General features: G+C 38.1%; 3 protein-coding genes across 16 annotated transcripts; 2 read left to right on the forward strand and 1 right to left on the reverse strand.

Moving 5' to 3' along the window:
- Positions 1-21,379: 21,379 nt before the first annotated feature.
- BCLAF1 (BCL2 associated transcription factor 1) lies at positions 21,380-51,395 on the forward strand. 5 transcript variants are annotated; one of them, XM_007190914.2, is made up of 13 exons: positions 21,380-21,530; positions 27,796-27,899; positions 29,661-29,774; positions 30,619-31,527; positions 32,807-33,472; positions 33,612-33,781; positions 36,145-36,250; positions 37,349-37,433; positions 39,967-40,142; positions 41,246-41,426; positions 42,510-42,656; positions 48,370-48,582; positions 48,752-51,395. In XM_007190914.2, exons 3-13 carry the CDS (start codon positions 29,671-29,673, stop codon positions 48,755-48,757), a joined length of 2,763 nt encoding a protein of 920 aa, XP_007190976.1. In that variant the 5' UTR covers positions 21,380-21,530; positions 27,796-27,899; positions 29,661-29,670; the 3' UTR covers positions 48,758-51,395. The 5 variants fall into 5 exon arrangements, 4 of the variants coding, with proteins under 4 accessions (XP_007190976.1, XP_007190977.1, XP_007190978.1 ...); XM_007190915.2 differs by having other exon boundaries at positions 30,625-31,527; XM_007190916.2 differs by lacking the exon at positions 42,510-42,656.
- A 9,569-nt stretch (positions 51,396-60,964) lies between these two features.
- MTFR2 (mitochondrial fission regulator 2) lies at positions 60,965-151,748 on the forward strand. Of its 8 annotated transcripts, none has more exons than XM_057527791.1 (9): positions 60,965-61,317; positions 61,936-62,048; positions 65,937-66,041; positions 66,526-66,638; positions 67,941-68,176; positions 69,963-70,323; positions 75,272-75,446; positions 139,739-139,906; positions 151,177-151,748. In XM_057527791.1, exons 2-9 carry the CDS (start codon positions 61,986-61,988, stop codon positions 151,324-151,326), a joined length of 1,371 nt encoding a protein of 456 aa, XP_057383774.1. In that variant the 5' UTR covers positions 60,965-61,317; positions 61,936-61,985; the 3' UTR covers positions 151,327-151,748. The 8 variants fall into 8 exon arrangements, with proteins under 8 accessions (XP_057383774.1, XP_057383775.1, XP_057383777.1 ...); XM_057527792.1 differs by lacking the exon at positions 151,177-151,748 and adding an exon at positions 140,760-142,123; XM_057527794.1 differs by lacking the exon at positions 139,739-139,906.
- Positions 114,146-459,463, reverse strand: PDE7B (phosphodiesterase 7B). 3 transcript variants are annotated; one of them, XM_057527800.1, is made up of 13 exons: positions 459,164-459,463; positions 333,300-333,360; positions 195,321-195,404; positions 155,130-155,281; positions 152,712-152,775; positions 150,665-150,760; positions 148,515-148,615; positions 146,963-147,094; positions 131,853-131,944; positions 126,610-126,754; positions 124,543-124,639; positions 119,598-119,678; positions 114,146-114,384 (listed from the first exon to the last, which is right to left on the reverse strand). In XM_057527800.1, the coding sequence occupies exons 1-13, from the start codon at positions 459,182-459,184 to the stop codon at positions 114,146-114,148; spliced, it is 1,365 nt and encodes a 454-aa protein (XP_057383783.1). In that variant the 5' UTR covers positions 459,185-459,463. The 3 variants fall into 3 exon arrangements, with proteins under 3 accessions (XP_057383783.1, XP_007190975.2, XP_057383784.1); XM_007190913.2 differs by lacking the exon at positions 459,164-459,463 and having other exon boundaries at positions 333,300-333,381; XM_057527801.1 differs by lacking the exons at positions 333,300-333,360; positions 459,164-459,463 and adding an exon at positions 260,978-261,401.
- Positions 459,464-576,716: the final 117,253 nt, after the last annotated feature.

A 576,716-nucleotide genomic window follows, 5' to 3' on the forward strand; every position in this document is an offset into this window, starting at 1 on the left:
TCATCTGCAAACAGTGACAGTTTTACTTCTTCTTTTCCAATTTGGATTCCTTTTATTTCTTTTTCTTCTCTGATTGCTGTGGCTAGGTTTTCCAAAACTATGTTGAATAAGAGTGGCGAGAGTGGACATCCTTGTCTTGTTCCTGATCTTAGTGGAAATGCTTTCAGTTTTTCACCACTGAGTATGATGCTTGCTGTGGGTTTGTCATATATGGCCTCTATTGTGTTGAGGTAGGTTCCCCCATGCCCATTTTCTGGAGAGTTTTTATCATAAACGGGTGTTGAATTTTGTCAAAAGCTTTTTCTGCATCTATTGAGATGATCATATGGTTTTTATTCCTTTATTTGTTAATGTGGTGTATCACATTGATTGATTTACGTATACTGAAGAATCCTTGCATCCCCGGGATAAATCCCACTTGATCATGGGGTATGATCCTTTTAATGTGCTGCTGGATTCTGTTTGCTAGTGTTTTGTTGAGGATTTCTGCATCTATGTTCATCAGTGATATTGGTCCATAATTTTTTTTTGTGATATCTTTTTCTGGTTTTGGTATCAGGGTGATGGTGGCCTCATAGAATGAATTTGGGAGTGTTTTTCCCTCTGCAATTTTTTGAAGAGTTTGAGAAGGATGGGTGTTAGCTCTTCTCTAAATGTTTGATAGAATTCACCTGTGAAGCCATCTGGTCCTGGACTTTTGTTGGAAGATTTTTAATTATGGTTTCAATTTCATTACTTGTGATAGGTCTGTTTATATTTTCTAATTCTTCCTGGTTCAGTCTTGGAAAATTTTACCTTTCCAAGAATTTGTCCATTTCTTCGTGGGTGTCCATTTTATTGGCATATAGTTGTTTGTAGCAGTCTCTTATAATCCTCTGTATTTCTACAGTGTCAGTTGTGATTTCTCCTTTTTCATTTCTAATTTTATTGATTTGCATCCTCTCCCTTTTTTTCCTTGATGAGTCTGGCTAAGGGTTTAGAAGAAGATATAACAATTATAAATGTTTATTCACCCAACATAGGAGCACCTCAATACATAAGACAAATGCTAACAACCGTGAAAGGAGAAATTGACAGTAACACAATAATAGTAGGGGACTTTAACACCCCACTTACACCAATAGACAAATTATCCAAACAGAAAATGAATAAGGAAACACAAGCTTTAAATAACACAATAGACCAGATAGATCTAATTGCTATTTATAGAACATTCCACCTAAAAGTGGCAGAATACACTTTCTTCTCAAGTGCACATGGAACATTCTCCAGGATAGATCATATCTTGGGTCACAAATCAAGCCTTGGAAAATTTAAGAAAATTGAAATTGTATCAGGCATCTTTTCTGACCACAATGCTATGAGATTGGAAATCAATTACTGGAAAAAAAACTGTAAAAAACACAAATACATGGAGGCTAAACAGTGTGCTACTAAATAACCAAGAGATCACTGAAGAAATCAAAGAAGAAATAAAAAAATACATAGAAACAAATGACAACGAAAACATGACAACCCAAAGCCTAGGGGATGCAGCAAAAGCAGTTCTAAGAGGGAAGTTTATAACAATTCAATCTCAAATAAACAATCTAACCCTACACTTAAAATAACTAGAGAAAGAAGAACAAAGAAAACCCAATATCAGTAGAAGGAAAGAAATCATAAAGATCAGAGCAGAAATAAATGAAATAGAAACAAAGAAAACAATAGCAAAGATCAATAAAACTAAAAGCTGGGGCTTCCCTGGTGGCTCAGTGGTTAAGAATCCGCCGGCCAATGCAGGGAACATGGGTTCGAGCCCTGGTCTGGGAAGATCCCACATGCCACGGAGCAACTAAGCCTGTGTGCCACAACTACTGAAGCCCGCGTGCCTAGAGCCTGTGCTCTGCAACAAGAGAAGCCACCTCAGTGAGAAGCCCATGCACCGCAACAAAGACCCAACACAGCCAAAAATAAATAAATAAAATAAATTAAAAAAAACCAAAAACTAAAAGCTGGTTCTTTGAGAAGGTAAACAAAACTGATAAACCCTTAGCCAGACTCATCACATATTCTTAATAGAAGAAACACAAAGTTTATAATATAGTATTTTGAAGAATGTCAAGTTTTTAGAACTTCTAGAATTTTCTAGCTGGGAAGAATTCAAGTCCTAAAAAAATGAAAGGTAATAAAACATACTTCATACTGACTGAAAAAGTTTGGTCTCAAAGAAAAAGAAAGCAGACTATGTAAATGTGTGTGTGGACACACGTGTATGAAATCATGCTTATGGGTACCTCAGGTAGGCTGATCCACAAGACTTGATTTCCAAGGTGGGGATGGGGAGGACTTACAGATCTATATTATGGCTAGTTGGTGCCACAGGCCACTGCTTTTTCAAATATTTTGATTGTCAGTGGCTGGGGATGAGGAAAGTGGGTGAGCCAGCTGGAGATGGGCACCAAGATGAGCACCTAGTATGAGTAGTAAGAAACCATCAATTGAAGGAAAGATGCCAAAAAGGCAGCACCATTGTTGGAAGGAGGCAAAGGAGTAGAAAAAAATCTTTTTGGAAAGTAAACAAATGCAGTTTCAAAGAGAAGCTAAGGTAGTAGCAAAGGCAAGGAGAAGTAGATATTGTATTTTGGTAAAAATGCAGGGATCAACTTGTGGGTATAGCAGTATATGTATGTTGGGCTACACCCCGAAGGCCTGAAAGCCCTGTAGTTGCCCAGCTCAAGACCGAAGGAAGAACCCAAAGACAGGGACAGAGACATCGATGGCTTAATAGATGGGAGATCTTACATACCTTAAGCAGGTCTTGGAGCAACACCCCGCCGTGTGTGGCAGACGGTGGGCAAGACATGGGAGCAATCTTCGCTATCTGAGGGGGAGAAGGAGGCTACAATTTATAGGGGGAATTGAAATCAGGTTGGCTTATCAGCTACCAGGGAAACCTGGCAGCTGGGGCATGTCCCTCATCGCTCCTGGGGTTAATGACCACCACAAGGGTAGGTATTTCCCTTTAATAAACTAGCAGGTGGAGCCATTCCGGCCTACAGGGCAAACACATTCATGTGAATAGAACATAGGTGAAGGAGGAATTGGGTTGAGCAGGGCCTCAAAGAGCATGAGAACAGCCATCTTGTGTGGCCTGATCCTACACTCCACCCCTACATATCCTGCACAACCTTTACAGTCTTGGGGGTCCTTATGTCACACACAGCTGTTCTAGACCGCAAACAGTGTGGTTTTTTTTTGCGCTGCTTGGGGACTCGGGTAGGCCTTTTGTAATATCTTCCACCTGTTTTGTTTTGTTTTGTTTTGTTTTTATTTGTTTTTATTTTTGGCTGTGTTGGATCGTCGTTGCTGTGTGCCAGCTTTCTCTAGTTGTGGTGAGCAGGGGTTACTCCTCGTTGCAGTGCGTGGGCTTCTCACTGCGGTGGCTTCTCTTGTTGTGGAGCACGGGCTCTAGGCACGCAGGCTTCAGTAGTTGTGGCACGTGGGCTCAGCAGTCGTGGCGCACGGGCTTAGTTGCTCCACGGCATGTGGGATCTTCCCAGGCCAGGGCTCGAACCCGTGTCCCTTGCATTGGCAGGCAGATTCTTAACCACTGCACCACCAGGGAAGCCCTCTTCCACCTGTTTTAACGCAGTGTAGACAGCACAGGGAACAACAGCTATCACGGTATGTCACTGCTCTGCCCCTTCCACAGCTAAAGCCAGAAGCCCAAGGTACTCTTATTATTTTGCCATTGCTACAGGCCCCAACCCAGCCCTCCTGGGTAACTGAGCAAGTCCAATTCACAAGCCTGCTCTTGAGTTAATGTCCCTAAAGTCTGGGTCTGTAATTGTTTAGGGGTGATGGGTCGGGGGAATGCTTGTCTTTTGTAGCTAATCCAGGTCCTTAAGTTTTGTCTGTATTCAGCCATCTCTGTGCAATCAGATGAACCATGAGCGTGGGGCTGCTACTTTTAAACTGGAAAGACCTAGGTTAACAGGATATCATCAATATGATGGAAGAGAAAGACATCTCTCCTAGTAGACAGCTGCCACAGGGCACCACTTGCTAGGGGATGGCCACCTTGGGACCACTGCCGCAACTTTCTGTTCCCCGTCCTTGTTTCCTGGCATCTTGGCGTTCCCAGGAGTCTCCTCGGCCTCTTGGCTGGCTCTCCAATTGTTGGGTTGCATCCCCCAGGCCCAAGCCTTGTAGTTGCCCAACCTCAAGACCGAAGAAAGAGCCCAGAAACAGCGACACAGACATCAATGGCTTAATAAATGGGGAATCTTACCCACACGAAACAAGGTCCAAGACCAAACTTTTTCAGTCAGTGTGAAGTATGTTTTATTACCTTGCATTGTTTTAGGACTTGAATTCTTCCTAGCTGGAAAATTCCAGAAGCTCTAAAAACTTGATGTTCTTCAAAATACTGTATTATAGCCTTTGTGTTTCTTCTATTAAGAACATGTGATGAGTCTGGCTAAGGGTTTATCCATTTTGTTTATCTTCTCAAAGAACCAGCTTTTAGTTTTATTGATCTTTGCTATTGTTTTCTTCATTTCTATTTCTTTACTTGATGTGAGGTTACTTGTGTTTGATGAGATAATTCATTTCCTATCATTATTTGTCATAAATGTATAATACTTCACTTCTTCACGCAAGGAACAGTTGATCAATAAATATTTGTTGAATGAATATTCAACATTATAAAACTGAGTGTAATTCTTGTGTAATCCTTTCGGCTAAGTAGAGAGAATAGACATGGTGCTAAAATCTCCAAAGTGTTAAGGGGAGGGTCACAAAGTGAGAGACGTTCAGAAGGAAGAGCATAGTAGGGAGAGGGGCTGTTTCTCTGAGGAACTTCCTGCAGGGTCTCTGCCTATGACTGTTGGTTACATAGGTTACTGTCTGCATCAGAATGTGCAGCTGAGGGTCAAAGGGGACTGAGATCCAGCCTGCACTCTGTTCTTCCGCTCATCGAGGCATGTATCTGAGCATGGGGCTGCCACGGTCCTAAGAAAGAGTAGGTTTGCCTAATCTCAAAGATATTGATGAGCTATTGGCAGCCCAGCTTCCCTGTGCCCAGATTTTTCTCCAGGAGTCATTTATTAGTCATCGGTCAGCTTGTAAATGTTGGAGGGTACATAAGATTACTAATTTTTTCACATGAACACTTCGTGTGTGGAACCCCATGGTGGACCGCCAAGAATTCTTTCTTGCCATGCCCCCATCAGCAGAGGATTGGACTCTTTTCTGTGAACATTGATGGACAGCTTTACATTGTGGATTCAGGGATCCTGGGAAGGCCCGATAAATTATCCCCAGAGGAATCTTACCCTATTTAACAACTGGAGCTTGACATTCCAATTTAATTTGATCTTTTTAGCTCAAGGCATGTTGAAATGAAACAAGTAATTATGAATTATTTTGCTGTCAGCACGTCGCTTTTAGCACCCTGTGGTTATGTATGTCACAGTACTGAGCAAAGAACATTATGGATTTATCAATACTTGGCTGAGCCATTTCCCTCATCCTAGGGTCTCTGGGTCTTGTCTCAGTTTTGGTAATCTCATTTTCCCCAGTAATTCCTATAGTCTCTGTTACACAGTAGGCCTTCAGCAAATGTTTATTGAATGAATGAAACACCAATGATTCTATCCCATTCCTTGTTCAGTTACTGCAGAAAAATTAAGATTCTGTGTTCATAACCTCACACATTTATTCTTAAGGTACACTAAAGAAGAATTTGATTTCTGACTTTCTGATCTAGATGCTGGACCCAAATTAGTTCTCCACATCTTCAGATTTATAGATGTCTTATCACTTGGAATAAAAATCACTTTACAGAAAATGGTTTATGTCATTATCATCTGCTTCTTTCATTTGACTCTGTGTTTATTTTTCAAATGAGTTTTAAGATTCTATTCTAGTAGATATTATTTTCATTCCTTATCTTAATATTTTGGGCATTTGCTCTGGCACTATCCATTAAAATATATCCTCCCCTTGGGACTTCCCTGGCAGTCCAGTGGTTAAGACTCCACGCTCCCAATGCAGGGGGCACAGGTTCGACCCCTGGTCAGGGAACTAAGATCCCACATGCCGCATGGTGTGGTCAAAATATAAATATAAATATAAATATATGTGTATATATATATCCTCCCCTTATATGGAGCAATGGCTAGCAAATGGCTGTTCAGCAAGGACTACATATCTCAGCCCCCGCTGTATCAAGTGGTGGTCACGTGACTAGTTCACACCAATAAAATGTGATCAGAAATGATGTCTTCTAGGTCAATATAAAAGAGTATACTCCTCCATACTCTTTTTTCCTTTTGACAGTTGGCACCGGGCAACAAGGAGGCTTGTAACCTTTATTGTACCATGGATTCCTTTGGCACACTTTAGAAGCCTCTGGATCCCTTCACAGAATGTTTTTTAAATGTATACAATACTAGAATTATAAAGGAAACAAATTATAGTGAATACAATTACCAGAATATTTAGAAAATCAGTGATATGATAATCTGTGTATACTCGTTATCTATTGCTATATAACAAATTACCCTAAAACTTAGCAGCTTAAAACATTTTTTTCATGGTTTCTGTGGGTCAGGAGCAGCTTCTGGTCCAGAGTCTTTCAAAAGGCTACATTCAGGGTGACAACTAGGAACACAATCATCTGGAAGCCTGACTGGGGAAAGATCCACTGTCAAGCTTGCTCAAGCGGCTGCTGGCCGGCTTCAGTCCTTTGTCACACTGACCTCTCCATAGAGTTGCCTCATGTCATGGCAGCATGACCTCCCCCAGAGCAAGTGCTCTGAGAGAGGGCACAGAATCCATTGAATTGTTATAGCCTAATCTCAGAAATGACATCGAATCACTTTTGCCAAACTCTATTCATTGGAAGAGGATTACACAAAGGCATGAGTGCCGGGAAGCTGGGGGCCATCCTAAAGCTGCCTACCACAATGAGTTTTTTGTTTTTGTCTTTGTTTTGTATTAAAATACAAGATCTAGAGGCAGGTCTAATAACCACTGCAACTTTGAAAGAGCGCTGAGTATAAATGATTCTTTGAAAGCTTGGCAACCACAGTGATGATAAAAAAAAATAAATCTGTGATTTCTGTTTGCTACAAAGGGGCAAGTACTACAAATACTTCTGTAGTTTTTGCCTACATTAATAATTAAAGGAAATGATAAATCTTGGGTCAAAGTTAACAGGATGTAATTTTTCCCGTTCAAGTATACCGGCAGCCCTGAATTCTACCCATGAATCCTTTGGTGGGCTCTGGAATCCTATCCATGGGCCCTATGGGGCTGGGGAGTCACAGATAGCTTAGGGCTCTGAATCACTGCTTGAGGAAACATTTACCAACCTAACAATTGTCTTGAACTGTTGAGAGAAAAAAGCCTCTAGTGCACATGAGCAGTTGTATATTTTAGAGTCTATTTCTTACTACAGCCTACCCTAGACTCCCTAGTACATTTGCCAATTAATTACAATATTACTACTACTTTCTCTATTTTGTCCTTCAACATACACTTTTGAGTAAAATTTCAACTTACCTTTGTGTTAAATTCCACACATGTGTCTCTACTGTAGAGCATTCATCTTATTCCACTAACATCTAGTTCACTAACTTAATATGTACCAAAGACATGTGGAGACTAAATTATATTTTTCCAGTGACTTTTACTCTATTATTTTCCTCCAGTTTTCAGTTTTATACACCAGATGGTTGCCAGCTGGATCCTTATGAATAAATTGTAAATGACCAATAATGATAAATATTTTTATGGCTCTTGCTCCTAAATGATATTTAAGCATGTTGATGAACTTGTTTTCAAACAATGAGCATCTCATCAAAGAGGCAACAGATCATCCCATACACCATTGACAGAAATATCCCCCTGGAATAAGTAATGGAGACTGAATGTGTCTAGGCAAAGCCACTGGATGGGTTTGTGTTGGCAGAAATTAACCTAGTTACAGTACAATGTTAATTTTTTTTTTTGGTATTTTTTTTGTTTTGTCATGGACATAAAAAAAAAATAATGGCACAACACTAGAAAAACAAAGTCAGGTCCATAATTTTACAATCCTTTCTAAAACTGAATTAAAAAACGAGGCAGTGGTGTTAGCTTTTAACCTAACTAGCCAGATCCTAGTATCACAAAATGAATTTTGAAAATAATTGTTTTGCAAAAGATCAAGCCATTTTTAGGCATATATATCATGGTTGGTTGGAATTCAGTATAAAGATTCCTTTTAAATGGAAGCAAACAATATAACATTTATAGTTTTCTCACTGAACTGTAGTACTCCCCTTCATTGTTCGAGAAGATTCATTAAGCTGGGACTTCCCTGGTGGTCCAGCAGTTAAGAATCCACCTTCCAATGCAGGGGACATGCGTTCGATCCCTGGTTGGAGAACTAAGATCCCACATGCTGCAGGGCAACTAAGCCCGCACACCACAACTACTGAGCCTGTGTGTCACAACTAGAGAGTCTGCACGCCACAACTAAGACCTGATGCAGCCAAAAATGAAATAAATAAATATTTTTAAAAAAAAGATACTAGAAATAAATGGGGGAAAAAGTTCATTAAAAAAAAAAAGATTCATTAAGCAAAAAAAGCACTATAGGGCATAGAGAAAAAGAAACAAACTCAACGTTTCTCTCTGGAAGCAAATATCCCCCTAGCAGTAATTTTGAGTTAGGTTTATCAAAACGGTGATTTACTAACAAATATTTTATTTTTCTCTATTAAAGTATAGTTTTGGCCCTGATTTATAAGAACCGCATACAAAAAAATCTTTTCTTAGTTCTTAGTTCCTCATTATCTTACACAATTCAAGTAAAAGTAAATCATTTAAAATAAAAAAATTTTTTGTATTATAAAAGTAATGCTTATTGTAGAAATGTTAGAATATACAGAAAAGCAAAGGAAGAAAATTGTTTAAAAATTACCTATAATGTGGGCATCCAAATAGAATTACAGTATCATTTTGAGCTTTATTCTTCTTGCCTATTTCTGTACAAATATACATATAACTTCTTAAATCAGAGGTTTTTTTTACGGATTTTTATTGTAATCTTCACTTGGATTAACTAATAGATAAAAGAGACAATCTTGTCTTTGTACAGTTTTCCAAAATGCTTTGTTATTATTGTCTTTTATTTCTTTGTGATTTTCACTGGGATCAAGGCTATATTATTATTATTATTATTTTTTTAAATTTATTTATTTATTTATTTATTGGCTGTGTTGGGTCTTCGTTTCTGTGCGAGGGCTTTCTCTAGTTGCAGCAAGCAGGGGCCACTCTTCATCGCGGTGCGCGGGCCTTTCACTATCGCGGCCTCTCTTGTTGCGGAGCACAGGCTCCAGACGCGCAGGCTCAGTAGTTGTGGCTCACGGGCCTAGTTGCCCTGTGGCATGTGGGATCTTCCCAGACCAGGGCTCGAACCCGTGTCCCCTGCACTGGCAGGCAGACTCTCAACCACTGCGCCACCAGGGAAGCAAGGCTATATTATTTTTGCTCTGAAGTTTAGTGATTGTTTTCCTGAGAAGTTATAGCAAAATAAGATCAGTTTTCTTAATTTTTTAGCTTTTAAATTTCTTGTTGTTTACTTCTTACCATTTCCCAGGTGTGGAACAAGTTGATAACTTTCTGGTTACTCCGTTTTAAGGTGGACTTATTCACTTTTGTGTTTGTTTCCACAAATGTACTTTTTTAAGATGTAATTTTACAGTTGAGCAACCATAAAACCTTTGCCTTTTTAAAGCTAAGTTCATACTATTGCTCCAGTTTATTACATCAGGATGTTGAAGAGGAAAAGGGTAAAACAAACATGACGAAAACCCCTAACAACTTACAAATACTAACCTCGCCTTCAGAGATAAGCCATTTTCAAACAAAATGATAAGTGAGCAAATGAACTTCAGCTACAAGGGAAAAAACCAGGCCTTTTGGGCTCAACGGATATTTCTCTTAAACTACTCAAATATAGACACAATTGTTTCTGCAGTTTTCCAAAAGGTTAGAGCTGCTTAGTAATTTGAAAGACATCCATTCAGACTGCTTCCAAGCATAACTGCTCACAAAATACTACCCAACAGTGTTTTCTGACCTTATCTCAAACACATCTGGAAGGATGGAGATTACAATCTCCCATTCCAGTATGGCAAATGCTCAACCAAAAAGTTGTAGAAAGAACATAGGCTTTGAGTCAAACTGAAAAATGTTGGTTTCCTCATCAATAAAATGGAGCTTGAGAATATATTTCTTTGAGGATTGTTTGTGAATATTGAATAAAATTACTAACATGGAATGTGGCACAAAGTAGTTATTTAATAGATATCATTCCCTTTTACCTCCATTTTCACTAATCCATCCCCAATCCTTAATGCTAAGGATAACTCTATTTGCTGTTCAAATTGACACCTTTTCACTTTTCTAGAGAAGCAAAGGAAAGCTAACCACTTAGCTATATTTCTTCAAATATTTTAAAGTAACTTCCCCAATTGTTTCTTTGGCTTAAGAGACTTTTTTTTCCCCAGTCATTTTAATAAGATCAGTTTTCTTAATTTTGTAGCTTTTTAATTTCTTGCTGTTTACTTCTTACCATTTCCAAAGTGTGGAATGAGTTGATAACTTTCTGGTTACTCTGTTTTAAGATGGACTTAGTCACTTTTGCCATTTGTTTCCACAGTTCAGGCACTTTCTCCTTGGCTCACTTCTTTCTCTCGTCTTCTTCTTTAAATAGCGTTTAGTAAATTATGAACTAATTGGAAGGTTCTTTATACTTTAACTTACGTGGAAAACTCGTTCTAAGTCAAAGAAATATATAAATTGAGGTAAACTCATGATAAATTTGTTATGAGAATGCTCTATCTGTAATCGCTGTAGTTATGGATACTAACAATTAAACTGACTTTATGATATAATCAAAAACCATATTTCATTATTTTAAGATGTACTTTTTTGCACATTTTAACAACTCTAAAACTGAGACGCATACTATAAGTAAGCAACACTATTCATGTGCAGGATTTTTTTCTTTCTTACTGGTACGAAAATAATAGTGCATCTTAACAACTGGCTTTTTAGATTTGGTGAAGTATACTACAAACAATTATTTTATAGAACAAAGTGTAACATTTTGGTTCTTGTGGTAAATAAATATTTATTGAACATGAGACTCATAATATTAGAAATAAGATAAAGTAGTTAAGGGAAGTCCTTGTCTTTTCCATTAAAAAAAAAGAAAAAATGTTGTGTTACATTGAAAAAAAGAAAAAATTTTGTGTTACAGAATGATTATATATGTACATTCTCATTATATAACTAGTTCATTATAAAATTCTAATGCAGTTTTCTTTATGAATGGCTACAGGATGGAGAGTTAAACTGTTGGGTCTCTGATAATGCTTGTAGAACATCTAAGGTAATATTCAAGGTAAAATTATTATGAGCCTGTATAAGATCATATAACTTACACTGGAAAGACAAGCCATCTACAAAGATGGCCAGAATTTTGCTTATGTGACCTGGTTTTATCTCAAGACTCCCAGTAACTTTAAAGCCTAGATGAAGATTTATTCCCCTTCCTTACATTTGCTCTTTAAATCCTCAGTTTCATGGGGCAAGAGTCAGACATTTTCATAAACAAAGCATAACCTAAGGTTTGGCGGAATAGAGGATTCAGGTATGGGACTGATAATTTATTTTCTGTCTTGATGAAAAATGTGTTGAGTAACAGACTAAAATATGGCATCCTGATTCATCTAGCTGATTTCATCTACTTTTCAAAATTCTATCATTTTTTGGCATTGACACAATTGCTTATCTCTGGAAAGTTGGAGGGCATATGTCTTCCATGCAGGTAATTCATATATTTATAACTGAGCCATCCTCTCAGAGAGATTATTTAATTCTGCTTTCTTTCCCACACCTGTCATTCCATTGTGTATACCCTTAGTGCCTCATTTTTTTAATGCTTTAAACATTTAATTTCCAGTTAATGTGCACACTAAATTCACCCTTGAGCTGTCTAGGCTTGAATGAGGATATCATTACCATATAGTCCCCTTGGACCAGTGAATTGACAATTCTGCTCATTTTGTTACCTCTCGTGTCTTTTCTTACAGCATTTATAAATACACTGACCTGAAACCCCCCCCATAGATTTCCATTTCACATCTATCCTTTTGTACACCCTCATGCAGCACATCATTGTGGCCCAGATCTGGGAACTACTTAGCCTTCCCTAACGTCAGTAGTGTTGTGGTATATGAGATGAGTGGTCCAGGTAAGAGCTAGAGCTGGATATTCCCAACACTGTCATTGCTGAGAAAGCACAGTACAGCAGGGAGAATGGTAATATTATTACTTACCTTGCACCTTAATTGCATAAATGAAAAAAGAAATTTGAAATGACAGAAAACACTAATACTTAAAATTAAATTACTTAAGGTAGAATTATATCGTGCATCATTCATCTATCAAGACAATTTAATCATTACTTGGACACTGTGAAATTTCTAAATTTCTTTATTTTGGGGTAATAAGAGAAGTGTTCAGATAAATAAATATATATGTATATGTACACATGCTAGAATATATTGATATATCCTGCTACCTAGAATAAGACATATGGGAACTATTAACCAAATTGCATATAAGAGGAACAACACGAGGTCAGGTTGATCTAATATTACCTCTATTATAAGTGTTTATGTGGTTAAATACTGCTGTGGAAAGAAGGTGGTCTTTAGAGACAGATGGACATTTGATAAAATCTTAGTTTTCATGTGACTTTTGGCAAGATACTCTACTTCTCCAAGCTTCAATTTCCTTATTGTTAAAACTGGGACTATATACAGTCAGTTCTGCTGTAATGAAACATACGTGTTCATAAGAATTCATGTGCTAGGGCCCAGAAATAAACCCACACACGTATAGTCAGTTAATCTACGACAAAGGAGGCAAGAATATACAATGGAGAAAAGACAGTGTCTTTAGCAAGTGGTGTTGGGAAAGCTGGACAGCCGCATGTAAATCAATGAAGTTAGAATACTCCCTCACACCATGCACAAAAGTAAACTCAAAATGGCTTAAAGACTTAAATATAAGACATGACACCATAAAACTCCTAGAAGAGAACATAGGCAAAACATGCTCTGACATAAATCGTAGCATTGTTTTCTTAGGTCAGTCTCCCAAGGCAAAAGAAGTAAAAGCAAAAATAAATAAATGGGACCTAATCAAACTTATATAATTTTGCACAACGAAGGAAACCATAAACAAAATGAAAAGACAACCTACCGACTGACTGGGAGAAAATATTCACAAATGATGCAGCTGACAAAGGATTAATTTCCAAAACACACAAACAGCTCAGACAACTCAATATCAAAAAACCTAATAACCCAATCAAAAAATGGGTAGAAGACCAAAACAGACATTTCTCCAAAGACAGATGGCCAACAGGCACATGAAAATATGCTCAACATTGCTAATTACCAGAGAAACGCAAATCAATCACACCGGTCAGAATGGCCTTCATCAGAAAGTCTACAAACAAATGCTGGAGAGGGTGTGGAGAAAAGGGAACCCTTCTGCACTGTTGGTGGGAATGTAAATTGATACAGCCACTATGGAGAACAGTATAGAGGTTCCTTAAAAAACTAAAAATAGAGTTACTATATGATCCAGAAATCCCACTCCTGTGCATATATCCGGAAAAGATGAAAACTCTAACAAGAAGAGATACACACACCCCAATGTTCATAGCAGCACTATTTACAATAGCCAAGACAGAGAAGCAACCTAAGTGTCCATCAACAGATAAATGGATACAGATGTGGTGTGAATATATATATATATGCACATATACAATAGAATATTACTCAGCCATAAAAAAGAATGAAATATTGCCATTTGCTGTAACATAGATGGACCTAGAGTTTATCATACTAAGTGAAGTAAGTCAGACAGAAAGACAAATATCATACGATATCAGTTACATGTGGAATCTAAAATATGACACAAATGAACTTATTACAAAACAGAAACAGACTCACAGCATAGAAAACAATCTTACGGTTACCAAAGGGGAAGAGGGGGAGGGATAAATTAGGAGTTTGGGATTAACAGATACATACTACTATTTATAAAATAGATAAACAACAAAGACCTGATGTGTAGCACAGGGAACTATATTCAATATCCTGCAACAACCTATAATGGAAAAGAATCTGAAAAAGAACGCATATATATATGTATAACTGAATTACTTTGCTGTACATCTGAAACTAACACAACATTGTAAATCAATTATACTACAATAAAATAATTTAAAAAAATAAATGTGCTAGGCAAAATCACAATAAAAACCACCAGGCTTTTGGGAAAAATAGGTTTGGGGTATAATACTCAAAAACTTCATCAGTTACACATGAAAAAAAAAAAGGAACCTAATAAATATGGTAGCAGACTTTTACACATGTTAAGTGGTTAAGAAATACATAAATACTAAAATAAAATAATATTTTATCTTAAAAATACCTGAAGTTTACTTGTAGAAATGGGAATCAGGAGGGTTGTGAGTTGTTGTCAAGTGGCAGAAGGAGAGTAATCTGAAATCAGAAGGAAAGTTGTAACATGAACGGAGGATGAGTGTGAGTTGAAGTAGCTGGTAGGTGTTGGAGGTGTTTGTATGTTTCAGTATTCCAACCCAGTTCAGTTCAGTGGGGTGTAGTTACTGCATTCATGTAGTAATTCCTGCAGACAAGATTGCACATAAGCATATTCTGTCCTTGTCTTTTTGACCTCACACACTTGAAGCACTTGCTTCCCTTGGTCTGGTAGTCAGTCTCCTAGATGGTCCCCAATGATCTCCACCTCTTGGCATTTACACCTTTGTGTAGTCTACATTCACACTGTACCAGGGATTGGTCTGGGTGACCAATAAAATACAGTAGAGTGATGGTGTGCCACTTCTGAGATTAGCTTATAAAACACTGCAGCTTCTGTCTTGAGCTCCCCTTTCTTCCATCATTAACTGTGGGGGAAGCCAGATATAGTATGGGGACACTCAGGGATGCTATAGAGAGGTCCATGTGATGAGGAACTGAGGTCTCCTGCCTACATCCACCTGAGTGATCATGGAGTAAATCTCCAGACTTCAAACGACTGCAGTCTCAGCTGACAGCTTGACTGCAACTTCATTAGAGACCCTAAACCAGACCCATCCAGATAACCCCTCCCAGATTCCTGACCCACAGCCACTGTGAAATAGTGTCTGTTGTTTAAAGCTGTTAAATTTTGTTATGCAGAGAACTAATACACTTGATTTCATTTATTTCGTACCTCCCTGGCTGTTCTTTCTCAATCTCCTTACTGGTTCCTCCTCCTCTTTTAACAAATCTATAACGGTTGAAATCCTTTGGGGTTCAGTCCTGGGTCATCTCTTGTCTCTCTATATCTGTCATACTATGATTTTAAGTATCATCTTTGTGCTTTATCTCTAAGCTGGAATTCTCCTTTGAACTACAGACCCACATATTCGACTTCATATCTTGCCTTTCTACTTGGATGTTTCACAGACATCTCACACCTAACATATTAAAAATGGAATTCCTAATTTCCTTTCTTTCTCCCAACCTGTTCATTCTTTCCTTCCCTATCATTCTCTCCAATCTTCCCAATTATTATAACGGTATCAAAATCCAGTTAATTAAGGCCAAAACCTAGATAGCAACACTAATTCCTCTTTCTCTAAACTCCTAATCCAATAAAGCAGAAAGATCTGTCCATCCATTTCCAAAATAGATTTACAATTATTTACATTTTCTTTTTCTCACAATGATCATTGTTACTTCACCTAAACTACTAGAACAGCCTCCTAACTGGTCTCCCTGCCCACTGTCAATCCATTTCTCAGAGATAGCAGCTTGAATGATCTTTTTCAAATAAATCATGTCATACCTCTGATTACAATCTTTCGATAACTTTCTACTGCAGTTGGAATGAAATCCAAACCACTTATGTAGTTTATAGGCTTTGCATGACCTGCCCTTATCTATTTACCCTCATCCTGAACCACCTTCCTCCTGATTCATTATGCTCACTACCATTTTTTCCATTCCAGAAACATAAGGAGATCTTTTCTGCTCCAGGTATTTTGCACAGGTCAGTTTCTCTAACTGGAATATTCTTCCTCCTATTTTTCCTACTCCTTATCTTTTAGTTCTTCCCTTAAATCTTGTCTCCTCACGAGGACTTTCCCGATGAAGTATCCTCTCTAAAGTAAGTCTCCCTCTCATATTCTCTGCCACTTCCTTACCAGTATCAGACCTTGTATTATGTCTGTTTCCGTGTGTTCTGTCTGTTCCACTTATTAGAGTGACAGCTTCCTGGAGAGCAGTGTCAATGTTAGTCTTTATCACCACTCTGTCCCAAGCACCTGGCTCAGTGTCTGTACACTGCACATACTTCATTTTCATGTGTTAAATGAATGGATGAATGAATGAATGAATGAATAAGTATGTGGTGAAATCCCACCAATTCTTTAAAAGCTAGGCCTTCCCTCTTTCACCACTGGCACTTCTCCCATGAAGTTCCTTTTGTTTCCTTTGTTTAGAGAGTTATGCCCTATTTCTTCTAGATTTTGAGTTCCAACAGAGAAGTAGCAACAATGTCTTATTCCTATGATATCTGGACTATTATAGGTACTCAGTAAATCAGTGGTTCTCAGATTTCAATGTGTGTGCCTGCCCTCACAGATTCTGCCTTAGTAAGTGTGAACTGAAATTCAGTAAGTGTGTGTAGTGGTCTATTTTTAAAATAAGCAACCCAGGTTATTCTTGTATCACACTTTGAGAAAAAAACGGTACTGCCTGTCAATATCTGTGGTGACTCCTTCTCTACACCAGGCTTAATTTTTAGTTCTCATAAGCAATGAGGGTGAAATTTCAACACCCCAAGAAGTCTGGAGAGCAAAGGGTTTTTGTCCCCCTCCCCCAATGTAATATTTCACCATTTTTGGATATCACCATATTTTTTGAGCCCTCTGTCTATGTAGTTTTAGCCCTCTGCTTGTGAGGTCAATTGATTTTTTTTAAATTGTGTGTGTAGAACTGAGAATTTAGACCTTTTAGGGGACAGACACAGAAATATTTGTCTGCAGTTGTGTAGACAACTGCTTTAAAAGAAAGAGATGCTCTGCTCCTCTTATAACCTCTCTCAAGGGAGAAATGATTTTTGGTGACGAATCTAATCATAATTCCATTCCCACATTTTAAGTAGACTTTCCTCTCTGCTCTTTAGTAGTTACATTAAATAGCCAGCTGGCATAATTTTGGGGCAAAGATTTCTTATGAAAACTTTGAAAGTATTACATATTCCATTTGTTGCAATAATCTTTGTGAGAAAGATGCACATTAATCTTGGTGGGACTTAGGAACAATGGTTAACAGTTGCACTTTGATATTTTAATTTTTTTTCAGAATGGAGAAATGAATATTAAGGAACAATACTGTAATACATAATTCTTTTTTTTTATTTTTATTTTTTATTTTTGGCTGCATTGGGTCTTCATTGCTGCATGCGAGCTTTCTCTAGTTGTGGCGAGCGGGGGCTACTCTTCATTGCGGTGCGCGGTCTTCTCATTGCGGTGGCTTCTCTTGTTGTGGAGCACTGGCTCTAGGTGCGTGGGCTTCAGTAGTTGTGGCTCGCAGGCTCAGTAGTTGTGGCTCACGGGCCCAGTTGCTCCACGGCATGTGGGATCTTCCCAGACCAGGGCTTGAACCTGTGTCCCCGGCATTGGCAGGTGGATTCTCAACCACTGCGCCTCCAGGGAAGCCCTTTTTTTTTTTTTTTAACTAGTTATTAGCTTAGTAAATTTTCACAATCACTTTTAAGTTAATTTATTTTTTATTTATTTATTTTTGGTTGTGTTAGGTCTTCGTTTCTGTGCGAGGGCTTTCTCCAGTTGCGGCGAGCGGGGGCCACTCTTCATTGCGGTGCGCGGGCCTCTCACTATCGCGGCCTCTCTTGTTGTGGAGCACAGGCTCCAGACGCGCAGGCTCAGTAGTTGTGGCTCACGGGCCTAGTTGCTCCGGGGCATGTGGGATCTTCCCAGACCAGGGCTCGAACCGGTGTGCCCTGCATTAGCAGGCAGATTCTCAACCACTGCACCAACAGGGAAGCCCAATAATTCTTGAATAAATAATTTTTGTAATTTTAAATCTTGGGGGAAAACAACAAACTTTCACATTCTTAGTAGGCAAAAGAGGATAGAAAGAGTGGGGGATGGAAAACCCAGTCAACTTGTGTTCACCAGTAGGAAGTGAAATAGATTAGGCAAGGGGAAACATTTATTTCAATAGTACAAATAGGGAAAACTGCCAGACCATTTGGGAAAATGTCTTCATAAACAGAAACTGTCTCTACTCAGAGTATGCAATTGAGGATTCTTGTTTGTGAGCAACAGAAACCAACTCTGGTTAACTTACTCAGAAAAGAAATTTACTGAAAGACATCAGCTAGCTCAAAGTACAATGCACATTTTACCACAACTAAAGAAAAAAAAAAAAAGGAATCAATGCAAAGCCTCGGGAAGGAGAGGAACAGAGGAGGCAGCAGAAACGCTAGCCAACCCCCTCCCCCCAGCCCGCCCCCCGTCTTAATGGAACCTCTGTTGGCCCCGTTTCCTCTTTTGTCTGTTTCTCACTACTACTGTTGGGTTAGCAACGTCACTATTCTCAGGGAGTGAGGAGACAGGGACTCCAAATCCCCCCTCAACTTTAATTTCCCCAAATAAGAAAACAGTTCCGATATTGTTCAGCCCAAAAACACAAACGAAATAAAACAAGCAAAACTAGTAGAATGAGGGAGTTTGCCTTAGTGGCCTAGCCTTCCAACCCCATTTTCATTCCTATCTTCTTTGTCCTTTTCAGACATCAAGTCTTTTCCCGTTCTCCCTTTCAATTATCTTAAACAAAACAAACCAAAACCAAAACCCTAAGGAAAGAGTTTTATAAATATATTTGAGGTAAATTGTCAATAACTTGTAAGTTAAAATTAGTTTACTAATTTATTAGATGTAAAATATTTCAGTATTCCTTTTGTGTGTATTTATCTTATTTTTGTTAAGTGACCTTTTATTTACTAATTACTTTTAATTCATTTGTTTATTTTGTCTGTGTCGGGTTTTAGTTGCGGCATGCAGGATCTTTCGTTGCAGTGTGGGCTGTCTGTTGTGGTGCGTGGGCTTCTCTATAGTTGCGGAATGGAGGTTTTCTCTCTAGTTGTAGCACGAGGGCTCCAGAGCTCACGGGTTCTGCAGTTTGAAGCACTCGAGCTCGGTAGTTGTGGCGCGGGGGCTTAGTTGCCCGGAGGCATGTGGGATCTTAGTTCCCCTACAGGGATAGAACCTGCATCTGCTGCATTGGAAGGCGGATTCTTTAACACTGGACCACCAGGGAAGGCCTGCATTTATCTTATTAAAAAGGTTAGTCATTTGTTTACAATTTATATTTCTTCTTGGAACAATTTTCTATTTTTATTCAATGTCTTTTTGTTAAACGGGCTCTTGATTTTCCCTGTATGTTTCTCTCCACATTATTTGTATTTTCAACAGGAAACAAGAGAATGGAGCAAAGAATGCAACTGTAATGGTGGAATTTCAGGTTTTGAAAGTAAAATAAGACAATACAGTGAAGTACATAAAACATGATCTAAATTCAAGATCCTCTAATTTTGGTGGTTGGTAAAAGCAAGTATCACAAATCAAATGGACTTAATTCAAGGGAAGCCTGGACTGCTTTTTATTAAAGGATTTGTTCCAATGTGTCTTGTCTCCTTTGTTATTACCTCAGGTTATTTGAAAGCACAGTTATACTACCTCAGATTGAAAGGTGACTTCATTTTCAATGCATTTGCAATAGAATTGCAGAGAAAGGCTTAAGATAATATCCTAGCTTGCAAAGCACTCCTATCAGATTTTTGTGTATTTTGAAAAAATGGATAAGGGCTTTTAGCCCTAAGGGGTCCCCCCGCCCCCTCCTTTACTTGCAGAATAGTAGAGTTTTGTATTGAGCCATCAATGGTTAGGTTTTCTTTTTTTTTTTTTTTTTTCTTTTAATATAGTTTATCCATTCAACATATATTTACTGAGCACCTACTAAATGCTTGGGACTTATCAGTGCACCACATAGGCCAAAGATTACTGTTTCCACATTCTGGTGGTGGTGATGGGGTGAGGGGCAGGCTGTACAACAAGAGAAAACTGAGAATACATCCCATGAAAATCACGTATTTTTTCCAGCTGAGCTGGTATATTGGATTATGAGGAGAGAACGCCCTAAATAGTGTTAAATTCACAACTAGGGCCCAATACTGGACTGCATTTAACTGACAGAAGACTGGTTGTTAATTACAACTTTGAAATCCTTTAAAGGCAGTTTACATGCCTGAAGAACAAAGTTATAACGATTTTAGGCCCTAAGGAAGTAAGTGCAGCAAAGTATTAATAGAAAACGTGCTACATGGCTCCTGCTGAAATTCTATCCAAATCAAACGTGGCTTGCCTATTTATAACCTGATTTATATTTTTGGCAGATTAGGCTGTGTTTCTCGGCCAGCACAACTGATCGTTAAGCTTCCTGCTCTGCTTTATTTTCATGCTCATGGCAGCGTCCCTAGGTTCCGAAGTGGTAATGCTTTAACCACGTCCGAGAAAAAGCAGCATCCTCTGACGCTAAACCGCCAAGAAGCCTAAGCCGCTTCGGAGCACTGCGGCGTGAACTCCGCTACGGGTGGTAGAGTTGGTGTGACGCCACTCAAAAAAGGGACTTAGATCGTGGCCATTTTTCTACTTTCTAAGTGCGTCTGGCATATTTTCTATCAAAGCAAAAGCAGCACTTCCTGGTCTCCAGTTGGCGTCGGAGAAGAAACGCGGCGCTTCCTGGCGTAGAGACGCAGTGTGCGAACAGAGCAGCCCCTTGCGTCCGCGTCTTTTCCTCAGTGTGAGATTATCTTTTTGTTTCTGGCCTGGTCTGAGTTGGCCCCACAGAAAGCATGGACCAGACGAGCAAAAAGTGGAGGCGACAGAAAAGGCCGGAGGGTTCCCTCAACGCAAGGCAGAGAGGCCAGCGTACCCAACCGTGTGGACCGCCGACCTCAGGGCCGAGCGGAAAGACCCCGCCCGCTGTCTACCGCCACCCTGGCGAAGGCGGCTGCTAAAGGCCGGAAGGCGGGGCCGCCAGATCATCGCGCGAGACTAGCCACGCGACTTCCCAGAAAGCCTCAGGAAACATCTTTTTAGCGGCCAGGGAGCCGGTTTAGGGCGGAGGGGTGGGCGGGGCCTGCCCCTATATTTAGCGGCACCGGAGGCCACGCCCCAAGTCGGAAGTGACGGAGAGGAGCTCGCGCGTCGAAGATACCTCTATGGTTTTCCTCCCGTGCTTGAGTCGGGAAATGGCCGCGGTGTAGTTACAAGGGAGATAAGTCCCGGGAACCGTGCTTCGGCGTGTCAGGTAGGCCTTGCGTTGCATTCAAATCACTCAAAGGGCAGTGTATGTCGAGGAGGAGTGAATATTGTTGAATCTTTTGTTGGTAGTGGCGGGTTGGCGGCGACAGGAGAACCCCGGAGACGTTGCGCCATTATTTATGCGTTTCCCGGTCAGCTTCCCTCAGGTTTTCGAGGCACTACGGCCCGAAAAGGTGGGGGTGGGGTGAGCAGCGAGAACGGTGTGCGCGCGCGCGGCTCCGAGCCTGGCTCGAAACCCACAGACCGCGCGGCCTTCTCATGCGCTTGCGCAGATCTCTCTCTTCAACCCTTCCCCCATTTCCTCAGCCCGGACTTCTGCGCGCGCCCGACTTAACGCTCGCCTCGCGCACACGCGTTTCCTCCTCCCTCCCTCCGCCGCCTACGGCCCCTGAGGCGGCCCGAGGTACAACTTGTGTTCGGTTCTCCTTCGCTGGAATCGCCACCTTTCTTCCCGGCCTTTGGGGCTTTGATAGGATCACTGACGTACAGCATAGTGCCTTGGGTAGGTTAGCTAACCCCTTTCCGCGTCGTTTGAACTCCTTTTCCCCGGCTTCACGCTCCCAGTCGGTTTACGCCTTATTTTGGTTACCTTACTTTGTTTTAGGATCCTGTTCCGTTCTTCAGACCCCGGCATCCGCCTCCGGCCTTCGGGGTTGCGGGAAAATCGTCTTCGGGGCTCATCTAATCGGGTCCCCCTGGTAACTCTGCTTTGAAGCGAAAGTGCACTCTTGACTGTAGGAGTTGGTGCCTAAACACGGTTTCCTAGTTTGGGCAGCGGGCCTTAGTCGATGGAACGGCCCCGCCACCCCCGGGCCTAAAGGGCAGTTGTGTAGTACCCGCGAAGCCACGTCCTTTCTGCGAGAGTTTCAGCCCCTTGTACCTCGTTAGAAATGTTGCAGCCGTGATTGGTACAGTTGGTAGTATACATGGAGGGGAGTGGTGAGTTGAGGTTAAGGACTTTGCCCTCATTTTAAGTCCGTAGTTGGCTTTATTTACTTTTAAGGTTTATGTCGTCAGAATTAAGCAGCAGTACTGGCAGCTACTTTTCGACGTAAAAATTTTTTTTTAATAAAGCATTTTAGAATTGGAAAAAACAGAGACTAAAGTTGGAGGCAGATATGACCAAAAATGATGTACAGAGATCAGCTGCTTCAGACTTGTATTTCTTTGCAGCAGCGCCTTTAAAATTTTTTTGGTATTAAAAAGCAAAACAGAATTTCTTATCTCTCAATGTGAATTTTCCTTCCGATTGGACTGTAGTTGAAAAGAAGGGTTGGGCTGCAGGTCAGACAATAAAGAACCTTTACATAGGAAAAACCACTACCAGTTTATTTGCATTATTATGTGATCCTAGCCAATTTAGGGTAAGTAATCGAATCGAAGGATCTCACTTCAGGTGAACAACCTAAATAAAGCCTGTTTACTGATGGCAGTTAGCTTTTTTTAAAAAATACCACACTTTCACTGATACATTGTGGTAAACATTGAAATCCCCCTTGATTCAGATAATTAAAATGGTGGCGAAGGAAATTTTTTAGGTAGAGCTGATTCTTGACTTGGAAGAACAATAGTATTTTAGGACTTGGAAATAGACCTGTAAAAACTTGTCACTTGGTAGGCTCAGGTCTAGTTGAGTTTATTGAATGACTTATGTGGGCAGCTACCTGTACTAGATTAACTATGTGAGTCACGACTTACAGAAACGAAGAAAGTCTTTTCAGTTCTACATAGAGCTTTGGATTGGGAGTTTCCAGAAGCTACATTCAAAATCATTAGTTGACCACTAGTTGAATTCTACTGTGTAATTTACAGTGATTTATTAAATAACAAGAAGTAGGTAAGGGAATCAGGAAGTCCAAGTTATCTCTGGGTAGTAAGTGTAAATGTTTAGGTTATAGTTGTAGGTTAGGAATTTGTTCATTTTTCAACTCCAGTTTCTTAAACAATGGTCATCAGTATTACGTTGGAGTCTTAAGTATTTAATGTTTTATTTGTCCCCAGGGCTGGAAAAAAACAATCTACAAACATTAATGTAGTAATAATACAGGCCTACATTTGTGTGTTATTTTGGAATTTTCAAACACTTTAATTTTACTTGATCCAGTATTTCTCCTTATACTAGGTGGAGGCCAAAAAAGGTAGAAAACTTTTTAGGGCTACATGAACCAGGGATTGGCACACCCTGGTCTAGAATGAAGGTATTCTTTCTTTTTCTCAGTTCTATGCGTTTTTGTTTTTGTTTTTTTTAAAGCAGGCTGACAAGGAGCTGGACAAAGAACTAAAAATTTGCAGCTAAACCTATCATTTTTTTAAAGCTTTTACTTGTGGAAATTTTCAAGCACAAAGTCGAGAGAATAGTGAACTGTTATCATCCAGGTTTAATAATTACCAGCATTTACCAATTTTAATATTATTTGTTTTTCTGTTTTTAAAAAATTTTTATTTTATATTGGCATATAGGTGATTAACTGTTGTGTTTCACGTGTACAGCAAAGTGATTCAGTTATACATATACATAGATCTATTCAAATTCATTTTTTCTGGAGTGTTTTAAAGCAAAATTCCTTTTTTATAATGCTGGTTAATGCCATATCAAAAATATCAAACTTAAATATAGTAATCATTTGAAGCAAAATTAATAAACTGCAGTTAAGACTGTCACAGACCAGGTTTACCAATAATGATAGTTAACATTTGAGTGCATACCATGTGCCAAACTATAAGTTGCTTACATTTATTAGTTCAAATTGTTAATTTTAAACCTATGAATAAGTATCGTAATTAACCTTATTTTATAAATGTGGAAACTGAAGCTGGAAGAGATTAAGGTAATTTGTCCAGTGTTGGACAGCTAGTTATTGGTCAAGTCAGAATTTTGAACCTAGTCAGTTGGAGTAAGAGTCATGGGATATTAATTTTAGGATTATTAAAGATGTGAGTAGCAATCATTTGTTTACAAAAATCTGGAGCTCAAATTCCCTGAGTATGCTAAAATTAAGATGGCTCAGGTATGCTTGATAGGGTAACCTAAAGAATCTCTTCTGGAGGAGCTTCAACTTGCGTATTTTGTTGAGCCCAGTTGTCTGTGTGCTTTCCATCACTTGTGTTCTAGCTGATCATTATGTATTATTCCATAAACGATAAACTCTGTTAAGATATTTAAGAACTTTTATTTATTTTTGGACCTGCTCCATGGCTTGAGGGATCTCAGTTCCCTGACCAGGGATTGAACTGGGCCACATCAGTGAAAGCCCAGAATCCTAACCACTAGGCCACCAGGGAACTCTCTTTAAGAACTTTATTTAAAAAAATAAAGCCTGACTCATTCTCTTGTGTTAACTGGTTGGTGAATCATTTGGATAAAGGTGCATGAAGCACTTTATTCTCTGTTTTTACAGTGTGTTAGTAAGTGATCTTGTTTAGAATAGAGGGAAGATTGATTTGGCATTTTGAGTTATATATGTAGGTTATGGCCACGTCAGGCACCTGTCAGGGTATCGGAGAGAGCACAGGAGATCTTGGTCAAATTCTGGATTAACTTTTTACAGTCTGTGACCATGGGCAGCCTAAAAGGGCAAGCAAATATCCTGTTTTTGTCCCCAAATTTGCACTTCTTCCAGATACTTGAGCCCAAAACTTAGAATTTAGGGGCACCGTTGATTTTTCTTTTTCTTTTTTTCTTTTTTTCCAATTCCCTGTGCTTCATACCACTAACAATCTGTGAGCAAATACTGTTGACTCTATGTACTTCCAAACCAGATTCTGGATTTGCCTCTCTTTTCTTTTCTTTATTGCTACCACTTTATCCAGGCAACCATTTATATTGAACTTCAACCTTCTAGTTTGTCTTCGTGTTGTTCTCTCCAAGTTGTTCATGCTCTACCCAGCAGCCATCTTAAATAATATGGTGTGACTTCCCTGATCAGACTTTCCAGGGTCTTCCCATTACAGTTAGAATAAAATCTAGACTGTTTACTCTGGCCTACTTATTGGATGCTATTTGATTTGGTCTTTTCCTGTCTCTCCTGTTTTATCTTATACCCTCTCCTTGATCACAGCGCCTGAACCTTCTTACTGGTCTTTTTGTCCTGAATTTGCTACGTTTGTGTCCTTTGCCTAGAATGCTTTTCTTTTCTTGGGTCTTTGCAATGTTCCTTGTCTAAGCTTAGCTTAACTGTTACCTCTTTAAATACGGTTCAAGGACCCACCGTAGTAGTCCTGCTCTTTGCCTCTTGACACATCACTTTTTTGTTTTCTCTCTTCCCCTAGCTTGAACATAAGCTCCAAGAGAGTAGGGAACTTAATGTCTCACTTAAAGTGCTATATTTCCTACACTAGAATAGTTGTGCCTGGCTTGTGATAGGCACCTTTGTTGTAAATTCATATGAATTTTGAAAGCTTAAATTCATCTGAAAGATGGAGTTAAATATGTAGTTTATAAGAGTATGAGGATTAAATCAGGTGATTTAAAGTCACCTAGCACAATTCTGGGCACATGGTTGGTAGTTAGTTTAATTTGCTGTAATTTGTTGATTTCTGTTCCTCTTTAGTTTTTGGGAGGGCAGGGACCTTTTACAGTTATGTCTCCCATAATATTTAGCACAGTGCTTTTGTACATAGATTTCATTAAAAAAAAATAGAGGAGCAGATTACAGTCTTTGTACTGTCTTAAGTATTAATATATTATTAAATATCAATATAATCTACATTATATATTAAGTATATTGTGTGACATTTTATATATGATCATTGAGTTCTTGGTATGAATATTTCAGAATATATTCATAGATTGTGAACAAGAATGTATATCTGATCTACTAGTCTAACAGCCTACAGCCCCTTCTTCCTCACTGCTATTTCTAGTGTATATTTTCTTGGAACTTCAGAAAATCATCACTTGGAGTAAAGAGAGATTTGGCAGTTGGTTCTTCTCTGGATATATAGAAATTAAAATTAGCCTTTTAGAATTGTTTGGGGGAAGTGTTAGCTAAAATGAGCCTTGTATCACTTCCAGCAGTGAATCAGTAGTATTGGACTTCTAGGTCAGCATAAAGTTTCGTAACAACGCACCAATTTAGATGATGAGAGTTTTCCTCTGCCCACTTGGGGGATTTGATATTTTTAAAACTAAACATGCAAGGACTTTAGAAATCTTTTTGTTTCTGTATCCATGACCTTTTGTTTTTGCTAATTTTTATTTTGGTGTATTTCCCTTAATTGCTAAGTTATTCCTCCTTCCTATCTGAAAGCTCAGATCTCTTAATCCCCTCAGCTGTAGGGTCATGGGTATTTAGCGGACATTTTCTTGATTTACCAGTTTAATTTTAATTTCTTCTACTTTGTATTTTCATTTTTATTCATTTTTCATTGGATTGATAACTTGGTAATATTCACATTTTCATATTGTTTTTTCTTCATTCAGGTTGGTTTATGAATTCCTTGAGTATAGACATGTACAATGTTACATTGTTCAGTTTCTGCTCCCCTAGTGTTTTTTGACTGTTCTTTGCACATAATTGATAATCATTGAATGTTATTCATTAGGCTAAGTTTTTCAGTAAATACTGAAACTGCTTAATAGTCTGTGCAGAATTTAAATTTATTTGCATAGTAATGGTAAATTAGGAAGAGCATTGGCTTCCAATAGATATTTGTTTCATCTACTGGCTGTTCTTTTATTGGAACATCTGTACATGTATCAAAATGCTTTTAGGCACAAAATTAGAATTACTGTGATGGCTGTTACATGAATTTAAAAAACCAGCTTCAAATGAAACCAAACTGTATGAAAGGAAGTGACCAGGAGAGAATAAGATAAATAGCAGAGCACTAAAATAAACTCATATTGTAGTTAAGTTATAAACTATAGCATTATGAATACTAACTGTAGATACATGACATGTTTTGATATACCAAGATGGCCACTTATGCCAGCCACTTTGGAATTTTCTGATAGGATGACAGCATAGCTTCTGTTTTCTAAAGCCCAAATTGCTAAAATTAGAATTCAGGTGTTTGAATTAAAGGTGCTTCAGTTTCATAATGCACTGCTGCGTTCTGATTGAAACAAAAAAAGTTAAGTTCTTTTAAGCTTTTGTGGTTAAAAATTTATTTCCTGAATCAGTTTCCCATTCCATGAAATATTTAGTGCCTTTATTAAGAGTTTATTGCAGTGTTTAGTGTGATGCTTTGTAAACAGTGAATTTTTAATTTACTATAATTCAAATTCATATTTTTTTTATCTTTGCTAGGAGTTTGAATTTAGAATTTAATTTCTCAGAACATTCTCTCCAGGAAGAATTTTACAGTATTTCAAAGACTTCACTTGACTGCTTGATCCTGCATAAAACCCAGGGTAAATAATATCCTTTTTTCTAGTTTTCAGTTTTGGCTTATTTAAGAAAGTGTGACTTCTGAACTCATGATTTAGACTGATTAAAAGTGATGTGGTCTGAAGCTCTTGGGGGTTTTCTGGTGGCTTGTATGAAGTAAGCCAGATTTTAAAAGTTGGTTTTAAGGAAAAGATTGTCTATCTCTTCTGCTTCTAGGTTGTGTGCCTGCTTCTACTTCTATAAACACATCTGCTTAAAGACTCAGAACACACTAAGTTATTTAAAAGTAAAACAAGACAAAATAACTTTGCTTATTTAACTACCTCCTTTATGCATGCAAGAGGAGTTCTGTAACTTAGCTTTTTTCCCCTTATGTGCGTGTTAAGGTAATTAAAAAGTTGATTGCTTATTATGTGCTAAACATTGTGTTAAGTATATTACATGTATCAACTTGTTTAATCCTCACTACAACTCTGAGGAGAGTACTGTCTTTATGTATTTCTTAACTTACTTGGAATTAAGAGTGAGAGAAGACAAAGCTGGTATTTGTCTCTTTGAAGATAGATATGTTTTGTTTTGAAATAAATATTTGACACCCCTTGAATTTGTCATTTATGTGGTTTTTTGGTGAGGAAGTATGCCGACATCATTGTCTCCTCTGTAATTCAGCTCATCTTAGTACTTTCAAATACTATTTCATAATACTGAGCAAAGTCTAGGTAGGTCAAATAAGTGCATTAAAACATTTTGATGGTAGGAGAAATGGCTTAAATATATGGCAATTGCAGGCTATTAAGAAAGTTTAGTGAGTTGATTTTTATGGAAAAAAATTACTTAATTTGTGTAAGTTAGTAGAAATTTGGAAATAGTGTAGCAGGAATAAAGTTGGGAGGCATATGTATATGTTTAATTCTGTGAAGAGTAGATCTTATAAATCATTTAGTCCTGTTACTGATTTTTGTGAGGTCTGATTATTGTATTAGATACTAGGCAGTGTTTAGAAAAGTTAGAATACGGGTGCCCAAGTTCTCTTTTTCTTGTAGTTCCAAATTATCTCTTTCTTGCAGCAGTCTCTTCAGTTTATTCATCTTTTATCCTTTTTCATCTTCTCACCAGAAGGCTACAGGGTGAACTAGGCATTGTCACATAAGTCCATTTTTATTCTGCAGTCATGACTATTGAAAGCAGAGCCATGGCTCCAGCTGTTCAGACTTAGTGACCTTTATTCTACTAGGAGACTATCCATCACCATTCCAAGCAGTATTGTATACATGGAGTGGTCAATTTAGTCCCATTTCAAGGCCATAAAGCACTTATGGTGGCAGTCGGGTAGGTTTATTCTATTTTTTTTTAGTATTATGCCACTTTTATTTTCTCTTTTTCAGGTTCGTTATCTGTAATACTCTGATGTTATTTATCTTTTTTACAGGAGAGGTAGGCATTTGTATTGGGCATGGAATAACATCTAACATGCTGCTGTAGTCTGATATCATTGCTCTTTCTGGCTTCTGCAGCTGCTGCCTTTTTGGATTGAGGCACATAGGTGGGGCAGTCCATAGAAATCTTCTGTTGTGTCTTCCCTATACAGTACCTGTCATGCAGGTGAAAATACAGTTTTAGTTAGGGATAATTGACTGTCTTAGTACTCATGAATAATGATGAGTAATATCCTTTGAGAAACCTATGTCTTGTAAATTCAGTTTGTATGTGAAAATAAGTTAAATAATTGAAACTTCTTCACTTGTATTGTGATTTTAAACTTTTTCGCTCTCTCATTTGTCTAGGAGAAAAGAAATGGGTCGCTCCAATTCTAGATCACATTCTTCAAGATCAAAGTCTAGATCACAGTCTAGTTCACGATCAAGATCAAGATCACACTCAAGAAAGAAGAGATACAGGTGAATTACTGTGCTTTTAATTCCTTAAATAACGGTAATAATCATATCAGCTAATACTTCGGAAGTGCTTACACAGTGCTACATTCATTAACATGTTTTATTCTCAAAGAAGCCTGTGAATGGATCTATTGTTATCCTTGTTTTAAAGTTAGTTCAGTGGGGGTCTTGGAATGTATTTCCCACAGATAAGTGGGAACTGCTGTAATGTTAAGAGATGAATTGGATAATGTAAGAATTATTTGGCAGTAAGCAGTCTTTGTGAACTGTTTCATAGTTTCTCATTTCTGACTCTGAGGTCTCAATAGGTTTATTCTTTTGTTTAAAAATGATGAACTCTGGTTGTCTTTCTTTAAGTAGCATAGAAAATAGAGACCACAAGTTGAAAATAAAAGTGACCATAATTTCATTACGAATTAATACTTGTTTATGATTTTCCTGTACTGTTTTTCTAGGCCTAACTTTTTATTATGCATGCATTTAGCCAATGGTATTTCACTGGTGAATATCTTCCATGGCATTACATTTTCTTTTAACACTATCACTTTATGCAGTGCCTGCATAAAGGTACTGTAATTTGTTAGTGTGTCCTATTGTTGGTTGTCAATTTTTTCCCCTGTTTTCTGTGCCTTCATTCCTAAGTCCTTTATTTTCTCAATATTTATCTTAGAATTGAGATTTTCTTCATTGAAAACAGTGAATTTTTACTTTTTTATAAATGAGGGCTTTTTTAAAAAAAATACATTTTTGGCTTTGACACTTTACATGTTATGTTCAACCAGAAGTATTTGGGATTGTAGGATGTAATAGTTTATTTTTCTTGCATTGATATTTATTTTATTTTTAGTTCTAGGTCTCGTTCCAGGACATATTCAAGATCTCGTAGTAGGGATCGCATGTATTCTAGAGATTATCGCCGAGATTACAGAAATAATAGAGGGATGAGACGACCTTATGGGTACAGAGGAAGGGGTAGAGGGTATTATCAAGGAGGAGGAGGTAGATACCATCGAGGTGGATATAGACCTGTTTGGAATAGAAGACACTCTAGGAGTCCTAGACGAGGTCGTTCACGTTCCAGGAGTCCAAAAAGAAGATCCGTTTCTTCTCAAAGATCCCGAAGCAGATCTCGCCGGTCATATAGATCATCTAGGTCTCCAAGATCATCCTCTTCTCGTTCTTCGTCCCCATATAGCAAGTCTCCTGTCTCTAAAAGACGAGGGTCTCAGGAAAAACAAACCAAAAAAGCTGAAGGGGAGCCCCAAGAAGAGAGTCCTTTGAAAAACAAATCACAGGAGGAACCAAAAGATACATTTGAACATGACCCATCTGAATCTATTGATGAGTTTAATAAATCAGCCACATCTGGTGATATTTGGCCTGGCCTTTCAGCATATGATAATAGTCCCAGATCACCCCATAGTCCTTCACCAATTGCTACACCACCTAGTCAGAGTTCATCTTGCTCTGATGCCCCCATGCTCAGTACAGTACACTCTGCAAAAAACACCCCCTCTCAGCATTCACATTCCATTCAGCATAGTCCTGAAAGGTCTGGGTCTGGTTCTGTTGGAAATGGATCTAGTAGATACAGTCCTTCTCAGAATAGTCCAATTCATCACATCCCTTCACGAAGAAGCCCTGCAAAGACAATCACACCACAGAATGCTCCAAGAGATGAGGCTAGGGGACGATCCTCATTTTATCCTGATGGTGGAGATCAGGAAACTGCAAAGACAGGAAAATTCTTAAAAAGGTAAGAACTGAGAGAATTTAGATTATAATATTAATACTTCTGTTCTTTGAATTCTTTTTGGATTTTAAGACTAAAGATTGCATTGTGATGTGTATTTAGCTATTTTTACTCATGATTTCTTTCTTTATAAGATAATTCCAAGTTGTTTTTACTTACATCTTGTTAACTTTGGAAGTGAAGTGTTCTAATAAATGTTTATGAAGCTAATTCATATTCCTCCTTTTCATTTTATCCATTTTTAGTCCAGAATTCAGAATATAAATGAGAAATTGAGTAGCATAAAGCATAACTAACGGTTAACATGTTGTAAAAACAGTAAAAACAATATAACTAACGGTTAACATGTTGTAAGAACAGATTAATTTTATAAGTGTTAGCTTATTTTGTTCTCTTTACCATTATAATGTGACCTACATAAATAATGCAGTTATATTACATGTTCTTGTGTGGTATTATAAACAGTCCAGCTGCCAGTTTTTAACGAATCTGCCTGACTGTAGAAAAGATGATAAATGGTATTTCTTACTCAAGTAAACATTTCAAAGAGATACTTGGTTTGAATTCTAATTTCAAGCATTGCTAAAGGTTACTAAAAAGCTTAATGAAAATGGGTTGCTATGGTAGTGTGATTGACTTACAAATGAGGGAATACTGCAAGCATGCTATTTATGGTTTGGTGCTATACAATCTAAAATTAATTTTCTTATTGAACTGATACATAGTTTCTACTTAATATTGCCAGAAGTCATCATTTTCTGCTACAAAGTATATATGAACTATTTTGTGATCTATATAGACTATTAAATATTTAATATTAATTACCTTGAAGTCCACTTTTTTGAACTCTTATTTATATTAGATAAGTGAAATAGTCTGAGATTTTGAGTATAATCATAAGTAGAATTTTAATAGATAAGTATATTGTTTATTAGTGGTTCTTAGCCTCAGAAATTAAGCTGTGTTGTATGTTCTAGAATCTGTGGAAATTTGGATTTGTTAGTGCAGAATTGTGGACTATAAATAGAATAGGTTTTTGAGAATGGCTTTACTTTTTTTAAACTTTAGGAAGTCTAATATGTAAATTTATTTAAAAACTCAGTACGTAAGCTGTATGGATGCGTTTAATGCTTTTTAAAAGTGGAATCTGAAAAAGCACTTTTCAGTAGGATTTTTTCCTCTTATTACTGGTCCTGTGATATTGGGAAGCTCAATTAAGTATGCAAGTGATCTGCAATGAATGCAATCCAGAGTTACCATCCTCTTCTTTGCTTATTCACAGGTTCACAGATGAAGAGTCTAGAGTATTCCTGCTTGATAGGGGTAATACCAGGGATAAAGAGGCTCCAAAGGAGAAAGGATCAGAGAAAGGGAGGGCAGAGGGAGAATGGGAAGATCAGGAAGCTCTAGATTACTTCAGTGATAAAGAGTCTGGAAAACAAAAGTTTAATGATTCAGAAGGGGATGACACAGAGGAGACAGAGGATTATAGACAGTTCAGGAAGTCAGTTCTTGCAGATCAGGGTAAAAATTTTGCTACTACATCTCACCGGAATACTGAGGAGGAAGGACCCAAGTACAAGTCCAAAGTTTCATTGAAAGGCAATAGAGAAAGTGATGGATTTAGAGAAGAAAAAAATTATAAACTTAAAGAGACTGGATATGTAGTGGAAAGGCCTAGCACTACAAAAGATAAGCACAAGGAAGACGACAAAAGTTCTGAGAGAATAACAGTAAAGAAAGAAACTCAGTCACCTGAGCAGGTAAAGTCTGAAAAGCTCAAAGACCTCTTTGATTACAGTCCCCCTCTACACAAGAATCTGGATGCACGAGAAAAGTCTACCTTCAGAGAGGAGAGCCCACTTAGGATCAAAATGATAGCCAGTGATTCTCATCGTCCCGAAGTCAAACTCAAAATGGCACCTGTTCCTCTTGATGATTCTAACAGGTAATCCACATTGATACCTAGTAATCTGTGGGTGGTTAGTTAATAATCCAGTTAATTATTTTCTGAATGTACTTCCCATTTTCATATTCAAACCAATGGTATATTTTGTTTGTATGTGTCTGTTACCGATATGCTCCAGACCTGCTTCCTTGACTAAAGACAGGCTACTTGCTAGTACACTTGTCCATTCTGTCAAGAAGGAACAAGAATTCCGATCCATCTTTGACCACATTAAGTTGCCACAGGCCAGCAAAAGCACTTCAGAGTCATTTATTCAACACATTGTGTCCTTGGTTCATCATGTTAAAGGTATGTTTAGTATGTTTCTTATCGGGAATTAAATTTCTCTTGCAAGTAAAAAAATGAACAGCTATGTGTAATGATTAATGCACCCCAGGGCTAGCAAATATATGTAGACTATTAAATTTTTGGAAAAATAGCACTACATGAAAGAGATAACCAGTTTGGTTAACGTTAAGACCTGTTTAATAAAGTGATTTTTAATATTTAATAAAGTGATTAAAATGCTAAATAGAATTAAAACATACCCTAAAAATCTGTATCATGATAAAACATGACGTAGATTTATACAATGCTAAAAGTCTTTTGAAATGTACCGTAATACTATATTTGAAGTGCAGGGTGCTTACAGATTATCTTTGATTGCATGCATGTGACTTGTATTAATGTACTCTTGGCATGGATTTATAACAAAGTGGGGCAGTATCGTTACTATTATTTATTAAGAATTTCTTTTTAACTTTTAAAGAAACTTGAAACCAGTGGGGAAAAACAGTATTAATTTCCTGTGTTAATTTTGTATTAGTTAACTTGTTATAATATTTGGCTTTTTTATACGATAAATAAACCAGAAAAAACGTTATTAGGATTTTTAAAGGGGAAAAAAGTTCAAGAAATTTACAAGTAGGTTGGATAAGTAGTGATTCTGTGAATAGTGACTGATTAGGATAATAATTATGACATTTCTTTAGGTCCTAGGGTTGATAAGCGTGTTCATTTCAACTGAGTAGTGATGTTCTATTTTCACTAGTATGTAGTTTTAGTTTCAAAGTTACTAATAATTTTCAAAGGTTTTAGCATGTGACTTTTTGGGCAAATAGATCTTGTTTTTATTATTTTGGTTTTGTGTTTGAAAGGCAGTTTACTTTGAAATAGTTTCTTACCCAGGAATCTCCATGGCTGTTGCTCTGAAAAGCCGTTTTTTGAAAAGTTTGTCTTTGGATGTGAGAACAACTCATAATAGCTGAAACTTGCCTTTAGCAAATTCTTTATGCATTTGATATTTCAAAACAGTGACTAGTTAATGAATTTCTTTTTGACTGTAATTATTTAAACATAGTAACAAAAGAGTTTTGTTATTTGGCTATAACTAGGTTTGTGAACCAGTTTATGACCATATTACTGTGGTGCATAGAATATGAAACGTTAACATTTTTTCTTTTTTCACCTTTTTTTGACCTGTCTCCACATTTTACAATTTATTGGTGAATTTTGAGATCAGGTTTTGATAAAATTTTTCCTTTTTCGTTTTCTTTTTTTTTTTTTTTTTTTAAAAAGAACTGTAGTTATGTTTCATTATTCGTATTGTGCAACCGATCTGAACAGCTCTTACTTAATATAGAGCTGAAAATGCCCAGTGATGTTTTCTTTTTCATTGTAACTAGGTCCTGGAATATGTTTTGAAATGGCAAATCCATGTTTCAAAGTAAAATAGCTGTTGAAAGATACAGGCAAAGTTGAATCTTCTGTCTTCCTGGCAAAAATGGCATAAAAACTGAGTTGCTAGCTCAAATTCCTGGGTTTCATGGAATTATGATTGAGGCACTACCCTTGTAGTGGCCGTTTCAAGTTTTAATGATTGGTTATGAGACATGTGCTGGATATTGGGCGGTAAGTTGACACAGATGTATGTTGACCTGTTAAGCAGATAGCTTGCTTCATAATGTAACATTTCATGACTTTATACGTCTTTCTATATTACATCTACAGCATATTTTGAAATGGTTTAAAAACTAATCAGTATTGCTATTACTAATTTTAAAGTTGTTAAAAGAAAGACAAGACAATAATATCAAATGTGCTGTCAGGTTTGCCAAGATGCCAGAGTTTTGGAGTAATTGATTTAAAAAATATTTTTCCAATTGAAATGGCAGTATTCAGTTTTTTCTTAAATCCAGTTTTTCTTGTCAACATAGTTCTTGCTGAAATACTTTGATTAGCTTACTAAAACTAGCTGTGTAGTTACTGTAGCATTTTTTTGTTTTCTGCAAATGATTACTTGAAGTTAACTTCATTGGTTCATATTGGCAAGGCTTAAGGACATTCACATATTATTGTTCCTTTTTGTTCTGTTTGAGGAAGTGTAGTGCATTATTGAAATGGAATTAGAGACTCAATTTAATATATTTATTGTTCTTGGACTATATGCAATATTGACGGACCTGTGAGGAACTTTGCATCAGTTACCTGTTGAGGTACAAGAAGTTACAAGGGACAGGGTAGGAGTTCTTTGTAACACTTGGTTCTCTTCTGCTAGGTTTCTTGAGTATTTTTATTTTCTTTTCACCTGCTACATGCCCTTCTGTCACAAATGAAAATCCCTCTTAAAAGTAAAGATAACTAACTGGGCAGTGTTTCTCCTAAATCAACAGAGCAATACTTCAAATCAGCTGCAGTGACCCTAAACGAGAGGTTCACTTCGTATCAGAAAGCCACTGAAGAACATAGTGCCCGGCAAAAGAGCCCTGAGATACACAGGTAATGTATACTGGGCATGTAAAAATGTTTTGATAGGAAGACACTGTGTAAACAAGTTTATGTTGGAACTATAGACAAGATATATGGAACTACATGGATGTCATGACACAAATGAACTTTGATTTATAGCTTGAATAAATATACTTCCAGTCTTGAAAAGTTTGTAATTTACTGTTTCTTCTTAATTTTCAGTTTTATTTCATTTAAACTGGTTGTTAGAACTTAAAATACTAATTCTTGTCACTTGCCAGTATGGAATTAAATAGTTACCACATTTGTATGTTGAGAGGGGGTTGGATGCCTAGAGTAAGTAACGCTTGAATTCGATTTACTTCCAGTAAGTTTGTAAAATAAAAATGCTTGGTGAAAGGTAGAATTGTTTTTCATGAAAAGATCGTGAACGTTGAAGTCAGACGGTTATGTTCCAGTCCTTGCTCTCTCACTTAATTGCGTTGTGATAAAAAAGTTATTTAATCTCTTAACATTAGTTTTTCCCATCTACAAACAAGAATAACAGTGCCTGTTTTGCAGGGTGGTGGTGACAATTAGTATTGATTATAAAGTATCTAATTCGGTGCTTAATACAAAGTGTATGTATGGTTTTGGTGGTCACTGCTGAAGAGGCACTGAGAAGATGAAACTGACACTAGCTTAAAAAGGCAAGGAGAGGCACAGAATAAAACTAAAGATCTACTGAATCTGTAAAAATACTGGAGATACTTAACCAATAATCCTATTTGTGTATTTATTGATACACAATGTATTATAATTGTATGATGATTAACACTTAAAATGATAATATCCAATTTAATCAAAACATGTTTTCCCTTTTTTGGTGGTTAAAGTAAGCTTGATATCTTAAAAGGTCAGGCTTCATTTATATATAAAAATTTGGTTGAAGCATTTTAATTCATTTTTAATAAATATAGTTTTTATTTCTTAATTATTAGGAATTAGATTAATAATCTTGCTTTGCTAAATTAGACAACTGGGAGAGAAACAACTGTCTAGTATTTTCTTTACAAAAAGGGACAATTTTAGGAATTTGTGGAACCATAAAGTTAATGTGACTACAAATAGACTTTATTTTACATTAAGGAGAATTGACATCTCTCCAAGTGCCCTGAGGAAGCACACCCGTTTAGCAGGGGAAGAGAGAGTTTTTAAAGAAGAAAATCAAAAGGTATGTTTTGAATGGACCTTTTTTTTTTTTTTTCTCATGTTAACTTCAGCTTAGTTAATGATATTGTACTAACAAGCATAGTCTGTTTAGGCAAAATGTCCATGGATATCATCTCTCTGTAACTTGTAAATACATTATATATTTATGGTAGTGTGTATAGTGTATTTTCCTAGAAGAAATTAAGCTGACACTGTACTATATAAGTTAAACCAAGAATAATTTTTTTAAATGCTACTGAAAGGAAGAAACTAGTTCTAAGAAAAGGGCAAAGAATCAATGAGTAGACAAAGGAAAATTATAAAAGTAAAGATACAAATTATATTAGGGTTTCTGTTAGAGGTGAAATGGATGAGCCAGAATAAGTATTCCGTGATTTATGTGTGCCTAAATTAATATCTCTAGGTTCTTCACAGAGAGAACAAGAAGTAATCTCCATGCTACTGGGCATTTTTGATCTGGACTAAGAAATAAGCATTCTAAGAACTGGTTTACAAATGAATATTTGGAACAAAAACTGTGTCATTGTTTTTGTGGATTGGGGGGAAGAATGCTTTTAAACTTGAGAAAGGAGTCTGTGAATGACTGGAATGACTGGCGTTGGGGTGGGGGGACTCTGAGTATGGAATTCAGTCGTTAAGGGACTCTGATTAATTTGATAGTTTGAAATTGACATTTTCTAGGTAGCTTATATGACAGTCCATAAAAGTCTAGTTGAAATGTGGAGCAAGGTTAAAAGGGAGCAACTGTCTGTTGTAGTGAAAAAGCTAGGGAGCTTGGAAGCGTATTGCTTGGTTCCAATTCTGGCAATCACCAAGTACTGTCTATGTGATATTAGGAAAGTAATTAGCTTCTTGGACATTGGTTTCCTAATAGGAAGAGTGAGAATACATCTGTTTTGCAGAGTTGAATAATTGGGCTGTTTTGGCATTTTTATTACTAGAAGCTGTTATTAATGGTTGTAGTATATAACCATTTTAATTAGGCATGCTATTCATTAGATAAGAAATTTAGAGCTTAGGAAGAAAGTGGTTTCTTTGCATGGGGCACATTAATCTTGGAAAACCAGATTCTGAGAAGTGAATGCTAATTTTGGCTTTTACTTGCAATACCTTGGGTTCAATTTTGTTTTGCCCACAATTTAGTCTATTCTTGTACTCTGACAGAGTATCTTCCTTCTCTCTTCGTTACTCAGACCGATTTTGATCGAGAGGAGGGAAAATAGTGATAACTAACGGAAGGACAAGAGGATATGATATTGCTTTTTATCCTTTATCTTCCTATCTGAGTGAACAATTAACATATATGTAGTACTATGTAGTTTATATATATATATATGTATATATGTGTATATATATGTGTATATATATAGTTTGGCCTTTACAAAATACTTTCACTTATATTGTTACTTGTGGACTTGGTAATAATGTATTACTAGGTGAATAGGAAGGTTTTTGCTCTTGATTAGATTTTTCTTGTTACAGTGGGAGCAAATAGGTGAGTAGTTGGTATCATTTGGAGATATATTTATAGTTTTATGAATGTTTATGAACATTATAGCTAGACTTCCCAGAGTAAGTACTTCTTATTGTTGAATACTAGCAAGGATGTCCACATTGCTTAGCATCTTACTGATGTATAATTTTTCTTCATTCCTAGATGCCTCTTTTCCATCTTCCTAAATTATATAGTATTTGAAAAAGCAATGGAACAAGAAGGAGGTGAATTGTGACCCAGTTAAACTAATGTCCGTTGCAATACCTGAATTGAGAAAGGGCAGTATATGGCCCAGATACTGAGTACAGGATTGGGAATAATATCTTTCTGGCTTTGTTTCTACCCTTGTTCAACCTCAGTTGGTTTCATTAATCATATTACACTTGCATGTTACGGAAATTGCAGAATACTTAACTTTTGAAGTGGTTTTTATTGGGTTGGTCAACTTACATGGGAAGAGCTTGATGACAACGAGGTTTAAATAATGAGAACCATTACTTTAGGATCCCTTAACTTTATAGGCAGATGGCTACACCCACAACTGAGTATAACCTCTATCATTGTTAAACTATATAAAAAACCATTTTGAAGGATGAGGGATGATAATGAGGATGTGCTGAGTGGAAAAATAATTGTATCATTTTACTGTATGAAAGTTTATTATGGATTGCTTTGAACAAAAAGCATTGACATACTATGACATTTTCAAGATGATTACCTTTTAATAATTTCCCCAGTCTCATTATACTTGTGTACATAGATGTTTAGTGAAAACATCAAGTACATTTTTAAACAAAACTAAGTATGGAAGTAGTATGTTATTTATTCTTTTCTGATACTAAAATGCCAGCTTAGAAACTGGCATAAAATTTGGTTGTGTGTATGTGTGTGTGTGTATATATATATATATATATATATATATATATATATATATATGTATGTATATACACACAGACACATACATACATACACGACATATATATGTATTTTTTTCCCTATCGTTTCCCTGAAATCTGTATTTTACATCTGTCTTTTATAGGGAGATAAAAAATTAAGGTGTGATTCTGCTGATCTTCGGCATGACATTGACCGTCGGAGAAAAGAAAGAAGTAAAGAACGGGGGGATTCCAAGGGCTCCAGGGAATCCAGTGGATCAAGAAAGCAGGAAAAAACTCCAAAAGATTACAAGGAATACAAATCTTACAAAGATGACAGGTAATTGTTAAAACTGTCTGAGTTAGGTTTTAGCTTCTAATTAGCCTTTAATAATTGTCAGCTTAATTGCTTTCAATTTTGACTGTGTAATCGAATGTTTAAATTTAAACAATTAAAATTATTTGTTTTACAGCAAAAATATATTTGTCTTTTACACGGCTTATGGTGGATGAGGACAAAAACTTTGGAATAGCAAGCTAACACTGAAAAAAAAAATGACAAATTAATGTGTCCTATTATCCAGGCTACATCAGGAGGTTGGACTTCAATGCAGTGCATTTCTAGAAACAGTTTGTGTAAGAACTTTGGTTCGTTATGCTTGATTCCGCACTTTTTCAACTCATAACACCCAGAGTACAAGAATTTTAAACTGATGTCTAGTGGTTTAACATGGGAGAGATGGGGGGGAGGAAGGACTAGTTGTTTTGAAATGGCAATTTTCAAAGTAATGTTTCCATGGATACTGTTAGAAGTGGTAAGAGTTATCGCAGGTATGACCTTTTCGGGTGTTGCATTAGAATCATGTAAAATTGATCATCATAGAGTCAAATAAATAATAGGAGTACTAAGAAATATTATAGATGATTGTTTTCCTTGCTATTCATTAGGTAAATGGTGGATTTTACTTGTGTTTTTAAATTTATGACTGGTATTTGTAATATCATATGCTTTTTTTTATTTCAATAACGGAGTTATGGCCTAAACGATATCAACTGTTCTCACGCAGGGTGTACAAACTGCATTCATTTTGAAACATGGCCTTAAGACCATTCTTACTTTTTCCTACTCTTCTCTTCCTTTCCTTAAAATAAAAATAAGTTAAAAATATTGAAGAACTGAACCTTATTCTTGAAGTTTCCAGACTGCTAGTTTCTAACTGGCATGTCATACCATGTTTTTCAGTAGTGATGTAAAACAAATATGGAAGGAGAATGGAAACAGACTATGTCAAAGTTTAACACCCAATCATTTTAGTTGCATAATAATTTTAATAGGGGATAGTTTTTTTGTCTTGAAAAATATCCCTCTTATTATAAGATTCAACAGGGTCTTTTTATCTTTTTTAAAAATAGCACACATTTTTTGTTTCCTTTATTTTGCAGTAAACATAAAAGTAGAGAGCAAGATCATTCTCGATCTTCATCCTCTTCAGCATCACCTTCTTCTCCCAGTTCTCGAGAAGAAAAGGAGAGTAAGAAGGAAAGAGAAGAAGAATTTAAAACTCACCATGAACTGAAAGAATACTCAGGCTTTGGAGGAGTTAGCCGACCACGAGGAACCTTTGTAAGTAATAAAATTATCTTTGATCATTTGGTAGAACTTTATTTAAGAGTACTATACATAAGGAAAGTAAAATATGTGTTTTAGACATTGTCTGTTGTGTGAGTCATTACTCCTATAGGCTTGAAAAATAAAATGGTATTTGATATATCATCATTAAGAAATGCCATTTAGGGGGAGTGAGGAAGGGCTGGAGCTGGGATGATGCTTTCTTTGTATATAAAGTAAAAAAATGTTTTTGCCTGATTTTAAAAAAATAAAATGCCATTTTGAGATTTAGAAGCATCTATATAAACTAGATAACTTTTCTTAACATTGGAATCAGTAACTACATAGTGCTTAGAGACCCAAGAGTCAAGCAAAGTTAATGATTGAGATCCATTTCTTTAATCAATTAGTTCTTGAAAAAAATGTCTTGAAACAAACAAAAAAATCCATATGTTCATCTCTGTATTGACAGCTATTTTCATTTTTGCCTATTTTCTTCAAGTTCTTGTTTATCCGTGTATCAATCATAGAAATTACATCTTATTTTTTTATTCTACATAGCATATGCATTATTCCCATGTTTCCATAAATTTGTTACAATTGTTAATTTAATGACTTCATAGTAGTGCATCTTCTTGACTCTTTAATTTCTAGATTCAGATTCCTACCTTGAGCAAGTATCCAGTTGGTTATTAGTGGGGTTCACTAATTAGATCATTTGGGAAAGAGAAGAGCTTTGCCTATATGGTGATAGGTGTAGTTGAACACTTGGGATGTTAGTGTTAGGAATTAGACAATTCTTTTGACTAGTAGAAGGGAAACAAACCAACTTGATTATTTAAAAATTTTAGTTCAGGCCTTGAAAGTGCAGTATTCTGACTGCACTGTCAACTAATTAGGTTGACTGCATTTCTTCTTAAGCTACTCAGCTTTCAGTAGGCAGAATTTTTTGCCTCCTTACTGGCCTCAGTGGCCATGAAGTTGAGATTTAGGAAAGAAATTAGGGAATGTTTTTTGTTACTGCAGTAAAATTAGAGTTTGCATGTAACTTAATACCTCTTGATTTCATTACTAAACAACTTTGTTAATGTTAATCAGTTTCGAATTAGAGGCAGAGGAAGAGCCAGAGGAGTTTTTGCTGGGACAAATACTGGTCCAAACAACTCAAATACTACTTTTCAAAAGAGACCGAAGGAAGAGGAATGGGATCCAGAATATACCCCAAAGAGCAAGAAGTACTTCTTGGTGGGTGTTAGAAATCTCTATTTATTTGGTTTGCATTAATTTTCAAAGCATACTGGGTGAATACATTTGAGTACAGGTATCCACTACTATGAGAAGATTTCACCATCATATAGGAAACTTTTAAAATAAATCATTACCCAGATTTTGAAGTTTTGAAAATGTGGGTCCCTTTAGTCCTGTTTATACTTTATTGATATCAGCTATGGGCTGATCAGGGTAAAGTAAAAATATACCTGATTTGATAGCCACATTCAGAGAAGAACAGTAACTTGTTTTGTATCTGTCTATAAGACGGTAAAAGTTGTAGAAGCTTCTCATTAAGATTTACTTTTCATCATCGCAGCTATTTGTTTAATTGAAAGACGAGAAGAATTCTTTCACAGTACATGTAATTAAGGTTCTCAGGAGGCTGATAACTTTTATTGCAGTAAAAGGAAGATGAAAAATTACATTATGGAGAAGTTGCTAGATACACATTAATTTAGTGCTTCCTTGTGATGCTCTTCTCTCTGAAGTAGTTTTATAAGGGATGAAGCCAGAGGAGGTGGATCCTGAAAGATTCTCTAGGTAATGATGGAAATTTTCTGCACTTTGGCATGGGAGAAGAGGGTTTTTTTCCTGTATTATAGAAACTTGAGAAAATACCAAAAACTATTACCAGAATACTCATCTTTGTCATAGCTTCTCAGGGAAGTCATGCTTTAGAGACTATTTCTGAAGACTAATTGTTTTGTCGAAGCAAGGAGGAGAACAGTACTGGATTTTATAGAAATATGTCTTTCATTTGGCTTTTTATGAATATATTTGAATAAACCTGAATGACCATGCCATCAGCTAAATTAGAGCTACAGAGTTGTATTCTGAAGTAGATCTATATTTTGTTTGAAGAATGAGCATTGTAGCTGTTTCAAAAATTAATTTCCATTTGCCTCTTTTGGGGGTACTTTAATGACCAAGAGTCTGAAAAAGTTAAGCATAATGTTTGCACAACATATGTTCCTGTGAGGAGAAATTTATGCTTGAGTTGACAGTCTGGAAAGTGAAAGGCATTTTATTCAGTTACAGAAAAGTTTAAAAGACCTATCTCCTTTTCGATTTAAGAATTTATGAATAGACTGCTGTTTATGCTGTGGTTGGAAAGATAAATATGATTTCAGTTCTTGGCTTAAGAGACCTAGTAATGGAGAACATTCTAAATACATATGGTGGATTTCCTCCCAAGGAGGAAATGGTGGATTATTGCAAAGGAGATACTGATTAGGAGACACTTCGTAGACGATTTTGGATTGAATCTTGAGCTTAAAAGATGAGCAGGTGTACTGTAAGAAAGCAGGAGTGAAATATCCTTAAATAGAGAACTCCAGTACTCAGATGGCTAGGTGATTGGTGTAAGTTTGGGAAAGTTAAGAAAAAGTAGGAGCCAAATTTTGGAAGGCCATAATACTTTAATAAATTTGGATGTTAAGCAGAGTTTGGAAAAGCATGGTTGTGACAAACAGATCCGGGAAATAATTGTTTGAACTAAGTGGCTATAGGTTTGAGAAGAGTTTAAGGAACATTTATGAAGGCTTATTCAGGGAGCCACTAGTTGGGTGTTGGTAGTGAGAAGATGGAATCTCTCAAAGATAGGGAATAAAGGGGAAAGCAGCTAATTTGAGGTGAAGATTAAGTTCTGTTATTGAAGTGCCGGGCAGAAACTAAGTGGAAATGTGCAGTAGGCAGTTGCTAATGCAGATCTAGAGAGAAAAAGTCTAGGAGCCATCATATAGTCACAAAGCCACAGTAAGATCACCCAGTGAGAAGAGATTAAAAGGCCAGCCTTGCGAAGGTGGGGTGAGGAGTGAGTGATTGTAAAAATGCCAGACAAATAGAGCAAATGTGAAAGGACAAAAAGTTAAGAGGGAAATGAGAGGTGAACAAGTAGATAGTAATTGTTTGGCACCCTTAAACATTTTACGAATATTTAATTTAGGCCAGACCTTCATTTTTCTATGGTGTTCTTTCTGTCTCCAGTATCATAGTTTTTGTCTTAAATTGAGACATAATTATTTTTTATTGGCATATAGCTAGGCGTTAGTTGTACTAATTAAGAAGTGTTATTTAACATTTTGTATGTTGCTATTCTGGGTTATATTTTAAAATCTCCATTTCTATATAAATATAGACATACACGTGCATTTGTCACAGACTAATGTCACTAGAAGTAAACTTAACACATCACATTTCTTCTTATAAATCAGTTTCCAAAATTAATTATTTTTGTTCTTAATTAATGAGCTATTGGAATGACAACTCTGGTTTTTACCTGGGAATTTAAATTTAAAATATTTTGCGTAGTCTGAATAGGTCTGACTTTTCAGACAACTAGTGTTGAGAATAGAAATATTTAAAAAATTTTGAGACTAAATGAAATTGAAAATTATAGATTCCCCTAGGTTTTGACAAACATGGAAATTTTGTCCACAGTAATGAAACATTTAATACTTAGTAATAATAATGGATAGCATTTATTGAGCATATACTATGCTAGGCACCATTCTAAGTGTTTTACGTATATGAATTTATTTTCATGCTTATGAAGTCCTTTTGAGGTAAGACCATTATTCCACTTGTATAGATGAAAAACGCAGAGAGAGGTACAGAGATTGAGCAGCTTGACCAAAGGTACATGGCCAGTAGGAGTGGGGTCAGGATTTGAACCCATGCCTTGGGCTCCAGAAGGTTCTTAAAGCTCGTATCATTTTTCCTCTAGTACTGAGTAGTAGTAAGATTTGTTGCATTCTTAGTAGTAAGATTTGTTGCATTCTTAATCTGAAATTTTCCTTCTCAGAAGTTTGATTTATGCAAAGATAAGGTAATGTTTTCAATAATAAATATTCCAGGAAAGATAATAGTCTTCAGAACCTGAAATTCTCTGGAGAGGTGAGAGTATGTGAAGAGTTGGAGCAAGTGGGAAAGTACTAAAATGGGCAAGTTCTCCATGTTGAGCTGATGTCATCTGAGGAAGAGAAAATCCCTTGTGGGAAAGGACGTTTGGGTTGGCCCTTTAATAAATTCACTCTTTGAAACTTGATCATTCTATAGAGAAAAGATCAGAGGATTCAGAAGGTCTTGGTTCTGATATGGCTTCCTTTGTTAACATATTGTTGGCTGTGTATTATAAATATCTAACATCCTCTTTGACATCTATGAAGTAATTAATTTTAATTAGTCTGTAATAAGACTAAAATCTTGGATGTAAGAATTTGAGGATTAAGAGTTAGTATCCTTAGGGACTTCCCTGGTGGTCCAGTGGTTAGGACTCCGTGGTTTTACTGCAGGGGGCATGGGTTCAATCCCTAGTGAGGGAACTAAGATCTTGCATGCCTCTTGGCGCGGGGGGGGGGGGGGAGTGGGGCTTCCCTGGTGGCGTAGTGGTTGAGAATCTGCCTGCCAATGCAGGGGACACGGGTTCGAGCCCTGGTCTGGGAGGATCCCACGTGCTGCGGAGCAGCTGGGCCCGTGAGCCACAATTACTGAGCCTGCGCGTCTGGAGCCTGTGCTCCGCAACAAGAGAGGCCGCGATAGTGAGAGGCCCGCGCACCGCGATTTAGAGTGGTCCCCGCTTGCCACAACTAGAGAAAGCCCTCGCACAGAAATGAAAGACCCAACACAACCATAAATAAATAAATAAAAACAAATACTTAAAAATAAAATAAAATAAAATTAAAAAGTTAGTATGCTTAACATCAAAATGTCACTTAGGTAGCTGCCAGGATACCCTCTGAAAAATACAGTGTGATCTTGGAGCTTTTGTTTTCTTTAATTTCAGATGATTGTATGTTTAAAAGTAATTGCTAGTTTAACTAGTGTCTAGCTTTGCCACTGCTTTTTCTGTTTCAGCTCTTAGCTACCTCATATGGTAACTATTTACTGTCACCAAGATACCTAGAAAACGTATTCTGTGGATGATGGGCATAAGGGGCAGTGGAAAAGATTGACTCTGTGGCCTTGGGCAAGTTACTCACTTTCTCTGTGCCTCAATTTCTTTATATCTAAAATGGGGTTAGTAACAGTATTTTACAGGGTTGTGAGAATTAGATGAGTAATAAGCACCATATAAACATTATCACCACCATTGATTGCTTGCTTGTCAGGCACTGGGCTGGGCACTTTTTTACAGATCGTCTGTGTTCCTTCAAGGCTATCTCTGGTTTTTTTAAATGAGGAAGTAAAGTCACACAGTTTCTGTAAAGGTTTAAACCCATGCCTCTGGCTTCAATGGCTGTTTGCTTCTTCCTACAAATCCATGGAATACTGTGTAAATACCACAAACAAGAAAGCATAAAGGCTATATAGAGTTAGTTGTGTTAATACCAAAAGGGAGCCTGAAATTATGTAATTGTGTGTGCATATTATTTTGAGTGGCAGACTATTTTAAAAGTTTATTTTGGGTTTACAATTGAACTTTCTGACATACTGAAATTTACACTTTTGATGGTTCCTAAGTTCATTCTTTGAGGCATGCACACCTCTGCCTAGTCATCTTTTATTGATTTGATAAAGCTAGATTATTAGAAATGGGTAAGGGCTCTTTCATATAGTCTGTTAATTACATGTGTGAACTTTTCAAGTCATGCAGGAGGGTGATCTGTATTACATGAATATGCACAAAGGCACATTGCATGTTTTGAAAATGTGTTCATATTATGTATTTTAAAAGTTCTAGTGACTTTTGGACAGTTGATCAATATCAATACTCCATAAGTTGTACTTATGTACGTAGATTGTACTTGTGTACAGTGTATGCAACATTGTTTGCATTACACCTGTTGTCTCATAAAGGGGTGTCATTCCCATTTTTGTAGGTATGAACTTAAAAGTAAGTTTGAGGTGGGCAGCAGTTAAATTACATTACAGGAGAACTTTGGCTTTTTGTTTTGTACTTTGGGATGTAATACTCTTCTGCTATCGACAAAGTCAAGTACTTTTCAATTTTGCAGATGTTTTGATTAAAGGAACAATTTGAAACTTGGGGAACATCTGTTTTTGGATGCCGTTAATGAAAAATTAAGGTTGGGCTGTAATAACTGCAGTATTTTAGGTTAGTGAAGAAGAAAGAAGTTGAGATATTACTCTAGGGACCACGCCATCATGATTTGGCTTGTGAAGTTTCCTTGCCAAGAAGACTAATGTGTAATATACATTGATTTAGATTTAAATCTCAGTAGGATTTTAAAAATCTGTTGCTATATGTAAACTATAATTCTTATCACCTGTTTTATTTAGTAAATGTTACTGATAATGTAATGATATTTTTATGCTTTGTCACATATTTATGACTGAGGTAATTTTTTTGGGAAAAATACCGGTTATTTTATCATTTATACACAGTATATTAATAAGTGGACTTAGACTGAAATAAAAACGGAAAGCAAAAAAGTAAAAGTTTTGAAAATTGGTAGTAATTTAGCACTTGAGATTCTCCAAAAAAATTGGGCAGCTTTCAAATGCTTGGGTTACTAAGCAGTAGGATGTAACTATTTGCTTTCATGATGGAGTATGTTTTTGTTGAGAAGTTCAGTTTTATTGGTTTTGTTTTGTGTTTTAGAACAGCACCAATCTCATTTACCCAATCTTCAGACAATTTATACCATGACTTATGATTGGGGATATAATCATCTTCCTTACAAGGAAGACGTTTCATTGATGATTGTTTTTAACCTTTCTGTAGCATGATGACAGAGATGATGGTGTGGATTATTGGGCCAAAAGAGGAAGAGGTCGTGGTACTTTTCAACGTGGCAGAGGGCGCTTTAACTTCAAAAAATCAGGTAGCAGTCCAAAATGGACTCATGACAAATATCAAGGGGACGGGATTGTTGAAGATGAAGAAGAGACCATGGAAAATAATGAAGAAAAGAAGGACAGACGCAAAGAAGAAAAGGTAGAAATTTCCAACTTGTTAGTGATTCTTACATTTTCTTATGTATGGGTTTGGTGGGCCAGTTAGTTAATTATTTAATTTTTAGGAACAATGATTATTTTGGATCATTTTCGTTCTTCATATCTTTGCTAATCTTTCTCTCTCTTTTTTTTTTTTTTTTTTTTTTTAGGAATAGTAAATCTGAAGTGAGATTGCAACAGAGAACGGAACTTGCACCCACCATTTTTTTTACATGATTTTTGTTTTCGAATAAGAATGTAAGCATTTTACTTAAATTTTACTGTTTGCAAGTAGTCTAGAGAAAGTTTGTTTTAAGTCTTCAAATATCCTGAAAAATAGTAGACTGTATGTTGAAAATTGTACTGAAATAAAGTAGAAAATTGTTACGTACCATATTTGTAACTATCAACTTTTAAAAAAAATACTTTTACTGTTTTTGTTACATGCATTGTAATTCTGCTTTGTCTATAAGATATGGTCAAGTACAGCTCTGTGAAAGTTCTGATTCTCTTCCCTCCCTGTTTGTTAATGTTTATTCTGAAGTAAACGTTAGCTCTACATACAAATCCCTGAATAGCAGTTGTTTATAGAAACCACACTAACTATTTTAACTGTATACATCTGTTTAACATTCTCCTTAATTCAAACACACTACATTGTAGGGTGACTAATTTTTGAAGTGTACCATGGAAAAAGTTGTTATTTTGGTAAACTAAGCTAGTTTAACACCTCAGCAAATGTTTAAGAAGGAAAAAGAAACTTTGCCAATAGTGAAAAAAGTACAAGCTGTTAAAAGTTAGATTGAAAAGTATGAGAATATTTTTCTTTTTTTTTTTTAACTGAAAGCAAGCAGTGGCCTATATACAAATCATTCTTAGGAGCCTTTACTATTTGAGTTCAAAATTCAATATTCTCTTTCTATTCTTTGAAAGTTTGAGTCACGGTCGTAGATATCAGCTGTTGTTTGAGAGAGGAAACTGGTTTGCAATAGTACAAATAAAAACCCCCTTCCTACCGAACATCTTAGACTTTAAAAAAAACAGAACAAAACCTGTAATCCTGGCATTGGTATGGAAGAGGATTGTTCTGCAGAGTAACTTGATACATTAAAAAGACGTGTACCTGATGTCGTACCTTACATATTTATTTGAGCTTTTGGACAGCCAAATCATTAGTTTGTAGTCTAACCATAAGGAATAATAGGCGAACAGAATATACTGCTCATTAGTAGTATTTTAAGTAACTTGTTTTTCATATGTCACCAATAAAGAGATCTGACAGGAAGTTTGTCACAGCATTGATCTAACTTGTTTTTTATTTTTTTCCGTATTTCAGTTGCAGTTTGTAAAATGGGTTTTCTTTTTCTTCCCAAGGGTTCTATTCTTCAGGAAGATAATCTTTCAAATGTGAATTGCCTTTATGTTTATGATGATATCTCTTAGAAGGAATGAAAATCCAAAATAGTAAATTTCAGTGTTAAGTCTGTCTGCTCTTAGAGCATATACAAAAGTAGTCAAATTTCACTTGTTAATTCAGCAACTGAATTAGTTTTTATGTTTGCATTAAAAGGAGATAATGCTTATTCTGTTAGTGTAAACTTTTGAACATCTTAAGTGTATGGCTCTTTCATCCTCACTGATGGTTTACAGGTGCTCTTCTAGCACCTTAACTGCAGTCAGAGGCATTAGCTAAGAGGTGTATGAGGGAAAAACATGAAAACAAAACTCAGTATATGTGATGTTCATGGCCCTAAGATCCTTAAGTATTGCATGGTTATTTTTATTTTGTCTTTCTGAATTGTTTGAGCAGAGGAAATACTGTCAAAGCAAGTATGTGTTGCATTAATCAGGGCATAACTAATACTCTCCTAGTCAGAATAATACTTAATTACATACTAAAGCAACATGGATTTGATCTCGGACACAGGAGAATTTTCACGACAATTTTGTTTTATACAAATAAATTTAGCTTTTATTTTAACAGTTATTATTTGGTTAGATACTGAATCTCTATGTATGTCTATAAATGTGCAGTTTTGCTTTTCCATATAAGACAACAGGAAAGGGGAACCTACTGAGAAATTATTTAATAGGGAGTAGGAATAAAGCTACCCAAGTCCTTCCAGCAGGTTATATTTTAAGTGCAAATGCATTGCTTTAACCCAAATATGTTAATGATTTTGTTACTTTTATTAAATAAAATTGAGGAAAGAGTATCCTATTAGAATATAGTAGGAAGGGTGATTGTGAAAACACTGCAATAGAATGCCATTGTGGATGTTATCTTTGTTTAGAGCCAAGCATATAAGAAGTAGCCTGTGTGAATTTTTTTAACTGCAATTTAACACCCTACTTCATGACATGTTATAAAAGCTGAATGGTTCCTCTTGGTAAGGATATTTGTTTACAAGTGCTAGAAAATAGTAACTCCTTGATAACCTGCATTTAACAGACTTCCTTTTGCTTAGAGAAGGAAAATAAAAATGAACCAAAGGATATTTCCAGAAAGGATTAAGAAAGCTGTTTTAAGAAGGCCATGACTCAGTCCTTAGGTGTGTACACCTTTCAACGTCGTAGGAATTTTAATTAAAAAAGCAAAATTTGTTTTTCCAATTTCAGCCTACTTTAAGGAATTACTGTTTTCCCCTTTGTCACAGTTAAAATCAAGTGTTGGGAATTCAGTTACAATTTGAGTAAAAATATATCCAGCAAGAATGAATGTAGATGGCTAAATGATTCTTACTTAGTGTGATGTATAATGCAACAGGGACCCTTGTAAATTGTCATATGCCAATAAAGTGTCATAAGTGGTAATAGCTGTTGTTTGTTTACCTGATTTTGAGACTATTTCTGTGTGTGTTCTATACAACTGATGTCAATGGCTTATGTCTCATTTTAGAATACCAGCTTATCTGTTAGTAAAATTACTGGTATGATGTGGCTTTGTGAGGGTTGATAAATACTTTATAAAACTGCTCAAATCCCCATTTATTTTTTCTTTTTTCTCCTGGGAAAATGGAAAATTTTACAGTGGGTAATTCTAAGCCATTGTTAACGAATACAGGAATTTCAGACTTCTAGTCTAGCCCTCCCGTTACAGGAACTTGTCAGCCATAATATTATGATGGAGAAATCAGCATTACTTCTCTTTCTTTCTAGAAATAGTAGTCAGTTAATAACTAAAAAGAGTGGGGTTTTTTTTGTTTTTTTGGTTTTTTAACTTAGTCTTTGTTCACTTTGAGTTAGATCTGGTGTGATTCTTACCATGCCCCTCTTCTGAGTTATTTGAAATATAAAGTGAACCATTCCGTGACTTTAAACAAGCATTTTCACAGAAATTTGTGTGCTAAGACAGATACATTTTGACTAATACAAATGACAAGTTATTCCTTTAAAACTTTGTTAAAGAAGTAAGAACTTTGTACATGTATGCTGAACTATACTGGGTAATTTTAACACTGTACCAGTTACCTACATAAAAGTGTGCTATTTTATTTATTAGGGACATTTATTTTTAAAGAGAGTTAGTTGCTTTGTTCTTTTTCTCTTTGGCTTTTTTTTTTTTTTTTTCTTTCCTTTTTCTTTTTGGGCACGGCATGTGGCATCTTAGTGCCCTGACCAGGGATCCAATCCTTGCCCCCTGCAGTGGAAGCACAGCGCCCTAACCCCTGGACCGCCAGGGAATTCCTCTCTTTGGCTTTCAACTGGAATCCCTTTGGGAAATACTTTGTTCCGTATGGAACAGTATTTCTTTCACTTTCAGAAAGAGAAGTACAGAGACCTAAGTTTATGAAGTTGCTAAATAGGGAAGGGACATGGAGAAATAAACTTCACCTTCATGGGATGGTATTTGACTAGACTCAGTCTGAGTAGTAGATTGTGATACATCCTTTAATAAAATTTTAGAATATTATCTCTTACATACATTTAGGGTTCTCAAATAGTTGAAGCCATTATTGTTAAATCTGAATGTCAAGGGTCTAATTGTTCGGTTTATTGAGGTAGATGTTAAAAATTTGGAGTCTATGTTAATGAAGTTTTAAGTGAAAAAGTTATTAGTTTCTTGGAATTGAGGAATATATTGAAATTAGTTATTGTATTCCATTGTCTGACTTGAGAGCTTTAGTAGAGGTGTAAATTTATGAGCTGGACTCATGTTTTAGAAGCATTCAGTAATGATTAGTGTGTCAATTATGCAAGTGAAGCCAAAGTTGTACACTAAGTGTGCTAGCTCTCTTTATATTGTTGTATTACCTCCTTGTACGTTCGCTTTTAAAAATGGATCCCACTGGTTAAAAAAGAACAGGCATTAGGATGCCACTTACCACCACTAGTAGAAAAATTCCAAACAGTGTGTCTTAATTATAATGATCTGTACATAAGAAAGATTTTTTCCCAAGGATGTTTTAGGTGTTTCACAACAGTGAGCTGATTTATAGTGCTCTTAAAGTGCAGACGATAATCTTGATTCTTGCAAGTAGAAAAGGGTTGGGCAAGTGGTTTTAATGGTATTCTCCTAAGAATTGGAATCAGATTTTTCTTAGTAATCTCTTAGGGTTGCCCAACTTCCTGATTCAGTAGTAATGAGCCCTCCTTTTAATAAAAGTATCTAGATGATATATATTTAAAATAGATAACCAACAAAGTCCTACTGTATTAGTACAGGGAACTCTGCTCAATATTCTGTAATAACTTAAATGGGAGAAGAAGTTGAAAAAGAATAGATATATGTGTATGTATAACTGAGTTGCTTGGCTGTACACCTGCAACTAAACATTGTAAATCAACTGTAGTCCAATATAAAATAAAAACAAAACAACCCCCCCCAGAAAAATAATACCCCAAAAAATAAATTAGGAAGAGCAAAATAAAAGTAGATGATAGTAAGTACACCGTACAGTTAGGTGACGAAAGGATGTACGTTCACAGCATGAACTCTGTATTTGGCAATGATAACTTCTTAGTATTGTCATAGTAATTGCAAATTCCGTGGCTTGTAAAGCACCACTTAAAATTAATACCACTCTCACCCAATCTAGTCCTTGGTTATGGGAGGTCGTAATTTTTTCTGTCTTGTACTGGAAAGGGAAAACTAGAAGTCTTTTGTTTTTTGGCCACGCCACGCAGCTTGTGGGATCTCAGTTCCCTGACCAGGGATTGAAACCGGGCCCCGGCAGTGAAAGCGCCAAATCCTATCCACTGGACCGCCAGGGAATTCCCTAGAAACTTTAAGCTTCCAGGGTACCTCTAAGCCTGCCATGAGGGTAATGTTAAATACACTTGGAATTTTTTTTGAAAGATTGAGTATCACCAAATGTAGACATAAAAAGATACTTACAATACAGAATTTAACTGGTTAATGTCAGTATACAGTTTTTTTTTATGCCTTCATTTGGTGATACTCAACTTTCAAAATCAACGTATTGGCTGTTTTTCACCCCTGTGATAACTGTGGTTAAAGATGCTCATCATTTGCCCCAGTTGCTGCAGTATGGTCTTCTGATTTGGAGACCTTGACCTTTAAATTTCATCTTTTAATTGCCATCGGTGGGATGTTTTTCAACTGAAAATTGTCTTTTTTAAGCTAAAAATTCTTCAATGACTTCTTGTTGCCTAAAGCTTAGGATGAACTATAGGAATTTCCTGTAAGCAGCTTTTTTTTTTTCTTTTGCCTTATCCCACTCCTTGTTCACTTACCTATCTTAAAATCTTACACCCTACCAAAAAACCTAAAAATTCCTCTTTTGGGCTGGCAACTTATTCTGTTTATGTGTCATGCTTTGCTAGAATAAATGTTCAGCACTTAGCATTGTGTATTGTGGAAGACATACATACAGTAGGTATGTAATAAATGCTCCTTGAGTGTATAAAAGAAAGCATGTTAACTGCGTGTGCATATATAGAAATTTGATTGGTATAAGTCAGTTAACGGCTCCTGCTAAAACAAGTCAATCTAAGCCGCCTTAAAAATGAGCTGAACAGGAGAGAGTTCAGATTGCTATGAATAGAAGAGTTGGAACCTTAATCTTTTTATACACGGCTCAAGTTACCTCTTGTGTGTTGTTTTGGAGTACTGTGATTTTAAGGGAAAACATTTAGTATATTTAAAGGAAAGAGAGCCAGAAGCTTGAGGTCTGAAATATTGTCATATGAATAATTGGAAAGGGTATGTTTACTATAGAAAAGTGATGACTGGGATGAGTCCTTGATAGCAGTCTTCAAGTACTTAAAGGGCTTTCCCTTAGAAGAGGAAATAGAGTAAAATTCGGATCAAATAGGACCAGGAAGAGCATTTGATACCACTTTGCCCAGCCTCATCATTTTAACATGTTCCATATTTAGAGGGCAGAACCAGAGCCAGTAGATTAAAATCATAGATATATAGACTTTTGTTGACTCAGTGAGTTAATTTTGATAACTAGATATTTAAAAAAAGAGTAGGCATTGACATAAATCACAGCAATATCTTTTTGGATCCATCTCCTATAGTAATGGAAATAAAAATAAACAAGTGGGACCTAATTAAACTTAAAAGCTTTTGCACAGCAAGGAAACCACAAACAAAACAAAACCCCTACAGAATGGGAGAAAATATTTGCAGACAATGCGACCAACAAGAGATTTGATTGGTATAAGCCAATTAACAGTAATCTCCAAAATATACAAGCAGCTCATACAGCTCAATATCAAAAAAACAACCCAATGAAAAAATGGGCAGAAGACCTAAATGTTGATGGCCAAACGGTACATAAAAGATGCTCAACATGGCTGATTATTAGAGAAATGCAAATCAAAACTACGAGTTATCACTTCATGTGGGTCAGAATGGTTGTCATCAAGAAGTCTAGTAATAATAAATGCTGGAGAGGGTGTGGAGAAAAAGTAACCCATTTACACTGTTGGTGGGAATGTAGATGTAAATTGGTGCAGCCACTGTGGAGAACAATATGGAGGCTCCTTGAAAAACTAAAAATAGAGCTACCATGTGATCCTGCACTCCCACTCCTGGGCATATATATGGAGAAAACCGTTCTGAAAGATACATGCACCCCAGTGTTCATAGCATCGCTGTTTACAATAGCCAGGTCATGGAAGCAACCTAAATGTCCATCGACAGAGGTTATGGATAAAGAAGATGTGATACATATGCACAATGGAATATTTCAGCCATAAAAAAGAAGGAAATAATGCCATTTGCAGCAACATGGACCTATGAATCATCATACGATATTGCTTATATGTAGAATCTTAAAAAAAAAAAATACAGGGCTTCCCTGGTGGCGCAGTGGTTGAGAGTCTGCCTGCCAATGCAGGGGACATGGGTTCGAGCCCTGGTCTGGGAAGATCCCACATGCCGCGGAGCGACTGGGCCTGTGAGCCACAATTGCTGAGCCTGCGCGTCTGGGGCCTGTGCTCCGCGGTAGGAGAGGCCGCGATGGTGAGAGGCCTGCACCGCGATGAAGAGTGGCCCCCCACTTGCCGCAACTGGAGAAAGCCCTCGCACAGAAACGAAGACCCAACACAGCCATAAATAAATAAATAAAAATTAAAAAAAAACAAATGAACTTAAATACACAAATAGACCCACAGAGAAAACAACTTTATGGTTACCAAAGGGGAAAGAGTGGGGGAGGGATAAATTAGGAGCTTGGGATTAGCAGATACACATTACTATATACAAAATAGATAACCAACAAGGACCTACTGTACAGCACAGGGAAGTATGCTCAGTATTTTGTAATAACCTATAAGGGAAAAGAATCATTTTTCTGTATACCTGAAACGAATACAACATTGTAAGTCAACTATACTTCAATCAAAAGTAAAATTAAAGGAGTAGGCAGCTTGTGAATATCATAGTTTTCTGCTTATAGAAGTATGGAGAATATGGATATCTCCCTAGCAGGAATACTGGGCTACCTGAAGCTGAACTTTTTTCTAGCTATCTGAATTACTTAAGAACTACATTTTACTCTCAGGTGCTTGCTTTATTAAACTGTATGTTATCAACTGAAATTACCTGTGATAATTTAAAAAAATGCTGTATTATTGCTACAGTTTTCAATGTGATAGGAATGAACTTCAATATTTAAGACATGCTGTATTCTTTTTTGAAATATGCTAAATTTTTTTATGACTGTCTTACAGTAGCAAATTATTTGCTACTGTAAGACAATCGAAATAAGTTATTTGGAATTTTTATGAAGTAGAGTTGTTTTTTCCTGTTACTCAGACCATGAGAGTTTTGAAAATTATGAGTTGATTATTGCTAAAAAATGAAAAGGACTAAATGGAAGCATTAGAAGTAAAGATGTTTAACTGGACTGTCTGGATGATCCAGAAGCAGAGTAAAACCAGAAGGACATCCTTTAACTATGTTTTCTGTGTTCTAGGTTTTAATCAACTCTTTTTAAGTGTTTGAGAAAGTCAAAGCGTATCTCTTTGTGGACATACGATTGTATCAGAAAACAGTATAGAATCTATTAAGTCATATGAATTTTCTAAAAATAATGCAACCAGAAAAATCAAGCTGCGGTTCACCTTTATGCTTTTAGAGAGGTCTAAATATTTTTGTTCAAAAATAGTATGAGTAGCCAGTAAACACATAAGACCTTCGGATTCAAACACTGCAATAACCTAGGCTTTTATATAAGTTATTTAAAGGTTCAAATAAAATAATTCCTGGGGCTTCCCTGGTGGCGCAGTGGTTGAGAATCTGCCTGCCAATGCAGGGGACACGGGTTCGAGCCCTGGTCTGGGAAGATCCCACATGCCGCAGAGCAACTGGGCCCGTGAGCCACAACTACTGAGCCTGCGCGTCTGGAGCCTGTGCTCCGCAACAAGAGAGGCCGCGACAGTGAGAGGCCCGCGCACCGCGATGAAGAGTGGTCCCCACTCGCCGCAACTGGAGAAAGCCCTCGCACAGAAACGAAGACTCAACACAGTCATAAATAAATAAATAAATAAAAAGAACGTGAATTTCTTTAAAAAAAAAATAATATTTCCTGCATTTAGACTTATTTAACTTAGATTTTGTAATTTTAATATATCACAAGTAAATAGCAATTTATAGATATATAGTAGGTATAGATACATAGGTAGTAGGTCTCAACTGTGTTTTACGTTACTTAGTCATTTTTATTGTCAGTACAAAAAGCAGAGGAGATTTTCAGGATGGTTTAATTTGAAACATGATTTTAATATCAAGGAAAATCTTGGTCCTAATTAGTGTCAACTAATACTTAAAAGTTTTGAATAAACAATTGTAAAGTTTTAATGAACCTTTAAGAGGTATGTAATCTTTTAAATAGTGCTGGTTGGTTTAAGTGTACTGCATTACTACCGCCCCTGAGAGGTTTCAAGCATAGGTAGCAGAACAGAAGGAAAAAGGCCCTAAGTTTTTTTCTTTTTTTTTTTTGAAATGTAAAACTAAGTGAACTTTCTGGGCATGTGCATCCTAATCTGGATATCACCTTTTCATGAGATCCTATGGTTAAGGTTGGAGAGGCTATTGCCTACTTGTTAGAATGTTACATTGTATCCTGCCCCATTACTTAAGATAATTATAGTAATTCGAGTACTCCTAATCACCTAAAACTTAGCCTTGTGTCAGAAGGCTAATGGGGTTTCAACTGGGCAGTTGGCAAGATTGAGTACACATCTTTCTAGCCTCTGTTCAAGCCAGCCCTCAGCCTCCATTTATTCACTGGGAAAGTATGCCTAGCATTGGCTGTAAAGTTGAATAAATTATTGGTCTCGGGGATCCAGTACATAGTGTGATGATTAACTATAATGTATTATTAACGGTTTTGGGAAAATGGAAAAAATACATCTAGATAACAAAACCAGTTATCTTTGGACAGCATTTACAATTAAACTAAGTGACAAGTTTTTCCCACGAACCCACAAATATCGGGATGGGGACAAATCACCAACCTGCCTGGTACTGATTTCTATGTGAGTAGAAGTTAAGAATTGGGGTGGCATCTGACAGGCTTGAAAAGGAGAATCTCAAGTGAGCCTACTAAAACGGGATTTTTCCTCTCCAATAGTGAGCACAAGGTACCCACAGTAAGGATTAGAGAGACTGGAATACTTTACCTCAGTGAACTCTCAAAATGGACCTGTCAAGGCAAGACTCCTTTTAAGGACGGGACCCCACACTGAGGAGAAAGTACTGAAAGTGGAATCCTAATTCGCAGGGTAGACACGGTGGATTGAGAAGGCCTAGATTCAACTGCGGGAGGGGAACACAGCCAGGAAAATCTTAGAAAGCATGCCATCAAATATTTGAACACTACTCGAAAATGACAGAAAAGGTAGAAAAGATTTACTGAAATTCTGCATCATTCTAAAAGTTCACGAAAGTAATTTCACTTAAAAGTAATAGAAAAATATTAATGTCAAATCTCGTAAAAGGTTGTCAAGATGTGGTATGTATGAATGCTTTAGTAAACAAAATGGAGGAAGGATCACTGAAGAATTAATTTTAGAGGGAAATTGTCAGCAAAGCATTCATGGAGATGTAGCATTTGACCTGGGCCTACCGTGCTGTTACCGAAATCAAAGTTGAATATTGAGCTCTATTAATAATGCAGCCTGAAGGAGGCTTTAGTACTACTGGTTTCCCTTCTCATGCTCTCAAGGGATATTCTCCTTTTGGACCTATTGTGTGCTGTTTGATATCAGATTGGAAAGGGAGGAGGCTATAAGATCATTATTTATGAAGGCAAAAGGGAAGGATAAGGAACTTGAGAAAATGCTATGTAGGGTCGCTGATCCATTTGCATTCTTTTACATTTGTCCAGCACCCCTCTCCTGCTCCTTTAATCCTTATCTAGCCTAGACTACTGGACCTGTCACTATAATCACTGTTGTTCTGCCAGTTTCTTCGTTTCAAATCATTCTTGGTGTCTGTTTTCTCTCATCCCATATCCAATTATTTTATTCAACAAATATTCAAATAATTTATCCAATTATTTTATTGAACGCCCATCAAATATACCAGGCAGTCTTCTAAAGCGCTGGAGATACAGCATGGGTCAAAACAAATTTCCTATTCTGGAGTTTTGTTTGGCAGTAGGTGGAGCATAAATATACATGGTATAAGTGCTATAAGGAAAAATAAATCATGGAGAGAGAGTGGAGAGAGATGCTCTTTATATATATTGCTCAGAGAAATCATCTCTGAGGTTTCTACTAGAATGTAAGCTCCAGGAGGGCAAGGACCTCAGCTGCCTTGCTCATTACATTCCCTGCGCTTTAGAATGATGCCTGGCACATAGTACATTCAATGTTAGTTTAATGAATAAATGTTGTGGACACAGAGAAATTAGTTGAAAAATTCTCCCATTTTTTGATTGTGTTGGTCAGCAGCAGACATTTGATCCTAAATTATCATATGTCACTCCAATGCATTTCTCACTGAAATACTAGAAGCAGTAGCTTTTATTTTTAATAAATTAATTTTATTTATTCTTGGCTGCATTGGGTTTTCGTTGCTGCACGCGGCTTTTTCTCTAGTTGCGGTGCGTGGGCTTATTGCTGTGGCTTCCCTTGTTGCGGAGAATGGGTTCTAGGTGCATAGGCTTCAGTAGTTGTGGCACGTGGGCTCAGTAGTTGTGGCACACAGGCTTAGTTGCTCTGCGGCATGTGGGACCGAACCCGTGTCTCCTGTGTTGGCAGGCGGATTCTTAACCACTGCGCCACCACGGAAGCCCAGTAGCTGTTGTTTCTTATGAAGCCAGTAACCTCAGATCAGAATTGAAAATTGGGATATCACCTGCCAGGACTTGGTGGTCACTTTACCATCGTAGGCTAGGCCAGATCAGCATTGGCAACCTGGATAACCTGGAGCGTTTCATGAAGGAACATTCTAAGTACTGCAATGCTGCAGATTCCTCGATGACAGCGTTTAGCATCTGCTAGTCGCATAAGCATATAATAGATGTTTACTGAATAGACGAATGAGTTATTAAACAAATCGCGACATCCACGGCAAGCGGACTTGGGAGAGCGGCCCCACTTCGGGTCTGTATGTAGAGGATGACACACTTTCCCTGCGAAGATCTGTGTGGGGCACGAACTCCGGATCGTGGGCCTGATCCAAGGGCCATAATGGCTCCATACTCTGGGCTGTAGACAACGGTATTATGAGAGCACCCGGGAAACCTAAAGACGAGTCTTGAGCATGCGTCATCGTCCCTGCGCGGCCTGCCCCGCCCACCTGCTGCCTCTAGGCTTCTATTGGCTGCCTCGCTAAAGGTCCGCCCTCTTGAAGGAGGAAGACACTCAGTAGCCAGTCTAAATAACCGTAAATAACCTGACGTCATTCCGTAACCAGTCACAAGCAACGATCTTCAGCCTTGTCCAATGAGGTCGGGCACGGGTCATGGCCCGCGGAGTTTAAGTTTAGTCGGGGGACGCGGAAGTGGCGAGCCAATCGTGGAGGCAAGGGACAGGTTCGGTGGCGCACGGGAGGAGAGCTGCGCTTCCAGCCGAGTTACCCCGGCTGAGTGAGGGGCTACAGGGCCAAGCCCTGGGCCAGTGGAGGCGTCGTCACCGCCCGTGGCAGGCAAGCCGAGGCGCGCGGGCGGACACGTGTGGACGTCTGAGCGCTCCTGGACGAGGAAGAGTGCACGCCGGGCCTGGTCCTCTGCGGATTCCGCGGCAAGGTTCCTTAAAGACTGCAGCTTGAAGTTCCTGTGGTTGCTGGGAGGCTGGGCTTCGGAGGAAGGTAAGCCAGGCGACCATGCTGGGTTAGGAGAGACGCCGAGGGAGCTTGGGACCAAAGCGAGTGATGTGACCGGGCGCTAGTCTCGGCCTGTTGTTTAGTAGTTACGTCGCCTATCTGGGGTTCATATTCTTTAAAATAAGCGAGGAGAGATGGGTGGTACTCCGCTACGTTAGTGAGGAAGAGCTACCGTTCCTTTTGTCAAAGCCTTGAGTGGGCCCCCTGCCTGCTTTCAAGGATGGGTTGAACTCATCCCTCCTAAGAGTCTCAGCCCAAAGCTTTCGGAGAGAGGGCGCATCGCTGTTGCAACTAACTTGAAGGCTTCCCTGCTAAGTTTCCAATTTCGCTGATTGATATTTATTAACCAGGTCCCTTCAGAGGCTCAAAAAAATCCTATGAATTTTTAATGCAACTTAACTGATAAATTGAAGTTTCTTTTACCAACCCTTCCCCATTCCCCCATTCCTCTTTTTCTCTCCTCTCATTAAAATAATGCTGGCCAGAGAGATTAGTTGATGGTGTAATGTGTAACGAAAGGGGTTTTCCAGTTATTTAATACAATTTTGTGCGGCAGTTATTTATTTATCAAGAGTAATGTTTTCTAATTTTTTTTCCCTTAAGGTATCAAGAAACAATGTTTCCTTAAGTTTGCTTCTGTATTTGCCTCATCAATGTCATTCATATTGAGTATCTTAAGAGAGATGCTGGAATATTTTGGTGTTCCTGTAAACCAGGTAAATGTCTTTTAATGGATTTGAATGAACCTGTTGTATTTGTTTGAGGTCTTATTTTGGAAATGATTTATATGTCAACATTCAAGGCAAAATTGTTACTTCTCTATAGGTGTAACAAAGGCGAGTTTCCTTTAGTATAGCTTTGATAGTTTGAGTTAAAAAAGGGATAAGATTATCAGGAACCTGTTTACTTGATAGGGCAAATGCCAACAAAAGATACAACCGAAGCAAAAGATAGACATGACCTTCATAGATAAAATATTTAAAAAATATCTAGTGGCTTTATTTAAGGTAATTTAAGTTTGATACTTGGATATAGAATGGCAAGTTATAGCTCAGCAAATTCAGAATAAATAGTAAGGAGAGAGGTTGGCTTAGGTGCGAGAAGTATAAGCAAATCAAATTTTGTCTATTTATTGAGTAGCTACGACATCTAAGACAATATGCATGTTTCTGTAGGTGATGCAGAGTAGCAGTACATGGTTCTTGTATTCATGATGCTTAAAATATAATATGAGATATAAGAAACATACAGATAACTATAATACAGGACTGAATATAAGAGAGACACAAAAATATTAGGGGGGCTTACAGAAAATGGTCAAATTGTTGCTGTTTGGTGTGGTGAATTAGAATAGACAAGGATAATTAGAAGGTTTTAAACAAAAGTTGAAAAATGATGTAGGCATTAATATAAATGGACAATTCTGTACGAGAAACTACTTTGAGTAGGGAGATAAGTCATATATGCTGTTGGAATATATAAATACAAAGGTCCTGCAGATAATTGGATATATGGTTCTGGAATGTAGGAAAGAAGAGATTCAGATTTGGAGTTATCTACATTCTTTTGATATTTGACTTTGATGACGTAATGGAGGATGTCACTGGATGTTATTGAAGCATTTTGAATTTCAGAATTGAAGAGATTAAAGATAACAAAGACTGAGTGATTGTTGAAGATTTACTTATCAGTAGGTTATTGATGCCTTTAGGGATTTCTGTAGATGGAGAGGGGCAGCTGAACTGTAGTAGTTTGAAGAATGATTGAGGAAGGGAAGTGGCATCAGCAACCTTCTTTTGAAAAGTTTGTGAAAAGAATTTGACAGAGGCCATCAATCTGAAGGAAAACTGCTTAACCCAAAAGAGCATGTGTTCTTGTTAATGGATAGTGGGAAATTAAGTTGGATAGATAGAATAGGGCCAAGTGGCAGAGGACCTTTGAGGGTGATTGGAGAATGAATACGCAATTCATGGAGTATGTTATGGCAACTGAGCTGGCAGAATTGATGGAAGATTGTGAGGCTGGCTGATGGAATCAGTATTTAATGATTAGAGCCAGGTGCTTGGATATGATCAGATAAATTCAGAACCCTTGCCATTTAAAAGCAGAGGAATGGCATGACTTTGTGCAGAAGATTCTATGTGCTGATGACTTTCAAATCATTCTCTCTAGCCCCAGTTTTTCTCAACTAGTCCTATGGCTTTGATTTTTACCTGTCATGTATTCTGTATGCTGATGATTCCCAAATCCATCTTTCTAATGCAGGTTATCTCCTAAGTTTTAGAACTGTGTATCCATCTGCTTACTGGGTGTTTCCATGAGGATGCTACCTCTATATCTGTGGCTTATAATAAACTTCGTTTTCCTTATGGGATCTTAGGAAAAATGAAAAGTCCAATTTTTAATGCTTTTTAAAGAGAGAAAATGCCTCCTTTGTGTCGAAAGCACTTCCAAAAGAACAAACGTTATGTCATATTTTGGGGGAGGTTCCTGTGGGAATAGTTTACACCAATATGGGAAACTCCAAGCTAAAGGACAAAGTTATTATTTGAGTTATAGAAGCACATTTCATTTCTATTATCTTCTCAAGAACTGACTACTAGAAAATGTATTCCACTGTACGTAAAGCATTCTTTTTTTTTCTCTTTTTTAAAATTGAAATATAGCTGATTTACACTATTGTGTAGTTTTAGCTGTACAGCAAAGTGATCAGTTATATAATATTTCAGATTATTGTCCATTATAGGTTATTACAAGATATTGATATAGTTCCCTGTGCTATGCAGTAAATTCTTGTTGCTTTTCTATCTTACACACAGTAGTTTGTATCTGTTAGTCCCATAATCCTAATATAACTCCCCTTCCCTTTCCCCTTTGGCAGCCATAAGTTTGTTTTCTATGTCTGTGAGTCTCTTTCTCTGTTTTGTATATAGATTCATTTGTAGTATTTTTTAGAGTCCCCATATAAGTGATAATATTTGTCTTTCTCTGTCTGACTTATTTCACTTAGTATGATATTCTCTAGGTCCATCCATGTTGCTGCAAATGGCAATATTTTATTCTTTTTTATGGCTGAGTAATATTCCATTGTGTGTATGTATGTGTGTATATATGTATGTATATCTATATCTGTATCTATATCTGCCACATCTTCAACCAGTCATCTGTTGATGGGCACTTGGGTTGTTTCCATGTCTTGGCTATTGTAAATAGTGCTGCTATGGACATTGGGGTGCATGTACCTTTTTGAATTAGAGTTTTCCCCAGGAGTGGGATATTGCTGGATCATATGGTAGCTCTACTTTTATTTTTTTAAGGAACCTCCATACTGTTCTCCATAGTGGCTGCACCAATTTACATTCCCACCATCAGTGTAGGAGGGTTCCCTTTTCCCCACACCCTCTCCAGTATTTATTTGTAGACTTTTTGATGATAGTCATTCTGACCCACATGAGGTGATACCTTGTTTTTTTGATGTGCATTTCCCTAATAGTTAGGGCTGTTGAGCATCTTTTCTTGTACCTGTTGGCCATCTGTGTGTCTTTGCAGAAATGTCTATTTAGGTCTTCTGCCCATTTTTTGATTGGGTTGTTTGTTATTTTGATACTGAGTTGTATGAGCTGTTTGTATATTTTGGAGATTATCCATTTGTCGGTTGCATCGTTTGCAAATACTTTCTCCCATTCTGTAGGTTTTTTCATTTTATTGATGGTTTCCTTTGCTGTGCAAAAGCATTTAAGTTTAATTAGGTCCCATTTGTTTATTTTTGCTTTTATTTCTTTTGCCTTAGGAGACTGATTTAAGGAAATATTGCTACAATTTATGTCTGAGAATGTTTTGCCTATGTTCTCTGCTAGTTTTATGGTGTCATGTCTTACATTTAGGTCTTCAAACCATTTTGAGTTTATTTTTGCGTGTGGTGTGAGGGAGTGTTCTAACTTCATTGATTTTCATGTAACTGTGCAGCTTTCCCAACACCACTTGCTTTTCTCCGTCGTATATTCTTGCCTCCTGTGTCATAGATTAATTGACTGCACATGGGTGGGTTTGTTTCTGGGCTTTCTGTTGTGTTCCATTGATCTATATGTCTGTTTTTGTGCCAGTACGACAGTAAGTAAAGCATCCTTAAACTGTTTAGGGCCTGCTTCATTTATTCCCCTTTTTATTTCTCCTTTAAAGGAAATTACTTGAATATACTCTGTATTACTTCACTGCTTGAGAAATTGAAATTGTCCATTTTTCATTGGGCCCAAAGATGGGATTTTTAGCTGGGAGGAGGGGAGACAATTTTTCTGAATAAAGTTCTCCAAGATATTTTGCCATTATCAGAAATAAAACAGAATGAATTTGTGGTGCTTTCTCAAAAGATCTTTCTTCCTGGAATCTGTATATGTTAACTCCCATCCCCCTGCTTCCCACTTTTTTAAAGACAGATATGAATAAAGTTTAAATCTTTGAAGAAAATACTTTAGAAGTATGCCATTCTATATTTTCTTTTTAAAAATAAATGTTATTGCATATTTTACATTTTTCCCATAAATAATATCAATATAAACATGCTCAATAGAGTACTACTTTTTAAACAATGCTTTATGTTTAAATAGGTTTTGCAGATTTGGGAAAATAAAGACTATGGATCAGCTAGGAGTATTGTTCGTATTATTGGGAAAATTCTTCCTTTAGAACCTTGTCCCAGGCCTAATTTTGAGGTAAGTCAGTCAACATGCATTGTTTAAGCACCATGTGTAAAATTATCCTAGGTACTCCTAGGGACATAGGGTAGAACAAAAGAAGAAATGTTTCCTGCAAGCCAAAAACCTTTAGTTTATCCTGGAAACAAGTCATTTCACGTGTGTCTTTGTCTTTATTTTTTTACGTAATTATATACAAAGATTGGCAGATGCAAAGCAACCCTTGAGTAGCTTATTTTATTTTTTTTTGAGTAACTTATTTTATTCTTCTAGTTTGTGTTTTATGTTGGATGACATTCACCAGGGGAGAGAATATTGCCACATGTGTAGACTTTAGAATAATTATTTTCCTCAGTTTTTTTTCTCTCTAATAGGTGTATGTTTTTCTATTGCATATCCTTTTTCCTTTTCACTCTTGTGGATTTTTAACTTACATAAATAGTTTCCACGGGCATGTGTCTTTCCCCGACTCCCTGACTTTCTTTTTCCTTTTTTCCTTTAGCTGATCCCACTCTTGAACTCTGTGGACCCAGCTAACTGTGGATCTGTAGTTCCATCTTTTGCTGACGTTTTGTATGTGATGAATGATGAAGAAGCCAGTTATCCCAGATTTCGGTAATTTTTCTACTTATCTTGGAAAGTGGGGTGTGGGCTATAATCTGAATTCTTCCACATGTTGAAGTATGTTCAGACTGATCGAGCCTTTTTATTTTGTCTACCTCTGTACTGCGCTGTGTCCTGCTAATGTCTTCCTAATAGGGATGACTGGTGTTTTCTCATTTTTAGCCAGTTTTTTCTTTTTCTTTTTTAGTCTATTTTATTTTTATTTATTATTTTTGGCTGTGTTGGGTCTTTGTTGCTGTGCGTGGGCTTTCTCTAATTGCGATGAGCTGGGGCTACTCTTCGTTGCGGTACTCTTCTCATTGTGGTGGCTTCTCTTGTTGCGGAGCACAGGCTCTAGAGTGTGTGGGCTTCAGTAGATGCGGCGTGTGGACTCAGTAGTTGTGGCTCGTGGGCTCTAGAGCGCAGACTTGGTAGTTGTGGCGCACGGGCTTAGTTGCTCTGCGGCATGTGGGATCTTCCCGGACCAGTGCTCAAACCCATGTCCCCTGCATTGGCAGGTGGATTCTTAACCACTGCACCGCCAGGGAAGCCCCTAGCTAGTCTTTCTTAATGCACATTTAAACCTCACCCCAGGCCTAGGAAGGAATGATATTAAAAGGATATAAAAATCACCATGTTCATTTTTAGGAGAAAGCTCTTTCCTATACTAAATACTATATTTATTTATTTTATATATTTAGCCAAAACTTATATAGTGTTTACTGTTTACCAGGCAATGATGTTAAATATATTTCAACATTTGGATGTTTTACCGTTTGGTAGTACTAACTTAGTTGTTAGTGTATTCAGATACAGGCTGAAGTACAAAAGGGTCAGTTATTCAAAAAAACTGGCTAAATTTATTCTATATCAAATTAGTTTATAAATTTTCAAAAAATTAGAATACGGTAAACTTACCCCAACATAACAGGGAATCCTGTAGGACCTTATATTCCGAATATGTAGAATTTCTAAATAAATTAACTTTATTTCTAAATAAATCAATTTGTACTGTGTTTGAGGTTAATAGATAGGATTATTATTTTTGGTTTACAGTCTGAAAGCAAGATGTGTTCCTTCATTCACTGACTGCTTATTGGTCACCTATTAAAGGCAGCATTTGTTCTGGGTACTGAGAATATAAAGTTACATAAGATGTTGTTTGTCCTCAGTGAGTCTAGAGACCATTATAGGGTAAAGAGAGCTATTTTGATTTTGTTTTGGTATCTTTATTCTTTAACTGAAAGAATTTATTTCTAGAAAATTTTTCTTCCTCCTTCTCTCTCTCTTTCCATTTTTTCCTTCCACCTACAGAAATAGTATATGGAAAAATGAAGAAGAGGAGAAAATTGCTTCTTTCCATCCTTTGCAACTAGTTGAAGATCCACTGACACCTGCTCTAAGGCATAACAAACCAACAAAAAATGATTGGCCTGAAAGTGAAGCTGCAATTAAAAAAATAGCTGCCCTTGAAGATGAGCTAGCTTTTCTTCGCTCTCAGATTGCTGCAATTGTGGGAAGGCAAGAACTGAGAAACAGTACAAATTCTGGTAAGTAACGTTGGATTTTTATTTCAGTTGGATGATACTCATTTAGTATTTAAGTCAGTGTGGTTCTGAGTAAGAAAAGAATGTTTGCTGCTAATGTATCTTATGAATGACATTAAATATGAAATGATGTTGGGTGTATATATGTATTACCTCTGATATTTATTGAGAATAAATTAAGATGCATTTGTAGTGACAGGGATGGCTTTGGTTTAAAGAAGAGGTAGCTATGCTGCCGAAGATTGTAGTTTTGTATTTAAAAGCCTGTTTTCTAAGTACAGTTGTCCCTTGGCATCTGTGGGATGTTGGTTCTAGGAGCCCTGTGGACACCAAAATCTTAGGATGCTTAAGTCCCTTATATAAAATGGCATATTTACATATAACCTATTCATATCCTCTGTCCTTCCATATACTTTAAATCATCTCTAGATTACTTATAATACCTAATAAAATGCAAACAGTTATAAATACAATGGAAATGCTATGTAAATGGTTGTCAGTGCATGGAGGATCAAGTTTTGCTTTTTGGAACTTTTCTGGAAATTTTTTTTTTTTTTCATATTTTTTCTTTTTTAAAAAAATAAATTTATTTATTTATTTATTTTTGGCTGTGTTGGGTCTTCTTCTCTGTGCAAGGGCTTTCTCCAGTTGCGGTGAGTGGGGGCCACTCTTCATCGCGGTGCGCGGGCCTCTCACTGTCGCGGCCTCTCCCGTTGCGGAGCACAGGCTCCAGATGCGCAGGCTCAGCAGTTGTGGCTCACGGGCCTAGCCGCTCCACGGCATGTGGGATCTTCCCGGACTGGGGCACGAACCCATGTCCCCTGCATTGCCAGGCGGATTCCCAACCACTGCGCCACCAGGGAAGCCCTTTTTTCATATTTTTTATCTGCGGTTGGTTGAATCTGCAGATGCAGAGCCTGAGGATACGGAGGGCTGACTGTAAGCTTTTCTAACTCTGTAGAAAAGTGTTGGAAATTTAAGCGGAGGGATGCATTAATTTGAGACAAGAGTATAGGTTTGAGGCTTCATATATATATATTTGTAGTTTGAAGTTATTGCTGCTATACTTCCACCAAATCTAGGTGAATACTGTTTTCCAGATGATTCTTTTAAAAATTTTTAGACATGTGACTTGCTTTAAATAATATACATACACACACAATATCTGTATGTATATAAAAGCATCCATATAAACACATATATAATTTGTGTATAACATAATATTTATATAGTATTGTATATTTATAATTTATATTAAATATTATATATACTACTATGTAATAAATGAGATATGATATATACACTTTTTTTAAGGCTATCATATTACACATGATTTTAGGAGCAAATCTGTTGTGAAAAAGTTAAGTATTTGGTACCCGTCTTAGGCTCCTGCCTAGAAAATATATGCTTGGGTGTTTCTACAATGTCATCATAGAGTGAACATATCAGTTTGCATGTTTCTAGCCACAAGTTGTTGATCATGTTTTAGCTTTTGTAAATAGAGGATGAAATTCAGATTGTATGTGAAAAAAGCACTTGTAATTTTCTCTTTAAAATGCATTCTCCTCCTTCCCCTACACAGAGAATCCTAATTGGATTAAAAATGAATTTACTGTTTGCTTGACTCTTTCAGAAATTACTAAGCAGATGGGATTGCTTCACCTTCTTGGCCACAGTCTCATTATTTTAGTAGCATTACAGAATTGTTTCTGTTTTGATTCTAATTAGTGTTACGTGTTATATTGGAGAAAATTTTGCATGATTTTTCAACAGACCACATTTTCTTTAGGCTCCTTGGACTTGAAGAACGACAGGCCTAGTGGTTTGGGACAAATGCCATCATCAGGGACTACTCAACTGAGTGTTGAACCAGATTCGTTTTCAAGTTCAGTGTTTCCCTCTCCTCCTCCTCCTCCACCACCGCCTCCTCAGGTTTCTTCTCTACAGCCTCCATGTTCTCCTCTTGTGCAAATAGCATCTAATAATATTTGTGCATCAGATAATTCAGCAACTGAAGTGAAAAAACAGCACCCAGATACTAGGAAAACCAATGTTAGTCATCATTCAAAAAACCAGAAAAATAAAGATGTTCCAAACATGTTGGATGTTCTGAAGGATGTGAATAAGGTTAAGCTACGTGCCATTGAAAGGTATGTTGTCATAATTTGAGAAATGAACCCAAATTTTATCAGTGGTGTTTAAAGAAATTATTATATTTATCAAAGTAAACATATATGTCTTCTCTTTGATTCCTCTTTACCCCAAATACACCTCGAGAGAGAATCATTTTCAGTTTTTTGTGACTCTTTGTTCTAGTGTCCTATCTCCATATTTTTGAAACAACGTACTACTTTTGCTATTTCTTGATATTTTAGTTATATTTACTTGCAATTGTTAAAAATCTGGAATACGTCCTCTTAGACATTCTACCCCCTAACACACATGCACACACACTTCTTATTACATCTTCCCGATATGGTTAAGTTACAGTCTTTCCTTAAATCCGTGTTCAGAATTTATATCCTTACTATAACAGTAAACATTCACAGGTAAGCCATTTCATATACATTTTGTTTGTTGGCTAATTTTATTTTTTATTGCAGTTAATAATTGCCTCCTTGAATCCCCCCACCCCGGAAATCCCCTCCCGGAGCCCTCTGTCCTGTTCTAATCTCACTTGTTGCTCTAAACCTGCTGCATTGTCATCCTAAGGATTTCCTTCGTCATCATGGACATTCTCTTTGTCCTGTGTCGCGTCACCCATTTCCTGGGTGTCATATCTTCCTGCAGCTTCCTGAGGAGTGCATTTAAGACCTTGTATATCTGAATTTTTTTTTTTTATTCTCACACTTAATTGCTAGTTTGGCTGCGTATATAATTGACAGAAAATCATTTTTCCTCAGAACTTTGAAGACATTATTCCATCGGTTTCTAGCTCTCAGTGTTCCTGTTGAGAGGTTAACGTCGTTTTGATTCCTGATACTATGTATGAAACCTGTTTCTTTATTCTTGAAGCTTTTAAGATCTTCTCTTTGGTCCTGATGTTCTTAAATTTCATGGTGATGTGCCCTGGAGAGTTCTTTTTACGTCCCTCATGCCGAGCATTTACTTCTCTTTACGTCCCTCATGCCGAGCATTTACTTCTCTTTACGTCCCTCATGCCGAGCATTTACTTCTCTTTACGTCCCTCATGCCGAGCATTTACTTCTCTTTACGTCCCTCATGCCGAGCATTTACTTCTCTTTACGTCCCTCATGCCGAGCATTTACTTCTCTTTACGTCCCTCATGCCGAGCATTTACTTCTCTTTACGTCCCTCATGCCGAGCATTTACTTCTTTTTACGTCCCTCATGCCGAGCATTTACTTCTTTTTACGTCCCTCATGCTGAGCATTTACTTCTTTTTACGTTCCTTATGCTGAGTTCACTTATTGATTGAACTCAATCAGTTTAGAGTTTTGTGTCCTTTATTTTTGGAAATTTCTTATAACATTTTTCTGATAATTTTCTCCTATTCTTTCCTTCTGTTCTTTTCTTGGAAAGCCTATTAGAAGTTTGAATGCCAGAATTATTTGTCTTATCTTCATATCTTTCCTTTACTGTTTTCTTCTCTTTGCTTTTTTTTTATTGTACTTTTGGAGAAAATTCTTTCTAACTCTTCTATTGTTTTTCCTGTCATCACTTATTTTTGGGGGGTTTGGGGGGGGTGTGGGGGACTGTGCAGTTTGTGGGATTCTAGTTCCCTGACCAGGGATTGAACCAAGCCCTCGGCAGTGAAAGTGTGGAGTTCTAACCACTGGACTGCCAGGGAATTTCCCCCGTCATCATATTTTTAATTTGCGAGACCCATTTCTTTTTCTTTGAGTGCTCCTTTTTTATGTCTTCTTGCTTTTGTGTGTCTTATGCTACTGAAAATATTAACTACAGTTTTATTCTAAGTTTTCTTTTGCTCTTGAATTATGTTCATTTTTCCTGAGTTCCTTTTCCTCTTATTGATTTTGGTCTCCATTTATAGTTTTGGAGCCTTATTTAAGTATCTGGTGATTCGCAGCTATGCATTTATATTTAAAAGTGAGGCACGGAAAAGCTGATTGAAGCTTCTTTGTGTGAGGTGGGATTGCCAGCTGGTGGGCTTCACAGTGATTGAGGAGAGGACCTTGCCATTTTGTTAGCCAGATCCCATATTTCAGTAGCTGTGTGTCTTTTCCTTGGGACTAGAGAGTTTTTCTAGAAAGTTCTTCAGTCTCCTTCTTGGTCAGGAGAGTTGGGGATTACACAGGTGGTGCAAGCTAGGTAGTTTGAGAGTTGAGTGGGGAAAGGGCAAGGGAGGAGCGTATCATTCCATATGTGGACTTTTCCTCAATCCCTCTGTTTTCAGGAAGGCAGCTTACCTCCCACTCTCTTCACTGTCATCAGCTTTCCAGCTTTCAACATTTTGTTGCAATTCTTATCTACTCTCTCCTCTCGTAATCTCTTTGTCTTTGTGGGTGTACATCTTTTTCATTTCTTTGCTGTCATTTTAGTAGGCTTTCACAGAGATCTGCCATGTTCACCTGGAAATTCCTCAGTGAAGTTTTTGCTGAGAAAATAAATGTATTTTCTATGTAATAGTGTTAGGACAGATAAGTCATTTCATTATTAATGAGGTTATGATTGATCCTTGTATGAGGCAGCTAGTACAGAGAAAAATCTTATGGTTGTAGGTACACGTTTAGTCCCAACTAGATCTCTTACTGGTATCGTCGGGCCCAGTCAGTGTAAAATGGTGACTCTGTGGCTGTTACCATCACTGGAGAAATGACTGAAACGTCAGTAGACTCCACCGTCCACCCCTCTATTCTCTCATTTTTCTAACAACTGATCTTGTTGCATACATTACTGCTAAATCCCACGAGACTTCCCACATCTTTACATTTGCAAATTTACTACCCATGTTCTCTGCCTTCCATCTTGTTATTGCAAATGAAGCATCCTTGATCATGTCCATGCTCTCCCCTCGGTCGCTGGTTCCCCTTCTCTCTAAGCATTTCACTTAAAATTCTCTCTTCTGTCTCTGCGTCATCAAATTTTCCATCTTTATTCTTCTCTTCACATTTGAGCACTTCCCATCTTCAGAACATGTATACCCTCAGCTATTATAGTTTCTCTGTTCCCTTTCTGGTATAAATTCTTGATGTTGTTTATAGTTTGTTTCCATTTCTCACTGCCTTCTAGTCAATCTAATATGGTGTCTGTTCCCATCACTCCACTGAAAACTGTTTTTGTCAAGGTCTCCAGTGACTCCATGTTGCTAAATTCAATGTCAATTCTCATTGCTCTTCTTACTTGACCTCTCAGCAGCGTTTGATACAGTCCTCAGTTCCCTCCTCCTTGGAACACTTTCTTCACTTGGCCTTGAGGAAATCATGCTTGGTTTTCCTCTTACCTCACTGTCCACCTCTTATTTCTTTGCTTATTCTTTCTTCTGGGCCTGGTCTCTAAATGTTGACATGTTCAATGCTCAGCCCTCAGCCCCCTTCTCCTCTCCACGCACATTGTTTCCTTGGGTGATCTCATCTAGTCCTAGGCTTTAGATACCAGCTAAATGCTAATGATGCGCACATTTATTTTTCTAGCCCTGACCTCTCCTCTGAGCCCCATGCCTACTTGACATCTTCATTTGCCTGTCTCACAGGTACCTCACGCTTCACATGTCCAAAACAGAACTCTTCCTTCCTACCTGTTCCGTCCTCTACCTTGAAAACTTGTTCTTTCCCCAAGTCTTTTGCTTCTCAGCAAATGGCAACAATATCACCCTCAGTCCAAACATCTGGAAATCATCCTGTTTTTTCATTTCCTTTCTATCCCACATCCTTTCCATCAGCATACAGCTCACATTTATGTACCCTCAGTGGTCCTCACTGCCACCTTTCAGTGTAAGCCGCCATCTTTTTTTTTTTTTTTTTTTTGATGTGGACCTTTTTTTTAAGTGTTTATTGAATTTGTTACAATATTGCTTCTGTTTTATATTTTGGTGTTTTGGCCAGGAGGCATGTGGGATTTTAGCTCCCCAACCAGGGATTGAACCCACACCCCCTGCATTGGAAGGGGAAGTCTTAACCACTGGACCACCAGGGAAGTCCTGCCGGTGTCTTATATAGCTTGGACTTTTGCAGTCGCCTCCAACCTGGTCTCTCTTTTCATTCTTGCCTCCTTATCTGTTCTTCATATAGTAACCAGAGTGACCTTTAAAAATTGAAGTCAGATCATGCCGTTCCCCTGCTTAAAACCCTTTTGTGGTTTTCCATTGCGCTTAGAATGAAATCTTGACACCTTGCTGTGGCCTGGAAGTCTCTCTGGGATTCAGCCCTTATCTCTCTGACCTCACGTCCTACTTCCCATCTTACTTAACTGCACTCCAGCTGTACCTGTTTTTCTTTTTTCTTTTCTCACAGTTGCCAACCTCCTTGCTGATGCATCCACTGGATGATTACACTAAAACTGACTGCTTGTCATTTCCTTAAAGAGAATGTCACCTCCTTTAAGAGGCTTTTCCTCATCATCTCATCGAAAGTGCTTTCATCCTAGCCACTATCACATTTCCCTCTTTTATTTTATCCACAGCACTGGATAATTGCTGTCCAAAATGTTCTTGCTTACTTGTTTTGGTGTAACACTCTCCTGCCACCAGAGTGTTCTATGGGAGTAGGATACTGCTCTACCCCTGAAGCATAACATAGAGCCTGGTAAAATAGGGGGCATTAAGATTGAATGAATGAATGAACAGTTAGCCTGAAGTTTTTCTTTTCTTGAACTCCATAGTCCTTTTAAAAGTTCTTAAATATTTCTTTAAATTTTTCTACCCACTGGAAAATTAGAAAATAAAAAATAAAGATGATATTTGATAAATCCCAGGTTATAACGGATTGTGGTAGAGCCTCACATGGGTTCTCAGCTTTCTGATTCCTAATCCATTGTGCCCCCCAGATTTGTTTTTATTACAAGGCAAAACATTCCAATCTCTTGAAGATTGTAATATATTATGCTTATATTTCTGCTGTGTTTGTCAATAAGGAACTTGAATTACACAAAGTTTTAATTTATTCCATTTTTTTTAAAGGTCCCCTGGAGGCAGACCCATTCATAAAAGGAAAAGACAAGACTCACCTTGGGATCCAGTGTCTTTAATATCCCATGCACTTAAGCAGAAATTTGCATTCCAAGAAGAAGATTCCTTTGAGAAAGAAAATAATTCTTGGGAGTCTTCTCCATTTTCTAGTCCAGAAACTTCAAGGGTGAGATTATAAGGTTAAATCTTCAGTTTTTCTAATGCGTATTGTTCATGATGTATCTTTGCCTTCAAGTTCCTTGAAGTAATTAATTATGCAGAACGGGCTTAAAATTGTTGATGCTGTGTGCTGCTAATGTTTCTGTTGTTTGTGTTGACTTTCACGTTCATTTTTAGCTTTTAGCATACTATGAAGTTTTTCTGAGGTAAAACACTTGATTTGAAAAATACTTGTGCATAAGTTTATAATGGTTTATCCTGGGCGCGTGCTAACTTGACACTGCTGTCTGCAGTATGAACTGGGTGTCTGAAACTTTGAGAGGACCAGAGAAAAATGGTGTGATGGATTCAACCTAACCATATTTAAATGTGAATACTCCCAATATTTTTTCCGGTCAAATATGAAGTTTGGATTATTTAGATAAATAAGACATTAACTGTGCTTTTAACAAAGCAGATGAGGTCATAATTACGTCAATGACCATGCTCATTGGATACTTAAAAAAACTCATATTTCAACCCTTGACCCTTAAGATTGCTTCTTTCTTTTTTTAAAATTAATTAATTAATTAATTTTGGCTGTGTTGGGTCTTCGTTTCTGTGCGAGGGCTCTCTCTAGTTGCGGCGAGCGGGGGCCACTCTTCATCGCGGTGCGCGGGCCTCTCACTATCGCGGCCTCTCTTGTTGCGGAGCACAGGCTCCAGATGCGCAGGCTCAGTAGTTGTGGCTCACGGGCCTAGTTGTTCCGTGGCATGTGGGATCTTCCCAGACCAGGGCTCAAACCCGTGTCTCCTGCATTGGCAGGCAGATTCTCAACCACTGCGCCACCAGGGAAACCCAAGATTGCTTCTTTCTTGAAGCGTCTTTTCTTTCGTTTAGATATAATCCAAATTTGGGGGGTGGTTTTCCATCTCATAAACTAGTTGAGGTAGTAAATAAGAATAAGCCTTGGGAATGAGAGGACAGTGAAAGATGGACAGCGTATAAAGTCCAGTGGGTGGCATTAGAGTGGCGGACATCAGTCAGACAGCAAAGGAGATGGAAAAACTGAAAAGCAGATGGCAACTCAAAGAGCACAACAGAGCAGGGGAAAATCGTTCTACTCAGTTTCAGCATGTGTGTGATTTCTAAGTTACCGTTGTGCCTGTACAATAGCTGATGCTTATCATGTTGACTCAGAAGATTATATTCTTAACTCTAAGAAGGCAAAAAAGTATATCGTTTACTTTAGAACTGTTACATTTAAAATTACAAATGTGTCTAAGTGTTCAACATTTGCATAGAAATTTGTAACTGGCAAAGTACTTTTTTTTTTACTCATCTCATTTGACCTTTGCAGCAATATTTTTTTTCTATCGAAGTATAGCTGATTTACAGTATTGTATTAGTTTCAGGTGTACACCATAGTGATTCAGTATTTTTGCAGTTTATACTCTATTATAGGTTATTACAAGATAGTGGCTATAATTCCCTGTGCTATACAGTATATCCTTGTTGCTTATCTATTTTATATATAATAGTTTGTTAATCCCATACCCCTAATTTGTCCCTCCCCACTTCCCTCTCTCCTTTGGTAACCACAAGTTTGTTTTCTATATCTGTGAGTCTGTTTCTGTCTTGCATATACATTCTTTTTGTTTTGTTTTGTTTTTAGATTCCACATATAAGTGACATCATACAGTATTCGTCTTTCTCTCTCTGGCTTATTTCGCTAGGCATAATATGCTATAGGTCCATCCATGTTGCTGCAAATGGCAATATCTCATTCTTTTTTATGGCTGAGTAATATTCCATTGTACTTGTGTGTGTGGGTGTGTGTGTGTGTGTTTGTTTGTGTTTGTGTGTGTGTACCACATCTTGTTAATCCAATGATCCGTTGATGGTCCTTGGGTTGCCAATATTTCCTCTTTTACACATGAGGAAAATGAGCCTGAAAGTGGTTAAGTGATCTGCCTGTAATCTGACATCTAAGTGGCAGAGCAGTGAATAGAACTTGGTTTATTAAAATTCTAGGATATTTGAAAACCTTCAGTTATCTGAGAAATTCACTTAGGTGGAACGCACAGTTTCCCAGTGATAGTGGATCAAGGAGGTATTACTGGTTTGTCTTACACTGTTCACTATTCTTTTTGCATTTTCTTTCCAGCCAACTACAAGCATCTTAGAGAAAGAACCATCTCTTTCTGTAAATTTTATAGCACCTTGCTTAGGGCTGGGCACATAGAGACTCAAACTGTAGTCTGTGGAGAGCTCAGTCTGTTTAGCTGTGACTGTCTTGCTCACTTTCATGTCCTCAGCCCTGACTGAGCACAGTGCCTGACATGTAACCCGCTCTTAAACGACTACTTACTGTTGAATGAATTAAGCCTCAAAGGGTTATTTGGTGTTTGTGTTGCCATTCTTTTTTTACATCAGAATAGTTTCTGTGTTAAATATTTGCTTCATTTCAGTTTGGACATCATATTTCACAGTCAGAAGGACGTTGAACTAAAGGAAGAACTGACAAACACAGCAGGTGTAGCCCAAGCCACGAGCTACAGGGCTTGTGTCTGCACCTGCAAGGCAGGATTGCAGAAGTATGCCAGCATACTTATCCCTACATGTGAAAGGATCTCATCTCCTGTTAGTGAAGTTAAATGTAGTCTATACACTGGGGTATATTAGTGCAAAGGTCTGAAGGAGAAGATCTAGCAGTTAACTGGCTACTGATGGTAGTTAGGTAAATGGATCTTTTTTTTTTTCCATGTATGTTAATGTTATTAAAAGCTGAATGTATACTTTGAGTGATTCTCCTAAGAGCTAAATAGTAAATGATTTAATGTTTCTCATTAGAGAACAGTAAGGTCTCATTATAAGGTAACAGATGCCATTTAATGGATTAAGAAAATGTAAACTAAGTCTGTATTGTACTACTCAACAGATGATAGTACGTTTGGATTTTTAAAAACAATTTCTTAAAGCAGTTATGACTTTCTAACTTAAGAGCCTTTGAATCTTTTAAAAATTGGTAGTGATCTGGTTCACTTGGCCTCCAGCAACTTGGAGATTTTCAAAGAATATAAAATTATAATTTGTTCATTAAGATAGTCATACTTTGAATCATAGATTGAACCTCCTAAAAAATCTTTCTGAGGTGATAAAAGAATTATTCTTAGAAGCTGATTTTGACCGTTAAATGCTAGATTGTAGAAGTATTTAAAGAATCTTGATAAGTTTTGCCTACACTTGCTATGTAAATATGTACACCTACCACTTTATTTCCTCTGTTCCTTTGTAAATAAGTATGCTTTTTTGAACCTGTTTGTGTTTCATAGCAGTTCAAAATCACGTTCTCTCCTTACTACATTTAGAATGTCTGATCTTTTTTGGGGAAGAGGGTTCTGTAGTTAGTTTCTTGGGCAATGCAATGAAACACACAGAAGTTTGGAATAGGTATTTTGTCCTTCTGCCAATACTAATGTGGTGTGGGAATTTAGATGTTTCCCTAGAAATGGAGCTTAGGTTCCATTTGGAGGAACTCAGCACCCACCCATTTTACAGGCTCTCCCCTTTCGGAAGAGCCCAGCTTGCCCACAGGTTTCATGTTACTGTGGTAGAGAGTTGGCTGCCTGGTAACCCCTATTTCCGACCCCTTTCTCCTGGCACCTTCCCGTTAGGGGTGGCTCTGCAGCAACCATCTTAAAGCCACGAGGAATGGGCTTGAATCACAGAGATGTGAACCCTGACATCACTGAGCTGCTGAACTAACACCAGCAAGAGCCATCTCCACACTTCTTGTTACATGAGAAAGAGAAATAAAAAAATGTGCTTTGTGGGTTTTCTGTTACTTGCAGCCAGAAGCATTCATGATGATACAGCAAATACAGCAGTGTGACTTCCATACCGGCCTGTTAACTCCTTCTGTGTGGTTTTCTGATACTTCTTATCCTGTTCGGTAGTTTGTTCTTGCCGTTGTTCCTGCCCCTCCTAGACATTGCTCCCACCCTGCCTTTTCTTCTCTCTTGTCCTTGTAATTAGAGTCCTCTTCCTCTGAAATAACCGCTTTTTATCCCCCGGGGTAGTCTTGCATTTTCAGTTTTATAGTTTCCTTATTTAGAAATGTTTAAGGAACAACCCCTCCCCAACAGCCAGCAGAAACCTCTGGAAGATACCATTTTCTGCTGAGTGAAGTCCATTTCTTAAGAAACCTCAAGTTAGTTTTTTGGGGGGGCTTTTCTGTTCTACTTCAGAATGAATTTCCTGCTTGCCCAAAGCACATGTCAGCACCACGATGCATCAAGATTGAGTTGACCTTAGATTCACCTCTATTTAGAAGTCTGACTTCTGATGTCCTGGGGGACACGAGACCATGCCCTGAAATTCCCCTTTGGGAGGCCTTCTGAATAGCCTACACTTGGGCTGCTGGTGACTTAATGTTGACTGTAGAGTTCGTGAGGGTTTAGGCTTTCATCATGAATCTGTCTGTAAATTATCTAATACCTAAGTGTTATTTATAACATTTTATTCTATTTTAAACTTGTCTGAACATATAGTGAGTGCTGAAACTTTCTGTTCTTGCAAGGTATATAAACGCCAACTTCTTTTCCTGATTCTAAAGCATTAATCCTCCCACTTGCCCTAGAAGAGTCCCTCCTCTCTCCTCCCTTTTCCTCGGATGCCTTAAACTAAGTTGCATTCTCCTTCTTGATTGGCTGCTAGTTAATCCCTAGAAAAGAATCAGGGCATTTGACAAAACATTCTAACACTATTTTATATTGGAAAAAATACTGGTTTTGTAATATAGACCGCAGGAAGTTAAAGCTGTTCAAAATATTGACTGGTTGAGACGTGCAGATGATAGCAGTGATTGTCAAGGCAGGGAGGGGAGATGGGACTTCCTAGGAGGATGCAGCAGCATCTGGAGGGCACCCCTAAATTGAAAATAGTGGCATGGAACTGTTGTGGGGATGGAGTATCAAAAGACTTTGCTTTTACAATGAGAATGCATTTGTGCTTTAATTATGAAATTTACATAAAAATTGGATTGGGAGAGAATTACTTGGAGGATGATTTAGATGGGAGCAATGGGGAAAGAAGACTTTTAAATGTGTTTTGCTGGATATTAAGCACAGACTCTCCTTAGACTAGAGAGGTTACATATGCAGTTGCCTTTGTTATAAATTGAAAATCAATAAAACAAAACGAAAAACGGGTCAGTGGGAATGAGGTGTGAAATTTTTATATCAAAAAAGGGCTATTGCAGGTTGGATCCTCTGGGAGGCAGACTGTGAGATGGCGATTAATGTGAGGAGGTCTATCTGGGTGTGTTCTCAGGATCACACCCCTGCAAGGGAAGGAAGCAGGATTGGGTGAGGGAGAAGTTGGGCTGTAATGCAGCCTCGGCAAGGGCCTCAGCACACCCTGGAGGGCGCTCTGAAGCTGGGATAGCCCTCATAGTAGTCTCCCATTGCTCTGAGGGTGCTGGGTCTTTATGTCTTCACATTGACCAAACATTGAGGAGTGGGGCATGACCTTGAGCAAGGCATCCTTCAGCCAAGGGCATTTCCACAAGAAGTTTATCATAGTGGTGCATCACAGTCCATTAGAAGATTAGTCATCCACAGAAGACATGGGTTCCAAAAATGTTGTAGGGCCCAGCCTGCCTTCCACTGCCATTAGCCTTCAGTAGTATTGACTGTCCAGAATTACCAGAACCCATTCCCCTGTCATCCTTCTACCAGGCTAGTTCTTTTTTTTTTTTTTTTTTTACAGTTTTTTTTTTTTTTTTTTTTATAGCTACTTTACTTATTTATTTCTTTATTTTTGGCTGTGTTGGGTCTTCGGTTCGTGCGAGGGCTTTCTCTAGTTACGGCAAGTGGGGGCCACTCTTCATCGCGGTGCAGGGACCGCTCTTCATCGCGGTGCGCGGGCCTTTCACTATCGCGGCCCCTCCCGTTGCGGGGCACAGGCTCCAGACGCGCAGGCTCAGTAGTTGTGGCTCACGGGCCCAGCTGGTCCGTGGCATGTGGGATCTTCCCAGACCAGGGCTCGAACCCGCGTCCCCTGCATTAGCAGGCAGATTCTCAACCACTGCGCCACCAGGGAAGCCCCCAGGCTAGTTCTTATACTTATTTTCTTGAAAATGTTTGCAGTTTAAAAATTGGGGACGAGAGGGGTGAGAATGCCTTTCTGTCTCCAAATATCCCCCCTTCAAACCCCCCCACCCCAGGGTTTCTGTGTGGGTAACCTATGGTTGGTCTTTCACAGCTTTGTCCTTTTCTCTTCATGGAAATTACTAATGTTTCCAAGGACTCAGAAGCATTAAACAGCTATCTCATTGTGTGGCATTGGGAACCAATGGAAGAAGTGCTGGAAATGTGCCGGGAGGACTGAGTTATTACTTCTTTGGACCCCAAGCTCCTCAACTGTAAAATGAAGAGACCAAGCAGGGTGCGCCCTGGGGTCCAATGTGTGATATTAACATTCTATGACTTACTTGCTCGGGTAAAAAGAGACATAATCATAGCTCAGTTGAAATGGAGAATCATCTCCTGCTTCAATCTGCTGCTGGATAGGAACTAATCAGAGAGAGAGCAGAAGATGGAGAAGGAGGGCGTCCAGGGCTTTCCCGATCACAAATCTCACCTCCGCTCCGACTCTCTTTATACTTTTCTTGCAAAAATAATAAAAGAAATGAGGTGGTGGGGTTTCCAATAACAAAAATTGTAACCTTCAACCATCTGGGGAAGGCAAAAATCCCATCCACCGCAACTCTCAGTTCGAAAGTAAAGTTGTACCGCACGCAATCAGGATGTTACTTAAGAGTGCTCTTAAAAGAACACGTTGTGTGTGGCTGACAGGGTTTTGGTGCTTCAGCAGGGTGTCAGGCCTGTGCCTCTGAGGTGGGAGAGCCGAGTTCCTGACATTGGTCCACCAGAGACCTCCCAGCTCCACGTAATATCAAATGGCCACATAATATCAAACGGTGAAAGCTCTCCCAGAGATCTCCATCTCAATGCTAAGACCCAGCTCCGCTCAGTGACCAGCAAGCTACAGTGCTGGACACCCTATGCCAAACAACTAGCAAGACAGGAACACAACCCCACCCATTAGCAGAGAGGCTGCCTAAAATCATAATAAGGTCACAGACACTCCAAAACACACCACCGGATGCAGTCCTGCCCACCAGAAAGACAAGATCCAGCCTCATCCACCAGAACACAGGCACAAGTCCCCTCCACCAGCAAGACTACACAACCCACTGAACCAACCTTAGCCACTGGGGGCAGACACCAAAAACAACGGGAACTACGAACCTGCAGCCTGTGAAAAGGAGACCCCGAACACAGTAAGTTAAGCAAAATGAGAAGACAGAGAAGCACACAGCAGATGAAGGAGCAAGGTAAAAACCCACCAGACCAAACAAATGAAGAGGAAATAGGCAGTCTACCTGAAAAAGAATTCAGAGTAATTATAGTAAAGATATCCAAAATCTTGGAAACAGAATGGAGAAAATACAAGGAACGTTTAACAAGGACCTTGAAGAACTAAAGAGCAAATAAACAATGATGAACAACACAATAAATGAAATTAAAAATTCTCTAGAAGGAATCAATAGCAGAATAACTGAGGCAGAAAAACAGATAAGTGACCTGCAAGATAAAATAGTGGAAATAACTACCGCAGAGCAGAATAAAGAAAAAAGAATGAAAAGAATTGAGGACAGTGTCAGAGACCTCTGGGACAACATTAAATGCACCAATATTCGAATTATAGGGGTCCCAGAAGAAGAGGAGAAGAAAGGGACTGAGAAAATATTTGAAGAGATTAGAGTTGAAAACCTACCTAATATGGGAAAGGAAATAGTCAAGTCCAAGAAGTGCAGAGAGTCCCATACAGGATAAATCCAAGGAGAAACATGCCAAGACACATATTAATCAAACTATCAAAAATTATATACAAAGAAAAAATATTAAAAGCAACAAGGGAAAAACAACAAATAACACACAAAGGAATCCCCATAAGGTTAACAGCTGATCTTTCAGCAGAAACTGTGCAAGCCAGAAAGGAGTGGCAGGACATATTTAAAGTGATGAAAGGGAAAAATCTACAAACAAGATGACTCTACCCAGCAAGGATCTCATTCAGATTTGACAGGAAATTAAAACCTTTACAGACAAGCAAGAGCTAAGAGAATTCAGCACCACCAAACCAGCTTTACAACAAATGCTAAAGGAACTTCTCTAGGCAGGAAACACAAAGAGAAGGAAAAGACCTACAATAACAAACCCAAAACAATTAAGGAAATGGTAATAGGAACATACATATTGATAACTACCAGAAATGTAATGGATTAAATGCTCCAGCCAAAAGACATAGACTGGCTGAATGGATACAAAAACAAGACCCGTATATATGCTGTCTACAAGAGACCCACTTCAGACCTGGGGACATATACAGACTGAAAGTGAGGGGATGGGAAAAGATATTCCATGGAAATGGAAATCAAAAGAAAGCTGGAGTAGCAATTCTCATATCAGACAAAATAGACTTTAAAAACTATTACAAGAGACAAAGAAGGACACTACATAATGATCAAGGGATGAATCCAGGAAGAAGATATAATAATTGTAAATATTTATGCACCCAACATAGGAGCATCTCAATACATAAGGCAAATGCTAACAGCCATAAAAGGGGAAATTGACAGTAACACAATCATCGTAGGGGACTTTAACACCCCACTTTCACCAATGGACAGATCATCCAAAATGAAAATAAATAAGCAAACACAAGCTTTAAATGATACATTAAACAAGATGGACTTAATTGATATTTATAGGACATTCCATCCAAAAACAACAGAATACACTTTCTTCTCAAGTGCTCATGGAACATTCTCCAGGATAGATCATATCTTGGGTCAAAATCAAGCCTTGGTAAATTTAAGAAAATTGAAATCATATCAAGTATGTTTTCCGACCACAATGCTATGAACTAGATATCAATTACAGGAAAAAAATCTATAAAAAATACAAACACATGAAGGCTAAACAATACACTACTAAATAACCAAGAGATCACTGAAGAAATCAAAGAGGAAATCAAGAACTACCTAGAAACAAATGGCAATGAAAACACGATGACCCAAAACCTATGGTATTCAGCAAAAGCAGTTCTAAGAGGGAAGTTTATAGCAATACAATCCTACCTCAAGAAACAAGAAACATCTCAAATAAACAACCTAACCTTACACTTAAAGCAATTAGAGAAAGAAGAACAAAAAACCCCCAAAGTTAGCAGAAGGAAAGAAATCATAAAGATCAGATCAGAAATAAATGAAAAAGAAATGAAGAAAACAATAGCAAAGATCAGTAAAACTAAAAGCTGGTTCTTTGAGAAGATAAACAAAATTGATAAACCATTAGCCAGATTCATCAAGAAAAAAAGGGAGAAGACTCAAATCAATAGAATTAGAAATGAAGAAAGGAGAAGTAACAACTGACACTGCAGAAATACAAAGGATCATGAGAGATTACTACAAGCAACTCTATGCCAATAAAATGGACAACCTGGAAGAAATGGACAAATTCTTAGAAAAGGACAACCTTCTGAGACTGAACCAGGAAGAAATAGAAAATATAAACAGACCAATCATAAGCACTGAAATTGAGACTGTGATTAAAAATTTTCCAACAAAAAATAGCCCAGGACCTGATGGCTTCACAGGCGAATTCTATCAAACATTTAGAGAAGAGCTAACACCTATCCTTCTCAAACTCTTCCAAAATATAGCAGAGGGAGGAACACTCCCAAACTCATTCTATGAGGCCACCATCACCCTGATACCAAAACCAAAGATGTCACAAAGAAAGAAAACTACCGACCAATATCACTGATGAACATAGATGCAAAAATCCTCAACAAAATACTAGCAAACAGAATCCAACAGAACATTAAAAGGATCATACACCATGATCAAGTGGAGTTTGTCCCAGGAATGCAAGGATTCTTCAATATATGCAAATCAATCAATGTGATAAACCATATTAACAAACTGAAGAATAAAAACGATATGATCAACTCAATAGATGCAGAAAAAGCTTTTGACAAAATTCAACACCCATTTATGATAAAAACTCTCCAGAAGTTAGGCACAGAGGGAACTTACCTCAACATAATAAAGGCCATATATGACAAACCCACAGCCAACATCGTTCTAAGTGGTGAAAAACTGAAACCATTTCCTCTAAGATCAGGAACAAGACAACGTTGCCCATTCTCACCACTATTATTCAACATAGTTTTGGAAGTTTTAGCCACAGCAATCAGAGAAGAAGAAGAAATAAAAGGAATCCAAATCGGAAAAGAAGAAGTAAAGTTGTCACTGTTTGCAGATGACATGATGCTATGCACAGAGAATCAGAAAGATGCTACTAGAAAACTACTAGAGCTAATCAACGAATTTGGTAAAGTAGCAGAATACAAAATTAATGCACAGAAATCTCTTGCATTCCTATACACTAATGATGAGAAATCTGAAAGACAAATTAAGGAAACCCTCCCATTTACCACTGCAACAAAAAAATAAAATACCTAGGAATAAACCTACCTAAGGAGACAAAAGACCTGTATGCAGAAAACTATAAGACACTGATGAAAGAAATTAAAGATGATGCAAACAGATGGAGAGATATGCCATGTTCTTGGACTGGAAGAATCAACATTGTGAAAATGACCATACTACCCAAAGCAATCTACAGATTCAATGCAATCCCTCAAACTACCAATGGCATTTTTCACAGAACTAGAACAAAAAGCTTCACAATTTGTATGGAAACACAAAAGACCCTGGATTGCCAAAGCAATCTTGAGGAAGAAAAGCGAGCTGGCAGAATCAGGCTCTCAGACTTCAGACTATACTACAAAGCTACAGTAATCAAGACAGTTTGGTACTGGCACAAAAACAGCAATATAGATCAATGGAACAGGATAGAAAGCCCAGAGATAAACCAACACACATATGGTCACCTTATTTTTGATAAAGGAGGCAGGAATATACAATGGGGAAAAGACAGCCTCTTCAATAAGTGGTGCTGGGAAAACTGGACAGCTACATGTAAAAGAATGAAATTAGAACACTCCCTAACACCATACACAAAAATAAACTCAAAATGGATTAAAGACCTAAATGTAAGACCAGGCACTATCAAACTCTTAGAGGAAAACATAGGCAGAACACTCTATGACATAAATCACAGCAAGATTCTTTTTGACCCACCTCCTAGAGAAATGGAAATAAAAACAAAAATAAACAGATGGGACCTAATGAAACTTAAAAGCTTTTGCACAGCAAAGGAAAACATAAACAGGAAGAAAAGACAACCCTCAGAATGGGAGAAAATATTTGCAGATGAAGCAACTGACAAAGGATTAATCTCCAAAATATATAAACAGCTCATGCAGCTCAATATCAAAAAAACAAACAACCCAATCCAAAAATGGGCAGAAGACCTAAATAGACATTTCTCCAAAGAAAATATACAGATTGCCAACAAACACATGAAAGGATGCTCAACATCACTAATCATTAGAGAAATGCAAATCAAAACTACAATGAGGTATCACCTCACACCAGTCAGAGTGGCCATCATCAAAACATCTACAAACAATAAATGCTGGAGAGGGTGTGGAGAAAAGGGAACCCTCTTGCAGTGTTGGTGGGAATGTAAATTGATACAGCCACTATGGAGAACAGTATGGAGCTTCCTTAAAGAACTAAAAATAGAACTACCATATGACCCAGCAATTCCACTACTGGCCATATACCCTGAGAAAACCATAATTCAAAAAGAGTCACGTACCACAATGTTCACTGCAGTTCTATTTACAATAGCCAGGACATGGAAGCAACCTAAGTGTCTATCGACAGATGATTGGATAAAGAAGATGTGGCACATATATACAATGGAATATTACTCAGCCATAAAAAGAAACGAAATTGAGTTATTTGTAGTGAGGTGGATGGACCTAGAGTCTGTCATACAGAGTGAAGTAAGTCAGAAAAAGAAAAAAAAAATACCATATGCTAACACATATATGTGGAATCTAAAAAAAAAAAAAAAAAAAGAAAAGGTTCTAATGAACCTAGGGGCAGGACAGGAATAAAGATGCAGACTTAGAGAATGGACTTGAGGACACGGGGCGGGGGGAGGGTAAGCTGGGATGAAGTGAGAGAGTGGCATAGACATAAATACACTACCAAATGTAGATAAAATAGATAGCTAGTGGGAAGCGCCTGCATAGCACAGGGAGATCAGCTTGGTGCTTTGTGACCAACTAGAAGGGTGGGAAAGGGAGGGTGGGAGGGAGATGCACGAGGGAGGGGATATGGGGATATACGTATACATATACCTGATTCACTTTGTTATACAGCAGAAACTAACACAACATTGTAAAGCAATTATACTCCAATAAAGATATTAAAAAAAAAAGAAAAAGAAATGGTTGCCATTTCAGTTTCTGTACTCTGTGCCAAATATTCTTACCAAGGAGATGTGGTCTTGGGCTGGACACTGCGGGGAAATTGTCTGTGCGTCCCTGAAAACTTCTGTTACTTGGGAGTGGGCTGTAATTTACCATTCAGGTGATAGCAGATAGCTGTCATTCTGAATGGCACTGATGTGTCAGCTCCTGTTCTCTTAGTGCTTAACATATATTGACTCATTTAATCCTCATAACAAGACAAGGTACTATTGTTATTCTCATTTCACGGATGAGGACTTAGACATGGGGAGCTGAAGGAACTCCCCCAGATTTCCACAGCTGTAAGTGGCCGAGGTGGGTTTTGAACACAGGCAGATGGGTTTTCAAACACACACACACACGCATATATTTTCAAACACATATTTTTAACCCCTGGGAAACACTGCCCATCTTGTAAATTTGTTTACTTGGGTGTTTACAGTTTGCCTTTTTCTTGAAAGTATTTAAGGCAGGATAAAACCTGGCACAGTAAACTGAAAGAGGGGAAAAAACTATATACTGCAGTTTTCTATATTTGCCACAAGAGGGAAGTATAGCATTAGAGAGCACCTAGGCTGAAGTTAAAGCTACTAACTAGTTATAACATTTGAATGTCAAATTTTTAGAAGTTATAGACAAAATGGGGTTGGATTTAGTATAACGTGCAAAAGCAGCTTATTTTAAAGCATAATAATGAATTACAAATGACCATGGCCTTTATCAATCTGAGATTACACATGTTATCAAGCTAATTCAACTTTTTAAAAAATCGAAGTATAGTTCATCTAAAAAATTTCAGGTGGGCAGCAAGGTGGTTCCGTTGTACATAACAGAATCAGATTCTTTTTCAGATTCTTTTCCATTGTATGTCATTACAAGATATTGAATATAGTTCTCTGTGTTATACAGCAGGTTCATATTGTTTATATGCAGTAGTGTGTATCTGTTAATCCCAAATACCCAATTTATCCCTCCCCCCTCTCCTTTCTCCTTTGGTAACCACAAGTTTGTTTTCTATTTCTGTTTTGTAAATAAGTTCATTTTTATCATTTTTTAAAGATTCCACATATAAGTGATAACATATATGCCTTTGACTTACTTCACTTAGCATGATGATCTCTAGGTCCATCCATGTTGCTGCAAATGGCATTATTTCATTCTTTTTTATGGCTGAGTAATATTCCAGTGTATATATTTACCACATCTTCTTTATCCATTCATCTGTTGATGGACATTTAGGTTACTTCCATGTCTTGGCTATTGTAAATAGTGCTGCGATGAACATTGGGGTGCATGTAAATTTTTGTAATTCAGCTCTTTTCCCAACAAAAAATAAATATTCTATAATTCAAAGATAAAAGCAGGAGATAGTATTGCTTAATTGCTAAACTTAAAGATTGCAGTGAGATTCTCCTAAGTTCTTCAGTATGAGTACAGCTGTTATTTCACTACTAGAGAAAAGCACAAGGCTTATTATGAATAACAGGATTATAGTTTTTGCTTTTATTCCAGTAATAATTGGTACATTAAAGTGGAATTTTTTTATTTTTAGAATTTCTTTTTTCTTTTTAATTAATTAATTAATTAATTAATTATTTTTGGCTGAGTTGGGTCTTCGTTTCTGTGCGAGGGCTTTCTCTAGTTGTGGTGAGCGGGGGCCACTCTTCATCGCGGTGCGCGGGCCTCTCACTATCGCGGCCTCTCTTGCTGCGGAGCACAGGCTCCAGATGCGCAGGCTCAGTAGTTGTGGCTCACGGGCCCAGTTGCTCTGCGGCATGTGGGATCTTCCCAGACCAGGGCTCGAACCTGTGTCCCCTGCATTGGCAGGCAGATTCTCAACCACTGCGCCACCAGGGAAGCCCCAAGAGATATTTTTATCCTCATTTTACAGACAAGAATGGAGCTCAGAGAACTGCTACCAACTGGAAGAGCTGGGCTTGAACCCAGGTTTGTCTGACCTCAGAGCCTGTGCATGTAACTATTAGACTCTGTGTCTTTTGTTGACAAATGTGATAGAAAATGACTTGACATAAACGTATTTAGTTAAAACTGCATCTGTTATTTAGTAACAGACTTTATCCAAAAGTATAAAAAATAATGCAAGTTAATTGCTCAAATTCTCTTGAAGATTTCAGAGCTGGGGTTTAAACCAGGGCTGCTGAGGCCAGGGCTGTTGCCCTCAGTCTTTGTGGCACGTGTTTGGAGGGAAAGAGCTTGCTCAGGCCAGGCTTTCTTGGCCGGTAGGTCAGGCTGGAACCACTGACTGCCTGAACCACCCATGGGATGGTGTGGCCTTCGGCCCTCACAGGACCACCAGCCTTGGGCCCCTGGTTAACACCCCTGACCACGCGTAGACCCTGGTGAGCAGCTCTGCCCCGCCTAGATTCCCTCCCACTTTCTGCTAGGTCTGTGTCCCAGGATGTATAACAGAAGAGCCTGCCCAAGAATTGCCTCAGAGTCTTTGGAAAACTACTTCAGCAAGAGTATCTTTTTCTCCTCTGAGGATGAATTTGATTTCTGGAAATAGACAAGTGCCAAATCTGATGAATGAGTGGATGATCATGCTGGATGATGTCATGACTGGTCACAAGTGACCTACGACTTGCAAGTAATTCAAGTGATTTTCTTGCAAGGACTGTTGTAATCTGGCTCTGAAGGCATTTCCTAAAGGCTGGTTCCAGAAATATTTTTGAGCAATGGCTACATTGGGCACATTATCCGGGATGACTTTTGGAAGCAAAATACTCATTTAAAATATTTTAAATATAGAATTTCTAATAGAAGTGTCAGTGCATCAGTCATAGGACTTTAAAATCATCCATGTGTTTTGTGATTGGTATTGCTTGGATAGGTGTTTGGTCCAAGATTTAAAATGTTAGTTTTAACAGATGATAGAGTAAAATTTTGGATGAAGATAAAATATTCTTGTCTACTTGGGTCAAAAGCAAGTTAGTTTTGATAAAAGCTACTGAAGTATTATGTCATAAATACATCTGTTTTCCTATATTTTTTAAGATATATGTGGAACTTTCATACCTATCTGTTATTTTCTACTCGAACTGAATACTCTGACCAAATTTAGTCGTTAAGAAAGTAGATGGAAGGTAAAACATCACAGATGTTGATTTCTTTTCCTTTAATGAAATCTGCCTGTGGTCAGGAATCCCTAAACTCATAAATTGTTGACACTGGTGATAATCAATTGAACGTGAAAAAGACATTATTTTCTTGAATTCTACCAGTCTTTGTGCATTTCACCTACTACGTGCTGTGTTAAGTATTAGTTTCATAGTTTTTATTTTTGAATTTGTTTTGGCTTGTAGCTTGTGGGATTTTCGTTCCCCGACCAGGGATTGAACCCAGGCCCCCTGCAGTGTGAAGCACGGAGTCCTAATCACTGGACCACCAGGGAATTCCCAGTTTCATAGTTTTTAGTGCAAACTTTATTTTGTAAGAATTCCAGCTTTAGCCTTTTTCCACGTAATTTCAGAAGTAGAGTTTTAGGAAAGCATATTAAAATGGGCTCCTGTGCCTTCTGTTACAGTGGTTCGTCTCCTTTTCCTCTGTCCCGATGTGACGGGGGCAGTTGTGATGAATTGAAGACCACAGACTGGACACTGGGAGACTGGGGAGCTAGTCATTGCAGTGACTCAAATGTATCAAATAATATTAGCTAAGTCTTAAATACTATATGATATCATTTATATGTGGAATCTAAAATATGACACAAATGAACTTATCTACGAAACAGAAACAGACTCACAGATATAGGGAACAGACTTGTGGTTGCCAAGGGGGAGCTTGTTAGGGACATCAGCCTCAAGACTATCTAGTTATATATGCTATTGAACAGATATAACCGGGAAATCCTCTTGTTTCCCCTGGACTGAACCTTATTTTCTCTATGAGCATTGGTTATCCATCTGAGATGCCTTCCTGGGGTTAGATGTTTTCAAAAACGTAGAGAAAAATATCAGTTGTTTCTGCATCTAAGGTGCTCTTTCCCTCTCCTGCTCCCCAACCTTTCCTTCTACCCCCGAAGCTCAGACTTTCTTCCAAACACGAGGGCAGAAAGAACCAAAACCCCTGAGGATCTGAGAAAGATGGAGGGTTCATTACGAAGCCTTCCTATGAATCTCTTCTGTGGTACCTCCAACTGCCTTCTGCAGCTGGAACAGAGTTGCTTCTTTATACAGACAGCTAAACACTGGTTTTTTTTAAAAGTATAGAGGTAATAAAATCATATTATCCCAAATCAGGAAGTAAAGCAAATTTGAGGAATCCCTTGCTAATATGACTACTTAACAATTTACCATAATTTATTTCGGCCCTCTTTCCTTTTTTGTACATTGTGGGAAAACCTAGGCTTGGCTGCTTCTTGTCTTTCTATGCCGTCTTTGTGAAAAGAATCCATTCAATTTAGTCATTGGGAGTAAAGTAGAAATTACTGACATTTTCCCTGGGAATTTGGAGAAGCGCTATAGGTTCAGCTTCTGCCCCAAAGGGCTTATTGAACCACTTCCCAGCCAAGGTAGGTCCCCCATCCCGCCTTCAGAAGAAATGCTCATGCCAGCTGCTAAGAGAAGACAATTTTTGTTCATGTTATTGCAATTGCAATCACACTGCACATACAGTATTTTGCTCTTTCATTAACATTATCATCTAAACATTTTCCCCTTTCTCTACCCGGCTTCTACCTCCCTAACTTTTAGTGATTGTACAATATTCCACTGAAGACGTATCCTCTTATGTACTTATCCATTCCCCTAACTGTTAGACACTTAGATTGTTTTTTCTTTTCTGTTGTTTCCAATTGATCAATAATGAATATTTAATTTTCATTGGGTTACTTATTTAAACATTTTAAATTTTAAATTTTAGTTTTTTTAAGGTATGCTTGGTTCACACATATATGTAAAAATGTAAACACGACCAAAAGATTTACAAGTCAAAACACATTCCCCAGCCCCCAGCTCTCCAGGTCCCCTCTTCAGAGGCAACTGTGGTCATCAGGTCCTTCCAGAAGCAGTCTAGGCACACTCTATTCGTGGATGTATGTGCGCCTCTTTCTATTTTACTGCTATGAGGCTATAGGGCTGCTGCATATAATGTGTGGTTTGTGCAAGGACCCTGCCCTGAGGCTGCTTACACTTAGAAAATAGGGCATGGTTTACTTCCACCAGACGCTGTCCATTCTCTAAGCCACGCGTCTGCAGGGGGCAGAGGGGCAGAGCAGAGGAGTCAGCTTTATAGACTAGAGCCCTGGGTGGCTAATCCCGTATTTAACTAGTTAGCTCCTGATGGAAATTTGGGTTATTTCCTGTACAAACTACAACCTTGTACCAAAAAATGTCTACATGCATATTTGTGGATTAAATTCTTAGAAGTGCAATTGCTGACAAAAAAGGCATATGTAATGGTACCCCAGTTCACGCTGAGGAAGTTCATGACCAGAGCTGGCTGGTGATGTAGAGACTTGCCTGCTTCGGAGACTTCAAGCAAGGGGACTCTTCAGGGAGAGTCTGAAGGGCCGTCCAACCCTGTCAGGCTCTGGAGCCAGGTGGCCTGGTCTCAGTGCCCCAGACAGTGATTTAACCCTTTGGTCCTCAGTTTTCTCACACTAGGAGAAACCAGAGGACTCACTTCACAGGGCTCTTGTGAGTTAATTCATACAAAGCTCTTAGAACAATACGTTGAAAAGTGCTTAATAAATGTTAACTCTTATCATTATCATGATCGTCATCCTATTCCTGGAATTCTGGGCAGGCTCTCTGAGAACCTCAGTGAGGCCTGAGACGCTTTCACATTTTAGGTCCTTCTGATTTGAGTAGCATCTCAGGTCACTGGATTTCAGTTAAGGTCGACATTTGTGATGAATTCTCCCTCTGACTCCCTGTATAACTTGCCACTGGGTTAGCTGTCAAAATTTGAGACTCTCTTGGGCTTATGCTGTGTCCTCTCTCCAGGGTGGAGTTCTTCTCTGCCTCTTAGTAAGACCCCAGCAGTGTGCATAGTTCCAGCAGTGTGTGTGTGTGTGTGTGCGCGTGCGTGAGTGCGCATGTGAGGTTGGGGCATGGGGTGATTGCAGTTGTCTGCCTCGTTCTCTGGACTGTCCCTAGCCAAGATCCAGTTGCAGGGACCTTGCCAGTGTACTGCCACAGGCAAACAAGCGGTGGAGAAGGAGGAGCAGGTGACCCCACTAACTGACTAATTGGCCTGGCTCTTGACCTCATTTTTCCATGTTCTGAAAGGGTTTCTGCAGTAGTACCGACTCCCAAAGTTAGCTGAATGCTGCATGTGTATAAGACAGCTTGTGCTCCATCAGAGGTTGAAAAATTGCTTTTCCTAAAGGCGATGACAATTTTCAGTGTTGCAAAGGGAACAAAGGCAATATTTGCAAATTATATTTGCTGATGTATACTGATGTATACTGATGTACGTGTAAATATAATTCAAATAGCAGAAACAAGGCATGGGAGTATGGTCAGTCCTCTTCTCCACATGGAGATGGTGGGTGTGTGAGTTGCCTTCTCATTATGGTGTGGTTGGCAGTACCCACTCGGGACCTGGGGCTTCTGTTGGTAGTTTTTGTTTATGTCATTTTTGCAAAACCAATGCGGGTGTTTGAAGCACTCAGGTTTCCTAGAGGCTATGTACTTGTTACAGATTGCCTGTGAGTGTTCCATGAAGTCAGAGAAGGTTCACAGAGCTGCCTTTGGCCAAAGGGGCCTGTTTCAATAGCTCTAAATTGCTCTCACCGTCTGAGCTCATGTCTGGCCCTGAAGACAGATTGTGCCCTTTCTGTAGAGCCTTCATTTTTTACTCCTTCCTTTTTTCTTCTTCTTTTAAGGAATGGGGCTCTGTCTCCTTTGTTTCTGCCTGTCTATGAGATGTGTATGGGACTGAAGCTGTGTCATTACATTTCCCACCCAATTAATTACACAAGTATTTCTGGGTGGGCGCAAAGTTAATATGGTCTCATTTCTTTCTATGTCCCCAAAATATTTCCCAGTGATCTCAGTTGGGTCATTTCTGTGGCTTGCTTCTGGTTTCACTAGTCTTTTTGTGAATGTGTTTATTTATTTTCATTGTGATACGTACCTAAAATGCAATTTTAGAAACGTGTTCTTGTTTTAAGAGCAAACCAGATGTCAGAGCCCTTTGGTTTTGTTGGTTTGCTGTTCGATTCTCTGGTAGATGTCAGAATGACTGTTAATCCTGCGCAGGATTTTACAGGAGAAAATTTAAAGGAGTCGTCATTTTCTTGGAAGTTGTCAACATATTACAAAATCAGGGTTCCACATTGAGCGAGGCCTTTGGTCACTCCAGCCCTGTGTCCACTTTGCTATTGACAATAAAGGGTCACTTATAATAATAATAATGATGATGATTCTATTTATAAGCTCTCTACTGTTTACCAAGTACTCTCATGGACGCAATCTTATTTGTCCTCCAAACTATGCTATGAAGTATGAGGTAGAACCATAATAATTATCTGTGACCCTTTTTGACCCCCTCCAAAAAAAAAAAAGGCAATTTCAAAAGGCTCTACTAAACAGAAAAGGTGGCCATGCAAGCTAAGTGACAGAACCCAGTCCGAACCCCAGGCCTTGTTTCTGATGCCAGAGCTTCTGCTCTATTGAGGGCTACTAATCACTGGGTTTGCCTGAGACTTAGGGGGTTCCCAGGATGTGGGCCTTTCCATTTTAAAATGGAGACAGACCTGGACAAAGCAGAGGTATTGGTCACCCTGCCACTCTCTGTCACCCCAACAGACACCTGTGACCGAGGTTGCTGCTCTTCTTCCAGGGCTCTCCATTCATCACACTGCCCCTACCTTCTCATATGGGGGTCCCTGCCAGGCCTGCCTCCCATCCCCCCACCAGCTCTTATTTTCTATTTTTCTAGGGCAGGGCTTAAATCAGAGAGGGCCCCCGTTATAGGAGAAAGGGAACTGAACTCAAAACCAGACGTCTAGTCCCAGCTCCACATTTTACTCTCTGTGGGACCTTGGGCAAGTAACTTACTAATGTCAAGTCCCAGTTTACTTGGTCACAAAATGGGGATAATAAGTCCTACTCTATCTACATGACAGGGCCCTTTTGAGATCCTGCTGAAATAATGTATGTGAAAGCAAACATGAAGAAATACAAACTTGCTTGTTTTGCACTTTGGAATAAAATTTCTGCGTGATTAAACTTAGGGCACCTGACTAAGCTTTCTAGTCTCGTCTCTCTCTGTGGATTTGCCTTTTTACCTCTCAGGCCTTTCCCATTTGCCAGATACCCTGGGAACTAGTCTTGCCCCAGTGACTAGTTGTCTGTTAGTTCCAGAAGTGACCGTGAAGCAGTCATTTGTTCTATTTGGAAAGCTCAGCTCTACATTTGTCTTGGTAGATTATCAAAGTCCCCCTTTACTACTACCTGGAAACTTCTGTGGTTTCTATAGTCTTATTATTATTACTAACTGGGTCTAATTTTCTTGATTATATGATAATGCATTATCTCTTTTACAAAATGTGTTCCGTAAATACAGATTTCCTTCACAGAGAATTTAGATTTCCTCTGCTCTGCTGTCCCATCCTCTGGCCCGCTGCTCTCTATTTTGAATTCTCAGATTTGTAGCTTGGCGATACCTCATCCCATGGCCACCTTCCTTCCACCAACTGCTGAGAGCTCCCAGCTAATGAGGGCTCCTAGAAGATGAAGCATTTCAAATTCCCCCTGTCAGTTCTTACGTTACTAAGGAAACAAAAATATCTTGATTTCTCTCTCTCTGCTTTATATTTCTTGCTTTATCTTGGGGGCTAATCACTTAGTCAACACCATTTCCCCCACATCCTGAGCACTCCAGCAGGACCTTTGTCCTTTGACCATGGCTACACATTCAAGCTGGGCCTGTTGTGGCTTTTTGGCTGGCCCTACAGTTGTACAATGATTGCTTTGTTGTTTTACTATTTACTGAACAAATTCTTGTAAAAATCCTTCTCACAACCCATTTATAAATTCATAGATACTTTTAACTAAGTTCACGCACATATCTTTTCTCATCAGTGGGAACCTTGCTTTCATTCTTAAAACTCCAGAGTCTTTTTTGACTTCTGAAATGTGGAAGAATATGGAAGCATCAAATTAAAGGAATAAAGCTCATGAAGCCACTTACAGCCAGCCAGTCTGGTTTCCAGGTATTAAATCATTTGCTCATTCATTCATTTTTTCATTTTGACAAACTTTTATTGAGCACTGTTGTTTTAGGTGTTGGGTTTCTAACAGCAAATAGTACACAGATTATATTCTCAAATGGCTCAAAGTCCAGTCAGTGAAACATACACATAACCAATGGTGAGAATACTGAGTAGTAAGTGCTATGGTAAAGGGTGCTATAGTTGTCCAATGGAGGGCCGCCAAATCAAACAGAATTGTTTGAATTGGTCCAGAAAGGGTGAGTTGGAGAATGAGCATTCCCATTGGAGAAAACTGCAGGTGGGAGGGCTCATAGATGGGAAATAACACGTGAGCTTCAGAAATCAGTAAGCGTTGACTGGACTCAAGACTGGGGGGAGCTGGGGAGGCAAGAGGGAGGGTGGGTGGGATAGTGATTGAGAGAGGGCTGTAGAGATTGGCAAGAATTCAGAGTATGAGGACCTTAGTGTTCCAAAGAGTCGAATTTTTCCATGAAAAGCCACAGGGGGGACCATTAAATGATTGCAGAAAGGTTAATTAGCTTAGCATTCTAGAAAGACTATTGGATTGGCAGAATGACTGTGATATATTTCAGATGGGGAATTATGAAGCCTGAACAAAAGCTGTATGTGCGAAATGGAGAGGGGCGAGGGATGAATATCTAAAAGGTAGAATCAATAGGGTGAGAGAGAAGGAGGAATTATAAAAGACTTCCAGATTTGTTTTGGTTTGGCTGACTAGGTGGATGGACACCTTGGTCGTTCACCAAGATAGAAAATAAGAAGCTTCTTTTGTAGAGAAGATGTGTTCTGTTTTGATACATTAGGCTATATTGGCAGTTTGGGTTTGGAGAAGATGTAGATTGGTAACCATCATCCAAATATATCAATAGTTTTTAAAGTCTTGAGTTGAATGAGGTCACCAACGAGACTTTATAGGGTGCAAGGGTCAGAGGGCCAAGATGGTACCCTTGGGACACTGACATTTTAGTAGTGAGTGGAAGACAGAGAGACTTCAAAGGAGACTTAAGACTAGGGTGACCAACTGCCCCACTTTGCTCTGGAGTAAGGGGTTTTTCGGGATGAGGCACTTTCAGTGCTAAAACTGGGACAGTCCCAGACGAACTGGGATGGTCACCCCACAGAGGAATGGCTAGAAAATGTAGGGAGAACAATCTGGAGAATATGATGTGAGCAAGAGTGTTCAAAGAAAGAAACAGTGGGCCCCAAATGACAATGCAGGGAGCATGTCAGGTAAGCATAGAAACGCCCTCTGAATTTGGAAAGATGAGAACTTTCAGGGGCACTTTTAAAAAAAATTTATTGAAGTATAATTGATTTACAATGTTGTGTTTAATTTCTGCTGTATAGCAAAGTGACTCAGTTATGATATATATATTCTTTTTCATATTCTCTTCCATTATGGTTTATCACAGGACATTGAATATAGCTCTCTGTGCTATACAGTAGGACTTGGAAAAAATTTTCTTCATTTTTAAAGCTGAATAATATTCCATCGTATGTTTATATGACACTTCATTTATCCATTCATCCTCCAGTGGAAACGAGGGTTGCTTTGATCTGTTGGTTATTGTGAATATTGCTGCTACAATCATGGGTTTACAAATATTATTTCAAGTCCCTGTTTTGAGTCCTTTTGATATACACTCAGAAATGGACTTGCTGAATTATATGGTAATTCTATATTTAATTCTTGAGGAACTGCCACAGTATTTTCCAGAGTGGCTCCACCATGTTATGTTCCCACCAGCGATGCATCAGCTTCCAATTTCTTCACATCCTCATCAACACTGGTCATTTTTTTTTCATATTAGTTATCTGAATGCGTGGCAAGTGGTATCTTGCTGTGGTTTTTATTTGCATTTCTGTAATGATGAGTGATGTTGATCACTTTTTTCATGTTCTTGCTTGCCATTTGTACATGTTTAGAGAAAGTTCTATTAAAGTTCTTTGCCCACTTAAAAATAAGGTTGGTTTCCTTTTTGGTTGAGATGTAGGTATTGTTATTTTATTTTTAAAATTTTTATTGGACATGGGTACTTTTGAGATAGAAGTCAGACTACAGTAATTTTTAAGAGTTCATGAGGAGTGCAGACAGAGCTATAGGATCTTTTGCAGAGCTTTTTAAATAACAAGATTCTAGTCTTTTTGCAATCTTGATTATTCTGTGCCAACTATTGTAGAATGTACACAAGAAGAGAAAATGATCTTAGGTTCCTAGGTGAGGGAAAGGTAAGTTTTCTACTGTTTCTATGCCTAAATTATATCTGGTTATGTTTTGATAAGCTCTTATGATTCCCTAAGTGAACATATTTTATTTGCGCCAAGACTGTGGACGACCTGGCCCTTGAATCCCATTGAATCTGGTTTAGGAAGTTGTTCTTTCTCATTCTCCTTTCCATAAATTGTGCAAGCCTCTGATGGTTATTTTTCCTTTACATGTTTCCTACATGACTGGAAAACGAATACTGCAGTATTGAGATATCAGAGTTCTTAAGATGAAAAAAAAAAGGACTTTAAACATCTTAGGATACGCCTGAAACTAACACAACATTTAAATCGACTATACTTCAATTAAAATAAAATCTGAAATATGACCACCACAAAAAATTTTAGGAAATGGAGGAAAAATCAGAGAAGAGCATGAGGTGAGAACTGGAGAAGAGATGAAGGAATTCTGCTTGGAGCTTTGTGAAGAGTACCTCTGCCACTGGAAGCATGGAGTCCTCATTAAGACAGAGAGGGCTCCATTCTCCTTGGCAGTTGCTGTCTGTGTCTTGTTTGGGACTCTTCCAAACGTTGTGCTTTTGCTCCCATCTCACCAAGACGTTGGAAGTTTGCCTCATTTATTCCTAGTCACTTTCATGGCTCTGTTCTAAGCAGCTTAGTGATTATGCTTTACCAGCATGGGCAAACGATGAGGAAGGGAACATGATCGGGTAGGAGATACTTGAAACAGGATCTGGAGTTACAATTCTGCTCCCAGGTGTTGGTTTACAGGTTGCTCTGCCCACTCCTTGGTTGGCCGCTCCTGGATATTTCCCTTTTTTTTTTTTTTTTTTTTTTGCACTTTCTCCTTTTGATAGCCTTAAGTCTTCTATGACTATTTTGTCTGAGGTTGCATTTAGCTGAACAGTCATTCTTGGAGGACCTATTATCTGCTAGACATTTTGATATATTCTGGGTTTGAAGAGATGAATCAGACAGTTTCAGGGAAGACAGGTATCTGGAAGCATCGACCCCAAAGTTGAGACAGTAATCTTGCAACATCTACCATGGAAGCAAAAACTGAAATATATACTGAAAATATTGCATACAGTAACCCTCCCTCCTTAAGCTCTGAGCAAGGTGAGAAGGTCAGGAGAGCATGTTTTCATGTTTCCTGTTCATATGACCATTTAACAATGAAAAAACTTATTAAGCTGCTGGTATGTGATCCACACTCCCTTGATCCTCGTAACAACCCCATGTGCGGTACTATTATTACCCCATTGATGTAACAGGAACACAGAGGGATTAAGAAACCCTTCAAGGGATAAACAGCTAGTAAGTGGCTGAGCCAGAATTCCAGTTCAGGCAATCTGCCTGTAACCCCTCCTCTATGCTGCCTCTCCACTGATCACCACTAGAAATCACTGGAGTGGTACACAACTGCTCATTAATCATTAATCATGGGGGGGATGGGGGGAAGGGAAGAGTTACATCTCAAATGTTGCATTCTTTGGGTGAGTGAGAAACGGTAGTAACCGTCTAAAGCCGTCCTGTATTTTTCTACCAACCCTTTTTTGGACTAATCCAACGTCCTAGTATAACTTCAATACATTGTATTTCAGTGTAATGATTACCGACTTGGGTCTTGATTTGGAAATTACACTCTAGTTGAAATTGGTGCTTGTTGTTGGTAGTAGAATTACCATATAACCTTTTCATTTCTAGAGAATATTGGATTATAGACCCTGTGATTCTAGGAGGAAGAGGGCCTCTGCTTATAATGTTAGTAGAAGATGGGGTTGCATCTGAAAATCTTGACTGAACTCTCTGGGATTCTAAATAAAAATTCCAGGAAGGCTCGAAGGCTTCTGGGCAGCAAGATCACTTCCAGGGAAAAAGAGATATTTTATTTTCTAGCAAGTTCTCAAATTTCAAGAATGGCCTCTTTCTTAAATTAAATGTTAATAAGAAATCACTGTACACGGGGTTGCTGTCTAAGCAATCTCTTTCTCTTCATGTTCTCCATTGCTTTTTGAGAGCCAACTCTGATTAGACGTAAGAGGGCTTGAGTGGAGCCATTTTTTCCCGGCTATTTTCTGGGGTCCTTTTTTTTTTTAATTAATTTGCTGTTGATTGATTGATTGATTTATGGCTGTGTTGGGTCTTCGTTTCTATGCGAGGGCTTTCTCTAGTTGCAGCAAGCGGGGGCCACTCTTCATCGCGGTGCGCGGGCCTCTCACTATCGCGGCCTCTCTTGTTGCGGAGCACAGGCTCCAGATGCGCAGGCTCAGTAGTTGTGGCTCACGGGCCTAGTTGCTCCGCGGCATGTGGGATCTTCCCAGACCAGGGCTCGAACCCGTGTCCCCTGCATTGGCAGGCAGATTCTCAACCACTGCGCCACCAGGGAAGCCCTCTGGGGCTCTTTTTCTCCCTGAACTGAGTGTGGCCGGGCACAGGACCCTGAACTTAGATTAAAATATGGATGTTGCTTGATTTTATACTTTACAAAGGGATTACATGCATTTCCAACGTAGGTATTTATCAAAAATCATTTACTTATTAGTATCACCTCTTTTAGTCTTTGCTGCTACATGATGTTCTCCATCATTAAAGAGTGGCTCACTTGATTGGTCAGGGGTAAATTTCTTTCCATTTTTCAGACTTATTATACCTTTCCATTTCACCGAGAAAACTGGCAGGTTTGATGACCCTTCCTATTACAGCAAGCTGCCTGGGCTCACAGTTGACCTCTGGGGACACAGTACAAAGGAGACTTGAAAAGTGTTAGCTACATACCCTATCTCTGCCTCCAGACTACACACAGAATCTATAACAGTAGTATTGCTGGGCTTGGAGTCCCCAGAGAAGAAGCAGAGCTGGTTGTATGCCAAGATCTCCAGGTCATTGCTGTTTCTTAAAGAGCCTGCTCCCACCACCCCTTCCTAGCCCAGGTTCTCTGGGTTTGGAGCCCCTAACCACTCTCTGGGTAACTGCATGTAAATTGCTGATGCCCAGAACCTCCCTGGGACCATCACAGTCAATCCAGACCATAAGTCACCTCGTCCAAGAGCTCCGGGTTCCCCTTTCCCCATAGGCTTGGAAGTGGATCTAGGAGGACTCCGTAAATCCCTGAGGGTCTCCTTCCAGCCACAGAGGGAATGTCCGGACCAGTTCTCTGGGCAGTTGAATGTCCGGCTTAACCCACCCTCCCCCACCTGGTTTACCACCTAAGAACAATGCTTCCTCCATTCATTATCTTCTTCCACTGCCTCATACCCCATGTTATTCTGATCTAACCTTCTTTTACCAGAGTCCTCCTTCCTGACCCTTATATTACGTTCTCTGAAGCTCCCAGAAGAGGATAAACACACAATTATGCACTCTATCTCTGCACCTGACATTCCTTTATCCTTTATGCTTCAATAGAAAACTGCCCCACCCCCAAGACTCTGCTTTCAAGATGCCTCTCAAATGTAGGCCATTTGTTGCCAACTGTCCTTCATGTCAGTGTTGGGACATAGGATCAGTTACATCTTGCATCTTACTGCCACTTCTCTACCATTAGTTCTCTACCCTCATTAAGGGATCAAAAATTCTAAAACTCTTCTTCCTGGGGTTCTTGCCATGTAGCAGTACCACCCCCTTGTCTCTGCCATCACTGACATTCCATATTCTCTATTTCAGTTACTGGAGAGGTCCCAGGCTTCTCACCCCAAGTCCTGCCATCATCCTGTGTGTCACGATTTTATTACCAAGTCGCTAACTCATCTGCCACCAGGTCCTTTTTGTTTCTTATCTACATTAACTTTCTCCTCCATGTCCTGAAGCTACCCACTCCTGTGGCCAACGCTCCTGGATCTGTCCTTACATCAAATTGCTTTGCTTCCAAAAGAATAAATGAATAAATAGATTGGAGTATCTGGAACATTAATGATGATGAGAGTGAAGAGGCTGAAATGTGGAATAAGACTCACATTGTCATCTCCAGATGGCAGATGCTAGAGGGATTTTCAAGACTTTTTTTTTTTTTCTAAGACAGATCTGAGTTAGTAAGGGAAGAATATAGGAGAAAGAAACAAAGATGTGCTTTCGATCCTCCTTCCTGTTAAGACTTCTCCAGACTTTCCCCCCAAATATGCAAAAACAACCATATCTCACACCTGAAGCAATCTGTCCCAGTAGCCTCACTCAGGGGAAATGTGGAAGACGTGTAGGTTCTGTGTGTGTGTGTGTGTGTGTGTGTGTGTGTGTATGTGTGTGTGTGTGTGTGTGTGTGTGTGTGTGTGTGTGGTGGGGATGAGGCCATGGGAGGCAAAGCACAGGGTGGATGGGTGAGGAGTGTCGAGGCTGAGCAGCAGCCCCCTTCCCCACAACGTTCATGTCCACCTAGAACCTCAGAATGTGACCTTCCTTGGAAATAAGGTCTTGTAGACGTAATTGGTTAAGATGAGGTCAGACTAGGTTAGGGTGGATCCTGATCCCATGACTGGTTTCCCAAGGAACACCTGGAAACCACCAGAAGCTAGCAGAGGCAAGAAAGGATTCTTTTCTGGAGCCTTTAGAGGGAGCAGCCTCCGACAACACCTTAGTTTCAGGCTTCGGCCTCCAGATCTGTGAGAGAATAAATTTCTGTTGTATTAAGCCACCTGGCTTGTGGTAATTTGCTACAGCAGCCCTAGGACACTGATACAGCAGGGGAGTAGTAATTTTGTTTCTGCTTGGTTATTCCTTAAATGCTTATTTTCCTTCACATGTTAAAGAAAAATCAATACAAGCTCACTCCCTTTGCCATTTCTCCTCCTTGCCTCATGTCTCCATCGACAGCCTCATTTGAGTTAGAAGAATTGAATAACCTCTTGCAGCAAACGGAACATAGCTCCAGCAGTGCTTTTAGTTGATAAAAGCTACTAAGTGGCAATAGTATACAAAATAGTGTGCAAAGCACTCCGAGTACATTAGTTCTAATTCTCACTTCAAAGCTGCAAAATAGGCTCTATTATTATTGTTTCTGAAACGAAATTAAGCCTCAAAGATCACTTTTTACAAGTGATTTGTTTTATATGGACAAAGTTGAATGATATACTTGACATGTGGTCAGGGCCTTTGCCAACCACGTGTAAAAAATTTGTGTCCCTAAAACAGCTCTAAATATGACAAGGAAGAAACAAGGACTATGTCCAGTCATTGCTTGCTCCATGCTTTGTTTTCTGGCCCCAATAAAACTTTATTAACATATTCAAGTCAGGTGTCCTCCCCTTCCCCCTTAATCCCAAGGCAATTTTCCATGACACTCGCACAGACCCAAACTCTCCGCAGACTGAGGCCTGCACACAGCCCTTGCTCTGTGGGCTGTTTGCCCCATTGGAGGCTCTTCTCATCTCATCTTGCTCAGAGGCTGGTACTGGGGCCTCCGGGATTCACTGTGTGATGGTGATGGTTCAGAGACTGAACCATCACCATCAGGGCAATGGCCTTTGCCTGCCTGCCTTTTTTTTTTTTTTTTGAAGTATGGTGATTGATTGATTGATTGATTGATTGATTGATTTTTGGCTGTGTTGGGTCTTCATTTCTGTGCGAGGGCTTTCTCTAGTTGCGGCGAGCGGGGGCCACTCTTCATCGTGGTGCGTGGGTCTCTCATTGTTGTGGCCTCTCTTGTTGCGGAGCACAAGCTCCAGACGCGCAGGCTCAGTAGTTGTGGCTCACGGGCCTAGATGCTCCGTGGCATGTGGGATCTTCCCAGACCAGGGCTCGAACCCGTGTCCCCTGCATTAGCAGGCAGATTCTCAACCACTGCGCCATCAGGGAAGCCCCCTGCCTGCCTCTTATGTAGTTGGTTGGTAGAGTTAAATGTTCCCTCAATCATGCTAAGAACTGGAAACCTGCTGTTAAAGTGAAAGTTGATCAGCGTGAAAAAAAAATCTCAGCCTTCCCATTAGAGTTTAAGATCAAGAAAGCTTAAGTTGCAAAAAGGTATGTTTTGGTAAACTTTTAGTGGGATGATTGATACATTTTTAGTAACTAAAGTCAGTAGAAGCATCTAAGAACTATTTCACATCATGTTATATAACCTGAGAATTGGAAGATCTATCAAAACTTTTTGTTCTTCCCCAAGTCAGTCAGGTTAACACTTGAAAATTCGTCTGTAATTCTAGAATATATTTCTCACTTATGCTAGTATGTGATACTGTTGGTATTTTGTTTTCATTTATGTTATTTTTCTTCAAGTGTGGATGAAAGTCCATTGAAATGTCAACTCTGACTCTCTGGTTAGAAAGGTCCAAACAAAAATATAACAGCGGGAAGTGGAAAGGGATAAATAACCCCAAGAACTGACCCTTCATTTTGATCCCTTAGGCATACTTTGCTGACAACTTAAAAAATGCACATGTAGTTGCTTCCTGGGAAAAAAAAGAGCAGGAGTCAGTTATTTGTTATGTGTGATTGCAAGTGCTTGAAACAAAGATAAAATAGGAGATTCATCTGCTGCTCTCATGTTCCTTTGTAAAGATGAGGGTTGGAATTTATCTCTGTCTTTTCTTGGATTGTGTATTACAACAGGGGACTTTTATTAGCTCTGCAAAGGAAGCAATTTAGTGGTCCTTCTGTAGGTTTTTTTCTATTTGGATAGAAAAAAACTAGAAATCTTTGGGCATCAAGTTTTTTCAGGGGAATTATCTTTGCCCTCACCACTCAGAAGAGTAGGCTCATAAACTGGGAGGAGAAAACCTGTTGTCTTCCTAAATCATGTTCCTAGAAACAAAGCAAGTCTACCGGATAGAAATCAGCAGAATCAAAAAACATCTGCATTCAAATTATTGGGACATTTATTGCTCCAATAGGAACTTGTTGGTTTGGATTTAAATGTTAACATATTGTTCTGATATGATTTTCAATTTATCAGTCAAAAATATGTTTTTCATTTAAGAAACATTTGTTTTGTACTTTCTGTACTACACTGTGGAGAATATATTAAAAAGGATAGTTATTCCTGTTATCAAGGAACTTGTAGATCAGGGGGCGAGGGAGATGTTGGGTTTTGCTAATACTTAATTGAGTGCTTTCTGTGTGCCAGGCACTGTCCCAAGTGCTTTATATGCATGAAATCTTTCAATCTTCAGAAACTCTATGAAATAGGTATTTTTTTATCATCATCATTTTACTGATAAAGAACCTGAGGCACAGAAAGTTTGGAAACTTGCCCAAGGTCAGACACCTAGTAAGTGGTAAATTCAAGCCACAAACTCAAGCAAGTTAACCACAATGTTATATTAAGTCTCAAGCTGGGCAGAAAATACACACACATATCAATAATAAATAACTAATAATCACTGACAAAGCTAAAGCAAATGATAAACGGGAGATCATTGTGGGTTGTGGTCAAGGAATCCTTCGTGATATGAAACCAAAATTAGATCCAAACAATATCATTTATATTGTCTTCTTGGAGCTGTGCATTAGCGTATGGGAGGTTCAGGGAAGCATGCAGGAGAGGAGCCTCGGCGTTTCATCCATTGTTTCTCAAATATCTTTGGCTATGAAGCCATTTTTTTTCAAGGAATACTTACTTAACATCTTTTAGCATATGCATTATCAAGCATAGTTTGGGAGAAGAGAATCTATTTCAGGATCATCTATTTACAGAGACTCCCCTGGATTCTCCACCTCTGCTGTCAGTGGCCAGAATCTAGTATTACAAGAGGAGGGCCACTGGAAATTTCTATGGATAGAATTTATAGGATATAAATTGAATTCATGAAAAACTTGACAGGGTATCAAGTTTTGTTTGTTAACTAAATAACCAGGTTGTATTATCATTACCTCTAGGAAAGGCTTGACAGACTGGTTCTCTCTGGTTGGGCTGAGGAGTACTTACTTTACAGTCAGAAAAGACAGTTCCTTATTTGTCCCTGGTCTTATTAGTGTATCTTTAGTACCCTAGGGACACTGTCTTCCTCTATAATCATTTTTTACAATATTTTGTCCATATTATAAGGATTGTTTTATGGTCAAACTGGTCACCTGTAAATATAATCACGCTCAATGTCTATTAATGGGTCTTGTGTTTTCTTTTGCACAAAAAAGTACAACCTAGAGAAAGTAAAAGTCATATCCCAACTCCCACTTTGTAGATTTTTGTTCTTTAAAGGATGTAAGAATTTATATTTGCTGAGTACCCTCTTTCTGCTAGAAACCATGCTATATGTTTATCTATGTCCTCTAATTTTGACCTCACACTGCCCTGGGAGGTAGGTGTTCCTCTAGATTTATACCTATGGAAATGGAGGCACAGAGAAGTTAAACTGACTGCCTGAGGTTAAACAGCATGTGATAATGAGGGATTTGAATTCTGGTCTGTCTGACTCCAAAGCCTTCACTTTTGAAACTCTACCGTACCACTTCCTTAAAAGGAAAAAATTATTGGAGATTAAATCAGCACTTGCAATACTAGAATTTAAAGTATTTCAGGCAATTGAAATCAAAAATACACGGTTGCTTAGATGACTAAGCAAGGCAGTCATGCATCTGCAAACCATATCAGCTAAAACTTAAAATTTACCTAATAATCTCTCTGGTTTACTTAAAAAAAATCATGGACTGTTTCACAGCTAAAAGCTCATTTAGTCATTATTCAAATGTTTGTCTATTACATTCCCACGGAGGCAGGACGGAGTCTTCTCCCTCCTCCGACACATCATTAGGAAATGCCTCTGCTTTCCGTCCTGCTCTAGGGCAGGCAGTAAGCTTTAGCTGAGAACACATTTGGAGATGTGTGAATGAGTGAACCAAGTGTATCCTGGAAGCACCAGCCCGTGCCTGCTCCTGCAGAGCCTGTGAAAGCCCAGCAAACTTTTTGGGGACTGACGCAGAGGACCAGAGCTATCACCAGCTGGATTTGGGGCTCTGGTGGCATAGACGCAAGGGAGATAAATGACTCTTATTTCGTTCTTCTTAGGAGCTGTTTCCTTCACAGAAATTTCTGACAAGACTGGTAACGAAAGATACACTATCTTCTATTCTAGAATATAGAGGACTAAACAGAAAAGTAGGCTGTAGCTGAGGCAAGAGTTTTCATTGGGTAATCTTTTTACCCAATCTTGCCAATAAATGAGTACATAAACTAATCAATCTGTTTTAAAAAAATATATAAAAATGAGTTTGTCTTCCCAGTGTAAGATCACTAGCATCTCTTTACTACATTATTCTCCATATATTCTCCACATTCTTACCACGTGTGAATGGCTATTTGTAAAGCGTCTTATAATTTAAGAGGAGGGAACTTGCGTCTCTGAAAAACCTACCACGTACCAGACAGAGTGCTAGGTGCTTTTTGTTTGCAATCTCTTTTAATTGCCGTAACAAAACCAGAAACAACACCCAAACCATAACAAAACCATTATTGTCTAGAAATAATTTGGTAGAGGTTCAGTAACTTGCCTGAAGTCACAGAATATGTTAGTGACAGAACCAAGATTGGGACCACTTTTGTCTCTACATCTTATCTGCACTATATTACGTTGTTCTCCAGGAGGTAAGCCCTCACAGATGTCCTCATGAAATCTCTAAGAAGAGTTCACTGGTAATGCCAATCTCTGACACAAGTCTGAACGCTCTGGAGGGATTGGGTCTTTTTATATCCCAAGTATCTAGCGCAACCTCTGGCACACAGTAGATCCTCAATCAATATTTGTTGATTTACATTATTCCAATTTCCAACGCGGAAAAGGCATTTGTGGCTTGCTGACCTCGCAAGGTTACTGACTTTGGTTGTGATAGTCCTAATTTTTCCAATCCTGTTTTCATTGGGGTAAGGTTACACAGTTATGGAATCACTCTGACTGCCCAGATGGCATTTGCTTTTACTTATCCCTGTATAGTTCATGTGTGTGTTACAATCCTAGGTCAATGCCTTTTACACAATAGATTCTTTTTTCCCTTGAATTTCCTACTTTATGGCAGTGACCAATATTGCAATCATGACGAAGTTTAAATCAAGCAATGTTGCAGTAAGCTGAAACGAATATAGACCCTTGACTTGAAAGACCATGGTCTCATAAGATTCTACAGGAGTTAACAATTGTCAAACGTAAATTTCTTTTTAGTGAATTCTGTTTTCCAAATTTTTGACTGTGTGACATAGCAAAACAGCTTGTACAAATACACTTACTGGCTTACGTTTCTACGTGTAAATAAAAAGATCTTTTGTGAGAGACTGAAAGCAACAAATATTGTTTGTTGAAATTTACAGTTTTACACAAATGAACATACATTACCAAAGAGAAGAACGAATGCCAGTGTTTTTCTGTATTATGGAATTCACACACACACACACACACATACACACAAAACAGATTAAAGGACACTACAAAATATTTTGCTTATTGCCACCACGTAGACTTTCACACTTAAGATATTTTCTTCTGTCATTTTTAATATTAATATTTAAGATTGTATAATAAAAATTTGCCAATTGAACTATTCTTTAAAAATATACTTTAAATATAAATACGAGTAAATAGCTCTATTTTGCTTCTTGGGTATGAAACAGCATATACTATATTTATTGCAATAAAAGATTTTTCTTTAAAAAAAATTCATTGATTTAAATTCAATTGCTTACATAGGCTTGGCCTATTTGACGATGTGTCTGCTCGGTTCCTGGGTACATTTGAAAGTCATGTCTGACCTTTACTTGGGAAACCACTGGGGTCCCACTTTTGATTTTGATTGGATGATATGGAGTGTGGACAAATGAAAAAAGTGACTTTGCATTCAGACATGGGGAAGCATTAGGGAATCAGTGAGATTCTGAATACAAATCTTAACAAAATGAATATGAGGACACTATGTAAAGATACAAGACTGTTTCTGGGAACCATGGGTGGTGGTTTTTTTTCTCCTCTATTTCCAGATAGATTTAAACACTCAGTTGTCCTGACTGAACTGTTCTATTGTTCTTGCTGGCTTCCAATCCTGAAATGCAAGACCGTAGTTTTCACAAGTAAGTCCACTATGTTTCCCCAACCTAAAACATTGTACCTCATTCTCATTCATCTATGAATTTGACAAATGTGGGTCAGAAGAATATCAGGACTCAGGGGAAATGCAGAGCTGAATGGTGGCCCTTTTCCCCTATCTTGGTACTAACTGGCAAATGATGGCTTCATGGACATGGCTGTTTCTGCAGCCCCTGGTGGAATGAGTCCCGTGGACCACGGCTGCATCTGTGCTCTTGACCTTGACCTTGAATCTGATTGGTTGGCTGGTAACATGTTACCTGGTGAGAATCAGAATATTTTCATATTGCAATATTTTTAAGAAATTATCTTTATTTTTAATTGTTTATCTAGACATGCCAATGGATATTGCGGCCACATTTTGAGCAAAAACTCACAAGGTGTGTTTTTTTTTTTTTTTCCAAACCTCACGTGTGTACACCAAACAACACAATTGTAAGGGTTTGCTTAAAAGAACAAAGCATAAGAAATACAGTGAGCTACAAGCTCATAACCAATGTTCAAATCAGTGAGCAGATCTGATTCAACATCAGAAAAGGTTACAAAACAAGTCTGTGGCTTGTAGGAAGCACTACCTGGTGACAGCTTTGCAGGACACGCTCCACGTCCCATTGCGGGAAGCCTTAGGCAGGTAGAAACAGAGCAGGATTTTCACTCAGCCTAGCAGGGAGTTATGGGGAGGTCAGCGTTCCAGGAACAAGGTTCTGACTGTTCACAGGTGCTGTAAAAAGAAAAAGGCTTTGCCTATCAGGCCTGGCAGTGATATCTATTCTCTCTCTCTTAATTTGATTTTAACTTTAGCTTTCACTTACTAAAAATAGCTTTTTGATTCCTTTCTTCTCAAGCACTGAAGGAATTAAACTCGGGAAGTCAGCTCGTGATGGTCCAGGGACTAAGAGAAAAAGAATGTGAAGATAAAGTCCACGGATGATCCAACAGCTGTGTCTTAACAAGTAATTGGACACTGACACCTTCTATTGAAATATTGCTAGAGAGCCACCAGTAGGCAGGAAAAAAAAAAGAGTTTTCATATTCTTTTTCTTTTTTTTTTTTTTGTCGAAAAATGAGAAACTCAAGAAATCTCCAGATGGTTGCAAGAAGGAGACAAATGTATCTAGTTTATGCATCATATCTCATTTTACTTCAAATTTTTATTGTACTAGTAGCTGCTTCATAGGCTTAACTGTTAGATATTTGGTAGTTTTCTCTGTGAACTCTTCTTCAAGACCTAATACACTTTTGTCCTGTAAATTTGGAACTACTAAAACCGCATCCAGTCTTATTTATTTAAATTATTATATAAATATAGTTTAAACAAAGTCCATTTCCTAAACTCAAAGTAGAGGCTCCATTAGCTAAAATAGCATCTTCTTTCTTATCTCTACTGTATCTTCCCCAGTAATTGCTTTCCTTGATTTGATCTCATGTACATTAAAAACAGAGACTACTCAAAAGCCCAAACCAAACCAAAATAAGAGAGGTTTGGAAGCAGAAATACATTCAATACTTTCTCTTTTGGGGCTTCACCAAGCTGAGAGCTTCAGAGTATTAAAGCAATAAAAAATCATGTGTCAGTTCATAGTTATTACAGGAAAAAACCCAAAGTTAGTGTTAAGTTTTCACAACTTCCTCTCTTACCCATATCAATAATTTCAACTTATCATCCACCCATTTCATGAAGTTTTCACACTTTCTTTAGTACCATCTGACAATCTCTTCTGCTTTAGTGAAAGTACAACCAACTTTCCAAATTTCCTCTAAACCTTTATTCTGCAAGCCTCGGTCTTTCTGCAGGAACTTAATACAATCCAGTCAAGTTTCTAACATTTCACTTGTACGTTAGGAGGAAAGAAAAAAAAGAGTTGCACTTAGGAAATGAGAGTTAGTTAGCTGACGTTCTATCAGCTTGCGAAACACCTTGATAGTGGCAGAAACAATCATAGTATCATTCTCCCACTACCACATTGTTTAAGGTAAAAAGAAAGGGGGCATTGCCAATTTTCATCTAACATTAGTTATGCTAGAACTTCTAAAGAAAAGGTTCAATGCACAGAGTTTAGCTGACTAGAGAAGAATGCTGTAACAAATTGATTTTCCGGCCAAGTATATGCAGAAAAAATGGCAACAAAAACCTGCCCAGGAAGGTAAGTTCTATCAGACAACTGAAATATTTTCTTTCCTTAAATTATGTTAACGTCTGCTAAACAGTTGCGTAGTTGTTCACATGAAATGAAGGAAAAAGGAAAATCCAGTTACTATCGACACCAAAGAAATGCACGCCAACCATAAACCAAAGAAATGCACGCCAACCATAAACCAAAGATGCTTTGGTACTGTAGCCAGAACAGACGACAGTGTGCTAGGGGAGCAGGGAAGTCCCTGATGGATAGATGACAGGGTCACGGAAGGTTTGTGAGACCTGCTATGTGTCCCGCGAGGCTGACACACTGCCATGTCCATGACAAGAGTCGTATAAACACAAGCTTATCAGCTGGCTTGTTAAAACAGAGTGCAACATTGCTGTGTTGAAAGTGACTTCAGGCTTGCTGAAGGGTCTTGTTCATCTGAGGAAACAATGCTTGGTGCCACAGATCAAACACTATGGTCTCAAGTAGAACGCGTGTGAAGTTTCCAAAATATTTCCTCAAAGACTTTATTCAGTTTTGCTTTGTGACCTTAGCTGGAAAGCATAAAGATGGACATGGGAAGGCAGTTCAGAAGGACATCACTGGGGATTTAAGTTGGGCAGCTTTCAGAAGATGAAAGATGTTTAAAGTTAAGGCCTTTATCTGCAAACAATAGTATATTAATAAACTCTATACCATATTTACAAATGCATTCTCTTGTATTAAAACTAACAGTATTCTGTTCACAGTGCCATCGTTTATACAGGTAGCAGTCCCATAATACTCATGTATTTTGGCATGGGAATCAGTAGCGCTTGATATTTACAGAGAATGTACAGGTGTGGATATAAACATGTCACTGAATCTGAGTTATCGATAAAAGACAGATTGGCAAATGGTGCAAAGGAATGAACTGTACAGCACCTTCCCCTTGGATCGGATAGGAAACGTGGTTTCTTAATTGAGAAGATGCCAAATCTCTGACCCAAAGTGGCATAAAGTCCGTAAGAAAACAGTGAACCCTCTGTTCGAGTTTGGGTACATTGAGTAATGTTTGCCCGTAGTTTTAGATCCATTGTCTAGTGCATAAAATAGAAAAGTTAAAAAGATTTATTATTATTTTTATAATAATAATTATTATTAAAATAGAAGGTACTTTCTCTCACGCTCTCATTTGTGCTCTTGCACTTGAAACCAATATCCTTGGAGTTCCAAATATGCTGGTGTTTTTGTCATGCAGATCAGCAGTCCAACGGCCAATGCTAAAAATGCTCTGGACTTAGGAAGTGCCGCCTGTCTCAGTGTGACCCAGGACCCGAGGGGCCCACGGCAGGAGCACCTCTTTCTTACTCCCCAGTCTTCACCTCGAGGGCCAAGCCGGCCCCTGGAATCAGCTCCCTCATGGCGGAATGGAGTTGCTTATTTCGGCAGCTAATGCTGAGGTGACGGATGGCTTCTGTACACTTGGAAAAAGGAGGGAGGCAGGTGAGTGGGAGGAGGGTGGCGTTCCAAAGAGCCCCAGGACGACACCCAGAGAGGGGCTGGGTTTACCGGCAAGAGCCCCTCAGAGCATCTGCCCTCCCAGAGGCCTCTGCGCGAGGAGGCTGGCATTCTCAGTGTGCAGAGCAGGGGGCAGGCCTGGCTGGCACTACGGGGCGTTGCCTTCGGTCACGGTCTGCTCCTCAGCCTGGGCCGTCCCTGGGCCGGCGTGGTCTGGGCCGCCGCTGCCACCGCCACTGCTGCTGCTTCTGTGCTGGTTGGGCAACAGCCTCTTCCACTGGGCTTTGTTGTGCGCCAGGTGGCTTAGCATGCTCTCAGACAGGGCGCTGTGTCCTGTGAAACGGGCCCATTCACGGAAGAGGGGCTCCACGATGTAGGTCATGAAACCTGGAACAGGCAAGGCCAAGCTCATCACCAGCAGGGCAGTAAGACCTACTTCTTCCTCCCTAACAAACATGACTGGGCCCACGATGGACTGGGCCCGTGGGTAAGAAGGCCACCAAGATGTGGTCCCTGCCCTCAGTGTCGAAGCATAGGATATGTCACCTTGGGCTTGGCATCTAACCTCTCAGTGCCTCAGTTTCTGCAGTTGTAGAAAGGTGTTAAGAAGGGTACCAAACCCATAGGGTTGTTATGACAATGAAATGACTTAACACATGTGAAGATGCTTAGAAAGCTCCTGGCACATAATAAACACTCAGTAAATATTGGCTATTATTATTTGAAGAAGGGGGAAGACATATAAAGAAAAAAGTAAAAAAAAGTTTGTGCTAGAACTAAAGAGGGTGGGTGGGGGAGGGGAGGAGAGAGCAAATGATACCAGGAAGGGGCACCTCGTTGATTTAGACCATCTGAAGAATTCATACATCTACCCCGTAGGATATTTTTTCAGGATTATCGTTTCACAGTTTTGTCTTACTTTCAATTATGTTAAACAACTAGGTGTAGGTAATAAAAGTTCATTCGTCTTCAATACAGATTTTTACCTGCATAAAAGTTCTGCTTGAATGACTAGATAAGATGGATTGATATGAGACTTCTTTGTTTGCATGTCTGTTCTCTTAATTATTTTAGACTTTTTGCTTTCTAACCATGTTTCACTGTTAATGTGCTTTCCATATTAAACATGATTTATTAAAGCAAAGATAACTTCCAGTCTAGGCTGGACTAACTGGACTCATCACAAATTTGGATATATTTAGGTTTTATTGTATTTCCCTGAAATGTAGGTATGGGGAGAAAAGGCAAGTGTTTTTCAGCTAACGAAATCTTCCAACAACTAACCCTGTATGTTTACAGGCATGTGAATTATAAGGCTTGATTCGATTATCCTTTTATTGGATGAACAGCAGATACTTGGCCTTTGAGGATGTTATAGAGATGAAAAAAGTGCAGCAAAGCAAAATGTTATTGTACATGCCTGCACCATCTCATCAGATGTGAAATATGATTTAAATAGTATAAGATTATTTTAGATTACCTGAACCTGAGGAGGAAGGTTAAGCCAGTGACTTACTGTCTACATCTTGATAAGGTTATACAGGGAGTCAGCAAGCAAGGATTTCATTTTGGAATGTTCTTGCTTGCTATTCTGGAATTTTCTTCACCTCCTTCACAATCTCCATATCTAATTTTGATATCTTTCATCTCAAGACAGATTAGATATTAGGTATCTAAAAAGATAGTGTGCAATATTATACTATTCTAAAGTTTAAGTTGTGAATATTTATGAGGTTTACCTTAAGGATAAAAAAAGTTACAAATCCCGCATTTAAAAATCCAGTACTTAAAAATCAACTCATTTTCTTCCTGAAATTACTCTGGAATTACACCTCTGTATTTCTACTCGTCAGATATAAAGACCTCTTATAGGAGATAGAAGAGTGATTTTAAAGTCTGAAGAAACTCCATGAGGCAGTTTTTCACATGAAGAAAGGCTTCTGCACGATCAGATTTGGGAGCCTGCCCCATAGGTTCCTTGTGTATTTGTGCAAACCTCCCGCTTCTATTCAAGCGATGTAGAGCCTGACTTTGCTGGGATATTGTCTTCCTGGAGTGGTGGGAGTGGGGCAGGGGAGAAATGATGGCTTCGGAGTACACAGGGATTGAAGGAAAGCCTCTTTCTCCTCATCTTTCTATAGGCTGCACCAATTAGAGATTCATTTGATTTAATGCCTTCTTTTTAAAATGTAGAGTTTGATGGGGAGAGGGGAGGAATATGGGTGGGGGGGTGGATATTAAATCCCTGTCTCACTTGGGTAAATATGAATTACTTAAACAGAAAATCAGGTCTAAGCCTGAGATGGCACTCAGGAAATCCTCACTGTGGATTGGGAAAGGAAAAAGAGAGGGGACATTTTCAGTCCCAGGGGAATCAGAACAGAGGAACTAGCTGCATTATTTAGCATCCACTGGAAAAATCTTTGTCTGGGAGCCTGGAGCCCACAGTTCCCATTAGATTCTGTTGATCTATTTGGGTTTTTCCAGTTTAGCCTGATCTACCTCTGCACACCACACCTCCCAGCCTTGAATCTACAGAGCTGGGAGATGTGGAACAGAGACCGAAAGATTTATCTACTAAGGGTTGTTTTATTATCAATCACCTCTTTCTCTTTATTGGTGTGCTGGTGTAGCATCCATGGGATTTTCCTTTTCACTCAATCCCCATCCCATTTTAAAAACAGGTATCTATGGTAACCACATTTTCCTGAGCTGAAAATCAGGACATATGATCTGACAAAATAAGTATGTTCTCATGACAACAAGAGAATAGAATCTCTGAAATCAAGTCTGTCTTGAAAATCTAGGTTGTGTGCTTAATAGTGTGAATGCTTTTCTCTAGGGGCTCAAAATGTCTTTAACAGGTGCCTGGCAAATTTCTTTCTGGCCAGAATTTAACAAGCTGGGTCCCAGGATTAGGATTTTGGTTGGGGGTCTATTCCTTTTGAATCACATCTGCAGAATTTCCAACTTGTTAGGGCATTGGATCCAAAGAGGCTGAGGCTGCATTTCTGTTGATGTTGATGCCCTTCCCCCTCCCCTGCAGTTCTGTAGCTTCATCTGCTCTGGTTTCTTGCAGGGTTTTATTTTTTATAACAACACCCCTCTCCCTTTTTAAGGTGGAGGAATCGGTTTAATCGTAAAAAGAACGTAACAATATTGAGGGCAATTCGGAAAAAAAAAAGATCACCAATAATCTCAGAGTTCCAACACATCAATTTTAACGTTTGTATATTCCCTTCAAATTTTTTAAACTAGATAGATTTTGTTCCTATTTCCTTAGGTTGACTTTGTGACTCTTTTGTGGGACTGTGGATTCAATTTGACACTCAGTAATTGGAAGCATATCATTCTAACTGGCTCTGGTTTTCTCAATTTTCAACTGATGTTTTCAGGTGCCCCTTTCGCTCCCAATCTCCAGGCATTAAGCCTTGAGCTTGCAGAGGTTTAAGCTGAATGTGTTAAGCTGTCTGAGGTCTGTGGGAACTGGTGAAAAACATGAACTGGTACATGTCAGGGCCATAGTTTATAAGTAAAAGAGTTAAAGTTCTGAGTTTTTTTTTTTTTTTTTTAAGTTTATTATCTCTGCTCTAACAAATCTTGAAATTAACATGCAGCCTTTAACTGCTGTATTTCACTTATGTGGCAACATGTTTTTATTTTTAACATTTTATTTATTTATTTTTTATACAGCAGGTTCTTATTAGTTATCTATTTCATTTATTTATTTTTTTATATTACCCAAAGCAATCTACAGATTCAATGGAATCCCTGTCAAACTATCAATGGCATTTTTCACAGAACTAGAACAAAAAATTTTACAATTGTATGGAAACACAAAAGACCCCGAATAGCCAAAGCAATCTTGAGAAAGAAAAACAGAGCTGGAGGAATCAGGCTCCCGGACTTCAGACTATACTACAAAGATACAGTAATCAAGACAGTATGGTACTGGCACAAAAACAGAAATATAGATCAATGGAACAGGATATAAAGCCCAGAGATAAACCCACACACATATGGTCACCTTATCTTTGATAAAGGAGGCAAGAATATACAATGGAGAAAAGACAGCCTCTTCAATAAGTGGTGCTGGGAAAACTGGATAGCTACATGTAAAAGAATGAAATTAGAACACTCCCCAACACTGTATACAAAAATAAACTCAAAATGGATTAAAGACCTAAATGTAAGGCTAGACACTATAAAACTTTTAGAGGAAAACATAGGAAGAACACTCCATGACATAAATCACAGCAAGATCCTTTTTGACCCACCTCCTAGAGAAATGGATATAAAAACAAAAATAAACAAATGGGACCTAATGAAACTTAAAAGCTTTTGCACAGCAAAAGAAACTACAAACAAGATGAAAAGACAACCCTCAGAATGGGAGAAAATATTTGTAAATGAAGCAACTGACAAAGGATTAATCTCCAAAATATACAAGCAGCTCATGCAGCTCAATATCAAAAAAACAAACAACCCAATCCAAAAATGGGCAGAAGACCTAAATAGATATTTCTCCAAAGAAGATATACAGATTGCCAACAAACACATGAAAGGATGCTCAACATCACTAATCATTAGAGAAATGCAAATCAAAACTACAATGAGATGTCATCTCACACTGGTCAGAATGGCCATCATCAAAAAATCTACAAACAATAAATGCTGGAGAGGCTGTGGAGAAAAGGGAACCCTCTTGCACTGTTGGTGGGAATGTAAATTGATACAGCCACTATGGAGAACAGTATGGAGGTTCCTTAAAATACTAAAAATAGAACTACCATATGACCCAGCAATCCCACTACTGGCCATATACCCTGAGAAAACCGTAATTCAAAAAGAGTCATGTACCACAATGTTCATTGCAGCTCTATTTACAATAGCCAGGACATGGAAGCAACCTAAGTGTCCATCAACTGAGTTTGGTTTTAATTGGAGGGAACTGCAAGGAAAAGAAAGACTTGCTTTAAAAGTAGATGGAATTGGTAGAGTGTTTCAAGGAGTGATAGAAACAAACAATTATTTTAGACGCATTAATATCACCGTTTAACAGTTTATTGCAATTGACACTTGAGAGTGTGGTCCTAAGAGAATGAGACTTAAAATCCATTTTGAAGTGAAGACTAGAGAAGCATGGGATCCCATGTCACATGGCCGGTGGGGCCTGGGCCCTGGGACCAAGCCCCTAGTATTGAGCATTGAGGATGAAGGGTAATGACCAAATTGGAAGGATCCTGAGCTGCAGACTTCCCACCCTTCATGTCCTAAAGAGAGTGTGAGCTAATCCGATCTTCAGCAGCCAATAGGTGATTCTTGTTACTTTACTCTACTCATTTGGTTTTGATTCAATTCTGAACTACAAAGTTAATACAGGTTAGTTATTAAGGGTCTATAACAAAGCCTTTACCCTATTTTTCATCTCAGTTGGTAATTAGTCATGACTAGAGTGTTCATTTGGACTCAGCCATTCAAAGGGCCATTGATTAAACCTCTAGTTTGGATCTTGAGAAAGCTGTGTGTAGATCTTCTTAGTGACTCTTAGCAGAGGTGCTGAAACTATTCATTTAAAATTAAAATTGAATTCGACTCACCAATTTGTATACTAGGGATTGAATCTTTCTGTTGATTGCAAAGAGGACTGATTTCCAGTTCAAATTTCTGTTCAAGGTCACCTAAGAAGAAAAAAGAAGAAACACATTGGTAATCGAGAACCTATAAGAATGAGTGTTGATAGTTTTAATGATCTAGTTGGAAGAAGTTATCTGGGAATTACTGTTCCCTGCCTTTATCACTAGGAACCCTTTAGCAACAACTGGCTCTGCTCTGCTCTGGTAGCTTCTGCGAAAATTTAAAATATCAGAGTATCGACGATCATTTACAATAGGCTCATTGTAAATAGGTATGCTCTGGGATTAGGATAAACTTTTGAACAAAAATCTATAAAAACGAAAACGAATGGCCAATTTCCTAATATGAGATGGAAGTTCTGGTTTTAAGTTGCAGATTAAGAAAACAGGTTTTATGCTTTTCCCCTCCTTTCACTCTGCCTGACCCTCATCTGGTTTCACCTGAACAACCGGGAATAATTAGTAGGCAGGAAATCGGGAAGAGGAAGTAGAAATATCTCATTTGAAGAGCATCTCTGTCGCTACAAAATTAATCCAAAATAAGGGTCTGGTATCTTTCATTCTGACTCCTTAGAGTTTTACTTAGTGTAAATGAAGGTTAAAGAAAGTATAAAGCTCAGGATGATCTTTCTTTTTAATGTCTGCATCAGCTAGATCAAAAGAGAAATACATCATGCAAAGCTTTATCAAAGTATTTTATCAATTCTTCCTGAAGGTGAAAAATTGTGCATAATTATTTCATTGGGAAAAACAATCTGGTTAATCAGTACAGAAGCTGGGTCTCAGAAACATTAGCTGAGTTCACAGTTGTGAGTGCACTCCTCTCAACTAGAGGAGAGAAACACATAACATTTATATCATGCTTACTGTGTGTCAGGCACGTTCTAAGCATTTCACCTATTTAATTAATTTAATCCTCATAACAGCCTCACTATAACCCCCATTTTACAGATGCAGAAATTGAGATGAAGCATAGGGAAGTATGTTGACCTAAGGTCCTTCTGCCAGTGAAGAGGGGAACCTGGATTCCAACCCAGAAAGTCTGGCTTCAGAGGGTCTGCACTTAACCATTGAGCTAGGATCTTTTGAGATGCCACTTTTCTGTCATTTTCTCTAAGACTGTAGCCATGGCTCCCATGGTCTCTCGGGCCCTCGTGATTCTCAAAACTGATGCGAGGAACTCCCTTTGGCTTAACTGAGGAGTTCAGGGAAGCCAGATGATAACAGCCTTCTGAGGGCAGGGCATGGCACCATTTAATATTAAAATGAATTCTCCTAAAGTTGGATTTACTCCTCACCTCCATAGTTCTGTGAATAGTGATTTTTCAGTTAAGTCTGACACTTTGGAGGAGTTGTCTTTGATTTTTCCTTCCCTCTACCCTCTGTATTGAGGAAGCAAATCCTGTTTATTCCTCTGTTGAAACATCTATTTTCCCTACTTTCACTCTGCCTGACTCTAGTCTGGTTTCTTTCTTTCTTTTTTTTTTTAATTGAAGAATAGTTGATTTACAATATTATATTCGTTTTAGGTGTACAACATAGTGGTTCAATATTTTTATAGATTATACTTCATTTAAAGTTATTATAAAATATTGGCTATATTCCCTGTGCTGTACATTACATCCTTGTACCTTTTTAAAAAAATTTAATATTTATCTTTATTTTGTTGGTTTTTTTTGGCCGCACGGCATGTGGGATCTTAGTTCCCTGACCAGGGATCAAACCTGCGCCCCCTGCAGTGGAAGCACGGAGTCTTAACCACTGGACCACTAGGGAAGTGCCACATCCTTGTACCTTATTTATTTTATACCTAGAAGTTTGTACCTCTTAATACCCTATCTCTATCTTGTCCCTCCCCCTTCCCTCTCCCCACTGGTAGCCTCTAGTTTGTTCTCTGTATCTGTGAGTCTGTTTCTGTTTTGTTATATTCATTCATTTGTTTTATTTTTTAGATTCTACAGATAAATGAAAACATACAGTATTTGTCTCTCTTTGTCTGATTTGTTTCACTAAGAATAACACCCTCCAGGTCTATCCATGTTGTTGCAAATGGCAAAATTTCATTCTTTTTTATGGCTGAGTAGTATTCCATTGTATACATACACCACATTTTCTTTGTCTGGTTTCTTAATAACTCATTCCGATTTTTTGCTTCGTAGCTAGTTTCTTTAGTATTTCTTCTGCTTCAATTATACATGTTGCCCTAACTGTACTTTCTAAGATGACTCCCATTGCCATGTTCTCTACTTTTAGCCTGGTGCACAGGGGCCTCAACAGATCCTCATATTCTTACCTTCTATGGGACCAAGCTGGTCTATGAGGCAGGGGGATGGTCCGCAGTGCTTCTGTCCATTTCTAACTCCTCTCTATCTAGACCACTGGGACTGTCTGCAATGATGGAAATGTTCTCTGCACTGCCCACTATAGTAGCCCCTTGAAATCAGATCAAGAAAACTGAGGAACTAAATTTTCCATTTTATTTAATCTAATTAATTTAAATTTAACTAGCTACATGTGCCTCGCGTTTATCCTATTGGAAAGTGCAGTCACTACACATCCTTGAATACCCAGCTCAGATTCTGCCATCCTCAGCACTAGGTCTTCTCCTGTGACCTCTACCATAAGAGGTCTTCCAATTGGATCATTTAGTCATTCACTTATTTCAACATATATTTACAAAGCACTGCATATTTCAGACACTTTGTTAATCAATGTAGAGAATACAAAGAGGAAAATTGGAGTTTCTCTCCTCCAGGAACTTTACTGGTTAGTATTTTGAGCTTATGAAACATTAACTATAATTCTTTGCCTCCTTCATGACACCCCCAGTGGGTCTTTGCACATAGGAAAATCACAGCTTTGCTGAGGATTAGACAAGGCTGGAAGCAGATGTTCAATGAAAACTTCTGGGAATCTTGGTTCATTGAGAAATACCAATCTGCAGTTACAATAGGACAGAAATTCTACATTTTTAAGGCACTGAGGGGAAGAGGGTGAATGATGTTTGAATCCTAATGTCTGTTCTGAGAATTTAACACTGTCTTCCTAATTCATGGGATCTCATCTTCCTTTCCCCTTCTGTCCCTGACCTTGATTTTAGGGTTTTTCCTTTGCTCAACATCACAAATCATTAAAGATACTTTGGCTGGGGCTGTTAGCAGTCTATGGAAGCCCAAATCCTAAACTTAAAGCCAGAAGAAGATTAATCAGAATGATACAAATGGTGCTTTATAGAATTTCTAAAAAAATAATTCAGTATGGAGGACAAGAAGTTTGGATAACCAGAGAGTCTGGTCTCCTCTTAAATAAGCTGAACTTCTGCTAGACCATAAGGCTATTAAATAAAAAGGACCCGACATGCCCTCTGTATTCTCCTTTCTCTGCTAGGAAACATGCTAGAGCAAAGTGTTTGAAAGCTCACCTTTAGTGATCAGAGTTACAAATATTCTAGGTTGTTCTATCTTATAATGCTGCGCATGCATATTATTATGAGGACAAGTTTTTGCCAAGACATCTTACAGATTACCTTTATTGGTAGATCCCATTGACTTCACTTAGTTAACAACTTCAACTCACCAGCTCTGTGGGCCTTACCATCTGCCCAAGGGACATGGTCCCGGCCCCAAGTTGCTCATAATCCAAATAGGGTCCAAGATAAGCAAATGAAAGGGTTAAACTCCAATCAATGCCAACAAGAATGCATGACTGAGTCAAAACCAAGAGGGACAGAATAGAATCATTGCTTGATCAAGGATGAAGATCCTAGCCCTTTTCTTGCTATGCTATTTCAATATTTTCTGTATCTTATAGTAAAGAAAGTATTTATCTTATCTAACCCGAAACCTCCTTGCTCTAAGTTCATCATATTGCCTTTTGTTTTTCTCTCAGTGGAGATTTTATATCATGGGCAACTAGAACTGTCCTTTTGTTTTCTAACCAGTCACACTCATTTGAAGTGAAAGTACATAGAGAGGGAGCTCCATGAGTGCTTTTACTCAAAGGAAAGAGATGGGGAGCAGAGCCTTCTGGTCCCACATGAACCCTATCCGTTCTGCTTTGTCTTCTGTCTTTGGGACCATCTCAGTGTCACACATCTTTCTACGGAGGCTTCTCCAAAAGGCTCACTGTTGCTACTTGACCTCCCCACAGAACTGGTATGTGGGACACTTCACGCTTTATTTGTTCTCAGCCTCTCAGACCTGATCCTGTCACTAACATCAGGGCACTGTTGTGCCTGAAAAAACATCCTGAGCACTGAAACCGGGCCTGAAGAAACAAGCTGTGTTTAAAGGCCAAGATCCCACCCAACATCAAGATCCTGCTGTTAATTCATTGCTTTACTTCTGAATGAGGTTAATCTCTTAAAATTTATACCCTAACTTGGGGCCACTTGTCTTTTCACTGTATATATTTGAGAGGATGAACACTGGCCAGCTGTGCTCTACTTCATTATTCACTTTATTTAAGAAAGTGAGGGAAAGGAATACAAAAAAAGTCTAAGTCCTTCTGTCAGAGTGGAAAACATTGATCCCAAATGGCATTTAGCCTTTAGGCTATGCTCAGCTCATAAAAATGAAGGTCAGAGTAAAAATCAAACAGTCCTGCACATTCTTATATCCACAGAGAAAAACCGTTAACAAATTATATATACATATCCCCCTTTTGCTCATTTTTACTGTACCTCATTATTACCTGTTTCCATGGTAAATCAGTGTTATTTATTAATATTTTCAAATTATTTCCAGAAAAGGGCTGGATGGTTCGCAAGAGGGTTAAAGAGAAAGGCTGGGATAATAAGAGTTGATGAAAGAACAAATGTCATGATAGATGATCCATTTCCTGTTTTATTAGGATAAATGCCTGAAAGGAGAAGGGGCAATGAAAAATCAGCTGTCGGATCACTACTAACCTTGCCTGTAGAATTCTTCACAGACCCTTTCACTCCATTGCTTGCTCATTTCCCAGATTCTACAAGGATTGCAAATGTCAGCACACTTCAAGGCAATCTGAGAAATGACAGGGCAGGGAGAGATGGTCAGAGGATGATCTTTGAGCAGCAAATGCACCCCAAGCCCAAGGGGCCATCAGACCTGCTGGTCGGCCTCATGGTACCAGGCCTGTATTTATAGAGGCTTCCCTGACGTGCCTCTTCAGGAAACAGCACTTATTCATCACCGCACAAAACCTTCATTCAGAACTCCCACTTTATAGCAGTGAGAAGGAGAGAAGAGCCATCGTCCAAGGACACAGAGCTGCCTGGAGGAGACGTGGGGCAGGCAGGCCAAGGAAAGCCGTGGCCTGGCTCCTTCTGCTGTCCCACTCCTTGTGGTGTGGGCAGGGAGGCCGCAGGGGCCCCAGCCAACCTCAAGGGAGATCACTGGGACCTCACTCTCACAGTGGCCACACTGACTGACTCCATACATTAAATTATTTGTGTTTGCATTTATATGCCTGTGTCTGTGAGTGTGAACAAGCTCAGACTGCCAGCCAGGGAGCTAAGTCATCAAGCCTAGGAGTGTTTGGTTTGCAGAGATAAATCTGGGCCTTCTTGGCTTTGCTCACACTGTTCTGCATCTGGGATACCAGCTTTCGTCAGAGATGCTGACCCTGGGAGGGTTTCCTTGGATTTCCAGAGAAGTAAGTTCTCCCCCTTAACTACCAACTGCCAAGAGCCCACTGCCCAGCTGGGCTTCTGGTGGCATGCCCGTCCATCAGCAAGGTCTGTTGGTTTTGACCGAGTTCTTTGGGATCATAGAACTGCTAGCAGTGCTGGGGTCTGGGAGAGCCTGAATCATATTAAGTCGCGAACCTGGTTGGTTCTTTATTTCCTGGTGAATGGGGACACCAGTACATGTTGGAGTAGGTCAGGGGCAGAAGTCCCCTCCAGGTTCCGCCCTTGAGGGATTCGTGTATGTTAGCAAGCTTTCCTTTTGAAATGCAAGTGTCCAGGCCAAATCTTTCAGCTACTCACAACTAGGCTTGAGTCTCTAAAATCAGGCGTCTGTGGCACTCAGGGATGAGAAGACTAGTTTGGGAAGAAAGAAGGAGGGAGATACAGTTTTACAGCTGTGAGGAGGGTATTTCCTTAAAAAGGATGGAGCAGTTGGACAGCTTCCAAAGGCAGCCTGAAGGCATGGAAGGGAAAAAACGGTATGGTTCAGTCTCCCACGTGCAGGTCCATGTCCGTGGTTAAAGCTGGCCTATCTAGATGCGTCCAGGATTCACCCATTCAGTCTTTTGTGCCAAAAGGAAAGAAGGAAAATGAGAGAAAATGGAAGATCAAGCAAAAGGCTCTGGTTTGGATACCAGGTTAGACTTCTGCTTCCAAGGTCCACTTCTCATCTTGGTCTTTCTTACTTCATAAATGGCTTTTTGCCATGGAAGGAAGCAGAAAGGGTTGGGCTAGATATGATTCAGTTCATTCAATTAAACTTAAAATCATTTATTTATTGGTGCCTAAAAATGGTAAGACTAGGTAATCACGTCTGAGCCTCAGATGAAAATATGAGTTAAGGTAGTAAAAGGAAGTAAAGCAGGGTTTAATTAAATAGGCTTTAGGTAAAGGAAGGATACTCATTTTTCAATTTTTGTTAGTACTATAGTTAACATAATATACTTTTGTATTAAAGAAACAGTTTTCTACATTGCACAGGTATGATAGTGATCAACTTTATATCAAGCCACAAAATGTGGTAGATTCTTATTGCATGCAACTACACAGCAGGGCTACGTTGTGGTGAAGCAGTTACCAAACAAGGAAAAATGAGATATTATCAACTTACTGACGTGAAACCCAGATTTTACTTGCTTGGAAACCACTTAAAAATTTCATGTGTCTCAAAGTTTTTAATAAAGTAGATCACCGCTCTAGCTTATACCATGGGAGATATTTCTTCTCAGATGCATTAAAATGATGGATGGTATCCTTAAGTGTTTTACCCAGTGAGGATAATGACTTCTTTTTGTTGTTGTTTACCTGAAGCATAAAGTGCCTGTCGTGTACATCCTCCAGTCTTAAGTCTTTATTGTGGAGGTGAGCTTTCAATCTGGTCAAAAATTCATTCTGTCTGTTGATGTCTGTTGCCAAGATCAAGGAGCCCAGCTGCTGTTCAATATCCTGTCTGCATCCACAAGAATGAAAGAGAAAACACACACACAAAGCAAATCCCTTTGAGGAGGGTGATTGATTGATTCTGTCATCATCAGGTGGCTTGTACTCTCATTTCTGCCTCTGATTCTGTTTATTACACAGAATCCCAGTCCTGGCAGCCCGAGAGTGATTCTTTCACCCACCATCATTTCTGTCCTTGGATGGGATGTATGCCAAGGACTGGACAGAGAGATTGAAACCGTGGGTGAAGAGAGTTGTGGCAGTTTATACATTCCCATGGTTCCTATGGGTGGGAAGATCGAAAGCCAACGAGAAATGTATGCTTTAAGGAGGACACAGAAAGACTCACAGAATCACAGGCATTTGAATTGTGCTTTTTATAGAGTTCAAACCAACTCAAACTTTAAGATTTGCATGGGGAGAGAAATGGGCATGATAATAGTAACAGTAATGAAGACAATAATAGCGACTGATTCTATGGAATGGAAAGGCCCATCAAGGGAACAAAACTGATAGGTTGGAAAGAGATACTGGAACTTAAAAAAGAATCACAGTTGATTAAGGCACCATTAAAAAGCAGTGGTCAAGCAATATATTGGTCAACAAATGGTATATGGAAAATGGGATATTTTGGAAAAACAAATCAGAGCTTTTCCTCACATATGGAAAGTAATCAACGGGAGGAATATCCGTACCTATTTTTAAAATTCACCTTTAAAGGTGAAGTATACTTAAGTAGAGAGCATAGAGTACACATATACAACTTAATGAATAAATATCAAATAAACATCTTACAATCACCATCCAGGTCAAGATCGTTGCCTGCCAGTACCCCAGAGGTCCTCATTGTGTCTCATCCAACCCCACCTCCCCTCAACCCCTGAAGTAACCACTCTCTTGACCTTTGTTTTAATAATTTCCTTGCTACTTATAACAATTTTACCACCTGTGTATGCATGTTTAAATAATATGGTTTAACTTTAACTGCTTTTGCACTTTAAGTTGTGTGATAAGTATCAGTTTGTGACTTGCTTCTTTAGCCTAACATATTTTTGAAAGTCACCTAAGTTGATGTGTGAGCTGTCGTTCATCCATTTTCTTGATTATATTGTATCCCATTGTAGGACTATACTTCAATGTATTTATCTGTTCTACTTTTGATGGTCACTTGAGTAGTTTCTAGCTTTTGACTACTATGGAAAAAATGACACAATAAACACCCTTATGTACCTCCAGTTGCACATGTGCAAAGTTTCTCTAGGGACTATATCCAGGAATAAAATTATTGGATGACAGAGACGTTCATCTTCAATTTCTTAGATATTGCTGATTATTTCCAAAACAGTTGTATAAATTTACACTCCAAACAGTAATAGATGAGGTTCTCATTGCTTTATAGTCTTACACTTTACATTTCTTTTGCCCATTTGCCAATGTCACGCAACTCATTATAATTTTAATATGAATTTCCTTGATAACTAATGAGATTGGACATATTTTCATGTGTTTATTGGTCATTTCTATTTTTTTGGTGAAGTTTCTATTCTAGTCGTTACCTACTATTCTATAGGGTGGTTTCTGTTTTGCTTATTGCTTCTTAGAGTTTTTAATATATTTTCAATAATGGTCTTTTGTCACTTATGTGTTGCAAATATCTTCTCTCACTCTGTGGCTGGTCTTTCTGTTTTCTTTATGATGTCTTTTGATGAAAGGAAGTCTTAATTTTTAATATAGCTTAACCTATAAATATTTTTATTTAGGTTAATATTTTTCTCCTATTTAAGAAATCCTTCCTACCTCTGATGAAAATATTCCCCTACATTATATTCTAAAAGCTTTATAGTTTCATCATTAACATTTTTGTTTTTAAGCCACATACACATCTTTAATCTACTTCTGGACATTAGAAATAATCTCAGAAAATAGGCAATTCACAAAAGAAATTTAAAATGTTCCCCAAATATGAAAAGATATTAAATATTCTTAGTATAACAAAAAATATTAAAACAGCTATGTGACACTATTTCCCACACTTTTATTGGCAAGGATTAAAAGTAACTGCTAAATAATATGATGAATTAATTAATGATTGTGATACTTAATGCTGTTGACGATATGGGGAAATCTTCCTTCTTATTCTCTGTTAGAGTGTAAATTGGTGCAGTGTTCCTGAAGGGTAATTTAGGAATTAGTGTTAAAAGCAATAAATATAAATAATTTGACCAACAGTTCATCTACAAATTTACTATGAACATGTTAGTAAAGGTACAGTTAGTAAAGATATATGTTATAAGAATGTTTATCCTATTGTTTAAAATAATGAAACATTCTAGGGAGAAAAATATCACAAGAATTCATAAATAGGAGATTGGTTAAATGAACCATGTTACAAGCATACTATGCAATTATTTCATATGATGATGTATAAGCTATATTTATTGACATGGAAAAATACCATGTTTTATTGTTATGTTAAAAAACAGGATACAAAGTATGTAAGACATGATCTCTATGGTCATAGAGAAGAATTTGGAAAGACATCTAGGGGAATTATGAATGATTTTCACTTAAAAAATAATTTTCAATATTGTATGAATTCTTTAAAAATATGAATATTTATTAAATTTATAACCAGGAAACATAACTATTTTAGTTAGGTGAAATGTTTCATGAACCAGGTTAAAAGGCAAACTAAAAGCTTCAAATAATATTTACAACATATAACAAATGGTTACTTCAGTTAAAATACAAAAACTTCTTACAAATGAATAATAATACTCATAAGAAAATAAAAGATCAAACACAAAATTTTGTTCTCTAAAGAAATAACAGTGGCCAGTAAATACATGAAAAATTTTTAGTCTCATTTGTTATCAATGAATCTCTCTCTCTCTCTCTCCTTCTCTTTCTTTCTTTCTCTCTCTCTCTGTCTGTCAAATCTGCAAATATTTTAAAAAGGTAATGGAGATAAAACTCAATTTTGGTGATGGTACATTGGTAGATTTTCTCATAATCTACCAATGGGAATACAGGTAGATACAGCTTTTTGGAAAAGCAATTTGATAGTATACAACAAGAACCTTAAAAATTCACACCTTTCTTTCTGATCCATAACTCCTAACCACAAACAGTTTCTGAGAAAATAGAATATCGTAGTTTGGGATAAAAATATATGTTTAAGGATGCTTGTTAAGCATTATTTATAATGACATACATTTGGAAATCATCTAAATTCCCAACAATAGGCAATAGTCAATACAATTTGATGCAATGAAATGCAATACTTTATTTTAGTAGCAGGTTTAATGATATGGAAAAAGACCTTTACAGTAAGTGAAAAATAGCAGGACATACACTGTATGAGATAACTTCCCCATTTCTTTAAAATATAGTTGTACTGAAAAAAAGACTAAAAGGAAACAAACCAGCCAGGTTAACATTTACTATTCCTGAACTGCTGGATTACCAGTAATCTCATTTTTCTTCTTCATATTAGGTTGAATCATATGAAACTGCCATTATTCTACTGTTCTGGGCTCTCAAAAACAGCAACTTCATATGGTGCAAACTAATACTTTTCTGATTTTTTCCTTAGTGTGTACGGTTAACCTGTCTTTCAGAATCAGAAAAATGATTTGAAGGCATTTACATGAGGATAGGATACTCACTATGAGTAGGATGACTGTAAATTTCATTATAAAGTCCTTTCACGTATATTATTGCATAACAGTTTTTCTTCTAGCAAAAGCAATTTATAACACTATGTTCCACAAAAACATATAAAAATATAGTATTTTTTTTGGAATCCATAGGGATGAGTAGAAGTATCTTAGGAAATGAATATTAATTGAGCAACGAGCAGGATTAAGGAGGGCGTTACAGGGACAAGTCTGGTCCCAGGTTCTTCCTCCCGTTTTCCTGTCGTTTTATTCCTTCCTGTCTCCTTCTCCTTCCCTTCTTCTTCTCTCTTTCTTTGGCTTCCTATTCACCTCTTCCTTTCTCCTCCTTCTTACTTGATTTTTTGCTCTAGTTTTTAGTTCTTTTTGCACTTAATTCTTTCTATCTTTGCAATGTATTGTTTTAGTAAAAGGCACGAGTTTTTATTCCATGTGTGAGGATTGGTTTTATTTGGTTTCGGGGGTAAAATGTTATCAGAATTGAAGTTCCTTCCACAAATTCCACTTTCCTCTGGGTGCTAGGAAACAGCATGAGATGGAATCAGCGTGCCAGGGGTAAACCCGCGAGCGCAGAGCATCCTGCCTGCTTTACCGAGAGACACCACGTGGTCCTTGACCTTAAGTTGTGTGCCCTTCAGAAAGACGGTACAGGGATCTATTTACTTTTTCCCTCCTAGCTACCCTGGGTTCTGTGCATTTGAATTAAACAGATAGGAATTAGCGGTGACCTTGGAAGACAGTGCAGCAGCTAAATTAAGGCCAATGTGGTACAGCAGCTAAACTGAGGCCAGGTGGAAATGAGGCCATGGTCTTGGATTTAGTAGGACTCGACCTAAATACCCGGGCTGAAGAACAGTGGACCAGGAAACTAGTATTTCCTTTTCTGTTTAAAATGCAAGAGACATAGGTAAATTCCTGGTGAAAAAAATTGCTGGGGCCAATTCAGTTACTTAACAAAAGACATTTTAGAAAAGAATTCCTGACTTCTCCTTTTGCTAAGACTGGCAATAACAAAACATGCTTTATTGAACTAGGCTTCAATCTAGCTTGGGAACTCCTGTGTTCCTTCTTGATAAATATTTATTATTTGGATCTACACAGGAGGACAATTTTGCTAACATAAAAGACAGGAATTTGGCAAAGCACAGCGTTGATGCCGAAGAGTGTGAAAGCTGAGAGCTGTTTATTATCTCTTTTCCTGACGTTAGGTCCTACGCTCTCCAGGCCCTTTCAGAGTTCACAGAGGGATTCTGGTTTCTGGGTTGCTGTAACTGACACCGCATCTCCTCTGATAGGCAACCAAGGCAGCACGGGCCGGAAGCACAGTGGGCTGGCTCCCTGCCATTAACTCTGGCGGTCTCAAGCCCAAGAGAAAGCGTATTATCTCTATAAAGTGTGGACATTGGTATGTTTCACCTCTACGCCACTTACGTCATTTCCTTTGGCAAGTGAGCCAGAAGTCTTGATTCTCGAAGCATGCCGATCGTAGATCGCCAGTGGTGATTCTCCAGCACAGACATATTCTAGAAAGAAAGAAAATTAAAACTATAAGTGGGGGAGAAGCCAGATACCGATCTCTCTCGCTGAACACAGCTCTGTGGAGGCCAGTATTTTCCCTCTGGCCAGCTGGTACCTGATGACATAGAGGCAGAGCAGAAATACAAAATAAAACAACCGCAGGCCTATTCTCAAGGCTATAATAATAGTGTGTGTGTGGGTCAAGGCCCCGCTGACCTTCCACCAGAGGGCTGAATGCGGGTCTATTTCTAGCAGCTGCAGTCCTGTCTCTGTCTGGTTTTGAAAGTGCATTCAGGTAACAGTGTAGAAGAAAGAAAGTGAGGCAGTAAAAGTAGGTAGTAATGGATACCACAGGGCTATGTGCATAATATAATCCAAAATCATACTACTTAACAGAACAGAGGCAGGCCTCACAACCTCTGATGTGATTATGTGTCCCAGTCAATGCAGTCTTGTTTTGGTGGCTTTGTGGTGATTTATTATTGTGGACACTAAAGTCTGAGAACCACTGTCAATAATCTTCGTGATCAGTATATCAGCACTTAGCCCATTAGGTCTGGGTTTGAATCTACAGTTGCTTCCTTGTTCAACTATCTTGATATTTCTTCCTTTGTGGAAACCTCTACTACATCCAGTCTCTCCTTTGACCTTAAGTATGCTGCCTGTCTGAACATTAGCTAACCATTTAAATAATGAGTATTTCTTACAAGCTATTGCGTTTTGTTCTATATTAGCAAACATTATGGCCTTACCACTGACTTCATTTACGGAGAATAGAACTCTTCTAGTCACCAAGAAATCTTTTCCCTTTATTTTCTTATTTATTCATTCTCCATTTTGTTTCAAGAGGTGTTATAAACTTACAAAAAATACAGGAAGATAGCATTTATTAAAAGTGAGGCTAAATTGTCAAGGCATGGAAGCAACCTAAGTTTCCATCAACAGATGAATGGACAAAGAAGATGTGGTGTATATACATACATATATATATGTGGTGTATACACACACACACACACACACACACACACACACACACACACACTGGAATACTACTCAGCCACAGAAAATAATGAAATTGTGCCATTTGCAGCAACATGGATGGACTTGGAGGGCATTATACGAAGTGAAATAAGTCAGACAGAGAAAGACAAGGACAGAGATATCACTTATATGTGGAATCTAAAAAAAAAAAAATACAACAAACTGGTGAATAAAACGAAAAAGAAGCAGACTCACAGATGTAGAGAGTAAACTAGTGGTTACCAATGGGGAGAGGGAAGGGGGGAGGGGAAATGTAAGGGAAAGGGATTAAGAGGTACAAACTATTATGTCTAAAATAAGCTACAAGATATATTGTACAGCATAGGGAATATAGCCAATATTTTGTAATTGGCTATACTGGAGTATAACCTTTAAAAACTGTGAATCACTATAGTGTACACCTGTAACATACAATATTGTATATCAACTATACTGCAGTTGAAAAAAGTAGGGGGCAATTGTGTGATTCTGCTTATATGAGGTACCTAGAGTAGTCAGATTCAGATTCATGGAGACAGAAACAATGGCAGTTGCCAGGGGAGCTGAGGGAATAGGGAGTTATTGGGTTGGCCAAAAAGTTCGTTCGGGTTTTTCCGCACCATCTTATGGACAAACCCGAATGAATATTTTGGCCAACACAACATTGTTTTGTGGGTACAGAGTTTCAGCTTTGCAAGATGAATTCTAGAGCTTGATTGTGGTGATGATTGCACAACAGTGCAAATGTACTTAGTACCACTGAATTGTACACTGAAAAAGGGTTAAGATGGTAAATTTTATATTATGTGTATTTTGCCACAATTAAAAAAAAGTGAGGGGAAAGAAGCAAGGAAAATAATATGGAGACTGATGGAGCCAGGACGGAGACTGAAAACTACTCCATCATTATGCAACCCCACTCTTCTTGCCACTATATCTGTGCCATCCGTGTAATGCTCAACTTTTTCAGCAAATGGGAAAAGAGAATCTCCCAGGAGTGACACAATCTAGGGTCTATTAGGAAAAAACAAGTTCAAGAAAACTGCAACTATTCTTGGTTCTAAAACCAGGTCATGATTTCTCCCCAGGACTTTGTAGAATGAGTTTCACGAGGTGGAGTCTTATTCCGACTCTCTGTACAGGCTGCTCTATTGCCATTCATTTCTCTTTGCCAAGGAGTCATTATTCCTTATGCACCGCTTGACCAGGTTTGAACCTGTGATGAGATTTTGTTACTTTTATCAACCAGTCTATTATCTCCTTTTGGGCATGAGCTACACACAGCAAAAGACAATGTTTATGAGAAATAACATACTAGACTAATTTGTTTTGATTGTAAAGATTTATGAGAGCAGAGAGTGATAGGTTAGTGTGATGTAACAGATGTTCTATCCCTGCTGTGACATTTAATTCAGTCACTCATGAGCATTCACTTGCAAGACTAATTCAAGTAGATGTGACATGAGTGCCCTCACGTGAGTTTTTCAAGGGCCCGGAAAACTGTAACAAGACCTAATGATAAATGACGCCATATCCCTGTTGAGTGGAACAAAAGCGTCTGGAGAATTGCCTTAAGCATTGTCATTTATGCCAGCCTGACTTAACATCTTCATTAATAATCTTCCTGAAGACAGAATAAACGGATACTTGGGAAATTTGCTGGTGAAACCATATTTGGAGATGAGCACCAGGAAAATGGGAGGAAATGGCGGGGGCCTGGAAGCTGGCACAGAATAAAAGAAAATAGCATACATATTACAAACACAACCTTTCACAGAGCTGTCATTATAAATAAAAGTATGTTTTGGCCACAGTTGTGTTGGAGGTAGGGGTACTCCACTGGATGCAGAAGAAGAGCAGTTTAGGGAGGGGGGATTAACATTTCTGAAGCACCCACTGTGTGCCAGGCCCTTTACATGATCTCATTGAATTCTCACATAACTGTCTACTGTTTTAATCATTAACTCACAGCAAATGAAACCCCAGGTTTCTCTGAGAGGCCACATAGCTAGTCAGTAACTGAGAAAGGCCTTCAACACAGGTCTGCCAGGCATCAAGACCTAAGCTTTGCACACCTCCACTTGCTGTCTCCTAAGAATTACCTCTGTTCACCCACATCCAAGCATTCAGAAGCCTGACGTTTATAAACTGATGAATGCCTACAGTTATACTTAATTTTCCCCCAAATCATCTATAGTTGCTGCTTTAAAAGTCAATGGTTGATTGTTTTAATTAGATGTTAGTTTCTAAATCCACACTGGAATCTTTGCACATACCTCCAAATTTGGTGTCACTTCAAAAAATCTTGTAGTTTGAGTGTGTTATGAGTTGAGGAGATTTAGATTGTCTTGGGGGAGGATTCATCCTTCAGCCACTCTCGGCCCTCACATCTGAGTCTCTGAGTTCTGTTGGTTCTTCCATCATGACGTCTCTTATACCCATCCCTTCCTTTCACTGAAGTGACCCTATTTTAGTGCTTTATTATCCTTAATTATCCTTCCTTCTATTCATCCTCCCTACAACTTCCAGAATGTGACTTGTTTATTTGACAAAATTTTTTACCATCTCCCTAATCATTGGTTGAAATATAAACTAATATTTTTTGAACACCTCCTAATAGGCCAGGTGCCATGGCAGGCACTGGAGGTCTAAAGGTGAATAAGACAAAACTGCGGCCCTCAAGGAGCTCACCTAACTTCAGTAGGATCGTGCCATCTGCCTTCTCCCATGCCCTGCTCCAAACTCTACCTTGGTGTCCTATCAGATATATTAGGCTTAACTCCTTAGCTCGGCATTCAGTGCTCCCTAAAAATTGTCCCAACTATATCATTCCGTTCCTATATGTTTGAGATAATTGAATACCTTTACCTTTCCTTTCCTACAAAGGTCTTATAGTCCAAATAAATGACACCATATTAATAAAACTATAACTTATTATTGACATTATTAATACATGAAAATGGCCTTTCCTTTTGCCACTTTCATGCCTTTCAAGGTAGTTTATGTTCCTCAAACTCCTCTATGTTTCCTTATCAAACTAAAACCTGTCTTCCAAAGTCCAATTCAAACACTCCATCCACAAAGCCACCTGGAACGAGTCCAGTTAGAGGCGCACTTGCTCTCCTCTGAGTCCTACAGCTCTTTTTCTCGGCATTCCTCAAGTCCTGAGGCCAGTTGCTGTCAGTCCCGTTGATGTGTGTGACAGTTGTGTATGTACTTCCTGTTCTTCTTACTAGATTATAAACTGTATGTGAGCAGGAACCCTGCCTCGTTCCTTTTGTATCCACTCAACCGTGTGCCTTGCACAGAGAAAGTGCTTTCTATTAATTTGTTAAGTATATAACTGAACAAATTACTTGATTTCATTCGGCAAACATACTGAACACTTACTATGTTCCAGGCACTGTAATATGTGCTTGGAATATATCAGTGAACAAAAGAGACAGAGAACTAGAGGTAGCAGGGATAGAGAGAGATAGATAATAAACAATAAGCACAAGAAATACTTTGGAAAAAAAAGTATAGCATCCAGAAGATAGCAAATGCATGGAAAGAAGGAAAAGTAGAGCAGAATAATGGGAATTTGAGAGTCTTTGGAGGGGTGGGATGGGGAAGGTAAAGTAGTCAGGGTAAGAGGTGAGATTAGAGCAAAGAATTGAAGGTACGAGGGAGCTCACCATGCTGATGAGGGAAGACTGTTCCAGAGAAAACAGCTGAAGTAAAGGCCCCCAAGGGGGAGCAAACAGCTGTGAGGTCCATGTGCAGCGAGGGAAGAGAACGTACAGGTACAAGGAGTTAGAGATGTAATTCGATACCAGATCATGTGTGGTCTTCCGGCCATTGTAAGGATTCTGATTTTTACTCTGAGAGAAATAAGGATCCACTGCAGAAGTTTGGGAGGAATGAAATTATATGACTTAACCGTAAATAAGATCACTTTGGTTGCTATGTTGAAAATAGACTTTGGTAGGCGATAAGGGTAGAAATAGGTGTAGAAGGTTGGGGGAGAGGGCAGTTATCCAGGCAAAAGCTGATAAAGGCTTGGACGAGGAAAGTGGAGATGGCGTGAAAGGCATGAAAGTGAGATGGTTGATTTCTGGATCTGCTAGGATGGCTCAGTGTTTAGAGGAGTCTCATCGTTGTCCAGAATAAAGATAACATTTCCCAACCTCCTTTACAGCTAAGTGGAATCATCAGGCTAAATTCTGACCTATTAAATGTAAGCAGAAATGTTGTGTGGGATTTTAAGGAAAGTTGTTTAAAGGGAACTGTTTCATCTGGGACAGGCTTCTTTTGCTTTATCCCTTCCTTCCTTCTCACTGTCTGGAATGCAGCAGGAATGGCTAGAGCTCCAGCAGCTAGCTGGGCAATGAGGACAAGTGTCATACCCCAGTGATAGCAGACTGAAGAACTGAAAGGATCTTGGGTCACTCATTCTTAATTTTGTGAAGCCACCACGCCTGCCCTGGACTGCCAATATCCAAACTTCTTTTATAAAGGATAGAAACAAACTTCTACCCTTGTTTAAGTCACTAACACACCACATTATTTAAAGTTGCTTTATTATCTTCCATATCATCCCAAAAGAGTTGATAAAAAGACCTTTTCAATGTCTTAATCTAGAATAATGCTTGGTTTTTGCATAAGAATCATAATAAAGAATTTTATAACTCTAAAAAAGAGTGAGGTGAAATCATCTTAGTAAAGTCTGAAACGCACGCGTGGGCTCACGCGCATCTGCGCGAGGGCACGCACACACAAACACACACTTCTTATTTCTGAGATCAGACACTGCCATCTGCTAGGAAAGACTTTCCTGGTTCTCCAAACAGAACTGACAGCTCCCTCTTCTAGCTCCCCATTCCCAACCCAAGCTTCTATCCTACTGTCCAAAACACCTTATAACAACTTTGTTCACTGGCCTTGCTCCTACATATAAGTAATTTTCACACGTTTTTGTTCATTTACTCTTAAAATAGTCTTGAAAAATTATGGTCTCCCTATACTTTAAAAAATTGATATCTAAAATCACAAATTTCTATGGTAACAAAAGATGTAATGTCTTGCATTTTTGTGAATATTGGTGTTTTAATATAAAATCATTATATAACTCTTGTATGCATTAAATGTATCTAAGGGAATCAAAATACCAATGGCATTTAATACCTATTAATCACATGTTTAAGAAAACACATGAATAATTTATTCTTTAAGTCAAAAATTTTAAATTGAATTTTTTCCCTCTAGAACTTATATTTCCATTCTATTTCCCCATAGAATTTTATTTTAATGTAATATATTTTCATGTGTGAAATTCTTTCATCATCACCCTATCATATCTCTCTGAAACAAAAATAAGTATTGATATATAAATTGAATCTTTAATTTAACAAATTTACTTAACATCAGGCTCTAAGTAGTAAATATTTTTCCAGCTTGGGTTTACAATGCAATTGCTATTGGTAACTAATTGATGAAAATACATGTATACTGCAAATTTGGAAAACATTATGCTTAAGAATAAAAATGTTTTGGGACTTCCCTGGCGGCGCAGTGGTTAAGAATCTGCCTGCCAATGCAGGAGACACGGGTTCAAGCCCTGGTCTGGGAAGATCCCACATGCCGCAGAGCAACTAAGCCTGTGTGCCACAACTACTGAGCCTGAGCTCTAGAGCCCGCGAGCCACAACTACTGAAGCCCGCGTGCCTAGAACCCGTGCTCCACAACAAGAGAAGCCACCGTAATGCACACCGCAACGAATAGTAGCCAGAAATAAATAAATAAATAAATAAAAAGAATAAAAATGTTCTGACAATGCATTTATTCATGAGATGGCTGGGAGCCTTATATTACCTCAGTTACAGGAGATTTCCTTGAATATTTTTAGTTGTTCCTTTGGTATTTTTTCACACTGGGGCAATAGACAATATTAGTGAAATTGGAGCAAGATGCAATATGCAGAATGTATAAGAGACATGTCTTTCTTTTGTACAATGGGAACAGGGTAAATGTGAAAGAGGAGTGGAAAGTAGAACTGGCTTGACTGTCCTGCAAGCACATTCCAGGTAGGTCAGTTTAAGGAGCTGAAAATGAATTCTGTTAGCACTATTCATGCCTGCGTACTCCTGGGAAAGTCTTCGTGTATCCCCGTGGGCACACATGCCTGGTTTAAAGCTGCTGCCATACATGACTGCCATTGAGAACGAGGAGCATATCGTATTCATCTTTGTGCACCAGTATGTGGCACAGTGCCATTTAAATAACTAAATATTTGTTGAATGGATACTAAGTAAGTAACCTCCAAAACCCCAAAGTTCCCTAACTGCAAAAGTTTAAGTAACTGTATAAGTAACAGAGTCCTGTTAATTTTTTCGTCAATAGCTGATAAAAGCCAGACTTGGAATCTTCTGCTGTGAAATCCTTAGACTCAGGTAAAAGTCGAAGAGATTTTTAAATTATTATAGCAATGGGCTCTCTCACTATTCGCTCACAGATGACCAGGATCAGGTAAACGACTCCAGAAATAACATATATCAGATAGCATTTGTCAATTGCAAGATAAACAAAAAAGAAGATCATTATAAAGAATTTTCCACGATGCTTCTCAGTCTTCATGGTGTACTCTTGATGTAGGGAAGTAATAATGCAATAATCAGCACAAGTACCTACTAAGTGGACAGTACGGGGATATGCTTTCTGGTCTGTTTGCTGCTGTCTCTCAGTTTTCCCCTCTGGGTCCCCGTGTGTGCTCACTGTGGCCAATATTTCTCATTTTTCAGTGTTACTCAGGTTCTGTCTTTCTTGCTGCATGGGTCCAAACTGTGCTCCATCCATCTCTCCATCCATCTATCCATCCACTTGCGCATCCAGCAAACGTCCCACAACCCAACGAATATTCACTAAACATGAGGACTGTGCCAGATGCTGAGGATACGGCAGCGGACGAGGTAGGTGCCTAGAAGCTTGCAGGCTATGGGGGATGTGGACGTCTAATCAGGAAATGGCAGTTTAGAGAGATAAACACCGTGATAGGGGAAGTAAGAGAGGGCTGTGAAATCATATAGCAGGGGCATGGAAGATGGATTTTTAAAGAAAAAGAAGGCTTTCAGGAGGAAGATCTGTCCAAATTGGGATCAAAAGGATGAGTAAGTTAGAGAGGAGTCCGAGAACGCAGGCAATACAGAAACTATAGCACTGCCATGTTTACATTTCATTAAAACAGGCAGAAGGAAGAAGAGCATGTGTGTGAAGACCTGGAGCAAGAGGGACACTTTATATCTTCCCTCCCTGTTTTATTTATTTTTTAATCATTAGAAATGATCACTCTCAAACATACTATATATTTTACTTATTTTCTGATCCCCCTAGTAGAAAGCAGGGATTTCTATTTGTTTTGTTTATCTTCTGTACTGCCAGCACTTGGCACATATGTCGGCTCTGGGATTCTGAAAGTGGTTCAGACTGGATGATGCATAGAGCCTGGGAGAGTAACGGTGGGAAGTGGAACTGGAAAGTGTAGTGAGGGTCAGATCATAAGGAGGCTTGTGAACTGGGTTAAGATATTTGGACTTAACCCTGAGGGCAATGGGATTTTAAGCAGGCATCTAAGTGTCACAGTTGAGTTTCAGGAAACTCATTCTGGCTGCACAGTGGCGGAAGGGTTGGAGACAGGCAAGGCTGAGTGTAGATGACAGGATGGAAGATGTTGGTGCCCTGCTCTAGGGGAGGATCTGGCATGAGCAGGCTGGGAGGCACTGGTATTTCATAGGGAATGGCCAAATTATCTTTGTCTTTCTTAAGAGGGAGGTGGCTCTGCTCCTACAGACTCACTGGCTTTCACAGCAGCTCAGAGACCAATATCAGCCAAAGGCAGATTGAAAAAAAGAAGATGCTCATCAGAATCGCTCATGGAGATCTGAACATAGGATGAGATGATATTGCTTTAATATCCATTTAAATCCCAGTACTGTTTTGGAATCCCACAGCAGGTACAACATCTCTCTACTTTCAGAAGCAGCAGCTCAGCAATTTCACATCATTCCAGTGAGAATGTGTTCTAGTGTCACAAACTCTTCATACCTGTAGTTTTATTAATAAGAATAATCTTCACTGTAAAGTTGCGAGAGTAAGCACCCACCTTTGCGGCCACAAAACCTACCAGAATTTATTTTGAACAAAATAAAACTCTTCGAACCCCTACTGCAAAACCTTTATTTCCCCTTTTATCTGAATAATCAAGTATTATCCACCCTAAGAACAAAACAATCTCTTTGTTCTAGAATAACAACACATCTGGCATTTAATAAACCACCAACACAGGTTTTCAAATTAAACCGAGAGTCTCTTTGTCAAAGAGAATCTGGCAGAGCAGATTTGCTATCATACAAAGCAGCTTTAAACTGTTGTTGTTTTTTTCTCCTATTTATTGGACACTTTCTTTGATTAAAATACTTACAATGATGTTGATACACTGAGTCTGGTGTACAACAAGACTCAGAGTTAATTATACCTTTTAAACCAGCGGAGGCAGGAAGAAAAACAACAACAGGAACATAGTCTGTGTTTTCATTTTTAATTGCTCACGAAACCGGGAAGCAAGACTCCAGAAGATAATGAAGTCACTGAGTTCTTCCCTAACAAGCCCAGTGGTCTCCTTGGCAACGCTGCAAGGGCCCCAGCCCAGGAGGTCTCAGAGGAACAGAAGCTCCTTGAGTCCTAAACAAGACCTTGGCCCTTGAAGAAACTATAGCACTGCCATGTTTACTGCCTGTTGGAAGATGTCTTTCTCTTGTTTGATCTGCATCTGCCGAAGACACGGCTCTCACGAGGAGCCCGAACACTGACTGCTGTCCACGGGGCAGGCCTGTGTTCAGATCAGGGCCGTGGATGTACCACGTGCCAGCCACCTCACTAGGAACAGCGGAAACTTCATGAAACACAAAATCAAATTTGAACCTCCTTTGGACAATTTTCACTCCACTTGCCAAAAACACCTTTCATGCCGCAGAAATCATGAGGTTACATATAATCTTTGCAATTGCTTGTTTGAGTAGAGGTCACAGGACCATGTGGAAGAAACATATCTCCTGGCTCTAACTTCATATTTATGGTGCAGAGTCACTAAGAATAAAAAGTGGTTAAAAATGCTGGCCTCTTCTAAGTGCTTGTGATACGTGACCAAGAAAAATGATTATAAACTTCTGCAAGACAAATAGAGAATGTAATAAATACATTGTTTCATGGAACAACTAATTATTAATTATTTTATTCATTAGGTTGTTCTGTCACTAGTTAATATGTAGTTGGACTCTATCAAAAGGAATTAACTTTTTTATATGGTTTATTACAAGATATTGAATATAGCTCCCTGTGCTATACAGTAGGTCCTTGTTGTTTATCCGTTTTATATATAGTAGTTTGTATCTGCTAATCCCAAACTCCTAATTTATCCGTTCCCCCCGGTTCCCTTTTGATAACCATAAGTTTGTTTTCTATGTCTGTGAGTCTGTTTCTGTTTTGTAAATAAGTTCATTTGTATCATATTCTAGATTTTAAATTGAACTGAGAGCAATTCCTTTTGCAATGGTAATAAGCAATATCATGTCTGATTTAACACTTACTTTGCAAAACTGCTGAACCCCCATGTTGGAGGATTGGAGGGTGGAGGGACAGAAAATAAATTCTCAGCTGTATCTCTCACATGCTGTTAGGTACCCTCTTAGCCCACCACGGACACCTGGACTGCTTCCAGTCCGATGAGAGTGGTGCCAGGTGGAAATGCCTTTATGGTCTTCATGGTGAACTTGGGTTGGCAGTTCAGCTAGTGAGTCTGGCCCAGACAGAGGACAATGGGAGAGAGCCCTTTAACTTGGCCTTCACTCCAGCTGCCCTGGCTCGCTCTTTATCTCAGGGCAGAAGCACAGGCCGGGTCTTATGCAATGATCTTCTTATTTATTAGAACTAAAAGAGCACAGCCAACAAAAGGAGGGAGAGGAAGCCCTCTTCCATTTTATCTCATTTATAGTAAGTCTGGATTGTACAAAGTCACGCACAGGGTGTCCTCAAAGCCCCATAGTTCCTGGCACATCTTGGCTATTCTCGCTGACCAAGTGCGTGTGCGGTTTTTGTATATATATACATATGTATATATATGTACACACACACACATATATTACACAACATATGTATATGTATTGTGTAATATATATGTATATCTATGGTGTGTATATATATTTTTTCACTCATTATCACAGTTCTTAATATTTTCTGGATCTATAACTCATTTTAAAATATAAGTCATGGATCCTCTCCCTAGAAAAATGTGTGTAGGTACGTCGTCTGAAAATCTGCATATAGTTTCCTGAAAGCTTATTTATGTCTCAACCAACAGGCCCTTGGTAGGCTAAAAGGCTGTATTTCCAAAGATTTTAAAGTATCATGTGTTGTTAATGATCTTGCTGAGTTGATATTTTATGTAACACGATTTTTTTTTCTTGAAATTGAAAACCTAAAGAGTTGTTATGCCAGTTCTTCACTGACAGACAACTGAATGCGAAATCAAGATTTTCTGACCCAGATCACATTCTGTACAGCTCATCTACAGTGTCTACAAAAGAGAGAATATACACTTCATCATAACATGCCCAAGTCATTGAACAGAGAGCAGGGGCCATTCATGACAGGACTATACTCAGCTCAAGGCCACAGAAACAGTCCATTTGCAGTTACTCTGGAGTTGTGGGTTTTCATCCCCAAAGTACACCAGTTTATGCTGCCTTTGGTGTCACACTCTCTGCCCTGCTACTCAAAACGTTACTCACACTTCAAGGCCCAGTTTATATTACTCTCCCTCCATGAGGTTTATTTTTGTTTTTTGTTTTAATTTTTAATTTTTTTATTTCCAGAAACCATCTGCAGAATCAATTTCTCTTTTGCCTCTGTCTTCCCATCACATTTTGTTTGTAGCTAACTACCGTAGAGCACTTAGCAAAGGCTCTCCCACCTTAAGCTATTGATACATGTCTATAACCCTCCTGTCTCCCTCCCTGCGATAGGAGAACCTGGAGGAGAGCTCTTACTTTCCTGCACATCACAGGTGATCAATATGAATTTTAGAGGCAGTATGTGCAGTGCTTAGGCACATTTGGCTCTGGAGATAAAAGTCTTGAGTTCTAATTCCACCTCTGCCATTAATTAGCTGTTTATTTTCAGGAAAACCCACTTGGATTTCCTAATAACAATTTTCCTCTTTCTGGAAAATAGGTATGATGATAGTACCCACCTAACTGGGCTATTGTGAAGATTAAATAATATAATAGATAAAATCACTTAGCCTAGTGTTTGAATCATAGTAAGTGTTGAATAAAGGTTAGTTATACAATTCATTGAACTGAATTTTAAAGGGAATTTTCTTTATCTTTTTGGAACTCCTTCATATACTTAATAAGAACGGTATATAGCCAAATGTAAAAGCTATCATATATATTTTTTTGGACAAAATTAAAATCTCATATTATTTTTAGGTCCTCTTAACAATATTTACTTTTAACATGTAAAGTCCCAAGTTGGCTGATAAAAGTTTCATCTTTTATACTAGCCAGCTCTAGGATATTGGAAGTATCTTTGTGACATTAAGTGATACTGGTTTGCCCTCAACACTGTTCCTAAAACTTAGAGACATGGATCTCTAGCCTCCAAGAGAGCCTAAGACCATTTGAGCACGGGACTGATGAAGATAGTCTCTTGAATGTGGTTTTTGAGTCCTATATGCCAACTTCTGTCTAGTCATTATCAAGAGGATCCTTCTCTTTCCTATTGAGCATCAGGCCAGACAATTCAGATGGATAAATTCACTGCTAGAAAAAAACAATAGCTCACTTTATTGTTGTAACATCTTTGGATACAAAGAACAGCATGGGTAAATTCTGTCTTCAGAGGCTTTAAAAAAAAGTTGTTTCTAGGTATGTATACAGAGATATACATGCATATCTTTGGCTAACTCCTCTAAACTTTTTCAAACTAGGATTAAGTTTTCTTGGATTTTGCACATTTTGAGCATCTGAGTTTGAACCGATGTCCAAGGGCAGGGATTATATTTTATTTTTCTATCTTTGTACTCCTAGATCCTAGTATATCATCTGATGCATGCAATAAATAGTTGCTAGTTCAAAATATACAAGACTGTAGGTTGTGTTGAAAAGGCTGAAGAATTTGGTTGTATAGGAATGTTTATTTATTTTTTTATTTATTTTTATTTATAGGAATGTTTATTTTTAACAAAGAGATTAAATATTATTAAAAATTATCTGCACTTCAAAAGTTTAAGTAAGGAATCCATTTATTTGAGAACATTTTTAGTATATGAACAAGTAGACTGCAGTATCTTTCTTTTGAGAATCAATTTTTGTTAATTAGCAGTGAGTAGTTAATGAAATTCGACATTCTTGTTTTTTACATCTTTAATATCTGGCATATTTCTTTCTGACTTTCTGTCTAAATGTGCATTCGTTACGTGTTTTATATACACTACATGTCAAAGCACAGCTTTATGATCCTTATTTTCATGTACAAATCAGTCAGTAGCAGGACATACTCTCTTAAACTCCATTGATGTGATCTATTTGATGATGAGAAACTAGAATTAGGTAAGCATTTACATTATATGGAAGTAGATCAAGTAGCCAGTCTTGTTGCTTGATTTTCTTTATTTAATTAAAGACATCTGAAAAGTCAGAATTAAAATATGATAGGAATAGAAAATCTATTTGGGAGCTCTCAGTTCAGTCATTCATTTTTTTTCCCCTGGTCAAATTTTTAATGTTTTCCCCAAGCAATAAATTTAGCTTCTGAGACTGTTTAGAAAGTTTAGTTTTAGTTTTCATTTTCTTTGTTTAGTTTTCAGCTCATCATCAAAAGTTTTTCTAAATTATGTCACCCTGTTCCCTCTTTATGGTCATTTCTATCCCAGCTCCAGGTGCTGGCTGACAGACCAAGAGATCCCAGTGCTGAATTATGTACCAGGGGATCCATAAACCTTGGAATGCCAATTCCTACCTAGACCAAAAGCTAATCAACTGGATGGAAAAAAGCTCTGTTTCATGTTTCAGTTGTACTTTATCCTCAAGCTGCACTGTTTTGTATAACGCAACTGTTTTACGGGAATCCTTTAGAAATCCTTCCCGCACTGAATTTTTTCAAAAGATCTACTAAAATTGAGATCAATGACTCCCTTGAATGCAATGATTTTGTTAATGACAACCAAAGGTCTCCCCCAAACCATGTTGAAAATTCTGGGAATAATTCATTTATGATATAGGGTTATAATATCTGAAGTAATATCACAGATAAGACTTCTTTGGGCCAATCTACTCGTGCTGTTGAACAATTTTATAACAACAAAGTATGCCTATTGTCTTCGATAACATACCTCTGACTCAGAGGCCAAAGAAGTTCAGAAATGGCCCTGGAGAATATAGCCAATATTTTATAATAACTATAAATGAAGTATAATTTGTAAAATCTTTGAATCACTATATTGTATACCTGAAACTAGTGTAATATTATAAGTCAACTATACTTCAATAAAAAAATAAAAACATGATTAAAAAAAGAAATGGCCCTAGAGACATAAATCTGAATTAGGATTGCACCTGGGAGTATCATTTATAGAAGTTCTACAAGGACTGGCTTCAACTGGCCATTATGTATTAGATGGTTCCTATGGAGACAGATAGTCTCAGACCATGAGACGGTAGACTCAGGAATCCTGTTTGACTTGGGAGAATTTCAAACCTGCTTCAGAGCAAATTGAATTCCTTGGATATCCTTGTAAACCAATTTAATCTTCCCTGGGGGACACTCTGAACCTATTTCAAACCCATGCTCTTTGGCTGTGGTCATCATTGAGGCTGACCCTGAATGAAGGCTATCTCCAAGGGTGAGATTCAGGCTACAGCACTGGGCCTAAAGCAGTTAACCATATTGTATCATGTTGGCTCTCTTACCTGATATAGGTTGGCGAGGTGGTGGTTTGTTTTGATCAAAAACGGCTGGTTTACCCCTGGGTGGTCAACATCGTGGGCTGCGGCAGCCAGCAGTCCAAGCATGATGTCCAGAGGTGTGAGGGAGCTGGCGAGCTGTTAAAGAATTGAATGGGGAGACTGACTGGTGTATTTCCAAAAATAGGTTAGCATTTGTTTTGGCTAAATCACACTGAATGAATCATCATAGTATCGTTCAGGCCTTTCATCCAGACCTTAACCTTCTGAAGCTGTCAATAAGGTAATAGAACCATGGACTCGCAGGAATAAAGAAAGGGCTGTGAGGAAAGTAATTAAGCAACTCAAATTGTGTAGCCCATCCAGGTGGCCTCCTCTTCCTGCTGCTACTGTCCTGTTTTGTTGTTGTAGTAGTATTACCTGTTGGCAACACTGCTCTATAGTGGGCGGGGAGAAGGCAGAGTCTAAAATCAGCCTTGCTCCTAGGAAAGCTGTAAGTGAAGGAAAAAGCTGAAGCCAAAGCGACGGAAAAAATCACTTGTGTATTTCAGCCATCCAATATATCACTGCCACTTCTTCAAATATGAAATCCACAGTGGGCTGAATTGCAAAATTTGCATATTTCTTCAATGTGTAATAAATAAAGTGGGGGAATGTGTGAGAATCTGTCATTTTGTTTTGGTTAGCTAGAAAACAAGCAGGAAAATGGGAATCTAGTGCTAGCTTTAAATACACAACTGTGCAATCTATACAATTTTCAAATTACTTAGGGATTAAATAACAAAACCTTTAATGTCTTTGGGATATTTTATAAGGATGAGGCATACCCAGTTTTGTCTTGGGAATGCCTATCTGGCATCTGTATATTTAGTGGTTGATGTTAAAACTTATTGAACTAAACAGAGTCTTGGACTGAGATATCATTTTCCAAAAACCCTAAAAAAACTCATCCTGTATGTTTTAACAGCTAGGTTTTATATGGCTAAGAAATGCCTAGGCTTTGAGTAACGAGCATTATTATCATGTTTTAAATTTTGGATTAATATATTGCATCTGGGCATATTTTTAAAGAGGTTTTTGATGTTCACAATTTCTCTTGGGCCTGAATCAGGATGCCTAGTTGCCTCATTAGGAAATGGAGCTGAGTCTTGAGGAGTTTTAATTCTATTTGTTGATCAAAAACCATGAGGTGGGAGACTTCCTAGAAAAGTTCAGTTCTGGTACTGTTTGTGGCAAAGGTTCAAGGCAAAAACAGCTAACTTTTGTGATGGTTGAAGATATCTAGGATGTAGATTGCCATAGAGAGGGCTGTTTTCGTCCTAATGCAGCCTTGAAAATATATAAATTATGAAACAGAACCTCTGAAAATTTACATCCTCTTTCATGACTATTATACAGTTTTCAGAGCTGATACTGAAACCTTAATATAAGCAATTTGTATTCATGCTATAAATTGGCCCATAACCCAGTTGCTCTGATATGTCAGGTGATTTGGGACCCGGCAGGTAGTTTACGTGGCATTTCCAGATGGCCGAGGAGGCAGCGGGTCTTGCCTTACCTTTGGCTCCTTTAGGTAGCAGTGCATGGCCTGGGTGACGTCGGCCGCATGAACAGCATTGTGATATGGGTTTTGGCTGTGGTAATCTTCTTGAACCATGACTAGGAGGTAAACAGATAACTCAATCAGCTAAAAACAAAACACAAAGAACATACTAGCTCAGACTTATTGAGGGTCCCTTTTGCTTAAAAATAACAGTGTCTCCAAAATGTGCAGCCTGGGGATGCTTTAGAAATGAACACGATTTGCCAGCTTGGCAGTTCTACTGGGTTGATTTCAGTGGAGAGGAGGGGGAGGGAAGAAAGGCTAAAAGGATTTGTGAGGCCCTTGGGATTCCTCACCACCTTCATAAATCACCCCTTTCTGGCATTCATGAAGGCCCTCATTCATTGGAAAAATAAATATGTAGGAAAAGGGCAACTTTATTTCACTCTATAGTTTAATTATTTAAGTTTGCTGCCATTTAAGAATCACGTGCCATGAAAGAGGCTTCCTTCTAAAGAAACCTACTCTCATCCAAAGATCGCTTTGTCACTTGAATAACAAATACTGACCAAAGCAAATCTGGGGATTCTTCAGGCAGAAATTCATAGATCCAACTGAGGAATCCTTGGATTTATTTCTATCTTATTCAGATTAAATGATCATCTTTCTTGCCCTTCCAATCTAGGGACCGGAGTGCTCTTGGAACCAAATAGAGACACAAGGAAGGCAATTTGAGTTTGCTATTTACAGAAGCTACTTGCCTGCTTCAGCTAATAACTAAGGCAATGTCTAGGATGCAATATATTTCAGTGTGTATAGAATGTCCTGGCTTTCAAGTGTGGTTATGTTCTCTCAGACCAGCTATGACTTTGGCTCTGGATTCCAGTGTTATTTCTGTCATTGAATCTTTGCCTTTTTCACATGTACTCTGGGTGCATACACATGTCCAAAGTATCTGTGCTCTCCCTCTTTAGACAAATCAAAATTATTTGGCTCTATTCACGGCCATTACTTTGCTCAATCAATCTGAACACAATTAGCTTGAGGTTATTTGTGTTTCTGGAATGAGCCATGCTCTGGCTTGCTTCCAGTATTTCTGTTGTGCCACATGTACCTTTTAATCAGCAGGTTTATTTGACTATTATATGAACCCTGGCTCTATTACTTATCTGTATTGGGCAAGTTACTTAACAGAAAGTTTCCTCCATTTCCTTCTCTATAAAATAGGGATAACAACAGCCCTGATCTCAAAGAGGTGCCGTAAGGATTAACTGTGTTAATATATGCAAGTTCTTAGAAGACTTTCCAGCACATGTAAACACTGTATAAGCCTGGTGGTTGCTGCTACTGTTGTTATCACCATCACCATTATTCTACCCTTGATGCATCAAGTCAGCTTCCAAATTCAAAGCACTGCCATATGCCAAGTCAAAGAAGCCAGGAACACACTAAGAGGCAGAGGAAAGTTATTTGGTGACTAAAAATGTGCCCTGGATAATTCACTGGAAGATAAATAAGAATATGCATGAAGTCAAATGAGATCTGGGGCTGCTTTTTGAAGAGGAGAGATGGTGGAGTTGAGTGGAAAGATGGTAGGCTTTCAAATCAGACAGACCTGGGCTTGGACTGCAGCTCTGCCAGTTATATGTTGTTGACCTTGAGCAAGTTACAAAACCTCTTTGTACTTCTCCTTACTTATGGGCCAAATGGTGATAATGGCCAACTTGCAGGGTTGTTGAAGCTGTTAGAAATAACATACCAAAAGCACCCTGCCCACAGTGGGTGCTACATACGTGGTAGTTCTTATCATTAAAAAAAAGCCTGTTGACTATTTCAACAACTCATATCCAGAGTGGCATTGTTTGAGGAATATTTTCTGGGATTTTGTTAATATGTGAGCAGATCAGTAACTTCTGTGACAGTTATTTGCTCTTGACGGTTGTCTTTACATAGCCTTTATCTCTTTTAAACATAACTAATCAGGTAAGCATTTTTTCCAGTGACTTAAATAAGTAAACTTATTTTAAAATAAAGATGAGATAATTTAACACTAATATGAGGTCTTCATCTACCAGGCTATGGCTCTTGCCACTTTATGTTAAAGAATATTGTAGACGGCCATTATTCAGGGGCAACGGGGTAGAAGTAAGGAAAAAAGGACTTACCTAAAAACCTGTGTAAGGTCACCATATCTAGCTTGAAATGGTGAATGAGTCCATGGGTGTTGAAGAGGTGGCACAGCAGTGTTACCAGGCTGTTTCCTGTAGGGGACAGTCACCTGTTTTAATTCATTTTCATCACCATCAAAATATCAAGACTAACAATAGGATCCAAAGTTTCTGTAATGAAAGTTCTCTGATAGGATCATTTCTTTTCCCCTTTAGATTTAAAATTATTCAAGTATAAAGGTATTATTACTATGATCTGGTCCCATATTTTCTCTTATTGTACAAGTAAAATTAACTCAGACCTTCTCCCTATACCAAAGGCAATGAAAACATCAAGAGTTAAAAGGAGTTTGCCTACTGCAGTATCAGGGACACATACACGTGTGTGTGTGTGTGTGTGTGTGTGTGTGTGTGTGTGTGTGTTTGTATGGTTATTTTTTTAAAGACATAGTTTAATGGTCACTTGAAATGTGTCTTAAGTTGCTTCCAATTGACTCTTACATTTACAGGGGTATCTAAGCCACCACAGTGCCTATTCTTCTTTTGGAAAATCACCCAAGATGAAATTTGACTGTGAGATATTTTACGACTCAAGCCAGCAGAGGTGCAAAATTGAAGCTACAATAACTTGTAAGCATTCAAGAAATATTGTTCATTAGAGAATAAGGATTTTCAATATTAAAAGCATTATAAAGTTTATGAAAGACTTTGAAATGTACCAAGAAGATGACTGGCTGTCTTAATTGGAAAACTAGGTGTTGCCTAAGCACACTCTTCCAGGGTACCTGATTCTATGTGTTTCTGTAGCTTTCATCATCTTTGAGCTATTTCACAACAATCAAAGTTGTAGATAACTGATATTATTGCAGATGATTCTTGGCTGTATACATGCAAATGAAATTAGTGAGGTGGAAATACAATTGATTTCCCCCTCCCAGTTTCTCACCTATTTACAAATTCATTTTGGCATTTCTTACTTCTTTTATATGTATGGCTCTTTGAATATTCCTTTGAACTAGCTGTATCATTTTACTGTATCTCTAATTAATTGAGTTAAATAAAATCATTGATGTGATCACTTCATATTTTTATGAGAGTCGTGATTATACTCTCTTTTTAACAAATACCATTGAACAAATTCTTTTGTTCATGGTTAATTTCATATACTGGTCCCCATCTCTCAATTGATTTGAGCAAAGTGAAATGCAAGATTATGAGATAACAGCCCTATATGGTCTAGTTAGCTTTCCACAGTGTAAAGCTCAGTTTCATGGTCTTAGGCCGTATCTCTCTCCACTGTGTGTTGTTTGTCAAGAAACAGAATGGTGAGAAAACCATCTGTAATGACTTAAAACACAAACCTGTAGATGATAAGACATGTGACGGTCAGCATTAAACGTGACGTCTTTCATTGGCTCCCTATTATCAGCATTTGTTTAATGGGCAGATGAAAATATTATAGGATTTTATTGTTTTCTTAAGGGAAACCTCTATAGGCACAAAAATTTAAAAACTGGAAACAATAAGAATGTCTACTTTTCCCTTCAGCTGCAGCCTAAGTGTTTACACTCTATCCTCAGGAGTTGTTTTCTTCTCATGATGCCAAACATATATGAACAATACCTGCAATGGGGCAGACTCGCTCACTTAATAAAAGTGCAAAACCATTGGCCCAGTAAGAGTCAGGACTGATCAGATGTGTTTTTATGTTTCTAGTTTTCATTGACTAACAACAAACTCCTTCCTTTTGCATGTGGCCAAAGTATTCTGCAAGGAAGGAATCTCATCTGTGGTTTCTAAATTGCTTTGGAAACAGCAAGACCAGAAGGAAACTGTCTTAAGATTTGAAGTCCAAATTCAGCCCTTCTTCTTCATTTGAACTAATTTTCCCTTGCCCTGGTCCTTCTTGAGTGGCTGTAGATTTATGAATGTGGGAAAAGAAAGAAAAAAGAATAACAGTGTTTAAAAATATATTTTGTTTTTCACGAAATTAATCCCACTTTAATGGTGTGTATTTTAGTGAGAATTCTTTTGGGTGACTTACCATTTGTCAAGCGATCAAACAAGAAAATGTCAAAATCCCACATTCCCACTTTGGAGAGCATATGCTGAAAAGACAAACAAAAGCCAGCACTCACATGAATCATATCGGAGACTCAAATATTTACTTTGAGACATCGTGAATTAAACAATTAAACAGTTGAAAATAGCATACTACTATCTATGTACAACTGGTTTGTAGTAAAACAAATCTTACTCTGCAGCCTAATAACAACAGTGTTAAAGGGACAGGCTCCAGAATCAGACTGCCACATCCTACGTTGGCTGCATCGCTTACTGGCTGTGATACCTTGGGCAAGTTCCTTAACTCTCTGTACCTCAGTTTCCTAATTTGAAAAATGTAGCTGATAATACTAATGCTTCACAGGGTTGTTGTGAAGATTAAATAAGGTAAAACATGTAAAGTGCTTAGAGCAGTGCGAGTACATAGTAAGCACACGATAGATACCTTTTAAAATTGTAGTTCCCTTAAGTCTCTACATCACAAATTACTATGCACTTAGGGGGAGGAGGTTTACAGTAAACTTAAAAAAAAAGAAACCTAGATGACTGATGAGCACACTACTCTGCTCAGTGTGGACGAAATGCAAAATTAACCACTGTAACAGACAGGAGACTAAATATTGGGTACTTTAAAGACCTACTGTCCAATGTAGACTTCCTGTGCTATTTTTCTTTCTTTTTTTTAATATGACTGGCTCTTATAGTAATCTTTTTTTATTATTTATTTATTTATTTTTGGCCGTGTTGGGTCTTCGTTTCTGTGCGAGGGCTTTCTCTAGTTGCGGCAAGCGGGGGCCACTCTTCATCGCGGTGTGCGGGCCTCTCACTATCGCGGCCTCTCTTGTTGCGGAGCACAGGCTCCAGACGCGCAGGCTCAGTAGTTGTGGCTCGTGGGCTCTAGAGCGCAGGCTCAGTAGTTGTGCTGCACGGGCTTTGTTGCTCTGCGGCATGTGGGATCTTCCCAGACCAGGGCTCGAACCCGTGTCCCCTGCATTGGCAGGCAGACTCTCAACCACTGTGCCACCAGGGAAGCCCCCCCTACTTGGAATTAGATGATGTTAACTCTCAGACACAAAGTTGCAGTTGCTGATTCTATCCTCACTGTAGCTTCTGTGACTGCTTTCCTCTCCCCTCACAGGCCCTGCTTCCGGTAAGGACCAGCTCACTCTCCTCTACCTGCCCTTGAATGGCCTCTCTGTGTCTTTCGATGAAATCCAAAGGCCTCATCATGGCACACAAAGGCCTTCACAACAGCATCAGAAAAATGAAGGGATAGTAGGTTTTTGGTGAAGTCTAGTTTGAGTGAGTTTTTATACAAAAGTCACACAATTCTAAAGGCGGAGCCAAACTTTGATCTCTGATATCCTGACCTCTGGTCTGTGGTTCTTTCTACATCTCACTGTTGTCTTTCTTGAGAGGTCCCCACAGAGAATGCTCTGTCATGGATGATCCAGCACGGGGAGCTTAGCCTTGCTCTCCTCCTCTCACCAAATGAAACAACCAACCAACCAACCAACCAACCAACCATTCACTCAATCTCAGACCTTGGGCTGTTAGAAGGAGTGATATTTGCTTTCTTTTTGTAGACCTAATGTTGGGAATTAGTTCTTCTAACATTACTTGCTGCTTATTTCTTAATAGTATATACCATTAGAATATATTTCTTAATTGCATATAGACAGCATAATATTACTTATCATAGGAACTATAAGATTTTACCTTTGACTTCTGTTTAAACTGAGGTGGTTTATTCCTGAAATTTAAATTCCTTTGGGACTTTGGGCTAGAGATAACCTTTGAACTTTTTTTAGATTGTCACACATTAGATTTCTACCCTCTGTTGGATCAATGCATTGCAAAAATAGTTGTCAAATTAGTAAACGTTTTTTGAATAAATTAAAAATTATAAAAAAGACAGTGCACTGTATTGATAGCCTAAAGTGGAATTAAGAGTTGGTAATTACTGGGTTAATTTCAGGGTAGCTATTATGGTGAGATAATTCAATGGGTTAAAAAATTTATTCCTTCACTGGTAATCGGCCAGTCCAAAACTTCATTTTATTTAGTGTTGTGCAAATGTGTTTTGCACATTTATAAAAATGAAAATAGCTAGCATGTGCTAGGCATGAGTATATTAAGCATGCAAACATGCTTTACCTTGTTTAATCCTTGTACCACCCCTATGAGGTGAGCGTTTCTACTACTTCACTTTATATTTAAGGAAAAAGTCCAGATGTGTTGAATAACTGTCCAGAGGCACGGAGCTCTTCAGTGACAGAAGTAAAGACTCAACCCAGGTGCTATTGGGGGGTGGGGGTGGGAGGGATGGGGAGTAGCGGGGAGCACATGCTCTCAGCCACTGGCCTGATGTGAGGCGACAGAGGGGTAACCAGCTCACCCTTGCTTGTCCAAGGTAGTCTTCATCCAGCAGGTGGAGCGGGGCTTGTGGTATAATTCCACGAAGCAGCCTCGATGCATGGAAGTATCTTTGAAAGCTTAACAGTCTTTTCACCTTTTTCTTGGTGCCAATTTCCCCTGAGTATGTTGTATCTGTGGAAAGTAATCAAATTCAGAAGTTATATATTTAAAAAGCCCTATTTTTCTCCACTATGTAAAAATACAATATACTATATAAAGGAGAGAAATCTAAGAGATGCTCTCAGTGCTTTCTTTCTTTCTTTTTTTTTTTTTAAAGTCTTTTTTATTTATTTATTTATTTATTTATTTATTTATTTATTTATTTATTTATTTATGGCTGTGTTGGGTCTTCGTTTCTGTGCGAGGGCTTTCTCTAGTTGTGGCAAGTGGGGGCCACTCTTCATCGCGGTGCACGGGCCTCTCACTATCGTGGCCTCTCTTGTTGCGGAGCACAGGCTCCAGACGCGCAGGCTCAGCAATTGTGGCTCACGGGCCCAGTTGCTCCGCGGCATGTGGGATCTTCCCAGAGCAGGGCTCGAACCCGTGTCCCCTGCATTGGCAGGCAGATTCTCAACCACTGCGCCACCAGGGAAGCCCAGTGCTTTCGTAATACAGACCATTTAACTCTGATTTGAAATTTTTCTAGAAAAAATGATATTTCTTATATGTTACATTCATTAAAATGAGATATTTCTGACTAATTTTGGAAGACATGAAATACATGAATTAAAAACTTCATTTTCTTATTAACGATGCTGGTAAACTTAGTGAGTGAATTCACATACTTCTGCATGCATTTAAGGAACAGTTATGCTTTTTTTTCTGCTATACTGGAGCTGAAGTTCCAAAATTTAGAACAGGTTCTCATCCTATCCTCTCTCTAGTCTGATGAAATCCTTCACCTGAATTAGAAGAGTTGAGAATACACCAGCTTAGACATGAGGAGATGTTTCCTAATGTCCCAGGAACATCAGCGGTAAAAGAATTAAAAATCTCAGCACAAGAGTGACCTAGATTGCCATGACATGAAGCAGAGTGGGTGTTTATTTCCTGATGGAGTATATTCTCTTCTACTGGTGGCCATAAAAATCTGATCCTGTCAGTACAGATATTTTAATACTCCTGTCACATGTGCCTTTTAAAACTTGACTGTTGATTGTCCAGAAATACCCCAAGTACATTATTTGAATGTCTGTCAAGGTATGTCTTATCTCAGCTGAAATTCTATGAATCACTCAGCCACATAAGTGACGTCTGCTGCCAATTTTAGATCTGGAGTCAAATGAACAGTCCTAGTAGGAAAACGTACAGTTCATATACAAAGAAATTTTGGCTTCCCTCGTGCCTCCTCCCATGTCCCCTTTTCCTTTATAGAACTCAAAATCACAGTGGATATTAGAAGCCCAAGAATCAATGGGCAAGGGTCTCCTTAGCAATGTGGCACTCCCCAAGGGCAGGGAATGACCAAACTCAGTTCGTTACTTGGATTAATTATGCATGCAAGGACTTAATTCAGGACAGACAACACCTACTACTTTCTGAAAATGCCACCTGATTAAAATTCTTTTTATTTTAAAATGGTTCTAGATTTCATGTGTGGGGAGATGTAAACAAAAACATAAGGAGATAAGAGGCGTAAACTGAAGTTGGGTGCTTAAGCTCACATCAATATTAAAAATGGCATATTATAGACTCAATTCTACTGATGGATTCTCACTCATTTCTATTTGTTTATCAAGTTAAGGTACAGGATAAAGTGGTTCATTCATTTAAAAAAATGATTGAGGGGGGACATCCCTGGTGGTGCAGTGGTTAAGAATCTGCCTGCCAATGCAGGGGACACGGGTTTGATCCCTGGTCCAGGAAGATCCCACAGGCCGCGGAGCAACTAAGCCCGTGTGCCACAACTACTGAACCTGTGTTCTAGAGCCCCTGAGCCACAGCTACTGAAGCCCACATGCCTAGAGCCCGTGCTCCGCAACAAGAGAAGCCACCGCAATGAGAAGCCCGTGCACAACGAAGAGTAGCCCCCGCTCGCTGCAACTAGAGAAAGCCCGTGCACGGCAACGAGGACCCAATGCAGCCAAAAAAAAAAAAAAAAAAGTTTTGAGGGAATTCCCTGGTGGTCCAGTGGTTAGGACTCGGCACTCTCACTGCTGGGGCCCGGGTTCAAACCCTGGTCGGAGAACTAAGATCCTGCAAGCTGCTTGGCATGGCCAAAAAAAAAAAAAAAATGTTTTGAGTGCTACTAAGGAACAGGCACTGTTCTAGATGCTTGGTGAGATCCCTCAGTTCTAGATCCTCCAGTGAGCAAAACAAAGATCCCTGTCCTCAAGAAGCTTGCATTCTAACATAGAGAGATAGACAATAAACAATAAACAAAAAAAAGAAGTAATGTATAAAAATGTATTAGAAGCTGGTATGTGCAAAGGGTGAAGGAAGAAACGCAGGGAATGAGGGATCCAGGGTTCTGTGTTAGGGTAGTCAGGGTTGGCCTCATTAGAGGCTACGATTTGATCAAAATGGAAGGAGATGAAGGAGCTGGCCAAGCAGATATCTGGGGAAATGCCTTCCTTACAGAGGGACCAGCTCGAATAACCCTAGAGTGGGAACGTGCTTGGTTTGCTGGCATGTGGGGTGAGCAGCAGTTCAGTGTGGATGGGGAGGAGAGAAAAAGGAAGGAGTGAGAGATGTGGTCATAGAGCAAAGTGGGTGTGTGTGTGAGAATTATGCCCTGAAAGCTATTGTGATGGCTTGGGCTCTACTGTCAGTGAAATGTGAAACCACCACAAAGTTTTGAGAGGAAGAGTAATATGGAAACACTTAACATTTAAAAAGGGTCACTGTGGTTTCTGTGTTGAGAAGAGACTGTAGCAGCAAGCTTTGATGCAGTGAGATCCATTATGAAGCTACTGGAATAATCCAGGCAAGAAATGACGGCTGGTTAGATCATGGGGGGAACAGTGGAGAGTAGAAGTGGAGGGATTCTGAATATACTTTGAGTGCCTTCAAGTTTTTGGCCTAAATAACTGGGGGAATGGAGCTGCCATCACCTGAGATGGGGAAGGCTACGGGTGGAGCAGGTGTGGGGTGGATTTCAGTTTTGTACATGTTGCATTTGGATGTCAATTGGAGATTCAGTTGAAGATGTCAAGTAGAAATAAGTGGATATAAAAATCCAGGGCTTGGGGGAGAAGACTGGGTTTGAGATACAAATTTGGGAGTTGTCAGATGAGATTAACCTAGGGAGTGAGTGTAACTATAGATGAGAAAAGCATCAGAATCTGAGTTCTGGAGTACTTCAACTTAAAAGGGTGTGGAGAAGAGTAGAGAGACCCGAAGGAGATTGAGAAGAAGTTATCCTGCAGGGATGGATGAAAACCAAGAGTATCATTTCCTGGAGGCCTAGTGAAGACAATATTGCAAGGAGGCAATATTTGATCCTCAGTTTCAAATGCTGCTAATAGATCAAGTACAATGAAGACTGAGAATTGACCATGGGTGTATACATCTGTCAAAATTCATTGAACTATGCCCTTAAAAGAGCACATTTTATTGTATGCTTAGAAGCAACAACACCCAGTAGCTACAGGCACATCTAGCACTCAAATTTTGTTATTTAAATACAATTTATCACTAAAGTGAACCAGATAACCTTGGTGAAATGGCCAAGTCTAGGACTGGGGCAGGCAGAATCAAGATGAACTGTAACTTGTAATGCCAGAAAATAAGGGAGAGCTCTAAAAATGATGGGCTCATAGAAAAATGACAGAGGAGACAATGTGAAGGGGGCCCCTCTGAACAAATATGGGAAAATTTGAAACTCAACATGAATAATAGAAGAGTGGATTCCATTGACTGAAAGAAGACTCCAGCAGTCCATACTGTTAGTGAGTAAGCAAGCGAGTAAATAAATAAGGAGAAGGGAAAGCTCTTCCTTGCAGTGAGTGCTAACCAATAAGGTAGAAGAAATAATAAGAGTTAATTACCATTTTGCAGCCTTTATAGTAATAACTGATTCAGGCCAAGATCATTAATGGACAATAAAATTGTTAAGTGAAAGCTTAAAAAGCAACTGGATAATTACATAGCATCAAAGTATCTCTTCACAGATAACTTATTAATCAGCAAAGAAAAAATGGATGGCTTTTTAGTGGACAAATGTAGAGGGGGCACCATCTTCACTAACTATTCAAAGTTAACATCACCGGTCATAGGAAAAGCTGACATCTTACTCTTCCTGATGTAATTCACTGAGGACACAACATCACCTATTCAGTGTTCCTGCCCCAAATGCACATCCCATCCCCCAAAAGAGAAAACATTAGAAAAACCCAAGCTGAAGCATACTCTATAAGTAAACAATTGGCCTGTACTCTTAAAAAAAGTCAATGTCATAAAAGACAAAGAGAATCTCAGGTATTGTTTCATAATAATGGATACCAGATATAGTGCGCTAAATGCAATGCACGGCTCCAAACTGGATCCTGGATCAGAAAAAAATTTCCATAAATGACATTATTAGGACAATTTGTAAAATTTGGATATGGACTTGTGTATGAGATAATAATATCCTATCTATAAATGTCCTGAATTTGATAGCTGAACTGTGGTTACACGAAAGAATCCCTTGTTCTTAGAAAATACATGCTGAAATATTTAGGGATAAAGGGGCATGATGTGTACAACAAACTCTCAAGTGGTTACGAAGAAAGTAGCAGGAAGGCAAATTGGGCAAAATACAATAATTGGTGCATCTGGGTAAAGGGTATATAAATGTTCTTTGCTCCGTTCTTGAAAATTTTCTATAAATCTGAAGTTATTTTGTAATAAAGAGTCTAAGAAGAGAGGGAATGGGAAGGGAGAAATCTGAGGCAATGACATTGAGTATATTCAGCTCTCAAGGAGTTTTGCTACGTAGGGGAGCAAAGAAACTTGGCGATATTTCTATATAGAACTATATAGAATGAAATCAAGTGTGTCAGTAAATAAATGAAATTAATTATTCCTGTGTTATGTAAACGTTAAAGGAAATATCCATACAATGATCTATTCCTTTTTTTTTCATAGTCTATGAAAATCGCCCAATTTTAAAATACTAAAAGAGAATCTCCTATGTGGCGGAGAGCATGCTGTGTTTACATAATAGAATGAAAAGCAAGCAACTTAAGACTGGATTATGGAAGTATGCCACGAACATAGCAAATTGAAATTATGGATTATTTCTTTGTCAACTCCCATTCAGCTTTGCAGGTGGTATAATATTTTAAGCAGAGTCATAGTTAAGATAATGACACTTGTCATATACAGTAAGTATAGGTGATAGGAAATAATGGTTTCTAGCCACTAAAATGATCATTTTGACTAAAATATTGCTAATCTAATGATGCTGTGAGCTGGAGATACCAAGTTGAGAGCCATTTTTTTTCCTTAATCAAAGAGGAAAACAGCAAGATTCTCTCCTTCCCTACTTATTATTTTCACCTTGTTGTCAAATAGATGATAGTCTACCAACATGATAATGTAGATCTCTTTCAATCTTTATTTCAATTTTTGATATTTTTTTGTCCTAATTTTTATTTTAAAAATATTATGTTAAAAAATGAAATATTTTAATTACTGAATTATTTGGTACCTTCTAAAATTTTGAGCCTGAGGTAAGTGCCTCACTTGTCCCAACCTAGTTTTGGCCCTGTCTTGCATCTTTTCAGCAGAAGCTCAGATAATGTAAAATATATTTAATATTGAAATAAATCTATGTATAGATAGATTTATTTATAAAAACTTCTCATACTTAATTTTTTATGGTAGTGTGTAGGTTAAAAAAATGTAGCAGATAATGTCATTCACCGTGAGAGTTTCAGTTTTGGAACCAATTAGCTGTAATGATGTGTATTGTTATTTGTGCAATTTCAAACTTATTGTCTGAGATGAGCAGGTAGATATCTGCCAAGCTACAGTATTCATTGGTGGCCAATATTTTCTAAAATACTGAGGCAAGTCATGACTATGCCATTTAGTACTGCTATCTGGGTTATTCTTTAATACACAAGAAAATAATTCAGAAGTGATGCTGGGTGACCATTTATAAAAACAATAGGGCTTAATTTTCTTATGTGAGGACGTTCATAAAGCTAAATGAAAAAAAAAATCCTCAAGGTAGCTCTCTAAAGAAGAGCATTCCATAATGAAAAAAAAATAAATTTATTTTAAAACAATACTAATAACTTATTTATCAACTGTCATTTAGGGAGCACTGTGTGCTGTGAGATAACGGAAAAGTAGGATATAAACTGAAGGTATAGCTGGGAGGAAAAATCCATATAAAGAACAAACTGTGATTAAATCACCATGCTGTATAATAATCCTAGGTATTACTTTTCGAAGTGCCGAAATGTGTTATACAATTATTGAATAAGACCTGACACATTTGTTTCCAAAAGGACTTTCAGTGAGTAACTAGCATATTTTTGCTTTGATTATTAGGGGTAAGTGATAGGCATTTCTGGACAGAAATTTAAATGATTAGCTAAGCTAAATTTTGCAGATAGCTCAGTTAAAATCAGCTTGCAAAAATTTAAAGAATCTTAACAATGTGCGTAATAATAAAATACTGGGTTTATTTAATACTTCTATATAATTAAAAAATTATTATTTAAAGGCATTCACAGCTATCTTAATGGTGTTTTTTGTTTGGATTTTGTTGTTTTATAGGCTATGGGTCTCCATAGTCTCATTTGGAACAGTTATAAAATGGTGCTCCAGAATGTTTCATTGCCTAATCTATGTGCACAATGACCCTGATTGTGAAATTCATTTTCTGTTTACTTGTTCTTTTACAAATTTCACAAATTGTGCATGTTAACACATTTCTGCTCTATTTAGAAACTAATTTTAGGGTTATGAAGTTTATATTGGCACTGCTGATATGGTAAGTTTTAAATTTCACAAATTGGGGTCGGCTCAAATGCAAAAAATGTTAATAAACATTATTTTCATTTTGAGTATCTTCTCTATGGCATATTCTCTTTACGGGGGGCTGATAAATTTTGGTACTCGGAGAAATCTTAAACCTAGAATAAGTATCTGGGATAAAAAAAGCTATAAGCACACCTATCTGCTGAGGCTGTTTCTGTCGACTGTATACATAGTTCTCCAGCAATGTCTATATCTACTGTTCCCAGAATTTGAATAGTTAGTATTCAAAGCTACTGGTGCAGAAGTAGCTCAGGTGATAGTGAGAACAAAAAACGCTTTTAGGTTTAAATGAGCAGAATTTGCTTCAAGCAAACATGGAGACCCAACTCCACAAACCTAATATCAATACTTTCAGAGCATTAATTCTACTGAATACTTAATGTTATTAATAAATGCCCTAATCTGATAATTATTGTACTAATAATTATAATACTTATATATTATGTATTATATAATTATATATAATTATTATATCATAATAATTATAATGAAATTCCTTGCTGGGTTAGTGGCTATGCATATGCTTTTTATATTCTTATAGGATTTTAAATATGTCTTGTACTATAGAGGTATTGGTATAAATAACTTATTACTCCTCTAGGTCAGAAACCATCTTATCAAACTTCGTAACCCTTTGTATCTAGTGCATAATCTTGCTCATAATGGAAGCTCCATACAAAATTTGTTGCTTTAATCTGAATCAGTTCTCTCAATTAGTTTACAGAAACATCATTATCGAATGCCATTTTAAAATAATAAGCCAATTTGTAAAGTGGGATTCTAAAACTTACACTTGTACGTTAGCTTTTTTTTTCTTTTGATAAATTTATTTATTTATTTTTGGCTGCATTGGGTCTTGGTTGTTGGGTCTTAGTTGCTGTGAAAGGATTTTCTCTAGTTGCCGCGAGCGGGGGCGGTGCGCGGGCTTCTAATTGCGGTGGCTTCTCTTGTTGCAGAGCTTGGGCTCTGGGTGCGCAGGCTTCAGTAGTTGTGGCTCGCGGGCTCTAGAGTGCAGGCTCAATAGTTGTGGCGCACGGGTTTAGTTGCTCCGCGGCATGTGGGATCTTCCTGGACCAGGGCTCAAACCCGTTTCCCCTGCCTTGGCAGGCAGATGCTCAACCACTGTGCCACCAGGGAAGTCCCTGTACCTTAGCTTTTGAAATCATTTTCTCAACCCCCAAATGGAGTTCTAGGGACCAGGTCCTCCTGCTACTGCCATTTCCTGTGAGTGACCTCCACTATAACATTGTGCCGCGTGTGACTGCAAATTTACTCTTATTTACACATCTGACTTTCTTATTAGGCTGTAAGCTCTCAGAGGCCAGATTCCTGCTAGTTTTCTTTGAATTTCCACAATATCCTGCAAGATATAGGTGTTAAATACATGATGATGGAATTAAATAACTTTCCTGTGTCTGTGCTCCAGTTTTAAGTTCAAGAATGATGAGTCTTGGAGAAATCAGGTTGAGATTCTAGTTTTAAATATGTAGTTTTAAAAAAAGATGAAAAAAGTTAGTTAGTGTGATTTTAGGGGCCCTGAAGCACAAATAGCAGATTTACAGTATAGCTCTTTCTCTTTTATTGCCAATTCTACTAGTTTAGGATTCAGGATTCCTGCAAAGTTGGAAGGTTAGTGGAGTTATCCAGGATGGCAATTTTCTTGAAAACATTCATGAGGGTTTTAAGATTGAAACAACCATATGCTAAGATGCAGTTTCCCTGTAGATATAATTTTTTTTTTTTTTTTATTTTTTTAGCTATGTTGAGTCTTCGTTTCGTGCGAGGGCTTTTTCTAGTTGCGGCAAGTGGGGGCCACTCTTCATTGTGGTGCGGGGGCCACTCTTCATCGCAGTGCGCGGGCCTCTCACTATCGCGGCCCCTCCCGTTGCGGGGCACAGGCTCCAGATGCGCAGGCTCAGCAGTTGTGGCTCACGGGCCCAGTGTTCCACGGCATGTGGGATCTTCCCAGACCAGGGCTCGAACCCGTGTCCCCTGCATTAGCAGGCAGATTCTCAACCACTGCGCCACCAGGGAAGCCCTAGATATAATTTTTAAGTAGACTACTTTAAAAAAATGAAAAAGACCTAGTAAAGAGGTTATGTGTAGAAAACAATATCAGTGGATTTCAAAAATGTATAATGTGGACTTCTAGTTTTTTTGACGAGGTGCTGAATGAGACTAGTGCTCATTTCAACATGTATTAAAGACTTTAGTTTCATGTGCTTCAGTCAAATCCCAGCTTTCACAGATTAGTATCTCTAGACATTAAAGTCTCCATTTCTTCCTAAAAGAACCAGATGCTTTAAAATATCGAAATGATATTATGATTTTGATACATGATATATATAGAAAGCCCTAAAGACTCCATCAGAAAACTCTTAGAATAATTGAATTCAGTAAAGATGCCAGATAAAAAATCAATACACAGAGATCTGTTGCCATGCTGTATGCTAATAACAAACTATCAGAATGAGAAATTAAGAAAACAATCCCATATACAATTGCATTAAAAAGAATAAAATGCCAAGCAATAGATTTAACCAGGGAGGTGAAAAATCTGTATACTAAAAATTGCAAGACATTAATTAAAAAATTTGGAGACAAATAAATGGAAGGATAGTCTGTGCTCATCAACTGGAAGAATTAATAGTGTTACAATTTACATACTATCTAAAGCATCCTACAGATTCAATGCAATCCCTATCAAAATTCCAATGACATCCTTCACAGAAATAGAACAATCTGAAAACCACAAAAGATCCTGGATAGCAAAAACAACCTTGAGAAAGAAGAACAAAGCTGGAGGCATCCTACTTGCTGATTTCAAACTATTTTACAAAGCTATAGTAATTACACAGTATGGTATTGGCATAAAAACAGACAAATAGATCAATGGAACATAATAGAGAACCTAGAAATAAACCCTTAACATATATGGTCAATTAATTTATGACAAAGGAGCCAAAGTTATACAATGGGGAAAAGATTCTCTTTAATAAATGGTGTTGCCATTTGTGACAATATGGATGGACCTCGGGGGCATTATGCTAAGTGGAACAAATCAGTCAGAGAAAGACAAAGCCGTATAATCTCCCTTATATGTGGAATTCAAAAAAAAATCAAGCTCATAAATATAAGGAACAGATTGGTGGTTGCCAGAGGTGGTGGGTGGGGGTGAGAGAAATGGGTGAAGGGGGTATTAAATGTTAAAAAGAAAAGAAAATACTATGTCTATCCCGATCTTTCAAAAATCATCAGTGCTATAAATGACCATATTTGTTTATTTTTCCTGTACATATTGCCAGCAGTCAGAAAATGGTGCATAGAAACTAATAACAACCAAAGATATTATTTGTCCTCTAACATCAAGTGTGGAGACTGTTCTCACGTGGGTCAACATATATTTAAGACAAAGTCAGTACAAGTGACCTTTGAGATCCTGGAGTAATTGGATTGAGATAAAATGTAAATTAAATTCCTTAGCATCTGGGGCATTTTCTAAGGTCTTTAATAGAAAAGTAAGAAAAACAGTTGTGATATCAAAAAACAAACAAAAATACACACAATGTAACATTAACAATAATAAACACACACACACACAAAAGGAAAGAAACAAAAGGAAAACAAACCCAAACCAAAAGAAAACTCATCATTACCTTAAAATTTAACTTGAAGTTGGAAAATCAATTTGGGTTAAAAGGAGCTAAGTTATTTTAAGTTCTCTAAACTCAGGTCTTGAACAGAGATGTATTACAGCCACACGTCATTAGCTCTTCTACGTATGACAAATACGACTTCTTGATGGCTGTCACTAGAAGAAGAGCTTTGCTTCAACACTGCCACGGAGTGGGAAGAGGTGGAGGAAGAGGAGTCTTCTTTAAGGCAAAAGGAGAATTGTTCCTCTAGCTCTACTTTTTAACATGTTTATTTATTTTATTTTTTAAAATTTTTATTGGGGTATAATTGGTTTACAATAGTGTGTTAGTTTCTGCTTTATAACAAAGTGAATCAGCTATACATATACATACATCCCCATGTTTGTTTTTTATTTATTTATTTTTAACATCTTTATTGGAGTATAATTGCTTTACAATGGTGTGTTAGTTTCTGCTTTATAACAAAGTGAATCAGTTATACATATACATATGTTCCCATAGCTCTTCCCTCTTGCATCTCCCTCCCTCCCACCCTCCCTATCTCACCCCTCTAGGTGGTCACAAAACACCGAGCTGATCTCCCTGTGCTATGCAGCTGATTCCCACTAGCTATCTATTTTACATTTGGTAGTGTATATATGTCCATGCCACTCTCTCACTTTGTCACAGCTTACCCTTCCCCCTCCCCATATCCTCAAGTCCATTCTCTAGTAGGTCTGTGTCTTTATTCCCGTCTTGCCCCTAGGTTCTTCATGACCTTTTTTTTTTTCTTAGATTCCATATATATGTGTTAGCATACCGTATTTGTTTTTCTCTTTCTGACTTACTTCACTCTGTATGACAGACTCTAGGTCCATCCACCTCACTACAAATAACTCAATTTCGTTTCTTTTTATGGCTGAGTAATATTCCATTGTATATATGTGCCACATCTTCTTTATCCATTCATCTGTTGATGGACACTTAGGTTGCTTCCATGTCCTGGCTATTGTAAATAGAGCTTCAATGAACATTGTGGTACATGACTCTTTTTGAATTATGGTTTTCTCAGGGTATATGCCCAGTAGTGGGATTACTGGGTCGTATTGTAGTTCTATTTTTAGTTTTATAAGGAACCTCCATACTCTTCTCCATAGTGGCTGTATCAATTTACATGCCCACCAACAGTGCAAGAGGGTTCTCTTTTCTCCACACCCTCTCCAGCATTTATTGTTTGTAGATTTTTTGATGATGGCCATCTGACCGGTGTGAGATGATATCTCATTGTAGTTTTGATTTGCATTTCTCTAATGATTAATGATGTTGAGCATTCTTTCATGTGTTTGTTGGCAATCTGTATATCTTCTTTGGAGAAATGTCTATTTAGGTCTTCTGCCCATTTTTGGATTGGGTTTTTTTGATATTGAGCTGCATGAGCTGCTTGTAAATTTTGGAGATTAATCCTTTGTCAGTTGCTTCATTTGCAACTATTTTCTCCCATTCTGAGGGTTGTCTTTTCGTCCTGTTTATGGTTTCCTTTGCTGTGCAAAAGCTTTTAAGTTTCATTAGGTCCCATTTGTTTATTTTTGTTTTTATTTCCATTTCTCTAGGAGGTGGGTCAAAAAGGATCTTGCTGTGGTTTATGTCATAGAGTGTTCTGCCTATGTTTTCCTCTAAGAGTTTGATAGTGTCTGGCCTTACATTTAGGTCTTTAATCCATTTTGAGTTTATTTTTGTGTATGGTGTTAGGGAGTGTTCTAATTTCATTCTTTTACATGTAGCTGTCCAGTTTTCCCAGCACCACCTATTGAAGAGGCTGTCTTTTCTTCACTGTATATTCTTGCCTCCTTTATCAAAGATAAGGTGACCATATGTGCATGGGTTTATCTCTGGGCTTTTTATCCTGTTCCATTGATCTATATTTCCCATGTTTATTTTTTTAAATTGCCATTTCTCAAACCAAGCTATGGTGACAGATTGAGAACAGTGGCTATTTTTGGAAGGTAAATGCCTGAAAGGAGACACTAGGGGAGTCTTGGGTGCTGGCGCTGTAGCTTATCTGTCTGCTCGTTGAACTGGTGTGATCAGCTTGTGGAAATTTATTCAGGCTGCAGTCTCATGGTATGTGCACTTTTCTGTGTGTGTATTATATTTTCACTTAAAAAACTTATTTAATGAACAAAAGCGAAGGGTCAACTGTAGATGTCCAGCCAGGACCAAACCACCCAGCTGGCCCAAAGACTCATGAGCAATAATAAATTGTTGTTTTAAGATAAAAAAAAAAAATTGCCATTTCTCTTTTATGTTCTTGACAGTGAAGAGAAAACCAATATGGCTGATATGAGTCATAAAATAGAATAAACTCCTTCCCCAGTTCACTGTACCCACACCTGCTGCTTCATTTCTAGAAAACGTGCTCAGAAAGTGTTCAAGAGGGTCAAAATCCTTCTCCTCCTCAACCATCCAATGCACTGGGTTTTGGCAAAATGTGCTGGTTTTAGTCTATTGTTTTGCCTACCAAAAATTCCATTCCAACCCATGGATTATGAATCTCTAACTTCTGGGGTTCAGGGATAGTTGGAAAACTATTATTTCCTTTTTGTAAGGAGGGAAAAAGTCTTTAAAAATAAGCTCTTAAGATTTCTCTGGGCAATAGAGAGGTTTTTCAAAATCCCAGTTTGAATGAAATTTAAATGAATTAGTAAGCAGATCAAATTTCCTCAGTTTTAAAGGAGAAATATGTGCCAGGCACAATGTGGTTTTATTGAACCCTCCGCTTCGCAGAGTTTGAAATGTTTAGCAAATCCCAAGTTTTGAGGGCAATGGTTTGTGGTGAGCAAATTGAGGTGACCAAACTTTCAGTTGATTCTAAGTCTCCAGAGGTTAAAAACTGCTGCATTAACTCCCTAGTTCTCAGCATATATTTAAAATAAGTGTGGTCTTTTATCTGGTGATATGTGTTTGGATTGTTTTATTTCACTACAGAAATTCCAGATGTGTGTTGTAATGTACGTCTGCTCCTCGCCTTTCACTCTGTCTGCCGGTTCTACACTCCCTGCCCCAGGAGAGTAGACTAACCCTCTGATTGTCTCCAGTTGTCCCCTCCAATCTCTCTCACCTACCACTGACAGATTTATTCCCCAAGCTCAACTCCTACCATGTCAGCACCCCCCACCCCACTCCAAATTCTTCACTGGCTCCCCAATGTCTACTTAGTTATATTTATAATATTTATTCTGGTATTCATGGTCCTCCACAATGTGATGCCAACTTAGTTTTCCATTTTTGTCTCCCACCAGTCCCCTTGCAGATAGATAGGTCTCTGTTTTTGCTGTTTTTTCCCCTGCCAGGTCCCTCAAGCTTCTGTATGATTCCCATACTCCTTCTCAGTTGAATACTATCTCCATCTGTTGAAATGCCGTCAACCTTTCAATAGCCCACCTCAAGTAACTCCTTCTCACTTCCCAGTCAGATGCATTCAGATCCTCTTTGAGTCCCCCTAATGCTTTGCAGTTGGTATTGGAGTAACCTGCGTTCTTAGCTCTCCTGCTATGTAGCAGTTGCTGCACACACTACTGTAAGCCCTGTCAGGCTAGGATCATGTCTTGTACAGTACGGTGGCTGGCTTAAAAGGTGTTCATTGAATGAGGGAGTGAAGGAATAGGTGATTATTTATTATTATTTTTTAACCATTTTTAAAAATTGAAGTATAGTTGATTTACAATGTTGTGTTAGTTTCAGGTGTACAGCAAAGTGATTCAGTTATACACATATATATATATCTATTCTTTTTTCAGAATCTTTTCCATTATAGATTATTACAAGATATTGACTATAGCTCCCTGTGCTATACAGTAGGTACTTGTTGTTTACCTATTTTATATATAGTAGTGTGTATATGTTAATCCCAAACTCCTAATTTATCTCTCCCTGTCCCCTTCCACCCCATCCCCATTGGTAACCATAAATTTTCTTTCTATATCTCTGAGTCTATTTCTGTTTTGTAAACAAGTTCATTTGTATAATTTTTTAAGATTCCACATATAAGTGATATCATATGGTATTTGTCTTTCTCTTTCTGACTTACTTCACTTAACATGACAATCTCTAGGTCTATCCATGTTGCTGCAAATGGCATTGTTTCATTCTTTTTTATGGCTGAGTAATATTCCATTGTGCGTATATATCTCACATGTTCTTTATGGAATAAGGTGATTATTGGTTGAGATATAAACTTTCTATTTTTCCTTTCTCCTGTGGCACATTATCTTTCTCATGATAGATACCACCACAGAGTTGTTGAATTGTCCAGAGCAGGGAAGATTCATTCATCTTACACAACAAATAGCAGGGTGATCTCCTGTGCAGAAGAACTTGAACTTCTATTTCTTTTCTGAATTTGTTGGGTTTTCTGAAATGATTTTAAGTATATCTTTAGAATGGTGGTAGATTAGTACTAAGTGTATCCATCAGTAGAGGCCTGGATAGGAACATGGATCTCCAAAAGCTTTCAGAAGAGGATCATTTACATTTTATTCTTTGGAAAGGAAGTTCATCGTAAGTGAATTCCTTTCTCTTTATGGGTTATGATAGCTGCTTGAATTATAGTTCACTTGAGTGAATCCTCTGATTTAATGGATTGAATCAAGTGGGTATTATATGAAGGTGGAATATACCTCTTTAAATGCAAATATCCACTCTAGTTTAGTAGATCTTGAGATTTTTACTTGTACCTTGAGATGTGTCTCTTATGGCACATGGCTGTCCATGGGTTACAGTGGCATCTTAGTTGTAATCACATCTGCAGCTCTTGGTGTAGGACACTGTTAAGGAAACGCTCCCACTAAGACTCACACCATTAACAGGCCATGGAAAGCTATAGATTTTCACATTGAGTTAGATCAGAGAGAAGAAGGAATTGTTTTAGATGGTTATTCCAGTGTCCACTTGCATGGGTACCTGAACTGTCCCCAAAGGTATAACTGATATACTTAATCTAGAACAAGCACCCCTGGCCTCCTATTCCATTTATTCTATCCATAGCAAAAACAGGGCCTGGGGCAAGGGGGTGATGGGACTAAGAAATATTGAGCACCTACTAGTTAGTTTACATTTGTCATCCTACTTAATTTTCAGAAAAGTGGGTATTGTGAAGTTGGTATTACTAGGTACATTCTACAGATGAAGCAATGGATTTGAAAAAGTTTACTAATTTATCCAAAGTTGCACAACTGATAAGTAGCAAAGCAGGCACTGGAACCCGGTCTATCTGATCTTTCAAGATGCTCTGTTCATTATATTCTGCTCTTTATAGGAAAGGACAAAGAACAGGGGACATGCGGCAGTCCAGCATGGGACCCTATTTTCCCTGAGGCACAGTGATGCATCAATACTCAAGGAATCTCAGATTTCCTTCCTTTTTAAAAAACATAGTAAAACAAAAGCAAAAGACAGACATTTCAGTGTAATTCATAAATACAAGTGTTCTAAAAACAATAAAGATTTAAAGGTTGAAGATTAAAATCGGTATCATTGAACAGGAATGTCAGAGTGAGAAATACTGTAGGGCTAACATTGAAAGACAACCTGTAAAATAACTAGAAAACAGCCAGAGAAATAACTTCATAGCAAAACTTGGAAGTGATTCTATGTATGTAACTTTCCTGTTTCTCTCACTAAACGTACAAATGGAATATTGGGAGGTGAATAATAAATCACTTGTGGGTTTTAAAACTGAAAACACATGTATTACTGACACTGACTTAAATGTGATTTGATTATTATGTTATTACACAAAGAAATTCACAGACATTGGTTAGTACCTCAAGCTTCGGAAAAGACAAACATTTTTGTTGTGTACATAGAACAGAGCAGCAGTTTCTGGGGAAGGGAAAGAGTGGGAGGTACTTGGGCAAACAGGCTGCTCAAAATAAAACTGTGACAGGATGCACACAGGCCTCGTGTTTAACCATTTCTGAGCCGGGCCTTAAAGTCTCCTAAGATTTTTACCTGAAGGGTGTCTGCTGATTCAGACGTGGTCTGAGAGTGTAATCTTACACTTGTTTCACATGGCCCGTGGGCTTTCTCTCCTTTTCTCCTGCCTTCTTCCCTCTAGAAGACACATCTATCTTTTATGTGTTTTCTAAATATTTCTAATTACCTCTATAACGTTAAATAATATTCTAACCAGGAATGGTTATTTAATAAATATCTAATATTCTTTGGTAGATGTCAATGAATGAAAATGAAGTCCTTTAGGCATGAATTGGCTGTTTTTTTCTGAGTCTCTCTTGGTGCTTAGATCTAAGCAGTGTGGTAAACACTGGGAAAGCTCCACCCACAAATATTCATTGAGCACCTACTCTGTGCAAGCTACTGTGCACTGAATACACAGAATTTTCAAGACAGTGTTTCTGCCCTCAACTACTCAGAGGAAGGTGGTGGGATGGCCTCTTATCATCTTCATTACTTTTGTTTCTACTTCAGCTGTGGTGGGTAAGGGATACTTCAATATAAAAATGCCTAGAAATTATCACATAAAGTGGAAAATATGAGCAAGAGAAAGATTATTTGTCTAGTGGGCTCTACTCTCAAGAATATGATGATTCACTTTGCCCCTTGCCCTGGATGGAGTCAGAAGCCTATCTTTCCACAAGGGATAGAGGCAAGATGGTGCCTGGGATGTACGTAGGGGACGTGGCAGGGTGGAGAGGGTGAGAGGACAGAGCAGGAGAAAAGGAATGAAGAAGGGAGGTCAAAAGAGGAGGGACATACAAGCATCCGTTGGAGGTGGTCTCTGTACTAACGAAAGCCAATCTGAGAAGACATGTAAGGAATTTATTGTAGCGCCCTCTGAGTCCCACATGGGTTTGGGATTTCCTGCCAATGGGGTCATGTTCTACCTGGTAATGGACTGGGTCTTGCATGTTCTTCCAGATGAGGTGAAGCCTAACTGCAGGGGTAGAGCAGTCAGTAAGAAATATGTTCTTATTCTTAGGACTATAGAGTCCATAGAGCTCTATAAACAAGCTTATAGCAGCCTGTATTAAAAAAATTAAAAAAGTGGATATACGTACAACCTGCTAAAGCTGTAGAAAAACCCGCTCAAGTAGGAGTTGTGGAGATGCAAATGGCGAGGAGTGAAAGTGGAGTGACAAAGAAATGCACGAAGAAGTATATGAAGTGTCTGTGCTGAGGTTTCTCTTGCCTTCCTCATCCTCACTCATTAGCACTGGATTGCTCAGAGTGAAGAGTTTAATTGATGCGCCTGAAGGAAGAGGCAGAGAGGGAGGGAAGGCAGAGACATGACAGCTGTAGAATCAGTTCAGCTGAAGGACTTGTGGAGAGACCCAGAGAAGGACTGTCCGTGATTGTCTCAAAAGCTCATCTTTCCTTTTCCTTCCCTCCCCTTCCTTTCCCTTTCCTTCTCCAAACATTGAATAAGGGTTTACTTTGGTCCAGACACTGGGTGGCGCTGGGGGTGAGAGAAGATGACGACACGGCCTCTTCCCTCAGAGAGTTCCCTGTCAAGAGGGGAGCCCACTCCTGTTCCTCCACGGCAGTAATAGTCGAAAACCGTAATCCTGGCTTGGGAGGGTGATACCTGCACTCTCCTGGGACCTCCAATTGCCCTTCTAGCAGGCAGCTAGTGTTGCTGGATAACTAAGCAGTGCCCTCAGGTGTCTGGGTCTCCAGGAGCGGCTGCGACGCCATGATGGTGCTTGTGCCAGTGTTGTCCCCTCTTCACGTAGGTGAGCCGTGTTAGCACGATCCTACCGCTCTACTTGCAGTCTCAGCCAGTGGGGCTATCTAGCTAGGCAGAGCCAACAGACTGTGATAAATGAGTGTCATTCCAAGGAAAGAGCCTTTGGTCTATAGTGAGGTTATCAGGCTCAAGCCTTGGTTTTCCCACTCATCAGTCTTCTGGGTAAAAGAATTGAAATTCGGGGGACACGGGTTCGAGCCCTGCTCTGGGAGGATCCCACATGCCGCGGAGCAACTGGGCCCGTGAGCCACAATTGCTGAGCCTGCGCGTCTGGAGCCTGTGCTCCGCAACAAGAGAGGCCGCGATAGTGAGAGGCCCGCGCACCGCGGTGAAGAGTGGCCCCCGCTTGCCACAGCTAGAGAAAGCCCTCGCACAGAAACGAAGACCCAACACAGCCATAAATAAACAAACAAATAAATAAATAATTAAAAAAAAAAGAATTGAAATTAATCCACACAGTGCCTGCTCAATAAAGATGAGTGGACTGGGTAAGGACAGCCCTAGTCAGAATGCAGCTATCATCTGGAAAAAGTCACTTAACCAATCAATGAATACCTTAGCTTGACTTAGTTCACAATTAGATAGGCAACATCAAACAGATAGACTCTGATGGAAGGGGCAGAAGGAAGAGTCTAAAGCTTGGGATTCTATCTCAGAACGGCAGCCTCTGCTTTGGGGAGAGCTGGAAGTTGGGGTGGGGAGGCTGAGAGAGGAGATAGAGGATGTTGGAAAGTCTTCTCCATCCTTCCCAGTGGTTGCTGGTGTTCGGCACTGGGTTCCCATAGCAACCCCGCCTCTACGTTCAGCAAAGCAGTTATTCATTCAAGGCAGAACTGTCATATTTACTTGTTTTCTCACCCACTAAAATGTTAGTTCCTTGAGGGCAGTAGCTATGCCTTAATGACCTTTTAATCCCCAGCATTTAGCACAATGGAATGAGTTAAAGAAGGTGTGAAAGTCAAAAAAAAACTTCATCGATTTGGTAATTTTGCCCAGAGTTCCCAGTTCTCCAACAACAACAAAAAACCCCTGAATTAATAATAGCTATCCTTATTCCAAGTTTATAAGCAGAGGAACAGAGTACCGAAAGGTTAAAGAACTCAGTTAAAAACAAAACAAAACAAAACAACAAAAACGTAGAACAAGTAGAAGAAGAGGCATCAAGAGTTCCCACCTTTCAGTAACTGATATTGTTTCTTTGTCTCCCACAATAGAATTAATAATGAAAAAGAATCAGGTTCTGCTTCAGCTGAGGTGTTTTAAACTTTCCATTTTCTGCAAATAAAGCTCTGTTAGTTGTTTTCAATGATCAGCTTTCTGATAAGAATTAAGGGGATGGATGTCAAATCGTCACTTTGGTAGCTTGTGTTTGATTCAAGTGTATGTGCTAAGCCAGCTTTCCCAATGTATGGAAATCAGTCCCTTTCTCAAAAAGCCAGGGTCTCGCTCTTGGTAAAAAACAAAATCTGCCCAGCTTCTTCAGTGTCCTAGAGAACATCCCTCTCTGTATGACAAGTCACAGCCTGCCCTCTTGATGACCTGGTTGGGTTGACAGATTTCACACTGTTTAAGAATGAAGAGTAAGGAGTGTGCTCTCTGGAGACTCTCCAGAACGATTCTTCAAAGTGTCAGAAAGATCACAACAGGGCGTAAAGTTCAGAAGTTCAGTTAAGTTTAAGGTCCCTCACCCTGGAAAGTTTTCATTAATTTTTTTTTTCTCTTTCTTGTACATCCCAATGAATGCTGCAGTTGCAAATTTCTCAGCATGACTTGGTCAAAACCCACTCAAAATTATGCCAAGAATCTGCTTTTAAAGCTATGCTGTCAAAATTTGCAGCCCTAGGAGACTTAGATAATTCAGAAAGTATCCGATTTTCAGTAACCAGATTTCTAGCTATATTGAATTTCAGATTCTTTCAGGAGCCCCAACTCTGAAATATTTTTCGTAAAAGCAACCAAACTCTCTGAAACTTATGTTAAAAATACTTATTCTTTACCAACTGTAAGCCAACAAACTTTACAGTTAACAAGCTGTAAACAATAAAACTCCTGTAATAATAATAAAATAGAATATTTTTATAGTTGCTTTAGAAGCCATAGAGCTAATGTTTCATATTTAAGATACTTTAGAACCAAATGCTATCACTGATAAATAGAAAGCTCAAAGTGGATTAATGACTACCCATTAGTCAGCAGTGAAGAGCTTAAACAAGGAAACCCAGGAGTGCTACTGGATTTATGAGATCAGCGCGGGAGGCACTTGGGAAATGCTGGGGGCATTTTTGGTCACCACAACGACAGAAAGAGCCTGAACGGAATTCAGTGGAAGGGAGCCAGGAACACTGGATGTGCTGAAGGGTGTGGGATAGTTCCACACATCAAAGAGTTGTCCTGTATCTTGTTCCAACTTTTCAACGGCCACTCAGGTATTCATGTAGGTGAAAAGTCTGTTTATAATTATCTGAACCTGGAACCTAATCCTGTTTCCTTGTTTTACATATAAGCACAAAGTATTCTTTTGCAAAGTTTAATATTCCTTTTTCAGGAATGCAACCACTATGCAAATTAAGGGAGGAATGTAATTTTGGCAGGGAGGGGTGGTGGGCAGGACTTTATCAGAAGTTGTTCTCCGTCTTGGGAAATCACCAGTGGCAAAACTGCTTATGATATTGGATTGCGTTACCTACGTAACACCCTTGCACCAGTCTGCAGTAGTAGCTGTCATTCACAGCGATTCTGCATGGAGATGCAGTATTTGACTACATCATTGTGCCTTCTAAGGTGGTTATCCCCAAGCATTTACATATTGAAAACATTATTTAAGTCACAAGTTGCTTGTATTGTATTTTTGCTTTCTAATACAGCCAGGACCTTAGGTTGATTTTTTTTCGAACTTATGTGAACAAGTAGGTTACAGATTTCCTTTCTAGATAGTATAGGAGGACATTATAAATTATGTGCTGTAAAATGGAGGCACTGAGTCTGAGAAGGTTAAAAGCCATTCTACCATATAAAAACTTAGCTGGTGAAGGTGGTAAAGCAACAGACTTCAGTCTTGTAAGAAGGTCCTCATAAGGATGCAGGATGTGTCTTGCTCCAAGCAAGAACTAAGGTCAGAGTCCCCCCCAGTTTCATTCATCCACCAACCATTATTATGGTCTTTACCATATCTACTTACACCACTGTGTACCTAGTACCTTTCTTTAAATCAAGTGAGTTCATTTTTACTTAAGTGTATCTTGTATTAATTTGGTATCAATAAAAAATAGATTTGATGTGCTAGTTGCATTTTCCCTAGTACATTAAAATAAATATGTAACTATTAAAGGAAAAGATCTTCCTGTAACAAGAAGATCTTCTTGTATATCCTTTGGTATGTACATCGCACTTTGGGAAATGGTGCTATAAATGAGACATACTAACGAAGGCTATAGGCTTGAAAATACAGCTTAAGGGCACAGGATGATTCAGTCATATGTTTTAATTTTCTTTATTCCTTAGAAAGAACATATGTTCCTTTTGCTAAAATATATCCTATATATTGCATTTCAAGTATTAATGCTTTGTCACAAATATGAATACTTTAGAATGGAATATATGTAATATGGTAGCTGTACCACATAATGTTGCTAGTCTTCATGAAAATACTCTTTACTGAACTCTTATTTGAAAAACTTCTTGTAACAAGGCAAACCTTCAGCCACTGTTGTCAGCATATTATGTACAAATTAACTTTAGTAAAAACAGAATATGCCATCCATAGTAACAAGTCTTTTTGAATAAACACCTTAAATAATATATTTATTCATTCAACAAATATTTGTCAAGCCCCTACCACGTGCAAAGCATTGTTCTGGGCACTAGGATACAGCAGTGAACAAGATAAAGTTTCTTTCCTTGCGTAGCTTATATTTTATTGACATAAGATGGGAATAAAAGCAAAATTGATTTTCATTAGTTCCGAGAAGGAAGACTAAGTTTGGCATCAGGGGATGTGCACACATGATACTGTTATTTGGCATTTAATTTTATACAGCAAAGTGATTTTAATGTTCTTTTGTTTAATGTTTAATGTTCTTTTAACAATATACTATTTTGTTGAACTCATACAGTTCTGTACCAAAAAAACAAACAACCCAATCAAAAAATGGGCAAAAGACCTAAGTAGACATTTCTCCAAAGAAGACATACAGATGGCCAATAGGCACATGAAAAAATGCTCAACCTCGCTAATTATCAGAGAAATGCAAATCCAAACTACAGTGAGGTACCACTTTTTGATGATGGTCAGAATGGCCATCATCAAAAAGTCTACAAACAATAAATGCTGGAGAGGGTGTGGAGAAAAAGGAACCCTCTTGCACTGTTGGTGGGAATGTAAATTGGTGCAGCCACTATGAAGAACAGTATGGAGGTTCCTTAAAAAACTAAAAATAGAGTTACCATATGATCCTGTAATCCCACTCCTGGTCATATATCCAGAGAAAACTATAATTTGAAAAAATACATGCACCCCAATGTTCATTGCAGCACTAATTACAACAGCCAAGACATAAAAGCAACCTAAATGTCCATCAACAGATGAATGGATAAAGAAGATGTGGTGTATATATATATACAATGGAATATTACTCAGCCATAAAAAAGAATGAAATAATGCCATTTGCAGAAACATGGATGGATCTAGAGATTACCATATTAAGTGAAGTAAACCCGAAAGAGAAAGACGAATGTCATATGATACTGCTTATATGTGGAATCTAAAAAAAAGATACAAATGAACTTATTTACAAAACAAAAATAGACCCACAGACATAGAAAACAAACTTATGGTTACCAAAGGGGAAAGTGGGGGAGGGATAAATTAGGAGTTTGGAATTAACATACACACACTACTATATAGAAAAGAGGTAACCAACAAGGATCTACTGTATAGCACAGGGAACTATACTTGATAATTTGTAATAACCTATAAGGAAAAAGAATCTGAAAAAGAATATATATATATATATATATATATCTGAATTACTGCACTGTATACCTGAAATTAACGTGACATTGTAAATCAACTATACTTCAATTAAAAAAATATATATATTATTTTGTTGATGCTTTGCACATATGTCTCATCCTGATTTAAAATTCCACTCCACAATGTAAGAAGTGGAATTTAAGAATTCCTTAATACTTCAGCTCAAGTTTTCATCTTTCATATGCAATTTAAATTGTCCTTAAATCACCTTGAGTCACACTTTCTTATTATTCATGCCATTAATATCATTGGTAAATGGTTATCAGAGCCTCTTAATTATCATTTAAAGGAGTATAATGTGCCTTCTCTTAATCTTCTCTATTTAAAACACTTAAAAAATAATACCAATGGGTGATTTAAGGTGGTAAGAGCTGTTAAATAGGTAGTTCAAAAATACTCTAAGAGAACATTCCTGTCATAAGACTATAGTGACATGTCTTACTAATTTCCATATAGTGGGTGTTTTTTACTTACCCAACTATTAATGTTAGATGAAATTCATCCATTGTATTACTCTGTTAGTCATTTCCAAACAGCTGAAATAAAAACCCACTGCTTTAGATTATTTTCAAAGTCTCAGGTGGTACCACTGGCCTGTGCAAGTTCAGCAAATGGGAAGTTTATACATAAGAAAGCTAAAGTCTTCACAGAGATTGTTTTGAAGTTCCAGGTAATAATTGCTATTAAAAATAATTGACTCTGGGGCTTCCCTGGTGGCGCAGTGGTTGAGAATCTGCCTGCCAATGCAGGGGACACGGGTTCGAGCACTGGTCTGGGAAGATCCCACATGCCGTGGAGCAACTAGGCCCGTGAGCCACAGCTACTGAGCCTGTGCGTCTGGAGCCTGTGCTCCGCTACAAGAGAGGCCACGATAGTGAGAGGCCCGCATACGGCGATGAAGAGTGGCCTCCGCTCGCCGCAACTAGAGAAAGCCCTCGCACAGAAACGAAGACCCAACACAGCCAAAAATAAATAAATAAATTAAAAAAAAAAAACAAACAAAAAAAACCCCAAAAAACTGAAAAAAAAAAAAATAATTGACTCTGAAGAATTCTACGATTGTGAGAAGTCATGAGTCACTGAAGAAAAACTAAAAGTTACGTCCCAAATAGCTTTTGTTTTAGGAATTTTTGGTTCTATTATAATTCTTTCAAAACAGGTTATCTGTGTTTGGCAATTCCCAATTAAGAGAATATTCAACTGACTAGAACATGCTTGTCTTTCAATATATTAATCAACACTTATCTCTTAAGACATTTCCCTCTGAGGTATTATCATTTATTTGTCTTTGAAAATAATTTTTTACATGAAGATTAAGATGCTTTGGCAGTGGTATCAAGAATAGTGTTTACATTTTGGAGACCTAATATTTCTCCTTAAATAATTGTTGCTATAATCAAGAGGGACAAATGCGGTAGAGAAAATACTCTAAGAGAAGAGGTCCTTTAAAAGAAGGAAGTTTGTTGTTTGTTTCCTTTCCACTGTCTGAGCTAAGCCCTTAGAACACTGCCTGACACAGAGCAGGTGCTCAATACATATCTATTTAGTGAATAAATCAATGAAAAAGAGGATCCCAGCAGTCTTAGTATGTCTGGAGACCTGCCTAAGGAGGATGCCATCATCATCAGGGAGGGTGGTGGGGAGCCTTCCAGCAGAGGGTTATGGGGGATGATCCCTAGAATCTACTGTGTGGCTTTGCAACCTGACTATGTCCCATACAGCTATGTGGACTTCTGCATCTTCTTGGTGCCTCCACTGCCTCTTGTGTCAACTGAAGATAATAATAATTAGCAGAACCTACCACATTGTTAAGAGGGATAAATAAGGCTATACATAAAAAGTGCTTAGCACATAGAACCCTCTCAATAAATATCAGCTAATTTGAGTTATAATGATACATTTTTTATTGATATCGGATTGAGATCCTGGACTTTCTATGTAACAATTTAAATAGAATTGGACATCAAGAGCAGTATATGCTGTTTTTATAAAGCATGTCATTAAAGAAGTCTTGCTCTTAGGTATAGGAGATTGGACTAAAGGTGTTGAAGTGGTAGAGAATGCACTTTCATTGTACAGCCAGGAATCACTGGCCATTTCTTTGTAACTTAGTTTCAATATTAAAAAGAAGCAACCACTTGCTGTGCAAGGAACAAGGGAGGAGAAAACGTATTTTTCTTTACACACAAGCCTTCAGTGAGTCTCCATTTTATTTTTTACAGAGTAAACGACAAACTGATATTCAAGACAGCCCCTGGTATAGTTCTAAACAATCGCCATGGTTTAGTAAAAGTTCAGCCTAATTTTACATCAATTCTGATTACATTCCCTTCAACTGTGCAGCTCTCTCCCTTCAAAACGACACATTCACTCTAGGATTTGAAGGCACTCAGCTTTTGAAAGAACCCAGCTTTTCCCCAACTCTGGTCTTTATTTTGAATGCACTTTTAAAAATTTCCACTTATAAAAATCCAACTGTTGTCCAAGTACCAATGCCAACCCCTCCATGAGGTCCTTCACTAGAATGACCAATGCTCTCTCCACGGGAGCCTCCTTGGCACCTGTCAGTTTATCCGGTGTTAATTTAGCTGGTGTTTGTCTGAGTTGTGTACCAGCCTTTCCCCAAATGTTTTGTTTATCTTTTATCTCCTGTAGCTCATATCCTGGCACTCAGTATATTCTCAATAAATATAAATTGTTTAGTTTACCTTTTCTTCTTAAAAAAAAAGAGAGAGATTTACTCCAGGTCTTCCAAGGAGAAGGTTTTTTGGTGGATTTTTAGTTTCCTGGTCTTTACCAAGAATTGTCTCCAAAATAGAAAACAAAGCAAATCTGCTAAGGCACAAAAGGAAAGAATGAGAAAAGAAGAAGAGAGGAGATGGGGGACTTTCCTTTTTCACATGGCAAGGATTGTCAAAAAATGGTAGGTGGGAGAGGGAAGGGGGGTACTAGGGCTTGCAATCTATGCTAAGGTTAAGTTTGTTCTACTTGATTCTTGGTGACTCTTGGGAGAGAAGGTGCTAGAAATCTTCACATTGCCACAGGATCCATAGCCACCGGGGGAAGAAGAGCAAGGAGGAAACGTCTCCCAACCCCCGCCTAGACATAAACTAGCTGCTGCCACAGCTGCCTTCATGTGATGAATTGGCTCCTGTGGGTGGTCATGGGGTGGGTGTGCAGGGCAGAGACACTGGAGACAGAAGTAAAACTTATTTTCATCGCTGGACATTCCTTACAGATTATATTACCCACAGAGCACAAGTAAGCCCAAGAAAGAAGAGAGGAGTCTTTGACAGGAGGTTATCACTTTCTTTGTTTTCAGTTTTGCACTGTGGGAGATGTGGGAGAGCGGGGCCCGGGGCAGGAATGGTGACAAGCTTATCTATATTGTGACAAGCTTATCTATAACGGTCCACACTGTGAGAAAACGGGAAAGCAATGACACAGACTTAGCTGTCCCAGGTGGGGCCAGGCCACCATGTTGTTGCTGGAATTTTCCTTTTAGTGGCACCACAGCTGTGGTCCAACAGATGCTGAGTGCTGGTGGCCAGGTGGAGCACAGAACTCTCTCTCTGGGCCACAAATGCATGGCCGTCAAGCTCAGAGGGTCCTCCAGTGCCCTGTCTCCACCACCCTCCACCTTGCTTCCTACTTCATGGAGAGATTGAAAGTCATTAGGTGGGACATTCCTTACCATTTTGCTACAAAACCAACAAAACCTCCTACTCTGCAGCCATTCTTGTCTTCGTTCTATCCATTCTATTAGATGAGCTGCCTCCTTTTCTAAGGCCAGTCCCCCTACTACGTTTTCAGGACGTTTTGCTCTGTTGGGGCCCCAACAGAGGGGGGCAGGTCGCCCCAAAATATGTCTCAATGGCGTATTGATTATTTTGAATTAAAATTACTTAAGAAACAGCCAATGTAAGAGGGATGCTCTGATTTTCCTCTCTGTCCCCCTGAAAGCAGGAAATCAACCTCTCACGTGAAAGGTGCACTTCTTGTATCTGGAGGTAGAAGGACACCCTGATCATGGACAATTGGGAATTTGGGCTGAGACGCTTGCATAAACAAACCTTATTTCTTCTTTAATTTACAAGCCCAAACTCCGTTTAGATTCTTCACTAACTGGGCACCTCAAACCTAAGTTTCTTCATCCTGTCAATTCCTCACAAATTTATTTTGTGTAAAAAAGTATAAAAGTAGCCTGCTTTGGCCACTTCTTAGGTTCCATTTCTATGAGTCCTTCATGCACATGAATTAAAATTTGTTTCTTTTTCTCCTTTTCATCTGTCTTGTGTCCATGTTATTATTTGTCTCTCCACAAGAACTCAAGAGGGGTAGAGGGGGAAACTTCCCCCTCCCTAACAACTCCCAGTTATGACTTTTCTCTCTCATATATTCCATTGTTCTTTCTCAACTACACCTTTCTCACCATAATTTCAGCATGCTTAAATGTCTTGCAAAAACAAAACCAAAATACTTCCAATCCCATGTTTCCAGCTACCATTTTCTCTCTACCACTTTATTTAGAAACATACTTGGGAAAGAGATGTGTCTGGCATTGCAGGGGGAAGCTCAATAAATATTTGTTGAAAGAACGAGTAAGTGAAAGAATGAAAAACTGAAAAGGGTTAATGAATCACTGCCTTCAATATAAGTCAAATGTGTTATGTATCGTATACTCTTCCCACAAAGCACTTCTACATATGGTCATAGAGAAATAGGAATATGAATAACCGTAATAATAAAAGCGCACATTTATTGAGGATCTGTACTGGGATGGCTACTGTGCTAGCACTTTACACACATTTACTCATTACTTTTCACAATAAGCCTGTGAGGTCTGTACTCTTCAATCCTCTTCTAGCCCAGGAAGTTGGAACACAGAGAGGTCTGGGCAGCCGCTGCTGCCAGAATCCAAACCCAGGCAGCTGGCTCCCACCAGCTTCAGGGAGAATCCTTGTTTTATCTTTTCTCTCATCACAAGTGGTAAAAGTTATTTTATATCTTTAAGTTAACGTTTAAATAAGGAAGGCCGTGTGACTCTGTGGAAAAACAATGTCAAAAGGCCTGAATCCTGGATCTTTACTCTTTCATTACCTTGCAGTGAGTCACTTGGCCTCTCTGTTTTTTTGTTTGTTGGTTGGTTTTTTGCTTGTAAAACTGAAAAACAGGGCTGAAAGATCTCTTGAGTGCCTTCATTTAAAAGCTTGTCAAATGTAAAGTGCTGTTTAAATGTGAATTAGAAGTTTGGTTTCATGTTCTTTGGAATAAACTTCATCTTCAAAGGACAAGCCATCATTGTGAAGTACCATGCATGGCTTCGATAACTACCCAACCTCACAACGTCCAATCAGTTTTCCAAGATAGCCCAGTAAATAATGTTTTCTGGACCATGGCTGCAACTTCATTTTCTGTGTGCTGATATTACTTTATTTAGGAAAAAAGGTAAAGATTCTATTTCTGGTCAACATTGAGTTTTTTTCTTTTCAATACAATTTCATTTTTTTTCTGAATATAAGAGGAATACATGCTTATGATATAACAAATAGAAAAACAGAAAGAGGGAAATAATAATCATCTAGAAATAATCCCTGTTAAAATTCTGGTATATTTTTAAAAACATAACTGAGATCTTCTTTTAAGTTACACGATTTCTATCCTGCTTCTTTTTACTTCATGTATTATAAACATTTTGAGAAACCGTCTTTCAACGATGCAGTTTGCATGACAGGAAATAACCAACTCCCCCTGGAGAAAAATTAAAGCAACCAGTGGCAACCTCAAATCTGACTTAAATTTGTCACAATAGTGATTCCATTTCCTTCTTCTTGGGGACAGTTGACAACTGTCCTCAGCTGTCACCACCACACCCTTCTCTTTCTTATCCTTCTCTTTCTTATCAAAGAACACAAGGTCAGGTGATGAAATGAGCAATTTGTCACTTGGCACCGTCTGCCAGAGCAGTAGGAATATTGAAAAACAGAGTTGAAAAGTTGCAAAATCTAGTATTTAGGTGTATAATTACAAATTTCTTGTTAAGTTATAGAAACATTTGTTCAATGATATTGAAGCATTTCATACCAAAAAGGGAATTGTCTAAATGTACTATAAAAAGAAAATAATGATTATAATGTAAGAAAAATACTTAATATGAGTAATTGGCACTTAAAAGGCATGTATGGCATACATATATTGCCTTTGAATATTAAAATTCATATATAAAGAAGAATTATAGTCCAGTACGGTTAAGAACTTGTGTTCTGGCATTGTATTTTTGAGGTTTGAATTCTGACTAACAAGTTATTTCCTGGGAGAGTTATTTCTCCTCTTTGGGCTTCAGTTTCCTCATTTTATTTTTTTATTTTTATTTTTATTTTTTTTTAAACGCATTGTTTACTTTGTTTATTTATTTATTTATTTTTGGCTGTGTTGGGTCTTCGTCTCTGTGCGAGGGCTTTCTCTAGTTGTGGCAAGCGGGGGCCACTCTTCATCGCGATGCGCGGGCCTCTCACTATCGCGGCCTCTCTTGTTGCGGAGCACAGGCTCCAGACGCGCAGGCTCAGTAATTGTGGCTCACGGGCCTAGCTGCTCCGTGGCATGTGGGATCTTCCCAGACCAGGGCTCGAACCCGTGTGCCCTGCATTGGCAGGCAGACTCTCAACCACTGCGCCACCAGGGAAGCCCTCCTCATTTTAAATAGCAGTGCCTACTTCATAGGGATCTTGTGCAGATTAAATGAGTCAATCTGTGCAAAGTATGTAATACAATGTCTGGAACCTAAAGGCTCCACACATCTTAGCTATTATTATTATCATTTGATATGATATGTGTGTGACATAACTGACCTATGTCAGTGGTTTCCAAATACTCATAGAAGGTCCAGGTTTGCTGCATCGGATCACCTCAGGATGTTTTGAGAATATACTATCTGTAGATTCAGGTTCAAAGAGTTTGCAGTTACAGTGTGATGGATACTTTCTTGGAGATATGGTGGGAGCACAGAAGCGGGAATAATTAAGTTAGCTGGGAGGGTTGAGGGAGTCTTCACAAAGGTCATAATGCTGGGCCAGGGCTCAAGCGGTGAGACAGACAACTCTCCCTATCCGCAGGTTTCGTATCCATGAGTTCCGCATCCGTGGATGAGGACGGATTGTAAGGGATTTGATCATTCGCCAATTTTGGTATCCACGTGGCCCAGGGCTCCTGAAACCAAGCCCCTGTGGATATGGAGGGACGAATGTAGATGTCTCCTAGGAGGAGGTGGCCAGGTAGGCATATACTCAGCAGAGGCAGTAGGTACATCCAAAGTTAAACTACATCTATTGAGGACCTATTAGGAGCCAGACGGGCTGCTGGACACATTGATCTCATTTACCTCTCACCTTGACCCAATGAGTCTGGTGTTACAATGTCCCTCCATATGTGTGGACATTAAGTAGTTTGAGCATCTTTCCCGCGCTCACAAAAGATGTAAGATTCAAACTCAGGTCTGACTTGCAAGTTCATCGTCTTTTTGCCAGTCTCCTTTGCTGACTGTGGTTCAGTGTGCACGGGGATCTAGGTGGGCAGCCACGGTGGACCCGGCAGAGAAGCAGCCTGCGGGGGTGTGAAGGCCTCTTATTTCTAGTGCTCGCAGCAGCCCTCCTGTGCTTCTCGGCCTTGGGGAGACTGCAGCCTTGGGGAGCCTTGCTTGAGAGGGCTCCACCGCCAGCCACCTGCATCCTGGACCTGGGGTTAAGCACCTCCCCGGTTAAGGCTGTTGTGGTGACCGTTGTTAGGTGCAGTGACATTGGCCACCTTCCCTTGGGATTTTCCTCTGTAATTGCTGCCACTTTCCTCGGGCATGTGTTCTACTGCCCTCCCTCCTAAGGTTACTTATCAGTAATAAACCACCCAGGTGCCCCAAGGCAATCTGGTTTGCTAGTTAGAAAGAAAACAAGATCTTGATCTTGTGTGTTAACCCTGAGAGCTCAGTTTGGAAACACACAAAAGATTTTAAGGATGGAAACACTGTATTTTTCCATATATAGTTCAATGGGGACCATGGTGAGTCTTTTAGATCTTCTGAAACTTTGAGAGTAGGGTGGCAATGAGAGGACATAACCCCTCATTTTGTTTATTTAATGAAGTCACAAGAGATCGGCTGTGACTGCTTCTGGGTAGGTTGAATTTAATTTTATTTAACAAACAAGTCATTCTAGCTCAGTGACTCAGAGGGAAACTTCAGTCAAAAAAACTTGACTTATTCTTGCTTCCCTCTATATTTTACTGTCTCCAGAAATCCAAAGACACCACTATGCCAGAAATACTCCAGGTGGGTTAGGGTTTTATTCAAGGAAATGCTGCAGTAGAAAATTGCCATTTCTCTGTGCTGTGTTCAGGTGAGTTAGCAAACCCTCTGGGCTCTGATATAAGCAGCCACGTTTGTACCGAATAGAATCCGTGAGGGGAGGGTTGGGGAGAGATGTCTGAACTGTGATGTCTAAATTATTTCTCACAGAGGAAAAGAAATTGCTGGTGAAACTTCCTTCCTTGTGGGCTTTCTCGTCAACTGTCTTGTGCTTTGCTAAATCAAGCTTATTATAAACTAATACTCTAGAAGCATTTGAACAAAGTAGTCGTTGATTTTGTGATACCTATTCTGGCCATATGGCTCATGGACGGATGTGATTCCCAAATGGAGCTTACAAAACAGGCCTCTCTGCCCCGCACTGCAATCCCTTATTTCCAGCTTTCTCCTGGACATTTCCACTTGACTCTCCTGCAAACAACTTGTCCTGACTGAGCTCACCATACTTTCCCCATCACCCTCCACTTTCCTCACCGTTGACCTCACCTCCAGGTTTTCAGATGACCAGACCAACCCCTGGAATGTCCAGTCTTCAGTATCAGCACATTTTATCTCCTTTTCTCCACATCATGTCTGGATTTATACCTTTATTTCTACTGCCATCATAGTCTGCCACCTGACTATATTTCTTTTGATTCATTGGGTCTGTTCCCCCTAACATATGGATGTGAGTTAATTTTCTGAAACACTACTTTATCCACATTTTTCTTAAAATTCTCTAGCGATCCTGTTTGCTTTATGAATCAAGTTCAAATCCTTTATCTTGGCATTCCAAGCCTTTTCATTTTCTCTCTAGTAAACGTATTTTACTACTTTTTGGACCTTCTTCCTACTCAGTGCTTAATATCTCCCATATGTCAGCTCAGTCTCACTTCTAGGCAATTCCTGAACCAGCCAACACTCTACCTTATCTTTTAGATTTCAGCATGAGACCATAAAGTCCTCTTCTACTGCTCAGGGCAATTCAGTAATCTCTGCCTTCTCTTGTCTCTGATTTACTGTCCATGTCATTTACTTAAGAACTCGTTCATTTATGCTCTTGTATGGTCCTTGGTATAACGTGTATTTGTCTCATCCATCTAATAAGGTTGTTAGGTCTTTGAGGGTAGAGGAGTATCTCAAAGTTTCCTTTTAAGCACTCGGAATCTTCAGCCCAGGGATGTAGTAGGTGCCATCCCGCCACCCCCCAGTCCGTGTTGACTGGAAAGGAATTATTCGGATATTTGTGTTTGGTGGATCTGGCAGACTCCAGTCCATTGTTGTCGGAGACAGGAGCTAGTCATCATGTAAAACGCTGTCTCAGCCCGGTGGTTATTGGCGTGGCCCAGGGCACCTTGGCCTCACAGCCTGCTGGGCATAGAGCGAATGTTTGTTGAATGAGTGGATAACAGCCCAGAGGAAATACTGGGCTCACGGATTCAATTGTCTGTTTTTCATCACTCAGATAAAAAATAAATTTGTTAAATGATATCAGCCAGGTTAATAGAAGGCAAGGGCTATTTTCAGTTCTGGCTTTAGAGGGTGAAAACTCTTTCCTTTTGAATACGGTTTTCCTCAGACAGTCAGGGTTACTGCATGATCTCTCTTGACTTCTCTGTTTGGCTCCTCCTTGAATATTGCATCCTCCAACAACACCTACATCTAGTTGAGTAGAAGGGCTGACAACTCTTTCCTGGTTCCTTAGGTCCTGAAGCCCTAAACATTGGCCTCAGTGCGCAGCCCTCCTTCACATCATCGTTGCTTCAGAACTGCTCATGTTTTAGTTCCTCCAGAAAGCCTTCTCTCATTTCCCAAGATAGAGTTAATTCTTCCTTTCTTTAACTTCCCCCAAGTTTATCACTCTCTCCTCTGAATCTTGTTTACACATATATGTTTCTCGTATTATGTGTACTCTTATTCTAGACACATGTATTATTAGATGTATCAGTCATATCAAAATGTATTTGCTTATGTCTCTGTAAATTCCTTGAAGGCAGTGGTTATGTCTCACGTATATTCGTATCTTTGGGGCCTGGCATACTGCTTATCCTAGGAAGCACTCCACTGATGGCCAGTGATAAACAGTGACAGGGAACGAGGGAAACAGTGCGGACACCATCAACTCTGTCTTCTGCAGTGCAGTGGCATTTCGGTGGCTAACCATCCTACTGGTCTGGCACTTCCGCATCTGAAGTGCTGGGGAGCCTGCAGCCAGAAACCCTGAGTGCCCATCACGGAGTACGTTCCAGGTGAGTCAGAAGGCATCACAACCACAACCACAACCAATGCCTTCCCTTTCTCCCAGAGGAAGGCAAATATTGAACTTTGAAATTGTGGGGCGTTAACCTTGGAGAAGTCTGAGCTGGTCCCAGCCAGCGCCTCCCTTCTTTGCTTGGGGAGCACAGGGCTGGGGGCCGGGGTTTGGGGCTGGTGGGATATCATCTTCTGAGCATGACTTCTTTCAAATCACAGTAACATTTTTTAAAGGATGTTTTTATTTTTTGTTTTTAATATATATATATATTTTTGGCCGCGCTGTGCAGCATGTGGGATCTTAGTTCCCCGACCCGGGAGCGAACCCATGCCCCCTGCAATGGAAGCGCAGAGTCTTAACCACTGGACCTCCAGGGAAGTGTCTATTTTCTGTTTTTAAATTTTTCTTTTTTAAAACAATTTGAGATATAACGACATAGAACATTGTGTAAGTCTAAGGTGTACAAACGTGTTGATTTGATACCTTTATGTATTACAATATGATTACCACTGTAGCGATAGTTAACACCTCTATTCCTTCACCTAGTTAACATTTCTTTTTTGTGGTGAGAACAGTTAAGAGCTCTTGGCAACTTTGAAGTATATAATACAGTACTGTTGACTAAAATCACTATGCTCTGCATTAGATCTTCAGAACTTATTTATCTATTAGTTGCAAGTTTGCACCCTAAACAATATCTCAGCAGTCACATTTTAGTTTAGGTTCTTTACATTTTGTGTGGTTCTCATAGGTAACATTAAAAGTTATCATTCAAGGCGGGGGAGGGGAGGGATAAATTAGGAGGTTGGGATTAACATATACACACGACTATACATAAAATAGATAACCAACCAGAACCTTCTGTGTAGCACAGGGAACTATACTCAAAATTTTGTAATAACCTATAAGGGAAGAGAATCTGAAGATAATATATATATTTATATTTATATCTATATCTGAATCGCTGTGCTGTACACCCGAAACTAACATGACGTTGTAAATCAACTATACTTCAATTTAAAAAAAGTTATCTTTCAGAAGATTACTGAAAGGCTGTCACCATCTGCTAGGAATTCTCTCTTAGAAAACGGAGTTTATAATCAAATTGCCGCCCCTCCCTCTTTAAGATGGGGATATCACTTAGCACCAGATGGTTTGTAACATGCAGGGTGGCTTTTGGTTGACTGTCATTTTGTGAATGTATTTTATATTTCTGCAGGGTGTAATGTGTTTAGATGGAAGCTTTTAAAAAAGCATTAAAAAAAACACATTTGAGTCTCTGGGTCAATTCTTCATAAAAAGGTCAATATATATATGTTTGCAAATATTCTCTTTTGGAAATAATGATCAAAGGAAAATATTTTGGTAGCGCTACTAAAATTACCTCATGCCTGTGCAGCTAAAATGGCCCTGCCTGGAGAGGCAGATCTGGAGGAATAGAACTTTAAACATCAAGATTAGCAAATTAACTGACAGGAAAAGCCAAATAGCCAATTAACCTACTACTGCACAGCCTCGGGGCTGGTCTGGAGCTCCAGGCTCTCTGTGGCAGCTGATATTTTGTGCCCTAAAAACCTCCAGCTGATGCTCCTTCCTTCTTTCAAGCTCCACAGTCACTGGGCATGTTTGCTTTGTATGTCACTTCCTTTGCTGAGCCAGTGTGGAAATCACATCATGTTGCTCTGAAGTGGTTGCCACGGGAACACCTCCACCTAGTCATTATCTACTCAGGCTCCTGATTATATTAAGCCAGGAGACAGAGATGTAGCAGGGGTCACTAGAGCCACCTGCTCTGCAGAAACTGTAATTGCTTCTGCGACGTTCACCTCTGGCCACCCGTCTCTCCGAACACTCCTCTACATTTTCCCCTCTCTTGTATCCCCCCAAACAAAGTCAGTAAATGACGTCAGTACATAGGAAATCAGCATGGGGATAATACGAGCCATTACATTCCCATCCCTCCTGCCCTCCTCCAGTTCTCTGTTTTAGAACCTCACGTGGATTAAAAATAATTGTCACCCTTTTTTCTCATTCTGTTCTGCCCCTCCATGCTTAGAGGTAAAGATGACTCTCTTCTTTAGAAGTCTATAATTCCTGTGTCCCACACAATGGTGCTGAAGCCACAGTTTCCTGCTACTTATCCAGAGAAGCTTCTAGAAATTCATATAGATGCCTCTTTTCTAAATTGTATGAAATATAAATAGGACATGAAACTGGCTATTAACAAGTAATTTTATCTCACATGTTTCTATTGATCTGGATGAATTTCTTATGAGGAGGATTTTCTGATCTTTATCCTCAGATTGCATGTGACATAGGAAGGGTGTTGTCTCAGAGTACTTTTTGGGGGAAAAACCATACAATCCATTGGCCTTGTAATTTATTGTCCAAATCAGGATGTTTTGGGAGTTGAAAGGTGGCATTATTAATAGGTATGCCTAGACAACAGGTGCAAATTAGGACTATCTCCAGCAAACCAGGTATATATTGTCACCTTACATGTAGATGACAGGTTCATGGGCATGGTAGTACTATGCCCTCACAGAATATGGGGAAAGGAGCACCTCTTGCAAAAACAATTTGTGCATTTAGAAATTAAACTTGTGGAGTTTAAAATCTGGATCAGCAAGAGTTTCCCTTCTTGTTTATACTTCTACTGCATGTAAATTTTGTTAATGTGAGTCCATTCTTAAAGTAACGTGATGGCACTGGGAATTGAAAAGAAAAAAAATATGACATTAACAAAGGAAAACAGACTGGACTGAATGTGCCTATAATGATGTCATAAACTGTTTTACCCTGATTAAAAATCTAACTTAAAGGTTGGTAACTTTTTTCTGTAAAGGGCCATATACTAAGTATTTGGGGCTTTGTGGGCCGTATGGTCTTTGTTGCAGCTACTCTGCCGTTGTAGGGTGAAAGTAGCTGTAGACAATATATAAATGGATAGGCATGGCTGTATTCCAACAAAATCTTGTTGACAAAAACAGGCAGGGTAGGGACACAGATTAGGTGCATTAGCTGTTGTTTGCCCATCCTTGTTCTAGTTCTCTGTTTGAATATCTAGAGACTGTGTTCTGATAGAAGGAAAGTTATTTTAGATATGAATTCTGATGTCTCCTGTCCTGTTGTGACAGGTTGGGGGCTGTGGCTAGTGGGGCCCATGGAGAAGTACAATGGGTCTTACTACTTAGTGTACATTTTTGCTTCTGCATGTTTCAGCCATTCGAGGCGTAGCTGAGATGGGTGGTAGAGGGTAAGCCACTTTGACACTTTGGACAGGGAATGGCAACCATGTAGGTTTCACAGAGCCTTTTAGGAGGAATGTTGCAGGGATGCAGACACAGGGAAGAGAGGCTATGGTGATTCAGTTTTTCGTACAAACGTTTTTTTTTTAAAAGTCCTAGATGAGATTCTACCTTGGGAGAGTGTGCAGAACTGCAAGCACCTGAGGAAAGTGGGTCTGTGCCTATTCTTGGAAAAAACTGACTCAAAATTAAGGTAAATTACATTTAAAAATCACTTTAGTTTGGTACTTATCATGTAGAATTGGAATCAGCTGGTAAAACTAAAAGCTTTAGGAGGACGTCTCAAAATATTCTCAGGGGTTTATTTCAAATTTTTTATAAAGTTATATTTAAAATGTTTCCCTTTAGGCAGAAAGCACACACTAACAACTCAGGCAAACCACAAGACGGACATGAAGGAGATCAAAGACAATTAAGTAGACTGTACATGATAAGGCCGTAGGAGACGTGACACATATATCTTATGTGACTATATAACACAGATATGCACACATCTGCTGCTCCTTGGTGACAAGCTGCTTTAACTGTAGACTAAGGAAACTGTGGAGAGTGACCACGGTAATGTCATTGGTTCTAGACAATGGAATGGGTAGTATCACAAATAAGGAAAAATCTCAGAGGGCTTCAGTTCTATCTGATTTGTTTGGTTAAATGAAGAGGATGATTGACATTTATAATTATTTAATATAATCTTTTCAAGGGGACCCTTTAATTGGTCAGTTAACAGAAGTTACTAAGATGTCAATAACCATAACGAGAATATCCTTTCGGATCCTGTAGTCTATCTTGCGATGTGGTTTTTTGTATAGAGGAAAAAAAATTGAGACCACTTAGAAAACAAAGTAGAGTGAAGGCAAATTATTATTGCCTTAGCATATGTTACTGATAAAGAAATACGAGTGAAAGAGTTATCCAGAGTGGAGTGCTGAGCAGAGGAGAAAGGGAATTGCAGGATGAATGGCCAACACTGTCACTCGGCGGGTGGGAGGTCATGAGCAACAGGCGAGGTGAAACGGGGATGGAGGGCAGAGAGTTGGGGGAAGGAGGCTAGGGTTGAGTCCAGGTACCAGGAAGTTCCTGGAGGATCTACGGCAGAGGGATGACAGGATGGCACCTGCTTACAGATGGTCTAATATTATGTTGTGAGTAATATAACAGCAAAGTATTACCTGCGTTGAGTTTCTCTTTAAATTTTTATAATTTCCAGTTTTTTTCAGCTTAAAAAGTGAAACAAAGTACTTTAAAAAAATCCAAGTGTTACAGAAACCTAAGATGTAGACAGTTAAATATTCCATAATCCCACCTGCAAGGATAACTATCATTAGTAGTTGATGTTGCTCATTAACACTAGGATAAACAAAAAAAGTTTATCATTTGGAACCTTGGAATTATAAGGAGAAATGTCTCCTATTTTCCTAATTTGTTCATGGCGTATATTAGGACCCATGGTATCACATCTCATTTACTATTGAAAAGAGGCTTTTTGGTTATTTTCTGCCTCTGACCCTCAGTATGTGATGCCGTTGAGAGTCCTGGTCTATAGGAGACAGTGAATTGGACCCTTGCTTATCCCCGCACTGCTTGGTGGGACCACATGCCTGGGACCTGGAAATCCATACAGGCTAGGGGCTGTCAAAGGGATAACTTCCATGGGTAGCTGGAACAACGCATTCAGGGTTATAAGGCGGGGTAAGAGACACCATCAGAGCTCCCCATAGGCTGTAACCAATATTGTATTAGTCTAGGAACTCGACTGTATCCTCTAAAATGCATTTTTTTGGGTCTGGGTGGGGGAAGCTGTCTCTAGTATGAAAAGAGTTACTCCGAATCCCTGTGTCTCTGAAAGAGCTGAAAAAACAGATATTGCACACTGATATGGGAGGTGGACAAGCCAGGAGAAATACACACGTCCATCTTTCACTGGCCTTTGGCGGATCTAAGGATCAGAAATAGCAAGTTCCAATTTCTCCTAGTAATTTTCAGGGGTCAAGGTAAATCAAATTACCTCTTGAGTTGAACTTGTTTATGCCAAAGGAAAGTAATATTTTGTGGGTGCAACCCAGCACTTTGAAATTTATGGATGGGAAGTGCTATGAGAACCACATGCCAAAAACCTTGGAGCAAGTTGTGAAATTTATCCATTTTCTTCATTCCCCACCCCCAAGTCCCAAGTGAAGGATGATTGTGATAGTTAGAAGACATGAAATCTGGAGGGGTGACTGGTACTGGTTTGGGTTTCCAAAGGAACCTGAAATTAAGAGAATTATGAACCAGAGGTTGAGCAAATCTCCAAAGGAGGAATAGTATATGAAGGGGAAAGTTAGAAATAAATGAACTTCTGAAGTAGTCATAATGGAGGAAGCAGCAGCAAGTGCAGACTGAAAGGACTTCGCCATGGTGAAGCATTTTACCAGGGATGCATGAACGGACCTCAGAGACTTAGATTAGATAAAGAAGGGAAAATCAGATAATGGATAGGTACTAAGGGCAGCTGTACAATAGGTTATCCTGTGGGGTTTTAAAAATAAAATAGAATCTCCTCTAGTCTAGTCCTGGCTGAAGGTGGAGAGAGTGTCCTGGATAATGAAAGGAATAGCTTCCTCGTGTCGGGCTTCACTGTTTTCAAGATTTACATTTTTAAAGCTGGCATGATTTCACTGGACCCTCATTGAAGCTCTGTGAGGTAGGGCAGGGCCCGAATGACTGCACTACTAAGGAAATCTAAAGACCAAGGGTTAATTTGCAACTGGGCAGGGAGAGATGGAGGAAGGAAGGCGGACCTCCAAGGGTTTTGAAGTTCAGAGGGAAGTGAGAATTTTTTTTTCAAGGAAACATTTGTTCCTTTCCAGGTACACTTGATTACTCACTGTTAAGGAGGCGGAAGTCGATGAATGGGTAGGAGCCGCGGCGTTCAGCAGGAACCCCCGTCTGACCCCTCAGTCGTACATCTCCTAGAAAACAAAATCCAAGCAAATGTTTGAAAACGTTGCCAAGTGTATTCACTTTTCCTCTGTAAATCCTCTTACCCACTTATGTCACTGGAACCTACACCAAATATCAGGAGAAAAATGATTCCATTCACCTTGTTTAAGAGAGCGCTATGTGGGAAGGGATGTTTAATGAATGCTGAGAGTAATGAATTTGGCAATATTCTAACAAATGAAGCAGCACTCCTTTATATTTGCCTGGAAGATAGGTCTGTGAACATTTTGGTAATTTACAAAGTTTCCATAGTCTTTTTTTATTCTTCCTAGTGCCATAAAGATGAAGCATCTTAATCTGGAGGACAAAACGGTGTGCTGGGATTATAGCTTTTATTCTAATTAGAAGTTATAATTGCCCACAGTGCTATTTTTCTTGGTTCCAGCACAGTTTGTTTGTTTTTTTTTCTGGCTGGCATCCGCCTTACTTGTTTCTCAGGTTGTATCATTCATTGACCTGCTTGAGAAGCTGCTCAGATCAGGGCCAGTCTAGCTCCGGGTACTTTAGACACTCAGTCTCCCTTGCACTTATGAGTCCGTAGAATTTCTAGTCCTTATTCATTTGTAGGTTTCCTTTAATGTCTGTGTTCACTTTCCCTGATTAAGGAAAGTAGTGAAGTTGAGTGGAAAGGTTTCACGTGGACTTCAGAACAAGGTAGACCTTGGATAAACCTGGCTCAGACACTTGCTACCTGTGTGATCTTAGAAAATTTATTTCTCTGAGCCTCAGTTGCTTCACTTCAAGGTGTCATTGGTTGGAGAATCTAAAATAACACTTGCTGCCTGGAAATAAATGCCGGTTTTACTTCCTTCTACAATTCTGCAAGGCAGGGATCATGCATATTATGTGTTTTCCATTTCTCTGTAGTGCTTTGTGTGTTGTCTGGTACTTAGCAAACTCTAAGTGAATGTCTTCTATTAACAAGAATAGATATAATGACCAAATTCACCAATTAGTACATATAATATGGAATCAGAGGAGAGGTAAAAATACAAGAGACCTAATGTATTTCCGGAAGACTTGAATTGGGGAAGGTTTCAGTTCCAAGAGTAATGCCTCCACTTCCATAAACCACTCTTTCCCAGACAAGAGGTGGCACTAGGGCCTCAGCCTACGAGAGCAGGAACAATCTTCTCTCATTAACTCCTGGAGTTAACCAGAGCCTGGATGAGATCTCCATCAGCTACAACCCATGCAACTGACAGTGTTTAAAATATCCCTCACAGATGCGCCTTGTGTACACATGGGCTTGTAAACTGTAAGCTGTGAGCCCTTGGGCTATTCTTTGCTTTGAATTTTATATTGATGCTTTATTTAATGTTTTGTATAATCTGATATTGCAGTGCCATATTGATATTAAAGTACATTACAATTTATGGAACACAGTAAAGTGGGAGGAGGAGAGAAGAGATGGAAAAGTACATTTAAAAATATGAATATAAAAAAATATGAATATAATCTGACATTAAAGAAGAGAATGCTAGTATCTGGTAAATTCGTGGGGCTGGATGGTCAATAGTTATAGGAAAGCCACCAGAAAAAGCTGAAGAGTTTTCCTCTCCTCGAGTTGTCTTCAACACCTTATGTTTATAACTCTCTGAAGAGTTTACAAAGCACTTTCACAAACATCACGGTATATTTATTTTCTTGTTTTTCTCATTGGATCTTCACAATAGCCTTGTGAGGAGAGTCACTATTATTATCCTTACTTTATAGGTGAGAAAACAGAGGCTCAGAAAAAGAGGGTGAATGATTGCTATTCACCCTTCTGGCCTCAGCTCAGGACTCAGACCTCAGTAGATTGACTTTATTTACGTTTAAACTTTTATTATGTTTTAGTGAAGTATTGTTGATTTACAATATTATATTAGTTTCAGGTGTATAGCATAGTGATTCAGTGTTTTTACAGATTATATTTTTTAAAATGTTATTACACAATAATGACAGCAATTCCTAGTGCTATACAGTATATCCTTGTTGCTTATCTATTTTATACATAGTAGTTTGCATCTCTTAATCTGATAACCCTATCTTGCCCCTCCCCTCTTCTTTCTCCCCTCTGGTAACCACTGATTTGTTTTCTGTATCTGTCTCTTTCTGTTTTGCTATATACATTCATTTGTATTAATTTTTAGATTCCACATATAAGTAATATCATACAGTTTTTGTCTTTTTTCTCTCTGACTAAGTTCACTAAGCATAGTATTCTCTAGGTCCATCCATGTTGCTGCAGTGGCAGAATTTCATTCTTTTTTATGACTGAGTAATATTCCATTGTGTATATATATGCCATATCTTCTTTATCCATTTGTCTATTGACTTTAATTGACTGCCTGAGTTTATGGTGCTTTAAGCTTATAATTAGCAGGGCCAGTCCTTAAATCTAGGTTGTTAAACTTCATAGGCAAAGATCTCTCCTCTCAATACCGTTGATTTTTTTGTCTATGAAGTGTGCGCACCTGGTTTTTAAAGTTAAAAAAAAAGTCATAGACCTCCACATGATAGAAGCTGTGCTTTTAGTATTTATCAAGAAAATACAGCATGTTAAAAATGATACAACAAATTCAGCACTGCCTTTAAATGAACTTATATTTTATGAGTGACAGTAAGATAGACATACACTTGAAAACCTAGGCAGACTGGGATTCCCTGGTGGCGTAGTGGTTAAGACTCCGCACTCCCAATGCAGGGGGCCCGGGTTTGATCCCTGGTCAGGGAAATGGATCCCACATGCATGCCACAACTAAGAGTTTGCATGCCACAACTAGGGAGCCAGCAAGCCACAACTAAAGAGCCAGCCTGCCGCAACTAAGACCCGGCTTAACCATGTAAATAAATAAATAATAATAAAAGAAAACCTATGCAGAGATGAGACTGTCTTCATTTGGTCTAAAGCTGGCTCGGCTTGTGGATTTGTTCACCTGTTGTGTCATCCCTTTGGGCTTCTCCTATGGGTTTCAAGCTCACTAATTGGAACTCACTTCCTCACCAGTATTTGCTTCTCAGTGTTACCAAAGAGTTCATCCTGACTTTGTAGTTCTGATGATACTATTTTCCCAGAAAATTTCTGTGTAATATCAATGTGGGTTTTAAAGCCTCTTCCAGAGTTTATTCCATTTGTCCATCTGAGGGTCTAAGGCAGAGGTGGCCCATCATCATGACTTTAGATTTAGACTTCAGATTTAGAGAAACTGTGAGGAGACAGCACCAGGTGGCGGAACGGGTAAAAGGCGGGGTGGTGATACGCTGAGAGTCAGGAAACACTTGTTACTGAGAGGATCAGTATTTTGCCACCTTGGTGACCTTGGGCAAGTCAATAACTACTTCGAGGTCCAGTTTTCTAATATTTAATGCATTATATAGCATTTTCCCCCCTGCCTCCCCACAGGATTTTTGTGAGGAAATTATCAGGTGCCTGAAAAATAACATGATGATTAACATTAATGAATACTTATGCTGTGCTGAGCATTTTACATGCATTATCTCATATCATCTACCCAACAACCCAATGAAGGATGTATTATTATTATTATTATTATTATTATTATTATTATTATTATTATTATTATACCATTCACAGATGAGGAAACTGAAGCTAATGGAAATTTGATATTTTGTCTGTGCTCAGAGCTAGTGAGTGGGGAGCTTGTGCTCAAACTCAGAACTGGCTCCAAACCCCATGTTCTTAACCAACCATTCTCCTATAGCATCAGGATAAAAAAACTGTATAAACAGTTAAGCATTAACTTTTTATTGCATAATGTATGCTCTGATTGCTAGTTGCCCATAAACCAAATATATATTCATCATGATTCCAGGAAACTAAATACCAGGGGAATCTACCCCCTGGATGAATTTGAGATTCAATCAGATAGATGCTGTTTATTCAAATAGCAGTTCAGTGGAAATGGGCTGCATGAATAAGACAACCAAATCCTGCTCTGGATCAACAAGGCATCTATTATTTTCAAGTAAGAAATGGAAAGTGATTATTAAAAATATTATTCAGCAAAACTCAAACGACCTGGCAACTAATTTACCGAAGCTCTTAATTAAGATAATTTTTTTATAATGCCAGCCCACTTTTGAGAAAAAGAGACAAGTAACAATGAAGGATGTTGATAGAAAAGATACCTAAACAAACAAAACAAATCAACAGCAACAACAAAAACAAACTACAAAACCCGAAAGTTTCCGTTGCAGTGTTTATTCTTTCTGTAACTATTATTATAGTCTTGGAAGCAGATACTCATAAACCTAACGATGACCTTTAGGTGTGGCAGCTAATTGCTTTGAAGAAGGATGAAATCATGTTAAAAATACTAATGAGGCAGGAGGCAGGACAACTGTAAGTGGGCTAACAATGCATTTTAGAAATTCTTCAACATGAAAAGTTAAATACAAACAAACCAAAGATTCCGTATCTTCAGTGTTCTATTGAATCAAAGCTAGGATGGGGTAAAACAAATGTTTTCAGTATATATTTCTCATATAGAAAGTTCTTGCTCCTTCTCCCTGCTTTCATGAGCCCCTTCTGATATTAAATTGCTTCTGCACGCTCGTGGGAAGAGAGAAATAATTCAGTAGCCATGCTCCCTGGAGGAGCAGAGGCCACTGGTCCGAAGAACAGAACGAGTGGCGTCCTACTGCACTGCTTTTACTGGCCCACGGTCTCAAGCAATCATCTGTTTACCTAAGGCCTTATATCCAAGCTAAACAATTACTTTGACTATTCATTAGACCCTTGTTTAACTGAAGCAAATTTTTTTCTGGCAAACGGAAGGTGCAGTGGAAGCAGGGAGGAAGTGTTGACAGCTCAGAATCGTGTCCTCGCTCTGTTCTTATTGTGTGCCAAAAGGAAACAAACAGCGGGGGAATTCTTATTTTGAAAGGGCTGCTTCTCTTTTGCCCCTTCAGGCCGAAAACATAACATGTCGTCCTCGGGTATTTAAAGCTGCCAACACAGGCAGAGAGCTGAGACAGTCACTCACCCTCCCAGGGGACGAGGTTCCAGGATGGACCTCTTGCCCACTTGGCCTCTCAGGCCGTCTCTGCTTAATAAAAGCTTGGGAGGGAGCAGACGTTATGTGGCCTCTTATGTAACTGGCAAAGAGGGTGGAGACGCTGACAGCGATGACAACTTACAGTGGCTGAAACACGGGCCACATGACGAGAACCAGACTTTGGCCCCAGTCATGGTGTCAAGGTCACTTCAGGGTGGGGAAAAGAAGCAGGAAAGGAACAGAGCAGTAGCTACTGTGCTCTGATCGCCTCTGAGACGAAGGAAGAAGATAATGAGAACAGCTGCAGGGACCACGGGATAGACATTCATAGGGCACCACAAGGAACGAGGAAGATGGTCGTAGAGTCAGAAAGATGCTATTAGGCCGCGCATTTTGGCAGGAGAGAAGACGCTCCCGTGAAAGGTATTCCTTTGAGCTTCCTTAGGCATTTCTAATTCATGTCATTGCCACAAACTTGCAAAATGAAGGCAGGGAGAACCCAGATCCCCAAATCTCACACTGGAACTTTCAACAGGCTGCACTGCCTCAGAGCTGGCGGCTGTGAATATTTCAGATGACTACTCTCAATTAGCAAAGTGAATTATTTCTCCTAAAACGTTTATCCAGCCAAATAAAAAGGAGAAAGTTTGTGCAATTTAATCACTCCACAGATTTATGGGATAGGACGGGCAGCCAGTTTAGATGAGTCAGGCGGAGAGGACTATTCTGAGGGCTGTGAGCTCACATGAGATCCAAGATGGCTGATTAGACCCAAGTTTCCCCCCCCAGAGGTTCAATCTTCTGCTTTACTTTCTTGAGCGGGGCTGGGCCTGTCTCGTTACTAAGAACCTCTCCAGTGATCTGTTGCACTAATTGTGTCTTTCTGGGCTGTCGCTGAGAGAGCTTTGTGTGTTGGAAAGAGAGGCACCAGGAGTTATTTGTCCGGAAACCATGCTTTTGGCAAAAGGAACAATATAAAGTTTTCCTTGCATGTGAAAAAAGTTCTTTTTTTCTTCTCTTTGAAAAAACCTTGAACTTTATGTCAAAATCAGAGAAAGGGTGCTTCTCTGGTGGCGCAGTGGTTGAGAATCTGCCTGCTAATGCAGGGGACACGGGTTCGAGCCCTGGTCTGGGAGGATCCCACATGCCGCGGAGCAACTGGGCCCGTGAGCCACAACTACTGAGCCTGCACGTCTGGAGCCTGTGCTCCACAACAAGAGAGGCCGCGATAGTGAGAGGCCCGCGCACCGCGATGAAGAGTGGCCCCCGCTCGCCACAACTAGAGAAAGCCCTCGCACAGAAACGAAGACCCAACACAGCCAAAAAAAAAAAAAAATTCAGAGAAAGGGAAATTTCACCGAGTTAGTTAATATTCTATTGCCTATACTGTATTACCTTGCAACTTTAGAATTATTAAATACTTTGTGATAAATGCACATTTTGGGACTTAAATGCTGCAAAAGTGAATATATAAATAGCAGTGCTTTTATTTTCTAAAGTGGGTATGGTATGTTTTAACTCAGACTAGACATTCTTTAGCTTGATGGTTTTACAGGGGGAAATGAGAAAAAAAGTTACAATCACTAGGAACACAGAAGACTAATAAAAAAAGATATTGAATGAGAAGCAGCAGGAATGCCTAAAGAGAATTCCAAGAAGCTGTAAAAGAACTTAAAAGGACACCAAGCACATGTCTTCTTGCAAAGATTGAGAATAAGGGGAATAATCTGAGGAGTCATTTTAGGGAATACGTGATCTGGATCTGCCTTAAGTAATGAAAACACCAGCATAAGCTTGCACATTATTCACTTATTTCTGGGATAATGCTTTTTACCTCCAGAATCTCACCGAAGCACAGTTTGCTATTTTTAAATAAATGTATATAACACACACACACAATGCCTGGCATATCATAGGCACTCAAAAAAAAAAAACTACAAAAAAACAGTAGCTATTATTATTATTTTGTTGCTGTTCTGAGATTCCTGTGCCCTCCCCCACCATTGTAGGTATTATTTAGGAGAATTTCAAAGTCAGGAACTGTTTTAAGGACTGTACATGTATGAGCTGGTTGAGTCCTCATAACCATCCGCCTGAGGTAGGTATGCATAACATCCATGTTGTGCTGAGGAACACAGAGTTTGTAAGTCACTGAACTGGGATCAGAAGCCAGGTGGCCTCGGGAGCCACTGCTCCCTAAACCACTGCTGTGCAGAGCCAATGTCTCCATTCTTTACAAGAGTGACCAGTCAGATCACCCATGATGTTTTTCATGGCTTTCTTGACCTTCCCAGGCTGTGTTTTTCCTCTCTCTGCTGAGCAGGTCAGGGTTAATGAAAGTCAGTACCAAAGCTATGTCCTGAGGAAATCTTGAGGCTTCAGGTCAGTACTATAAGGCCAGGACCACAGGGGTGCCACAGATCATGACACTAGAAGCCACGAGTCTCAGATGATGCAGGTTAGACTACAGGGAGTCTAGACTCCACTGGAGAGCTAGGTATCTTGTAGGGAAGTAGAACTTTTGGGTAAGTGTGTCAGCAAAGGGGCCAATTCTAGAGCAGGCTCTGAGGAGACCCTAGACTAATTCAGTTCATTTTGATAAACTGTCATGCAAAACATTATACAAAGTGTTGGAAAGTAGGTGGGGAAAGGGAAACACAAATGAAGAGAAGATGTCATCTTGGCACTAAGAGCATTAATAATCTAGAAGAGATTCATAGAAATGAGTAAATAGGGTATAAAGCCAGAAGGAATCTAACTTTTAGTGATACTGGGATATTTGGGTTTGATTCCTGTCTCAGAAGTGCTGTGAGGTTTTATGATTTTATATGGATAAATAACTTGGACATTTCTGGGTCTAAAATAACTTCCTAGTAACCTACAAAAATGTTTCAGTTAGTAGAACTGAAAGAGAATCATTTAATGTTCAATTAAAAAATTTAATATAATTTTACATTTAAAAGGACTTCACATTTTAGAACAATGATTGAAGGTGTGATTTAGACTCTCATACCAGGTCTTCAGTCAGCAAATTTCTGTGGGTACAGGCAAATAATTTAAATTAGAACACTCTTTCTGAAACCACTTGTCACTAGGAAGAGACGTCTTTTGGATTTAATGAGTATGTTAGCTTTCTGGAAAAAAAATATACATAGAGCAGAAGAGGTGGGGGAGGAGGAAGAGAGAGAGAAGGCTACAAAGGAAATGGACACAGGGAGGGACTGAATCCTGGGGTTGAGGGAAAGGGAGGCATCAGAGATAATTTGTAGATTTTTGTCTTGTGTAACTGGATGGTTGGTTGTACCAATCACAGAAAAAGGAAATTCTCAGAGAGGAGTCATTTCATGTCCTTCATTTGATAAATGATATTTAATATAAATGATATTTATGAGACATGGTATTTTTGGCAGGCAATACAATGGTGAAGAACCTTGGGAACAGTCTTTGCCTCATGGAGTTTACATTCTCTTGGAGGGGACAGCATAGAAGAGTTATATGCATAAATGTAAAGTTGCAACTTTGGGTACTGGAACAAAAGAGAGGTCTGTTGATGTTAAGAAAGTTATAATGAACTTCACTTTGCTAGGGAGGTTGTTGTGAGCCTTCCCGAGAAGGTGACGTTTGATCTGAGATCTTGGGAATGAACAGGAGTTAATTTAAGGTGAACATATGTCCTGATTTGCCCTGGAAAGTCTTGATTTAGGCCTATTGTCTCTCCTGGTGTAATTAGTAATAGTGCCCCTTTCACACTTGGAAGTATTCTGATTGGATCATACATTACATGATTACCCCGAGTGCAGCAATCCAGGCAGACAGGCGTGCATGTCCAAAGGTTTTATTGCAGGAGGATGGTGTGTCTGAGCTCCTGTAACAAGACCTAGCGTGTATCATGGGAAAGAACAAAGCGGATGTGGTGGGGCATGATGCACAATGAGGCTGGAGAGGTGTCAGGGCTTTGCAGGACAGGCTGAGGAGTTTGACCTTATTCCAAAAGAACTAGGAAGCCATGCGATGATGTTAAGGGGGAGATGACATAATTGGATTCACATGTTGAAAAAAACAACTTTGGGTGCACAACAGAGAAGGATTGAAAGGGGCAAGAAGGACTAGTTAGGGGCTCATTGTATTGATAGCAGTCCAGGCGAGAAAAAGTGGTGGCTTGGAGTATGGTAGTGGTCCTGGCAGAGAAGTGAATAGATTTTAGACATATTTAGTAGGTAGAATTGACATGTGGAATTGCCTGGGAGGTCTGAGGGAGAGGGAAATATCAAGGATCATTCCTAGATTTCTGGCTTTTCGTAACTGGATGATTGATTATGCTAACCACAGAGAAAGGGACTTTTAAAAGGACCAGATATGGGAGAAGTTCATGTGATCAACTTTGGCTACACTGAGTTTAAGTGTTACTGTTATTTCAAAGCAAAAATGTCAAGTAGGCGGTTGGACATATGGGTCTGGACCCATAGGGAATGTCTGGGATGAATATATAAATTTATAAATCAAATAAAACTACAGGCATGTATAAATTTGCCTAGGAAATGAAGTGATAAGTGAATAGGGCCTGGCATCCAGGGTTAAGCAACTCTAACATTTAATATCTTGCTGGAGGAGGAGTCTATAAAGGAGAAGAGGCAGCCATAAAGGTAGGAAGAAATCCAGAAGCTCATTTTGTCATGGAAGAGAGTAATTCAAGAGAAAGGGAATGGCTTTCAGATAGCTCTTGCTGAAAGTGTAAGTGAAATGAGGATTGAAAAAAGTCTATTGGGTTTAGCTGAGTGACAGTAGTGTGAAGTAGAAGCAGAGTCCTTTGGGCATCACATGGAGTTGGGAAATTGGGAAGGTTTTATTAAGGAGCCAATATTTAGATGATCTTAAAAGATAAGTAAAATTTTGAAATTTTACAGTGTTGGCTTGCAGTTGATCCAGCTATGATGATTGAAACGAAGGGAAGAGATTTTTAGGAAAAAATCATGCTGATCTTAAGAACACCGGTAATCCTTAAGATTGATATTAATAACAAAATATAATTTGAAAATTGCACAGAGGATAAAACAGCCCTGGTCACGAAAATGCCTGCAAATTTTTGCAAAATATAGTGATACCCTGTCTAATCACTTCCTATACCTAAATATACTTCAAGAAAAAAAAAATAGTCTCCTGGAAATCAGTGCCAAGGAGAGTATTTGTTGGGAAGAAAAGGATGGGCACATTAACGAGAACAAATATAATTAATAAGATAAAATACCAAGTCCTAATATTGTTGAATAATTTCTTGTTTTCTTGAACTTTGAATAATTTGAGAGAAGCGTTTCAATGTATTGTTTGTTTTCATGTGCTTCTGAACTTCCTGATTCTGGCCGGGAACAAGGACAGACCTGCCAAAATACTGCAAGAAAAGATGTTGCTGATCACGGGCAGGAAATACTCAAAGTCCCACGAGATAGCCTGTTCTTAGGAGACTTCCACACGAAGTCTGCTGACCTCAGAAGGATCATCAGGCCACGACACTCACTGCTGGAGCCTGCTCAGGGTTAAGAGGTGTTTGGGAGTTCTGCATTCCAGGCATCCGTGCCAACATGGCACTGGAGATTCTTTTAAACTCCAAGTGTTGTTCATTTTTTGTTTTTCAAAAGGGAAACAGATGGCAAAAACTGGACTCAGTTGGGAAATGGTTGAATCCATTATGTTACATCCATGTTATAGGATGTTATTTTGCTATTAAAACCTGTCACTTATATTTCTACAGTAATCGCTAACATTTATTGAGCATATAGTATGTGCTAGGTAATGTTTGAAGTACTTTTCATGAATTAACTTATTTCATCCTCTCAATAGCCCCCTTAAATAAGTACTGTTGTCTATGTCATACCTGGGAGACAGAGGTGTTAAATTACTTTTCCAAGATGACATAGTCAGTGAGTGTGAAGGCAGATTTGCAACCAGGATGACTGGCTCCACAGCCTGTGTTTTCAACTAATATGGTACAATATGTCTGTTCAAATATGTCTTGATCTGAAGTGAGAGCCATGGTATATTGTTAAGGGAGGGTGGGTATTATGTAGTATTGAAAAACTATCACAAAGAAGAAACCAATAATATGAGAAGCTATCTACTACCTCTATGAACTTGGTAACTATTAACCATTCTGGGTTTCATTCAATCTTCTGTTTTGTTAAATAGGGATAATAATATCTGCCCTGTATACCTCATAGAAGGTAGGAATCAAATCACGTGGATAAAAGTGCTTTGTCAATCGTTTTGTAATAAAGTTTATTATTAAGAATATTCTTATTGGGCTTCCCTGGTGGCGCAGTGGTTGAGAATCTGCCTGCCAATCAATGCAGGGGACACGGGTTCGAGCCCTGGTCTGGGAAGATCCCACATGCCGCGGAGCAACTGGGCCCGTGAGCCACAACTACTGAGCCTACGCGTCTGGAGCCCGTGCTCCGCAACAAGAGAGGCCGCGATAATGAGAGGCCCGCGCACCGCGATGAAGAGTGGCCCCCACTTGCCGCAACTAGAGAAAGCCCTCGCACAGAAACGAAGACCCGACACAGCCATAAATAAATAAAAATAAATAAATAAAAATTAAAAAAAAAAAAGAATATTCTTATTGATATTGCTATATAAAAGTTAAACATACATAATATACTACACATTATATAAATTCTATATTGAATTACATTTTATGTATTGTATAAATAATATTATTGATATTGCTATATAAATCTAGGTCATTGTTAAAATAGATTCAAACAGTAACATTACTGTTTGATATATAATTAAGTGTGAATTAAGGGTGCTGTAGTCAAATGTGCTTGTGAAATGTAGAGGTTTAATAAAATTAAACTTTTAAAAGTTGCAATATTATGGGCTAAATTGTGCCCTCCATTCATATATTGAACCTGTAACCCCCTTAGTACCTCAGAATGTGACTATATTTTGAGATTGGGCCTTTAAAGAGGTGATTAAGTTAAAATGAGGCCATTATGATGGGTCCTAATCCAATCTGACCTGTGTTTTTATAAAAAGAGGACATTAGACACACAAGGAGACACCAGTTTTGTGTGAGCACAGAGAAAAGGCCATGTGGGGACATAGCGAGAAGGTGGCCATCCGAAAGCCAAGGACAGAGGCTTCAGAAGAAACCAGACATGTTGATACCTTGATCTTGAACTAACCACTAGAACTGGGAGTAAACAAGTTTCTGATATTTAAGACACTCAGTCCATGGTATTTTGTTAGGTAGAGAGGCTGCTTCTACTGGCAAAGAAGACTCGTTGGAATTTGGGGGTTCAATGTCCCCAGCTTCATCAGGGCCTTCTCGGATGTCTCCATTCCAATTTTCAGGGTCCCATTCCTTCCCACTCAAGGCCCTCACTTTAATAGTAGACACCCTCCAATGTTGGGAATTCAATTTGTTTTGTAATTCAGCCATTAGCCGGATGAGATTCTGGGCTTGGCTTTCAGGAATCTCAGCTTTGCAGCTACAGGAAATGAGTCTCTTTCAAGGCAGACATAGAATCTTTCAGGGTCATTTATACAGCACTTGAGCTGGAAACTTGAATCCCTGAAGTCATTCTTTTCTTTTCCCACTTTGTCCAGCAACGTTAGGAGTAACCAGCCAATCTCACTATTCTTGTTAGTCTGACAAAAAATTTGAAGGGATTATATACATGGGTACCCAGAAACTTGCCTCTTATACATGTTAGGTTAGGAGACTCCATTGTTGATATTTCACGTATCTCTATTGCCACATCACACTATGAACTCATCAGTGGTCCCTTTACTAATGGGAACAGAGTAATTAGCATCCTTAAATCTAATCATATGAGACAGCCAATCCCAGACAGCCCAGACCAATTTAGAAAACCCATCCTTAAGATTCTGTTCCTCTTGAACCACTCTCGTTACCAAAATCTGTATTAGTCAGGGTTTTGTTTCTCTGAAGAACCCTGACTAATACGTGTGAGCTTTTTTGGATCCTTCCAATTATTGAGCTTCACTGTGAATATCCAAGAAGGTGAGATCATACAGAATTTCCCAAACACCTCTGTCCACAAAACATGTTTTTCAAGTATCTTCTAAGATGACTATTTTGAGGAAAATAATTGGGTATATACTGTTCTACATGGAGCCCGTGTGTGTGTGTGTGTGTGTGTGTGTGTGTGTGTGTGTGTGTGTGTGTGTGTAATACTTAGGTCAAAATCTCAGCACTGGAAGGAGCTTAGAGGTCCCCTAGTGCCCTTCTCTGGTACCATCACTCTTTGCATTCTTGTCCTGTATGACTAAGTCTACACATCTGGTTCTAATTGCTTTTTTGGGGTACAGACCAACTGGATATTTATTCATTTATTCCTCAAATATGTTTTGAGTGCCTACTGTGTGCCAGGCCCTGTTCTAGACTCTGAGAATATGGCAGTGAACAGAACAGACAGAACATGCCTGCTCAGGTTCCAGTGGAGGCAAGACAGATAATAGACAAAATTAACAAATAAATTGCTGATAGGACCTGATGTAAGTGCTCTGGGGTGAATACAGCAGGGAAGGGGTGAGGGAGTTCTGGGTGGGCTGGGCGGGAGGTGGGACTGAGGTTTAAATAGAGGAGGGTATGGGAGGGCTGCTCGGAGGTGCCTTGAAGCAAAGACCTGAATGAAATGTGAGGGGAGCCATGGGGTCATGTGGGAGGAGCATTTCAGGCTCAGGGAAGAGCAAGCACAAGCCTGATATGTTCTAGAAATAGCAAGGAGGCCAGCATGCTGGAGCAGAGAGTGTGGGGAGGAGATAAGGGCAGAGAGATGACAAGTGGGGAGGGGTGGGCAAGGAGGGGAGTCGGAAATATCAATAGTTTAGAGACTCAGAGAGAAACGGAGACACAAGAAGGTTTTGAATAGAGAGTGACATGATCTCACTAATGTTTTTAAAGGATGGCTCTGGCAGCTCTGTTGCTGATCTCGGGTGGCCTCGGCCTGCAGCGGCTTGAAGCAGGATGTTGGTTCCCGGCCAGAGGCCAGACATTGAAGTCAGGCCGTAGCAGTGAGAGCGCTGAATCTTAGCCACTAGACTACGATGGCCAGTGGCCAGTGACAAGGCCCTGGCCCATCACCTTTGTAGAAATAAATTTCCACAAAGAGACGGAAACAAGTGAAACCACTAAAGTGTTTATTAGGAGGAAAAAAAGGGTATGTGTGGACAGACACACAGGCGGACTCAGAGAAGGAGTCGCTTGTGGTAGTTTGAATCACTTATATGGGGCATTTCTTCTGGTTTCCTTTGGCCAGTCATCTTTCTTTGCCTGGTTCTGAGTCCGTATTTGGTTTATCTCAGGGTCCTCCCATATGGGTGTGCGCATCTCTTAGCCAAGATGGATTTTAGCGAAGAGGGCTTCGGGTAGGTTGACATCACTCCCTTTCTGACCTCCAAGGAGGCTTTCTGCGCGTGTATAGCCGGGAAGGTCTCCTCGACCTCGAGAATGAGAAATATGTGGTCTCTATCTTTTATCTGGGCAGGGCTCTTCTCTCGCTCCTGCTATTTTGGAATATCTGTCCACAGGGGACAAACTCCAGCAGCTCAGCCAGGGGCCCATCTATCTCCTGCCTCATTGGGAATAGACTGTTGGGGAGTTTATACATTTAGTAGATTCCCAAACAAATGCGGCATCTTTTCCTATAACCCAGGTGCTGTCTTGTGTCCTAGTTATGACAAGTCCAGTCAGCCACCAAGGCCCGTTACTGTGTGCTGCTCCCCACCCCCCAGAGGTGGTCTTATCACTTAGCAGGGTAGGCACTCTACTAAAGCCTGTGTATGCAGGGTCCTCTCTAGGAAAGGGGGCTAAGGCCCAATAAACATTCTTCTGGCATCATGGAGAAGGCAGAAAATTGGTCAAGTCACATGGTCATGTGGCTACTTCATTCATACAAGTTCCCATCAAATTTATAAGTATGTAGGATACAAATACATCTATTTTAGGGAGGGGTGTATTTTAGAATATTTTATTATCTGTAAAATTAATTAAACTGGTCCTAGCAGAATACATACTTGGAAGAAAGACCTTGCAGCATATTGACTTGGAATAAGAACTATTTAAGAAGCAGATAAAATATAAAACTCAAGAAAACATTGGCTCCTATAGAAACAGTCCCTGAAACCTGCCCTTCTGTGCCTGGACTTTACTTACGATAGGGTTGATTGGAACATACATCAATTTGCCCACTCAGGACTCTGCTCCCTTGCTTGTTTACACAGCCATCATAATTACCCTTGGTGACTAAGCTGAAGTGGAGGTACTTTATAAACAGAGATCATTTGATTTTTTTTAACCAAATAATATTCAGACCACTTTTGCCTTTTTTCTAGTTTTCTGACACTTTCCCACTCTCCATAATTCCACAAGGATTATTGACAGGAGTTTAGCAAATATATCTGCGAATAGTTGGGATTATAATTCACTAGACCCAGAAACTTGAATTTTTGCAAAATGGCCCTTGTTTTTGTCTATTGTTTGTTTTTTTACTTTCTTGGGCTTCCAGTCCAACCCTCTACACTGACACTGTTTAAAACAAAGCTATACCTTTTCTACTTTGAATTCATTCTTTTGGACAAAAAGAAAGAAAAAAAAAAAGGGTGCTGAACTTTTATTGCTCTTTCTCAGTCTGCTGCTGCTCTGAACATTTTGCTGCTTTCCTGAGCCACAGGCTGGTTCTTTTCCATCCTTGTTCTTTAAAGAGCATTTTAAGAAATCCTTTAAAAAATCCTTTCTCATTGGTTTGCATCACGCATTTGTGTTTGCCTTTGGTTACATGAATCTTCCTCTGTCTTTTGTGCATGTTATTAATAGTTTAAAAAATATTTGAACTCATCAGAGAACTTTTTATATACCTTCATTGACTTCTTCAGGTAAACCTCTCTATTCTTGCTTACTGAGATACCTTGTGATCTCGATATAATGTGATTTCTATGTTTCTTACCTGCAAACCCAGAAGTCCGAGAATACATCTTAGCTATCACTGGGAAAATTATGCCTGAATTAAATGAATAAATACACATTCTAATAAGTTTGTATTTTAGATTTTTCTGTCCTTATCAAGTCTTACAGCCTTTTAGAATCTATTTTGATGGCAATATACATTTCCCTTTATGAAATTAAAGTCTAACAATGTCCCGAATTCCTTTCACTACATCATTTTCTTCTTGTGATAATTAAACCCAGAGAAACAGTTCTTCATGTCCGAACCCAATTATGTGATTTTAATCTGTTTGAATTTGAGAACTGGAACTGAAAAACGGATCCAAATATATGAAATCATTCTTTTGGAGATGAAAAATAAATAGACAGTAATATTTGTTTTCAATCAATGTTCATTGACTACCAATTATAAATCTATTGTACTCATGTATTATTATATTAGGAATTACTTTGTGAGCAATATAATATAATGTTCCCCTCAAGTGATACTGGGGGACAAGTCTTTTAGTATTAATTGCTTAGTTTTTCATATCTGATATGCTGCTGCTTATGGCTTTACTCTTAGTATAATTGTAACTGATGGATGGATTTTGGTGCAGTATATAATTTCTTCTGCACTGAGTAAAACCTGGTGCTCTGTATTGTTTCTCACTTTAGACACTCAAGATTCTACCATCTGTATTTCTCCAGGACTTCCCTGCTTTTTCACTTTATATCATACATAGAAAATAACACTTGATTCCCACTGAGTTAAATGTGTCTGGTTGCTCAAGTTGAGAGCCTTTAGAACTGGGATCTTGGCTGCCCCAGGCTTGCCTGGCTACCCCAGGGACCAAGGGTGATCAACATCTCAGTACACTGGAAACCCATTCACAGCACATTGGTGGGGGAACACTGATCTGTACAATTAAGATGAAGCTACCTGGATACAGCCCTCAGAATAGCTTATCATATGCTTGATTTATTAGAATATATACTTTTTGAGGTCAACAGACTTCACAGAATCATAGGATCAGTCTTCAGAGAACGTTACTATTCATCAGCAGGGCTTGGGCAGGGTGGGGTGAAGGTCATGGAAAATTGGAGTAGAAGGAGTGGACTGTCATTTAAAGCAAATGTTTTATTTCTCTGAACTGACATGGCAGTGACCTGGAAAAAGATAAGCTCTTGCCTACCTTTAACTTTCTAGTCATTTGATTCAGCAGGATACTTAAAATTTTTTTTCCCATTATACTTTCAAACTGGTCAGAATTTTCCCTCTGCATCCCAGGATGGGAACGAAAAAGAAATTAGACTAACATTCTACTCTGTTTCACAACCATCTAAGATCAGTTGTTTTCAATCACATCTTCTGACTTAGTTGGTCTGGGGTGAGTCTGGGTATAGGTATTTTTACAAAGTTTCCCCAGTGACTCCAATGGGAAGACATGGGTAGGAACTACTGATGAGTATCCCATTTTGTAACTGAGCACATATGTGAAAGGACACATCCCAAAGCACAATCATCCAGCAAAATAGAGATGAGACATGAGGCAAAAGCAAATAGTACAGGAAGCAAATATTTATACTAAGCATCATCTTTGGGCATTTCTGAGTTGTGTCTCGTGGGATTTGGGCACCTTAGTTGGGGAAATGGATTATCACTGCTCTGGTGAGCTAGGAGAGGTTTTGTGGAACAAATCAACTTAAAGAACATTTTGAAAGAAAAAGGTAGTGAAAATTTGGGGTATGAATTCACAGACCAGGACAAAGAAGGGCCAGAGCAGCAAATGAAGAAATAGATGGAGGAGTGGTTTGCTTAGTGAAAGAGAATTTGCAGGGGGTGGGTAGTAGAGAAATGGGAGATAAAGACTCTTGGCCTTCCAACGAGGAGCTCAGTCACTGAGCAAAAACTAGGGTGCTCCACAGGTGGCCTGGTTCAGATTTAGAAGGGTAACTGGCACATTTTTTCTTGGATTGGGCAATCAGAGCTGAGGAAGGACTTTGTCAACAATAATCTGTAGTCACACTCAAAGAAAAACTACAACAAAAATAATACAGAGTACTACCATGGAAAGTGTTTACTGACAAGATTAAGAGTGCAATAAGGTACAGGTATATTTCATATTGTATAGTATAAGGAAGTTACAATTCAAGTTCTGAAGAAAAATACAGGTAACGATCCAAAGCCTGACTTTATTATACAGCATCTGTGAAGCCATCTCATATCGCTATAATCCCTCCAATGAGAAGCACAAATTCTCCAAATTCCTAAACAAAGAACTTTAGCAACGACTTATCACCAGCTTTACTGAGGATTTACTTTTGGATCTTTTCTAGAATTTTCAGCGTTGCTTCTTTCTCTAAACCTTAATGCTCCACACATGTTCGGGCTTTCTCATAGCTAAGTGAATGGCCCCATGCTACCCTGTCAATGGAAGGATATTATTCCCGAGGGTACAAAGTGAACAGTCATTTCTGGGTTTTCAAGGTTAACGCTGATAGAGCACTGTTGGGGTTAGTTTAAAAATCTCATTTGGTGTCTTGCAGTTATCTCAGAGGGCCTACACAATCACTAGCAATCACTGTGTGTATCATTAAGACAGACAGTTCAGAAAGACGGACAGTTCCAGGGGGATTATATGCCTGTGACTGGGCAGAATATTCATAACTCCAAATAGCTAAAAGTGCCTTCTGAGCACTAGAAATAGAAAATAAGGAAGAGAGAAAAAGACACACACAAAGAAGAAAATGTTTAGAATGTTAAGTCCCCGAGGGTGAGAGTTCTGCCTAAATGTGACAAATATATGTCATAAATTAAAAATATTCAATAAATATTTTGTTATTTTATTTTATTCAAATGCATTTTTTTCCCACTTGGGAATATGCCCTATATAAAGATGCATAAAATGTTCACTTTGGCAAACTCATTTCCATTCATTTCTTGTTTTTCGGCATTCGGAAAATCTACAACGGTGTCAATATAACATTCTGATTATGTTTTTCAACTTCCCCATTCATTTACTTGGCTTTATACAAAAATAATATTCAAAAGATGGCCCCAAAGAAAATATGCTGGGTACCAGGGTCATCAAGTGAACAACTGCATCTTTCTCTGAGAAGGGAGCTGGGGAAATGGACCAAATTGCAGGAGGTAGAAGCACATGTTTGTAGTCTTCTCTTTTCTCCATTTTTAATAGCATGGAACCATTTATTTATTGACTGCTTGAAATAAATTCAAATAGAAGAACTTTGTAAATGCTGCAGTCTCTGGTAAGACCTATCTGGTGCCAATCTTTTTTGTTATTTATGAGAGGGCCTCAGAGAGCCTGAATGTCTACTCTTTTCATCCAAGAGTTTGCGTTGTTGTCAGCTAAAGCGCTTTTGTCTGGAAAAGATGCTGCACGATAATTCACAGGCTCACAATTCTCCTAGGACTGAATTGGGACCCCATCAAGCCTTACACTTAAGTGGGTTCTCTGAAGAGTATTTCACTGTTTCTAAGTGAGCAAGAATATTTCACAGCTTCCTCTGTTTTGTTCCCTGTGGGTAGGTGGGAAAAGAGGGCAGCCTGTGGGGTCAGGGTCCTGACAGGGAAGACTCCATCCCTGGAGTTCTTATGGCTCCTTTCATTTACTTGGCTTTTCTTTCTCCAATTTTTAAATTACCTTAGATTTTTAAATAATGGCTTTGTTAAGATATAATTTACATACCACACAATTCACCCATTTAAAGTGTACAATTCAATAGTTTTTAGTACATTCACAGATATGTGCAACCATCATGACAGTCAACTTTAGAACATTTTCATCACCTCAAAAAGAAACCCCGTACCCTTCAGTTATTACCCCGTAGTCCTCCATCCCCACCCTCCTTGGCCTCGAGCAGCCACTCATCTACTTCTGTCTCCACAGATTTCCCTGTTCTGGACATTTCATATAAATGGAATCATATAATATGTGGTCTTTTGTTCACTTGGCTTTTAATCCCATTTTGTCTTATGACATTTGTAGTCATGTTGTCTTGCATTATTGTGCTTTGAAAACTTTTAGTGTGTCCCTGCCTTTTTGCCTCATGTAGCTTATGGTCTCCCTGAGTCAGGGACACCTGGCAGAGACAGCATACCTTCAATCAGTGTTTGTGAATTTTTGAACCAGCTTCTCTTGTTTCCTCTCCTAATACAAAGAGAAGTTATCTGCAATCTCTCTCTAAAGAAGGTCATCCTGCTTCACTCCCGCATTATGAAGCAGTCTCTCCTCCCTCCAGCACGATGAGACTTCATAACACCTATAGTACACGTATAGTATGTGTGACAACATGCTAAAAACCCAGGTCTTCATCTCCTGTCCTAAGCTTTCACTACACCTATCTCTGTCTGCTCCTATCTCTATTCTGTCCGATTTTCAGGAATGTTCCTTAGCAGCCTACTTGCTTGGTTTGAAGCTATCCTGGTAAAAGAAATCAGAATAACATTGAACTTCAAGTTGTGTTGATACTGGTATGCTGGCAATAGGATGGATTACTCCACAGGAATGCTACTGATGGTCCACTCTTCCTTATGTGATTTAGAGAAAAGACTTTCTCCCACTGGGACTGACTTGTTGAAACTACGGAAAGTATAATCGTTTTACTTATTTATTTATTTGATTTTCTGAGATAGTTCTAAGAGCAAAAGATTTACCAATTTCAGTTGTAGAACATAACTCCACTTGCTGCACATCTACACTGCATTACAATCTAAACAGGCCTATGAGAACAAATTGCCCTCAAACTAGGAATATGCATATGTATATATTTCTCAAAGGGACATGTGTATGTACGAGCATTCTTTTTTACCGCCCTTTTGGAGAAGACTATGCTATTTAATTAGGAAGCTTTGCATGCCTTAGACATATTGAAAAGGAGGGACATGAAGTTATTACTTTCTAATTGTTTGTCTAAGTTTATGCTTTCGGATCTCAAAGAACTGCTTACGTACAGCCAAAGTGAAAGTTAACAAGGCCTCATTTTTACAGAATTGACTTAAATTCCAAGTCTGAATAAAATTTGGGGAAAATATCTCTTGCTCTTCCTACTTTGTGGTAAACAAACTTAAAGGAAAATGTACTTTGTCCTCTCTGCTTGGAGGTAAAAAAGAAGTTTCTTAGGGAAATTTCGAAGTACTGCTTTTTGTTAGCCAAAATTTCTGGTTCCCAGCTAGCGAGCTTGAGAAAATGGATTGACCCATATGGGCTGGTTCATTAGTCACCCTTTGAAGTTCACTTGTATTTGTTTATATCTGCACCCTTCATCAACCAAAGATGCCAGCCAGGCTATAATCAATATTTAAACAGTAAAATTATTTGTTATAACAATGTAAAATGAAAGAGAAAGATGTTTCCCTCTTCAGTATCGTCTCTTTCTCATTCCAACCTATGAAGGGAGAATGGGTGATTAAAGAAAGGAAAGGACATAAGTAACTGCTATAATTTTGACACATAGAAACGATAGGGCCCCTTTCTAGTTGTCATGGGAAGGTGCTCTTTCCCCCAGAACTTGGCCCAGGCTTCCTGCAGCTTGATGGTGATTGGCACATTCCCGTGCCAATGGGAATAACAGCTGGCTTCTCAATATTCTCCTAAAGCAGCTGCCCCATCCACCTTGGCGCTGGTTGCACACAGCTTTAGCTGCTGACGTTCTCAAGCTGTTGCTAAGTGTCTCTAATAACACTACTTTCCATTTTACGCTTTTTCTTCTGAGTAAAATACATGCATCTTCAACCCTTAGTCAAAGGGTGTGCAATGAAAAATAATCCTAGGGTGAAAGGCACGCTCAGAGTCAGGTCAGTGTCAAGCTTTCTGTAAATTATTGTGGTCGGGAAAAGAGAAATTGGATTTCTATATTTACTAATATTGTGATACGTGCCTTTTGGAAAAGTTTCAATTTGAGGCCAAAGTGGAATAAAAGAAGAGTGAAGGAGAAAAGCAGAAGTGTATGGGAATATTTAAAAGTCATTAAGAAATGAACTAGAATACTGAAAGTATAAGTTGCATCTAGACAGGGAAAGGAATACTAGCATAGGAGGAGATGCAAGACAGGTCCAGACTATTCAGAGTGGTGCAGAGTACTAGAATATTCTCCAAGTGCAGGAGTTATAACTCCAGTTACCCAGATATACAATCCAAACAGAGAAAATACAATAATTGGAAAAGGTCTCTTCTGACACAAACACATCTTGATGGGGCCTATTAGGAAGTGCTGCAAAAGAACTGTCTGTTGGACAATTATTAAAAATACCTATGTAAGAAAGAAAGCAATCACAGCCTAGCAGGGGATTATAAAACTTGGCCGATAAAGCAACACCATAAAGGTATTTCGGGCAAACATTTTGTGGATGATACTCCAAAAAACTTACAAAGCTCAGAGTTTAATAATCACCTGCAGGTGACATGAATTCTAAAATACTGCTGAGTCCACAGTGTGGTCTCTGCAGCTCAGTCAGACTCTGTCATCTCTGCCCAGTGAGGTAGAGTACAGTGAAACCAGGGATTATAGGGCAAAGACACGCAGTAAAAACAACACCTAACATTCACTTCCCAGTATTACACAGGGAGCTGTTCTGGGAAAAGGGTGAGCGCTTCATAAATTCATTTTACTTTTCAATATTGACTTTTCTTTTTACCACTTTGCCTCAATTCTTTGCCTTTAGCCCTGCATCCCCTGGATAACCAGCATCCTCCTGATGAAAGTCAGGATTTCCAAATCTGCCTGGGGATGTTAACTGAGTCCAGCAGCCAAAAGTCAGCCAGGCAGGGAGCTGTTTCTCTGAACACCCAGCCTCCCCGTGCATTACAAAAACAAGACCAACCGGGCTACCAGCTTAGAAGTTTTTGTCTTTGCTTTTCACAAATCCCCATAAATTTCAAAACAGACTAGTACCAGGACAGCACTTTTGGCATAAGAATGCAAAGTCAAGACACAAAAAAGAATTTCTTGACTTATGCTCTATGTGTAGTTTCTATGAAAAGAAAAATTCTTTTTTTTTTTTTTTCTCCTGCTTCTGAGAAGTGAATGATGCGGCAGGAAGGAGTAGTAGAATTTTTCGTTTCCTGTTTCAGAGTTGGGAAGCGAAGTCAGACTGTGACATAAAAGGCTCACCAACAAAAATGTCCTGTATCTTTAGTGCATCAGTTACCACTTTAAGACCCTATGAAACGTGTCTCGATACAATAGTGCACTTCTGAAAAGATTTATCGTCAGGCTTAACTGGGGTGGGAAAAATGCTGGAACTATCATCTCCAGGATGAGCCCTGCCCATTCCACCTGGCTTTCCTGCAAGTGCCAGAACTAAGCCATAGTGACCAGCCATCAGCCGGCCTGGAGCTGGGATCCAGAAGGTAAAGGAGGGTGGAGAGAAAGGGAGGTGGTGATGGGTGCTTTGGAGAGAAAAAGAGGGCATGGAGAACTTGTGGAGGGTTTTCTCCACTCTTTGAAATGAAATGAAATTAGTGTCTCCTTGCCCCCAAATTATCTGGAACCAGTATTATTCCTAGGCTTTGATTTACTAAAGCACAACAAAAAATTCTCCCTAAAGGGAGAACATAAATACTTGTACATTTTAGATGCCCTGGCCTACAAAAAGATTCCCTAATCCAGTTGAAATACAATAGATTTCACAGTTATGAGGCAGTGTCTGGCAGTTGCTTTTTACACCTAATACTTATACAACACTTTATACTTACAAAATGTTTCGCAACCACCTTTATTAGCTAAGCCATAATTAACCATTCTGACAGAGACTACTGTTGTTTATCTTAAATCTCAGAAACATGAAATTGCCCCCAACTATAAGGTAATTAATCATTGAGGCAATACTGTTGATCTTTCAGGCTGTGAAATTTCTCTTCCTTGTTCTTTCCTTCCCTTCTTGGAGATCTTATCTCTAGAGTTCAAGCTGAAAGTACATTTCTGGTACAGTTCTCTTGATATTTCATATGTAAGTGGATTTCAATCCATATTAAGTAATTTCCCATGGTATCAATTGATTTGAGATAGCATAGATTTGGCCAGTAAAAGCTTCTGTGTCAGGAAAACCACTAAACTTCATTGAAGTTCATCTAACTTTTAATGAACTGGGATATTTGGGTTTGACCCTCTTTCTCAGAATGTTGTGAGGCTTCATGACTTTATATGAATAAATAACTTGAAAATTTATGGATCGAAGTGACTTCCTAGAGACTCTATAAAATGTCCCAGTTAGTACTATTGAAAGAGGAATATTTTAATGTTTAATTTTTAAGTCAAACAAAATTGTACATAGAAAAGTCCTTCACATTAAGAACTATGATTGAAGGTGTGATTCAGATTCTCACGCCAGGTTTCCAGTAAGCAAGTTTTTATGAGCACAGGCAAACAATTTAAATTCACAAACTCTATTTTCAGAAACCGTTTGATATTTGGGAGATATGTCTCCTGCATCTGATGAGTTTATGGCTGTCTGAAAACAGAAACCAGATAGAGCAGGGGAGCTGAGGAAGGGAGAGAAAGAGAGAGGAAGAGGGCAAGAAGGAAGAAAGGAGGAGGAGGAGAAGGACACGAGGAGGCTCCAAAGAAAATGGTTAGTGAAGGAGAGCCAATCATAATCCAGCTGTTCCAAGCCAACCAAAGCATCTGGTTTCTTTAATTTAGTACACTTCATACTAAAAGGCCAGCTTGTTTACACTGTATATTTTGAGTTATTTAAACACTCTCTTCCAAACCATGGGTTTGCAACTTCAGGGGAGGCTTTTCAAATGTGGCTGGAAAGTATCCCCACATCAATATCATGGCATGAATGATATGGAAAAAAAGAGAAAAGTTATAGACATTTTAATAGTCATTAGCACGCCATTTCAGACTATTTTATTACGATTTTCTGAGGACTGAAAATGTCCCCAAGTCAGCCTCTATACCATGCAAATGAAGCCCTGTTCTCTATACAGGTGGGCACATATGTAAGTGGTTATGTGCATGCCCTCAGATGTATGGGGTATCTCTCCATAGGCCACCCTATCCTGTGTTCCAGAAATACTATTTCCATTTTAACCAAAACACGAACCGAAAATACACAAAGGTATCAAATCCAAGAAGAACTTATTTGGAACTTTCTGGAAGGACTGTTTAGGGTTCAGTCCTCAATCCTCTGACTGTTTCTTCACAGACCCTCTCTCAGTGAACTCCTCATTGACAGGGCTTCAGTTTTTCACTTCTAAGTAGGGGTGTCCCAGCAGGATCCTCCAAGCCACTGTTCTTACCCAAACTCTAGTCCTAGATTTCCAACGATTTCAAAACACTTCCACTTCATTGCCCCACTATCACCAGGATGTCCAAGACAGAACTCAGCATTGTACCTACACCAATCCTTCCTCGATCTTTATATTTATGTAACTGATGCCGTCCTTCTCCTGGTCAAAAGAGCTGGAAACCTGAGAGTTCATTTCAACTACCTTGTCTCATCCCATGTAGCCCCCTGTCAAAGAAGCCAAGCCTTTTACCATTTTCTTTATAATATTCTTTAAATTTGTCCCTTCTTTCAACTCCCATTGCTCTCTCTTCACTTGATACCCAAATTACTCAATAATTTCCTGCTTGATTTTCCTGTATGTGAGACTGAAATATATATACCTGAAAGGCAAAGACCAGAAAAACTTCAGAATATCATGAGTAAACAGAAGGAGCTTAACTCTGCCTAGAAGCGATCTACAATTCAAAACCACTCACAATAAAACAAATTCATAGTGAGGCATTTGGCAAGCCATTACATTCACAATGATACCGTGAGACAGGTTCTTACCCATTTATCTTTTTTGTGGTCCAGGCCAACTGCATGACTGGACCTGAGCTGATCACTGCAGCCCTTCCAGTGTCTGGTAATATTTGGCAAACCTTGCCACTTTCTCCAGGTTTACTGATCTTTGACTTTTAAACTCAGGTAGGATAGAAGTTCAGACAGAGGAACGTTTGCTCCCATTTCTCAAGTCTCTCCAGCTGGGAGTGTTTGATCTCATCAAGAGCCGTAACTGCAGCAACTTACAGACAGACCAATAGTAACAGCAATGCCCAAGGGGGAATACAGCTGATAAACAGGAGGCGAGAGCTGGATGGTGAGGGGATGGCCATAAACACTTAAGGCCTCAGTGTGACAACTTTGTGGCCCATGTAATTCCCATTGACGTCAATTCCATGTTATGGATAGTTTAGGACCACAGGAAGAAAACCTTACATTGCTTCACGGATCAGAGTTACTCTCACTCAAAGCTCAGAGTGTGGTCCTTAGACCAGCAATATTGGTAGCAACTATGAAATTGCTAGGAATGCACATTCATGGGCCCTACACAGACTGACCTCCTGAATCATAATCTCTGGGATTAAGGCCCAGGAAATTAGTTTAACAAGCTCTCCACCTGATTCTTATTCATGCTATAGTTTGAGAACCACTGTGCCAATGTATGATGATAATAACTAGATATTAGCAAACAATCAAATAACTATGCAAATAAAAATGAGATAAAGAACGATTTGAATAAAGGGTCTATTTTCTCTTGTACTTACAATTCTTAGCACAGAATAAATTTCAGTAAATATTGTTGACTAAATGACTGAAAGGGTCTTATATAGGTTGATGCCAAAATTAAAAATATTGCACATAGCAAATGATGTCTTAGATTTCTTTGTTTTGAGAGTCACTGAAGTCTAGAAAACAGAACACTCATCTGAGAGGCAAGGCTTTCAAGGATAATGAGAATCAGTTGTGATGTGCATAGAACATCCAAAATGTGCTCTTCTTCTGTTTCTTCCCTTAAGAATGTTTCATATATTTCACATTTCAGATGCCAGCGTAGATGTTCTGATAATAGCTACCCCTCCCTCAGAACAACTCTTAAAAGCCTAGTTTATTTTATAATCACTCAGTTATCCTTGAAACCATTCTAGTTCTCTTCCATTTGTCCAACTGGTTATCAGATCCTGAAAATTTTACCTCCTAACATTGAAATCATATCACTGGGCACTTTCTAGACCATCAATACTCCCTGAATTTAAGCATTAATTTCTCGTTTGAGGCACTGTAGTCACCATCAGTATGGTGTCTCTCTCTCTCTCTCTTCTCATGTTTGTCCTCTTTTAGTCCAACCCCTACAAACACACCACATAAATCTCTCTGAAATTATGAGTCTCTCTTGTCATTGCCATGTTTAAAAGCCTTCAATGGCTTTATATCACTTTCAGAATGAAATACAGGGTCTCTCATCATCTGACCCTGTCTGACCTCCAGCCTTATTGGTTTATTGTACCAACCTCACCACGTTATCTCCCCTTCTGCAAACATTGTGCCATTCTCCTTTTTCACTGTGCTGGAATAGTCCTTCCCACCTTCACTGTTTGGCTAATTCTTAGCTATCCTTTAAGACTCAGTTCAAGCACCCCCTCCTGGAGGAAGCTTTCTTAGACCCCCTCCCCCTCCCCCATTTCCCAGTGGGTGCCTCTCCTCTGTGCAGTATTCCCTCTCAGCATTCATCACATCTTACTTCTCTTTTTCCTTAGAGCTTCTTAAGGATAGGAGCCATTTCTTATTAATGTTTGTAAAAATGACACTTGGTTCTCTCCCTGGTGCATAGCAACTCTCAATAAATGTTTATTAAGCAGAGGAATGAACAAATTAATGAGTAAAGACAAGAGCCCCTCCAAAGACTGCTCCTTAGGATACAGAGATGAGAAAGACCTCCATGTCACATGGGTATCACTGAACACAAATGGCTCATAAGCAGAGATAAGACAGTTCATATCAAATAAGAAATGACTCCAAGTCTTCCTACAGACCTCAAACTGGGCCGTTTTGGGAACCTATAGAAATTGAAAATCGCTTTTCATGCTACTATTTTCTTCTCATATTTCCATACTCCTATTAGGACTGGGGGAAGACGTGTTGAAATGAAATCCCAAAGGCCATTTGGAGGAAGTTAAAATTTAAGTGGAAGGAGGAAGGATAAGAAACCTTCTGTGAGAATGTTTGTCCTCACTGCCAAACTTTTAGTCCCCAGAGATTTAAGAAGGGAGCTTGTGTGAGACTGGAGAGCATGTAACTTTAGGTGCTTATTCAAACTGAACATAAATTTTGAAAATTTGAAAGTTTATCTTCTCAAATTATTGGAACAAGCCTGTGTATTATGTTCCCTAGAGACACAGGGGCCAAGAAGGGGGAGGGGTTATTTGCTCAGCCTGAGAACATGATACTGAACACATGTTTTTTTCCCCTTCTATTCTTTTCCTCATCGTTATAGCATAAGATCTGGAGGAACTTCAGGTGGATGGTTGGTTTGGATCCAGTTCCCAGACCCTGCTGCTCATTAACTGTCCTTGTTTTCTTTATATTCTGAAATTTGGAGTGATTTTCCCACGCTGAAGTAGGATGGGAACCAATCTACCAGAGAGCACCTCCCCTCAAACTCTCATACTCATTCTGAGTGAACAAGAGCCATGATATCTCAATCAATGGAGCAGAGTGTTATGAAGAGCGTTATTCTGGTCACGAGAACATCTGGAAGTCAGGATCTTTGAGAAATCACTGGAAATGGTGGGAAAGGCTTCCGCTTTGCCTTCTTTATCCAAATGGCTGGTTGCTGAGTTGTGACTTCTGGCTTCTACAGTGGGATTTAACCCTGCATTATATTGGCAAGAGTCAAAAGTCAGAGCTCTTGGAAAATTCAGGTGTTTCAATAAAACCTCAGCCCTTAAGTGGTCTGTGTCTGAAAAACATCTGGTTCCAACACAGTACTGTCCAATAGAAAGTTCTGCAATGATGAAACTATTCAGTCTTGTCCAATAGTGTAGCCATATGTGGCTATTGAGCCCTCGAAGTGTGCTTAACGTAACTCAGAAACTGAATTCTAAACTTTATTGAATTTTCATTAATTTAAATTTAAGTAGTCACACATGGCTAGTGACTACTGTATTGGACAACACAGTTTCAAGATATGGGATTAATGTGTAAAACAGATACACTGAGCATGCAAAAGGATGGTTTTTAAAAAGGAGAACACATCTTCTTTATCCATTCATCTGTCGATGGACAAGATATGGTACATATATACAATGGAATATTACTCAGCCATTAAAAAGAATGAAATAATGCCATTTGCAGCAACATGGATGGACCTGGAGATTATCATATTAAGTGAAATAAACAGACAGAGAAAGACAAATATCATATGATATTGTTGGTATGCGGAAACTAAAAAAATGCTACAAATGAACTTATTTACAGAACAGAAAGAGACTCACAGACTTGGAGAATGAACTTACGGTTACCAGCGGGGAAGGGTGTGGGGGAGGGATAGATCGGGAGTTTGGGACTGAGATGTACACACTGTTATATTTAAAATAGATAACCAACAAGGACCTACCATAAAAAACGTAAAAAAATAAAATGTGCAGGAGACTGAGGGAAGTACCCTCACCCCAGAAAAAAAATTTTTAAAAATAAAAAGGAGAAAAAAGCCAGGGTACTACCACGCCTGATGGAAGCTTATCTACCCATTAAGAGTATAGAAGTCTCCCAGTTAGACAACAGTATGAAAGGCACGGCCCCATTTGTATAAAATTGCATGTGTGTTCATATAGAGATGTCTGGAAAGGTATTAACAAAACAGGTTTTCCTGGGTGATAGCATTTGGGCTATTTTTTACTTCGTACTTTTCTGTTTTTTAAAAAATATCTGCAATAAACATGTATAATTAAAAAAAAATTTTTAAGGCTGTTTTATAAGAATGTATAGTGTACATCTTTCAACATTATTTAGTCTAAAATGTATATGTACTTTTTAAACATAAATTCAGCTACCTCTTATGATATGATTTAAACTGACCAAAAGAAGGCTATTTAGGAGTTCGGGTAGGTTTTCGCACACAAAGTTGTGTGTCCCTCTTGCTCATCAAAAAACCAAAGAGATTCTTTTTCCTTTTGTCTCCTTCAGATACTAGCTTTTTTTTTTCAGGGTGTTTAAAGTTTTTCACCATCATTGGAATTCTGGGATACCCTTGCAGTATCGTCACTCATCTGGAGCTGGGATGCTCAGATACCCAAGTCTACTTTAACATTGAGGTTTTTCAGGGAATCAGTTAGGTGTAGACTAGATAGGATCTTTCCGGGGTGGGTGCAGGAGGTGTTAATGTCTGATCATAAGAGTTGTCAGGTGGGCACTCTTGTCTATTTTCCTTAAGTCAAAGGTGTTGTGAAGGATGAGTGGTCTTAGCTAAATGTTGGAAAGGCGTTCTAAGAATACAATCTTCATCAGACACCTATCCAAAAATGAGTATAGCCTGTATTCAGCCCTCAATGGCATAGGGAGTTTTTTCCAGATGAGTTAGTCCTTTGAAGTCCTGCTAAGCCGTATATATCCTCTTTGTACCTAACTTACAGCTCTGCTCAGTATTCCAGCCTCATGTGATCTTTCTTTCTTCGATTTATCACCTGGCTTCCTGGAGCACTCAGCTCACATGGAGCTCAGCACCAGGCTCACAGTCAACTAAACTGAACATTCCATCCAGTAGCTAACCTCAATTCACCCTGGGATGAGATTAGAATCAGGCAGCCTGGCCAGGTTTGAATTAGCAATGGATGACTCCATAGGATTTCAAATAATCATGGAAACCATTGTGCATGTGTGTGAGCCAGACTGGACCTTCAATGTTCATGTTCATGATCAAGGATAAACAACAAAAGAAAATATGCCTTATATTAAAAACATAAAAATCCAGGATTGATGGAACCTCTTTACAGGCATAATTGCAGGAACATTATACAATGCAATACTAATTTTAAAGATTTACATTTATAAAATTCTGCTTTTTGGAATCTTTAATATTTATTAAAAATACTTTTTCATTTAAAAACATGTTGAAATACGTACTTCATATGGGCTAATTAACCTAATATTTTAAATTTAATTTAAACTTTTATATAAGTAATATGGCACATAGTTTAAAAAATCAAGTAATACTAAGAAGCTTACGACAATCAAAAAGCCATCCTCTTTCTCACCATCCCATCCCAGTCTCCAATCATACACCCTGCTGGTAGTTACTTTTAAGAGTTTCAATTTTTTTTAATGATATTTACCTCCATATTTCTAAATAATATTTTTATATTTCTATATCTTGATTTTCAGTTTTAGACAATTAGGAATTAGCACTCTTATACATCCTTCTCCCCCACGCTTTCTGTTCTTTAATCATTCCAATTTGAGTTAAATCATATGCATTATTATAGTCTTAATATTTCACAGCTGAGCCACACTGGGTACTATGTTGACATTTTCTTTACTGTATACTATATTTTTAGTTTGCTTAGTTTTCTGTGTATCCTAAATAATGATAAAACACATTAATATTGTCCAGCACAACAGGTATGATATTTTTCTTATCTTGTGCATTCTGTTTTAGACCTCCTTCCTATAGCTATTTGTCACTGTCCTCCTGGTCATTCTCTCCTTCTCTCCTGTGTTGGATTTTCTAATTTTTGCTTGCGCTCTCTTTCTCTCTCTCACACACACACTCATTTGTCTCTATCTCCATCATCTATCTCTATGTTTGTTTATATCCTGATTTGGTGGAACACATTCTCTTCAAGCTCCCTGACAAAGAGTACATGAGAAGAAAAAAGTTGACATCTTGCATATCTACATGTGGTTTGCTGCATCTTTATTCATTGTCAGGGATTCAGAGGGACTTAGCCATTTTTTTCCAGGGACTCCCAAATATGAATAACTTTAGATCTTTTTCCTGGCTGGACCACTTTCCACAGTGAACTGATTTCGGTGCTGCCAGTTAGTAGACATATTTTGACTTCATTCCTGTGACTTTAGAACGGTGACTCACTCTTTCCCCAGGTGTCCCCATGTTCCATTGTCCAGAACTTTGCTGGCTCAACCTCCCCAGAGAGTAAACCCCAGTATTATGCCAGGGTAGAAGGGGAGGATTTGCTTGTGTGTGTATGCGGGGTGTGTGTGGGGGGAAGAGATCTGGGGATCTAACTGCAACCCATATAGACTTTGCACCAATTCTTTTATTTTTAGCACTCTCATATCTCCTTTGCCCCTTGTTGGTGGCTTCAATTCCTGAGGGTTTTAAGGTTTGAGACACAAATCTGCTTAGTTGGCCCAGGTTTCCCCCTTCTGCACTTAGTGGTACTAAGAAGTAAACATAAGTCAGGCATCACCCTCCCATCCATTTCCCATCCTCCAAATGTATCTCTTGCTTATTGGTGTCTCCTTCTACACTCTTATGTCTTTGGGGGTTTATTCATTTCTTTTTACTGTTGCCCCATCATGGGCTTTTTGGGATAAACAGGTGTGTTCAATCTACCACACTTATTTTCCCTATTAAAAAGTAAAGACAAAACATGTTGTCACTGCATAGATGCAGAAATTGAGACACAGAACATAAGATACATAATCAACATCCTAAATAAAGGAGTGATGTAGTTAGGGCCAAGGTTTGCTTTCTCTGCCTCTGAGCAGTTCTGCCTCTTCTTGAGGCATTGTCTGTCCTTGAGGGTTTGTTATGTAACCTAGGTAACTCTTCTCAATGGTGAGTACCATTCCCAGGGACCACTCTAATAAGAGGGGTTCCTAGAAGAGGGAAAGGATGAAAGGGAAGGGGCAGTTAGGAAGAAAAGGCCATCAATCCATACGTATTGTGGGCATTCTGAATTGTAATCTGCAATCACACTTCACCCAGTATTAGGTCTTTAAATGGTAAAATGGTGCCCCTGCAAATTAGAACACACAAAACCCCATACAGCTGGTGGAGAGACGGCACAGCTCTCATCCTTGTTATAATGTGGGACAGTGAGAAGCATCGTGGTCATGAGTGTGTCACAGCTTTGTGCCAGCTCTAAAATATCTCATTTATTATGTACAAAAAGGAGAAGTCATCAACAGCTGTAAGCAATACAGTTCAACACACTTTCCGTTTTGCGAGAATCTCAAGGGGGTGGGTCTTTCACTTTACCCAGTGCTTTGTAATCCTGGCACATTAGTAATAATTTACATGATACTGCAGCTGTCAGAGAACACCAAGATAATTTTCTGATTCCTCCAGTGCTTTAAAGTTTTGAACAATTCAAGTTTAAGAGTCTAAAATATGCTTTTGCTGTGGCTAAAGAGAAGCACTCAGGAGAGGAGAATCAGAGACATTAGACTGAGGGAGACCATGGCTTGAAAACATTTTATTCATTAACAAAAATGTCGATCGAAGTCTTTGATTTGTGAAGTTGTTTCAGAACTTTTCCCTCGTTACAGTTAACAACTGAATGATCTCATGTAGAGGAAAGAAACCTAGTTTTCCCAAATTTCTTTTTGTCATTGGAATGGGGTGGGAATGGATTCTCTACCAAGGAATTAGGTCTATTGGGTAGCATGTGGGGAGTAAAAGTTTTCATTTGATTCACATATGGAATTTCTGGTGAAATTTCATTTTTTTCTGTTTGCATTTTACTTTCATAACAAGTTTTTAGAAAACAGGTTGAGATTCTTAGCTAGAAAGATTTAAATGATCATCACCCATGGCCACTTATACTCTGATACACTTTGGTGATGTATTTCTAGATTTATACTATATGTGGCTATAAAGATGCTGATATGGGCTGAATTGTGCCCCCCCGTTCAATTTCATATATTAAAATCCTAATTCCCAGTACCACAGAATGTGACTGTATTTGGAGATACGGTCTTTAAAACGGTAATTAAGTTAAAGTAAGAACCTTAGGGTGGATCCTAATCCAATATGACTGGTGTCCTTATAAGAAGAGAAAATTTAGACACAGACAGGCACAGAGGGATGACCATGTGGAGAGAATGACCATCTACCAGCCAAGGAGAGAGGCCTCAGAAGAAACCGACCCTGCAGATACTTTGGACTTCTAGCCTCCAGAACTGTGAGAAAATAAATTCCTATGGTTTAAGCTACCTGGTCTGTGGTACTTTGTTATGGCAGCCCTAGCAAGCTAATACAGATGCCCTTATTTGGGGACTCAGGAAAGAAAATTTTCACCTTTATTTAACCCAATCACATTCTTTACACAAAAGGGGGGATGTCTTTAATATTTGTTGTCCCAAGACCTACCACAGTGCCTGGTATAGAGAGGCACTCAGCAACACGCTTTGCGTTATGTACACTCTCCTCAACATCATTCAGATGGAGATCCTCGGTTGTGGCCCTAGTTGTGTGATATTGTGGGACAGGAACAGGGCAACAGTGACCTGGATTGTGAAATGGAAGGCAGATTTAAGGGCAGCTGCCCCTATTGACACTGCCACCTCAGATATTCCGTTAGCACACTTTAACCAGGAGAGTAGACCAAAGTGACGTAAGAACCAACATTGTTCTCAGAGCAGACCAGCCACAAGCAACACTACTCCCTGGGACTTCTCCAAAAAGAGGAGGGTGAGCTGAGTGGCTCTTAGCTGTTCCTATCAGAATGTACAGGTGAGCCAATAAAAACCACATGACCAGCTTTATCAAGAGCTGTTGACAAGCCCAAAGATCCAAAATGGACACCTGACCCATGTCTGTTGTCAAGACATTATCCACCATGGCAACCGGGCCAGTTTCCACTGCACATGCTGCCCTACAGCTCAACTGAAAAGGATCAAGAAAGTCAGGATTCCAAATATCAATAGGATCACCCTGTCAAAACCTCTCCTGTGACCTTTCTCAGAAGAGGAAATGTCATGACAAAATGAAAGCTAGCTGGACTATACATGTTCAGAAAAGTCTTCAGTGGTCTAGCTTCTGTCTGAAATACTCTGTCCTACCAGTCGGTCACAGTCTTTCCAAAGGGTAACGTGGCACTGTGAAACTTATGCTAAAACCGATGAGTTTTTGGAAGACATTTTTTTTCTTTCTTAAGATCAGTGGAAAAATAAAGCAACAAAATTCAAGCATCAGCTAATGCTTTGAGCTATCTAGTCAGGTCCCCTCCTCCCCTGCTATTTCCTATCTGTGAACCTTGTTCAATCCCTTCATAGCACTGATGACAATTTCGATCTGTCCGTCTCTCTCCCTGTCTCTCGCCCACCCTCCCCCTTCCTTACTTATTTTCTGTTTTCCTCATTAGATTGTGGATTCCACGAGGGCGGGAACTACATTTGTTGTGTTCGCCAATGTATATTCAGAACCAATTATAGTGCTTGCTGCATAATCGTTCAAAAAATATTTGTTGAGTGACTGGAAATTAATGAAAAATATCAATGGAAACTAAGGAAAGAAGCTGATATCTATTTAGTTCTTACTGTGCTGTGCACCTTATAAGGCACTGTCATAAGCTCATCTCATTTAATCTTAAAATATGAAAATGATGTACTCTGAACACCATTTTTCTGATGAGAAAACAGGCCCAGAGAAGTATCATTTCTTGGTGTTTCTGTAATTAAGGTGGAATGAACTAGCTCTCTTTTCCTCTCTAGTACTTTGAAAATAAAATTCCTAATACTTTGGAATTCAGCTTTATTTTATATGCATATGTGTGGCTTCCCCCTCCCCGCCCCATCTTACTTTTCCTTTTGTCCAAGCTTTCTGATGTTTTAGTGATTCTAAACTTAGAGAAATGCTGAGGTGAAGGTGAAGGTTGGCTGCAGAGACCATGGCAGCTCAGCTACAAAGCAGCCTCTGTCATTTTGTTTTCACTGGTTATTTTCAATATATTTATTGGTTGGTAAACTGAACCATGTTGACTTCCTCAGCCAAGTTTTTTTTTTAAATATTTATTTATTTGGTTGTGTTGGGTCTTAGTTGTGGCATGTGGGATCTAGTTCCCTGACCAGGGATCGAACCCAGGCCCGCTGCATTGGGAGTGCAGAGTCTTAGCCACTGGACCGTCAGGGAAGTCCCTCAGCCAAGGTTTTTACAGTGCAAATGGCACATTAACTATGCAGGTACGGTGCAAGGAGTTAGTACTCTTAGGTGAGTGCCTGAATCTGAAATACAGATGGGTAAGCCATGAATGGGTCGAAGGTTCAAGGCAATCTTTTCCAAACCTCTCTGGTTTGGAAATCTAACTAGAAACCTCCTGGGGTCAAGGCTTCTGATGAGATTCCTGGAGCTTCTTGGTCCAGGCGTGGGTTTGGAATACTTGGGAAACAGTCGACCACAGGGATCTCAGGGCTCCTCATTCTGGCTCGGTTGGGAAGTGCTGAGCTGCATGAAAAGTAGGACACTTGAGGGGGTGGTGGAGACTTTTTCAAACCTCAACAGGAATTTCAATTGTTCATTTTGGGTAGGAGTTTGGGTTTGGTTCCTACTAAGCCCAAATAACTTGTTTTCTACTGACTTCAGATTTTTTGATTTGAGTCGTAAGTGTTCAAGTAATATTATGGTATTTTAGTTTGCCGATAATAAAAAAGTCAATATGCTGCAAATTAAAAAAAAAGTCAGAGTGCCATTCTAAATGATCAGAGAGTTTTTTTCTTCTTTTGTGTTCTAAAGTATACAAAAATATGGCATAAATGAATGTCTAAAATGCTTTTCCAGCTGGACCAATTACTGACCTTTTTAAATAAAGGAGATTAGAGTACACTTAATATTTTTTTCCTTTGAACAATATTGTCATTCATGAGATCTGATTATGCCAGTATTAATATTTGAGAACCACACATTAATATAATCATATAAAATGTGAAAAATGTAGGTCTGAAAGCAAACTGTGTGGGTATTCATAGAGCTTAATAAATATTCTACTTGGACACCACTGTGAAATTATACATAATTTGCTTTAACCTACAGAATCTCATCCAAAGGAATTCAAATGTGATGGATTTTTTTTCTCCTGTTCAATTGGAATTTGAAGACTCAATCCACTTCTAATTAAACTTTTCTTGGTGTCACATCAGTATGTTATGTTACCACCTGTTTTTGAGTATAAGTAGCTGTTTCTTAAAATTGGTTTTAAATCTTGCTTCTGCTTTTTTAGGCTTTGATTCTTTAAAATACAGTGCACTATATTTTAAATTGTCTGTAGTGTAATATGTATGTTCAGGAAGAGTTGACCAGTGGTGGTAGTGGGGAATTTCTAATTTTTGATATTTATCAATTTAATATTCTTTAAATTTTGGTAACTTTTGTGCTCAGTTTAGCTTAGATTTGCTGTTTGAATAACACTTTTCCTTTAATGGTGAATCAGATTGGAGATAGATAGAGAAAGGATATATCACTTCTTTAACTTTAAACCTTATATTTACAATTCTGAACTTATTTTTTTAACATTCATTTTTGTGATATTTTTACCAAGGCAATTCATCTCTGAGTTATTTCCCGATAGAGATACTGTGATTTTAACACAGTAATAAAAACAGAGAAATAAACTAAATTTTAAGATTATTTTTCATATTTCATAATTGTATATTATAGAACAAAGTTTTCAAAAATGTTGGAAGCAATTCATTCATAAGATCCAGTTTAATTTAATTGGCTAGATATCAATTTAAAACATTTAAGATAGTATATTACTAACTGCACTCTTGAATGCCCTCAAAACTCTGCACATTTATATAATCAAATGCTTTTTAAAATACCAGTCATGCATTTTTGGGGACAGCTTTAAACTGGTTTATTTCAAGGATTTAAGTTGAAGGGAAAAATCATGACTTTCTGTTTGAGGACACGTTCACTGCCGATTATTTTCAAATTCCTCTTTGAATGTGATCTAACAGGACCTCACAGGTCCATATTTACACACACGCGTGCAGTCACACGCAGTCTTTCAAATGGTTTAAAGATTGATTCACAGTGCGCAGAGAGCATTTTCTCTCTTATGATTTGTCCCTGCTTGCTTACTGCTTCTAGCTCCTCTGCCTTTAAAGTTTCATAGAGAGCACATTTTCAAGTTATTTCAAGATTGTTTTTCCTTTGCTATGAGGATTAATGCGATGTGGGGCAGCTAACCATTGAACTGTTTTTAGGATGAAAACATAAATCACGAACTTTCCTTTCAGATTGAACTTCTATTTCTTCTTCTCCTGAAGAAAATCAAGAACCAGAAATTCAGTTCCTTCTACATTAATTAGAAGATCATTGTTTTCTGCTTTTCCTCTTCCTGACCTTCTCTTTTCATTGACTCTGAAAGGGAAGTGTGTGCAGCACTCATTTCAAAGGAATGATTGCAATTTGGCGGTAAATTATGCAAACTCCAATTAGTGATCCACAAGATGTTGAAAAAACAGGGTCCGACGTGTGGGAAATACTGGGCGGCTCACTTCCAGCAACTTGAAAAACACCTTCCTTGCTTAGATGTGAAGCCACATCTATATCAACATGAAATGCTGGTCAAAGTCACATCTATGATAGTTGAAATGGAAAACAAAACCAAACCAACAACAACAAAAAAAAAAGGTAGTAAAACACTTTCATTCTAATGTTTGGTGCTTTCATTCTAATGTTTGGTGCATAGAAGTCCTTACACATTGCCATTCAGGTCTTAATTAGAATGTCCTATATAGTTTTCGGTTTTAAAATTTATTTTTTAAATTAAAACATTTTTTATTGAAGTATAGTTGATTTACAATATCATGTTAGTTTCAGATGCACAGCACAGCGATTCAGTTATACTGAATATATATATATTCTTTCTCAGATTCTTTTCCCATATAAGTTATTACAAAATATTGAGTATAGTTCCCTGTGCTATACAGTCGGTCCTTGTTGGCTATCTACTTTAAATCACAGTAGTGTGTATATGTTAATCCTAAGCTCCTAATTCATCTTCTGTTTTATAATTTAAATACTGTTCACTTCTCATTCACTCATTTTGATTAAAAATATTTATGTTAAAAAAAATATTTATGCTCAGTTTTTGGTGTACAGCTCTTCATAGAGTGTGGAGTCCAGTGAGATGGGGGTGAAAGTGGACGGTAGAAAACAACAAATGCAGATGGTTAGAGTTGAGAAACAGAAATTTCATGCTGTCTCACTTAGAATTGGGATTATTTAGTCTGGAGAAAAGTGGGTAAACTGTTACTATAAAGATGTCTTGGGCTGAAACATTTTATATGCATACCTTATCTTTTTATCTGAAACGTTTCTGAGAATGAGGGAGAAAAACATTATTTCTAATGTGTGAAGGAATTTTCCTACAGAGGTAAGAACTGGGTGTCCAGAGGAATACTCTGGGAGTCATTGACAAAGATGCAGCCAGAACTCCTATTTCTCTGTCTTTAGGTGTGTGCTCTATCTCCCCATCTCTTCTGCTTTGGTTTCTATGTGATGTTGTACAACTTTGTTTTTTCTTTTTAAAGAATATTTACCATGGTACTGTATGTAACAGAATATACTGCATACCTGACAATTTTTTTTAAAACTCCCTTTTATTTTAGATGTCTTTTTCCATAATTGGTTTGCATCTGCATAGTGAGGGCTGATTAACTATTTTTTCTGTTGCCTAGGCCACGCCTGTTCCATTAATTTGTCCAAGGCATCAGATTCTCTAAGGGCTTTGCATTTCTCATAATTTAAGGATGCTCTAATAAGAAAACGATGGCTTTGTATATGAGCATCAACAAGGTTTCATTTCTGTTCAGGGTTTAGTTCAGCATCGTCCCACATTCTCTGACCATACAGCTGCCTTCTAGAAGTACCAAACCAAACCCAAATGGCAAACAAGACATCCAGGGTGCACCTGTGTTCTCAGGACTCACTGAGTCATCCTGGGGTGGGAGGGCAGATTTCCCTGCCTCAAGGACAAAAACCTGGGCACAGCACTCAGTGCTGCTGTGTAAGGAGGGTGCGGATGACTGCACTGCCTCCCTGGTACTTCCTTCTGCACTGCGGCTACGTCAGACTGACTGAAAGTAAGAAAAGAGCCACATGTGGACATGCCTGGATAACACTTAAAAAAAAAAGAAAGAAAGAAAAACTTTTATGGAAACCATTGGAATGTAAGAAGCTTAGAGGAAGCCCTGTGGCAGTGGTGTGTGAAATTGATGACCTGATCGTAAACCACCGGTTAGAACTCTGAAAATCACAGGGGGAAATACTATTTTTGTATTGTTACTAAGAACTGATAAAAATAAAGAGCATAGCTCAGTGCTTAACTGTTCAATGACAGCTGTTACTCTAGAAAATGGATTTTCTGACATTTATGAAAATCCTACTCAAACAGTTTTTTAATCTAGAACAAAATATTTAGATGAACACATCACAGAACCACCTTTCCACCTGATCAGATATACTGAATTGTGTAATTTAATAACATTATTGCATATACAGTCATGCACCCTGGATTCCTTGTCTGCTTCTTGGGTTGGGTTGGGTGTACCCAACCCAAAGGAAGGCAACACCTATGGCCTCAGGGTATTTGGAAGTGGTGGGAAGATTCTGAACAGAGTCCTTCAATGCTTCCTAAACTGGAGGTAAGGGGACAATGCTCCCGGCACCTGGGATCAAATTAGATGCTTGTTGAAGATCATTAGACTATCATTAATTACAGTAGAAGCAGTGGACTTACAAAATAGTCAAATCAAGTCCAAGGTCTCTTTGTAAATTAGGCTGACACTCATAAACATTCGCATGACTTCTCATATGAGAGAAAAAGGATGTCAATTCCAGTTTTTTCTCATGTCATTTTACTCCTGGGACTTCGCCTCAAAGGTAGTTTTGTGAAGCAAATGTTTAATTTGATAAGGTTATTTGTAGGAGAAATGGTTATCAACATAATTACGTGACATCTTCAAGGTAAACTGAGCAAACCCTGCAAGCCCAGGCTTCAGCAGCATTCCCAGGGAGCTGCTGCTAAATTCTCCCGTCCCCAGCTGAGTCTAAGTAGGTGTCTCCTCCACGGACTTTTAGGCACATGTGAAATTGTGCTCTGTGGTACTTGGGCTATGGGTTGTCTATAAGGGCTAAGTGTAAATGTCACACACACACATACACATGCCACCCTCATAAACCTACAAACCTCTGGACTCTGTTACTTGCATTGTTTATTCATTATTCACAACCAATATTTACTGAGACTCTACTCTGTGCCAGGTACAAAGCAGTGACAAATACTGCTTTTGCCCTTAAGGGGCTTACGGTGTTTTGGGGAAAAGGTAGAAATTAAACATATAATTACCAGCGTCATAAAGGAGAATGGAGGGTGCAACAGGAACATGTCTTAGGGACCGAACCTATCAGGGGCATCAGGGAAGATCTTCTGGAAGCAGTGACAATTAAACTAAAGACAAGGAAAGCAATGCTTTATGGGCTGTGAGACGGACTCCCTTTTAGAAGGAGGGGAAGTAAATGGAGCTGATTGTCTCACCTCATTGTCAAGTTCTTGGTCAAGGTTCCAGACATGAAGGTGGAGACAACTATATGAGACAGCTGAGAAGGGGTCAGACCAGGCCAGGGAACCAAATAGGACTCAATCTGAGACCCTCAGAGCTTCAAGAGAAGAATGGTCTCCACTCAGGCCCCACGTTTGAGGGAAGAAGTGGCCTGTTGTCGATTCCTCCTCTTGAGCCCCTTGTCCCCAGCCTCGTATCCAATGAACTTGCCACCAACAGAGAAGCAGGTGGGTAGCTTTTGCATTTATGAGAATTTTTTTTTTTTTTTTTGCCTACTGTTGGGTGATTTTTGGCTCCTCATGCACAGACAGAAAATCATTATAGGTAATTTGGTTTTTCTTCTTTTAAAGCATTTGTTTGACCTGTTTGTGCTTTTCCTTTATAGCTGCAATGTTAATACAGCTGCACTTTCAGAAAAATTTTAGCTGCTAATAGTCTTCTGTTGTACACTAAAACAAATCCCCAGGTAAAAAGATGTACAGTTAAGAAGTTGTGAATATTTTGATAGTTTTATCACATGTTAATAGAATCCCAAACCAGATGCTATTCCACACGTTGTATTAAAAAAAAGATTGTGTTCTTCGTTCAACATTATTAGTTAATTAAATAAACTGTAATGGGTATCTGCCTTGCCTGGGGCAAATGGGTGTTGGAGGGAAATTTATTACGTAGCCAGGGAAATATAAAATATACAGTAATAACTATAGCACAAGCTAGAAAGTGAAAAAGACAATGTGATGGGTCACAGGTGTGGAGGTGTTTATTACTGAGATAGTAGGGAAGGCAACATGAAGGTGGTGATTGGGCTGATCATTGAACAATAAGGGCATGTGGAAATTAGAGGTTTGGGGATGAGGCATGAATGTCCACGGGAGATAACTTTGAGTAAATGTTCAGAGGGAGGAAGTAACAGTGAGTATGTGAAATAAAAGTATTCTGTTTTGCTGGTGCATAGGGAAGGTGAGGCAGAAGAGTGGAGTAAGGAGTGGGGCCAGCTCATGGCTTGTCTCAGATGTCAGGTGAATGGGAAGCCGCTGGAAGACTTTGCGGCAGAGTGGTAAAAGCAGAGCTCTGCCTTGGATGGGGTAACCTGTGTTTAGGATGGATTCGTCTTTAGGACACACTGAAAAGCAGGGAACTCAGATAGAGGACTAGGGCAGCAATCTATGTATGAAATAAAGAGGTCCTGACTTCCCTGGGTGGTGGGAGACATGGGCTGGAGGGCGTGGGTGGGAAAGATATTAATGGTTGTATAGAGTTCCTTTGATTTTGTAAGATATTTCTGGTTTACTTTTTAATCTCAAAATATCCAGTTGTGGTTTTCAAGTGCTATCTGTGAGCTTTATCAGCTACTGAGCCAGATTCTCTATGTGCCTAAGTTAATCAGATGCTGTTAACTCAGGCAAACTCTGCTTACTCTTCCAGGCCACTGGCTACAATTTTGTAATTCCTTGCATTATTTTTTCCCTGTATTTACTTGAAATTCATTTTCACATATATTGTCCCTTATAGAGCCTTGTTTATGTAGGCAGGGTAATTAATATTAGTCTCATTTTACTGAAAACCTGCCCAAGGTTATAACAAATATGCGATTAAAGGTTCTTTTGCACTGTTTCATATTGTCTCTCAATCTGCCTCAATTTTGAGGGTTCAAGCTCATCTTGAGACTCTGGAATGGCCACAGGAAATCTACGTGGTTGGTTCCTGCTCCCCTCGCTTCTCCTCTCCATACCTTTTGCCCCACAAGAATTCAAGATGGCCTAGAATCAACTGATAGATTCTAGTGCATTCCTAGGACTATCTCAGCCTTCAGTTCAATCTGGGGCCTTGGAAATGACTGCAGATCCACTCTAGAGAGGGGTTTGGACTTTGAGGTTGGGCTAGAGGCTAGCTGGGCATTGGAGGTGGAGAGGATGGGGTGGTGGGAGGGAAGGGGTCCTTTCAGGACCCCAGAGCTGCTGTTCTCAGGCCTAAAATGGTCTTCTTCTATTTTGTTTACTTGGCAGCTCTCTGATCCTCTGAAAATCCTCCACGGAAAGAGGCTGTGTGCCATCCTGGCTAAGTGTGGGCTCTAGAGACCCCAAATGTGAGTTCAAATTCTGCCTCACTAGCTGTGTGGCTTTAAGACAACTATCCTAACCTCTTGGTGCCTTCATTTCCCTATCCACAAAATAGGATAATAGGATTTACCTCATGAGGGTGGTGAAAGGATGTAAAACGTTAGAACACAGTTTAGTTCATCACCATACTGCACCCTCTAAGGCCATTAAGCCTTCACTCCTCTGTTTTCTCACAGACCCTCGCCTTCTATCACAACAAGCATCACATAGTATTTTATTATTTCCATTTCTGCCTTTTCACTAGACCATGAGCTCCTTAAGGGCTGGTTCAGTAATGCTAATAACCCATGTTTGAGGTCTGGCAATGTACCAGGAACTGCGCTAACTTACACACTAGAAGACTGAGGACTAAGAGGTTAGATGGTTTGCCAAGAATCACATATGTAGTAAGCAACAGACCAGCATTCAAAGCTGGGTATGTTGAGCTGCATTCTCAATCGCTGGCCTGCAGTGTCCTAGCCTTAGTCATTTTTGTACCCCCTGGGGCCTGGTGCAATGCCCAACATGGATTAGATGCTCATTTAATGCTTAATGCTTGATGAACGAGTTTGATGGCTTTTACCCTGTGGGTGGTCGAGTTTGAATACATCTCACGTGACCTCTGCGGGGTATTGCTAAGAAGCTGAAAACATTGAGAGGTACTGTTGTCCTGGTTTTCACAACCTCTCTGACTTTCAGATTTGGCAGGTAACCCCCTTTTTCCTTAGATGGGAGAGGGAGAGCGGAAGAAGAGTCATTAAAGGTTAAGTTCATTGCCTAAGAATTCCTGATTTTAGACTAGTTCTCAGGCCTCTCTAACCTAAAACAACTATCCTCGAATTGGTGCAGAATTTCTTATGCTCTTGATGAGACTCCCCCGTAAACAATGCTATTAACACTAACATTGATTCATTCGGAAGTAAAGCTGTTTGTTATGCTACTAGCTAAGAACCGAATTTATTTAAGAGTAAAATAAAACAGAGGGTGGCAGCCATCTGTCTCATTCATTTGCATTCATGAATTCAAGAAATCATTTCTGAGCATCTATTACATGGCAACCACCATGCCCAGCATCGTGTTCTAGGAAAGAGTATGACAATCCTCCCGCTGGGGTTCACCCTGAAAGAGCAACCAAAACAACTCAAAGGACTTTACTTTTCTTATAGAAGTAGAATGTATCAAAGGATGTGTATAAAGTGAAAAGAACCCTAGATTTGGAATCAGATGCAGAGGATTACAGTCCCGGCTCTGTTGTAGAGTGATAAAACCTGGAGTTTACTGAGCACCTACTCAGTGGCAGGTATTATTCAAAGCCTTTTCACTTATTATTATTATTATTAAATGTAAAAAGCAGCTTTATTGAGATTCATTGACACATAAAAACTGTATACATTTAACATATACAACTTGACGTTTTGTTATACGTATACATTGTGAGATGATCACCCTAATCAAGCTAATTATCATATCCATTACCTCCATGTGGTTATCGTCATGCGTATGTGTGTGCATTGAGAAGATTTAACTTAAGATCTATCCTCTTAGCAAATTCCAAGTATACAATACAGTATACTGTTGGCCCCATGTTGTGCACTAGATCTCCAGAATTTCTTCACCTTGTGTAACTGAAATGTTGTACCCCTTGACCAACATCACCCCATTTTCCTCTCCCCACAGGTGCTGGCAACCACCATCCTAACTCTCTACTTCTACGAATTTGACTATTTTAGATTCCACATATAAGTAAGATCATGCAGTATTTCTCTTTTTGTGTTTTGCTTATTTTGCTTAGCATAATGTCCTCCAAGTTCATCCATGTTGTTGCAAATGGCAGGCTTTCCTTGTTTTTTTAAGACTGTATAATTTCATATATATGTGTATGTATATATGTTAAAAATAAATATATATGTATCACATTTTAAAAAATCCATTCATCCATCGAAGGACATTATATGTTGTCTCCATATCCAAAGACTTCTTTCTCATTTATCCTTTCATTGGCTATGTGCTTCGGTTTCCCGTTCATGAAGTGGAGTAATAATTCTGTATCTACCTCACTGGTTGTTATGAGGATTAAAGGAGTTGCTACAAATGTGAAAGCTCCTTGCACACACTAAACCTCTATCTCAAGGAATCCATTATAATAAGCTTGTTTTTTTTTAACCACAATTTATATTTTCTTACAATTTATTCTTTTTCTCTAATTTATTGCCTTTCTTATTCTGTTAATAAAGTGATTTTAGGTTCTTGTTTGTAAGCTTCTTTGTAAAAAAATTTTATTGAAGTACAGTTGATTTACAATGTTGTGTTTAATTTCTGCTGTACAGCAAAGTGACTCAGTTATACATATATATATTCTTTTTCATATTCTTTTCCATTATGGTTTATCACAGCAAATTGTACATAGTTCCCTGTGCTATACAGTAGGACCTTGTTGTTTATCCATTCTATTTATAATAGTTAGCTTCTGCTAATCCCAAACTCCCAATCCTTCCCTCCCCCACCTCCCCTCCCCCTTGGCAACCACAAGTCTGTTCTCTATGTCTGTGAGTCTGTTTTTCTTTTGTAGATATGTTCATTTGTATCATATTTTAGATTCTACATATAAGTGATGTCATATGGTATTTGTCTTTCTCTCTCTGACTCACTTCGCTTGGTATGATAATCTCTAGGTCCATCCATGTTGCTGCAAATAGCATTATTTTGTTCTTTTCTTATGGCTGAGTAATATTCCATTATATATGTATACACCACACCTTCTTTATCCATTCATCTGTCATGTTAGCTTCTTACATAAAGGCAATATCTATCCTAATTTGGCTGTTTATTTATAAATATGACTTTTAATATATTAAGTTTTCTTAAGATGGGCAGTGAAGAAGAGAGGGCAGAGGAGACAGGTGGAGAAGAAAACACAGAGAGAGGAAAAAAATGACATAAATCAAATGGAAGCAAAAAGAATCACCCCTTCCTCCATCAAAATTAGGGACAGGGGCTTCCCTGGTGGCGCAGCGGTTGAGAATCTGCCTGCCAACGCAGGGGACACGGGTTCGAGCCCTGGTCTGGGAAGATCCCACATGCCGCGGAGCAACTAGGCCCGTGAGCCACAATTACTGAGCCTGCGCGTCTGGAGCTTGTGCTCCGCAACAAGAGAGGCCACGACAGTGAGAGGCCCGCGCACCGCGATGAAGAGTGGCCCCCGCTTGCCGCAACTAGAGAAAGCCCTCGCACAGAAACGAAGACCCAACACAGCCAAAAATAAATATAAATAAATAAAAAAAAATTAAAAAAAAAAAAAAAAATTAGGGACAGGATGAAGGTCTGGGATTATGACCCAGACTTAGAAATAACCCTTATTCAGGAAAAAAGTTCTGCAAAATGGTAATTAGCTAAGGAAGAAGGAGGGAGTAATTAGATATTCATTTTTATCACTTAAATTTAAAATAATGATTCAATTTTATTCTGATGCATTCTAATTTTTCAAAATAATATTCTACATCAGAATACAAGGGTTTGAATTGCTACTTAATGTTTCATGCTCAATTTCTTGATTCCAAACTGCACTGTAAATTCTCAGGAGGAGGGGGTTGTAATCTGTACTTCTTTGTGTCCCTCTCCAAGTTTGGCAGAGGTCTAAGTTTCGGTAGATGGGGAATGATCAATTTATAGCAAATACTTTCAGTAAAGTGATGTTCAATGTTCCTAATAGCATCAGCACTGTTTTCTTAATTGAAAAATAAGATTTTAGCCTTTTATCTATGGAAGCAGTTCATTTATTTCAACTGTGAGGAGGTGAGAGCTAAAATCTTGAATGTGAAATAGTTATGAAAACTGAAAGGCATGATTTGGGGAGATTAATCAAGTGGACTTTAGGATAGTATTCAAACAGCCACTATGTTCTTCGAGTTTGCATAATTAAAACGGAGAAATTTATGCCTAGTGCCTTGGTTTTTCTTGATCAAATGCGGCAAAACACCCCCTCACCCCTACCCCAGCCCTTGCCAAAGTTGTCATTCTGAGCTTAAATCAAACGTGGGCTCGGTTTCAAGTGACTGTGCCCTCCTGGCACGATTCGACCAAAGTTCCGATCTCCACGGTTCACACTTTGGCTGGCTGTGGTGCAGAGAGAGGAACGTTTACATCTGCATAGCAAGTAGGAAGGTGCCTTTTGGTTCCACATCCAGGGATTTGATTAATTCTGCATAATTGCATTGAGGAACTACAGAGCAATCAGAGCCAGGGATGGAGTCTGCATACATTCTTCTACCTTCTCTCTGCCTCCACAATGAGTCACTTCTAATTCCTACCCTGTAAAGTTACTATTAGACCACCTCTGGTCCAAAGCACAGGTCAACTTGACATGTCAACACTGCTCAGGCTGAACAAGTGCTCAGGGTGGCTCATTCATAATTCATGCATCTGAAAAGTAGATTATGTGTATTTAGGTTGCTGACTTCCCAATCCTATTTCTGATACTTTCATAGCAGAACCTAAATGCCTTACTTACATTCTATTAAACTATTTTTTATGTAAATCACTTTTTTCTTTCAAATCAGTGTCCTCAATGGAGTTCATTTTGGTTTAGTAGACATTTAAAGTAAATAAACATGGTATAGTATGTTTTCCTCTGCATTCCGTTAAACACCACCTATGAAAATTCCTCTTCCCTCTGCCCCTCCCTTTCATCTTTCCCAAATCCGCGTTTTACAGCATGAGAGAATACCAACCAAGACTTGAGCTGATAAGAGGTGAGGTATATAAGCTTCCTGAAGCTAATATTGCTCAAAATGTTGGAATATCATATACTAGGGCTACGAATCAGTTGTTCATTCTGAACAACTGGGATAATTTTTACTAGTCTTATTCCTCTAAAAGCAATTAACCAGATATTCTTTTTCTTAATTCCCTTTGATTGTTATTTCTACCCTGCTGCTGAGTTCCCGGGAAAGAGATCTTGGAGGTGGGGTGGAGGCACAGTCTTTGTTCAACAAACATGCTGGTAGTTCTGAATATTTTCAGGTGTCTTTGGACGTTTCAAGGAGAGCAGATGTTATATGATTTCAGGGTGTCCTTTGTCTCCAGTTGAAGATCATCCAAGCTCTGAAATCTCATGAGGAAATCTAATGGTTTTTCTTCGACATAACTAGAAGACATCAACTCCTGCCAGTTTCATTAGGAAATGAGCTATTATGTTGATCTCCTTACAAAACCCCTGGTCTCTGAGAAGTTTCTCTCCCTGTGGTAATTTGGATAGGTCTGCTGCTTGTCAAAAGTGATCAGTCTTGATTCCTAAAAAGCTGTGGCTGGAATTCTAATGGCAACATGTTATGAACTGGCTTTTTGCATTAATAAGTCTTAAGTAGATATTGTCCCAACAAAATGGTAATCTAGAGACTAGATTCAAGTAAAAAACCCTTTGTGATTAAAAAGGTTTTTGATGTTAAGTGGCCATTCATGCCATAAATAATTGACTACTCAAAAATAAGAACACAAGCCTCTCACATTTTACCTTATTTTAGCTAAGGATTTAGTTGACAAATGAATACTGGCAAATTCAGTGTGCTTTTAGAAATTACTTTTGCATGTACTTTGACCCAACCAAAACTTAAATTCCATTTCTTCACCCCAAATCAATCACAATATTTTGGCAATTGCATGATTAGAAGTATTAGTTTTCATTGTATATGCTGATGTATAATGGATGAAAGTTTGATTAAGAATGATAAGTAAAGGGTACTTTCAAGATTGTATCACTGGAATTGCAAGTATAATTAAGCCAAAATTCTGTTCTATGACTTTTCTTCCCACTTTACTTATGACTCAGAGTAATGCACCTTAGATGAGGGAATGTTAATTAAGTGCTCCCTGCTTTTTCAATGATAAACTAAAAAGCTACCTTAATACTTCTGGGTAATTATTAGAAATAAGAATAGTGTGGGATAATACTCACTAACACTTACAGAGTACTTACTATGTACTAGGAGTATGCTAGTTTCTTTACGGAGATCATCTGACTTAATCCTGCACCTTAACACAGTTTCGATTGTTATTTCCATTTTACAGATGAGAAAACTGAGGTCCAAAGAGTTTAGTAAAGATACAAAGCAGTCTGACTCCAGAGCCCATCTTTTAACCATGATAATGAAGTAAAGAGAAGTATCCCCAATGATAGGGCTAAAGGGGAGTGTAGGGTAGTAGGCAGTTATTAATTTTTCATAAGATTAAAAGAAAAGAACATAAACCAGAAGCACAAACCCTATAAAAATGGAGTCTATTCCCCAAGGAGTTGAGAATTGAAGCTTCTCTGAGAAGTGCAGCTCTTTATAGTCTTTAAATTTCAGCTTCGCGGGGGCAATAGCAAATATCAACAATGACTATAGAAAGAACTCAGCACCCTCACAGGTGGGTCCAGAATTATCCTGATTCAAAGTAATCTTACAGTAGTGAGTATACTGCACACATGGTCTGCATGCATGTTGGTTGGTCCTTAGTCTGAGCTTGGTTTTCAATTAAAGTGCAAGGTTATTCAACTTGGTTAGTTTGGCAAAGACTGATAATACAAATGTATAGCAACTGTTGATAATAAAGGGCTCACCTTGACCTTGGCGAGCTGTGAGGAAGAGCAGCTCAGCTCTAAGAAGTTAGAAGATATAGCATGTAACAAGGCTTTCTAGTGCCTCCAGACTCCACCTCCTCTATTCTCTGTGCCACCTTTGGCATTATCTAGCTCAGGCCTCTTGAATTCCTTTCTAAACCCCATTGTTCTTTTCAGAAAGCAGGTGTTACCCTGCCCAGTTATGCTTCCTCTCATCTTTTAGTCTTCTATTCTTTTCCTTACTTATTTTGCAAGATCATCGTCTGGTATATTATACTTGGACAAAGCAAAAGCCTGTTTCCTTTCTGACATTAATCCGCCCCAACACACACTGGTAACCCTCCTCGGTAAGTTTATTTGGAAGTGGTCTCAGAAAAGATGTCTGGACTGCACCTCTCAATACACTTAATACCCAGCTGATCATCACTTTTGCACTGAGTAGGAATAAATCCACTTGTTTTCAATACTTACTGTGCTTCCTTGAATATAGTATTTATCTTTTAATCTAGACACATACATTCTTTCCAGTTGTCTGAATCCTTGGGAAGTATTAAAAGGATTTTCACTGAGCAGAATGTTAAGCGAAGTGTGGGAAGTGGGTTCAAATAAAATGAAATATGCATTCAGATATTATTTATTCTGAACTTTTAATACAGCATGTATGTTTTGAGTGTCTACATGGGTTCATACACTGTAGAAACACTGATGAAATAAAGGGCTTAGTTGTGGTACTCAAAGTAAGGCGTATCAGGTAAAAAACCTGGTAAAGACTCAAGACTCACTTATGAGTTATTTAGGACCCCTTATTGATGTGTATTTAATTAGAGCCAAATGTCCGGCACAACCAAAGACAAATATAAAAACACTTCTACCATCTAAGAGGAGGAATTTGCTTCTTAATTTTTCTCTTTCCATTTTAATGATTATAATTGCAGGTATGACCACTAGGAGACTGGTAGAACTGTTTGACATTCCAGGGGCTATAACCTAACTTTATACACTCACAAGAGCTGAAACCTTCGCTGAAGCTACATGCTTTCATTCTCAATCCTCACAGTTTTACACATGTTCTTGACCCTTTTTTATGTCTGACCCCTTATTATGTCAGACCACCCCAAAGCCACAATGAGGCCACCTCACTTTTGGCTCCCAATGAATGGTCTCTATGGAACCATCTTTCACTGAGAAAGTCTCTAAAACTCCCTCGTGGTGAGGCACCTCTTCACAGCTGCATATCAAACTCCTTGGGAGGACATCCTCCATTATCATACAGAGAGCTCTCGTCAAAACTTGCTCCACATACCCAAAGCCCGGAAAAACTTTTTTATTTCCCAGCTACAATGAATGCTGTAACCGTCCTGTTTCCCCTTTTACCTTGCCTGCTAGTAAGTTCAGATCTCAGTTTTGCTCAATTACTTTGCATATTTGTTCTCCTTCCCTCCTACTTTACTGTATGGTTTTTGTTTTTTATCAGGACAGGATGGTTTTATGTCTTTGGGTACTTATGTTTTATTACAACCTTCTTAGAAGCTTACAAATCTTTTTAGAAATAGATGTTATATAAATAAGTTCTTATTCTCAACCTTTTTTATTTTAAATTTACATGTAATGCAATACTGATTTAAATCTTAATTTAATCTCTTACCTCATCCTCTGAGCAGCCCATACATGTACCTCTGCTTATGATCTAATGGTTGAGTTCCACAGTTTTGGTTCTGAACTTATGAAAACTTTTCATAGGGGAATTTATTCCCCATGTCATTTATATCTAACCAACCCATAAATATTCTATTGTTGTGGAATGGAGGTGGTGGTGCCCAAAGAAAGGTGATAGTAATGATGACTGGAGTTACTGAATACTTCGGCATATTTTGGGTACGGTAATGTATCTTTTAGCATATTATCAGAGTCATTTCATAGCCAAGGCTTAGTTGTCAAGATTGGAAAGGTTAAACTTTGGGAAGCAAACTCATTTTGAGACAAACCAGAGTTAGTTTCCTACATCTTATTAACAGTCAGCTTCATCCAAGATTTACAATGCACTAAGCAAGCTGAATTGACTATAGGACCAATTTAGAGGCTCTGTGTAATATCTTTGAATACCTTAATGTTGACATTAATCCATAATTCACAATTTCAGGATATGCTTCTTGGGGGGAAAGAGAAGAGGGCAGGGGCAAAACAACAATGTGAGAGTTCAAAAGGGTTGAAGATGCACTTGGGGTATTTGGATTGGCACTCTAGAGCTCACGGATGCTTGTGATTGCTTATCTGACTTATCTAAACTGCTGACGTCAAAAGAATTAGGCTAGAAATCTTATGATTACAGCTTTTCTTGTGATCTTTTCTGGTATTTCCTGTTTCCTGTCAGGCCAAATATACTTCGAGAGAGGGTTATTTTATGGTATCTCACCATTTCTGTCTCAGGGAGAGCCAGAGGTACAGGGAGCACGAAGTAAAAATAATGAAGAACAACATCAGAAAGCTCTATCTGCCACCACTCCCCCCGAGTCACTGACATTTCTTCTTAAACATCAAAAAAAGTTTCTGTAATGGTTCAGAGTAGGGTCTTATTTTTAATGGAACAAGGTCTATTATTCATTAAAAAGAAGCCACTTCAATTGTGTTTCTAACTATTACCTTATTTGGGTGATAAGGAGCAGGCAGGCTGTGCATTGGTAAAATGCAGGCAGCCAAGAAGGCTGCTGAGCGGAGGGAGACAGTTTCAGAGGAAAAAGGAGGGAAAAGAGCCTCGAAAGCCTACATTTTTCCTCTGGAAACACAAACATCTTATAGAAACAGGAAAGAAAAAAAAGGGCGGTTGGGGATGAGCTTCATCAAATCTTGCCTAAACGCTGCTAAATCTTCAACTTGCTTTCCGAGCTCGGCACCAGGTTTGCAAAGAGAGCCTGAGGGATTGAGAGGTTAATCCTCAATGGTTTATGGGCAAATGCACTGCAGACCCAAGCTTCCAACAGCCACACGTACTGGCTCTGTCTGGCCCACCCCCCTGCAACTCTATCTCCAAGCGACAGGGGGAAAGAAGAACCATGGAACAGGATCACAGAAGCATCTCATTTATGACGGTTTTAGCAACCAGCAGCTACCATCTCTATTTATCTCATATGTAACTTCCTTTAACCTCACGATCCTGTTTAAATTCTCACCTCTAGTATTCTTTCCTGGTGAACAACTCCCCTTTCAGTGCATTGCAGGCCCTCTAGATGGGGAAATTCACAAAGAGAGGGCTTGGGACATGCCCCCCACCGCAATTCACAGTCGAAGTATGAAAACAAGAAAAAGATGTGTACACATACACACGTAAGTATGCATTTACAGGTACATATATAACGAACTCTTGTTTGTGTAAGATGAACACCACACACTACAGAACGCAATCACAGAAATGTTGGCGCTCGGCAGTGAAAAGGACAGAAAATTAGAATTAGAGAGATTATCATGTAGAGAGGCATTTTTGGAGTTGGGAGACTTAAAGTTTGGACCACGGCAGAAAGCATGACTGAGTCAACAGCACGGCTGTACATCAAGGAACCTCGAATTGTCTCCAAGTATGTTGTGTAACCTCCAAGTACATTTAAGTTTCTTACTAAGAAAATGCAGTGGTTTAACTAGAAGATCTTAAAGGCACTTTCTATTATACAATGCAAAGAATTCTCTACTTTCCACTTAACATTTTACAATGGTTCTACAAAAATTAACATTTCTTGTTCAGGGGCAACCTGGTCCGATTAATGTCATGTCTTTCTATTTTTCTGTATTCTTTATGCCAAACATCAGACCAAGTTAACTTGACTAATCTCCATTTCTCCATCATTTCTTGTGATTTTCTGCTTCTGTACCTACATTCATGTTAATTCACCAAGAAAGTCACCTTGTTACATCTTGTTGAGATCTTAACCATGTTAAAGACATAGTTGTAATGACCAGTCCACACAAAGCCTTTGTAGGTCACTCTAGAGATGGATGAGTTAACATCCAGTCCTCACGGACTATCTGTCACACTTGGTTTATATTTGAGGAAGTAGTTTTATCTAACTCAATACATTATAAGCTACATAAGAATTGTGTTTTTCTTATACGTTTTCTCGTCCATCCTGTGGCATTTAGCCTTGAAAGAATAGTTTGCTTAAGAAAACATGGCAACCTGAATTCAGGGAGAAACATGACTTGGCAAATTAGGAGGGATAGGCTGTTCTGAGATTGTGAGGATAAATTGTGTCAGGTTTTGAATTTGGGGAAAAGATGAGCATGACTTTGAATGGGAGGTCTGGATGGAAGAACATTAAGGATGTAAATCCTTCAGGAAAGGCTGGTATCAGGTGGTACAGGGTGTTGGCTAGATGATTTGTGTATTATTTCCTGTAAAATGCTATAGCACTTGGGAAAGTTGGTTTGTAAGTTAAAGAAAAAATATTAATCGTCACAAAATTCTCAATATCTACCTAATACGGTCAATGAACACCAAACTGATGGTTAAAAATCCATTGGTATCCTTACCCCAAGTCCAGCTCTCCACCAGCCATTGTTGCTAGAGCGACCTTTCGAAACTAAAATTTATCACTTCCCACTTACATTATTTGAAGCCTTCTCATTGCCTGGAGGAAATACTCCTTAGAAAGGCAGATGAAGCCCTTGGTAACTGTCCCTCAGTTTGACTTTCTAGTCTCATCCCTAGCCGTCTTCCTGATATATTTCATATCTCACGACTTGGCATTGCCCAGAATTTCTTGCATTTGGTCCTACTATTTCTTTTTCCTGAAATGTCCTCCATTTCTTCTTCATTTGGAGAAATATAACTTACTTTGAATTTACCTCAAAATAACCTCCTCTCTGAAAACTTCTTTACCATCCATAATACAGACAGCATTAATCGCTCCCTTGTGTGTTGGCACAGACTTTGTGTAGCTACCTCCAGTATAACATATGTCACCTACCTAGCTTGCCCTATCTATCTATCCATGACTGTCTGTCTGTCCATCCATTCATTCATCCATTTACCTCAACTTTCTTGGTTCATGAATTTGTATTTTTTTAAGGAACCAAGACAGTGTCTGGCACATGATAATCACTAAAAATCTTAGTTGAATAAGCAGTCTTGATCTTTCTTCAGTGTTCCCAGAGAGTATTATTTCTACTGTGTCTTAAAACATATGCCATTCTGCCTCGGTATCAGTAAGTTGTTTATAGATCTGTGTTTTCTAACAGGTCGTAATCTCTCTTCCTTCTGCTTTCCTCCCAGGTACATTAACAATGCTACACACCGAGTAGACACACAAAAGATAATTATTCAATTGAATAATTGAATAAACCTAGAAATTTAAATTATTTACTTCCTTTTCTAAGTATCTTGAATAAACAACCAGTAAATACAGGTCTCAATTTCTTCTATTTCTAAATGGGGAATAAATTCCCATTCAACTGATACTTATTGTACAGTAGAATAAGCTAAATAGTTGTATGTAACAACAAAACATCATTTTCTATTCTGTGACCTCCTAGAATGTTCCTAATTATTTTTGGAGTGCTGGAGACATTTTCAAAAATATTTTCAAAGCAAAATTTGTTTTAGTCCAATTTTGTCTATTCACATTCTAGGTGCATTTATCACCAAATCAAAGAATAGGGCATTTAGGATGAAAGAGGTCAGAAATCATTTGCTTTAGAGTTTATAAAGTCCAGTGAATTCACAATTCTTGATTTTATATACCAATTTAATTGACAAGGAAATATTTTCTTTTGTTGTACTGTAGAATTAGGGATTGATCCAAGAAAAACAGTGCAGAACTCAACTAATATTCAAGAGAGATAACGAGGGCCAAAAAGATAGGTGTACCTAAACCTCAGGTGAGTTACAGAGAGGATAGGGAAGGAGACAGCAGTTTCTATGTACCAGCTACCACGAAGGAAGCAATAATGGTTCCTATGACGACACTAGAAAAAAAAAGATCCCTGTTCATATGTAAGGCTACTGTTCCTTCTACCAGTACACGCCTCCCACCCCATCTTCTCCCTAGGGGCCAAGGTGCAGAGAAAGGAGAAGAACTCTCAGAAATTTCCAATTAGCACATTTAAGCAATGATAATGTACCAGACCTGACCAGAGTACAATGCACTGTATGATTATGACGATAATCCTAATTTGCATTGGATAGAAAACCTCAGCTTTCAATGTGGAACCTGATCATACAGGTGTGACTTGTACACATCCTGCTTTGTGCATTATGATCATTCAGCTGAACTTTTCAGTGTCAGAGTCCTGAGATGGTTACTGAAATGCACAAGCATATTTTTGGAAAACGAGAAAGAGGGAGTAGAAAGGGGAGAATGATTGGGTTCGGCACATGCATGGGAATGTAACTAAAATAAATAATATTGAGCATGCGGTACTCAAGTACAGGGCTCAGCACATGGTAGCACAACCAGTGTATAATGGAGATCATGTTTCTGGAAATATATCCATGTGATTTTTCTTTTGCCCTCTCTAGTGTGTATCTTCCCCATCCGCCCCACCAGAGGCAACCATTAGGGATGATTAGGAATGTTATAGCAAGAAGGAAAAGAGAAAGAGGGAGTCAATATTCATAATTTCATCTTCAGAGTAAGGGTTTTCGTTTTTGGTTTGTTTGTTTTCATTTGTGTGTGTGTGTGTGTGTGTGTGTGTGTGTGTGTGTGTGAGTTTGTAGCAGAACAATGATCTTAATAACTGGTCTTTGTGGAAAGATAAAGAGACTCTCTATAGTCATTTATCAGGTCTCATTAACATTGAGAGGTAGGCTGTGGATATGGTTTCTTGTCCCTTCCACACTGAGGCTTCTTTCTGGAAAAGAGGATATGGCACAGAGTAAGGCCATCTACTCCTGACACCCTGAAGAATTGTGGGGAAGAGAATCAAAGGCAGAGCCCAGTGGTCAGATGGACATGCTTCCCTGTCTGACTGGCACTTTATGTTGCGTGTGGTCGAAACATTCAGATGAGTGTGCGGGAGCCCAAGACACATTCACCAGATAGTACCTTGGAGAGGAGCAAGGGGAAGGAAAGTATTTATCCAAAAGAAGTCATTTAATCCAGAAGAGACTGACCACCACCTCGTTAACGAGCAAGTTCAAATTTTCTTACTCCTCATTAGGGTGGGTTCAAGGAAGATTTGATTAGTTGAAGAAAAGAAACAGGCTACATGTATTGTACATCTGAGTGTGGAAATTTGAGATCCCTGTGACAGATGTTTTTAACAGTGACTGTTTCCTCTTCATTTCTGTATGTGTTTTTGATTACTCTTCTTACACTTGGATCCAATTTCTTCACAGTGTCCTCACCTCACTTCCTTCTTGGTGCTCTATGCTTGGCTCTGCCTGTCCCCTTCTCTTTTCTTTCTCAATCATTTTCTTCAGCAAATTCTATTTACATTTTTTGAATAAATTTTTTGTCACAGATCCTCTAAATGAGCATGTCTTTGGGTTTTCCTAAGTGCTCATCAAATCTGTAGATTCCTGAGATAGTTGTGTGCCATCCAAAAAAGAGATGGAGAAGGAAGCAAGAAAGAGAATCTTGTGCTTTGGCTTTAATTCCAGAGGTCGAGGAACATCTGAAGATTTAATGGGAAAAGTTCTAACGATTACATTATATGTCGTATTACCCTTGGTTATTTAATTTTCTTTTTAAATACCTTGACTAAAGTTTTACATTCATTCCCATTATATCTCTCACCGTGATTTTACTTTACAATTTTCTGGATTCTTCACCTTTCACTTTCTACTACCAGGTACATGCGACCGCATCCTACTCAATCTCTCTTGAAATTTGTCCTTTTCTTTCTAGGGATTTTGTTTTTCTGGAGTAGCCCTGGCCCCTTGGACTCCTTTTAAGGCCATACACAGCTAAACCCTGCTTTGCCTTTGTCAAGTATGCCTTCCAATTGCATACAAGGTTGACTTTTAGGTTTTATCTTGTTACTAATGATACAGACTGTAGTGTTCCCTTAGCACTGTGTGAGAGCCCAAGAATAACAAAATGTTCAGGACAGGGGCTTGCTTTATAATCTATAAAATATCATGCCATGTGGATATTTTAGGTGAGGAGAAGTACTCTGAAGGAAGGGTCTCTGATAATTTTGTATTTTGAGGAAATCTGAGACAAGTGCACAGATACAAATCCAAACTCTTGGGGTGATCTCTTAACATTTTAGAGATCGAAGTCAATTCTAAATAGAAATCCATGGAAAGGCAGAGAGAGATAAATAGAAAAACAAAGAATAAGATCTACATTGTGTGTACATCTAGGCTAGGGCATTGTATTAAATCACAAGTACTTTGAACTTTGCTCCCTATCATATTTTTGATATGGTGATATGCATTACTATGTATTATGAAGTATACTGATAATTAAAGAGAGAAAATATCAGATAATAGGAGAGGGCACACACTTTGAGTTGCTTTTGGTCTTTTAACAATAAAGCTTCTAATGTTTTCCTTTTAGAAATTAGATGCAAAAGTCAATGCTTTGCTGCCCAGTGAAACCAGCCTTGTTAAAAAAAAAAAGAAAAAAGAAAAGAGAAGCTGTTTCCAGGCAAAGAGCAGAGAACATGGGAATAACATCCTCTATTCAGCTCCATCCCCTCAAAAGCTCATTTGTAGAACCGGGTAAACACACACCTTCCGCATTCTATTTTTGAAATTACATTGAGGAATATACAGACTGTTATCTGTAAAAGAAGCACCTTTTGAAACTTTAGTTGATGTAAAATGTTCCAAGATTTATGAACAGAGTAATTATTTTAAAAGTATATAAAAGCAGGCATAATTTACACACATTACTCTAAAATTTGATAATTATCAGTAAATGACAACTCTTCTATATGAAGAGAGAACTGTCTCATATTAGTTTTGCACATACTTTATACCTTTTAAATGGTTCTGACATTCACTCTTGTGTATTCTTTTCTTTTACTTTAAAAGCCATAATGACTAATACTGATCTTCTGCCAGAATATAAGTTTAAAAATGAGCCCATTAAAAGGAAGAAATAGAATTCATATTTCTTAAGTAATCTGTGCCTAGAAAAAATGTTCATTCTTGCATTTAATGGCAACTCATAAGCTATTTTATTCCTTCTGATAATTTTCTTTTTTTCACTTATCAAAGTGTATTGAGTGGCTGACATGTGAGAGATGATGGGGAGAACACAAAGAAAATACAACGTTCTCCAGATTCTCAAAAAGCTGAAAGTCTAGGAGGGGAGGAAGAAAATGTACATTAATTATAATAAAATAAATTGGTTTGCCTGTGAAATAAATACAAAGAAAGTTCTGTAAGACTTCAGAAGAGAAAGGCACACCCTTCCTCAGTAATCTCAGAAAGGCTTTGTGTGGGGAATGGCGTGTGAGTGAGGTCTTAAAAGATGGCAGAAGTTGGGGACATGGAGGGAAGTAATTTTAGGCATTGACAACAATGAGCAGAGAGCACGTAGGAAGCTGTGGGATGCTTGTCCTATCCGGGTGGCATGTAAGTGACAAGTCAGATGGGAAAAGTGAGCTAGTTTCAGAGTGTGCAGTGCTTTGAATGCAGGATAGTAGAATTTGGATTTTCTCTACAGACAATGGAAAAATCATTGAAGGATTCTGAAGAGGGGGGAGATCTATTCTGATTTTTCTTTTGATGTTATTGATCTAAATGATGGAGGAGAAAGAAGAGGGGTAGAGAGAGTACTGGAGTTGGAGGCTATTGGAAGATAACAGACCAAACAACATGAGGTTTGGCTAAGGGCCATGTAACTGAATAGAAAGAAAGCAATGAATGTGAGTAAGTTGTTGAGGAAATAGCAGCAATATCAGTAATTATGATAGTGAGCACTTGCTGAGAATGTGGTAGGATGTAGGCTGTTTTTTTGGCACTTTTTTTCATTATCTCACTTAATCCTCACCTTTTGCAAAGGTGCTGCTGTTATTCCCCTGTTTTTTAAAAGAAGGGGAAACTGAGGCACAGAGAGGTGAAGTACTTTGCACAGTTCACACAGTCCGTAAGAGAGAGGCAGGACTTAAAATTTTAAAAATCTCAACTCTGCAACGCCACTCTTAACCTATTCTATGGAATTGGAGACAACTGGAATTGGAGAGCTGGTGAGAACGGTTTTTGTTTGTTTTTTTTTTTTTTTTTTTAAATTTTTTTGTTTTCTGTGAGAGTGATTCTTTTTACTTTTTTTTTTTAAATTTAATTAATTAATTTATTTTTGGCTGTGTTGGGTCTTCGTTTCTGTGCGAGGGCTTTCTCTAGTTGTGGCAAGCGGGGGCCACTCTTCATCGCGGTGCGCGGGCCTCTCACTGTCGTGGCCTCTCCCATTGCGGGGCACAGGCTCCAGACGCGCAGGCTCAGTAGTTGTGGCTCACGGGCCTAGTAGCTCCGCGGCATGTGGGATCTTCCCAGACCAGGGCTCGAACCCGTGTCCCCTGCATTGGCAGGCAGATTCTCAACCACTGCGCCACCAGGGAAGCCCTGTTTTTGTTTTTTTTAAATGAACAAGTGAAGGTTTATGTAATCCACATGAACTGGGAAGTATGAGGGAGCGGTTTTGAACTTGGGTTTCTGCAGGAGTGATGCCATTCATGAAAACTAGGAAGTCTGGTGAAGAACAGGTTTAGTTCAAGGACCGATGACGTGTCCCAGTTTTCACTCAAATTTGCATTCACATTTAAAGAATGGATTGACTTGTCAATGGTTATTATCCAGTATAGCTACAGGATGAGTGGGGGCTAATGTCTACAAGAACATAGAAAAATGCTTTGAATTAATGTCAAGTTATCTACTGTTAAGACTAATTGATTCTTTGACCAAAGCAATTTGTCCTGCTTTGAATGAAATCATTAATATTGAGGAGTATAGGGAGGGTGGGAGGGAGGGAGATGCAAAAGGGAAGAGATATGGGAACATATGTATATGTACAACTGATTCACTTTGTTATAAAGCAGACACTAACACACCATTGTAAAGCAATTATACTCCTATAAAGATGTTTAAAAAAAAATATTGAGGAGTATTTGAAAGTGCGCTTGAATTTTTTACTAGTGTTTTTGAATTTTACTGGCCAATTTTTATAGCCAGTACTTTGAGTTGAAACTAACAAATGCTTGTTTTCACACTGAAGTTCTAGATAGAATTCTGATTCATAAATTCATAATTGTTCTCTTCTTATTAAGTTTGATTGCTCCCTGAATCTTTGGTGCCTACCACAGTCCGTGGTATACACTACACGTCTAATAAATGCTCCTTGATTTATAATAATAAAAGTGTTCAGTCTTCAACGTATTTAATTTATATCATGCTTGATACTTGAGATATTTAAAAATAGCCTCTTTGTCAATTTGAATTGTATAGTTCTGGAATCAGTGAATTGTTTCAGAGATTTTCCCTTCTGAAGCTGTTTGATTTTTAGGGCTCAGTATAAAGCAAATTTCTGATTATTTTTATTCTTCTTGAAGACAGGACAAGTTACAATGGCTATGGGGAAAATGAATGCTTTTTTTTTTTTGAGGGAGGTGTGTGTTTTATATATTTCTGTAACCAAAGGCTATTGAAATGGAAACAAGCTTAATAAATAAGTAAACTATAATGTAAAATTTAGACCAGAGATACCAGAATGAATGGTAAATTCCACAGCTGCAGAGTTTGCAGGTATTTGGTTGAATTCTGAAGTCAAATTATTTATTCAACTAAGACCAAGTCCTGCTCGGGGATGTCTAGTCTTAGGTTGCTGACTAGAATCACAATTAGAATAATATTTGCGCTCAGGGCATTTAAGAAACCGTTTATTTATTCCCCATCCTTCTTCCCTCCCCTCACTCCCCACTTCTGGGCACGCTCTGACCACCATGCTTTGAAGCTTATTTTCTATTGGTAATAGATGGATAATCTCCCCCTGGGAATCTTCTCAGCACTGGAAACTTGGACCTGAAACTAAAGCCCACAGAATGAGTTTAAAAATGTAAAGGAGGCACAATTCTTTGACTTATTTTGCATGGTAATATTATTTTTCTGCTTTGACCAAGGTTTATATTGCATCCAGAGCCTCCATGTTTGTCCAGCTACATATAATCAGTAAAACAATGTCTTGGTTTAAATTGAAATTACCCAGCTTGTGCCCTGATCATGTCAGTTTTGTGGATTAGACTCGGATGATTGAGATGGTCTGGTTCTGACACAATGTCAAGGTCTGGACAAGTTGTTTAGTCTCTAGTTCATTATTCGCCTTGTCTGTTTTAACTAGACAATTAGACCATCCTTTGTTTGCTTCATAGAGGGAAAATGATGTGAGTATTAATACAATTAAATACTTGGGAAAGAGGTAATGAACTGAGCTGACACTCCAACTTTGGGCATGCTGATACGTTCCAGAGTCCCTCTCCAGGGCAAACAGTGCCTCTGCCCATGTCCAACTCCTGGGGGCATGCCTAGAAGCATGCACCCGGAGGGATGACTTTGAAGAACCTCTCTTCCTCCTATCATTCCCCATTCCCTCCTCCAACCTATTGCTTTAAAAGTCGCGTTAGTCTCCGGCAAAGATGTTCCCACGTATGACTTCCTCCTCCCTAGCTCTCCCTTGCTCTCTTCAGGGGACTCTGTTCCTCTCTGTCTTCCATCACTCACAGTTCAGTATATTTCGCCTTAAACATCTCTCATGAACACATATGTATGCATTTATTTTTCCATAAATCCTTTTGCTCTCTCCCTTTATTCCCTAAGCAAAATCTCAGAACACTTTTCTATTTCCCTTATGAGAAACAAAGTTCCAGTCTTGACTAAAGAGTATGAGTACAAATAATGATGCCCTTCACTAAGGAGAAAAAAAGCTGGAACTTTTAAAGTTAAATTCAACTTATTAAGAACGGTGACATCTGTCTCTAAAGCTCTCTAGACTGTTGGTTCTCTTCAGAAGTTCTGCAATTTCATGGTTTTTAGAAATGTAAACTCATTTATCTGTTATCACAAGCAGTTGAAATATACATAGAATGTTATAGTATTTAATTTTCCTGTTTTTAGTTACTAGCATGGCAAAAAATTGTGTGCGGTAAGTGTAATATGTTAAGTTCCTACAGGCAAAGAGAGTAAAGCAGAGGGAATAAATGACTGTGGGAGAAGATTTGGGGATGGGGATGGAGATCAGAAAAGTCATTACAAAGAAAGGGATGCCTGAGCTGGACTTTGTATTTGAATAAAAATTTTCAATGGCCTAAGCCAAAAAAAGACATTCCAAGCATAAGGCAAGGCTCAGAGGTAGGGGCACCACTTGATGCATGTTGAGGAACAGTAAACTGTTCCACGTCGTCAAAGCATAAATTGTTTGAGGATTCTGAGGCAAGGGTCAGATTCGAGAAAGAGAGGGAGGGAGGGCAGGAGGGAGGGAGGGAAAGAGAGAGAGACCACCATGTGTCTTGGTGGTTTTTGAGGAACTTTCTACTTAAACCCCTGTACTCAAAATGAAGACAGTTTAAACCATCTCCTTCTAAAAATGGAAAGATGCCAGGCTTTTGGAAATATTCTGCCCTCACCATCACGCTGTTATGGTGAGAATGGCACAGAACACTTGATGTGAGGAGGAAATGCAGCCTCAGCAACAAGATGAGAGAAACAATAAGACAATTTGGAAAGTGAAGCAACTTGCCTTTGGGGCTTCAACATATGGCCCCATGCTGCATATATGTACGATAATGGCTTTATGTCCATGTCAGAAAGTGTGAGCCCCTCATCCCCTTGAGGCTGGGGAGGCAGGGAAGGAAGAAGAGGAGGTAAACAGATAGTTTTGGGGGAGGTGTTGAAATAGAGCTTGCCTCCTGGCAGGCAGGACGAAGGGACCAACAAAGCAGGGCAGCCTTCCTGGGAAGGAGCATGGCTGCGGAGATATATTCCACAAAGGGTGAGGCAGGGGTCCAGGGGCATCTTAAGACTCAGTTAGCTCAACTTCATAACATCCAGAAAAATGTAGCTTTTAAGTGACAAAAAGTTATAGGGGTTTTGTTTTCTCTCCGTAGTATTGCTTTTTCAGGAATTAGACACCTGCTAGTATATAATATAAAGAATAATACATGCATATCTCTACAGACATGCTAACATCTGTTAAATTAAGTAGTTTTACCAAAAGTGTAATTTGAAATATGCATTTTAATCATTTAATATACTGAAACAAACCAAGAGCGGTAAAAGTTGAAGTGTCATAGTTAAGTTTTCTGCCCAGGTGGGTTTTTCCATTTTTCTTGTACTCACATGAAATATGGGATGGCTTTAGCATTACCTCATTTTTTCTGACCAGGACCCATTTCCCTGGGCATCCATCTCCCAAATGCCACATAAACGACAGTCTCATTGGTTTCCTTCTCTTTCCTAAGTATTCATTGTTTACTAGAGACCAAAACTGTTGTTTTTTTAATTCCTTTCCAATCTTTTTTTTCTTGCCCAGAGCATTATTTTTTAATAATGTTCATTTTAGATTATTAGGCAACTTAAAAAAGGTTTCTGCATAAATGATTAAAAACAAAATTAGCTGAGTTTTGATTTCCTAGCCTTTTTCCACGAGAAAAAAAGAGAGGTACTTTTTGGTATTGCTTTTCCATCTAGGCCCCCATCTCTCACCAACAATGGCATGTCAGGATTCCATGCACAGGGCTAGCCAAAACTTCAAATGCATAAACACATGTTCACATTTGTTCTTCTAAAGGAAACCATCACTTTCCAAATATCTACCAACATATTCCCCTAAGGAAGAGTGCATCCTGTATTCTTAGTGTACGGAGTTATCGGAGTCCCTTGGGATCCTCCACAGGGATCCTAGGTATGTTTGTGGTGTGGTACCCCCTGTTAAAAACACAGCAAAGTTCTCCTCAACTGTCCCAAACACAGCACATTCTTATAACATAACAGAGCTCCTATGAATCATCATTTCCACATTTGTGAGTTGATTTTTCCTGATATCAATGGAGAAATTTGTATTATTGTCATTTGTCAAAAGGGAAAACTGAAGCAAGGAAGTTTATCAACTTTCTCATGACATAAAAAGCAACCAGGCCAAACTCAGTCCTGGGAACATTTATACATGTTGTAGTTCCACAGTTTAAAGTGAGAAAATATATTTTACTTTCTATAAAGCATTACAAAAAAGCAACCCAAGACGAATATTCTCTCAGAGGTAACTGTCTTGTGAATAAGAAATTGCAGAGGCAGGACAGACACCCAATTTAAAGAGCACGCAATCTCATCCCCTCCCTATGGAGACTGGAACTTAGGAAATGTCACTTGTTTAAGCCACAGGGCAAACAAGTGACAAGCTAAGCCCAGATCCCAGGTTTCTTGATTGCCCGTCTGTTCATGCTCCTCCTACCGCACCGCTCTTAATTTTAAGATGCATTTCTATAATAGAGCAAACATTCATTAACCACAGCCCTCGGGCCCTGTGCTGCACAGTTTGTCTTCCTTCCTCTTCCCATTTTTAGGTCTTGGGCTCTCCAAGGAAGGGACTGAAAGTCGTGAGACTTGGCCCCGGTACCTTTCACACCTCCCAGCTGATTTACCTGGAAAGCTGTGGAGAGCATCTTCATTCTCCAGAATGCCTCTCTGTTTGGTCGCCTGCAGCTCACTTTTGGATTTCCAAACCAGCTTTACCATCCTGATCATCTCTGGCAAGTCCCAGGGCAGCGGCCCCTGCTGGCACACCGGCCGGCTGCCCAGGGAGGAGGGCAGCACACCTTCTGGGGCCGTCCACCTTCTGCCCAGCTCTGCCGAGTGGAAATAGCGCTCGAGCACAGGCATTCTGCCCTGGTCTCCAGAAGACGAGGTCGCGCTGCTGCGGCGGCTGCTACCAGAGGGGAAATTCTTCCCAGGCAGGGGAAGGCGAACCCCCGGGAAATCCTCTCCAGCTTCGGAAAGGCAAGCCTCCTCCAGCCTGGCAAAGCCCTGCCCCTCCAGCCCCTCCACAAACACTGACGATGACAGCGACTCACTTCCCAAGGTTTCTCACTGGTGAGAACGGTTCCTGTCCTCCTGCCTTGGAGAGAGAAAGCATTTTTTTCCCCCTTCTCTCTCAGGCACTGACATTGCAGCACTTAATTAATCCCAGGCTACAGCTGGAACGACAGCAGGGGGGAGAAAGGCCATTGAGGCTTTAGCCTTCGCTTTTTCTCTCTTCTGATTTATTTGTTCTCAAGTCTCTTTTGGTGCTTGTCAAAGTTTGTCAAGTGGCTTGTTTAGCCCTTAAGGACTTCAGGCAAAGATGAGGGGCGGCGCCCCTTTGCCAGCCTCCCAGGGGGTCCTCCAGAGGCCAGTTACTTGAAGGTGTCAGGTAAGGAGTCACCCCTGCGGTGCAGGAAACCTAGCCGCTTCCCCGGCTCCAGCCCTGCAAGCATCAAGGAGAAGACAGGCGAAGCTGAGCATCGCAGCTGCTTCTCTCCGGAAGGTCTGGCTGGGGGCCACCTTGCCCTCTCACCACAGTGTGCGCTGGACTGGGGCTCTTCAGAAGGTGCTTGGGTTGGTCCTGGGCACCACGGTTCACACACTCCCCTCCTCCACACCCCTCCCCCTTCGCTGTCACTTGCTTTTCAGCAAACTTAACTGGGTTTTGGCCTATTAGTCAAATCCCTTTGTAACCTCAGCTGCCCTTCAGCTGGAAGGGAAATAACATTGAATCACATTCCAAAGCTAACTGTGAAAGAAGTGAATTGGGGAAGCATCAAGATCCTCATGCAAACGTGCGGGTGCGGTTGCAAAGTCTGGACAAATAGCTGGGGATGGTTAAAAACTCATTTCAAAGGAAGAGTCATTTCCTTTAATAATAATTTTAAAGGAGATTTGTTGGGGGCATAAGTGACAGTGAAAAGAAAGTGTTGAAGGTTCACTTTCCAGAGGCAGAGCGCTGTGGACATAGTATTTGGGCCACAAACTGCTCCCCCCACCTGACAGTGGTTCAGTTGAGGATGATCACGGGCCATGTGTCTTGGATCCTGAGGCTCAGAGCTGGAGGCACTTACCCTACTAGTCAGAACCCGTGCAACAGAAGGGGATGGCCCCTGGAGCTAGTGTGAAAAGCCCTGGACACAAACAAAAGTGGGATGGTATTATATTTGGTACTTTTGCCAGCAAATTGGGTTTGTAGGAACAATTTGAACTTGTGCATTCACGTGAATAGCTCCTATTTTCTTGGGGAGGCCATTGTAACAATCCCATCTTTCTCTCCTTTTCATGTCTCCGTATTGCAAAGTGCATTATTTTGCTTGGCATTTTATATTGCTGATGTACAGTCTGTTGCTTCTGCTCTACATTCCTTTTGGGGCTGTTTTATCACACAATCATCTGATGTTTCTTTAGGGGAGAGCAGAGGGGACTTGGAGGAGAGGAGAAAGACCATTGTAGTGTGTGTATTATTTTCATCGCCCTTACCTCATACTTTAAAAGTTGAAACTAGCAAAGGCTACTGTAATTTTGTTGCTGTTGTTATTATTATTCCTCTAAACCCATGGTTAAGGAGTTTAGTTTTCCACACTGAATTAAGTGGCTTTTCTTTGTTCTGGATGGAAAAGTACACTGGCAAACCTACTGTCTTTCCTAATAGGCGAAGAAGGGTCAACATCCTTTAAGGATAAAAAACAACAATAAAAGACATTTAAGACACTGCTTCTTGTGAGTTTCATGATTAAAATATTGATCAGACAGCTCTTCCTATTAACAACCAGATATTCATACAACCCAATTAGGGAATAATCAATGATCCACTTATGAGAAAGATATGCCTTTTTAAACTTCTCTCTTTGATAAGGGATGAAGGGATTTAAGCCTCAGTCTGACAGTTTCACAACTTTTGACAGCCCTCCCAGTTCTTATCTTACCCTTCCATCAGACTGGGGGCATTCAGGCTCTCTAGAATTGAGACAATTTTATTTAATAAGCACATGTAGGCTGTTGTACTCTATTAGCATATTTCCTGAATAATGTCTTATACTCACTCCTCAGTCACAAACTTCCTTGACATAACAACCGAAGAGTTTCCTAAGTGTTTGACTATTTTTATTTTTGTTCAGTTATTTTGCAATAGTACTTTGCATCAGGATATCCTGACCCTCAGAACAAAGGGGTTAAGAACAAAGAAAACAAATATATGGTATAATATGTCACATACGCTAATGTATTAAGAATATAACTCTTCATTGCACATTTCTTCAAGAATGACTTTTTAAAAAAATCCAAGGATATGAGTTTCCACTGTATTTTCTATATTGTTTTACATATTTCCTCGTAAAAATATCTTAGAGAAGTTGCAAAATGTTGAATCATTGAACATGAATACTTCCTAGTGGAAATGAATTAGGGCCAAGGAAATACCATCTTAAAATTTCATTCTCAAAGAGGAATCTCCTTCATTTGGATATTTGAAAATTAAAAATGTTGCACAATTAAAACCAAAAATTCTCCCCAACATGGGATTATCTTCACTCCAGGGTAGAAGTGCAGAAATACCACAAGGAAGGTCATTCTCATGGTATTTCTGGCTCACATAGAAACAGGAAGTACAGGAAATCTTGCGAGAAAGCTTGGCTCAGGAGAATTTTGGCTCAACTGCAGGTTCAAGAGAGTGGGATAAACTGATGAGATGCTAGCACTTGTTGGACTAATATTACTATCCCTCACAAACTCTCTAAAAGGTGGCTTTGTTCCATTCTGTAGGCTGGCATCTCTTTTGTCTTAAAGATAGTTACTTTAGAAGAGCATGTCTGTAAACCTATGATTTTTCCCTTACTCAGTGAACATCATTCACCTATTATTATACTAGGGATGGGGAGAAGGGGCTGATGGGGAAGTTCTGTGCCCAGAGGACTCCTGGAGCCTTTAAGAGGTCTATGTGACTCTGTGACTTATAAGATTCTTATAAGCCTTAATATTTGTAACTAATGTGCTACAAATAGGAAATTTAAAAGGGACTTTCAAAATAATCGCATTTTTTTTCAGGCATTGTGAGTCAACCTAACATACCAGTAAGAGGGAAATAGCGTAGTTCTCTTCTTGTGTGAAGGAAATGTAATGAGAACTAACAAAGTCAAAACCACTTGTTCCAATGGATACCTAATTCTATCAAAAATACTTTGCTCTGTGTTTGCAGCTATAAAGGAAAGAATTGATAACCACAATGCTAAAGTAAATGACCAAGAAAAAAGATTTGAAGACATAATGTTTTAGAACCTGGATTATCTTGAAGAATTTCTAGTGTTCTGGGGGCTATGTAAAAATCTTGTGGACTTATGGCTAGGCAGATAAGCCCTTATTATATATGATTTTAAAAAGAAAATATTAACAATATTAAATATTTCTAATCATTTTAGAGAATGTACATTTTTTAAAAATGGAAACTTAGAAATACACATTCATTTCAATTTTAGATTATTTTGAGTCTAGCAACAGATTTTCACAAAACCTCATTTTAATTAATGAAAGTATTCTCACTCACATATTTTGCAAGTATTTTAAACACTTATTAAACCCCATCCTGCTTCTATATTTAAAGAAAAATTTCAAACTATTGTGGGAGTTTATTCATTTTGTCCTGGCCTTTTCTCTCCATCAGTTCAAATATGGATGTGCAAACACACACACACACACACACACACACACACACGACCACCTGGGGTTTCACAAATGCAATTCAAATGAAATTCAAAATGAGCAAGGGAGGAAAAACCGGTCTTTCAACTTTGTTTAATGTAGTCTAAGCAGAAGAAGCTCAAACAATTTACAGTGTCCTCCAGGAGAAATAGAAATGTAATAACTGTGGCCTTAACTAATCTCAAGGAATCATGCCAGCAAGCAGGGAAAAGGACTTGGTCTACAGACCGACCATAGAAGGCAGCACATATTTCCCTTGTCACGTGGAAAGGGAGGAGAGTGGTGAGGCAAATGAGGAAAGGCGAGGTGGGGGTAAGTAGAAGGGGGCTGAGCTGACAGATTCATAGTTTGATTTCACAACAGGTTTCTAAACTACAACCAATTATTCCTTTATTCACTCTGCAAATATGTATTAACAGCTAGAGCAACAGCAGAGGAGAGAACCTCTTGTACCAGCCATTGGGTCCTTTCTCAGGCACTGGGACCTGTCTGGCCTTCCTCACCTCGATTCTGATTTTCACTGTGGGTTAGGTCTTCTATTACTTTTCTTTGGACATTTAAAGAGAGAAATCAGGGTTTGAGCTGGCATCAGATCTCTATCCTGGCTCTCAGATATCTAATGCTAAGCTTACTGTCTCTGACAGTTAACCCACAACAAATGAGTCCAATAACACAGGGGTTGAGAACAAAATGGCTGGAAGACTTGATTTTCTCCATCTGGCTCCTCCTCCCTGCTGTTCTTTCCATGACTAAACACCTGATGCTTTGCTGTGTGATGATGGCATCCTCTGGCTGAAACCTTCCTGGGATTTCAGAAATATTTCTGATTGTCAAAGATTTTAAGTGGTGGTAGAGTACATTTTTCATAATTTCATGTTTGAGGGCATGTCACCTTCTTAAAAAATAGCTACAATGATGCAATCTCCAAGAAGTCCTTCAAGACTACTTATCTTAGGGTTATAAAAACTGTATTTCAGTCTCAGTTCACCATTGACCTTTGCCTCAAACTTAGAGATTTATTTATAAATGGGTATGATAGTAATAACCACCTCATCCATCACATGGGGATCTTCTAAGAGTAAAATAAGATTAAAATGTGAGTGATTTGTAAGCAATAGCGTGCTGTAAAATTTTTGAGTGATTGTTTTTAAGCTAAGAAATCATATTGACATTTATCTAAACTCAAAATTTGGCTCTACTTTCCTGGGATCTATAAGAAAACTGACAAGTCAAACACCCCATCCTTGAGTTAGGTCCCGCTTTGGAAATTCGTGTTCCCCATGAGAATGCAGGAGTAGAGGAAATCAGAGACAGGGGTATTGGAGAGAGTATTGGAGAGTGGCCCCATGGGAGAGATAGTGAGGGATTTAATGGTACAAAGGTGAGGAAAGGTGGGCAAAGTGATTGACGCGTGAACGAGAGTAGATAGATAAAGGACAAAGTATGTGTTAAAAGAAGGGTCTCAGTAGGATAAATATTCACTGTAACTGCATTTTGGAGGTGTGATAACGGTCATGAATCATGTCTAGGGTGTAAGCCTGCAACCCTGCTTTATCATGGGTTATTTAGTGTTCTGTATCGATTCCCTTGATTGGGAATTTCAATTTCAGACCACAGTGACTAATGGCTAGGTTTGATGTTCATGAGCTATACAGCTTTGTGTCGTGTGCTGTGGTGGTGAACATGTGTCTTAGGCCTCCCCCGGCCTCGTTTCTCTAAACAAGTTATGTGGGCCTCCAATTTTTTGCTTGGGGTCTATATTCCTCAAACATTTTAATAATTTTGACAGCTCCTAGCTCATCTCTGTTTAATTGACAAGTGTTTTTCAAGGTAGTATAGTATGTAAAACCAAATACAATGTTTCAAAAGTGCCTTAAAAACAGTCTGACATATGCTTTACTTTAAAAAAAAATTTTTTTTATTGGAGTACAGTTGCTTTACAATATTGTGTTAGTTTCTGCTGTACAGCAAAGTGAATCAGCTACATGTATACATATATCCCCTCTTTTTTGGAGTTCCTTCCCATTTAGGTCACCACAGAGCACTGAGTAGAGTTCCCAGAGCTATACAGTAGGTTCTCATTAGTTATGTATTTTGTACATAGTATCAGTAGTGTATATATGTCAATCCCAGTCTCCCAATTCATCCCCCCACTTCCCCCTTTTTTCTCTATGTCTGTGTCTCTATTTCTGCTTTGTAAATACGATTGTCTATACCAATTTTTTTGCAAGTGAGATACATGGGTTCTGGAAGCTCTCAAGAATTAGCCCAGGCTGGGCTTCCCTGGTGGCGCAGTGGTTGAGAGTTTGCCTGCCAATGCAGGGGACACGGGTTTGAGCCCTGGTCTGGGAGGATCCCACATGCCATGGAGCGACTGGGCCCGTGAGCCACAATTGCTGAGCCTGCACGTCTGGAGCCTGTACTCCGCAACAAGAGAGGCCGCGATAGTGAGAGGCCCGCGCACCGCAATGAAGAGTGGCCCCCACTTGCCGCAACTAGAGAAAGCCCTCGCACAGAAACGAAGACCCAACACAGCAAGCAAGCAAGCAAGCAAGCAAGCAAGCAAGCAAGCAAGAAAGAAAGATATTCGCCCAGGCTGAGAAGACCTCAAGGAGGCAGGAGGGGAGATTGTCCAGACATCTTCAAAGACCTGCTGGGAAATGCCTGAGTGAGGTTTTTTCCCTCTTAATGCAATCAAAATAAACTAATAAGATAGAAAAATATTATTAGTATAAACAACATAAAAGGAAAGTGAGAAAATGGTAAGGAATAAAACCTTCTAACAGTACCAATTTTCCCCCCTTGGCATTCATTTATGCTTATGTTTACGGAGTTCAAAGTCAATGTGGAAGAAGGAAGTTTCAACTATACGTGTATGAAGTATAATCCTACTGCCTCTTCAAATTATTATTTATTTTTCCCTCTTTCTTTCACTTATTACCTCCTGGTGATTATGAATTACATAAAACATCTATGCCAAAAGGTGTCTTTCAGATGCTGTTTTGAGCAATGCTTTTCAGATGTTAGTGTGCAAACAAATCACCCAGAGATCCTATTAAAATGCAGATTCTGTTTGGGCAGGTCTGGGTGGGGACCTGAGACCCTGCATTTCCATGAAGTTCTCTGGGGATGACAAGGCTGCTAGTCTGCGGTCCACACTCTGAGTAGCAAGGCTAGAGGATTACTATGTGGCAGGTATTTTCTGCCTCTTCCATGTTAATTATTTATGAAAGAAAATGCAGCAAAAGTGCATATCTTTACAGGAACATGTGTTAAGACTTTTTTTTTTAACATCTTTATTGGAGTATAATTGCTTTACAATGGTGTGTTAGTTTCTGCTTTATAACAAAGTTAATCAGCTATACATATACATATATCCCCATATCTCCTCCCTCTTGCGTCTCCCTCCCACCTTCCTTATCCCACCCCTCTAGGTGGTCACAGATGTGTTAAGACTTTTGAAAACAATCAATAGTGGCTCAGGATAAGTACTCTCAACTGGAAATAAGCAACCAGAACTGCAATATAAGAGCAAAGGCTATGTCCAGGGACATCCATGATATTGAACCACTGCTTGGCTTTTGAATTTTGTTTCATTAATTTCTTTCCCTTAGAAATTAACTTTAAAGATAAGGTTGAATATCCAGTATTGGCCACTGTGATGAAGAATATATATACAATGGAGTCAACTTCAAAACCAAATGGCTATTTTTGAAAGTCTTTCCTCACCAAATGTCAAACAAAATTTACTTAGGCCAATTTTGCCAACCCTCTGTCTTTCCAGCATTTTGCTGGGCTACTATTGCTATTTTCAGAATGATTGAAATACAGGCAAGGCTCTGAGTCTTTGATCTTCATCATCAGGGATATTCTCACCAAGACCTACTCCTTCATTTGATTTATTAAAGTCTATGTAAAGCGGTCTTTGGATGAAGCCTGGTAATCTTTCCCACTGTAATATTCCATGCATGAAAGAATGGTGACCAGATGATTCCACAAAGCAAAGATGGAAGAAAAGAAAGTAGGCATCCATGGCTCTATAACCAGCGAGTGGCCCATGGTGCTGCTGACTCAGAGAGACGTACCGTAATTTCACAGCCTCAGCGAAATACAAAACAAAACACAAAAGATAAATAAACTCTGCAATGAGCTGCACTCTTTACCACGTATCACCTGGAGTTCATGCAGCTCCAGGCATAGTATTCGTGGGAAAGTGATGCCAGAAGCAAAAGGCATGTGAAATCAACTGGAAGACAAGAGTAAATCAAGAGCACAAGGCTAGAACACTACCAGATTTATATGATTAAAAATTTGTACAGTTAACTGAATAAGAACGCTTAGAATAAATGGAAGCATCTGCTGGTAATTGGAAACACAGTTTGCTGTATTTTTTTCCCGTTGTTTTCCCTGGTTCTTTCTAAGGCTAAGTGCTTTGCTACAGTGATGAACACCTATTTTCCTGTTATCTACAGGAGTAACTAAAAAAAAAGAAAGGGAAAGCTGGAAGATAATGGATTAAAAACGAATATATATCATGGTTATTTTTAAGGTAATTTTAGAACCTGTTTTCCTCTGTGATGGCAGGAGAATCAAGGGTGAAAAGTAAAGGTGAAGCTTTTTAATGTATAATGTATAGACAATATATGACACACTCTCTGTGTAGTATGGTACGGGGGATCCAACTGAACCCACCCCCCCCTTTTTTTTTTTAACCCCCCCCCCTTTTTTGATATGTAGTGTTGCTAGAAGAATAACAGCAGTATCATCAACGAAAGAAAGCCTAGTACACTGGAGTAATCGACAACATTGATGCACATATGAGATCTTAACTGTCTAAAGATTTTCTAAGAGTTTCATTGTGGTAACTTTCTTTTCCATCCCACATTTAAATTCTAAGATTTGCTCCTTCTATTCCGTAAAATATCTAAAATGATTGTAAATCTTTCTAAGATGTCGTTACCACGGGTCTCACTCTATTTTCTTATCTGGACCTCTGGGCCCTCCTACTCTCTGTCTTCCATGACCTTCTCCCTGAATCCATTCTGCAGTCTGATCATGAGACTTCTTGCATTCTTTGTCCTCTTATACATCTTTGTTTTTGACATTCATGTTCTGTTGCCTGTTTAGTGCAAGGTAAAAATACCTACCTTTGACTTGCATGTGTTCACATACCTTGCGGCTCTTAGGTTTGTGTGTCTGGATTAGAGTATACGGGGTCAACTCCAGAACCACTTATAACTAGGTTTTTAATAAATACCTTTTTAATGTTGTTATTACTTCTTTGCTTTCAAAGTTTGAGGAGTAAATTGATTGAGCTAATTCTAAAATGTGTTTTTCAAGTCTCTCATAAATGATTAAAAAATGTTCAGTGAAGTCTTATTTATCTTTAAAAGTTTTGGTATTGTGAATTAGACATACCTTATAATCATGTCATTTTCTAATGTGTAACAAGTAAAAAGTGATGGCAGATATTAGTACTAATTCGACACAAAGAGAATTATTACTTAAAGAAATAGTACAAATCCCTTTGCTGGGCATTCAATGTTTTCAGAAATAAGTTGCCACTGACCTAGTCCTGTAAACTCACTCAAATTTACATTTAACACTCAAAATTCCTATGGAAATCACATTGTTGCCCATACATGCTAGATGCACTGTGACATTTTGTGTGGTAGGCAGAATAATGGCCTCCCAAAGATGTCCACATCCTAATCCCTAGAACCTGTGAATATGTTAGTTTACATGGCAAAGAGGAATTAAGGTAGCAGATGGAATTAAGGTTGCTAATCAGCTGATGTTAAAATAGGGAGACTCTTCTGGATTATCTGTATGGGCCCAGTGTAATCACAAGGGTTTTAAAATGTGGATGAGGGGGCAGGAGAGTCAGTGTCAGAGTGATGGGATGTGAGAAAGACTCAACTAGCCAGTGCTGGCTTTGAAGACAGAAAGGAACCCCCAAGCCAAGGAATGAGGGCAGCCTTTCAAAGAAAAAAAGGGCAAAAGCTGGATTCTCTTTAGAGCCATCAGAAAGGAATGCAGAGCTGCAGACACTCTGATTTTGGCCTAATGGACCCCTTTTAGACTCCTAATCTCCAAAACTGTAAGATAAAACATTTGTGCTTGTTTTAAGCCACTGTGTTTGCGGTAATTTGCTACAGCAGCAATAGAAAACTAATATGTTATTGCTCACATTATTCTTCTCTTTATTGGGAAAGAGTTTTCCATTCATCTAATCTGAAAAAAGTCCCACTTTCTTCATGAAGTCTTTGTGCCCCACTTCAAATTGCCTCTTTTATTTAAATAAAGCAGCACCTCATCCATTTTATTTATCTGTAAGGTAACTTGTATCACTATTTGCCTTTGATGCTCTGGCTTGTCTTTCAATTTAGACTGCACTGTTTCATACTTTGTAACATAAAATCCGGGTGATGTATCCTTCATTCATTCATTCATTCTGCATTTACGGAGTGGTTAATAATTTACTGAGTGTCCCATGCTAAGTGCTTTATATACCAAACCATAGTCCCTGTCTTTAAAATTATTTACAAATTTAGTGGAGAAACAAACATATATATAACTAACCCCATAAAGCACAGTGAATTGTAGTGTTAACATATAATTGTGGACAGAACAGGTCTCAATTAGTGTTTGTTATTAATAAGGATGAAAACCAACTTTTTTCATTAAATTTTTTCTCATTATCTTGACAATTAAGACAATGTCTAGAACTCCATTTAAAACAAACAAAAAATCATGAACTATATTATATAGAGTTTGTATATCTCCAGGATAACATGGATAGTTGATTATCTTTCTGTTATTTTTTACGTGCTGATAGGATTTCTTTAAAGTTTAGCTGTAATGACTTTTAAAACTTCAAGAATCTTCTCACCACTTTTCTCAGGTGAGGTGACACCGTGTTCCTAGTGAATTGGCAGCTTAGGAAAAGTTCTTGTTCCTAGGTAGCCAAGAAAGACAAGTCATGTAATGCCAGGGTTTTAAGGGACTTTAGAGATAAATTAACCATTTCAGTTAGATCATGCCTTAGCTCAGGCTGACGACAGACTGGGTGGCTTACACAACAGAAATTTATTTCTCACAGTTCTGGAGTCTGAAAGTCTGAAATCAGGGTGTCAGCATGGTCGGGGGCAGGTGAGGCTCCTTATCCCAAGGCTGCCTTCTTGCTGTATCCTCATGTGGTGGAGAAAGATCATCTCTCTCGGGTCTCTTCTTATAATCTCATTTATGAGGGCTCCACGCTCATGACCCAGTTACTCACCGCATTTGTTTTAGGGTTTCAAGATAGGATTTTTGGGAGGACACAAACATTCAATCCATAGAAGATCACTTTCTAATTTTACCAATAATGACAGCGTAAGCCCTGGATTCTCACAGACCTGAGCTTAAGCATTTCCTTTGAGTGCTTATGTACCCAATACGGTACTAAGCATTTTATATGAAATGCCTTATTTTATCCTTACAAGAACCAGGATGAGGTAGGTATAATCGTGATCCCCTGCGAAAGTAATTTGCTCAAGATTCAAATGCTATCAAGCTTTAGAAGAGTGACTTGAGCCAGGGCAGGCTGATTCTAGAGCATGCTCTCTTGACACCATGCTACACTATCTGTGTGGTTGGGTGTTGTATAAAGCAGTAGGAACTCTGTTGGATTCATAGACTGCAACCATATCTGGCTGTATCATAAACGTTTACGTGAGGCAAGTCAGAAGGAAAGAAAGAAAAATTATGACACCCCAGCACCTATTTCTATAACTGTTCTGCATGGCAGGATTATGTCTTGTGTTCCTCAAGCCATATTCACTGTGGTTATGACTGTAGCCACCAGGTTGGACTTTAGATTTCTGCCACAACCTTCATCCAGGAAGTGCTGAAGAAGGTCTTCCTCTCTCAGGATGATTGGAGAGAAAGAACGTGGTGCACATAGACATTTTTAAAAAAATTAGATGAACGTCTGGTCTCCCTTCAGTAATGGGATGGTTTCCTCAGACCAGACTCTACACTCCTAAAATTACCTTATCCCTTATGAAAAGTGACTTGATTTACCCATACCATCACTTGTGATTGCCATTGCCTAGCACTGGAACTATTCGGGGTAGTGATGGAAGATTATCAGAGTAGTTTCTATGTGATTTAAACATAATTGCAGCAGCAACTCTGCTGTCTCTGACCTAAACCTTGGATCTGAAGAACCAGAGAACAATGATGTGAAATTGGTGAATGGAGACGACTAGATTTACTCAAGACATTGGAGGGATATTTTCCTTTTGGAGCCATTTAGCAAGGCTGCTTACAATATCACAGTGCCAGCTGCATCTGTGCTTTCTAAACAGCTTGGCTAGAAATGGGGAAAAAAAGAGCCTTAAAGTGTTTCCGAGTGTTAAGGAAATGACTTGGGTCACTTTTTGTATGTACGATACATGTGGGGAAATCCAAATCTGGTCCCCAGCTGACTTCTGTCCTGGGGTAATAGATCAGAGATGAAGTTGAGGACAGCTACGTTCCCAGTGGGCCAGGCATCTTCTGTTTTCTGCCTCAGCTCCTTTCTTTGGCTTTACTTTCACATGGTAAATTTAGTTACCTAGTCATTTATATTCACAGTCCTTCTACTAGGGAAATATAAACCTATAAATTTCACAACATCTTTATATAGGACATTCTTTATAAGTCGTTGCAAAGTGACAGAACTCTTCAGAAATGTCCCTAAGGAAAGGAAAGTTCAAACCCTGGGGCAAATCATTCTGATGTTCAGAATGCTCAGCTTCTTTTGGTATTCCCCTAGTCCTGTCCCCAATAATAATTTATTAATAAATTAATTCACTTATTTGAAATAACAGTAAATACTCTAAATCTTTGCCTGACCAAACCCAATTAAGTCTAACTATTCCGTTTGTCCTTCTACACATTTGTCCCTCTATCAATTATAACTGATGCCTTGTTTTATTTAACATTTGTCTCTGTGTTCATCTTGCATGTAAATTCTGTATTTCATTTTTGTGATATTACATCGAGTACAGGTACTCGTTTCTTTGATAGCCTCCTTAGAGCACCTCTCAAGTGGTCAAGATTACAATGAATGCTGAAATAGCACTATTGTTTCTGTGGTAAAAATAAGAAGAAAATTCTGTGGGGCACAGCCACTGCATTTTTGGGAAACCTCAGAAGGGATACTTGGTGTTGCAAAATCAAGTACTCTTTTTGACCTAAACCATATACTGGTTTTCCTGAAATTATTGAAGGGTCAGAACTTTTCCCCACTAACATGGTTGGTAAAGTCACGTTTTCCCTCCAAAAGCACAAATGTGCAAATAAAAGATTGGTTATAGAAATCTACTTGAGATTTCTTACAGGACCTACCCAGTTGTTTCTTATCTCTAACCTATTGGTCAAATGTGCCTCTTACATCGATTTTCTTCAAGTTGGCATGTCTTAGGAACTTTTCCTTTACAATCTTTGGAAATAGAGTTTTCAGAAACAAAACAAAAACCAAAATAGCCTTTATCTTTCAGTAGAACCAGGGTGTTGGAAAAATTAGACTGAGCTCTTGGGACAATTGAGAGGATTAAATGAGAGCATTCATGGAAATTATGTAGAGCAAGGCCAGGCGCAAAGTAGGCATTCAGTAAAAGCCAGCTATGATCATCTCCTCCAAATTACCTGCTCTCTTCTGCATGGAGCTGGCACCAATAGCCCCTTTAGCTCTGGGTGTTATTGGTAGAACCAGAAAGTGATAGACAGAGGGTAAAAGATAGAAAAGGTAAAAGTGGAGGGGGGGCATAAATTAGGGGTTTGGAATTAGCAGATACACACTACTATATATAAAATACATAAACAACAAGGACCAACAGTATAGCACAGGGAGCTATATTAAATATCTTGTAGTAACCTATAATGGAAAGGAATCTGAAAAAGAATATATCTATATGTATAAATGAATCACTTTGCTGTACATCTGAAATTAACACACCACTGTAAATAAACTATACCTCAATAAAAGTTTTTTAAAAAGGAGGTAAAACTAAGGGAATAAAAAGGTGTGTGTGTTTGGTATGGAATGCTCAAGGAGATGGGGGAAAAGAAGACAAATATAAAAAAAGAAACTACAGAGAAAAGAAAAAAAAGTATGGCTTTTCACTACCAATGATCATAACGGTTACTCCAGGACCCTGGAGAACATTGGTTGCTGGGCCCTTCTGTTCAATAGTGGTCTGTTCCCATCTCTTTTCCTCATGTTCTAACTTCTTTTTTTTTTTTTTTAAATTAATTATTTATTTATTTATGGCTGTGTTGGGTCTTTGTTTCTGTGCGAGGGCTTTCTCTAGTTGCGGCAAGCGGGGGCCACTCTTCATCGCGGTGCGCGGGCCTCTCACTATCGCGGCCTCTCCTGTTGCGGAGCACAGGCTCCAGACGCGCAGGCTCAGTAGCTGTGGCTCACGGGCCCAGTTGCTCCGCGGCATGTGGGATCTTCCCAGACCAGGGCTCGAACCCGCGTCCCCTGCACTAGCAGGCAGACTCTCAACCACTGCACCACCAGGGAAGCCCCATGTTCTAACTTCTAACATGAGTTTCTGATCATCTGGAAGGTTCTCCAGATCCAGTTCTATAAAACATGGGTTAAAATTATTTTTTTCTAGTGTGGTCTAAATAGACAGCCATAGACATTGAGTACTGAACTAGTTTCTCTTTAACTCTCTAGAAACCCATTACAATGTAATTATTCCTAGAGAAGAATTTTTTTTTTAAGTCATTATTTCCCACTTTCCATCAAAGGATGTAGTTACTGAAGTATCAAATCTTTCTTGGTAAGGCACGGTCATCTGTAAACCAGTCCCTTAGGACTTTGCAAGACACATGCTCCTGGCTGGTAATTAAAGCACTCTGGGAAACTCCTTTACCTCTTCAGGCCTTAAGAACATCATTTAGGGCATTAAAGTACCAATTTTCTAAACAATATCCCTGTGGTCTGAAAAAGGTAAAGCAACTTCAAAAAGACTTCTTCTTCTTTTTTTTTTTTTTTTTTGCCATAGGATGGTTCCTATAATGAGAGAACTCAGAGGTTTCTTATGAGAGTGTGAATTAACTTTCGCTCTGGAAGAGATTGTAGAAACTGACTGCGTTAAAACAAACTAAGAGAATGGCTTTCTTCTTCACCACCAGGGGACCAGGATGGTGAAGGAAAGGTGCTCTGTTCAAGGAGCTTTGGGGAGCTGTAATTATAGAACCACTCTGAACTGTCCTTTCCTCAGCCCCTCCACTGAAGACTGGAGAAGGGTCGTTGGTGAGATTAGTGTGGTGTGCGACCAGGGAACAACTCAGGAGATTTGGGGGCCTCAGTCCTACATCAAAGATTCAGATGGAATAGTTCTAAGCATCAACTTTTCTTTAGGGTTCTGTTCCACCCACTTTAGGGGCTGAAGAATATCTTTGAGCTTGTCAGACCTGGCAATATCCTGTTCTGGGATCTTCTGCACTGAGAGATGAGCCTGGACCAAGAGTGACATTACTACCATACCATCGATCAGAGCAGACTGTAGTAGATACCTGTTCAGTGAATGAATGACCACGTACCCCCAAGGGGCCTCATGGGCAACTAAAAACAGCTCCATAATTTGGGGAAAAAGCAGGAGTGTCACAGTGGCCTGATGGTAACTCAGACAGTGTAGGACTGTATTAGCAAATAGTTGGAAAGAAAGAAGGTTTCAGGGTTTCCTGGCAGTGGGGTAAAATGGATGAGTGAGCTGATTTTTTTTTTTCTGAGACCACCCTGTTTCTCTCTGTCCCTTTCTTTCTCTTTCTGGTTTCCACCTGTAACCTCTGAGACTTAACAGAAATAGTGTTTTGTAGTTTCTCCCACCCTCTCCGCCAGCACTCTCTAGTGAGACGAGTAAATCTGATCTCAGGAGGAGCTCAATCACTACCCACCCAAGGCCTCAGGCCAACTCTGGGAAAAGGTCAGGATTTCGTGCGCGGCACACACAGGCTCTGCACTCGGCCCCCACCAAGCTGCTGGCGCCGAGCAGGGAGGTCAGCCCTTCTGATACCTGAAGAGCGGTGGCTTCCACCTCCTGCACTGCGGGTATCACTGCACATGGTCAGGGCAATGGGACAAAAGGGATCACTCTGGCTCTTCAGGCGCCAAGATGAGGAAAATCAACGTCAGGGCCCGAAGGATGCAACTGCTGGGGACAAAAGGTTACTACACATTAACAATCAGTCTTCACAGAAACATTGAGTAGGTGCTCGAGGATGGAAAAGAGATGAGATCTTTTGACCCTAGATGACAAATCGTTTTCAGGTAGACTCTGAGGCACAGGACTTCATTCCTCTTGCACTTGTCAACAGCCAAGGCAGGAAGATAAACTGAACAGCGCTGAGCAACAACTGTGTATGAAGCACCTTATGAGCCAGCACTAGTCTAGGCAGGAAGCAAAGCTTTCAACGAGTCAGACTTCACATTCCAGTGAGGAGAGCCAGAAAGTAAGCACATAAGCACGCACACAAATACATTAACAAGACTATACTCGGTCGTTATAAGAGCCATCATAAATGAAATTAATTAATTATTTAATTAATCAATAGACGCTAAGGGGGTATTTTCACTGTATGGTCAGTAGAGGCCTCCTGAACTAAGTGATGTTCAGGCTGAAAATTAATGACAAGGAAAAGCCATCCAGGCAGAGATCTGGGGAAGAAGGTTTTAGGCAGAAGGAACAACCGAGGGAAAGACCCTAAAGTAAGAACTAGCTGGCTGTGACCGAGAGACGAAGAAGAGTGGGTGACAGGGATTCAGTGAGTGAGGGAGAAGGTGGTGTGAGAGAGGCTCTGAGCAGACAGTGTTGGGCTGTGTAGATGAGAGATGATCTCGGATGTCATTTCAAGTGGGATGATGAACCGTTAGAAGTTTTCCAGAAGAGTGGCATGATCAAATGTAGTTTGTATAAGCTCATGCTGGTAGCTCTGCTGGGAAGGGATTTTATAGGATCAAGAGTAGAAGCAGAAATTAGCTAGCAGGCTAATAAAATTCAGGAAAGAAAGAACAATGGCTTGTCTAGGGTGAGGCTGAAGGAAAAATGCTTTTAGGAAATATTTTGGAGGTAGGTCTATAGAATATACCCATGGATTGGCATGTGAGGGAAAGAGGGCAGCTGAGTTCTAGTATCCTAGTTATTTGTTGGAATGGGAAGAATTATATTTAGATGTGGTGCTAATCAAGCATTTAGCTGGATATTGGGAGATTGGGATGCCTTTTGGATACCCTAGTCAATGTCAAGTAGATAGTCCCAGTATAGAGTATAGGGGAAAAGTCAGTCCTTACATATTAATTTGGGAATTATTGGCATATGAAGGGATTTAAAGAAAAGAAAACAAAACATTTTGTCCAGTTCAGTCCAACTGCTTCCATCCCAAGTCAACACTTCTGGAACTAAGTACAGTAAGTGCTGAAGATAAAGAGATCAGAAAGCCCATAACCCCAGAGGGAGGGGCAGAACAAAGTGTGTATGATTGTTATAATGCAATGGTAAAATGGAGGAAGGAATAGATACAAAGTAAGCTATACTATGGGACAAATAATTATTCCTGGAATGGCCAGGGACAGCAGAGGTAAGAGGTGCTCTGAAAGACAGTCATTTGATAGGAACAATTTTCTTGTGAGTCCCTTGCTTTTAAAATAAGAGCTTATTTAGAGACCATAGAAAGTAGATGGGATTGGTTGCAGAAGTTTTATGGACAAAGGAAAATTCCATTTTTAATGGCTGTTTGATTTTGGAGAAGGCAGTAATCACTCTAGGACTTATTCTCCTCTGTGAAAAGAGAAGATTGAGTTGAAAGCAGTTTCTTGCCTCAGAGAGATGGTAAGATAGGGAATCATGGTCTGTAAGTTATTTTTCTGATATATTTAGAAGCTATCTTATATTATCATACATATTTCAATATAGTAAATGGCTTAATATATAGATATGTATACATTTATAAGCCTATTATACATATGTCTAGTAGAAATAAAACATTTAGCCTTGATATATTAATAAAATAAATTGCCTTATGCAGATTGCCAAAAATGTCAAATTTTTAGTTTTAACTTTAGTTATATCAGCTCAGTGAAATAAAATTGTTAACACCTTGTTGAACATAAGGTCTAAGTGATTGTAGTTAATAAAGAAGGAAAAGGAAAAACAAAATAATTATTGCCAAATTAAAACAGTTTCATAGACAAAATATTTCAAACCATGGAGTACATTGGGGGAAAATGAGAAAAGACATATTTGGAGGTGCCCATTTTGAGCCTCTTGTGGCTGGGTGATAAAAGTGTCAATGTCAGCCCTGACAGCTATACTAGATGCTAAGCTATACTAGATGCTTGACTTCTTTGTCACTTATTTTCACTCTTTGTGAAATTTAAAAATTTGTTTTCTGGGAATTAATTTCTTAATCATATAAAACAATGCAATTCTCTCAAGGCACCCTGTAATTTACCAGAAGAACGTTGGTTACAGAGTCCTGGAATGTCCTTTACTTTATTCATCTTACAGGGTTGAACCATTTATTCCCAGAGAGTCATTTACTAACCTCAGAAGCCGGTCAATTTTAAGAACAATACTTGGCATTTCTGTAGTATTTATTTCCAGGATTGTATTTAAAAAAAAAAATCCACTTAGTAGTACGCATATTGACTCCATGAAGTGGATACAAGCGGAGACTACATTTTTATAAAAACAGAGAGTAAGCTGGATGGGTGGCCATGAGACAATACTGGGCCTCTGGGGGGAAGGGGGGGAACCAGGCATACATCACCGAAGGTGAGAGGTGCTTGGCCACAAAGATCAGTTAATACATAGGCTAAATCCATATTTAGGGGATTAATGAAGCAGGGTTACCAAAATTTCCTTATAATAAAGATTTGTTTTTTGATATATATATTTTTAAAGTATGGAAATAAATATCTTAAGAAACATCAGAACTTTGCTGGACTTCTTTAAGGTGATGAAGATTTCTTTATTGTTTTGTTTTGAATTACTTAGATGAGGGGGCGCCGTGTTCTCTTCGTTGCCTAAAGGGTTCAAAGGTTTTCATTTGACTTTAAATATCATGATGGTCCAGATACATGCTAAGTGTTGGCCTCCTTTTTCTTGACTGGGTTGGGATCAGGATTGTTCATGATGCTGAGGGGTTGATCACATTTAGTCAGGTTGGCCATATGCTCAGGTGCTAAGTCCACTGTATGATTTTTTCCATGTCTGTCTAAGACCACCTAGGATAAGGACCAAAAGTCTTCAGGGGAAGAATGTAGTCCCAGAGTGATCACCTATTGATCTAATCAGCCTGGAACTACCAGAAAATTGGGATATAAAATAGGAGTCTGAGACTAAATAGGGAACGTGTTAGAGTAATGCTCTAAACAAAGAGACAGGTGAAAGGAAAATCAGTCCATCTCTCAGGTGAAGTTTTGTCTGGTCCTCATTTATGAGTTTCCCAAGGACTCTGGTTGGGAGGGGGGAGGTGTGTCTTGCTGATTTATGCTGGATTCAGTAATCTGCATTCTGGGGCTGAATATATTATGTCTGCCAATCATACTGAGATTGGGATTCTTCTGGGGATCAAATGATTTGTTCCCAAACGCATGAAAAGCTACGGATAAAAGTCAGAAGACAACTATGCTTTAAAAAATCCTGTTACTATTTAATAATTTAATAATTAACAAAATTTTAATTAACTGAAATTTTCCCTTGTTACCTTATACACAGACATCATAGTCTCTAACTTCTCAGGGCTGTCAGCTAATGCTGTCAAAGTATGTTGAAAGAACCTGTTCAGTCAAAAATGCTCAAGGTAAGAATTCTTAGGAGTTTCCTTGTTTCCAGACAATGTGCTCATTTTCTTCCTGACCATACTTTATGATAAAAGTTGCCAATTCCTTCTTAAATGGTGCAAGAACCCATTTCCCATGCTAGTCAGTGAATGTTTGAATACTGCCTGATGTAAGAATTGCCTTTGGTACAACTTTGATCAACCAATTCAAAAAATTATATACAGTGGAATAAAGTCCAGCAAGCCAGAAATTAGTTTATGTGGTCAAATTTTCAGGATTAATAATGAAAAAATTAATTTTGTCAAAATCCTTTAGTTAGCTAATACTACCAGCAGAGGAAGTGTATTTACGTGATTTTTTTTCCTGCTGATACTTCTTATTTAAGTCCCTGACCTAAAAAGAATAATATATGGATGGAATTTGTTTTTTATATGAACTGTGTAACACATTTCTCTTCTAACAATTTAACCGTTTAAATGACTTTATTATGACAGTTACTTCAAGGACTCCTATGCTAAATGGATCCAGGCTACTATGGTTTTTAAAAATTTGGGGTCAGCATTTGGCAGGATTTTGGAAGTCATTTTTCTTGTTTTCAAGGCAATTGGCTGTAGAAACCTGTCCCTACCTTCAATTCTATTGCTTCAAATCTTTTAGAGGTGAAGGAGATCTAGAGATATAAACTTCTCATTATAAAATAAATATGTCATAGGGATGTAATGTACATTATGGTTACTATAGTCAATAATATTGTATTGCAAATTTAAATGTTGATCTCATTATAAGAAAAACAATCTTTAACATTTTATGGTGACAAATGTTAACTAAACATTGTGGTGATAATTTTCACTGTATACAAATACTGAATCATTATGTTGTACACCTGAGTGGAATGTCATATATCAATTATACCTCAATTAAAAAAAAAATCTTCTAGAGGCTGTGAGAGCATATAACCAAGCTGGTTAAGTATACTTGAAGCGCATTATGCTTGTGAATAAGTAGGCTTAGAGAAAGCTACTGGGACTTTCTCTTAGAATGCACAGGTGAGAATGCCAGCTACCTTGTCTTTTATTTTATTTTGGTTTACTTCTGATTTCCCTGTTCTGTTCCAGATGATTGAATTCACCCAAGGCCTGCCTGCCCAATACTTCATATACTTCAGTAGGTGTGGCATGTGCAGGGCAAGGCCAGGAGCTCTGGAAAGGACCTCAGTTGAAATTCTGGCTCTGTTATAATCCTGCTGTGTGACATTGGGCAAGTTACTTTACCTCCCAAGCCTTAGTTTTATCGACTGGAAAATGAGAATGAAAATAAACACTCTTCTGAGTTATTGTGAGGATAAAACGAGGTGTGTGGTATGATAATAGCTAACATTTATAGAGCATTTATTATGTGCCAGGTATGCAGTTAGCACTCATAAATGGTAGCTCCTTTAGACATAACTGGCTTTGTGCCCTTACCAGTTGGACTTTACACAATTAATCCACTGAAATCCTCACACACTTTTTTCAAATGCCATAGAAAATAACAAGAAGATAGTAAGGAATGCATCAGAAAGAATCTACTGTGTACAGTCACCAGGTTAGAAATTTTACTTATATTGTATCATCTAATTATCTCTGCAGTCCTTTGAAATGGGGTCTATTATCTCCATCGTACAGATGAGAAAAATAAAGGCCCAGAGAGGTTGTTTTATATTTTCTTTTACATGATAACAGAGAAAGCAGCCATATAAACAGAACACATACAGTAAAATTGAGAACTTAATTCTGTAAGAGTAAATTACAACACTGACATTAATAATCTAGTTAATTTCTTCTTGTTTATAAGCAAATCATCAATTACATTTTCTATTATGGAGTTAAAATAATAAAATGTAAAGCATCTGTCCACATATTAAAAATAGAGAGATCAAATTCATTTTATTCTGCTTAACATAGATGTTCTCATAGATCCTTACATGAGTAAAAGGCTAAATTACTTTGTTTCAATCATAATACATACTGAGGCTTGCTTTTGCTGCCAAAACTGTTCTCTGGTTTAGACAATTTCCCCTAGGTCACTTAGAAGTATTCCCAGAAAAGATGAAAATGCCAAAAACCTGGTCAAAAATTTTTTCAAGTATTGCACCAAGTATGGAAAGAATCCGGGAATCAAGAATGTATATTTATCTGGTCACAAGGAGAATAGGGGTTATCTGAATGCCACCGACTCAGTGTTTGTCACTGTCATAGTTGACAATTTCCCCCTCATTCTCTTGCTAATTTCATGTACCATGTGGTCAATCATCCTACCTTTCTCTTATTTTCAATTTTATTACTTATTCTCAGGAGAAAAGGCACTTGAGAAAAATTTCTTTTGGGGGCTCCACCTTTTCAAAGGAAGATGCAAATTCGATGTAGTAAATTTGTAATTCTATTTCCATCTTTAAAAAGAAATAGCATTCAGGCAGTGGTCTGCTCTGTCACCTTGAGTCAGAAAACAGCTCCATCTGGTTTATTTAGTTTTTGATAGCTCACACTTCAAAGAAAGGCAAGGGTTATATCCTCTGACAACTGTGCAAGCCTGTGCAAGCAAAAAAAAAAGACAAAAAAAAAACTTCCCCGACCCCTGCAGTGATCAGTATGTATATCCTGAAGCACCAGAGATCTGATGACGTCTGTTGTGGTTTGCTGACTCCCAACAGGCTTGATTCTGCAGGCTTGGCTCAGGAAAAAGAATCCCACTAGCTTCAAGTGAAATTGTGCCCAAGTAAAGATTACTAATAAAAATATCGTGGAATTGGGCCCTGGTGCTACTTTTGGTCTTAAAATTCTGTGTGTGTAGCTGTATGTTTGCACATGGGCACACCTATGTGTATTTTAACTTCATCATACATATTCAATGTAATCTTTTAGCATTCCCTGTAGCCCTAACACACCATTTAAGCTTTCAGGCAAGAGTCTGGCAGCAACTCTTCATATGCAACTGGCTTAACTTTCCATCGATACCCATGTGTACTCCCCAAGGTCAGATTTGGTTCTTAATTCATGGAAAAGTAACAGAGGGCCGGTATGATTTATGCATTATCATTTCAAAGAGACGAGGCTTTTGAATAGAAATATAAATCACCAACTTTTAATTTCACCTATAATTTATATTTTACTTACTTTCACAATAACCCCAGTATATTTCTAGCCTTGCCTTGGTTATGCAATTGCTGTCTGCTTTGGATACCCCATCTGCAATACAGTGATAATAATACTTGCCACCTACGTCACTTCACAGTGGTGTCTTAAAACTAATGAATAGAGGCTGGCATGAGCCCGAGGCTCTTTGAAATATAACAGCTTTATAGCTTACGAATTACTTTCAACTGGGCTGAAAGTTACACACTAGATATAGTTCTACAAAGAACTGCAAAATAAGAATGTATTTGTAAATTATGTAACTAAAATTGGTTTAAAAATAAATGGAATATATATTACATGTATATGTGTACACAAAAAGAAGGAATACATCCAAATTGCTAAAAAACTTATTATGAAATATTTCTATAGAAAACCTGAGAAAATAATATAATGAGTATTCTATGCAAATTAATACTGACAATGGTTATCAGCATTGGTGGTGTTGTGGGTAATTTTATTTTCTTCTATATAGGTTTCCTCTATATTCCAAGTTTCCTAAAATGAATATGTAGTTTGTCCAAAATCAAGACAATAATCTCAAATATTTTTATAAAGTTTAACTGGACAAGATAGAAAGCAAATGTCAGAGCTTTTAAGAAAAAATCCTGGGCTTCCCTGGTGGTGCAGGGGACACGGGTTTGAGCCGTGGTCCGGGAAGATCCCACATGCCGCGGAGCAACTAAGCCCATACGCCACAACTACTGAGCCTGCACTCTAGAGCCCCTGAGCCACAGCTACTGAGCCAGCATGCCACAACTACTGAAGCCCACACGCCTAGAGCCCGTGGTCCGCAACAAGAGAAGCCACCGCAATGAGAAGCCTGTGTACCGTAACAAAGAGTAGCCCCTGCTCGCTGCAACTAGAGAAAGCCCGCGTGCAGCAACAAACACCCAATGCAGCCATAAATAAATAAATAATAAATTAATTAATTAAATTTATTTAAAAAAATTTTCCTTTGAATTTTTTGGGATTCGACATTAATGACATAAATGTCAGTCCTATAGGACTTGAGTTTGAACCCAGTTTATAATAGGAAGCTCAGAGAAAACCTATCAGTTAAGGAAAATATTCAAAGTCTTTGTCCAGATCCATATCTAGTTTTTCTTTTTATTCACAAGTTTGTATGGGGTGTCAGCAGTTAAAATTAGTCTTATCTATTTAACTAGCACACTACTGAGTGTTCATAAATTTAATGTATTCAAAAAGTGCAAAAGGGAGACTCTAATAGGTGGGTTATTTCTGCTCCCCACATGCCTGTCACACTGGATTTCTCTGGATTCTAACTAATATGCTGCCAGCTCTCTCATCTCCAGGCCTTCTCACACCCTGCTCCACCTTTCTGGAACATTACCCACACTCCTTCACCAGGCTCATCCCTACACATATTTTAGGTATTAGTTTGGTCCTCACCTCTTCCACAAATTGTATCCTGATCCTTAGACCAAGTTTGATGGCCTCCCATATGCTCCCCAACATGGATGGCCGTCCATGTTCACCCCTAAGAGCACACTTATCTTACCTATAACCTCTGATCTGAAAACCACCTGAAGGCAGAGACCTCTGTACCTGGCACACAGTAAGTCTGACTCACTAGGTAAGAACTGCTGTGACTTCTCCAGTGCAACAACTCTTTCTCTCTACTGGATTTGGGAAGAAAGAGAAAGACTTTAGTCTTGGTCATTGCCATCATGCCTGCGTTTTTCTCCCATAAAAGAAGAGAGTCAATGAAACTTTTAAGATTTATTACAAGGAAATTTTAATTTAACTGTTGCATAATTTATTTAGTTAAATTTGTTATTCATAAAAAACACCTTGGCTTTGTCTTAGAGAAATGACTACATACACAGAGGAATTTTAAAATAAAAAAGATGAAAAAGATTTTTTTCCCCCTCTGACTATTGTAAGTCTCAAAGGCAGGCATTTTGTTAGTTCTACACATGTTACATCAAAGATAACATGATTTGTGCTTCTTCTTTGAAAAATATCCTACATCTGTAAGTCATTAGCTTTTGTCTGGCTCTTTTGTTCTACTGGATGAAATCCTTGAATGCTCTGTGTCTCCCTTTTTCTAACTGTAGAATGGGGCTAATTTTACTCTCCATAGTGAAGATAATGTTAGAAAAAAGTTCATGCTGGAATACAGATGTTAGCTGGCTACTAATTAAAATGGAGAAAATTACTTTCATATTAGAGTTTTTTTTGGTCAGAGTATTCTCTTTAACCAAAGGAATTATAGCCTTCTTTTTGTTATACGTTTAACTAGCTCTTTCTGCATATAGACTTTCACACTTCCCTTCTTCAGCTCCCAGCTAAAATGATGGAGCTGCTGAAAAACCACAGTATGGTTGAAAGGTTGCTCCGTAACCCCCCCGAGAAAAGGGAAAAGACATTAAACACATATTCCTCACTCCTTAACTTTTCCATATCACAACTCTGAAACCATTTGTGAACAGACGTATTCATAAAATGAGTAAGTTAGGTCAAAGTAAGCAGTTACTTAAGCCGGTCTGGTTTCATCTCTCTAGGTTAAGTCTGCATGTCTGTCCCTGAAGGAGTCTTGATTTTTCCCATTCTCCAGACGTTGCTCATAATGTGTAGGGGCCACAGTTCACAGTGCATGGGGCCAAAACCAGACCAGAAGAGTGCAAAGAGAGTCGTAGGAAAAAGTGAGCCCCGAAGGCCTCATTTTGTTCACAGTGGCTCCTCCTGAGCAAAGAGAAGGTGAGAAGGTGACTGTGGGCAGTGGGCTGGGAAGGGAGTGGGCCCCCAGTGGAAGGTACTGAGTTGAGGGAGAGGCTGGTAAATCAGGGAAGTGAAGGGGTTGCTTGAGTGCTTTTCTTAGTTTATTTTTCTTTTCTTCAATTGTCACAAATATGTTATTGGCTTGGAATTGGATTTGCCATCTCATGAGACAGGCATACACAGAACAAGGACGCTGAAGTCTTATCCAAGGGAGACACATAAACCATATTCTAAACCATTCTCATTTCCTAAAAACTTCAATTCCCCCAATCCAATAAAAGGTACACTCTTAAACTTCTTCCTCTTCTTCTTCTTTTCCTTTTTTTAAAACAAGAATCTAACAACAGATGCCTACACAGCTTATGAATCCAAGCCCAACAGCCCTGGATAACATCAGAGATGAAGACCTAACTGAGGCTATTTCACCAAGTTAGCCACTATCCATATGGCTTGTCCCATGTTAGTTCAGGCACTTAGAAATATACACACACCCTAAATGCTTCCCAACTCTGATCCGTCCACAGTAAGCCTCTGGTTAGCCAAGACAGACAAGTTTGGGTAAAAAAGGAGAATATTATTCAAAAGGCCAAGATCCACATTTGGACACAGGGATACTGCAGTCAGTCAAAAGAGTGATTCCAAGGTCAGGCTGCACAGCAACTGTTAATAATAAAGGATCTATTATGAAATGATAATTATATTTTCCATTACTTTTTCTATATGATTCAGATCCTGTAATGTTTCAAATAAATAGTGATAACTGATCCTTTCGTGACCTAAAGTTAGTCTTACTCTGAGAGGAAAGATGCTCCATGTTTAAGATTCACTAGAGAAGGGAGATGACTAAATACTGGGAGTCACTGAGTATAGCCAACTCTGTAACAGAGTGGCTTGGGAATTCAGGGCAAATTCTATACATATTTCTGCTATAAAGAAGAAAAAGGAAAGTAAAAACTATATATATATATATATATATATATATATATATATATATATATATATATATATATATATTTTTTTTTTTTTACTGTTAGAAGTGAAAAATCACTATTAGGATGAATTTCTTTCCCCATCAACCATGTGCAAAAGTAAAGCAAACAAGCCCCAGTTTGTGATTAGGCCTGAGATGTGAGTGAAATGTAAATTCAACTGGAAAGTGGTCCATTCAGCACATGACATGGACTAGAATTCTGGGTGAATGAACTTCCCTTGCAGGAAATCTGGGAGCACACGTGCAACCTCACCAGGCCTTCAGGGGCTGGCCTCTCAGACTTGTTTCTCTGGCCTGACCTTGTTCTAGCCCTAGAACTTGGACTGTGATGGTTTTCCCTTAACCTTCTGACCCTGACCTCCTATGCTCCCAGTTATGGAATCCATTTCTCATTGCTGTGTTTCTGACCTTACTTTCCATTTACAGCTTCTTGCTCTCTTTGATTCAGCTTACAAACCAGAAGCTGACTTCAAATCTTATTAACTTTGTCAAATTATTGGCTAAGCCTAAAATATTTCTTTTAGGAGATAAGAAAAAAGCTAGAATGTGAATTGAAAGAAGGGCAGGGTCTAGGAATGGAATTAGGTCCAATGCCTACCCTTGCCCCTATGGGTTAGAAGTTTCTAAATCCTGGTATAGACTGTTGGACGTGTTGACCTCAAAAGGCAAACAAAGATTTGTTTATGAACTCTGTGATTTTTTGTTTTTATGTCACCTGGTGGTTTGTGAAAGTTTCCAGAAATATCTCTCAGGATATACACTACCTATTCCTTTCCCAAACTAGACTGAACCCCAGGCAACTTAGTTGCCAAAATCCTTTGATTTTTCTAGTTCCGAAGAGTCATTACTTCCCTCTTCACCTAGGAGTCTGCGGCAAAGAAAAGGTCATTCTGTTTCCTCTTCCTTAGCATATAGGAAAATTATATTTCCCAACCTCCCTTGTAGTAGATTTGGGGCCCATATTTCTGAGTTCCTTCTATTTCTTTCTTTCTTTTTCTCCCCTTCCTTCCCTTCTTCCTTCCTTTCACCCTCCCTTCCTCCCTCCCTCCCTTCCTTACTTCCTTCTTTCCTTCTTTCCATTGTTTGAATCAGCGACAGAAAAGGAATGAGAATTGTAATGTTCTAGTATCACTTTTTGGAGTTTTAAAGCTATGGCTGTCAATTTTAAGGAAAGGTTGAAAAATAATGCAAAATATATATCACATTATATAAATAAATGGAAACATTTCATTTATTAAGATAACTAATTTGCATTAGTTTTTTACTTAGTCTACAGGAACCAGGCTCACCACAGTCTTCACAGTTTCCTTCATCATGGTCAGAATTCCAACCGGTGGCAGAAGGAATGATGGCCAAACCGTCTTCACTATACAGGCTGACCTGCAAAAACTATGAAAGGCCCTCTTCCTCTACCTCCAAGAAATACTGTTATATAATCATATGGGATTTTTTTATTAAAATGATTTCAAAATACATTATATCAGCTAATTCTAGCATAGTCTTATGAGATAAAATTACCATAGCGTATGAATAGAGCATTGATTAGAGATTTTCCTAACATCATACAATTTACAATGGTAGGATAACTTGGAAAATAAGTTTTCTGACTTCATTTCTAGTGGTTGCGTGCCTGTGTGTGTGTATTTGTCCGTTTTGTAAAATGTGAGAAATGCTTCGTGTAATAAGTGGGAAATAAAAAGGACAATATTAAGACGGGAAGAATCATGTATAATCCCCCGCCCACCAACTATTGTTAACATTTCCTGTTTTCTTTCTAGTCTTATCCTGATACATGCATAATATATATTTTATATTATGCATATATAATAGTTGGCATGATATCATGCATACCATTTTGTGTTCTTTTTCACTTAACATTGTAAGAAAACAGTTCTCTTTGTCATTAAAACTTTTCACAAACGTAGTGTTTAATGGCTGCATGATGTTTCAACATATGCTTCTATGATAATTAAATTCATCTCTTTCCTATTCCTAGGCATGTAGATTGTCATTAAAATTTTGGTTCTTATAAATAACACTGCTGAAACATCTCTGTACAAAAACCTGTTATGTATTTTAGATTATTTTCCTAGGATAAATTCTTAGTAGTGTAATTACAGAAAAAGAACAAATGCGTATGTTATCTTTCCCAAATGAACTACTTCCTCTGCTTCTTGAAATTATTACACAGTCAGTAAACAACAGCAAGAGTAACAGTCTAGCTCAGAAATACAGGCACAGGCTTGAAGCGAACAATGACTCCCAGCTTCCTTCTGGACCGGGAAGGTGGGCCTGAGTGATGTGCCTGAGTGTTTCTTATCAGCCTTAGTATTTGGCCACAGTATTATATTTCTAAAGAACTGTAATTGGAATTTATTGTGACTAACCCTCACAGCACCCCTGTGCTCTAAGTGGGGACTGTTATTTCTTAGGGAGGGAGAACACCAAACAATATATTCCCTGTAGTCTGCTCTGGGCCCTTCAGATTTACTCATACAAGTGCTGTGCACACTGGAAAAGAATTAGGGTAACTAGCTGGATTTTTCTTCTCTGTATTGGATCAAAACAACCAGGTCAAGATAAAAGACTACACTTGGGGTCAAATGGGTATATTTCTGCTGTTTAGCATTCCACAATGGGACAGAGAATGAGTTAAAGAGAGGATAGGACACGTCTCTTCTCTGCAACAAAGCTAGATTGTTTAAACGGGTTAAGTCAACAGTGAACAAAGTCACAAAACACTCCTCCTTGTCCTATATTGATAAAAATCTGCACTTTTGTCTCTGTCATTTTCCTGTCCTTTGTAATGGTAGAATACTAATATATTACTTTCTCTATTAGCTTTTGGGAGTCTATATAAATATATAATTTAAAGGAAATCTAAATATATCATATAAAGTAGTTGGTGGCTGGATCATTTGGTGAATCAATGGGTTTCTGAGTGAGGTTAATTTTTTGCTCAAAAATATTTATGACCTAAATAAGAGCGAGTATCGTTGCTTGATTTATTTGAATAAGTAAATCTAGAACTCTAGAAAAATCAGTTTGAAAGACAGGTTTGTTTATAAATGAGCCAATAATCGTGTCAAAATGTAAAGTCATGATTTTGAAATTAGAAAATTCTACGCTATTATTCTCAACATATTTATTTATGTTTGCATATTTGACACTAAGGAATCTATGTCTTCTGGGAAAGGTTCTTGCATCTAAACATATATCAGCAACAAGTAGAGATGCTTTTCTCAGTTAAGGGTGAACTTTAAATGAGATTTAATTAACTTGGCGGAACAATTTGTTAAATCGATCTCTTTCTGTGTGTGTGTGTGTCCCTTTATTTAAAGAAAGCTGAGAAATTAAGTGTTAATTAACAATTAAATTAAAAAATAATTCCTATATAACAGGCTTTTAAAGAAAACAAACTTTTAAGTTTATTTTAATTCCTTTTCCACTAATTTTTATTTTCATGTATACCCAATTATTCTGCTGACAAATATGTTAACTAGAATATTTATTTATAACTCATTAAAATTATGTTATAGTAAAAAGCCTTTATATGTAATAGATAATGGCCAAGGCTTTGAACTGGTGTCACTGGGCTGGTAAGATTATCTGTTTCAGGCCAGTCAGCCACTCAGGACAGAAGGTACCTTGTTCTGTACATGGCAGAGATAGTAGGTATGTTAGTCAGCTTTAAGAAGTTCGCCATGGCTATCTTTTTCTAACAGCAGGGAATACGTTTCTGTTCTCCTCAGAAAAGACCAAATTTCCATTTGTACACATGGCTTTCCTTGCCCACTGTCACCCCTGAACTAGATCACAAGAAGCATTCTTACTGGCTATGGTTCCAACAAAAAATAGTATTTGTATCTCTTTCAGAAGAGATATTTTTTAAAAATATATTTTTAAAAAAGATATTTTAAAAAAATAGCTCTTTTAGAATCTTTAATGTTTTCAAGATCCTGGGATTCAGGCACATTTCTAGGGACACACACTGCTTCCTTTTCTTGGACCTGTTAGAGCAAGCTTCAGGTCTGGGGCTGGATTCTGATGGACAAGTAGGAACTGAGTAGGTCTAAGCATATGTGTGGCTGGGGGGTTAACGTTTGAGAGGTGGAGTCGGGGGCCAGAGGACCCTGAGGCCTGAAGGAGCCGCGTGGTAAAGGCCAGGGCAGAGGGGGCTGTGAAGGGGCTTGGTCTCATTGACTATAAACTGCAGAGTTGGGGGGCGGGGGGAACACACGACAAATCACAATGAATGGGTCTAATTCTGAATAATCTTTGATTCTGGGGTGAGGAAGCTCGACTTGATTTGATGGTAATGGGCAGCCAATACTTACTACCGATGAAAGTGCTGTTTTATAAAAGTTTGCTAGAATGAGGAAAGAGTGAAACTGAGCCCTAGGGCTCTTGACCAGCTTTGTTTTCTGTCCTTCCAACTGCTGACAATACTCACTGTTTCTATTCCACATATCTTTTTCAGTAATAGCATAGATTTAAATGAGAACTTTAATATCTGCTGTCTTATATAATATGTCTATTACATTGTGTAGCATTCTCTGCTCATTCAATATCTGTTTTGTAGTTATTATGAGGAGGTCCTATGTTATTTTTTACTCTCAGCAATGTCAAAGCCATGATGGATCCTCAAGAAGCACATGTTGAATAAAATTAAAAACACGAGCCTCTTTCCCCTTCTAATGTAATAAAGGCAAGTTCTTGACTTTAGAAAGTCTACTCCAGTTGCTTCTTTTTGGTGTATTGTGGGTTCGTCTTCTATAAATCGTGGAGACATTTCAGTTGATTTTGAATGAGTCAATGGTTTTCTGATTATGAATCCATTTATATAAGTGCTTAGCTGCAAAAGGTTAATTAGTAATTAGATATCTCCTTACTCCAGGTAGGGTGTGGTCAAATATACCTTTGGTGAAATAGAAACTTCAGATGCAATTTGTATATTCAACGCTATTAAGGGGTACCATCTAATTTTTTCCTCTAGTACTGTAACTTTGTATGATACATTCATCTCCTCATTTTTATATGAAATGAATTATTTCTTACTACTCATCCACTTTAGTAAACTTATTTGTTCTTAGGTGTTTCCTTAATGGGACTCTCTCACGCATATGTACACGTAATCAGGTCCAATATAGGGAGAGGAAAGAGCTATTAATAAAATTTCTAGGGGTTTCCTTGTGCAGGGGATTAATAAAGGAAGGGGTAGTTTAAGGACAGACCCTAGGTCCCTCTTAGATTTCTAGAAGTTGTTTTTCAGGCTGCTGTTTATTACTTTGCTTACTCAAGTTAATTATAGCTCTCCTCCTATGTCTATCTGGATAGACCCAAGTTTTTATAAGGGCTGGTCCATGCACATTTGACTGGTAAAGGAAAGAAAGCATCCTTTTTATTACCACCAGTGCTTGTCTTGTGAGAGATAGGAAACTCAAAGCTAAACTTGAAATCTGTACCTCCACATTGGTCACTTTGTTAATCTGCCCGAATTTTGAGGTTCAATCTGCCTTAATGCTCACCATTAATTCAGCCCATCAGTTAACCATAAGCCCTTTAATAATAGCCCACAGGAATTCCCTGGTAGACACAACTTTCTGGCTTGTTTGGAAATTATACAAGGCCTCCACATAGAAATGGTTGGGACTGTCAACAGACATGCTCTTTTTACCTAGTTTGAGGAGGAAAAAAGGCAGCTTCTGTGCCAGTTTATAACAGTCTCGCTTCCATTTCAGCTGTATCAGTGGATCTCAATCCTGGCTGTACATTCGTCACCTGGGGAGCTTTAAAAAATATCAATGTTTGTGCCCCATCTTAGATGCACAGGGGGCGAGGCTAGATCATCTGAATTAAAAAAAAAACTTCCCAGGTGATTCTAAGGGTTAGTCAGGATTGAAAAATCACTGAGTTTAGGACCAAAAAGATATACTCCTCTGAAAGAGGACATAGGTGATACTTTCAAGGTTACTGTGGCGGGCTGAGATGTTGACGAAGACTAGACTTTCCATGTCTACTTTTAGAGTCAGATACAGGATAGCCTCCATCTCCCTCCAACCAAGAGTCAACCTATCAGAGAGCTCTCTCCTTTCCTTTTATGCCACCTACTGAAATGTGACCTGGCCCAAAATTGTGGAGGTTGACCAGACTTGGGGGAGTGGGGCTGGGAGGAGCTCAGCTCACAGTGACAATGGATGAGGTAACTGAGCATGGGTGACACAAGCATCTGGGCCAATAACTGGTTTCATAACTCATTGTGTGATGTTGGGCAAACCACTGAATCTTCCTGCACTCTTTTTCTCCAGTCAAATAAATAAGAGGCAATAACCCCATGCCTACTTCACAGGGCTGTTGGGAGCATCACATGAAATTGCGTCCCTGAAAGCACTTTATAAACTCTGAAGTTTCATATTTCATTGACGGTAATATTCCCACTTGTGTAACAGAGTTATTTTGAAGTGTCTTGTGTGTTCTTTCTATGGACCAAACACTGGAAAATAATATTTTAATATCTGTAGTTGAAACATGAACAGATATGTAGCTCATATTTTGCATCATATTTTCCTACATTTGTTATCATTTATCCCGATGGTAAAGCATTCATGAAATCTAGCTACAGGGAACAATTAAGTAAAAAAGAAAAGCCAATCTGTTTATTCTGATATTTCAAAGCTAGAACAGAGAAAACCTAAAATATTATATTATCACAAATGCTACTGAATATTTATTGCCCACGACTATGTCTTAGGCATTGTACAATGCAGGCTTAATTTGAAGTTAAAGAGATTATAAACTAAAAATAAACTGAAGCACAAATAAATGATACATATTTGAAATCTAAAATGAACTGGAGTTGTCACCTAAAACAGACTACTTATGAAGTGGAATTTTTTTTAAGAGACTGCTTCGGTGAAAATTTCTAGACTAACATAAGTGGGAAGGAATGCAAAGGCAGCCACCTTCAATCTTTGCTTTGCTTTATCACAGTAATGATGAAGATGGATAAACTATGGATTACAGTGACAATTTTGATTGACATATTCTTCGGCAAGGAAGTTCTTTTGTGGATTCAACAACAATAGAAATAAAAACAAACTAAAAATCCTCAAGAATCACATGAAACAAAACAGTTTGATTTTGTAGCTACAGGGGGGAAAAGAATCTATTTTCATGAAGGTCTTCAAATGAATACACTTGCTGAAGGTAATTCAAGGCATGGCTGTAAAGTCTTGAAAGTTCACAGCCTCTTTTTTCTTATAGCTCCCTGATCACTCCCATCATTGGAACCCCTCTCTTTCTGCCTTCAGCTAGTATTCTCTTGTTTGTCATCGCACTTAGAAAATGATTTGTTATGCATGACTAAAAAGCATCCGCAGAAAATACTACCTTAACTATGAGCTGTTTTAATCTATTATTATAATACCTATAAAGCCCTCACCATGGGTTTCCAAGAGAACACAAAGCTCATCGTTCTCAAAAGCGAGTGTGCATCAGAATCACAAGGAGTGATGTCGAAACAGATTACCCCGACCCAATTCCAGAGTTTCAGATTTAATGGGTCCCATGTTGGGCCAAAGAATTTGCATTTTTAACAAAATCTCCAGTGATGCTGAAGGAAAACACTTTAAGAACCATTACTTTAGACTGACCTTCTGTGACTTTGTCTTGTCTCCCATTTTATGGATGAGCTACCTGGGGTCCAGGATGCTAAATGACACCCAATACTTTGATAAAAACCTAGGGTTCCTATTCCCAGGCCAATGTTTTTTCTTACTGAGTTTTCTACCTTCATATAATGAGAATGTGTGCTCTATTCTCTCACTTCAAGGCATTCAAATGCATATTTTTTGGTTTCAATTTCTTTTTCATACTGTAACCATAGTCTGCAACAATGCACTCCCTATATAATCTGTATTATCCATGCTTTTGCTTTTTATAACCTTTGTTTCTGACCCACAAGCATTTCAATGAAGCAAATTTTCTTCTGTTAATGGAATCTGTTAGTAAACTTCCCCCCAAATCTAAAACCTTACTAACTGAACTTTTTAGAAGAGGCATAACCAATATTCAAATCTAATTTGAATTTCACATCTTATTAAACATCTGCTGCTCATGCAATAACGCAACAGCAAACAGGAGGAAGAAAACAGAAAGAAACAAAAGGCCCTGGATGATGCACTAAGTGGGTAGTTCTTGAAAAACCAACATGGACCACTGTAATTGAAGCAACTTTCTAGTGTGAATTTGATTGATATGTTTTTAAATATCTCATCAGTTGAATCACTAGCTCTCTGAAAATAATTTTTCATTAATTCGATAAATTTTTATTGAGGAGCTCCTGGGTAGCGGGCACCACAAAACACAAGAAAGAATACAGTGATGGATAAAACAGATACTGTCCTGTCTTCATTATTTCAAATTCTAGTAAGTTTAGTCAGTCATTGGAACCATACACATTTTATCAAGGTCTAATCGATATCCATTAGGTTGGCTGGATTATCAGTTGGTTTAAACAGAACCAAATTTTTCAGAAGAGAGAATAAATTAATTTGTATCTTTGTTAGAAGAAAGTGAACTCATATATTTCCAATATAAAAAAAGAGAGACCGAGTGCTTTATTCTAGAACTTCGATTATTTAAAAGTAGGCAAGATTACATAAGGGATACATTTCCTTAGTACTGGCAGATAACTGATAAGACAGACCAATCTTAGTTTATATTGAGATTAATTTTTCTTACAACAGGCTTAGTTACTATTTTTGGGTCATGAACCTCCATCTGTCTGTCCTTTCCATAGAAAATACACAGTTCATGAAATAAACAAAACGTATGCCCTTAAAACAAAATAAACAAAACAACAACAATAAAACTCTTATCTCATGATTCACTTGAGATGAGATTTTTCCTAATTATCATCCAATTCTTTGGTTTATAATTCTTTTCACCCACTTGGTCTGAAAATTATATTTCCTTTGAATGTTTTATCCTAAGCGCATCCCTAAAAGGAAGAACACATTTTGGATCCCCTCTCCTACCCTTCATTTAACACAAAATAATATTGTGTATTTGGCCCTTATATTCTTTCTCCTACTCATATTTGGATAATTTAAAGACTATCATTAGAGGCTGAGCTCTTAAAACATAGCATCTTAGGGTCAGAATGGACTGTGGAGAGATCTGGTCCCAAGTTCTGCCTGATTCAAACTCTGCTGCTAGAATGTCTCTGAAAGAACATTGTCAGTCTGAATGAGTTCAGCGCTGAAGACCTTACTATATAATTTGGGGGCAGTTCTCTTTATTAGAAAGTTCTGTCTTATACTTTTCCAAAATCTACCTCCTTCTAATTTCCACTTATTCCACTCTGAAACTATAAAGAAGTCAAGTCCTTCTTCAATATGCAAGTCTTCAAATATTTTCAAAAAATACTTGTGGGCTGTGTCCTCTCAGATTTTCCTTCTTAGCTTCAAAGAGCTCTGGTTCCTTCAACATCAATACCGCTTATGATATGATTTCTAGTACTTTGGCTGGTTAATCTCTTTTCTCTAGATACAGTTCTCCTTTTCATTAATCCACATGATCTAGAGTGCTCAGATCGGGCATAATATTACAGGGACTAGTACCTCTTTAAGACTCTGTGTAATTCGCAAATGTGATAAGCATGCGTTATGGACTGATTGATCGGGTCCCCTGACCCCCAAATTCATGTGTTGAAGTCCTAACCCCCAGTGCGATGGGATGTGGAGATGGGGGGTTTGGGAGGTAACTGGATTAGATGAGGTCATGAAGATAAGGCCCTCATAATGGGATTACCGCCCTTATAAGAAGAGACCCCACAGAGCTTGCTCTTTCCCCCTCTCTGCCACAGCAAGAGGGGGTCCTTCTGCAGACAGGCTCTCACCAGGACCCGACCGTGCTGGCACCACAATCCCAGACCTCCAGCCTCCAGAACTGTAGGAAAACAAATTTCTGTGGTTTAAGCCACCCCGTCCATGTTATGGCAGCCCAGACAGACTAAGACAGTTAAAGAGAGGGAAAGGGGGCTTCCCTGGTGGCGCAGTGGTTGAGAATCTGCCTGCCAATGCAGGGGACACGGGTTCGAGCCCTGGTCTGGGAAGATCCCACATGCCGCGGAGCAACTGGGCCCGTGAGCCACAATTACTGAGCCTGCGCATCTGGAGCCCGTGCTCCACAACAAGAGAGGCCGCGATAGTGAGAGGCCCGCGCACCGCGATGAAGAGCGGCCCCCGCTTGCCACAACTAGAGAAAGCTCTCACACAGAAACGAAGACCCAACACAGCCAAAACTAAATAAATAAATAAATTTAAAAAAAAAACAAAACCCAGACGAATAAGGGGTTATCTAGATAAACAAATTCAGAAAAAAAAGAGAGGGAAAATAAAATTTTGACTGCTTGGTGAAATTACTGTGATTTATTCAATAGATTATTTGAATTTTAAAAATACACAAATACCTTGAAGATCTTGTTTATGATTTATAATTTTCACTTTGAAGTTCTATGACTGTTCTGAAAATAGACAGCTTTGATATATAGTGTTTCCTTCCCTTTTATCACTTACATAATAAATGTGTGTGTGTGTGCATATATGTGTGTGTGTGTATATACATACACACACACACATATGCACACACACATATGTCTTTATTGTTTGTTTCCTGCTTGGCAAATGTTCACCTTCTCATGTATTTATTAGTGAATCAGAGCAGAAAGATGAGCCACCCTTTGTGGAGAAATGTACCTTGTTCAGTTAAAGTGTCTTATTCTTTCTCCTTTGGAAGAAAGAAGTGGGAGTAGTTTCTGCAACCAGGTTACTAGTTCTCATCACTGTGATCATGAACACAGTCTACCTTTGGAGCAGATAAACATCTCCAGTAACAAGTGGGATCTGTCATATGCAAGTTAACTCAACTACCACTGTCTGCGGGGCATCCAAGGAAGGAAGGCTCAGGTCTGGTTGCCTCTACACACTGCAGTCACAGACACAATGCACGTGTACGTAGTGTTGGAGTCTAATATTAACTGTACAGGGAAATCCCCAATAATCTAATCCGGGAGCCACACCATTCATCTCACACGTCGGAGGCCTGGGACTCACACTCAGTACAGACTCCAGAGGGATTGTGCCCCCAATTCCTGTGAATTGGCATCACCTTATCCTTGCCGTTAACTCAGAGGCACTCCTTGCAATTCTGACCAACTTTCACCTGAGCTGAGACTATGATCCTGAGTCATTTAAAAATGGCTAAACTCTGTTCATGATTGTTCCTCTAAATGTGTCAGCCATTATAGATCTGTTACAAGGTTAAGGATCACTTTTGTTACTGCGGGGAAAGTTTCAGTTACTCGTAAAGATAACCTATTCTGGACAAAGATATTACTTCAAAGATATTAGGTCTACACACACCCTCCTTTAATAAGGTAGAGCAGCAGTTTACAGGATTATCATAGCTCCCTCCTAGAAGTTTCCAGAGTAAACTTATTTGGAGGTAAATGTACCAACAACAATCTTGTTTCCTCTTCTCACTCCTTCTGCTCCACATGTAACAAGACTGTCCCTAAGATGCGGCAGATCATAGAATGGGGATATTTTATTCTCTTCTCCCCCAAACTGTGGCCAACCTCATCAGATTCTTGGTCTGGGATAGACTGGAACTTTGGGAGGAAAAAATAGGCTATCCTAATGATTAGAACCTTGACGAATAATATAAAACATTTTATTGGAACATCAGCATTCAGAATTTGTTTCCTTCATAACACCCCTTTCTGAAAGAAGCTTCTTCAAGAAACTGACATGAATACAGGTTCACCACATAAAGGAGATTTGGGAAAAATAAGCAGGTACAGAACTGTGACTGTATTGTTCTCGTTTCTCCTGTGTTCTTCAGACCTGGCGGATGGAGCTGTCCAGGACATACTTAGCATCAGATATGAATAGAGTACCTGTGTCACCTTGCTTGGAGCCATCAAGTGAGGATGCCGACACTGAAAACATAACCGTATTTTAACTTCCTACACACTAGCCTGGTCCTGTTCTGTAAGCAAAGCTTGATCAAGTTTCTTTAGTATCCAGTTTGCAAAATGTTTGCTTAACTTGGTTGCTATTACACTTTTCTAAATGTTTTCCCTTAAATAAACTATATTAATAAATTGATCCAAAGTCCACCATTTTGCAGTGTTCAGGAAGAACATTTTGGTTTGTTTGGACATTTTCACACAATGCATTCAGAGGAGAGGGCGAAAAGGAAAATGTCATCACCTCAGTTACTGAAATTACTCTCATTTTAGAGATATTTTGGTAAACAAGTCAAGGCAGCTCACACAGCCATCAGCCAGTCTTCCCCGCATGTATTCAAAACAAGCTAGGTTTGTGTTCTCTGCAGATTCAGTAATTCGAAAGCTTCAGCGACTACGAGGAAGCAGACACTGAACAGAGCTTTGATTCCAGGGTCTCTGGTGAGCAGCATGGGTACCTTCTATATAACATGCAAGGCTGAAATCTCTGCTAGAGAAGTAACTGCACTGTAATTGGATCCCAGGAGTTTTATTAGCAGTGGGAGGGGAGGGGAGTTGAGAGCATCAGCTGGGTGCCTGAGCAACAAGTCTTGCAAACACCCTGCTCTACGGGATCCGGAGATGGAAAAGCTGTTCTCCAGGGCTCAGTGGCCCCTGTGTGCTGCTGCCCTGATCAGGACTATCAACAAGGGTGCTTCTCTGACCCATAAACTTGCCAGTGCACTGAGGAAGTTTTCAGTTGCTCTGAATATGAAATGCTTAGAATTAAGCCAGGCTTGACTTGAGCTAGCTAAAAGATCCACTGGTTCTATTTTTCCTACATTCCAAATCCATCCAGGGGACAGAAATATTTTTGGGCACTCCAAACTATGTTTATCTGTCTTATCTTTTGTGTGGATGCAAGAAATGTGGTTAGATGAACTAAAATTGTCCAGAGCAACTTTACTTTTTACTTTGATGCAGCAACTTTGCCAAAGTGGAGTCTATGTCCAACGAAATCGTTCCCTTTCGAGATGTGAAAGAGAATCTTTGGACTAAACTTTCTGCTCCTTCCCAGCCTCCTCTTCCCCATCCATCTTCATTTCTCCACCAGTCTAGAAAAATGGTAGAATACTTTGGATCCCCCAGAGTAGTGACATTTTTGGGACTGTCTGAAGACTTCTAGTTTTCTCTCCTATCCAACTGCAGGAAGCTGCAGCCTGGGGGGTCTTTGGGGCCCCCGACAGCTTGGTTCAGCTCAGCCAGGAGGGCAGACGGCACCACAGGACAGTTGTGGCTGAAGAGGGGAAACCAAACTATTTGGAGGGTTTTGTTCATTTCCCAGTGGGGTTTCCCCTCTGAATTTGTGGCAAATACAGTAACACGACACTCTCTTTCCTTTCAAGAACAGTCACACAGAGAGGAATGCAAATGATCAAAGTGTAAAGTCTGGTGCTTAAGTAGGGTTAGCCTGGTAGCAAAAGGGCAGGTGAAATGGGTTGTGGTGTCCAGTTTGCTTACGGAAGACTTTAATTTCATTCCATGGCTTCTAAGGGGATGACAGTGGTTCTAGAAATTTCTTCAAAGCTCCTCCCATCCTCCCTTCCATGTAACCTTTGAATGTTTATTTGTTTCTGTTCTGTTTTCCTTAGGATTGGTGAAGATTGGGTGGAGCTAGGCAGGTGGGATCAGAGCTGTGTAGTGCTCTGAGCTCTCCCCAAGTGCCCACTCTGTTCTTCACCCACGTGATCTCAGCGTACCCTCACAGTGACTGTTTCCATAATTGCAGGTGACGAACCCAGCATGTTACAAGCAAGGAACTTTGTTATCAGAATTCAAGCTCATGTTTGATTCCAGAGCCCAGGTTTGTAACAACTGCAGTAAGGAATCATCTTTGCTCTTCTCATTTTTCTTACATTAAACCCCAGTCTAAATCTTACTTTCTATATGAAAATTCAATACTTTTTTTTTGGCCTGGAATAGCCCTGGATTGGGTCTGTACAAAAGCCACCACATACCATGTGAGACACCACTGGTCATTCATCCCATGGGCCCCTTTAATTGGCAAATTAATATAAGCATTTGTCAACCAATTTCTGTAATTAGGGGAATTAACTGTTCAAACTGAAAATGTCTATATCTCTTAGATTAGATGAACATATTTTGAAAGAGAATAGAAATATGGTCTGGGAGGTTCTAAGTTAGCAGTAGCCAGGAGCTATCATTTCTGAATGTGTGCTAGCATCTGAATGACATGAAGCTTTTTTAAAAAATTGGGAGATTACAATCTACTTCCAGGTCTTCTGATGAATAACCTTGATGTCTTAGGCAGGGACTCCAATATGCGTCACTCCTTACCTCAAGCAGACTGTTTTATCAACAACGCTGGCTGATGAAAAATCTTCCTGCAATTGTTTTATTCTTATTCAAAGCATGCCACTTTCCCCCATTCCAGCTGGTCTAATAGGTGGATAAAAGAATCGCTAAAAACACACTGCAGGAGCATCTGCTTCTGAAGAAAAACACACCAAGCTTATATGCTTTGTTCCTGTTCCTTCAGAATCTGTAGTATATTGAGGAAGTCTATTTTGCAAGAGGTTACTAACGATGGGAGTAAATGCTCTTGGCTTGGCGTGCAAGCACACACGTATGGGAAATGAAGAAACTTGAGTAAACACTGAGTCTTGATGGCAGCGACTGATATCTTCCAAGATTTTCAGGCCCCTGGGTGCAAGAGGCAACAAATGCCTGAAGCGTTTTGCAATGGATTCCAGGTGTTTATACTGAAGATCAATACATTTTTATCTTTAGGAATCATGAAATCTTAGAGTCTGCAGAGAATTTGGGAAGGCTTAGAGAAATGCCTATAGGATAGTTGGGAAGTATTTTCATTAAAATGCTCAGATATGAGACAGGAAAAAGAAAGCAGTTCTTATTTAGAAAAGTTTAATGCCATGACCAAAGTATTTAAATTGGCTTAAACATTTTTTTAACAGGCTTTAAGACAAATTCAGTAGTTAGTTAAGACACATCTTAAACCCTGCATTGACTAAGAATTCAGGTGCACAGCCTTGCCCCTCCTTACTCTTCTGCTGGCTGAGTGTATATATAATGTGGGTAGTTCTCCTCATGAAAATGCTCAGCTGCTATTATGCACATCAAAATGTAGTTTTGAATGTAGGAGACAGATTCTGCATAAATTACCTGGATAATTTCAGCTGGGACATAGCCAGGTCTCTTTGGCTACCATCCGTGGTTCTGATGCTGGTTCAGAACCCCATAGGTATTGCTGAGCCAGCCAGAATCCATGGCTTCTGTAGACCCCAACTGAAGTTTGTGCACTTTTACCTGTAATATTTTGAGACAATGGGTAGCACTGTGCCTATCTTGTCTTAAGATTTTTCTTTATCTACTTGCCACGGTGACTGAAATGGCTCCATTAGATATTCATTCCTTTGGGGACATAGCATATTCCCTTAAAGAAAAAAGCAAATATCCAAATATTTCTTAAATATTTTGATTTAATCAATGCTTGCTGATTAAATTACCATTAATGATGTGGATTGGTTCATCAAATCTCTTTCCTCCATGAAAACTAGGTGAGACCCAACACTTAGGGATTAGGAGTTTTGATGAGGTGAGTTGTTAGAGGATGGTGAGAAACTAATATTTAGAGAACATAAGGGTCTTCTCAGAGAGGACAGGCACCCCTGAATAAACTCCACTCCATGACAAGGGGGGATGAGCACCCAGGGGCCAGAAGAAGGCCATGAAGTTATGTGCTACACTTTGCAGGGAAAAAAAATGGAGTCACTGTATTGGGAATCGCTCCAGCCCATCTTCCATAACTGCTATATGGGAATCACAGACCAGCAGCAGCAGTATTACCTGGGGGCTTGTTAAAAATGCAGAATCTCTGGCCTTATTCCAGACTTAATCAGAATTTACATTTAAACAAGATGACCATGTGATTTGTATGCACGTTGAAGTTTGAGAAGCACGGATCTCTAAGACTGGATTCCTCTGAGTTATGGTGTCATACGTGAACCACCCCCTTGTGGGTCCTGATTGGGCAAGAGATGTACACTGGATCCAAGCTGGGCCAATCAAATTCTCACTCTGTATTTATATATTAAGACAAAAGCAAATGAGAGATAGGGAGAGAGGGAGAAGCTAACATGTGGACCTCAGAGTCAGAGAAAGCTGGTCTGCAGAAAGAGGAAAAAAAAGGAAGCAGAGGTTCAGAGAAGCAGACACAGGCTCTCTAATTCCTATTTCCAGTTCCTTCCAAGTCTGGCCAAAAGATTTACTAACCGTGAGTTCCGCAAAGCCCCCCTGGGCCCTTATAATAACCCCTACTTACTTTGTGCTTAAGCCAGCTTGGCATTATGTTTGATACTTGGGGCCAAGAGTCCTAATAAATAAAGCTGGCATGAGTCTGAGTTGGGTCTAGAAAGGGGAGGCAGGTAGGGGCCAAAATATAACTACAGGTTTGTCTGATTTAGCCCAGGTAGGCACAAGCGATAATATACTCATTATGTGTGAATGCTCCACAGACCTTCTGAACTAATGAATTGAGGTATTGTCCTCAATCTTTTGAAGTGCATTTTTATGCTAATCTCAAGCAATCCTACTTCAAATTGGGAGTGCTTGAGAGATGGTCATCTGAGTTGGCCCAGTGTTTTTTATACTACCCACCACTTTCCTCTCCGTTTCTCTCCTTTCTTACCTCATCCTATTCACTGCTCCTGTTCTTGGCCTCACCAGCTCTTAGTGATAATAAATTGGTCTCTGTCCCCAGTATGGCCCAATGAGACCTCTGTCAATCACGTTAGAAGACCCATCTCACCTTTGACTAGGGTCTGGAAGCTACTCTGTTGCTGCTTTCTCTTTGGTGAGCATAACCTTTAGGGCCTGGGTGAGTGAGAGGTGGCATCCTTTAATGCCAAGAGAAGCAAGCCTGTTTGACTAGTTTTCTGCTTGGGTCTTTGGATATTTGAATCTATTCAAGTTTTCTTGGTGGAGCTATGTGTAACCAAATCTGAATCCCAGCAGAGGGCAAAAGGATTCTGGCCCCTCATCAAATTCCTTTAAGCCTATTTCTTTGGAGCTGGGTCATGTGTCCACCCATCTTCACATGACCAGGGCTGGATCCCCAGACCTATGATCCCATAGTCATCACTGATACTATGAACCTCCCAGAAGTCCCTCTCCCATACTCCAGACTGTTCATCTGCTCCAACGGGTTGGCTATTGCCATTGGATTAACCAGAAGCAGGATGACCCTGTCTCTTTGGACCACATGATGTAGACTGTTGGCTTCTTGCAGGGGCCTGTCCTTGTGCCCTAGCTGGTCTCAGCTCCTTTTCTCCCCCATGTTAACCATAATACTGAGAGTTGTGACAAGCTGACCTTAAGCTCTATTAGAATACACAGATTTCAGAGGATAGATTTCTCTTCCTCTGTATCTGAACATGCTCATAGAGGTCTAATGCTAGGTAAAGTCACAAATGCCCATTATGTAGTGCTTATATGTAAAGACTTCTAGATAATGAATGGGTAGAGAGTACATGATTTCAGGACCTAATATAGCCTGGGTGAACCAGCAAGAAGCCCAAACCAAGGGAATGTTAATGCTGATATCGCCAAAGTCGTCACTGTATTCCTTGGATATCACAGACTATTTGAGAATCATGAGGAATTTGACTGTCAAAGCTAAAAAAAAAAACAAAAACAAAAAAACAAATTAGGGAAAATAGCCCAAGAACTGAACTCCAGGTAAAGAAATCACACAGGACCTCTGAAACATTTCCTGACATTTGCTGCTGTTTAAAAGATGACTGAAGAAACCTTCCCATTTCACTGTTTAAGCTGTCTAGATGCCTTTTCAGAGATCCAGAGAAAGGTATAACAAATGAAGTCTAGACATCTAAAATGATCCAGGGAAAAGTATAACAAATAAATTCCAGAGACCAAAAAAAAAAAAAAAAAAAAGAATCCTGCATCTTCCTGGAGCTCTGTTGCACCTGCTTCCTCTCTGCCCTGCTAACAGGTGTCTCATTACTGTAGAGTCTCCCCTGTGAGAGGTGTAGAACAGAGCTCCCAGAAGCAGTCATCAGAGAAACAGTGAAATTGGCCCCTAAGGACCATTATGAGAGCTGAGAGCCTATGGTGATGACCAGAGGACCCTCAAAGCTCCCCCTTTTCCCTCTTCTCCCCCAAGTGGTCCAGGAAAGCAAAAGTTGAACTGTGGAGAACACTAGCTAAGGAATAAAGAGTAAAAGTTCAGAAAGAATTAATTTTAAGTTCAATCCTTCTTGATAAAAATCGTTCTAAGGGATTACATAGTTCCCTGCCTTCTATGAGTATGCCAAACTCATTTTAAAATACTCACGGTCCCTGGCTGACAATGGTTTGGCTAACGATTTTTCGACTTTACAGTAGTGTAAAAGCATTACGCATTTAGTAGAAACCATACTTCACATATTGAAGTTTGATCTTGTCTTGGGCTAGCAATATGCTTGAAGATCCTCTCTTACGATGCTGGGCAGTGGCAGCGAGTGGCAGCGAGTGGCAGCGAGTGGCAGCTCCCAGTCAGCCACGCGATCAGGAGGGGAAACAACTGATACACTTACAACCATTCTGTACCCAGACAGCCATTCTGTTTTCACTTTCAGTACAGTGTTCAATAAATTACATGAGATATTTAACACTTTATTATAAAACAGGCTTTGTGTTAAATAATTTTTGCCCAACTGTAGGCTAACGTTAAGTGTTCTGAGCACGTTTCCGGTAGGCTGAGCCAAAGCTATAATGTTCAGTAGATTAGGTGCATTAAATGCACTTTGATTTAGAATATGTCCTACTTAGGATGGGTTTATTGGGACATAACCTCATTGTAAGTTGAGAAAGATCTGTAATTTGATTATCTGTGATTTAATAAATGGGTTGTTTTCAGGGCCCCCTATAAATAGATTTCTCCGATGTCTGCCGTGGTTTGGATACTAGAACACTACCATTTCTGACTTCTCTGAGCCTCGCTTTTCAGTAAAAAATCTTCATATAGGTTTTCCCAACGTTACCAAATCCTGCTTTCTGTTGCCATAAACTCCTTTGCCTGGTTGGAGACATCCTCTGTAGGTTACTGTAATATCTCAGCACTGTGAGTGAGTCTAGTTCAGGTCCGTTTCTTTACCATCCCAGTCCTGGCCATGGTGCCGTATCTGTTATGGGAATTATATCGGTTCTCTTGATTTAACTGTTTTCTCTACTCTCACGGCTCCCAAATTTGTAATTTGAGACTTGTATTTCATTTAAAATCTACCCTAAATTTCTTAAACTTAATTTGGAAGGCTTGCTTTTCCCTTGAGCCCGATACATTGAAAATAGAGATCTTGTCTTCATTCTTCTGACTTTCTTGTCTCTGTCAGAGGCCCCACAGTGATCTGTTAAGGGCATGTGAACATTGTAAGGCTCTCCCTCCTTGAAGAAATTCAAACCTGCAATAATTCTTGTCTGTGATGGTGTTAAATTACGTATGGCTCTATCCAAAGGCAGGAGGGAAGGGGCTGGATTTGGGGCTTTAAAGGACCTACTTTTCACTTTCTCCAAAGCTCATACCCTTCCCAGTGGAAGGGAGGTGCTTCTTGTGATGTCCCTCTGGGTGTGAGAGAGCAGAGAGGAAAAGCCCTTGAGGGGAGTGGGGTAGAAACATTTTGGAACATCTCTCTTCCCCCCTGAGAATCCCTAAAGCAGAAGTTGCAAAATGGTGGCCTAGTGAACTTGGCTGCATTGTATTTAAAAGAAAGGAAAATGACATAACCTGCCAGCATTTACAAAGCAGGGTATTTACACAGATATCTGAATTTCCAGATTTTCTTGGAAAAATCATAGACTTGGCTACGTGAAGTTGGCATTCCCTCCTGGTATCGTGTGGCAGGAGCTGAGCAGCAGCTGCGTGCTGCAGGTGGGACACTTACTCTCCAGGTGGCCTCAGCGCCACCACTGTGTCTTGTATTGAAGCCAGTCAGTTTCACTCTTATACATCACGCCCCTGGCCTGGAGGCACGTGAGTGTGTGATCTCCAGGAGCATCCCTGGAGAGGGACGTTTGGAGGTTTGCAACTCCACTCACAGAATCAGCAGCACCATATTTGGAAACAATAAGAACTTGACACATGCTTATTGAATTGATGTGAGTTTGAATCTTTGGACCAGAAAAGGTTACACGAGGAGGACTCTAGACTTGAATGATAACAGTGATTATATAGCTGTAGTTAAAGAACTACAAATCTTGATTTTGTTCAAGTACAAGAAATGTCTGTCACATATTCCTGACATATTGAGAATACATTTTCTGGGATTTAAGTGCCTTGTTACTTTATCAAGCATCCTGCTAAGAAGTGACACACGTTTCCCAATCACCCAGCCTATAAAAGAGAGCCAGACCGGTGCATATACAATGCTGACTATTTCCCAGTTTGTTCAATCTGAGCCACTGGGGAGAAATAGTCTACTTTCGTTTCTTTCACCTTAACCAGCAACATCTTTGAATATAAATCACTAAAATTTTCAGCGGTAATTGCCTGGTATCTCAGGGTCAGTGTCTTAGGGGACAAAGTGAACATCCATAGAATGAAAATAAGAAAATCTAGTGTTTGGAAGATAAAGAGGATGAGATAAAATATATATATATATATACATTTCGTTCAATTTGAATGAGAGAAAATTGATAGCATTTAAAATATTCCAGGTTTATTTTGAGGATTGATGAAATAATGCATGGAAAGCACATTGCATAGTCTGGCAACTAAAAGAGTCCAGTAATTGTTAGCTATTGTTAGTTAGTTTACAGATTAGCCTTGCTCTAAGTATCTGAAAAGAACCTATCTTGAACACTGTACTGTTAAGATGTTAGGGGTGATTTAGTCTTGGTCATTGATTAGTGTCACTCTACAGTTTGGAATTTCCAAGTCTCAGCACGGGGGCTGAGGACCCCTTGGACATGGAGACTGAATCGTCTTCCTGCTCCTACAAGTGGGGCTCAAAGCGCCAGGCAGCAGAAGTAGCTGGTGGTGCCTCAGTTTGGTAATTGTTCTCCATGAGGTGACTAAACTGTCACAATTCTAATGGTCATCTTCTAACAAAACATAATTTATTACAGAAAATGAAAGACAATATTAAAGGGATTAAAATAAGCCCCAAGACCTTGGGCGGAGTGGACAATTGTTTTAATTGCAATTTCTGTGCCTTCCTGTCCCCATACCTTCCCCCTTCCCACCTTAACTGTGCCAAGAACATCATAGCTGTCATCTATCTGCCTTGGGTTTCCTTTCTATTTAGTCCATCACCAAAGCTCAGGAAAACCTCATGGCTTATTTCAATGAGCTGCATAATTTGATGCAACAGTGGTAGCTAAAATGGTTCACTTTCAACCAACAGAGTACTGATTTATAGAACTGACACTGAACTTATTATTTTTTAAATAAGAGTTCCTACAAAAAATAATACTTCCCATCCAAACAGCTCTGAGAAACATAATGTGATTTTTTGCTATTGTTTTTTTTTTTTGAGGCGGAGTGATTTAGCAAATAAACACACTAACTTCAAAGATTTCCATCTTGCTTTCATATAACCTAAATGAGATTAGATGACTAGTGATTTATGCTACCACAATCTTCCATTGCTCCCCACTTTAAATAAAAATATGGTTATAATTAAAATCACATGAACTTGATTTTTTAGCTTCTAAAAAATAAGATGGATGACTCGATGATCGCCAAGAGAGGCTCTGGAGTATCCTCATAACATCAAGGCACGCGGCCCTTGAGTTGCATGTCTGGGGTGTGTGTATTGTTCATTCACTATGGCATTAGAGCACAGTCTCTATTAGAGCAGAAACAATAACCACAGCCGCGGCAACAACCAAACAATCACCACAACTCACACTTACATAAGGCTTTGTACTTTGTGAACTACTTTCACTTGTATTTTAATTTGCTTTGGACCTCCTCAGCAGCCTGGTGGGGTGCGTGCCATGGGTACTCTTGTTTCCATTTCTGATGAGAAAATTAAGGCTCAGAGAGTCAAAGGGACTTGCTCAACATCGTGCAAAAAATAAGTGGCAGAGTTAGAACGTACTATGTCTTTTGAATTCTGATCCAAGGATCTTTTTACTCTAACCCTGCGACTCAATCATGTCACTACTTTCTGGGGTTTAAAATAAAATGTTCCTGTCATACAGAGTGATGTGAGTCAGAAAGAGGAAAACAAATACCGTATGCTAACACATATATATGGAACCTAAAAAACAAAAAAAATGGTCATGAAGAACCTAGGGGCAAGACGGGAATAAAGACACAGACCTACTAGAGAATGGACTTGAGGATATGGGGAGGGGGAAGGGTAAGCTGGGACGAAGTGAGACAGTAGCATGGACATATATACACTACCAAACGTAAAATAGATAGCTAGTGGGAAGCAGCCGCATAGCGCAGGGAGATCAGCTCGGTGCTTTGTGACCACCTAGAGGGGTTGGATAGGGAGGGTGGGAGGGTGGGAGATGCAAGAGGGAAGAGATATGGGGACATATGTATATGTATAGCTGATTCACTTTGTTATAAAGCAGAAACTAACACACCATTGTTAAGCAATTACACTCCAATAAAGATGTTAAAAAAATAAATAAATAAAATAAAATTTACCTTTGGACACCACCCATTCCCATATCAGGGCTTTCACACATGTTTACGTGCTGTTCTCTCTTCCTGGAATGCTCCTTCCCCAATCATTAAAATCGACTCCTGCTCAGATAGGGTCTACCTCAAACAGCGCCTCCTTTACTGTTTTAGTTTGCTGCTATGACAACATAACACAAACTGGGTGGCTTAAATAACAGACATTTACTGTCTTACAGTTCTGGAGGCTAAAAGTCCAAAATCAAAGTGTTGGTAGGGTTGATTCCTTTGTGGGCTACAGGGAAGGGTCTGTTTTAGGCCTCTCTCCTTGATTTGTGGATGGCCATCATCATATTCATATGGCATTATCCCTACAGACACATATCTGTGTGTCCAAATTTCTTTTTTGTATAAGGACACCAATGATACTGGATTAGGGCCTACCCTAATAATCTCATTTTACCTTCATTAGCCCTTTAAAAACCCTGTTTCCAAATACAGTCACATTCTGAGGTACTGGGGGTTAGGACTTCAACATATGAATTTTGTGGGGGACACAATTCAGTCCTGAACACCTGCCTCCTCGATGCATGTCTCTCTCGACCCTTCAACCTCCTGCTCCCCATCTCAGTCAATGGCATCACCATTTATCCGGTTGCTTCGGCCAACTCTTCATGATTCTCTCTTTTCTTCTGTTTCCTACATCCCATTCATCAGTTAAGTTTTATCAGCTCAACCTTCAAAATATTGCCTGATTCCAAATTCTCACTACCCCACTACAGCTTTCCTAGCCCAAACTACTAATCTGCTTGAACTAACGTCATCATTTGTTTCCAGCAGTCACGTAGAATCTATTTTCTGCACAGAAGCAAGTGTGACCTCTTTAAAACACAGGTTATGTCATGCCACTCCCTGTTCAAAACACTGCATTTAGAACAAAATCTGAACTTTTTATCATGGATGAAAGACCTGCCACTTAAAATGTGTTCCTGAGATCAGCACTATCTGTATCACTTGGGAGCTTGTCAGATACCTGGAATCTTGGGCCCCGTTGAAGACTTACAGACACAAAATCAGCATTTTAGCAATATTCCCAGGCGATAGGTGTGCATTTTAAAGTTTGAGAAGCACTGGCCTAGAGAAGCCTGCAGGATCTCCCATGTGTGTCTTCCAACTCAACTCCTTCCCACCACTCTTACTCTTGTTCTTCCCATTCCAGACTCTGGCCTCGCTGTTCCCACCCCTTCCTGGCTCCCTATCTCTGCCTGGAATGCATTCTGAGAGACGACCCTATCTCCATCTCTCCTATCTCTAAGGATACCTCCTCCATGTCACTCTGTATCCCCCTTATCCTGCTTTGTTTTTCCTGCATAGTCTCTATTACTAGCTGAAATTGAGTAAGTATGTGTTTACCTAATTTTTATTTATTTCCATCAATCAAATGTAAACTTCACGAGATCAGAGATCTGGCTTACTTTACTCATGGCTATTTTCTCCTAGGCAGAGGAGAATGGTTGGCACGTCGTAGATACTCAATAAACATTTGCTGAAACAATAAATATCTGGACTTTCGGTACAAGATAGGTCGTTGTTTTGGTGCTGATTCAATTAATTATTTTCTTTAGTAAATACTCAGGCTACTGTTGACTATAGCATGGCATTTTACTAATTTACCACTCTTCATAATTATCCCACTTGGGTTATTTTTCTTCTCTTCTCATCCCATCTCCCCTCCTTCCTCATTGGAAGAGCCATGGGGTTATTTTCCATTATACAGTACCTTAAGAATGGCTGGGAATGATATAACAGGCAGCTTCTACTAAACTTTCCAAAACAACATGAAATAATATAGGCTTCATAATGATTTCATTGTACGGTAGTTACTGGCTAGAACTTCTGAACTTGAAGTTTTTGAAATCTAAGAAACCTTTAAAACCCCGATCTTACTATAAGATCTTGGCAGTAAACTCAGCACAGATGGTAGCAACATTTCAAGCTTTGCTTACAAACTAGTGACCTTATCTTTTGATCTGTGAGACCCCTTTGCTCTTTAATGAGCTAAGGAAGATTCTGAAATACAATTAAGTACCAGTGAGCTCTAATTAGTTCTTCCTTACAGAGAAGATTCTTTCTAAAGCTATCCCTAGAAAAATACATATTTTAATACATGTATATGATGTGTAGGAAGAGGCCATTTTAAATTGAGATTCTTGAGTCGTTTGTTTCAATATGAATTTAAATCTGCTTCAGTGTGGTCAAAAGCAGGCCTTTCTTCAAAAGCCACAGTATTCTTGCCAAGTCTTCTGAACAGAATATTTCTTCAGAAGTCACTGACTTTCTCTTTTCTCAACTACCTTGGCTTGGGGATTTGCAGTCTCAGTGGGCCTTCAGGTCCAGCCCAAGTGGCCTTGGCTCCCTTTTGTTCTCACTTATGTCTTTTCTCACATGATCTCTTGTTGTTGCCTCTTTATCCCAGTGTTCACTCTGCCAAGAGCTTTCCTACAGCATCAATGTGTATTTTTGGAAACAGAGATAAGCCAAACCATTCAATTTAATACAAATTAAGCATCAGTGATTTTTAAAAAGGACAAATATGGACATAGACCCTAAAAAGTTAATCATGAAATTTATTCCACGGATATTTGCTGGCCAAGTCTTCTAGTGGTAGTGCCCCATAGCAGAAATGTTGTGACTTCTGATCCCAGATCACAGGTTTCAAGACTGTCTCCTTCAGATCATTGTCTCAGCTTTTTGAAAGTTGAAATATTGGTGATGGCAAGTCTGTTCAATTAGTTATCTTTCACTGAAGGTAAACTACAGCGAAAGCTAGTTCACTCAACTACCTTACCTGGGTCTAGACAATTATTTTTTCCCATGTGCTTTACTCATACCACTTTATCTTCAAACTCATAAGCAACGTAGTTAAAGTAGGAGTTGGTTAGGGGGTTGTTCGGAACATCTGAAGGACAAGGCATTTGAGAGAGAGAGACATTGTGACATAGTTCTTAGGGGAAGAGGCAGGACATGAAATCAGGTCTCTGGACTCTCAATTTAACACAACCATTAGAGTTTTCTGGGCCCATCAGTGCTTCACCAGGATTAGCATGAAACAACTCAGAGGGGATGATCAGGTCCTGGGCTGATGTGTGTCCATGAATATCCACACATTTTTAAGAAAAATGCCACTGCAGAGAAGGGACCAATCACACCCCATTCTCTGCTACTACAGCCTTTAGCTTTAGAGCTGAAGGGGCGGATGGTATAATGCTAGAAAATAAGAAGGTTGGGGAAGGGGTACATCACTATTTCTTCCCATCTCTGCTACGAAGCATTAGTTCTAGGATTACAGTAGATGCTCAGTTATTGTTGGCTAAACTGAACGGACAACCGTATATTGTGTTTTGGGACTCTTTCTCTGAGTTACGTTATATTGTTTTGTCTTAAGAAATTCTCACACATCTTTCTTTTGAGGTAAAATTAAAGTGAATGGGAGCGGAAGAATGATGGCATTCTCATTTTCTAACTAAATAAGTCAAAGAAAACACTGGCATCTGTCCATGGCTCTCAGACAAAGTGGGCTTCAGAGATGCCAAGTCCATAACGACGTACTTCATCCTTCTTCTCAGGGCCCACATTGCAACTCCAGGGGGCGCCATTCACATTCCAGTCTAGGTCAAGGGCACGGTGGGGCTTGTGGGTGCGCCGCCTTCCAAGAACCCGGTGTCTCCACTCTTTGCCATAAGACTCTCGGGCCTTGCTCAACTCTGTTAGTATTTGCAGACACTTATTTTATTTTATTTTTTTTTAGCTTTTATTTAAAAAAATTTTTTTTTAACATCTTGACTGGAGTATAATTGCTTTACAATGGTGGGTTAGTTTCTGCTGTACAACAAAGTGAATCAGCTATACGTATACATATATCCCCATATCCCCTCCCTCTTGTGTATCCCACCCCTCTAGGTGGTCACAAAGCACCGAGCTGATCTCCCTGTGCTATGCGGCTGCTTCCCGCTAGCTATCTATTTTGCATTTAGTAGTGTATATATGTCCATGCCACTCTCTCACTTCGTCACAGCTTACCCTTCCCCCTCCCCATGTCCTCAAGTCCATTCTCTATATCTGCATCTTTATTCCTGTCCTGCCCCTAGGTTCTTCAGAACCTTTTTTTTTTTTTTAGATTCCATACATATGTGTTAGCAAACGGTATTTGTTTTTCTCTCTCTGACTGACTTCACTCTCTATGACAGACTCTAGGTCCATCCACCTCACTACAAATAACTCAATTTTGTTTCTTTTTATGGCGAGTAATATTCCATCGTATATATGTGCCACATCTTCTTTATCCATTCATCTGTCGATGGACACTTAGGTTGCTTCCTTGTCCTGGCTATGGTAAACAGTGCTGCAATGAACATTGTGGTACATGACTCTTTTTGAATTATGAAAACACTTACTTTTAAAGATAATAGAAAAAGGAGAGTTTTCCCTTTCCTCTGGTTTTTAATGAAACTGGTTTCCTGAGTAGAACGTTAACTATGATTCCAAGGTACTATTTAGGAAAGTAAAGAGTCTAAGAGGGAAATGAAACAGAGATAGGTCCTTCCATTTAAAAAAAAAAAAAAAAAAAGCCATTCTAAAGACAAGTTAAATAAAGAAAGAACTCCCTTAAGGAGGGAAAATTTTCTAGAGATGAGATTGCCAATCACCTTTCTTTTCTAAATCCTAACCACTTTCAAGTGATACTTCCTCTAGTTGAACTTTCTAAGTTAGATGAACATTAACCATTTCACTTATTTGGAGCATGTATAAAACATATGGTGTTAAATCTGTTCACCGTTATTTTCCTAAATACATCCTTTCAAGTACCCATTTCCGGACCATGGGAATATACTTCTCCAAAACCATAATGCAAGCACTCTTTCCTTACTTTGTTATTTTTTAAAATGAACATAATATATCCAGTATTTTAAAACGGAAGTCAGCTCATGTGACACCAGTGCTCAAAAATTTCTGATGGTTCCTCCTCTCTGGCTGAATAAATCCAGAGGCCTCAAAATGACTCACAAGGACCTGGCTCCCAGGACCTCTCAGCTCCTCTTCCTCATCCCTGGGCCTCTGCGCACTCCTCTCCCTCTGCTCCTTGGGTTGTCCAGGCTGCCTGCTGCTTCAGGACATTCTTCTGCAGAGCCTGGCTATGCTCACCTCGGGGAAAGCTTTGGCAGTTCTAGTTAAAATCTGCACCACTGCTTCCACCCTTACCATCTTTACCCTACCCTTCATAAGCACCCTGCCTTATTTCTTCCTTAGTAGAATTTCTTCCATTGTCATCTTTAAAATTAAATATAAGATTTATATTATTTACAGCCCATCCCTCACCCTCATGTGCCCCTAGAATCTAAGTTCTGTTAGGTAAGGGGTTTTGTCTGTTTTACTCACTGCTGTTTTTCTAGTGCACAGCAGAGTGTACACACTTGCTAGGTACTCAATACCTATTTTTGTTGGACAAATCAGCATTATCAGATCATATAGTTATACAATATTATGTTTTATAAACTCTGGATTAACCAGGTTTATATTATAAGCAAAATGTCACACAATTTTTTCTTCCCAAATCATTAACTTATAAATGTAGATTAGAAATCTTAGTAGAGTGCTACTGTTTAACTCTGCTCTTTGTCATGACAATGGTTATGGGTGCGATTTAGAAGCTGTGTATTTTTAGGGAAGTCACTGAATTTCCTTCCAGTGGATGGTTTACTTTAAAAATGAACCCAGAAAAACCTTTTTATTTGAAAAACAGATGGATTGCTAAAGGGGTCACAACACATTTTAAGTTTCCTGTGAGAAGACAGTAAATGATAGAGCCTGAACAAAGGCTTGCCTGTCTCTTAGTTCTCAGAAAAGCTTGACACCAAGGTCCTGTCCCTGGACAGTCTCTGAGAGCCTCTGCGGAGCTCGCCAAAGCACCACTACACACTGCTTTCAGCCTCCCCCCATGTATTTTTGCCCCTCTTTAATGTTTTTAAAGTTACCAGCAGCCCCCCTCCCCACCCCCTCGCCCGGGATATACATAACTTCCACCATAATCAATATCCCCCATAGAGGGGTACATTTGTTACAATCAATGAACAAACGCTGACACACCATCATCACCCAAAGTTCCAAGTTTACATGAGATTCACTCTTAGTGTGGTACATTCTGACTTTGGACAAATTTATAATGACATGTATCCTCCATTATACAGAGTAGCTTCACTGCCCTAAGGTCCTTCTTTTATGTTTATGTTTTTCTATTATAAGAGTAATACACACTTCACATACATACACACACACACACACACACACACACTCTTCCAAAAAAATAAAAATAAATAAAAGTAATACATGCTGATGGTAGGAAAGCTGTGAAATGCAGAAAAATATGATGAATCAAGTAAAGTTAACTTTTTTCCTACCACTAAAAATAATACACACACGTATGCAACCATTCACATTTGGAAAACCACAGTATATATGTAGTTCTTTAAATAGCTTTACATCAGCAGAATCTTCCTTTATTTGACACAGACTTTAGGACACTCAGAGCCATTAAACATTTCTCCTTGTCTTTTCTCCAAATACTGCAAGTAAACTAACTGGTGGTGCAAAATAACTACCTACATACCTTTATTCCCATAGACAAAAACCTTACGGTTTTTGGGTCCCAGCTGAGAAGAAAGGAACAAAATAGAGATCTTGAACTTGGAAATGGGCAATTGTCTTTGTTCGTTTTTAGCCGAATGAAAGCTGCACTCTCTTGAAATAACTGAAACACTTCTTGGTACCACCTCGAGGGGGTCTCTGGGGTGAAGGCAGACTACGTGTGTGCGTGTGTTCCTGCATGCATGTGTATCTGTGTGTGTGTTACATCTTATACTTCTGAGAACCTAAGGAAGTTCCACAATGTTTTGTTCTGCATTGTTCTATAGCATCTGTGCAATGAGCTCTCTCCCATCCCTGATGCAATGGGCTCTTTAGTGTGTTTGTTCTGGAAGGCTTCCATTTGCCACAGAACCACAAACCTCAGTTACTCGACTTTCATATTGTTTTGCGACTTCTGTGCTATTTCATGGGCTGTGTTTCAAGGGATGGCACTTTATTTTTTATTATTATTTAAAAAATTTTTTATTGGAGTACACTTGATTTACAATGTTGTGTTAGTTTTAGGTGTACAGCAAAGTGATTCAGTTATACATATACCTATATCCACTCTTTTTAAGATTCTTTTCCCATATACGCCATTACAGAGTATTGAGTAGAGTTCCCTGTGCTATACAGTAGGTTGGATGGCACTTTAATCTGTGACACAAGGCACAAGAATGCTGGGATGACATGCATTCTGCAAAGGGAACGGCTGATCCCAGAAAGTCCATTTGTTTGGGAGAAGGTGACTCTGTGAGAGAGAATTCAATAAAAGCCCAACTCATCTCCAAGATGTAGCAAACAGAGTAGCGGTTACCCCAAGGCACAGTTCATGTTACAAACACCTCTTCATCTATGTCTAGTTCACCACCAGAATAAGTTTGGCACTTGTCAGGTGTAGGTTTTAGTAAAGCAAACAACAATAAAAAACAATCTTTGTATCCTTAGAAATCAGAAAAACTGCCTAAAATCTCTCTTATTACAAAATGAATGCTTAATTTTTGTCGAACACTTGAAAAATATAGACAGAAAAAAAGAAGGAAATAAAAATCATCCGTTATCCCAACATCCAGGTAGCCAAAAACACTTCTTGAGTATTGGGAAATTATAATTCTCTCATTCAACTCAATTCTGATATTGACCAATGGTGACCTTCCTATCTCCACCTGGACATACCCAATACTGAGAGAAACTCATAAAAAGAGCAAAATGAAAATGATTTGTTGCTTTATTCCTGAAGCAAGTGTAAATAAAACCCACGAAAACAACATATGAGGGTTAAACTTAGAATCACTATGGCCATGTGATTTCATAGGGAGGGACTAGCCTCTTGATTTTTCAGAATTACATGCCTTAATTATAATTTTCTAGTATAACTTCTATTTTATAACTTTAGATCTGTAAAAATGATAGTTGTGTATTTTTTAGTAAAAGAAAAAAAATAGAAATTATTTATCTCAACAAAAAAGAGTTTTTATTTATGAACTGGGGTTTTGCTGTGAGTGGGGAAGGACTTATTAGGATCATTTGTGAGATATTTAATTCCAAGTGGTCAACAAAGAATAACTGTTCGTTTGGTTTAAGTAACAAACTCCATCATCTCATTAATGTTCATTGATAATCAAAAAATTAAATATACCTGTTTTATTACTACTATTATCAACGTGATGATTTGTTTACATAAATGATAATCATGATCTTCATTAAAGGCTATTACATGAAATGTTTGTATTGAGTTGAACGATGATTTATGCATTCTAACTTTTACTCAATGATAATTATCGAGTGTTAAATTGTTTATGGGACTTTCATACACAGCTGGTGGGAGGATAAATGGGTACAGCCACTTTGGAAAACTATTTGGCAGAATCAGTCTAAGTTGAATATGGACATGCCCTATGACCCAACAGTTGCAATTCTAGGTAAGTACTCAAGAGACAATGTGTAATTTTGTGCACAAAAAGACTTGTACAAGAATGTTCACAGCAATATTACTTGTAACAGTCCAAAACTAGGGAGAGCCAAATGTTCATTACCACTAGCATTAATAAATAGTCACATGCACATACACATACATACACATACAGTGGAACAGTCTACAGCTGTGGTCAGAAATCTTTTTCTGTAATATGTTAGACTTTGGAAATCATATGGTCTCTAACACAGCTACTCAACTCTACCAATGCAGTGTGAAAACAGCCTTAGACAATATATAAATGAATGGCAATGGTTATATTCTAATAAAACTTTATTTACAGAAACAAGCGACAGGCCAATTTTAGCCCATAGGTCATTATTTGCTGATCTCTATTCTGTAACAAAAGAAAACAGAGAAAGAATGAATTATAACTATGTGCAACAGCATGGATGAATCTCATAGACAATCTTGAGTTAAAGAAGGTAGACAGAAAAATATATATACTTTTTGATTCCGTTTATAAAAATTTCAAAGTTAGGGGATAGTGATAGAAGCCAGTGAATTAGTATGGATCTTTGGGAGGTGATGTCTGGGAGGAGGTATGTGTGAAGCTGTCTACACTGATCTGTGTGGTTTTACATGCATGTGTTAACTTTGTAAGAATTAATGAGGTGTACACCTAAAAATTGGATATTTATCATAATTTAAGCTATATTGCAATAAAATGTAAGAAAAAAATTTCTATCTAAATATATCAGTAGCTAAAAAAACTAATAGCAGGGGAGTTAGAAGTGCCAATAAATATGCAAACTACAATTTCAATTGTTGAGGGATATCAGGCTATTGATAAATATAAGCTTGGACACGTGTACACATATTAGTTCATATATACCAATGTTAAATACATTAATTGAAAACTTGCTCTTTTAAAGATGCTAACATTTGAAACATATCTTCCAAGACATTCTCCCTAAAAGAAAGTAAAGAAAATTGACACTCATGGTCAAACTTTCTTTTTTTAAAAAAATCAGACACTTCTCCATTTCCAACAGTACAATTGCTACAGGGAAAAAATTCTTTATTTATTGTAATGGCCTAAAATTTACACAACTCTGTGTGGTTACAAGTCTGAGCCCTGACCCTGAACTTCTGGAGTCCAGGCAGGCGGATTAGGTTGAGAGAAATGACTGGCTCCTTCTCCTACTTGACTCTCAAAGCTGCTTTCAGTCTTAAACGCCTATGAAAGCAACATCTGAAAAAACTAAGCTCCTTCAAATATTGAGAGATTTGCTTTAGCCTCTGTGATGACCAAGTTCCAAATGTCTTTGCTAAATTACCCACAACGTGATCACAGTCATTCATATACTGCTTCCCAGAATCATCTTGGCATTTCATTATCGACCATGTGGTACGCATGATCCATGAAAGAAGACTCCTTGATACAAAAAGTGAAACAGCAGACAGAGGACAATACCTTTTCCCACTGACTACTTGGTAGAATCAATTATTAACAAACTTGTTCTATAAAGAAAGTAGTAATTCAGGAATAAGATGTACTTTTCCTGAGAAATGTGGAAAATGTATTTTTGAATTCAATATCTACTTCCAAAAGGTCCAACTACATTTTTCCAAGTATTTGATTTTCTAAAAGAAGACAAAATATTGAAATGCATTCTCTTGACATTGCAATATAATTTTATGGTTTTAAAATTTTTTTCCAGCTCTACTGAGGTACAGTTTAAAGAATGTATATATTTAGGTTGCACAATGTAATGTTAAAGATTTATGACCTGATGGTTTAACATATACATATATAGTGAGATGATTACTACAGTGAAGTTAATTAGCATATCCATCACTTCACATAGTTACCATTTTTCTTTTGTGGTAAGAATACAAGATTTACTGTCTTAGGAAATTTCAAGTACACAGTAGTCTTATTAACTATACTCACTACGCCGTACATTAGAACACTGTAACTTATTCATCTCATAACTGGAAGTTTGTACTGATGGAAGAAATTTTTACATATTGAGGTATGGGGAAGTCATTCTGGCTTATACATCATTTAACTTGAACTTTTGGCTAACCAAAACAGCCTGTTTGTGGCCTATTAAACATGCATTGTGCATCTGTTTGAACCATTAAAGAAAAGAATGCATTTAAAAATCAAAATGGAGTAACTGTGGTTCAGGCACCCAAAATGGAAGTAGGTGGCCATGGTGGATGTGGTTTCAGACACGTTCCTGTATTACTGTGAACTTGAATATTTTGAACTGTATCAGACTCTAGGACATCACCAGCTGTTCTCAAAACAATATCTGCTAGCAGATGCCAGCTGCAACCTCATAGTCTCAAGGTCTACCCTTGTAACTATGCAATCATTTCCGACCCCAATCCTTGCTTAATAAGCACTCTTACTTCTTGCCGGCTCCAATCCTACTTCTTGACAAATGACTTATATAATTTTGTGGGTTTTACCTTTATAATCTTCCCTGCATTTTGTAGTCTAGCAGAACACAATTCAAGTACTTCTTGAATCTGTGCAATATGATTTTAGAAAGAAGCTTGGTATGGGAAATATTTTTATAAACTTACTATACATATTACAGAAACTCTCAGATTTGTAGTTTATGATGATCACTGAACAATGAAGATACTCATGTTCCCCAATCTTATGGAATTCTATATCCTATTAACATTTCTGGCATTATTTTCTTATACTTATGAATGTGAGGGTTTCTTTCAGAATGAAGTTTTCTGCTGTGCCAAATAGAATTAGAACCCTCAGAGTCCAGAATTTAGTTAAAGATAAAATGACAATATACAAGATTTCATAATGTTAACTACCTCATTAGGTTACACGTCATAAAACATTTTAAATGTTGACTCTACACCAAATGTAGTAAACTCATATTGGTTGACTACCCAAACGTAGGCAAAAGCAAATTCTTTGCATTTGCTTATTGTTATATATAACATACCTTTACATTTGCCTTTAAGATTTTTGCAGTAAAAAATCAGTAATTAATTTTGATAGTGTCCAAGCTAGCTTCACAAAAGTTGAAAACTTGCATTTATCTGTCAGTGTAAAAGCTTTGGGCTTATGGAAACTGAGCTTTCTTTACCACCAGTTAGCTGTCTCATTGGAACTGATATCCTGGCAAGTTAATAAAATATCTTTTGACATTTAGATAGGACAAAATCTTATAGCTCAAAGACAGCAATTGATATAATGGGAGCAAATATTTATTTCATCTAAAATTATCTTCTGGTGTATCTTTTACAATATACATCACATTGTCTCATTCTTTGAAAATTTCTATATTTGTGAATGTTTATAATCTATACACATTAGAAAATATTATATACTTATAGCTGGCAAGGCAGGTGGTTTGAGATTGACAAGTTGGGACCTCTTAAGCCATGCTGAATAGCTAGCTATCATGAATAATTTGTCTGTTAAAAAGATTTAAATATTACAATGAAATACAATTATAATCTGTATTCCTTCCAGTAAAAAGCCCAACATTGTTTTTGGGTCAAAACAGAGATAACATTGTCTCTGGAACATTATAAAAAATGCAGTTTGATGTATACAAGGATTCCTAGGGGGACTCATCCTGAGAGCAAAAAGCCTTTGAATGAAATTTGTGAGAGGGGAAAGTGAACTGGAGAAGGAGTAGCTGAGGAGGAAGAGGGAGTTTGGATGTGATTGGCCAGGGGCAGGCCAAGGGTGGGCCAAGCTCAGGAGGCATTGGTACTGTCAGAGCTCAAATGGCTTAGCACCTCTGGTCTCCTTGACAACTGGGAAGTACAGGTGGAGGCATCCCCTCTATGCAAGACAAGTCAGAAAAGAGCGTTCTTGACGCACCACGAGGTCAGAGGAGGACTTAAGAGTAGAAAACATAACCTTACACTTTTCTTCTATCTTCATTCTGAATTTTTTTGGTGCTTCTTTGGAGTTTTAGGCCAATTCTGGGTGCTAGGGATACAAAGATATTTAAATAAAATGAACACCTGCTCCCTTGAAATATGCAGGCTAGATGGAGAAATGGAGAAATAATTCAATATTTGCAGTATGAGAGAGAGGGGCTTGTGAATTAGGGTCAAGGAAGGCAGTCCCCTGACCACTGCAGGAGGAGCAGGCATCCAAAGGAGAAAAGGGTACGGTGTTCATGAACAGGGGGCAGTTACTTTTCTCAAATGCCTGTTGGAACACAGAGCTTGTGTTTTACATTCTATTTTTAGTGAGTGGACATTAGTTCATAAATTCTAACCTTAGAACTGCTTCAAATAATACCCATTTACCCCTCTCTAGTTGGTTCTTTCTCATTTCCTTCATTAATTTCAGACCTTCACCTACCACTTTCTGCTTGCCTCTGCTACTCTCCTTACTCTCATCAGAATATCATGCTTTCTTCTTAGAAAGAAGGGAAACAGTGAGATGGATTAGTCTCAGTTTCTGCCCTCAGATATGTGTCACCCTGAGAGATGTGTCTTTATCCTTACGCTTCCTTGTCCACCATCACCACCTTTTCCCAGTCACAGTGTGAGGGGGGTTTAAGGCTCACAATTACTCTCTTTCTCTTCAGAAATATCCAACCACTTCCTCTACTCGCTCTTTCCTCCCTGCAGCAAAATATCCTCAAACCTTTCCCATCCTGAGAACTCCTTCCAGGCACTGTCATATTACCAACCTTCCTTTCTAAGACAAATTTCTGGAGAGAGTAGCACCCCTCCTTGGTTCTCTTTATTTAGCTCCAGGCTGCCCTCCTGACCCTTCGCCCTTCCACTAGTTATGCTCTTGCTGATATTATATTACCTTCAGGTTGCTCAGTCCAAGAACACCTTTTAGGCTTGATCTCATTTGACCTCTATGGTATTTCACGTTTTTAGCATGACCTTCCTTTGAAAGTCTTTCCTCTTGACCAAGATGATAGCATTCTGTCTTGTTTTCCTTCTGTTTCTCTTAATCTTAATCTCCTATCTACTTAATCTTCTACCTATTTAGGCTTCTTTAGACTCCTCTTGAACCTGCCCAACTCTTTAGTGATGCTTCCAAGTGTTCTGAGGTGCATCTCCATCTCACTCCTCGCCTGCCCCACGGTGTCATCATCGTTGATATGTAGTCACCACTGCCGACCAGCAGATCACTCTCCTGAGCTCCAGACTCCCTTCTGCACCTGAGAAGTCCTTGGGCATCTCAGTGTATTATGCCCAAATTTAACTCATCATCTCCCCCAATTGAAAATCTGATTCTCGAATACTCTCCACTGGGAGTAGGTGGGGGAAAACACATCTCTATCTGTTCTCTATCTACTTAGCTATATTTCCTACATTCACTCCATTGTAAAGTCCTATAATCCTCTCTCAAAGTCCGCTGACTCTCACACCTTCTGTCCTCCCTGACATTGGCTTAGTTCAGGCACAGACTCATCATTTCTTTCCCAATTATTGCTGCAGTTCCTTAAGCTGGTTTCTTTCTTCAGTCTTGTCCTCCTCCAGTGCATTCTCTATTCTGACCAGGTGATCCCTCTAAAAACTGTATTTCACATTGTAGCTCCCCTGCTTAAACAACCCTAAATGGTCTTTACCCTGTTATAAGACCCCTTATAATCTGCCCCACCTTCCCCTCCACACTGATTATCTTATCATTTCTTTCCTCTTATTCTGTTCTCCAGGTATAATGACTTCCAGTTTCTCTGACTGGTCACATTAAGCATCCTGTACCTGCTGCTCCTGTTACCTAGAATTGCCAACGCCTTTCACAGCAGGCTGCCCCTTTCCAGCCTCACAGGGCTGTGAGCTGCTTCTCTTTGACACTCAGCTCCTTATCACCAGTTGCACAGACTTGTCCTGACACCCTTCTCCCTCCCAAAACACCCTGGCCCATCCTTATTATGGTTTCTCATGCTATGTTGTCATTGCCTGTGTTGTTGTCCATGCCCCACTGGATTGGGAGCTTCTTGAGGGTAGGAACCAGAACTTCAATGCCTTTGCATCCCTACACTGGCACACAGTATGTACCTATAAATGTTGGTTGATTGAATAATTTTTTTGAAGTGTAGCTTTGTGCGAAGGATGATAGGTCTCATTTTCTCTTCCTTCAGACCGAAAATGAAGCTAATACAAGACCGGCACATTTATATTTTTGGGGTTTGATAACTTCAGTTCTGATAGTTTGACCTTTGCTTGTGTTGTTGTTCTGCAGCTAGCTCTTATCTGAGTTCTGGTTTTCAGCTGCAAACAAAAGTGTGGTTTTGGTTGCTGTGGAAATGCTGCCACATTCCACGGAAAACAACTGTGAAACTAGCAAACTTATTTTCCTTATGCAAGACAATATTGATTTCCAAATAAAAATTTTTGAAAGGCAGCAAGAGAATGTAAAAGCCTTTTAAATGATAAACCTCAGGGTGAAATAATACTTTGTATATTCTTGTAAATATAGAGAAGACGAAATAATAATCCTTCTGTTTTCTTAACCCAGTGCTCCAGCTGCAGAATAAAGGGTGGTGACAGGGATTCTACCTAGCTCACTATTACATCAACTTTCAGAGTGACACTAGTAGAGGGGTAGGCACAGAGTAGTGCTCAAGAAATAATTGATAATCACCTGTATTCTTAGGATATGTTCTAATTGTCTATTTGTAGAGAACTATGTATTTCTCATCCTGTAACCCAGAGCAGTATGCTTGGGAAACTCGCACTTAGTTCAATTAGGAGCTGACCCATTCCTTGGCTGAGTTAGCAGAGGGTTTTAAATGCTATACCCATCAGTCTTCGGCACATCTGGGCCATGCTTTACAGACAATTGTGCTGTTTTGACAAATGCATCAGCATGTATCTCTTCAGCAAATATTAAGCTCTAGTGAGGGGCTAGGTGGCTGGACCCTCTTCCAGATGCTGGACTCTTAGCAGTAAATAAATTAATTCCTTGTTTTCATGATATTTACATTTACATTCTGTATATATGGGTGTGTGGTGCAGTGAGACTGGGAGAGAGCGATGAATAAACAAACGAATATAAAATACATCATTTGGTGATGAGTGCATTGAAAAGTAAAACAAAGCCGGGCCCTGGGTGAGAGATGAGGATAATGCCATCTCTGCCCTCCCTTGGGAATGTCCAGGTTTCAATTTGTTCTCTTTTAGAGTTAGAAGATATCATCCTTGGACACGCATATAGGAGTGAAATGATGTACTCACATGATAAGAATGAAGTGCTTCGTAAGTGTAAGACAAAATTAATTGGTGGGAATGTAAATTGATACAGCCACTATGGAGAACAGAATGGAGGTTCCTTAAAAAACTAAAAATAGAACTACCATGTGACCTAGCAATCCCATTCCTGGGCATATATCTGGAGAAAACCATAATTCCAAAAGATACATGCACCCCAATGTTCATTGCAGCACTATTTACAATAGCCAGGACATGGAAGCAAACTAAGTGTCCATCAACAGAGGAATGGATAAGAAGATGCGGTACATATGTACAATGGAATATTACTCAGCCATAAGAAGGAACGGAATTGTGCCATTTGCAGAGAAGTGGATGGACCTAGAGACTGTCATACAGAGTGAAGTAGTCAGAAAGAGAAAAACAAATATCGTATATTAACGCATATATCTGGAATCTAGAAAAATGATACAGATGAACCTATCTGCAAAGCAGAAATAAAGACACGGACATAGGGAGCAAACGTATGGACACCAAGGGGGGAAAGGGGGCGGTGGGATGAATTGGGAGACTGGGATTGACATATATACACTACTATGTATAAAATAGATAACTAATAAGAACCTGCTGTACAGCACAGGGAACTCTACTCAATGCTCTGTGGTGATCTAAATGGGAAGGAAATCCAAAAAGGAGGGGATATATATATACGTATAGCTGATTCACTTTGCTGTACAGCAGAAACTAACACAACATTGTAAGGCAACTATACTCCAATAAAAATTTTAAAAAATTAATTCAAATTCCCAAGGCATTTTAATCTCAGTAAATCAAAGTTAAGCAACTTGAAAGCTTTTGTCTTTGAACATAGACCTTCACTTTTATAAAGTTAAGTGCACATAAAATAGTCCTTACAATAATCTTTCTTTAATAACCTATGATGATAATATGCTTATTTCTAGATTGCAAACATGTACTTGAAAATATCTATTCACTTGAAGCAAACTGAAACAGTTTAATATTGAAAGTATATCAAAGCTGTCAGTGTGCATAAAAAATACTACTAATATTAAATTAAATACAAGAACAGAACATTTTAGTTATTAGTATCAATAATATTTATATTTCTAGGACTTCTAACAGTTTACTGAATGCTTTAATATTTGTTGTGTTATTTGATCCTCAACAAACCTAATAAGGTAGATAATAATATTATTATTATTACTTATTCCATTTTAGGGAGGAATAGACTGAGATCTATAACTCTTAAGTGACTTTCCTATGACCACACAGTTTTTAGCTGGTCCAGATCTTTAAATGCCCTGTTCTTTCCACTATGCCACCAAAGTAGTGACCTACTTTGATAACATATTATTTTGCCTTAAAACAGACTGTGTATTAATTTCTAAGAAAAAATGTATAGACCTCAAAATTGTCCACATACAAAAATCACAGGCAGATGCCAGTGATAAGAGTAAAATTTTAAAATAAAAAAATCTCCCAATTTTATTAGATGAAAAAGTTCCAAAAAGTGAAAAAATATCAATTTTTTTCCAGTATAAAAGATGACAATATCGTACTTCTTAAATAAAATACTATGATATCTGATATCAAAGAGAAAAGATAAAAGTAATATTCATTAAAATAATCAAGCCTAGAATTCAGGCCATCAGTTTCCAATATACATTGGGTTAAAATTATTTAATTTCACAAGTATTTGGTGAACAGCTGTACTCAATACTGCCCCACAGAAACTAGTTTATAGAATATTCTATAATACCCTCTGTCTAAATTAAAAAATGCTCTCTAACTGACTAAATAAAAGAGACCAGAACGCTCTTTCGTTTGGTACTTCTGTCCTTTTTATAGCCAGTGGTAACAGTCAAACTGTCTACAATAAGGCCTCAAATTCCTTTCCAATTTATCCTTTTATACTCCTTGTGGCCTGAAACACTTACTTCCTTCTCCACTCCTCAGTTTTCCTGTATTTGGGCTTTTAAAAATGGTCATATATCTACCTAGAATGCTGCCCCTTTCTTGGTCTTTGCATATCAATCCACGTGTCTTCCTATCCCAATTGTACGCACTCTTTTCATCTTCTGAAGTTCCAACACACTTTATTTCTTTTCTATCATTTGTCACTCTCAAGCTAGCATTGCAGATTTTGGGGTTTGGGGCTTGAATCTCTGCCTGGAATGTAAACTCTCTGAGTGCAGGGCCTGTGCTCCACTGGTCTTTGCATTCCCAGTGCCTAGCATAGTACCTTGCATATAGTAGATGCTCAATGAATATCCTTTGAATGAATATTAGATGATGCCTTTGAGGTATGACAAAATTTTGAAGAACATATTTAATATTTTTTAAAATTGCTCTCACATTTGCATAGTTTTGTCTTTTTAATTGCTTTTCTAAACACTGTTAATGTCATCAATAAATAATTTACTATTTGTTTATTATTGTTTATCATCAATTTGCTTATTTTCAGTTGTTTATTATTTATTTATTAATTTATTGATGCATAAACCATATCTAGGGCGTCATAGCAGGCAATGTCTCCTCACAGAACATCACATTCTGTATTACCAGGACAACCCCTGGGCTGGAAGGGACAGACATTTTTATTACCACTTTGCAGAAAAACTATAAATTGAAGTCTGAAAGATGAAGCAACTTCTGAAAGTACACAGTTAATTTTTCAGAGGTTGGACTACAAAGCAAGTCTCTCTGTGCTCATGTTAAATGTTAATAAAATATTGATCTTATGGTATTCTATTTCTTTGAAAACTGACGATCTCTTGAAATGATTTACAAAAAATTTCAACCAGAAACCTGACAATATGAACACCCCTTTCTAAGCCATGGCAGATAAGAAAGTACGACCTTACATTCTAATGATATGACACCAATCAGCATAAAAGGAATCACACATGAAACAAAAGCAGGGCCACTGAAAATTTCAAATTGTAAAATTACAAGGGAAAGAAGGGCACCAAGTCTGATCAGGAACTCTTTTTAGAAAGTTTCTTTCCCCAGGATTTAGCATTTCCCAGACAGAAGTTAGCAAATGAACTAAGTGAATTAACATCGATCATTTTATGTAGTTTCTTTAAATACTCTTGGCTCTTTGTACCTAGCAGTTTCATTATACTTTGAAAAATAAAATCCTTTTAGGAACTGGCCACACCTCATACGTTAATTGTGTAATGAGAGATAATTTCTCTCCCACTTCCTTCTTCCCTTGGTTATCAATTCATTACACCTAATTAAGGTACACATCTTACTATACAGTTGTGTACCCTTTGATATAGTTCTGTAAACTTTGAGGTCTGTATTAACTTGAGAGAAATCTTATGGCTAAATTGAGAAAAAGGAGGGGGATGGGAGTTAGCAGTTTTGAACTCCTTAAGGGTGAAGGAAAGAAGAAAGCAGCATTTATTACAATTTGGTACTTAACATTGTCTACATTTTACCCCTCTGACAGAATTTTAAGGAATAAATAGTAAATACTCAGTGTAGCCAGCTCTGCAGTACATATTTATTTACCTTCATATCTAACACGAACTATTCCCCTGAACATAGAAGTGATTGCCTGTAAGGCCCACATATGACAATAGTTTGCTCTCACTTAAAATTGCTTTGAATTCAGTACTTCAGAGTAACTTCAGATGAATTTTACACTTATGTCTCATTGAATGTAATGAGCCAGAAGTATGAGTTTAATGAGGATGACTTGTTCATGGATGTCATGAGGTAAACAACTCAAAGCATAAAAATTGTATTTTTCAGAAAGATCTGAGGCGACACCGGTGGGATAGAAGAAAACTGCAAATGGTGTGCCTGGCTAGTGACCCTCTTCCCTATTCCATCTCAAATGTGCTGAAGCACAGCTGGGGTCCAGGCAGGGGCCCCAAACCTGGTGTGTGAGTGGGTAGAGAGGGAATGCCGGAGGGGGTGAGCCGAGAACTTGACACTTCAAAGCTCTGAATGTCTTAGGTTGGCTTCCATTAGGGATCTCAATATTGGGGTGGCATAAACATCAGAGTGAAGTCCTGGAAATGCAGACTTTGTATATTTGGTTTTCTTGTTTCAAAATTTTGATTTATTCATAAAAAGGTTATAATGTGATCTGCAAGAACACCAACTACATTCATGACTTAGAAACACTTAGAAAACTTAACAGTCCCTTTAAACAGCAGAGACTCCTTATCCTTTACTGTTGAAGATATAAAGTTTTCTCAAGAAATGTTTCGGGAAGTCATAAGGGCACGATCACAGGTTCCTCTCAAAGGAAGCAACAAACTAACTCAGATAAGACCTCAGACAGTGGTGAAGTGGAGCTTTGTTATTTTTGTGTTATGTAGATGCCCCTTCTTGATAAAATATAAGATGTGGTCTCAGTTTTAGTGAGTTACATGTTCACACCTTGAGTTTTTCTTGTTTCTTTTAAGGGAATAAATCATTCAACTTCTTTCTTCATTATCTTGCACACTATTGCTGTGAAATGGTAGCCCTTGGCTTCAGGTGGACACATGCTAATGGCGGATTGATCCATCTGTATTGATACCCGTAATAGTTTTATTTTGGTATTCTCTTTCATCTAAGATTTCAAAGGACTTTGTAAATGTTTCAGTTAAATTTTGTAGGAATCCTCTTAAAAACATAAGCAGGAAAAAGTCTAAGCCTTCTTAGGTGTAAGCTCCTTGAGGGCATAATTTTCATTATCGGAGTAACTCCAGCTCACTAGACATAGTAATATCTTCAACAGTCAATAAATATTTACCATCTACTTTAAAGGCAAAATGTACAAGTGTTCTTCCTATTCCATCTTTAATTATCCCATGCCCTTAAACTAATAAAAACTTCCATTATCATGGTTCCTTTACATTATTTAGTCCTATATGCCTAAGAAAATAGAAATCTAATAAACGAATGAAACCCACAAGCTTAATAATACACAGCTATTGCGAAAGATATCCATATTTTGAAAGAGAGGCTATGTCTTAATTTACTTATAATAAATGATCTAACTATGTAAGGTACTCAGGATGGACTTCATCTGTGACATATTTAAGTACTCAGTTAATTGTAAATCTTATGACAGTGGTAGTAATAGAAAGCTGATTTATATAAATATTCTTCTAATTTTGGGAATTTGTGTAAGTTGGCAGATTCACTGGGGGAATGCATTTGGTGGCCAGGAGTGTCTTCTGGTTAGGGTTATAAACCACACCATATTATCCAGAAGAGATGGAAAGATGATTGACTTTAAGTGAATTCAAGTGTATAGGCAGTAGTAGACAGTCTATTGCTGTCCTTGTCCTAGCTATAAACTAATCAAGCAACTCACATGAGAGCTAGTACAAGGAAAAATTCATCAAAATAAGTTATGTGTTCATGTGCTTAAAGTCATCATAAATTAAAACTGATTCATGTTAGTAGATCATGTAGAAGCTATAATCAAATCATATTTTAGTGGGATTAAGGTCCTATAGTATTCGATCATTTGCCACAAATTTCTTTCTGTAAAATGAGGATTATAATAGCACCAAACCATATTGCTATTGTGAAAGTTAAATGAGTGAGTTGATGGATAGATCTGATGTGGTGATGAGATGGTTTCCCAAATCCAAAGTTGGGACATATGGCCGGACAAAGGAATTTTTTCTGCTTCCATCTCTCTCGCTCTCTCTCTCTCTCTGTGGTTTGTACCCTGCACTGTTAGCATTCTGAGGCATTTTCGTGGTTAAGGGAAAGGAATACTGGACATTTGAAATGGATTTATGGATGCTATGCTATGTTCATTGTTCATGTGCTTCCAGTAGAATGTTCATTTTCCAGTGGATATGTTACTATATAGCCCCATCTTAATTAAAATAAAAACATATAAGAACTGCATCAGAAAGGTTTAAAATACTAGCACACGAAAATAAGAAAGATCAGAAGACCAGGAAAATACAGTGTTTGTGTTTGGTTTCTGTTTTTGGTTTGTTTTTAGGTCATGAGCAACTTTTGATTTTTTATTACTTGATTATCTTGAATTATATATTACCAAGATGTTCCGCTGCCTCTATCTTGCTGTCTGCTTTTGAGCCATCTTACCAATAACCTAGGCTGCCAACATATGAGGTAGCCAGAGAAAATGGAAGGAGCTAAAATGAATAATTTTTTTCTTTGCTTATGAGTATGGTTCAAAGTTGGAATGGATTAGGGTGAAATTTTGGTGAAAGTCAAATTTAAGGATTATTTTTATTTATTCATGCTACTGTTTTGTTCTATTACTATAATTACTTAATTAAAAGTTCATTGAACATAGTTTAGTGGCTCAAATAAGATCTAAACACTAGACCTAAATTTTTACATATTAGAAACTTTCATATCATGATTTGCCTCATTTCTCATTTTGAGGTTAAGTGCATCACTTATATTCTCTGTACTAGTTTTCTATTCTATAAAATGAGGAAAATAATATCAACTTCATCTTTTAACAGAATATTATATATTAAAGAGTTTGTGAAAGGCACTGATGATATATCATCCCACAAGAACAAATGATTAGTCATTATGATGCTGCAATTTTTATTACAAATGCAGTATGGGTAACTGTTGTGCTGACTTCAGTTTAGTTCAAATGTATATTCCTCCCAGGCATTGTAAGTAAGGGCTTTGTGCTGTGGTGTAAATACTTAATAGTTTACTTGCCTAGCATACGATCTCTAGTTTAGGAATTACAATGTGATTCTTCTTACTTTTTCATCACAGTTGCCTGAATACAAAGCACCCAATACTATGTTATGTTGATGATCCAAGAAAAAATTTGAAAGACTCAGAAGCATGGTTCCTGACTTACTGACAGTTATTAAAATCAAACCCTTTCTTTATCATCAAGTGTTCCACATATAAATGTGTTATAGCTGTCTATAAACCTATAAAAGAACCTATTAGCCTCTGCAATATGGAACAAGAGACAATCAGTAAGGCAACAGAACAACAGTAAGCCCACATGACATCAGCATGCTTAATAGATTTTAAATGAGAAGCCTTCTTACCTAGCATGCAAACACATTTGACATTCTGATCAGGGTTTTCAAACAAGATTTCGCCACACCTCTGAAACAGAAAGAAAGTCATCATTATTTTAAGATTTCCTATCAGGGTTCCCAAGGCAACATGTCCATGCAACCTGACATCACCATGACATTATTGCTCTTCACGTTTTCTTTAGTTGCCTGAGTCTAGGGACTTATGTCATGAGCAGAGACTTTCCTCGTAGTAAAATATTTGAGAGGTAAATTGGGGACAGACTGTTCCTGCATGCCTCATGCCCCTGCCTCAAGCTGACTCTGTGTGCTCCTATGAGAGGTCATGGCCAGAGATGCACCCAGTGTCCAACAGTTTCTATTTTGATGGAAGATACACAGTCTATTAGATCTAGTAATCTGAGGTTAATCACTCTCAAAATTGGCTCTTATTCAGTACTGAAATTATCCTAAGCTACCTACTCTGCAATCAAGCAGACATTTTCAAGTACAAACCTAGGTGGCCTACACTTAACTCTCTGAACTTGGGAACTCTGAACTCTCTGCACAAATAAGGAAATGATGAAAAAGTGGCATTCATAATCCTTTTCCAGAAGCATCGACTCATGGAAATATCAACTTTCTTATCTACATCTCAGTTTTAACTTGCTTGTTAAAATTTTTGTACAGGGCAAACTCCAGAGATACAATCAGTTATTTAAGAATAGACCACATTTATGTATATGACTGACAAATGGTTAGTACCTGAATGTATAAGTAAATCCTCCAAATCAATAAGAAAATAACAAATAATCCAATGGAAAAGTGGATAAAGGACATAAGCAATTCATGGAAGAGGAAATCTGAATGGTCATTAACAGAGAGGATATATTCAACCATACTAATAATCAGGAACCAGCAAATAAAAGATAAAATGAAGCCTATTTTGAGCCCATTGATTTGGCAAAACTTAGAAACCTGGCACAAACAAGTTTATCAAAAATGTAAAGAAATGGATCTTCTCACACACTGTGGGTTGGAGTATAAAATGATGGAACCATTTTGGAGAAAAACTGGCAAAATCTTACTAGATTTCTACTTATTACGTACTAGATTTCATTCTTACTAAGTTGAAATGTGCATACGCTATGACATAGCAAGTCATTTTCTAGACTGATAACTAGAGAAACTTTACTGTTCAGCTACAAAACAGATAAATGTTATTCATACATTGGAGTGCTACATGGCAGTTAAAAGTGAAAATGGGAGGAACCCTCCCAAACTCATTCTATGAGGCCACCACCATGCTGATACCAAAACCAGACAAAGATGTCACAAAAAAAGGAATCTACAGACCAATATCACTGATGAACACAGATGCAAAAATCCTCAACAAAATACTAGCAAACAGAATCCAACAGCACATTAAAAGGATCATACACCATGATCAAGTGGGGTTTATCCCAGGGATGCAAGGATTCTTCAATATATGCAAATCAATCAATGTGATACACCATATTAACAAATTGAAGGAGAAAAAACATATGATCATCTCAATAGATGCAGAGAAAGCTTTTGACAAAATTCAACACCCATTTATGATAAAAACCCTCCAGAAAGTAGGCATAGAGGGAACTTACCTCAACATAATAAAGGCCATATATGACAAACCCACAGCCAACATGCTGAAAAACTGAAACCATTTCCACTAAGATCAGGAACAAGACAAGGTTGCCCACTCTCACTGCTATTATTCAACATAGTTTTGGAAGTGTTAGCCACAGCAATCAGAGAAGAAAAAGAAATAAAAGGAATACAAATCGGAAAAGAAGAAGTAAAGCTGTCACTGTTTGCAGATGACATGATACTCTACATAGAGAATCCTAAAGATGCTACCAGAAAACTACTAGAGCTAATCAATGAATTGGGTAAAGTAGCAGGATACAAAATTAATGCACAGACATCTCTTGCATTCCTATACACTAATGATGAAAAATCTGAAAGTGAAATTGAGAAAACACTCCCATTTACCATTGCAAAAAAAAGAATAAAATACCTAGGAATAAACCTACCTAAGGAGACAAAAGACCCGTATGCAGAAAATTATAAGACACTGATGAAAGAAATTAAAGATGATAAAAATAGATGGAGAGATATACCATGTTCTTGGACTGGAAGAATCAACATTGTGAAAATGACGCTACTACCCAAAGCAATCTACAGATTCAATGCAATCCCTATCAATGGCATTTTTCACAAAACTTGAACAAAAAATTTCACAATTTGTATGGAAATACAAAAGTCCCCGAATAGCCAAAGCAATCTTGACAAAGAAAAACGGAGCTGGAGGAATCAGGCTCCCAGACTTCAGACTATACTACAAAGCTACAGTAATCAAGACAGTATGGTACTGGCACAAAAACAGAAATATAGATCAATGGAACAGGATAGAAAGTCCAGAGATAAACCCATGCACATATGGTCACCTTATCTTTGATAAAGGAGGCAAGAATATACAATGGAGAAAAGACAGCCCCTTCAATAAGTGATGCTGGGAAAACTGGACAGGTACATGTAAAAGAATGAAATTAGAACACTCCCTAACACCATACACAAAAATAAACTCAAAATGGATTAAAGACCTAAATGTAAGGCCAGACACTATCAAACTCTTAGAGGAAAACATAGGCAGAACACTCTATGACATAAATCACAGCAAGATCCTTTTTGACCCACCTCCTAGAGAACTGGAAATAAAAACAAAAATAAACAAATGGGACCTAATGAAACCTAAAAGCGTTTGCACAGCAAAGGAAACCATAAACAAGACGAAAAGACAACCCTCAGAATGGGAGAAAATATTTGCAAATGAAGCAACTAACAAAGGATTAATCTCTAAAATTTACAAGCAGCTCATGCAGCTCAATATAAAAAAAAACAAACAACTGAATCCAAAAATGGGCAGAAGACCTAAATAGACGTTTCTCCAAAGAAGATACACAGATTGCCAACAAACACATGAAAGAATGCTCAACATCATTAATCATTAGAGAAATGCAAATCAAAACTACAATGCGATATCATCTCACACCGGTCAGAAGGGCCATCATCAAAAAATCTACAAACAATAAATGCTGGAGAGGGTGTGGAGAAAAGGGAATCCTCTTGCACTGTTGGTGGGCATGTAAATTGATACAGCCACTATGGAGAACAGTATGGAGGTTCCTTAAAAAACTAAAAATAGAACTACCATACGACCCAGCAATCCCACTACTGGGCATACACCCTGAGAAAACCATAATTCAAAAAGAGTCATGTACCACAATGTTCATTGCAGCTCTATTTACAATAGCCAGGACATGGAAGCAACCTAAGTGTCCATCAATAGATGAATGGATAAAGAAGATGTGGCACATATATACAATGGAATATTACTCAGCCATAAAAAGGAACGAAATTGAGTTATTTGTAGTGAGGTGGATGGACCTAGAGTCTGTCATACAGAGTGAAGTAAGTCAGAAAGAGAAAAACAAATGCCGTATGCTAACACATATATATGGAATCTTAAAAAAAAAAAAAATAAGGTCATGAAGAACCTAGTGGCAAGATGGGAATAAAGACACAGACCTAGTAGAAAATGGACTTGAGGACATGGGGAGGGGGAAGGGTAAGCTGGGACAAAGTGAGACAGTGGTAGTGTATATATGGACATATATACACTACCAAATGTAAAATAGATAGCTAGTGGGAAGCAGTTGCATAGTACAGGGAGATCAGCTCGGTGCTTTGTGACCAGCTAGAAGGGTGGGATAGGGAGGCAGACACAAGAGGGAAGAGATATGGGGATATATGTATATGTATAACTGATTCACTTCGTTATAAAGCAGAAACTAACACACCATTGTAAAGCAATTATACTCCAATAAAAACGTTAAAAAAAATAAAAATAAAAGTGAGAATGAATTAGGGCTACATATAGTGTAAAAACATGTTATATGTATAATATACACATATAAATGTATAATATTCAAGTTGTATAATATTTAAATCTTATAAAATATATAATGTTCAAATCATGTATAATATATAATTTTCAAATCATATAAAACATATATAATGTTTAGGGACTTCCCCGGTGGCGCAGTGTTTAAGAATCCGCCTATCAATGCGGGGAACACGGGTTCGATCCCTGGTCCGGGAAGACCCCACATGCCACGGAGCAACTAAGCCCGTGCGCCACAATTACTGCGCCTGTGCTCTAGAGCCCGGAAGCCACAACTACTGTGTCCGTGTACCACAACTACTGAAGCCCATGTGCCTAGAGCCCATGCTCCGCAACAAGAAAAGCCACTGCAATGAGAAGCCCATGCACAGCAATGAAGACCCAACGCAGCCAAAAATAAAATAAATAAAATAAATTAATTAAAAAACCCAAACATATATAATGTTTATATCATGTAAAAGTATGATGCTAGGCAAAAAAAAACTGTCTCCATTTTTTAATGGAGTTGAAAATATCTAAAAATCGCACATGTTATTTATGGATACATTAATGTACAGAAAAAGCATAAAAACAGGCAATGAATAAGGAACATCAAATTCAGGCTAGGGGGAAGATATACAGAGTAATGAAATGTTGGAGTATGCTTGAAATATTTCATAATAGGAAAGAATTGTCCCCATTTGCAACATTGTGAATATAAAAATGGCCCTTCATATTCTGCCTCTCTACACCTGTCTCCCATGGGCTTATGGATCTCATTTAGTACCAGGCTGTACTTGTTTTTACAATTCATTTCCTTGTCCTTAGAAAGACTGAGGATATCTACTTTGGTCCATTTTCCTCTTTCTTTCACTGTTCAAAACTTGGTTAATTCCACTCCGGTCAATCTTTATTGTACCTACACTTAAAATATTATAAAACAAAGTAATTTCTGGGGAAAACAATTCCCAGATGAAAGAATTCATATTCTTCACACCTAATGATGCATCCTCCTGGTACACAGAGGCACAGGTTGAGAGGAGAAAGGATGACCCAACTACATTCAAATCAACCCATTTTCTGGGATGACCTACACTGTGCACAGAGATGGACAGCTGGTTCAGGACCATGAAAAGGAAGCAAGCTGCTGGCTTGTTGGACTCCCTTTGGCAGGTCAAGAAAATGGACTGTGGAGGAGGAAGGCTGGGTGCACCCGAAGGTTGCAAAAGTGCATTGAATACTAAACAGAAAGTACATATCATGAACTTTTTCCCTGGCTCCTCTGCTGAACTAAATATCATATGATATTTATCATGCTATTTAATCTCTTCAGACTTCATTTCTCTGTAAATAACATGGGGATGCTAATATATGCCACAAAGTCAGATCGGAGAGCAAATGTGAGGATTAATGATCCGTGGAGTCTGATCTGACTGTTGTTGTTTTGTTTGTGTTTTGGCAGAGTTTAAACCCTTTCGAATTGCTAAGATCCACTTCCTGTATTACCTGCTTTTTAAAGTGGTATTTTTTTTATGACCTGAGTTAATAATTATTTTTAATTGAAAGATCAGATGTTTCTAAAGTGTTTTCAGCTTCTTGGTAAAACAAAGTGCTAGGAAGCTCTATCAGTCCATATTCTGGGTCCTACAGGGAAATAACTCTGGAGTGATTACTTGCCCTTTGTTAAGGATGAAAGCCCACGCATGTGCTAGGATGGAAGAGCTTTCCTTCTTTAATTGCAGGGGCTTTCAGTGGATGGTGGCTAACTTCCCACAGCTACCCAAGTACCCAAGTCCAAGGGCATCCATACATATACCCCCTCTAGATGCAGGTGGTGTGGGTGTGGGTGTTCCATGGGGGTCTTGCTCCCTTTCCTGGACACTAACAAATCCAGGAGAAGTTTGTAAAATTCCCGTGAAACTTGCATTCCTTAAAAGCCATGGCCTGCCTGGGTTCAGTGACCATACAAGCTAATGACCAAGCAGCAACAGTGGGTGCGGTGGCCCTTCCAGTGATCACAAGACAGTCCTTTTCCTTGTCTTCACCTCCCTGGCTATCTGGGAAATGGCTGAGGCACCTCTAACTAATTCTGTAATTGCCCTGCTTTGTAAAGTTACCTGATGATGGTACCAGATTTTAAAGCAATGCCCAGAAGGGAATCTGATTGTTCTCAGTTCTCAGGACTTGAAAGAAACCAGATTTTTTCCAGTGCTTTTTCTCATTGATGCCGGTGTTTACAGGGCCTTTGCTGCCAGGTTCCTGCTTGCTGTGCAACCCAGGGTGATGACCCAGTTTAGGAGATTAATTGGGCTAAGCCACAGGCTTCAAGTCTCAGAAAACCACAGGATCTGCCGTGGGGGAAGGTCCCATGCCTTCTTGGGTTCTCAGGGCTGCAGCCCTCTTCTCTTGCTGCTCTTCCTGGTCATGCATGCTGAGACTCCCCAACCCAGCACCTTGCTGCTGGATGACCCTGACTTTGATCCAGTTCTGATTACCAGGCTTCTGCCTGATTCTCAGAATCCCATCTCTCCAAAGAATCTCCATCTTTGTTTTGTCTTCTATGCCTAAAATAATGAGACCACCTTGCCTTGCTTGTTTCCATCACTCCCAGCTAGCAACGCCCCTAAATAACGACATGGTTACTGAAATCCCCATCCAAGGGGCTGGAGCCCTGCTAGCGACACAGAGTCTCCTGGCACACACGCTCCTCCCATAGCACAAAGGCTATGCTACATATGAACTCAGGTGTGTAATGCCTATTTTCCTCATAGACCATGAAGAATCAAACCACTTTCATTGTTAGCATTTTTAACATGTCTCATTATTATAACCCTTGTGCCTTATATATACCAGACCCTTAATAAATATTTGTGAACTAGCTAAAATATCTTTAGCCCATACTGTGGGCTAAGCATTGTTCTCTGGGCTAAGCTATGCATCTACCATCTTGTTCTCTGATCATACCCTTTTAAGAGAGTAGAAAATTGAGGCACAGAGAGTACTACTCACTATAGAATACACCCCGCGCCCCCCGCCCCCCCTCCCCACAATGAGTGAGAGAATGAAAGCTGACAGCTTACTTAACGCTTGACCAGATTCCCAATACTGGCTACTGCAGGCTTCGATATTGCCTTGGCCAAGTACACCAGGTCTATTTACACCCCCTTCTCTCACTCATTAGTCACTGCTGTTTGCACGAGCTGCCACCTATTAGAACATAGGCTTTGGATTAGACTGACCCAAGTTCAAATCCTGTTGCTTCATGCACGTACTTACTATACCGTCATGGGCAATTTATTTAGTTTTGCTAAACTTGCTCTCTCATCTGTAAAGTAAGGTAATATTATCTACATCATAGTATCATTGCAAGTTTAGTTTTTAATTATGAGCAGGAATGTACCGATTTAAATTACTGTAGATGAGATTATAATACAAAAATATGAATTAATAAATTGAACTCATTCATTATAATTTTATTTTAATACCCATATTATTATTTAAGATTAAAAATGAAGAAATACTTCTAATTTTAAAAGTCAGAATATTTCACAAGTTAGTTGCTAATTTTATTTACTAAGAATTTTCTGGGCTTCCCTGGTGGCGCAGTGGTTGGGAGTCTGCCTGCTAATGCAGGGGACACGGGTTCGAGCCCTGGTCTGGGAGGATCCCACGTGCCGCGGAGCAGCTGGGCCCGTGAGCCACAATTGCTGAGCCTGCGCGTCTGGAGCCTGTGCCCCGCGACGGGAGGGGCCGCGGTGGAGAGGGGCCCGCGCACCGCGATGAAGAGTGGCCCCCGCTTGCCGCAACTGGAGAAAGCCCTCGCACGAACCGAGGACCCAACACAGCCAAAAATAAATAAAATAAATAAATAAATAAATAAATAAGAAAATCCTTAAAAAAAAAAAAAAAAGAATTTTCTATATTAAATCTAAAATTTACCTCTTAGGAAGAACAAGATGGATGTTATAAAATACTGCATCAATTCTAGTACATTAAAAATTTATATCAAAAATACTTAATTTTCATTAGTTTAATTATGTGTTCCAGCAAAATGTACAATAAAGTATATTTCTCTTAAGTAGACTATATTTTTCATTACTTTCATCATAAAATTAGTTGTGAAAAACTAAGTGTGATTCAAAAAAATCACATTTAAGTACTCATCAAACCTGTTTTCTTAAGGGAAAGTTATATCTGAATTGAAAATAATATTCAAATATTAATAATAGTACCAGATTATACTCTAAAGAAAAAAAATTAAAGACAGTGAAAAGTTTACACATTGTTCAATTAGCAGCACTCCTAACTTTCTTAAACCAGGTAATGTGTTTTTTTTGCTTCACATAAGATTTCATACTCTTTTTTTTTCTGAATATTTGTTAGCACTTGAATGTACAGGCATACCTCGTTTTACTGTGCGTCACTTTATTGTGTTTTTTACAAATTGAAGGTTTGTGGCACCCCTGTGTCAGGCAAATTTATTGATGCCATTTCCCAACAGCATTTGCTCACTTTGTGTCTCTGTGTCACATTTTGGTAATTCTCACAATATTTCAAACCCTCTACTAGCAAAAAGATTACAACTCACTGAAGGCTCAGATGATGGTTAGCACTTTTTACAATAAAGTATTTTAAAATTAAGGTATGTACATTGTTTTTAAAGACACAATGCTGTTGCACACTTAATAAATGATAGTATAGTGTAAACCTAACTTTTATATGCACTGGGAAACCAAAAAATTCATGACTCGCTCTATGGCGATAGTCACTTTATTGCAGTGGTCTGGAACTGAACCCCTGATATCTCTGAGATATGCCCATGTTGTTCTCTCAGCAGGCCTGCAGCAACTAGTCTTTCCAGCTCAGGTATCTTGATATTTTTGGGTGGGAGGAAACATTAGCAAACAAATAAAACCCAAGACAGAAATCTTTTTGGCTTGGAGGTTTTCTCCAGTATCAGCTGAGGCAATAACTGTTTTCCACAAGCAGGTAATGTTAAATGTTATCAGCAAATAATTAATAGGCTGTGATTCTTTGATTATTTCCTTCCCACCCTTATAGCTTTTTTTTTTTTTTTTTTTAAGCAGAAAGGAAATTAGTAAAGGGAATTAGGTGTTTATAAAATCATTGGACGAGCAGGCTATAGGCTGGGCCTCCAGGAATGACTCAGACAAAAATGCAGAATTGATTCGTGAGGGGAGCTGATGGTGGGCCACAACTGGGAAAGTGGACAAACAGAAGGCACCGCTGGAATTGTCGGTCCAAGGTCACATCACCATGGCAGTGACCCAGGGATTAGACAGCTCTGGGCACAATTGCCTCTTGACACCCATGGAGCTAGTGACTGAATGTTGGATGCTACTGCAGATTTCGGAAAAACCCAACATCTCCATGACTGTACTTGGAGCATTCAACCAAACAGAGCAAAAAGAGCCTCTGACGTATGATTAGACCTATTTTAAGAAAAAAAATAAAAAGAAAACTGAGTTTCCTGATCTGAAGAAGTGCTAATCACTTCTGGTGGAAAGGGAAGCCTATCTCATCTGCTCCCAGAAGCAACCGAGACAACCTGGAAGAGGCACGTCCTCAGCACAAGTTACCTTCATTCCACCCTCACCCCATCTTTAAGTACTTGGATTCTGTAAGTTTGCCATTCAATATAAGAATTTCTCTAGTGAGGTTTTTAGTAAATAAGGCAAATGCCTGTATGCTGATGCATCTGTTTTCTTTGATCATCCCTTACGTGTCTAGCACAATGACTAATGCATAATGGCACTCCCAATGCTAATTAAATAAATGAATAAATAAATTTTTACTGCAATTCTGTGGGATATACTTGAGATTTGGGATTATCTGGGGTAGCAGGAGAGGAGATTTTTTTCTGGTTATTTATGTATACACACCAGTAAGTGCTGCCATTAGATGCAGCCATGTGATGTGGAGCTGCAAAGGGGTGATGAAGGGGAAACTTGACATTGAGACGACATCTCAAAACATCTGGGTCACTTCCCATCTCACATTTTCCCCAACAAAGAACTGAATGGTACTAATTAAAGACAGACTCCTGGAAGATCAGCCTGGAGAGGACATGGCTTAGGTCTGCAGATCATAAAAAGATAGGTTCTGTTAAGGGACTGCACTCCCTAAAGTCTAACAGGGCCTGGAAGCTTGGGACTACATTACTATCTATCAAATGAATGAATGAATGAATGAATATTCAAAAAGACACCACTATCAAGTGCCTACTCTATGTAGGCATTATATTGTGAGGATGGCCAAAAAAAAAAAAAACAATCAAATGAGATTTAGGCTAGATCCTGTCCTCAGGAAGTTTAGAGCCTGGTCTGAAGTCAGAACATGAAAGGCTATGGGCACCCTCAATGGTGCGCACCCAACACTGCCTGGGGCTACCAGAAGGCTTCTAAAAAGAGACGACAACAGGAAGAATTTGGCTGGCAAGAGAGAGGGCTCCTCCTGGCAGAGAGAGCTGGCTGTGCAAAGCCCAGAAACCCTGTTAGAATCCTTCGGTAGCCTCCCAGGATGGGAGCAAAACTGTGATGGGTCAGGGCGAAGGGCTTAATCAAAGTGGCCGTCACCGGTAGATGGGAGGAAAGTAGAGGATAACAGTGATTCTAAAATATATATACAAATACATATATATTTCTCGGCTGGGATAGTGAGGCTGGGTTTGCTTTTGAAGAGCCAAGATGCTCAATGAATTCTTTTAGCAAAGTGACAAATAATTACAATACTGTGGTACCAGATATCACTCACCAACAGTATTGGCTGCAATCTTTTTGTCCATTTCTACCTCAAAAAAGGTACCAAGCCTGAGGTGTTTTTTAATTCCTTTTTCTTGGATCATATGCCTACGGCCAAAAGAACAACCCCTAACCACCCAGCTGAAACCTCACGAGAGGCCGACTTCTGCTACTGATGGAGCCGTTAGCACCTAGTGTTGATCCCCAGCTCCCAGAGCTGCATCTTCAGAGGCTCCAACTTCACAGTGGCCGAGTCCCTTCTACCCTGTGGGTGGCATAGCCAGGCCTTGATCTCTAAAGACTGTGCAGCCCTTGGCACTGTGGTGCCAGAGGATGGCGGATTTGGACCTGGGGATGATTTCAGCTCAAGCTCATGTTTTCCTTTCTAAGTTTTTCCAGTGAAAGAGCAGATTTCCACCCCATTGCAGGCTGTTAAAACGTCAGACTAACAAGTTTTCAACAATCTGTCAGTGCAGATCTCCAGCAACGACCTGGCACTGTCTTTGAATCGGGGCCTCATCGTCCAACCCAACCTCAGCCAGTCAAAATAAGAGACACACCAGCAGAAGAAAAAAAAGATAATCACCTCGAGCTGAGCAGAAATTGTTCACAAAGCCATTGTTGCCAACAGTCAATAGCAAATCTGTGGGCTGCCTAACCTGAGGTGACCCATCAGGAAGGGCCATCCCTCATAAACCTCTAATTAGCTATGGTTAGGAGTGACTTGAAAGATACTAATGCTATTGCTATTGGAAAATGAGCCTACCAGCTTTTAACAGCTTTGTTTTCTTCTTCAGTCAAATGTTAGCTCAATGCGTATGCTTTCTATTAGAGAAGTGCCAGCAGCAGCAATCTCCAGAGAGTCTCTCAGCATTTTATTACACACCCCTATTTTTAAATGTTTAAAAACTACTTATTATGAACCAAAACTTGGAAAGCCCAATTTCAGCCCAAGAGTAAATTTTTTTTTTTAAGTTATTAAACTAACATCCAGAATACAGAACTGTGTTTCCTGTCATTTCGGCCCTGGACAGTAGAGGGCACCAGGAAGGCTGTATCTCTAACACGCAGTTGGACCCCCTCAAGGGAGATCCCGGGATTAGATGGCTCACAGGCTCAGCATCACTGTGTTAGGTTATTTTACGCCCTTCGGTTCCTGCAGACTTTCTCCTCGTACCACTTTTAGTCTTGAATTCCACTGCACACATCAAAATGCACATTGAAAACCACATTTTTCATCGTGCAAAACAGTGGCAATAGCCTCTGGGTAAGTCCAATTTTAGCAGCACCTGTACCTGTGAGGGCTGATAGCATGTGGAATATCACTGGGGTATCTCTCTAACGCACCCAGTTATAGGAACTGAGTGGGGATCTTGGTCCAAGGCACTTTGGGTTTCTGGTATGAACTCTGAGAATTCTCCTCCATCAGACACAAATAACTATGCCACAAATCTTGATAAACAGAGCAAAAATTGTGTCGGAATTTTGCAATATAATTTCATCTTTCATCCTCTCAGAGCCCCAAGTGTTGATAACAAGCTACAGCTAGTTTTCAGTGAGAAAGATAGACACTTCTGTGAAAGCAAACAACTAAAGCCATAACCATTTCACTCTACATAGGGACTTTTGAAAGGTGAAGTCCATAGACACTTTGTGTTAGAGCAAACAGAAAGCAGTACAGAGAGAGGACAGATTGGTACATATAGTGGAAAGCACGTAGAATACCTGGATTCAAATCCCAACCCTATCCCTCACTAGCTGTGTGATCTTAGGCATGTCTTATCTTTTTGAACCTCCTTGTAGAAAAGAGAGAGTAACATTGCTCACCCTTCTACTGAAATAATGTAATATGTGCGAAAGCATCTTGTGTACTCTGAAACCCATCATGGGGCCTGGTGTGTTCAGTGTTTTGTGGAATTTCTTCCACAAAACAGGTGGAAGTAGGAGAGGGCCATTTGGTGGTACTGTGTACAAGAGAGAGAACATGGGATTTTATGAGGGGAAAATGTTTGCTCCTACCATAATGGAAAGCACTGGTCCTTCAGAGGGTAACCTGCAAAACCAGAGGTCTAGAGAACAGAGGTCCACGGGGCAGGAGAGAAGCAGTAAGCTTGGGTTGGGTAAGAGTAGCAGCCTTTGAGAAAGTATTTGAGAAAAAGAGAGGAAGCAAAATCTAGTGTGAGGTGCAGATCTGAAAGAATGCAGGAAAAGCAAGAGGGCCTGTGTGAGGATTTGCACATTGGACAGGGCAGCTCCAGTACCATAAACAAACACTGTTAATCTGGGAGGGATCTGGGAGACCACTGTGGCCAACTAAGTCACTTTATAGATGCAGCAAACAAACAAGTCCCTGTGAGGTCAGGTGACTTTCCACTCCAAGGTCTTATGATGATCAGAGTATGGGCTCTTGTGTTCAAATCAAGACCTCAGTATTTACTAGATGCATCACCTTGGGCAAGTTACTCAGTAATTCTTTGCCTCAATTTCCTCATATGTAAGATGGAGATAACACTACTGCCTACATCCTGGGTTCATCACGAGGATCAAATGAGGATTAATATAAACACCTAGAATAGTGTCTGGTAGAAATAAGTACCCAATAAATTATTATTTTTAAGAGTATACAATTATTTAGAAGCAGAGAAGCTATGAAAACCATAGCTTTTGCAACTGCCATTCAGTGATGTTCCATGTTACCTCCTTATTTTGGACACTGAGCCACTGCCCTGGGCTCAGGCCCTCTGAAGCATGCATAAAGGGACAGAAGCCAGCAGTATCTGTTAGACGGGAGTGCCCAACAAATATTTATTTAATGAATGAACGGGAAATCAGAGGGCAAAGAGCAGACTGAAAACTGGACCAATCCTTACTAGACAACTATCTCCATTTCCTGCAAGGGAAGTGTTTGAAGGTCTAAAGTCAGGTCTCATTTTTTTTTTACTGAATATTTCTTTCAAAATATCCATTCAGCAAAACTTCATTGGGGGCTTTCCAATTCAGTAAAGATGCTGACATATCTGTAATTAGCTGCTTATGCTGAACTTATTTATTAAGTTCAGTAGAACCTATCTCTATTCTGATTACATTATTTTCAAATAATTCTTGTGTGTGTCTGAAGTCCTAATTAAGGAGGAGTAAGCAGACTTTTTGTGTAGTGGAGCTGTTGACTGTAGGAGGTTCCTATAGACCATTTGGTTACTGGACTAATGCCCAGGGACTATCTAGCCCTGCCCGATGCACCCTTATCCTTGGCATCAAGGAAGAAGGGAGAACCCAAATAAGTTTGGGAAAGTGGAGATTTCTCATAGGTGATCAGGTACACTGGCTACATCCTGATGGGTGTGGAAGAGCTTCTGAATAGTGTATTCCGATTGGATAGGGGAGAGAGGAACTTGTTATTAATCAAGTCCTCAGTGGGCGGGGGGAGGTGTTGAAGATCATGAGATAAGCTGGAAGGGTGTCTCTTCCAGGTACCATAAACTGTAGGTGCAAAAGCCTAAAGGCGATTGAAGAATTGAAGGAAGCTAAGAATGGCTAGAAGGAGATGTTCAGAGAGTCAGGAGAACTGGGGAGTGGAGAGACAGGAGGCGGGGGAAGTTGGCAGGGACTTCATCATGCACGGCCCTGTGGGACTCCATTTAGTGATTGGACAGCAGCCTGGATTCTGCAGACCCTGGATCTGAAAGAAGTCACTGCAGGTCACGAGCCATCTGTTCAAGGCAGTAGAGAAATCCCAACAGTGTTTAGAAAGCTTTTGTAACAGGAATGCACGTTTGCTGACCAGCGTTGCTCTTCACGACTCTTGGCAGTACCCTTCGGTGGCAAGAGAGTTCTGCTACGCGAGTGAAGCACCATCTTATAATTGAGTGTTTAATGACATTATCCCTATTATCCCTAATACTTCTGGCACTCAACGAAGGCAGGGAATTCCACAGAACTGCTCACCCATTCTCACTCTGCAGTATTACCTCACACAGGGTGTTTGCAATCAGATAGATTTCTCTAGATTTAGTGTATTCCATATGACCCTTACGAAGGGCAGATCATGGAAATGAGACTGTGACTTGCTATATTTCCGAGTCTGGCAAGAATATATTATGGAGACCAGGGCCTTTCAACTCATGAGTATGGTGAGGGCTAGGAAGGCACGGAAAGGGGTGATTAGCAGTCAAGACCCTGGATGCCAGGAGGTAGAGGAACTAGGCGCCTGGAGCGAAAGTCCTTCCCTAGCACTTGAAAAGAAATCTCCTCAGAAACGACTGGGAAAGCATGCTGTACTTCAAGAAAATCGTTCCTTTATTTGACTGTCACCTTCAGAGTGAAATTGAACCAGAACAGGACTCCACGTTCCTGCCCTTCAGGCCGACGCAACGTGCAGCAATGGCCCACTCTGTCCTCCCGCTGCCCCTGGAAGGCTGACGCTGAGCGCCTGGAACAACAGCCTTTTTGTCTGACCTGTGCGCTGCCAACAATATGTACTCACAATGGCTCAACTCCAGCCATCTGGTCGCAGGGTCCAAGCTTTAGACATTGTTTTTCTTGATTTACACTGCAATTTCCAAGCTACTTTATATGACCCTATAGACAGCAAAACCTTAATAGATAATATCAACAGTATCTCCAAATCCTCGCACAGACGTCACGATTCAGAGATTCATGGGACCTCATCCAGCCTGTAACTGAATGAATATTTACTCAGGACAAAGGAGTACTTATAATGTGCTCCCTGCAGCTCAGGGCAGTAATGCTCCTGTACATAAACCAACAATTAAATGTAATCCTATACACTTATAGTTTTAAAAGAAATTCAAACCAGTCCTTGGAATTAAATAACCCCAGTGCTAGAGAAAATGACTTCCAGAACATCAAGCCTAACATGCAAACACAGGGCCTCTGAGCCATAAAGGAACAAACACTTTTCCACAGGGATAAGGGCCTGCTGTATAACTACTTGTAAGGTCAAAGATCCAGATGTTCCCGTAGACAATCAAAAAACTATTACTGGTCAAACTGTATTGACCATCTCCATATGGACAGCTCTGAGACATGGATCTGGCCTCAGAAAGGAGATTTCTGTAAATTCTACTGGCAATCAATGGCAACCCCAGGCTAGAGCTGGAAAATTCAGTATCTTGGAGAAATAACTGACAGGTTTTACAAGCTGCAAGTGAAAATGAAAATCCATGAAAATAAATGTTTATTTTGCTAACAGTTATATTCTGCTTTGGTATCGCTTACTCATTCTCACAACCTACTTTGAAAAGAGCAATATTAAATAGTCACCTCCTCTTGGGTCTCTCTCACTTCATGAAGGTCAAGACTTTTGGTCTAGATCACTGCTGTCCCCCAGCTAGCTCAAGGTCTGTTACATCCTAGGCTCTCAATAAATATTGCTTGAAAAAAGAATGAACAAATGAGTTGGGACAAAAATATACCCAATCCCTTCATTACTACATGGCAGTCAAGTTAAAAATCTGTGAAATGCTGTAAATTTAAATTGAAAGACAAGAACAAAGGAATAAAGTTATACTTAAAATTTAAATAAGCTCATTTGCAAGTTTTGATGCCATTACTCCATTAAGAAGTTGGCATCTGGGGTTGTGCAGTGAATCTATATCCTATGAATTCGTTTAAGCGGAGTCCAACCCGAAGGCAAAGATTTCTCCAAGTATTACAGCTTTGAAAGATAATTTTCCCTGGGGAAAGCAAGAATCATAAGTACTTCTTTTTTCTAACCAGCAGCCCTTTCCACTGACAAATATTACTAAAATTAAACAATGAAACAAAATTTCTCTTCAATCTCCTTGTCAGAGTCCATGTCAGGAAAATAGAGGTAATACCTATATTCTACCTCCTTAGTATATGCTGAAGGGTTAAACCAGCAAAATGCTTCCAATGTTTGAGAAGAAGAATTGTATAAAAGTCACTTGGGGATTACGTGGACAGGCTGTATTGTTGATAGTTTATGGTTCTCATTTTAATCACTTTATTGCCTCAAGATCCTCTGCAGCCTTCTTACAAGTAGAGATGATCACTGATTTAACATTTAATTCTTAATGGTGTCAGTGAACTCGAGGAATCCTGAAGATCATGCTTTGCTGGCTTCCCAGCAAATCTCCCTGTGAAACTGACATTGCAGTATGACATATATTCATCAAATAATAATGCTCATTAATTAACTAATGCTCGGCAAACTAGTAGGTTTCAGCTTATACTGAATCTTTTTAACCTAATGACATAAAACTGTTTTCTCTATGTATTTTTAGCAAAGCAAGAGAGAACTTTAAACAATAATAGCAAATAACCTTAGAAATAAAGTAATGCTTATAGACCCATTGTATTAATTTAGCAACCTTGAATTTCAAAAGGGTAGGCTATTTAATGATAGAGGCTGTGTCTTAGCTTTGAATTCTGGTATCCAGCAGAATGTCTGGCATAAAGCTAGTGTCCAATAAATGCTCTTTAATGCACGGCAGGATGCAGAAAATAACACAAACCAAGGAATGTGATCATCACTTACATTCTACTAAACTCAGACATGTCAACACAAGCATTTCTGTATATCACTGTTAGGTATGAAACACGTGTGTGTGTGTGTGTGTGTGTGTGTGTGTGCATATACACATATGTATACACCCATATACACACATATACTATATATATCATATTCATACACATACACGATGTATATCACATAACTGCTTTCTAGTTTTGTAGTTTAGCGGTTAAGAGTCCAGGTTCTTGTCTGGAGTCTGACAGTGAGTTTGAACCCTAGCTTCACCATTTCCTAGCACTTTGACCTTGGAAATTGGCTTACTCTTTCTCTCTAAGCCTGTTTCCTTACCTAAAAAACTGAGACAATACAGAATTTTTAGGAGATTAAATGAGATAACACACATAATATTCTTAGTGCAGTGCCCGGTACACAGGAAGTGGACAACATATGCCATCTATGACTATTATACCCTTACCCTCTGGCCTTCATCAGGTCAAATAAACAAAGAAGGAAAAGGCTTCCTTTTCACTCTGGATATTGTGAAATTCACCTTGCCCTCCAATCAAAGTGAATATTTGCTGTTTCCTGAGTTTGTCTTGCAAGTTCATGTCTGCAAATCTTTGAGGAAGTGTAAAGAAGTGGCAACAGAGTGCTTGGGCTTTGGAGTCCAGCGGCTGGTGGGTGATGTCTACCAGCCATGTGACCTCAAGAAACCCTCTGAACTTGCTTCATTCTCTCTAAGTTAATGTGATAAAATCTACCTCACAGGGTTGTCCTGAGCATTAGACGTTAACAGTAAAATTCTTGGATCCACAGTATTATGATATATATGTACGCATCTATGTAGTTATCTCTGCTCTAGTTTTTTAACTTCAGTATCTATCTTTCCTTCTCCATATGTTCAAATTATCCCTATTTTTCATGGTCCAAGTAAAATGGTGATCCTTTATAAAGCTCTCTTGATTTTTTTGGAGCCTAAGTTAACCTTTTTCTCTTCTGAATTTCCTGTAATTCTTGTAGCCACCTTCCACTTTTTTTTTTTATTGGAGTAAAATTGCTTTACAGTGTTGTGTTAGTTTCTGCTGTACAATGAAGTGAATCAGCTATATGTATACATATATCCCCTCCCTCTTGGACCTCCCTCCCACCCCCCGCACATCCCACCTATCTAGGTCATCACAGGGCGCCACCTTCCACTTTCTACTTGACATTTTCATTACTTTGTCTATTAGGCCATCTGGATTAAGGCCTAAATCCAGATCTACTTTATTTACTTATTCCATTTATTTCCCATTCAGCCTCTGGAATAGTGTATATATCTCTCTCCATGCGTGTGCACGCACGTGTGTGTGTGTTTATGTATATGGTAATGAAAAATATTTAACAAGCATCTGTTTTTAAAATCTTGTTACTACTCTGCCTTAGTCTACAAAGATGTTGAGGTAGATATTTGTTTCTCTTTGTGCGCATATGTGCATGTTTATATACCGATCATCACCCCCATACACACACCTACACGCATATATATTTCAAAGGTCTTAAAGTCTGGAATTAAAACCTCAAAATGTTCCAAAAAAGAATATGTAGTACACAGTGTTAAACTCATTGTGGAATTCTGTTCTTCATGTTGAAATCTCCTATTTATTTTGAAGTGATTAAGAGAGGACACATTCTCTTGTAACACTTCCTGTAATATATTTTGTTATTATTCCAGGAAAAATTTTGATCACTGTTACTCACTTATTACAAATGAAAATACTAAACTTTTGGAATCAAGGAAGTAATAGTCAGTTGCTTTCTTGGCCTGCCACCGTTCATACCTTTCACTTTTACCGCTGCCAACATTCTTTCAGAGTCTTTTGTTCCCGAAACATTTCTTCATCTAAACCCCAAGAGTAATTCTTTTTATTTTCAAAATGAACGATCTTGATGTTGGATAACACTCTTAATGTCATCTCTACAAATAGGTCATCAGTACTTCATATGCTATTATCTACATCAGATAAAGAATATTCTTTTAAAGAGAGAACTTAGTTGAAATTGATGAACAAAGGAATAAAATTATGAAATTTGGTTAAAAATAAAGTTCAAAAATCAAGATCTGATTTTGAGTATTTTTAAGTTAACTACTCATTGGGTATATATGTTAGTTTCATGAAATAATTACTAGTCTTTATTTTATTTTCAAATTTTAGAACTTTATGTGGCTTCTATTCCCTAAAAAGGAAAATTAACGTCTTTTCTGAACTTTAATGTGCAAAACCTTTAATGTAAGGCAACTTTTAAGGAAGACAAAATATCAGCCAACCTATTAACAACTGATGTTTCAAATAAGTGGTTAGGTGAGTTGGCAAGAATGATTTCTCATAAGGAAACTATTTTGATGGTCAGAATAATAAAGCCAAAGAGTTCTGGCAAATTATACTTTTAAAAAATGAAATATAACAGATTTTCAATTGCCCATATAACTCCAAGTAGCCCAGAAATCTTATGGTGAATAATAAAGTAAATGTATATTAAAGTTTTTGTCATGAATACATCACTAAAATATTTGGAATCTGGGAAATAATTTTATAACATTTTTGATTTCTCCCTTATTTGCTAGCTCATTTGCACAAGCCAGAGTCCTAGGCGTCTTCCTTGATTTCTTCCTTCTCCTGCTGCTTCCCACTCTATCTCCTTCAGCCTCAAAACAATTTAATGAATTTTCAAGTGCTTTTGTTTCTACTTCTCAAATCCATCTACTTTTCCCTAACCCACCTCCAGCACTTCAGTTCCCATAGCACTCTCATCCTGTGCTTAGATTTCTGCACAGCTGCCTCATAAATCTTTTCTTAGTGTCACCTCCTTCCATTCTAATTGTCACATAGCTGCTAGAATGGTCTATGAGTCTGAGTCCATCACTTCTCTACTTAAAAGTCTTCCATGGCTACTTTTCCTATCATCATAACCTAGAATTCTGAGTCTGGCACACAAGGCCCTTCATCCACAGGCTCTTGCTCCCCAATTGTACACTTGCTCTAGTCTTACTAAGCTACTTTTCCAAAGCCTTACTGTTTCGCCTCACCTGCACCTTCACCAATGTGAAGCTCCTCCTTATCTATGTTTCAGGTTACAGCTTTGACATCATCTGCTCCTCCTACAGGCCTTCTTCAACCTCAAGGTTCTACCAAGTGCCTCTTCCTAGTGTCCTGGTAGCACCCAGGATAGACATCTATGGACCCATTAATCACATTGATGTCATTTCCTAGAGCAAAAGTCAGGTAAGGCTCCTAGCTTTTTTCCAGTTACTTTCTTGGTGCCTTATGCAGTGCCTCCTACTTAAATGTTTGCTGAATGAAAGAAGGAAGGAAGGAAGCAGGGGTAGAAGGACATATGATGCTAATAGAACAAAAGGGAACACAAACAAAAGTCTACCTAGTGATCCAAGAGTACGTCCAAAGTATGAGAAAATTTGGATTCAAAACAACAGCCAAATAAACAATAAAAACCCTTGACACTTTTTTAATACCAGAGTTTTTGTCTTGCTGAAGAACAAAGACTTTTGGGACTGAGGGTAACATAGGCTAGGTGCATCACATACTTATTATTTGTTAACAGCACCCAAAAATATCATTAAAAAAGAGCAGAATCCAGTGTAGGGGGATTGGTTTTAGTTTTGAACCTCTGCTTATTGTGTAAATACAGAGACATAACTTGCATGATCTGTTGGCATTTTAAAGTTTAGATTTATTAAAGAGAAACTGTCACGATCAGAAATTTCAATACTAAATACCTTCTTTCTCCATATCAGCACACACTAATATATTTTGGGACCAATCTTATATATGACTAAACATAGAGCTAAAAAATTATACAAGCAGTTACAAATTTTTATGAGAGGCAAATATCTAATCATTTGCAAGTTTTAAAATACATATAATTATCATGTTAACTTTATGGTCTTGCCACTTTTAGTTTTTGAACTAGACTCTGTTTTTTTGCTTACTCTCAACCCAAAAGAGATAAGGAAATTTTATTTGTTTTTGAAAAATAAATTCAATTAAGAAAAAGACACACTTTCTATTTGAGGCAGCTTCATTTAAAATGGCTGAAATTTAAAACACAAATTCAATTTTAAGCAGCGACAGTGGCCTTTTTAGGTGACCAATACCAATATATCATTGCATGTGAATAAATTTCACCTGTCCACAAGATCCAGCTTAAAAACCACCTTCCTGGTCTATCACCCCACCCCTCATGTCACACTGCTGTATTAGCCATATGTGATTTCTCTCTTCTCCAGATCTTCATGCCAACTTTCATCTTTCTCTAATCTGCATTGTCTGCATTATAAGCAACATCTTTATGCTAGGATTCATTACTCTTATTTAGATTTTAAGCTCATTAAAGGGTGGAAATACTTCTTCTCTTTGGATCCACAACATGACCTAGATAACACAATTAATTGTTGAATTAAATCTCTGACAAATAAAAATAACAAACATTTATTTGTTTTTGCTATTGTGTTTTTCATTTCATTACTAATAACACTGGTAAAATTCCAAGGCTTCTAGTAGCATGAAAACTCGGCAGTTACACAGTAACGCTTATCTCTTGAGAATCCCTTTCTATGTAATCTCTTTTTTTCCCTCGCTTCCCAGAATGATTCCTAGATCCTACTGATATAATATTCTCCATATATATATATGTATATATACATGACTTATTCATAACCACTTCTGTGCATTCATCCGAGATGAACTCTTACCTCATCTAACCTCAATAATGTGGGACCATGGCACAGTTCACTGGCTCACATACCTTCCTCCAAGAAGGCTCTTATAATTAATCTCTCTTAATTTGGATCAGTTTTCCAAATTGCCTACTTCAATATATATTTTATTTAATATACTTTTTGTATTTAAAGAAAATATTCTGCATTTTTCTTTAAAAATGTGATATGTAAGATGTGTTGATTCTCAAACTCTATTTGGCATAAAAGTTATCTGATGCGTTTGCTAAAATGGGTGCTCCTGGGCTGTATCATGAGAGAGAAAAAGAAGAGGACCCAGGAATTTAAACATCTAAGAAGCACTCCTGGTGATGCTGATGATAGTATCCTTTGATGTTACCCTGGGAGATGCTGGCAAAGCAGAACACATTTCTAAGAGTGAGGAGATCTGGATTCTAGAGCCAGCTCTGATCCTGGGCAAATTCCATGGCTTTTGTGAGCCTTAGCTTCCTCATTGGGAAAACAGGAGAGTTAGGCTAGATGTTTCTCAACTCCCTCTGATCCTAGTTCTTTTTTCTTTTGTGATTTTCTTCCAAACATAGTCTAGTAATAAGCAAGGAGCAGACCTTCAAACTGCCCCCAAGTCCCAGGACTATAGAAATCCTGAGTCCCAGGTCCAGCTCTGTGACCTTAGGCAGGTTTCTTACCACTCATGATCCTTCAATCTCAAAAGTTATTTGACTTTATTCCAATAATTCTTGTGTGCCTCACTTCATAGACTTGGCCACAAGCAAGGTACCTCAAGTACACAGGAAAGCAGTCTGACTAGAAGTATACTGTTTTGTAAGCAGTAAGTCCTTTAGTGACTGCATATTCTGATTTTTTTCCAAAAGAATCATTTTTAATTCAAGGAAAATGATTGAAATTAGCTAGGAAAATGAATTTGAATTTTATATTGCAATGACCAGATTTAAAATTGGCAGAGTTCATATATTTTTAACAAAAAGGGAATTTCCCAGTAATTCTGTAAAACATCACTCATCTTGCCAACTTTTACACTTCAGAAAAATATTCAAAATATACTATCAACAAAATTTTCTCCTCCCAAGATCAGTATTAACAAACATAACTAACCTTATGAACCACAGGAATTACTGTACTTTTATAAATGTGCTGAAAAGAGTTGTTTAAAAATATAATGTGACTCTTTGTAGCACTCTGTATTGTAGATTGTAGCCTAGAGAAATAGTCTAGAACTGAAATTTCATTCTACCTTAGCAAGATAGGAACTATTAAAAATATACTCTATTTAAAATTGACGGACACACACAAATCACTGAAGTCAAGAAAAGTCTAAGCAAGGCCAGTTTTTCCATCTGGATGGAATATAATCCAGTGGAATGATAATAAAATATTGGTTTTGGTTTATATTTTTTGTGTGTTTTATGTGATATTTCACTGCCTTATGGGAACTCTTCTGTTAGTCTATTAAGAAACACCTAGTGTTGACATTCAATTCACTATTTCAGAAAACATCTTACTAATAGCTTGCTTCTTGCGAATAGAAATTTGCTTCTTTTGGCAATTTGGTTTTTAGTCATTGACAGAAGTTAAATGGCATGTAGCAACAGGATTTAGAAACCCCAGAAAGACAAAAAGACTGTTTTGATAGTCATATATAAATAACCATAACCTTTGTTCACGATTAAACAACTTCTTAGTTTATATACATATCTGGTAGAACAGAATTATTGACAAAGAATTCCTCTTGTGAACACACACACACACACACACACACACACACACCACAAACAGGGACAAAGAGAGAAGGCAGTACTTTCGCCATGACAGACATGAACTTTTATGCATTATCTCGCAACGACTCTGCATTGACACATGCACCAGGATTTGATTTGTGTACTCAATTCCAAAATTCACAAGTAAACCAAAAATCTAAATAATTTACTCTGAACAGTAACAAATGCAACGTCAGTTTTTTTTTTTTAAGAATCACTGGCAGAGGAGCTTCAAGATGGCGGAAGAGTAAGATGTGGAGATCACCTTCCTCCCCACAAATACATCAGAAATACATCTACACATGGAACAACTCCTACAGAACACTTACTGAACGCTAGCAGGAGACCTCAGACCTCCCAAAAGGCAAGAAACTCCCCATGTACCTGGGTAGGGCAAAAGAAAAAAGAAAAACAGGGATGAATAGGGAGGGGACCTGCACCAGTGGGAGGGAGCTGTGAAGGAGGAAAGGTTTCCACACTCTAGGAAGCCCCTTTGTGGGCGGAGACTGCGGGTGGCAGAGGGGGTAAGCTTCAGAGCCACGGAGGAGAGCGCAGCCACAGGGGTGCGGAGGGCAAAGCGGAGAGATTCCCGCACGGAGGATCGGTGCCGAGCAGCACGCACCAGCCCGAGAGGCTTGTCTGCTCACCCGCCGGGGCGGGCAGGGGCTGCGAGCTGAGGCTCGGGCTTCGGTCAGATCGCAGGGAGAGGACTGGGGTTGGCGGCGTGAACACAGCCTGAAGGGGGCTAGTGCGCCACAGCTAGCCGGGAGGGAGTCTGGGAGAAGGGTTGGAGGTGGCGAAGAGGCAAGAGACTTCTTCTTCCCTCTTTGTTGCCTGGTGCGCGAGGAGAGGGGATTAAGAGCACCGCTTAAAGGAGCTCCAGAGACGGGCGTGAGCCGCGGCTATCAGCGCGGACCCCAGAGACAGGCATGAGACGCTAAGGCTGCTGCTGCAGCCACCAAGAAGCCTGTGTGTGAGCACAGGTCACTCTCCTCACCGCCCCTCCCGGGAGCCTGTGCAGCCCGCCACCGCCAGAGTCCTGTGATCCAGGGACAACTTCCCCGGGAGAACGCACGGTGCCTCAGGCTGCTGCAACATCACGTCGGCCTCTGACGCCGCAGGCTCGCCCCACATCCGTACCCCTCCCTCCCTCCCCGCGGCCTGAGTGAGCCAGAGCCCCCGAAGCAGCTGCTCCTTTAACCCCGTCCTGTCTGAGCGAAGAACAGATGCCTTCAGGCGACCTACATGCAGAGGCGGGTCCAAATCCAAAGCTGAACCCCGAGAGCTGTGCAAACAAAGAAGAGAAAGGGAAATCTCTCCCAGCAGCCTCAGGAGCAGTGGATTAAATCTCCATAATCAACTTGATGTACCCTGCATCTGTGGATTACCTGAATAGGCAACGAATCATCCCAAATTGAGGAGGTGGACTTTGGGAGGAAAGATATATATATATTTTCCCCTTTTTCTCTTTCTGTGAGTGTGTATGTGTATTCTTCTGTGTGTGATTTTGTCTGTATAGCTTTGCTTTTACCATTTGTCCTAGGGTTGTGTCTGTCCGTTTTTGTTTTTTTTATTTAAAAAAAATTTTTCTTAATTATTTTTTATTTTAATAACTTTATTTTATTTTATTTTACTTTACTTTATCTTCTTTCTTTCTATTTTTTCTCCCTTTTATTCTAAGCCATGTGGATGAAAGGCTCCTGGTGCTCCAGCCAGGTGTCAGGGCTGTGCCTCTGAGGTGGGAGAGCCAAGTTCAGGACACTGGTCCACAAAGGACCTCCCAGATCCACGTAATATCAAACAGCAAAAATCTCCCAGAGATCTCCATCTCAACACCAAGACCCAGCTTCACTCAATGACCAGCAAGCTACAGTGCTGAACACCCTATGCAAAACAACTAGCAAGACAGGAACACAACCCCATCCATTAGCACAGGGGCTGCCTAAAATCATAATAAGGCAACAGACAACACAAAACATGCCACCAGACGTGGACCTGCCCACCATAAAGACAAGATCCAGCCTCATCCACCAGAACACAGGCACTAGTCCCCTCCACCAGGAATCCTACACAACCCACTGAATCAGCCTTAGCCACTGGGGCAGACACCAGAAACAAGGGGAACTACGAACCTGCAGCCTTCGAAAATGAGGCCCCAAACACAGTAAGTTAAGCAAAATGAGAAGACAGAAAAACACACAGCAGATGAAGAAGCAAGGCAAAAACCCACCAGACCTAACAAATGAAGAGGAAATAAGCAGTCTACCTGAAAAAGAATTCAGAATAATGATAGTAAAGATGATCCAAAATCTTGGAAATAGAATAGAGAAAATACAAGAAACGTTTAACAAGGACGTAGAAGAACTAAAGAGCAAACAAACAGTGATGAAAAACACAATAAATGAAATTAAAAATTCTCTAGAAGGGATCAGTAGCAGAATAACTGAGGCAGAAGAACAGATAAGTGACCTGGAAGATAAAAAGTGGAAATAACTACTGCAGAGCAGAATAAAGAAAAAAGAATGAAAAGAATTGAGAACAGTGTCAGAGACCTCTGGGACAACATTAAATGCACCAACATTCGAATTATAGGGGTCCCAGAAGAAGAAGAGAAAAAGAAAGGGACTGAGAAAATATTTGAAGAGATTATAGTTGTAAACTTCCCTAATATGGGAAAGGAAATAGTTAATCAAGTCCAGGAAGCACAGAGAGTCCCATACAGGATAAATCCAAGGAGAAACACGCCAAGACACATATTAATCAAACTATCAAAAATTAAATACAATGAAAAAATATTAAAAGCAGCAAGGGAAAAACAACAAATAACACACAAAGGAATCCCCATAAGGTTAACAGCTGATCTTTCAGCAGAAACTGTGCAAGCCAGAAAGGAGTGGCAGGACATATTTAAAGTGATGAAGGAGAAAAACCTACAACCAAGATTACTCTACCCAGAAAGGGTCTCATTCAGATTTGATGGAGAAATTAAAACCTTTACAGAAAAGCAAAAGCTAAGAGAATTCAGCACCACCAAACCAGATTTACAACAAATGCTAAGGAACTTCTCTAGGCAGGAAACACAAGAGAAGAAAAAGACCTACAATAACAAACCCAAAACAATTAAGAAAATGGTAATAGGAACATACATATAGATACTTACCTTAAATGTAAATGGATTAAATGCTCCAACCAAAAGACATAGACTGGCTGAATGGATACAAAAACAAGACCCATATATATGCTGTCTACAAGAGACCCACTTCAGACCTAGGGACACATACAGACTGAAAGTGAGGGGATGGAAAAAGATTTTCCATGCAAATGGAAATCAAAAGAAAGCTGGAGTAGATATTCTCATATCAGACAAAATAGACTTTAAAATAAAGACTATTACAATAGACAAAGAAGGATACTACATAATGATCAAGGGATCAATCCAAGAAGAAGATGTAACAATTGTGAATATTTATGCACCCAACAAAGGAGCACCTCAATACATAAGGCAAATACTAACAGCCATAAAAGGGGAAATTGACAGTAACACAATCATAGTAGGCGACTTTAACACCCCACTTTCACCAATGGACAGATCATCCAAAATGAAAATAAATAAGGAAACACAAGCTGTAAATGATACATTAAACAAGATGGACTTAGTTGATATTTATAGGACATTCCATCGAAAAACGACAGAATACACATTCTTCTCAAGGGATCATGGAACATTCTCCAGGATAGATCATATCTTGGGTCACAAATCAAGCCTTGGTAAATTTAAGAAAATTGAAATTGTATCAAGTATCTTTTCTGACCATAACGCTATGAGACTAGATATCAATTACAGGGAAAAAATCTGTAAAAAATACAAACACATGGAGGCTAAACAATACACTACTTAGTAACCAGGAGATCACTGAAGAAACCAAAGAGGAAATCAAAAAATACCTAGAAACAAATGATAATGAAAACACAATGACACAAAACCTATGGGATGCAACAAAAGCAGTTCTAATAGGGAAATTTATAGCAATACAATCCTACCTTAAGAAACAAGAAACATCTCAAACAACCTAACCTTACACCTAAAGCAATTAGAGAAAGAAGAACAAAAAAACCCCAAAGTTAGTAGAAGGAAAGTAATCATAAAGATCAGATTAGAAATAAATGAAAAAGAAATGAAGGAAACAATAGCAAAGATCAATAACACTAAAAGCTGGTTCTTTGAGAAGATAAACAAAATTGATAAACCATTAGCCAGACTCATCAAGAAAAAAAGGGAGAAGACTCAAATCAATAGAATTAGAAATGAAAAAGGAGAGGTAACAACTGACAATGCAGAAATACAAAGGATCATGAGAGATTACTACAAGCAATTCTATGCCAAAAAAATTGGACAACGTGGAAGAAATGGACGAATTCTTAGAAAGCACAACATTCCGAGACTGACCAGGAAGAAATAGAAAATATAAACAGACCAATCACAAGCACTGAAATTGAAACAGTGATTAAAATCTTACAACAAACAAAAGCCCAGGACCAGGTGGCTTCACAGGCAAATTCTATCAAACATTTAGAGAAGAGCTAACACCTATCCTTCTTAAACTTTTCCAAAATATAGCAGAGGGAGGGACACTCCCAAACTCATTCTATGAGGCCACCATCACCCTGATACCAGAACCAGACAAAGATGTCACAAAGAAAGAAAAATATAGGCCAATATCACTGATGAACATAGATGCAAAAATCCTCAACAAAATACTAGCAAATAGAATCCAACAGCACATTAAAAGGATCATACACCATGATCAAGTGGGGTTTATCCCAGGAATGCAAGGATTCTTCAATATACGCAAATAACTCAATGTGATACACCATATTAACAAACTGAAGGAGAAAAACCATATGATCATCTCAATAGATGCAGAGAAAGCTTTCGACAAAATTCAACACCCATTTATGATAAAAACCCTGTAGATAGTAGGCATAGAGGGAACTTTGCTCAACAATAAAGGCCATATATGACAAACCCACAGCCAACATCATCGTCAATGGGGAAAAACTGAAACCATTTCCACTAAGATCAGGAACAAGACAAGGTTGCCCACTCTTACCACTATTATTCAACATAGTTCTGGAAGTTTTAGCCACACCAATCAGAGAAGAAAAAGAAATAAAAGGAATCCGAATCGGAAAAGAAGAAGTAAAGCTGTCACTGTTTGCAGATGACATGATACTATACATAGAGAATCCTAAAGATGCTACCAGAAAACTACTAGAACTAATCAATGAATTGGGTAAAGTAGCAGGATACAAAATTAATGCACAGAAATTTCTTGCATTCCTATACACGAATGATGAAAAATCTGAAAGTGAAATTAAGAAAACACTCCCATTTACCATTGCAACAAAAAGAATAAAATATCCAAGAATAAACCTCCCTAAGGAGACAAAAGATGTGTATGCAGAAATTATAAGACACTGATGAAAGAAATTAAAGATGATACAAATAGATGGAGAGATATACCGTGTTCCTGGATTGGAAGAATCAACATTGTGAAAATGACTATACTACCCAAAGCAATCTACAGATTCAATGCAATCCCTATCAGACTACCACTGGCATTTTTCACAGAACTAGAACAAAAAATTTCACAATTTGTATGGAAACACAAAAGACCCCGAATAGCCAAAGCAATCTTGGGAAAGAATAACGGAGCTGGAGGAATCAGGCTCCCTGGCTTCAGACCATACTATAAAGCTACAGTAATCAAGACACTATGGTACTGACACAAAAACAGAAATATAGATCAATGGAACAGGATAGAAAGTCCAGAGATAAACCCATGCACATATGGTCACCTTATCTTTGATAAAGGAGCCAGGAATATACAGTGGAGAAAAGATAGCCTCTTCAATAAGTGGTGCTGGGAAAACTGGACAGGTACATGTAAAAGTATGAAATTAGAACACTCCCTAACACCATACACAAAAATAAGCTCAAAATGGATTAAAGACCTAAATGTAAGGCCAGACACTATCAAACTCTTAGAGGAAAACATAGGCAGAACACTCTATGACATAAATCACAGCAAGATCCTTTTTGACCCACCTCCTAGAGAAATGGAAATAAAAACGAAAATAAACAAATGGGACCTAATGGAACCTAAAAGCTTTTGCACAGCAAAGGAAACCATAAACAAGACGAAAAGACAACCCTCAGAATGGGAGAAGATATTTGCCAATGAAGCAACTGACAAAGGATTAATCTCCAAAATTTACAAGCAGCTCATGCAGCTCAATATCAAGAAAACAAACAACCCAATCCAAAAATGGGCAGAAAACCTAAATAGACATTTTTCCAAAGAAGATATACAGATTGCCAACAAACACATGAAAGAATGCTCAACATCATTAATCATTAGAGAAATGCAAATCAAAACTACAATGCGATATCATCTCACACCAGTTAGAAGGGCTGTCATCAAAAAATCTACAAACAAGAAATGCTGGAGAGGATGTGGAGAAAAGGAACCCCTCTTGCACTGTTGGTGGGAATGTAAATTGATACAGCCACTATGGAGAACAGTATGGAGGTTCCTTAAAAAACTAAAAATAGAACTACCATAGGACCCAGCAATCCCACTATTGGGCATATACCCTGAGAAAACCATAATTCAAAAAGAGATATGTACCACAATGTTCATTGCAGCTCTATTTACAATGGCCAGGACACGGAAGCAACCTAAGTGTCCACTGACAGATGAATGGATAAAGAAGATGTGGCACATATATACAATGGAATATTACTCAGCCATAAAAAGAAACGAAATTGAGTTATTTGTAGTGAGGTGGATGGACCTAGAGTCTGTCATACAGAGTGAAGTAAGTCAGAAGGAGAAAAACAAACACTGTATGCTAACACATATATATGGAATCGAAAAAAAAAAAAAAAAGGTCATGAAGAACCTAGGGGCAAGACGGAAATAAAGACACAGACCTACTAGAGAATGGACTTCAGGATATGGGGAGGGGGAAGGGTAAGCTGTGACAAAGTGAGAGAGTGGCATGGACATATATACACTACCAAACGTAAAATAGATAGTTAGTGGGAAGCAGCCGCATAGCACAGGGAGATCAGCTCGGTGCTTTGTGACCACCTAGAGGGGTAGGATAGGGAGGGTGGGAGGGAGGGAGATGCAAGAGGGAAGCGATATGGGAACATATGTATATGTACAACTGATTCACTTTGTTATGAAGCAGAAACTAACACACCATTGTAAAGCAATTATACTCCAATAAAGTTGCTAAAAAAAAAAGAAAAAGAATCACTGGCCATCATCTCTAAGACGCCGCAATCTGTCTATTTTAGGATCTAGCTCAAAGACCTCAAAGGCAGCATTTTGAGAGATATTTAAGATGAAGAAGACTTTGACCTCAATTGGATGGCTGGCAACATTGACCCTCAATGGGCTTCTCAATGTGTGCAGGTTCATAGGGTCAGAGAGGGAGCTTATTAACATTTCAGGTCTCAGCATCGTCCCCACTCCACCTTCCCCATAGAACTGCTGAGTCAGTCTTTGCATTGGAATTAAGTGCCCAAACCATTGTCAAGCACATGAGTTTGAGAACCACTGATGTAAGTCAAAGAGAGAGGGAAGAAAGCTAAAGTCAGATTGATATTTATATTTGATTAATAAACCCAGCCACATGTGAAGATTCTTTTAAACGCAGTAACTTTCAAACAGATTTTGTGGAACCATTTTCAGATGTGTTTTTAGGAAGGGTATCAAACATTTGACAACAACATTAATTAAAATATTTTAAAGTACTTAAAAATGTAATAAAAATACCACACATTTAAATGGTTCTTTAACAGTTTTGATTAAACAGGGACCATGGTAGAGTTACTTCTGAAGTCAGGAATGGAGTGTCTTCTGCCACCCTGTATTTGAATTTCTCATGAGTGTGTCCCTGTCTGTAACTGCAGAACAAGTATAATTCTGCAGGCCTGTGTGTATATATACTCATACGAAATTAACCCACTAGGAACATTACTACAGCTTCTGTATCCCTCACTCAATTAAATGCCAAGTAAATTCAGGCACGTTTGCTCACACATGCTCTTGCATGGCAAAATAAGTAACTGAACATTAATGATATATCAGATACCAAGGCTGTCCACTAGAAGTATAATTCAAGCCACAGATGTAATTTAAAATTTTCTAGTAGCCACTTTATAAAAAGGAACAGGAAATAGGAAAAATAAGACCTCAAAAAAGGAAAAGGAAACTGTGAAGTTTTTTCTATTAATATGTTTTATTTAACCCAAGATATCTAAAATATTATTTCAGCATTAATTTAACGATGAACTATTTTACACTTTTTTGTACTAAGTCTTCAAAATTCAGTGTGTATTTTACACTTACAGCAAATCTCAATTTGGACCAGCAACATTTCAAGTGCTCAGCAGCCACATGTGGACAGTGTAGTTTTGGATTAAACTCTTACATGCACTACTAGGTGCTTTTTTGTCTAAATTTTTATTTTCTGTAATCTCATTATAAGTTTTAAGTACTCTTGAATCAACCTTTATAATTTAAAAAAAATATAATGTAACTATTATCCTAAAGGCAAGAAATAACAGGTGTTGGAGACATGTTGGTGGGAATGTAAATTGGTGCAGCCATCATGGAAACATTATGGAGATTCCTCAAAAAATTAAAAATAAAACTACCATATGATCTATCTATTCCACTTTTGGGTCTTTATCCAAAGAATACAAAAACACTAATTTGAAAATATATATGCACCCCTATATCACAGCATTATTTACAATAGCCAAGATATGAAAACAATCTAAGTGCCTGTCAGCAGATGAATGGATAAAGAAGATGTGGTATATATACAGAATGGACTACTACTCAGCCATAAAAAGATGAAATCTTGCCATTTGCAACAACATGGATGGACCTTGAGGGCATTTTGCTAAGTAAAATAAGTCAGATGGAGAAAGACAAATACTGTATGATTTCACTCCTGCGTGGAATACAATAGACAAACAAACAAAATAAGTGAACAGACTGAACAAAAACAAACATGTAGATATAGAGAACAGAGAAGTAGTTGCCAGAGGGAAAGGGACAGGGTGGGGAGAAATGGGAAAAGGGGTCAACAATATGGTGGTTGATGGAAACTAAATTTTTGGTGGTGTATACAGAAGTTGAAATATAATGCTATATACAGGAAATTTATACAATGTTATAAATCAATGGGACTACAATAAAAAAATGTAACAAAAACTTTAAAATTCAAAACATGTTACCTTTTAAAACCAGAAATTTGGAAAGAAAATGACAGTGGATTGGCTAAGAGCATAAAGGTAAAACAGTAACTTGATATACTGGCATCAGTGGATTCTTTCACCACTGTTAAACCACAACATGAAGCAAATGAAGACAAAGTGCAGAAGAATCTCCCAGAGAGCCACTTGGAAATTACATTGAGTGTTATTAATTACAAGATTTACTTTTTACAGTGATAAAAATTGCCCAAGTCCTCATTTATTTGAGTCTGTGAAATTATTTCACAGTAGTTCTATACTTTCTTCCAAATTACAATGTTATTTTAAAACAAAATATCTTTAACATAAAAATAAGATTCTCAGGTTTAGCATAAATGTTATAGAAAAAGTTGGAATAATGACAAAAAAGTATTATAGAGTATGTGGGGAAGAAACACATTTTCCTCCAAAAATGCTCATTAAACTGTATGAAACAAGTATATTTGATGAGTAGGCTTCTATTGAAAAAACAGAAGAATGATGTTATAACCCAGAGAATAATCTAAGAACATGAATCCAACAGAATAACTTTATTCAAAGACTATGGTTATGTATAAAATTTATAAATTCAACATTTTGAGAGTATCACTACTGTTGATTTTACTTTTTCTTTTTTGTTCAGTATGTTTATGCAGGAAAACTATGATAAAATTTCATTAAATACTTACGTAGAAATGGTTAGGTTGAGTGAGTCAATTGGTTTTTAACATACCAACAAACAAAATGGCAAAAAGATAAAATAATAATTCTTTAAAAGCTATGCAGGTGGTGCAAAATGAGTATCAGGGGAAAAAACAGCAAGTCTAGTGCCTTTCATGGAAGCTATTTCTGAAAAGCTGTTCATGAGTTATCAGAGAACATAGCTGCTAAAAAGATCTCTCAAGGCAATGCTTTGAAATCATTTTAATTGTGAATATTATTAAAGCACTGTCTTTAAATTGCAGGGTTTTGTGTTTGTGCTTTTGTTTTTGTTTTAGGGTCAATATATGCAGTGTTAGTTCCAGAACTGAGTTTTTTCATATGGAAATTCCTTGGGTGTTTTGTTGCAAGGTGCTGGTAAGAATTCATTTTTTAAAATTTCCTCTAGTGAAATATCTCTCAAAAAATTGCTTTCACTGGTTTGCATACCTTGCTGATTTTTTTGTGGTAAACAGAACAAGTTCAATTTGGCAATGCAAGATTACATTATAGTCATGCTCAAAACCGTAGATATCAGCAATGAAATATTTGACTGAAAACTCATGTGAATATTTAGCTGAGGCAGAGAATGAGATATCTCCTTGCTGGGTAATCTGAGGGTTTTCTAAATGACATATTGAGCATACCATAATGTTACAAGATAATATTTGATATACACTGAATGTTTGTGTTCCCCTAAAATTCATATGTTGAAACCTAACCTCCAAAGATGATGGTATTAAGAGGTGGGAACTTTGGAGGTGATTAGGTCATGAGAGTGAAGCGCAATGACTTTGTAAGTAAAAGTTATACTTAGAAATAAAAGACTATATTTATATTTCTATAATATTTTCATCTCTTTTGTTTATTGGAAATTTTGTATAAGATTCAGCCAGTCAAAAAGCTTGAAAACCACTGTTCTAAGCAAACATAATGTTGTGGAACAAATCCTGGTCCTACAACCAGAAGACCTGAGTTTGATTTCAGATGATCACCAAATAGATAGTGTGACTTTGAATAAGTCACCTTGCCAATCAGACTCTCAGACTGATCACCTATAAACAGAGCATCTTTGGACTACATGATAACACTCTGAAGGTTGTCTCAGATCATGTTCTCTCCTATTGTCTCTCTGCTTCAGCTCCATCTTAGTTTCAATTAGTTCTCTCAGCATGCATGTATCTTCCTACCAGAAAGTTTTGCACATGCTGTTCCCTCCTTCTGGAATATTCTTCTCTTATCTTTTCAGTTAAGTCCTACTCTTACTGCTCCTACTGCTAAAATTATCAGTTCAATCATTTCTCTCTGAAGCAAGCATTCCTTCATCTCTCAGATGAAGTCCATCCCTTTAGCAGGGACCTCTACTTCATTGGTTACTATCACTGCTAAAATTATTTTACATTTATTTTGGTAGTTTTTAAAAATTTATATCTCTCCTTCCTTTTAGTTTGTGAACTGTATGAGAACAGGGACCTTGTTTATTCCAAAAATGCTGATTTTAGGGAAGTTTTTAGCAAGTGCCTCAGTTTCTTCCTCTTTAAAATGAGGATACAAATAATACCTACCTCATAGGATTTTTGTCAGTTTTAAAAGAGATAAAGTACAAGTAGAGATACAAAAATCCTTAACAAAATATTAGCAAACCAAATACAACAATATATAAAAAGGATCATATAACATAATTAAGTGGGATTTATTCCAGGGATGCAAGGATGGTTCAATAGCTGCAAATCAATCAATGTGATACACCACATTAACAAAGGGAAGGACAAAAATCATATAGTCACATTAACAGAAGCACAAAAGGCTTTTGACAAAATTCAACAACCATTCATGATAAAAAACTCTCACCAAAGTTGATATAGAGGGAACATATCTCAATATAATAAAGGCTATTAATCACAAACCCACAGCTAACATCATACTCAATACTGAAAAACTGAAAGCTTTTCCTCTAAAATCAGGAACAAGACAAGGATGCCTACTCTCACCACTTATTTAACATAGTACTGGAAGTTGTAGCTACACCAATCACACACAAAAAAGAAATAAAAGGCATCCAAATTGGAAGGGAAGAAGTAAAACTGTTACTATTTGCAGATGACATACTATATATAGAAAACCATAAAGTTTTCATCAAAAAACTTCTAGAACTAATAAATGAATTCAGTAAAGTTGCAGGATGCAAGATTAGTATGCAGAAATCTGTTGATTTTCTATCAAGAAAACAATCGCACTTAAAATCACATCAAAAAGAATAAAACACCTAGGAACAAACTTAACCAAAGAGGTGAAAGACCTACTCTGAAAAACCATAAACACATTAATGAAGAAAGTTGAAGATGATACAAAGAAATGTAAGGACATCCAATGTTTATGGATTGGAAGAATTAATATTGTTAAAGTGTTCATACTATCCAAAGCAATCTACAGATTTAATGCAATCCCTAACAAAATACCCATGTCATTTTTCACAGAACTAGAACAAGTAATCCTAAAATTTATAGACGGAACAGAAAAAGACCCTGAATAGCCAAAGCAATCTTGAGAAAAACAACAACAAGAAGCTGGAGGTATCATGTGCCCTGACTTCAGACTATACTACAAAGCTACAGTAATCAAAACAGTATGGTACTGGCACAAAAACAGACACATAGATCAATGGAACAGAATAGAGAGCCCAGAAACAAATCAACAAATTTATGGTCAATTAATCCATGACAGAGGAGGCAAGAATATACAATGGAGAAAAGACAGTGTCTTCAACAATTGATGCTGGGAAAACTGGATAGCTACATGTAAAAGAATGCAATTAGAACATTTTCTCACACCATATACAAAAATAAACTCAAAATGCATTAAAGACTTAAATGTAAGACTGAAAATCATAAATCTTTTAGGAGAAAACATAGGCAGAACACTCTTTGACATAAATTGTAGTAATTTTTTTTGATCTGTTTACTGAGGCAAAGGAAATAAAAGCAAAAATAAACAAATGGGATCTAATCAAACTTAAAAGTTTTCACAAAGCAAAGGAAACCATCAACAAAACAAAAAGACAACCTACTGAATGGGAGAAAATATTTGTAAATCATATGACTGATAAGATGCTGATATCTAAAATTTATAAACAGCTCATACAACACAAAATCATAAAATCAAACAACATGATTAAAAATGGGCAAAAGACATGAATAGATATTTTGTCAAAGAACACATAGAGATGGCCACCAGGCACATGAAAAAAATGCTTAACACTGCTAATCATCAGAGAAATGCAAATCAAAACCACAATGAGACACTACCTCACACTTGTCAGAATGGCTATAATCAAAAATTCTAAAAAATAACAAATGTTGGCAAGAATGTGGAGAAAAGGGAAACCTGGTACACTGTTGGTGGGAATGTAAACTAGTGCAACCACTATGGGAAAACAGTATGGAGGTTCTTCAAAAAATTAAAAATAGAACTACCATATGATCCAGCAATTCCACTCCTGGGTATATATACAAAGAAAAAGGAAAACACTAATTCAAAATGATACATGACCCCAATGTTCATGGCAGCATTATTTACAATAGCCAAGATATGGAAGCAGCCTAAGTGTCCATCAACATATGAATGGATAAAGAAGATGCGGTACGTATCTACAATGGAATATTCCTAGGCTATAAAAAAAGAATAAAATGTTGCCATTTGCAACAATATGGGTGGACCTGGAGGGTATGATGGTTAGTGAAACAAGTTAGACAGAGAAATATAAACACTATATATTTTCACTTATATGTGGAATCTAAAAAAAAAAAAAAAAGAATGTAACAAAACAAACAGACTCACAGATATAAAGAAAAAACTAGATATTACTGGGGGGAGAGGAAGAGAGGAGTGGCAAGACAGGGGTAGGGGATAAGAGGTACAAATTACTATGTGTAAAATAAGCTACAAGGATATATTGCATGACACAGAGAATATAGCTAATATTTTATAATAACTTTAAATGGAGTATAATCTATACAATATTGAATCACTATGCTATACACCTGAAACTAATATAATATTGTAAACCAACTATAATTTTAAAAAAATTTTTATTTATTTAGAAAAAAAGTAAAGTGAAGAAAAACAGATAAAGTCCATAAAACACTTAGAAAATTTGCCAGTCACATAGTAAATGTATAATGAATTTTAATTATTGAATGAATACATGCATTTAAAAAATTATTTTAGTGTTTCTAAGACTTTTGCACTTTTTAATATCTCAAGACCTTTCTCTCTTGTCATTGTTATTAAAAATATTTCATCCTATGGATAGACTTTAATATCTTTATTTCAGTATAACACAACAATTAAGTTGTTTCCAGTTTTTTAAATAATAAAGAGCACTGTGATTAATGTATTTTTTTGAATTTATCTTTTGCTCATAATATCTTTATTTATTTATTTATTTATTTATTTTTTAAAATTTTTATTATTTATTTATTATTTATTTATGGCTGTGTTGGGTCTTCGTTTCTGTGCTAGGGCTTTCTCTAGTTGCGGAGAGCAGGGGCCACTCTTCATCGCGGTGCGCGGGCCTCTCACTGTCGCGGCCTCTCTTGTTGCGGAGCACAGGCTCCAGACGTGCAGGCTCAGTAGCTGTCGCTCACGGGCTTAGTTGCTCCGCGGCATGTGGGATCTTCCCAGACCAGGGCTCGAACCCGTGTCCCCTGCATTGGCAGGCAGATTCTCAACCACTGCGCCACCAGGGAAGCCCTATTTATTTATTTTTTAAACATCTTTATTGGAGTAAAATTGCTTTACAATGTTGTGTTAGTTTCTGCTGTATAACAAAGAGAATCAGCTATATGTATACATATACTCCCAATATCCCCTCCCTCGTGCATCTCCCTCCCACCCTCCCATCCCATGCCTCTAGGTGGTCACAAAGCACTGAGCTGATCTCCCCGTGTGATGCAGCTGCTTCCCACTAGCTATCTATTTTACATTTGGTAGTGTAGATATGTCAAAGCTACTCTCTCACTTCGTCCCAGATTACCATTCCCCCTCCCCATATCCTCAAGTCCATTCTTTAAATCTGTGTCTTTATTCCTGTCCTGCCCATAGGTTCATCAGGACCATTTAAAATTTTTTTTTTACATTCCATATATATGTGTTAGCATACGGTATTTATTTTTCTCTTTCTGACTTACTTCACTCCGTATGACAGACTCCAGGTCCATCCATCTCACTACAAATAACTCAATTTCGTTTCTTTTTATGGCTGAGTAATATTCCATTGTATATATGTGCCATATCTTCTTTATCCATTCATCTGTCAATGGACACTTAGGTTGCTTCCATGTCCTGGCCACTGTAAATAAAGCAGCAATGAACATTGTGGTACATGACTCTTTTTGAATTATGGTTTTCTCAAGGTATATGCCCAGTAGTGAGATTGCTGGGTCATACAGTAGTTCTATTTTTAGTTTTTTAAGGAACCTCCATACTGTTCTCCATAGTGGCTGTATCAATTTACATTCCCACCAACAGGGCAAGAGGGTTCCCTTTTCTTCACACACTCTCTACCATCTATTGTTTGTAGATTTTTTGATGATGGCCATTCTGACTGGTGTGAGGTGATACCTCATTGTAGTTTTGATCTGCTTTTCTCTAATGATTAGTGATGTTGAGCATTCTTTCACATGTTTGTTGGCAATCCGAATATCTTCTTTGGAGAAATGTCTGTTTAGGTCTTCTGCCCATTTTTGGATTGGGTTGTTTGTTTTTTTGATATTGAGCTGCATGAGCTGCTTGTAAATTTTGGAGATTAATCCTTTGTCAGTTGCTTCATTTGCAACTTTTTTCTCCCATTCTGAGGGTTGTCTTTTTGTCCTGTTTATGGTATCCTTTGATGTGCAAAAGCTTTTAAGTTTCATTAGGTCCCATTTGTTTATTTTTGTTTTTATTTCCATTTCTCTAGGAGGTGGGTCTAAAAGGATCTTGCTGTGATTTATGTCATAGAGTGTTCTGCCTATGTTTTCCTCTAAGAGTTTGATAGTGTCTGGCCTTACATTTAGGTCTTTAATCCATTTTGAGTTTATTTTTGTGTATGGTGTTAGGGAGTTCTACTTTCATCCTTTTACATGTAGCTGTCCAGTTTTCGCAGCACCACTTATTGAAGAGGCTGTCTTTTCTCCATTGTATATTCCTGGCTCCTTTTTCAAAGATAAGGTGACCATATGTGTGTGGGTTTATCTCTGGACTTTCTATCCTGTTCCATTGATCTGTATTTCTGTTTTTGTGCCAATACCATATTGTCTTGATTACTGTAGCTTTGTAGTATAGTCTGAAGCCAGGGAGCCTGATTTCTCCAGCTCCGTTTTTCTTTCTCATGATTGCTTTGGCTATTCGGGGTCTTTTGTGTTTCCATACAAATTGTGAAATTTTTTGTTCTAGTTCTGTGAAAAATGCCACTGGCAGTTTGATAGGGATTGCACTGAATCTGTAGATTGCTTTGGGTAGCATAGTCATTTCACAATGTTGATTCTTCCAATCCAAGAACATGATGTATCTCTCCATCTGTTTATATCATCTTTAATTTCTTTCTTCAGTGTCTTATAGTTTTCTGCATACAGGTCTTTTGTCTCCTTAGGTGGGTTTATTCCTAGATATTTTATTCTTTTTGTTGCAATGGTAAATGGGAGTGTTTCCTTAATTTCTCTTTCAGAGTTTTCATCATGAGTGTATAGGAATGCAAGAGATTTCTGTGCATTAATTTTGTACCCTGCTACTTTGCCCAATTCATTGATTAGCTCTAGTAGTTTTCTGCTGGCATCTTTAGGATTCTCTATGTATAGTACCATGTCATCTGCAAACAGTGACAGTTTTACTTCTTCTTTTCCAATTTGGATTGCTGTTATTTCTTTTTCTTCTCGGATTGCTGTGGCTAAAACTTCCAGTGCTATGTTGAATGATAGTGGTGAGAGTGGCCACCCTTGTCTTGTTCATGATTTTCGAGGAAATGTTTTCACTTTTTCACCATTGATGACAATGTTGGCTGTGGGTTTGTCATATATGGCCTTTATTATGTTGAGGTAAGTTCCCTCTATGCCTATTTTTTGGAGAGTTTTTATCATAAATGGGTGTTGAATTTTGTCAAAAGCTTTCTCTGTATCTATTGAAATGATCATATGGTTTTTCTCCTTCAATTTGTTAATCTGGTGTATCACATTGATTGATTTGCATGTATTGAAGAATCCTTGCATTCCTGGGATAAACCCCACTTGATCATGGTGTATGATCCTTTTAATGTGCTGTTGGATTCTGTTTGCTAGTATTTTGTTGAGGATTTTTGCATCTATGTTCATCAGTGATATTGGGCTGTAGTTTTCTTTTTTAGTGACATCTTTGTCTGGTTCTGGTATCAGGGTGATGGTGGCCTCATAGAATGAGTTTGGGAGTGTCCCTCCCTCTGCTATATTTTGGAAGGGTTTAAGGATAGCTGTTAGCTCTTCTCTAAATGTTTGATAGAATTCGCCTGTGAAGCCACCTGGTCCTGGGCTTTTGTTTGTTGTAAGATTTTAATCACTGTTTCAATTTCAGTGCTTGTGATTGGTCTGTTTATATTTTCTATTTCTTCCGGGTTCAGTCTCGGAATGTTGTGCTTTCTAAGAATTTGTCCATTTCTTCCAGGTTGTCCATTTTACTGGCATATAGTTGCTTGTAGTAATCTCTCATGATCCTTTGTATTTCTGCATTGTTACTTCTCCATTTTCATTTCTAATTCTATTGATTTGAGTCTTCTCCCTTTTTTTCTTGATGAGTCTGTCTACTAGTTTATCAATTTTGTTTATCTTCTCAAAGAACCAGTTTTTAGTTTTATTGATCTTTGCTATTGTTTCCTTCATTTCTTTTTTATTTATTTCTGATCTGATCTTTATGATTTCTTTCCTTCTGCTAACTTTGGGTTTTGTTTGTTCTTCTTTCTCTAGTTCCTTTAGGTGTAAGGTTAGGTTGTTTATTTGAGATGTTTGTTTCTTGAGGTAGGGTTGTATTTCTATAAACTTCCTGCTTAGAACTGCTTTTGCTGCATCCCATAGGTTTTGAGTCGTCGTGATTTTATTGTCATTTGTTTCTAGGTATTTTTTGTTTTCCTCTTTGATTTCTTCAGTGATCTTTTGGGTATTTAGTAGTGTATTGTTTAGCCTCCATGTGTTTGTAGTTTTTACAGGTTCTCTTCCTGTAATTGATATCTAGTCTCACAGCATTGTAGTTGGAAAAGATACTTGATACAATTTCAATTTTCTTAAATTTACCATGGCTTGATTTGTGACCTAAGATATGATCTATCCTGGAGAATGTTCCATGAGCACTTGAGAAGAAAGTGTATTCTGTTGATTTTGGATGGAATGTCCTATAAATATCAATTAAGTCCACCTTGTTTAATGTGTCATTTAAAGGTTGTGTTTCCTTATTTATTTTCATTTTTGATGATCTGTCCATTGGTGAAAGTGTGGTGTTAAAGTCCCCTGCTATTACTGTGTTGCTGTCCTCTCCCTTTTTATGGCTGTTAGAATTTGCCTTATGTATTGAGGTGCTCCTATGTTGGGTGCATAAATATTTACAATTGTTGTATCTTCTTCTTGGATCGATCCCTTGATCATTATGTAATGTCCTTGTCTCTTTTAATAGTCTTTATTTTAAAGTCTATTTTGTCTGATATGAGAATTGCTACTCCAGTTTTCTTTTGATTTCCATTTGCATGGAATATCTTTTTCCATCCCCTCACTTTCAGTCTGTATGTGTCCCTAGGTCTGAAGTGGGTCTTTTGTAGACAGCATATATACAGGTCTTGTTTTTGTATCCATTCAGCCAGTCTATGTCTTTTGGTTGGAGCATTTAATCCATTTATATTTAAGGTAATTATAGATGTGTATGTTCCGATTACTATTTTCTTAATTGTTTTGGATTTGTTATTGTAGGTCTTTTCCTTCTCTTGTGTTTCCTGCCTAGAGAAGTTTCTTTAGCATTTGTTGTATAGCTGGTTTGGTGGTGCTGAATTCTCTTAGCTTTTGATTGTCTGTAAAGGTTTTAATATTTCCATCGAATCTGAATGAGATCCTTGTTGTGTAGAGCAATCTTGGTTGTAGGTGTTTCCATTTCATCACTTTAATATGTCTTGCCACTCCCTTCTGGCTTGAAGAGCTTCTGCTGAAAGATCAGCTGTTAACCTTATGGGGATTCCCTTGTGTGTTATTTGTTGTTCTTCCCTTGCTGCTTTTAATATTTTTTCATTGTATTTAATTTTTGATAGTTTGAATAACATGTGTCTTGGTGTGTTTCTCCTTGGATTTATCCTGTATGGGACTCTCTGCCCTTCCTGTATTTGATTGACTATTTCCTTTCCCAATTTAGGAAAGTTTTCAACTATAATCTCTTCAAATATTTTCTCAGATCCCTTATTTTTCTCATCTTCTTCTGGGACCCGTATAATTCGAATGTTGGTGCAATTAATATTGTCCCAGAGGTCTCTGAGATTGTCCTCAATTCTTTTCATTCTTTTTTCTTTATTCTGCTCTGTGGTAGTTATTTCCACTATTTTATCTTCCAGGTCACTTATCCATTCTTCTGCTATTGATTCCTTATAGAGAATTTTTAATTTCATTTATTGTGTTGTTCATCATTGTTTGTTTGCTCTTTAGTTTTTCTAGGTCCTTGTTAAACGTTTCTTTTATTTTCTCCATTCTATTTATAAGATTTTAGATCATCTTTACTATCATAACTCTGAATTCTTTTTCATGTAGACTGCCTATTTCCTCTTCATTTGTTTGGTCTGGTGGGTTTTTATCTTGCTCCTTCAACTTCTGCATATTTCTCTGTCTTCCCATTTTGCTTAACTTACTGTGTTTGGGGTGTCCTTTTCGCAGGCTGCAGGTTCGTAGTTCCTATTGTTTTTGGTGTCTGCCCCCAGTGGGTAAGTTGGTTCAGTGGGTTGTGTAGGCTTCCGGGTGGAGGGGACTGGTGCCTGTGTTCTGGTGGGTGGGGCTGGATATTGTCTTTCTGGTGGGCAGGGGTGCGTCTGGTGGTGTGTTTTGGGGTGTCTGTGAAGTTAGTATGATTTTAGGCAGCCTCTCTGCTAATAGGTGTGGTTGTGTTCCTGTCTTGGTAGTTGTTTGGCATGGGGCGTCCAGCACTGGAGTTTGCTGCCCGTTGGGTGGAGCTGCATCTTAGTGTTGAGACGAGATCTCTGGAGAGCTCTTGTGGATTGGTATTATATAGGGCTGGGAGGTCTCTTGTGGTCCAATGTCCTGAACTTGGCTCTCCCACCTCAGAGGCTCAGGTCTGACACCAGGCCAGAGCACCAAGACCCTGTCAGCCATACGGCATTTAAATTTGAAGTACTTCATCCATTTCGGTTACAAAGGTGGTTTTAGCAGCTATCATTACATCCCTTTAAATTTCAAAGTGCTTCGGGTTCTTCCAAGATGAATGTCCTTTCTTCCTTGCCTCTAATTCCTTAACTTATTTTCTGAAGATAGCAATGTTTACAACATGCCATCCCTCACACCCCAATCATCACACTTCAGGATACAAATGCCACACAAATAACACCACCCCTTCCTAGGTGATCTTTTACCAGGTCAGGTACAATGATGAACTGGTGAGATCCCTATGGTGTCCTCCCTTTCGTCTTTGCCCTCACACAAATTCACTCCCCAGTCCACAGCAATATGACTTCTCCTAACACCATTATATTAAACCAAGAGTTCTTAACCTAGGACAGTAGAGTCTTAGGTTTTCAGACAAATCCAGAAAGAAATGTCTACAGCATAAGTTCCAGGTTAATCAGATACCTGAGGAGCTCACACGCTGCTGCAGTGACTACCTTTGCCAGCCGTTCCATACCCTTCTTGGTGATCACAGCCGCTGCCACCGAGGAACTGACACTGACTAACAACAGCTAACTATTCGCCTCCGCTGAATCCACCGTGTGCTCCTGGCCGCCCATAGCCCCCGGTCCACTAGCCTGCCTGCCTCCTCCCAGCCCCGTGTGCCCTGTATTTTTACATAAATGTCTTATTATTTGTTCAACACACTTTTCTAAAACTGGCATTATTGGATCAAATAATATTATAATTTAAAATTTTTAATACTTACTGTCGAACAAATTTCCAGAAAATGTATTCTAGTGTCAACTAGAATTGAATGAGGTTGCCTGTGTACCTTCATAATATTAATCACTATGTATCTTAAAAAACTGTCAATTTGATAAGCAAAAAATTATTTTTGTTGCCTTAATTAGATTTCTTTGATTACTAGTGAAGTTTAATGTATTCACCGTGTATTTCTAACTGCTATTTTTTTCTACTGCATGATTAGTAATATTAGTTGATTCATATCAAATCTTCACTTATTAAGGATATTAATTTGTTGTCATATTTTGCAAGTATTTTATCAAGTTTGCATTTCTATTTTAATTATACAAAATTTCTACATATAACTTCTACAGTTTTATACTGTCAAATTTGACATTTGGTCTCTCCTCCCTGACTTTTATACCTAGAAATTCCTTCCCTATTCTAAGACCATTTCATATATACAACAATATTTTCTTCTACTTTATATGGTTCTTAATATGTACAATTGACTATAATCTACTTTTTTTGGTGTTTTGCTTGAGGCTGGTATAATTTACATTTTTTTCTAAATAGTCAGTTGTTGCTATACCATTTATCGAATGATCCACCACTTTTTCATTGCTTGTGAAGCTTTGCTCACCACATATTAGGTAATTTCCCATGTAATAAAGTCATCTAGCCTCAATTTTATATACTTTTAAATATTCTACCAAATATGACGTTATACAGATATCTCCACACATCTCATAAATTACTTTTGATTATTTGATTCAGTTTTTTCTGTGTAGCTCCTCCAAAACAGGTCAGACATCTTCTTGGTGTCTGCCATGCCTAGTGCAGAGTTTGGCACATAGTAGGCACTCAACATACAGTTGTGGAATTGCATGAACTTTTTTCATGAGAAATGTTCTATTCTGTGCAACAAAAGAAGGAACACAAAGCAGGCTACATAGACTGTGTTAGCTACTTTAGTTTCTTTTCCTTCTTTCATTTTTAAATAAATACGAATAAAACAGGATTGATATCTCTTGAGAGTTCTAGTAAAGCAAGGAGATTTTCCAGAAGGTGGTTTCATCCTTTTATTAAAATCATCTGTGTCACAGCCCCTGGCATAGACCCTAACAACCTGAAGTGGCCGGCTCTGTGAAATCACAGAGATAGAACACAGCCAAATTCTGAGTTGAAACAACATGTAAAATCATACTGCATCTTAAATTGATGACCAAGAGGAAAGATCTTTCTGCCTCATCAAATCTTATAAGGTGATTTATGATGTCCTTGTGAACCTAGTAGGTAACAAGAAAAATATATAATAATGCTATTTTGTAGACTTGGCATAAGACTCTCTTACGGTATTTTGTAATTAATTTTTCTACTTTCATTTTCTCTATATATGATTGGTTTCATATTTGGTGTTTTATAATAGATGCCCATTTTCAGTGAAACATTCTTAAAGCATGAAAAGAAATCCTCTGCGAATATCATCTTAGTGAATAGTCACAGTAATGATGTTATATATCTCAGAAGATGAAAATGCCATATACTTCCTCTCCAATATGATAAATAATTACTGAGAGTCAACTCTAGATGATCTGTATAGTAGGGTGGTAGACAGCATTTAAAATCACAGATGAACTCTGACTGATTTATTTATTTATTTATTTTGGAATGGTTCCTGTACTTACATATGAAGAAGAGAGTGACTTATCCCCTTGGGAATTCACAGCACATCAAACCAAATTAGGAAGCCAGGCAGCTGTGACCTGCTTTTGTAAGGGCCAAGAAAGCTATAGAGTTTCACTATTGAACCCTGCAACTCAAAATGATTCCCTGGTTCCCATGCCATTTGGGACCCAGAAGCAACTCACTGACTCATAAAAAACACCACTCTGGGCTTGTGTTTTCTCTTACAGTATCCAGAATTGTACATGAGGAAATAAAGACTTTGATGTGAGAGGTCTTGAGAGTGGCAGTCTGCAGAAGAAATGCACATAGGAATTAGAATGAACAATGTTAGCTAAGAAGAACTTGGATTCAAATTTTACCTTACACAGTGGAAAGATTTACCTCATGTGGTGAAAATAACCCTCGTGAACTGAGTTCTAATGCCAATGCTCATTTCATGGATGTTGAACTGCAGGAGGCAGAGTCAGTCAACTGCCTATTCTGCTGAGTCTGCCTCAGTACATTTTATTTTTCATTGTTTTAGGGATGATCTTGGGAAGGATAGGAGAGGGAATGAGTATTGAAATTAGAGGTTGGCATGAGAACATAAGGGAGAGTTGAAGCTTTCTTTGGTAGTCGGAAGGGATATGGAGAACAGGTTAGAAAGAGACTCTAGTTTTTTGTTATTTGGGGTTTGATAATATTCTTCCAAATTCTGAAGCCCTCACAACCTACAAGTAAGTGTAGCTTTTGGAACCTAGTTTAACATTCTCTGAAGGCACTGAATAAAATTGTGAGCTATATTTTATTCATCCTTATTAGCATATCAGCCTTGTTTCTTGAAGAAAATGAAAATCCCTTCATACAAACAACAATTCCTCAGGTAGTTTTCCTTGAAAAAATAAAAATACTGACACTCGGAGTATCCAGTATGTATTCTGTTATGAAAATTTTAATATAAGGGAACATATCATAATGGAAACAGCTTAATAAGCAGGGAATTTTCATGCGCTCATTTCTGTAAAAACTCTAGTATTATTTTTCTTCCTAGTTTGGTGACAAGCAATATGTTCTCTTGGCTTTTGTTCAGGGATAAAGCTTACAAAACCGCCTGTTGGTTTCTTTCATTGTTATTGTTGCCACTGGAGGAGCTTTCACCACCACCATGTCACCCCATCAGCCTCTTGAATACTCCCATTCATCTAAGAAAAGCGTTCATTCCAAGATAACCTTTGCCATCTGGATTCTACCACAGAGTGTTAGGATGGAGACTGAAACAGGAGACAAGCGGTGGTTAGTTGGAAACAGCTTATTTTCCAAGAAACTCCATTTCTTTACTGATGTTGTATTCAAAGAGGAGTGAAACCAAACCAAAATATTGTCCTCAGCGCTCCCTGATTTTACTAGGTGATCCTCCTTGGTGTCTGACCACTCCCAAGCTCTCTCTGTCTTACTCTCTGTTGCTCTTTAAACAAAGCTTAAAAATGAATTAGGAACTTTGCTGGTTCCTCCTAAGAGAAAAAGAATTTACCAGTGGCGACTACCAGCACCACATTGTTTATCAGAACATAAAGTTCGGTAGAAATCCCACAGTGATGTCATCCCCCAGCACTTGCTGATGAAGCTGGAGACGTTTCCAAGACATTTTCAACTGGATTGGACACTCTTTGCAGGAAATGGTCAACCAGCTCACACTTCAAAGGCCTTTCCTTTACTAGGTTGCTCATAAAAGAAGTGGAAAGTAACCTAAATCATAGACTCAGTCTAAATCGGTACTAGAAGGATTCCAAGAAACTTCATGTGCTGGGATTATTTTTCTATGGGTTAATAAGTTAACTATAATTACTGATATTTAGGTGAATCTCCTTCTGAAACATCGTTAAACTAGTAGAGCCTTGCTATGGGAATGGAAAAATGCTTAAGGAGACATACATGGATAATACACAAAATCAGTCCTAGAGAGAGACTTATCTTGCCAGAGGTTAAGCCATAAATGGTTTGAAAGGAAAATTGTCCACATTGGTAGAGGGGATCATGTGTAGCTGGGAGTTGAAACTTAGGATCAAAGAAATAACTTTTCAGAAGATTAAGAAATCAAAAATTTGGATACATTTATTTAGAAGGAAGAAGGTGCATGGAGAGGAATTGACATGCTGTATGCCAGCTTAGGTGTTACACCTTTAACTTGTTTTTCATCTATTATGGTAAGCTGTTCTATATTCTAATTGTAAAGGATGTTATAGGGGACTAAATAGATATAGCCACATTGTCTATTAGTAGAAATACATCATAATCTTGAACTCTCTTCTATGAAGGAAATTTTTGGTTGACACTAAAAATATCCTTATTAAATTATTATTTAATTTAAGTAGATGACCAAGCTACACTTAGCAAAGGCTCATCACCAACATGAAAAACGTCTGAGTGTTTTAATATTCAGTGGAAAGCTGAGACAAAAATACAGCCTTTTAGAGTTAGAAGACCTACAGCTAAGTTTGGTTTTCTTATTATAAAATAAGGATAACAATATGTACTTGAAAAATCTATTGTAAGGACAAAATAATCTAATTTTAAAGAGCTTTGTAAATGGTAATAGTAATGATGATGATAAAAGCAATAGGTTAAGTTTTACTGAGTGCTTGCAGTATGCCAGGCAGTATTGCGACCTGAATTAGTTCCTTTAATTTTCACAACTCTCTTGTGAAGCATGTACTACCCTAATAACCATTTAACATATAAAGTGAGTCAAAGAAAGGTTAAATAGTTTGCTCAAGGTCATTTAGCCATTAAATGGCAGAGACTGAATTTAAACTTGGATCTTCTCTTTCTGGAGTTACTTCCCACTGTAAAGTGCATATTGAACTATTAAGAAAAACAAAATACAGTGTGTTTTTCCTAAAGACCGCCTGTGTAGTAATCACAAGTACTCTAATGGGGCTTGTGCAATCACAGCAGGGATGTACTATTGTCATGTTGAGAAAAGAATATATCTAAAAGTGGTTGTAGGGAGAGATAAAGCAATTTGCAGCAAGGACATGATTACTTAAGTGTATAATTTACATAATCTGTAATAACATTTTATTAGGTGGCTGTATCTTAGATTTTTTTCTCTTAGCAAGATTCAGGAAGTCATAACAAGACAGAGTTACAGACGTAACATCCGGAAGACTGGATCCTTAGGTGAGCCTCCTGAAAGGCTCCTTGTTAGATCAAAAGGCATGGAATGTTCATTATCTGCTGCCCTTAATTTTCAATTGAAACTGAAGTAAGAGGCTTTCAAAAAAAGGAGGCGTACGGTAGCACAAGTGGAAAGATTGGCTTGGATTATTATCCTCTCATATTATAGCTGGAGGAGTTCTTTTATTTTGAGAAGCCATTTGTGATTCTTTCTACAAGCTGAACACACATTTACCCTGGAGAATGACTCCCACGTGTGGTTGACCTGAGAACGTGGTATGATATCTTGATGCTTTCATATTTCCCCCTATTAGGAATAATAATTTGGGGAATGTTTTAGATTAGTACACAAGGCAGTTAGCTTTAAAAAGTTCCCATAAGACCACAGAGGAAATAAACACAACCAAAACATTCCCCATGTTAAAACATAACAGCAGACTTATAGCGATAATCTGATTGGGAACGTTTCATTCATTATAAAATGTTAGATGCTATATTTCAAACATGATAGGACTCTGTACTTACTCTCTGCCCAAGCAGAAATGGAATGCCTTAAAAGCCATAGATATTGTATGTCTACTTTAAACAAACACCTTTGTGGCATCTCTATAAATCATACGTAAGAACTGTCTATGATAAAAAAGTAAATTTGCTTCAAATAAAATTGAAATTTCAAATATTTTTCAAAGTTCCCTCATAAAATACATTCTAACATAGAATCGCATCCTACAGGAATATAAACTTTAGCAGGACATATGCTATCCTTGCAAATACTTTCACTCTGCTTTATAGTTGCACATATATAAGTAGCAGTAAAGAAACAAAATTGGAATTCTGGTTTCAGAGATGACATCAAATGTGAAAGATGAAAATGTCTGAGGCCTAAGGCTTAATATGCTTTTTTTTCATATTCATAAAAAATGATAATGGGTAGCTTCCCTTCCCAGCCACAATGAAGGAACCAATAGTGATGAGCGCATCTGGCCATAAACAATGGAAAGATGGCAAAATATGTGAAGCAACTGCTCTCGGATATTGGAAGATACTTAGCACAGAACTGTGGTCACTGAGAGGGAGGAATCACATGATGAGAGCTCCCTGATTATCCCAGATATATGCATAGACACAGGGAGGTGGAGCCAAAGCAGCACACAGTGGTCTTGCCAAGCTAAGGAGGCAAATACTCCTTGGGGCTGATGGAGTGGCTAGAATTTTGGAGTAGGCTCCTGGAGAGAAAAGAACTGGGAAGTGCATAAAGAAGAAACAACAGAAATATGCAGGAAGGTCCCGTTAAGACTTTGGAAAAATACTAATCTGTACATGCCCAGGGCAAGATCTGTGAGGTACAGCAGTGTGGAGCTACCAGGGAGCTGGGAGTGGAAGGAAGATGCCAGGGGTACCTTGGGCTGGGAGTTGTAGGAGTTTTGACCAGCCAGAGTAGAGAGGCCTCACTGACACTCTTGGTGTGCAGTTGAGATCTGAAAATCACCACAATTTAGGAGGAAGGCCATTCTTTTCCTAGAATAAGGGTTATACAAAACCTACCCTAACAAATCTTAATAACAAGCCGTAATAGAGTCAACTGATTCATAAATAACAACTTTCTAGAGAACAAAATTCAATAATTATTAAAGGAAGACAACAAAATTCAGATTCACAGCAGGTTAGAATTTAAGAAATCCAGCATACCCCTCCCCCCAAAAAAACCCAAAACACTAAATGTACAAAGGAATAGAAAACTTTAACCTGCAACCAGAAAAAAAGTCAACAGAGGCAAACCTTAAATAACAAAGATGCTGGAATCAGCAGAAAAGCTAACACTCCAAAACGCCTTTTTTATACCTAAATCTTACTCAGCCTTGAAGGCTCTGGCCTTGACGAGATGGTTTGCACAATAAACCTTCCATATTGGGCAAAACAGTATTATTCACTTAAATGAACAGAAAGTTTTTGAAGGCAGGGGCCATAATTGTCTCTAGCAGAAAAGCCAGTCTATTTCCAGCAGAAGCCATTAGAAGCCTAGCATAAGAGTTTACCATGTTAAAAAAAAAAAAAGAAAAAAAAAGAATATAATAACTATTATCAGCATGCTAAAGGATTCAAAGGAAAAAGATCAATATAATGAATAAATAGATGACAAATCTCAGTGGAAAACTGAAGAAGACTACTAAATGAAACTTTTAGAACTGAAAAATTCAATATCCTAAATTAAAAACTTACTTGGTGGAGCTTGGCAACAGATTTGACATAGCAAAAGAAAAAAATACATGACAGTGAAAACTGGAAAATAAAAACTACACAAAATTGAAGCACAAAAAGAGAAAAAGATAAAAAATTCCCTGCAGACTTTTGTAAAAATTTACAAGTTAATTCTAAAACATATGTGAAAATGCGAAGGATCAGACGAATCACAAGCACTGAAATTGAGACCGTGATTAAAAATCTTCCAACAAACAAAAGCCCAGGACCAGATGGCTTCACAGGCGAATTCTATCAAACATTTAGAGAAGAGTTAACACCTATCCTTCTCAAACTCTTGCAAAATATAGCAGAGGGAGGAACACTTCCAAACTCACTCTACGCGGCCCATCACCCTGATACCAAAAACAGACAAAGATGTCACAAACAAAGAAAACTACAGGCCAATATCACTGATGAACATAGATGCAAAAATCCTCAACAAAATACTAGCAAACAGAATCCAACAGCACATGAAAAGGATCATACACCATGATCAAGTGGGGTTTATCCCAGGAATGCAAGGATTCTTCACTATATGCAAATCAATGTGACACACCATATTAACAAATTGAAGGAGAAAAACCATATGATCATTTCAATAGATGCTGAAAAAGCTTTTAACAAAATTCAACACCTACTTATGATAAAAACCCTCCAGAAAATAGGCATAGAGGGAACTTACCTCAACATAATAAAGGCCATATATGACAAACCTACAGCCAACATCATTCTCAATGATGAAAAACTGAAAACATTTCCTCTAAGATCAGGAACAAGACAAGGTTGTCCACTCTCATCACTGTTATTCAACACAGTTTTGGAAGTTTTAGCCACAGCAATCAGAGAAGAAAAAGAAATAAAAGGAATTCAAATCGGAAAATAAGTAAAGCTGTCACTGTTTGCAGATGACATGATACTATACATAGAGAATCCTAAAAATGCTACCAGAAAACTACTAGAGCTAATCAATGAATTGGGTAAAGTAGCAGGATACAAAATTAATGCACAGAAATCTTTTGCATTCCTATACACTAATGCTGAAAACTCTGAAAGAGAAATTAAGGAAACACTCCCATTTACCATTGCAACAAAAAGAATAAAATACCTAGGAATAAACCTACCTAAGGAGACAAAAGACCTGTATGCAGAAAACTATAAGACACTGCTGAAAGAAATTAAAGATGATACAAACAGATGGAGAGATAAACCATGTTCTTGGATTGGAAGAATCAACATTGTGAAATGAGTATACTACCCAAAGCAAACTACAGATTCAATGTAATCCCTATCAAACTACCAATGGCATTTTCCACAGAACTAGAACAAAAAATTTCACAATTTGTATGGAAACACAAAAGACCCCGAATAGCCAAAGCAATCTTGAGAAAGGAAAATGGAGCTGGAGGAATCAGTCTCCCTGGCTTCAGACTATACTACAAAGCTACAGTAATCAAGACAGTATGGTACTGGCACAAAAACAGAAATATAGATCAATGGAACAGGATAGAAAGTCCAGAGATAAAACGATGTACATATGGTCACCTTATCTTTGATAAAGGAGCCAGGAATATACAGTGGAGAAAAGACAGCCTCTTCAATAAGTGGTGCTGGGAAAACTGGACAGCTACATGTAAAAGAATGAAATTAGAACACTCCCTAACACCATACACAAAAATAAACTCAAAATGGATTAAAGACCTAAATGTAAGGCCAGACACTATCAAACTCTTAGAGGAAAACATAGGCAGAACACTCTGTGACATAAACCACAGCAAGATCCTTTTTGACCTACTTCCTAGAGAACTGGAAATAAAAACAAAAATAAATGGGACCTAATGGAACCTAAAAGCTTTTGCACAGCAAAGGAAACCATAAACAAGACAAAAAGACAACCCTTAGAATGGGAGAAAATATTTGCAAATGAAGCAACTGACAAAGGATTAATCTCCAAAATTTACAAGCAGCTCATGCAGCTAAATATCAAAAAAAACAAACAACCCAATCCAAAAATGGGCAGAAGACCTAAATAGACATTTCTCCAAAGAACATCTACAGATCGCCAACAAACATGTGAAAGGATGCTCAACATCACTAATCATTAGAGAAATGCAAATCAAAATTACAATGAGGTATCACCTCACACCGGTCAGAATGGTCCTCATCAAAAAATCTACAAACAATAAATGTGGAGAGGGTGTGGAGAAATGGGAACCCTCTTGCACTGTTGGTGGGAATGTAAATTGATACAGCCACTATGGAGAACAGTATGGAGGTTCCTTAAAAAACTAAAAATAGAACTACCATATGACCCAGCAATCCCACTACTGGGCATATACCTTGAGAAAACCATAATTCAAAAAGAGCCATGTACCACAATGTTCATTGCAGCTTTATTTACAATAGCCAGGACATGGAAGCAACCTAAGTGTCCACTGACAGATAAATGGATAAAGAAGATGTGGCACATATATACAATGGAATATTACTCAGCCATAAAAAGAAACGAAATTGAGTTATTTGTAGTGAGGTGGATGGACCTAGAATCTGTCATACAGAGTGAAGTAAGTCAGAAGGAGAAAAACAAATACTGTATGCTAACACATATATATGGAATCTAAAAATTAAAAAAAAAGGTTCTGAAGAGTCTAGGGGCAGGACAGGAATAAAGACGCAGATGTAGAGAATGGACTTGAGGACATGAGAAGGGGGAAGGGTAAGCTGGGACGAAGTGACAGAGTGGCATGGACATGTATACACTACCAAATGTAAAATAGATAGCTAGTGGGAAGCAGCCACACAGAACAGGAAGATCAGCTCAGTGCTTTGTGACCACCTAGAGGGGTGGGATAGGGAGGGTGGGAGGGAGACGCAAGAGGGAGGAGATATGGGGATACGTGTATATGTATGGCTGATTCACTTTGTTATAAAGCAGTAAGTAACACACCATTGTAGAGCAAATATACTCCAATAAAGATGTTAAAAACAAAAAGATGATATGAAAGATAGTTATGACACTTGGTAAGAGGAAATAGCAAGGTCCAAACAGTATGTAAAGGATTAAAGTAAATTAAATAAAATCATATGTAAAAAAAAAAAAAGAAAATGCGAAGGTTCTAGAATTGCCAAAAGAATCTTGAAAAAGAAAAATGTTGGGGGATTATTTGATTTTAACTTTTGCTATAAAGCTTCAATAATCATGACAGTGTAGTATTACTCTACCATACATACACACAGAATAATTTTATGTATCTCAGACCTAATATAAAGGTGAACACTACAAAGTTTCTGGAAGAAAACATAGAATATCTTTGCAACCTTGGGGTAGGCAAAGATTTCTTACATAGAATATTGAAAAGACTAACTTAAAAACATTTTTGATACATTAGACTTCATCAAATTGAAACATTTGCTCATGAAACATATATTTGTATTTTATAAAATATTTATTAATGTATATTATAAGTTACATTAATATATTATAAATACATTATGTAGATATACAAGTAATATATATAATATTATATTATTAATATATCATATATTACATTACATTATATTTATTTATATTTTATTATGGTTTTTCCAAGCCACACACAGAGAGAAACATATATTTGACAAAGGAATTGTATACAAAAATATGTAAAAAAACCTACAACTCAGTCAATGGATTACAGTTCAGCAATAAACAGATAACCCAATAAAAAAAGACAAAATACCTGAGCAGATAGTTCATCAAGGAGAATATACAAACGGTCAAATAGCACAGGATTAGTCATCAGGGAAATGCAGTACCACCACAACGGGATATCACCACACACCCATTAGAAGGCTAAACTTAAAAAAAAAAAAAACAATTTGGCAAGGATGTGGAACAACTGAAACTTATACTTTGTGGGTGGAAATGCAAAGTGGGAAAGCCACTTTGGAAAACAGATTGGCAACATCTTCTAAAGGTAAACATGTACCTACTCTATGACACAGCAATTCCACTGCTAGCTATTTGTTCAAGAGAAATAAAAATGTGTCTTCACAAAAATGCTTGAACAAAAATATCTGTAGGCGTTTTAGTCATAGTAGACAAAACCAGGGAACAACTAAAATGTCTACCAACAAGAGAATGGATAAACAAATTGTAATTTATCTGTATGAAGGAATGCTAGTCAGCAATAACAGGAAATGTCCAACAGATACTCATTGCAACTTGGATGACCTTCTGAACACAGCAGGCTGGGTGAAAGAAGCTGGCCATAGATGGCTTCTGGAGGAGGAACCAAGATGGCGGAGTAGAAGGATGTGTTCTCACTCCCTCTTGTGAGAACGCCAGAATCACAACTAGCTGCTGAACAATCATCAACAGGAAGACACTGGAACTCACCAAGAAAGACACTCCACATCCAAAGACAAAGGAGAAGCCACAATGAGAAGGTAGGAGGGGCGCAATCACAATAAAATCAAATCCCGTAACTGGTGGGTGGGTGACTCACAGACTGGCAAACACTTATACCACAGAAGTCTACCCACTGGAGTGAAGGTTCTGAGCCCCACATCAGGCATCCCAACCTGGGGGTCCGGCAATGGGAGGAGGAATTCCTAGAGAATCAGACTTGGAAGGCTAGTGGGAATTGATTGCAGGACTTCGACAGGACTGGGGGAAACAGAGACTCCACTCTTGGAGGGCACACACAAAGTAGTGTGTGCATCGGGACCGAGGGGAAGGAGCAGTGACCCCAGGGGAGATGGAACCAGACCTACCTGCTAGTGTTGGAGGGTCTCCTGCAGAGGCGGGGGGTGGCTCTGTTTCACCGTGGGGACAAGGACACTGGCAGCAGAAGTTCTGGGAAGTACTCCTTGGCCTGAACCCTCCCAGAGTCTGTCATTAGCCCCACCAAAGAGCCCAGGTAGGCTCCAGTGTTGGGTTGCCTCAGGCCAAACAACCAACAGGGAGGGAACCCAGCTCCACCCATCAACAGTCAAGTGGATTAAAATTTTACTGAGCTCTGCCCACAAGAGCAACAGTCAGCTCTACCCACCACCAGTCCCTCCCATCAAGCCTCTTAGATAGCCTCATCTACCAGAGGGCAGACAGCAGAAGCAAGAAGAACTATAATCCTGAAGCCTGTGGAACAAAAACTAAATGAAGTGGAGATAGGCAACCTTCCAGAAAAAGAATTCCGAATAATGATAGTGAAGATGATCCAGGACCTCGGAAAAAGAATGGAGGCAAAGATCAAGAAGATGCAAGAAGTGTTTCACAAAGACCTAGAAGAATTAAAGAACAAACAAACAGAGATGAACAATACTATAACTGAAATGAAAACTACATTAGAAGGAATCAATAGCAGAATAAATGAAGCAGAAGAACGGATAAGTGACCTGGAAGACAGAATGGTGGAACTCACTGCTGCAGAACAGAATAAAGAAAAAAGAAAGAAAAGAAATGAAGACAGCCTAAGAGACCTCTGGGACAACATTAAATGCAACAACATTCGCATTATAGGGGTCCCAGAAGGAGAAGAGAGCGAGAAAGGACCTGAGAAAATATTTGAAGAGGTTACAGTCGAAAACTTCCCTAACATGGGAAAGGAAATAGCCACCCAAGTCCAGGAAGAGCAGAGAGTCCCATACAGGATAAACCCAAGGAGAAGCACGCCGAGACACATAGTAATCAAATTGGCAAAAATTAAAGACAAAGAAAAATTATTGAAAGCAGCAAGGGAAAAACGGCAAATAACATACAAGGGAACTCCCATAGGGTTAACAGCTGATTTCTCAGCAGAAACTCTACAAGCCAGAAGGGAGTGGCATGATATACTTAAAGTGATGAAAGCGAAGAACCTACAACCAAGATTACCCAGCAAGGATCTCATTCAGATTTGGTGGAGAAAGCAAAAGCTTTACAGACAAGCAAAAGCTAAGAGAATTCAGCACCACCAAACCAGCTCAACAACAAATGCTAAAGGAACTTCTCTAAGTGGGAAACACAAGAGAAGAAAAGGACCTACAAAAACAAACCCAAAACAATTAAGAAAATGGTCATAGGAACATACATATCAACAATTACCTTTAACGTGAATGGATTAAATGCTCCAACCAAAAGACACAGGCTTGCTGAATGGATACAAAAACAAGACCCATATATATGCTGTCTACAAGAGACCCACTTTAGACCTAGGGACACATACAGACTGAAAGTGAGGGGATGGAAAAAGATATTCCATGCAAATGGAAATCAAAAGAAAGCTGGAGTAGCTATACTCATATCAGATAAAATAGACTTTAAAATAAAGAATGTTACAGGAGACAAGGAAGGACACTACATAATGATCAAGGGATCAATCCAAGAAGAAGATATAACAATTATAAATATATATGCACCCAACATAGGTTCACCTCAATACATAAGGCAACTGCTAACAGCTATAAAAGAGGAAATCAACAGTAACACAATAATAGTGGGGGACTTTAACACCTTACTTACACCAATGGACAGATCATCCAAAATGAAAATAAATAAGGAAACAGAAGATTTAAATGACACAATAGACCAGAGAGATTTAATTGATATTTATAGGACATTCCATCCAAAAACAGCAGATTACACTTTCTTCTTAACTGCGCACAGAACATTCTCCAGGATAGATCACATCTTGGGTCACAAATCAAGCCTCAGTAAATTTAAGAAAATTGAAATCATATCAAGCATCTTTTGTGACCACAACGCTATGAGATTAGAAATCAATTACAGGGAAAAAAATGTAAAAAACACAAACACATGGAGGCTAAACAATACGTTACTAAATAACCAAGAGATCACTGAAGAAATCAAAGAGGAAATCAAAAAATACCTACAGACAAATGACAATGAAAACACGATGATACAAAACCTATGGGATGCAGCAAAAGCAGTTCTAAGAGGGAAGTTTGTAGCTATACAAGCCTACCTCAAGAAACAAGAAAAATCTCAAGTAAACAATCTAACCTTACACCTAAAGGAACTAGAGAAAGAAGAACAAACAAAACCCAAAGTTAGCAGAAGGAAAGAAATCATAAAGGTCAGAGCAGAAATAAATGAAATAGAAACAAAGAAAACAATAGCAAAGATCAATAAAACTAAAAGCTGGTTCTTTGAGAAGATAAACAAAATGGATAAACCATTAGCCAGACTCATCAAGAAAAAGAGGGAGAGGACTCAAATCAATAAAATTCGAAATGAAAAAGGAGAAGTTACAACAGACACCACAGAAATACAAAGCATCCTAAGAGACTACTACAAGCAACTCTATGCCAATAAAATGGACAACCTGGAAGAAATGGACAAATTCTTAGAAAGGTACAATCTTCTAAGACTGACCCAGGAAGAAACAGAAAATATGAACAGACCAATCACAAGTAATGAAACTGAAACTGTGATTAAAAATCTTCCAACAAACAGAAGTCCAGGACGAGATGGCTTCACAGGTGAATTCTATCAAAAATTCAGAGAAGAGCTAACACCCATCCTTCTCAAACTCTTTCAAAAAGTTGCAGAGGAAGGAACACTCCCAAATTCATTCTATGAGGCCATCATCACCCTGATACCAAAACCAGACAAAGATACCACAAAAAAAGAAAATTACAGACCAATATCACTGATGAATATAGATGCAAAAATCCTCAACAAACTACTAGCAAACAGAATCCAACAACACATTAAAAGGCTCATACACCACGATCAAGTGGGATTTATCCCTAGGATGCAAGGATTCTTCAATATACGCAAATCAATCAATGTGATACATCATATTAACAAATTGAAGAATAAAAACCATATGATCATCTCAATACATGCAGAAAAAGCTTTTGACAAAATTCAACACCCATTTATGATAAAAACTCTCCAGAAAGTGGGCATAGAGGGAACCTACCTCAACATAATAAAGGCCATATATGACAAACCCACAGCAAACATCCTTCTCAGTGGTGAAATACTGAAAGCATTTCCTCTAAGATCAGGAAGGAGACAAGGATGTCCACTCTCACCACTATTATTCAACATAGTTTTGGAAGTCCTAGCCATGCAATCAGAGAAGAAAAAGAAATAAAAGGAATACAAATTGGAAAAGAAGAAGTAAAACTGTCACTGTTTGCAGATGACATGATACTATACATAGAGAATCCTAAAAATGCCAGCAGAAAACTACTAGAGCTAATCAATGAATTTGGTAAAGTTGCAGGATACAACATTAATGCACAGAAATCTCTTGCATTCCTATACATTAATGATGAAAAATCTGAGAGAGAAATTATGGAAACACTCCCATTTACCATTGCAACAAAAAGAATAAAATACCTAGGAATAAACCTACCTAGGGAGACAAAAGACCTGTATACAGAAAACTATAAGACACTGATGAAAGAAATTAAAGATGATACCAACAGATGGAGAGATATACCATGTTCTTGGATTGGAAGAATCAATATTGTGAAAATGACTATACTACCCAAAGCAATCTACAAATTCAATGCAATCCCTATCAAATTATCAATGGCATTTTTTACGGAACTAGAACAAATCATCTTAAAATTTGTATGGAGACACAAAAGACCCCGAATAGCCAAAGTAGTCTTGAGGGAAAAAAAACAGAGCTGGAGGAATCAGACTCCCTGACTTCAGATTATACTACAAAGCTACAGTAATCAAGACAATATGGTACTGGCACAAAAACAGAAACATAGATCAATGGAAAAAGATATAAAGCCCAGAGTTAAACCCACGCACCTATGGCCAACTAATCTATGACAAAGGAGGCAAGGATATTCAATGGAGAAAAGACAGTCTCTTCAATAAGTGGTGCTGGGAAAACTGGACCGCTACATATAAAAGAATGAAATTAGAACACTCCCTAACACCATACACAAAAATAAACTCAAAATGGATTTGAGACCTAAATGTAAGACTGGACACTATAAAACTCTTCAAGGAAAACATAGGAAGAATACTCTTTGACATAAATCACAGCAAGATCTTTTTTGATCCACCTCCTAGAGTAATGGAAATAAAAACAAAAATAAACAAATGGGACCTAATGAAAGTTCAAAGTTTTTGCACAGCAAAGGAAACCATAAACAAAACGAAAAGCCAACCCTCAGAATGGGAGAAAATATTTGCAAACGAATCAACGGACAAAGGATTAATCTCCAAAATATATAAACAGCTCATGCAGCTCAATATTAAAGAAACAAACAACCCAATCCAAAAATGGGCAGAAGACCTAAATAGACATTTCTCCAAAGAAGACATACAGATGGCCAAGAAGCACATGAACAGCTGCTCAACATCACTAATTATCAGAGAAATGCAAATCAAAATTACAATGAGGTATCACCTCACACCAGTTAGAATGGGTATCATCAGAAAATCTACAAACAACAAATGCTGGACAGGGTGTGGAGAAAAGGGAACCCTCTTGCACTGTTGGTGGGAATGTAAATTGATACAGCCACTATGCAGAACAGTATGGAGCTTCCTTAAAAAACTAAAAATAGGGCTTCCCTGGTGGCGCAGTGGTTGAGAATCTGCCTGCCAATGCAGGGGACACGGGTTCGAGCCCTGGTCTGGGAAGATCCCACATGCCACGGAGCAACTGGGCCCGTGAGCCACAACTACTGAGCCTGCGCGTCTGGAGCCTGTGCTCCGCAACAAGAGAGGCCGCGATGGTGAGAGGCCGCGATGGTGAGAGGCCCGCGCACCGCGATGAAGAGTGGTCCCCACTTGCCGCAACTAGAGAAAGCCCTCGCACAGAAACGAAGACACAACACAGTCATAAATAAATAAATAAAAGAACGTGAATTTCTAAAAAAAAAAAAAAAAAAAAAAAAAACTAAAAATAGAATTACCATATGATCCAGCAATCTCACTACTGGGCATATATCCAGAGAAAACCATAATTCAAAAAGACACATGCGCCCCAATGTTCATTGCAGCACTATTTACAATAGCCAGGTCATGGAAGCAACCTAAATGCCCATCGACAGACGAATAGATAAAGAAGTTGTGGTACATATATACAATGGAATATTACTCAGCCATAAAAAGGAATGAAATTGAGTCTTTTGTTAGACGTGGATGGATCTAGAGACTGTCATACAGAGTGAAGTAAGTCAGAAAGAGAAAAACAAATATTGTATATTAACGCATGTATGTGGAACCTAGAAAAATGGTACAGATGAGCCAGTTTGCAGGGCAGAAGTTGAGACACAGATGTAGAGAACAAACGTATGGACACCAAGGGGGGAAAACCGTGGTGGGGTGGGGATGGTGGTGTGCTGAATTGGGCGATTGGGATTGACATGTATACACTAATGTGTATAAAATTGATGACTAATAAGAACCTGCTGTATAAACAAACAAACAACAAAATAACTAATAGTAAACTTTCTTCGGGTTATTTGTATGGAAATATGTTAATATAAATGTTTCAGACATTACATGAAATTTCTAAAAATCTTATATGTTCTGGTATAATGTTATAAGTCATAATTCTAGTTATTACTTTAAAATGTATATCTCAGAAATAACTAAATTTCCTTGTCAATTGCATTATTATGAACTTTCATCAAATCTTTAACCATGGTCATTTTTAAGTCTTTTGCCATTTACAGACAGTTCTGGATGTACTCTGATGCTTTTACAAATATTTTCCTATAAAAGGGTTTCATCTTCAAGGAATTCATGGAAAAGACTGACAAGTAAAGGTTTCTGGTAACTGACTATACTGCTGAACTGAGTGAATAAGCATTTTTAGAACTCTAATGGAAAACTGATGAATTCATAAAAGTGCTAACAAAAGATCAAGATGAAAAAAAAATTAATTACATGGGACTGAGTGAACTGATGAGGATGATTATAATTTTTGTGACTTTCTGTTTGAATAATAAAAAAAAAATCCCCCAAGGACTCAGAGGCAAAAAATATACAAATCAATTTTCACTGCAAAGTAAAGGAGCTGTTACAGTGGAGGATTACTGGACTGAATGTCAATATTATGACATAGGATGAGTGTGTTTCTTGTTTGGTAATTGCAATCATTGTTGCTTTTGTTGTGGTCATCCATTTACAATGCTTGGTGTCAGTCTATCTCTTATAAAAATAAAATACAGTGTGTGTGTGTTAAAAAAAAAAGCTGGCCATAAAAACGTATACTCTGCATAATTCCATATATATGAAGTTCTACAATAGGCAAAAATAATCTATGGTGGAAAAAATTCACAACAGTGGTTTGTGTGGTGGGGGGAGATTGACAAGGGTACGAGGGATTCCTGGTGGATTGGCAGTGGTTTATACCTTGATCTGGTGTGGGTTACATAAGGGGTGTGCATTTGTCAACTCACCCAGCTCTATCATGTAAGATCATTGTACTGTATACAAATTATGCCAAAAAAAGAGATCTATTAGTGACATTTCCAAGGGAATGCAAATTAAAACCACAATGAAATACACCTACTAGACACAGCTACAACAATGGTTAAAATTAAAAAGACAGATGCCAAGTATTGGCAAGGATGTGGAGCACCTGGAATTTGCACATATTGCTGTTGGGAATGCAAAGTGTTATAGCGACTTTGGAAAACGGTTTGGCAGTTTCTTATAAAGGTAAACATACACCCACCCTATGACCATTCCTAGGTACTTATTCAAGAGAAGTGAAAACATACATCCACGCCAAGACCTGTTCACTGCAGTTTTATTTGTAACAGACAAAATTCCAAATGTCCATCACCTGGGGAATGGATGATTAAATTTTGGTATATCCATACATTGGAATAATAATCAGCACTAAAAAGAAGTAAATGCTGAGAGATGCAACAATAGGGATGGATCTTAAAAACATTATACAGAATGAAAGAAGTCAGTTCAAAAGGCTACCCACTGCATGATTCCATGTCTCAGAGAAGCAGATCGATAGGGACAGAAAACAAATCACTGGTACCAGGGGCTCAGAGTGATGAATGGGATTGACAATAAAGGAGCACAGGGAATTTTTTGGAGTGATGGAAATGTATATTTTGATTGTGTTCTATATGCAGTTGTGTGCAGTTTTCAAACTCAATGAATTCAAAAGGGTGAATTTTAGTGGATGTAATTATACCTCAATAAAAAGCTGAACAATTTGAATATTCAACATAAGTATTTTTTCCCTCTGAAGTGGCAACTACATGCCAACACTGCTTAGAATGTGCAACTATGGAAGACTGAGGTGTGAGGAGAAAGAAGCGACAGGGCTTAAAGCCATAGGTAATAAGGGAATCAAATAAATCCTCTGGCCTCAGCCATGGGCCAGCTAGATCTCTGGCGAACACTATTGTCTACTCAATTCTGCATTTCTGGAAAACTTTGTTAATCACTGTGCCAGTGATGAATGGGTTACAGAGAAAAGAAAGTGACACAGACACTGTCATCCAGGAATTTATAGCTTTAAGAAACTGACAAGCTTGTCATTGACATAACGATAACAGGATAATGGAGTAACCTTACATATCTCTTTTCATAGCTCAAATGGCACCAAGAAGTTCTGGTCTGTGCATAATGCATATTCCTTCAAGGAACATTGTTTTAAAAAGCAAACTATATCAGAGGGGATAACAAAAAGTAGGGTTTTATTAAAGCAAGCATAATTGCTTATAATTTTAAAAACAAGTCGTGTGGCAACTCTTGCTGGTACGTGTCAAATAAGAAAGGGTACTTTTTTTTTTTATACCTTCGAAGAACTCTTTTTGAATCAGAACACCTACTAGAAGGTAGGAGAGGCATCAGCAGGATTTCAGTAAGAGAGGTTATTTCAAATGGAGACCGGCAGGATAAAAGCCAGGGGGAACGTTTCATGCAGTAAAGAGTAGCTGCAGTACAAGCTGGGTGCTGGAGATGAAACCTATGAATTCCAGTTAAGCTGGGTTTTCATACTAACATGACAGAACAATAAATGGATGAGGCAGAAGGCCCAGTGGGGACTGTGGTCCTGTGCCAGTGTATGAGACGGCAGCTTGCGTGCTGGGTAGCAGTGCTGGCCCTGCACTGGGATGGCCTGAGTTTGAACCAAGTTTGAATCCAGGCACTTACCAGCTGTGTGACTGGGTAAGTTACCAATGACCTGGGAGACTTAATTTTTTTTTTGTCCAGGTGTTTTGGAGAGAAAAATTAGTTAAACTTATGAGATTGTTTTGCAGATTTAAAAGATAATTATGTGATGTCCTTACTATAGAGTTCGTGGCACACAGAAAATATTCAATAAATATTTGTAATTATTAGTAACACAAAGAGAATGGGACTTAGAAGATATAGGTTCAATGGAGGGTGACCAGCCCCCCTGGTTTGCCTTGGACATTCCTTCTTCTAGCACTGAAGCTCTGGTGTGCTGGGAAAACCCAGTCCTGGGCAAACTGGACCATCGGTCTCCCAAGTTCTGGACCCACCATTAACTGACTTTGATCTTAGGTAACTTTCTTAAATTTGGGCCTCAATTTCTTATCTGTAAAATGGGAATAATAAAAACAGATTTCTATGATGATTAAATAAAACAATGCCTGAGAAGAAATTTTTGTAATCTAAAAGCTATTTAAAGATATTAATTGTTGTTATCAATAGCACATTTGTCACTATTCCTCCTAAAGACCCAAGATAATGTTTTTCTTTCAGCTTTTGCTCAATTTATTTTTCTTATCCAGAATGCCCTTCTACCTTCCCTCCTATTTTCCCTCAACAATCTCTGTTGCCTGTCCTCTCAATTTCTTCTTTCAGTTATGCTCGTCCTCTAAGTCTCCAACTTATGTCTCATAGAACACTTAGAAACACTAGGTAGGAGATTCTTCCCAATAATGTCAAACTCTTTTATATCAGTTCTTCACTTAGACTGGTCATAGATGCATGGAAATTTGTGTGAGTGTGTATGGTGGAAAATGGGGGCTAAGTTGAGAACATATAAGTATTTTTACATCATTCACTTTTGAAAGTCTCTTCTAGTTGGAAATTCTATAGCTCTAAGACTCTGACTTCTTTTTAAAAATACTTCCACGTGTGCTTTCAGCCCACAAATCCAAAGGGCCGTTTAATATAAATATATGCAAACTACAAATACAAGCCACATATGAAATTTTAAAATTTCTAGTAGCCAAATATTTCCAGTGGTCAAAAAATTATCATTTCAACATAGAATTAATATAAAATTATTCATGAAATATTTTCCTTTTTTTAATCCCAACTCGATGTGTATGACCTATGGTGGACGAGACCATCCAATAGGAGAAAAATTCACTACCCATCTAAAATCAGAGCACATGTTGGGTTTGCTTATATTTTCCCCTGAACAGCTGTGGGTATGGAGATTTAATAGACCACCTAGAATTTTCCTGCCACAGTTAATTACTCATAGGGACAACTTACGACTTAATTAGAGCTCTCCAGCCTTCTTGCAAATAAAGACTATGTTTAATGAGGTGTTCACTGTAATTACTGAATCCTTTTTCATAGTCAAGTGTTTTTGCTTTTTTCTATTGTTCTAACATTTCAAATATTTTTCCTTTTGTACTCTTTATTTATATATACAGGCCTGGTAGAACCTTGTGCTATCAACTATATAATTACTATTATGTAATTATATACTAACTTATTAGTTAGTAACTTATTTTTTAACTCTTTCTTAGTCATGTTTCTGACACAAGAATGTAGGTTAATTACGCAGCGTAATACTCTGATATGTTTTAACACTATGTGGTCACTCTTAGAGAAATTTTCCTTAGATCATAAAATAATATCCTTGGCTGTGTAGAAATCATGTAATCAAAGAAATATTAAAAATACTGTTAGTGAGGATTTGAGTGTATCCATAGGCGGTACCTATGTTCCTAAAGTAGTGACTGTGATCTTGGTTTGTAGAGGAGTGGGACACGTGGATGCCAAGATTGCCCCAATGTCATCTCAGCACAAGGTACTGGCAGATGAGAAGTTGGACGCATGCTGGATGTTGCAGTGAGTCTTCTTTGGAATCTATGCTTCCACTCCCTGGTGTGAACTCATCTGTAGTCTTAGTTTTGACTGCGTATTTTTAACATCTATGTGTCAAGCTCAGACATCATTCCTAAATTTCAAGCTTGTATTTCTAATGGCGATATTGAACATCCTCACCCGTTTCACAGACACCTCAAAAACAATACACCAATCAGGGATTCTGGTCGCAAGCAACAGGAACTCACCCTGGCTTATGTAAGCAGTTAAGTATGTTACTACCATGATAACTGGTAGCTTCTGGTATATGGAAGCAGGACAGAGTGCTAGGTGTGGTCTACTCATCCTACAACCACTCCCAAGATCACATCTGCATGTTTGTTGAGGATCCCAATGCTGCAGCTGCAGGCTTTTAGATGCTGACCCTTACATTCTTCTCCCCAGCAGCCCTGGGCTCTGTACCCTACCTTACCACTGGCCCTTGTTGCCCAGACACTTCATTTTCCATAGCAACTCCAGAGAGCAGTTAAAAAAATTATATAGATAAAATAAAAATATAAATATGGAAAATAACATATATTATTGTGAAATCTGTACATATATACCCAGAGAAGAGGGTATACATATTTATGCACAATTTAAAGAATATGGTAATAAAGCACCCAGGTACCCTCTGTAAGCATAGAAAACAGAACATCACAGCACCACATCTTTGAGATCCCTTCTGTTTTCTTCTACACTCATATCCCCCTCATTCCCTTCCATCCATCCAGAGGAAACACCCATTATAAAATTTGTATTATAATTATCTTCCTTTTCTTCTTCACTAGACCCATCCATATAGATATCCCCCAAATAATCTGTTACTTCATGGTGCTTGGTCTTGAACTTTATGCAAATCGAAACAAACAGTTTGAATACTCGTGCTTCCTTCTTCCAAACATACATTTCCAAGCTTCCTCCATGGATGCAGCTGTATTTTTTTCATTTTTACTGTGGTATGGTACTCTAATGCGTGAACATGCTACAACATATTTATCCTTTCTGCTGTTGATAGACATTTGGGTTGCTTCTAGTTTTTTTTTTTTTTTTTTTTTAACTATTAGCAATGATAGTCTTATGAACATTTTCACCCACATATGTGTAACAGTTTCTCCAGGTAAATACTTAGGAATAAAATTGCTGGCTTGTAAACTAGATGATGACTTAATATTTTCTAAGGAAACTGAACTAATATATATTCCTATGAGCAGCTGATGAGGCTTTTTGCTTCTCCACAATACTTGACATTATCTGATTTTTAAATTTTTACTGATTTGGTAAGTGTAAAATAATATCTCCTATGAACTTAACTTTGCATTTCCTGATTTCTGGTGCAATTGAGCATCTTTGCAAATGTTTATGGGCCATTTTCTATTTCCTTTGCTGTGACATGCCTTTTCAATCTTTTGCCCATGTTTCCCCTATGGGGGAATTACTTTTTTTCATCTAAGAACATGACACATATCTTTTTAGTTAAATTCTTCCAAAACTGTTTATTCAATAAATTTCATTATTTTCTCTGTAAAATTCTTATACATCTTCTGTAGTATTGTTAGGTGCTTTATACCCTTCTAATAAATTATAAATGTAAATTAAATTACATTGTCTAACTGCTTTTTTCTGGGTATATAGAAACGGAGTTGATGTTGTATATTCAATTTTTTAGCCAGTGTGTTGTGAATACTCTCTTGTTAATTATAGTAATTCAGGAATTCCAGGCCTGAGCATGGTAGAGTAGCTCGTATTGGACAAAACTTCCTTCTGATAATAGCTAGATAATCCTAGTTAAAATGCAAACGATTGACTGAAGGCACTGCACAGCAATGAGAGCAAGCAGCAAATGGAATGCGAATGATCCTTGAAAGAAGGGGGTTCCATATTTCTCTGGGATGCCAGGGAAGAAGTTCAGGTGGAAAGGCACAATTTTACTGGTTTAAGGAAACAAGAGGTCAGAGTTTAGGGCTTCAAGAAGAGATGGAAATAGAAGGGAACTCCAAAAAAGAAAAAGCCATACGGGAGGAACCCTAAAAACTCTGCACAAATTCCTCTTAAGTTACTGGCTGACTCTTAAATTGTGCGCGTGCAGGCAGGGTCTCCAAGAATCCTACAGGAAGCAGCACAAAGCTGTAGGTAGGAGTTAAACCAAAGCTAGGCAAAGATTTCAGCAGAGATTTCCTGGTGTGAGAAGTTCACCAACTGTGAGGCTATATCAGTTATTTGCCTCTTGACTTACCAAGTCATTCTTCTCTTACCAAGCTTTTCATGAGGTGGCAAGAGCAGGTGGGATGGGCAATTAGGAGTCATTTTAGCTGGTTCAGTTGGGTTACCCTACCAACTGTAATGTGGAAGTTAAAAACGCACATGGGCTCTAGAGACATCTCATGAACCACATTGGCAAAATGACATCCTGAGAAAAGCCTAGGGGATTAAAAACAAAGTCTCATTAAAATCCAAGTTAAAATAAGAAATGTAAATATTCATGTCATTGAAAATATTTGTGTGATTCATTACGTGAGGACACTGTGTAAGTATGTTCATACTGTTTTTTGCAGTATATGCTTACAGAGAAAATGATACATACTCCAGAACTTCAACTCTCTCTTAAACTGAAGAATGAAATCCAACAAAAATTAGCAAAATAGGGAAGATATAAGGAACCTCTTCCTCAGGGAAGGTTTTATATATAAGGTCAGTTCTCAGCAGAGGAGACTGGGTGGGCAGGAGTTGAGTTTTGGTGGCGGGATGGGGAAGTGTAGCATGCTGAATGTTCAGGGGACTGAGACCCAGACTGACCAAGTGCTGGCCAAATACCAAGCATCAGGATAAAAGCAGAGCTTGGCATTTCTCCAACAGTGTAACACTGTAGCCAGTGGATCTATAAGCAGACCAATAGGTAAAAATTTTGATTACTGTTTTGTAAAGAATTTTGAATATTTTTTGATAAACTTTAAGATACCTTGAAAAAAATTCTGAATTTTTCTCTTGCGATCCTATACAAGAAGTTCTCTAAAATGTTATTTGTTACAAGGCTTTTTACTGTCCCACCTCAGGCTTCATTATACGACTGACTGAAATGTCCTCTGAGTCTCTGCAGGGCCCTGTTCTGCTGGGTCCCCTATCATGTCATTCTGAGCACACTTACTGAACCGTCTACGTCCAAGCAGCCAGAAAGGGAGGGTTGCACTTTTGAAATAACAGCATCCAATTGAGAAAACTGGGCTGAAGAATTCTGAATGTATGGGATTCCTGTTTATAATGTGAACAAAGAAGAGGAGGAGAATTACAGGGCCGCAGAAGTACAGAGAGGGAGCCTTGCTTTCTGTCCTTGTTCTGCCACTCCTTGAACCATCCAGCAAAACGATGTCCGCTAACACTGCTCCAAAAAGTGACCGGCGTGCATTCCAGCGGCTCGGCACACAATCAGTCCTTTCTCTGCACATGAAGGCCTGGGATTCATGCTGGCTTTTGCACAGTGCATTGAGTGTCATGTCGGCCCACTCCCCACGCCCTTGCACCCACACAGAGAAAGAAAGAGAAACATGGTAAGACTGTGCTCGCTGATGGCTACGAAGGCCTTCAGGCCCCTGTTTGGCCATATGCAATCTCAACTTTGGTGACATTCGCACATCTGCAATATTTTTATAAACAACAATAGTCCAAAAATAAATAAGAGAGGATTATAAATTCTCTGAAAGAGAAGAAGTCATGTAATGATTATCCTGAAAGGAGACAGTATTGAATGTTTTAAGAGTTTAGCTAAGTTAAAAGATTTTGGAATCTGGTTGGTCTTTCTCTTTTCTCACTTCCCTCCTGCTCAATTTACAAAGCCTGTATATATACATCAATATACATGTGTGCATGTATCACATAATACATTAGAGAATTAGATCAGTTTTAAAAATAGAAAAAAAATCCAAGTATATTTGCTAAATGGGACATCCTACTTGGGGAAAACTCTCAAATATGTTAGTGGCACTTCGGTTAGTTTTTCATTTTAGTTCTTATACTTTAAATCAACTTTTTGTACTTGCTACATTAACATTACAGTGTGACCAGGACTAGCTACATAATTTGCAGATCATCCAGCAAAATGAAAATGCAAAGCCCCTTGTTCATTAAGGGGCTTCAAGGATTTCTAGATCCCACAACAGACTGTTAAACCAAGTATGGGTCCTTCTGAGCACTAAACCCGTCTGAGTGCTAAACCATGTATGGGGCCTGAGCAACTACTCAGGTCGTGTTCCCGTAATCCAGCCCTGAATGGGACTTGCAGGAAGCTGAAAGTTCTAGAACCCAGATTTACAAAGGATAAATAAACTTTGCATCCACAGAAGGTAAATGAACTCTGTGAGGTTAATGAACAGCAGTGGGTCATATATTGCGTTACTCATGCAAGATGAATGGGAACAGCTTATCTCTGATCTTGGATGTATGCAGACCTGTTCAGAGATCCCTGTATATCCCAGGAAAGACAGAGAAGTTAAAAACTGCATTCAAGTTGTGTTGATGCTGTGATTAAAGGGAATACTAAGTTCCTACACATGTCAAAGGTACTTTACATCATAACATTTGATGTAATATCACACTACAGCTAATATATTGTTGGAAGGCCATGACATAGTTGGGAAGACTGTTTATTGAGCCCATTTTGGGTGAAAGTTGTTTAGAAATGTTATTTCTTATCAGAATGTCCCTTCAAACATGGGTAAAGTATTGACTGAGGTGACTTGGTGTCTATAAGTATTTCTGGGTTTTCAAGAACTTGTGGTGGCCTGGAAGGTGATGAAATTTGCAAGATCAAGTGCATAAGGGATGTGGGCTATGAATTAGGGACAGAGGTTCTCCAGGAGATTCTCACTCTCAATATGTATAATCCAGCCTCACCACCAACAAGGGAACAGCTGTCCCTAGGCTAATAGATGGTGTCTGGGGTCTCAGGAACATTTGTTTCCATTTCCAGGTGGAGGTATTTACTTATTCTAACTCACCACAAGATCAGGTGCTTGCTCCACTTTGCAATAATTTGGTCTTTGGCAAAGCAAATATTCTGGCCTTAAAAGTCTTGAAAAAGTCCAGTTTAAACATACAATTTCTTGCCCATTCCCTGTGGTATTTAAATATAAATAAGACATTTGGTGTGATGTGAACCAACTCTGAAAGGAGGACAATTTAAACCCAAACTGCCTTTTATTTAATTGGTAATATTTTTGAGGAAAAGTGTTCTATACAAATGGAGGAAAAATAGAATAAATGTATACTACATTTTGATTTTGAAGAACTTAAACTACTTAAGTATTTCTCATATATTTCACCTTTTAATATTTATAGAATGGTTGTTCTAGGACATCATATACTGGATGCTGATTTTCATTTCTGCACATACTCATGGAAAACTACAATTTCACTCAAAATTTCTATTAATTCATCTAAATATACCAGAGCATATATATAAAATACTGAATTCACTCACAATTGCTTTAAAAGGGAATTTAATGTTTTGATGCTTTTTTAGATCAAATAGATACTATTAATCAAAATTATGTTAAAATTTGTCCATGGACCACTTTGGACCTAGACTTGTATGCAGTCCTCCCAATACTGTTTGGGCCATGCAGACTACAGTGGACTATAATAATAGACATTCTCAAACACAGAAATACCTTTTGGTAGCAGCATCTCTAAAACAATTCTAAGACCTTCCCAAATATTGGAGGCACTTGTGCGTGCCCCCTGCTTTAGCCAAGACCGTGAACTGTTAAGTATTTTGATGACTCATGCTCATGGGGGCAGCGTGTGTAGAGAAGAAAGTACGGGTGGTAGAAACACACACTTGGGTTAAAATTCAAGCCTTTATCAGCTATGTGATCTTCAGCAAGTGACAACTTCCCTAAAACTCAGTTTCTTTATCAATAAAATGTCACTGATACAACTTTGCTCATACAGCTTTTATATAAATTAAAGAGATGTGAGTTGTCTAGCACACACAGTGTCTGGTCCAGTGCAGATGCAAACAAAATCTGAATTCCCTTCCCTATCTATTCACTTTGTTTCTGTGTCTCTATTCCACATCACCTAGTAACTGACTATTCTCAGAATCTAGAATGGTCAGGTACCATTAAATGATTTTTGAATGGAAAAATAAATTACTCTCTGGATAGCACAGTGGTTAGATTTTGAAGCCAGACTGCCTGGTTTGGAATCCGAATGCCACTTGCTCAGCAGTGTGACTGTGGACAAATTACCTCACTTCTCAGATCCTCAGTTTCCTAATCAGAAAAATCAGGAGACTAACAACACCAACTTTATGGGGTTACTGTGAGAATTGAGCCAGGCTGTGCCTATAACATGTTAAGAGCTACATGACTGTTAACTATTCTTTTTCTTATAGCCTTATCTATATTATGTAGAATGCAATTACCAGATCTATTTGACTTTATTGTGTGCAGCTGAGCTGAGGACAAAACACAAATTATAATTTCTTGCCAGGAAAGTCCTTTAAAATATTTTCAAGAGCTAAGCCATAAACCCAAGATGTATAATAACATCAATAGCAGGATTGGTGATCAAAACTAGGATCAAAATAAGAATAATTAGGTGTGTTTTTCCAGTTGTCCATCTAATGATTATTTAACAGCCTTCTATATTAAACTTAGGCGGAGGTACGGCAAGAGGAATATTACTTAAAGAGTGTTCAAGAGTCTCAGACATCCTGTGTTTCACATAACTAAGTCCTGTTTTTACTTGATGTGTAAAAAGGAGATCTTGCTTTATTTTCCACATTATGTCTACTGCTGACTCAGGGCACAAAGAAGAACAAATTGTGTAATTTAAGTTGAGAGAAATCATTTTTGCAGTTGTTCTTTAAAAAAAGAAAAAAACCCTCACAGAGTGAGCCAAAGCTTGCCTAGAGATCTGTGTGCTCTGCTTCCATTGACGTCACTTGGAGGTTGTGTGGGCAGAAATTGGCTGCCTTCCTCCAGCGTGTCTTTTGAAAACTGAACATACTGAAAAAAATGCACCCTTTTAATCTCAAACTACAGTGGGGAGAGGAGCATTCTAAGCAATTTTCCTGTTTACATCTAAACAAACACTTATAAAGTTCTGAGAGACACATTCACAGAACAAACCTTCTTAGTGTCCAGTAAAGGAAACTGTGTGTTTTCTGAAAAGAGAATTGTAGGGTGTTACAGCCAAAGCACCTTTAGAGATGATCTTGTTCAATTTCTCCATTTTTCAGATATGGAAACTGAAGCTCAGAAAGATTCAGAAATATTCTCAAGGTCAGACAGGGTCCAAGGCAGGGTTAGAACCCAGGCATTCTGCTTTCCAGTTCCTTGCATAGTTTAGGGCAATTGGGCATATAATAATCAATGTTTCTCTACAATTATCTCTCATTATGTAAATCCCAAGCACTGAAGTGACTGTCCTTGCAAACTAGGGGCTTTGTTTACTGCAAAAGTTATCAATTGCTGTGATACAACAAACTGAACATGGTCTGTAGGAATTGAATAGATTGTGGAGACAATTGGAGGCTGCTGGGTACAGTTGCTCCCTGGAGATGATGCTGCAGATAAATATGGGGCTTGCACGTTTCACCTGGGCCCTTCTCAGTGCTATGTGTCCTACTCCCCATGGCTCAGAGATGCTACCTTGTGGGGACAGGAAGAAGGGAGCAGCCCCAACTTCACCTCAGCTCTCTACCTCTTTTCGGTTTATTCTTCCAAAGTTATGGTCTCTACTCATTCAGGCACTCATTGAAAAATATTTATTGAACATCTACTATGAACCAGGCTGTGAACTTCCAGGAATTGTAAACATATTCAAATTCAGTTTAAAGAATCACTTAATAAGGTTATATAATTACTATTTCTCCCACCAAATAAGGATCCCATATAAACCATAGTCAATTTCAGCAATCATCCATCTCACATACATAGGAGAATATATAGATTTATTTGGCTCCTGAGTATAGATTATTATCTGTTATTTAACTAGCCTTGTAAATTTAAATCCATAGGAGAAGCTCTCCTTGTTGCTTAGCTCTGTTCCACTTCTTCCTAAAATGAAGCATTCATCATTGGCAGTAGGTCACCTCCTCTGTGGCCATCTGGTTTGAAGACCCTAGCAGTGGTTGTCATTTTAGTTTATTTGATAAATGTCTGTGATGGTCAAATACATAGCAGCCCTGTAAGTGGTGGTTCAACATCTTATTTTCCCCACTCTAACCATTGGTGTTATACATGGACTGTGGCATTCAAAAATCTTTGGGGGAAAAAGGCTGGGCAAGGCTTCTGAAGGCCCAAGGGCATTCAGATTTGTGGTGTCAAAGAGCCAGATATTGAGAATAGAAGATATTGCATCAATCTAACAGAAGTAATCCAGTTGAATATTACCTAGACACTAGAAATGGAGCTAAGAGGATCTGCCACCGATCATCAACACTGAAATGTGAGAAGGTCCAAGGTCAATCAAATATTCTATCAGTTGGAGAAACTGAGTATGCAAAGCTATTCTATATATGAGGATTTTGAAAAAAATTACAGAATAAGGTAATTATCTAAAAATACTTAAGAAAAATAATTATTGTCACAACTAAGAAAAAATATTTAATAATTTGGCTCCTAGAACAGGCAGCAAGTAGACATGCCTTTCATGAAATAGGAGCAGAAAGACATAAGGACGCAGAAAAGGCAAAAAAAGAAAATCAGGATGAAAACCAAAGACAACAAGCTGAATTAAAGATAACTGGGTGAAATAGGGTAGAATTGAAAGAAAGCTGTAAGTGCAATAGAAATATCTGAATTCTCATTGGGAAGAATTAAGATCAGAATTAATACTGTAGAAAATTGAATCAGAGATAGAATAAACAGGAAACTAAGAATGTAGCTAAAAAAAGAGCTGAAAACAATGATGGCAAATATGATAGATATGGAGGACAATATGGTAAAAATCCAACCTAAAGTTGTTCCTAAAAGAACAACTGATGCTCCTAAAGAAGAAATAAAATATGGAGTAATGAAGACACAGCTAAAGAAATATTTTTTGTGCTAAAAAGATACATAGACTCAGATGGAACATGCTCGCTATGCCCTAAGAAGTTAAATTAAAAAAATAAGAAAAAGAAGTGTTAGTGCTAACAAATGACCTGGCCGAGGTTTTTCCTTTATTAAAAGATAAAGAAAAATTTTTTTAAGTGAAATACAGGAGACAAGAGGGAAAAGTTAGTTACAAAGGAACATTCTTAGACTAATTTTAGATCGCTTGTGGACAACATCAAATTCTTGAAGTCAAATAGAAAACAGCTAGAATTGGAGGTTTAAAAGGGTGTATACACCCTTTTAATTGTATACAACATTAAATTCCAGAAGTCATGTAAGGAAATAACCAAGAGTTTTGAGATGAAATGAAGGTTAATAAAGAATCATAGATGCAGAGAGTTGTTATCCATGGACATATGTGAAACCAACAGAAGGACTTTGTGGTATGTGAAATGGCTTTGAAAATATACTGCCCATGGATATTTCTTTAAAAGTTTGCAAAAGGCCTTTGTTGCAAATCAAAGAGGGAGGAATCAAAGACTACTATAAACAAAATTGAGTCCAAAACCAAATAGTTATATCCTTGTTCTTATTTCATAAGAATATTCTTATTTCATAATTAAAATTACTATTCATAATAGAGAAAGAGCTTTTATAAATCAATACAAAAAATATAAATGTGTCAGTGGAAAATAGGTGAAGGATATAAATAGGCAATATGGACAAAAACACATATAATTTTAATAAGCCATTTTAGACTATGTTTAGTCATACAAGTATATCATGTATATAAAAGCAAAACTATAAATTTATTAGTTTTTAACTTATTCAATTGCAAGGTAGATTTCAACTGCAAGGCAGATTATACATATGGTGTTGGCAAGGGTGCAGGAAAAATGGGATTCTTATTTACTAAATTGCAGAACTCTTCTGAAGCATAATTTGGCAGTATGTGTCAAAAATCTTGAAAATGTTTATAACATTTGTCATCAGAATTTTACTTCTAGGATTTTTTCCCTAGAAAATAATAATAATTTACTCCCAAATGTAACTATAATATTAATCCTCGGGTGCTTTATAATGGAACATAAACAACCTTAATGTCTAATACTAGGAGATTAAATAAATTTTGTACACAAATTTCTAACCATGACAGATGATGTTGTGTAGGAATTTCTAGTCAAGATAAATGGCTACATTATTTTTCCTTTTTTTTAAAGTATTATCTCAATTTTGTGAAAATGTTATCCTTTCTCTCATCAAAATGGCTAAAATTTATCTATGTTTTATGGATGGCAGAACTGTAGGAGATAATTATATGCTATGTGATGAGTAATTTCTAAGTATTCTACAATAATATATATAACTGCTTTCTTCAAGATCAGGAAAATAATATTTTAAATAAAATACTCTATCACCAGAGGGCATGATTATAGGTCCTTATTGTCTTATATTTTATAACTTTATTTTCCAATATTTTCACAGTTACTTTTATAAGCAGAAAAATAAAGTTTGTGTTTTTTCCAAAGAGTTTAGTTAGGGAATCAAATATGTGTTTATTAATTCATCAAATAATTATTGAAGTGTGTGATAAATTTCTGCTGGAGTTTATATATTTATTGGCAAACAATGAAAACTACAAACTACGAGTGTCAGTTTCCTATCCAATACATACTGCTTTTTTCTTCCTTGCAAAACGAATGCCAGTTTTGACCTGGATAGCAATGTGTCCTGCCATAGTAGGACAGATGTGCTCTAAAAAATTTATTATTTTTGTCAAAGAGTGTTCTGCCTATGTTTTCCTCTAAGAGTTTTATAGTGTCCGACCTTACATTTAGGTTTTTAATCCACTTTGAGTTTATTTTTGTGTATGGTGTTAGGGAGTGCTCTAATTTCATTCTTTAACATGTAGCTGTCCAGTTTTCCCAGCACCACTTATTGAAGAGGCTGTCTTTTCTCCATTGTATATTCTTGCTTCCTTTGTCATAGATTAGGTGACCATAGGTGTATGGGTTTATCTCTGGGCTTTTTTGACCAACCTCCTAGAATAATGAAAATAAAAACAGAAATAAACAAATGGGACCTAATTAAACTTAAAACATTTTGCACAGCAAAGGAAACCATAAACAAGACGAAAGGACAACCCTCAGAATGGGAGAAAATATTTGCAAATGAAGCAACTGACAAGAGATTAATCTGCAAAATATACAAACAGCTCATGCAGCTCAGAATTAAAGAAACAAACAACCCAATCCAAAAATGCGCAGAGACCTAAATAGACATTTCTCCAACGAAGACTTACAGACGGCCAAAGGCACATGAAAAGATGCTCAACATCACTAATCATTAGAGAAATGCAAATCAAAAGTACAATGAGGTATCACCTCACACCAGTCGGAATGGCCATCCTCAAAAAATCTACAAACAATAAATGTGGAGAGGGTGTGGAGAAAAGGGAACACTCCTACACTGTTGGTGGGAATGTAAATTGATACAGCCACTATGGAGAATAGTATGGTGGTTCCTTAAAAAACTAATAGAACTACCATATGACCCAGCAATCCCACTCCTGGGCATATACCCAGAGAAAACCATAATTCAAAAAGCACATGTACCCCAATGTTCATTGCAGTACTATTTACAATAGGCAGGACATGGAAGCAATGTAAATGTCCATCAACAGAGGAATGGATAAAGAAGATGTGGTACATACATACAATGGAATAATACTCAGCCATAAGAAGGAACGAAACTGTGCCGTTTGCAGAGAGGTTGGATGGACCTAGAGACTGTCATACAGAGTGAAGTCAGTCAGAAAGAGAAAAACAAATATTGTATATTAACGCATATATGTGGAATCTAGAAAAATGGTACAGATGAACCGGTTTGTGAAGCAGAAATAGGGACATGGATGTAGAGAACAAACGTATGGACACCAAGGGGGGAAAGAGGGGTGGGATGAATTGGGAGATTGGGATTGACATATATACACTACTATGTATAAAATAGGTAACTAATGAGAACCTACTGTATAGCACAGGGAACTCTACTCAGTGCTCTGTGGTGACCTAAATGGGAAGGAAATCCAAAAAGGAGGGGATAAATGTATACGTATAGCTGATTCACTTTGCTGTACAGCAGAAAGTAACACAACATTGTAAAGCAACAATACCCCAATAAAATTTTTAAAAATTTTATTATTTTATTTTTTTCATTGTGGTAACATTGGTTTATAACATAATATAAATTTCATGTGTACAACAAACTAAACTTTTGGAGGACATATGCTTTTAAGACTGTCCTCCAGCTAGAAGTGACAGTTTGCCATAGTTTCAATCAATAAAACGTAGGAAGGAGTCTATAAAGGCTTTTGCTTTTCCTGATACAAGCAGGAAACATGGTTTTTAAAGTGTCCCTTTCTTCATGCCTTAAACCTGGTTGTGATGTCTGGAACAGCAGCAGCAATCCTGCAACCATTATAGGTGAGAAGCCTGAGGAAAAGACCAAGCGTCTTGCAGAGATGCTGGCCCCAGCACAATTCAGCCATTGAGTCAAGGTTGGCAGCCATTTCAGACCTCCGTGGGAGGAATAAACTCTTATATGTTTAAACCACTGTGAGCCAGATTTCCTATTGTTTGTAGGCAAATGAATACTGATAAGCCATGGTACTGAATGGTTTCTGATTTTGTTTTAGTTGCTAGGAAGCATTACTAAATCAAGTGCCCAAATTGAACTAAGTAGTTCATTTCAAGTGAACTCTTCCCTTTATGTTGTTTCAGTCCAATATTTATTCTTAATTGCCTAGCTTTACATTGTTTAATTGTGTTAGAATCTCAAATCCTTTAGCAAGTTGGTGAGATCCACATACTAAATAAACGTGCACTTTTCTTTGTTGCCATCTGCCCCCTCACTGCCTTTCTCTTCTGTAGAGTTCACGCTCATGGGTGTATTCAACGCTGACTTGAAAATAGGGCCATTTATTCTGGTGCCTTCAGCAGGCAAGGGGCTTTGAAAGAGAACAATGTAAAAGTAGAAGACACTGTTCCTATTCTCACAAGACATGAAATCAAGTTGGGAAGATTAAAGCACACACTTTTGTCCTCTGTATCTGTCTCCTTCTCTCTCTTACACACACACAGACACACACACCAAAGGGAAAACCCTTTTAAAGCTTCAAATAAGCTGCATTCAACAAGCACTCGCAGTCTCTGCCTGTGCCAAGCTCTGTGCTGGGTTGGAAATGTGAAGGTGAGAAATACCTTCTTACCTCCTGAGGCTTATTGCCTAGGTGGGAACTCACCTGAAAGCGGGCACTGTGACACCATACTATTGCGAATGCTCTGAGGGGGCGATGCGCATTAGCTGCTGTATATAAGGGGGGTACCAGGAAGTCCTTCTTGAGGGAACCCATATCTAGAAAAGTGAGGGGTGCTAAGCTACATTGGTGACAGTATTTCAAGAGGAGGAAGGAGCATGAATACACGCTGAAGAGGAGGGAGGTGGTGGACTACAGGTGTTTAACTATTACTGTAGCAATAAGTGAAAGGCAGGGAGGGCCAGAGATGGTGCTGGAATGCAGGCAGCAGCAGAATTGTGGGGGGCTTTGGGAAGCATGCTGAGGAACTGTTACATGGTATGAGCTTGACGGCAGTGAGCCTCGACTTTGGAGCCAGACTTATTTTGGCTTAATTCCCAGCTATATCACCATTTTTGCACTCTTACGCAAATTCTTTCATCACTCCATGCATGTCTCCTTTTCTTCATCCATAAAATGATGATAACAATATACACTTTAAGTAGCAATGATCTTAGTAGATATGTTTCAAGCATTAGAGTAGATACATGTAAAGCACCTAACATATTCCAGACACAGAGTCGATACTCAATAAGTAGCGATGATTATAACTGAAAGTTTGTAAAGCAGAAGATTGACTCGGCCAGATGGGAACAGGGGTACAATAAGAATTTGGGCTGGGAATGTGAGTGCTAAAGTCACAAGGCCTAACAAGGTGCTTACAGTGGCATTGTTTGGGCCAATTCTAGGGAGCAGTGGCTTGGAGTAGTTATCTTGGGACCCAAGGAAGATGTTTCTGGCAGTGACCCAATGGACTGAGTCAACCTATTCTGTATGAACAGGTTCATGTGAACTAAGGCTCATAAACGTTAGTTCTATCTCTGGCTGCAATCCTCCGCAATCATGAATTCACCAAAGCAAGGAGAAGGAGCTATCCTCTGCCCACTTGCTCACATATATGTCCCTTGTTCTAGGTCCAACCTCTAGAAATTGTCCTCTATTTGCTCAACAGTTAAACTTCTCATAAGTGGCACTAAGTTTTAAATCTAGTTTCAAAGAAATATATCAGAAGCAGAGAAAGATGCGTGGAAAAGGGTGAGACATTCTCAAGATGTCTGTTTCACAGGCCATAAGAAGATTGGTACAGCTGAACAGGAAGGAACACTTGGGGCAGAGATATGGAAGGTGATGGAGCGTGGGCTAGTAGAAGAGAGTAGTTGAAGGAGAAGTACGAAATAAAAGGTTATGTTTTTTTCTGCCAAAATCTCCCTTGTATTCTTTTTGATTTCTACCTTCTTCTCTTGGCCCCTCCAAGAACACTAGGGCTAATGACTTAGCAAGCTCTCTCAGTAAGCAACAGAAGATTTTATTTACAGGTAGAAAGCTCTGCCTGGTCCTAACGCTTTAGGTGTTCTCATGAGGCCTTATTTCCATTCCCAGGCTACAATGAGTGTACCTTTTAGCCAATATTCCCAAACTGTTCTTGCCCATAGCAGCCCTGCAGAAACTTACAACCACATTTAATTCTGATCTTTGTTAAAACTCTTACTGGCAGGCCAGCACTGAACTTAAAGAACACTGGATAAAGGACTTCCTTCTGGGTCAAGAATGGGCATACTAGTGTAACTGAATCACCCACGGGCCTGGCAATGTTGGCAGCTATCGAAGACAGGTCACAGGGCACTGGGTCTCTTTCTAGTCCGAAGGCAGATCTTTCCCTCCCTGATCCAGTTATCATGGCACCTCACGTTTGGTAGCAACTTCATCTGTCGTGGTAGAAGTAAACCTGAGTTTGTTTTCCAGGGCTTGATTAAACAGCATTGACTTTGGACGTGAAATCCTTAGCTTTTACTGCTCATTATCATTATGAGTAGATTTCCAATCATTTATTGGTTTCTTTCTGGATGATATAAAGTTTTTTTTTTCTTGCATGTGGGTCTTCGAAAAGCTGAGGGGCAACCTTCATGTTATTGTCAATTCAGAGCCTAAATCTCAAAAAAACGTTCATCTAATTCCTTAATTTTTTTAAAATTACATGACTGTCTTTATTGAACAAACAGGATTTGTCTGCTTTATCTGATCTGACTGTTTAACCATATTTTTAATGAGAATTCATTAATAAATTTTTATTGTAATCTCATCTAAAATAAAAAGGCATTAAATCAAATGATCCTATATTTAAAGGCAAACTACAATTCCTTTTCTGCGAAAATCTTCCTTAAAAAACTCTAAAATCAATTTGTAGTTTTGTAAGCTAGATTGGAATTTTATTTCATAGTGTAGAAATTATGATTGAACCCACCTGGGTAAAAATGTTCCCCCATTTAGCCGTATCCATCTTGTACTGAGGTGTCTAAATGTTTCATTTTCAATTTAAACTACACGTTCAATATGTACTGTACATTTCAGCATAGTTGGGTGGAAAGTTAAATGTCTGCCACACAAACCCTTTGGATAGGTTAACTATGCAAAGCTCACTGGAATCATGCAATTTGGTAAGTGCACTTTGGATGGAGGGAAGATAGGAGGCTTTTGTTGGGGGTCTCCTTTCTCCCTGTGTCTCCATTTGCCTCATGTCTTTCTTAGAATACAATTCTCTTGTTTCCTTGGAGTCCTCACCTTAAATCACCTTTCAAGAAAAATGGGAACAAGTTATAATTCCTGTTATGTAGCTTTGCTGAGACCTAAAAGTGTTTGACTTCCCAACTCATTGGAATTCTCCATATTTAAACTCATTTGAAGCCAGGAGTCAAGGTATTTTTCACCTGAATATATATATATTTTAAATATATAAAAATATATATTTAAATTCACTCTACAGTTCATAGCATTTAAAATAGTGTAAATTAATGGTATGGATTAAAAAATAATATAAAATGCTATATTTGAAACAGAATCATAATAACTAGCTTACAATATTTAACAAATATACCTCCCCAAACTCTATTTGATATAGAAATAATGCATATAGGTATGGTCAATGTTTTGACCTATAAACATTTAAACATTTAAAAATATCAATATCAAGGTAAGTTTGGGAATAAAACTATTTTGTGATTGGTTTTGTTACTGTAGTTCAGTAGTTTTCATAATTGGCATCATCTTAATGGCTCCTTCAATTAATTTCTGGAAGTAGGTGGGATATAAATTATGCATGAATATATAAATGGATCAGGTTTTTAACTAGAATAAATGCCTTTGGTGACAGCTTAAAAGAGCCACTTTAAATCAGCTTATAGCATCTATTTTTAAAAGGCTTCCAAATTCAAAGTTAAATGTTCTCCTTTTACTTCAATGACAATGGTGTAATTATTCTTGGGATTAAGTACATATTGTCATTATTAATTTCTGGATAACAGATTATCAAGTCAAAGATTCTATAATTGCATACCTGCTATGCACTTGTCATAGCAGGAGACCCAGGATGAATAAGAGTGACTCTTATTTCTATAGGTGTTTGCAATTTGGTAGAAAGTCTAAAAGAACACAGAACAAGGTAAGTGCATAAATGAGCTACAGAATCAGTGTATGTGGGTTCAAAGAGAGGCAAGATCATAGGTAGAGGGAGAACAGGAAAGACTTTCTGGAACATAAGTTCAATAGTGAAGGTGGAAACAAAATACACATCTCGCTTATACATCTTCTACTTGGTCGACTGCAAATACGCTGCACCTAAAGCATAAGCATCTTTAATAAAGATATTGAGAAATAGTCTCAATATCTTATTATAATTCCGTGATGTTAACTAGCTGAGCATTTCAATTCATATCTTCTATATATGAGCTTGGATGATGGATTATAATAACAACCCACATTTGATCAATTTTTTCATTCCTGGTTATTTTCAGTTATCGGTGAATGGTATTCAAATAACATGGAAAAGATGGGCTATTGTGTTATCTTACCCAATACTATGCCAGTGTTGATTGCAGTAATTATTTAATGCCTAGAACGGCTCTTATTTCCTTTCATGTACTTCACTAGAACATATAGGAAGTATCTCCTCATAACAGAAGAAGGTTTACAGGATCTTAGAAGTCATGGTTCAAATAGTTTTTGATGCATGTGTTATAAAAATAAAGCAGTACGCTAGTCCTGGGAGGCAAGATTGATTACTAATGCTATTTAGGAAGGTACCTGAAGTAACAGCATCAACTGTATCTGCGTGTTTTGTTGCTTCAGGTTAGCTGTTTGATTCCCAAGTTTCTGAAAGGAGGTACAATTGAGTTATTCTCACCAAGGCTGGTAAACCAAAGATGTATTTTACAATAGCCCAAAGAGAGAACATGAATATAAAGTAATAAGGTTGATTTCTACAAATACCACTCAAAAACCCCTTAAACTTCTAATTTTCAAAACAGGATGTTCAGTCAACAAACATTTGAGACCCATCAAGTATATAATGAGTAATAATAATAAGAGAAAAGAAAAAATTAAGTCTGTATATAGATAATTAAAGTCTAGTATTCACTTTTTTTTTTGGCCCCATGGCATGTGGGATTTTAGTTCCCCGACCAGGGATCGAACCTGGGCTCTCAGCAGTGAGAGCGCAAGTCCTAACCACTGGACCACCAGTCAATTCCCCCTAGTATTCACTTTTAAAATTCCATTTCTTGGGCACCAACCACAGACCTCATGCTCTTCTATCTGGGGGGTGGGGGAGAGCATGAGAAATTACAGTAATGAATAAAACTAGCACACACTCTTCTTTTCTGGGGCTCATAGTCTCGGTGGGCTAATGACAGCAAAAGACACAAGGTAAAAATGGCAGGCTCCTTTCAAAGGAGTTTGTGATCTAGTGGAGAAGATGGCAGATATGTAACTACAAGGTAGAAAATGTTTTCTTTTCTTAAAGAAAAGATTTAAGATTTTTATCATAAAAATCACTTGGGGGAAATTTTTCAAAATTCATATGCCTGAGTTTCATTCCAGATCTAAGTGAATGAAAATGACTTACAGTGGAACCCTGGATTGAACACTTTGAAAGGCTCTTTCCAGATGATTCTGTCATGGACCTCTGGGTTAAGAACTCCTAGTCTAGAAGTCGTTCGAATTGCTTGTCTTGGTTTGCTGGCTTCATTACAATGCATGCATAACTTTATAATGCTCAGAAGGTTGCCTTGTTTTTCCCAGCATTATTGAGACATGTAGATAGAATTCTTAACCCATGGTAAGAAAAGATACAACTAACTGGCCATTTCAATGTCTGGCACATACATTCTTCCTTTGGTCCTAATGACCTATGACTTTATGTGCACTCATCTCCACAAAGATTTTCATTTTAATGAGCCTCACTGTTTCAGATTCTCTTCATCCACCATTTTTATTATTCTTTATAACTGTTGCTTCCACTTTGAAATCTAGTTTTCCCTAACTCAGCACGATATTATAGTTAAGTTAATCAGAAAGATTAAGATTGTCTCCACTCTTTGGCTTGGGCTGGGAGAAAATATATTGTACCTGTAAATGCAGCATTACCTGTGGAATGTGTCCCAGTAAAGCCAAGGTACATGGTACTGTGGGAGGGTATACATCCCTAGCCTATTTGCAGTAGAAATCCTCTGAATCCTGGGAGCAGGTGAAACAGCTTTTCTGGCATGTGGCTTATGATTACAGAAAAGGAAAATATGCCTTTCTTTTATACTATTGACTTTTAACAATAATATGCAAATAAACACTTCAACTTTTAGTAGTTTCTTGAAGGACGGGTTGCTCAGGAGTAGAGAGGCACAAGTAGAGCAGGGGCACCCAAAATATCATAGTACTAAGTCTACCAGAGTCATTTTCACGTTAGCAATTTGCATTTTCCTCCATGGACCTTAAAAAGTGCATATTTGCTTTCCTGGACTTAATGCAACTTATCTCACACCAACAAAAAAGGGGAGGCTTCTTCATTTGATCCTTCTCCACATTCTCCTCCTTCTACTCATTTTTGTCGATCTATAGCAATTTCAGGGAAGATAGTGCTGATTCCTTGGAGAGTTTATGATGCATACTTTAAAATGCCAGGTATACTGATTCCCGTGCTGAGTTACCGGTAGAATCAAGCTGCACCTTTGAAGCTATGCACATTTTCTTCCTTCTGTTTTATCTCTAGTAGGACATATCCTGCTGACCATGAATCATTTACATTCACCAGAGTGAAACAAATCAATAGCACTGCCCTGGTCTGCTTCTTTGGCCAGTTTGAATGCACAGAAGACCTGCAGCTCCAAACACCACAGGGAATGCCTAGAATCTGTCTAATAAACATACTATGTTAATAAATCAGAGAGTAAAAAACAGTTTTGTCAGGAAACTCTGGACTTGTTCACCACATCCTAACATTATGCTTCTTCAGAAATCTCTGATAATAGAACTTTTTTGAAAATGTCATTGTTTTATCAGAGCAAGTTTGTAAATTCTTATGAATCATGTGTAATACAGAGTGAAAAAGGAATATAACTGGTACCCTCATGTCCCTGATCCATTCACACTGTGAGGCTGGTATGATAAAGAAGTGAGATCCTCCAGCTGGAGTAAGCTGGATGGGATGGGCCAAGCCAGGGTCCTCCCGGTTCAGCAACAGCCTGAATGCATTTAGACCTACACTCTGATGTAAGCCTGGGGCCTCTGTTGGTGGATCATATTATCCAAACCTCAGGACTTCTCTAGAATGAGCCAGTTTCCTGAGGAGAACTTAAAGATGTTCTTGAGAATCTGCAAATTGGCTTGACCCATGGAAGATCAGACTGTTGAGTGAAGAGATTCCATTTATATTCTCAGGCAAACTCCAGATAGTTCGTTCTGCTCCAAACAAGTTCAGCTCAAAAACAAATATTGTAGAATATGTTGCTACCATAGTAAAGGAAGATTAGAAACAAATAGTAAAATCAAGTGGGGTAGAAGAAAGGCATGGGATATAGGGACTCCCTCACTGTAGGCTAGTCAGTATAGGTTAGTCATCTTTCTTTTTTAAAGCTTTATTGAGGTATAATTTATTTACCATATAATTCACCCACTGTAAGTCTAAAGTTCTATGATAGTTAGTTTATCCAGTTGTTCGACTATCTCCACAATCCAGTTTTAGAAACCTTCTATCATCCCCTAAATTTCCTGTTGTCCAGATTGCAGTGAGTCCCCATCCCCAGCTTCTGCAGTCACTCATCACTCATCTGCTCTCTGTCTCTATATGCTTGACTTTTAAAAGACATTTTCCATAAATAAAATCAATATGTGGTCTTCTGTCTGGTTTATTTCACTTAGCATAATGTTTTGGAGGTTATCAATTGATGAATAGTATTCTGTTGTATCGTTATTCCACATTTTGTTTATCCATTCATCAGTTAATAAACATTTGCATTGTTTCTAGTTATTGGCTATTGTGGATAGCCAACAACTTATATGAAATAAAAGGAATCCGAATCAGAAAAGAAGGAATAAAGCTGTCACTGTTTGCAGATGACATGATACTATACATAGAGAATCCTAAAGATGCTATCAGAACACTACTAGTGCTAATCAATGAATTTGATAAAGTAGCAGGATACAAAATTATTGCACAGAAATCTCTTGCAGTCCTATACACTAATGCTGACAACTCTGAAAGAGGAATTAAGGAAACACTCCCATTTACCATTGCAACAAAAAGAATAAAATACCTAGGAATAAACCTACCTAAAGAGACAAAAGGCCTGTATGCAGAAAACTGTAAGACACTGAAGAAAGAAATTAAAGATGATACAAACAGATGGAGAGATATACCATGTTCTTGGATTGGAAGAATCCACATTGTGAAAATGACTCTACTACCCAAAGCAATCTACAGATTCAGTGCAATCCCTATCAAACTACCAATGGCATTTTTCACAGAACCAGCACAAAAAATTTCACAATTTGTATGGAAACACAAAAGACCCAGAATAGCCAAAGCAATCTTGAGAAAGAAAAATGGAGCTGGAGGAATCAGGCTCCCAGACTTCAGACTAAATTACAAAGCTACAGTAATCAAGACAGTATGGTACTGGCACAAAAACAGAAGTATAGATCAATGGAACAGGATAGAAAGCCCCGAGATAAAGCTACACACATATGGTCACCTTATCTTTGACAAAGGAGGCAAGAATATACAGTGGAGAAAAGACAACCTCTTCAATAAGTGGTACCAGGAAAGCTGGACAGCTACATGCAAAAGAATGAAATTAGAACACTTCCTAACACCATACACAAGAATAAACTCAAAATGGATTAAAGACCTAAATGTAAGGCCAGACACTATCAAACTCTTAGAGGAAAACATAGGCAGAACAGTCTATGACATATATCACAGCAAGATCCTTTTTGACCCACCTCCTAGAGAAATGGAAATAAAAACAAAAATAAACAAATGGGACCTAATGAAACTTAAACGCTTTTTCATGGCAAAGGAAACCATAAACAAGACGAAAAGACAACCCTCAGAATGGGAGAAAATATTTGCAAATGAAGCAACTGACAAAGGATTAATCTCCAAAATTTACAAGCAGCTCATGCAGCTCAATATCAAAAAAACAAACAACCTAATCCAAAAATGGGCAGAAGACCTAAATAGACATTTTCCAAAGAAGATATACAGACTGCAGACAAACACATGATAGAATGCTCAACATCACTAATCATTAGAGAAATGAAAATCAAAACTGCAATGGGGTATCACCTCACACCAATCAGAATGGCCATCATCAAAAAATCTACAAACAATAAGTGCTGGAGAGGGTGTGGCGAAAAGGGAACCCCCGTGCACTGTTGGTGGGAATGTAAATTGATACAGCCACTATGGAGAACAGTATGGAGGTTCCTTAAAAAACTAAAAATAGAACTACCATATGACCCAGGAATCCCACTACTGGGCATATACCCTGAGGAAACCATAATTCAAAGAGTCATGTACCACAATGTTCATTGCAGCACTATTTACAATAGGCAGTACATAGAAGCAACCTAAGTGTCCACTGACAGATGAATGGATAAAGAAGATGTGGCACATATATACAATGGAATATTACTCAGCCATAAAAAGAAATGAAATTGAGTTATTTGTAGTGAGGTGGATGGACCTAGAGTCTGTCATACAGCGTGAAGTAAGTCAGAAGGAGAAAAACAAATACTGTATGCTAACACATATATATGGATTCTAAAAAAAATGGTTCTGAAGAACCTAGGGGCAGGACAGGAATAAAGACGCAGACATAGAGAATGAACTTGAGGATACAGGGAGTGGGAAGGGTAAGCTGGGATGAAGTGAGAGAGTGGTATGGACATATACACTACCAAATGTAAAATAGATAGCTAGTGGGAAGCAGCTGCATAGCACAGGGAGATCAGCTCGGTGCTTTGTGATCACGTAGAGGGGTGGGATAGGGAGGGTGGGAGGGAGGGTATAAATGTATATGTATATCTGATTCACTTTTTTAGAATGCAGAAACTAACACACCATTTTAAAGCAATCATACTCCAATAAATATGTTAAAAAAAAAGAGTTGTGTTTCTCAGGGTTCAGTTTTTAAATTCTCTTCACTTCTAACTTAATTGTTTTCTCATTCATGTTATTTTACTTCAAATGCCATAGTCATGATGTTAATTTCCAAATTTATATCTGTAACCTTGTCTTCTCTTTAGAGTTATAGTCAGTATACTGACTGCCTCCGTGAATACTTCACTTGGATAGCTCACATAGATCTTACATTCCAAAACATGCTCTAAATGGAACAATAATTTTCCCTGTAAGATCTCCTTGTCCCCCTTCCTTCCCCCTACCTTCCTTCCTTTCGTCTTTCCTTCCCTCCTTCCTCCCTCCTTCTCTCCCTCCCTCTCCCTACCCCTCCCTCCCTTTCTTTATGCTTCCACCTTCTTCTCATCCTCCTCCGGTCTTTCCATCAAAGTAAATGATACCATATGCTCAGCTGCTCCGGCCAGAAACCTGGGAGTCATACTTGGTACCTTTTCTTTGTCACATTCCACATTCAACATTCACCAATTCCTGCTAATTCTATCTTCAAGGTATGCATCAATCTGTCAATTACTTTCCATCTCCTTTTCCCCCACCCTAGTACAGCCATCCTTTCCAAGGTGGACTGCAAGAAGCTCCCTACAAATTCATTCTCTACACACCAGTCAGAGAAAGACATATACATTTAAAAATATGATCATGTTGCCTCCTTTTACACACATTCTTAAAATCCTTTAATTGCCTCCCATTTCTCTTAGACTAAAATCTGGAAAACATAACATAACCTAGAAGGTTAGCACTCAAGTATTGTCTACAGCCACTTGAGAACCCTCTCCCTTCTTTCTTCGGAAGTCCTTCTCTTTCTCTTATGAAATTGGGTATGTACTATTCCCTCTGTGAGCCATGTCTGTCCCCGACTTGCTTCAGCTGATCAGCTCCTACATATCTCTTGCATCCCTCCTTGCATAAATGTCTCCTCATCAAGAAAAACTTCTTGATTTACTCATTATTTATTCCCCCACTTAAACACTCCAGTTATAACATACACGTCTCTTTAAAACACTTAGTCCAGTTGTAAGCAAATAGTTATTTGTGTGATTATTGATTTAATGCTTATTCCTCAGATCCTTAACTCCATGAAAACAAGAACTCTTTTCACCACTATGTCTCCTGAGCCTAGCAGAAAAGCTAGCTCAAAATAGGTGACAATGAATATTTTTCACCTAAATGAATTTACAAGTGAATTAATGCTTTTAAGTTCTCTTCAAGAGTACCAAGACTATTCTCAGAAATATTTTCTCTAACCAAGAGGGATAAATAATTGGGAAAAGCATATGGGCTGGATATTTTAAAAAGTTCACTTCTAACTTTCAGAAATCACAAACTTTAGATATATTTATAGCATCTATGTTTGTTTTCCTTAAGTGTATATTCTTTGGGGTAGATCACATCAATCACTTTTATCTTCTGGGTACCCAGAATTACATAGATGGAAACAGATTTACAAACACAGAAAAACAAAAACAAAGCTACCATACTTCACTGTTGACACTAGTTTTACTTCTTTGATCTATGTTTCTAAATAACCCAGGATAGTGACATTTGTTTTATACCTGTAATAACCATAAATGAAATATCAAGAACCTATTTTAAGGGTTTACTGGGCTCAGAGATATTGGATGATTTTTCTGAGGTACAAAGCTAATTACCCAGAGCTGTTAAGTCCTTGGAAGCAGCAGAACATAATGGTTAGACACCTAGACTTTGCAGTTAGACAGATTTGATTCATTTTGTTTTGTCATTTACTCCCTAAGCCATAATATTTTTAATCTTTATAATGAGGTTCATTGGGATCATAGGCTACCATAACAATTACATGAGATAATACAGGTGAAAGCACTCAATGCAGTAGCTGACATATAGTAAGAATTAAATAAGGTCAGTAGTACTATAGCGGAGAGAATTAAGAGACGACATTCCAAAAGAAGAAATGATGTAAGTAAACAAAAAGATATATCCAGGGAAATCATAAGCATAGTGGAATAAAGTGTTCGAGAGTGGTGGGAGATAAATGGTCAAAAGATAGGTTGTGACCAGATTATGGAGAAACTGAAACAGGCTGAAAGACTGAATTTGGTGCTAAAAACAATGAGAATCCATTGAGAGAGGACTATGTGAGATTTTTTAGTTTATAGGTTTAGACTTGACTACAACAAGAAACTGCCATAACTTATACTTATTTAGAGCAACTAACTACACTTTTCCCAAATGTGGATAATTGAGAGGATATAGATTAACATAACCAATCAAGCGTTTTCAAGAAAAGAAAGCCCTTAATTAAAATATTCTTCATAAATACAGGTTAATTACTAAATAGAAGCTTTTGCTTAACAATTTTGAAAGCAGAATATAGTACAAACATTTAAATACATACCAACACCTCAGTGTATATTTAATATATACTAAACAGATCCTTTCATGTTCTCTTACTTTTCCTGGTAGGATTAGAGTTTAGGGAAAAATTATTTTCTCTTAGGTCTATGCAATTAATCTGCAGAGAAATTATAAGATACTCAAAAGCGAGACATTGTTTTATATATATAGTCCCTAGCACACGGCCTTGTACAGTACAAATGCTCAGCAAATACATGCCAATATTTGACTAGGGAAAGAAGACAGAAAGGAAGCAAAGAAGGAAAAGGAAGGAAATATCCCTTAAAATATTGTTAGTCTCGCATAGAGGTCTATTTGTCACAGATGTTGCCTCTCCAAAGGGCTGTCTTTTATTTTCCTGAACGTTTACAAACATTTAAAGAGAACTGTTTATAAATGGAGATAAACACTGGTTTTCTGACAGGCTGATACAGGAAAAGTGATATTTCAAATATTGAAGCAAAGAATGGTCTGATAATGGAGAGAGGCCAAAGCCTGGAAGATCATTGAAAAGGTGTTTACTGTTACACGTACAGGTTCATCAAGATGCAGCTCTAGGCCAAGGTGGTGGCATTGAATTAAAAAAAAAAAAAAAGCAGATTCTCAAGGCATCGTGAAGAAAGGCTCGACTGGACATTGTAAATATTTGGCTCCAAGGGTAGGGGGGAAGCAAGAAATTGGGAGATGCTGAATGTGACTAAAATCTAGGCTCTGAAATCGAGAAGAATAGAAATGTGGTGACAGAACAAGAAAATCAAGAGGAGAGTTGGGTCTGGGCTTTAGAAGATCCTGAATGAGGTTCTGCACAAGTTGAGGAGACAGCGTGTAAACTCTCTGGCTTTTACGTAAGTTGATGTGGGCTCCGCCACTGACCAGCTGCAAGATCTTAGGGAAGACACCTAATTGACTGGGTGTAACCTCCTCAACTGTAGAATTCTACTTGGGTTAACTGGTACTATTGTTCCTTCTAACTCAAAGTTTCTATAATTTTACTAATTTGACTCTTAGGAACACAGCTCAGAGGAAGAGCATGAAAAACAAACAATGGATACGAGTTCAGGGATGATGAAGAACAATGGAGAAGACAATAGGAAAGATATACACAAGTAGGACCTTAGTGTTCAGTAAATACCTGTTGACTAATCAGTAAGATGAGAAATAGAGAATGTCCCCACGAACAAGGGAAGGGAAGGTTCCAGAAATACTGCTAGTTGCCAACAATATGAAATGCTACAGTTACTAAAAGAGAATAAAACCCAAAAGGGGCTCTGGGATTTGGTGTGTAGGATGCCAGTGACCTTAAGGAAGCATTGGGACCAGCGTACATATTCTGGCATGAAACCCAAGAGCCATGATGAAGGAAGGGTACAAAAAGGGTCCAGTTTGAGCATGGAGGGCCCAGGGATCTCGGGAAGCATTTCTGTGTTGTAGAATCAGAAAAATTATGGAAAATCAATACATACTAAGTGGTTACTAGGTGGATCCAATTTATCTAGTGTAAATCACCTCTATTGTCTAAGGGAAATATGAGGCTAGTGTGAATCTATAAAATATAGAGAGGTTTTTCTATATTTATTCCACATGGACAGTATTGGCACCCAAATTCTATGAATGTGTGGGATGTGAGCTGCTAAGATTCAGAATGGGCAAGAATTTATCTATATATACTAAGATTCAGAGATTATTTTACATAAAACATTTACAAAATAAAGTCATATTCTGTGTGTTAAATGAGTTCTTCCTAACGAATACAAAGCAAAGCTGAAACCTGAAAGACTTTGCTGATATAGAAGTCAACCATGCAGATTTAGTCATGTCCATTCAACCTGGTGAGGCTGGGCAGAACCTGATGAGAAACCAACTCCCTTCACTGGTGATCTGAGTATATCATAGTGCAGGGCCCCAGAGGGTAGGGGTTCAGCACTGCCAGGGAGGCCCTGAAACAAATGCTGTAGGTCTCAGTGGAGGACATTTTGTGACCTGGGACTATGTGAATTTTCCATGTTTACTTTGACCCATATTTAAAGCCCTACAAGAGTCTGAACTAAGGGCTGAGAACACAGCTCAGCTCAGTGGCTGGCACATGTGAGCACTTGATGAAAATTCTTTGAATAAAGCAGGTTTCTCCTTAATCTCATTGACAAAGCTTCTTCACTATAATTGCCCCGTTGACTAAAGCACTGTCTATTCCAGGCCCATGTTTCAAGCAATAAACATCATCAGATTTTGCAGACACAATTAGAAAGCACTTTTCAGAGAAATTTATTTTACTTTCCAATGACTTGATGGCCCAGGAGAATTAATATAGCTTATTAATAAAGATTAGACATCAAGAGATGCTCTGTCTCACTTAGCTTTGCTGAATTATTTGATCAATAGAAAACATAAGCCTATGTGGGCTGGGCAGCCTTCAGGGTCTCCCATTGAGGGCTTAATGTCACCACCTTCAACAGAGCTGTTAGGACACCTAGTATATGTCCAATTGATGCAGCAGCTTCTTTAGCTGACAGTGACCCACGTTCTTGGGCTATGTGTTTAACAGGTCTTTGGGAAGAATGTCCCACTTTTAGGATACACATTAATATTTTAATGGCAGTCATAAGTTGTGTATGACCAATCCGTTCCCCCAGATCAAAGACAAGATTGAAATAGGAAACTTGACAAATTTCAGTGTATCAGTAAAAGGAAACCATGAACATGAAGGACCTGGATCCTTTGGCATTTGAGATCCCTTGGCCTGGAGTCATTGAGGATGCTTAGTCTGAAGAGTGGGAGATGTGTCTTCCAGTTGCAACCTCTGCCTTATGAAAGGGAGAGGACATTTGTTCTCTGTTGTAGTAATAGAGAAACACAGACATGGATTTCAGCTCAGTCTAACGGCTACTTTATAATAACTGGAAATGTCAAACTACTGGCCATCTAGTGAAATACCGGGGTCCCCACTGGTCACTGGAAGTTTCTAATAGGGAAAAGTGATCATCTTCATTCTCACTATAAAATAGATCTAGGTAACAAAATCAAAATTACAAATCAAGGATGGTAAAGATCTTGCCTTCTGAAGTTGCATGACACACACAGGGCAAATACTGCTTAAAAAACCTGCGTAGACACTCTGCAAGGGTTGAATACTTTATCATCATCACCATTATTTTGTTTGAGAAGTGAAAATCGCTATACATGGAAATCTTACGGGAAAAAGTCCTGTAATCCATCTGTTCAGTCTGTGAAGTATATTTATTATTGAATAAGGTTTAAATTGGGAAAATTCTTAAGGGAAAGTGGCAGAAAAATTGATGAATGGCAAGGGAGAAATTGAGAATGTTTAAACTGAAAGAAACAGTGACATCTGATTTGATATTGAAGGGAAACAAACAAAAAAAATGGGCAGGAAGCAGGAGAAACACAGAGGGAAAGAAAGTTGAAAACAACCTTTTCTCAGTTGAAGACTGTTTTTTTAACATGAATTACATAGAACATTTTAGTCAGCACTATGAGGAACTCAGGGAAACAGGAGACAATTTAACAAAAGTCTTTGTTCCGAGGTGGTCACACTGCATGCTAACAAACAAGAACTTGGTGTACTGTGGATATCCAACAGGAGAATTAGCTGCAAATCTTACACTTAACGGGCTTTGAGAGGTTCCTCTAGACAAATCAGGCCAGCTGCTCCTGCTGGCCTTACTTCCCATCCCAAATCTAATCACTTGCAAATTTCAATCTGACTTAAGGAATGGTTCCAAAGCATATTGTTAAAAATATAGTAAAAGAATTTTAGCTCTACGTAATAAAGAGTACAGCCATCCCTCGTTATCTGTGGGGGATTGGTTCCAGGACCCTCCACGGATAACAAAATCCATGAATTCTCAAGTCCCTTATATACAATGGCAAAGTATTTGCATATAACCTATGAACATCCTACCCTAAACTTTAAATCATCTCTAGATTACTTATAACACCTAATACAATGAGAATGCTATGTAAATAGTTATTAGAGGTAAATCAAGGTTTTGCATTTTTGGAACTTTCTGATTTTTCTTTTTTTTTTTTTGGAATATTTTTGATCCACAGTTGGCTGAATCTGGCAATGTGGAACCCGCAGTTATGGAAGGTCAACTGTACGCTTATTCTAACCCTGTTCCACGAATTAAAGCAAGTGGGAGGATAGAGGAGGTTAAGGTAAACAAGTTTTTCTCAATTTTGTTTTAGAAAAATTTTCAAACATTTTTAAACAATATGTCATGAAATAATTGTGTAATTACTTCAATTACACAATACAATTATTTCAACTGCATTCTTCTAGAATATTTTGAGTCCCTCTAAAGTAAAATCCCATATAGCATAGAGAAAGAGAAGGGACAAGTCCAGAGATGCTAGCGACTTGCTAACAACTTGGGTCCTGGGGTCAGCACGTTGCTTTATTTACATTAAACTTTGGCTTTATTAGCATATAGCCCCTTTGGTCTTTAGGCCAATGGCCCCTCTAGATTTACAGGTCACTCCAGTAGGTATTTGTTATTAAAAACGTATGGCAGGACCTGGATATTAGCATGCAGACTCCAGCACTGGACTTACTATTTCTTTTATATATTGTGTTTCTAACACAGACTCTCTCAAAGATATGCCCCCCGCCATGTAACATGATAAAACAGCACATGCCACTTGCATGTTTCAAAACTGAAATGTCATGAAAGCAAATGATGCACAACCTCTCTGTGGGGCCTCTGTATCTCCCAGGCTCTGAAATACATTGAGGAAAATGTGCAAACACCAAACCTGGTCTGAGATTTACCCTGAGATGACTCTTGCTTCGAAAAGAAAAAAAAAATCCTCTTCAGCATCTCTGGGATTGGAACTATTAGCAAACTTATAATTTTGTTTATTCATTTGCTGAGCTCTAGTATTATCTAGATTGCAAAGAAAATATCCAGACAACTGTCTTCTTCCTGCTTGTTTCACCCCCTGAATGCAACTCTCCCTCTCTTTACCAGCCCCAAATGGAAATTATTCAGCTAAGTTCTTTGAAATCCCCTTTGCTGAAGGATTTCTTTTATGTCGGAAACTTGGCGTTAACTCCCTCTGCCTTCCTCAACTTCAGGGCCCAGTGGAAGATCAGCTCCAAATTCTCTTTTTCTTAAGTTCCAGGACAGAAAAATAAAAATTCACTTCTTCATACTCATGATGGAGCTTCCAAGCATTGCTTTCAACACTATTTTACTTTCAGTTTTCCCACTGTCAATCTGAAACCTCTTCCCCGCCATCAGACTATGTCTGTGGTGTTTTCCTTAGATCCACACATCCAATTTAACATTCCAATTTATCCTACTCTTGGCCTGACAAATCACTTCTTAACTGGTTAAAAAGTGACTCTTGATCCCACCCATCTAAACATATGGTGCTTGCAGTATGCATTTGGTAAGTGTTTATTAGATGAATAAACTCATGAGTCCCTCAGTTATACACCAACATTTCTGCTTCCAAAGTATGTGGCCCAGAGCAGAGACTTCCCCAATTAGATTTTCTGTTTGGTGAATTATCTGTAGTCCACTGCTTTCTCCTTTTGATCTTCCCTCTGAATCCCGTTATGTTGACAGGCAACTCAAGCCAAAGAGGGTCAGGCTGGGCAAGTGTAGGAGGGTGAGTGTCAGCAATGTCAGTATGTGATTTGTGGGATGCAGTTTTACTACGTATACAAAAACAAAGATAAGTGATTTTTCTAGGGCATCTGCCTTCATGGCTTACTCACTGTTCTGCTCTACTACATTAACATAAAAAAATCAAGATTTTGGGGTTGTCCTTATTTCTTTAATTTTTTGGTAGATATTTATATTTTTACATAATTTTATACATATAAAAACTTATTTATATTTATATCTTTCCCACTGTCCAAAAGTTCTTTATGTCAGCAAATGTCAATATGGTCTACAAGATTACAAATAAAGGAATCTCTGCATTGAACTAGTATAATACTGTCGATCGCTACAGGGCCACTGAGTACTGTTTTCCTAAGCTGTCAGTATGTGTATATACACAGGGTCTGTCTCACACTATTTGTCTTCAAATTATTCTTTGTTTCATTTATGGATATTTTGCCTCCCCTGTTATATATTTCCTTAAGGGAAGGGATTGTGTCTTAAACAGTGTTCCCTTGCATCAACATTTAGCAAAATCTGGTCATTACAGTAGGTGTATAAAAATGCTACTGAGATAAGTCTTGGTTAAACATACAAAAAAATGCATTTTGAAAAAACCCCTCTTTTTGTAGGTCTTTCAGCATTTACCTCAGCTAATAAAGAAGTGGCACTGTTTGACAGTCTTAGAGTATCAGTATGTAAACAGACCTTGAGTTCTAGGCCTGGGTTTTCTTGCTGATCAGTTCTAAATATTATTATTTACTATACGTGTTGATGTTTTGACTGGTTTAAGATTTTCCTTAAAAAAAGATACACAAGTTTGGAGAATTGTTATCTGTCCCCTTGTTTGTTTGTAGAGGGGAAAAGGTCTATTTACTTCATTCCTTCTACAGAACAAAATATTTTATATTTAATATGATACTTTTTGAAGCAATAAAAGGCTTCTCATTCATCTTTGTCCTTTTCCTTCATGCCATGGTATATACAGTTCATAGTGAGTATTCAATAACTGCTTACATTCTTTTTATAATTAATAATTATAGAAGGGTTTTTTAAAAGCATGATATGAAAATGAGAAACCACAAAATCAAAAATGGATGAAATTGGTTACATAAAATTTTACATGGGTAATAAAACACAATAAACAAATTCAAAAATGAAATATAAACTTCAAAAAATATATTTGAGACATATAACAAAGGGGTAGTGTTCATAATATAAAAAAGCTCTTATGAATCAAATTTAAAAATGAAAAGACCTATAAAAATATGAGCAAAAGTCATACAAGTGAATACCAATGAACAGAAGTGTATAAAATTATTTGTCTTTGCTAATAATTAAAATAAAACAAATTAAGCAACCTATTACTTTCACTCTTAAGATCATCAAACAGTCAAATGATTGATATTACACATTTTTGGTAAAGATAAGGGAAAAACCCTCATTTGCTATGGGTGAGAATAAAAATGGTTAAAAATATTTAGGTGGATTTGGTAATATCTTTTAAAATTTAACTGTGCTAAAAGTTTGACTCATAAATTCCAGTACTAGGAATTTATTCCAGAGATATACTATCAATAAATATGTAAGAATATAGGTGAAATAATGTTTATTGCATACTTTGTAATAGTGACATCTGTAAAAAATTATCTAACTGTAAGAATTTGGAGAAATAAATTTAAAAGAATGAGTAGACCTACCTATATGTCTGGTTATGGAAAAAGTGTCAAAGTTGTTTTAAGTATAAGAGCAAGTTATGATGGCATATTTAGTATGATGTTATTTTATAAAATTAAAGTATACATTGAAGTATCTTAGAATATTTGTTTCAGCAACATGAAATCTGACCTAGACAGACCTCTTTCCAACTATAAAAACATATAAAAATAAAAGTTTGATTAAATATGTAACAGAAGTTGTAAATATCTTGTGAAACATAAAAGAAAGTCTCAGGACTTCCCTGGTGGCGCAGTGGGTAAGAATCTGCCTGCCAATGCAGGGGACACGGGTTCGAGCCCTAGTCCGGGAAGATCCCAAATGCTGCGGAACAACTAAGCCTGTGCGCCACAACTACTGAGCCTGAGCTCTAGAGCCCGCGAGTCACAACTACTGAGCCCACGTGCCTAGAGCCCGTGCTCCACGACAAGAGAAGCCAACGCAATGAGAAGCCCGTGCACCACAATGAAGAGTAGCCCCTCGCTCGCCACAACTAGATGAAGCCCGTGCGCAGCAACGGAGACCCAATGCAGCCATAAATAAATAAATAAATAAATTAATTAATTAATTAATTTTAAAAATCCCTAAGACCCAGAGTGAAGAGGGAACCTGAATCCAGGTGTTCCGGTCACGAGAGGACTGTGGCCACCAGCGGGATGCTGTAGCAGATGCTGTGCGCTCCCAGGCCACATCCCTCGGGGCTCTTAGGGTGCTCCTGCTGCTTTTCAATGGCCAGGATCCACATCTCTGACTTCGGGCTTTCTTTCCCCAGAACTCTGGAAGCTGCTCTGATTAAATGCACATGGCATTTTGGAAATGTCAAAGATATCTCCTTCTCCCCCAGCCCTAGTAACCCTCACCCAGTGATTCCTCAGATATGACATATAAATATAGCAGCTCCCTCACCCTTTGTGGTGGGTTAATTGTGGGCATGTGTTTTGAACTATTTCCCAGAGTTTAACACTTTAATTGTCCACTGACATAGCTGGTGGACACAGCTTATTGGTTTCCTTCACCTTTCTTCCACTCACTTTCCCTCTGTCTTACTGGGGTTTTGTGTACCCCCCAAAGGGTCTATATGCCCTTGAGTCCTTGTCTCAGGACCTGCTTCTGAGGGAACCAAAACTAAGAAAGATGTTAATGACTTATAAGATCTAGGGTATAGGACTGTGGTTTTAGTATCTATTCAGAAGAAAACTGGAACTGAGAGGCTTATAGTAGCATGACCCTGGGCTGTCCCTTGGGGAAAGGAGAAATATAGGTCTTGGATCATCATTCCAGGGAAATGACAAGCCAGTTTCTCTTTCTGTTATAAAGGGAATATAGAAAACTCATACGAGAAACGGAAAACCAAGACCTGAGCCTGGCATTTGAATGGTATAGGATCATAAAGTGTAAAAAATGAATGTGTGGACTGGTTCTAGAATGGCAAAATTCCTAGGACACTGTTTGGAAGACAACACAAAACACATAAGACATGACTAAAGTAACTCTCTGCTGAATATAAGCTAAGCAATGAAAAATATAATATAAAGGAAAGAAAATCCATCAAGAAAGAGTCAGCAGACAGGAGAACTGGAACATTTTGAAGGAATCCATAAAACAAGTAGGCTAAACATTATTGGAGATTAATGAAAGTATCAAAATTATAGGGAAGGAACAGGAACACTGACATAAGAATGGGTAAATTTTCAAAATAAGACATGAGAAATAAGATAATTGAAGAGAAAACTCAAATATGGATCAGAAGCCTTTTAGACCTAGCTCAAAAGATTATGGAACTGGAAGAGAAATTTAAGGAAATATTTCACAATAAAGTCTAGTGAAATAAAGATATGGTAAATATAAAGGAGTGTTTGAGAAAAAAGAAACTGAGAAAGGGTAGTAGATACAATTTTCAAAGAAAATGTGGCTAAAATTGTACCATATTTGATGACACATGTGAAACATAGGATAGGAGAAATAAGAGAGTATAAGGCAAGATAAATAAAAGTAAATCTAGATGTTTTAGTGAGCCTGCAGAATGTGAAAGACAGAGGGCGGCAACCCTCAGCTCTCATCCCAAGAGAGGACCTGCCACCAGCAGGGCAGTCAGCTGACAGCCTCCAGTGGCTGCACCTTCAGGCTCTATAACAGTGGTCTCACGGAGGCCACTCTCTCCAGATGGCTCCCAGCCAATGCGGGGCATGATGGGGGTACCATAGCCGAACCCTTCTGGTCCATGCCAAACTCTTCCAACTTAGGAGATCCCCATGAGCCTGGCCAAGGATCTCAGAGCTGCCCTGCAGGCTAAGCCTCTTCCTACACCAAACGCCTTTCGCAGAGTCAGATCTGTATTGTGGTTTGAAGGCTCTCACCGTCTACTCCTGCTCCCTTGGCCCTTTATCCATTTTCCCCAAGAAATCCTTTGTATTTCTGTCTTAGAATGTGCTTTGCAGAGGGCCTGAACAGAGGGAAAAACCTTAAAAACAACCAGAAAAGACAGTGCACTACAAAGAAACAACAATTAGACTCACAGAAAATATTTATCAGCAACAATAGAGACTAGAATGCAAGGGAATATTACCCTCAAAGTGTTGAGAGAAAATGACTCATACTTGGAGAATTCTATATCCTGTTAAATCATCATTCAAGAGTAAGGATTAAAAAGATATTGGCAGTCTAAATATTGAAAGTATTTACCACTTTCGGATCCTCAAAGAAAGAATGTGAACCTAAAAAGAAAGAATGAGATGTAGGAAAGAATACTGAGCAATGTTGGAAACCACAGGTAAATTTAAATAAGCATTTACTATAAAATTTTTAAAAGATGATAGCTCAGGGTTTAAAAATGAGGTAGAACTCAAATACAGATAAAATAACATAGTTGGGGTGTGTGTGGACATAATCTAAGATGATTTAAGTAAGTTCCTTATATTATTCTGGGGTGTGATGTAAATAGTGAATATATATAAATTTACTTATATTTTAACTCTACTGTGAATGTTAAAAATTTAAAGGTAATCACTGAAACCATAAAAAAATGAAATGTCTAATCTCCAAATTAGTGGAGAGAAAATGAATTAACAAACTCAAATCCAGGGGGCAGGGTGGGATAAATTAGGAGTATGGGATTAACAGATACAAACTACTATGCATAAAATAGATAAGCAACAAGGATTTACTGTATAGCACAGGGAGCTATATTCAATATCTTGTAATAACCTATAATGAAAAATATTCTGAAAAAAATATATATAACTGAATCATTTTGTTGTACACCTGAAGCTAACACAACATTGTAAATCAACTATACCACAATTTAAAACAAAACCTCAAATCCATCCAGTAGAAAACAGAAAAAGAGTAAATAAGAAGTAACAGAAAAATGTGATGAATAGAAAACCAAAACTAAAATTGAATAAATAAATTTTAATGTATATTAAAATTATACATTAAAAATTAAATTAAATGAAATTAGTTAAAAAATAACTAAAATTTTAAAAATTAAAAAATTAAATTATTTTTTATTTTTAAATACAAAAATAAAATTCAGCTATACGTTATCTAAAAAGACACACCAAAAATATGCACTCACAGAAATGTTGAAAGCAAGAGGATGAAAAAAAGATGTCAGGGAAATAGTAACCCAAAAGAACTGGAATAGCAGCTTTTAATATTAGAATATTTTCAAAATATTATTACTATTTTAATACTAGATGGGACAGACTTCATAGCAGAAATAAGAATAATGATTACCAGGAAGATAATCATTCTGAACATTCATTCACTTACCAGGCAAACTCGAAGTGCACAAGGCAAAAATTGACAGAGATACAAGGAGAAATTCACAAATCCACAATTACAGCAGGAGATATTAGCATGCTTACTGCCATCATTGATTCAGAGTCAGAAAACTAGTTAAGGGAATACACCATTTTGACAACACAGTTAACAGGCTCGAGGTGACGACTTTATATAAACACTGTTCCAACAATTACAGGAAATATATTCTTTTCTTTCCCATATTGATTTTTTTCACAAAAATTAGCAACTTAAGCTACAAAGGAAGTCTCAAAACTCTCTAAAAATCAAAAAATATCTAAGAATCATTTTACATAAGCAGCATTCCCTGAACACAGTGCATCAATTTTAGAAATCAACAATAAAGGACAGCAATCTCCTTTTCACTCCCCACACTTAGAAATTTAAAATAACCACTTCTAAATCATTATTGAATAGAATAAAAATCATGGAATTTACAAAATATTTAGAAAGAAACCACAATGAATATATCATATTTCAAAGATTACGATGTCCAGCTAAAAATATACTTGGAGGGAAATTTATAGTTTGAAATGTATGAATTAGAAAGGAAGAAAGACTAAAACTGAGCAATAGAGTAAACCAAAAGTCAGTAGAAGAAAGAAAACCACTGGATTAAAGACAGAAATTAATGAGGCAGAATAAAAGAGATAAAGGAGAAGTTCCACACATCAAGCACACACCCATCTCCGGGCATTGGCCTTGCTGTGCCCTCTGTCTAGAACTTTCTTTCCCCAGGTACCTGCATGGTTCACTCTCCCAACTCTTTCCCATGTCTCTTCTAAAGTCACTTAGTGGGATTTCTCAAGCACCCTGTTTAAAATTTCATGCCCAGCTCCCCAATATCCCCTAACCATCTTCCCTGCTCTCCTTTTTTGTACAGCAATTTTCACTAGCTATCATCTTTTACACATGCATTTTACTTATTGTCTGTGTTCCCCCATTATCTATTTTGCTCACTGCTGAGTCTACAGGTGCCTAGAACAGTCTAGCTTGGCAGTTTTCAATAAATGTTTGTTAAATAAATGATTTTATAGCTATCTAGGTGGTGTGTATACAGATGTCTGTCACATCATTTTCTATACTTTTCTGTACATTTGTAATATTTGTAATTAAAATTGTAAGGTTTTTTAATAAAAGAAAAATATCTAGGTCTATGAAGTATTAACAATGATTACCAATATTTACATTTTCATATTTTTCCAATTACATGTTTATATTGCTTCTACAATCACAACAAAATGAAAGTAATGCCTACCAAAATAAATCATATATGCCTAGCTCATATATTCAATAAATTTTGTTATTGTTTTAAAGCACCTGTTCTTCTCCAGAATTAGTGAAATTCCCAGAACTATATCACACTATATTAAAGATTGCAATAAAAGAACATTTAAGAATCCTTTAAAAACACTTCAGGCAAAAAACTCCATAATGAAAATATTCACAGGATAGTGTGTTACTTCAGTGAAAAATTTTTTGAGAATGTTCGTGGACTCAGATATTGACTCCAAAAAACCTAGAAACTAAGGGTCACTTGAAAGTATAGGGAAAATATCTTTACCCCAATTCTTAGATATTTTCATCTGTCATGTCATTTTGTGTTTGCTGATGGTTCAGGAATTCAGATATGTTTTCTGACAGGGCCATTTAGAAGCTTGTGGTAGAGAAGGGGGAAGGAAATGAAACAATAGTTGCCACTTATTGCTAGATCACTGGATCAGTTTTGCTCTCTGCCCTGTCCTTCCATCTTCGGTGTAAGTACAATAATCTGATACCTTTACTGTAGGGAGTGATTGTGTACATGAACTGTTATCAGAGTGGATTTTTCATGCTTGTAAAATTTATTCATTAATACAAGAAGAATGACAGAAAATTAATTAAAATCAGATGATCAAAATACTAATGCATTAGACAACACCAAGACACAAAAATGGTTCTGTTACATAGAACCCTTTTTATTCATAGAATAAAATATAAACTGAGAAAAATCCTCATTAGTCCAAGATAATTGTAATCTGCCGATTGTGAGGTTTTCAAAAACAATTTAAGTGAAAGATCTGGATATGAAGAAATGAGAAATATTGCACGTTCACTCTATAGTGATATGTAAATGGTGGTGTTAACTCAGGTTATGTTTTCCAAAGTTCACACGCACACTGAGTACAATTTAATTATGTATGAACTAACCAAAAATTCGAGTAAGTGGGCAGAAAAGTGAGATTCCAGGTGAAACTACTGTGGTAGACTTCAATTAACACGTTCACACAGTTCTTGGTAGTCTTTATCTAACAGACCCACTTCAAACATAGAATGAATTTGCTCTGTGAGACTTCTTTAAGTACGGAGAATCCACAAAGTTGGGTTTCCTTCCTTGTGTTGTCTTGAAGCAAAGGGCATTAATTAGACAGAAAAAAAAGGAAACATCTGATTTCTAATCATTTTTAAATATTCTATGAACACCTGTCCTTGATGTCTGACAGTATCTTAAATGAAATCGAAAGTATCCTTAAAAAGACAACAGCAGAGTTAGTGTGATGTGGACGATACTGTATGAGAAAAGTTCAAGTAGTGTCATTGTTGGAAAGTCATTGATAAAATTATGAAATCTTAAACAGTAATTCTCCCTGGCTGAGCACACAGAGCAGCACTAAAATGCTAAATAATGATTTGTAATGAAATTCTAGATTGCTTTCCTGAGGTAAATTATAAGGACTCTACTGATTATATTTACATAAGACAAAACTTGCTAAGGCAACTGAACTCTTCTCTGCAAGCACTCAAGTCCTTAAGAAAGCTGGAATTAGATCATTTTTGACAACTCACTGAGCCATCTGTTAGGAAAAACTGGAAGAGCTAATGAGGTGACCTAGGAGATACAGGGATGTATGTATATGTGTAGCTGATTCACTTTGTTATACAGCAGAAACTAACACACCATTGTAAAGCAACTATACTCCAATAAAGATGTTAAAAAAAATGTTATTATGAATAGAACTTATTCTGTATTGTTGGAATTAGTTGTTTCAAATTTCATTTCTGTTATTATTGTTCCACATTATTAAAATCCAGCCATTCATATTTTCCTAAATGTCATGAATTAAAATAAAAACCAAAGAGATGGTATGAGGCTATGAGATAACAATAATGATAAACAGTAATTAATAGTTACTTAGATTTTTCTACCATTCACATTCACACACAAATACATATTTTACATATATATGTATCTCAACATATGTTTATATATACATATATATACATACAGATAATCAATACATATACATACAATACATCTATTTTTAAAATAACACTTTGAGGGATTATTATAGCCAATATAAAACAAATGGAAACTGAGCCACAGAACACTTAGTGACTTCCTTGGGGTCATAGCTTTGGTGAATGTCAAAGCCAAGACTAGATTTTGAGTTTCCTATCTTTCCCCTGGATTCTTCTCCTCAATTCATATATACCTGTGTTTTCTACTATCACTGACTATCTTTTGTGTAAGTGACCGTGGTCACGGGAGCGCCTTTCTCTGCCCCCTGACACCTCCTCCCAATGGGCAACTCTCTATCCTTACTTGGAGGAGAAGAACAACGTGTGCCTGGTATCTTAAGAAATCAAAGCAAATATTTCCATAGACGTTGTTCCTCGTGTTGTTTAGGGTCTACGTATTCCTTGCACTTGAATTTCACATCCTTGTGGGTTACACAGGCTTTGGTGGGCTGACTGGAAATCAATAATATAATATAGTGCCTAGGGAATGATTCTTTGCCAGTTCTAGACTTTTGTATCAAAACAAAAGTCTTTGTAATTGTGTCTTTGTAAATTGGAGGTGCCATCCTTTCACGTGAAGGAAAATATACAATAATGGCGCAATTTAAAGCAGCTGGGCTCACATTAGGGGCCACGTGTAACTATGACTGTACTTAAAAACATCTAAGAGCAAACATGGAGCGGCATATTTATACCACAGTTTCTTTGTGCTACTCTCAAGTATGTATGGAAAATTCCTGTCGTCGGGGTCCAAGCTGGAAGCCTCAGCCCCTTCACACTAGGAATTTATAAAGAGGCTTTCATGTCTACAGAGTCTTCTGAAGCACGAGCTCTGGCAAGGCTCCAATAATACAGGCAGCACCATGTAAAACCCAGATGCGTATGCATTTGAATCATTTCCTGGCTCCTCTCCCTCTCCCCACCTTTTGATGCTGATGGAAGGCTCAGTCCTCCATCCTCTTCCTATTTAATTACGTTGATTTCCTAGGTGACCTCATTCAGTGCCAAGGCTTTAAATAGCAAATGTATTGATAGATCTAAGTACAGTTCTGATCTCTCCCCTGAACACTGCACCTCAAACTTAATGTGTCCCGAACAGGACTCCTACTTTCTTCCTGCAGCTCCTTTCTCCAACCTCATCGTCCCTCAATCTTCCCCATCTTGTCAATGGTACCTGCAGTGATGCAAGCCAAAAATCTAGAATTCATCAATTGTTCTTTATTTAATTGACATGTACACAATATAAATAGCACTGACTACTGAACCGAGTCCTAAGTGCACACACACACAGATACACACGCAGACACACACTCAATCTGTATAGCAATCCTATAAGGTAGGCATGGTTAGCTTCTTCCTCCAATTTTACAAGTTGGAGAATAGGTTATTTAAACAAGGTTACTTATCCAAGGTTACAAAGCTGGTAGGAGGCTGAGCCAGAATATAAACCCAGGGAGCTTGGCTCCAGAATCTGGGATCATAAGCACTGCGTAATGCTGTCCTTCCTTTACAGCCAATCCACCATCCATTCCTATCCATTACACTGTCAGATGCTCACATCTGAGCACTAACCATCACTCCACTGTCTCCGCCTCAGTCCAGGCTGCCTTCACCTCTCCTCTCCTGCAATAACTGACAGCTGCCCACGACGGCTTCTATACCCCAGCCTGCACAATCCATTCTCTGCACGGGAGCCAGAGTCATCACTTTAAAGCACAAATCAGTTGAATCTCTTCCCTGTCGCCTTGGTTTCAGTGGCTTCCTATTCCCTGTGAGAAGAGTAGAATTCAGACCATGCCTGGTGAAGGTGCACACGGTCTGGGCCCTGCCTTCTTAGGCTCACACATCTCCTTCCATCCTAGCGTCTCATTTTGCACCAGCAGCCCTGGACTTTCTGTCTTTCAAACAATGAAATTTGTTTTCTTTTTAGGGCTTTGCTCTTGCTCTTTCCTCCACCTGGATCACTCTTCTTCCAGGTCTTTGCATGGCTGCATCCATTTAATTATTTCAGACACAGACAAGATTCCACTGACCTCCCAGTTACACGCCCACATCTCTATTGCCAGCAACTAGCCATCACACTACCCTGCTTTATTTTCTTCACAGCATTTAGCAGTATCTGAAATGATCTGTCTTATCTACTTGTTTACGTGTTAACTGTCAGGCTTCTCTCACTAGAATGCAAGTTCCATGGAGACAGGGACTTTGTCTTTTCTACTTTTATATCCCCAGTCCCTATACCGCATTAGGTCCCCAAATACTTGTTGGTTGAATAAATGAATCCTGGCTCTGTCATTTAAAAGCAGTGACCTTAGGCTAATTATTTAATCAATGGGAGTCACAGTTTGTACATTAAAAGGGGACAATTACACCTATGTATTGAAGATTTTATGAGGATATTTAGAGATTTAAGCAGAAATTAGAATTTTTCTCAAGACCTTAGTACTCATGAATATAATATACTAAAGTTTTGGGCTGATTAATAGTTTGTCATATGTGCACATCCTATGTTTCACATCAATTAAAAGAAGACTATACCTATCCCACTTCTAAGACCTAACACAATTACTTGTAATTCTGGATTATCTTCATTAAAGTACTAATATTATATGCCAATCATCATCAGGCTATATACTTTCATATGTGTACATGTATATACACACATATATAGGTATTTCTAGCTATATCTGTATCTATATTTATATATCTATACCTGTCTACCTATATATAGTCACATGGACACACACATATGTACATAAACTTGTATCATATGATTATCTGAGGCTCTCATAGAAAAAAAAAAAATTGAGCCAGCATACTTAAGGCATCTAGGCCAAACTAAACAAGAGAAAATGTAAAATATTTGGCCTAAAATTCAATTTCAGTTAAGCATGTGTAAGAATTCACTTGGATTGAATACTGGGCAGAGTTCTGATGCTGCCTGTGCATGATGGGAAAGTCAGAGGAGACCCACCATATTACAGCTCTGGGTGTTCATGCAAGCCCCTCAGCCAATATTCTTCTTAAATCGTTTCCACATACTGATTTGTCAAGCCTGCTTCTTGATAAAATATAGGCACTAAAAGGAATGATAGTCAAAATATTTAACCAGTAGTTTGACCAGAGGCAAAAGATGGGTATGACCATCCTGGCATCAAGCAGCAGAACACTGGCTCAGGACAAGGGCAAGAATGCAGAGAACCCTCACTATGGGGAACATGAAACTCGTCTCAGCCATACAGGAAAACCTCTCCTGGCCTGAAACTCTAATTTAAAAAAAAAAAAGCTATGATATCAGATTCTGGTTTGGAAATAGTGACATAATTTTAGGACTGTTTCACAGCTAGAAAATAATTGAAGTCATCTTGCGTGCTCAAGATTGCACGAATAACTTAAATGCAGGTCAAAATTACCAGGTTTATAAATTTTTTTTAAATTTAAATTCAACACATTAAATTAGCTTAAAAATTATTTGTGAATTCCTTTTTGATTTCTTTAAGGAAGAAACTAAATATCTGTGTTAGAAACAGAATAAATTACTCATGTACCTCTTCACAAGAATTTGCAATTAAAAACTGTGCAAAACTGCTATTTAGTTACTCAACAGTTTGTAATAACTCCTTGTTGTTACTCTATAACGTAAATGTCTTCTCAGTTTAAAAATTCATGGAGTAACACATAAAACTTAGTCTTTTGGCTTAAATATTAAGTCAATTCTTCTTTTCTGTTACTTGTAATGTATGATATTATCAATTCAACACAGCATATTTTATAAAAACATACCACGTATTAATATGTTTTTAATTTAATATGCTTTAGCATACATATAATAGGCTAAACATTGATTCTTTTTAAATTCCATTTTTTTAAATTTCTATTTTAAAAAGAAAAAAATGACATGAAAACTAGAAACACACCTATTTAAAAAGAAAATCAATAAAGCAGGATATTTCAAGCATATTTTTCTTAGCTGTTTACTGTTTTTTTCTCTAAAAATATATATTTTCTAACTATTTTTAAATTGCTCGTAAATAATTAATGATTGGACTCTAGGTTAAGGACGTAGCATATTTTGCATTTATTAGCTATAACTTCAAGTTCACCTGTGCTCCAAAGATAACCCAGCACTGGAAAACCTGCATAAAGTAGTACTAGGAAAACACAAATGCCCAAGAAAAGCCAGCAAACTGCCAGAGGCAATAGATAAATACAGAACACCAAAAACCTGGTTTTACATAACTAGACGAGAATTTGACTCCAGCGTAGCTAAGTTTAATCCTGGGTAGAGTATTTTCTTGCAACTATTTAAATAATAATTTGCTCATTCCACAGGACATAGCTAGTGTACTGAAAATAAAATTTTTTGATTGTTTACAACACATGTGGACTAACACATAATGTCTCATTCAGAGACATTAGATTTTGCTTGCATGCAACTATAAACTGTGAAACAATTTGGATAATGAAGAAAGTTGCTAATAGCTCATTGTACCTAATTTATATCAGCTACTACATAAGATAACATTAGCTTCCATGCAAAAAAGCCATAAATCAAGACTTAAATGATACATTTTGGTAGGTATCCTTGATTGGAAATGTGAGGTGCAGATGAAAAACTGTCTATTAACAAATAGTTATTTGACCCAAGATCTCTTTAGGATATGAGCAATCTCCAAAATGATAACGTTTCTCAAAGTACTACTGGCAAATAATAATTATAAAATAAGGTAATTATACTGACGCAATCATAATTCTTTTTGTTTTAAAATTTTACGTAATGGATATAATGCCTATAGTGAAATATGGGAGGTAAACACATACTTATCTTTATCTACTTAGTTCATGATTTTGATGAATACAACTTCTCATTTTTAAATTTACTTCAGATATAAGAAAAAGACAATAAAATGAAAAAAAATGAGAATTTACTTCTGGTGCACACTGGAGTTTTTTAATGCCATGTATGTTATCCTTAATTCTTTCTTCCCTTTCTCTCTTTCCACATCCTTTAAAGAAAGCAATGAAAGGAAAAAAGTGATAGTTGCACAGTACTTAGTATGTGCCAACCACTGTTTTAAGCATGTCATATACATTCATTCAACACAAAATCAGGACTATTAAGACAATCAGGACTATTAGTGTCACCAGTTACTTGGCAGAAACAAATGTAAATCCTATCTGGAGAAAGATAATATAACACTAGGCCTCAATTTATCTCCATATTTTTTATTTATAATGTCCAGTGCCCCATCAAAAATAACCAAGCATACGAAAGGCAAGAAATTTGAACCAACCAGGAGCACTAGCAGACAATAGAAACAGACACTTAAAAGATATAAATAAAACAAAGACTTTAAAATAATACATATAATATATACAAGGATATGATAGACAAGATTGAGAATTTTGCCAGAGATCTAGAAACTACCAAAAAAAACCCAGATTCTAGGACTGAAAATTACCATCATGATCATCATATAATAAGAATATATAATATAATAAAAAAATATAATAATACAGAAGACCTAAATAGACATTTCTCCGAAGAAGATATACAGATTGCCAACAAACACATGAAAGGATGCTCAACATCACTAATCATTAGAGAAATGCAAATCAAAACTACAATGAGGTATCACCTCACACTGGTCAGAATGGCCATGATCAAAAAATCTACAAACAATAAATGCTGGAGAGGGTGTGGAGAAAAGGGAACCCTCTTGCACTGTTGGTGGGAATGTAAACTGATACAGCCACTATGGAGAACAGTATGGAGGTTCCTTAAAAAACTAAAAATAAAACTACCATATGGCCCAGGAATCCCACCACTGGGCATATACCCTGAGAAAACCATAATTCAAAAAGAGTCATGTACCACAGTGTACACTGCAGCTCTATTTACAATAGCAAGGACATGGAAGCAACCTAAGTGTCCACTGACAGATGAATGGATAAAGAAGATGTGGCACATACATACAATGGAATATTACTCAGCCATAAAAAGAAACGAAATTGAGTTATTTGTAGTGAGGTGGATGGACCTAGAGTCTGTCATACAGAGTGAAGTAAATCAGAAAGAGGAAAACAAATACCGTGTGCTAACACATATATATGGAGCCTAAAAAAAAAATGGTTCTGATGAACCTAGCGGCAGGACAGGAATAAAGACGCAGATTTAGAGAATGGACTTGAGGACACGGGGAGGGGTAAGGGTAAGCTGGGACGAAGTGAGAGAGTAGCATTGACATATATACACTACCAAATGTAAAATAGATAGCTAGTGGGAAGCAGCTGCATAGCACAGGGAGGTCAGCTCGGAACTTTGTGATCACCTAGAGGGGTGGGATAGGGAGGGTCAGAGGGAGACGCAAGAGGGAGGGGATATGGTGGTATATGTATATATATAGCTGATTCACTTTGTTATATACCAGAAACTAACACAACAATGTAAAGCAATTATACTCCAATAAAGATGTTAAAAATAAAATAAAATAATACCTAAAAAAAAAAAATATATATATATATAAAATAATAAATACAATGAAAACCACACCTAAGCAATCATGGTAAAAATACTGGAAATCAAAGATATAAAGAAAGAATTACAAACAGTCAAAATAAAGGACAAACTGCTTTTAAAAGAGTATTTTCTGACATTAACAAAAACAGTGAGTTATAAGACAATGTAATAATGTTATAAAGTGGGGAAAGAAAATTACCAATCTAGAATTTTCTTCCCAGGAAAAGTGCATGTAATAAAAAAAAAAGGTAAATACATTTCAGATAGAAAAAAAAAAAAGACAAAACTGAACCAAATTATCACTATACTAAAGGAAATCCTACATGTAATCTCAGAGATGCAGGAAGGAAGAAGAGTATATATGACTGTATGAGACCATAATAACAATAATCATTGTGGAGCTTAAATTACATAAAATTAAATACCTAAAAACAGAATATAATTCAGAAGAGGCACAAAAGTAGTTAAGGAATTCATTCTAAGGTTTTCAAATTTCCCACAGAGTGATAAAAGTACTAATTTGCATTGTACTTTCATTAGGTCAAAGATGAATCCTGTAACATCAATAGTAACCAGTAAAACAATGTAAAAGAATGTAAAAATAACAAGCTAATAGGAAAGGGGCAATGTAATTATAAATATACTCAATCCAAAGATAGCAAGCAAATAGATAAAAAGAACTATAGCACAGGAAGGGCAAATATTGGGTTGACCAAAAATTTCATCCAGGTTTTTTGTAAGATGTTACAGAAAATCCCGAACGAATGTTTTGGCCAATCCAACAGCATAGTAAATCAGCATATTTAAACTCAAATATATCACTATGACATTAAATGCAAGAAGACTAAATACTCCACTGACAAGACAAATATCAGACTGAATGATAAAACAATATTTACTTATCTGATGCTTGTAAAGAGAGACATCTAAACCATAAACATATAGAAAATTAAAGACTAAGAGAATGAGAGATAAGTCACACAGACACTAACAGAAAGCTAGTGGTACAGATTTTAGTATTAGTCAAAGTAGACTTGAAGGCAAAATCATTAATAGAGAAAAAAGGGATATTTTATTATGAGAAAAGTTTCAATTCAACAGGATGATATTACAGTTCTAAATTTGTATCTAACTAAGTATTTGTCAACCTTTTTTCCATTATCATCCCATTTCCTTAAGCAGACTTTTTAGATTTGTTTCTCCTAATCACTTCCTTCCAAAAGAGTTTAATACCATATACACTGTATATCTGTTTATGTACAGATTATATACACATGGCCCTCTTTGGAAGGCCATAGACCATTGTGATATGTATTGCTTTTTTTGCTTCCTGAGAACCAACTATTAGATTTGAATTATTCAATTAATAATTTTCTAATTGACTTGTATAGAGCGCTGTACCTAACAACCACAGAATCCAAACTCATTTCAAATGTATGTGAAACATTTATAGAAGTTGGCCATATGTTGAGTCATACAAATAAGATACAACAAATTTCAAAGATCTAAATCATGTATGATCAATTATGATCTATGACCACGGTAGAATTATACTAGGAAACAATGACAAAAAGATAACTAGAAACCCCCAATATGTTTGAAAATTAATAAATGCACTTCTAAATAATCTAAGTCCAAAAAGAAATTACAATTGAAATTGTTTTGAGCTACCTGATGATGGAAACTCTAAATTTGGGGATGCAACTCTGTTAGAGAAAAATTTATTGGTTTAAATGTATTTATTCAAAAAGAAGAAAAACTGAAATGTTATGAGCCAAAAACACAAACACAAAAAAACCTGAGAAAATAGAAAAAAAAAGCTCAGAAAAGAAGAAAAAGGGAAATAATAAAAGACTAAAATTAATAAATATAGACAATAAATACACATAAATAAAGAGGATTTAAAAAGTCAAAAGTTGTTTACTTGAAATATCTAATAAAGTTGATAATCCTGTCAAAACTATTGGAGAAAATCAATAAAAACAGAAATGGCATAGTAAACTAATAGTAAAAATAAAAAGTTAGACTAATATTAAAGCAGGGAATTATGAATAACTTCATGCTAATTACAAAATTTTGATAAAATAGTTGACCTAGAAATACACAACTTACCGTAACTGAAAATAAAAGTAGAAAACCTGAATAACCCATAAAAATTAGTGAAATTAAAACCATAATTAAAATCTTGCCCACAAAATATTCCAGGACCAGATGGATTTGTTTACAGTTTCTAACAAATATTTAAGGAAGAAATAACATGAATCTATATAAATCTCCCTCCTCCAAATTTTTAAAGGGTAATATTTTCTATTTTTATGAGGTCAATGGAACCTGGCTGTTACCAGACAGAATAATTTTAGGCTAACCTTTTTTATGAACATAGTTGCAAAATCCTAAAAATTATTAGCAATCCAGAAACAAGGTAATAATGGATTAAAAAAAAAAAAGCATAACACATCATGACCAAATTGGGATTACTCCAGGACTTCAAGTTTGATTTGACATTGTAAAATCAGTCACCACTACAGCAGAAAAATAGAGAAAAATCACATGGTAGATATCAGAAAGAACATTTGATAAATCAAATATTTATTCATGATAACTCTTAGCAAACTAGAAATAGAAGAAAACTTCTCAATATTATAGAGAATATAATACTGAATGATAGAATGTTGAAAGCTTTCCTTCTAAGATTGAAAATAATACATTACCCACTGTTACCTCTTCAACAATTTACTGAAAATCCTAGCCAGTACAATAAGACAAAACTATCAGTATTAAAAAAGAACATATATGCCTACCATTATTCTTGGATAGCATGATTGCCTACATAGAATATCAAAAGAATCTACAGATAAAATATGAGAATTCCCAAGTGAGTTTAGTAAGGCTACTGATAACAAATTGACATACCAACAATTAATTGGTTTTCTATATATTAATAACAAAAAGTAAAAATTGAAATTGAAGAGATAATATTTAGAATAGCATCAAAATACTAAGTGTTTAGTAATATATCTAGCAAGGAATGTGTAAAATGACCACAAAGCAAGCTAGAAGATATTAGTGAGAGAAATTAACAAAGACCTAAATAAATGGAGGGATATACTATGTTCATGAATTGAAAGACTCAGGAAAGATGTCAAATCTTCCCAAATTGGTCAATAACCAAAATTTCATTTTTAGGTAAGGATCTTAAGTTAATTCTAAAATGTATATGGCAATGTAGAGAATGAAGAATGAACAAAATAATCCTGAAGAAGAGAACAGGAGATTTTACGAATGGGAGAAAATATTTGTAACATATATAGCAATCAAAGATATCAAAATATATCAAAAATTCCTATAAATTAATATATAAATGACTTGTTTAGACACTTCACAAAGAGGATATTTACGTGGCCAATATATATGTGCAAAAGTGCTCAAACTTGCCAATAATCAGAAAAATGCAAATTAAAACCACCATAAACTATCACTACACACCTCCTAAATGCTAATATGTAAGGTTAGTGAGGAAGGGAAGTATCATACATACATTGTTGGTGGGAGTGTAAATTATTTTAACCACCTTGAGCAGTTTTGAATTTTCTACTGAGGTAGAACATAAGCATTCTCTGTGGCCCAGCAACTAATTCCTAGGTGTATGCTCAGCAGAAATACATGTACAGGTGTATCAAAAGAATGCTCAGGCCAGTACTATTCATAATATTAACAACTAGATACAACTGAAATGTTTTTCCACAGTAGAATGGGTGAATAAATTGTTGCATATTCAAATAATTAGACACTATGCAATAATGAAATTAAATTAGAGCCATAAGTAACAACTTAGTAAGTCTCATTGTATAATGGTGAATGAAAGAATGGAGGAGGCTTGATGGGATTTCTGAGGTGGCAATAATGTAATAATGTTTTATTTCTTGGCTTGGGTAATTGTTATACATTGGTTCACTTAAAATTAGTGAACCATTCTGTACATTTATATGTTGGGTATTTCTCTGTATGTGTGCTATAGTTTAAAAATAAAATAAAAAACTATATTTCTCTTAAATGTTTAAAACATCCAACAGGACTATGCCCAAAATAGTTACAACTCCATGAAATAATTTTTATAACTGTAAGCAAATAATACTAGTTGATACACACATGATGCTTACTACCTTTCATGCACCGTTCTAAGCATTTTACAAACAAAACACATTTGATCTTCTCAACAACCTTATGAGGCAGATATTTTAAACACCTTCATCTTATAAATAAGTACAGTGCGGGCCAGAGAGATTAACTGGCTTAGGATCCCAGAGCTAATAAGTGAACCACAATGAACGGTGCCAGATTCTGCACTGTTCATCATTACGTTACGCTGCCTTTCAGAACAAAACTTCTGAAGTTTAAAGTGTCAGATTCACCCACTGCGAATGAACTTAAAATGAAATAATGTTTCCTCTATATACTGGAACCTCCTATAAATAAACATATTGCATAGATTGCTTTAACATTTTGAAATAGATATTTTTATGTTTTGTATAATAATTTAAAAAGTCTTTTTCTAACTCATGCTTAGAATGATCAAAGATGGATTTAAACACAGTGCATTTGAAACATATAAAAACAATAAAAAACTGTCATTAAAAAAGCTAGGGTTGAATTTCAACTCTATTAGTTTTAACTTCTGTAAACCTCAATTTCCTTGCCATTAAAGTGGGCATAATGAATCCTCTCCTAACAGGAATGTTCTGAGAAAGAAGTGACTTGACATTTGTGCCTTGAACTAAGCGACTAATTACATATGAAAGCTAATCCATCTGCGTGTGTAGTGAGTAAATCTTAGAAAGTTTAGAACATAAAGGCAACTCATTTTAAGTTCACATTTAAGAGACTTAAAAAGTAAAAAATGCTAAATAACTTGCCCAAAGTATTACACTTAGTAAGGCTAGCATCTGGAACTTGAACGCAGGGATTTAGGTTACAAGGTCAGTGTTCCTTGAAAAAAGTTTGAATCTCATTTTTTTCTTTCTGTTTTCCCTTCTCTCTCCACATAAAATACACAAACTAAATTTTTAGAAATTACATATTGTTGCCAATTAATTCAATAAATGTATCTGACCTATTTTTAAAAAGATTTACGTTAAAGGAGACATATTTTAAGTAGGCTATATTCTCCAACTGACTGTTTTTGACACAAATACCATTAAAAGTTTTTATATACATTTGTCTTCAAGTTTGAGAAGGGTGTGCCCTCTGTCTCTCTCATGCACTCACACAGACACTCAGGGGCAACATATTAATGAAAAAGAAGATAGTATTTTTCAATTACTTTATTATTAGCCATTGGATTATTTTTAAATGATTAATAATTTTTTTAAAAATTAAAAGGGATTTGTAGAGAAAAATTTAGAATGTCATTCAAAACTCCTATCATACATAAAAAGCAGATAAGTGGTTGTTTCAGAATGGAGAGAGGGGTAGAGGGAGGGACTACAAAGGCACAGGAAAAAATTGGGGGATGATGGATATGTTCATTGTCTTGAATGTGGTGATGGTTTCACAAGAGTATCAAACTTATCAAATTGTACACTTCAAATATGTGCAGTCAATTGTGTGTCAATTATGCCTCAATAAAATTGTTTTAAAAAAAAAACTCCTATCATACAAATTCCTATCTGTTTTGTGTTTATTCCTTTTGTTTTAACTTAAAGATTGTTTTTTACTCCAAACACAATAAAAGTCTAGAAAAATAGAAAATAAAAATTACTAAATAATTAAAATAACTAATACTTATATTTTCCAAATCAAACTAAAAACCAAATTGAAATTGTTTTCATTTCATTGAAAAAGCAAGAAGACTAGTCTGAAAGACATGGAAATATACTATATTTCTATCACATGGAAAACAACTTTTTCCTGAAATTTAATGACCTTTTCTAAATCAAGGCATTCTTTAGACCTCTGTATTACTGCAGCATCTCCTTTTACGAGAATACATCTACACTTTTGTGAATGACTGAGTTCTTTCATCTGGCTGGACACAGTTGGCAAGTGGCATAATGGGAAAGGGAAATGAAAGTCTTTTTTTTTCTCCTGAAAAACCAAGAAAGGTATAAATCATATTGAAACTGAAGCATTAGTTGCTTGTATTACTGCACAAACTACACATCTCAACACAGTGTTTTCTACTGTTTTATGAATAAATGGTATTATAGCATACTTTAATAAAGTCCATGATGTGTGGTTTCCTTAAACACTATTTGAATAAATATAAATTGTGCATATTTAATTAATTTGAAAAATTAAACCAAATTGACCAATTCTAAAAGAGAAAATTTAGTTAAAGTGTTCAAAGCAATAAAATACATACAGTCACATATGTACATTTAGTTTATGGAGAAAGGTCTCAAATAGTTGGGCAGGCAACAGGACAAAAAGTTTTCTTATGAAAACTTTGAAACATATATGAAAGCTGGAAGGAACTTTGAGCTTGACTAAGCCTCTCGTTTTGTACATGAGGAAACTGGTGCCCTGAGAGATGACTGGCCCAAAGTTACTCAAGCAGGAGGGCTGGGCTATCTATCTCCTCACTTCCTGGACTCTTTCTTCCGGGGCATGATGGCCTCCCCACCTGTGTTAAAGGCACACGGGAGAAATTCAATATGATTGAAGGAAGAAGCTAATGAAGCAATTAAAAAACAGAACTCTTTCTTCTTTTACTTTCTAATTTTCCTCTCAACTTTAATTTAAATATCACGCAGTAATAAATAAATACACATAATTTTTCCACTGTGTATGTAATAAACTTATGGGGAGAAAAGCTGAACAATTCTAAAGTATATACATGAACAGATAGTCTTGTTCCCATCCCATGCTCAAAGTTCTCCTGCCAGAGGCTTCCACTGTTAAGTTTTTTATTTGAATTTCTAGAAATTTTCCATCAGTGTGTGTGAATGTTTATGTTGTTATACAAATGTTAATGCAGCTTTTTTTCACTTAACACATCTTGAAAATCATTCCAGATTGTGCATGTAGATCTAGCTTATTCTTTTAAGTAACTATATAGCATTCTATTGTATGGATTTAAAATAATGTACTCAACAACTCACCTATTATTAGTTTAGGTAGTTTCTGAGTTTTTATATTAAAAACAAGGCAAAAATAAACATAATTTGATATATTCTTAGACTAAGATTTACTAGGGTCAAAGAATATGTAAAATATTGAAAATTTAGTGTCTTTATTTTAGATATCAAATTTTGACCAATTCAGGTATATGTTAACCTCCTTATGTCTACACCTGAACCCATGGAAATACCCCTCACCCCAGACTAACCCTGGACCCTACCTCCCATCCCAGGGGAAAAGAAGAATATTTTTTAAAACTCAAAACTCTTAAATATCCTTCAGTGTATTTAAATTATGTATAAACTCCTGTTTTGAACTGAATCCTTTTTTGTGTGTCTGAAGCAGTGATCAGGTAATGATGATTTTCATCATGTAGAAAGGATATCTTATATATTTATTTACATGTTAAATATGAATGTAAAACACAAAAGGTATTAACAAGACAAGAATCTGAGCAGGAATTTTAATGAAAAATTTTGCACATATTCACCAACAATTAGAAAGGAAAAACTAAAACAAACATTACTTCAAATTTTACAAACGGAAGCTCCATCAAAATCTCATTACCAATCTTAATTTCTTCCATCTTCTCCTTACAAATGCAAGAAAGGGAAGAAAGGGAGGCAGGAAGGAAGAAAGGAAGGGTGAAGGGAGTGAGAAGGATGGAGGGGGTATGTATGACATAAACTTTCTTTACTGGTATATTGACTGAGGCTATTATTTTCATACTTCTATGCTGTATACAAATAAATGTATAAAGCATTCATGAAAGGGTTTCGATTTTCAGTACTGGGGTATTTATACACTAATATATTAAGAATTATATATTGCTTAATAGACTTATGTGTGTTTTGTGTCATGTTATTTTTAGGTTTATCCAAAACTACAAACCCTGTCCCCTATTCTCCAAGCTTGAGACGTTATCTGTAAACCATACCCAGAGGAGATGCCAGAGGAATGCTCTGACCCAAGTAGGATCCAACCAGTGCCTGGATTAGAGCAGCTCAATTGCATCAAATTCCACCAGCAGGATGTACCACAGGCCCCAGGTCTCAGAGCAGACACTCAATGGCCAACCAATTCACCAAAAACATCTTTCTTCTGAGGATTCCTCCAACTTAGTTATTAACAAGTTTTCAGTTATTCCCTAAAGAAACCAGAATTGGAGCGGAAGAGATATTAAAGTGAGATAACACAGAAAATCTAGGACAATGATTGGCACTTAGGAAAAAGACACTTGGCACATTAAAGTCTCCAGCTACAGTGAACACAAAGCACATCCCTTTACTGTCTGAAGGGGAACTACAGTCACAGAGCAGCACATCAGCCTCAGAGGAGAGAAAGGGGGGCGAGGACAGGTGGTCTTCCTTGGGGAGCAATAGTCCTCCTGCGGAGAAATTCTCCAAAACCCAGGGACTTGTTTTTGTTTTTCCTTGGCAATGAGGGTATTTTGGAGGTGAAATTGCATAAATTTGGATAACTGAGTAAAGGCAAACTTTTAAGGGAAGTGGTAGAAATAAAGGATGGGAGAGGTGGAAGAATAAAAAGAAATTAATGCTAACTAGTCAACGTTAATCTTGTCAGGGTGAAGTTCAGAATCTGGAAAGGAAGAAGGCATCCCAGAAGTATTCCAAAAGCCTCATTTTAAAGAGGAGGCAGTTGGGGCCTCCAAAGTTTAAGAAATTTGCCTTAACTCACACAGGTCATCTCTGAAAGTTCTGAGCCACTTTGGGAGGTTTCCTGCCACCAAGGACATTCCTGCGACACTACAAGGCATCAGTGGTCAAGCCCATCACAGCTTGGGAACCCTCCTTGCTTGCACGAAATGGCTACTGGAACCTGGGGCTGCTGTCAAAGTTCTCGAAGGACTCCTGCCTTCTGGAACTCCTAGGGGTTCCAAGTCCAAGTGACGATGGAGAAGATATCAATGTACTGATTTAATTCACCATCTCAAACCTATACAGTAGCTTAATCAACTAAAGGGAAAACTTTGGCTTCCTTTCACATTATATTTTTTAAGGACACCATTACAAATATATCATTTCAAAAGAATGACAATGCCTTCCATTGGTCATATTAAAGACCACAATAATAGGCGTAAATATCTATATAGATGGAAAATTTAGATTTTTTTTCTTGAATTCAGTTGCATAAAGCAACCTCTTTTGTTTTTCTTCATCACCACCTCCCTTCCAAATTTTCTCTGTTCCTCCATTTCTCTGCCCAGGCTCCACTATTTGTTTAAGTTCAACCAGAATGTAAGTTTCCTGAAGGTGGGAATCATTGCTTATCTATCTTTTTATTCACTTTGCCTTGGTAGGCATAGCCCTTGACATGTTGAAAGCACACAGTAATTTTTTTTTTTTTAATAAAGGTTTAACACTCACATTTTTATATACAAATGGAATTTTTAAAAAAAACACCAAATAAGAATACTGTAAAAAGTTTCTTCTAAAAAAGGATTGTTAGAAATAACCCAATACAACCAGTTTCATTTACAGGTGATGAATCTGAGATCAAGAGTGAGCAAGTGGTTCAGAGTCATCCAACTAGTTAGATCCTGAACAAGGGTGCCCACGGGTCCCCTGCCTCTACCTGCTGCTCTTTTTAGTGTGCTCCATGCAATCGCTTTCTACGCACAAATGAAATCATCCAGATACCTAAGCGATTCTTGGGAAAGTATAACTGCCTTGATTATACACTAGGACTTTGACGCATTTCGTTGTACCCTTTGTTCAAATCTCTAACAATGCCTGGAACGTAGTAGATATTGTCAGTTTGGGTTTCTACATCCCATTTTCCCTTCTATCCCCCAAATTTCCATATCGACCACTTTAAAGATTGCTAATATACCAAGTATGCATCACCTCAGGCATCAAAGTTAGCATGTTGACAAAGCCACCTAGGATGCTTGTAAAGCCAATGGTCCTGATGCCTGTAAAGCACCCCAAGGCTGCCTCCCACATGAGGGGTGGGCGTGCTCCCCAAGACACATTCTTAGGAGAAGTGAAGATGCCCAAGGGAAAGCTCTGAGGAGGAACGGGGAGGCCACCACGGGGAGGCGCTGATAGAGAGGGTCTCATCTCATTTCCAAATGCCAAGTCTCTTCTTCTTTAGCTAGACTTGCCTCCTAGAAGAGAGAGTCCTACTTGTCTGTGGATTCTCTGGGATATATAAGCTGAATCCATGGGATGGTGGAGTCTTTGGGTAAAAAGTTCTGAACATTGAGGGTCCTTCAGAAAGTTACCCCCCAAAAGTCAAGGTGAGTTGAACCACTTAGAATACCTGTTAGCTTCTACATTTAGATGTTCTAAAGTCTATTCTGATTCTTAATTTTGACACTTCACTTTAATATAATGAGGCCCTTTTACTCTTGCTTGGGATTAGTTTACTGCTTAATAAATTCCTTCCAGCACTATGTTCTGTCAGTCAACAAGCAGCTTCCCCTGTGATTTGAGCCTGCTTAACAACAAATTCAACTTCGGAAGATTAATTACTAGGTAGAGGCATTTCCATGCGGTACATGCTCACTTTGAGGAAACTTGGTCATTTTACTTTTGCCTCTGTTTGGGGTAACAAGGTTCTCTGGCTGAAAAGAACACCAGTCAATGTTTGCAATGCCCTCCTAAATAGATTATACTTTAGGTTGGACTAACACAAAGGCTTTTTTCAAAGACAGTTGAAAATGCCATATTTGAAATTTATTTAAATAACTTACAATATATGAAGGGTAGTAAATTCTCAGCAAACATTTTAACTAGGTATTTATTGAGAACTGACAATGAGTAACTTTGTGCTGAACATCGCGAAAGGCATTACAAGATGTACTGGTGCAATTAATTTCCCTAAGTTGGTGTCTGCTCCTGACACATCTTGGATTTTTCCACCCTTGCCCTAAGTAACTCGATTCAAAACAGAGTTTCTCCCAGCTAATTGGCTGACATATAGTCACCGCTGATTTTGTCTCAACTGAGTACACTCTGAAATCAGACAGCTTACAGAGTCAGGTAAAAATCCTTATAAAGAGGATACAGACTTTGGAGTTGCAACTCGTCAACTCTGGGCTTCTACTTCAGACAAAAAGAGACTTCATTTTATTAGAGAAAATGTCAGTCAAGACGTTACTACTGACACCCGTCTTTGTTTCACCAGCCAGTAATAAAAGATAAAGCAGAGGAAATGGAGGAGCTGCAGTTAGGCATTTGCAACACACAAAGTCCTTGTTTTCCCACTAGGCGCTGCAGAAAAGCAATTGTCCATTCACAGCACATCCTCTGCATTTCAGACCTAATATTTTTGCAGTTCTTAACTTGGTACATTACACTCTTAGGCAGTTAATTTCATTAATTCTTTGAAATTCACTATGTGTTTTACACCTTGCTTAATCTTACTGCTAACATGACCCAGTTTTAAAAATTTCTCTTAACGTTGAGAATAGAAACCTTTGGGAAAAAAAATCAAGAAATTCTGGAAACAGTAATGGTGTCAAACAATCCTGTCTTACTTGCTATTTTATAACTTTGAGAAGGGTAATAAGGAAATCCATGTGAACCATATATTACTTGAATTGCTCTTACAATAACTGACTCTAGATAGGAATGATTTTTAGCAGGGGTCCCCCTCAACCCATAATAATAATGTGCCACTGAAAACAACATTAGCCTTGGTTTAATTGCCCTGCTTCCCACCCCGGCAACGTTTAGTGGTTTACTGTATATAAATGCATATGCCTGTCTTCAGGGGCAAAGAGGTTTACTGTAACATTTTAATAGTCATGCTGGCTGAACACATGAAGAACAGAATCTATAGAAGATTAATTAGTTCCCAGGCTCAATCACTCAAGTGCCTAATTAAATATCTCACTCTGCTTTCAACTATTGTAGGAAAAGATAATTAGCAAATTTGCAGTGCTAATAAAGAAGTTTTATTCTCCTTTATAAATAATGAGATCTAAATCATTGGTCATGTAACTCAGGGACTGCATCTCCCCTGTTGACTTCTAAATCCAGAACATTAAAAAAAAATGCAACAAAATGATAAAGTGCATTTTCCTCAAGAGTTCATTTTTCTGACACACCTCCTATAGGTTTTTCTACCTTCAATCTCATTATTAGCTTCCTCCTCTCTTCCTACTAATTTCTTCATCTTCTGTCAACCAACATGACAAACTCAAGAGAAAAAAGGATTTTCTTTTTCCCTGTTCCGCAGCCCTCACTAATCTCTTAACCAATATTTTCCTGTCCCGTCCCACCAAAAAGAAAAAAATGACTCAACTCTAAGATTTACATTGGAGAAGAAATATTGCATTCATTAAAAAAGAAGCCAAAGGAAAAAAAGCAACCCTCCTCAGGAGGGGCTCAAAGTGCAGCGAAAAGGCCGGAGTATCTCATTAGGCTGCGTGGAATGAAACGGTTAATTCAGGGTAAGTGATAATGTTTAGTCAGTTCGCCTAGAAAAAGGAAGGAAATTCAAAAGCTGGTTGCTGTAGTAACAATCACAGACCAAAAAATATATACATACAGGTTCATTTAAAATAAAACTCCTGCCACCTCTCTGTGATTCTGTTCTCTCAAGAAAAATGAGTTGCCGCTGAAATCTGTTGTACCTACCTCAACCATTAAACAAGACATTTAACCATAGTGGCAGTTCTGTGACCTTTGAATGCCGTGAAATCTCTGAGCGGTGCTGCTTGTTCATGAAGACTTGTGCTGCGGAATCCAGCAACTTCATCCAGGATTAGGAATATAATTAAGTAAAAAAAAAGAAAAAAAAGAAAAAAAAAAAGTAACACAAAAGCACACAGAGAGATCGGGGAGGAAGGAAGGTAGAAAGAGATTCTCTCTGGGTGAGTATACCACGTTTCTTTCTCCCAGGCAAGTGCTGGGATGGAGCCGAGCCTGCTGCAGTGCCCAGACCCACCGACTGGCTGGGGGAGCAGGCAGCCGGCCTGCTAGGCTGGGAGGTGCTGTCAGTTGCCACAGGCAAGGAAAAGCGGAGACCAATCGGCTTCAACTCTGGCAGCTTACTGGAGTGGAGCCTTTTCTGTTTCTGTTTCCTCATTTCAAGAGTGACGTCAAAGGGTTTAGTTTTCCTCTGCATGTGCTATTAATTTTAAAGTGCTGTGCTATGGGAAGAATGTGTGTGTGCCTGGGCACCCCGCTCTCGGGAGAACCCAAGAGACATTTTCTATTTTCAGGAAAAAATTTTAACAATTGAAACTACCTTGTGGTGAGGTGTATCAAAAAACAAAATAGACAAGAAACACTGAGCTAAAAGATAGCAGCAAGATTTATATTTTTCTCAAATGTGAGTGTATGTACTTTTGCCCACTTCCCAGCTGTTGCTTGTGTTTGAACTAATTCGTTTTTACCCTTACCTAAAAATGAGTTGTTAATCTTGAGAGCTGTGGAGGGAGACTTGCGCAAACGAGTTGGTGAACAATATTACGTGCAGTGAAAAACAGAAATCATGTTGATGCTGCTGAGCCCTGCTTTCCTCTCTTTCCTCCAGCTTCTGCGGTGAAGCGTCAGGATTATTCATGCCAGGGAGATCCTGCCTGCAACTCCCCACAGGGAGTCATTCAAGAAGCAGGGCACAGGGATGCCACACAAGCCTGCCTGGGGCTTCAGCACGTTCTCTCCCAAAGTGTGCGAAGGTACAGTTGTTTAGGGCTATTTCCTCTACCAGGGTCCCCAGCTCATCCCTGTACTTCTCTTCCCACTCTGGAAAATCTCGGCGGTGGCCATCTGTTGTTTCTGCCTTCTCCATATCCTCTCCCTTCTCCCCCCTCTCGCCCCATTCTGCTAACAGAACCTCTTGTTTTCTTCCGGAACCTTTCCCTCCTCTATCTAGAGATTGCATAGCCTTCCCCCTAAGACCCTCCCCTCCAAAAGAACCATAAGGGGCACATGAACCAGACTGATCAATCCAATTTGTCCGTTGCTTTAGACACGGAAAATGTTTTAGGGGTAAGCACAACATTCAAGAAAGGTGAGTCCTTTCCCAAATATGAATGCTGATTCCTTGAGAAAGAAGGTATTTATACCTCCCTGAGATCCTACATGCTAGGGTTACACAAGCTGTAGTGCTTGGGATTCCTCTTTGATGTTGAAGATACAGCAGTGAATGAAACAGGTGGTATCTGCTTTCATGTAGTTTACATTTTGGGGAAGAGGGAAGACAGGAAATAAAAATAAGTAAATATATAATGTCAGTTGATAATAAGGGCTTTGAAATAAAGGAAAGTAAGGGCACGGAGGTGTGTGTGTGCTGTTTTAGGAATGACGATCAAGGAAGCACACCTTTAAAGCAACTGGGAGCAGAGGCCCGAATGCAGTGAAGAAGCAGGTCACCTGTGGCGCTGCATGCCAGGTAGGGAAGCAGTGTAAAGGCCTGTGACAGGTGAACGCTTGGCATATTCAAGAAACAAAAGGGGAACTAGAGTGGCTGGAAGACAATAAGCAAAGAGAAGAAATGAGTTCAGGGAGATATGTCTGGGACAAGATCAGGAAGTATCTTACAGGCCATGTAAAGGATTAGAATTTATTCCAAGATGGAAAACCTGTCAGAGTGCTTTGAGCTATGGAAAGCCTAGGATCTGACGTAAATTCTATGGGATTTCCTCTCTCTTCTGAGTGGAAAATGGCTCTAGGGGAGCCAGGGTAGAGGCAGGGAGACCAGTAATGAGGCCATTTGCAATAATGGCTTGAATTTGGGTGAAAGCAGTGAAGAAGGTAAGAGGGCCAGATTCTGGAGGATGTGTGTCTGTGTATGTGTGTGTGTGTGTGTGTGTGTGTGTGTGTGTATGTGTGTGTGTGTGCTGCCTGTGTGTGCACATAGAATTGGCAGGATTTCAAGATGTGCGGTGTGAGAGAAAGAGAGGCATCAAGGATAATTCCCAGGATCCTGGCTTGAGCAAACTGGAATAGAGTTGCCACTTACTGACATGGGGAAGATTAGGAGAAGAACCTGGTTTTGAGGTGAACTAAAGAGTGGTTTTGGATCTTCATTCAACAGCGACAAATATTTATTGATTGCCTACTCCGTATCAGGCACTGTTCTAAGTGCTGGAGATAAAGCAGTGAAAAATACATAGTAACCGAAGAGCTCTTGCCCTCGTGAAACTAGATTCCCTAGATTCTTCTGAGGAGAGACAGACTATAATAGGATATTGAATAGTGATAATATTGTGGAGAAAAAAATTATGATAAGGAAGGGTTACTGGTCAGATGGGGGCTTGCAATGTTAAATTGAATATCTAGGGAAGGTCTCACTGCAAAGGTGATATTTGAACAAGACTTGAAGTTGATGAGGAAAGATGTAGGGAGAGTGCTCTGAGTGGGGGGGTGTCGCAGGTGAGCAGCAGGAGATGGCAATAGGCCTAGAGGGCGCAGATCATGTAGGGCTTTCTTGGTCATCGTAAAGACTCTGGCTTTTACTCTCAAAGAAGTAGGGTTTTAAGCAGAGGACGGAGGTGATCTGACTCGCATTTTAACAGGCTCACTGTGGCAGCTGTGTGGAGGTCAGACTGGAGGAAGGGGAACTGATGGAGGGTATATTGCAATAAAACAAGCCAGACATCACGGTGGTGTCGACCAGGATGGCTTTGGTGGAGGTGGCTAGAAGGGGTTGGCTTCTGATTATATCTTGGTGTTAAAAACAGCAGGGTTTTTAAAATGGATTGGACACTAGGTATTAAGGGAGGTAGATTAGTGAGAGGAGCCAGTAACATTTCCAAAATGTTGGGTTCCATTAAATGGAAGAATGGAGCTGGCATTGACCAAGAGACAGTGGGAAGAACAGCCTTTGTAGGGAAGATGAGGAGTCTGACAGTGAACATGTTACCTTTGCCTATAAGATAGCTACATGAATATATTGAAAAGGTAGTTGAATATACAAGCTTAGAGTTCAGGGGACAGTTTTAGACTATAGATATAAATTTGGAAGTCACTGTATATTCACGGTATTTGAAGCCATGAGATTGGATATGATTACCAAGGAAATGAGTACAGATAGAAAAGCCTCAGGTAGTCTAAGATTAAGTAGTCAGGAACATGAGGAAGACCCAGTAAAGGAGACTGAGAAGGAGTCTCCAAGAGGTAAGAAAAAACCTAAAAAGGAAATGTCTTGGAAGCCAAATGAAATTTTCAATGACGAGTTTTGCAAAATGAAAGTTAGATGAAGAGTGAAAATTGACCCTTGAATTTAAAATGTGTAAAATCATTTGTGCCCTTGACAAAATCAGGTTCAGTATGGTAGAAAGGGTGAAAGATCAAGAGAGAATGGAAGGACAATTGGAGATAGACAACAATTCTTTCAAGGTGGTTTTCTCCAAAGAGAACAGAGAAATGGGGCAGTAATTGGAAGGGAAAGTGAAGTTAAGGAAGCATTGTTAATATGGGAGAAATACCAGCATTTTGTGTGCTGTTAGAAAAAATCCAGTTGAGAGAAACAGTGTTGAAGAGAAGAGAGGGGGAAATTGTTGGAGCACAAATGGAGTGTGGGATAGGCAGAATGGCCCTCCAAAGATGTCCACACTCTAGTCCCTGGAATCAGTTGAATATATTATATTACATGGCAAAAGGGAATTTGAAGATACAATTGAGGTTATGGATCTTAAGAGAAGGAGACTGTTCTGGATTATCTGGGTGTGCTCCATCTCATCACATGAATCATTTTTATTGGAGTATAGTTGCTTTCACATGAACCATTAAAAGCAGAGAACTCACTCTGGCTGGAAGCAGAAGATTGATGCAGCAGAGTAAGTTAGAGAAATTCCAAGTATCAGAAATATTCAGCACACCACAACTGGCTCTGAGATGTAGTACCCATGTGCAAGGACCAGAGAGAGGCCTCTAGAAGCTAAAGGCCATCCCACTGATAGCCAGCAAGGAAACAGTTACCTTAGTCCTATAGCTGCAAGGAATCGGATTCTTCTAACAACATGAATGAACTTGGAAATGGATTTTCCCCCAGAGCCTTGAGAAAGGAACACAGCCCAGCTGACACCTTGTTTTCAGCCTTGTGAGACGCTAAGCAGAGTACCTAGCCAGGTCCACCTACAGATCCATGAACTAAGTTTGTGTTAATTTATTACAGCAGTGATGAAACACTAATTAAGAGTGACTGGCTTTAGAAAGCAGCATGGATGATTCATCCATAGAAACAGAAGAGAAGGCAGAGTAAATGATAGAGCTAGTGCTGGGTGCATTGTGGTGGTATCACAAGACTGTGAACGAAAGTTCTCTGTAACTTCTAATTTCTCAATGGAATGAGAGTTAGGAGCATTGACTAAGAGAAAAGATAGGAGAAGTGGTGGAGGTTTGAGGAGACAATATGTGAAGTAGTCATCCAGAGAGTAAAGTGCAGGAATTATCAAAGAAGTGTAATATAATGATCAAGAGCACTAAGGGCATATTTGAGTTTAGTTGTCATGACTTAAAATGATACCACACAGCATGTGACCTTTACAATATGCATGAGACATCCCAATGGAAATGCCATGTGGGCAATTTAGATATAATTCTGGAGAACCAAGGGCAGATAAAATGTATTGAGTGCCATGGGTGAGCATGAAATCACTTAGGGAATGAGAAGAGATTCAAGGTCTAAACTCTGGGATCTCCCAATGTTTAGATATTGCGAAATTGAGGATGATCGGAAACCACAAAGGAGTATCCACAGAGGTAGATGCACAACCAAGATAGTGGTCTCTCAGAATTTAAGTTCCAACAGTCAGTGCTATGGACTGAATTGTGTCTCCCCTGTCCCCATATAGTTATGCCCTAACCTCCAATGTGACAGTATTTGGAGTTAGGGTCTATCAGGAGGTAATTAAGGTTAAATGAGGTCATAAGGGTGGACCCTAAATCCAATACGTCTGGTGCCTTTTAAGAAAAGGAAGAGACACCGGCACTCTATCTCTCTCTATCATGTGAGGATATAGCCAAAAGGCAGCTATCTACAAGCCAGGAAGAGAGCTTTCACCAGACATCAACTCTGCTGGCACTTTGATCTTGGACTTCCAGTCTCCAGAAGTGTGAGAGAATAAATTTCAATGGTTAAATACCTAGACTATGATATTTTGTTATACAACCCGAGTGGACTAATCCAGTCAATTATGTGAGTCAATGAATTCTCCTTTTTGCCTGCAGCCATTTCAGTTGGCTTTCTGTTACTTATAACAGGAAGAGTCCTAACAAATTCAATATACAGTGTCAATGTTTCCTGGAGGTGACTCTTCTCTCCCTGATATAAATACTACAGCACTTTCAGCTCAAGAAAACTTTAAGGATATATCTATATCTATCTAACCATTTTTACCAAACACAGTAATATCCATCTGAGACTACTGTGTTTAAAATACTAACTGGTTTTCTCAGGCATCATTATTTAATGCATACTTTGGAATGTTCTTTGAAACACAATTTGAAGTGACCACATTTTCTACAATTTATTAGTTTTAAAAATAATCTTAAAGGACCCACCTAATTTCAGCCTCTTCATTTTCTTCCCGAATCCCCTTCTTAAATAGCCTATGACTCATAGAAATGACCCCTGTTAGTCATTTTCTCTGCTTTACAATTCAACTCTCTATTTTCTCTATTAATAGAATAGAAAATATGATCCTTCTCTTGCTGCATCTCTAGGAAGATAAATTTCTCAGTGACCTTATAGATGTTAAATTTGTTCTAGAAATACTGAGTATATATTACTGGCAAAATCCAGTGCTATATGTTCAAGATACTATTGGGGTCGACAGGGATCAATAGGATGTGATCTCTAACTTTAAAAGTTATATACTTGGCTTCAAAAAGAAGACACATGTTTTTTCATAGTGATATCACAGTGATAAAAGGAAAGATGCAACAAGGGCCCTTAAAGTAGAAAAGATACAATGGAAATTCAGAGAAAAGGGAGATTACTTTTACGTGGGGGAATTTGGGAAGACTCTGCATAATGTTGGAGATTTCATCCCTCAACATAATGTGTGTCCCAGATAAGAAGACACACATTATGTTGAGGGATTGAGCTGTAGGTTAAGTATAATGGGAATATGAAAAGAATAATACATTGTAACCCCAACGTGGTAGATTAGTGAAGAATTACAGAAAGTTAAATCTGGAATCTGACTTTTACTGATTAAGGAATGAGGGATTACTAAAGGTTTGTGAATAGGAAATTAAAATAGCACTAGTGTATTATCAATACTATTAGCAAAATGGCCTCATGCTGGATACAGACATGGTGATTACAATATGGTGGAATATGTAATGTGAGAGGGGAAGTTCAGGGTGATTTGAGAGTATATAGGAGAGAAATCAACACCAGATTTTTAACTCAAAAAGACTTCTCCCTGAAGAAAGTGACATCTGAGATGAGGTCTAAAGGATAAGTAAAAGGTACTCTGGTAAAAAGGAGGGATACTTGAGACGAGTAGGAGAAACGCCAATAAAAAGAGAGGGTACCAAGGATGCAAAAATATTGCATGCTGAGACAATAACGCAAAGACAGACAGGTGAAGATGAGCATGGTTCATTCTAGGGACCAAAGCGAGCTCAGTTTGGCTGTAGTGTAGTGAAGACACTATGGGGACTTTTAATTGTGCTAAGAAATTTGGACTTTGTTCCAAGAGAAATGGGGATATAGTGAAGGGTTTTAAACAATAAAGAACATGACCAAATTTGTACTGAAATATTAGTTTATTGAATTATTAGTTTGACAGTTGTGTGGAGACCAAAAGAAGGAAGTCTGGAGACAGGAAGACCAGAAAAGAAAGTATGTGGCTTGGAATAGAGTGGTTGTGATGTGGAAGGAGAGATATGAGCAGATTTAACAGTTGGTTACGAAATGTCATCAATAAGATTTGGTGATGGATTGAAGGTAAAAAGATGAAAGATTTACTGTGAGATGAGAATAAGGAATGAGACTGTCAAGGATGGCACTCAAGTTTCAGGAGTGACAAATGGGTGCCACTTGCTGAGTTAGGTCTGGCAGGGAAGATAATCAGTTCAGTTTCAAACTTAACATCAAAGTGAAGATGGATATGTTGTTATAAAACTCAGCAGAAAAACTAGGCTAGAAGCTTTGATACCATGATATTGGTGAAAGAAGCCATATGAGTCAATGGGATCATTCAGCAAGTGTGCCTAACGTGAGTCTGGGGAAAAAATGAAAAGGAACCGCAATATTTAAAGGGTAGACAAAGGAAGAGAAGCCTATAAAAGTATGGACAAAGTGGCAACATGAGAAAAAAAGGAAGAGAATGTGATGTTACAGAATCTAAGGAAAAATGTGTTTCAAGGTATAAAATGTTAATCTGCTAAGAGGGAAACAGAAGAACACCTTTTATATCTACTAAGTGGCTATAAAAATTATAACATTATGGCATTGGTGTAGACATAAAGAAGTAGAAAAATAAATCAATGGAACAGAATAAAGTCTGAAAGAGAATCAGTGTATACACCAAAACTTAGTACATGACAAAGATGGTGTTTTAAATGAGTGGAGAAAGAATTTACTTAGTAAATGATGTTGGGACAAGGCCAGCCATTTGCAAAATACAACATCCAAACAAGTTAAACTTAGATTCATTCTAAAATCCATTTACATATATAAGCTACAGTTAGTAAAGACTTGAAAAACCAAAATGATAAAGTTGTTGGAAAATATATGACTGGATATATGTGATCTCAAAGTAGAGAAAACCTTCTTCAAAAAGACAAAAAAGCAAAGACCGCAAAGAAAGTTGATAAAGTATCTTACAGCAAAGTTAAAGTCTTCTGCATAATCCAAGACATTAAAATAAAGTTAAAAGACAAGGGATAGATTTAAAGGTATTTTCAACCTACATAAAACGTATATAATATGCATTATAATAAACATATAATATATAATATTATAGATTAATATATCGCTGTCAGATTTATAAACCAGAAAAGAAGGTCTGGGAAAAAAAAAACAAAAGGAGCACCAATATTTAAGGGTTAGGCAAAGGAAGAGAAGCCTACAAAAAGTAGCAATTTAAGATGGGAAGAAAGAAAGTTGTATCATAGAACCCCCCAAATGTGTGTTTTGAGAAAGGTAAAACAGCCAGGGTTTCAAAATTCAGATGTTTTAAGACTTTAGAAAGGTAAGATGGGTATAACCCCTAACACCCTCAGGGGGTCCAGGGCAGCCCATCAGCCTCTCAGCCCATCTCTCCTGGTACAAAGCCCCTAGGGCTCTAGTCCTCATCCTTGTCCTGGACCTGACCCTTCTGGCACACGCCACCCTTCCAAATCTATCAACTCACCATTTCGGTTAGCTGAACCTATATTCCATACCAACCTCTCCTTTCTGTTTCATTATAATCCTATCTGCCAATCTGAATCCTTCTCCCTGTTGGTGATAGAACAGTGGGGCAGTAAGAGCACATCTTAATGCCTTTGAAAATGGAATTTTTATTTCTTTACAGGAAAGCTATTGGTAAGCATAAAGTAAATAATATTTACAAATATTTATTGAGTTAGGCGCCTACTATGAGCCAGGGCTTATATCATCAACAACAAAATACATTAAGAATGAATTACTTAAATTTTGACCAGAGAGAAATATTGCCCCACCAGCAGATTTCCTCCTATGCATTTAAAATCATCTTCTCTTTTCCTTCTACCACTACTCTTCTTTCACCAAAACTGTTTCCTAAATCAGTTTTTCGAGATCGTGCCTCCAAAGTGCTAATTCAGCTCAGAACCATGGCAAAAACATCAAATAGAAAGACTGGAAAACAAGAAGTAAAGAACTTCTAAACTCTACCACCTAATGTTTAACATTAACCGTTCCCCAGCAGGGCAAACTTGTAAGTTACAATTTAGCTTCAGTTACACACTTCCTCCTGTGTAATTGGCCTCTTTTTCAGCCTGCAGGCATCAGGAGACATTTTCTGCAGCTCTGCCCTCCTCGCCTTCATCCAGCTGCCCGTGAGCACACCTTCCTGACGGCAGCTCCTTGGCAGCATTTTCGAGCCCAATTCTTCCACTCATCTTCCACCCATTTTTGGGTCCATTTTCCATTCCTCTTATCTCTGCTGTCCAAAGTGGGAGCTGTTACCTCATCAACCGATTTTCAGAAAGTGTCTATTGTGAATGTAGCAGTTATCTGATAACCTATTCAACACTGAAGTTTTTATAGGAGAAAAAAAAGGTTGCATCATGACTTCGATGGCTATTGATTTTTGAAATGGAATTGTCTAATCTAGAGACATGTTATGGGCTGAACTGTGGCCCCAAATCCATATGTTGAAGCCCTAACCCCAGCACCTCAGAATGTGACTGCATTTGGAGCTAGGGCCTTTAAAGAGGTAATTAAGTTAAAGTGAGGTCATAAAAATGGGGCCCCAATCTAAAATCAGGTGTCTTTATTAGCAGAGGAGATTAGGATACTTACAGGTATAAAGGGGACAACGTGAAAAGACATCCATCTACCAGCCAAAAACAGACGCCTCAGAATAAAACCAACCCTGCTGACATCTTGATTTTGAACTTCTAGTCTCCAGAACTGTGAGGAAATACATTGCTGTTGTTTAAGCTGCCCAGTCCGTGGTATTTTGTTACGGCAGCCCTAGCAAACTGATACATGGCAGAACATAGGTCCTATGGCAAAGACTTTGGGGAAGGTTGTTTCCTCAAACACAAGAGGTAAAGGTCTTGTGTATTGGGCTGCTTGTGTGTTTCTTTTCATTGTATCAATGTATATTTTTGCAAATGTATAATTTACATTTTGTTTTTCCTATTGATTAAATTTTTATATTGCTAGAATTTTTGCTTTCTGTAATATAGAAATTATAATTTTAAAGTCCTAACTTATTAAAAATAAATTAATGGTCAATTACTTTCTTTGCATTGTCATATCAGGATTCCTTTAAATCACAATTACCCTGAGAACATTTAAAATAGAGATTCCATTTATAAAGGTTTACTTTTATGCATTTTTTTAAATGCTGGAAGTTTTTGAGCTATTTATAAAAGTGACCAACATTAAGAATAATTACTACTGCAAAAGTTCAGATTCATAATAAAAATTTTAAAACTAAAGTTTGATTATTAACTTTACAGGATTCTCTAAAATAGCAAGCTGCATAAGGGCATTTAAAATCAGAATTCCGTTTAAGAAAAGTTCAACTCACATATTGTTTTTTAGTAGTCTTCTAGTGAGCAGGAAAACACTTTATCTGTATTTTAGGAAAGCACATACACATCTTTCTTAAGTATTCAGTAATATAAGGTCATTGAACCAAGTCTAACTAGATATGTTATATGTTCCCAGCACCTAGTACAGAACCTGATGCCATCAATAAGTAGCTCTCTTTGATGACTGAATTGATGAACAAGCGAGAGTGGGTGGAGAATTAATGTGTGTCAAAGGATGTAATTCCAAGAGACTAAAAGGAGGTCCTTACAACAGCATATCCAGTAACCCAGGAGCAGTTAAACTGTGCTGGGAGTCCAGATTATGTGAACCCAGGGAAAAGAAACTGGATACTTTATTGAGTGGCCAAGGCATGGGGCTCTTATTTTACAGGAGGACAAAGATTTTGATGGGGAGGGGCAGTGGAACAAATATTCCACTGAGCATTAAAGTAAAGCTATAAGAAATTACATCTCAGGGAGGGTTGTTAGCAGCCGGAAACTCCACCTTTACATTTATTTTGGGGACCTCAGAAGAACAATGGAAATACATGCAGAACTGGCATAATGTGGGTGTAGACAGTAAAATGAAAAGTAGATAATTCTAATGATAGCAAACCAGATATTTCCTGAGAAATAGATCCTTGTATTAGAGGGGCCAATTTATTCATCTTGGGTCTCTTATCTCAGTGTCACTAACTGGCTTTAACCAATCACTTAAGAAATAGAACAAGTGTGTACATCTTGCAGCTTCATGACCGAGGAGATGACTAACTTTTAATATTATCAGATCTACCTAGATATGGCTAAGTCCCTACCACATATACTACAGAATCCCTCTGTTAAAAACCCCAGGGGTGTGTGATGACTTTCCTCTTTAGATTTACAATCACACTGTGGTGATTTTGAACATTTATCTGAAGAGAGCAGCAAGTGGAGATGCCCGGGTACAGTGTGGATCCTGCCATGTTGGCTGTAACTCATGTGTTATGTAAAATTTGTTTTAAAATGTTTACGTCAAGTAAATCACATTAAAATTAATTCTGTGACGTGAAAGCTATTTCCAGTGTTTACTATGTGAACATATAGACACATGCATACAACATTTTAAATGCCTAGAATGGCTCTTTCACCTTACTTACTGAGGCAGACATCTGTCAACAGGAAAATATTCTTGATTCTCAGGTTAAAAAATAGCTAGGGACATGTTTCAGCAAGGGATTGAAAATATGGGTGAACTGTTCTCTAGAGTGGTCAATTTTTTTCCCCTGTTATCTCCCATGTCTGCTGGCTGCCATGACACAAGCCATCCCCACATTTTCTATGCCGCACAATCTTAAATCAATACTGATTTTTGCACCTTCTCCCTATCATACGCGTGGCTGACCAATGAATAAGCAGGAGGGGCCTGTAACTTTCTTGTTTCTTAAGAAGCTATAAAATTGATCCAAATATATCATTCCCTGAGTCTAATTTGAACAATGGTAAGCTTTTCATTCTTTCCCAGGCTTACTCCCCAAGGCTATGCCAGAACTCTCTCACCCAGTTCCACTGAGAGTTAATGGAAACTTTCTAGCTGATTTACTATTGAGTTCAGGCCGAATTGCAGCCCAGGGAATTCCTATTATCCCAAGGGGTCCTTCTCCCCTGACTCCCACTGAAATCTCCGTGAACTTCCCATTCCTGGTCATAACCTACATTGACTTCCTTGAATGGGTTCTTGTTTCCAAACTATTCCTTACCCTCTCTTCCTCTGAACATACTCTTTTCTTCTTGCCATGACAGCTCTCTCACCCTGATTAAAGTGTCAGGCTGTAGAACACTTGCTTCTCTCAGTTATTTCCCTTTGCCCCCGCTTTTGCCTCATTTCTGGTCACCAGCCTGCAAGGCTGTTATGATCTTCTTATTCAATTTCTGGGAATCCTTGCTTTCGTGTTTATCACTCAATTATAAAATAAATCTCAGGGACATTCCATCTTACGTATGACAACATTTTGTTTTCTCCCAAAGCAGGAGATAAAATGCAAATTTATGATAGGAACATTTTCGCATATTTTCATAGGTAGTATTATGGCTTTAAGAAAAGCTAGAATGCTAAAGATAGCCAAGACTCCTACACAGAAACAAATGGTCCATATTTATCATCATTTGTTGTATAGTTTGTATCCTTCATTGTGCAAATCCTGGTTCCCTGCACGTAATAGGTACTCAGTTAATTATTCAACACTTCTCAAACACTTTCCCTCTGCTACTCCTAAATGTAGCATCAGATTGGATAGCAAGCCTGTTGTATCTGCAGAGAGTACATAACCTTAGCATGTACAGCACTCATCTCCATGGATACCAAATTTCTGTGAATGGCTCTTCGAGCGAAAAAATCTATAGGGGGGGAGTCTGAATTTTGCTCATTTTTCCAATTCAGGTCCTTCTCTTCCTGACCCTTTTTTTCCTCCTACATTTTCCAGCCCAGTCTATGTAGGGCAAGGATCCTGGCACACTTCATGCAATAGGTAACCCCTGTATTAGGATCACAGGGAATCATGTTTGTATCTTTTTGACCGCGCTGTGAGCATCAACCCTTGGAAACTGAAGCTGCTGCCGGAAATGGGACAGTAAAAGTCTAAGTCTATTTTTGACAAACTCTAACCAGGGATCCCCAACTTGAGGAGCTCAGAAACCTGGGGTTTAGTAAGAACAGTAATTGCAGAGGAGGAAAGGAATCCTAGAGCAGTTTTTATATCTTTAAAAAGCTAAATTGCAATAATAAGCCATCACAGCCCCCCAAAATTATCAAAGTTCTTCATATTTGGTTGGAACATTATTAACTTAGTTAGCAAATCCCTGTTTACCATCTTGTGCTGCTTAAAGCTGTGACAGATTGTTACTTTTATCCTTAAATAATAAAAACAGAAAACATGTCTATTACTATAGTAAAAGGGGATATATTTATATGATATGAAGCGAAACCTAAGGAGGATGTCAAACTTAATTAAGGCAGTATGCAGTTTTCTTTACAGATGAAATCTTTCAAAACTGTAGTATCCATTAACAAACAGAAAAGGGTCCTTGATGATCAAAAATTTTCTTGAGAATAACTGTTTTTACCCAATGCTTTGTTGGTTGGTATGTTCTATTTTAATGCCTATACTTACTTAAGAGCTGCAGAGACACTAAAGGTAATTTCTGACATGTTATCATCTTGGCTGTTTGTTTTGAACTGAAGAAGGGAAAGTAGATCTCTGACCATTAGGTGAGGAATCAGATATGACGGCCCTTGCTCAAAGACCCCATGGCAAGACACTGAGGGGCCTGAGCATGGGTGCCTAAGAGACTAAAGCTGACGAAGGCAAGGAGATGAGTGCCCCACAGATGCCACTGGGACTGCGGGCAGTTGTGACCTTGAGCATGGGCATGGTGCCAAGTCTATTCCTCAGCCCCCATGGCTCTCAGGGTACAGCCAGTTGGGACTTCCTGGAAGGACTCTAATGGAAGGAAGGAAGGAAGGGCAACCTGCTAGGGAATGAATGTTCTTTAGGGATCAGTTTGGATTATGCTGGGGTCAAGAATAGGGTTCAACACCAAAAATAGCTTTAATTATCAGATTGTCTTCTTTTTTCTCACAAAAATATATGCTAAGCTTGGGATATAAAGAGGTTTTCCCAATGAAAAAGAACCCATCTCCATATTCAAAAATCATGCTACCCACAGGGAGATCAGCTGGGTGCTTTGTGACCACCTAGAGGGGTGGGATAGGGAGGGTGGGAGGGAGATGTAAGAGGGAGGAGATATGGGGATATATGTATATGTATAGCTGATTCACTTTGTTATACAGCAGAAACTAACACACCATTGTAAAGCAATTATACTTCAATAAAGATGTTAAAAGAAAAATCATGCTACCAACAGTGACAGATAACTACAGGTGAGAATGGCTAAAAATTCCTCCCTGCATATATCTGTCAGAGTCAAGCTCCCTCCCACACTGTAGGGATGGTAGAGAGAGCAGAAAGGAGTTCCAGGAAACATTCTTGCCTCTGCCATTGTTTCAACGTTTTGAAGCAAATCTAAGGAGTATCTCTTCTCCTTTTCTCCCAAGTCAGGCACATACAGAAGTCCACATATTTCTTATTCAGTAGCAGGTCACTATCAGATACGCCTGAGAGAGACATGGGCTTCATTCCTGATCTGTATAAAATTTAAAGTTGGGAAAAAGACAGTCTCAAAAGAGAGCAAAAATGTGTAAAGGGAACTTCAGGAGCCATCACTCTGGGCACATCCTGACTTCAATATCAACACACCCAGTGAGTATAAAGGAACATAATGCTACTCAACACAATGATAGGAACGTTTCTTGAAAAGGAAGAGTTTATGAATTAGATGATATCAACTAATTGTATCCTGGAAAATGTCTGTCAACTCAGACAAGAACAATTCAAACAAATGCTAGGAAAATAGAGTGGGCTAAATAGCAAAATATTATTCACTTCAGTGAAAACTGCAGAGTACATTCCACAAATCAAAAGTGAGTTTAACTTTGCCTTGACTCCCAAACAGAAGTGAATGCCACAATTTTCTCTGTTTCATTATATACAGCATAACTAGCTCTATTATAATTATTTTTTACAAATTCTTCATTTTTTATATCAATCAACTTTTTTTTTTTTTTTTTTTTAATTTATTTATTTATTTATTTATTTATTTTTGGCTGTGTTGGGTCTTCGTTTCTGTGCAAGGGCTTTCTCTAGTTGAGGCAAGCGGGGGCCACTCTTCATCGCGGTGCGCAGGCCTCTCACTGTCGCGGCCTCTCCCGTTGCGGAGCACAGGCTCCAGACGCGCAGGCTCAGCAGCTGTGGCTCACGGGCCTAGTTGCTCCGCGGCATGTGGGATCCTCCCAGACCAGGGCTCGAACCCGCGTCCCCTGCATTGGCAGGCAGATTCTTAACCACTGCGCCACCAGGGAAGCCCCTATATCAATCAACTTTTAAGAATATAACAAAAGCAAATTTTTCTTTTTCTTTTTACTTTTTCTTTTTCCCAACTCTTTGGTCTATTTCTCCTTTCTCTCCAAAGCTGGAAAGCAGATGGACCACAGTGAGGAGAATTGATAAGTTCCTCAAAGGAGGAATCATGTCTTATATTTCTTTCCATTGCTTCATACCATGCTTGGCAGATTTAGAGACCCAGAGAGCGTTGTTTAAAAGGTTCAGTGGATGAGCTGAAGAATGCATGAATGAATAAATATATGTATTTTATCCTTCTACTGTAACTTAGGGGATAAAAAACATGTTGCCTGACTGTTTATTACAACTCTTTCGTTAACACCATAGAGGATGGGTCGATGGACCATGCAGAGGTAGAAGGAAGGGAATGGCATTTGCTACACACTCAGAACATGTCCTGTGCTGGTGTTTTCACATGTGATCATAGTCAATCACCATGGTGACTCTGTGAGAAAGTATCATTACCTGCCTTTTACAGATAAGCAGATAGGGTCCCAGAGAGAATGCTAACCTGTCCAAATGCACATGGCTAGGAACTAGGATTTAAACTCGAGTGCTTCTTCAAGCAGCACACCTTTCCCTCTATTTCCTCTCTAAACAGAAGAGCAAAGTATAAAGATTAAATCACTAAGAAATCAGGTTGTGAGACTGTTAAAACTCTTGGCACTGTAAGTGGCCCCTACTAGTTAATTTATTTATTGAGCACTCACTGTGTACAAAGTGTATTTGCAATGCAATGGGGCACAAGAAGGTAAATGTCTACTCCCTTTTCCTAGGGGCAGCTGAGTCCCAGTGTCCATGATCCGGATAACACAACATTCTGAGTGAACGAGAGGCTATCAGGATGATCAAAGAACTTCAAACATCTTTTAAAGTAGTCAAAATAATCTATCCTGAGACTAACGGCAATTTTCTCTCATTAGTATAAATTAGATTTAGTGCTAAAATATTATCTTCATACGCATAATAAACATTAGGCTAATTTTGTAACCAAATAAACTTCTGAGGCTAAAAATGTCATTAAAATGGATGAACTTTTTGGAGAAGATTTTTAAAGAGTTTTCTGGACATCTAAAATTCTTGCTGGACCACTAGAGGTACCCGGATCCTGATGTTTACCAGCTTCCTTTCTGCTTCCTCAGAATCCAATCAGAGACAATCAGGATTACAGAATTTTGAGAAATGGTGTCCTGTTTGCCATTTGTTCCAGTTCTACCACAGAGAAGCTATGGAAACTTGGAATATCACAGAATCAGGGTGGTTTCTTAGAACAGTCTCTGAGAATGTTTTGACAATGTGTGAAGGGGGTATGTTTGCCAGGGGTTCTACCCTTCCGAAACTCAGTGCCATTCTGAGAAATAAAATACTTATCTAAATAAATAGCACTTCTGGAAAGAACTTTGCCCTGAATCTCTGCCTTCTTGCCTCCTTTTTGTCTTTAGTCTAATCTAAAGTTCTCCTTTCTCTACCAGGATGGGTACAGGCTTAATGCTCTTTGGCACCTAAGCCTGCAAACCAGCTGATGTCAGGACCAAGAGGCCTTAACTCTCACCTCAGTGGGGTACCCAGGAGCACACAGAGGGTCACAGACACAGTTCTGGGGGAAGCAACACCCAGATACAGGTCAGGGTAGAGAACGGTGGAACTAGACAGGGTTGGTCCATCCCTTCTCGGTAGCCTGAGCCGGTCCTGGAGGTGGGGTTGGCATTTCTCAGATGCTCACCACAAAGTAAATGTGCTGCCCGCAACTGTGATCCCGCGAGGCCTGTAGGGCCTGTGCTGCTCAGCCATGGATGGTGGGCGAAGGGAATGCTTCCCAAAGCAAACAGCTCTTCCTCAGCTAACGTTCACCTGGGCGGCGGCCCAGGCCGGACTGGGGAGCAGAAGTGGGAGGAAAATCCATTCCAGACCCTTATTGGGCCACCGACTCAGAAGGCTACGTGCCAAGCTACTAAGTGTCAGGGTCCAGCCGCCCTTCCTGGCAGGGCGCGCACCAGGCAAACACTGTTCTCAGTCAGACCTCACCTCACACGAAAAAACTCTGCAGGACAGGCACGGCCAGATTCTCCCCCTTGTCTGAGATGCTATACTGCTGCACTTGTGTCCTCCCTGGGTCTGGGGAATCTTATATCCCTCTCAAACCCGTCAAGAAAAAGTCCCAGCACAATATTAAATGCATAGTTTTCTGGCTGTGAGTGAGTAGAGGTCCTCTTATCTACCTTCCTGAACTGAGAGAAAATGTTTCAGGAAGTTTTCTAATGGAAACCTCAGGGAGACAGAAGGAAACTTTAATTTTTCATGATTTATTCTTCTCAAATTTTGATCTTTCACAGGAAGCACACATTACTTTGTAATAATAATAAAAAGAAGGTCTAGAAGGAATGAATTCACTTCACCCATTTCACAAAAATCACTATTACGATTGGGTTTAAAGATATTAAATATAATGCGTGTATGTTATTGAGTGCTGAGGGAAGTGGTACAATTTAATTGAGGATTTCCTCTGCTGTCTGGAGCTGAGAATAAGGGATTGTATTGTGGCCTCCCTGCCCCTGTTTTCCCTTTCCCCCAGAGCCTAATATATCAATCACATAAAATTAGTGTAATTAGGAAGTCGACTAAAGACAGAGAGGCTCTTCCTGTAAATTTTTCAAATGAAAACCCAAGCACCATTATAAAGCAAAGAGATTAATCTACTTATTGAAATTAAACGAATATGATTGTGGTAACTTTAAGGAACTCACATAATTTGAGATTCAGATCATTCAAAATACAAATGAATTCTTAGACAATGAACACAGGCTTCGATGACAAATGACCCATGTTTCCTTTGGGGCATAACTGTGTGACTCCCGGGCATGTGTCCTTTGTCTTTCCATGGATGCCTGCTCCCATCCCATAGTTAAGCCCAACTCACCCTCTTCCTACCTCAGAGGGCAGGGGTCGGTGATGGGGTGATGGTGTGACCACCGGCTGGGCTCACAGAGGGCTGTTCCTGGAATATCAGCCCAGGAGAACGTGGAGCCCTACAGGGGCCGTGGGGAGAAATTTTAAGAGGGTGGCAGGAAACTCAAAAGGTTGAGCAGTGAATGGGAGTGGACGAGATGGATACAGTCAAAGAGGACTAAATTCTCTTGGCTGCAGAGGAGAGAGTGAGGGCAGCCGCAGCTTGAGGAGGCTGCCAGGTCATAATCAAGTTACTTTAGGTTCGGATGAATTTAGTCTGTTTATAACCTGAGGGAAACAGCCAGGGAAGATGGGGACCTCTAGTTTTATGTTCATCCCAAATTTCCAGTGAGTTACTTCAGATTGCAAAATATTTGATCTGTTATTTATGTTTGTTTATTTTAAGAAACGGAAATCTCTTTAAAGTGAGAGAATAAATCCTCCACGCACCTCACTACCTAAATTGCAGTTGCCGGGGTCTCTGTGGGCCAAAAAAGAAGATAAACCCTGGCAGTCACCCAGTGGCAAAATCATCACAAAACTTACCGTGTGGCTTTTAATACAATTTTACTGTACTTTAAAATAATAATGTACTTTTCCCCGGTGCTTTTCCCCTTTCACTATTCAGTGCATGTAAGGTACTTTCAAAAGATGCCTGTATTTTTCTTAGAACACTACTCAGATAGTGGTCTTTTCTGAAATAAATAAAGCAATCTACAGCTTCTTTATAAAATCTGGAGTTCTTTCTGTTTTTCAAACTCTGCTGTAGACAGACCACCACTATGAAATGTTTAAGCGTGGAAGAATTAGTGGCTAATAACTGCCTAAATATATGCTGATAGTACTAATTTTTTTAAATTTACTTTTTATTGAAGTACAGTTGATTTACAATGTTGTGTTGATAGTACTAATTTTAAGATTTCTTATAATTAGTGCTAACCAGTTGCTGAGGGATTTTTGACCTATGATGCCAGTTGGTGTCCTTGATGCCCCTGCAAGAGACATGAGCTAGTAGGAATCAAATACATTCTAGGCTGTGAAGTGAGCATCACCAGGCCCATTTTATGAAGCAGAAACTGGAGGCATAAAGGCTACAAAACTCACACAAGTCACATGGCTGGCTGGTAAGTGTCAGAGCAGGACTCAAATCCAGGGAGGGCTGGCCACAAAGCATGTGCCCTTTTCCATTATGCTGTAGCTCTTGCCTTCTCAAGGAAGGAAGGGAAAATGAAAGCACCAAAGGTCACACTGTACGACAGCAGAAATGGGCTTGTTCGAGCAGGTCCCCTCTGGGATAATAACTGTACCGGTAAAGCCGCACTTGATTATCTAAGGACATCTGGCCCAGGCTGGCCCAGCCTGGCACTACGCAGATCTGTCACAACCTGCTCCTCATGTTGACCTGATTGCTGAAATTCTCCTTTTTCCTTTTCTCGAAATTAGTTTCACTTCACATGCATCAAAACGCAGCTAATCCAGAAAGATGAGATCTGCATTCTTTCCCATATTTGATTGTTTCCGTCTATAATTTCAAAATCTTTGGGATTTTCTTTGTCTTATTTCATATCCTAAATGGCTAATATCCAGGTTACCTAACTAATATACTAAAATGTATCCTGCCTGTTCTTTCAGATACAGGTTAATGGTGGAATCAGAATTGGATAGGCTTTATTACGCTTCTACACTATGGTGACTTGCTAAAAATTTAAAATCTGGGCATGTAATGTACAGTATGGTGACTACAGTCTATAGACTATAACAATACTGTGTTGTGTATTTGAAAGTTGCTAAGAAAGTAGATCTTAAAAGTTTTCATCACATACAAAAAAACTGTAACTATGTGTGGTGACGGGTGCTCACTAAACTTGTGGTGATCATTCCCCAATATACGCATACATCAAATTATTACGTTGTACACCTAAAACCAGCACAGTGTTACCTGCCAGTTATATCTCAATATAAAAAATTTTAAATCTAACTCTTTATTGGCCATGGCTATCCTCTCTGATGAGACTTTAACGAAGATTTGCTGAATGAATGCACAAAAGCCTATCAGGTAAGCTTTGCTACGACAGTATATTCCAGCTGAAATGATGATCTGAAGAAATCATGCACTGATATATGCCAGAACTCTGCAAAATCTAGTTTTGCCTTGGAGGAAACAGAGGTGTCAGTTGCCTTGTATCATTTTTAATTTCATAAGATAGATAAGGACAAGAAATGTTTGCACATTATGACAGAGCTGTGAAAGAGCAATTTTTAGACATTTGCTACTAGATCGGCTTTTGCTGAAAATGTTTTCACAGCCTACGGTCTTCATGTGCTTCTCCATGCTGTCAGGCACAGAACAACTTTTCCATGAAAACAAAACACTTCCCAAGGAGTGTTCTCAGAAATTCTAAAGAATTTTAAAGGAGCATCCTAAATCCTCATGTTCTGATGGTTTCACAACTTTTACACTGCTTCCAAGTTCCCCTGTCCCTAATTTGTTCTGGTGAGTTTTTGTTTGTTTTCACTTGGAGGGTTTTCTCAACTGGGCTCTATAGCTCATGTCAGCAGAGAGTCAAAAATATCCTTAACTGGGTGCCAAGAAAGCGGTAACCACACACATACAAAATAGGACCGTCCTACTGGCTTTCTGCTCCATAGACATGAAGGCAAATTTCTTGTAGCCTAGCTGAGGAATTTATACGAGAATTCTATTTGAGGTGGGAAAAGTATTAGCTCAGTTATCTTGAGTCTTACCTGTATTAACAGAGAGAGAAAAAACCAAAACAGGACGTGGTAGGTTTTGCTTCTGACTGCTCTGGGTTATTTGTGTGGGACATATCTTACGAAAGTAGCATTGGCAAAAATGTACCCACAAATATGTTTTGAGAAGTAAGCTATAGAGTATGTACACAATATGACACATAATTACTATGTGAGGAAGTCAAACTCCTGCTGCAAACGTTTTGCATTTATAATGTCAGTGACTGGCCTTGTGTCTCTCCTCCCAACTACGTTTATTCTCCCAGCGCCCCCCACCCCCTTAACCCAGTCAGATCGATGAAAAATTAGCCACATGGTTCATTCTCTTGCTCATTTAACAGCTATTTATTGCATCATTACTACTTGTGGATACTGCCTAGTGCTATGTCCATTAAGGATAAGACCCTGTCCTGCATGAAGGTGCTTTGATACCTTGCAAACCTAAGAAGAAAGGAACCGGGCAGAGCATGGTGCATGCAGGAAGGGAGGCCCAGCCAACGACCGGGAGCTCTTTCTCAGCCACAAGTTAGGAAAACTGCATGTGGACCATAACTGTCTTTTCACCATGTTTGTATTTTTGTTGTTTGCTTTTTATTTCTCCTCAATAATATTTTTAAAAAACGTTAAAATAAAGTAAAAAGAGAGCCATTGACTGGCCTTCTGGACTGAGTTCTACTATGCAGCCAGATGTGAAGACAAGCTAGCAAGGGATGAACTCTATGGAGGAAACTCTGAGAAGAGCACGAAGGATGGAGCTTCTGAGGGGCTGACCTGGACCACGAACTGACCCTGTAGGCACACTGGTGGACTGGTCTGTTCATGTAGCTGACAGCTGAGCTTTACTTATGAATATCTGAAATGATCCTTTAAAAAGAATTTTTCCCTTTTTGAGCTAGATATCTTAGAGAATGTGTATTAAACTTTTGAATCAATTGTTGAGAAATGGAATGTTTAAGAGAAAATTTCTCTATCATATTGAGGTCAATCAGCACATCCTTTATGTACCAGGTACCACGTTAGATACAGAGGACCCAGAACTGAATAATGTCTATGTTTCCTGCCCTCAAGGAGCTGACATTCAGGGTGGGGAAGACAGGTGAACAGCTGACACATATATATGGCTGGTGTTATCTATGACTTAATTCTGATATGTTCATTTTTCTGCTTGAATAGTTCTTAAGCTCAAGTTTTGAAAACAAATTCCTTTATGTCATGAGACAAAAAAGAATGTTCTCTTTAAAAGATACACATATTGAAAATTTATCATATTTTGCACATTTCTTGAATTATCATTTTTCTGAGAAGTTTATGGTCAATTTCTCAAATTTTTTTGGTCTGAGGCATGGTGGAGAAGGATCATTCATTATGGAAATTGTGTTTGCTAAAATATTGAGAAACTAAGATTGAGAAACTTTAGGCTGACTTCTTAGCTCACGGCTGCATCTTTTGAAGAAAGAAATAAGCTTGGACCCATTAATTTTCATTGGAAGAGAACAATTTGACACAGCAGGGAGAAAACAACAACCCAAGTGCCTTGTAAAAAGCAGGACCAAGGAAAAGAGAAAGAGGGAACAGGATAAGTTAACATAATATACTTTTTATGAATACAAACTGAGATTCCAGTCATTCATGAGAAAAATTATTCAGAGATATGGTATTAGAACTCATTTTTTGGTTTTTTTCTTATGTTCTTATGCTATATTTTCTACTGCTAAAATGTTAACATTTGAGGAAGTTATGCTAAGGATGCTCCAGAACTCTTTCAGTAATTTTTACAACATTTTTATAAACCTAAAATTACCCTGAAATAAAACCCTAAAAAATATGGACAAGTAATAAGTTCAAACAGAAACTAGTGGAGCCAAGATTCAAATCTAAATATATTTGACCACAAAACTCTGCATTTTGACCACTGTATTATTCTATTTCCCTTTCATTATACTAGATGATTCTATCCCTACTTGTTCTTCAGTAACTGTGTTTTTTACCTTTAACCTTAGCTAGAGGGGCCCAAGTTTCTAAATCACGAGCTCCAGTTATTTCTATGACTGGGTGGCTTATTTGGGGATCTCCTGCCGTCACGTACTACTGAACATGATTTACTAACCTCTTCAAAATAATCCCTTTTAGTCTTGGATATAGGATTAATTATCTATTACTGTATAATAAATATTCCATGAATGTAGTGACTTAAAATAATGACAAACATTTGATTATTTCTGTTTGTCAGGAATTCAGGGATGGCTTGGCTAGGTGGTCCTCGCTCAGGGTGTCTCATGAGGTTGCAGTCAAGATACTGACCAGAGCTTAGTTATCTGGAACTGGAGGATCTACTCTCAAGATGGCTCACTTACAGGGTTGGCAAGTTGGTGCTGGCAGTTGGCAGGAGAACTCAGTTGCTCTCCATGGGGCCTCTCCCAGGGCTGCTTGAGTGTTTGCAAGACATGGAGGCTAGATTCTCCCAGATAAAGGGGCTCGTGAGAGAGAAAGCTAGGTGGAAACTATCTGTTTTAAGACCTAGTGTCAGAAGATGCATCATCATTTCTGCCATATTTTTTTTGTTAGAAGCGAGTCACTAAGTTGGGTCCATAGTCAAATGGAGGGGAAATTATATCCCACCTTATGAAGGGGTGTGGAATGTCAAAGAATTTGCAACATATTTTAAAATTACCCTATGTGGGTTGGGGCCAATGATGCATATCCTATCTATACTTCATGCCATGGGTAGGTCTGGCTATGGATTAATATTTCTGATTACTGTTCCTTGAAATAATCTGTCCCAGAATTTCTTTCCATTTTCACACCTAGGACTTTGCCAAATCCTCTGAATGGGAATCTTTATTTAAATGACTAATAACCCAAGCAATACCCACTTAGGACAAGGGGGCATTTATTGGCTCAGGTAACCCAAGGACGTGTTGAACTAACCAAATACCAGGATAGGCAGTGATCCTGAGAAATAAGTGGAACCAGGGGCTTGAATACCAACAGGACTATCCTCCATGTCCTGCCTTTATTCTTCTTGGAGTGTCAATCTTTCTCACTTCAGAGCAGTTTTCCATACATGGCAGGAACAATGGCTACCTATACCTTCTAAATTTTACATTCCACAGCTTCTGCCATGGGAGAGGGTCTTCCTCATACCCTGTCTGATTCCAAGTTACACCAAAGAAGAGCCTGGGTGGCTCATGTTGGGGCCAAACGAGGGGCAGGATCCTGTAACATGGCAGCTCCTGCAGTTACCACAAGGTGACCATGGAGGAATGAATGGTCCACTTTCAAAAGAAAAGGGTGCCCTGGAGGAGTCGGGTGGGACTAGTGGGAAGAGTGATGGAGAGACAAACACAAGAGTCCTTTAAAGTGTCTCTAGAAAAAGTACTGATATTGATAAGTATTGATATTAATACTGAAAGTAGAAATCGCATTTTTTATGTGTATTCTGCATATCTCATTTAAAATCAAAATAGTGACAGAAAAAAAAATAGTGACAAACATTTATGTGGACTCCACACACTCTTTTGATGAACCTCATTTGTATAGATATCCGCAGTCACAGTTGGCATTAATGTTAATAATATATTTTAATTAGAACAGCATGGTCAGTGGGTATGTTGTAAGTCTGGATTTGAACCCCCCAGCAAGGATGTAAGAACTGGTTCTATTCTTTTGTCAATTATAAAATACATTTCCTCCCCTTTGGCTTTTTAGCAATGTAGGAGCCACTTTGACATTATTTTCATTAATAACAGGTAGACCACATTTCCCAGAAGGGCAATGAGCAACTGGTAACACCCAACTTCCAAGAAGTGAAAATCACCAGACTTTCACAAGACAGCAATTCTGCTATCAGTTGAGTGTGTGTATGGGTGGAGGGGAGATAGGGAAATACTTAGAGATGCAACTTTAGGAAGCTGTACACACACCAATATACCTATTTATTTTTGAATTTTAAGTAGTCCAAATATGATGAGTCAGACAGTTTGAGGAAAAAAGTCTATGAATGCTAGTTGCATAAATAAAAGTTTTCAAAGAAACACACACCACATTCTTTATACTTTATAAAATACATATATATATGCACTTTCTTTATAAAATTATATTTACTTCAGACGTTTGACTTTTGGGCAGGCAATTTCTTCAGCTCTTGCTATGGTTCACAAATATCACCTCTCTATGATAGTTATTAGTCACACTTAAAAGGGGCTGTAGCTGTTTTTAAAGATCTCCCTTTTTTCAAAGCATCACAGCAATCGACCTTTCCCACTCCTAGCTCTCAAATGAACTTCCCAACATTTCCTCTTTCGTTCTGACCTCTCCACAGGTTCTTCAATGATTCCACATACATACAAATGCTACCCTGGGTTCATTCTATTTCATCAGCCAATTCTGGTCAATGCTTCTAGTAAAGCAATAGCTCTTCCTTAAACATGTCTCCCAGCAGCCTAGATATTGTGACAGCCCACATGCCAGCTACCTACTTCTTGGCTCCCTCCTCAGAGTAACTGATAGTACAGAGCTTCATTCAGCACTTCTCATTCCACTCTGTGGTCCAAGCTCCTGCCAACCCCCAGGGTACCTTATAGATGCTGATTGCTCTTCCCTCACCCGCACCAGTTTACATTCCTACCTTCCTCCCTTCAACTAAAATCTTAAACAGTAAAGCCATTCATTGATATGTAAGCCTGAAATAATAGACTAGAAGGGGAAGAACATTAACTTGTAAGCCTGATGAATGCCCCAAACTCCTAAGAAAGTTGACTCTTAGTCATTGGACTACACAGTGTTAACATGTTAGTCCTTGGCCTAAGTGGAGCAAGTCCACTTTAAGAATGGAGTCAGGGACTTCCCTGGCGGTCCAGTGGTTAAGACTCTGCGCTTCCAATGCAGGGGGCGTGGGTCTGATCCCTGGTCGGGGAACTAAGATCCCACATGCTCATGGTGTGGCCAAAAAAAAAGAAAAAAAGAAAAAAGAAAGGAGTCAGGAGCTGTAGGTCTTGCTCTCCAATTTCCTTTGTCTTGTCCTCAGAGAAATTGCCTCTTAGAGACTTTGAGATCATGCAAGTCCTCTTTATTTACCCACAGCCGAGACAGGTCTTTCCTCAATGGCACAAACAGCCCTGACAAATCTATAGCAATTGTTCAGTAAGGACATTGCTTTGAAATTGCCGCCCATCAGTCAGAAAAGAAGACACTCATCTTTAAGACGTGGGCCCTTCAACTCACGAAAGAAAGGCTTCAAGTGCAGCCTGGGACCAGGCCCCCCAAATGGCAGCACTCCTCACCAAGTTATCTCTTGGGTATATTTTCAAGGGCCAGACAGACAAGGCCCTGCCCAGTATCTTAGCTCACATTCAGCTGCACCTAGGGCTTCAGCTGCAGGCTTCTTCACTGCCCGCCTGCAGTTGGGGGTTGTAATAGACTGCTTCACAAAACTGGCCTTGGCATGGTTACTGTGCTAGGCAGAGGGACATCTGTCGTCACTTCCTGGAGTTATTGGTCTAACTCAAGGAGATATTTGAAGACTGAACAGTGTGGGAGTGCTGACTGCCAGGTCCAGAAACTCATCTCCAGGTCTGGCTCAGGAATAGAGCCCTATATCCTGATCAGAGATTAACATAAATGAACTTGCTCATTCAGTCATTAAGTTATTAAAAAAAACAAAAAAGAACTGAATGCATACCAAGTACTTTGCACTCTGCTCACAGATGAGTTCCAGGAGGGCTTACTCACTGCACTCGGGCCAGCCCTCCTGGGTGGAAGTAGCTCTTCTTGTCACTCTGGATTCTTTCACCAATTCTTTCAGATCAAGGGCTCATCGTGATCTTCTTCTGGGGTCTTCTGCCCAGAAGTCTGCTTAAAGTCGGGGGTCTCACTGGCAGCCCACCTTGATGCCAACAAAGTGCAGTCTTTAAAGACAGTTTGAGAGAAAACTAAGAAAAAACATGATAAAGAGAAGTCCCTTTCAAAAAACATTCTTGGTCAGGCCAGATACAAAACAGATTTATCACCTAGTCAAATGATAAACCTGACCTTTCTGCTCCACCTACCCAACAAGCCTAAACGACAGATCTATCCCTTTGGAAAATCTGGAAAGTTTATGGACTTGGGATTGACAATATGGAACCATAAGCTTGTGTCCTTCCAAAAGCCAGCACTGGGTGGAAAAGCCTTTCTGTAGCCCTATCAAATACAAGACATTTAAACTTCTTTTGTTTTGAATTTTATTTTATTAAGACATTTAAACTTTAAGACTTTTTTTCTGCACAGTGTTGCTTCAGTGAGGTCATTCAAAGTCAGCCTCATACATTTAACCTTCAGGTTTTAATACTCTATGCTAATATGCAAAAACTTCTCTTTCTAAAGCCACCAAATACTCATCAGAGAGATAGTTTAAAAGAAAACACGTTCACAGTTATTATCAACAAACCCATTTATGGAACTGTCCAAGACACTTAGATAAAATAAATCAGAGCAAAAAATGTGTTTTCATGACCTCAAGAAGGTTAGAACGATAGACAGAAAACACTCACAAGGACATATGATGTTTGGTCCTCTCTTAAGGGGCCCTTAGGGTTTGGGTAAAGAGGTCAGAACAAGGCCAGGGGAATCCTCCTAAAACTGTGAAAACTGAGGAAAGTCCCTAGAACGCTTCAGCAAGTGGGACCAGCCTGTTGAGAAATCAATCAAACAGGCCTGGGGCTTTCACAGTTCATCTGTCATTGCTCTATGAGCCGAAATGTTACTTCAGTGTAGTTTTGAAAAATATTAATAACAGTAACAACTAAAATTTATAGATGACAGTCACTTGTGAGAGACCCTGTTCTAAATGTTTCCCATGTATAAATAATATGAGAATGAGGGTGGTGTGAGACAGCTTCAGTGGGAAGGAGGCATAGGACAGAACCTGGAATTTGGGGGGACGTGGAATTTTGAAAATATGAAAAGAAGAAACTCAGCAAGTATGAAATTTTGTTGTTGTTTGTTTGTTTTTGTTATTTCAGGCATGTGCAACTCAGTCTCACAACACAATTTGACTTTTGTGATGCTAGGCGGTGATCTACTCAATGGTGTGATTCTAGCCATGGTATCCCTGCGGCCCTCTCTAAGATTGCGTAAAAAGACTAACTAAGATCGGGGCTGGATCTTTTGGTTAGATGATTGCTAATACTGATAAAGTCTAAGGCTGGATATAGACTTAGTGGGCAAGACCAAGCAATACTGTTTTGCACTGGCTCACAAATCCCCTTGAAAATGGAGGAATCGATATACAAATAACGAGAAAGTGCAGAAAAAAGACTAAACTGGAAGGATAACTGTGGAAGGATAACTACCTGGGGAGGAGATGGGTACTTGTTGGAAATGCGTATTTCCAGGTCCCTCTTCCAGAGAGTCTGATTCTGTTGGCAGTGGGTAAGAAGTGGGGACTAGAAACATTTTGGACAAGTACACAAGTGGCTTTGATGCACGTTTCAGAAATACTTTGAAAGTCTCAAGAAAAAAAAAGTAGAAAAAACAGTCCACACAAAATCTAAAAGGAAGAAGGACAGGAAAAACGCAAGATCTAAAGTCATCAGGAGCTCGAATAGGAATTATATTACAGAATCACACAATCAATGATGAATTATAATGAGCAATCATGACTTCTTATTTAGTTATTGTTTACTCTCTGCCTATTTCCATTAAAATGTCTAGGAAGGAAAAGGTTTTATACACACACACACACACACACACACACACACACACACACACTTGGGAGAATAAAAGAATAAAACATCTATTTTGAGAGAAGATATCTGGGACAAGAGGAAGGAGTGATGGAAAATATATCACCTGTTGCCTAGTATGAATGCCACATGCCTTACAGAGCTCCAGAGCCTGCTTTAATTGCTTACTTATAAGTCTGCATTCCTGAATGATTTCCTAGCTGCCAGGGGCCTGGGGTTCATCTCAGGTGTGTGAATCTAATTGATTCATGCCCGGTAGGATAAGAAACACACAAGGAAATGCATCACTACTGATAATACTTGATATTTGAGGAGAAGGAAGGTAATAAATAATTAACTTTGAGGAATGTAAATGAGAGAATTTCTGTTTTAAAGTTTTTATCACTGGAAATATTGGTCCATTACATTTAGTATTCTATAAACAAAGAAATTATTAGCAGTTTTCAAAAAATCAAGCAGTGATAAAAATAATGGGCATAACTATTTAATCACTATTAACTTTCTTTTTAAGGCATCCACATCCTTTCAAGCACTGAATCAAATGTGTAAAGAGATTCACTGCATGGAGGATCACATTTAATGGATATAAATGACTGATTAATATGAACAAAAAGTATAGCATAATGTGATCAATACATTTTAACTAAGCAAAATATATTATTCCCTATGTTTAAAACAGTTTTTAATATTAACAACCTCAGTATCTATTCTGTCACATGTTCTATGAAGAAAGCTGTGGAGATATAATTTTTTTTTCAGTAGAGTCTTCTTGTATTATTTCACCAAGACTCACTATGTAATGAAATAAATTTCCTTAAGAAAGGTGACCAACCATACTTGATTGAACTGAAGGACAAACTGTATGAAAATATCTTACAGTGAAAAAAAATAGACATCAGTAAACTGTTGCCTTTTTAAGCATCATTTCCCCCTGTAATTCAAAATTCTTTTTCTGCTTTCTGAGCCGTGTGCCACTGAGCTGCTAGCAAGAGCCATAATCATGGGCAACACAAGCCAGACACAGGGTCAGGGCGAGCATGTGGCCAGCGCTGGCTGATGGAGGGCTGGGCCTTGTCTTCCTGGAGGCGTGGCTCCTTCTACAGGGGAGAGTGGTAGAGATTTTATTTGAAAGTCAATTACTTGTGAAAGAGAAGCGGATGTAAAGGGTAAATCTCAAAGGGACGTGGAAACAGTAACCATTGCTCTCATTCCTCTTAAATAGTAAATGCTCCAAAAAGTGAAAAACAAACAAAAACAACCACCACCAGAACGAACATGATGGGAAAGTTCGAGAAGGCCTGTATCTTGGGTCAAACTATTCTTTTAAAAAATGTCTTATGTAAATAGAGTAATAATGAAAATGCCTAGATTGAGAGTACTAGACACACACAGTGACGGAAAAGACAGAGTAAAGTTGTGTGGGAGTTAAATACACCAAAACTTGCCCACCACTGATTTGAAATAACCAGGCGGAAGGGTTGGGCATGGTTTTGGGGTACAGAGAATGGTACTCCAGGGTCCACTTACCCTCAACCTATTTGTAAAACCTACTATTAGTGGCAAGTGACGGGGCAGGGGGTAGGCTGGAGCAATGTGAAGACTTTTCCCTTAAGATCACATTGGCAACTAATGTTATATAATTTCCTTTTACTGACCACAGAATAGCTGGTCATTATAGCATCTAGGCACTATGCATCGTTGTTGTCATGTAATACCATATACAATAGAGTTTACCACAAATACTGCAATGAAACTTTAAATGGTAAAATCCTAGTAAAATACTATGATTTGTAGAGCAATAGTTCAACAGGAAGGAAATGTGTGACTTTCTGTGGGCATTTACGGTAAGTGGGGAAGCATAATGATGATTATGGGTATTTGAAATGTGCTTTTGAGTAGAAAATTTCAAAATAAAGAATAATAAATAAAAATACTATGCATTAACATTTTAAACCATTTCATACAAAATTATTTATACCAGTAATTTTATTTTGTTCTAACAATTCTGGGTTCAAGTGTAATTATGTGCAAGTTATCTTTCACATTTCCCATCTTCCTGTTCTCCCTAACTCCTCAAATATTCAGGTTATATGAACTGCATCTTACTCCCCTCAACACACACAGATTAAAATTTCCCTTCTGAAAAGGGATCTTAAAAGCAAAACCATACTAAGGTGTAACTGATAATGATCTTGATATCCTACCTGTTTCAAAACACTGGCCATTTAAGTTTTAGAAGGCTTAACTGAAAAGACTGAATCAAAAATGCTATAATGCAAAGAATTCCTAGATAATTTCTCCTGTATCTTCAGACACAGTCCCTACTGGTTTCTCCTTGCTGCCTCAATATGATCATTATAGCTATAATTTCTCATTTTTCCTTATTAAAATGCCAATATACTTGGGAAGAAACCGTTATTATGCCTTATTAGCCAATAATACACAAGCTGAATTTATATGATCTTTTCCCTGAAAATTAATCAAAAGTGGATTTGTTAGGAAACAAGATGGTGAGATCAGCTCTAAGAGCAAAAGTAGAGAAGTTCACTTATTGAGATCGTTATATGCCAAGCATAATGCTGTATCAATATGGTACAAGACTATGTATATTATTTCACTTAGTTTTCACTTAAGTGGCATGATGTAGGTAGTTTCTCCATTTTATAAATGAGAAAACTGAGATTCAGAGAGGTAAACCTGAAAGCTGAAGCTCATGAGTGACAGAGATTCAAACCAAAAGATGTGTGAATTCAAAGGCCTTGCTTTTTCAAGGAGCACTGAAATCCGAAGGCTCGAGGCCCACAAGCCCCACTAGAGTCCAGCAGAGTTGGCCCTGTCATTTGCTCTCAAAACTGGACTAGGAACAGATCTCCGATTTCCTGACTCCTGGCTGAGTATTCCTTCCACGAGACCACACAGAAGTCTCTTACGCAATCATCAGGATTAGGGCTTGGCTCCCTTGCCCAGCAGCCAAAGCTAATCTCCATGAGTCAAGCCAGATCTTTTATACTGGTCTGGGGCAACTGGAGGTGAGAGTCAACCTGTGCAATGCCTCTTCTGGAAATGGAAGGGGAAGGGAGCAACAGGAATTTGGCTTTCTCTTCAAACGCCTCTGAAAAAGTATCAATTACTCCTTCAAGACAATTGTTCTTATATGTGGTGCTGAGACATAGGGGTGTGTGTTGCACTTGACAGAGGCAAGACATAGACAGTGAGTCCTCATCAGTCATGGGGTCACTGTCCTGAAAAGAACCACAGCGGATGAGACTATAAGATCTCAGCAAAAGCAGGGGGAGGGAGAATTAAATTAAATTAAACCTGTTATTTCATTTGAGTTAGAACAACAGAAAGCCTAGAAGAACATCCACTTTTTTATCTATTGATGTTACAAATCTTCTCCAAAATGCACTCCCATAAATCAACTTCTTTCATCCATCCAGTGTTACCGAACCATCTAATCAAGTTTGATTTTTATAAACTACAAATGCAGGTAAACAAAAAGATTTTCTTCTCCAATTGAACAATTTTCATAATTGTCTGTAAAACCAACCCTCTATTCTAGTTCAGGTGATTGTGAGATCCAAGCTGACTGTAATATTTTCTTTAACTTCACATTCTTGTGAATACTACATAAATTTCCAATATAATAAATAACCTGTACTTCTTTCATCCTCATGCAATGAAAGGAAGCCGAGAGACCAGTATGATACCTTTGCCATGTTTTCTACTGGGGTTTTAGATTGCTCTTATCAATTTGTACAAACTCATTGTGTTTTACGTACACTAACCATTGTATGTTATATTTGTGTGGATATTCTTTCTCAATTCGTTATTTTAACATTGGTAATTTTAATGTAATCAATATATTGATGTTTCGTAATTTCTCCAATGATTTCTAAGCTAAGAAACTCCTTCCTACCCAAAGATAAGCTAAATATTTATCTATAGACTTTACAGATAAATCTATAGATTATCTTTTGTATTTTTAGTGTAATTTTTTTAAGCAATTCATTCTTAAATCCTATTGGAATTAATTTTGCATTTGGAATAAAGTGATGATGTAAAGTGATTTTTAGACAAATAATTAAACAATTTTTATTAATGCTGTCTACTGAATAATTGATTCAACTTCCATAATGATTTGTGATTTTTATCACGTCACATCACTATATATATTAAGATATACTTTGGGCTACATACAGTTTATCCATTGGTTTGTCTGAATTCTCTTGTAAGCTGACACAAAAATATGAACTATTTTATGCCTGAAAAACCAAGTTGACTTATATTAATTTTCCCCAAACTTTGAAAAATATATATATGAGTGTGTGTGCATATGTATTTATATATACATGGATATGTGTACATATATATTCACATATATACATATACTAATGCTATTAGTATAATCTCATATGGGGTTTGGTTTTTCTTTTTTTTGGATTACTTGATTTTTCATGCAACAGTATCTAAAAACAAACGATAGAGGGGGAGGTTCAAGATGGCGGAAGAGTAAGATGCGGAGATCACCTTCCTCCCCACAAATACATCAGAAATACATCTACATGTGGAACAACTCCTACAGAACACCTACTGAACGCTGGCAGAAGACCTCAGAAATCCCAAAAGGCAAGAAACTCCCCACGTACTTGGGTAGGGCAAAAGAAAAAAGAAAAAACAGAGACAAAAGAATAGAGATGGGACCTGCACCAGTGGGAGGGAGCTGTGAAGGAGGAAAGGTTTCCACACACTAGGAAGGCCCTTCGTGGGTGGAGACTGCGGGTGGTGGAGGGGGGAAGCTTCGGAGCCACGGAGGAGAGCGCAGCCACAGGGGTGCGGAGGGCAAAGTGGAGAGATTCCCGCACAGAGGATCGGCGCCGAACAGCACTCACCAGCCCGAGAGGCTTGTCTGCTCAGCTGCCGGGGCGGGCGGGGGCTGGGAGCTGAGGCTCGGGCTTCGGTTGGATCGCAGGGAGAGGACTGGGGTTGGCGATGTGAACACAGCCTGAAGGGGTTAGTGCACCACAGCTAAACGGGAGGGAGTCCGGGAAAAAGTCTGGACCTGCCGAAGAGACAAGAGACTTTTTCTTGACTCTTTGTTTCCTGGTGCGCGAGGAGAGGGGATTAAGAGCGCAGCTTAAAGGAGCTCCAGAGATGGGCGCGAGCCGCGGCTATCAGCGCGGACCCCAGAGACGGGCATGAGATGCTAAGGCTGTTGCTGCCGCCATCAAGAAGCCTGTGTGCAAGCACAGGTCACTCTCCACACCACCCCTCCCGGGAGCCTGTGCAGCCCGCCACTGCCAGGGTCCCATGATCCAGGGACAACTTCCCCAGGAGAACGCACTGCGCGCCTCAGGCTGGTACAATGTCACGTTGGCCTCTGCCACCGCAGGCTCGCCCCGCATCTGTACCCCTCCCTCTCCCGAACCTGAGTGGCCCAGAGCCCCTGAATCAGCTGCTCCTTTAACCCTGTCCTGTCTGAGCAAAGAACAGATGCCCTCAGGCGACCTACACACAGAGGCGGGGCCAAATCCAAAATTGAACCCCAGGAGCTGTGCAAACAAAGAAGAGAGAGAGAAATCTCTCCCAGTAGCCTCAGGAGAAGTGGATTAAATCTCCACAATCAACTTGATATACCCTGCATCTGTGGAATACCTGAATAGACAATGAATCATACCAAATTGAGGAGGTGGACTTTGGGAGCAATGATATATATATATTTTTCCCTTTTTCTCTTTTTCTGAATGTGTATGTGTATGCTTCAGTGTGTTATTTTGTCTGTATACCTTTGCTTTTACCATTTGTCCTAGGGTTCTGTCTGTCCGTTTTTTTTCTTTGGTTTTTTTTTTATTACTTAATAAATTTTTTTCTTAATAATTATTTAAATCACTTTATTTTATTTTATCTTCTTTCTTTCTTTCTGTTTTCCTTTTATTCTGAGCGGTGTGGAGGACAGGCTTTTGGTGCTCCTGCCAGGCATCATGGCTGTGCCACTGCGGTGGGAGAGCCAAGTTCAGGACACTGGCCCACAAGAGACCTCCCAGCTCCATGTAATATCAAATGGTGAAAATCTCCCAGAGATCTCCATCTCATTGCCAAGACCCAGCTCCATTCAACGACCAGCAGGCTACAGTGCTGGACACCCTATGCAAAACAACTAGCAAGACAGGAACACAACCCCATCCATTAGCACAGAGGCTGCCAAAAATCGTAATAAGGCCACAGACACCCTAAAACACACCTCCAGATGTGGACCTACCCACCAGAAAGACAAGATCCAGCCTCATCCACCAGAACACAGGCACTAGTCCCCTCCACCAGGAAGCCTACACAACCCACTGAACCAACCTTAGCCACTGGGGACAGATACCAAAAACAACGGAAACTACGAACCTGCAGCCTGCGAAAAGGAGGCCCCAAACACAGTAAGTTAAGCAAAATGAGAAGACAGAGAAACACACAGCAGATGAAGGAGCGAGGCAAAAACCACCAGACCTAACAAATGAAGAGGAAATAGGCAGTCTACCTGAAAAAGAATTCAGAATAATGATAGTAAAGATGATCCAAAATCTTGGAAATAGAATGGAGAAAATGAAAGAAACGTTTAACAAGAACCTAGAAGAACTAAACAGCAAACAGTGATGAACAACACAATAAACAAAATTAAAAACTCTCTAGAAGGGATCAATAGCAGAATAACTGAGGCAGAAGAACAGAGAAGTGACCTGGAAGATAAAATAGTGCAAATAACTACTGCAGAGCAGAATAAAGAAAAAAGAATGAAAAGAATTGAGGACAGTCTCAGAGACCTCTGGGACAACATTAAACGTACCAACATTTGAATTATAGGGGTCGCAGATGAAGAAGAGAAAAGAAAGGGACTGAGAAAATATTTGAAGAGATTATAGTTGAAAACTTCCCTAATATGGGAAAGGAAATAGTTATTCAAGTCTAGGAAGCACAGAGAGTCCCATACAGGATAAATCCAAGGAGAAACACACCAAGACACATATTAATCAAACTATCAAAAATTAAACACAAAGAACAAATATTAAAAGCAGCAAGGGAAAAACAACAAATAACACATAAGGGAATCCCCATAAGGTTAACAGCTGATCATTCAGCAGAAACTCTGCAAGCTGGAATGGAGTGGCAGGACACATTTAAAGTGATGAAGGAGAAGAACCTAAAACCAAGATTACTCTACCCAGCAAGGATCTCATTCACATTTGACGGAGAAATTAAAACCGTTACAGACAAGCAAAAGCTAAGAGAATTCAGCACCACCAAACCAGCTTTATAACAAATGCTAAAGGAACTTCTCTAGGCAGGAAACACAACAGAAGGAAAAGACCTACAATAATAAACCCAAAACAATTAAGAAAATGGCAATGGGAACATAAATATCGATAATTATCTTAAATGTAAATGCATTAAATGCTCCAACCAAAAGACACAGACTGGCTGAAAGGATACATAAACAAGACCTGTATATATGCTGTCTACAAGAGACCCACTTCAGACCTAGGGACACATACAGACTGAAAGTGAGGGCATGGAAAAAGATATTCCATGCAAATGGAAATCAAAAGAAAGCTGGAGTAGCAATTCTCATATCAGACAAAATAGACTTTAAAACAAAGAATATTACAATAGACAAAGAAGGACACTACATAATCATCAAGGGATCAATACAAGAAGAAGATATAAGAATTGTAAATATTTATGCACTCAACATAGGAGCACCTCAATATATAAGGCAAATACTAACAGCCATAAAATGGGAAATTGACAGTAACACAATCATAGTAGGGGACTTTAACACCCCACTTTCACCAATGCACAGATCATCCATAATGAAAATAAATAAGGAAACACAAGCTTTAAATGACACATTAAACAACATGGACTTAATTGATATTTATAGGACATTCTATCCAAAAACAACAGAATACACATTCTTCTCAAGTGCTCATGGAACATTCTCCAGGATAGATCATACCTTGGGTAACAAGTCAAGCCTTGGTAAATTTAGAAAAATTCGTATCAAGTATCTTTTCTGACCACAACACTATGAGACTAGATATCAATTACAGGAAAAAATCTGTAAGAAATACAAACACATGGAGGCTAAACAATACACTACTTAATAACCAAGAGATCACTGAAGAAATCAAAGAGGAAATCAAAAAATACCGATAAACAAATGACAATGAAAACAGGACGACCCAAAACCTATGGGATGCAGCAAAAGCAGTTCTAAGAGGGAAGTATATAGCAATACAATCCTACCTTAAGAAACAAGAAACATCTCAAATAAACAACCTAACCTTACACCTAAAGCAATTAGAGAAAGAAGAACAAAAACCCCCAAAGTTAGCAGAAGGAAAGAAATCATAAAGATCAGATAAGAAATAAATGAAAAAGAAATAAAGGAGATGGTAGCAAAGATCAATAAAACTAAAAGCTGGTTCTTTGAGAAGATAAACAAAATTGATAAACCATTAGCCAGACTTTTGAAGAAAAAAGGGAGAAGACTCAGATCAATAGAATTGGAAATGAAAACGGAGAAGTAACAACTGACACTGCAGAAATACAAAGGATCATGAGAGATTACTACAAGCAACTCTATGCCAATAAAATGGACAACCTGGAAGAAATGGACAAATTCTTAGAAAAGCACAACCTTCCAAGACCGAATCAAGAAGAAATAGAAAATATGAACAGACCAATCACAAGCACTGAAATTGAAAGTGTGATTAAAAATCTTCCAACAAACCAAAGCCCAGGACCAGATGGCTTCACAGGCGAATTCTATCAAACATTTAGAGAAGAACTAACACCTATCCTTCTCAAACTCTTCCAAAATATAGCAGAGGGAGCACCACTCCCAAAGTCATTCGACGAGGCCACTATCACTCTGATACCAAAACCAGACAACGATGTCACAAAGAAAGAAAACTCAGGTCAATATCACTGATGAACATAGATGCAAAACTCAACAAAATACTAGCAAACAGAATCCAACAGCACATTAAAAGGATCATACACTATGATCAAGTGGGGTTTATCCCAGGAATGCAAGGATTCTTCAATATACGCAAATCAATCAATGTGATACACCATGTTAACAAACTGAAGGAGAAAAACCATATGATCATCTCAACAGATGCAGAAAAGGCTTTCAACAACATTCAACACCCATTTATGATAAAAGCCCTGCAGAAAGTAGGCATAGAGGGAACTTTCCTCAACATAATAAAGGCCATATATGACAAACCCACAGCCAACATCGTCCTCAATGGTGAAAAACTGAAACCATTTCCACTAAGATCAGGAACAAGACAAGGTTGCCGACTCTCACCACTATTATTCAATATAGTTTTGGAAGTGTTAGCCACATCAATCAGAGAAGAAAAAGAAATAAAAGGAATCCAAATCGGAAAAGAAGAAGTAAAGCTGTCACTGTTTGCAGATGATATGATACTATACATAGACAATCCTAAAGATGCTACCAGAACACTACTAGAGCTAATCAATGAATTGGGTAAAGTAGCAGGATACAAAATTAATGCACAGAAATCTCTTGTATTCCTATACACTAATGATGAAAAATCTGAAAGTGAAATTAAGAAAATACTCCCATTTACCATTGCAACAAAAAGAATAAAATACCTAGGAATAAACCTACCTAAGGAGACAAAAGACCTGTAGGCAGAAAATTATAAGACACTGATGAAAGAAATTAAAGATGATACAAATAGATGGAGAGATATACCATGTTCTTGGATTGGAAGAATCAATATTGTGAAAATGACTCTACTACCCAAAGCAATCTACAGATTCAATGCAATCCCTATCAAACTACCAATGGCATTTTTCACAAAACTAGAACAAAAAATTTCACAGTTTGTATGGAAACACAAAAGACCCAGAATAGCCAAAGCAATCTTGAGAAAGAAAAATGGAGCTGTAGGAATCAGACTCCCAGACTTCAGACTATACTACAAAGCTACAGTAATTAAGACAGAATGGTACTGGCAGAGAAACAGAAATATAGATCAATGGAACAGGATAGAAAGTCCAGAGATAAACCCACACACATATGGTCACCTTATTTTTGATAAAGGAGGCAAGAAGATACAATGGAGAAAGACAGCCTCTTCAGTAAGTGGTGCTGGGAAAACTGGACAGCTACATGTAAAAGAATGAAATTAGAACACTCCCTAACACCATACACAAAAATAAACTCAAAATGGAGTAAAGACCTAAATATAAGGCCAGACACCATCAAACTCTTAGAGGAAAACATAGGCAGAACACTCTATGACATAAATCACTGCAAGATCCTTTTTGACCCACCTCATAGAGAAATGGCAATAAAAACAAAAATAAATAAATAGGACCTAATGAAACTTAAAAGCTTTTGCACAGCAAAGGAAACCATAAACAAGACGAAAAGACAACCCTCAGAATGGAGAAAATATCTTCAAATGAAGCAACTGACAAAGGATTAATCTCCAAAATTTACAAGCAGCTCATGCAGCTCAATATTAAAAAAACAAGCAACCCAATCCAAAAATGGGCAGAAGACCTAAATAGACATTTCTCCAAAGAAGATATACAGATTGCCAACAGACACATGAAAGCATGCTCAACATCATTAATCATTAGAGAAATGCAAATCAAAACTACCATGAGATATCATCTCACACCGGTCAGAATGGCCATCATCAAAAAAATCTACAAACAATAAATGCGGAGAGGGTGTGGAGAAAAGGGAACCCTTTTGCACTGTTGGTGGGAAAATAAATTGATACAGCCACTATGCGGAACAGTATGGACATTCCTTAAAAAACTAAAAATAGAACTACCATACAACCCAGCAATCCCACTACTGGGCATATACCCTGAGAAAACCATAATTCAGAAAGAGTCATGTACCACAATGTTCATTGCAGCTCTATTTACAATAGCCAGGACATGGAAGTAACATAAGTATCCATCAACAGATGAATGGATAAAGAAGATGTGGCACATATATACAATGGAATATTACTCAGCCATAAAAAGGAACGAAACTGAGTTATTTGTAGTGAGGTGGATGAACCTAGAGACTGTCATACAGAGTAAAGTAAGTCAGAAAGAGAAAAACAAATACTGTATGCTAACACATATATATGGAATCTAAAAAAAAAAAAAAAAGGACTTGAGGATATGGGGAGGGGGAAGGGTAATCTGGGACAAAGTGAGAGAGTGGCATGGACATATACTACATACACTACCAAACGTAAAATAGATGGCTAGTGGGAAGCAGTCGCATAGTACAGGGAGATTAGCTTGGTACTTTGTGACCACCTAGAGGGGTGGGATAGGGAGGGTGGGAGGGAGGGAGATGTAAGAGGGGAGAGATATGGGGATATATGTATATGTATAGCTGATTCACTTCGTTATAAAGCAGAAACTAACACACCATTGTAGAGCAATTATACTCCAATAAAGATGTTAAAAAAATAAAAAGAAAATCAAACGATAATTCAGTAGAATACTAACATACATAATAACTAACATTTGTTGAGAGTCTGCATATGCTAGAAATGATTCAAAGTGCTTTGTATATTGCAGTGGTTAATTTTACGTGTCAACTTGGTTGGGCCACAGTGTCTACCTATGTGATCAAACATTATTCTGGATGTTTCTGTGAGGATGTTTTAGGATAAGATGAACACTTAAATTGCTGGACTTTGAGTAAAGCAGGTTTCCCTCCATTAATGTGGGTGGGTCTCATCCAACCAGCTGAACGTCTGATTACAACAAAAGACTGACCTCCCCAGAGCAAGTGAGAATTCAGTCAGCAGATGGCCTTTGGACTTGAACTGTAACACTGGCTCTTCCTTGGGTCTCCAGCATGATGGTTTTTAGACAGGTCTGTGGCACTGACTTTTCCCTGGATATCCAGCCAGATGGTCCACCCTACAGATATTGGACTTGCCAGCCTCTATAATCACATGAGCCAATTCCTTAAAATAAAATATATTTCTCCTCTGTCTCTCTCTTTCTGTATGTCTGGGGAACTGTGATGCACATATATATGTATAGAGTCACTTTTTTCATTACAACAATCCCAACAGGTAGGTATATTTTTACCATTTTCATTTTACAGATAAGGACACTGTGTCTGGGAAGCTTAAATATCTTGCCCAACATCACTCAATCAGTTGGTGGCAGGATGGGGCTTCAAACATCATTGCCCACAGTTTTAAAAATGCAAAATACTTTTTAAGATCAATGAAACTAACTTAAAAATTATTTTATTTCTCTCTTGAGAAAACTAGAGATGTCATGCTTTCTGATTTCAGACTATACTACAAAGCTACAGTAGTCAAAACTGTATGGTACTGCCATAAAAACAGACTACAGATCAGAGGAACAGAATAGAAAGCCCAGAAATAAACCCACACACCCATGGTCAATTAATTTATGACAACAGAAGCAAGAATATACAATGGAGAAAAGACAGTCTATTCAATAAGTGGTGCTGGGAAAACTGGACAGGTACATGTGAAAGAATGAAATTAGAACATTTTCTCACAGCATATACAGAAATAAACTCAAAATGGATTAAAGACCTAAGTGTAAGACCAGATACAATAAAGCTCCCAGAAGTGACCATAGGTGGTACAGTCTTTGACATAAATCATGGCAATATTTTTTAGGATATGTCTCCTAAGGCAAAAGAAACAAAAGCAAAAATAAACAAATAGGACCTAATAAAGTTAAAATCTTTTGCACAGCAAAGGAAATCATCAACAAAGTGAGAAGACAACATACTGAATGGGAGAAAATATTTGCAAATATATTGACTAATAAGGGGTTAATATCCAAAACACATAAACATCTCATACAAGTCAATGTAAAAAAATCCCAAACAATCCAATTTAGAAATGGGCAGAAGATCTGAATAGACATTTTTCCAAAGAAGACATACAGATGGCCAATAGGCAGATACATGAAAAGATGCTCAATGTTGCTTATCATCAGAGAAATGCATATCAAAACCACAATGAGATATCACCTCACACCTGTCAAAAAGTCTATAAATAACAAATGTTGGCAAGGATGGAGAAAAGGGAACCCTAATACTCTATTGGTGGGAATGTAAATTGGTGCAGCCACTATGGAAAACAGTATGGAGGTTCCTCAAAAAACTAAAAATAAAACTGCCATATGATCCAGCAATTCCACTGCTGAGTATATTTCCAAAGAAAACAAAAACACCAGTTCGAAAAGATACATGCACCCCAATGTTCATAGCAGCATTATTTATAATAGCCAAGATCTGAAAGCAACCTAAGTGTCCATTAACAGATGATAAAAAAGATGTGATATACATATATAGGATTATTACTCAGCCATAAAAAAGAATGAAATTTTGCCATTTGCAACAACGTGGATGGGCCTAGAGGATATTATGCTTAGTGAAATAAGTTAGACAGAGAAAAAAATAGTCTATGTTATCACCTATATGTGGAATCTAAAAAAATAACACAAACGAATGTATATATCAAAACAGAAACAGACTCACAGATATTGAGAACAAACTAGTGGTTGCCAGTGGGGAGAGGGAAGGGGTGGGCAAGAAAGGGGTATGGGATTAACAGATGCAAACTATATTTATAAAACAAAAATAAGCAAAAAGGATATATTATACAGCACAGGGAAATATAGCCATTATTTTGTAATAACTTTAAATGGAGTATAATCTATAAAAATTTATGATATACACCTGAAACTAATATAATACTGTAAATCAACTATACTAAAATAGAATTTGTAAAAATTATTTTGTTTCTTTAAAAACAAAATAATACATTGTAGTTCCTTATTTGGGTTTGATACCTTTTTAGGAAAATCAAAATACTTCAGAAGGTGAGTTCTTAAAGTGGTTATCAAAAAGCAAATACAAATAAATTATTTGCCTTTCTCACTCTCATCCCCTCATGAATGTACAGTTGAGGTTTTCAGTAGCTACATGACATATGATGATGTCAGTGCTCTGATGTTAACAAGTAGTGTGTTTATTTTTGCTAATTTTGAGTAAATAAAGAAATATTTAGAAACTTCTCAAGTTTAACTTTTAATATAGTAAATACTTATTGATATAATCCTCATAAACAAAAGCCCTTTGGTGTACTAAATAATTAATGAATTAAAAGAGATTCCAAGGCCAAGAAGTTTGAGAACTGCTGTTTTAGAGACATTACAAAAAGTAAGACACTTTTGTTAAGTGAATACTGTTATTTACAGTGTAGCAGAGGCATTTTTACAGTTTTTACAGGGTTCTTCAATTCTTCTCACAGTCAAATCTGAGTAAGAGAGGGAAAAAATAAACCTAAAATGAATCTTCACAAATATCTTCAATGTTTTTTTCAATTTTTAATGTTTTTACTTGGTCACAGTCAGAATAATTTTAGGCCCCGGGTCTATAGTTCAGTCATAATTTTTCCAATTTTATCCAATTCCCATTGGGTAAATGTTAGCTTATCTTTTTACAGTGGTGAATAAAAGACTAACAAAACATAGCCCCCCCCATCTTTCTCAAACGTCAAATAGCGGACATTAGCAGGAGAGGCCACTGAAGGTGTATATGGTGGAGAAGAGATCTGCATGCTGGCACTTGGGTGCATGGTGACCCTGCACTTTCTGGTCCAGCCTCCTGTGGGCTGCCTTGGGGGCATCCACATCCCCTGGGTATTCTCCCAAGGGTGGAGCAACAGCCATAACAAGTGAACATCACTTTGCTGAGCATTGCAGAGGAGCAGCGGCAAAGCTGAGGCAGAGTGTTCTTAGAGCAGTAACCTCCTCTGGAGATGCAGCTTGGCTCGGCTCCAGGGGCAGAAACAAGAAGGAGTTCAGAAGGCTCATCTTCCTTCCCTATATTTGATAAATGTGTGCTCTCCCGTACACCAGGGAAAATGCAGCGTAGAGTCCTTGCCTCAGTGTTATTAGATGAGTCAATGAGATGGAACAAAGGAATCTCGACTGACTCCTTTCTCTCACCACTGTTTGTGGAGAGTCTTGTTCTGTCAAAATCCGGTGGTTAACACTCCACACTTCCACTGCACGGAGCCCGGTTCCATACCTGGTTGGGGAACTAAGATTCCACAGGTCGCCCTGTGTGGCCAAAAAAAAAAAAAAGAATCGACAACACCATCGCTCCTTGTGCTTGTATAGAATGTCACAGTTTATAAAGCACTTTCACATTCATTATCTCTCAAGGACACTGTGAAGTAAACCAAGCAGGTGTTGTTATCCTTTTTTATGGATCAGAAAACTGAGACTCCAGAGGGTCAAGCAATTCACCCAAGGTCACAGGTAGTAACAGCCTTGCCAGGCCTGGAAGCCAGCTCATCTGATTTCAATTCCACATCAGGTCCACTGCCTATGCAGATAGTACACCTTGCTGGTTTCATCATTATATCTGAAATTACCTAACTGCAGGCATGTTTTGGCACAAGTGTATTTGGAAAGAAGGTAGAGAGACAAAAAGAAAAAATCGGAGATTGAAAAGGAAAAAAAAAAAATAATCACAGGGAAAGGCACATCCTTTTATAAAATTTGTGACTATCCTCATTTCTTAACTAATAATGCAAAGAAGTCTGAGGTCATCACTGTCAACTTCCAGAGATTACAACAAATTTTTTACATGCACCGAAGTAATCATTTGAAATAGCAATGAAAACACCTGTTGATACAAGTTTTCCTTTATGGGTGTCAGTGGCCAAAATAAATCAGGGTGCTTCGGAGGTTCCAAGATTCAGATAGGAGTCCTCTGGCATTCGCCAGGATGCTCTCTTGAGGTCTACTGGCATGTAGAGGCGGCGGCTTTGGTTTCACAGCTCGTGCTGAATGCAGAATGGCCTTCTGCAGGATGTGCTAGAGTTTCTTTAGCCATTAATTACTTTTACAGCTGCAGCTCTAAAAATGGAAAGGATAAAAATTGCACTGTTTGTTCCACTGAAAGTGCAAAGGGGACCAGCAGAAAGAAATCCACAGACTCTGCCTTGCAAATGAATCAAATAAACTTTTCCTTGAATGTATTTTTGATTACTTGAAAATCACTTGTAAGAGAGTGTTAACAAATAACAGAATATGAATAAAAGAAAGTTCAAAGTCATTGATGAGGTAGGAAGTGAAAAACTGATGGCCCAGTGAGTGTGAGGACTTGTAGACATGGCATCTGGAGTGCTTTTTCTGCTGAGGCATATGACCATGCTCTGTCTTGGTAGAATGAGAGTTCACAATAAATTAAATTAAAAGGTACTTTATAGAAAAACAAAAATACATTTCATCTTCACTTTGTTTTGTAGGTTGAGATGGGTACTTGCTACACACACAAAGACTTGACTATCCACCCTGAACACCGTTACATTACAGCTGTATACAGTCATCTTCGTTAGTTATTTCTACGTTATTTCCCATTCTTTATCTTCTAGTCTCCTCTCCATTTAGCACCAGCTTTTCACAGCTGCAGTTTCAGGGCAGATCTCTCATTCTTCCCTTGGAGGGACATTTATTTGCATAAACATTGCAGCTTCCAATTACTCCACTGAATAAGTGCCACTTAGGATCCTCATAAGCCTGTTGTTACTGCTATTCCAAAGTAGTAGCAACTTTGAATGCTAGATTTGAAAAATGTGTCTGAAACTAGGGAAGACGTTTTAGAAGAAATTAAATGTGAATACCTACTCTTCCAGCAATTCCCTTGTGAGGGTTTTTCAAATGATGAGTTGATTAATGATAACATGAAAATCATCACCCGAAGCAATCCCCATACTTTGGAAATGCTGTCTTTAAATTACTGACCTCTATACACTCTGATTTCTGATTTACATGGTCTTTTTAAAACTTCTTTAATTGGGCATATAGTAATTGTTTTACATAGTCAGACCTCTTCACGGGGTAGGTCATACACTGACATTCTGTTCATAAGTGTACACCTTGAAAATACTTTATGTTTACACCTGGGCTAAAAAGATAAATTATTGGATGGGGTGCAAGATTTTCTAAATCATATCAAATTCTCTTTCATAGGAAATATGTTACATCCATGTTCTAGTACATTAATGTGTGGTGATAGCCTTCCTCACACACAAGTCTGAAATAAAACCACTGCAACATTCTTATTTGACAGGTAAACTATAGAAATAAATAAGCCATTATATAAAAAAGAATGTCAGACTTTTCCTTTCAGTTAGAAGATTTTTTTCCAAATGAATTTAGAACCAACGATCATATTCCGTTATTAACAGTGGCTAGGAGTATGGGCTCTGAGGAGACAGACAAGGGATACACTATTGGCTTGTCACTTTTGGCTCCTTTGACCTTGAGGAAGTTCCTATACTCCTCTAAGCCTCAGCCTTCTCACTTGTAAAATGCAATAATAGTAGTGCCTATCTCATAACGTTGCTGTGGGCATTAAATAGATGATATATATAAAGAAGTTTAGCACAGAGGTGGGTACATAATAAGAGTTCAGTAAGGGAGAGCTACCATTTTTCTCTCCAGAATCCCTTTTTGTGCTTCCCCTTACAGAGAGGTGGCAGAGAGTACAGCATGTTAATTCTGCCCCATAATAAGCCTATATATGAATATGTATTTGGGAAATGGGGGATGAGAAAAATAATAATATCAGGATCGTTTAGCTTAAAGGGTAAGCAGTTAATGGGATTTAAACAGCAATGTTTACACTGACGATAACACAAGAGGAAGTTTAAACTGAGGAATATAAATTTTAGGTTCAGATTAAATAATTCATTAACCACAGCTTCTCAGTTACCTATTTTTGTTGTTGTTGTTGTTGTTGTTTGTTGATTTATTTGTTTTTCTTTTAGTAGTTCTCCTTATTATCTAGCCGTAAAATCAGAGTCATTATTTTTACTTCCCACTCCAGTCAGTCAATGTTTCCTTGTTCACATCCATCGGTTCCTTTTAATTCCCATCTTACCTCCCAGGCTGAGTTTCCATCCTGTCACCCCTAGATTAATGTAGTACCCTCTTAGACATTCTCTCAGGCTTTAAATATCTTCCTCCTTCTATTAAATCCTGCGTTCTGCTATAAGATTAATTTTCCTCAAATACCACTTTGTTTCATCTCTCTGACTTCAGACTGCCTACATGGTAAGATGGGAATTCCTTGGTTTAGTTTTCAAGACTCTATACAACTTTAACCCACCTTTTTAGCTTCTTTCGCCCCAGCCCCCCATCCCCTCTAATCCACCCGAGTAAGAGGGAAGTGGTACAGTATGAAAATGAGAACGTAGACTCCAGAGCACGCTACCTGCGAGCGAACTCCAGCTCCACCACCAAACAGTTTTAAACTACAAGTTCAGATATTCTGAATTGTGGAACAAGCAACACATGTACCTGCTGAAGGTGGAAATGAGGGCTTTATCCATTGGTAAGTGTCCTACTTAAACCTGCCACATGGGCAACTAACCTAATTTCCATGTTTAAAGTAATCCTCTAGATGGAGATTGCAAAAGTTCCAATTCTAGAGAGACAGAGGATGGCTGGCAGCCAGAGGTGGGGTTTAGGGCATCAGCAATGAGAATCTTTCATGAGTCCCTTTGCCAGATTCAGGAGGTCTGCAGAGTCAGTGGAGGAGGGGTACCGGGATGGAGGAAGCTAGAGATGGCAGGGCTGGGAGAGTAAGCTCACTAGAGGGCGAAGAGTCTGCCTGTCCCTTCTGTACTCTTTTCTCCCCACTCCCAGACAGAAATGAAAAGTACAGTGTCCCAGGGGTCTGGACTGCTACCACCTCAGGCGCCTGAAGTGCTGAGAACCATCCGGTAGGTGTTGCTGTCACAGGTCACAGAGAGCCATCCCGTTTGGGTCTGGGCCTTACTCAGCAGACACTGAGGGCAACAGCTCCCTGGCCAGTTTCGTAGAACCTGTGGGAGAACAGCTCTCCACGACTCCCTTGAAGCCCAAGACCTCAAGAGCTCCCAGCTTTCTTCAGCCCCACCGTGATTTGCTCATGAATGGGCTTTGGGAGTGGGGTTTAGACCATAACCTGCCCAGAATCCCCTACATTTCCTAGATGACATCTATTATTACATTCTTATATCAAATGTTCTTTGGAATAATAAAAATAACATTTTTGAGCTCCTACTATATTCAGAACCTAACCATATCGCCTCTAACCTTCACACTCACTGGCAGTTCCTCTTTGTCAATGAAGAAACGGAGACGCGTTTAGCTTAAGTGGCAGAACCAGGACCCTAACCCACACCTTTCTGCCTCCAGATCAAGAAGCCTTGCAGCCTTCTTCACACGGATCTCTTGATCTCTTACCTTCTCATTTGTTTCCCACAGCTTTGACCTGCCTCTCATCCCCAGCAAAGTCTGAACACGAATTCTGGCCCTGAGCTGAGGCACACTTCATGAAACTTCCTATGGCTCCTTCTCCACCCTCTTTTAACATACGATGGGCTGAGAGGATGTGAAATGTAAACGTTACAGTTCCTGTGCTATTCCTCATAAAGATTTAAAAGAAAATATAGAAAGCAAAGCAAAGCAAAGCTAATAACTCCAGGTTGTGTCTGTTAGTTACAACACGATAAAGGGCAGAGTCAGTCCTACCATATAGCAAAAGTTACATTTAGAAGATAAATGCAAGATATTTAGAAAGCACCTCATAAAAAATTTATGCTGTACTATTATGGTCTTCAAGCCAAGCAGTCGGCATGTCAACAAATCTTTACAGGGAAACTATTACGTGACAAGCACGGTGTAGGAGGCTGCAATACGTCTGCCTTGATTTATGAGTTTCATCTTTCCTGTTGAGTTTCTCATAAACTTTTCAATATTCCTATATTCAGGTTAAAGATTCTAAAATTTTGAATAAATTATGTTAAATGACATACTAGCATACTAGTGAATACTTTTTGAAGACTGTGTTTTATTCATTCTATTCATTTTTATGACTTTTTTGCAGGAAAGATGAAACACTTTTTCATATGTAATGACACTCTTATAACTTATAATTTGGTTAATAACTACAGTTTAGAAATTTATTTTTTACTTCAAGAGCTGATATTTGAAGGCTGGATCAAATCGCTAATGACTTTTCTGCAGCTCTCTTTTCTCCAGATCTACTTAACTGACGCTCTATTTAAGAAACAAACCAAAAACACCAACACTGGCTCTGTCACTAAAGTTTTATCAGACTGGCAATCCAGGTCATGGAAACACCTCATAATGAGTATCATTAAAAATATATATATAATAATAATATCCTTTACCTGTTAGAAAATATTTCATTAGCAAGGAAATGTCTCATTTTTTTTAAAGCTCGACTCTAGGGGCTTCCCAGGTGGCGCAGTGGTTGAGAATCTGCCTGCTAATGCAGGGGACACGGGTTCGAGCCCTGGCCTGGGAAGATCCCACATGCCGCAGAGCGGCTGGGCCCGTGAGCCACAACTGCTGAGCCTGCGCGTCTGGAGCCTGTGCTCCGCAACGAGAGAGGCCGCGACGGTGAGAGGCCCGCGCATCGCGATGAAGAGTGGCCCCCGCTTGCCACAACTGGAGAAAGCCCTCGCACAGAAACGAAGACCCAACACAGCCAAAATCAATCAATCAATCAATCAATCAAACATACGCATCTGATTCAAGATCCTCAATTAAAAAAAAAAAAAAAAAAAAAAAAAAAAAAAAAGCTATAAAGCTCGACTCTAACCACTTTATCCTCTTGATTTATGTCCCTTTGATGCCTAAATTATCTGCTTAGCTAATTTGGTCCTGTGTCAACACGCACTGTGAAATCGCACTGAGCGGGGCCCTAACTGATGTTCTACTTGTCAGGTGGCCTTCTCCTTGGCTTCCCTTTTATCTTTTCTCATGCCCCCTTTCCTAGGGGAGTTATATGACTTTGTATGCAGCACTCAGTTACAGAACAGAGCTACACCAAGAATGCACACACAGACAAGTGGGTGAGGGGTCCACCAGAGCTGAGGGGTCTTTCTCTGTAAAACTTAAGGACAACTGGCCTCTCAGTTGAAAAACATCAGAACTCTTGCACTGAAAATCAGGCAGCAATCCAGCTATACCCGGTTGCTATTTTTTTTGGTATCCATTCTAAGAAGTTATCATTTTCATGAGAATGAGGTGCTTATTCCACCACAGAAATTTTAACTTTGGAAAGCATCTCTGTGTAGTTCTCATTTTTTCGAGGGCACTATTTTTCAGGCTTGTTTTTGTCTTTCATGTTTGGACATCTAAGTTCTCACTTTTTGAGGCTCCTGCTTCCTCGGTACTCTATCCTATGGTAGTTATGCTAGCACTCTATAATGAAAGCAAAAGCTGAAATGGAAGTTAATTCACACCCGAATCTATCTTCCTCATTTAACAACTCTTCTTTTGTTATACCTATAAAATTGCTTCAATCACTACTTCATTTAGGAAATGCTAATTTTTTATACAGTGCTGCTTCTTTTTGCTCTTCTTCCAGAAGAGTGAGCGATATAGTTCTAAAACAATATGGCTTATTGGTAGCACATCATTATACTTTTGTTAATAGCAATCCCTAATACATTGAACATTACACAAAAGTTAATAAAATATCTTTTTATGAGTACTGTTAATAAGGTAAGCTTATCAATAGCTTACTAGGATATTCAGTTTATATCATTTTTATATAATATCTTGAACATGAAATTATTTCTGTTTGATCCAATGACCTGATGAGAGCCTGAGCTTTGAGAATCAGAGGTTGGTTCATTCCTGTTAAGTAAAGCAATGCATTATTGATTTTGGAGCTAAACCAAACTGACATTTTCATGACCATTATTGACCAAATGCTTGTGTTCCCCCACCTCAATTCATATATTGAAGCCTTAACCCCCAGTTTGGGTGTATTTGGAGATGGAGACTCATAAGGAAGGAATTAAGGTTAAATGAGGTTGTAAGACTGGGGCCTTGATCCAATAGGACTAGGGTTTTATAAGAAGAGCCACCAGAGAGCTCACACTCTTTGCTCTCTCCCCATACACATGCAACAAAGGACGGCCATGTGAATACCTGTGAGAAGGCTGCCATCTGGCATCCCAAGGGGAGAGGACTTACCAGACACCAATCCCGCTGGCACCTTGATCTTGAACTTCCACTCTCCAGAACTAGGAAAAAATAAATTTTTGTTGTTTAAAACACTTAGTCTACGATATTTTGTTATTGTAGCCCAAGAAAACTAATACAATGACGAACCTATTTTCTTGAAAAACATTTAGCTAGTTATTCGTAAATTGGGCAATGCACAAAATAAAGAAAATACAACTTTAAGTTTTCCAAAATAAATTTCTATATTGGAGTATTCAAAACTGTGATCACTTTTTGCTTCGGGTTTTTATCTGTGAAATACCACTGTAAAATGAACATGACAGTTGAAATCTCATTAAAACCAACTTAAAACTTATCTAGGAATATCTCAGCAATGACATTCAAGTTCTGGCATAGTTTTTAACTTCCAGATAAGGTGTAGCAAGACTGTTCATTATCATATATAGATCTGTAAAAATTGCTAAGAAATTGAAAGTAAAGAAAAAACGTTCATGAGTTCTAGACAGTTTATAAACAAGAATCTTGCTTTCTGATATTTATTACATTATTTATAGTTAAGCAATATTAACTATATAGTTCCGTAGTTAAGCAATATAGTTATATGATTAGGTCAATAAAATTGAGCAAATTAAGTAACAATTGCACTTGCAGTATAATTTGTACCTAAGAGACACGAACAAAACTTGCAAGAGTAATGATTTTTTTGTTTGATAAGAAAACATATAAATTATTTGGTAGTTATAAAACTCAGAACTGTATCAATCTTTAGCATCTTATGCAATAAAGAACTAATTTTTTCCCACTGTTTTCCACCGAAGAATGAAGAAATATAATTTTCCTAAGGTCACAAAATACTGTCTTTGAGGAATTAATGTTTAATAATTATGTATTTTATCTCTGGACTTTTTCTTGAGTCAGAAAATAAGGATTAATTTTGTACTTAATTAGTGGAGAAACAAGCCTAAAAAATTGTAGATGAGGGACTTCCGTGGTGGTGCAGCGGTTAAGAATCCTCCTGCCAATGCAGGGGACACGGGTTCGAGCCCTGGTCCAGGAAGATCCCACATGCCGCGGAGCAACTAAGCCCATGCGCCACACTACTGAACCTGCTCTCTAGAGCCTGTGGGCCACAACTACTGAGCCCACGTGCCACAACTACTGAAGCCCATGCACCTAGAGCCCATGCTCCAAAACAAAGAGAAGCCACTGCAATGAGAAGCCTGTGCACCACAATGAAGAGTAGCCCCGCTCACCCCAACTAGAGAAAGACAGAGCGCAGCAACAAAGACCCAATGCAGCAAAAAATAAATAAATAAATAAATAAATTTTAAATAAATGGTAGATGAAATTTTCAATCAAATTGTAAATAATTGTAATCCAACCAATAAAAACTAGTTCATTGCCATACTGAGCAAAAGTATCAAATCAATATGGTATTTGTTCAACACCAGCAGATGGACTGGAGCCAATGTGACCAGAAAGTGACAATGCTGTCACAAAGTAACTATACCTGGAAATAGTATACCTGCCAAATTCAAACTAATTCCTGGTACTAGAAGAGACCTTGATAAAGTGCCATTTCCACCTCCAACCAGGTTAATTTGTACTCTTATAATAATACACTCTCAGGCATATCTTTGCTTTTTTTTCAGGATATTTGTCATATTTGCAATTAAAGAATCATTTGTATAATGCCTGTGTGACAAGAGGCTCTAAGCTCCACTGGGATGGGGCTACATCTGTCTTGTTCACAGCTGTGTCACCAGTGCTTGCAGCAGTAAGCTCTCAGTAACTATTTGTCAGATTAATGAACAAATGGAAGGGAGAAGATAGGAGTATCTATGGCTTAGTGGATCTATAGATGAATGCAATACCACCCGATAAAGTTGTCAAAATGACAGACACAACAGAAAGAAGACCACACTTCAAGGTCATTTGTACATCAGAACGTGAAAAAAAACCTGAGGACCTTCGGAAAATGATTCATTCTATTTCCTAATGGAAATCTCCCACCTAGTAAGTTCAATCTATTTTTTTTTAAATAGCAAATACCTAGTTCATACTAAGTTTGGTCAGGAGGCAATCTGTAAGAATATTCTCCATATTACTGTATGGAGTAGCTTCAGGGTTTACAGATATTTCAAACTAATTTAAATGAATGAATCAGGAATTTTTGAAAACTCAAAACTGTAGCACGAAAAATCATGGCATACTGAAAGGCTTATGAGAGAACATAAAGCCAGGATTTAAATAGTTTCTTACTCACTAGATTATTAGTGAACTTGATTCTTTGTGAAAGATGTTATTCTTCGTTATTGAGAGAATTTTCTGAATGAAAGCAGTCAAATCATGGAAGTGTGTTCTGAAGGCTTAAATTATTTCTCAGTGTGGATAATAGAGTTATGTGTTTTAAAGAAAAATTCAATGCAACTATTCAAAGGCATCTTGTAAGAACAGAGATTGAGGGGACATTATGTGCTTCATAATAAATATGCATGTGTTTTCCTTCTCATCCTGTTTCTCTTTTTGTTTCTTAAATTTGCTTTTTGGTTTTTGTTTTGTTCCGTTCTTTTAAAAATTCAGATTTTTAAATTTCTCTCACTATCTTTTATTGAAGTATTGCAGTTTTTGTTTATTGTCCTACGAGTTGATTTCATTCATTGATTGACTAAGAACGGTAAGGTCATCCAGCAGATGTTATGGGCAGTATTAGTGATTATCAGGTTCGACAGATTAACAGCCCCTCATAAACTAGTAGTCACTGAAATTGTAGCCCAGGGAAGCAGCACGTGAAGATGGGCTCTGAGTCTGCTTCTGGGTGTCAAACATAACCATGGCAAGAGGAATCTTAGTATGCATAAAGCTGCCTAACTAATGAGAAGTCATGCTAGATAATCCCGCCAGGTTTGCTTAGCTTTTTTGCAAATGATGGACATATTCCCTAAATTAGAATTTCAGCCTGGTAGGAGACAGTTTAACCTGGTGCACAGGTGAACTTGAACAGTTATTGTGCAGATGCATTCTCTGGATCATTTTGACTTTTCTGATCTTAGTAACTTCCCTTATTCTGGAATACTTAGTCAATCACAAGAACTCAGTGAAAGCTGTTAAGAGGTCCTGAAACAAACAAGGGCATGAGAATAGTAACTGTTTAGCAGGGCCTGGACAGGAAATTTTGACTTAGAAAGGCAGGAAACAGATGCTGAAGATAGTTCACGACTTAAAAAAAAACACAACTGTGTATGGGAGCATAATAAAAAATAATTTAGTCTCAAATTAAGCAAATATTTGAGCACTTATTATATGATAAACCTCACAGAAATATAGTCACATACAGTAAAATGACAAAGATTAAAATGAAATGCCTATTCATTGTGATAAGTTTTGACAATTGTATATAACCATGAAACTCAAATTTCTATTGAGTCTATAATCCTAGCTATAATCCCAGAATGTTGTCTCATGCCTTTTCCCAATCAACCTCTATGCCCTCTACCCACAGGTACCACTATTCTGATATCTTCAATCATAGATTAGCAGAATCACACAGTATGTACCCTTTTGCTCTGGCTTCTTTGACTCAGCATAATTTTTTGAAGTTTATTCATGTTGTTGTTAGTATCAGGAGCTAGTTCTTGTAATTGATGAGTTACATCAATATATTGTTTGAATACACCACAGTTCCTTTATCCACTCTCCTGTACATGGATATTTGAGTTGTTTCTAGTTTCTGTTTATTTATGAATAAATTTGCTTGAAACATTTTTGTAGGAGTCATTTTATGTACATGAGAAAAATACTTCTCTTGGAAAAATGCCTAAGTGTAGGACTGCTGGTCCTACAGTAGGGTATATGAGAAATTGCTAGACAGATTTGCAAAGTTGTTATATACCATTTTACAAGTCCTATCAGCAATGTATGACAATTCAGTTGCTTCATATCCCCTCCAACATTTGGTATTGTCAGTCTTTTTAATTTTGTCATTTTAGTGGATTTGTAGTCCTATATCATTATCATTTTAATTTACACTTCACTGATGATTAATAGGACTGATCACTTTTTAATGTGCTTATAAATTGTGCATATCTTTCTTTATGAAGTATCCATTCAAGTCATTTACTTATTTTTATTGCGTTGTCTTATTATTGAGTTGTAGGAGTGTTTGTAGGTTTTTAATAAAAGTCTGTTGTGTTGCAAATATTTCCCCCAATCTGTGGCTTTCATATTTATTTTCTAAATGTTAGCTTTGATAAGCAGTTTTAAATTTTGATCAAGTCCACTTTACCAAATTTTCCTCTTATGATTAGAATATTTTGTGCTCTAAGAAATTTTTCTCTCTCCAAGGGCAAAAAAAATCCTCTGTTTCTTCAAGAAGTTTTAGAATTTTATCCTTTACATTTTGGACTATGATCTATCTTGAATTAATATTCATGGGTGGGGTGTGGTATGGTTTGAGGTATTTTTGTTTTCATGTAAGTTGTTATCTTTTTCAAAACCATTTGTTAAAAAGACTTTCTTTACCCTATTAAGTAATGTTGGTACTTTGGTTTAAAAAAGAAAAATCAAGTGACTATGTAAATGTGGATCTGCTTCTGGATTCAATATTTGCTTTCATCTATCTATAAGTCTCTGTTTATGCAATGTAACACAATCTCGATTATAGTAACTTTTGAAATCAAATTGTATAAATACTCCAAAGTATTATTTTATTTCAAGATTGTTTTGGGTATTCTGAGTAGTTTATATTTCCACATAAATTTTAGAATCATCTTGTCAACATCTATCCAAAAAAAAAAAAAAAAAAGAACCCTGCTGAGATTTAGTTTGGGAACTTTGAATTTATAGATAAATTTAGACACAATTCACATCTTAAAAATACTGAGTCTTTCTCTTCATGAACATGGTATATATTTCTATTTATTTAGGTCTTTTTTATTTTTCCAGCAATATTTTTAGTTTCAGTGTAACAGATCTTGCACCTATTATTCTTTTTTTTTTTTTTTCAAACATCTTTATTGAAGTATAATTGCCTTACAATAGTGTGTTAGCATCTGCTTTATAACAAAGTGAATCTGTTATACATATACAATATGTTCCCATTTCTCTTCCCTCTTGCATCTCCCTCCCTCCCACCCTCCCCATCCCACCCCTCTAGGTGGTCACAAAGCACCGAGCTGATCTCCCTGTGCTATGCGGCTGCTTCCCACTAGCTATCTATTTTACATTTGGTAGTGTATATATGTCCATGACACTCTCTTACCCTGTCACATCTCACCCCACCCCCTCCCCATATCCTCAAGTCCATTCTCTAGTAGGTCTGTGTCTTTATTCCCGTCTTGCCACTAGGTTCTTCATGGCCTTTTTTTTTTTTTTTTTTCCCTTAGATTCCATATATATGTGTTAGCATACTGTATTTGTTTTTCTCTTTCTGACTTACTTCACTCTGTATGACAGACTCTAACTCCATCCACCTCATTACAAATACCTCCATTTCATTTCTTTTTATGGCTGAGTAATATTCCATTGTATATATGTGCCACATCTTCTTTATCCATTCATCTGTCGATGGACATTTAGGTTGCTTCCATGTCCTGGCTATTGTAAATAGAGCTGCAATGAACATTTTGGTACATGACTCTTTTTGACCTATGGTTTTCTCAGGGTATATGCCCAGTAGTGGGATTGCTGGGTCATATGGTAGTTCTATTTGTAGTTTTTTAAGGAACCTCCATACTGTTCTCCATAGTAGCTGTATCAATTTACATTCCCACCAACAGTGCAAGAGTGTTCCCTTTCCTCCACACCCTCTCCAGCATTTATTGTTTCTAGATTTTTTGATGATGGCCATTCTGACCGGTGTGAGATGATATCTCATTGTAGTTTTGATTTGCATTTCTCTAATGATTAATGATGTTGAGCATTCTTTCATGTGTCTGTAGGCCATCTGTATATCTTCTTTGGAGAAATGTCTATTTAGATCTTCTGCCCATTTTTGGATTGGGTTGTTCGTTTTTTTGTCATTGAGCTGCATGAGCTGCTTGTAAATCTTGGAGATTAATCCTTTGTCAGTTGCTTCATTTGCAAATATTTTCTCCCATTCTGAGGGTTGTCTTTTGGTCTTGTTTATGGTTTCCTTTGCTGTGCAAAAGCTTTTAAGTTTCATTAGGTCCCATTTGTTTATTTGTGTTCTTATTTCCATTTCTCTGGGAGCTGGGTCAAAGAGAATCTTGCTGTGATGTATGTCATAGAGTGTTCTGCCTATGTTTTCCTCTAAGAGTTTGATAGTGTCTGCCCTTACACTTAGGTCTTTAATCCATTTTGAGTTTATTTTTGAGCATGGTGTCAGGGAGTGTTCTAATTTCATACTTTTACATGTTCCTGTCCAATTTTCCCAGCACCACTTATTGAAGAGGCTGTCTTTTCTCCACTGTATATGCTTGCCTCCTTTATCAAAGATAAGTTGACCATATGCACCTATTATTCTTAAGCATGTTATTTTATTTGATGCTGTTATAAATAGTATTGTTTTTTATTTTCCAATTGTTCTTTGCTAGTATATAGAAATAAAATTGATATTTTTATATTGACCTTGTATCTGCAACATTGCTTAAATCACTTGTGTCAGTTGTATTTTTTTAGATTATTTAATGTTTTCTACACACGTGATCATGCTACCTGGGAATAAAGATAGCTTTACTTCTTCCTTTTTAATATTAGAAATCAGAATACTTCTTTTCTGTCTTTTCTTTTTTGCTCATCTTATAGAACTGACTGAAACTTTTAGTAGAATGTTGAATTTACTGAACAAAGAACACATTCTTGCCTACTTCCTAATCCTTAGGGAAAGTTCTGTGTGAAAGAAATGGCTAGATATATATTGATACATGGGCTGTGGCTAATGGCTTGGTTGGATGATCATCAGTGAAAAGGAATGTGATTGGAAAATTGGTAATAGTGAGGTCTGGGAAGAGGTATGTGGATAGACTTTGGGCATAGATCATGAGGATAGTTCAATCCCACATCAATGCTCACAAAAGAGCTGTTGATTTGTAAACCGGCCCCTGGACACGGAGAGCAAGGAGAGACCAAAGAAAGAAGCAGACCACTCTAGGTTGGGAGGTGGTAGTTTTAATCAACAAGGGAACTTACTTAGGAGATTTGTCTCTGCACCCACCTGCCATAACCTTAAAAGTTTACCTAGAGGCCTTAACCAGGTTCAGTCATGTAAACTGTCCAGATGGGCTCAATGACACATTTATCTCTCAAGACTCTGTCCTTGGGACAGCTTCTAGTGCAGGGAAGGCAAGCAGAATGCACATTCCAAGGACGGGGAAGGAGTGAGGAGCTGCAGATTGTCTGGGTCCAGCTTGCAGCAGGTCAACTGGTGGTCACAACCTCTCATGACCTTCTCCCACAAGAGCCACTTGAGCAGCAGAGGACACGATGATCCACTCTGTAGGCATGAGTGAACCTGTTTTTGCAGCTACCCTGTCTTTGTCCAGTGGGCTCATAAACAAAGTGGTGGTGGACAGTGGACAGCAGGGAAAGAGGTTTTGCACAGGCTAAGCTACGTACACTTCCATGCATCACGGCTGATTTGACAACAGCTACTTCTGAGTGCCCAATCTGCTGTCAGAGATTAACACTGAGCCCCAATATGATACCATTTCCAGGAGGATCAGTCCAGCTACAGGGCAGTAAGTAGATTATATTATTTCCATCCTAGAAGGTGGATACTTTGTTCTCACTGGAAGAGGAATTTACTATGGATACAGATTTGCCTTTCCTTCCTGCAATGCTTCTGCCAAATCACCCTCTGTGGACTTACGGAATGCCTTATTCCCACAGTGACATTCCACACAGCATAGCCAAGGAAATCATTCTACAGCTAAGGAAGGGCAGCACTAGTTGGTGTGCATGGAATTCATTTGTATTATTATCTTGTCCATCACTCTGAAGCAGCTGACCTGACAGAATGGACTTTTGAAGACTGGCAGCCAGATGGATGACAACACCTTGAAGGGCTGGAGTAATGTCATCCAGGATGGGGTATACAGTCTGGATCAGTGTTCAGTTTATGGTGCTTTTCCTCTCATAGCCAGGACTCACAGGTCTGGGAATCAGAAGAGAAGTAGGAGTGGCTCATGTCACTATTAACTGCTAATGAGTCACCAACAAAAATATTGCTTCTCATCTCCACAAACTTGGTTCTTCTGGTTTAAAGGTCTTAGTTCTCAAGAAAAGTATGATTCCACTGGGGGACACAGAAATGGTTCCATTAAATGGGAATCTGACACTGTCATTTGGCCATGTAAAAATACTCATGGTAGTGAACCAGTGAATAGAGAAGAAGGATTTTAATCTGGCTGGATTGATTGATTCTATCAACAGGATATGAAGTTTCCACTGCATTAGGAGGGTAAGGAGGGGTGTGTCCGTAATTCATAAAATCTCTCAGGACACACCTTAGCACTTCCATGCCCTGTGGTAAAAGTCAGTGAAAAACTATAGCAAAACTGCTAATGGTTTATACCCTTCAGGGGTGAAGAACTGGTTTATCCCACTAGGCGAAGAATTATGACCAGGCAAGGTGCAAAGAGGATATGGGTGGCAAAATGAAGCTTACAAATACTAAGTAAAAACGTGTGACCCATAGCAGAAATGAAAACTGTAATATTTGAGTATTTCTTCATTATTTTTATATGAACAATTTGTATTTTTATTAACCAGCTATATTTTTTCTCCCCTCACCCTCCAACATATAAGATGTGTTAATAGTAGCTAAACTTATGCCTCAGGATTTAAGTTAGAGTATATTAAAGAGGGAATGCGATTCAGCTAGAGGAGAAATGAACATTAACAAAAATTGAGTAGAGGGATTTTATATCTTCTTTTCGGGAGAGTGTTAGCCTGATTTTATTTGTGTATCAGATATTTTTATGTTATGGAGAAAGATGTTTTTACTATTACATTTATTTGTAAATTAAGTATGGTTAAAAGAGGTATATATGGGTGCCAAGTTGTGAAGGGATGGACTGTGGTAGTTTTGTTTTGCGTCAATTTAGCTAAACTGGAACCATTTCTCAGAATTACATTCACTGTATCATTGGCCACAACAGAGATATGCGTGAGGTTAGGAAGGTGGAAAAGAGGCAACAGCCAGTTTTCACACACTGAAGGTTGGCATAGGGCAAGGCATGTTGCAGCTCATGTGTGCAGTTACTGATCTGCTGGTCCACCTTACTGGTGTTGGGGAACAATAGGCGGGCTTATAGTTCTAACCAGAGCCGTTCTTTCAGATCCTGTGAATCCCAGGCCGGGTCATGTACATCTTCATAAAAAAAGTTGACAACTTAGCGTTTAATTCACTCACATCATCAAAACCAAAGGGGATGAGATAAACACACGTTTTATTTGTTCTAGTGGGTTCTAGTTTTTCCTCATAGATTTCAATTTTCTGCCACAGGTTCCTTCAAGGTTCATCCTTGCTTTCTTCTACTTCATGTCTACATTTCCTTGCTGACTTCAGGCCCAGTACCAGCACAGAGGCAACAGCCTTATGGAGACTGCTAACGAGCTCCCACAATGCATAAGGTCTAATCCTCAAAATAAATTTCTTATGTGTATCACTTATAGTAGTTCTTTTACCTGATTGGATCCTGCTATGCCCTGGTATGGACTTCTTTGTGTTTATTCTGCTTGGAATTTGTTGAGCTTCTTGATCTGCTTGAAATTATACCGTAAGTTATGGAAACTCCATTATTATTTTTCAGCTGCTTTTTTTCCCATGCTTTAGTTTTGATAATTCCCATTGCTCTATCTTCAAGTTTACTGATAGCTTCTTCTGCAGTATCTAACGTGAGGTTAGGCCCATTCGGTGAGTTTTTAATTTTTGATATTGTATTTTTTACCTCTAGTATCCCCTTTTTTATAGTTATCATTTCCCTGTTGAGATTTCATATTTCTCTTTTTAAAATCTTCTTTTCCCCTTTAAATTCTTGAGTATTTTTATAATAGCGCTTGTAAAGGCATGGTCTACTAATTTCTGTGTCATTCCAGGGTCTGTTTTTATTGAATAATTTCTTATAATGGTTATGGGTCACATTTTCCTACTTATTTGCATGTCTAGTAATTTTTTTTTATTATACACTGGACATTATAGATGATTTATTGTTGACTGAATTTTATTGTTTTCCTTAATAGAGTGTTGAGTTTTGTTCCTATAGGCAGTTAATTTACTTGCAGCAGAATTTGATTCTTTCAAGCTTTGTTGATAAATAGGTCAAGAGTAACATTTTCTCTAGACTAGATTAGCCTTTTTGGAGTTTCTACTGCATCTGCACTGTTCATAAAGTCCTTTCATCTTGGCAGGTAAGCACACAAATATCTACCTGCTCTGTCTAGCTCTGGGAGATCAATTCTCTGCCCTTCAGTATTTGTTCTTTTCTAGCATTATACTTTGTCCCACCTCAGGGAGTTTCAACCTGCATATACACTGCTTACTATTCAGCCAAAGATTCAAGGGGTCCCCTATGCAGATTTCTGGAACTGCTTCTCTGCACAGCTCACTTCCCTCAAGAACCTTGCCATACACATTCCAGCCACCTCACTGGCTGTGAGTTCTGACCTCTGTCTCCTCAGCTCAGGGAGACTGGGGTGCTCTGTTTGGGTTCCCTCTTTCCTGAGCCACAGTCTAGAAAGTGATGCCAGGAAGAAAGCTGGTAAAATTGCAGGGCTCATCTCATTTTTTTGCCCTTCTTTCAGGGATCACAGTCTTGTGCTGCCTTTTGTTCAACATCTAAAAGAAGTGATTTCATATATATTTTTCCAGTTTTATAGTTGCTTATGGCAGGAGGCCTACTGTGATACCAGTTCCTTCATCATGGCTAGAAGTAAAATTTATTTGCTCTACTCTTGTTTAATCCTTACAACAAACAAATCTATTTACATATATTATGTTTTTAGAGACTTAATATTAAACCAAATGGAATAAACTCCACAGCAAGCAGAATCACCTAAAATTTGTCTCTCATCCCCCTCTTCACCCCAAACTGCTGAGGATTTGATAATCTTAAAAGCAGAATCATTTGAATGCTCAGATGTTTGCATGTAAGTTTTTATTTTGTTCCTTTTGTTCACACAGTGGTTGTCAAAATTTACCATGCATAAAAATGACTATACAAATCAATGATCCCCTACTTAATGGGATATTTAAAGGTTGCTCTAGGATAGTTTTGACTATAATGCATTCAATTTTAGCCCCAATGTAAAATGTGAGTCTGTTGTATGTCTTTTGTAGATACTGGGGTGGACTGCATTCTGATTTGCTTTTCCTAAGAAAACTTTCAAGGACAACTCAATCCTGTGGAAAGGAGATTTTGTGTGTGGAGTACATAGAGGGAAAAAAACCCACAAAGAAGAACCTAGAACTGAGATACTAGACCTTAGAAAGAAAAATATAATCTATATCTTAACTTCTCTTCCAATTTAGATTGAAGATTATATATGTAAGAAATGCTCTAGAAAAGTAGAGTTAAAGACAGTCTCCTACACATGGAGAAAAATGAATGAAGTTGTTTTATCTTATCAGTATATGCCACTCTGACTATATTTGTATCCTTAGTATTTGTTGCCCTGATGCTGTTTCTTAATAAAGTCTTCTTGATTATTTGAGCTTCCAAGCAGTGCTTTCAAATAATTTATCTTTTAAAAAAACTTTAGTTTGAAATAATTTTAGACTTACAGAAAAAATACAATAGTGCAAAGATTTCTCCTATACTTTCACTCAGATTCTCCCAATTAATATTTTATCATATTTGCTTTCTGTGTATATATGTCTATGTGTAATTCTTCTGATTTTTTTGAGAATAAGTTATAGACATAATAACACTTTATCCCTAAATGCTTTCATGCTATTTCTTAAAAACAAGAATACTCTTGTATATAACCACCATACCTGATCCAGGATCCAATCCAGAGTCACAATTTGCATTTGTCTTTAATCGTTAACCTATGTCTTTATCTTCTTTAATTTAATACAGTTCTTTAGTCTTTATTTGACTCTCATGATCTTGGTATTTTTGAAGAACATAGGTCATTTATTTTCAAGGATATCTCTCAATTTGGCTTTGTCTAACATTTCCTCATTAGATTCAGGTTATACATTTTTGGCAGGAATATCACAAAAATAACCTTCTAGATGCAACACATCAGGACATTGCCATATGGTGACCAGCTTCACTTAGTTTTTTAATCCTTTTTACGATTTACAAGGTCCCACATGATTTGGCCTCTGCTCACTATTAAACTTCACTCACTATGCTATCGCCTCTCATTCTATGATCTGGCACTGGACATACCTGTTACTTAAAGAAAAATATTGCTGAAAAAATGCCAATTTCTACTATAGTTACTATCTCTAGTGATATTTGACATATGTTGAAGTTATGTTTTAATTTGGCACACAGCATGTTCAATGATGGTTACTTGCCTAGTACGAGAAATGGAGAAGAAACCTTTGGATACAAAACAGATGACACATCCTTCTGTTCTGCAATATATTCTGGCATCGTTTTCTGTGAATGTGGTCAGACAGAGTTGTTTTGGGACTTTTTTTTTTTTTTTTTTGGTCTCTTTTGATGGGGCGGGAGTAGGCTAAAGCCATAAGAGGAAAAATGTGATATGTGTGTCTAGTATGTACTATTTTATCTTTGTTTTGTAAGAAGAGTTGAACTATTTTTGAAAACATGAATAAGTGGTGGAAAATACGAAAAAATAAAAGTTCCTTGAAAATATCATGTTCTCTAAGGTCCTTCATAGCTATACTTCTCTCTTCCCTCCTTTCAGTCCCCTCCATTTTACCTCGCTGATTACGTCATTTGTCAGCTCTTCCTACCCTGGAACAGTTTTCCTGTTTTTGCTCCACTACCAGCCCTAACCCTATCAAATCATTTGACATTTTTAAGTACTTGTTTTATGTGTTTCGTCCCTGGTAGACTCTAAACTTAAAAAGAGTGATATTGATATATTCTTAGCGCCTAAACTCCTACTGCAGTATTTGGCAGCTAGAACATTTTAAAATATAATTATGAGTAAGTTTCTTTTACGCTGTAATCCCTTGGGAAGTTTGGGAAGAAGAAGTTCAAGCGTAAAAATGAAGGATGCAAATGAAGAATTAAAATAAAGCTGAATTTGTACCCGGTTCTACCACTTCTTAGTTCAGTAACCTTGGGCAAGTTCATTAATCTTCATGGGCCTTTCTTTTCTCTTTTTTTTTTTTTTTAACATGTTTACTGGAGTATGGTTGCTTTACAATGGTGTGTTAGTTTCTGCTTTATAACAAAGTGAATCAGTTATACATATGCATATGTCCCCATAACTCTTCCCTCTTGCATCTCCCTCCCTCCCACCCTCCCTACCCCACCCCTCTATGTGGTCACAAAGCACTGAGCTGATCTCCCTGTGCTATGCGGCTGCTTCCCACTAGCTATCTATTTTACGTTTGGTAGTGTATATATGTCCATGCCACTCTCTCGCTTCGTCCCAGCTTCCCCTTCCCCCTCCCCGTGTCCTCAAGTTCATTCCCTATGTCTGCGTCTTTATTCCTGTCCTGCGCCTAGGTTCTTCAGAACCATTTTTTTTTTGGTTCCATATACATATGTGTTAGCATACGGTATTTGTTTTTCAATTTCTGACTTACTTCACTCTGTATGACAGACTCCAGGTCCATCCACCTCACTACAAATAACTCAATTTCGTTTCCTTTTATGGCTGAGCAATATTCCATTGTATATATGTGCCACATCTTCTTTATCCATTCATCTGTTGATGGACACTTAGGTTGCTTCCATGTCCTGGCTATTGTAAATAGAGCTGCAATGAACATTGTGGTACATGACTCTTTTTGAATTATGGTTTTCTCAGGGTATATGCCCAGTAGTGCGATTGCTGGGTCGTATGGTAGTTCTATTTTTAGCTTTTTAAGGAACCTCCAAACTGTTCTCCATAGTGGCTGTATCAATTTACATTCCCACCAACAGTGCACCCTCTCCAGCATTTATTGTTTGTAGATTTTTTAATGATGGCCATTCTGACTGGTGTGAGGTGATACCTCATTGTAGTTTTGATTTGCATTTCTCTAATGATTAGTGATGCTGAGCATCCTTTCATGTGTTTGTTGGCAATCTGTATATCTTCTTTGGAGAAATGTCTATTTAAGTCTTCTGCCCATTTTTGGATTGGGTTGTTTGTTTTTTTGATATTGAGCTGCATGAGCTGCTTGTAAATTTTGGAGATTAATCCTTTGTCAGTTGCTTCATTTGCAACTATTTCTCCCATTCTGAGGGCTGTCTTTTAGTCTTGTTTATGGTTTCCTTTGCTGTGCAAAAGCTTTGAACTTTCATTAGGTCCCATTTGTTTATTTTTGTTTTTATTTCCATTTCTCTACGAGATGGGTCAGAAAGGATCTTGCTGTGATTTATGCCATAGAGTGTTCTGCCTATGTTTTCCTCTAAGAGTTTGATAGTGTCTGGCCTACATTTATGTCTTTAATCCATTTCGAGTTTATTTTAGGGTATGGTGTTAGGGAGTGTTTGAATTTCATTCTTTTACACGTAGCTGTCCAGCTTTCCCAGCACCACTTATTGAAGAGGATGTCTTTTCTCCACTGTATATTCTTGCCTCCTTTATCAAAGATAAGGTGACCATATGTGTGTGGGTTTACCTCTGGGCTTTCTATCCTGTTCCATTGATCTATATTTCTGTTTTTGTGCCAGTACCATACTGTCTTGATTACTGTAGCTTTGTAGTATAGTCTGAAGTCCAGGAGCCTGATTCCTCCAGCTCCATTTTTCTTTCTGAAGATTGCTTTGGCTATTCGGGGTCTTTCGTGTTTCCATACAAATTGTGAAATTTTTTGTTCTAGTTCTGTGAAAAATGCCATTGGTAGTTTGATTGGGATTGCATTGAATCTGTAGATTGCTTTGGGTAGTAGCGTCATTTTCACAATGTGGATTCTTCCAATCCAAGAACATGGTATATCTCTCCATCTGTTTGTATCATCTTTAATTTCTTTCAGCAGTGTCTTATAGTTTTCTGCCTACAGGTCTTTTGTCTCCTTAGGTAGGTTTATTCCTAGGTATTTTATTCTTTTTGTTGCAATGGTAAATGGGAGTGTTTCCTTAATTTCTCTTTCAGATTTTTCATCATTAGTGTATAGGAATGCAAGAGATTTCTGTGCATTAATTTTGTATCCTGCTACTTTACCAAATTCATTGATTAGCCCTAGTAGCTTTCTGGTAGCGTCTTCAGGATTCTCTATGTATAGTATCATGTCATCTGCAAACAGTGACAGCTTTACTTCTTCTTTTCCAATTTGGATTCCTTTTATTTCTTTTTCTTCTCTGATTGCTGTGGCTAAAACTTCCAAAACTATGTTGAATAGTAGTGGTGAGAGTGGGCAACCTTGTCTTGTTAATGATCTTAGTGGATATGGTTTCAGTTTTTCACCATTTAGAACGATGTTGGCTGTGGGTTTGTCATATATGGCCTTTATTATGTTGAGGTAAGTTCCCTCTATGCCTACTTTCTGGAGGGTTCTTATCATAAATGGGTGTTGAATTTTGTTGAAAGCTTTTTCTGCATCTATTGAGATGATCATATGGGTTTTCTCCTTCAATTTGTTAATATGGTTTATTCCATTGACTGATTTGCGTATATTGAAGAATCCTTGCATTCCTGAGACAAACCCCACTTGATCATGGTTTATGATCCTTTTAATGTGCTGCTGGATTCTGTTTGCTAGTATTTTGTTGAGGAGTTCTGCATCTATGTTCATCAGTGATATTGGCCTGTAGTTTTCTTTCTTTGTGACATGTTTGTCTCGTTTTGGTGTCAGGGTGATGGTGGCTTCATAGAATGAGTTTGGGAGTGTTCCTCCCCCTGCTATATTTTGGAAGAGTTTGAGAAGGATAGGTGTTAGCTCTTCTCTAAATGTTTGATAGAAATCGCCTTTGAAGCCATCTGGACCTCTTTTTTTCTTATCTGGAAAAGTGAAAATAATGACTTATTTGGGATTAAATGAATCAGTGTATGACAAATGGCCAGTATAAATGTAGATAATTTGAATAGTGTTCCATAAGTTGTGGCTGTTATTATACTTGTTAGGAGTCTACTGTGCACACTTGGACCATGGTGTGAAAAGTAGTGTAAAAACTTGAGGCCACAGTGGAGGAAGCAGCATCTGACAGCCAGAAACCTTAAGGAGAAAGCAACCTCAGGGAGGCAGAACAGTCCCATGTGCATCCTTTCTGTTCCTGCTTAGGTATTCCCTTGCAGGAGTCAACTTTGAAGTTATGGCTATTTGTTTATAGCAGTTAAAGGTAGCCATATGATAAATGTCAACCCTAGGCACAGTGGTGATTAAACGAAAGACAAAAGGCTTTGTGTGATAAAACCTATACAGTCCAGTTTGTGACATCATGCTGGAGAGGCCACTTCCTGAGTAATATATGCCTAATCTGATGGTAGGATTGTCTGGTTGGTATCTTTATTCTCTGCATCTGTATGTGCATGTATGTGAGATAGCATGGCATAACACAGTGATTTAAAGTATGGGCTGAGAAGTCAAAATGCCTTTGAGACCTTGGACATATAATGTGACATCCAGTGTGCCAAATTGTTTTTTATCTCTTAAATGGTGAGAAGAATGGGTTGTGAAGATTAAATGAGCTAGTCTATGTAAATCACTTAGCCTAGACAGAATAAGCATTCAAAAATGTTAGCTATTATTGTTCTGTATGTGTGTATATGTGAGTTTGTATGTGTGCAGCTATAATCTCTCTGGTCTTTAATGGTGTTACATCATGCAGAGATGTCCCTGCTTTTCAGCTTTATATAAACATCCTGGTCTAATGGTTTAGCAGCAATGCTTAGACTGCATTGTCTCAAATATTCTCATTTGTGGATTTAACATTCTTCAGTAGAGAAGCACTGTATTTTTAAATGCTTTGTTTTGGATACAGTAGAGGCATCTGATTGGAAATATGCCAAATTTTCTGTCATAGGCCTATAATCAGCAGCTGGCATTCTTGCTAAATATTTGTGGTAATGTTAATGTGAAGCCTTTTAGTTTAATACACAAATAAAAGATATAAATAAATTTAAGTTATGGAAGTGAATTTTTCTAAATAATTTTTTAAAACTATTTCAAGATTATTTTCTGAAATACACATTAGTCCTTTAGTTGACACACTATATACTTAGGTTTGTAGAATGTAGCTTTACTTCATTCTTCTCCGCTAGAAAGAAAACATTTGGATATGCTTATTCCTATGCGTCTGGGAAAATATTTGTCTTCAAATCCTCCAAGATTAGATCTTTTACATCCAGTAATTGTAATCTCAGCCAGTTTTATTTGCTTTTTCTGAGAAAAGGTAATGTTATTTTTTAATGGGTTTAGTAGAACCATTTTTGCACATACAATCTTTTTATTTAAACTGTTTTAAAAAGAATTACATACTTTTTACAATTCCAAGAACTCAACTGCTGTGAAATTCTGTGCTATGGAGGGGAAAAAACAAAGCATGTAGAGAGATTTTTATACATTTGCTAATTTATATTAATTTAAAGGGAAATTGTCCCATATGGTTCTGAAACCTTAAAAATGCAGTTAAATCACTAGACACAGAAAAAAATGTCTTTGTCTTGCTAACACACTCATGGTTCTGGTTGAATTGAGAATAGAAGACAAATTTTCTAAAGCATATTTCTCTTGTCTTTGTGCTTACAGAAATCTGTAGCTCCCAAGCCTGTTCTGCATGCTCAACAAATGCTTACAGCACCTGGGATAATTTTAGAATTCACTATTCTTATTACATCCAAAATATGAGGAGTTATTAATGAGAATATTTAGTGGAGTTTCACAGTCTGAGTTATTATGCAATAAAGTTTTGTTGCCTTAAAATGCAAATACATATGTTCAGGTTATACAGAATTTTCCATTAACAAATAATTGAGCATTAGCTGGCAGGGTGATAGGTATTCTTCAAAATAAATTATTTTGAGTAAATAAATGAACAGATAAAAACATGCTAATATTTATTATGATTCTATTTGCTATAATCCTGCACAGATAAGCATAGCTAACTAAAATCCAACTTTCTGGCTATAAATCTGATATTGAAATAATAAAATACTGATTTTAAAAACTTGTTATTTAAATAACTCTCTAGCAAATACATATTTTTTGTGTGTGTTTTGAAAAAAAATTATCATAGGTTGGATTAAATCCCAGTCTTTTTTTTTTTTTTTTTTTTTTATTTTCTTATTTATTTATTTATTTATTTTATTTATTTTTGGCTGTGTTGGGTCTTCGGTTCGTGCGAGGGCTTTCTCCAGTTGCGGCAAGCGGGGGCCACTCTTCATCGCGGTGCGGGGACCGCTCTTCATCGCGGTGCGCGGGCCTTTCTCTATCGCGGCCCCTCCCGTCGCGGGGCACAGGCTCCAGACGCGCAGGCTCAGCAATTGTGGCTCACGGGCCCAGCTGCTCCGTGGCATGTGGGATCTTCCCAGACCAGGGCTCGAACCCGTGTCCCCTGCATTAGCAGGCAGACTCTCAACCACTGCGCCACCAGGGAAGCCCCATCCCAGTCTTTTTGAATAGAAGTATTAGATCCATATTTTTTAGTCAGAAATAGAAACCAATATTATGACATATAACCTAATGCGCCAGGCAAAATGTTCACAATTGAGAAGTATACTAACGATAAATTTAATTTCTCTGCGATGGCACTGCATTGTGGGGAAATCCCTATTTGTCAGTAAAAGAGATAATACTCCTTGAATATGTTGGCTTAGAGCATACAGACTTTCAAAGCTGGCATTACTCATTAATGGAGATCATTATTTCAACTTGTGGAACTGGTTTGATCATGTGAAAAAGCTCTGGTTTTTACTAGTTTCAAAATGGGTGTGGTCAAAAAATGAAGCTTCTTATTTCCTCATAGTTGAAATAGGTTAACTTTTTAAAACACGTGATGACGAAAAAAACCCAAAAAAAACCTGGGATTAAATTTATCTGTTTCATTTTTAAAATAAAGAGCTTTATGGAATATACTCATTATTTGCAACTCTTTTCCTCATGATATTGTATAAAGAACATATGCTGTGCCTAGCATTTGTTTGATATTTTACATTTTTCAAAGAGTTTTAAAATACTTAATTACATTTGATTCTTACCATAGACTTTGGAGTAAAACAGGATAGATACTGTTAGCCAGGTTTTATAGATGAGTATATTATTCTAGATGTATATGTTATTTTCTTCCCTAGCAGATGTGTGTGTGTGTACAATACACATGTAAATGACAATGTTTGTTCTACTGTAGAAATTACTGAAATTATATGAAAAGCTCCAAATTCCATTAACATTAAAAAATTGATTTCGCCACATAACACTTAGGTTAAAATTTTACTCTATAAACATTTATTATTGAGAAGTCAAAAGCACTTTTGTTTACATCTTGTGGGAACAAATAAAGATCCACCAAAATCCTAACATTTATAGAAATAAGGAAATCTTTTGGAATCTTTAGGAAGATTTCCTGCAAGGAAACACGATTGTAATCCATTCACTTAGTCAACAAATACGTTTTGAACACGAACTGTGTGCCGTCAGTATTCTAGGTATCAGGCACGTAGCAGTGAACAAAACAGACAAAAATCCTGGTAGTCATGGAGCTTGCATTGTTTTCTGATCGAAGTTGGCAAAAGTGATTTTCTGGGAAGTGTGTCTATATAAGGGATCAATGTAAAAAACCTTAGGATCACGATTCCTACTTTTCCTAACTGGCAGGTCCCCTAGCAGCCCTAGGAAGTAAATTTTCAGGAGGAAAGAAACCAAATTTCACCCCATCTATGCAAACATGCAGGCTGATTCCTAAATTTGTAACAGAAGTGGCAGTATTTCAGTATATTTGTCACACCAAAACATAAATTTACACACTAATAACTGATAAACGATACGGAAGAAATGTCTGTTCTTTCTATACTTAGAAAATGGACCCTGAAAATGTCATCCCTCATCCAGAAATACTAGAGTGTTAGGTCTAATCTAAATCTCATTTTCAGATGTAGGATCAGGTTAAATCTTGTTTTAGTAAAAGAGATAACGAACCTGGACAGTCTGCAACAATCTCAATTGGACACAAAAATGGCAAAGTGAAAGATCAAGATCTTTCCAACTGACTCTATCATTTGGCTGATTATTTGGGGTTATTTTAAAGGTCCTTTCCCAGGAGACTTCCTATACAAATAAAAACTTTGATTTAAAACATTGAAAACACACTGAAGATATAGATGGTTTGCTCAGAAATCAATTCTAATGATAAAGGACAAAAATGAAAGAAGACTATTTCCGATGATGTTTCTTATTTGACCTCCCTTATGGGCTTTGCTCTCTGATAATTTGTACTCACAAATGTTCCTTCTTCCCTCCTCTCTTTTTTCATCTTGAACTACTATCATCTTACAGTAAGAACTGAAAAGTTAGAGGAAGTAGGGAAGTAACATAGTCCATAGTAGCTAGGGCCATCCAAGCTGCTGAGAAAGGTAAGAATCCAGCCTCATTTTCAATATGCACAGAAAGAGCCACAGAAACTTCTCTTTGCAACCTGTGGTAATATTTAAGAACTCATAAAACTGGGGAAGTGAGACTTATATTTAACTAAATTTCTAATTCTGTTATGAAGGCAGAAAACAGCTGATTCTCATGTTTCATATAAAAATTAAATCACTTTTCTAGCTTCAAGCTAAATAATCTCGCTTTCTTTAAACTTTCTTATTATGGAATATTTCAGAAATGCCAAAAGGTATAAAATGTTCACTGTAATAAACACCCCCAAATCTACCACTTGCTATAAAAATGTTAAACATTATCAATATAATTGAATATTTCTGTCTTTCTCTCTAGATACAATTCTCTTTTCTCTCCCCCAATATAAACACGATTCTGATAACATGTTTGTTGTTTACATGCATGTTTTTATCCTTACATGTGTATGTACCTAGTAAAAAAAGATATAGTTTTGACGATTGGGATTGACATGTATACACTGATGTGTATAAAATTGATGACTAATTAAAAAAATAAAAAAGATATAGTTTTGAATGTTTTCAACCATAAAAATAGTATCATACCAAGTGTATCTCCCTGCAACTTTGTTTTTCCAATGTAATGTTTTGGAGATACTTGTTTTGAACCAAATTACTATCCAAATTGGTGGAACCAATTTATACCACTACACCTTTCTTTATGTACTTTTAAAAACGTCATTATTTATGCTATTTATATTAAATATGAAAAGATAGGGAGGGAATCAGAAGTGAAAAATAATGAATTCTCTTTCCTTTTTATCTTCTCTTACTTGATCTATCTTATTGGAGGGTGGAGAATGGAAGAAAGATGACTAGAAAGTGATACCATTAAATACTAAATTTTCTGTCAATTTGGTGCTTATATTCTTTATGGTTTGGTCTCAATATTGAAACGAAACAAAGTTAAACAATGATAATGACAAAGAATCTCATAATTGAAAGTGACATGGACATGTCTTCTGGTTCATTATTCCATTTTTAGACTACATATTTTAGGATAATAGAATTATGATATTTGAGTTCGCTGAACCTAACTAGTTGAGTCGCCACCTATTAGTGATGTGAAGACAAAGGAACAAAGAGGTTACAGGCCAGCACTTTAATGTCTATTTGGGACAAGCACTTGAGCCATTGCAAAAAGACAAATGATAAATGCTTATTCCTGAGTCTACATTAAACAATCAGCACTATCTATAATTTCTGATTTATATGTTACTTAATTCTCTTATTCAATGGTTCTTAAATTTATTTGCTACCATTTGAATCAGTCTAGATTCAAAATATGGTTAAGTATCTTTTCTCAATTTCCAGCACATTGTTCATTATGTGTTCACTGAATGGCTCATGAGATCTCTCTTTATACTTTCACCTTCCTCACATGCAAGAACATAGCTACCACCGAGTTATCTTTAAAGAGAATTTTTGACCTGACATTTCTTATGATGATTTAGAATTTTTATAAGAAAGTGTTAATCTACCTTGGAAAGTTTTATTCCTGCTATAGGAACAGAATAAAATCAAAGTAGCTTTGAGTAAACTTGCACATTTGGAAGCATTTAACTATTTTAAAAAATCTTAAACTTGGAGGCTGACATATTTCTAATTTTTGGCTTCTTTGGCTCTGCAGCTCCATGAAAAATGGCCCTGTCCCATTACTAGCCATGAGAAGCATTATGTTCTAGTGTTTATATTGTATTTGGGTTGCTTCTCAGCTACTCATCAAAACCTTGACTTTGTGGTTTTAATATAATTTTCATAGAAACATTAAGAACAGATGTATGAGCCAATCAAAAGGCAGAAAATATGTAAATATGACAATTAAATCAGCATAAATCAAAGAGTAGTCTGCATTTTTTCTGATTACCACAAAGAAATATAAGATTATTATTTACTCATTTGCATAGAAGTATGTTCTGAAATAAAAACAAAAGTGACATGCCTATACTTTTTACAATCTTACATAATTTAATGGTATTAATGGAAATTACTATAACTCAACTATATGTTTTTTCCTAAAATATAATCAGTATCAATTTATTTAACATCTACTTCAATATAAAAAAATGATTCCAATATCATGGATCACATTTTGACTGTTAAAATTGTTATCTATCTATATATATTATAAAGTGTCTGAATATAACTTGTTTAGATAATTTAATAAATTCTCTAAGTAAATTTTCATCAAATGTGCATGTTAGAAAATATTTTTGGATGCTCAGTAAGAAGCAGTTACTTTTGATATTACTTTTCTTCTACTCTACATCACAATTTCAGGTAGTGAGAGAATTTTAAAAGTAAAAAAGTCTTTCAAGATTAAATTCAACTACCTATTTTAGGGATCTGACACAGTTAACTGAGAAAGGAAAAAGCAGATTTTAGCAGTTTGATTTCTGGTTCTTTGGTACCTATTATTTAGTACCTGTGAAAGGGAACAAAATAAAATTCTAATTATTAAGTTTTAATCTTTGATCACAAGTCTAATAACTTGTTTGGCAGTGATGAGAGAAATTTCAATGATCAGTTAAACTTTACTGTTGTCAAGCATGAATTCAATAACTTCTTTACTTTCCACGTTTCCTGTTGATACAGACGACAGGAATGAAGCAGAATGATGAGACTCTGGCTCATAATAAGTAATCAAAACCCAGGGGCAGAAATAAGTAATTCTTGCAGACAAACAAGTCCCCTGGTATTTTTTTTATTGCCAACAATGACAAACTTTAATTCTAGAGTCACATGCAAACCAAATGATGTGTGTGTGTTTTTAAAAAAATTTACTTTCAAACTAAATGTGGGAAACCCTCTTGATATCTGACTGATTCATGACATTTGTCTTATTTCAGACTCAGCTGCCAAACAACTATAATACTTATTTTATACCATGAAGCCGATCAAACTTATCTTGAGAAGTAAAATTTCAGCTAATTTCCTTCTCATCTCTCTATGCATTGTAAACAGTCAAAAAAAAAAGCCTAGCTCACTGCAAGTTGAGCAGTTGTAACTACAACTTCTTCATACCACACACATATGTAACTCTTACTATGTGAGACACTTTGGGAAATGTGTGACTTTACAAAAATCTTCTATAAATTTGTGACTTTATTTATAACTAACATGAAGGTTTGAAAGATATTTATTAATCAGTAGTTAGTGAAGGACTACTGGGGCAGGAGGAAGTTAAAGGGACTACCTCAGGTAAACATGGAATTCTTCCAGATTGGCAGTTTCTGATTCAAATAATAAGTGGGTAATATTAATATAGAATATTAGTTTATATATACCTTAATTATTGTGATTCATTATGATTTTAAAATCAACTTTATTGAGGTATAATTTACATCAATAAAATGATATAAAAAATTCACACTGTACCCATTTTATATGTACAGTGTGAATTTTGACAAATGTAAGCATTTGTATAACACTACTAAAATCAAGTTACAGAACATGTCCATCACATCACCAGGTTCTCTCCCGTCCCTTTCAAGTCAATTCCATACAATTCCCTTCTCAGCCCCAGGCCACCACTGATATGATTTCTGTCACTACAGATTAATTTTCTTGCTGTAGAATTATATTTAAGTGGAATCATGGAAGATGGACTCTTTTAAGGCTGGCTTCTTGGGCTCACTGTAATATCCTTGAGATGTATCCACGTTACTGCATGTATCAATAGTTTGTTGTTTTTATTGCTGAGTATTATTTCATTGAATGAATATACCAAAAATGTTCATCCATTCCCTTACTGATGGACATTTGAGTTGTTCCCAGTTAGGCTACTGTGAATAAATCTGCTACGAATATTGTTGAATAAGTCTTTTAATGGACATATGTTTGGGGTAAATATTTAGAAATGGTCAAAAAGTAGGTATATATTTGGCTTTATAAGAAACTGCTGAAGAGTTCTCCAAAGGGGTTGTAAAAGTTTACACTTCCATCAGCCATGAATGAGTTCCAATTGCTCCATATGTCTTCAACATTTGTGCCAGCATTTTCAAAAAAAAAGTTTCAGCCATTCTTGTGGGTATGTAATGGTATGTCATTGTGGCATTAATTTGCATTCTCCTGATTACAAAGGATACAGAATATCTTATAGTGTCCTTTTTGGCCATTGGTCTCATTTGTTTTTTGTTCCTCCTTTCCTATTTTCAATTAATTATTTTTAGTATTCTATTTTATCCTCTATTAGATTATTAGCTATACCTCACTGCTTTATTTTTAGGTGGCTACTCAAGAGATTACAATTTTCAACCTTTACCTTTTCACAATCTACCATCAAATATTATAGCAATATTTGAGACAATGTGATAAAAAATACTATATTTGTTTCTCTACGCTTGCTCTTTGTAGTATTATTTTCATACATTTTAACCTATAATACAGTCTTATTATTCTTTATGCACCAGTCAATTTTCTTTTAAAGACACCATAGAAAGAGAAAAAATTATTATTTACCCACATATTTACATTTCTGGGGTTCTTCATGTCTTTCTGTAGATTCAAATTTCCATCTGGTATCATTTTCTTCATCTTGAAGAAGAGTAACGAATTCTCTCTGCTTTTGTTTGTGTTAAAATGCCTTTATGTTATCTTAAAAAGGATATTTTCACTGGATATAGAATTCTAGGATGACAAATTTCTTTTTTCTTTTATTGCATGTAAGTGGTCATTCCAGGGACTTCCCTGGTGGTGCAGTGGTTAAGAATCCACCTGCCAATGCAGGGGACACGGATTCAATCCCTGGAAGATCCCACATGCCACGGAGCAACTAAGCCCATGCGCCACAACTACTGAGCCTGTGCTCTAGAGCCTGCGAGCCACAGCTACTGAGCCCGTGCACCACAACTGCTGAAGCCTGCGCACCCTAGAGCCTGTGTGCCACAACTATTGAGCCCACGTGCCACAACTACTGAAGCCCGCACACTCTAGGGCCTGCATGCTGCAACTACTGAAGCCCATGCTTCGCAAGAAGAGAAGCCACCGCAATGAGAATCCTGTGCACCGCAACAAAGAGTAGCTCCCACTCGCCACAACTAGAGAAAGCCTGCACGCAGCAACAAAGACCCAACACAGCCAAAAATAAATAAATTTTTAAAAATAAATTTAAAAAAATAATAAAATAAAAAAAATAAATAAAGTGGTCACTCCGTAGCCTTTTAGCTTATAATTCAGTTCAGTGATGATTCTTATTTTTGTTCCCCTGTATGTAATATGTCTTTTTTTTTCTTTTTTTAAAAGATAGTTTCTATATTACTGGTTTTCCGAAAAATGATGAAATATGCCTTGTATGTAGCCCATTCAGAGATTTTTTCATCTCAGATTTTTTTTTAACTGTAGAAATTCCATCTGATTCTTTTAAAAATAACTTTCATTTCTTTTATAGCCAAATACAATGTCTGTATATTCATTTTCTTTTCCAACTTGGCCAAATGTCTACCACTTTATAGAAGAATCTTAAATAGCATGCTTATGGTCAGAATTATGTTTTTGTTTGTATGTTTGTACTACAAATTGGAATTCCTACCTACTGGAGTCAGAAAATCTGCCTGTGGTTCCTGGCTCCAATCCTTACTACTCATTGATCATGAACAATTTAACTTAAGTCTTGGTATGCAAAATAAGTCTACAAATCTCATGGTGTACTGATTCAATAGAACAATGTGTGAGAAAATGTTTTGTGCAAGAACTAAACAAATGCAAGCTATTAATTTTTCATTAAACTATTTAATAAAATATTTACAAGAAATAACTTTCTATAGAATTTTGTTTACTTGGAACATTCAGAGCCTGGGTGCTAGCTATCCAACTATTAAAGAACTGTTTGACTATTAATATTCACTTTATTGTATTGCCATGGGGAAAAAAACACATAAAAGGACTAAATAACATTTTTCAAATATCAAATTACTTCCATTGGCATAGTGTAAATCTATATGTACCTATCTTGAGTCTTGATGTGTCATGGAAAATTTGAAGAATTGTCCTTAGGTCCAAAGAATACAAAACCTTTCTTAGAGAATGCTGTAAGAGGAAGGTTTCTTGCTGCTTCAGAAGACTCTTGAACCCTTGAACACATGTAGGTGTTTTCTTCAATTAAAGAGATTCCACATTCTATTTTAGTATTATAGAATAACTAGTGAGGTTCTATGGTCTAAGAAAAAGGGTGGCATTAATGGTTTCTACAGTTCTTAGATTCTGGTAGATGTCTTCAATTTCAAGTAAAAGAAAATACCAACTCAACTTGCTTACACAGTATAAAAATATTTATTATCTCATATCCAAGACCCAGGTTATTTTCATTGATCTTCTCTACTATTGTCAGTGAGCTGGTTTGCCCATAGGATGGTGTTATGAGTTGTATTGTGGTTCCCCCAAATTCATGTTAAAACCTTAACCTTCCATACCCCAGAATGTGACTGCATTTGGAGATAGGGCCTTTAAAGAGGTGATTAAGTTAAAATGAAGTCTTCAGGGTGGGTCCTAATTCAATCTGACTGATATTCTTATAAGAGAAAATTTGAATGCACAAGAAGAGACACCAGCTGTGTGTGCTTAGAGAAAAGACCACGTGAGGATGTGTGAGATGGCAGCTGTCTGCAAGACAAGGAGAACAGCCTCAGAAGAAATCAAACCTGCCAACACCTTAATCCTGGACTTCCAGTCTCTAGAACTGTGAAAAAATAAATTTCTGTTGTTTAAGCCACCCAGTCTGTGGGATTTTGTTATGGTAGCCCTAACAAATGAATACAGGTGGTTTTCTTCAGAGCTGCAAGATACTGCCACAGTTCTATGCATCACATCCATATGGAAGCTATACTGTTTCTTCTGGTATCTTCATCTGACAAAGAAGGATATCTTTCCAAAAACAACAAAACCTAGCCCCCCATGTTCACACTGACCAGAAATGAGTCCCATGCCCATCATTCAACTGGTCAGTGGCAAGCGGAATGAGATTAACTACCATAACTGGCTTGACCCAATTAATTTTTACCCCTGAGACAAGGATGGGATCACCACTTCCCAAATAACACGAAGCATGGGGATACACCGGTAGAAAACTGAGATTCTGTAGCAAGTGAGTATAGAGTAAGCAGTATCTGCTACAGATGTGCTGCGACATTATACATTCTGAACCTGAACCACCACACCTTGCAGTGGACTATTGTGACTTACAACTCTTTTGACTACACCCATGATGACTTTTTAAAATCTTGAGGTCATAATCAGTGATTCCTTTACTCTTATCCTGGAGAAGGTGTTAATCCTGATTTAGACTCCCTTAGACAAATATTATTTATCACAGTTCTATTGATACTTAACTTCAAAGGACCAGGACAGATATGATATATATACCTTTGCGCTATTCTTTGTGGAATAAGGGCTTTCCACACACACACACAAACACACACACACACACCACGCAGTGAGGAAAATAATATTTGAGAATGTTTAAATGGATTTTCAAAATTATTTAAAAGAAACTATTTAAGGTGCCTTCAAGTAATTTAAAAACATGTATTTACTTACACATAATTTATATGCTAATTGTAAATCACTTTTACCGGCCCTGGTGCATGTATCTCCTATTCAACAGATTTACCTAGTTCTCAGTTATTGCACTAGTTTGAAAATGTTAATTATTCCTGCTCCCAAAAGACTTTTGTCAAGATATTTAGATTTTACTTTGCCTGTCCTTCCTCTGTTTTTTTTTCTCTTAAAAAAAAAAAAATTATCCCTTCCTCAACATCCCCAAGAGGCAACTTGATTTTAACCCTTTAATATGTGATCTTAAAGAAGTATTTACTAAATCCAGAATTATGTAATTGATGTCTCTGGAATGGGTAGTGCTAACTCATCAACTACTGGTTGCTAATATAGTTTCAGCTTAAGATACTACATTTTGCTTACAAACTGTACATATAACCAGCTCCTCATTGCATTTCCACAGGAAGAGAAGAGGACTACAACTAACCACCTCAGACTTTCTAAAGCAGGCAGACCAAGTATTTATATCAATAAAGAAAATTATTAAAGTGTGTTTATATGTGAAAGAAAAGCATTTCCTCTTGGACAACTGAAAGATTTTCACTTTCATGTAATTTTTACTTTGTATCATACTAGTTTGTAACTGGAAGCAAAACTATATTTCCCTCCAATTTCTTGAATGGGCTCTCAAATAACATGATCCAAGTCCTTATTTTCTAAATTAGGTTTTCATTTTTATTGTAATTATTTTTATTATCTTATTTTTATACTAGTACAAGAATCCCCAATTATACCAAGAAAAAAAAAGCTCAGTGGCAGGATCTGAAGAGATTTGAAGTAAATCTGTATTATAACACTCTTTCTAAGTTAATAAGTCAGAGAAATGTTTCTTTTGGTTTGATTTATTATGGCATACTACAAAGTACAATTTAACACAAAAATAGATATATGTTCTTTGATATTGCTGCTGCTATTTACATATCATTTTAGTTGTAATCTATAACTCATTATATACACTTACTAACTTCAAATTCTAAATAGCTAAATAATACTTAATATTTATATAAGAGTTTATAACTTAAAAATCATTATCTTGTTTGGCCTACATTTAAAATGAGCTGTGGGAAAAAGTATTACCAGAGCAATAAGGAGGGAAGGAAGGAAGGAAGCAAGCAAGGGAGGAAGCAAGGGAGGAAGGAAGAAACTGAGATCTACAAAAGATACAATTTCTCCAAAGTTTCAGAGCTGGTAGATAGCAGAACCATGACTAGAACTCAATTTCTCATTCAAAGAAGCATCATTTGGTAAAAAATTTAAAAACTAAAATAAAGTAAATAAAATCACAAGCAAATGATATTATAAAACCACAAATCAAAACCAGATTCACAAATATCCTAAGCCAGGAGTAAGATTTCATCAGTGTGTACAAAGCTTTACACATAGAATACAGAATGTATGTTATTAAATGAGTAAATAACCAATAATCAGCATCTTAAGTTAATAGATATACAGTGGTATATTTTGCCTCCTACTCATTTTCTGCTTCGATCTTTTCTCTTTCTTGGTCATATGCTAGAAACTAGAAGAAGCAGAAGAGTAGTGCCATAGGAAGAGCATAGGCTTTTGAGTCAGTTTGAGAACAAGCACAGAAACAAGTCTTATCACTTGCTAGCTCTGTGACATTTAAATACATGTATATACTATATATGTATTCATATGTATATAAATATATATAATATCCATTACATATATATATTATATATATATGACCTTTGAGTCTAAGTCTCCTTATCTGTAAAATGGCTAAGATAATATATTCATTCATTTAACAAATATTGATTAAGCATCAACTATATGCCAAGCACTGTTCTGGATGCTTGAAATACACTGGTGAACAAAACAGGCAAATATCCCTATTTGCATTGTGCTTATATTCTGGCAGGATGGTGGGAAGAGGCAGACAATAATCCATGAATATCTGATAAATAATTATTTAATATGTTAGAAGGTAATAGGTGCATGTTTAAAAAAAAGGAAAAATAATAGAGTAGGGGAACTTTCATTTCCAGCTATGAATGGAGTAACTAGTACCAGACTAGCCCTACTGTGATAAACATCTATAAAATTAGACAATGCATATGAGTTAATTGTTTTCAGGGAGTGGACAACAGGCCAAGAGAGTACTGTGACTTCTGGAGAAGAATAGCTCATGAGGTTAGTCCCATTACTTCCTTGAATCTCTGCTTAAAGACAATTTCCTGATTGCTACACAGACAGCAGGGTGCCAGTATAGCCCATCAGTCCCACTGAACCAAGGAAGTTGAGTTAAGAGGGTGGGGTAGCTTAAGCAGCTGAAATCTGAGAAGCATGGCATTGGAATAGAAGGAATCTTAAAATTCTATGAGTGGGTTCTCTGCAGGTACCTAGCAGAGGCTGGGCTGTACCTGCACCAGGCAGCACCATCCAAGACTTACAATTAAACCAAACCCTACACGAATTCAAAATGACTGAAGTCCTTGTTAAAATAACAATATCAGCATCCTTTGTGGAAATATAACGGAATCCAGAATCTCTAAAATGTATTATTTCCAATAGCCAGTGTTCAATAAACAATTCCTTAGACATACAAAGAAGCAGTCAAGGGAAAAATAAAGGGAACAATAGAAACCAAAACCAAGATGGACAAGATAATGGACTTAATAGATACAGAGGTTAAAGCTGCTTTTATACATATGTCCAAAATTTAAAGGAAAACATGTTAAATAATTAAAGAAAAATATGATCTTAATGAACGAATTGATGGGGAATTTCAGCAGAGAAATGCAAACTATAAAAATGAATCAAATATCACCAGCAAGTGGATGGTTCAAGAAATTGTGCTATATTTACACAGTGAAATACTACTCAGCAAGAAAAAGGGACTACTTCCACATGTGGCAACCTGGATGAACCTCATAAACATTACACTGAGTCAAAGAAGCCAGACACGAAAGAGTATACACAGTGCGATTCTATTTATATGATTTTCTAGAATAGCCAGAACTATCCTATATTAATGGAAAGGAGATTCTTGTTTCTGGAGCAAGAGGTAGTGGATTGACTATAAAAGGGCATGAGGAAACTTTCTGGGGAAATTTAAATAGTCTATATTTTGATTTGGGTGATGGGTACATAGAAGTTATTTGTCAAAAGTCACCTACCTGTTCATGTGAAGTATGTGAATTTTATCATATGCAAATTATACCTCAATAAAATTTACTTTTCAAAAATAGAATAGGTTAAGGAGAAGTGTTTAGTTTGATAAACACTTAGGCTTCAGTAACTATCCAGACAGAGAAAGAGTCAAATGAGATTTGGCTCTTACCCTATTGCCTACTGGAGGATGCAAGGGAGAAAATGGATGACTTCAGAAGATTGTGATGGACATTGACCAGCCTGGGGAATCACAGAAGCTTCCTAAAAGGAAATGGATTTTTATATGTTGAACTCAGGTACTGGCAGTGAGGATGAGAACAGATATGAGTGATGTCAGCTGGTTAGCCTTTGAGAGATTTGAGTAATTGATCAAGTGGAGTAGTGTGGGGGGATAACTTGAATGAACAAAACAGGGCAAAATCCTTTCCCTCTAAGAGTCTCACTGTTGTATCGGAGACAGACAAACAAGAAACTTCAGTTCGATGTGATTTATGTCATAGAAACACATAGAGGTTCAAGGGTAACCATCTCAGTAAGATTCTGGAGGGTGAATGGGAGTTTCCAAGAGCTAAAAGAGCACACTCATTCTAAGGAGAGGAAAAGCCCTGTCCAAATCAGGTTATTGTGAGCAAATGAGCAAATTTAGAGGTACTCATGATGATGCCTAGCATATATTCAGCACTCAGTAAGTGTGCTGTCTTAATGGAAAAGGTTTTCTCTCACTAAACCGTGAAATCCTTGAGAGCAGCAGGATTTATTTTTGTTTGTGCTGACAGCACTCTTTGAGGAGATTCTAGCCAATATTAGACAACAACTCTTCTTCAATAAATGAGAATGTTCAGTTCTTATAGAAGGAGCTGTGGTATTATTCATATCAATAATATCCTCAATTGTTTACATATTCCTGGCTAAATTTCAGGTAAGTGTATATCCAACTACAACACAAATGTAAGATCCAAACTACACAGCAAAAACATAGGGTGGTTAGCATTAGAAAATAATGTGAGCTTTGTCTAAAAATGCCTATTTTACTCCCATGATATAGGCCTAAATTCAGATTTTGATAGATGTAGATTGTGCAAACAGATAATATAAAGCTCTAATCTCCTGGCACCTAAGATAAAACATCTAATGATAGTCTTTAAGAGAAAAATGTTCAAGGTACATATTTTAAGTTGAACTCGTCTTTTTAGAGCAAGAAAATTTCACAAGCACAAGTTATCAACTTAGATATTTTAAATGGCTACACCACTTCGTACATTCCTAACAGGACTTGCCCAAGGCTCAGCTTTAGCAAATACATGTTTCAGAAAAATAATTCCACTAGTAGTTTGCATAAAACCATAGAATATTTTTATGTCCTGTGTTACAGGGAAAGAATAATGAGCTTCATGTCTGAACATTTGACAAGGTGACCCTGTGCTTCCTGGGCAACTGCACCTCCTCAGAAAAATGTGACTAATGATCAATAGGCATTCATAAACATGAAATGCAGTAATGTTTTAAAATTGCCAGGACAAAGACTGGCATATAGCATCACTCCACTTATGTTTACTCCTTCCTAAGAAAAACATTCCAAATTTATATTTATCCCTTCCTTTAAACAGCATTCTCAGAAGTTGACTTGCATGCGAGAGTAACTCACCTAAAAAGGTAATGGAGAACATGCACACACCTGGCCAGAGGCTGCACAGCACGGAGGGGGCTGTCGCTCACCACCACCCCGTGGGCCACCCCCAACACCTCCCCTCAGCCAGCAGCCATCCAGCTGGGGCACACCACCGGCCCCCCACGTCCGACACGCAGAGCCGGCTCCCGTTACCCGGTATAAAATATTGGAAAGAAAGAAAAAAACAAAAAGAAAGAGAGAGAAAAAAGAATAGGCCTTTAATTGTGGTGTACAAATTCATATATTTGGAAAAAGAAAAATGGAGGCCGAGAGAGGAGACTGTGAGAGATAAATTGAGAAATATTTGGAATTCCTGGAGCAGTGGTCTTTAAACTGGGGGGATGGAATAAACCTGGCCTGGCAACATCACTTCTCCTGGGCTCCATTTTATCATTCCTGAGTTGGAAAGAGGGAGCAATTGTCAGAGCTCTTGCTGGTCACTGTGGGTGAACCCCAAACCATTAGCTCTGGACCTCAAAGGTATTTTTAGTTTCATTTTAAAGATGAGGAGGGAGACCTTCAAAATAGCAGAGGATTAAGACGTGGAGATCACCTTCCTCCCCACAAATACATCAGAAATACATCTACACGTGGAACAACTCCTACAGAACGCTGGCAGAAGACCTCAGAACTCCCAAAAGGCAAGAAACTCCTCACATACCTGGGTAGGGCAAAAGAAAAAAGAAAAAACAGAGACAAAAGAATAGACACAGGACCTGCACCAGTGGGAGGGAGCTGTGAAGGAGGAAAGTTTCCACACACTAGGAAGCCCCTTCGCGTGCGGAGACTGCGGGTGGCAGAGAGGGGAAGCTTCGGAGCCACGGAGGAGAGCGCAGCCACAGGGGTGCGGAGGGCAAAGCGGAGAGATTCCCGCACAGAGGAGCGGTGCCAACCAGCACTCACCAGCCCGAGAGGCTTGTCTGCTCACCCGCCAGGGCAGGCGGGGGCTGGGAGCTGAGGCTCGGGCTTCGGTCGGATCGCAGGGAGAGGACTGGGGTTGGCTGCGAGAACACAGTCTGAAGGGGGCTAGTGCACCACAGCTAGCTGGGAGGGAGTCAGGGGAAAAGTCTGGACCTGCCTAAGAGGCAAGAGACCATTGTTTCAGGGTGCGCAAGGAGAGGGGATTCAGAGCACCACCTAAACGAGCTCCAGAGATGGGCACGAGCCACGGCTATCAGCACGGACACCAGAGACGGGCATGAGACGCTAAGGCTGCTGCTGCTGCCACCAAGAAGCCTGTGTGCGAGCACAGGTGTGGTCACTATCCACACCTCCCCTCCCGGGAGCCTGTGCAGCCCGCCACTGCCAGGGTCCCGTGATCCAGGGACAACTTCCCCGGGAGAACACACGGCGCACCTCAGGCTTGTGCAATGTCATGTTGGCCTCTGCTGCCGCAGGCTCGCTCCACATACCGTACCCCTCCCTCCCCCTGGCCCGAGTGAGCCAGAGCCCGCAATCAGCTGCTACTTTAACCTCGTCCAGTCTGAGCGAAGAAGAGATGCCCTCAGGCGACCTACATGCACAGGGAGGAACAAATCCAAAGCTGAACCCCAGGAGCTGTGCGAACAAAGAAGAGAAAGGGAAATCTCTCCCAGCAGCCTCAGGAGCAGCGGATTAAATCTCCACAATCAACTTGATGTACCCTGCATCTCTGGAACACCTGAAGAGACAACCAATCATCCCAAAATTGAGGCGGTGGACTTTGGGAGCAACTGTAGACTTGGGGTTTGCTTTCTGCATCTAATTTGTTTCTGGTTTTATGCTTATCTTAGTTTAGTATTTAGACTTTATTAGCATTGGTAGATTTGTTTATTGATTTGGATGCTCTTTTCCTTTTTTTTTTAATATATATAGGTATATATATATTTTTCATTTTCTCTTTTTGTGAGTGTGTATTTATATGCTACTTTGTGTGATTTTGCCTGTACAGCTTTGTTTTTACCATTTATCCTAGGGTTCTGTCTGTCCTTTTTTTTTTTTTTTTTAGTAGCAATTTTAGCGCTTCTTATCATTGGTGGATTTGTTTTTTGGTTTAGTTGCTCTCTTCCTTCTTTCATTTTTTTTTCCTTTTTTTAATTAAAAATTTTTTTTTATTTTTAATAATTTTTTTATTTTAAAAACTTTATTTTATTTTTTTCTTTCCTTCTTTCTTTTTTTCTTCCTTTTCTTCTGAATTGTGTCTTGGTGCTCCAGCGGGGTGTCAGGCCGGTGCCTCTGAGGTGGGAGAGCCAAGTTCAGGACATTGGTCCACCAGAGACCTCCCAGCTCCACATAATATCAAACGGCGAAAACTCTCCAGGAGATCTCCATCTCAACGCTAAGACCCAGCTTCACTCAACGACCAGCAAGCTACAGTGCCAGACACCCTATGCCTAACAACTAGCAAGACAGGAACACAACCCCATCCATTAGCACAGAGGCTGCCAAAAATCATAATAAGGTCACAGACACCCCAAAACACACCACTGCACATGGTCCTGCCCACCAGAAAGACAAGATCCAGCCTCATCCAGCAGAACACAGGCAACAGTCCCCTCCACCAGGAAGCCTACACAACCCACTGAACCAACCTTAGCCACTGGGGGCAGACACCAAAAACAACAGGAACTATGAATGTGCAGCCTGCGAAAAGGAGACCCCAAACACAGTAAGCTAAGCAAAATGAGAAGACAGAGAAACACACAGCAGATGAAGGAGCAAGGTAAAAACCCACCAGACCAAACAAATGAAGAGAAAATAGGCAGTCTACCTGAAAAAGAATTCAGAGTAATGATAGTAAAGATGACCCAAAATTCTGGAAATAGAATGGAGAAAATAAAAGAAACGTTTAACAAGGAACTAGGAGAACTAAACAGCAAACAAACAATGATGAACAACACAATAAATGAAATTATAAATTCTCTAGAAGGATTCAATAGCAGAATAACTGAGGCAGAAGAACAGATAAGTGACCTGGAAGATAAAATAGTGGAAATAACTACTACAGAGCAGAATAAACAAAAATAATGAAAAGAATTGAGGACAGTCTCAGAGAACCCTGGGACAACATGAAACACACCAACGTTCGAATTATAGGGGTCCCAGAAGAAGAAGAGAAAAAGAAAGGGACTGAGAAAATATTTGAAGAGATTATAGTTGAAAACTTCCCAAATATGGGAATCAAAATAGTCAATCAAGTCCAGGAAGCACAGACAGTCCCATACAGGATAAATCCAAGGAGAAATACACCAAGACACATATTAATCAAACTATCAAAAATTAAATACAAAGAAAAAATATTAAAAGCAGCAAGGGAAAAACAACTAATAACATACAAGGGAATCCCCATGAGGTTAACAGCTGATCTTTCAGCAGAAACTCTACAAGCCAAAAGGGAGTGGCAGGACATACTTAAAGTGATGAATGGGAAAAACCTACAACCAAGATTACTCTCCCCTGCAAGGATCTCATTCAAATTTGACAGAGAAATTAAAACCTTTACAGACAAGCAAAAGCTAACAGAAACCAGCTTTACAACAGCTTTACAACAAACCAGCTTTACAACAAATGCTAAAGGAACTTCTCTAGGCAGGAAACACAAGAGAAGGAAAAGACCTACAATAACAAACCCAAAACAATTAAGAAAATGGTAACAGGAACATACATATAGATAACTACCTTAAATGTAAATGGATTAAATGCTCCAACCAAAAGACACATACTGGCTGAATGGATACAAAAACAAGACCCATATATATGCTGTCTACAAGAGACCCATTTCAGACCTAGGGACACATAGAGACTGAAAATGAGTGGATCGAAAAGATAGTCCATGCAAAGGAAATCAAAAGAAAGCTGGAGTAGCAATTCTCATATCAGACAAAATAGACTTTAAAATAAAGACTACTACAAGAGACAATGAAGGACACTACATAATGATCAAGGGATCAATCCAAGAAGAAGATATAACAATTGTAAATATTTATGCACCCAACATAGGAGCACCTCAATACATAAGCAAATGCTAACAGCCATAAAAGGGGAAATCGACAGTAACACAATCATAGTAGGGGACTTCAACACCTTGCTTTCACCAATGGACAGATCATCCAAAATGGAAATAAATAAGGAAACACAGCTTTAAATGATACATTAAACAAGATGGACTTAATTGATATTTATAGGACATTCCATCCAAAAACAACAGAATATACTTTCTTCTCAAGTGCTCATGGAACATTCTCCAGGATAGATCATATCTTGGGTCACAAATCAAGCCTTGGTAAATTTAAGAAAATTGAAATTGTATCAAGTATGTTTTCTGACCACAACGCTATGAGACTAGATATCAATTACAGGAAAAAATATGTAAAAAATACAGACACATGGAGGCTAAACGATACACTACTAAATAACCAAGAGATAACTGAAGAAATAAAAAAATACCTAGAAACAAATGACAATGAAAACACGACAACCCAAAAGCTATGGGATGTAGCAAAAGAAGTTCTAAGTGGGAAGTTTATAGCAATACAATCCTACCTCAAGAAACAAGAAACATCTCAAATAAACAACCTAATCTTACACCTAAAGCAATCAGAGAAAGAACAAAGAACCCTAAAGTTAGCAGAAGGAAAGAAATCATAAAGATCACATTGGAAATAAATGAAAAAGAAATGAAGGAAACAATAGCAAAGATCAATAAAACTAAAAGCTGGTTCATGAGAAGATAAACAAAATTGATAAACCATTAGCCAGACTCATCAAGAAAAAGAGGGAGAAGACTCAAATCAATAGAATTAGAAATGAAAAAGGAGAAGTAACAACTGACACTGCAGAAATACAAAGGATCATGAGAGATTACTACAAGCAACTATATGCCAATAAAATGGACAACCTGGAAGAAAAGGACAAATTCTTTGAAAAGCAAAACCTTCTGAGATTGAACTAGGAAGAAACAGAAAATATAAATAGACAAATCACAAGCACTGAAATTGAGACTGGGATTAAAAATCTCCCAACAAACAAAAGCCCAGGACCAGATGGCTTCACAGGCGAATTCTGTCAAACATTTAGAGAAGAGCTAACACCTATCCTTCTCAAACTCTTCCAAAATATAGCAGGGGGAGGAACACTCCCAAACTCATTCTACAAGGCCACCATCACCCTTATACCAAAACCAGACAAAGATGTCACAAAGAAAGAAAACTCAGGCCAATATCACTGATGAACACAGAGGCAAAAATCCTCAACAAGATACTAGCAAACAGAATCCAGCAGCACATTAAAAGGATCATAAACCATGATCAAGTGGGGTTTATCCCAGGGATGCAAGGATTCTTCAATATGCAAATCAATCAATGTGATAAACCATATTAACAAACTGAAGGAGAAAAACCATATGATCATCTCAATAGATGCAGAGAAAGCTTTTGACAAAATTCAACACCCATTTATGATAAAAACTCTCCAGAAAGTAGGCATAGAGGGAACTTTCCTCAACATAATAAAGGCCATATATGACAAACCCACAGCCAACATCGTTCTCAATGGTGAAAAACTGAAACCATTTCCACTAAGATCAGGAACAAGACAAGGTTGCCCACTCTCACCACTACTATTCAACATAATTTTGGAAGTGTTAGCCACAGCAATCAGAGAAGAAAAAGAAATAAAAGGAATCCAAATTGGAAAAGAAGAAGTAAAGCTGTCACTGTTTGCAGATGACATGATACTATACATAGAGAATCCCAAAGGTGCTACCAGAAAACTACTAGAGCTAATCAATGAATTTGATAAAGTAGCAGGATACAAAATTAAGGCACAGAAATCTCTTGCATTCCTATACACTAATGATGAAAAATCTGAAAGAGAAACTAAGGAAACACTCCTATTTACCACTGCAACAACAAGAATAAAATACATAGGAATAAACGTACCTAAGAAGACAGAAGACCTGTATGCAGAAAACTATAGGACACTGATGAAAGAAATTAAAGATGATACAAATAGATGGGGAGATATACCATGTTTTTGGACTGGAAGAATCAACATTGTGAAAATGATGCTACTACCCAAAGCAATCTACAGATTCAATGCAATCCCTATCAAACTACCAATGGCATTTTTCACAGAACTGGATCAAAAAATTTTACAATTTGTGTGGAAACACAAAAGACCCTGAATACCCAAAGCAATCTTGATAAAGAAAAATGGAGCTGGAGGATTCAGGCTTCCGGACTTCAGACTATACTACACAGCTACAGTAATCAAGACAGTATGATACTGGCACAAAAACAGAACTATAGATCAATGGAACAGGATAGAAAGCCCAGAGATAAACCCACACACATATGGTCACCTTATTTTTGATAAAGGAGGCAAGAATATACAATGGAGAAAAGACAGCCTCTTCAGTAAGTGATGCTGGGAAAACTGGACAGCTACATGTAAAAGAATGAAATTAGAACACTCCCTAACACCATACACAAGAATAAACTCAAAATGGATTAAAGACCTAAATGTAAGGCCCGACATTAAAACTCTTAGAGGAAAACATACGTAGAACGCTCCATGACATAAATCACAGCAAGATCCTTTTTGACCCACCTCCTAGAGAGATGGAAATAAAAACAAAAATAAAGAAATGAGACCTAATGAAACTTAAAAGCTTTTGCACAGCAAAGGAAAACATAAACAAGACGAAAAGACAACCCTCAGAATGGGAGAGAATATTTGCAAATGAAATAACTGACAAAGGATTAATCTCCAAAATATACAAGCAGCTCATGCAGCTCAATATCAAAAAAACAAACAACCCAATCCACAAATGGGCAGAAGACCTAAATAGACATTGCTCCAAAGATACAGATCGCCAAAAAACACATGAAAGGATGCTCAACATCACTAATCATTAGAGAAATGCAAATCAAAACTACAATGAGGTATCACCTCACACCAGTCAGAATGGCCATCATTAAAATATCTACAAACAATAAATGCTGGAGAGGGTGTGGAGAAAAGGGAACCCTCTTGCACTGTTGGTGGGAATGTTAATTGATACAGCCACTATGGAGAACAGTATGCAGGTCCCTTAAAAAACTAAAAATAGAACCACCATACGACACAGGAATCCCACTACTGGGCATATACCCTGAGAAAACCATAATTCAAATAGAGTCACGTACTACATTGTTCACTGAAGCTCTGTTTACAATAGCCAGGACACGGAAGCAACCTAAGTGTCCATCGACAGATGAATGGATAAGGAAGATGTTGCCATATATATAATGGAATATTACTCAGCCATAAAAAGAAACGAAATTGAGTTATGTGTAGTTAGGCAGATGGACCTAGAGTCTGTCATACAGAGTGAAGTAAGTCAGAAAGAGAAAAACAAATACCGTATGCTAACACATATATATGGAATCTTAAAAAAAAAAAAAAGGTTCTGAAGAACCTAGGGGCAGGATAGGAAGACGCCGATGTAGAGAATGGACTTGAGGACACAGGGAGGAGGAAGGGTATGCTGGGATGAAGTGAGAGAGTGGCATGGACATATATACACTACCAAATGTAAAATAGATACCTAGTGGGAAGCAGCCACATAGCACAGTGAGATCAGCTCGGTGCTTTGTGACCACCTAGAGGGGTGTGATAGGGAGGGTGGGAGCGAGATGCAAGATGGAAGAGATATGGGGATATATGTATATGTATAGGTGATTCACTTTGTTATAAAGCAGAAACTAACACACTATTGTAAAGCAATTATACTCCAATAAAGATGTTAAAAAAAAGTTAATGGAAAAAGAAACTGTACAACCATCTATTTAGTAAATCTTTTTAAAGCATTGCCTCTCAAACCCTTACCCCAAAATTACAGTTTGATTTTTTTCTTACATTTTAAACTTAGAAATAAAGAACAAAAAGTTATTTTTTTTGAGAAATAAACATATTATTTTACGACTCTTGGTGAGATCAAGAGACTAAAATGTTCAAAGTGTTACTCAGAGACTTAACATTTTCCCAAACTCCACAGTGCAAATCTATGTCTTGCTCTCTTTAAAAAAAAAAAAAAAAAGACAACAGTATTTCTGTGACTTTAACTTGGAAACAGAAATTAAAATCCATTAACTTTAAGATTTCTTTTACTCTGCTCTTGACACTAGCAATATCTACTAATGTCTTTAAAATATATTTTTAAAGTAATTATGTTCCTGAGAAAATTCTTTCAGTACATCTAAATGTCTGTATTTTTATGGCTCATATGATGTATTTTAACCTAAAATATCCTTTTTTATTCAACAATATATATCATGGGCTTGCTTCTATGCCAGTTCATTCTAACCTCTTTCTTTGCTTTTAATGAGATACATTAAAATATATTTAAATAATGAAAGACATGTTTTCAATTTATTGTTACAAGACAATGTGCTGGAATGAACATTAATATACACATGTCTTTACAATTTTAAAAGTAGTTTTTTAGATTAAATTCCTAAAGATTGAGTTGCTGGGTCACATATACACACATTCATATTTGATAGGCACTGCCAAACTGCCCTCTAGAAATAATGTTTGAATAAAAGTTACTAGTAACATGGCCTCTATATGGAATTTGATAATTGTTTTTAGCTTGGGTTTTTATTCCTCTTAGTTTAGTATATGAATACAGATATAGATACATACACATGTATACACACATACATAAATTAAAGCACATCTATTTATATTCTTTAATATGTATCACTTAAAATGAAATGTGTGTATGTGTGCATAAAATCTCCAAATCTCCATGAGAATCGATTCTGCATTCATTTATATACAATCATGAGTCCCCTCTCTTTCTGGGAACTTCAAATGTTTCAGATGATTGTTCTTTATTATGAAAGCTTATATTTAATTGGAGAAAGTTGTTTGAAGTATGGAGGAAACAGGATGCATAAGATTCTTCATGTAAGAGACACGTCTTTTCTTCAACATTGTTAAAAATATAAAGTATCACCTGAAATTTTACCAGACGACAGCTGAGTGTTATCACTTGAGCATGGGGGTCAAGCTGGTGTATTAGTCTCCTATTGCTGTGATAACAAATTACCACAAATTTAGTGGCAAAAACAACCCAAATTTTTTCTCTTACAATTCTGGAGGTTAGAAGTCCAGATTGAGTCTTACAAGGTGTCTTAGTCTGTTTCAGTTGCTGTAACAGATACTATAGACTGACTGGCTTAAAAAGAACAGAAATTTATTTCTCAGAGTTCTGGAGGCTGGGAAGTCCAAGATCAAGGCACCCTCAGATTTAGTGTCTGGTAAGAGTTCCCTTCCTGGTTCAGCTATCATAGATGGCCATCTTCTCACTGTGTCCTCACATGCGGAAAGGGGGGAGGGAGCTCTCTAGGGTCTCTTTTGTAAGAGCACTAATGATATTCATGCAAGCTTCACCCTCATAACCTAATCACCTCCCCAAAGTCCCACCTCCAAATACTATCAATTTGGGGATTAGGGTTCAACATATGCATTTTGGGGGAACACAAACAGTCTATGGCATGAGGCTAAAGTCAAACTATTGGCAGGGCTGTTTCCTTCTCGAGGCTCTAGGGGAGAGTCCACTTCCTTGCCTTTTTCAGCTTCTAAAGGCCACCTTCATTCCTTGGCCCGTGGCCTCTTCCTTACATCACTCCAACCTCTTGCTTCTGTCATTTCATCTCCTACTACTGCATTTGACTTTCTTGCCTCCCTCTTACAGGACCATTATGGTTATATTTAAGGCTCATCCAGCTAATCCAGGATGACCTCCCCATCTCAAGACACTTAACTTAATTGTGCCTGTGGTTTTGCCATATACGGTAACATATTAATACTTTCTGAGGATTAGGACATGGACACCTTGGCAGGGGGTGGGGGAGGAGCATTATTCTGTTCACCACTGTTGGTGAGGGGCACCTGGGCCATAGAGCTGGGTAGGGAGGGGTCTTCTTGGGAAATTATTGGTGATTGGACCAAACCTCTATGTGAAGCAGGCCCAGGACGTGTTGACCTGATGTACCAGGCCCCGTATGAGGCCCCTGTGGTTTGCTGTAGTAGCGCTAAGGAAAACATGGGGAAGTTCCAGAACCCGAATGGAACCCAATTCCACATCCTTGATTGTGGCTCCTCTTCTAGCTTAAAAATCAGCTCCTATTTAGTATAAACTCCTTAAAAATCAATAGTTCTACTTCTCACTCCATCACTCACTTACTCATTTACCAAAACATCTTCTTTCTGAAAAGGCACTTTTTTCTTGGATACAAAGATACATATTTACATGTTTGTTTATTTGTATTTCTTTCTTGTCCAAAAATAATTTAAGGCAACTAAAAATGAAAGACAAATTTGTAGAACAGAAACAGAAATATGATTAGGTCCAAGGAGACGTATTTAACATTTAAACATAATACTTGTGCATAAGTGAAAAATAGGCTTTGAGGAAATGAATTACTTCTTCCTGGTCCTGCACATAATTTCCTCTAAACCTGCTGTACCCATAAGGGGACCAGTGAAATTACAAGATTAAAAACTTAGAGATGAGCTAAGAGATTCTCAAACCTTATTACTAAACTTTTCCTGTCTAAAGTTGTTCATCACTACTTTTTGTTTTCTCAAAAATTTTTCAGGCTTCCTAATCTATTATGTATCAAGAGATCAAGGAAAATCTTAAACTAACCTTCCTAGCCCATATTTGAATAAATGTCATCAGAAAGATGGTTTGTAGAGGGAGGAACTCTAACTATGGGAAAGATCAGAGATATGGTGACTTAATGAGACTATCTGTTAGACAGGTAAGGCCAACTGATAGACTGAGTTTCTACTTTTTACATATACTGAGCATAGTGAGTGGAAATTTAAATATACAGGACAAAACGCATTAAGTTTGTGGAATTAGCAACTACTTTCTATGTATTAATCAATGAATTTTTCAAGGATTGAAGCTTCTAATATGTTGCTTAGTTCTCTGATAATGAGGTATATTAACTATATTTTCTTATTTTCTGTATTCTTGATGCTCTGGTATCTGGGGCCTTACTGACTGGGGAGGGATTGCCCCTACCCAGAGATAACATGTGTGAGCATATCTTTTATATACAAACCAACCAATCTGTAATCCATACTCTTACCTGCTTCCTTTTATCAGGATCCTGCAGTTTGGGGCTCTAAATCACCCATGGCCCAGGTACTAGACAAGTAGGGACCACAACTATAGCTCAGATCTAGCCAAAATCATTCAAACCAGTCAACCCTAAACCTGCTTAGCTTGCCTACCATGCCTCGCCCATTTCTTTCTGCAAAACCCGCATGCTTTCCCTTCACTCCTTCTGCCATCTTACAGACCCTGGGGCTTCCCCATGTGGCTCTGCATGGTGTGTGGGCCCACTCCTCTTGGGAACTGTGAGAAACAAACCATCTTTTCAATGGCAATCATCTCCTGATCTGTTGGCCTCATCATACCTGAATGAAAACAAAATCCTGGGTACATTTTAAAATATAAAGCAAAAGAGAACAGAAGACATCCTTCTGAGAAGGATATACTGAGAAGTGATGGGTGGCTTCTCAGTATATTTGTTGATGTGATGTTCAAATGCAAGTTTAACGTGGTAGGCAGGTATCTTTTCCTTGCTGAGTCTTAAAATTCTAGGGCAGGAAAAATAAAGATATGGATGAAAAATAAAGAGTTTTTTTTTTATATTGAGTTTCCAGAAAATTCAAAGATAAATCAGAAAAACCTGCAGAAGGCAGGTAGCAAATTTGTAGAATTATTTGACACATGCTCATGCTTAGGGCTGTTTTGGGATTAGATGGCTGTTTACTATATATTCCCAGGTCCTATAAATTCAGAATGTGTGGGAAGCTATGAACTTTGACTTTTTTTTTTTAAATGTTAATGTTATAAAAGTGTTGCCTTTTCACAAACAGTGCCATCATAAGTGACACAGACTCTGTCCTTCCTCGAGGGAGGAACATTTTCAGCCAGAATCCTTGTAGGTGCCCTGTGTTTACTATGTTATTAGTGGCAAGATTTCCCTTGACTCAGTTGAACTGAGCTTAGGCCTTTGAGTCTACAGAACCTTAGACACATGAAGCAAAGAAAAATTGGCTGGAAGAGATACTGAGACATAACAAATCTGCTCACAGTTAAGTCAAGCATCCCATGTAAGAAGTTAGTTCCATTCAAAGATAGAGCTGTAAAATATATTACACAGAGAGTCAGGCCAAATTCAAGGTCTTAAAAGTATTCATGTAGAGTATAAAATTGCTTTGTGTCTTGCAAATGTAGAATGACACTTGGTTGTATAATAAAATGAAGTATAGCATTTCTCTTTTTATTTGAACTTATATGATAATTTCTATCTACAATATTGAATCCAAATTACTTCCTACACTAGTTACACATAAAGATTATTCTTTAGTTAAAGGTTGGAGTAATTATTTCTACTTGTCTCTTCCCACAATTTTCTTTTTCTCACCATCTGCCATCCAATCTCAAAACATAAAGTTATTTATTTTTTCTTTTAAACACTTTGCTAGGCAAACCAGTGTGATTCTGGTCCCCGTCCATATGTTTGGTGCTTTGTATCTATCTCTGTGGATTGATTGGTTGAATGATGAGAGTGTTCACAGCATAGAACTGGGGCTCTGCAATCCTCCATGCTCTGTGCTCGCTCCTGCCAGCAGTGTTACATAATAGAACATGTCATTGCAGCACCAATGGACACGTGTCCCAGAAATTCCCTACTGCGCATTCCACCTTGCGATTTGGTGCTAAGATCTACATATAGGTGATGACGGAATCTATAGTACTAGTCAAGATTTCTTCCAATCCTCAAGGTCTCTGGCTTCTTGAGGCCAAAGTTATTTGTATGACAATACCAGGTTTAACATTTCTCTGCTTAGAAGTAACATTTAAGAAAATATTTCTACTTTGACCCATCAAACAACATCCCATATTTCCTTTGAAGTCTTTATCTTTCCATTGGCAGACTAAGTAAAATACTTCTGAAAATGCTGATTAGTAGTGCATATTTTTCTTCTTGCTTTCAAATTGTCCATCAGAGTAGCTGAAGTATTTCTTTAATTACCTTTTCTGGTGTTCACTCATAGTCCCTGTAATATTTTAATATGGATGACCAATGAATTGTGAATATTGATTTTATCTGAGGTACATGTAAACTTGGAATCACAGAAAGCTTACTGAGTTAGTTTGAAACTGTCCTCCTCAAATAACTGGCCTTTGATTGGATTCCATTTGACCAAGGGGCACTTCTCTAGATATCTACCTTCTCCTCTCTTTCAATCCTTTCTTGCTGGTGCTCCTTTCACCTGGCTTGCCAACTCCAAGCTTTTGCAGATGTAATGACGATTTGAGCATGCTTCCTTGGCTTCTTTTGGCTCCCTGTCTGGGATTCAGTTGGAATCCTCCTCTCCCCTGATCCTAACATCCACAGCCCCAGGAGAGAGGCAATTCTGCCTCTGTTTCTGGTCAAGGGTACCCCTGTTGCATGGGCCAACTTAATCCAGCCTCCCCAGGGAGGGAGGCTGGTTGTAGGGAAGACAACCAGCGTGTGCTTACTGATGTGCAGAAAATCATTTTTGGCTGAACAGAATTGGAGCACTAAAGGTAAACGGCTCACTTAACTAATATTATCATATAGTCAAGGAAGTACTATTGTTCTTAGTTGACAGCATGAAGGGTAAAATGGAATAGATCAAGAAGGAGTTCTGAGAATCCTCTGAAGACAATTTTATTCATAACTCAGTGAATTTCAATTAGCTGAGTCTATCTTTCCAAGAGAGATGCTTTTTACATTCAGCACTGGCATAAGAGATGGCATCTCTGTCAGTCACATGGCTGCACCCAACTGCAAGGGAAGCTGGGAAATGTAGTATAACTCCGTGCTCATGAAGAAGAGGAGATGTATTTTGGTAAATTGCTGATATTCCCTTCCATAGTTTTATGCATTTGCCATATTCACAGATTTCGTTCTTATAAAAAAATATACTTGTCCTTAAAATATCATACCATAATAATGAATTAATACTCTCTCTACATAAATTTTTAAAATAAAATCATGATAAAAAGAGAAATGGTGATCTAAGTAATAACAGCCATAGTAAAGGGAGAATATAATAACAGAAAAATGTGTTTTTCAGGCTAAAGCACACACCCTCATTAGATGAAAGTAGATACCTTCATCATATGAAAAAGCCAAATATTTTATAAATATATAATTTTTAACCCAAGATTATCAGGATAATCTTCCTTATTCTATAGTTTTAATTACAGAATTTCTTCCCAACATGCAGTTCTATCTTTCAAATATTTTACATAAAAGTTTCTGAATCTTGAGACTATTTATATACTTTTTCTGACTTTAGTGAATTCTGTATTTTTACTGGCAATAGTATTTCATTCTGTAATTCTATGAAAGTTCTATTCATTAAATGTTAACAGACTAATCTTTATCAGCATCATATACATTTTATACACTACTATGTAAAATATGTGTTCCAATGGAAAATTTTCAATGCACATACAAAATTATTTTCTTCTATAATAAAGAGAAAACAAAAAAGCTTACTCAAATTCCTATTTCTCATATCCCCTAAAATACTGGCACACACCAACTCTCTTTTTTCTCTTGGTCCTATAGTTGGGATATAATTTCACCCTCTTGAAAATGTAATTTCATTCAGAAATAATTTATTACTGTTTGGAGTGCCAGGTTTTTATGTTTTCCTTCTTGTTGCCAGATTTACTTAGCCAATATGTTACAATATTAGTTTTTGTGTTTTTAAGGTATTATATACAATTTGAAAGCACCAAAAAGGAAACAAAATATTCCCCCTTCTGAATCATCCAAAAATTGAGCACGGCTGAAAAGTGGAAATAAGACAATCTATTGCCTTCGGGAACCTAGTCAAATTCTTAAAAATCAAAGTAGATTGAATAACCACAAGAATATCAGAGAGAGCTCCAAAACTGGAGGAAGAACTCCTTAGAAAAATAAATAACTAAATGGCTTTCAACATGTGTTTCATTAAGTATGAAGTACTGAAGAACATAAAGACAGTAAGAATAATAAAGAAATTAGCTTAGAAGCCAGCTAAAAGAAAGAGGAGAGTCGTAGGTACAAAAGTGACGCCAGCATTTTGTCTCCTAGGCTTTTTTTCATCCTATTTTCTTTAACTTTCTCTTTTGCCAAGTAACATGTGTCATGATCTAATTCTCTTTCTTCTCTCAGTCTTATTTTCTTTGCCAAAAACTGGAGTGGAAAGTTTCCTTCGGAAGTTTCAGTTTCCATATGCTCCATAATGTCATGGTTAAGACTCTGAACCTCTCTGTACCAACCATAAACTTTGCCTGAAAACATAACCTTGACAGCAGTCATGCTGGGAAGGGCAGACTCCCACTGATTTTACCTGGTGTGCTTCTAATGAAGTTAATGTCTTGAGCATGGTGGAAAAAACCCACCATTTTCATACATCATCCTCCCTACAAAGGTGCAGGGATGAAGAAATAAAGTGCAGAATTATCTTAGGGAAAATAGCCCTCTAAAAAAAGGGAAAGAGGAGGGGGCTCTTTTGGGGGAGGAAGGGGTATAATCAACAAGCGAACAAGGTACGGAAGCCAAAGGCTCAATGAACATAACATATATTTGAAAGTTCACAAAATATGGCCAAGTAGCTTTTCTGAGTGTGTTGAGCAATGTTTTCACTGTTTCATTTTATTTGCTGTATGTACATTTTGTACTTTTTATCCCCAAATGCATACACATCATTGGAACTCCAATAAAATTCATTTATAATTTTAAACTGAGAAAATATTTCCATAGCTAAAGTTTATACACACTAAATAATTACTAAATATTTGCCAGCCCACGTTTCCCTCTTTAATTGGCCTGCCCTGCCATATGGGGATGCTCTGTCAAATCAATGAGCTCACCCCTCTTTTCTACTTGCTCAGTAGAGACAGTTGTTTAAATCATCTTTCTTTTGTAGGTGCTTTCTCTGCTTAAAATGGTGTCTGTAACTGTGTGCCTGATTTAGAAATCAATTGGTTGTAAAATGCTTCCTGTGTGTTCATTGTTCAGATTTGTAAAGACATCTTTTGTAAAAAGTGGGCACCATAAGGGCCACCCAGACTGCAAAAACCGATGAATCCATAAAGTAGTTTAAATTTATTTCTAGCAAAACTAGGCTTAGTCTGTCTCCCATTGGTAGAAGGACACTTGACCCAGGTGAGGATATAAAGGGGTGGAGATGGAGTAGAAATCAATGAGCAAGAAGAGATAAAAGTTGGAATTTCTCTCATCTGAATCAAAATCCATTTAAGACAAAATCTGGAAGTAAGAAGTTGGTCTGGCACTACCTCATGCCTTTTTCTATACTCCAGTACCATTTTTGTGTGTGTGTGTGTGTGCTACCCTAAGAACTTCACACACAAACATCTTTTTACCATCCCATCTTCCATGTTCTCTTTTTCTCTCAAAGTAAAAATCTTATTCAGTGGGTGATCTCAGGTAGGAATTCGGATCAATCGATTGCTTAAAATACTTTATACCAAGTTAAAATGATTATAAAATTATATTTGACTGATATTTGCGATTTTAAAATAAGAGCCCTGTTAGTCTAAATGGTTCATGAATTTGAGATATTTCAACTGATGCAATAAAATAGAAATTTCAAAATTCCTAAGCTTTTTCTGGAGGACATCAATCTCATCAATCTCAGCCTGATAGGGTGAGGCTGGGAACAGAATGGAGGCAACCCAATAGTGGTCCTTTGAAAGTATATGGATTTTGTAAGTAAATAACAGCTTGCTATCACTTTAACATAAATACCTATGTACTCAGGAGGTCCCTGTTATTAGAATTTTATAATAATGGGCAAAAGAAGAGGGTATGGTGCTTTTTTCAAAGACCATAATATTTCTTCAAAAGGAAGAATTAGAGTTCAGGGAAAAATACTGTCACACAATTGATCTTCTAGAATTAGAGATGGTTGCTTATATTTTACAGGGAAACTTTCAGAGAACATCTAGAATAAGGCGAAATAAAAAAGGAAAGTATATGAGACAGACAAAAGTAAGTTATTTGAAGGCTAGACTGATTTTAGGCTTCAGAATTTAAGGTTCAACACTGATCAAAACTATATGTAACTATAACTATGGTCTATTTTATTCGATTTTCAAAGCTATATTTTATGCCTTCAGGCCTCTATTCCTGTGCTTTACTCCAATAAAAGACACATTTACTTTAAAGAATTGATGAGTATTAACTTCTTAGGGAGATGTGTATTTTAATAGAAAATAGTAATCAATCAAAGTGATAAATTCCTAACTGTGGCATTTTAGAATTCACAGTGTTTGGACCCACTCATGGGCGTGGTGGCACCTGAAAGCACCCCCCCCCCACGTGGCTGTACACTCACCTACTAGGAGCACATCCAGTTTATTATACTGATCAATTTTATAACATATTTTGGGTCAGTTACCAGTAATGCACTATATGGTCTCATTATGTTCTTTGCCGGAGCTTTACAGCATTAACAATTTTTAATTTTATTGACCCTTATTAAATGTTAGAAATATCCTTTCACACTGATTCTCTGGCAGTGCAAGAATAATAAAACTTATTCAAATAGGAAAACTTTCTCCACTTTTCTCCTTTTGTAGTTTATTTTTAAACTTCCCTTCCCTACACATAAAGCTGGATCTAATGCTATTTATTCCTAAAAACACAACCCATCATTGATATATTAATTTTTTATATTTTTAAAATGATAAATCTGGCAGATTTCTTTTTAAGAAAAATTCAACTTGCAATTGTAAGTTCTAATAGGTGCTGGAAACCTCATTCAGGAGTTTCCATCTGCTGCCACAAAAACTTCAATTCTGTTAGTATACGTACTTTCAATTTTTGTGTTAGAAACTACCCATCTCCTTGTTACATTTCTCTACTCAGTAGATTCTTTTCTCAAGTAACTTAGATTTCGTAGAAGTCTGAATCAAACATGTAAGGTATTAACTATGATATTTGTCATCAAAGTTCAATATAAGTTTATTACACCCCACTGGTTTGCTTACTTTAGTAATTAAAGGCAAAGTTCTGGAAAATAGTATTTTGTTGTCTAATATTGAGGAAGGAGGAGAAGAAAATTAGTATCGCTTTTTTATAGAAAATTATTTCATGAAACATAAATTGAATTACAGTTGCTACATCTTACCATTATGCTTTTCTTTTCCTACTAGGAAATCCATTTCTTGTGGAACAGAAGTAGAATTGACTACATTTTAAACCTTGACTAGTTCAAGTCAATTCCACAAATGTGGAGCACTTATTATGTGCAAGGTACCATGAAATACTCTGTAGGGGATTCAAATATAAATAAGACAAAATCCCTGCAGCCAAAGAATTCACCATCTACCCGAGAGAACAAGAAAAGCACAAAAATAGTAAAACACAAGGTTGACTAGAGAGAGCTATTTGGCTTAATGCAAAAAGCACAGTCTTTATACCCAAACACACTGCTTTCAAACCTGGCTGTGACATTTGGTAATAGTGTGTCTTTTTTGAACATAATTTTCCTCTTTTGCAAGACAGGGATATCAATGATTGCCTTAAAATCTTATTGCAAGACTTTTGGGGAGCAATAGATGTAAAGTGTCCAGCAAACAGTAGATGTTCCATGTTAGTTTCCCTGGAAAGAGACTCTGAAATGGAAATTTTCATCTAGGAAGTTGATTACGATGTGCTGTCAGAATTGACACCTGTTGGGGAGTGAAGGAAGCAGGACTGGACAGAGGAAGAAGATTGGATATGAAGCAGTTTCAACAAAGACTTCAGCACAGGGACCTCTGGAGCTGGATGGCCCTGCAGCGATCTCTCAAATTGAGGGAGTGGAGTGAGGCCTTTAGAACTCTACAACTACAGCCATTGGAGGCAAACTACCCACAGGCCAGGGACCTAAACTAACCTTGGAAGAGGCGACTCTTTTCAGCTGCAGCTTAGTTTTGGTAAAGGGCAATTGCTGGAGTCGAGGGCAGGGGGTCCCAGCTGGTAGTGGCCAGCCTTCAGTACCTCTAGCAGCAGGGGGATGAGCGCTTTGGTCCTGAACGATGAAGTAGTGGGGAGAGAGGAGGAGTAATCTGGGCAGCATACCACATGGTCCATTTTAAATGTTAGCATCAATTTTCCTGCCACTTTAAAAAAATTTTTAAACAAAATACACACACAGGAAAATTTGGAAAATACAGAAAAGCACAACATTTTAAAAATTTATATCAACCACAATCTATAACACCATTGCTACATTTTGCTATATGTCTTTCTAGTATTTTTAAGCATATTTATCTTCTTCTGAAATAATGGCATTTATACTGGGAAAAATTATTTCATGTCCTGTTTTTTTATACCGTGAATATTTTCTGATGTAAGGAAATATTCTTTTACATGATTATTTTGGTTTTATTGTCTTCTATTATACTATATTCCAAAATTTGCCAAACTAAAACTTTCCTTAGGAAAAATTCACAGAAATGGAAATTGTTCCACCAAAAACTATTTACATTTTTAAGATTTTGATACATGTTGCTAAAATATCCCCTAGAAATTCTTACCAACAAGGCTTGAGACTTCCTTTTCTCTTACCCTTGCCAAGATTGGGAATTATCATTCTTTTTAATCTGTCCCTGCTTTAAAGATAGATTTTTATTATTAATGAATATAAGTGCAATAAGAGTAGCAGAAATCAAACAGTATCTATGAAAATTCAAAAGTGGAAGAGATTACATCAAATAAAGGAGAATGAGAAAAGACTGCCAAGAAAAGAAGACCTTAAGTAATAGAATTTCAACAAATAAAAATGGAAGGGATCCCAGATAGAGAAAACATCAGGAACAAAGACAACATTAGGGAAATAGTGAATACCTTGTTTGATTAGAATATAAGAGTGAAATAAGACTAAAAGTAGAATGAGACCCTAACAAAGCACAAAAATGGCAAGTAGAGTTCAAATCTGAACAATAATAATTGCCTGACACTGGTGTTGATAACAATTTGGAAGTTGTCATCTGTTTAAGAAGCCTTTATTCATCACCTACAATATGCCAAGTGCTTATATCATTGATGAAAGCACATAGAAATTCCTACCACTCTGGAGCACACAGGAAGAAGCACACAGAAAGAGAAGGAGGTCACAAAAAGAACATTATGCTTGCAAATTGGGAAAATAGCAAGCCAAATAAGAGGCAAAGAGAGTATAATAAAAAGGAAAGCCAGGAGACTGAAATGCCACGGACACAAATGGAGGAATGTTAAGATGGACATAGGAGTCAATGCAGAGAAACTGAGGAAGACACAGACTGAGAAAAAAATGATTGGATTTGGAAATTCAGGGATCATCAGTAACAATTTAAAGAGTAGCTTTTTACAATGATGGAAAGGGAAGCCACACTGCATAGGAATAAAGTAAATAGTGTGGAAATGGGGGAAATAGAATCTCCAAACTGGTCATTCAAAAAATGGACAGTTTAGGGAATTACAGTAGCAGAAGGAGAGTAGGAGAGGGAACTATGTTGAAGGAAGGGTTTTTTTCAATTAAATACTAAGTATCTAGGAATAAATTTAATAATACAAACAACAAAGAAGTGTGTGCAATTTTTGTGAAGTCAATTTTACAACCTCCCTAATAGGGATAAAAGAAGACCTGAATAAGTGGAGAGGTTACCACGTGCACAGATGAGAAGACCCACCGTGTTAAAGATATCAGTTTTCTCCAAACTAACACACGAAGTCAACACAATATTAAACAAAAATCCCAACAAGATTTTTCTTGGAATTTTTCTTGAATAAAGTAAGTGGGGGTAGGGTGGGGCAGGGCAGACTTGTTCTACTAGATAGCAAAACATACGCAACAGTGTGGCACTGGTGCAATATTAGATAAAATGGCCAAACAAAACAGACTCATTCATATAATGGTATTGATAAATGAAAGGGGTAGCATTTCAAAAAATGGTAAAAGATGGACCATTAGTAAGGATAAAATAAAAATTAGATACCTACATTATAATATACGGAAAAATTAATTTCAGAAAGTATAAAAAAAGAATAAAAAGTTTTTAAACCCGAAAAGCATCAAAAGATGACAGTAGTATCAGTTCATGACCTCAGGGTAGAAAAGGCCTTATTAACTAGTAAACAAAAGCCAAAAAATGATAGTGTAAAAGACTGATGACCTTGATTATATTAAAAAGATACCATATACATAGTTGAAACACAAGTAATAGACTGTAATAAAACAAAATTATTGTATAGTAACAAATGAAGGATTAACACCCAGAATGTATACAAATTCCTATCAATCACTGAGAAAGAGACAAACAGATGTGAGATTGATTGTCAGCTCACACAAACGAAAGGCAAACAAATGGTAATATTAAAAAACATGCTCAGCCATACTGGTAATGATGGAATAAAATAATATACCAATTGAGTAAGTGAGATACCAATTTTTTTACCCAAGAGATTACCTAAAATTTTAAAGAATTTAAAATATTGAAAATTGATGAGGTAGAATTTGAGCTTGGGTCTCTTTGATTACAAAGATCCTGCTCTTAACCACTTATTTCTCTAATAGAATAAGAGTTTTGTTACTGAATAAGAACAGTGACTCAGAGGGTGGTTCCCAGACCAGCAGCATCAGCATCACTTGAAACTTGCTAGAACTGCAAATTCTCAGGCCCCATCTCAGATCCATGGAATCAGAAACTCTGCAGGTGAGGCCCACAGCCTATGTTTCAACAAGCAGTTCTGATATACACTAGGGTTTGAGAGCCACTGAACTAGAAGATTGGAGGATCATTAAGGAACTGAAGTAGAAGAGAGGGATAACCAACTGATCAGCAGAGGTAAGAAAATAAGTGGGGTAAAAAAAAAAATAAGCCTCTGTGGGGGGAAAAAAGAAGAAAAATGTTAGAGTTTGGGGTATTAGCAATAAAATAGTTCTAAATGATGATGAGATTTAAGTTATGATGAGAGTGTGGCTAAATAGAATGGAGATGGAAATCGTGCTTTTGTAAAGATAGAGGTAAGGTCAGAGAGTTGGAAGAAAAACAAAGAGTGGTGTTGAAGTCATTGTACTGTCAAGAAGAATGAAGAGCAGATGTGTGCTTCCATATAGAAGCTATAGAGAAATGGGGGACTGTTTCCTGGAGGTCAGCTGACTGTGACAATGAAAGACGAGTACTCTCTTGTTAGATGGAATTCACTTAGAAGAGTCTGGGATGTTTAGTGATATGGTTGGGCAAAGTATGAAGGGCATGAGAGCCTCATCTCCATGGTTCATGAGTCTATAGGAAAGAGACAGATTTCCATTGGAAAGATTTTTGCAATATTCCATGACAATGAAAATTATAATAATTTTGATTAATTACTGATATTAATTAACTGATATTAATTTATATGCTATTGTTTGTTATGATTATAACATGATATTGATCCCATTTTATTTTGAACACTATAGTAATTTTCGACCTACTGAACATCAGTAGTTGGAAACCACGTTTAACATATAATGGAATATTTTAACCAAACGTATGCCTTTTCCATACATTGCTTCTGATTCCCTGTGTCTTAGATTTTCAAAAGTTTAAAGCTTAGGGAAAAGTTTAAAAGGTTTTTTTAAAGTTGAAAAGTTGAACTATTTCTACTCTTAAAACTTATCCTGCCAAACATAGCAAAATTACAAGCAGTATCTTTAAAGAAACTTCTTCTTCCATATGTTCTCAGATCCTTGGTTTCTGCCTTTCTGCCTTGCTATTCCTAGCGGCCTAATCGGAATCCTCTGATCATAATCCTTATTATAGACCTGGGGGACTAATTCTTAGATCAATGTCGTTTAGAACAGCATTTTTAATCTTTAAGAGTTAAAGATTTATACCAAAAACTTTAGTGCTGTCTTACTGTAGGTCCTGGCCAGTCACCAAATAGAAACAGGAAGTGAGTGTGTCACAGCAAGGCAGCACCATCCTTTCTCATCAACGGGTTAGTGAAGGGGACATTGCAATGTGCAAAAATCCACAAAATGTCAAAGTTTTAGACAAAATTCTTCAAAATCCAAACTGGCTGCTGTGTATTGGGAAGAACTTTTTTTTAAAAAGGAGAACCACCACACCTTCTTCCCCCAAAGACTATGGAGGCAAGTTTCCAATGTTCACCATGAAAACAGTGTGTGTAAAGACTGCAAGATCAACCCTGGAATTAAAAAGCAAATAAACAAAACACTTTATAGGGTCAGACTCAAAAAGGCTGTACTGTTCTCTGGACAGAAATGAGGCTGCAGGTTGGTATTTCAAAAAAGCCACAAATTCTGTATCTGTCCCAAATGGGAAATAATAATTTTATTGAATAATAAATTAAAAATGAATCCACTTCTTTCTCTTTATAACTTTAGTAAGTACTTATGATGTGGTCTTTGTAGCCAGAGTGCAATTCATCAGTTAATGAATGAAAGAAGTATTTTGTGAGTCTGTGTGTATAATTATCCAAAATGAAAGTGTAAGAACAAAGTGAAAAAATATTTCAAGAAACTTAATTTTTGAACAAAAAACAAACTAATGTCCTGCAGGGTTTCACATATGCTGGTGGTATTGGCACTGGCCCCATAAGATTTTAGCCTCCTCAAGCAAGAAGCACAGGGCAGCTTTGAGTATCTCTCTATCTCCATTCACAAGAGGGAAATACAAGTAAGTTTATAAAGATCAGTTTAGGATTTTATCACTATCAGCCAAAGATCATTTGAAGTCTTGTAAAGTCATTGTCATATGGTTATTTAAATAAAAATCAAGAGGGAGCAAAGTTGAATGCTTCCTCAGTAGTAATGGTTCAAAATGTATTTAATAAGAAAGATTAATAATTAAGTCATTATGCTATTAAGTGGTAATATGAAATTTTGATTCTTATTCTTAAAGGAGTCAAGCTATATTGAATATTAGAATTTTGATTATAAGATATAGTTATCACACAGTAAATAACTTACATTTTCTGTTATAGTTTCCAGTAAATGCTAATTTTATTTACACCCATGAATATTCTGGCTTTGCTCCAAATACAAATAGAAGACTAAAATTTAATGTGAAAGGCCTACTTGGCCAAAGAGTTTATAAACACAGAGTCTTTGAAATAAGAAGTGTGGAGACACCTACTTCGAAATGTCATTGTGACAGGATTTAGAACAGGTTGTTGGAAAGCAGTTTTTTCCTTAGGCCTAGAGAGTCACAGACCACTTTGACAATTTGGTGAAATATGGATCCTCTTCTAAGAACAATATATACACAAACACACACACAACATCGTGCACAGCAAGTTACAGGATTCACAAATTCTTTGACACCTATCCATGGACCTTCTTGGAGCCCAAGTACTCTGGGTGAAGAATGCCTGATGGCTTAACTGAGTTCAGAATGTCAGCCTGTCTAAATAGGACAATCTACTGAAATATATATTCATTGTAGAAAATTTGGGAAATACTAAAAAGCACAAATGATCCCATGTGATCCCATGTAAGTAATAAAATCACCATGATTCCATTACTCTGCTTATCATTTGGATGTGTATTCTCCCAGTCTCTTTTCCAAGTAAAAATACATTTTTCCACAAATAGAATCATACTGCACATAGTAATTTATTATAGCTTTTTAATTCAAATATTGTGATCATATTCCTATGCTATCAAACATTCCGTGATATCATTGTATTTTATCAAAATTCAATAATTTATTTAACTAAGTTTTTACTATAAAACATTTTTGTTTTTTCTGATTTTTTACTTCTACAGTCACTGCTGCTATGGAAATAAGTTTTTGTATGATCCATGCTTATTTACCACAATCACTTTATCTAACACCTTCTAAAATCACTTCATCTCAAATGGCCAACCAACTGAACATTAAGTCTGAATCAAAGTCTTTGTTACTTGCTCATGAAATATCATGTAAATATAAGAAAGGAAGATAACTAAATTTGTCTCCAGTATTTTTCACCTAAGAACTTAACCAATCAAGATGTAGTATAAATTGAGCAGGTAATTCTCATAGATCACTTTGGTGGGAATGAAGGGAATGGGCAGGATATTTGGTTGGTTTGATTGCTGTGATACAGTTTGGATTTTTAATTCTGTAATCATTTACCAGCGGGTTCTAATTGAGGGGAGTTCAAACTCTACACAAATTCAAGTTCCTGTGATACTAAAATGTTGGAAGGTTGTGTTTTCTTTCTTATCATTTTATTGTTTCCATATTTCCAGCCTGATTTATCTTTCCCAACTTGTTCTTTCCTTCATTCTTTTCATAAGGCAGCACGAAATACTAGAAAGGACAACAGACAGGAAGATAGGAGACTTGACTTAGAATGAGCCTTAGATGCGTTCTCAGGGCTCTCTTAATGCTAAAAATATTTTATTCTAGACTGAAAGGAAATTAATACACCAAAAGCTGAACACTGGTTGGTTCTGGATAAGGGAGTATGTGTAGTATTTTCTTCCTCTTTACCTGTTATATTCTTTCTAAATTTTCTAAATGAGCTCATATGAGGTTGATCATCAGAAAAACACAAGCAAAATATTTAAGTGCATTCTATGATCCTACTTGAACAATACTAATTTCATCTTCAGTTGGTTTTTCAGTCCTAATGCCTCCTAGTCATTTGTCACTCCAAATAATAGGGTCATTTCCCATAAAAACCAAAGTTTTACACTCTTATAAATGAACAGAATTTATGAGACCAAACACCTACCCCAGCTTCAAATTCCCAGAATAGGTCTGTCCAAGATACCACGGCAGAAACTGGGAACCATTAAATAACAGCATTATGTCCCCCCTTTCTTCATTCTATGCACATTTTGGGTCTGAATGAAGATAAGAGATGTAAGTGATAAAACTGAAAGCTCATGACCAAGAATATGAAAGATTTCATCTTACACAAATGGCTGATCCTAAAATTTAAGGTAGGTTCATTCCAATCTTGGCCCATTCATTCTTCAGTCATCAAACATTTGTTTGTGTTTTCTAGGTGGCAGGCAGTGTGCTAGGTGCAGGGTATGAACTAGAGAACAAAGCTGACATGGCCCCTGCCTTCACGGAGATAAAATATTAAACAAATAAACGTGCATATGAACAGATAAATTCTTATCATAGAAATGGCTTACATTGCCTAAATGCTTACCAGGTACCATGTAATACATCAAGTGCTTTAAATCAATGATTTCATGTATTCTTCCCAATTTCCATATGAGGTAGGTATCATAGATGAGAAAGCTGAGACTTAGAGAGTCAAGAACTTTGCCCATACAGGGGTATACAGGGGCATAGGGTTTGAATGCAGGCTATTTGACCTCCAAACCAGTGCTGTGACAGAAGAAAAGTAGGGTGCGACTAGAGAGTGTGAGAAGGGAAAATAATTTCCCTTGGGGGTCAAAGGTGGCTTTTTAGAAGAAATGGCATTCAACTGAGACCTGAAGTCTGAGGTGGAATTAGGGAGGCTAACTAGCTGGTAGGGAATGTTTAGCATTCATGTAGATTTCAAAGTGCCTCTGACCTCAATTTCACCCAAATTAATTACTCTTAAATAACTGATTTGCTTCATAATATAGCTCTGAGATTTATTAACTATAATGGATTTGGAATAATGAGTAAGAGATCTTGGCTTTGGAGACCTCTTCTTCTTTTTTTTTAAATTAATTAATTTATTTACTTATTTATTTATGGCTGCATTGGGTCTTTGTTGCTGCGCGCGGGCTTTCTGTAGTTGCGGCGAGTGGGGGCTACTCTTCATTGTAGTGGGTGGGCTTCTCATTGCGATGGCTTCTCTTGTTGTGGAGCACGGGCTCTAGGCGCACGGGCTTCAGTAGTTGTGGCACGCGAGCTCAGTAGTTGTGGCTCACGGGGTCTAGAGCGCAGGCTCGGTAGTTGTGGCGCACGGGCTTAGTTGCTCCGCAGCATGTGGAGTCTTCCTGGACCAGGGCTCAAACCCGTGTCCCCTGCATTGGCAGGTGGATTCTTAACCACTGCGCCATCAGGGAAGTCCTGGAGACTTCTTTTATTCCTTTTGTTGCTGTGCTTTAAAATAGAGCACTCTGCAGGGACAGTTGTTTGCCCATATCCGAAGCAGTCACACCCTCAGTGACTTGGTCTGGGGCTCTGTGCCATTAGTGGTCTCTTGCATTCATAACAGTCAAATTCTGTCAGCCTAATGCTCTCTATCCAAGCCAGCACCTCTAACCCTAACCTGCAAGGGAGATGGTAGTTGTGGATGATGATGTACTAGAGAAAAAGCAAAATATGTTAAATATTCACATCTGTTGAGTATTTGATATCAAAGAATTTAGGACTCTCTTTGTAGAGACATAAAAACAAATGAGTTGATGGACAGTTAAAGAGACATATAAACAAACATAGACTAGAAAAGAATCTGATATCTTTCACATGTAGTTTCCCCAAATGAAAACATACTCTACATCATGGACCACAGAAGTCCCTCACAAATAAGTCAAATGTTAAATAATCAGTTGTTACACTTTTAAATGCCAAAAGAGTCTACTGTATACACCGTATAAAGCAAATGTAACCTGCTTTTTCTTTCACTAAATACTATTCCTCTCTGTCACTAAATAGTATTCTAAAACTTCTATCACATGGTATTATAATTTACTTCTCTATTATTCTATCACTGAACATGATTTATTCCTGATTTAATTCATAAATAAAAAATAAAAATAGGATCTTATATACAAGTCTTGATATACTTCTTTGGTTTTTTTTAGGCTAGATTCATAGTGGTTCAAATGTACGACTTTCTTAAAGTTTGCTTTCCAGAAGTGATCTACCAATTTCTCCTTCTAGCAGCAATATAATAAATGATATTACTATACTATTGCCTGAATTAAGTATTATTATAAACATTTCTTATATTGATAGAGGAAAATAGCATTTTTGTGTACATATTTTACATACTAGTAAGTTGGATATTTTTCTACTTTTTATTGGCTTTTTGTATTACTTTGAATTGCCTTTTTATAAGGGTGTTTTTTTATCAAGTTTTGAAACTCTTGATATATTAATTATATTAATCCTTTGCCAGTCATATTTCTTGCCTTTTTCATATTTTTGTTTGTTACATTTAAGTAAAAAAATTCTGGAAATAATTTTGGTTTATACAATAATCTAAGTTGAGAGCCCAATTTGTTTTTACTAAAAAGCAATTTCCTAGCATCATTTATAGAATAATCCTACCCCTTGTCTTTGATTAATGATGTGGTCTTTACATAGTCATTGTGTGAATGTATATGTGCTGTCGTATATAAATTAGGATAAAGTGTTTAGGAAGAATTTTCAGGATGAAGCATCTTATTCAGTTGATCTACAGATTGATGTACTAGTCACACACCTTTTATGCACTATGTCTTGCTTCTCAATTTTTCATGTTATTTTCATTTATTCATTCTTATAAATAATTCACTTAATTAATATCCATGTTGAGTATAATTGAGTTATATCATTAGGTTGATTTGGGAAATTCTGCTCTTTTTTTATATTTAGTTTTTTTTTAATCCAGAAAGTTTATTCTAAACTTCCTGTATATACCTAAGTAAAATTTTGTAGCTTTCTTCAAAATATCCTAATTTAGTTTTACTGTAAATTTTTTCTCCTTTTTTTTTGCCATTGTGAAGGAAACCTTTATCTTCTAATTATTGCTGACAAATATAAAAGCTACTGATTTTTGCACAAATTTTCTGTATGTGGCTATGCTACTGAGGTGAACTATTGATTCTAAGAAACTTTAGTTGATTCTACTGAGTTTATATGCCATCAAAAATATTAATTTCATCTCTACATAAATTCATTCCATAAATATTTACTAAGCACTAGTGGCAAGCAAAACAGATCCATGGAGGTAGTTGCCCTTTAAGAAAAATAAACTTACTGTATATAAAGTCTTGTCACATTGAAGAAAACATGCACAGAAATATCAAATAATCACAAAAGCCACAGGCATTGTTGTGCTATCCTAATTAAGTAGCAACTCCTGTAGTGTTTTTCTTTCTACTGGGTGGGCCAAAAGGTTCATTAGGTTTCTTCCAGTAAGATGGCGATAGTAGCACTTAGTTGTCTTTAACTTTATTTGAAACAATTTTGTTAGATTGTATGTGACGGCTGTCATATAGGTCTGCATTTAAAAAAAGACATATCAAAATTGGTGAATTTTTGTGTAGCCATTTTAATATTGAAGAGGGAAGAAAAAAAGCAACATTTTCAGCATGTTATGCTTTATTATTTCAAGAAAGGTAAAAATGCAACTAAAACACACAAAAATATTTGTGCAGTGTATGGAGAAGGTGCTGTGACTGATAAAACGTGACAAAAGTCGTTTGGGAAGCTTCATGCTGGAGACTTCTCGCTGGATGATGCTCCACGGTCAGGTAGACCAGTTGAAGTTGATAGCGATCAAATCGAAACAATAATTGAGAACAATCAATGTTATACCACACAGGAGATAGCCAACATACTCAAAATATCCAAATCAAGCGCTGAAAATCATTTGCACCAGCTTGGCTATGTGAATCGCTTTCATGTTTGGGTTCCACATAAGTTAAGCGAAAAAAAACCTTCTTGACTGTATTTCTGCATGTGATTCTCTACTGAAATATAATGAAAACATTCTGTTTTTAAAAGAAATTGTGATGGGTGATGAAAATCGGATACTCTACAACAATGTGGAATGGAAGAGATCATGGGGCAAGTGAAATGAACCACCACCAACTACACCAAAGGCCAGTCTTCATCCAAAGAAGGTGATGTTATGTATATGGTGGGATTGGAAGGGATTCCTCTATTATGAGCTCCTTCTAGAAAACCAAACAATTAATTCCAACAAGTACTGCTCCCAATTAGACCAACTGAAAGTGGCACTCGATGAAAAGCATCCAGAATTACTCAACAGAAAATACATAATCTTCCATCAGGATAACGCAAGACCGCATGTTTCTTTGACGACCAGGCAAAAACCGTTTCAGCTTGGCTGGGAAGTTCTGTTTTATCCACCGTATTCAGCAGACATAGCACCTTCGGCTTTCCATTTATTTTGGTCTTTACAAATTCTCTTAATGGAAAAAATTTCAATTCCCTGGAAGACTGTAAAAGGCACCTGGAACAGTTCTTTGCTCAAAAAGATAAAAAGTTTTGGGAAGACAGAATTATGAAGTTGCCTGAAAAATGGCAGAAGGTAGTGGAACAGAAGGGTGAATACATTGTTCAATAAAGTTCTTGATGAAAATGAAAAACGTCTCTTTTATTTTTACTTAAAAAACCGAAGGCACTTTTTGGCCCACCCAATAAATACTATGTTGGGTCTTGGCTTGTGGGCAGGACTGCCACGTAAAGCTGCTGTGCACTGCACAACTGCAGGGACGACGTTCACATAGATCATGATTCTACCGAGGAATATTCCACTCATATCCTTAAGCAAAATGAATCTGATGTTTTGTGTGCTACTTCTGTCCCTTTTTTAACATACATATTTTCATACAGACATAAGTTATTGTCTGCTCATCACAGCACACTCTTAGGGAACTGTCCCAGCCACAGCTCCTGGTATTTAGGTGATCATGCTTGGTAACTGTGACTCTTTCTCCAAAATACCTGAAGAAGGGCAGAATATGATGACCTGAGCCAATCATATTCCCTTCTTAGGAATATGAACTAAAACAAGGCTCAAACAGATGATGAAGGATACTATGGAAGAAAAAGAGTGGTGGGGTGGGGAGGGGGATCAATGAAGCTGTATCCATAAGCCAAGTTCTGAGAAAGCAGAAACTCAGAGGGAGGAGAGGAAACTGACTAGTAGAGAAATTTAGAGTGGAGCAGCAATTTTAGGAGAGAAATGATGCCGCCCAAGAACGAATACCCAGTCCCAGGGCTGGTGCAAATGTACTTAACAGGAAGTCCACATTTTTGTGACATAATGTTATTGATTCTCTCTTCCTTAAAGAAAAAAAAAAACTACATAGAACAAAGATCTTAACAGCTTCTGTGAATGAACTGGACACTCCACACACCTTCCTAGGGTGTGGAATTAGTTACATATTTCCGAGTTGTTGTCATAAACCTTGAGAGTAATCACTGGTAATAAAGTTGATAACAGGTAAAATTTTTTCCACATTACCTAACAGGCTGCTCTAAGCACTTCACGTAGTGGACCCTCTTAATAATTACAAGTAGTACCCCTAGAAGGTAGATAATACTATCATCCCCCCTTTCAAGAGTAAATTGAGGCGTAGGAAGGCTAAATGACTTGCCCAGATGCCTACCACTAATAAAGGGCAATGCTGGGCTTCCCTGGTGGTGCAGTGGTTAAGAATCCTCCTGCCAATACAGGCAACATGGGTTCGAGCCCTGGTCCGGGAAGACCCTCTTTAGTCAAAGGATAATATGAAGCTGTTTGCTTCAATTTTATTTTGTCTGAAATTCATATTCCTACCACTGCTTCCTTTTTTTGGCTTTTACCTGTTGCTTTTTTTTTAATTTTTATTTTTTTAACCACTGCTTCCTATTGATATTTCCCAAGTAAACATCTCTTGTGCCTTCATTTTTAGCCAAATGGGAGCTTAACGTGGAGAGCCAGTCTAGGACAGCAGTCACAGCAAGAGTGCTGGAGTCACGTGGCTTACTTGATGTCCTGGCTCTGCAGTAGAAATTAAAAGACTGTGTATGAGGAAAAGTCCCGACAAAAGACTAAAGGGAACTTTCTTAGCTGATAAAATCTATATCAAATGCAATTAAAAGTGAATGTTAGCAGTATTCCTTTTAAAATCAGGAATAAGACAAGGATGCTCTCTGTTATGGGTTGAATTGTGTGTCCGTGCCCCCAAGTTAATTGAAGTCCTAACTCCCAAGACCTCAGAACGTGACCTTATTTGGAGATAGGGTCTATACAGAAGCAATCAAGTGAAAATGAGGTCATTAGGGTGGACTCTAATCCAACATGACTGGTATCCTTATTAAAAAGGGGAAATTTAGAGACAGACACTTTTACAGGGAGAGTGTTAATATGAAGACAGCCATCTACAAGCCAAGGAAAGAATCCTGGAAGAAAACCTTTTCTCACAACCATCGCTGTCAACACCTTGATTTCTGACATCCAAAAGTGTAAGATAATAAATCTCTGTTATTTAAGCCATTCAGTTTGTGGTACTTTGTTACGGCAGCCCTAGCAAACTAATACACCCTCTATACACCCGCTACTTCAATTAAACATTTAACTGGAGGTACTATTCATCTCAGTAGGAATAGAATAAGAAGTAAAAAATACAAAGATTGTAAAGAAACATCACTGTCAGTTATTGCAGAAAATATAATTATATCTATAGAAAACCCAAGAGGATCTACCAAAGAATCATTAGAATCAATACAGTGAATTTTAGAGTTCAACAAGGTGGCTGGATATATATCAGTATATATATCAGTATAGGAATCCATTACATCAATAGCAATCAACAACAACAATAGAAAACAAAATGACAATATACTGTGATAATCATTTACCATAATGAATCAGAAAGTACTTAGGAATCTAAAAAATGAGCATGGTCTTTACAGATATAATTATGAAATATTTTTGAAAGTCATTAAGAAGACCTAAAAAATAGTTGTCTTTGTGAAGATTAAATAAAATAATCCACATAGAGTTTAGAGAAGATGTAGGCCCTTATGGGCACTCTGTAAGTTGTGGCTATTACGTTTATTATATTTTTATATATTTTACATTTTTATAGTTGTGATTTTGATTAAACATTTAAAGTCCTTTTTTTCAGGTGCTCTTGTAAGCAACAAATAATTGTTATCCTTTTGCATTTTGGTTTTACCAAATTTGTGAATTACCTTTCCCGGCTTATCTTGGTAGATAGTGTTTATTTCATGCCAAACCCTCTAGACAAATAGCATTTGTTACATTCCTCAAACATATATATATAAGGCTTTAAAATATGCAAATAATACTTTCTATTGCTTGAAAATACACATAAATATGTAGTAAAAATGGAAATAAATTTAGGTTAGAGGTAGCTCTGTGTGGAGAGAAGGAAACAGAAGCAGAGAGCAGTACACAGGGGGTCCAACTGAAAGTTTAAAGTCTCATTTTTTAAGCTGGAGGTGGATATCTGGGTATTCATTATTTTATCCTTTTTTTGATGTTTTGTATATCTGATATATGTCATAATAACTTCATTGGAAAGAGACCTGGTAACAGCTCATGTGAAACAAAAGAAAAGTTGGGAAATTCCTTTTAACTATAAACTCAGTATGAGTCATCAGTAAGATGTGGTTTTACAGAACTAAGGCAATCTTGGGCAGCAGTAAGGAAAACACTGTCTCAGTCAAGGCTGATACTAGGAAC

This window comes from Balaenoptera acutorostrata, chromosome 14 (genome assembly GCF_949987535.1).
Source record: "Balaenoptera acutorostrata chromosome 14, mBalAcu1.1, whole genome shotgun sequence".
In the NCBI taxonomy this organism is placed as follows: domain Eukaryota; kingdom Metazoa; phylum Chordata; class Mammalia; order Artiodactyla; family Balaenopteridae; genus Balaenoptera; species Balaenoptera acutorostrata.

What these genes read in the sequence shown, in the direction of transcription:
- MTFR2 (XM_057527791.1), top strand. Translation starts at nt 61,986, where the DNA reads ATGTCATTCATATTGAGTATCTTAAGAGAGATGCTGGAATATTTTGGT. An exon ending in AAGCTACGTGCCATTGAAAG is followed by an intron (nt 70,324 to 75,271) that starts GTATGTTGTCAT and finishes TTTTTTTTAAAG; the next exon opens with GTCCCCTGGAGGCAGACCCA. An exon ending in CTAGTCCAGAAACTTCAAGG is followed by an intron (nt 75,447 to 139,738) that starts GTGAGATTATAA and finishes CTCATTTTTCAG; the next exon opens with TGTTACTCAGGTTCTGTCTT.
- BCLAF1 (XM_007190914.2), top strand. Translation starts at nt 29,671, where the DNA reads ATGGGTCGCTCCAATTCTAGATCACATTCTTCAAGATCAAAGTCTAGA. An exon ending in GCCGACCACGAGGAACCTTT is followed by an intron (nt 41,427 to 42,509) that starts GTAAGTAATAAA and finishes AATGTTAATCAG; the next exon opens with TTTCGAATTAGAGGCAGAGG. An exon ending in AGAGCAAGAAGTACTTCTTG is followed by an intron (nt 42,657 to 48,369) that starts GTGGGTGTTAGA and finishes ACCTTTCTGTAG; the next exon opens with CATGATGACAGAGATGATGG.
- PDE7B (XM_057527801.1), bottom strand. Translation starts at nt 261,215, where the DNA reads ATGCCTGTGCTCGAGCGCTATTTCCACTCGGCAGAGCTGGGCAGAAGG. An exon ending in CGACTTCCGCCTCCTTAACA is followed by an intron (nt 155,282 to 195,320) that starts GTGAGTAATCAA and finishes TACTTTCCACAG; the next exon opens with ATACAACATACTCAGGGGAA. An exon ending in CACTTGCCAAAGGAAATGAC is followed by an intron (nt 126,755 to 131,852) that starts GTAAGTGGCGTA and finishes TTGTGGATGCAG; the next exon opens with ACAGGATATTGAACAGCAGC.